This window comes from Miniopterus schreibersii (genome assembly GCF_964146895.1).
Source record: "Miniopterus schreibersii genome assembly, chromosome: 1".
NCBI classification, from domain to species: Eukaryota; Metazoa; Chordata; class Mammalia; order Chiroptera; family Miniopteridae; genus Miniopterus; species Miniopterus schreibersii.
Genome location: NC_138101.1, coordinates 120,081,494 through 120,658,209, shown reverse-complemented (window position 1 = coordinate 120,658,209; position 576,716 = coordinate 120,081,494). Strand labels below are relative to the sequence as shown.

The window sequence follows — 576,716 nt, the reverse complement described above, 5'->3', positions numbered from 1 at the left end:
GGTCAATGCTCAACCTCTAAGCCACGCCAGCCAGGCAGTATTTCTTTCTTCATTCTGCCCAGTGGAAAGGAGAAGAGAGAACTGGGCAAAGGAACCACACTTTTAGGCAGAATTGCTTTAGCAACACTCCAAGAGAAGCTGGTCACAGGATGAGCTCTTGTCCAAGTTGAAGTTCTTAGAACTTATTGCTGGAAAAAAGCTGCAAGATTTTTTAAAGCCAAGTTTTCCTAAAGTCTGAACTAGGATGGAGCTGCCTCCAAGAGAAGGTCAAAGTGGAACAAGAAGTTCTTGAGTGACAATCTGGAGATCAATACAAGACAAAGTTGTGATGGAGAAGAGCAGAAAGGAGGAGAAGCAATGGTACCTCAAATTGGTTTATTTAAAAAAGTTACTCCAGAAGAGTTATCTACTTTTATTGGCAAGTGTTATTCTTAGTTATTTCCACAAATAGAATCTTTATAGCTGTATTATGTTAAAGCTATATTCTACTTCTCAAAGACCACACTTTTGAGTTTGGACACATGAATTAAATATATAAGGGAAGATTTAAGTTGAATAAGCAATTTTAGTGCTGAAAAAACTAAAAAAACAAAATACCCTGGGAGCTAAAGTTGTACATGTTTAGGCATGAGATATATAAATTAATGTATTCACTCATTCAACAAATATTGAGTGCCTGCTCAACGCCAGTCATTATATCTAGTGTTCATATTATTAATGCAGGTTTGGACAACCTATGTTTAAAACGTGTAAGAAGTGGGGTCACTGGCACTAACTCATAATAGTTTTAAATGGAACAAGGTCAGTATAGAAAATTTGAGAAAAGCAGAAATTATTCTACAAAGTACTTTACCTAAGGCATAGAAGTTGCTGAAATACTGACAACATTAAGCCTTTGCAATGACAGCACAAATAGAAAGATTAATAAATGCAGAGAGTGAGTGAAAATCACTTAGAGAAAAAATACTCTAATTATGATGCCTTTGGGGTTTTGCTATAAACAAACCAGTTGGACTTTTTTTTTATGCCCCCCCCCCAAAAAAGGTTGCAATCAGCACTAGTTTTATTTACATTTTCAGAGCAGTCTTTATGAACACTGTTAATGCAATGCTTTCATTATAAATATGAGAATATCCAAACTTCTTCCACACTTTCTGCTCATTTCTCAACAGTCATCACCCAGCTGAAAATCCTGTGAGATCCTTCCTCAGGAATAGGAGGCCACTCCTCCAGCACACTTTTCAACAGGATTTTAACTCTTTTATGCAGCTGGCAGGAACATCAAGCCAGCAAATGGAAAACACACAGTGGTATGTATGTTTGGAGTGTTCATAAACTTTCCCATGCGTGCTGTTCTATCAGCTTCGCACATTCCCTGAGCAGATTCTGAGGAGCTGAGCTATCAGGCAAGTGTTCAGAGGTGAAAATTGGTTTGGTGTGTACAGTTTGTGAATTTCCAGTCTACTGAATGGGCCCAGCTGTGGGTCTCCCCTTCAGCTGGAGGGGTCTTGCCTTCTAAGAACTATGCTCCACTCCACTCGCTATGGCTTCTATTACCTCCCCAGGAGACTTCATTTCCTATGAGAAAGAGCCACTTACTGACAACATGTCAGGGACACTTGGAGCAGCTTCATGATAATCACACATATTTCCTCCTTCCACTCCTCCCCAAATGTGGCTTATTTCTTTGTTCTTTCATTTCACTCCAGGAAATGGATGTGAAAAGAAGGTCAATGAAACCCACCTTGCTCTCAGCCTGAGGGTCGGTTACGTTCTAACATGTAAAGGGAAGCTTGGCTTCTTAGAGACCTGAGACCATGTGCTTAATCTTAACTTTCTCAGTTACACAGACATTTAAATGAAGGTGTTCAGAGGATGTTGAACAATAAGATTTTCAAGCCCTTCTTTCCCAGGTATGGGTTTCATCTCCAAAGGCAAGTTTTTCTCTTCCCAATTTATTAATTAAAGCAACTCGATGGATGTGTACTCCAAGAAGGCGGGGTCTGTTTTATTCATTCAGGGGCTAGAACAGGGTCCAACACATAGTAGTTGAAGGTTAAATGTTGAGAGTAATTTGTTGAAACGTGAATGATGACCATAGAGGCTCAAAATGCTCAACTCGTGCCTAGTTTTTACATTTAGTATCTAAAAAATTATACAAGAGGTGGTTAGGAATTTGGTTTGATAGATTTAAAGTTACAGCAGCAATTCTTAGAGCCTCATCTTGGTTACTTGAAAAAATCAACCAGACTCCCTGTTTCCATTTTGCCAGCTGTACAAGGGGCTATCGGCAGTGTCTTCATCATGACAGGAGAGTGCAGAAGTAAGCACAGTGCTTAACCAAAGTAAGTGCTCATAACACCTACCAAAGACGAGCACATTTAATGGGGTGCTTTCCATCCCAAACTCTTAGCTCATGCTTTGTCTCAATGAAGATGCTTAAAATGGCATAGATTACAATGTCTATCAAGAATTCAGGCCCCTGATTTCTGGTTTCATCTGATAGGACAGAATTGTCATGGACTCATGATCATTGGAAGGGTCATTTAAACTAAACATTAGTCTCCAAATTGGATGAATTTGGAACTATTATAGACAATGACTACATGTCCTAAACCTGACTTCTGAAAATGTAGCGTGTATGAACGTGCAGGGCAAGAAAAATGCAGTTGTCTCTCAGTGGTCCCAGGACATTCCTTTTATAGAACAAGACTCCAATGGAGTTCTAACATACAAAATTATCTCAGGAGGAGGCCCCATTTGGGAGCCAGAGGATCCCAGGCAGGGATTCCTAACCCCAAACCCCATTCCCAGCACCCCCAACTGCCTGCAGTTATGTGACCCTGGACAAGGCATTTAACCTCCTGGGACTCTAGCTTCTTTATCTATGAAATAACATTGGCTTCCTGCCTCCCAAGGATGCCAGAAGGAAGGACAAGTTAACATTTACATAGCACCGCATGAGTAGGACATATGATAGAATAGGAAAGTGTAATTTTTAATTTTTTGGCCTCTGGTCAGCATTTCTGGACCTATTCCTTATATCTGTGCAGTATTAAAATAGCAGACAAGCATAAAAGAAAGTTCTAAGCTGAATTCAGGCAGGATAACTGAATCATAGCTGCTGGGCCTTTTTGTTTGTTCGCTTGTTTGTTCATTAACTTTGCAGGAAGGAGATATGTGGGGAGATGCCCTGATTGCTACTGGGAGAAGTATCTGACTTTGGCCTGTATTTGGACGACAGCAGGCAGGCACTCCTCTTGGAGAACAGTAGGAGGCATGGGTGGAGTGGCCAACGTTTGGAGTTCATCAGGGTGGTCAGCTCCTAGAGGGCAGGAATTGTGTGTTATGTGTCCTATATCTCCAGTACCTTTCCAGTGCCTGACATATAGTTACTACTTAGTTTGTGTTTATCAAATGCAGCAGTTTTCAACCGGTGTGCCGCAAGAGTTTTTAAAACATGCAATAACTGACTATTTAGTCAGGGGCATTGACCTCTTTTCCCTGAGATTGTCAAATAAAAAAATGACAACAGCCAACACAACAATAGCCATCCAGTGTGAATGAATCAAAATTATACCTATTTTTTTTGTCAGATTGGCAAAAAATATATTTTTTGGTGTGCCACAGAATTTTAGTAACAGATGAAAAGCTTGAAAATTGCTGATCTAATGAATGAATTGACTAGGATCTGAATGCAGCTTTATTCTTTACCAGCTACATGCTCCTTTTCCTAAGTAAATTGGGAGTAATAACATCATCTTTGCAGGGCTGTTAGAGAGACATGTGTAAAGTGCCCAGCACACTGTCTGACATAGTTTTGTGCACACAACCACAGTACCTGTTGTGATGACCGTGAACCCTCTACCACTAATGCTGGGGACACAGGACAGTGCAGTAGCCAAAGCATGGATAGGTACACATTCTGGCCTTGGTACTTATAAGCTAGTGAGCAATGGTTTAACCTTTTTGGAACTTGGCTCCTCATCTGAATGAAAGGAAGACAAAATCTGATCTACTGAGCAGCTCAAGGTCTAGAATATAGTCCAGGATGGTAAAGGGCCCAGGATGTCCTTTAAAGATTGTTTATTGTAACGTACATAAGGAAAATACACAAAACATTATAAAACAAAGTGAATGACTATACAGCTACAACCGAGGTCAAGACATGGACTATTGCCAGCACCCCAAGAGTGCACCATGTGCCCACAGATCATTTATACTCTTCTGTCACTTAACATTATATCATGTACATGTCATTTAGAATGTTTAAAAATATGTTTAATTGTGATAAATTATTCAAATATATGAATGTGCTACAATTTATAAACCACTCTGTGATGGTTGGCAATTAGAGTTGTTCCTACACACTATTTTAAGTTCTTATAAACACAGATCTGTTTTGTCCTTCTGATATGCCCATTGCTTCTTGTATAATTACCACACTGTTTCAAGAATTATAGCTATAAAATATACTTTAATATCCGGAAGGGAAAATTATTCCCGCCAATCCTCTTTTGAAAACTTCCTAGCTATTCCACTGATTATTTTCTTTTTTCTTTTGAAACATTCTCAAACTTACAGAAAAGTTGCAGATCCAGTTCCAATGAATTTTCTTCCAGAACCACTTGAGAATAAGTTACTCTGTGATGCCCTATCACCTGCAAACACGTTAGTATGTTTTTACAAGCAAGGGCATAGGAATTGAAAGTTAGCGTTGATATATTACCCTCACCAGAAGCTCAGACCCCATTCGAATTTTGCCACTTGTCCCAATTATATCCTTTACAAGCAAAAGGACCCAGTTCAGAGTCATGCATTGAACTTAGTCTTTTGTAGGTTTTAAAAAAAATTTCCTTTAATCTGGAAAAGTTATTGGGTCTTTTATTGATTTTTGTGAACTTCACACAAGGAGTATAGGCCAGTTATTTGTAGAATGTTCCTCAATTTGTATTTATCTTGTATGTCTTCATGATGATATTTATGTTATACATCTTCAGCAGGAATAGAAGTGACACTGTGCTCTCATTGCATTTTATCAGGTGGCACATAATTTCAATTTGTCCCATTATTCAGAATGTTTACTTTGATTGAGGTATTATCTTCCAAGCTTCTCCAACTATAGTTTTCTTTTTCCCTTTGAAATATACAAATATTTTGTTGTGAGCTATTTGTAACTATGTAAATATCTCTAAAGTCTCCTCTCCATTCATGTATTACTAGTGTGGATTCATGATTTCCTATTTTATTCTATGGCTTATAAGCAACTACTATCATTATTAATTTTAACTGATCACGAGCTCCCCTTCAGGATTGTGTGTGTGTGTGTGTGTGTGTGTGTGTGCGTGTGTTATGTCTCAGTTGTTCTTTGAGCACTCCCTTAGTTTTTGGCACAGCAATATCGCTGGTTCATCTGAGAATTTTCATGTCCACCCTCCAAACTAATCTGTGTATCAGCTATTTCTCCAGAGAGCCCTGGTTCCTTTTAGTGGAGGACAGTATTTAGAATGAGTGCTGTCATTGCTACAGGAGTGTCATTGCTACAGGTGCTGTCATTGCTACAGGAGTGTTACTGCCTGGGCCCTCTCAGTGGACAGAGTGAGGGAATTTCCTTTAAACCAGTCCTGGAAGAGATGCAGCTGGGGATTCAGCAGAGCTAGAAGAAAGGCCAGTGTCCAAAGTTTTTGTTCCATGGTGGAGCTGGGTCTGGTGCAGCATCAGGCTAGTCACAGTCCATCAGTCCATTGTGTGGGGTCCACATGGCCATGTGGGCAAATGCAGGGGAGCACCCCCCCTTCAATGAGAGAGCCAGGAGCCCAGAAAGCAAGAGAGGGAACTCTTTTGTTCAGGAGCTTAAATATCAAATCTTCCCTTGCTTGCAGTGGCACATGCCTATCCTGGCCAGTGACCCCTTCCCAGGTGTGACTGACAGACAAGCACCCTTCTCTACGTCACCCAAACTTCACTGGGCATGCGTCAGAATTGCAGCTTCCCTTTGCTCCTTTCCTGTTATTAATAACTGGGTTAATTACAATGCTATCAGCTGGAGCCCTGCTCATTCCACTTCCCGGAGCCCAGAGCCCTCCCCCACATCTTTCAAGTCCCCTTCCCTGTCCTGATGGGCTGGATTGTACCCCAGAGTTGCCTTTCAAAAACTTAGGTTGTAACAAGCATGCATAAATTTAGTCTTCTTAACTGAAGATTGAGAGATCTCAGGAAGGAGATTTGGGAGTCATGGGCGGTGAGGCTCAGCTTGGAATCTTCTCTCCCACTTCAGTAGCCTCTTTTCTGCTTACCTTTCCTTCCAGAATTCCCCAAGAATTCTTTTTCCTTCAGTGCATAGAATTCAATTGGGTTCCAAGGCTCAAATTTACGGAAACCCTAGTTCATAAAATGCTTTGTTCTTTGCAGAACAAAGAACCTTCCATTGTAAGGCAATTTTGCTCATAAATTTATTATAAATATATGTTATATATAATATGCATGATATATGTACAATGACATGCATCTTATATTGCATATTATATGTATGACATAATATACGTAAACATTATAAATATATTTATAAATAACAAACACCTGGTTTTTCTTCTTTTGACTACATTAGGAATAATTAAGGCAATTTAGGGATAAAAGGGCCTGCTGAGTTTAGGGATAATTAGAGTCTGGGTCTCCTCAAGATTCACCCATTGTCTTGTGAAAAGCTGTTTGGCGTTGGCGGCAGAATTTATTTCTCAGGTGTAGGGTGTTTAGAATCTGGAAGTAGGAATTATGTAAACCATGCACCTTTAGAAACATCAGGGCAAAATGGCTTTTCAAATATTTGAGGCTTTTTTCTAAGATCATGATTAAATAATAAGCAGGGGGGCGGGAGGTAAGGGAGGGAGGGAGAGATGCAAAGAGTAGCTCACACCGACTTTCCTAGTTAACCCCTCACCTGTGCAGGTCGACTCAGATTTGATTTCTGTGTATTTTGACTCTAAATAAACCACATAGAAAATGTAAAAATGAACGCAGAGTACTCATGCCAAGGAGCAGCAGTTATTTCAAGGATCCCACGCGATTGGAATACGCTTTACTCCTGGAAAGCTTTGCCCTGGTGCCTTAGTGGGGTGCAGGAAGAGGGCTGGACGGGCGCTCCTAGCAGTGACCTTTTGGGGGGCGCTCCGCCCTCTAAACGCCGCGCGGCCGGGAGCCGCAGCCCCGGCTGCTCCCGAGCTTCCCGCGCGTCCCTGGCCCGCGTCCCACCCCCGCCAGGCCGCCTCCCCGCCCTCTCCCGCCGCCGCCCACGCCCCCGTCGCGAGGGGCAGGGCAGGAGCCGGTGGTCGGCCCGCCCCACGACCCTTTTAAAGCGCCCCGGGGAGGGCCGGGCACGGTGAGCCCGGCGGCGGGGAGAGCGGCGCGCCGAGCTCCCGGAGCGGCGCACGGGGCGCAGCGCTCAGGACGGCCCTGCCCGGCCCCGGCGGGCGCTCCCAGTTCCCCGACGGCCCCCGCGCCCCGCGGGCCCGGGTGGCCCGGCCATGCGCCTAGGCTAGTGCGCCCCGGCCGCCCGCTCCCGCCGCCGGCATGCTGCGCCCGCTGCTGCTCGCCGCGCTCTGCCTGGCCGCGCGCCTCGGGCCCGCCCGCGCCTGCCAGCTGCCGTCCGAGTGGCGGCCCCTGAGCGAGGGCTGCCGCGCCGAGCTGGCGGAGATCATCGTGTACGCCAGGGTGCTGGCGCTGCACCAGGAGGTGCACGGCCTCTACAACTACCTGCCCTGGCAGCACGAGGCGGGCGACGCGGGGCTCTTCTACTCCGCCGAGATCGAGATGCTGTGCGACCAGGCGTGGGGCAGCATGCTCGAGGTCCCCGCCGGCTCCAGGCTCAACCTCACCGGCCTGGGCTACTTCTCCTGTCATTCTCACACCGTGGTCCAGGACTACTCCTATTTCTTCTTCCTCAGGTGAGCCCGGCCCCTCGCACCCACCACCTTCTCTGCCCTTCTGCCTGACCGCCCGAGGTCGCCGTTATCTGCAGCCAGGTCAGGACTCCCACAGGATCCTGTCCGTGCCATATGAGAGTATGCCTTGGGGTCCTCCCCTCGCTCTTTATCCGACGCCTCGACAAAGACACCAGGTGTCTCTGGCTAAGGGTGGTGAAAAAGTAGGAATGATTTCTGTGCTTCATGCAAAGAAGATTGTTTCAGGCAAATGACCAAGGTGGTTTTCAATGCTTCATTTGAGTCAACTTTTTTTTTTTTTAACTGGATTCAGTGGGAGCAGTTTGGGTTGGTGAGAAAGAAAAAGAAAAACCTTTGAAATCAGACTGTTGTTGGGATTCTGGTTCTGCTCCTTCTGATTTTGCGCAAGTTACTGACCTCAAGAACCTCAATATCTTCACCTCAGTAATGTGAAAAGCAAGGTTGATTGAGACTAAAACACGGTAACTCGTGGAAACACCTGATGCAGGTTAGATGCAGGAATAGTCACACTTTCTTCTCCCCACCTGCTTGAATGTCAGGATATGCATGGTGTGGAATACAGACCAGCTGTGCTCCAGTTTCACTCATATTTGTTGGTATCAGTCTCACATCAGCTGCCAACAGACCTCAATGCCAAGCCATTCAAAATAGCCAAGGTTTAGAGGAGTGGGCTTCTGGGGGTAAGGCCCTGAGTCACAGTGCTTCGAAGGGGATAGAGGTGAGGACAGGAGGCCTCTCTGCTTGGAGACTCCTGGAATCTTGTGCCATTCCCTGAAAGTTGGCCTGTGGTCAGGATGGAGTGCATGTGCATAAGAATTCAGTCAGTGGGTTCCACTGAAGTCTGAAACAGAGAGCAACAGGTGGAACCCCAAATGCATTGGTTGTTTCCGATTGAAATAGGAGAGTGATACAGAGCAACTGAGAGAAACATCAAAATGGGATCTAACATCTATACCCAGAGAGTGAATTAACCAAAGTTGTGATTTGTCTTGGTTCCAGTCTGCCCAGCGTGTGAAGGAGCGGTAAGGATATTTGAATGACTGTGACCTGGGTCTGCAGATTCACTTTGAGCTTTTGAGATTTCCCATTTCTCTGAGATGGAAAACAGTAAGTTCCACAGAGGACTTCCATAAGCCCATGGCAACACATGTTTTCCATATTGGAGCCAAAATATCTAAGTTTAGAATACATGGCGTGCTTTGTGTTGGCTTGAGTGGTTTAGTCAGATTCAGTTGAATTTTTTTTCATTGCTGAAGAAGTGTTGTTTCTAAATAAAGCCAGCAAGGACTAAGACTATACCTTTCTTATACAGGGAAACTTAACTCAGATTTTTCATATTTCTATTTAGGAAAAACATTGAGAACCCAGCTATAACACTATACAACAACAAAACTTTATTTTCCAAAGAAAAAAGAGCCGGAGTACTTGAGTAGACATTGTTCTGGCTCCCCCCCTCCCCCAACTTTGTCACGAAATAGAGTTTTGTCCACTGGCTCTGTGGTGGTCAGCCAGCTCTTTCATCTTTTGCTCTGACATTTACAAAGAGTTAGGACAGAAATAAATAAAGAGTCAAATAGTAGTCTGATAAAGCTCCATTTCGCAGGGCTGTGTTTTCCTGTGTCAACAGCTGCATACAAATCATTCCTGCTCTGTTATCCGGGACCCACTGAGATAGACTCTGGTCAGTGTCACAGTGGGAAGTGCCAGTGGAGACTCACTGGTGAGCTGGAGTGTGACTTCCATCTCTCCTTTTCCTTTTTGTGACTTTGTCTTTCCAACAGGCTATTTATTCTAGGCTCTATAGAAATGTTAACTAATTTGTGCTGTACTCATTTCCTGCCAAGTACTTTATTTACTCTTATTTTCTAATGCAGTCCTTGCACTGCCACCAAGGAGTAAGGTGCTGTTATTACCCTGTTTCTCCAGATTGGAATACTAAAGCTTAGAGAATTTTAAAAATTTGCTTCATGTCAGACAGAAGATAAGTAGTAAGGGCAGGATCATTCCAACTGGCCATCCCAGCTGACCTTACATTCACCAAGAAACAAGGAACACTCTCTAGAAGGAAGGCCTCTTGGGAGATATACAAATAGACAAACATATATGTATATGCAAGCACACACTTTCCCCCCTGCTTCACCCAAAGTCATCTTTTTGAAAACCTTAAGAATAGAGGCATGTACCTGAGGCAGAGAATAATTAGAAACAGTAACTCCTCTGATGAGAGCCATGTGAGACATGGTTGTGTAATTGGCAAGACTGTCAGTCTTCTCTGACTCTTGATTAAAGCTGGTACACCCCATAGATGTCTCTTCTACATCTACTTTTTTCCTCTTTCCCACTAGGATGGATGAAAATTATAACCTCTTGCCTCATGGAGTCAATTTCCAAGATGCCATCTTTCCAGACACTCAAGAGAACAGAAGGATGTTTTCCAGTCTTTTCCAGTTTTCAAACTGCTCCCAAGGGCAGCAACTGACAATTTTCTCCAGTGACTGGGAGATCCAGGAAGATAATAGGGTAAGAACTGGCTGTACCCGGTGCAGCAGCAAAATAGTAGCCACATCTTGTATGAGTTTTGTGACCAAAGGAGTCAAGAATACTCTTTCCAAAACCCAGACTAAAGAGTGTTGTCCTTCCTTCTCCCTCCCTGCCAGCAGTTAAAAAACACTGCTCAGAAACTTCAGATTCCTGAGGCTTTACCACCAGCATGGGGTCCCTCACAAAGTGAGGGAACAAGATGGGAGGAAGGTTGGTACACTGTACCTCAGTTTCCTTTTCTGTAAAATGGAGACAGTAGTAGCATCTATATCATAAGGCTGATGCAATATGATTTCACTGTGTAAAATGTGTAAATATGTAAACCCCTTAGCAAAGTGCTTGACAGGGTAAGCACTCTACACATGTGAGCTGCTGTGACTACCTACCTTCATTATTGTTGTTTTGGTGTTATTGATAGCATAGGCCTCTAAGAAATTTTCTAAGAGGAAAGAAAATGTCCTTAAGGAAATTAAATGGAATAATTATCATGGCTAACACTTCTATGATTTTTCATTATAGTTGTTAAGACATAGAGGTACAGGGTGGTCAAGGTGGTTGTGGAATGTAAGGGTCAGGATGATTTGGGGGGTGAGTATATCAAAGGGGTCTTCCAATCTGGGGCAGATGCCAGAGTTGTGGGGAAATTGTGAGGATTGCTACTTTCCCAAAGCAATGTCATTACCACAGTGGAAGTGGGATGACTGTGGAACCAAGCCATTCCTCTGTATGGGACTTTTTAAGGCAATGTGACAGACTGCTGGAGAGACTTCTGCTGTGGGGATGTGGGTACCCCTCAGGACAAGGACTGTTTTATGGGTTAATGAGCCATTGCACATGTTTGGGGGCTTCCTTCCCTCCACCCTTATGTGATGGGTTTGGGTGAAGTGCTTTTCTCTTGCGTGTTGGCCTAGGGTAGCTGCCTTGTTCTTCCAAACATCATTATCTTCTGTCCAGGGCTCCCGGGCACCTGGAGGCCTTCTTCATGCTCTTGCACAGAAACCATTAGCATGATGGGCAGGTACATCCAACTAAGGAAAACTCTATTTTTGCTTCCTGAATATTATCAAGAGATTATTCCCTTAGATCTACTTCGTTAACAGCAGTCTAGAATCCTCTAACCCCTCCTCTACAGTTTGTCATAAATTTCTGAACACTCATCCTATAGTTTGCTCCCAACATGGCCCCAAGCACCTGTCTCTTCCCCTTCTCCATACTCACTGGCAGCCACTCCATACTCACCCCGGCCTGCCAAGTGTAAGCCTGAGTGTCCCCAGCCCGAGTCATGTCTTAGCACATTCCAAACTGGTGTTTGAGTCTCCATTTTATAGGAGTTTTGCTTATACTTCTAGATTCATGATAACAATAGGTTTAAATGAAGAGATCAGATGTTATTCCAAAAATATCTTAGTAGCTTAGCCCCAAACTCTTTGGCTACATAACTTATTAGTCCGATGGTCACATAATGAAGCTATTAACATTTTCTGGAATTAGATTTTCCATCGTTTGAAAAAACAGAACAATAGGACTGTTGAGAATTGCTTCAATGTGAAGGCAGCCCTGTTTCTGGTGCTCAGATGTTGATCTTGGGGAGAAGTCCTTTCCATTTTCCCTCTAGTCACCCTGGGCTCCTAGATAACAAAGGGAGGGTGTGCTAGGTGGCTCTGAGGGGGAGTCAGAAGCTTTGGGGGAGGAAGATAGTTGTTCCAGCTCCTGCGTAGCTGCATTTGGAAGTTAGATCTGAGGTACCGTGCTCTTTTCAATGCCTCTTGAACCCCTTGCATTTTTATCCCTGCCCACTTTGAAAGGTAGCACATCAGAACGAAGTTAAATTAGCGAGCTAGTTTAGAATTTAATTTTAAACTAAAATTAAATGTCTTTTTTGGGTCAATATTATGATTTACATCTTATGATGCTCCTTGAGGAATTTTTACGTACTCTGGAGTGATTAAAGTGGCTGTGAATTGATGACCTCAGAGTTGGATGAGGAATTATAGGCACTCCTAGTTCCTTTCTTCAAAAGAATGCTCACGCGTTTCTGCCTTTTCTTTCTGAAGGTGAGCACCACATTGTCATTCCACCTGGGATGAATATATCAGGTCAGCAGCAGTCTGTGTTTTTCCCGTGGTGGCCCTCAATCTAGGGGGGGTCAGAAGAGCTGTTCAGGTCACATTTTTATTCCAGAAGGAATAGATCCGAGGATAGTTTTGAAAATCAGGGCACATGAATGCTTCCCGTGTTCTGAGACGGTGGGAAATGGCCTGGACATTGCCCATCGCACGCCTTTCATGTATGACGTGCCATGTCTTAGATCACAGCGAGTTCTTGGGCTTTCTAGTGTCTGTGCTGTTGCTCTCAGCTTCCAGTCAGCTTGGGCAGTGATCTAGACCGTGGTGGTGAAGGCAACTTTTATTCGCTTCACTGATACTTCTCACTTTCCCTAGCTTGGGGGATCAATGAGTCTGGGACTCTATACTCAGTGCAGATGTTAAGTGAAGAGGAGGAAAATCGTACATAAGGAAGCTTTTGTGATGTACACCCAGGGCCACGTTCACCTCACCCTCAGCAGCAAAGTCCTGCCACTCTCTGGTTCCATCTTCAAGTGTCCCACCGGCGCCTCAGTAAGTAGAAACACATCTTTCAAGGGTCGCGAGGAAGTCAGCAGTGTTACTGAGTGTTCAGTGCCGCCCTGGTTCAGTGTCATGGTGTTAATGGGACCTTGGGGATGTCTTTGGCAAGTTGGAGCATCCACCAGATTTACTGGCAGGATTCTTGCCACACCAGCCAAGGACATTTTTCTTTCTTCTTTTCTATCCTGCTGGGTGAGTATAACTGTCAAAACAAAAGTTGGATATTTTCCCTTCTCTGCAAGTCCTGTCCCCTGGGACCCAGACCCAGACTGGCTCATACTTGTCTAGGTCTGTCACAAAATGTCATGGGATTGAAATAAAATTTATGAGAGTGCTCTGCCATCTCAGTTTTCTCTTTTTCGCAGTTGGGAAGGGTGGGGGAGTTATTCGCCAGCTGTGTTAGAAGGAATATAAGCTTGTAATCTGAACACCTAGACTGGCTGTGCCACTTTCAGAGGAATGACCTCAGGAAGGGCCCTTCATTTCTCTCCCACCTCTGACACCCATGCACCCAGTTCTCACGACCCTCCAAACAGGTAGCTGCTGTTATTAGTTTCTTATAAACATTTTCAGTGAGTATTTTCATCCAACCAGTAATGCAGAACAAAATACAAAATCCTCGATCCATAAAACTTATAGTCCTAGTGTTGGTGATTGACACAATCAAAAGGCCACATTAATGACTTTATAATTTCAAATGGAAATAAATGCTCCAAAGGAAAGAAAAGGAATAATCAAGGAGTCCGACCTAGGCTCAGGGATACATAAAGCCTTCTATGTTGCATTGATACTGGAGCTAAGATATGCTGGGTAAAGAGGCACTGGGGGAGATGAGAGCAATCCAGAGAAGGACAGTACGTACAAAGGCCCTGTGGTAGCAGGATACATGGTGCCTTTGAGGAAATGAAAGCAAGCCCCTGTGGCTGGAGCAAGGGGAATGAACGAGATCAATGAGGAAAGAGCATTAGGTAGGACCAGACCATGCAGGGACTGATAGATCCTGGTGAGAATTTGGGCTTTGGCCTAACAATAATAGGAAACCTTTTATGTTTTGAAAGCAAAGAGTGATAGAATCAAATTTACATTTTGAAAACACCAGCTAGATTGGAGGGGATCCAAGTGATGTGGTGAGAACAGGTAGGTTGTTATAAAGCTACCAGACAGATGCTGGACTACGGTGAAGGCAATGGGGATGGAGTAAAGTAGGCAAATTTGAGAGTTTAGGAAACAAAATAAGTAGGTGTTAATGATGGTTTGGATTTGGGTGGCAAAGGAGGTGGGGGGCAATGACAATTCCTGTGTTTCTGGCATGTAAACTGTATGGCAGGACCAACACTGAGAAGTGGGAATATGTTTGGTAGGGGAATTCATGAGTCTAGTGTTGGACATATTGAGTTGAGGTGGTTGGATCTATAAGTTTGGAGCTTTGAGAAGTGCACCGAGTGGAAGATATACCTTTGGGACTGAACAGTAATTTGATGTCAGTTGAAACTGGATCCGAATGAGATTCCCAAGGGAGAGGGCATAAAGAGGAGTGGAGACCTGGGGTTGGACCGAGCCTTGCGGAATGCTATCATTGGTTGAGAAGGAGGAGTCAGAGGTGGAAGAAAACTAGGAGAGTCCTGGGCACAGCATGTTTCCAGAGGATGAGTGATCAACAGAGCCAAAAGCTATTGAGGTCAAATAAGGTGAGGATTGAAGACCACTCAACTTTGGTGGCCTAATTGAGGACAGTTTCCACTGAGGAAGGGAGAAGACTGTAGATTGTGAGGGTATGAGGAGCGTGGTGGACAAGAGGGTATGGAAATATGAGGTGGGCAGCTCTGCCACGAAGCTTGGCTGTGGGTGGATTAATAGCTATAAGGCTGCAGGTGAAGCGGCAGAACTGGTGAGGGAGGGGTTTTGTTATATTTAAGGATGGCAGCCACCCTGTTCAAGCCACCGTGGCCTCTGTATTCTCACGCTTCAGACACTGTCTACCCAAGCAGACGACCCAAAGGCAGGGATATCTGCTTTGTTTACTGTTGCATATCGGGTGCATTTTTATGCTCTCTCACACGTTTGTTAAATGAAGAATGTCTGTCATCCAAGGAGCTCTGAGGCCTAAGCAGGGGCCTTCTCTGACCCTCCCTCCTCCTTCCCCTGCCCCCTCTCTCTCATGCTGGACTATGTTGGAAGCAGTGGGGATGGAGCAAAGTAAACAAATCAGAGAGATTTAGGAAATAAAATCAGTAGGTTTCTCCCCTTTTCAACCTCTCTCAACCCCTCCCCACCTACTCTTACCCTCTCTCATTCTCCAAATTAATATTTAAAATCCACATGCCATAAAATTTACTCTTTTTCATGGACAATTATGAATTTTGACAAATGCACAGGGTTGTTGTATAATCACAATTACAACAACCATACAGAGAAGTTCCATCATCACAGAAAACCTCCTGTGTGTCAGCCCTTTACAGTCAGGCCCTCGCCCAACTCCGCTCCTAGGAACCACTGACTGGTTCCCGCCACTAGTTTTGCATTTTCCAGAATGGCATATGAATGGAATCATACGGTATGTTAGTATGTTGTATATTTTAGTTTGCTGAATCATAGGTAAGTGTATGTTTGACTTTATAAGAAACTGAAAAACTGGTTTTGAGAGTAGCTCTACCATTTTGCATTCACATTAGCAATGTGTTAGAGCTCCACTTCTGCATCCTAATCAGTATTTGGTGTTAGGTAAAAAAAAGTGGACATTCTAATGGATGTGTCATGGTATCTCTTTCTTGCTTTCTCTTTTTTTTAAGGATTCCACATATAAGTGAGATCATATGGTATTTGTCTTTGTCTAACTTATTTCACTTAGCATAATGCTCTCAAGGTCCATCCATGTTGTCCATATGGCAAAAATCTCCTTTTTAAAGGCTGAATAATATTTCATTGTGTTTGTTTCACAGTTTCTTTATCCATTCACCTGTCAACAGAAACAGGTTGTTTCCGTGTTTTGCCTATTGTGAATAATGCAGTAACATGGAAGAGAAGATGTACCTTCACCTTCACCTACTGATTTCATTTTTTAGGGGTATATACCCAGAAGAGGGATTGCTGGCTATTATGGTAATTCTTTTTAAATTCTTTTGAGGAACCTTCATACTGTTTTCCATAGTGGATGTACCAATTTACATTTTCACCAACAGTGCACAAGGGTTCCCTCCTATCCACATCCTTGCCAACACATGTTGTCTTTTATTTCTTGGATGATAGCCACCCTAACAGGTGTGAGGTGATATCTCATTGTGGTTTTTGGCTTCCATTTCCCTGATGATTAGTTGGCTATCTGTATGTCCTCAGATCATCTGCCCATTTTTAAATTGGGTTATTTGGTTTTTTGCTGTTGAGTTGTATGAATTTCTTATATATTTTGGTTACTAACCCATTACCAGATATGCAAATATTTTTTCCCATTCTGTAGGTTGCCTTTTCACTTTTTTTTTTTTAAAAATCCACACCTGAAGATTTTTTTTTTCCATTGCTTTTCAGAGAGTGGAAAGGAGAGAGAGAAACACCGATGTGAGACACATCGATTGGTTGCCTCCTGCACGTAGCCTTACCAGGGCCGGGGACGAGCCTGCAGCTGACACGTGCCCTTGGCCAGAATCGAACCCGGGACACTTCATTCCATGGGTCGATGCTCTAACCATTGAGCAAAACCGGCTAGGGCAGTTGCCTTTTCATTTTGTTGATATGTTGTTTTTTTGCTGCACAGAGGCTTTTTCATTTGTTGTAGCCACTTTGCTTATTTGTGCTCTTATTACCCTTGCATTTGGTGTCCAATCCAAAAAAATCAATGCCAAGACCTGTGTGAGGGAGCTCACTGCTTATGTTTTCTTCTAGGAGTTTTTATGGTTTCAGTTCTCACATTCAAGTCTTTAGTCCATTTTGAGTTGATTTTTTGTGTATGGTGTAAATAGTTGTCCCACTTTATTCTTTTGTATGTGGGTGTTCAGTTTTCCATTCACTGAAAAGACTGTTTCTTCCCCATTGTATATTCTTGCCTTCTTTGTTGCTATTTAACTAGCTACTTATGGGTAGGCTTAATTCTGGACATTCAATTCTGTTCCATTGATCTGTGTGTCTGTTTTTATGCCAATACTATACTGTTTTGGTTACTGTAGCTTTGTAATATAGTTTGAAATTAGGGAGCATGATGTCTCCAACTTTGTTGTTCTTTCTCAAGATTGCTTTGACTATTCAGGGTTTTTTGTGTGGTTCCATGTGAAATTTGGAACAGTTTTTTTAAATTTCTGTGAAAAATGCCATTGGAATTTTGACAGGGATTGCATTGACTCTCTAGATTGCTTTGGATTCTAGCAATCTAGAATCCAAAATTAATATTGTTAATATTTTAACATTAATTTTTCTATCCCATGAACTTGAGATATATTTTCATTTATTTTTGTCTTCTAAAATTTCTCTCATCAATGTTTTAAAGTTTTTAGTGTAAAGGATCTTTTTACCTTCTTGGTTAAATTTATTCCTAAGTATTTTCTTCATTTTGATGCTATCACATGTGGGATTGTTTTCTTGATATCCTTTCAGATAGGTCATTGTGGGTGTAAAGAAATGTAACTGATTTTTGCATATTGATTTTGTATCCTGCAACTTAACTGGATTTGTTTATTAGTTTTAACAGTTGTTTGTGGAGCCTTTAGTGTTTTATACATATAGGATCATGTCATTTGCAAACAATTCCATTTCTTTAATAGACAGGACTATTCAAGTTATCTATTTCTTCTGGCTTGTGCCACTGTGTCAGTGCAGATCTGGGGTTGGCCTTAGGGCAAGACTGGATGAGAAAAAACCAGGGGCTTTCTCTATACTCTCCAGGACATGGGGCCCTCTTGCTGGGTCTTCTTGATAGATAGGGGATTTCTCCTGGAGATTTTCCTGCATAATTCTATGATTCATCCCTTGTTGGTTCAGGTCTCACTGCCTCTAATTGTTTAGTTTTCAAAGCCCACAGGTAGTTGCTTTTTGTATTATGTGCAGAGAATTTGAACTGTAATCAGTGGGAGTCATAGGCATCTAGCTTCCTTCATTTTGACGGGCACTGGAAGTTGATGTTTCCTTTTGTCTAGGCCCATTAAGAACATTTGGTCAAACTTGGGTAGAACATACTGCAGGGATGGAAAGGAGAGTATCGATTTCTGATTATTAAGAGCAAATAAAAATGGGAAAGATGATCTGTAGTTTTTAAAGTGAGGTTTGAACCCCAAATGGATGAAGATAATCAGAACTCGGTTCATCCAGATCTTCCACACACCCTAGAAGTATTTGATTAAAAATGTCCCTGGAAGGTTGCTGAGACAGTCTAGTTCACCAGGTTATTTGTTCAAGAACAGAGGCCCCTTAGGGATGGAGGGGTATAACTTCAGTTTAACAGATATTTAAGCACCTATATTCTTCTTTTACACATCAAAATTTCAAAAAGTGGTATTTTCTTAAAACCTAGTTGCAATGCAGATCTGAAATTTTATCAGTGAATTCTTTGTATTCCTACCTGAAAATCCATTAGTCTGTCTTGCACTTTGAATGGGTTTTCCCCCATGCATGATTTTGATATGATGAATTGACTATTTAGAACATTCAGTTATACAGATCTTGCATGTTAAGACTTCTAACTAATACCGTATTAATCTGCACCTTCTGCTCAGTTTTGCTGTGAACCTAAAACTGCTCTAAAGTGGTCTTTAAAATTAAAATTAAAAAAATGTTTTAAAATCCTATTCATTACTATTCCATCGATCTCAACAACAAATTCTTTTAGTATTGGGAAAATGTCAAACACACAGTGGCAAATTTTCTAAAATTCTAATTGTTGCTTGAAAGCTTGAATTTTATCCCTGTTAACAAATACTGGTAGTTTTCTTTGAAGTGACAGGCTTGCTTTATCCATTTTCAAGAAAATGTCTATCCAGTACTCAAATCTGAATAACTGTAGTTTGTCATTTATTCTTTCCAGTAAAAACAGTGTTGCATGGAGAAAGCCACCAGTTCAGCTCAGAATTCAATCACATTGTGCTTTTCCTTGACAACCATTGAACTTTGATAAACAGCTGAGGTGTTTTATGTGTGCTCTGATTTCTTTGCAAAGTGTTAAAAACATGTATATCCAAAGATCAGTATTTAATGAATGATTTCATTAAGAACATTCTAAAATTAAATTGGCTTTTTCTTTTCTTCCCACACAAGGCACTGAAGAATACAATGACTATTAGTATAATTTGGTGTCACTGCCTAGCCTTGCTCTAGGTGCCAGCAGTTTTACTCACCTTTGCTTTTGCACCAATAGTGCAGATGTCATCACAGTAAAAAAGACATCTTAGTAATATTCCAAATATAGTTTTGATCTCATGAACCCCCTGAAAGGATCTCAGGGTCCTCCAGAAATCTGCAGACTTCAAGAACTACTGTTGTAGACCAACTCAGTGATGGGAGAATGGTACAAGAGGAGGTGTTACTTGAGATGAACACTCAAGGATGGGGATCCTTTCACGGTCTGAGCTATGAAAGGGGGATGTGTGACCTTATAATAGGGCCCGGAATTTCAGAAGACCTGGAGTAAACATTGACAGGAATGATTTCAGCCTTTGGGCTTCTAGCGCTGAGAATAGTGGGAAGTTGCACAGTTAGGGTTGGACCAGATTGTAGAGGGCTGTGGGTACCATTGGAAGGAATCCAGTGCTGGGATTCAGGAGATCTAGATTCTAATCTGGACTGTCCCCACTAACTAATATTAATCTTGGGCAAATCCATTTACCTTTATGGTCTTCGTGTTCAGCACATAATACATGCTCAATAAATATTTTGTTCTTTGAAATTAAATTATTTTATCTCTGGAAAATTAAGTGGCTGTATTTTATTTTTCTGAGAGTTCTATAAACACTAAAATTATTTCTGTTATTAATATCACAGTTGAGTCAACTGAGGCCTGATAAGTGAAATGGAATGTGGGTAGACAGTGACAGAGCTGGAAATGAGACCGTTCCAGTCCATTCTACTTCAAGACCTTCAAGTCCTTCTACTTTTGCCTGCTCACTGGACTGCCTCCCATACCTGAGAGGCTTTCTGCTTACAGAGTAACTGTTACTTCCCTCACCCACTTCCTACCTGCTTTCCTTCCTTTCCCCGGCTGGACTGGTTTTGTTCTCCAGTTATGCTGCTCGCACACACTTGTTTTTTCTTGGGGCGCTTTTCATAAATACAGTTAAGTAATGAATTATGCAAATATTTTAATATCTCTGTCCCCCAACCAGGGCTAAATTCTATACAAACTCCTTCATTGTTGTATTCCCAGGACCTAGCAGTGCCCTCACGTAGTTGGTTCTTACAGCAATAAAAATAAGGAGATCATTAAATATCACATGAGTGGTGTGGGCAATACAGCTTTCGGAAGTCAGAGAAGGGAGGGACTGGGGAGGCCTCGAGCATTCCAGGAAGATCTCAGAGAGGACCGGGCGCTTCATCTAGACCTTGTAAGATGACCTGTCAGTACAGTTTTCACAGTGCTTTTGAGGTTTCTGAGATCAGGCAGTTAGTTCACTTATTTCTTAGGTGAAGGCTATTACCCTACTCTCTGGTTGTCACTACTAGGCCATTCACTTGTCCAGATAGAGCCAGAACTGTGAAGTAGGTTGGGGGCTGGTCTTCTTTCCTGCCTTCCTCTAAGCACAGTTGTTGAACACCTACTATGTGTTAGGTACTGGGAATAGAAAGGAGAACAAAAGAAAAGCACTCCCTTTCCTCCTAGAGCTTATCTTGCTGTGGGATGTGGGAGAGACAGTCAGTACATCAGTCACTGAGCCAAATGTCAGATTATTGGCAAAGAATTAAAAGAAGGTAATATGATAGAGAGGAACTGGTAGCTACTTTAGGTTGAGGGGATGACACATTGAAATCTGAATGAAACGTGGCCAGCTAAATGAAGATCAGGCAGAAAAGCATTCCAGGGAGAAGAGAAAGCCAATGCCACTGGCCAAGACAGACTGCCTGGCACACTTGAGGGATGGAAAAGTATGTGTGGAGCATTGTTGGTGGGGGAAGAATGGAACAAGATGAGTTCGGAGAGGTGAGCAGGAGCCAGACCATTTAGAACTTTCTGAGCAAGGATGAGAAGTTTAGATCTTTGTGCTTTGGGAAGCCATTGGATGGAGTGACGTGATCTTAGTGATGGAGGCTTGAACTGGGGATGGATAGCAGTGGCTTGGGGAGAAATGACTGGATTCAGGATATATTTTGGAAATAGAGCTTTTTCTGTGTTCTTCCAATTTGTCCTTGATCAAATGCCCTCTTCCTACAGGCCTTAGGCTACCCCCATGGTGTTGGCCCAATACCACATCTTATACTGCAAAATGTTATACTTCCTTTGTGAAGATTTGAATCTTAATAATGAACCTTCTTAAAAATAAAGTTCTAAGGTGGTGATATGCATCTTGGTAGGGCTTTAGAATGAGTCGTGAGTTCTAAGCCTGACTCAGTACCAACTGTTACTTTGGATATCACTGAACCACTCTGAACTCAGTTTCATTACTTGTAAAATGGGTCTAATTATATCTACTATGCCTCATTCACAGCACTGCCGTGAAAAACAGCTGAAATGACATTTAAAAGTACAAAGTAGTGGTTATGTGTAACATTATGCCATGGCTCTTATGCCTCCACACGTACCCATTCTCCATCACATATCTCACCAGAGTAAGAATAAAAGATCTCACGGAAGATAGGCTTTTATCCCATCAACAAGGATTTTTGAGTACCTCCTGCATTCTTAGCACTGTGTCATGTATTATGGAGAATATAGGAGAAGGGGACCTGGTGCCTGAACTCCAGTATCTAGTTGGAGGGATACAATGAACCCACCTGGGAAGATGGATACTGCTGCTGGGCCTCATGAGATGGAAAGGATTAGGAAAGATAGAGGGGAGAGAAGAAGATGAATTCAGACAGAGAAGAACGAGACTGAAGACTCAGAGATGAGAATGAGGGTGTGTTCGAGGATAGTCGTGCTGCATGCAGGGAAACAGAGACAAATGAGCGCCCATGAGTCTGTCTGCACTGGCCATTCTCGACTTGTTTTTATTATGGGCATTCACAGAGGAGAACCCCTCCTACACGCAGAGGGGATGGTTTGTGGCTGACTGTGCTGGCTGTCACTTCTCTACTTTTGCCATCAACTATGAGTTTTATTGAAACACAGTCATTATTCTTCAACATTAATGCTATCACTATATAGTTACTGTAAAAAAAGACTTCTTATTTTGGAATAAATATAGATTCACAGGCAGCTGCAAAGAAATGGAGAGAGGTTTTTGGTACCCTCCCCCCATTCTCCCCTGTGGCGCACGTCTTATGTAACTATAGTACAATAGCAAACCAAGCGATGACATTGGTCAAGTCTACAGAGCTAATTCAGGTGTCACCAGTTATATGTGCACTTGCGTGTGTGTGTGTGTGTGTGTGTGTGTGTGTGTGTAAAACTCTAGACAAATTTGTCACGTGTAGCTTCCTGTCACTACCACCGCAATGAAGATATAGGACTGTCCTATCAGCCAGGGTCTCTAGCACTGCCCTTTTACAGCAACACCTTCTTCCCAACTCATTCTTAAACCTTGGTGGCCACTAATCAGCTCTCTCTCTAGAGTTTTGTTATTTCAGTGGTTTTATAAGTAGAACCTTACCGTATGTAACTTTTTGAGATTGTCTTCTGCACTCAGCCAGTTTCCCTGAGGTAACCCAAGTTGTCATATTTCTTTTAATCGCTGAGGAGTATTTCCCATTGTGGGTGTACCATCTTTTGTTAAACGAGTCACTGAAGAGCACTGGGTAGTTTCTAGTTACTAGCTATTATGAATAAGCTACTCTGGATAAATGTATAGGTTTTTGTGTGGACATAAGTTTTCATTTCTCTGTAGTAAAATGCCCAAGAGTGTCAATACTGGGCCATATAGTAAGTCAGTTTTTCATTTTAAAAGAAACTTCCAGACTGTTTTCCAAAGTGGCTGAATCATTTACATTCCCACCAACAACATATGTGTGATCCTGTTTTTTGCATCGTTGCCAGCATTTGGTATTATCACTATTTTTTTTTCAGCCATTCTGATAGGTGTGTAGTACTCTCTCATTGTGATTTTAAATTTCTTTTTTTCATTGAGATACAATTCACAGACCGCATGACTCACCCTTTCAAAGTGTATAACTCAGTACACTTTATTCACAGATATGTGCAACCATCATCATTCATTTTTAAAGCCTTTCCATTCCTCTAAAAAGAAACCCAGAACCCATTACCAGTCACTCCCGATTCTGCCCTCTTCCCAGCCCCTGGCAACCACTCATCTTCTGTCTCTAGGCATTTGCCTATTTTGGACATTTCACATACATGAAATCTTATAACATGTGGCCATTTGTGTCTGGCTACTTTCATGTAGCATAATGTTTCCAAGGCTCATCCCTGCTGTAATAGGAATCAGTGTGGCTGACTAATATTCCACTGTATAGGACACCGCCGTCTGCTTATCCACTCCTTAGTTGATGGACACTTAGGTTGTTTCCACGTTTGCCTGTTAGGAATAATGCTGCTATGAATATTCATGTATAAGTTTTTATGTGGATGTATATTTTCATCTCTTTTTGGTGTATACTCTGGAGTGGAATTGCTGGGTCATATGGTAACTATACATTTAGCCTTTTGAGAAACTGCCAAACTGTTTTTCAGAGCAGCTGCACCATTTCCCTTTCCCACCAGTGATGTATGAGGGTTTGTTTCTTCACATCTCGGCCACTGTTTGTTATTTTCTGTCTTACTGAATTTAGCTATCCCAGTGGGGATGAAGTAGTGTCTCATTGTGGTTTTGATTTGCATTTACATTAATGACTAATAATTTCGAATACCTTCTCATGTGCTTACTGTTCTTTTGTATATCTTCTTGGGAGAAATAGTCTCTTCAAGTCTTTTGCCTAGTTTTCTTTTTTTTAAAAAAGATTTTTAAATTGATTTTTAGAGAAAGAGGAAGGGAGAGGGAGAGAGAGAGAGAGACATCAATGTCAGAGTGAGACATTGATCAGCTGCCTCCTGCACACTTCCTACAAGGGATCAAGCCCACAACTCAGTCCTGTGCCCTGACCAGGAATCAAACCGGCATCCTTTCCATGCACAGGACTGGATGACATCCAGCCAACTGAACCACATAGGCCAGGGCTGATTGGGCTGTCTTTTTATTGTTGAGTTGTAATGGTTCCTTAAATATTTTGGACACTAGACCCTTATCAGATATATGATTGGCAATCATTTCCTCCCATTCTCTGGAGCATGGTTACCGTCTGTATGGCCTTTTCAGTGAAATGTCTCTTCATGTCTTGGCCCATGTTTGTCACCTTGAGCTATGGCTGTAGACATTTTCCTTTATAGTATAAGTGAAAAGTATTCAAACTCTTCTTTGCAGCAGCACTAGGATGGATCAGAGACACAACTATTAAGCTACTCATAGCTATAGATATTTTCTTATTGTGGTAAAAAACATATAACATGAAATCTACCTTCTTAACAAATTTTTAAGTGTACAGTACAGTGCTGTTAACTATATGCATGCTATTATACAGCAGATCTCCAGAACTTTTTCATTTTGCATGACTGAAACTCTGTACCCATTGAGCAGCAACTCCCCATCCCACCGCCCTTCCCAGTCCCTGGTACCACCATTCTGTTTTTTGCCTCTATGAATTTGAATGCTTTAGATACCTCATATAAGTTGAATGATGTAGCGTTTGTCCTTCTGTGACTGCCTTATTTCACTTAGCGTGAAGTCCTCAAGATTCACTCACGGTATAATATGCGACCATAGCTGTAGATTTGGTCCATGCTAATCAAATCTCATTTTAATCATCTTATTTTGATAATCACATGATCTCACCATGACTCAGTTTCTCCATCAGCAAAATGGGTAACAGTAGGTCCTTATGGTACGGAATTTGGGAGTAATCAAACTCAGAGCTTTGTAAGTAATTAGGACTTGAGCTCCGCAGATAGCCTCCTATGTTCCATCAGGTATAGCACCTGTGCCCAAAGTCAGCGGTCAGCAGGGGAACGCATCTCATTTGTTGAAGATACTTTAGTGAGTGTCGTCATTTCTTCCTTAATTTTGTTTCTTTCCTTGCATGTCAATGTTCAATCCTGAAGCCTTTCCGGAATATTTCAGTTCATGTGCACTGAGATGGTGAGGGGGGAAATCAAAATGAAGTCTGGTCCTCCATCAAGGGTCTTCTATGTCCCCAAAGAAGAGAGTCCTCCAGCCTCCACCTGGCCTCATGAGGCTCCCCAATTCCTGGAGTTACTATGGAAACGTGCTCCAGTACTAAAAGGAAATTAAAGGAAACATTCTAGGAGTCTTGCAGGCTAGAGAATAGCAGGTCTGACTTTTGTTCCCGAAGTCTGTGGTTGCTTTCTTCCCTAAGTTCCTTCTCAATGTTTCATTGTCTCTGTGTGGAGGTGGAGGCTGAATGCGTTGACTGTCCTTACAGAGGCTTTGCAAAGGGACATGAAAGGTGTGTAAGATCTCTGGCCATCAAGCTGTGGTTTTAAATAAGCTGATCATTTATCTTCTTCCTGTCTTGGAAGCAGAAAATCTGCCACTATCTGAGCTCTCCCTGTGGACATCTTAGCTCATACAAACTTCTCTTGGGAAGGGGAAGTGGGTCTTTGCCTTTATGTTTTCTTCTTCCCCACACTCCTCGTAGTCCCTTTGCCTCTGCATCATTCTGTCCCTTTGCCCAACACTTTCAGCTCTCACCTTTCTCAGCCTGCACTGTCGTTTTGCAGATAAGCAGGCACATATCTGGGCATTGATCGTGGTGGTTACAGCAAGCACTGCCTATGTGTCTTGGGCAGAGGTCTCCCCGTTTCCCCTACACTGCTCTGGCTCTCTCTGGACAGACCCTTAGGGATGCTGTCAAGCTTCAGTTCCCCTGGCTGGTCCTCTTTCTTTTATTTAAATCAGCTGTGACTCCTGGCAAAACCACGCTTCCCCCGAGGGCCTAAGCAACCCCAGATGCTGCCAGCATGTTCCAGGGTCATTGTCTTTAGAGTGCATACAATACCATTCCCTTTACTTCATACAGACACAGGATGAAGAATGGCAGCCTAGGAGGGAGCTAAGAAATCATCTAGTTCAACCCCTTAATGCCACATCACAAAATGGTTTTATAGGAAAACAAAAACTCCACAGCTCCACAGCTACAGCTGTTAGTTAGCATGTGCCTAGTGATGCTGTTTTGACTTTAAATAAAAGAATCATAATTTTAATGATACGACTATTTAAAAATGTTCGTAGAAACTAGCAAAAAAGTGTATAAACCTTTGAGATAGCTTTGTAGTAAAGCAAAACTGTCATACTGAAAGTCAGAGGAAGTGGACTGACACATACATACATATATATGTGCATGCATACATAAAAAGTAAGGGCAGGGCATTCTTGCCCAGTATCAGATGGTAACTATGTAGGTGCTTTTTTTTTTTTTTTAATATATCTTTATTGATTTCAGAGAGAGGAAAGGAGAGGGAGAGAGAGAGATAGAAACATCAATGATGAGAGAGTCATTGATCGGCTGCCTCCTGCACACCCCGGACTGGGGATCGAGCCCACAACCCGGGCATGTGCCCTGACCCGGAATCGAACTCCGATCGTCGGGATCCTAGGTCGACGCTCAACGCCCGCCGGGCTGTAGGTGCGTTCTTTGTTGTTTCTGTTTAATTGATCTGAGAAGAGGATCCTTTGTCTATTTCCTTCTTCTGTGTCTGGAGAGAAGTATTGATTTTTGTTTTCTGGGAAGTGGATGTAATTGTGTCTGGAGACAAGGGTGGTCTCTCTGTCTGTCTTATCTTTCTGTCTTGCTTTCCTCTCTGGGTCCTCCCAGCATACCCCAGGTTGTCCACCTGCCTGATGCCTCCAGCCTGTCTCTTTCTCAGTGTCCCATTCTCCAGGCTGCACAGATTTCTTTTGCTGACCTGTGTCATGTAACCAACTCCAAGGCTCTACTAGACAGTTGAAGCTAATACCAGGAACTAATTCAAGTTAAAGTGGTAAAGAGAGGTAGTGGCATTATTTATTAAAGCTTTTGATCCCTTAATTCTAAAAAAAAAAAAAAAAAATGGAAAAAAAAATGTGAGTGCAACAGACCACTCGAGCAAGAGACAGAAAATAGCTTGTCTTTTCTGGATGATGGATGCATTGAGTCACTCAAGCTATATAGTTGACACCATCCATACGCCACCCACGCGCAAGCCAGGCTGAGTCCTTTTCTGTGTCCTATTGTCCTAAGGAAGATTATACCCGCATTTACTCCAGGCGTGTCTTTCACGAGCATTTATCTCTCTCTAATTAGGTCATAAGCTACTAATGAAAAGGCATCGTATCTTCTAAATCTAATTCTTTTCACAAACAATAGGAACTTAATATGTTTGTCAAAGATGAAATATTACGGTGGCTGAAGGAATCAGCAATAAGTCTTTCCTGATGTTTGAAAATTGCTTATAAAACCTTATTGCAAAGGCCTTGTGAAGGCTTGGATTTTGTGTTAGAAGAAACACTAATTAGTTGAAGCTCTCCAGTGAAGGTTATTTCTTCTCCCTCTAGCCAATTCATGTTGCACATATGTTTCTCTCATGGCTGGAATTTTATGCTTACTGGAGAGACCTGTCCCAGGAAATTAGCGTCAGGTGCTCTCATTGTCAGCACTGCAGTCAGCTACTAATTCTGTGGGGCAGTGGATTTGCTTTCTTCCCTTGAAAAGTTTTATCAGCCCTGGTATTGACAGGCGTTTAGGGATGCCAAGGAAAAACGTACAAGGCACTGCTTACCTTCTTGTGGACACTTAACAGTGGTGGATACCATTGAATCGGAGCAGACCCTGCAGTTGAATCCTAACTGCTCCAAATGAATTCTGTGACAGTAGGCAAGTCATTCAACTCCTTTGAGCCTCCGCTTTTTCTATAAAACTGGGATATTTCACAGGGTTATTTTGAGGTATAAAGAGATATTCATGCAAAGAGCTTGGCACAGAGTAAGGAGTGGCCAGCTGGTGAATGGGAGCTCTAATTTGGTAAAGTCCCAAGTGCATTTTGCATTTTGCATTTTGCATTTTGGCCCATTAAATTGCTATCTCTGAATGGTGTGTGTGGGGTAGTCCTTTAGATCAAGAAATTTGGGCTTCCAAGTGGACATCTTTTTTTTTTTTTTAACAGAAAATGTACTTTATTATAACATTTTGTAAACAATCACGCTGTGCATTTTAAATTCAATAACAACAACTTTTTTCTATGGATTTGTAGCAAAACCCTAAATAAATTCAATGAGTTAATACAAGAGTGAAGATGAATAGGGCAGAGTAGTTTCTGTAAATGTTAAGTTGTAGCACTAGATAGAAAGACAGATAACTATCTGTACCATAAAAATTTACATGCTACAGCTCTGGCTGGCATGGATTAGCGGTTAGAGTGTCAGCCCCAGCCTGCAGGTTTGCAAGCTCAATTCCCAGCTCTGGTCAGTGTGTGTGCAGAAGGCAACCAGTTGATGTGTCTCTCTTTCTTTCTCTCTCTCTCTCTCTCCTTCCCTTCTTCATCTCTTCCACTCTCTCTAAAAAATCAATGGAAAAAATATCCATGGGTGAGGATTAACAACAACAATATATATATGTGTACATATATATATGTATATATATATATGCCACAAAACATTAACTTACCATTTTAAATATGCCATAAAACACATTTATAGAAAAGCATCAACATTAATTTTATTATAAACCAGTGAATTACTCAGAGAAATATTTATTAAAACTTATTAAAAATCAGTAAATATTACAACTGAGCTAAAAACTTATAAGTAAAAAAACTATCGTTTATAAGGGCTAAAAAGTAAATGAAAGGACAGACAACACTTCCTGAAGACTGTCTACTCCTTGGTGTTTCCATAAATATGGACACCTTCCATAAATGTGACTCGGTAACCTGTTGAACATTTCTCTAGCCCAGGGCTATCGCTAAACCCATAAAATTATATCCAGAGTTGGTTTCAATTCTCGGGTCAGCTCTGTTTTCGAACAGCATTTTTATACATTTCACATGATTTCCGCGAACAGCATAAAGCCAATGTGTGCCTCCATTCCCATCGCATTCATTTACATCAACGCCGCAACCAGGCAGCATTTGCACAGTATCTGTAGTGTTTAGTACAGGCCAGAGACAGTGTAGTCTCTTGACCTCTTCCTGAAAGCTGGGGACCAGCACCCTTCTGAAGTAGAAACTTTGCCACAGCTATTTGCCGTGTGCTGCAGCCCACATCAGAGGAGTAAATCCTTCTTCATCCGTGTGATTGACATTTTCTTGTTCTGTGCGATTAGCCACATAGAGCATCTCTCACTGGGCAGCCAGCTGGTGAACAGATAAAAATTCGCTAACTGAGGTGTGGTTGAGACATCATTTCCATTGTGCCTGTTGGTTAGCGTAGTTGACTGCTTTATGGGTGAGAAATGCTTTGTTGTAGAGGGAGTGTAGACATGCCTTACGTGGAATCCCCGGAGATGTATGGATATTGCATTCAGCTTTAAGTAGGACAGATGCCACCTCCAGGTCAGAGTTAACCTGATCTTGAATCTTTTTACTATCCTTTTCATTTAAGGACTTCACAAATTGAGAACACACTGTTCATATCAAATCGGTTAGGCAATATGAATTTCATTCCCATGGCAACACTCTCAGCTGATCCTTCTGCATTTGACTCCAGCTGATGTTCTATTTTAATGTCCGTCGTGCTAGTTGGGCTATAACTGTTGGGACTCTCTTCCACTATCAGCTGGGCTCCAATATCCAGATTTGCTGATGTAGTCATGATTTCAGCTGCAGTTTCAATAATTAAAACATTGCTTCATAATTTCTCCTTGGTTTTATAAGAGTGGTATCCAGTGTATTCTTGGAATTTGGATATTTTTAAAAATCCACGGTGGGTGGATCTGGGGACAGTGCTAGAGGCCTACCCATAGGATCACAGGGCCTTGCAACCACCTTAGAAAGCCAACAGTGAGTGGGGCCTTTCAGTCTGTGCCACAGACTCACTATAGACCCTCAACCCCAGTTTGTTTTGATTGTGATGTCACTTCTGACTTCTTCTTTCCAGCCACTGAGCTTTGTGGTGCTCACTGCCTGAGTACCACAGAGAGGTTCATTTCAGTGGACCAGTCCAAGTCACTAGAGCAAGGCCCAAATCTCGCTGTTGGGTCACATCTCTCCACCACCTCGCCCACCTGACTCGCCTGGACATCTCCTTAAATCTTGAATCCCAGAGGGTGGGCATTGAGGGTCAAATGCCTGGCATGCTGTGAAATGCCCCATTTTGGTGTGTGGGAGTTTTCCTCCAGGCAAGAGCATGAATTTGATTGTTGCCATGAAGAGAGCTCTGAGCAGAGAGAGTTCTCAGGGCAGGTAGGCTGGCAGGATGCCAAGGCCTTCTGTTGCTATAGCCTGAATGGTCTGTGAAAGATCAATGTGTTGAAGTGTTGAAACCTTAATTCCCAATGTAATGGTTGGGAGGCGATTGGGTCATGAGGGTGGAGCCCTCATGAATGGGATTCATACCCTTATAAAAGAGACTCCAGAGAGCTCCCTCACCCCTTCAGCTATGTGAGGACACAGTGAGAAGATGCCTATCTGAACCAGGAAGCAAGTCCTCACCGGACACCAAATCTGCCAGTGTCTTGATCTTAGAATTCTTAGATTCTAGAACTGTGAGAAGTAAATTTCTGTTGTTTATGTCACTCTATCTATAGTACTTTGTTATAGTAGCCAGAATGGACTAAGACACCTGTAAATATTATGCTTCAGTGGTCTGATAGGATTTTTTTTTTATAAAAAGACTTCATTTTGTAGAGCGACTTTAGGTTTACAGCAAAATTGTGTAGAAGGTACAGAGATTTCCCATATACTTCCTGCCCCCACACATCCATAGTTCTCCCCCATTATTATATTCCCCACCAACATGGGACATTCATTACAATTGATAAACCTACATTAACACATCATTACAAAGAGTCTGTAATTTACGTTGTGGTTCATTCTTGGTATTGTACACTCTGTGGGCTTGGACAAATTTGTAATAATGTGTGTCCACTACTATAATATCATGCAGAGTAGTTTCACTGCCCTAAGCTTCCCTTATGCTCTGCTGATTCATCCCTCTCTCCCCTTTAGTCTTACTGGTTTTAAGCAAGAATTAAATTATTTTGCATATTGAACAGGGCATATTTAGAGGTCCACATGTCTATTTTTTTGTCTCTTTGCTTCATAAGACCATGAAAAAGTAGGTTCACAGATCAGATGTAGAAAAGTAAATTCATTTATTTATGGCTGTGGAGTCTTGCTTTGACAACTTAACTTATGTGGTGAATTCTGTCTTATAATTCTTGGCCACTCCTGCTCCCCATCCCTGCCACTCCTCATCCAACGCTTCTCTCTTATACTATATACTTTGACGGTAGGAACCATGTCTTCTTCATCTTTGTATCCTGGAGCTTAACACACAGCAATTGCTCAGCAAAAGCCCAGTGAATGAGTGAATGAATGCTCAGCTATTAGTTCCTAAAATACTACTTCCTTTCATCCATGTTGTTCTGTGATCATCAACTGACCATGGGCCAACCTTCCTTCATTTCTGCTGAACCTCCCCTCCCCGCCTTTTTACCCATTGATCTGAGGGAAATAGAGAAGAAGCCCAGGTCTCCAGAGTCATGTACAGGTTGCTTATGAGCCAAGCCTGGGCTTGTGGCTTTGAGCAGAGAGGAAGGGTATAAGCCATTTAAGATGGCATTGCTCCATGGTGTGGACCCTATCAGAGGGGGGAGACATAGGGACTGAGATGTGAGTAAGGGAAATTTTACCCATGAGGGGGTTCTCATCTCTTTTCTTTCAGACAGTAGGATGCAGTATGGAACAGTGTGTCTTGGGGCCCAGGGGTCCATGACTGTTCTGTGTCCTGAATTTCTAGGTGGTTTCATTTCAACTCCTTGAAACCTGGGGAAATTAAATTTTGCACCTGAAACTTGGGATTGGGTTAACTGTATCACCCTTGGTAGCATGATTAAAAGATGATACGAATGAAATGCTTTGAGGTCTATCTGTAAGGATTGCTGGTTAAATGCACAATGTCTATGTCTTCTGTCAACTGCTAGGGGCCACCCCTATGTGTGGCAGCGTGTGCTTGGTAAGAGAAGGGCTGTTAATAGGACTTGCCCACATGATGCCTGGCTGGTGGGCACCTCCTGTTCTGAGCACAAAGGGAAACTTGTGAGTCCCGGGACCACAGGAGGAGTGGTTCAGTATTGATTTGCCCATCTTTCCTCTAGTTGAAAAACAACCAGGGGTGAACTGATTTGGTGGGTTTGTTTTCTCTTTAAGCCTTTCTCTTCAAAGGCTACTGAAACCCATTATGTTCTTATTCTGTTATATGGCTCAGCTAATGCCCAGTAGGTAGAATTAGGGCTGAGCAGAACATGGGAAGGTTCTTGTCTGTTCAGAACTTGGGCTGGAACTAGGTGCAAAGTAAATGTTGGTTGTTTTCATTGGTGGGTGTGGGGAGGCCTGGAATGAGCATGCTTGTTGGGGGTAGGGGAGAGGGCCAGCAAACACCTTCCTCACTGAGCCCTCTGAGATGATATGGGCAGAGGACTGGAAGATCCTGGGTGGAAGACATTTACAAGGGGGATTGGCCTCTGCTTCCTGCTGGGTCAGGGGCTTGGAAAGAGGGTGTGAATGGTGGGATCGAAGCCCACAGCACCTAAAATAATTTAAACCTTATAATTGGGACTGACCAGAGAAGCCCAAAAATGACTAGGGCAGAATCAGGCATGGACTTGACTCCTGACCTTGCCAGCTGTTTGACCATTGTGAATCCCTTAACATGGGAGTCCCAGATTCTTCATTTGTCATGGGACATACAAGGTAGGCATGACAATACTTACCTGCAGGGGTGAGGGTTTCACTAGACAATGTATATAAAACACCAGATACTACAAGTCTCTGACACATAGTAAGTGTTCAAAAAATGGTAAATATCAATTATCAAATTGGGGGAACATGTTGTTGGGGGGGATTTTGCTGTAGCTGTAATGAAGTGCTAAGGAGATCCAAATCTGATCATCAAACCTTCATTGCTCGATGGGATTCAAGGATCTGGTGTGCCATGTGCTAGCAGTAAGATCCATTCAAGGGACTGAAGGACCAGAGGCTCATAGAAAGCCCTCTAGTTTGACAGTGATCTAGGATGATGGACACCTACCATGCTGCTCAGAAAGGTGGGTGCCTCTGACAGTGGGCCAGCACCACAGGGTGCACATGCCCTCAGGGCTACATCATCTTCTCTTCTTGACGCTCTGACAAAAACTCTCAACAGCAGGATGGCAGGCTACCATTTTGTCACATGTCATGGCATTTCCCAGACATGTTGGCATTTTCTAATTGGCCACTCAGAGTGACAGTGTGTCTTGGAGGCCTTGGGGACATTTTTCAAACACTCGAATGTGAATCACAGTACTGGCTGAGGTATCAGTTTCCTTATCTAAAAAAATGAGTTAATAATAGAACCTACTTCATAAGGTTGTTAGAAGGGTTGAATGTATTAACTTGTTAATTACTTCATATACTTATAATAAAGGCTCAATAAATACTGGCTGTATTGTTATCACTATGGTTATTCTATCTTCTACCATCTTCTCCCCCTACAACTCCACCTACTCTTTTCATCCCCTATCTTCGATTTGGGTTCCAGGAAGTTTCCAGGAGGAGCAGGGTTTTGTTGGGACTGTCATGTGGAAGCTATGTTCATCCTGTCCCCATCTCCCGCCTGCCCACCTCTGTTCTGGCCCTGTGAGTCAGCCTAGTTTTCTTCCTATTCGCCTGGCAGCAATCAGGCTGTGAATTTGGTTCCTACCATTACAAGAGCTAGCAAGAGAGTGTCCTCATCTGACCTTGAGGGATGGGCCTCGAAGAAGGAAGTGAGCAGAGCCTTGGCTCGGGTGTGCGTGGGGTTTCTCTGGGCAGCAGGAGCACTCTCATAAAACACTCTGCCGATTCCTTTTATGGGATTCAGAGTGGAGACCCTACCACTAGGAAAAACTAGACCCCTTGACCCTCTCATCCACCCTCCCCTTCTCTGAGAAAGATGGGGGTGTCCTGTTGGCTGGCAGGCACAGCGCAGCTGGGGTATTCCTGACTCTGAGCTCAGCTCGAGGCTCCTCTGTGACTCATACCTGGAGCTCACTGTCCTACTCCACGCCCTCTGCTTCCAGTAGCACTTGTTCCGGCCGGGCCATAATGTTCACTCTCCTCCTCCCTCCCCTGTGCCATCTGAAGGATATTAGGAGGACGGGCTTAGGTGAATAAAATGGCCACACACAAGATTTCCCAATTCTGTAGAGTTGAAATCACTGTATAATAATCTACTAGCACTCAGCTCCATCCCCTCAGCCAATGCAGATAACAACTGTAAAAACACATTTTGAGAGAAAAATAGGAGGAGAGGAATGTGGCCAGTCTCTGCCAGTGGGACAGTCATTTTGGCAACAGTGGAAATAAACCTCTGGCCTGTGCTCCACTGTCCTATCCTTGTGCTCTGTCGATGACGCCTCTCGTGGAACATGCCAACCACCAACCAGCTTGGCCAGGTCCAGAAAGCAGCCCGTCTCACAAATGGAAACTCCAGACAGGAAGTTTGGAAACCTTGTCCTGATTTCTGCATGGGACAAGATTTTTCTCTCTGTACCCAGCAGGCCTTTCCTATCAACATAATTCATTTTGGTGGCTCAGATTTGGGATGCTCTGTCCACCGCCCCTAATTTCCCACTATCAGAGGGCTATTGACCATGCCTTTGACCATCTTTGACCTTTCTGGAATGCTGCCGAGTTCTCGGGCTTTCATTCCTTATTTGACCTTCATAACCTCAGATGTCATGATAGATGAGAATGTGGAGGTGTGACCCACTCAAGGTCACAGAGGTTGTTAGCAACTAAAGAATAATAATTCAGGTCCCCTAATGTCTGGCCTGGTGCCATCATGCTACTTGGGGGAAAGCTGGGGTCATGTGCAAGAGGCCTTGGGGACATGAAATCTGAGTCGGGTTTACCTGGAAGCCTGAACACCAGACACCTCGGTTTACTGTGCTTTGCAGATACTGTATTTTTACAGATTGAAGGCAAGACCCTCCACCAGCAAAAAGATTACAACTCGCTTTATTGCAATATTTGCTTTATCACAGTGGTCTGGAACTGAACCCACATATCTCCAAGGTGCGCCTGCACAGTGGAAGCTGGGTAATGTGCAGTGAGAGAGGGGAACTTACACCTTCTCATTGACACGGAGGCAGCAACAGCTTTCTGGTGGCACTAGAAACCACCAAAATAATTGCTGCCTTTGACCTTTTGGGAGACTTCCATATTGCAAGAGCATAGTTGGCTCCCCTTGCCTTTTCCTGAACAGACGGAGCTGGTCCAGACAGGCAAGAGTTGGTGGCATTCCCCAAAGGAGCTCCTTTAGGGCTTGGGAAAGAGGACAGGTGGTGGGCTGCTGCGATTCCCTGCCCTTTTCTGTTGCTCAGAAATTGCTCAGGAATGGTCTTGGGAGAGTCCTTGGTTGGTCTCTCTATGGACCCTCTTCCCTTCACCCGTGTGACTTACCCTGTGGGTTGGGTGGCTGTAGTGGGCTCTGTACCAGGACTCAGGGCAGGGGCAGGGGCTTGCACTGTGTTATGATATTCTGTCTCTTGCTTCCCTAAGGGCAGGTCTCATCTGTTCTCCTTTCCCTGATGATCTCTCAGACCATTTATTAGTAAAAGAGACCTTATGTCATTAAGAGAGGGCTTTGTTCTGTCTGTTACCTCCTGGCCCCTAGCCAAGCACCTGGCACATAGAAAGGGCTCAATAAATAGTAGCACAATAAATCACAGCCCATTGTTCTTATGATCTCCTTTATTCCTTGAAACTCCAAAAGAAAGGTGGTGACATCTCCATTTTACAGATGAGGAACCAGGCTTTGAGGACCTGCCTGGCCCCACAGTCAGGGAGTTGGTATGGTGGGATTTAAACCCAGGCCTGTCTACATCCACAGTTGATGTTCTTTCTCCTATACCAGCCTAATTCCCCTGCTGTCCTGTCACTCCAAGCCAAGCTGATTTCTGGGATTCCTCATTTTAAAAGAATCTGGAATGTTACCTGGGGTCTAAGTGGCTATGGGACAGCTTTCTCATCCACCCTGGTGGAAGGGACTTGGCAAGAACTAGGAAGGTGTCAGAGCTGCACCTCAGAATGGGGATGTGGGTTAGGGTAGGGAGTCAGGTCCCGCAGGAAACCCAGACTGCCCGGTGGCCTGTACCTGTGGCAGAGATTAGGGGGACTTGCCTCTGGCCAGCTTTAGAAGTGGGGGTGAGGTATAAATGAAGCCCAAGTACACTATGCATTCTTCAAGTCTAAGCTGCTTGGCTGTGAGCACTATGACAAAAATAAAGCCACAAAAGCAAAACATCACAAGTGAACTGGGGAGAGGGGTTGCATTTGAGGGCTTGGTGAGGAACCGTGTGTGTGCTCTGGGTTTGTAGGTGGTGTGAGGTGACAGTTTGACAGTGAGGGTTACTGTCCTGCGGGCAGTGGGGGTGAGAGGTGGGTAGAAGATAACACTCACAGCCTGGGAGGTGATGGTTGCAGCCGTGAGCCGGATGAGTCCTTCTTGGAGGAGACAGGAGAGAACTGAGGTTGAGGACCAGCCTTAGGGGTTTGGCTGCAGTTGTGGGTGGAAGGAGTGATAAGACTCAGCAGCCAGAGAGGGAGCCATGGGAAACCGTGGGAGGGCAGGCGACTGCAGGGCAGCAGGACCCACGTGCAGAGACAGCCAGGAGGGAGAGAGCAGCATTGCCAAGAGCTGAAATTCAGGGTGCGGAAAGGACACTGGATTTGGGAAGGAAGACGTCATTGAGGACCCAGGGAGCTTGGTCCTACTTTTCCACATCTCCACCTACAATAGTCCACAGTGAGAAGTTGTGCTCTGAGCAAGGGATCTTAGTTCCTCGGAGAGAAAGTTGTGTTCACTGTGTGTGACCAGTTAAGGCAAGAAAATGTCCTGGTTCGTTTTAGAAAAGATACCAGCCACTGTGTTTTTTGCCCAGGCATTGGGTCAGCTGACCACAGTGGCCCCTTTCCTGCCCATTTCAGTGACTTAGAGTTTTACTCCATGATGTAAAAATAGCCTGTCAGGCCCCAGGGACATGGAAGGCGGCAGGCAACTGAAGGCAACAGACAGCTTGGAGTGTGATTCCACATGGTGACAGTCAAGGACTCATCTTCCCTTCAAAATAAGATAGCTTGGCAGATTTATGTGCTGGAGTAATTGGCCGGACACGATACTGCTAACTCCGCAGATTCTATCCTTAAACTGAAGACACCAAGAAGTTGGGAAGTAGACGAGTTTAATGAATTGTCTGACTTTGCAAAGTGCTTTATAATTGCTTAGTTTATTAGTGTATAGAGTGACTGTTAAAGAACTTTTAAGAGTCTCAAATTTGGGAAGAGACATGGTGCTTAAGAATGAAAAATAGGTCATTAAAATAAACCAGGAATCAATATAAATATCTTCTTTGCCTGGCGAAGCCTCGAAGCTCAGAACAATTAAAGTTGGAGCTTCCAGTAAATTAGTCTCTTTACTAAACAGCACCAAAGTCAATACATTGTGTAGTGTACTAAAGCAGCCTTTCCAAGGCAGAGCTCCTGTGTTGTGGGGAGATGGAGAGAGGTGGGTCCATATCCTGCCCCATCTTGGGCAAGTCACTCAGCTCACTGCACTCAGAGCACTGGAGGAAGTTGGGAGGGAAAGAATGAACACAAGCATGGCAGCTAGAGGGCTGGACCTTGTACGGGGCTGTGTATCATGGACAGATCACTCAACATTTCTGAGTTTCAGTTCCCAGACTCCATTTGGGATAAGAAACCCTCCCTTTCCCCCAGGTGTGCTGAGAAGGCTCAAAGAGATAAGATACAGGGCAGCGCTTCAGTGCCTTCGAGCACTACGCACAGAAAGGTATGGTGAAGTCTCTCCATTTTTAGAAAATGTTGGGGTTTCAGCAAGCTCAGGAAGTAGCCACCAGCTTCCTCTCCCATGTTCTGATTTAATTGAATTGAAGATTGCTTTTTTTTTTTTTTTTAAACTGATCCAGAGTTATTGGAAAATGTGGTTCCTATCTGCAGGTGAGAGGGCTGTTACCCAAACTCAGGACTCGACAGACTTGCCCATCGAAGCAGGCACAGGTGGCCCTGGGAAACCACAGCCACGTCCTTGGGCTCTGACACTGTGATATTTTCAGCTTTGATGAGAAGACTGGTCCCGGAGCTCCCTGTGGTTAACTAGCCCCCAAGAGGATGAGGAGAGAGGGTGGTACTGGGCAAAGCATGTGCAGCTCCTGTTCCCAATCCACCTATCTGGATTCACTCCCCATTCCTGGGCGTGAGTGAGGGACCCTGGAGAGACCAGAAACATACCTTTAATGAAGAATCCACTACACAGAAACTAGATGGCAGACGAGGAGATTTCATTTAGCAGGAACTCGGCCCCCAAGAGCTGATGCTGTGGGCTCTGAATTCAATAAAACCCATTTGCTTCATTCCCAGATGTTTCCTGTCCATAGACCGTGACAGATATATTGAGACATCCCCTTAGGAACATCTGGGAAAAGGTTGGCAAAGAGGACATATAAATAAGATGCTTGGATAGATTTCCTTTCTATATTGGAGACTTAACAATGTGTGGTAACTAAAAATGAACGCTTTGTTTGCTTTCATAGAACTCAACAATTTTTCATCCAAATTAAATTATATTTCGAGTCCCACTTGGGTGGGGTGTACCTTCCCCACATATCATTTTACAGCTTGTGTAGAGTAATGAAGCCTTCTCTTTGGGGGCTGAGACATCCCTGGGTTTTTTTTGCATGATGCCTCCTTATAGCTGCAACCCCTACGCTGCTAGTGTCCACAGGTTAATGACTTGTTAGCACATGAGAAAAGAAACATAAACAGTTAACAACAGATTACTGCTATATGTATATATATTGACTATCATGGCTAATCACTTATTTTACTAAGATGAATTGTTAATGCCAAAACCATTAGAGTTTAATAAAAAATGATAATGTATTTGCCTTTCCAAGTGCCTACGATACTTTCAGTGACTTGTACCTATAATCTCTCACACAAACAAAATCAAAATCTAACAATCTTTGGGAGTAGGAATCAGAAATATATATTGAGCTCTAGTTGATGAACTTGCTAACCATTATTTCAAGATTAGCTGTGATGTGAGAGTGTGTGTGATTATAAAAGCATAAGAACATATAATGTACTGTAAATATTGGTGTTTGGAAGTCCTTCTCTTAGCACTTCTTTTAAGTTTTATGTTAAAGCTTTAGACCCTAGTGCCTGTGTGTTGTTAGTACATTTACTAAGTGTGATTGTAAGTCAGTCACTTGCCTTCTTTTTTTTTAAACTCAGACTAAACCTTTTTTTTTTTTTAATATATCTTTATTGATTTCAGAGAGAGGAAAGGAGAGGGAGAGAGACAGAAACATCAATGATGAGAGAGTCATTGATCAAGCCCACAACCCGGGCATGTGCTCTGACTGGGAATTGAATCCCAGTTGCCTGGATCCTAGGTCGACGCTCAACCGCTGAGCCACGCCTGGCCGGGCTTACTTGCCTTCTTAATCTCTTTCTTTCTTCATCTGTAGAGCTAATTAGGAATGCCTTTGGCTGCAAGTAAGAGAAAAATCTGGAGTCGGCTAATTTAAAACATTTAATACATTTCCTAATGAGAAATGTATTATCACATTCGGCAAGAAAACAAAAGCTCCAACAGTTGCAGACACAGAATCAGGGCTCTGGGGTCCCCTCTGGGTGACTCTCAGGGCTTGGCATTCTCTCAGTGGTGCCTCTGTCCTCAGGCTAGATTCCCTCATGGTTGTAAGAAGGCTGTAGCAGATCTAGGCATCAACTCCAGACCCATCAAGAACCAAAAGAGAGAGTCATTCTCTCTTCCTGTGTGGCTTTTATTCAGGACAACAAGGACACTATTCTCATGAACAACTTGCCCTTCCTCACAACCAGCTGACTTTCTCCCACATGTCATTGGCTAGAAGTGTGCCACATGCCTGCACCTGGTGGGCCTCCTTGATTAGCTTAAACCAATAAGGACCTGCCTCCTAAGACAGCCCCTCCTGAAGTAATGGCCATGTGGAAAAGGGTGAAAGTTTAACAAAATTGGGGTTTATTAGGAATGGAAGAATTTAAAAAACCAAAAAAATAAACCCTGTAGGATTATTGTGAGAAATAGATGATATAACTTATGGTTTAATGAGTGAACATATACAAAACTCTTCAAACAGTGCTTAAGGCATGGGAAGTGCTATATATGTATTAGTTTATTATGGTGAATAAATGTCTCATTGGTAAGACTCAGAGTTCCATATCAATATGAAATAGTATTATGATGGTGTTGTTTTATTAGAGGTAAAAGGAAACAGATGGATGTCAAAGATAAACAAGAGAGGAAATCTAGCTGATGCTCAGAGGCAAAGAGGAGACAGTGAGCAGTTGCCCCATATTTGGTCATAGTCTTTATACTGGGAGGGGTTAGGGCAGCCTTCTAAATAAAGGAAAGCGATTGCCCAACGTGTTAATGAATTCCAGTCCCAATAGTCTCTTCTTTCCCACAGCTCTTTTTTTTCACTAGTTGAAAGTGGTATTTAACTGCTGAAGTATTTTTAAAACAGCTGGCGGTCTCTTAACCAAATAAAAGTTTAGATTTTATTACTTTTGATGAGGGGAAAATAGAGGTGGAAAATCATGTGTTGTGTATCTTTATATGTAAATTTAAATGTCTGTTTATAAAAAACACTTATAAGAAACTCAAAGCTATAGCAATCCTAGCCAAGAAAAAGGAACAGAAAAAAATTGGCTTCTTGAAGCTTTTAGCTATAACTAAAAATAATCTTCCTGGTCCATGTTTGAAACATTACTCAAGAAAAATTTACTCTGTGTATCCTGAATGATTTTAGAGTTCATTGTCATTCTGTGTAACTTCAAGAAGGTCCCTGTTATATCTGATGGCATTTTATACTATTTGAGACAGGCTTTTGCTCTGGCCACTTGGTATGGCATTTTACATGTAGCGAGTGACAGCTGTAAATCTACTTGTTCATGTCTTTAAAAGAAAAAAGGAAGACGCAGTTTTAAAGGTAAAAGCTCTTTTCACCTTAACACTTCAAGTTTTATTCTTATAACCTTGAAGAGATTTGGGGGTTTTCTGATTGTTATGTATTTTTCTTAAATACACAGCAAATTACTTTAAAAAGAGATTGTCCATTGGACAGGAGGACTTGTCATATCAAACCCTTTTCCTTCAGGGAAACCAAAGAAGGCACAGGGAAATCTTGGAGCTCTTCATTCTGGCATGAAAACAGCAGTTTCTGGTTTCATCCTTCTTGGCCTTTTGTCAAACTTTATTTCCAACCTTCTCAGAAAGCAACGTTCCATTATTTATAATTAACCTGGTAAAGCTGATGCTTGCCAGTTCTCTCTGGTTTGGCATTGAGGATCTACAAGTCCAAATTATAACTTCTTCCTTTATCAGAGGTTTACAATTCTTCCCACTCATACCCCTCATAGAGGGGTCAGAGGGCATTTCTCCACATTGCGGAGTACTGTGGGGCACTGTCTTTGAAGTCGAGACTGCAGCTAGCTCGGGATCCCCAAGGAGAGGATTGAAATGGAAACGGTACTGATTTCGGCTGATTACTTGGGATGGGAGGTCCTTTCTGCTTCCCTGGTGCTATGGGCTTAAGCTCCATAACTTCCTAATGCAAAGCCCTCCGTTGGACATCAATCTAATGAACTTCACCAGCTGTCTTGAGTTGCTCCAGGCTTGAGAGCAAATACTGAGCAGGGCAAGGATGTATTTGTACAGTGACCGCAGAGCCTTTGGGAAAAAGCAGCAGAATAAACACCCAAATTATGTACGCCAACATCTTTTCAAAGGCTCACAATGACCATTTCTACTCATAGATTTGTTCCATAGACTGGAGCCGCATAATTTAAGACTGGTGGAAGTTTTTTCCCTTTCTCCACTTTTCAGGCTACTTGACTTTATTCTTCTTTCAAGGAAACGCTGGTCTTCAGCAAGGAGTTGCCCCACCTGCTCTTTCCTTTCCCCACACATGCTTGGGAACAGCAGGTTTAGTGGGTGGCAGTCACTTGGGCAGGCTGTGGTGACACAATAGCCCAGTGATGTGTATACTGTTACTACTCATGTGTCATGGATATGGAAACTGAGACGAGATGGGATTAAGCGACTTGCCCAAGCCACTGAGCTAGTGAGGGCAGACTCTGGGCTGAGGCTTGGGTCTGTGGGATTCCAAACCCATGCTTGTACGTAGCATCACTCAGAGCTGTTCTGGAGGGTGGTGCTGTCTGCTAACTCCTTGAAGGATACCCATATTGCTAAGTGGAGGTTGTATTTCTAGGTTCTTCCCCTGCTGATAGGCACTTCTGTTCTCCCTTCTGCCTACTCTGCTCCCACTGAGATACCATATTCTAACAAAAAAGAAAGTTGGAAGGTTACTCCAAACTCCCTTTGTGTGGGTGTTGAGCACTTTGTACCCTGCAGAATAGAATGCTTCCCCATTTACTACCCTCCTTGGTTTGGTCCATAGGGCTCTTTCTGGGTGTCAGGTCAGAGGTCTCAAGCTGTGGGCAGAGCTTGGGCAGCAGTTATTCTGAATCTGTGTTGACCTTTCCAAACCCTTGGCTCTAGGGGAGGGTTGTGCGGCCTTGACCCCTTCAGGGGCCTCCTGCCTTTTCCCACATTTCCCGTCTCTCCCCACGGCCGAGTTCCCCCTGCCACCAGCCTGTGTTTCAATTCTGCATAGTTTGTCATTGTGGTGGGAAAGCTTCTTGAGCCTGTTACAAAAACACTGGGCATATGTTCAGTACTATGGGTTTCAGCCTGTTGGTTTCACATTGATCAGGGCTGGAATGTCACATTCTAAACCTCCGTGCCTGGCAATGCCTTCTCTGGGTCAATATGCAGAGAGCCTGGGACCCAGAGATGGGGAATTGCCATCCTCTGAGGCACCAGGACCCAGGCACATCTTTCTGGCTCCCAGGACACGAGAATGTCCTGGTCTTTCTCCATTCTGGCTCCCCTCCTCCCCTCTTCCCACACATACACAAAGGAAACACTACAAAACAATACAATAATATAAAGGCCCCTACAACTGAAGGATAAAAACAACAGATATTCAAAAGACATATGTCTATTCTTTTCATTGCTTTCCCCTCAAGGACAGTGCAGTTAGGTTGAAAAAATGCTTAAGAAAGGAGAGAAAAACTTAATTTTCCTTGGGTCTCACATGTAAGCATTCTGAGTGCCATGTGACACAGTGGTATGCTTGAGCCAGGGAGAGACTGCAGCCCTGAGATCCAGGCCATGGCACTAACCCTCTCTGGGGCTCTAGGTTTTTGACTGTCGCCTTTTGGACTAGATGATACTAAGGAAGGTACCTTTTAGCTCTGACATTCTGTTGTTTAAGCAGAGGAGGTACTGTGTCCACAAGGATGATCCTTGGCTCACCCTGACTCTGTATATTCCAATGGTAGAACACTTGGCTAATTAGTATTTGAGTGTCTATTATAAGCCAGGCACTGTGCTAGGAAATCATAAAGTATATTTCTGTTGTTTGTAGCTTGTAATGAGGGTGGATGAGATGGTGGTAGGGGCCATATCTAGTTTACAGTGGAGGAGAGTAGCTGTAGTAGTCTATGGTTAGAGTCTAAGATTTAATTCTTCATTCCCCCATGTGTGCATCTACTGTTTCTGTGTGCCTCTTGCTTATGGCAATGGCACCCCAACTTTCCTGTGGCTGCCCACTACCATTGGGCTGATCACATTCCTGTGATCTAGGCCTGGCCAAGTAGAACTCATAGCCCCTGGCTATGGTAAGTGGTTAAAGAAATGGGCAGAAACCTAAGCCAGGCCAATTAGGCTTTTGTTGGAACTATAGGGACAGAGGCCCCTGTTCCCATTGGGGTTCCCAAACTGGGGAAATGTGTGCCTGATGCTGCTGGTGGCCGTCTTCACCATGACATGGGATGGATCCACTGAGGATGAGGTTGTTGCTGGGAAGCAGAGCAGAGAGAGGAGAGGGGCTTCTGATGGCACCATCAGCATACCTGAGTCCAGCTCTGCCAGAGTCTAAAATGGGGCCAGGCCTTGTCAGTTATGCAGGCCAGCATACTATTCTTTTTTCCCTACCAAAGTTTTAGACTGAGTTTCTGTCACCTACAATTGAGTCGCAATCAATACTACTCTTCAGGTATTACTGCCTTTCTGCCACATTCTCTGGGCAGCCCTTTAACCAGTTAGGATGCATTTGAATCAGGATGCATTTGACTTCAAGACTATACCCAAAGCAGCTTAAATGGTAGGGTGTTTACCAGCCTCCTAAAACAAGCCCAGGGCAGCATGGGTCCAGGATTGGTATTTATTGTCACCAGAGGCTCAGGTTGTCAGGGTCCTGGCCCCTGCTGGCTTGGCCCTTAAGTTTTTCCCCGCATGGCACAAAGTTGCAGCTCTAGAAATCGCTTTCTCACATGGAGGCTTTATCCCAAATAGTAATTTTCCCCCAAATTCCTTCAGAGTGTTGGATTGTTGCGTTTCTTTGCTCTTTTGGTTTCATTTTATTTTAGATCAGATAGAAAAAATTCTACTGGTAGCCCTTCAGCAGAATTGCCTTTGTTTCTGTTAAAGAAAAACAAAGCCTGACACTAGTTAAAGGTGGTAAAGACAGATTTCGTTCAGTACTACTGCAGGAGGGGAAAGTATCTATAGAACTGAGCTCAACTCTGATCCATGTAGAGGTGACTAGGAATTTTAAAGGGAGAATTTGGAGGAATGAATAGGGTCTTGAACAGAGACAGGAAGTGGAAAATGACAAAAAGCAGATATGTTGGTCAGTGTTAGGCCATCTGGGTTTACTCACTGGTGCTTATTGAAGTTAGGCTCCTACCCTCCTACAGAGACTGGGAGACAGGGCTCCTGTCCTTCCTGATGACGACATTTCAGGGGAATGGCTTTCAGGTCCTTGAGAAAGACACTCCTGGGTTGTAGGAGATACGTGTATATCTCAGAGGGACAGAGGAAGGATTCACAATTGTAAGTTTTTAACAAAAATGCTTTAAGGAAAGGGATGACAGGGGCCTCTCAGGTTGTTGACTGGAACAAACTGTAAATTCTATTGGCAGCCTTGAGTTTTTCAGACAAGAACTCAAGGGGGTGGGTCGTACCAGGGGCATGGCCTTAGGTTGCTGGAAGCCATGTTAGAGTTTTCTCAAGTTATTTACTGTGGTGGGTGGATGGAATTGTTTGTGCTGAAAGCTGCAGTTCTTATAGGCCAACGTCAGTGCACCGTTAGGAAGGCTCAGAGTGGCTGACTAAAGTGTGGTCAAGGAAAGAGTATCATCTCCTTGGCCAGAAATGCACTATCAGCCCCTGATCAACCAAGCCACCAAAAGCTCCAGGCATATATTGTGGCAAAAGAATTATAATTTCCAGTATTAGTGTGGAGTCTAACCTTGGACCCATCAAGAACCATCTCCTAGATCTGGAAAGGGCCTTTTCTCTGAGCCCAAGACCAGGAGGAGGGTGACAGAATCAGGGTGGGCAGGAAGAAGGGGATGAAGAGTGGTTTGGGGTCTACCCTGGGCTCCTGTGCCGACGCCACAGCTGTGATGGGTAGAGGGGCAGTTACTGTCCATCTTAATCACACTCCTGCTCCATAGAAATGCCAGATGGAGAAAAATTCGCCTGAAGAGTATAATTTGGGGACAGCCCAGTTCACCTTGAAAGGTATAGAATGATGGGGTAAGAAAGTTTCTCGCCCTGGGCGGGTGGCTGTTGGGTGGAGCATTGTCCTGTGCACCAAAAAGGCTGTGAGTTCGAGTCCCAGCCGGGCACATGCCTGGGCTGTGGGCTTGACCCTCCATCAAGGTGCGAGTGGGAGGCAACAGATCAATGTTTTGCTCTCACATCCATGTCTCTCTCTGTCCCCCCCCTTCCTTTCTCTAAACATATCAGGTGAGGATAAAGAGAAGTTTCTTGTATTTTGATGGTTTGGCAGAACAGCAGTGTAGTGGTTACAAGTCACTGAAACAAGGACAAAGTTATTGAGTCTGGGTCTTGGTTACAAACCAGATGATCCACAGGGCTAAGAAAAATGGCCCGGCCGGGCGTGGCTCAGCAGTTGAGTGTCGACCTAGGATCCAGGCGATCGGGGTTCGATTCCCGGTCAGGGCACATGCCCGGGTTGAGGGCTCGATCCCCAGTCGGGGGCGTGCAGGAGGAGGCCGATCAATGACAACTCTCTCATCATTGATGTTTCTATCTCTCTCTCCCCCTCTCCTTTCCTCTCTCTGAAATCAATAAAGACATATTAAAAAGAAAAGAAAAGAAAAGAAAAAAAAGAAAAGAAAAGAAAAGAAAAATGGTCTCAAGTTGAACATTCCATGCCAGCAGAGTTTTAAACTTCATTTCTCGCTGAGTACTTGTTGATGGATTGTTTCAACTTCTACTTGGCCTTTTATAACCCAAGCAACTCTTTACAAACTGAGCCACAGGTCACTGAGTCTGTATTACAGGGAAACCAGTCATACATCCCTCTGTACTCTCTGCCCATGAGGTGACCCAGGCTGCCCTGTCACCATCATTCCAGTTGGGCATTAAGTGGAGACAGATGTGGTGGGTGGGAAGCCATCCTCCCTCCCTTCCCCTTCCTTCTACAGGGTCTTGCTGTCAGCTCTGAATAAATGATCATGACATGATACCTTCCTCCAGAGAGAACTGCAGGTCTGAGCTTGTGCAGCCGGTTCTGGTTGGGGTGCATGCGCTCCTCTAAGGGTTTCTGATATGGGCGAGGAGGTGGTAGGTTTAGAAATGTTTGTCTTCTCTATTATAACGTTGTACAGAAAATCCAGGATAAGGGGGAAAATGACAATCAAATGCACATTTTTCTGGGGTTCACCACCTCCAACATGTTAGAGCATTTCACATTGTTTGTTTTGCTAGAGAACACTTTGTCTCATTCTGCTGGTTGCCCTGGAGCTGATCTCAGGCACAATGGCTAGAAACTGAGAGGGTGATGGGGGAATTCCTTCTTTAGATTTTGGCTTAGCATTTCAGCAGAGCAGTGCCCCTTCTTTATTTTCAATTGAAACAACCTGGTGACTCCTCAGGTTGGCTCTCTCTTTCTCCTAAATATATACTGCTTCCGGCTTCCTGGGGTACTTTGGAGAGAGTCTTCTGTTAGATTGAACTCTGAGGCTGAGGTCCTTTCGATCATATTTAGTTTATTCATTCCACAAGTATGTTTTTCTTCTTCCTTATTTCACTAAGTGATGGTCTTCCAGAGTTGGGGTGCAAGGGATTGAGGAAAGAGAGGTGAAGGGGGTAAGAAAGGTCTTACTGGATTGGTACTATATGAAACTGGATTAGTGCTTTCTGGGCCAGACTACAAGTTTTCTTTTTTAATATTTTAGTTTTCAATTACAGATGTCATACAATATTATTTTAGTTTCAAGTGTATAGTAATCAGATATATAACTTATGAAGTGATCACCTCCAAATGTCTAGTGCCCTTCTAACACCATACATAGTTATTACAGTTATTGACTATATTCTCTTTGATGGTTTTCATAACCGGCATTTTGTACCTCTTAATCCCTTCCCCTTTTCAGCTACCTCCCCAACCCCACTCCCATCTGGCAGCCATCACTTTGTTTTCTGTGACTGTGAGTTTGTTTCTGCTTTGTTTGTTCATTTATTTTGCTTTTTTTAGATTCCATATATAAGTGAAATCATATGGCATTTGTCTTTCTTTGACTTATTTCACTTAGCATAATATCCTCTAGGTCCATCTATGTTGTAGCAAATGGTAAGATTTCAATCTTTTTTATGGCAGAGTAATATTCCATCGCATATATGTACTACATCTTCATTATTCAGTTGTCTATTAATGGACACTTAGGTTGCTTCCGTATCTTGGCTATTGTAAATAATGCTGCTGTTAACATAGGGGTGCATATATCTTTTTGAATTAGTGTTTTGGATATCTTTGGATAAATACCCAGAAGTGAGATTGCTAGGTAATATGGTATTTCTATTTTTAAATTTTTGAGAAAACTCCATACTGTTTTCCATAGTGGTTGCACTAATTTATAATCCCACCGGCAGTGCATGAGGGTTCTCTTTTCTCTACATCCTCGCCAATACTTGTTTGTTGAATTTTTGATGGTAGCCTTTCTGACAGGTGTGAGGTGATACCTCATTGTGGCTGTAATTTGCACTTCCCTGATCATTAGTGACTTTGAGCATCTTTTCATATGTATATCGGCCATCATATGTCCTCATTAGAGAAGTGTCTATTCAGGTCCTCTGACCAATTTTTAATCAGATTGTTTGGATTTTTTTGGTGTTAAGATATATGAGTTCTTTATACATTTTGCATATTAACCCCTTATTGGATGTATTATTGGCAAATATCTTCTTCTATTCAGTAGGTTGTCTTTTGGTTTAATTGATGGTTTACTTTGCTGTGCAAAAACTTTTTAGTTTGACGTAGTCCCATTTATTTATTTTTTCTTTTGTTTCTCTTGCCCGAGGAGACATAGCCAAAAAAATATTACTAAGAGTGATGTCAAAGAGTTTACTGTCTATTTATTTTCTTAGGAGTTTTATGGTTCTGGGTCTTACATTTAAGTCTTTAATACATTTTGAGTTTATTATTGTATATGGTGTAGGGAAGTGATTCAATTTCATTCTTTTTCATATGTCTGTCTAGCTTTCCCATCACCATTTTTGAAGAGACTGTCCTTACCCCATTGTATAGCCTTGCCTTCTTTGTCATAGATTAATTGATCACATAGGGTGGGTTTATTTCTGGGCTCACTATTCTTCTCAGTTGAACTATTTGTCTATTCTTATGCCAGTACCATGCTGTTTTGATTACTATGGCCTTGTAGTGTAGTTTGATATCAAGCAGCATGACACCTCCAACTTTGTTCTTCCTCAAGATTGCTTTGGCTATTTGGGGCCTTTTGTGGTTCTATATAGATTTCAGGATTATTTGTTATTTTGATGACTTTTTATAGTGTTGTTTGGAGTCCTTTCTCTTTATTTCTTGTATATCTCTTGCAAATTTTTGGTTTGCGGTTACCATGTGCTTCATATATACCAAGCTATGTGTATAGCAGTCTACTGTTTTAAGTTGATGGTAGCTTAAGTTCAAACACATTCTAAAATTCCTATGATTTTTACTCAACTCTGCCATGTTTATGTTGTCATTATTTTTTACTTCTTTTGTGTGTGTTTTTCTGTATCCCTTAATTTACTGATGTAACTACACATGATCTTCCTCCTTTCGCCTTTTAACCTTTTGACCTTTTAACTAGCTTTGCAGTTGTTTGATCACTGCTTTTACTAAGTGCTTGCTCACAGGCTCCTTTGGGAATCTGGTGCAAGCAGTGAACCCTCTCCCAGAAAAATACATTTATATACACACTACACTTTCATTCATTGTTTGAAGCCCACCCACAGAACACCAGGGGTAAGAGGTGAATAATTCCTACTCAGGGATCAGAGACCAGTGCTCCCTAAGTGCAGCATCTCCCTGTCTTCCCACTGGAAAGCCCTAGAGAAACCCTGTCATGTTCACAGATTCCCCTTTGCAGAACTCCATCAGCTGCTCCTTGTTGTGGATCACATCTTTCTTCAGAACTGGTAACACCAAAGGTTGACTGTTGGCTTTTTACCCTTCAATTCTGCCATATTTCCATTTAGGGCCAGGAGACAAGGGAGAGGAGTAAATTGTCCACCTCTTACGTACACTCGACTCACATTCTTACTTAGCTTAATCCTCACCACCAACATAGGAAGTAAGTGTGATTATACACTGAGGATCTAAGAGGTTAAGTGATTGGACAGTCAGGCAACTAGTTAGTGGTTGAGCAGTACTCAAACTCAGATGAGTCTGACCCCAGGCCATCGGTTATTTTTGCTATACCAAAGCCTCACATTGCTCTTCCCCCTTTGGCTAGGGAACTGCCCTGACACTAAAGTGACTTCTGGAAACATCTAAGCTCATCCATTTTGTGGATTTTATTAGTGTAACTCTCAAAGGGTCATGTGATTTTGAAGTCCTTGCAGACCATTTCATTGTGGTCTCCCGAGTACCAATCATGTATTTGAAATGCAACCATTATCTCCCCATCACAGTTCCCAACTATAAAATCTCATTCCCAGGAGAAACATTAAACTGGGGCTTGGTTTAGGGGGAAAAACTTCTTCAATTACTCTTTTTCCAGATGCCTTATTTTTCTTTTTGCATTGTTGCTTGTGTAACTGAAATAGTCTGATGTATTTTGAGCAATTTCCTTTTCCGTGTAAAACATCTGCCAATAGGGTCCTATATGTTGTCAGAAAAATCAATGTGTGTTGAGACAGTCAGGTCTGTAGTGCTAATTCAGGAGAAAAACTAGAGATGGTGGAGGCCCTGGATTGGGCATTTAATTCATCCTGGCCAGGTTTATCCTATTTTTAAAGGCTTCCACCCTCCTTTGATGAACTATGCTGGTATCTAACAATCTCTGTGTTAAGGAAATTCTTAGGATCAGCCAATTAGTTAACATTTTTATTAAATCATTGACTGTATAAAGTTATTTTTGGTCACTCTTAATAGGATTGATCAGGCTTTGATTTCCTCAGCCTTTTAGGTAATTACTAGGATTTGGTTAGAATCTCTATGTGATGCAATAATTTTTCTACATGGCTTCCATGTGAGAGAGACTGACCTTCCCAGAGTGTCTAATTCATTCCTAGAGGCTAGCTGATATCTAGACAGAATTGATCTACTTCTACCATTTTTCACAAACTTATCTTCATTCTAAAATATAAAGCTTCCTTCTCACGCAGCTTAAAAATACTACTGGTTGGGTGAACTGGACAGAAGTTGAGCCTTGGGGTAGGAATTTACCTTACTCAGGGCATCTTTTCTATTGGAATGGAGAGATTAGAGAACACAGATACATTTAAGGAATGGGGAAGAAAGTTGAGGAGAGAGTGTGTGTGTGTGTGTGTGTGTGTGTAAGCCTTTATTTCTCTATATAGTAGGAAACAAAGTCATCTGCCAAGAGTAAAAAGAGAGGTGTAAAGAGAAGAGAGGATTTGAGGAGAGTGTTTAAGGCTAGCAGTTGCTGTTGTAAGGAATCAAAGGAGAGTTGACTTGGGACACATAAAGGAATGACCCAGCAGAGTTGAAGTTGGAGATGCTGAATTTGTAGTGGAAACAGTCTTGGGTAGGAGGAGAGAAGATAGATTCTTGCTTAGATCTGGGGCTGGTGTATCATTTGGTGTTTATTGAAAGGACAAGAGGGCAAGGGCATTAAGGGAATGAATGAGAACATAGTTGAAGTTATGAATCATTGATTTTCTCATCCATTAAACAAGCATTTATTAAGCAACCATGGAAGGCAGAGTGGCTGGATAAGAAAAGAGGTGAATATAGAAGTAAATGGATACTTTCAGAGAAAACAGAGGATCAGGAGATAAGAAGCTTCAGGTGGTCAAGGACCAACAAAGGAAATGAGGATATGAGAAACTGGAAGGATTATAATGGAAGCCAGTATTTAAATAGTTCTGTGTGTACGCCATGCATTATGCTAGATTCTTTGCACACATTAACTCATTTAATTCTTAGAGTAACCCTATGAGAAAGGACTGTTGTTATTCACATTTTATAAGCATGGAAAGGTTGAGTAATTTGCCCAAGGTCTCCCCTTGTCCAAGGTCTCCTGCTAGTGCAGGACAGAGCTAGGATTTGAACCTGGGCATTGTGGCATTAAAGCCTAAGCTTTCTATACTGTACCATACTGCCTTTAGGACACTGTGGTCAGAATGGGATGCAGAACGTTGAAGGTGGAGTGGTTCCAAGTGCTAACACAGTATTGGAGATAGCCATAGGAGAAAGCAGCTAAAGCCAGGTGGGGTTAAGGGTCACTGGAGGCAAGACTGGTGGTGCATTATCCATGTGATCACTGATGCCACATCTGGAATGACAGTAGGACTGTGGGGGAGAGTGGGCTAGGGACAAAAAGCATTCATGTGTGTAGGCTGGTGATTAGGAGGCCAGTAGATGGCAACATGAAGAGGTGGAGATGGTGATGCAGTCAGATGGCATGAGTCCCAAAGCTCCTGGGTTATACGTGAGTGGAGGAGAAATAGTGTGGAAATCCTATTGTTGGGGGAGGAAAATGCTAATCCCTCTTCCCAACCCTGAAGCCTACGGGAATGGGAAGCTGTGTTCTTGGGAAAGAGCCAAGCTTCAGCTAAGTAGGCAGGTTAGGAGGAGAATTCTCCATGTGAGTTGAAGATGTTTGGGGATTTATTTTCTATACTGCAGAGTTCTAGGGATTTGGGGAGCCTGGATCAAAGGCATAAGAACACAGGAAATTGGGAAGAGGGTAGGGCAAAGGATGAGAGATTAAAGGGGCCAACATTTTGGATGATAACTGTGACATGGGAAGACTCCCTTGAAATTTCCACATAAGGCCCTCATATAAAGGTATATGGGCGTCGGTGTGGGCCAAGGTCCCAGGTAGTGGCCATTGTCCAAGGGGACCAGTTGGACCTTCTGAGCCAGGCCAGTGAACGTGCTTTCCACAAGGCTGCCTACATTCCCTTAGCCACTACAACAAGCTGTGGATGGGCTTATCCTGAGTCACACACTGTCCCTACCCAGTAGGGATTTTTAACCTTTTCTGTGCTATAAACCTTTTTGACAGTCTGGTGAAGGTTATGGACTACTTTTCACAATAATATTTTTAATTGCACAAATATAATGCTCAGGATTACAAAGGAAACCAATTACACTTGATAGGTTATCAGAAACAAAAATTTTGTGACATAGAAATACACTCTATTGACACTTTACAGTATAAAGTTAGAACTAGTGGCAGACCTAATACCTGTTATAATTTCAAAATAATGATAAGCATAAATAATACATTAAGATATAATGTGAGATGAAGATATCTGTGATATCTATTGGTGACAAATGTCAGGGACTGCTAATACTGCTATGGCTTGTTGATCACATATATAATAAAGGGACATGCTGTTTTTCAGTTAGAGATTAGTGAAAATAAATATGTAATATTTTCTCCACCCAAATCCACATAGTCTCTGAATTCTACTCACAGGCCTTTGGGTGGTGAGGACCCCAGGTGAAGAACCCCTGCAAAGAGGAAACACGCACATAATTCTTGATATATGGTTGGTTTAGAATTTTTAGCTTCTCCCTATTTCACCATATCTACTATGCACTGTAAATAATGTTAGAAACTAATAGTTATTAATTGCTGCATTTTAGGTGGGCCTCATCCATAAAGGTTTATGAATACAGTATACTTCTCAGGGCTTCGTATCAACTTGTACCCCTCACTGTATAGAGTGTGATTTGGCCCAGAGCCTGAGACAGACATGTTTCATTGGAGTTCTCACTGAGGCTTCACCCTAACAAGCTCCCCAGCTCTGTGCTCCTCATCTCCTAGAACGAGGTTCCCCAACATTGGCACCATGGACATTTGGGGATAGAAAATTCCTTGTGGGGGGCTGTCCTGTGCATTGTGGACTGCATAGCAGCATCCCTGACCTCTGCCCACTGATGGCAGTAGCATCTCCCCTAAGTCACATAAAACAACAACGCTTCCAAACACTGTCAAATGTGCCCTGGGGGTAAGATTGCCTCCGCCTGAGAACCAATGCACTAGGACGCGGTTTCAGCTGTTAATGCAGGAGCAGCAGCCACTGTCTGCCGTGGCAGTTGTCGGTTGTACAGAAATACAATTCTGCCCACATCAAAATGACATCCCAAGCCCTTAATGTCATGTTAACTTCTTACCAGCAATGAAGAGAAATGTTCACAAATGAAGGGGAGCTCTCATGATGCTTTCCCTCAAAATAATATCTGATTACACTACTCTGTTAAATGTTGGCAAATGGCTCATGTGACATAAGTTTTCAGAGTGCACATGGCAAATAGGTGACCTGTTATCGCTGAATAGGAAAGAAACTGAAACATGTCAAACTGCTTCGTAGAGAAACTTTACAAATGCTTCTCCTGGAAAGCCTTTTATAAAGGAGTAGAGACCTATTTGATGCAAACAATTTGGCTGAAGTTCTGCTGGAGCTTGATGACATCCGGATTCTGTTCTACAACTCTGCAGTCACAGAAAAGGAAGAAAGTCATCCTCACAACTAGCTCCTTAATCAGCATCTCCCATTATAACACAGATGTGTGAACAGAAGTTTTATTTGAAAATGAAATATAACTATTAAACATTATTTTTTTCCCCTTTTATATTAGAAGACTGCTTTTCTAATACTCTTCCCCTTTCATCTACTCACTACAAAAAGAAATTTCAGTGGCCAAATGAAAAAGAAAATTCTTTCCCGGCCTAGCTTTTCCCTGATTGTGGTCTGCAGAATGTAACCTTACTCCCTCCCACTTTGTCTAGCTTGCTTTTGTATAGCATTTTATAGCTACCTTTTTCATATTTGATATTCCTCCCGAAGTCTACCAGACTGGCATCATTACTCCCCTGTAAATATAAAGAAACAACCTCAAGAGGCAAAGGTTACCAGCTCAGGATCAAATGGTGCTGGATTGTCTGAATGGGGTCAGTCTTGAGGCGTGTTGGTCTTATGGACCAGTGGAGAAGGGATAAAAACCAGTCCTGGGGTTCCAGGAAGGGAGAGGGGGGTCATTGTGGGTCACTGTGGTATTGAATGCCACGTGGTTGACAGTGACAGAAATCTGTGGCAGAGAGGGGCATAGTGGGCTCGAATCCCATGGATGCTAACCAGCACTGGGCATGCAGGGGTCATCCATCAATGCCAGGACTCGTGCCTCAAGGGAAAATGATAGAAAATGATAGAGCCACTAAAGCCGAGGTAGCTGTCTCACCTCGTTCTCACTGCTCTGTTTCTGTGGAAGTCATTCATCAGAGCCCGTTACAGCTCTTGCAACTCATTAGTGACCTTAAGAATAGGCAGAGGCAGGTTCACTATTTTGTCTAACATGACAGGGTGCAAAAATAAAAACTCAGAGTTGGGCAGGGGCCCTGTTTAGGCAACATTCTCCTGTTGAACTTCAGAGCCATCCTTTAGTTGGATGGTCCCGGTTGGCCTGGATCCTTGCTGTATTTGTCAGGGTTCTCTTTATAGGGTCTCCAGAGAAACAGAAATAGAAATAGTTCTAAATCCTGTATTTCTAAAAATGTCTATATTTTGAAAGAAAATCTACTTATGAGGAATTGACTTGCACACTCTGCAGTCTGGGAGCTGGAAGAAAGCTGGTGGTGTAGTTCATTCCAAACCTGAAGGCCTGAGAACCAGAGGAGCTGATGGCGTAAGTTGGATCTGAGCCTGAAGGTCTGAGAATTAAGGGGACCAATGGTGTAAGTCCTTGCCAAGAGTTCAAAGGCCACGAGCCAGGAGAGCTGATGTCTGAGGGTAGGAGAAGATGGATGTCCCAGGTCCAGCAGAGAGTGAGAACTTGCCCTTCCTTCATCTTTTTGTTCTATTGGGCCCTCAAAGGATTGGATGAAGCTCACCCACAATGGTGAGGGTAGATCTTTACTCAGTTTGCTGGTCCAAATGCTGATCTTTTCTAGAAGCAGCCTCACAGAAACACCCAGAAATGTTTTATTAGCAATCTGGGTGGGCATCCCTTAGCCCAGTTAAGTTGACACAGAAAATTACCCATCACACTCATCTCCAATTGAGGTCAGCCAGGTGCCTGCAAAGCTGTTGTTTCCTCTAGGGCATGTGTCAAAGAGGCTCCGTGCGATAGAACCCTGGCTGTCCCCTCACTTTGGATGTTGGAATGTCTTCAATGGAATAAGAGCTCTTTGTTACATCAGAGCCAACTATGAGGCTCCCAGGAGTTCAGCCCCTAGGAGGGCTGAACAATACAATGACTGCTCCAGCAGTGGAGTGGTGGTCAGAGAACAGAACACCTGGATACTCCCCAGTGCACCGCTCCAGGGCTCCCGTGTGCAGAATCCCTCCTGCAGGGAGGCAGATCAGGTGACTTGGGTGAATGTTAAGACTCAGATGTCAGTGTAAATTATGTACCTCTAAAAGGAGTTCCAGAGGGAGGTTACTGAGATTATTCAATTTCCCTTATTGAAGAGGCAACTTTATATGTGGTGGCCAAGTGCAGTCTTACAAAGGGGCAGGAAGGCAGATGGCTAATGAAAAACTGGTATTGGTTCATTTTAACTCACTGATGTGTCCTACTGAGGATGTCAAGTATGGTCATTCCTAAAAGGACCGGAGGGAAACAGCAGAAAACTGCTGAGGGAAAGCAGTCATGTCACACCCTTTTTTTTTTTCTTTTGTTGTGTTCTTCTCTTCTGTGCCTGGGTTTTTCCATCTTTTTTCTTCCTAAGATTTTGGCTTTCCAAGCCCTCTAAGAGAGAGCAAAGTTTGGGTTTGCTGTAGGCAGGCATTGGAAATGGTTCCCTGGCGGACTCACCGCATGTGCTTTGAGCCACACTCCTCTTGAGCAACCCCTCCAAGCTCTGATTGTGTTTGTACTAAGTTGTATTTGAACAGCATTGTGGTTTCATTTGCTTGGCTGTGTTTGAGCACGCGGAGGCCCTGGGTGCGCACCTGCGTTCCCCGACGGCTCCCATGTGCCCCAGCAGGCCTTGAGGTTAGGAAAAAACCAGTTACTTAGGGCTTGACAATGCTCTCCTCCTTCAGACCTCGGGGCCCACATTTCTCCATTTTAGTTACTTTTCTGGATTGTACCTGTCATTTGAGATTGATAGAACCTATGTGTCCTATTAGTGCTTTTGAAATGGAGATTGAATTTCACTTGAAGTTGAACTGAAATAAGTCTTTGCTCCTGATGGTTCTAATGGGGTCCCTGGATTCTAATGGATTTAAATTGGTTTATATAGGTTCATTGACCTCGTTGGGCAATGAGACCTCCTTGGAGTGTTTTGGAACAGTGTGTATTAGAGAAATCACTCCTACACTTCCATACTATTCTTTATGTGATGGTAATAATCATCTCTGGAAGAGATTTTTACATCAGAAAGGGCTCTTTTTCTGGTCATTTTGTAGCATAAATGATCCAATTTCTCTTAAGAAATCAATGGCCTAAAAATAAGGAAAGACGATTATTATACCATAAAAGAGACTTGGGAGTTATAACAACCAAATGGCAAAATATGAACCTTATTTGGATCATGGTTTGAACAAACCAGCTTTTTAAAAAATCTGTGATGCAGTCGTACTAGATATTAGCTAATATTAAGGAATTATGATAAATTTTGTTGAGTGAGTTGAAGGTATGGTGGTTATGCTTTCTAAAAGTGTCCTTTCAGCTAGAGATGCCTATGAAAGTATTTACATGTTAGATGATGTTATATCTGGACTTCCCTCTAAAATACTCTCATTTAAAAAAATATTATTATTTTATTTATCTTTATTGTTGAAAGTATTACAGATGTCCCCTTTTTTCCCCCATTGATCCCCTCCACCCTGCGTCAGCCCTACCCCCAGGCCTTCCTCATACTATAGTCTGTGTCCATGGGTTATGCATATAAGTTCTTTAATTTCTCCCCACCCACTCATCCATGCCTGCCTTCCCTCTGAGATTCCGCAGTCTGTTCCATGCTTCTATGTCTTGGATCTATTTTGTTAATCAGTTTATTTTGTTCGTTAGATTCCCCATATGAGTGAGATCATGTGATACTTGTCTTTCTCTGTCTGCTTTATTGCACTTAGCATGATACTCTCCAGTTCCATCCATGCTGTTCCAAAGGGTAAGAAAAGATAGTTGAGGAAGGGCCAGTGGATAGATGAAACAAGAGAGGCAAAATGCTGGGAACTGTTGAAGGTAGATGGTAATAAGTATATGGAGGTTCACTATACTAATCTCACTACTTTTATGTGTGTTTGGAAATTTCCATAATAAAAAAAGGATCTTTTTAAAAAGGATTCCTTTTCTGGGTGGGTATGGAAAACAGGGTGTGGTAAACATCACATCAGCTGATATGAAGAAGACCAGGATGTTGGGGTGGCTTTCTTTGCTGCTAATACCCTACTCTGAAAAATCTTTAAATATGTGTTCTTTTTTTTCTTAGTAAAGATTTTTTTATTATTGTTGACAGTATTACAGATGTTTCCCATTTTATCCCTTTTTGCCCAACCTCCACCCCCCCAGGCCTTCCCCACACTATTGTCTGTGTCCATGGGTTTTGCGTAAGTGCATATATGTTCTTTGGTTAATGTCTCCCCACTCACCCACCCACCCCCGCCTTCCCTCTGAGATTCTTCAGTCCCATGCTTCTATGTCACTGAATCTATTTTGTTCATCAGTTTATTATGTTCTTTTATAAAAATACAAAGAGCTCATACAACTCAATAAGAGGAAGACAAACAATACAATTAAAAAATGGGCCAAGGATCTGAATAGACACTTCTCCAAAGAGCACATACAGATGGCCAAGAGACATATGAAAAAATGCTCGGCGTCACTAATCATCAGAGAGATGCAAATTAAAACCACAGTGAGGTATCACTTCACACCTATCAGAATGGCTGCCATCAACAAATCAACAAATGACATGTGCTGACGAGGATGCAGAGAAATGGAAACCCTGCCACACTGCTGGTGGGAATGCAGACTGGTGCAGTCACTACGGAAAAGTGTGGATATTCCTCAAAAAATTAAAAATGGAGCTGCCTTTTGACCCAGTGATCCCACTTCTAGGGATATATCCTAAGAATCCTGAAACACTAATCAGAAAGAATATATGCACCCCGATGTTCATAGCAGCGCAGTTTACAATAGCTAAGATCTGGAAACAGCCCAAGTGCCGATCAGTAGATGAGTGGATAAAAAAGCTGTGGGACATTTACACCATGGAATACTATGCAGCTGTAAAGAAGAAGGATCTCTTACGCTTTGGGAAGCATGGATGGGGCTGGAAAATACTATGCTGAATCAGTACCTTTTCAAGTTTAAGAGCCCCTCTGCCTGGACACAGGAGGAAAGACAGCAAAGGGGTTAAGGCAGTAGAGGGGGGGTTTTGAGCTCTATTCCAGCTGGGCGTCAAGATGAGTGTGGCAAAGCCCTATCTGCTGGAAACCCCGCCTCCCATGGCCCCCACCAGCAGGTTAATGAAGACACAATGGGGTTGGTGACATCACACTGAGTGAGGGCTCCATGACAAGGCTCTCCCTTCCTGCCCCTGTAAGCAGGGAAGCACAGCAAAGGCCCAGGCTGTTCCTAAGGAGGCCCTACATCTAGCAGACTCAAGAATGGCAGGAGGGAGGGCAGAGCTTGGACAAAGGGAAAAGGAACCACCACAGCTGAGCCGGCAGTGCCCGGACGTGCGGGCTCAGGAGACCTGCAGTGATTTTTAAGCCATCACGTGTATTTAGCCAGGCAGAGAGGCTGACCTGCTAAGAGCCACCACAGCCATTCCATTTACTCACCCAGTAATTTGGTGATTCATTAAGTCACCCAACAGATAGCTATTTGGTGCTGACCAGTGTTTGAGGTAGGAATGGGCTTGTCCCCTTGTCATTCATCCCACCCTCTACTATTTCCACTTGTAACAAAGAGCCAGGGCTGGGGAAGGGGAAGGGAGAGGCCACTGCAGCTCCTCCTAAGGGGGGGAATCAACCCAGTAGCCTCCTAACATGATTCACTAGAAATGTGCTCTAAGTGGGAAGCTGTGGGTGGATGTTTTTAAGAGCATCACAAACTAATTCACAACCACTTTAGGAAACTTTGCAAAACCCAGTTCCTTTTCTCTGGGGAGAACAGGATTGCCCACATTTACTCTGGGGGTGGGGGGTGGGGAGCCTGGCTCCGCTGTAACCAAGTCTAAGAGCTTTCTCTCCCTCTTTTTGAGAACAAGAGACGTTGCCACCACGTCATAATAATGTGTGGGCCAGGTGTCACCTTGGAGTCACAGAGGGTAGCTTACCTCGGAAAAGGAGGCGTCGGGGAAGAGCCACAGTGGCCCAGGGGGAAAGAGGCGCCGCCCTGCGGCCCCAGGCTCTTCCCTTCTGGGTGCGGGTGGCGCAGCCCCGCCCAGCGCTCCAGAGCCGCCTCTTCCTGCCGGAGCTTTGACCCTGGTGGCTCGGGGCACACGGGGACTTTCTATGAAGAGCTCCAGCGGAAGGTTGGTGCTAACGGCCGAAGCAGAGACGTCACCCAACTTCACCTGCCCTGAGCCCTCACCTTCAGCCCTCAGCTGGGGCCTCTTCCTTAAAAAGCACCTTGGCTCCTTCTGGAGGCCCCCCGCCAGCAGGGGGCGCTGTGGTGCCCCCCAGTACCGCTCGTCTCTGGCTTGACTGCCCCATCCACCCCTTGGAGGGATGGGGATTGAATTGAAAGAAGTTTAAGCCAAAGGTACCATCCAATTTGGCTGGAAGTAACGATGAGGACTTGTTAGTTGTTTGAGCAGCCAAACTCCTAATAGTTACTACCCGTAGCATCTGTGCTCCGTGTGTAGCTTACCAATGCCTGCCTCTGATGTGAAGAAGACCTGGATGTTGGGGTGTCTGTCTTTGCTGCTAATACCCTACTCTGAAAAATCTTTAAATACTTGTTCTTTTTTTTCTTAGTAAAGATTTTTTATTATTGTTGACAGTATTACAGATGTTTCCCATCTTATTCCTTTTTGACACCCCCCCCAGGCCTTCCCCATGTCTGTGACCATGGGTTATGCATATATGCATATATGTTCTCTGGTTAATCTCTTTCTGTGTGTGCTCCTCTCTCCCCCCACCTTCACTGAAATCTCTCATTCTGTTCGATGTATTCATATCTCAGGACCTATTTTGTTTCTCAATTTATTTTGTTCATTAGATTCCACATATAAGTGAGATCATGTGATATTTGTCTTTCTCTAACTGGCTTATTTTGTTTAGCATAATAGTCTCCAGGTCCATCCATGCTGTCTCAAAGGGTAAGAGCGCCTTCTTTTTTACAGCTGCATAGTATTCCATTGTGAAATTCACTGAAGCTTTTTTATCCACTCATCTACTGATGGGAACTTGGGCTATTTCCAGATCTTTGCTGTGGTAAGTAATGCTGCTATGAACATAGAGGTGCATATATCCTTTCTGATTGATGTTTTGGGATTGTGAGCATATATTTCCAGAAATGGGATTGCTGGGTCAAATGGCAGTTCCATTTTTAATTTTTTGAGGAAACTCCATACTGTTTTCCATAGTGGCTGCACCAGTCTGCATTCCCACCAACAGTATACTAGGGTTCCCTTTTCTCCACATCGTTGTGAGCACTTGTTTATTTATTGATGGTAGCCATTCTGGCAGATGTGAGGTGATAGATACCTCATTGTTATTTTAATTTGCATCTCTCTGATGATTAGTGACATTGAGCAGTTTTTCATATGTCTGTTGGCCATCTGTATGTCCTCCTTGGAGAAGTGTCTATTCGGGTCCTTTGCCCATTTTAAAAATCGGAGTTTGTCTTCCTGGTGTTGAGTTTTATGAGCTCCCTGTATATTTTGGAAACTAACTTCTTATCAGATGTATCATGGGCAAATATGTTTTCCCATATAGTAGGCTTCGTTTTCATTTTGTTATTTGGTGTGTGTTTTTTTTCCTGTGCAGAGCTTTTTGGTTTGATGGAGTCCCATTTGTTAACTTTTTCCTTTGAAAATACTGTTACATGAGATGTCTGAGATTTTATTGCCTATGTTTTCTTCTAGGATTTTTATGGTTTTGTGACTTACATTTAAGTCTTTTATCCATTTTGAGTTTATTTTTGTGTATGGTGTAAGTTGGTGATCTAGTTTCATTTTCTTGCATGTACCAGAGCAGTTTTGCCAACACCATTTATTGAAGAGGCTATCTTTACTCCATTGTATTCTCTTACCTCCTTTGTCAAATATCTAATTGACCATATTGGTGTGGGTGGATTTCTGGGGTCTCTGCTCTGTTCCATTGATCTATTTGCCTGTTCTTGTGCCAGTACCAAACTGTTTTGATTACAATGGCTTTGTAGCATAGTTTGATATCCTGTATTATGATACGCCCAACTTTGTTCTTCTTTTTCAAGGTTGCTGTGGCTATTTGGTGTCTTTTTTGGTTCCATATGAATTTTTAGAATATTTGTTCTAGTTCTGTGAAAAATGCTGCTGGTATTTTAATAGGTATTGTGTTGAATCTGTAGATTGCTTTGGGTAATATGGACATTTTAATGATGTTAATTCTTCCAGTCCATGAACATGGTATATGCTTCCACTTATTTGTATTTTTCATCTATTTTCTTTTTCAATGTCCTATAGTTTTTCGAGTACAGGTCTTTTACCTTCTTGGTTAAGTTTATTCCAAGGTATCTTATTTTTTTCGTTACAGTGGTAAGTGGGATTTTTTTTAGTTTCTCTTTTTGAGAGTTCATTATTGGTGCATAAAAATGCCATAAATTTCTGGGTGTTAATTTTGTATCTTGCTACTTTGCTGAATTTATTTATTTAATCTAGCAGTTTTTTGGTGGAGTCTTCAGGATTTTCTATGTACAGCATGATGTCATCTGTGAATAATGACAGTTTTACTTCCTCCTTTCCAATTTGGATACCTTTTATTTCTTCCTCTTGGCTGATTGCTGTGGCTAGGACTTCCAGTACTACGTTGAGTAAGAGTGATAAAAGTGGACATCCCTGACTTGTTCTTGATCTTAAGAGAAATACTTTTAGTTTTTGCCCATTGAGTATGATGTTGGCTGCAGGTTTGTCATATATGGCCATTATTATGTTGAGGTATGTTCCCTCTGTTCCCACTTTGCTGAGAGTTTTTATCATAATTGGTGCTGGATTTTGTTGCATGTCTTTTCTACGTGTATAATACTTGTTCTTTATGAGATGGAAGATGTTTGGGGGAAGTAACTTTTATTTATTTTTCTAATGCCATCAGTGTTAAATAAATGTTCCCTGAGTTTACTACATTTATTTTTTGTTTTTTGGGGAAAAACATTTATGATTATAATGTCTTAAAGATGAACTGACTTTTGGTGAAAAGTCCTCTGTTTTCTTGAGTAATACTTCATGTCCTCAAGTCTGCTTTCTCTACTGTCAGTATAGCCACACCCACTTTCTTATGCTGAGTGTTTCCATGATATATCTATATGTCTTTTCCATTCTTTTACTTTCAAACTGTTTGTGCCTGTATTTAAAGTTCATTTCTTGTAGATAGAATATAGTTGGGTCTTAGTTTTATATCCAGTTTGATCGTCTCTGTCTTTTAAATTAGTGTTTAGTTTGTTCATATTTAAGGGCTGGGTTTAAGTCTACCATTTTGCTATTTGTTGTTTTCTCTTTCGGTTATATAACCTTTGTTCCTACCTTAATAGAAAGACAGGATGCATGGTGAAGAAAGTAGTCTCTTTCCTTATGGATAGATGCAGAATTCCATGAGGCATCATTCATATCACATTCTTTGAGAATTAATTCCAGTGTACCATGAATGAGGCTCCCTAGAGTAGGGCATCATATCAGCCTGCCTGCTTTTCACTGCACCAAATAGTGAATGTCACTATTCCCTGTGATCCTTAGGTTTCATTCAGCCATAGTTCTTGGCCTACTTGAGAAATAAATGAATGGCTTTATTTTATTTTTTAAAATATATCTTTATTGATTTCTGAGAGAGGAAGGGAGAGGGAGAGAGAGAGATAGACACATCAATGATGAGAGAGCCATTGTTTGGCTGCCTCCTGCACTCCGCACACTGGGGATGCAGCCCGCAACCCAGGCATGTACCTTGACCGGGAATCGAACCCTGAGCTCCTGGATCCTAGGTCAATACTCAACCGCTGAGCCATGCCCAGCTGGGCTAAATGGCTTTAAATACAATGGCTTTAAATACATGGATCCAGTGGTGGAGCCCAGAGTTATATCCGTTTCTTAGGCTCACAATTTAATGTTCACTACCATTACACACAGTCCTGTGCATGGAGTAGGGACCAGCTTATTATTAATTCACAGCTCTCTTCACTCCACCTGTGCTCCCTAGTCCATAGCATGGATTGATGTTCTTGTTTGGGTTTCTCCTCCTCACTGTCCACCTGTATCCACCCTACCGGGTATCCTAGTCCCCACACAGTACTGGAGCACTATCCTGCACTCCAAGCACGTCACCAGGTGCCCACCTGTCCTGTGCTCCGAGCCCAATTTTTCTCTTAGGCATAGCACCTCAAATATCCTACTACACCTGCAGATGTTCCCTCTGCAGCCCAGAAAGGCCTCCTGAGGCCTGTCCAACCCTAGTAACAGCTGGCCTTATAGGACCTCCCAGCTCTTCTCCTCCCTACATCTTCTTGCCTCATACATAAAATTTGAGCTTTAACAGTCCTGGTGGTCAGACCAACCCTAAAGCACAGTGCTCAGCTCTGGAAACTACATTAGGATGGATGGCTTGGAGGATTCTAGACCATGAAGATTAGACAGGTCAGACCATGAGGGGTCTTGAAGTATGTAATGTGAGAAATGGTCCGGGGAGCTGAAATGTCTACCCTGCGATAGAGAAGGTTTAGAGAAGATATGATGCTGTGCACAAACTCTTGGCATGGCTTTATTCTGTGTGATTCCGAAAGCAAGAGTTAAAACCATTTATGTTATATTTTGTTATAAGGTACATTGGTATATTTACCTTTGGATTAGGTAGTTGTGATAGGAAAAACAAAACAACACAGTGGGTTGGATGCCAGGCATGGGCAGAGCATCTTGCCATGGAAGCTGACAGGCCACTTGTCAGGAGTTGCTGAGGGTTTGCCTTCACTGGGTGAGAGGTTGTCCACAGCTACCTTGAAACGAGTGTCTCAACAGGGCCGAATTTTGAAACTGTTCTTGATTAATAGTGGGCCACAAAGGATTTTAAAGAGGGATAATGGGATCTTGTGATTTTTTGACTAGCATCAGTTGAGTTACCTATTGAATATAAGCCAAAAGGGAAAGAGTACACCCCAGTTTGGGGACCTTAATAGCCTTCCCACTGGCTGGACTTTTCAGCACCCCAAAACATCTCTACAAGTTTTGCTTTGTAGTCCCTCTCTGAGTAACTTTCCTACCTACCTGCTTCCTGCTGGAGACCCACTGGTCTGACCTAGATTTGTTACTCCCCAGTTGGGCTCTCCTGGGGCCATGTGTTTTATTCAGACCATCTCTGCCTCCCTAACCTACCTTCTTCCCTAAACAGGAAGGGTGGCTCCCTCCTCTTCAGCACCCAGAAGCTCTAGAACTTCAGGCTGACTCCATGCTCTACACCTGCGCTCAGTATTACCTGAGGGCTGCTCACCACCGGCACATCTGGCTCTCACTTTCCAGAACTGCAAGCCTTCCTTGAAAATCTCTAGCCACTCTCACTGTATTCTCTTCTGCTCTTCTCCACAGCCCCACACTCCTAAGACCCAAGTTGACCACATATTTTGGGGAGTGTCTCACACACACACACACACACACACACACACACACACATAGATATATATATATACACACACACACAGAGGACATGACACTAACGTAGGAGTGCAGCCAGGACACTCCAGTTTGAAAGCTGTAATGGCATTCAGAGGAAGGCATCAGGGGTTTTTAGAGATCCACAGAAAGCAGTGCATTAGGAGCAGGAAACTGGGTGTTCACCAGGCCCCTTGTGCAGATCCCACCTGGCTGTTCCAAATCAGCCTATTCTCAGAATCATCAGGGTCTAGATATTCTTAGGCTGAGTGAAACGTTACAAATTGGCTGTCATAGCAACACAGTTATAAATTCTGTTTTGGCAACGGATTTTCACTTCGGAAGGCGTTCTAGGATTTCTACTTCAACCCACAGGCGTAGGATTTCCTAAAAGAGGGTGAGAATGTAATTAGCTTGTTGCTGCTAGAAAGAAAGTCATTGCAGCCTCTTGGTGCAATACTTTTTGTGGCTTAAGCCACTCTGTGGGCCAAGGTGGTTTAAAGACAGAATTGGAAATATGGACTGTCCAGCTCTTTGGCTTCTTGATAGCTTTTTGGGAAATTGCGAAGGGCTCTAAAAACTCAGAGCTCCACTTGAAGAATGCGTAGCCAGAGCTAATAATACCAGGTGCTTAAAACAGAAAGTGAGGCCGCGACAATTCTATAGCATCTGAAACCAGGCTCCTTTGAGGTACAACACTGAGCTCACAAATGAATCCCACACCAGACTTAGTGTTTCTTCAATCTATCAAAGGGAGGACATTCCACTCTCCCTGGTTTCACTGCAAAGGGCAGCTGTTCCAGGGGGTTGTTTGCATTGCTCAGTTCAGGCACCCTTATCAATGTTTGCAAAGATACACGTGGCAGAGAAGGTTGTGTCCACAGACTGTGTGCTCAGAATAGGGTTATTGACTCGTAAAGCTTAACAGACAAAGGCTTATTGAGCACCCAACAAGTTCCAGGCATGGAGAGAGGGTGGCGGGTGATAGAGACTAGAGGGCAGACACACATATGGCCTTCAAAGAGCTCACCTTCGAGCATAGAGGGGAAGACAAGTGTGTACATGACCGTGATGTATATCCCAAAGGCAAACCCCTCTATGTACCTTATAACAAAATGTAACATAATTGTTCTTAATCCTTGCCTCTGCAAGATAAAACACAAAAAGAGAGGTCCCAAGTGCCGTGAAAGTCCAAAGGGGGTGTATCCCATGCAGTTGAGGGATCCAGGACAGGCTCGGTGAAGGTGACATCAGAGATTGGCCTTGGGGAGGGTGCTGTTTAAGGGGTGACGGTGGGAGACATGCCAGATGCAGGAAGCCTCAGAAATAATGTTCAGGGCTCATTTAGGGAACAATGAGACTTGTTAAGGGCGCCTGGAATTTAGTACTCATGAAAGAGCAATGACGTCACATCAGGAAGTGAAGTGAGGACTGTCTCCTGGGGCTCTGGTTGAGGTTTCTGAGCAGAGAAATGACATAATGCAAATGTGCCGGCCTGTGCTCCCCAAGGAGGGGAACGTCACCCGGAGATTCCTTTCCCTGATAGAAAATTAAAGATACAGACGGGGCCAGGGGATGTCTGGAGAAGGCCGTTCCAATCTGGTGTCATCCACTCCTTCTCCTTCCTGGGTTCTGAGGTTTTCAGAGCCTCCAGATGGCCTCCTTCCCATGACTGACTTAAAAAGAAGTGATTTATTCTTCAAACCTGTCGAGGGATTGTCTTTCTTATTTCACTCACCAAGGGGAGGCCAGGAAAGGACATCCTACATTTGTCTGTTGAACATTTGGCAAATATCAGAGTGAGAGCATGTTTTCCAGACGCAGGGCTCCCCTTCCAGGCTGTAAACTGGCCTTTGGGATCAATCACCCTTCGTGCACTCCAGATTGAGATGTGACATCCAAGTGGGCATTTTCGGCCAGACTCTGCCAAAGGGAAGAGGGAGAAATGGAAGCTCATGGGGGCTCAGGCAACAGGGAGCCAGGCTCCTAGTTTCTACCACTTCCTGGGATAACATACACTTCTGGGTTCCCATGGAAGGCAGAGAGTGAGTTGGGGTGGAGGAAGACATTGTGGAAAGAAGGGAATGAGGGAGAAGGAAAGTGATGGAGGGGGGACACTGGAGAGGCAGCAATGGCCAGGACAGTCTTCAGGCAGAGCGTGACCATCAGCACGTGATGCGGGCTTGCAGGCGCCAGGCCCGTGACAAGCCTCTTTCCAGTCCTCACAGCCACTGCAGCGGTTTGATATTCATGGCTTGATTTTGTGGAGGGGTGACTAGGCCCCTCGAGGTTTGGTCAGCTGCTCAGGGCCACATAGCTGCTAAAGAGGCACTGGGTTGTAACAGGCGTGTGGCTCCCAAGCATCTCCTGAAGTGGAGGAGCCTGGAGGAGGAGGGAGGCTGGATGTGGGGCCTAGCGGAGGAGGCTCCAGAGCTGGCACCTGTGGCAGATCCTGAACCCTTGGGGCAGGAGGTCCAGCTGGGTCTGGAAGGAGGCCTCGGAAGCCACCAGAGCGGGGGCCGCTCAGGAGTCTAGGCAGTGTGGTCAGGCTGCAGGCTTCATGCACAAACACAGCACCTCTGGTCAACGCAGAGCAGCATCCGGGGAAGTGGACATCAGTTGGAACAGACGGTCGGAGTTAGGGTGGGGTGGAAGCACTCGGGTTCCAAAGGTAAGGCCTGGTGATGGCTGCACAGTGGTGCGAATGCCCTGGTTGCCACCAAATTGCTCACATAAAAATAGTTATAATGGCTAATTTTATGTTCAGCGTGTTTTATCACAATAAAAAAAATATAAGGCCTGGCTTTTCCACTGGTCAGTGAAGTTCCATCAGTGGGCAGGGCTTCCTGGCTATAAGTTCGTTCAATCAGAGGACCCTGTTGGGGGAAATGGGGAGCCAGCTGCCGGCTCTGGGTGCACCTCATACCAGACGGGCACAGCCTTGGGACAGGGTCACAGCACAGATGTGGCTGTGGCCAGAGGATGTGTGAAGTTTGAGTCTAAAGGTCACCTTCTCAGGGACTAGAGTGGAATTTGATGTTCATTAACTGAGTTTATAAAACTGGGGCTGCTGTTCTTCCTCACTTAGGTTGCTTCTTTAATTCATTTTAAATTGAATAACCAGATTGCTCCCAAGTGGGACCATGGAAGAGGATGACAAGGCAGTCATCTGGAACGTTGGTTTTAAGTTTTATTTTTTGGTTATAAAACCACTGTGACCCAGACAAATAGTGTCATGTGTGGTTTACCCGGGGTTTTCCTGACCGTTGGAAGGCGGTTGTTCTGCAGGAAGCATGACCACTGTGCTGTGAGGGGTCAGGGAGAGCCGTGAGAGGAAAGCTGAGGCCGGAGACCCCCACCTGAGCTCTGGTTTGCAAATGAAATCTCCTGATTTAAAACTTGCAGGAGGCCATCACAGAGGGTTTTTTTTAATTTGTTTGTTTTTTAAATTTATCTTTATTGTTGAAAGTATTACAGATATCACCCCTTTTCCCCCCATTGATCCCCCCCCAGGCCTTTACCACTCTATTGTCTGTACCCATGGGTTATGCATATATGCATAGAAGTTCTTTGATTAATCTCTCCCCACCCACTCCCCCACCCCGCCTTCCCACTGAGATTTATGTCTGTTCCCTGCTTCTATGTCTCTGGATCTATTTTGTTCCTCAGTCTATTTTGTTTATTAGATTCCACAAATGAGTGAGATCATGTAAAACTGAATCAGGAGGAATCAGAAACCTGAATAGGCCAATAACAACTGATGAAATCGAAGCAGAAATAAAGAAAACTCCCAGCAAACAAAAGCCCTGGTCTGGACAGCTTCACAGGGGAGCTTTCTAATTCTTTAAATTGTAGGGTTAGATAGTTTACTAAAAATTTTTCTTGCTTTTTGGGGTAGGCCTGGAGTGCTATGAACTACCCTCTTAGGACTGCTTTCACTGTGCCCCATAGATTTTGGGTTGTTATGTGTTCATTTTCATTTGTTTCCGGGAAGTTTTTTATTTCTTTCTTGATCTTATTGGTAAGCCATTCATTGTTAATAACATGCTATTTAGCCTCCCTGTGTTTAAATGTTTCTGAGTGTTTTTACTGTAGTTGATTTCTAATTTCATGCCCTTGTGATCTGAAATGCATGATATGATTTCGGTCTTCTTGAACTTGTAGAGACTTGTTTTGTGTCCTAACACTGTAGTCTGTCTTTGAGAATGACCCCTGTGCCCTTGAGAGGAATGTATATTCTGCAGCTTTTGGGTGAAATGTTCTGTAAATATCAATTAAATCCATTTGATCTAGTGTGCCATTTAGAGTTACTGTTTCTGTGTTGACTTTTTGTCTGGAAGACCTGTCCAGTGAAGTCAGTGGGGTGTTCAAGTCCATGGCTATGACTGTATAGCTGTTGATCTCTCCTTTAAAGTCCTTAAGGTTATTATTGATAGGTCCTTATTTATTGCCATTTTAATTCTTTATGCCTATGTTTCTCTCTCTCTTTCCTCTTATTATTACAGCAGTCCCCTCTGTTGCCTGTGGGAACAATTCCTGCAATGCTGGTGTGGTGGTGATAAACTCCTTTAGCCTTTTTTTTTTTTTGTCTGGGAATCTCTTTATTTCACCATCTATTTTGAATGATAGCTGAGTAGTCTTGGTTTCAGATCCTTGTTTTGCATTATCTTGAATACTTCATGCCATTCCTTTCTGGCCTGTAGAGTTGCTGATGAGAAGTCAGTTGACAGCCTTATGGGGCTCCTTTGTAGGTAACAGATTGCTTTTCTCTTGCTGCCTTTAAGATTCTCTCTTTGTCTTGAATTTTTGGCATTTTAATTATGATGTATCTGGGCATGGGCCTATTTGGATTCTTCTTGCTCGGGACTCTCTGTGCCTCCTGAACTTGTGTGACTTTTTCCTTGACCAGGTTAGGGAAGTTTTCTGCCATTATTTCTTCAAACAGATTCTCTAACCCTTGCTTACTTTTGACCTCCTCTGGCACTCCTATGATGTAAATATTGTTACATTTCATGTTGTTCCACAGCTCCCTTAGACTGTCCTCCTGTTTTTTAATTGTTTTTTCTTTTTGGATCTCTGATTGAACGACTTTTTCTACCCTGTCTTCTAATTTGCTGATCTGATCCTCAGCTTCCTCTAATCTGCTGTTTATTCCCTCCAATGTATTCTTTATTTTTGCTATGTCATTCTTCATTTCTGACTTTTTTTTTTCATAGTTTCCATATCTTTTTCATGCTGTTGAGCATCCTTACAATCAGTATTCTGAACTCTTTATCTGAGAGATTGCTTATCTCCATTTCATTTAGCTCTTTTTCTGGAGACTTCTCTTGTTCTTTCATTTGGGGCTTGTTTTTTAGTCTCCCCATTTTGGCTGCCTGTTTGCGTTTGTTTCTATGTAGTAGGTAGATCTGCTAGGACTCTCAGTCTTTTTGGAAGGTCTCTGATGCCGGCCAATGTCAGATGCTGTTTGTGACTGGCCTTGAGTACCCTGTTTGGAGCTATCAACAACCCATGGCTTGAGGTCCCCTCTGTTGGGGCTGGGTGTGTTTGGACAGGACCAATATGCACATCAACGTCTGCTTTTCCAAGGCCCGGGTCCAGAAGCAGATCAAGAAAAAACTCAAGTCACTCTGAGACCTGCCTCTGCCTGTAGGCTGATTAATCTGGTTCTCTTAATGAGCCTCATGCTGCAAAAACTCCAAAGGGTAAGGGGAGAGGTTTTCCAGCAGGGTGGGACAATTGCTTCCCCCTCAGAGAAAAGCTGCTTGGAAGGTAAATGTCTGCCTGTGAAAGATATCTTCTGCAGTATGGGGGAGTGATTCAGCACAGGAATCTAGAGGGGTACCCTCTGAGCTCTGTCTCCAGAGCCCACAACTCTAGATTCTCCTCACACAGCTCCAGTCCACTCTTTCCTCCCTCTGCTGGAGCCCAAGGTGAGTGGCTGCACACAAAACTTTGTGCATTGGCTCTTTAAGAGGGTGCCTGCATTTCTAGCTGTCTCTCCCTGGCAGACAGAAACCTCACTGCTTGTCACAGCCAGATGTTATGTGGGTACCTTTCTCAGTTCTGGTGCTCTTGGCTAGGAAGCCCAGCCTGGGGTTTAGGCCCCAGAGTCCTCAGTGGGAACCCCCCATAGCTGAGATCCCTCTGGAACTTCAGCTGCTGCCTGTGGGAACCCAGCCAGCCCCCTCATGCCTCCACACTTCCTACCAGTCTCTGTGTGGTCTCCACTTTTCCTCCTTGGGTATGGGAGTGTTCTCCAGCTCATCTTCAGTTGCAGTTGATTATTCAGAATGGTTTTTCTATATTTTAGTTATAATTCCAGTTTGGTCCCGGGAGAGTGTCAGTGTAGCTTACACTCAGTCCACTGCTATCTTTAATCTCTCCATCACAGAGTTTAACAACAGGGGGGCACAACCTTTTCAGATAGATGGTCTGATTTCAAGTTCAAGCTCCATCACGTACCATGGAGTGTTTGGCAAGTTACTTCAGCTCTCTGAGCTTCATTGTCATAATCTCTAAAATAGGGAGCATAGTACAACCACAGCGTGGGTGTTGTCAGCATTTAATAATAGAATATGTCCAAAATGCCTAGTACAGTGCCTGGCATGTAGTAAATGCTCAGTTAATGGTAGTTGTCATTCTTTCTCCAATGCCAGGATATAGTGAAGATCAAGTCCCAAGTTTGAGGATCTTAGTGCATTGGGTGAATGACTACACCCTCCCACAACCGTGAACAGCTCTGATGGTCATGTCTACATTTGATGTCCCCAGGCAGTTAGCATGCTTAGCAGCTGCTCCTGTGGGAGGCTGGTTGGGAAGCCTAGATTCTGCTTGTGCCTGGATTGAGTCAGTGCCAGTCCCTGAGCTTGTCCCATCCCTAAGCTTGGCTTTTCTTACCTAAAATGGCATCTACAAGTCCTTGTGACTCCTGCAGGGCCAGGACTTAGTCATAGCACATCTCCCTGGAGGCCAAGTGCCTGTGCTAATAACCCAGGTGCTCTGTGGGGGCTGAGTTTGTGCTGAGCACCTGCAGAAGGAACTGAGTGGCCTGTGGCACCAAGGCACACGCAAGAGGAATGGAACCCCTGAGCCGATAATCCCTTCAAAGAGAATGGCTTTTAAACTATTTATTAATTTCTAATTGTGTGAGAAAAACAGGTGTGAATATATTATCTGTGCAAAAATGTAAGCATTACAAATAAAAACACAGCTTCCTTTGTACTCTCAGTCTCAGACCTGCCCCAGAGATGAGCATGCTGACGGTAAAGATGCTTCAAGACTCTGACCAGGGCATGTGCACCCTTATCAAATAGTTTTGTATTGAATGTAAACTGTGATTGGGAAAAAACACACAACTGACATGAAAAGGAAGATTAATAAAGGATTGTCATTTACTTTCAAATCCAATGACTCATTCTAAACAGAGCTCAAAAGTATTAGCTTCACAGTATTTGAATTGGGCAATAAAATACATATCTTTAATGCTAGTTTTGTGGCTTTTTTTTCATAAGTGGTATCATATTACAGGAATGGTTCTAAAACTTGGTGGGGTTTTTTCCCTCCATTTGGTCTATATGTAAGAGATCTTTCCCCTCATCTCTTAATTCTGCATAGTATTTCATAGGGTGGATGGGCTGTAGTCATTTAAACATACCCTTGTTAAAATTTTTATTTTATTATTTATTTTTCAATTACAATTTACATTCAATATTATTTTATATTAGTTTCAGGTGTACAGCATAGTGGTTAGATAATCATATACTTTACAAAGTGGTCCCCCTGATATTTCCAGTATCCACCTGACACTGTACATTGTTACTACATTATTAACTTTATTTCCTATGCTGTACTGTACATCCCCATGACTATTTTGTAACTACCAATTTGTACTTCTTAATTCCTTTTCCTTTTTCATCCAGCCCCCTAAACCTCCTTCCCTCTGGCAAAAATTAGTCTGTTTTCTGTATGAGTCAGTTTCTGTTTGTTTGTTCATTTATTTTGTTCTTTAGATTCCACTTATAAGTGAAATCGTATGGTACTTGTCTTTTTCTGTCTTATTTCAGTTAGCATAATACCTGTGCTGTCGCAAATGGTAAGATTTCATGCTTTTTTATTAGCTGTTCCCTTCTTGAAGGGCATGAACATTGTTTCTACTTTTTTAATCTTATAAACAATTCTGCAATGACCATCCTTGTTTGTCCCCACTAGGGACATCTGTGCATATTTTCCTAGATGGGTAATGAGAAGAGTGGAAAATACAACTTTTATAGGTTAAATGCAGAATGAAACATAAAATTTTATGGCTTTATTCCCTGACTAGAAATAAGACAAGGATAGAATCAAGAGTGTATATAAGAAAAAGTGGTGGGCAGGAAGACAGATCAGAAAAGCATGTACCTTAATCTTTAAAATTGCCATCATCAAATATTAGTCTATAGTTTTTGATCCATTCAAAATATGTGTACAGCTGCATAGTTTCCATCTATAATTTTAAGATTATTATAGAATCCTTCTAGATTTAAAAAACTTGGCCAAAAATTTTTGAAAAAGAGGAATATCCTATCATATATTAAAACTAACTTAATAAAAGCAACATGGTATTGGTATACTAACCCACAGCTAAACAGGATGAAGTAGGTCCCATCAGACTTAAGGATAAGTCAGAAGTCTGAGGAGGAGTTTATATAATCTGTGGGGAAAGAAGGGGTACTTAATAAAATGTGGGGAGTGCATTGATTTGCTATTTGGAAAAAATTTATATACTCATACCATATACACAAATAGATTCTAGTAAATTAAAGAAATAAATATGAAATTATAATAGCTTTATAAAACAATTTGGCAACATAAAGCAAAATTCTTAGAAATGTTTATTAAATCTAATTAATAATTTCACTTCCAAGTGTCAACCCTAACGAAATAATTCTGATAAAGAAAAATGCAGGATGTCTTATTTTCTCTTACATTATTTAAAAGAGTACAACATTCAGAAATAGCCTGTGTGCCTGACAAAAGGTATGACTAAGTAAATGAAAAAAGCAAAAAATTAAAAAAGCAAAATTGAAAGTAGTGTGTTTATAACCAGGTTAAAACAATCATGCCAGTAAAAAAGAAATGAAAATTGTTTTTGAGTGGTGAAATGATAGGTGACTTTTAATTTTTTCTATTTTTCAGCAGTCCAATTTTTAAAGTAACTAGCATATGATATTTTTAGAATTCATTATTTCATTTAACAGTCACCCTTTTGAGTACTTACTGGGGTAAGGCACTCTATTAGGCAGTAGGGCCATAACAGTAACAATGAGATAAAGACATTGTTTTATAGTATAGTAGAAGCAAGACAATTAACCTTTAATAAGTAAACCTGATAACCTGAGGCTATTAGGGCCCAAGCAGAGTGCTGAGATAGTCATTAGGGAAGGCCATGCAGAGGGAGGTAGGGAAAGATGTTTGAGGAGGTGACATCGGCAACAGAGGGTGAGAATGAGCCTGCCATGCAGCATCATGGAAGAGCATCCCAGGAAGATGGAACTGCAAATTGTTGAAGAGGTTGCTAGGAATAACTTAGGTTGTTTGTAAAATGGAACAAGAATTAAGGCCTATTTATAATTCACAGCTAATATCCATTTTTCATTTGTCACAGAGTCTTGTCATAACCTTGCACTGTGTGGGATTCTGTAATCTAATGACTTCACATGTAAATTTTGCCCTGTGTTATTGAAACTTTCAAGTTTGTGAGGACTTGTGCCAGTTACCGAACCAGAAAAGACAGCCTCTGAAAGTTGGCAGAAACATGTCACTGTCGTGCTTTAGCATCCATTTGTCATCTGTTGTTTAAAAGTTTTTCAATAATATTTTTCCCTAATAAAATATTAACTGAGAATTGATTCTGGACTTGAGGTTATCGACAGAGCCCAGCAGTATGTAAGAATAACAGTTAACATTTAGTGGCTTTAAGATTTACCAAGTGAATCTATGCATATTCTGAACAATATTATCAGTGTCTCTCTTTTGTGAAAAAAGGAAAAAGCTGCCAAGCCAGCACTGGCAGAACTAGGTTCAAAGCAAGGTCCTACTAAATCCCTCCCTCAGCTCTCTTCTTTTTAAATTAAATTTATTGCAGCAACATTGGTTAATAACACTATATAAGTTCTAGGTGTACAATTCTATAACACGTCATCTGTATATTGCGCTGTGTGCTCATTACCCAAAGCCTGTCTCCAATCACTTTCCCCGCTGGTGTCTATGAGTTTGCTCCTTTGTTGCTTTCTGTTTTATATCCCACAGACAAGTGAAATCATATGGCTCTTGAGCTTTTCCATCTGACGCTTTTCACTCAGCATGACACTCTCAAGGTCCGTCCACGTCGTCGTAAATGGCAGTATTTCATCTTTCCTCTGGCTGCATAGTATTCCATTGTGTGCATGCCCCGCATGTTCTTTACCCATTCATTCATCGAAGGACACTTAGGTCGCTTCCATGTCTTAGCTACTGTGAGTAATGCTGCAAGAAACATAGGGATACATGTATCTTTACGAATAAGTGTTTTCAAATTTTTCAGGTAGGTACCCAGAAGAGGGGTTGCTGGGTCATATGGTAATTTTTGAGGGACATCCATACTGTTTTCCATAGTGGCTGCACCAATTTACATTCCTACCAACAGTGAATGGAGGTTTCTTTTTCTCCACATCCTCGCCAACACTGATTTCTTTCTTATTGCTAATAGCCATCTCACCCATGTGAGGCGGTATTTCATTGTGGCTTTGGTTTGCATTTCTCTTGTATCTAGGGAAGTTGAGCATCTTTCCATATGTCTCGTGGCCATTTGTATATCTTCTCAGGAGAAGTATATGTTCAGGTCCTCTGCCCATTTTTTAATTGGATTTTGTTGTTGTTGAGTTGTATGAGTTATTTGTATATTTTAGAAATTAGCCCTTTATCAGAGGTGTTGTTTGCAAATATCTTCTCCCATCCTACTGATTGCCTTTGTTTTGTTGGTGTTTCTTTTGCTGTGCAGCTTTTTAGTTTGAGATAGTCCCATTCATTTATTTTTGCTTTTTACTTCCCTTGCTTTTGGGGTCAAGTTCACAGACGCCTCTCTGAGACCAAGGTCCACAAGTTTAGTGCCTATATTTTCTTCTATGTATTTTATTGTTTCAGGTCTTATATTTAAGCCTTTAGTCCATTTTGAGTTAATTTTTTTGTATGGTGTCAAATAGCAATCTCATCTCATTCTTTTGCATGTATAGGGCCCCTTCTTAATTCAGTAGCAGAAAAGCCAGTATCTGGGTTTGAAAAACTCTCCCAAACAGACTTTCAGCTGAGTCAGGCCCTGGATGTGGCTGTGTGGACAAGTCATCAGTCCCTGCGAAGTAAACAGGAGCCCGCTCACAGCTCGTAAATCTCCATCACATTCCCCAGTAGGGCGGGTGGCAGGAGCCCTTTGGAGTTTTCAGCCAGTGGTGACCATGCCAGAAAAACACATCAGCCATCAGGATGTAAAGTAGAGCCTGGGCCTTAGCTTCCCTTGCAGGAGAAGGGCTGGAGACTGAACCCCAATACGTGGAACCCATGACTGTGAAGGGCCCCAGTGAAATGGATATCAGATCAGAGAGGGGTCAGGCCAACAGTTCTGTTGGAGAAAGAGCAGCGTTGGCTCTGGGTCAGTTTTCCTCTAGGCTTCCCCTCCTTTGTGGACCCCCGTGGTCCATGGTCCATGGTCCAGACTTCCCAGTCTCAGCAGCTTCACTAGCATGAACTGAGATCAGAGGGGACTGCCTTGAGATCACCCTGGATCAAGCTCAGAGGCCCACAGGGCAAGGTGGAAGCTTTGACTTGGCTAATGACCTACTGCTGTTTCCTGGGGCAACAGCGCTGACCCGAGGCATGGAGCTTAGAAAGCCAATCAGTCGCTCAGTGCACCTCACTCAGCAGTGGGTGGCACACCCAGGCCTGGGGCAGGAATGAACTTGGCCCCCACCCCCAAAGGTAGCACATCTGTCAACTGCTAGGTTTAGCAGAGGAGGTTACATCATCAGCCCTTTCATATGTCCTCTCTCTCAGCTCAAGATACCCTGGAGGCTGAGTGCACACACATCAAAAGGCCAGTAGTCAGATTTTTACAAAACCCTGAGATTCCAGTGAGCCTGAGCAGCACCAGTCCCTCCCAAGGGAATCTCCGCATCAGCAAGTCTGTAGCGGGCCTGTTTCCTGCCTGCTGTTTTCATGGGAGGGAATCCCAGCCCTGGCCGTGACTGCCAGCTAGGGACTGAAATGTCCAAAGCAGCTTTCGGCAAACATTCAGAGGTATCAAGGTGGGGAGATGTTTTTCAGAGGCTGTGATTGAGGTTCCGAGAGGACTGTGACTCAGCAAGCTCACTGGCTCATCAGTGACAGAACTGGGACTGGATGGAGGAGCCCCTCTGCCGTGATGCTGATTTTCTGGAATCCTAGAAAATGAAAACAGCCTCCTTGTCATTTTACCTGGCAGTCTTTTCTCTACTGCACCCCGGAAGATGCTGGGCTCTGAATGAGGTCTCTAGCAGCCTGCTTCCCCAAGGATCTGTGTTTCAGTATTTCCTCCCCTCAGTCAGTCTATAGAAGTTGTGAGTTGGAATCAGTATTCCATGGCATAGTGCGTCCCGTCTTCTTTATATTATAAACAACAGAAAATTATGTTTGCAAAACTCCCTGGTGAGAGATAGATTCACCCACAAGGAGCTCAGAACTTAGATGGAAATGCCACAGAATGGGACAAGTTCAGTTCCTGTCAGTGCGACTACATGCACACAATTGGGTAATAATAATATATAGAGAGAGCAGTGGGTCGCAGTGAGAAATTCATTCATTGTTTTTGGACGAGTGGTGATTAAAATATCTTCAAATTAACTTATTTTAAATGTTACTAAACTCCTAGACTCATTATGTCATTTCCAACTATAACAGTAAGATTTTTGTTATGGACAATTCTCTGGGGAAAAGGCAGCAGGCTGCCCATAGCTGAACGGATTGGCCAGGGCCTCTGGCCGCCTCCAGGCCAAGAGAATAAAAATCTGTCAGCTTGTAATCAGTTCCTGTTGTCTGTTGGAGGGCTCTGCAATGGTCAGATGAGATTTGGGGTAAAACAGAGTCACAGAGGTTTGCTTAAGTCAGGACCAATGTGCAGTGGTGGGCGTGTTAATACATTACAACTGAGGGAGACGTAATATGCAGCATTTCTGAACTTTTTTTTGACTAGAAAAACCCCTTTGTCCCCATGCAAGCATCTCATGAGATGAGTACTATGTAGAGCCCACTTTGGGCAACACTTTGTAGTGGATTTATCTGAAGATACAAATGTATTTCTCTGTAACTGAACTTAACCAAAAAACTTTCTTTCTGTGACAGCAGGAATTGGCCCAAGGCAGTGCAGCCTTCCCTGGTTTGAATGATGGTCAATTCCCCATTCATCTTTTGCTGTCGAAGATCTGTCCCCTTCCTCCGTCCTCGCTGCAGCCTCTGAGACGTGATCCTGTCTCCTAAGTTTACCTAAGTTTTCTGTAATCTGGCATCACCCCTCTAAAATGTGCTCTCTTTTCATCTCCATCATGACCTGCAACTTTTGTGGGATTTGGTACAGAGATATACAAACTAATTTAGTCAGGGGTGTGGGAGGGTATCAGAAAAAAAAATGCACTAATTTCGGCAATATTGAAAGCCAGCTCCTGATCTTCCCAGAACAGGTGTCAAAACTGACTTTCTTCTTCGGAAACAGGACTTCACAATGTTCGTGGTGAACCCAGCACCCACTTTCCAAAGGTAGCTTCTGCTTTTCCATTTGTTGCCCATTTTAAAGTCATTGAACTTATTTCTGTTTCAACCTGCAACCCTCCCTTCATTTATTAAGTGCTTACTGTGTGCTAGGTGCTGGATGCAAAGGTAAAAAGATAGAATCCTTGTAAAGATGGGCTTATGGTCTAAGAGAGAGTGAGACTTGCTAACAGAGCACAGTGCAGTAAATTTGACATGGAATTGGGATAGTTCATGTGGCTCTGCCTGGAGGAATCAGGGAAGGCTTCAAAGAGGAGGTGACTCTTGAACTGAGACTTGGAGAATAAATAGAATTTCATGAGTTGGATAAAAGTGTGAGGATTGTGTGTCAGTAGAGATTTTCTAAGCAGGACCTATCTACACATGCAAAGGTGCAGCTCACTGAGAGAGCCTAGTTTAGTCAGGGAGTAGCAATTAGATCAGGAAAGCTCAAACTCAGAATGAATAATAATAAAAACTCCGTTTATTGTTCACTCTATGCCAGGTGCTAGGTCAAATCATTACATATATCATCTGATTTAATCTTCAAAGCAAACCTATGGCAGAGGCATTATTATCCCTGTCGTATAAATGAGGACACTGAGCGAGGGCAGCTTCATTAACTTAAGCAAGGCCCCATGTCAGATGGGGGAGCCAGGATGGCATTGCACTGCCTGATTCTGAACAGATTTGCTCCTGCTCTTGCCCCAGATGCTGGATAGCCTCCTGCTTGCGGGGGCCAAGTGGCGGGAGGGGCGCGGCGGAGTCAGTGCTGCGGGGAGGAGCACTCCTGCCCAGCTGCCTCCGGACTCCCTGCTTGACCCCAGCTCCCAGCTCATTCTCACTCCCCTTACCTTCCAGCCACAGCCTGTCTGGGCACCTGCTTCCCTTCCGCTGGGCTCCTGGCACAGGGAGACAACTCTTTGGACTTTGGGTGGAGCAGAGAACCAGCTACCAAGTCAAATACAGTGACAGGAATCTCAGGGTTTTCTCCTGAGTCCTCAGAAGAACTGCCCTGCTGTCGCTTCTGTGGTTTGGAAGCTTTTCCAGTAGCTCTGGGTGGCATCCAGCCTGGTGGGGCTGAATCCATCAGGAAACCCTTCTGCACTACTTGACCCTGCCTCCCACCTCCTCACACATCTGTCCCGAGGGGCTGAAGACGGTGGTGCGGAGCGTTTGGCCTGAGGCCCGCGAGCTTTCCACCCGCCCCTGAACACCCCAGTCGCACAAAGTGAAGGAATCTTGGCTTCGCCCTCGGCCGGGTCAGAAAACAGCGCAACGTAAACTTAGCAGAACTGGCAAACTGCGTGTCTGGAGTAGCCGATCCCCTATGTCCACACTGATCATTGACCTTCATGGGTCACATTTGTAGGTTCTAGGAACCTATGTTTGCAGTGTCGCTGGGGAAGCATTTTCGAAACCGTTGCCTGTCATTTTGGAAAGAGCTGTTTTGTTCCTTTCCATCTGGAGGGTTGAAATTGGCAGCAGTCGGTTGAGATGGAGTCGAAAGGATCCTTGCTGGCAGGGGTTGTTGAGAACTTGAGCAGGGCCTGGCAGCCAAAAGCAGTAATCACAAATCAAAGTTTTCACAGTACGTAGTGTGAAAGAGGTGAGGCGGGGTCGGCGAGGGGCCTGGGAGCCTCTGGCGCCAGGGGCTTTCCCTGTCCCTTTACCCTCCTTTCATTCTTTGGCTCTTTCCCTCCAAACTCATCCAGTTGTCAGCTGTTGCCTTGGCATCGCCATTTGCTTTGAGCCCCTCTCAAGGTTAGGGTTTGGGATTTTTTTTCCTGTAAAGTGCCAGATAGTAAATATTTTAAGCTTTTTGGACCAGACTTTGTAGCAACTACTCAACTCTGCCACTGTGGCATGGAGTAGCCATGACAGCATGTAAACAAATGAACGTGGCTTTGTTCCAATAAAACTTTATTTGCAAAAGCAGGTGGTGGGCTACATTTGGCCATAGTTGGCTAACCCCTGCTCTAGATTTTAGTTCTCTCCTTTTTCCTTCCCTTTTTTGAATCCCAAGAATAGGAACAAAGTGTTTAAAAAGGCAAGCTGTTTGTGCTGTTGCTGTTGGACTCTCCTCCCTTCTTTTTTGACAATTCAGAAAGTACACTTTGTCTTGTCTTTATAGGTGGTTATTTAAGTCAAAAGCAGCCATAAAGGCAAGAATCCTCTCAGTGAGCATTTGGTAGGCTCTGTTGTGAAATAGTAATTTGTAATGTACTTTTTATTTAGCTAGGTACAGAGATTACTGGTATATGGCCGAATAATTCAGGAAAACTTTCTGTACCACACTGTGCAGGCATGGAATAATAAATGCTTCTTGCTGGAATGAATGAACATACGGAAGCTGAAACTGTTTAGAAATGATTTCTTTACAAATCATTTAGCGGTGATTGTATATGGTAACATAGATACAGCTCCTTTACCTCTCATGATCTTGACTGTGGATGTTTCCCACAGCACCTAAGCTTCCTGGAGAGACCAGAGAACACACAGGGTTTTAGGTAAAGGTACAGGTGAAACACTCTCCACGCGTGTGTCCTGTTGTTGGAGACAGGTAATCCCACCCCCACCGCAAAAGGCCACACTAAAAGCACTCAGCCTCACAGATGCAAAAACGCCCGTCTCAGCATCCTTCCCTGTCAGCTCGTGGCCATGGGAGGAGGATTACCAACTGGGATCGGTCTTGCAGTTCACGGTGGCGAGGCACAGCCACCTGACGGCCTCCCCAGCTTCCAGTGCAATGCTCAAGGGAAGTGTACAAGCTAAAGTCTGGAAGACAGTCATAAAATGACAAAGGGACACAGTCAAATGGGAAATCCAATAATGGCATGATTCTAATTATGTTTAAAATACTTATCTCTATGCCTAAGGCCAATCCCAGGCAGAGGATATTAAAATGTCAACAGTACCTCTGTGCAATAGAATTAGGTGACTTTAATTCCTTCTTTTTGTTTCATAATTAAAACAATTTTTCTCTACAATAAACATTTGTTGATTAGTTTTTAAAGGTATTCTTTAAAAAAGATAAGGAATGGTTATCCCAGTCTACCTTTTGTCTTACTGAGAACAAAAGAGCAGGCTCCCTAAGACAATCTTCTCACCCACCCTACAGCGAGCACCCCATGGGCGGCATGGAGCTTTGCTGGGAAAAACAAACCTGCTACAGGCGACTGCTGGGGGTGTTCAGACATCTGACAGGCGTGTGCTTCTCCTTAGTCCGTCAGCACTGGTGTGAGGGGCCTGAGGAAGGGGCTGGGCATTAGGAACTGTTGCTTTGGGCCACCTGATGGGATCATTTGTTTCTCTTGGGTTCCTCTTCAAAGAAAATGTGGTAGTACCTGTCTCAGCTTGGCCTGGCCTTTCTCTTCCTCTTCTCAGCTTACTAAAAAATACCACAAGCTAAATGAGCAAGTAATGTCTTGACCTTTTATATACATATATATTTTAAAAGCAATTTTCTAAAGAGATTAATGCCATTGAAAGTATTCCAGAGAAAGGACAGTTTCTTAAGGAAACACACATATTTGAAAGTAACAGCTTTTGTGTAGAAATTAGTGCTTTTTTGATGAAAAAGAAAAGGGATTTTCTTTTGAAGTGGTCAGGATTCAGGGGGCCCCCTTGAGACACTGTTGACAGAGACTTCATCATATTATGGGGTTAGCCTCTATTCCTAGGGCCTAGGGTCTCCCTGCTTGTGACACAGCCCACTTCCCTGCGGAGATGAAGACCTTAGGCTTGGTTAAGGGTCCGTGGGGCACAGCTTTACTGTTGGCGACACTGGACAGGTTACTACTAGTCCTTCTGTGTCTTTCTACTGCCACTCAGACCTTACCCCTATCAAAGAGTGGCTGTGGGGATTGAGAATGACAAATTTCACTAAGATTTTCAGTCATCCAATCCAACCCAAGTTAACAACTCCCCCCGCCAGCCCCCAGCCCCACACATACACACTTCCAGGCATCTTTTTGCTGTGTCTTGGTTTCTTTAGGCCATCACTAAGGTGTCCTCTTGCTGTAGCTTCTCTAGACTAGGGGAGAGCCGGCCCCTTGGTCTAAGGGATGCGTATGAAGAGCACTGATGTCTCGGAAGTGATCACTGAAGTCCCCCCAAGAGTACAGATCTTGTTGCATCCTACTGTTTGCTTCTACTTATTATTTTAAAATGCAGCTTTTGAAGAGATTCATAAAACATGACTTAATCTTCTCTTTGATGCTCTGTTCCAGCATACTGGATTCTGGCCTTTCAAACTTTGAACAGCCATGAAAAAATCAGTTCTCTTGTTTTAATAGACGTTGCTTGGCCTTTCACCCTGTCCTTCATTGAAGAATAACTATAACTCTTAGTGACTTAGTGAAAGAGTGGCTAAAAAGTGTTTGGCCTGGTATTTGGCCATTTTAAACCTCAGATACAGTGACCCTTGAACATGGGTTTGAACTGCACAGGCTCATTTATATGCAGATGAAAAAAATAAATATCTGTACTATTTTTGATCTGTGTTTGGGAAACCGCGGATGTGGAGGGCCCACTGTGTGCATTGTTCTATGACATTTTATATAGGGGACTTGAGCATCCCTGGATTTGGGCATCTCCTAGAACCAATCCCCTGTGGATACCAAGAGACAGCTAAGTTTTGGGGGAATCAAAAGATATATTCAGATTTTTGACTGCACAGGGCCAGTGCCCCTAACCCCTGTGTTGTGCGAGGGTCAACTGTAATGAGTTGTCCAGCCTCCTGTGCCCTTCCTTTCTTTTTGAGGGGGCTTGTTTTGGCCAGAAGAGGGCAGTGTTGTGTGTGTGGTCTCCCCCCAGAACAGTGGCAGCCCCCAGAGGCCATAGCTCTTTACTAAATGACAGGTATTTTGAGAACACTTAACTTGATTCCGATTTTGTACTGTAAGCCTAAAACGGCCAGGGCGACAAGGCTGCAAAGAACAAGGCGGAGCTGCCTGCCCTGAGTGTGCACCTGATGCTGCGTGGTGCTTGGTGTGTACTGTACGGATGCTGCAGGGGCACTGTGGACACACGGGGGCAGGAGACGTGATGTACAAGTGGAGGCCTGTGGAAAGGGCAGTGGAGGTGCCCGCAGAATGGTTACAGCATTGCCAGACAGAGGCGAGGGAGACGGTCTCCAGGAGGAAGGAAAAGTGGTGGGGCCCAGAGAAGGGAAAGAACAGGATGTACTGGGGGACAGCCAGGAGACAGGCTGCTTTGGCATAAAGTGGATGAGCGGAGGGATGAAAAATAAGCCTGAAGACAGGCAAAGTCTAATCGCAAAGGTTAAGGATTTTAAAAGATGCCGTAACATTTGGCGAACATTTACATGTCTTAGTCCATTCAGGCTGCAGTAACAAAATTCCACAGACAGGGTGGCTTACAAACAATTTATTTTTTCACAGTGCTAGAGGCCCAGAGTCCAAGGTCTGGGTGCCAGCACGGTCAGGGAAGGGCTTTCTTCCAGGTCTTAGACTTCCTATCTTTAGGTGGCAGAAGAAGGGATGAGGGAGCTCTGTGGGGTCTTTTGTAAGGACATTAATCTCACTCATGGGGGTTCTCCCCTGATGACCTCATCACCTCTCAAAGGCCCCACTTCCGAACACCATCACATTGGACATTAGGATTTCAACATGAATTTTGGTGTGATACATTCAGACACCAGTGCAGGGTGTGGTTCCTGAGTACTTTGAAGTAACGCTTATTAAGTCCTTGCAAAACCCTATATGATGGGACCATGATTCTCCCACTGCACACACGAGGAAAGCAAGAGCTGCAGGCTGGGTTCTCTGGGAAGCAGACCGAACTGAGTAGTGTCAGGAGGTTTTTGTCTTTTCCTGAGTGCTTCTGGGATCAACACAGGAGGAGGGGAAGGGAAGGAGAGGAAAGAGCTAGAATTGGGCAGAGGGAGAGCTGGATTGCGATGCAGTCCTTGGATGTGGGCCCCGCGGGGAAGGAGGTGTGACGGGAGCGAGGCAGCTCTGTCAGGGGCAGCTTCTGGAGAGAGACTCAGCGAGGGCTGTCAGCACTCCAGGAAGCCGGGGAAGCAACTCCCTTAGTCCCTAAGGGGGCCTGGCAGGTGCAGCAGAGACCCCACTATCATGAGCTCAAGAAGCTTGCCAAGGTCACACTGCTCCTCGGTGGAAGAGGCAGTACTCAAACCAAGGCAGGCGACCCTTCTCCAGTTCACTGTGTTGCAGAGATGTTGGGGATCGACGGATATTTCTAAGCAGAGGTGACCTGCAACTCAAGCCTTACTTTAGAAACCTTATTCTTGATAGTAGCATGTAGAATGGGTAGGAGGAGAGAGATGAGGTTAGAATTAAAAAAATAATACATACTAGCATATAGTACAAAATTCAGAAATTACAAAAGGGTACGCAATAAAAATAAGTCTTCTCACCCCTGTCCCCTCTGCTCTCTGGACAGAGCTATCCTTCCCAGTTTTTAAATATATTTTCCAAAGATAGTATATGCATATGGAGTGTACATGTTGCATTCATATCTCACCATCCACACTGTTCTGTACCTTGATTTCATGTTAACAACCTAACTTGGATACTGCTACTGTGCCTTTCATATGAAACTGCCTTATTCTTTTAAAGATGGCAGATGTTTTTATTGAAATGGATGTTCCATTTCGTCGAATGCTCATTCTACATCTATGGAGAGGAGCATATGACTTTTGTCCTTCATTTGTTTGTGGTGTATCTCACTGACTGATTTGCAGATGTTGAACCATTGTATGCCTGGAATATACCCCATTGGTCAGGGTGTATGATACTTTTCATGTATTGCCAAATTCAGTTTCCTAATATTTTGTTGAGGATTTTGGCATCTATGTTCATCAGGGATATTGGCCTTAATTTTCTTTCCTTGTGCCATTTTCACCTGGTATCAGGGTAATGCTGGTCTTGTAAATGAGTTTGGAAGTGTTTTTCCTCTTCTATTTTTCTGGAAGTTTAAGAATGACTGGTATTAATGCTTCTTTAAATGTTTGGTAGAGTTCACCAGTGAAGCTGTCTGGTGGACTTTGTTGCTTGGGAGGTTTTTGATTACTGTTTCAATCTCCTTGCTAGTAATTGGTCTGTTCAGACTTTGTTTCTTCATGATTCAGTCTTTGCAGGTTGTATATTTAGGAATTTACCCATTTCTTTTCGGTTGTCCAATTTGTGGCATGTAATTGTTCATAGTAATCGCTTATGATCTTTTGTATTTCTGTGGTATCAGTTTAACATCTCCTCTTTCATTTCTTTTTTGTTGTTGTTAATCCTCACCTGAGGACATTTTCCCCCCACTGATTTTTTAGAGAAAGTGGAAGGGACCGAGAGAGACAGAAAGGGGGGTGGGGAGAGGGAGAGGGAGAGAGAGAAACATCAGTGTGTGACAGACACATCGACTGGTTGCCTCCCTCATGCTCCCTGATGGGGGCTGAGGATCGAGTCTGCAACCAAGGTACGTGCCCTTGACTGGAATCAAACCCGAGACCCTTCAGTCCAAGAGCTGATGCTCTAACCACTGAGCCACGGCTACTATAGTCTTTGGATGGAATATTCAAGATATGTCTGTTAAGTGCATCTAGTCTAATGTGTGGCTTCAGATCAATGTTTACATATTGATCTTTTGTCTGGATGATCTATACATTGACCATTGTAAGCTATTAAACTCCCCTACTATTACTATATTTCTATTGGTCCCTTTAGGTGTTAATATTTGCTTTATACAGGGGTGTTCAAAAGTAGGTTTACAGTTATGAGTACACGAAACACAGTTTATTCTTGTATTACAACTGTAAACCTACTTTTGCCCATGCCTGTATCTTTAGGTGCTGCTATATTGGGTGCATGAATATTTACAAATGTTATAACCTCTTGCTGGATTGATCCCTTCATCATTATTTAATGCCCTTCTTTGTTTTTGTTGTAAAGTCTATTTGTCTGATGTAAGTGTAGCTCCGCCCGGTTTGTTTTGGTTTCCATTTGCATGGAATGTCTTTTTCTATCCCTTTACTTTCAGTCTGTGTATAAACTTAAGGCTGAAGTGAGTTTCTTATAGGTAGCATATAGTTGGGTCTGTTTTTTTTTAATCATCTCAGCCATTCAGTGTCTTTTGATTGGAGAATTTAATCCATTTACATTCAAAGTACTTTCTGATAGGTATGTACTTATTGCCCTTCTGTTAATTGTTTTCTGGCTGTTTTGTAACTGTTCTTCCTTTCTGATTTGATGCTATTCCATAGTGTATGATTAAGATTCCTTTATCTTTTGTTTATCTACTATAGGTTTTTGCTTTGTGGTTACCAAGAGGCTTACATTTTGTTTTGTGTTTTTGAAGTCACAATTTACATCTTTGTGTCTTATGTATTTATTAACAAATTATTGTAGGTATAGTTATTTTTACTACTTTTATCTTTTAACCTTCATAATGGCTTTGTATGTGATTAAGTCTTCACCTTACTACAGTCAGGCATCACTTAAGGACAGGGATGCATTCTGAGAAATGTGTCATTAGCAATACTGTCATTGTGCAAACATCATAGAGTGCACTTACACAAACCTAGAGGGTATAGCCTATTACACACCCAGGCTAAATGTCCGTTACTTCTAGGCTCCAAACCTGTACAGCATGTTATTGTATTACAATTCCCTACGGTATGCAATACAATAGTAAATATTTGTGTATCTATACATATCTAAACATAGAAAAGGTACAGTAAAAATACAGTATAAAAGATAAGAAACGGTCCACCTGTGTAGGGCACTTACCATGCGTGGAGCATGCAGGACTGGAAGCTGCTCTGGGTGTCAGTGAGTGAATGTGAAGGCCTAGGACATCACTGTACATCCTGTAGACTTTACAGACACTGAACATTAGGCTGCACTAAACTTATAACATATTTTTCTTTCTAAATAAACCTTAGCTTACTGTAACTTTTTAACTTTGCTCTTTTGTAATAACACTTAGCTTAAAGCACAAAGACATTTTATAGCTGTACAAAAATATTTTCCTTTTTTTACCAATTTCTTTCATTATTTATTCCATGCATGAACAAAAATATTTTCTTCATATCTTTATGAGATTTTTCTATTAAAACTTTTTTAAAACTTTTTAACTTTTTTGTTAAAAATGAAGACCCAAACATTAGCCTAGGCCTACACAGAGTCAGGGTCATCAATATCACTGGCTCCCACCTCCACACCTTGTCCCACTGGAAGGTCTTCTGGGGCAATTACACTGGGGAGCTGTCCTCTCCTGCACCAACAATGCCTCCTTCTGGAACACCTCCTGAGGGCCTGCCTGAGGCTCTGCTTGAGCGAGGTGCCACTCTTTTCAGAAACAAGTCCAGGGTGGTTTGCTTGGTTTCTTTTTTTCATTATAGATTTTCATCGTAGATGACGCAACATGAACATTCCTCTCTATTAATGAAAACCTTTCGGTGTGAGGGATCCATGTTTTCAAACATTTTAAGGAGCTTCTTGAGGGCTGCACAAGCTTCTGCTAAGCCCTTCACGGTGCATTTTCTTGGGGCTTCTGCTTTGCTTCTCCTGCAGTTTCCTTTGCTCCTGCCTCTTCTTCAGCTATGTGTTCCTGTTCCAGTTCCGACAACTCCCCATCAGTCACTTCCTTGGGAACCAGCTCTAGGAGCTCCTCAGTGTCATCCTCACCCATAGCCTTGCTGATTTTTGCAGGCTCCTCATCCTTGGCAAATGCTTTGAAATCTTGGATGAATCCCTTGAGTATCTTCTTCCAGACACCATTCATACACTCTTTGGTCAGATCATTCCAAGCCCAAGCCAGGGTCTTGATTCAGTCATAGAGGTGGTGATCCTTGAGAATTGCATCAGTGTCTTCCTCAGTGGCAGCAATGGCCTAGGCAAAGGTCCTTCTCAGGGAATAGGCTTTAAAAGCTGCTATAACTCCTTGCTCCATTGTTTGCATCAAAGAGGTTCTGCGTTTGAAGGAAGAAACACCACTTCGATATTGGGATGAAGATCAGTAAGTAAAAGGAGGATGTCTGGGAGCATTGTCAACAATAAAGAAAATCTTGAAAGATGTCCTCCCCATAGTACTTCTCCACTTCGCTGGTGTAACAATTCAGGAGGGCACCTTATTAATATGCTTGAAGGCCCTGGGGTTCTCACTGTGCCAGATCACAAACGGTTTCAATCTGTTGCCTACAATATTGCCCACTGTGCCCTGAGTGGGGCAGCCTGTTAAGAACTGTTTCTCTACTTTCTACAGTCCTATGGGATCTGCAACCATGAGCCCCAATAGCCACCAGAACCAAGTGATCAAGGGGGTGTCCCCTAGGTACAATCACTGGGGCACCAGATGTGTGGTCCCTGTGACCTGGAGCAAGGCTGAGTCCACAGTGCTTGGAGAAGACTGTGGTAGGCCTTCAGGTATCACTTAATTAGAAGCGTCTCAGGCTGAAGCTTTAAGATAAGCAAATAGGCCTCTTTCACCGAAAGACTGGATGCTTTTCAGTCTGTACTGGGTGATTCCATGTGCGAGCCCTGTAAGAACTGCTTCTCAGCTTGCTGTAGCCTATGGACACAGCCCCACTGGCTTTCTTTGGAGATTCATCTCTCGGATGCAGGTCTTAAAAGTTGGAGCCCCCATCATGCGGTTCAGACCCTTCAGTGCTCAGGGAAAAGCTGGGAGTTGAGTCCCTCCCGCTGTGGGTCACCACATCAGGGGTTTATGACAACCTTGGGTCTCAGCCTCTCTTTCCCATTTCAATGTGGGATTTTTTTCTCATTCGCCCGATGTGTAGGAATCACTCATGTAGCTATTGGGTTTCTGTCATAGGAAACTGTTCTGTATGGAGCTGTAGATCTGGTGTGTCCATGGAAGGAGGAGAGTTCAGGATGTTCCTGTGTCATCATTCTGCACCATAACCTATCGCTTGTGTTTTTGATGGTAGCCATTCTAAGGAGTGAGGTGATACCTCTCTGTGGTTTTGATTTGCATTTCCTTGATGATTAGTGATGGTGTATACTTTTTCATGTACCTGTTGGCCGTTGGTATATCTCCTCTGAGATCCTTTGCCTGAGAGGGGCTGGAGCCAGTTCATGGACCTGCAGGGACCATGGTCTGTCTGATGCATGGGTGAGTGAGTCTCCTCCTGGGACCCTTGGTATGGTGCTGAATCCCACAGCTCCCACGAAGGCCCTTTTGTTCATGGATGGATGCCAAACTGTTGTTTTTGGAGGGTGGGACAAAAACAAGGATTTCTTAAGCTACCATGATGCTAACATCACTTCTCAATCTTCTTATAACAAATAATACTGTCATATATTTGAGCATGTGGCAGTTTGCACATGTGGGAGTATTTCTATGAGATAAAGCCCAGAATTACTAGATCAAAGGGTATATGAGGCTTTCATTTTGATAGATGTAGCCAGATTGATTTTTACAGCAGTTTACTCTACCTACAGCACACGAGATGCCTATTTCCCACATCCTGACTGTTTGATTTTACCAGTCTGAAAAGTAGCAATTCATTGTGGCTCTAATTTGCATTTATCTTACTATGAGGGTGGCTGAGATGCGTTTCCTATGTTTAAGAGAGATTTGTAACACCTTTCTTGTGAACTTTCCATATTCTTCGTGCATTTTTGTCTCTGGTTTTCATCTTCTATTTCTTGATTCACTGAAGCTCTTTCCTTTTTGATAGGAGTGACAAGTGTTTAGAGTATCTTTGTAAAACAAGATTATCCAAGGAACCCAAATATAGAAAGCACAGGAGGGGCTGTGTGTGTGTTTGAGCTCAGGGCAGGATGCACAGGGTGAAACTGAGGAAGGAGCCATGAGGGACATCCTTGTCCTGGGCAGAGTAGGGCTCTGGGTGATACCAGGGTCCATGCCGCTGGGCACTGGGCAGCACCCAGGGCCGCTTCCTGAAACTCACCTGCCTCTGCCTCCATGGCATTTATCTCCGCAGCTCATGTGCTCCTCGGTGCAGAAGGCCCTGTTTGAGGAGGAAGACCACGTGAAGAAACTGCAGCAGAAGGTGGCCACCCTGGAGAAGCGGAACCGGCAGCTCCGGGACCGGGTGAAGAAGGTCAAGAGGTCTCTGCGACAAGCGCGCAAGAACGGCCGCCACCTGGAACTGGTGAACCAGAAGCTCAGTGAGAAGCTGGCGGCCACAGCGGGAGCCCTCCCGCACATCAATGCCCTGGGCCGGGAGCCCGCAGGCAGCACCTACCTGCGGGGATAGCGGGAACCCCACGGTGCCTCAGCCGGCGCTGCTGGGCTTGCCTCTCCCCAGGGAATGGAGAGTGACGGCGGTGGTGGACGTGCACATGTTTCAGATCTTGTAGAAGATATTTTTACTATGCATTTGGTAGTGTCTAGCTGGTTTAAAGGGGAATCTGTCCCTATCTGGCCTGGTCCCAGACACGGGGCTTGGAAGTCCAGAGGTAGCAGGATCCTGGCAGCTGTGTGCTTGCCTAGGGCCTGTCCTCAGCCTCCAGGAGCAGCCTGCAAAGTGCAAATATTGGGGAAAGAACATTTTAGACTCTCTAGATAGATGAGACTTCAAGGAGCTTGGCCTTTATTTCAGAAGAGAAGGCAGTGTGGTCTCATCTCCAAGCTGTAGAACAACTGCTAGTTCTGAGGTGTGATCTGAGTGACATCATGGAACCATCTGGTGTCTCATTTTCTAGACCTTTGGAAGGAGGATGGCGGCCTTGCCAAGCACCCAAGGATGCCTATAAGTAACATGCGCAGGGTGTCCATACTCCAGCCAGCATTTTCTCACAGCTGAGGCACGTTAGACTTCATGAGCTTGGCAAGGTAAGGGAACTAGGTTGGGCATCAGTTCATTACAAAGAGAAAGTATACCCAATTTCTAATACCAGCTTTAATCAAGAGGGACATGGCCTTTACGGGCCTGTCAGGTTTCATCACACCACATTCCAAAGTTGGAAAACCCCCAGTAGTATCTCAGCCTCTTCTAAATTTTAACTTACTGTTTGCTCAGTAATTTCTTCCAACTTTTCCAAATTTAAGGTGAGCTGCCCCAATACTTTGTGGACTTCTGTAAAAGACACCTCCTTATTGGGATCACGTGACCTTACTTTATTTCCATCCAGGATCCCAAAGGGCTTGTTCCAGGTGTTCAATCTCTGGCTTCATGCAAACGCTTTCTACCCACCAGGACTGACCTCGCCCCGGAGCAGTGTTTGTACAGCAGTCCCCTGTCGTGACTGCACCTGTACACAATCAAACTCTTCATCCCCTTGGGATAGAAACCTTTAAAGACAGTCCTACAACTAAGAAGTAGAGGGCTCAGTATACCTGACACTCGAGCTCTTGACTTAGGCACATTTGATCAAGTCCCAGTTGTGTTAGTAAGAGGTCAGTTGAGCGTCCTCTCTTGGTTACCCTCTATTGCTGGACCTCCAAACCAAGTTTCCCTCCCCTGCTTTTCCAGATGGAAGCTTCTGGCCTTTCGCTGGGGGATTGGCTGCCCACAGACCACCCAAGACACTACAGGGCCTGATTATTCTGTCTTCTCCACTGCAGTTACTGTGAGATTTCCATCCCACTGTTCACCAGTGGGGGGTGGACCTTGTGCCACTTGTCTTGTGCCACTTATCTCAGTGGCAGGCTCCTGCCTCAGGTACAACTCTGTGCCCTGGACTGAATGGCATTGGAGCTTTTTGCTCATGGGCACTTCATTTCCAAGCTTCTACCACCACTTTATTAGCTGGATGCTTCCTAGTGGGGTACAACAGAAGGTGCGTCTTCTAGGTTCTTCTTCCTGGGGATATTTCCTTAGGGTGGTTTGCTTTCACTGAAGAGAATGACAAGCCTAAGGGTGATTCACAGTCGGTGTTTGCAGAACTGTGGAAGCTGGATCTCTACATCTGCACTATGTTCTCCCTTTTCAATAAATATGAGCAATATTTCAGCCATAACAGTAAAGTGATGGGGTTTTTTTGGACCAGGGAAATGTCAAGATTTGTCCTGAAAAGGCAACTAGATCCTCTGGGGGCGTGGGGGGGGGGGATGAGTAACACCTGGGGCATTTAGGACACTGAGCTGAAACCTCCTCTGCTTTCCCTGTTGGGATGTGGCCTAACCCTGTCTCTCTCAGGGTTTCCATCTCTCAGCACACCTGCAGAAAAGCAGAGCTATCCTGGCCTGCTCCTCACAAGGGACGGCAGCTTCATTAATCAAAGTCATCAAAAGCACCCTCAGACCAGTTACCAAAGGGAACTCCCCGGGTCCCTGTTATCCGCTGTGTTGTCATCTTAACCATAGTCCTTGCCACCTGTTTATGGTATTAGGAATTTTTTTAAAAGATTTTTAAATTGATTTTCTTGAAAGGAAGGAAGAGGGAGAGACAGAAACATCCATGTGAAAACAAAACATTGATCAGCTTCCTCCTACACGCCCCCTACCGGGGATTGAGCCCATAACCCGGGCATGTGACCTAATGAGGAATGGAACTGGCAACCTTTTGGTGTATGGGACAATGCCCAACCAACTGAGCCACACAGGGCAAGTAGGAATTTTTTTATTCAAGAATATTCCAATTATAAATACTCACCAAAACTTGACATACGTTAGCTACCCTCTCCTAGCACTACCTCTGACATATAGGTCATTGTTTAGTTCCACTTTGGGTCTGAGGAGGCCAAGTGTCTTTTCCAAAGTCATATAATAAACAAGAGGCAGACATCTAGAATCTTTAAATACAATCTCCAGGAGTCACAAGCTGGTAGCATGTAGGTTATACCTAGTGTGCAGAAGAGACTTCTTGGGCCTCCACATTGTGTTTGAATGTGAATATCTTTGGTAACTCCAGTTCAGGCCACTGTCTCTATTGCTATGGCTCCCTCTTTTTATTTTTTAGCACTCAGGCTGTGTCACACACTTATGGCACCTACGTGGAAGCGGAAGTTAACAGGGATTCTTGCTCCTCTGGTGCAAGGCCCCATCTTCTGGAGAGAGAGAACACAAACTCTGGTCACTATGACTGCATCAACTGTTGGCTCAGCAACAGTCCACATTCTACAATGGTTTAAAAACAATCAAGTACACAGCATATGTTAGGCTGACGGGATCAGATTAAATATTACCTCATTTAATATTCCTAACAATTTTATAAAATAGTGATCCTGATCCCCAGTCCCCATTCTGGGGCTTCAAGAGATTATAAGTAGATTGTCCAATGCACACAACAGGTACAGGTGGCCAATCGAGTTCCAACTGCAGCTTCGTTTCTCTCTTTATACTTGCTCATCTGTAAAACGGGGATAACAACCACTCCTACCTCAAAGGCTGTTAAGAGGATTGAATGAAATTATTCACGTAAATGCTTAGCATGCCACCTGACTCTCCACAAGCACTCAACAGGCATTACTTAGAATCATTTTTATTTTAAATGCTCACCAGAAAGGCCCAATGCATGTAAGAAATAAAAATATTTGGTGGGACTCTAAAATTTTCTTGTCAATCTTTACATTAAACTTGCCTCTTTCCCATTTTCCTTATTTCTGAGCCTCCTTTTCTTTCGCAGTCAGTAGATAGCTGTACCTCCAAACTTACTGAGAAAATATAGTCCATTAGAAATGTGTGTCCTCAACATCCTAGCATGCCACTCACAATTCTCTCCTCACTCCCACCTCAAAGGAAGGCTATCCCTCCTGGCCACATCCAGGGTCAAACCGCTCTCTCTTTTCTTGAGTTCATACTGGTCCTTCTCCAGACCTGTCTTCACCAGTGTTCCCCTCTTTTATCATGACTCTTTTCTTTGTTGGGGATTTCTGCCATTATCCTCCAGCCATGTTCAGATCTACTCATCCCAGGAAAAAAACAAACATGGTTTATAAAGTATTGAGGTGGTCTTTATAGAAAGTGACATAGAAGGCTCCTGAATTCCCCTCCTCCCTCAGACACACCAAAGCAACAGCTATACAGGGAGCAGTTTTCTTTGAAAGAAATTTAGAAACTGGCTGTGTGACTCTTACTTGTCGGGGGAACAAAAAAATACCCATATCAAAATGAGTAGAAAAGACCGGCTACACTCTGGCCATAAGCTCCACCCCTGCACAGCGCCATAAAATCAGGAGGGAACCCACAAATCCCAGTTTCTCTCCGCAGTTGGACCCTGCACCTAGCACCCCAACTTTTAAAACTCCCACCCAAAAGATGGGCCCCAAAACACTTAGCTCTGAAAGCCAGTGGGGTTTGTATCCACAAGACCACAAGATTATAGCAAACCGAGAAGCAATTATTACTGGCACTCACTCCAGCTATTACCCCAGGATCAGTGCAAAGGGAGCAGGCAAAACACACCCATTTCCTTCTTTTCCTCAGTGGGGGCGATTAGCGCACTTGAACAGCTGCTGTGAGGGCCAGGCTTCTAACTTAGCACACACCTAGGGGCTTGCTGAAGTCTTCCCCACACACCAGGGAAGACAATGGACACCTTCCCTGCCCTTTCCCTCTAGACCGCTCCAAGTCACCATATCTCCCTCGAAGGAACTTATACACATATCTGACTCAGATGGGTCCTCAGATCACCTGGCTCTGGTCGCCAATGGGGCTTCCATTCAGGAGTCCACAGGACCATACAAAACAAAAAAGATCTTAACCGGCTATCTCCCCAGGGCTCAGTGTACAGAGATCAGACAGAAATGCCCATCTTCTAGTCTTTCCCTGAAAGAGGTCTATTTGCATAGTTTAAACGCTGCTGCCTTCTGATTCAGCATGCATCTGGAAGCTGACTGCACCCTCCCCAAAGACCAGGGAAGCCACATACACCTCCTCTGCCTTCTCCCTCTAGTCCACTCTAAGCCTCACCAATTTCTCCGGGAAAGGAGCCTATACACATGTCTGGTGCCCCAGCTTTTGTGGCTGCCACCTGAGGGACAGGCCCCCGAACTGTCTGGCTCTGATAGTTAATGAGGCTTGCATTCATGAGTCCCACAGGACTGTAGCAAATGAAGAAACAGTTTTTAACAGCCTCAGGAGCGCCATCTGCAACTTTATACTGGGGCCCAGTGCAGAGGGAGCAGGCAGGAAATTCCCACCTCCCACTTTCTCCCTGGATGATGCCTAACTACATACTTTCCCAGCTGGTGCCTGAAGGTGCAGCTTCCAAGGGGCCTGTGTATAGCTGCTGACTGAGATCCTCCCCTTTGGGACACTGACAGGTCTTAGGACACTCAACTCTTTGGAGACATTAGGAACAAAGTAGGTGTTCAATCACAAAGGTTAGAGAAACAACCGGGAGCATGGGCCGGTCTGATAGATGAGGATTATCTTCTATACAACACCATTCTGTCAAGACTGGGAGAGGTGGCTGTTTTACCTAATACATGGAAACCAGCACAGAGAGTCAAGGAAAATGAAGAAACAAAGGACAAAATGAAACTCCAGAAACAGATCTTAATGGAATAAATAGGAGCTACCTGATAGTCCAAAATAATGGACATGAAGATGAAGAGCATGCATGAACAAACTGAGAATTTCAACTAGAGATAGAAAATATTAAAAAGTGCCCAACAAAGCACAGCACTGAAGAATGCAATAATTGAACTGAAAAATTCAATACAGAGGTTCAGCATCAGACTAGATCAAAGGAAAGGATCAGTGAACTCGATAGGATAGTAGAACTCATCCGGCCATAGGAGCAAAAGACTGAAGACAGCTAAAGGGACTTATGGGACACCATCAAACATACCAAAATACATGTTTAAAGGGGTTCAGAAGGAGAAGAGAGAGAAAAAAGGGGGCAGAAAGCTAAATCAAAGAAATAATGGTTGAAATCTTCTCTAACCTGGGGAAAGACTTCCACATTCAGGAAGCTCAGATTCTCAAAAAAGATGAATGTAAAAAGACTCACACTGATGCACATTATAATTAAATTGTCAAAATTAAAGACAAGAAGAGAATCTTAAAAGCAGCAAGAGAAAAATAACTTGTTACATACAGGGATCACCCCCCCCCCCCCAAGATTATCAGCAGATTTCTAGATTTTTAAACAGAAACTTTGTGTGCCAGAAGAGACTGGGATGATGTATTCAGCGAGCTGAAAGAGCAAAACTACCAATCAAGAATACCCAGCAAAGATGCCCTTCAGAATTGAAGGAGAACATGATATTATATATAGAAAAACATGAAGACATCACCAATAAAACCCAGAATATGTAAGTTCAGTAAAGTTGCAAGATACAAACTCAACATGCAAATATCAGTTCCATTTAAGTTGTCCATCAGTACTAAAGAAGAGATAGAGTTTTCCAGACAAGCAAAAGCAAATGAATTTCAGCACCACTACATTGGCCTTATAAGAAATGTTAAAGGGACTTCTTTAAGTTGTTAAAAATAAAAATAAAAATAAAAATAAAAAGTGGCTAATAAAAGGAAAACACATCATAGTATAAATATCACTTATAAAGGTAAATATATAGATAAAATCAGAATAAGGTTGTAATGGTGAGGGTTAATCACTCATAAAGGTAGTATGAAGGTTAAAAGACACAAGTATTAAAAATAACTAACTCCAATAATTTGTTAATGGATCCAGAAGATAAACAGATGTAAATTGTGACATCAAAAACATAAAATGTAGGGGGGAGAGTAAATATGTAGAGCTTTAGAATGTGTTCAAACTTATCAGCTTAAAACAGACTGTTAAAACTCTAAGACATTTTATGTAAAACTATGGTAATCACAAAGCAAAACCCCAGAGTGAATACACAAGAGGTAAAGAGAAAGGACTGTAAGCATACCACTAAAGAACGTCATCAAATCGAAAAGGAAGAGAGCAAATAACTTCTTCCATTTGGTTTGTTGCCTTTTTGTTTTGTTGAAGGTTTGCTTTGCTGTGCAAAAGCTTTTTAGTTTGATATAGTTCCATTCATTTATTTTTGCTTTTACTTTACTTGCCTTTGGGGTCAAGTTCACAGAAGTTCCTCTAGGACCAAGGTCCATAATTTTAGTGCTTATGTTTTCTTCTGAGTAGTTTATTGTTTCAGGTCTTACATTCAAGCCTTTAATCCATTTTGAGTACTCACACTACTCAACAACAGAAAAATCAAACAATCTGATTTAACAATGGGCAGAAAACCTGAATAGATACTTTTCCAAGGAAGACATACAGAGATGGCCAACAGACCTATGAAAAGATGCTCAACATCACTAGTTATTAGGGAAATGAAAATCAAAACCACAGTGAGATACCACCTCACACCCATTAGAATGGCTATTAACAAAAAGACAAGAAATAACAAGTGTTGGAGAGAAGGTGAAAAAAAGGGAACTTCCTACACTGTTGGTGAGAATGTAAATTAGTGCAGCCACTATGGAAAACAGTATGAAGGTTTCTCAAACATTAAGAACAGATCTTCCATATTATCCAGCAATTCATCTCGGATATTTACCCCCAAAATATAAACAAACGTATTTGTAAGTATGTATGTGCCCCTATATTCATTGCAGCATTATTTACAATAGCCAAGACATGGGAACAAACTATGTGTCCACTGTGGCTGACTGGATAAAGAAAATGTGATATATAATATGTGTATATACACATATACTACAGTGTGTGTGTGTATGAATACTACTCAGTCATAAAAAAGATGAAATATGGGGGAAACTTGAGAGTATTATGCTAAGCGAAGTCAGATGGAAAGAGACAAAAACGACATGATTTTACTCATACGTAAAATATAAAACAAAAAGTACCAAAGGAACTAACAAAATAAACAAAAGCAAATTCATAACTGTAGACAACAGGAGGGAGGCTACCAAAAGGGAAAGAGGGTGGGGGGAGGGCAAAGTAGGTGAAGGGGATAAAAAAGAGGATAATGGAAGGAAACTAGGCTTTGGGTGGGGAACATGCAAGATTATAATCTTGTGCACCTGAAATTTTTAATTAACCAATGTTACTCCAATAAATTTCATTTAAAAAAACTAAAAAAACAAAAAAGAAGAAGAGAGCAAGACAAGAAGAAAGGAACAGAGAAACTACAAAACAGCCAGAAAACAACAAATAAAATGGCAATAAGATCCTTCCTATCAATTTACATTAATTATAAATGGACTAAATTCTCCAATCAAAAGACACAGAGTGGTTGAGTAGATTAAAAAACAGGATTCACCCTAGCTGGTTTGGCTCAGTGGTTAGAGCATCAGCCTGTGGACTGAAGGGTCCCGGGTTTAATTCTGGCCAAGGGTGCATACCTAGGTTGTAGGCTCCATCCAGGCACGTGCGGGAGGCAATCAATCCATAGATCTCTCTCAATATTGATGTTTCTCTATCTCCTCCTTCTACTCTCTCTGAAAAGCAATGTAAAAAATATCCTCGGGTGTGGATTAAAAAAGAAAAATTAAAAAAAAATACCCCCCCCCCCAAAAAAAAAACCAGAATTCATTTATATGCTGCCTATAAGAAACTCACTTCAGCTTTAAGGACCCACACAGACCGAAAGTGAAGGGATGGAAAACAAGGTTACATTAAAAAATGGAAACCAAAAGAGGACAGGACAGCAATACTTATATCAGACAAAATAGATATTAAGACAAAGATTTTAATAAGAGTCAAAGAATGTCATTTATAATGTTAAAGGGGTCAATCCAACAAGAGGATATAACATTTGTAAATATTTATGCACCATGCTCAGGAGGACCTAATTATATAAAACAAAGGGAGAAAAAGCAATACAATAATAGTAGGGGACTTTAATACCCCACTTTCATCAATGAATATACATCTCCAGAGAGAAAATCGATAAGGAAACATTGAAGTCAAATAACGCATTAGACCAGGTAGACTTAACACACATTTACAGAACATTCCATCAACAGCAGCAGAACACACACTCTTCTCAAATGCAAATGGAACATTCTCCAGGATTCATCATGTGTTAGGCACAAAACAAGTCTTGGTAAATTTAAGAAGTCTGAAATTATATCAAGTATCTTTCTTGAAGACAATGTTATGAAACTGGAAATCAATTTTACAAGAAGAAAATTTAAAAATTCACAACTATGTAGAGATTAAACAACATGTTACTGAACAACCAATGGGTCAAACAAGATTAAGACAAATCAAAAAAATATCTTCAGACAAATGAAAATAGAAATGTAACATACCAAAACTAAGAGGATACAGCAAAAGCAATTTTAGGTGTACATCTCAGCAGTTTTAGGTATATTCACAGTGTGCAACAACTAAGTATCAATTACACCCTGATTTGTGAAGCCTTCCCTAACTGGAATCAATTACTCCTTCCTTCATGATCCTAGAGTATTTGGGATCATTCTAGCACTGAGCACATTTCTTTCTGGTCAGCTCTTGTGTCTGTCCCCATCACTAATTTGTGAGCTCTCCGGGGGCAGAGTTTGAGGCTAAGGCCTCTCGGAATTCTCTGCCCAGCACAATGTGATACCAAGGGCTTGCTGAGGAAGGAAGGAAGGGGTAAAGCAGCATCATGTAAGAACTGGAGGTGTGTAAGGAGAGACGCAAAGAACAACGCTCTTCACCACCCACGCTTCCTCCTCTTCGCCGTCCTGGCCTAACATCTTGCCTCATCCTTGACCAAGAAGAGGGCCAGGAGTATTACTCCTTGGTTCCAGGGTCCTGTCAGCCGCTCGCCCTCGGAAAATCCTACCTCCCTGGGAAAATCCTACCTCCCTAGGAAAATCCTACCTCCCTGGGAAAATCCTACCTCCCTAGGAAAATCCTACCTCCAGAGCAGTGTCTTCCGTGGCTAATGCCCTATGGCAGCTGAGCTGCCATTATCTAAAGCTATCTGTCCTGTGAATAAAGATTGAGGTTCCTTTTAGCTTCCAACTTTCCTGGACTCTAGGGCCACGGCCTTGAAAAATACCATCTGTGTGCCACCGTTACAACAAACACACAGGAAAATGTGGCAAGATCACTCTTTGGTTATCCAGACTCTGTTTCTCCAGGGAGGTGATTATAAAGCCCCTTGCTTTTCTCCTCCCTCGTCTCGCTACGGCCACCCACTGGGGTCTACAGAACTGTTGGCTTTGGCACTAGAGGCTGTGAATATAGTGAAAGGATAAAACTCTAATGAGTTTGCTGCTTTCTTCAACTTTTGCTAAAGGCTCAGGAGGAGGCTCAAAAAGGAACTAGAATGAAACTTTTTGATTATCTATGTTTTTGCAATTAATCCTGTTCCCCATGAAAGGATCATGAGTTGGCTGTGCCTCGCGCCCCCTGTGAGATGAAGCTCCATGTGCCAGATGGCTGGCATGAGCTGGGTGGCTTGGCATTTTGTTTCTTCCTGTCCAATAAGATGAGAAAATTCAAACCAGACACTGAAATGTCCTTTTCTTTTATTAAAAACTGTTCTTAATTGTGTAGCGGAGTTCTCTGAGAGTGAAATTCAACATGTCTGAACCTCTGAATGGCAGAAACAAGGACAAAACTGCCATTCTAAAAGTGCTGGAAAATTACAGAAAGGGACCCTAAAGCAGTGGGTCTCAACCCTGGCTGCCCAGGAACAAGTGGGGGCCTGTAAATAAGATGCCTGCCAGTCTCTCCCTCTACCTGAACAGGGTTCCTGCAGCAGCATTAAAAACAAAACAAAACCCCTTTCATATGATGCTGATCAGTAGCCAGGACTGAGAAATCACTGCTCTTAGGGTAAACAGGTCATTTATCTTCAGAATGAACATTTATTCTGGGAGAAATTATTTTGGGGAGCCCCCTTGATAAAAAACTGTAAGTCAAGGTAATTGAGGTAGTTCTGAACATCAGTAAACTGATCCAAATGCAAACACTAGGCTAAAATATTAGCTATCTATTACCATGTAACCAATTATCACAAAATTAGTAATAACTGTGTAATTACTAATAATAGTGAAACTGTGAGAAAATAAATAGACACATCTTTATCACTGTCTTTATCATTTCCATGGTTGGGTATTTTTATGAAGGACAGACACCTGGCAACCCTGGAGGTAGCTGAAAATCAAAGCAGCACTGATACGTTACCTATTGTCTCCTTGATGAAGTTCAACATCCAACAAAGAATCTAGAAGAGTCCATTAAAAGCATATAGAAATCCAGGGTGAAGGGACTCTAAGGATTCTGTAGGCCAACTTTGATCCATGCTCAAATCCCTTCTTCAGCCCTCTTAGTTCTGGTCGCTACAGCAGAATGTCATAGACTGGGTGGCTTAAACAAACATTTATTTTTCACAGATCTGGAAGCTGGGAAGACCAAGAACATGGACTCAGCAGATTTGGTGCCTGTGAGGGCCCTTTCCTGGTTTACAGATGGCCATTTTCTCACTGCATCCTCTCAGGAAGGAGAGCAGAGAGCAGAAGCAGCTCTGTGTCTCTTCTAAGGGCACTAACCCCATTCATGAGGGCTCTACCCTCATGGCCTAATCACCTCCCAAATGCCCCACCTCCAAATACCATCACACTGGGATTAGAGTTTTAACCGATGAATTTTGCGGGGACACAAACGTTCATCTACAGCACTCTTAGGGGCTCAGGACCCATAGGGAGACTTTCAATCATGAAGAGAATGGTTTCTGAGCAGAAGGCCATCATTGCAAGAGGCAAACACATGGCTGAGTTTTATTTTTGTTCCTTAGAAATGTTTTTTCTATGATGTGGAGATGATTTAGCTTCTTTGTACTAGTTTCCAGCAGTAAATTTAAAGTCAACCAATCCATTTATCAACCATCTTTATATATATATTTGTTTTCCAACATAGCCCTGAAAACAGAATTGATTTTCCTATCTCCCTAAAAGTCAAAAGTACTGATTTTTTTTTTTTTTTTTACAGTTGTTCAAGTGCTGGATCTTTGGCAAAGAGCAGTTTCACCTCCACCCCACTTGTTATTTGCAGGCAGTGTTGAAAACTCACTTTTTTTGTTCAGTTAGATTTTGCTTTGGATTCCTCAAGGCAGTCTCTTTACTTAGAGTTAATAACTCAGACCCAAGTGTTTAGTTTGGAAGAGGGAGGCTGTTGCAGATCTCGGGGGTAACCAATCCAAGGCCAAGTGGAAAGTTTTTCTAAGCATCCACTGGAAGGAGGGGTCAGCCTAGCCCTTCCACAACTCTCCTCCAGGTAACCCCTGTCAGTGTCCCAGAGGCACAAGCTTTTCAGATCCACCCAGTTTGTCTGCTTGCCAAGAACTACACACCCTGGGGACTTCAGAGATGAAAGAAATACATCAGTTAGAGAAGAGAGATTTTTTTTTAATTTCCATAATTTTTTCTTGTTTTGATCATGAGCATCAGTGATGATGAGCAGAGTATCTGCCCTGCCTTTGTTACAGAATTTTCATCCCATCCGTCATTCACTCCAGCAGGCAGTATGAGGCTGTCCTCCCTCATCTGCACACTGTGACGGACAGCACACGCAGCAGGGTCACTATGGGGGGTGGGAGGCACTGAGGATGGGGGAGCTACCGCTGGCTTTCAGCTCAGGAAGAGCAGGAAAGAACGGGAGGATTGTTCCATGGTCTAATTCCCACCCCACAGAAACGATTTCTGCTTTAAAAAGCAGATGTTGGTCACAGTTACACATTTTCAATCTATGCCATTGGTCACTTGTTCGTTTTACTTTTGCACTGGGATTCTCAAGGATTGGATTCTTGTCCTTTAAGTTTTGAAGGATAGAGGAGGTAAAAATGAACATTATATCCCACAAAGCAGAACACACAAAAAGCAACTACACAGCATTTCACAAAGAACTATTCTTACATCTCTGAGGAAAAGGCTCTATTCTCAACTCATGTTAACCATTTTGGTGTCAGACACCAAGCGCCAACAAGCCAATAGGTTGTATATATCGGGTGCTTCCCATTTTCTGGCTCTCAGTGAAACATTAGCAAGGTTTTAGCTGAGAGGCTCACCAGCACCTCTTTCCTGGCAACTCAGGCTGTAGATATTTAAGCCTCCTGCTCTAGCTGGTTGGCTCTATGGTTAGAGCATCGGCCAGTAGACTGAAGGGTCCTGGGTTCGATTGTGGCAAGGGCATGTACCTCAGTTGCTGGCTCAATCCCCAGCCCTGGTTGGGGTGTGTGCCGAAGGCAACCAATCGCTGCGTCTCTCTCACACCAATGTTTTTGGGGTTTTTTTTCTCTCTCTCTCTCCCTTCTATTCTCTCTGAAAAGCAATGGAAAAAATATCCTCGGGTGAGGGTTAAAAAAAGAAAAAAAAAGAGTTAAGCCCTCCCTTTTCCCTTCCGAAATACTGTGATTGACATACAGATGTTTCCAGAACTTTTCCACACTGTTTAGTGAGGAAGAGATAGGCATAAACAATATTTCAAAAGAAAGTTCTAACATTTCCCTGGAAATGTCACCCTTTATCTCAACCCATGAACTCTGACCTCCCTCCTCTAGAATGATGGAAAATTTGCCAGGTTTTCCTTGGCCCGTATGCCTCCCTCCTGGCTGATTCACAGGCACACACATTAATACTCTTCAGAACAGTATGAGATCCATAGTTCAGATGAACAAGTCTTTGCCATTTCAACCCCCCTTTATAACTTTCCTGCTACTTCATTGTTTACTTTTTTAACTGGGCCTACTGTGTCCCTTTCTATCTCTAAATAGAGCTGGAGGGCAGTCCTTGCTGAGAAACACGGACCCCGGGGATAGTTCCAGCTTATGCCTCAGGAGCAGAGCTAGCACTTGGCTTCTCATCCTAGTCTGAGAAGTTGGATATGTGCTGTATTCCCAGAACTCTCCAGTGTGTTGAGATGGAACATAAAAATAGCCTTCTCCCCTGCAGGGGACATACCCTGATTATAAATCTTAAAATACTTTCTCAATTTCTTTTTCCATGGAAGGGGCTAGATTTTCAACCAGGCAGTTGGCAAATAGCCAGAGGGTTTTCCAGTTTGCTGGCCCCAATATCTCATGAGAATGAATCAAAAAGCTTACAAAAAATCACTCGCCTCAGGAGCTGAGCAGGGAGGTGGAGTGGACCCATCTCTGGGCAGGGATCCCACCCATAAGGGTGCCTTCGCCGAGGTGCTCAGCGAATGGTGCAGATGGCGCCTGGCCCACACACAGCGCGTGGAAATCTGCTGCGCTGTTCGTCTTTATATTCCCCGATAATTATCCCCTGTGCAGTCTTTAAAAACCAGTTCCTTAGATCTTATTCATCTTACATAACTAAAAGTTTATACTCCTTGAATAGCAGCTCCCCATTTCCCCCTCACCCCAATCCCTGGCAACTACCATTCTACTCTGCTTCTGTGACTTTCACTATTTTGTTAAGAGGGCAGGTCTCACATTAAATGTTTTCACCTCAACAAACAAAACCAAACCCATTCCTTGTCTTGAGCTGAGAGCTTGGTGATCTGGAATAAGGCTATTCCAGCCAATGCTTAGAGCGCCAATGATATCTCCGGAAGGGGCAGCTCATTCACTTCTTCAACAAATATTTACTGTGCACCTACTATGTGCCAGGCGCTGTACTAATGCTGGCTGACCAAGACAGGCAGGTTCCAACCATGGAGTCTAATTCTCTCTCCAACAGAAGAAACAAAAACACATGAAATCATCAGTGTGTTGAATGAAGAAATGCTGCAGTGGGGGTGGAAATCAAGAGGGACCTAGCTTAGAAAGGATGGTTAGAGAAGGTGACATTTAACATGGGACATGAAAAATGAGGAGTTAGACGAAGTCTGCAAATATACAGGATCCCTTAGGGAAGGGAAATATTTTTTGAAACGTGGTGATTGGCTCTCAGCGTCTACTGAGAACCACCTTTGGCCTTGTTTCCTCTTCCTTCCCCCACACTTCTGCTCCCTGTAGGCATCTCAGGAGACTGAACTATACCTTAGACTCTAAGGCTTAGAGGAAGACAGGAAAAGTGGGGCCTCTGCAATCTCAGGGAGCCCTAATAACAACGCACTTTACATTGCTATGGGCATCTCCTTATATCTTTAGCCTTGATCTTGCCCCTGAGCTCCAGACTCTCATTCTCTTCCTTTTCTCATCCATTCATGCAGGACATCAGAAAGATCTGCTGACTCTTATGGCCAAAATATATCCAGAATCCACTTACCTCTCTCCTTCTGCAAGGCCACCACCATGATCCAAGCCCCCAGTGTCTGTAATGCCTCCTACAAGCTTCCTGGCTTGTCTCCTCTACAACTAATTTTCCACAGCATCACCAGAATGATTGTTGTAATGTATAATAAAATCTTCTCAACCCCTTTGTAAATCTTCCAAGGGCTTTCCTTGCCTTCACAATCCCCCTAAACCCACTGATTCATGCACACCCCATCCTAAGCCTATCTCAGACCACTCTCCTTGCTCTTGTCTCTCAATTGTACTCACTACTCTCTAGACATACTGAGTTTTTTATTCCTTGACTGTCCAAACTCATTCTAGCCCCAGGGCCTTTGCACATATTATTCCTTCTGCCCAGCACCTTCATCTTTGCATGGTCTCCTTCTCCTCCTTTAAAATTGGGTCCAGTTATCCCCTCAGGAGGTCTTTCTCTGAGCATGTTGCCTAATATATTCTCTAGGTAACTGCATTACTTCACTTAATCTCATTCATAGCATATAATTTTTATCTGCAATTATCTTTTTTTTCCCCAGTCTGTGGTATCGCCCACCCCCATTAGAAAATTAGCTCCAAGAACCCTGTCTGTCTTGTTTACTGCTACACTGCCCAGAATGCTGGCTCCATCCTTCCTACCTAGGATGGTGCTTGACACACAGTAGGCGTTCATTATGTATTTATTGGATGAATGCATAAAAACAAGATCTAGTATAAAATACTTTTATGACAGTCTTAAAGTATATATTATGAAAACATTCTTATCCCCACTTTACAGATGAGGAAGTGGAGGTTGAGAGACCTGAGATTAAGTAACTTGATCAAAATCACACAATCTGTAACAAAGCTGGGATTCAGACCCAGTGGCCTGAGTTACAGTTTTTTCTTTTTAATATTAAGAATGTTTTATTTTTCTTTAAAAATTTTAATCATCTTTATTGAATTATACATTATGTATAATAAAACGTACCCATTTTAAGTATATAGTTCAGTAAGTTTTGACAAATATATATGCTCATGGAACCATGATATAAAACAAGATATAGACTTATTTCTATCATGCCTCTTAAAGTTTCCCCTAGTCTCCTTTTCAATCAATTCCCATTATCCTGGCTTTAAGCAAATACTGATCTTCTTTCCACTTCCGCCAGTATTTTTTAGGTGCCTGAACTACTTTTCACTAATAAGGTATATGACCTCCCCAAGCTTTGGGCTTCTCATTTTCTGGTGTAGATGGCTGCCTTCTCACTTGTCCTCACATGGGCTTTCCTCTGTGCATGCAGGGAGAGGGAGAGGGAGCTCTCTCATGTCTCTTCTCCTCATGTAAGGACACAATCCCATTGGATTAAGCCCCCATCCTTACAACTCATTTTACCCTAATTGCCTCCCAAAGGCCCTTTCTGGAAATATAATCTCATTGGGGGTCAGGCGGCAGTACATGAATTTGGGGGAAACACAATTCAGTTTATAACATTCCCTCCCTTGGGCCCCCAAAATTCATGTCCTTCTCACACACAAAATATACTCATTCCACCCTAAAAGCCCCGAAGTCTAACTCATTCCAGCATCAATTCCAAGTCCAAAGTCTCATCTAAATATCTGAATCAGGTATGGAAGAAATATGAGGTAAGTTTCATCCTGAGGCAAAATTCCTCTCCAGTTATGAATGTGTGAAGCCAGACAAGTCATGGGCTTCCAAAATGCAATGGTGGGATAGGTATGGGATAGTGATTTATATTCCAAAATGGAGAAACTGGAAAGAAGGAAGGGGTGACAGGTCCCAAGCAAGTCCAGAATCTAGCAAGACAAATTCCAGTCAATCTTACAGCTCTAGAATAATCCTCTACTACTGGGAGCTCTGCTCTCCAGGCTCTCGGGGGGGGGGGGGGGGGGGGGGGGGGGGGGGGGGGGGAGGGCAGCGTCAGCCTGTGGCCCTAGGCGTCAGCCCCGCCCCCTTAGCTCTGCGTGGTCGCCTTGCCCGGGAGGGGTTGGGCAGGGTAGCTGGCCTGCTGAAACTGAGGAGGGGGCCTGCCCTCTGAAACCTATGACACTAAGGAGGAAACAGCCCTGCACGCCGGGCCTGTGGTGGGAACGGCGGCCTTGATGATCTCTGGATTATCTTTGGGGTCGTTCTTCCCTTTCCTTGAAAGATAAAAGATGTTCATAAGCTGAATAGCTCTATTGTCTTATTCTGTTCCCTTTGGTCCAAAATGGCAGTGTCTCTGCTGGTATAGCCCATCTCTATGCCTGGCTTCTGCTGAGATGGCTGATAAATCCCTGGTTCACATCCATAGTCACTTTATCAAATGGCTTTCCACCCACATCTTCGGTGTGATCTTCGTAGCACACTTTCTTACTTGTTTTCGCAACATGAATAGGCTGAGGGTTTTCCAAATCTTCAAGTTCTGGTTCCTCATTACCTAACAATTCCTTCAAGTTATCTCTCTTCTCTCACATTTTCTGATAACAGATAAGGAGAGACTGAGCCACTCCTTCAACACTTTGCTTAAGAATCTTTTCACCTATTTTGGTTATACTTCAGTAAAGCTGAAATTAAAAAGAAAACCCCTAAGCTAAATATCCAATTTCATCACTCTCAAGTTCTACCTTCCACAAAACACTAGAACACAATTCAGTCAAATTCTTTCCCACCTTATCACAAGAATCACCTTTCCTCCAGTTTGTATTTAAAAATATGTTTCATTGATTTTAAAAAGAGAGGAAAGGAGAGAGAGAGAGAGAAATCAATTGAGAGAGAAACACTGATTGGTTGATTGGTTGCTGCCTATATGCACCCTGACAGGGGATTGAACATGCAACCTGGGCATGTACCCTAACCAGGAATTGACCCGGCAACCTTTCTATGCACAGGACAACACTCAACCAACTGAACCACACTGGCTAGGGCTCCTCCAGTTTTTAATTGCCATGCTCAGCAGAATCACCTTCATTGTTCATTTTTCTATCAATGGTCTCTTCAAAGCAATCCAGTCTCGACCAATTATCCAGTTCAAAAGCCATTTCCACATTTTTAGGTATTTGTTACAGCAGCACATCACTTTTCAGTAACAAAATCCATTTTAGTCTGCTTAGGCTATCATGACAAAGTATCACAGACTGGGTGGCTTAATAGCAGATTTCATTTTCTCACAGTTCTGGACATTACAAGTCCAAGATAAAGGTGCCAGAAGATTTGTTTTTCAGTGAGAGCTCTCCCCTGGCTGGTAGACAGCCACCTTCATGTTGTGTCCTCACATGGGCATTCCTCTGCATGGAGAGGGGCGGGGGGAGAGAGAGAAGGAAGAAGCAAGCTCTCCTCCTCCTCTTATAAGGACACCAGTCCCATCAAGATTAGGGCCCTGATTAGGGAATTGAACTGGTGTCATTTCATTGTAATTACATCCCAAAGGCCCCATCTCCAAATACCATGACATTGGGGATTAGAGCTACAACATATGAATCTGGGCGTGGGGACAAAATTCAGTCCAGAGCAGCTATTATTATCATGAAGCTATACAACTAGACAATTTCAGAGCCGGGAACTGGCCCGTGGGTCCCTCGGAGCTTTCTTATTCCATTATGCTAGCCTTCCTCTCTTTTCACTAAAGCCATTGGAATAATGTTACTAGGGATAATGGGAAGATGTCTGATCTTTACTTGCAGAAGTGCTGACTTTCCTACTATTCCTGCATGGTAGCTGTCACATCTCAATTCCAGAGGGGAGGCTACTAGAGTAGTGGAGGGGGCAAAACTTTGGGGTCAGATACACCCTGGAATGAAATATATAAAATAGAAATAATGATAGCTGCCCATAGCGCTGCATCAAGAGCTCATGGGGTCATGTGGGTAAAGAATCTCCCACATGCCTGCTTTTTAGTAGGTGCTCAGCCCATGGTTTTAATTCCATAATACATTTAAAAAATCATACAGCACAATCAAGTGGCATTTATTTCAGATATGCAAGGATGGTGAAACTTCTGCAAATTCACCAACGTGACACACCACGTGAACAAAATGAAGGGTAAAAATCATGCGATCATCTCAATAGATGCGGAAAAAGCACTTCACTAAATTTAACATTTATTCACAATAAAAACTCCCAACAATGTGGGTATAGAGGGAATGTACCTCAACATAAAAAGGGCCATTTTTGACAAGCCCAGAGCTAACATTACTCTCAATGGTGAGAAGCTGAACGTTTTCCCTTTAATTTCAGAAATGAGACAAAGCTGCTGATCCTCACCACCTATATTCAACATGGAATAAAGGCATTATGGCAAGTCCTAGGCATTAAGTAGAAAATATAAAAGGCACCCAAATTGGAAATGATGAAATAAAATAGTCTGTTTGCAGATGACATAATCTCATCTATAGAAAATCCTAAAGACTCCACAAAAACTGTTAGAACTCTTAATGAATTCAATAAAGTTGCAAGATAAAAAATAAAAATTAAATAAAAATTAAATAAAAGTTGTATTTCTATACACGAACACAGACTATCTGAAGAAGAAATTTTAAAAAACAATCCCATTTAACATAGCATTAAAAAAAACATAAAATACTTAGGAATAAATTTAACCAAGGAGGTACACTGAACACTGTAAGACACTGATTAAAGAAACTGAAGAAAACTCAGACGGAGAGGTATCTCATGCTTATGACTTGGAAGAATTAGTATTGTAACAATAGCCTTACTACCCCAGAGATCTATAGACTCAATACAATCCCTATCAAAATTTCAATGGTACTTTTCATAGTAATAAAAAATAATCACAAAATTTGTATGGAATTACAAAAAAACCCTGAAACACAAAGGCAATTTTAAGAAAGAACATGATATCTCAGCAGCAACTTTACAGGCCATAAGGTACTTAAAGTGCTGAAATAAAGGAACCTACAACAGAGAATAATTTACCCAGCAAGGGTATCATTCAGAATTGAAGAACAGATGGTTTCCTAGACAAGCAAAAACTAGAGGAATTTATCACCATTAAACCAGTTTTGCAAGAAATGTTAAAGGATCTTCTTTAAGCAGAAAAGGCAAGGCCATAACCAGAAATAAGAAAATATGAGAAAGGAAAAAAAATGTCACAGGTAAAGTCAAGTATTTAATGAACACAACAAATCAGACACTTAAAAAACATACTACAAGGTAAAAATAAAAAAGTATCAAACTCAACTCAAAGTACAATAAGTAGTTAGGATATACACAACATAAAAATATCTAAAACATGACATCAATAACAGAAAGCATGGAGCAGGGAGTAAAACTGTATCCTGTATAGACTATATTTGACCTTAAAAATTTCAACTTTAGCCCAGCTGGGTGTAGCTCAGCAGTTGAGCATTGGCCTAGGATCCAAGAGAACGCGGTTCAATTCCTGGTCAGGACACATGCCTGGGTTGTGGGCTTGTCCCCAGTCAGGGACGTGCAGGAGGCAGCAGATCAATGACAACTCTCTCATCATTGATGTTTCAACTCTCTCTCTCCCTCTCCCTTCCTTTCTCTGAAATCAATAAAGATATATTTTTAAAAAATCATTTCAACTTAAAATAGACTGCTATGAGTATAAAATGATATACATAAATCTCATGGTAACTACAAACAAAAGACCTACAAAAAATATACAAAAAATAAAGAGAAAGGAACCTAAACAAAACACTAAAGAAAATCAGCAAACTACAAGGGAAGAGATCAAGAGAAGAAGAAACAGAGGAGAACTATAAAAACCACCAAAAAACAATTAACGAATGGCAATAAGTACATTCTTCTCAATAACTACTTTAAATGCAAATGATTAAATGCTCCAATAAAAAGACACACAGTGGCTGAGCTGATTAAAAAACATAAACCATCTATATGCTACTTACAAGAGACTCACTTCAAACTAATAGACACATACAGACTGAAAGTAAAGAGATGAAAAAATATATTCCATGCAAATAGAAACAAAAAGAAAGCTGAGGTAGAAATACTTATATGAGACAAATAGACTTTAAAACAAAATTTAAAAAGACAAAGAAGGACATTACATAATTATAAAGGGGTCAATCCAAGAAGAGGATATAAAAATTGTAAATATCTATACACCAAACACAGGAGCACCTAAATATATAAAAAACAGTTAATTGACATAAAGGGAGAATTCCTCAGTAATGCAATAACAGTAGGGAATTTTAAGGCCCCACTCATATTAATGCATAGATAATCCAGACAGAAAATTAATAAGGAAATAATGGCTTTAAATGTCATATGAGACCAGATTGACATAAGACATTTTTAGAACATTTCATTCAGAAACTGCAGAATATACTTTTTTTCCAAGTGCACATGGAGCATTCTCCAGGATAGATCACATATTAGGCCAGAAAACAAGCCTCAATAAATTCAAGAACACTGAAACCATATTAAGCATTTTTTATGACCACAATAGCATGAAACTAGAAATCAAGTATAGGAAGAAAATTGAAAAACACACAAATATGTGAAGACTAAACAACATGCTACTAAACAAGCAATGAATTAAACAGGAAATCAAACAGAAAATCAAAAACTATTTTGAAACCAATGAAAATGAAAACACAACTTTTCAAAATTTATGGATGCAGCTAAAACAGTTCTAAGAGGGAAGTTCTTAGCTATACAAGTCTATCTCAACAAACAAAAATCCCAAATAAACACTCTAACATGATATCTAGAAGAACTAGAAAAAGAAGAACAAACAAACCCAAAGTAAACAGAAGGAAGGAAATAGTTAAGATCAGAGCAAAAATAAACCAAATAGAAATTTAAAAACATAGAAAAGATCAATGAAACCAAGAGCTTATTCTTTGAAAAAAATAAACAAATGTGACAAACCTTTAGCCAAATTCATCAAGAAAAAAAAGAGAGCCAAAATAAATAAAATCATAAATGAAAGAGAAGTTACAACTGAAACCACAGAAATACAAAGGTATTTTAGTATTCATTAAAGAATACTATAAACAATCATATGCCAACAAATTTGACAATCTAGAAGAAATGGATACATTTCTAGACATATGTAATCTTTTAAGACTGAGTTAGGAAGAAATACAAAATGTAAATAGACTAATTACTAGCTATGAAATTGAAGCAGTAATTTTAAAAAACTCCCAACAAATAAAAGTCTGCAATCAGATGGCTTCACAGGTGAATTCTACCAAACATTTAAAGAAGTATTAATACCTATCCTTCTTAAACTATTTCAAAAAATTGAAGAGAAAGGAATGCTTCCAAACTCAATCTATGAAGCCAGTATTACACTGTACCAAAAGCAGACAAAGACATTACAAAACTATTAGAATTAGTAAATGAATTCAGTAAAATTGCAGGATACAGAATCAATATACAGAAACCTGTTGCATTTCTATATACCAATAACAGACAATCAGAAGGAGAAATTAAGAAAACAGTCCCATTTACAATTACACTAAAAAACATAAAATATCTAGAAATAAATTTCATCAAAGTTCAAAGTTCAGAAAGAAACTGAACAAGATACAAATAATGGAAGGATATACGTTGCTCATGGATTAGAAGGATTAATATTGTTAAAATATCCTTACTATCTAAAGCAATATACAGATTCAATGCAATCTCTATTAAAATACCAATGCCATTCTTGTCAGAATTAGAACTAATTTTAAAATTTAAATGGAACCACAAAGACCCTGAAGTGCAAAAGAAATTTTGAGAAGAACAAAGTGGGAGGTAACATACTCCCTGATATAAAACTATACTATAGGTTACAATAATCAAAACAGTATGGTACTTGTATAAAAACAGATATATAGATCAGTGGAATAGAAAGGAGACCCCAGAAATAAATTCTCACTTATATGGACAATTAACCTACAACAAAGGAGGCAAAGGATATACAATGAGATAAAGATAGTCTCTTCAAATAGGTGCTGTTGGCAAAACTGGACAAATATATGTAAAAAATGTAATTAGGCCACTTTCTTATACTGTATACAAAAATAAACTAAAAATGGATTAAAGATTTAAATGCAAGATCTAAAACCATAAAACTCCTAGAAGAAAACATAGGTAGTAAATTCTTTGACATCACTCTTAGCTATATATTTTTGGATATGCATCCTCAGACAAGGAAAGCAAAAGAAAAATATAAACAAATGAAACTACATCAAACTAAAAAGTTTTTGCAGTGAAGGAAAACATCAAGGTAATGAAAAGACAACCTACTGAATGGGAGAAGATATTTACCAATGATACATCTGATAAGGGGTTAATATTCAAAATATATGAGAAACTCATACAACTTAACACTAAAAAACAAACAAACAATCCAATTAAAAAATGGGCAGAGAACCTGAATAGACATTTCTCCAAAAAGCACATACAGATGCTCAACAGACATGAAAAGATGCTCAACATCACTAATCATCAGAGAAATGAAAATAAAAACCACCTGTCAGAATAGCTGTCATCAATAAATCAAAAATAACAAGTGCTGGTGGGGATGTGGAGAAAAGGGAACCCTCGTGCACTGTTGGAGGGATTGTAAATTAGTGTAGACACTATGGAAAACAATATGGAGACTTCTCAAAATAATTGAAAATAGAGCTACCATATGCTCCAGCAATCCCAATTCTCGGTTTTTATCCAAAGAAAACAAAAACAATAACTTGAAAAGATATATGTAGCCTTACGTTCACTGCAGCACTACTAGTAATAACCAAGATATGGAAGCAACCTAATGCCTCTATCATCTATCTATCTATCTATCTATCTATCTATCTATCTATCTATCTATCTATCTATCTATCTATCATCTATCTATCTATCATCTATCTATCTATCTATCTATCTATCTATCTATCTATCTATCATCTATCTATCTATCATCTATCTATCTATCTATCTATCTATCTATCTATCTATCTATCTATCTATCTACCTATCATCTATCTATTGATATACACACACATAATGGAATATTACTCAGCAATAAAAAAGGAAGAAATCTTGCCATTTGTGATAACATAAAAGGACCTAGAGAGTATTATGCTAAGTGAAATAAGTCAGACAGAGCAAAACGAATACCACAAATACCATGTGATTTCACTTGTAGATGGAATCTAAAACAAAACAAAACAAAACAAATAAACAAAACAAAACGCAAACAGACACATAGATATAGACAAAAGCTAATTGTTGCCAAACGGGAGGGGTGGAGGATAGGAATAAAAACTTTTAAAAAGAGAGAAAAAAGTTAATGTATGAAAAAATAAAAGTTAATTGAAATTTAAAAATAAAATAAGCCCAGCTGGAGTGGCTCAGCAGTTAAGCATCCACCTATGATCCAGGAGATTGCAGGTTCATTTCCCGGTCAGGGTACACGCCCGGGTTGTGGGCTCGATCCCCACTGGGGGGCATGCAGGAGGCAGCCGATCAATGACGACTCTCTTATCATTGATGTTTCTATCTCTCTTTCCCTTTCCCTCTCCCTCTCTCTGAAATCAGTAAAAATATATTAAAAAGAAAATAAGTTGAATTGAATGGATGGTGCTATACAGGCACCAGCAGACAAAGCAAACATAGAAAAAGAAACAACCCTTAGGGCTTTTGATTTGGGGAATTTCACCTCTGGAGGAAGCACAGAGCCAAAAGTTAGGGCTTGGATGTTTCCCATGCCTCAATCAGTTTTCACTTCCTAGTGCTCAAACAATATCTTGGCCCTGGAAATCTAGGGAGAAAAAAGAAAAGAACAAAGTTGGAGGCATCACACTTCCTGATTTCAAACTATATTACAGAGCTATAGTAATCAAAACAGTTTGGTATTGGCATAAAAACAGATACATAGATTAACAGAACAGAATAGAGATCTCAGACACAAATCCACACATACACAGTCAATTAATTTACAACAAAAGAGCCAAGTACATACAATGGTCAAAGGATAGTCTCTTCAATAAATGGTGCTGAGAAAACTGAACAGCCAAATACAAAAAATGAAACTGGACTACTATCTTGCATTGTACATAAAAATCAACTCAAAATAAAATCAAAGACTTGAAAATAAAACCTGAAATCACAAAACTCCTAGATAAAAACAGAGGGAATAAGCTCCTTGCTATCAGTCTTAGCAATGTTTTTTTTGGTTTTGATACCAAAAGCAAATATAAAACTGGGATTACATCAAACTAAAATGCTTAAGGAAAGGAAACTATCAACAAAATAAAAAAGCAGTCTACTGAATGGGAAAAATGTTTGCAAATTATATACCTGATAATGGTTTAATACCTAAACTATATAAAGAACCTATACAACTCAATAGATTAGAAATAATCTGATTTTAAAATGAGCAGAGAAACTGAATAGACATTTTTCTGAAAAAGACATACAAATGGCCAATGGGTACATGAAGAGGTGCTGAACATAACTAATCAATGCAAATAAATGCAAATAAAAACTACAACGAGATATCACCTCACACCTATTAAAACAGCTATTATAAAAAAGGCAGGAGATAAGCGTTGGTGAGAATGTGGAGAAAAGGGAAACTGCATTGTTGGTGGGAATGTAAATTGGTACACTATGGAAAACAGTATAGAGGTTCCTCAAAAAATTAAAAATAGAACTACCATATGATCCAGCAAGTCCACTTCTGAGTATTCATCCAAACGCAAATAAAATCACTATCTTGAAAAAATATATGCACCCCCATGTTCATTGCAACATTATTTACAACAGTCAAGATATGGAAATAACCTAAGTGTCCATTGACTGACAAATGGATAAATAAAATGTGATGCACACACAAACACAGGAATATTATTCAACCATAAATAAGAAGAAAATTCTGCCATTTTGCATCAATATGTGTGGAACCTGAGGGCATTATACTAAGTAAAAAAGTCAGAGAAAGAGAAATGCAGTTATGCACCACATAACGTTTCAGTCAACCACGGACATCACATATAATGGTGGTCTCATAAGATTATAATGGAGCTAAAAAGTTCCTATGGCCTAGAGATGTTGAAGCTGTTTAACACAGTAGTGCGATACAGTACAACTATGTACAGTAATATGCTGTGCAGATTTGTAGCCGAGAAGCAACAGCTGTACCATGTAGCCTGGGGGTGGAGCAGGCTGTACCATCCAGGTTTGTGTAAGTGCGCTCTATGATGTTTGCACAATGACAAAAATTGTCTAATGACACATTTCTCAGATATCCCTGTCATTAGGTGATGCACAACTGTACTATAAGATCTCATATGTGGAATCTAAAAACCATCCTGAACTTATAGGTACCCAGGACAGATCGGCGGTAACCAAAGGCAGGTGACGGAGGGTGGGCAAAACGGGTGAAGGTGGTTAAAAGGTGCAGACTTCCAGTTATAGGATAAACAGGTCCTGGGATGTAATGTGCAGCATGGTGACTATACTTAACAATACTGTATTGTATACATATCTGAAAGCTGCTAAGAGGGTAGATCTTAAAAATTCTTATCACAATATTAAAAAAAATTGTACCTCTGTGTGGTTTGAAACTTATTATGGCTTAGTTAACATTTCACAATATATACATATATCAAATAATTAAGTTGTACACCTAAAACTAATACAGTGTTAATTGTATCTCAAAAAATAGAGAAGATATAGAAAGCCTTTTTTCCCCCCCCACCATTGAAATAGAACCTAGATTTCAATTATTGAATCAAAAACTGAAATTCTTCATGAATAGGCAACCTCAGGGTGTTCAGAGAACAAATTGGTACCCTTTCCAAAGAACTATACTGCTCCAGATATCAGAGAGCTCTTGGGAGACAGTTAGTCCTTTTGAATGTAAAACTAAATTAAATGTTGAACATCTAAATTTACAACAGCTGGCCAAGTAGTTCTTTGCTTTAAAGGACACTGTGAGATGGAGAAAGCGAAGGCTAGACTAGCACAGAACCACTGCAGAGCTGTACTTTGGCAGACAACTGTTGCATGAATACAGAACTATGCCTAATGACCCATGACCCCATGGAGATGCCTAACCATGTGAGGTGCTGGGCTGTCATTCACTCTGCACCAGGCTCTGGATTAAGTGTTTTTCGTATGTTATCTCACGGAGTCCCCACAACCATCCTGGAGCAAGGATTTTACAAATAGTATATGGAGCCCCACTTTTCAGATGAAGGAAACAGGGCCAGCAAGTGATGGAACTAGGCTTGTGACTTTGAGCTATCTGACTTCCTGGGATTCTCTTAGCCATCAAGCTAATTGCAGAGGAGGAACACTGATGGGCACTTGTATTTCAGGAGCCCTCACCAGGTGCTAAGGTACTGCAAGGTAGGTGGAGATTCCCACTTGTTGGAAGACTGTTGGGATGAAACACTGGGAAATGGTCAGGAACTGGACTATGCCATTGAGAGCATCCCCTGGGAAGGCTTCACTTCTTAATTACCTTCCTCTTGGACGGTGAGGAAAGTCGTATTTAGTATATAACTAAGGTTCACCCAACCCCACAATGAAATTCCACTTAATTACCCAAACCCTTTAATAAAGGGCACCAGGGAGCAGGTGGAAACACAGAAAAATTCATACAGAACTTACCAAGGAAGTTAAAAGAAATAACATTTAGAATTTCATATATAAGAAACAGATACTTGCCTCATTAATAGAGACAAACCAAATATGCAGGGGTGGGCAAAAGTAGGTTAATAATAATAATAAACAGTACAATAAACAACAACACAAGAGTAAACTCTGTTTCATGTACTCACAATTGTACACCTACTTTTGCCCACCCATGTATATAGCAGTAAAGATTCTCAGTCAGGATTCCTTGGTTGCAAATTATAGACAACCCAACTCAAACTATGGTAAACAAAAACTGAGTTTTGTTTTAATTTTTGAATTAGTAATACATTCACATGATCCCAAAATGTAGCAAAGCATGTATATGAAAAGTCCTACTGGAATCCCCTACCCATTCTGGTTTCCTCTCCAGAACCAACCAAAATGATCAGTTTCTTGTGTATCCTTACACACACACACACACACACATACACGATTGGCTGTAAAGTCAGGAGAATTACAGAACACACCCTGGGATCACGGACAAGTTACTTCATCATTTTGAGTCTTAGTTTCCTAAACTCAAAATGAATGGGTTGGATCTTCTCCAGTTTGAGGAGTGTTTGATTTGATGTAAATTTTCACATGAGAGGTGGGATTGGATTTCCCAAATCCATAGACACTAGTATTAGAACCAAGGCGGGTGGTATAGTTTTATAAAACATTCCAAAACACCTACCACAACAATGCAGGCCCCAGAAGTAGTGTCTTCCCCCCACTCCCAGGCGAGGAGTGACTATTATCAGCCTGGAAGCCTTCTGTCTGGTTGCCAATGTTTGCTCCCAGTCCACAGTGCGATGGAGCCAGATCGCACTGGCCTGCGAGGGCCGACTGTGTGCGTTTTCTCAGCCCCGTGACTTCATGCTGGTTGTTTAAAACTGGTCACAGTAGGAATAGTTACACCACAGAAATCAGCACATGACACAAATGAGGGCTTAGTTTTTTCCCCCCCAGAGAGCTGGTTTACCAGAGCACAGTATCTCCTGGTACATTATTCAGTGTGATGGTTACTGCTACGTGTTACCTTGACTGGGACGTAAGTGACCAGATAGCTGGGTAAACAACAATTCTAGGTGTGTCTGTGGGGTGTTTCGGGACATTAGCATTTGAACTGTGGACTCAGTAAAGCAGATGGCCCTCACGATGCAAGTGGGCATGATCCAGCGCACTGAGGGTCTGAATAGATAAAAAATGTGGAGGAAGGTCTGCTGTCTGCCTGACTGTTGAGCTGGGACACTGAAATTCTCCTGCCCGAGGCACTCCCGGTTCTCAGGCCTTCAGACTTGGATTGGAATCTGCACCATTAGCTTGCTCTCTGGCCTTCAAACTACACCACCAGCTCTCTTGGGCCTCCAGCCTTCAGATGGCAGATTGTGGGACTTCCCTGCCTCCATAATCAAATGAGCCAATACCTTATAATAAATCTCTTTATGTAGCTATAGCTCTCTGGCCAGCCAGCCAACCAGCCAGCCATCCTACTGGTTCTGTTCCTCTGGAGAACCGTGAGTAACAGGTTCATAAATACAACAATGCTCACTTCTGAGTCATCCTCATCTCCTGGTGAAACCTATGTTTAAAAGAGTTTAAATATAGTTTAAAAGAGTAAGTTTAAAAGAGTAAGAATTTGCCTATTTGCAAGTTTCCTTGTACTAAACACAGTTTATTTAAATAAAATCCAAACGAAAAAAAATCAGAGGGGAAAAAAAGGAAAGAATACCAAATTGTTAAGTCTGTGGCCTAAATCTGAGTCAATCCTGATTTCTCTAAAATGCTGCCCACAGATCGCTTTCCCCGGGATCACTTCTCTATAAACTAAACAAGGGTTCAGACCCAAATTTCTGCCTCTGATTTGCCAGTTTCACCAGCCTCAAATTCCATTGGGTCAGCTTTCTAGCTCCCTCTAATTGCAAAATTTTGACTGAGAATCATAGCTTTCTTCCACCACAAAGCTTATCTATCTCATGCCTCGCTCCTCTGGTGAACAGATTTCCATCTGGGCCTGCCAGCAGCACTGAGCACTGGCCAAGTTCCACAGACACAAAGTTCTTAGGGTTCCTCTCCATGTTCCCAGTCCTCGCTGGCCATGAAATATCTCTACTCTCCCAAGCCCACCAGGCACTCAGCCATTCCTGCATGCACCTGGGCTTGCTGACTCAGCTGTCTTCCCTGCTGTAAGCCCTATGAACACCTTGCACCTGGCTGCCGTGTCCGGAGCCAGGGCATTATTTGTGCCAGCCCTCAGGATGACCTCCCCATTCATTTCAGACCCTGCTTCCCTCATGCTGCTCAAGCAGGAAAGCCTTGATTCCCAGTTCAGTTACTGGAACCAGTGGCAATTTAAGGGGGGAAAGGATCAGTGTCAGGAAATGTTGATGGAGACTTTTCACTTAAAGGATAAATCAGGGGGGGAAAACAAAAAGCGATGCTAGGTACCCTTCATGCTAAAGCAAGCCAGCCGTGGTTAGGCATCACAGTGGGCTCTGCCACTCTCTGCATAGGTGACTAGGGCCATGGAAAGATGAGCCACACCGGCAGTTGCCCAAACTGAATTCCAAACGGAAAATTGAAATGCTAGTCTCCCCATCTTGTTGGTACCCCCATCTTTGCACACAGTGACCTCAGGCCAATGATAAGCTAAATTATGGAGTAGGGGCGATGCCTTCTCACCTTCTCTCTTGGTGTCTAGCAGCCTCCCACTGCGCCACTGCTTGTGTCAGGGTGCACCCAGGTCCTTCTGCCTCAGAGCCTTCAATTGCTCTGTGCTTTGACTTGCATCTGTCCTAAAATATTGTGTCCCACTCAGTGCTCTGAGACCCGGTGCTAGATGTTCTGGGGGTTTAGCTCTCTAAGGTAAGGCATCTGCACTTTAACAGAGGTCTGCTCCCAAGTTTAACAGAAAGAATGTCCCTGAAGGTAAGAATTTTTGACATAGTAAGAGGCTAAAGGACAGATATATCTGTAGAAAAATTGGACTTTAAATGCCTTCCCAGTGAGACCACATAGGCAGTAACTACAGGTCGGGACAAACCCATTTGTCACTTACAAAGAGCAGCAGTCAACTCAGAATGAAAAGAACGCATAGCTCTTTTCTGTCTCCTTGCAGGTGGCTCCTTATTCCTGTGAAGTCCCACTGCACAAAGCACAAGTTGCTCTCTACTCCTGCTGGGGGATCCTCAGTGATAACTAGCACATAGCTTACTGGGCACCCAGAGCTTATGAAAGAAAACAAAATCAATAGATTAGATCCCTGAGGTAAAAAGTTACTTAAATTAGATGGAAAGTGTCTCCGGCCTCCTCTGAAATGGCTGCGGCTACTTATTACAAGATTTGGGGTGATGAGTGGAGGGTGAAGGCAGAGAAGGCCATGCAATGTGCTTGGGGATCAGGCAGGGTGACCATATAATTTACTGTCTAAACTGGGAGACACTTGTGAGGGTGATGGGGCACTCACTCTGACATACTTATGCTGAGACAATAGTTGTCAACTAGAACTGTCCAGGGCCAGCCGAGACACAGGTCACCCTACAGCTTACGCGTTGCAACTATAGTGAAGTAATAATCCGTATGTTGGTGGGTCATCTTCTGCCCCACGCTGCTTCAGCAACTCCAGGGCCCACATTAGCACCTGGAGGAGGGTTGGCGACTGGGAAGTGATTGTGAAGTTCAAAATCCCACACTTGGATGTTGTAGCAATGTCAACAACTGGCTAAGACCTTTCTAGATGCTTGTGATTACTTTCTGTATTTTTCTCTTATCACAGACCACTCTTTAAGTAGCACTGAAAGCTATGCATGTAAATTTGAGGGTCCTTATTATGCAAAGGAGAGCCAAAAATCTCTTTGGAGGTTATAGCTAGAAGAAGAGCCTAAGAGGTGAGCTGAGCCCGGAGCCCCCGGGGTGGGAGCTACTGTGAAGAGGCAGGCGTTGTTTTCAGAATGGAAGGAGGAGAGGTAAGAACAAAGGCACAGAAGCCCAGCATGGAGAATATTTTTAGTCGTCACACCAGCCAAATAAGATATAGAGTTGGCATGGAAGGAACAAATGGAAACACTGAAAATGCCAAGGGGAAAAAGCTACTTGTTGGGAGAATGGGTGTTGGGTGGAGGCTGGGTCTACGGAGGTCTCTTCATCTACACACGGCTATCACTCCCCAAAGATGCCCTCACACATGATTAACTACCTTATGAAATAATTCCCTTAAAGATTTGTTCTACCGCTGTACAATTTTTATAATGTGGTTTTATCCTATTTAGGAACACATGTATAATTTGAATTCCTCTAAGTCATCTAGAGACGTTATTTAATGGAAATAAAATTACATATGTTCCTCTCACGAAACTCCCAGAATTGGAAAATTCTGTGAAAATCCATGAATTTGCACCTATTTCTCTAAGAGTTCCCAAGGAAGACTATGTTCCGTGAATCACTCTCACCTTCTGCTTTACTTCGGGTGCCCAGGGTGGCTCAGGAACACTCTTGCAGATGGTGTCAGCTCTGTGGCTCAAGCACCCCTCACTGGGCACCCAGACCCCCTCCTCTGGAAGCAGGCGGGGCAGGATGGGGCCTCTGCCTCCTATACTTGCTCTCCGTCCTGTGTGTCCCTCCTCTGTGGATCTCAGCCCTGCCCGCTGGGGTTGGGGGTCTTTCAGCACACCACCAGCATTATGCCATGTGAAGGAATCCACCAGGGTAGGGGGAAGTCTGGGTCTTGAGGGTGCTCTTGACAGAGGTCTAGCCACAGCCCTTCTAAGATGGAGGCAGGCAGGGGTGGCCCCGACCGAGGAACAGAGAAAGGCTGCATCAGGGATCAGAGCAGGAGGAGAGAAGGGTTGAAGTAAGGAGAATGAAACACCAAGGGAGAAATGGTGTCCAGGAGTCCATCCAAGAGGACACTGTGCATATGTGGAAGGTCGCCTGAAGGGGATGGTGACAGGACGCCTGGTGACGTCCTCTGAACTCCCTGTGTGCCCCACGATCAGCCTGTCCTCCTCCTGATGGGGACTCAGCTGCTGGATCCTAGCAACCAGCTCTGGTTCCAGCTGACTTCAAAACACTTTCTGCCCTTTAGCGTGTTGATTTTGTAAAATGAGGGACACCTGAAGCAACCAGGCAGGCACCCAGGAGAGATGATTTAGAACTGGGGACCACTCCAGGGCACTCCCAAGTCCTTCAGTAAACCAGCCCCTAATTCTCCATCTGTCCTCTTGTCCCTTCCTGTTGGCAACAATATTAGGGTATTAAATATGTCCTTGAGGACAAGAGAGGCTGTTCAGAAGGGGGAGCAGAGTGGAAGCTGTGACAGATGTGGCAGCTGAAATAGGAACCAGACTCACTGTCGTGCTTTTCATTCTCAGGTGGCTGGATTATCTCACAGGAGTGTGCTTTCTATCTCGTATCCTAACTGGTCCTTTAGAGTGCACACACATTCATACAAGGCTTTCTAGGACAAGGCAATTTATGTCTGAGCTGCCAGAGTTGAGACACAGTGATGGGTCACTATGACGGGTCACAGTGACCTTGTCACCCCTATCGATAGCTTGCGCAGTCGAGTTTGCAAAATGTGGGATATGTTGTGTTTATGATCTACACCAGTGGTTCTCTGCCTTGGTGGTATCTTGAAGCTCTCTGGGTAGTTGTAATGTTGGTGGAGAACCAACCAATGTTCTACACCTTCTCACAGAGGTGGGCTGGCCCCATTGTCTCGCCTCTCTTCCCTTCCTCCAAGCAGCTTCAAATTCCTAAGCCAAATTCCAATACCAGGAAAATGAAAACAAAAGTCCTGATTGCTCACCACGCAATCAAAGGACAAAGGTTACAAGACACAATGAGTGAAACCTACCTCAAGAAGATCCTTAGGTTTTCATTGGTGTGTACAGAGCTTTGGGGTCTGAAAGAAGGGAACTAAGCTACTTTGCAAAGCCTGGTAGCCAAAAGGGGTAGCAGAACCTGAGAAGGAGGTAAGAGCAGATACAGGACGAGAAGAGGAAAACTTACACGGGGAAGTGAAATCAGAGATAGAGGCAGGTCGTCACTTCCTTAGTGATCTTTGAATATTGTCATCAGGTGGCCTGGCTGAAGACCTGTGGAAAGGACTGTTAGTTGATTCCCAACAGATCCTTCTCTCCTTCTTCCTTTAACTACTAGAACTCCTCAAATTTTAGCTCCTCATCTAAAGACTACAATTCCTAGCCTTCCTTGCAACTAGGTGGGAGCACGTGCCTAAGTTCTGTCCATTGGGATCAGTGCAAGTGATGTCTGCAATTCTGGCTGGGCGCTGACATGGGAGCTGCTTGCTCATCACTTTGCCTCCTCTTCTAATTGGCTGCATGATCTCTTATTGACCATGCAGATAAGACGGTGGAGCAACAGGCTTGGTGCCATTATAAAAGAGACCCTAGAGAGCTCTCTTGCTCCTTCTGCCTTGTGAGGACACAGCAAGAAGGCAGCTGTCTATGAAGAAAGCCCTCACCAGACACTGAAATTGCTGGTGCCTTGATCTTGGACTTTCCAGCCTCCAGAACTGTGAGAAATAAATGTCTGTTGTTGATAAGCCACCACGCCTATGGTAGTTTGTTATAGCATCTTGAAGAGACTAAGACATATGCCTTAATATGGTAACCTTTTGCTTCCTTCTTTCCTTTTACCATTAGCATTCAATGGGACCTCAGAAAATGCAGAAAGGGTTTTTGAGATTTGCCATCTTTCAGGACATTGAGCTGGGTTGCAGGAAGTTTCCAGAATCCAAGTGAATTAAATACACTGACTGGAATGAGTGGGCCCAGAACATTTAAAAGTATCAGAAGCAGGAGAGTGGAACACGGGACCCCATGCACAACCCAAGCAGAATCTTCCCTCTCTTCTCACTGCCTGTTTGAGCCTCAGAGAAGTGAAATGGATCCCTATCCTCCACCTTAAAATTACAGCTGAGACTGAAGAGAAATAATGAGGTTCCAGAGAGGGTTAAAGAATGTGAAGCAAAATTCATGCACACATCACAGCAAACAGAAAGTCAGTACAAATCTGCCCATGCTAACCATAAACAAGACGTTTATGCTCATGGCATAGCAACTATGCTAACAAACCAGAAAAGAGAAAAAAAGGGGGAAATGTATAGCATTAGATGTTTGTATTAGAATAGTTATCCTCACCACAAAAGTGAGGATATGGTTAACTCTACTGGGATGAAGATTACAAGTGAGAAAGAGCATGTGATGAACTCTGGGGTGCTGGCAATGTTCTACACGTATTTCCTAACTTTAGTGGAGTTACATGGGTATTCTCTCTGCGAGTATTTGTTAAATTACATATACAGGTTATGCATCTTTGTAGGTGATCATCAGTGTTGGATGGAGACTTCTGGTCCTGGCTCACACCAGCTTGTGAGAGCCAATCATGCCATCTCTTCCCAATTCCACCTTCAGTGACATGATGGCAGCTTGAAATCAGCCCTGGTGGGAATATTTACACCACTGTAGTTGTCCAACACCACAAATCAGGACTTTTTCTGGAGAGCTGGTTTAACAGCACACCACTGTTTGAATGTAATAATACATTTTAAAAAATATGATCTCAAAATTGGCTTATTTAGGCAGATTTTTTGCAAGGCTCAACATGCTCAACAATTACAAAGCAGACTGCATTAACAAACAAACCAAAAACTAACATGACAAGATCCCTGCAATGAAAGAAGGCTTGAGAGTGAGATGAAGATAATGGGTTGGGAGAACTAGAAAATATTTGGGGCTCTTAATTACTTGGTATGTAATAAAAATCATTATGCTGATGGTAAAATGAAGGGCCCTATCTAAGGACTCATTATATTTTCTTATAGAAAATGTTCTTGGTGAATATTCTGCAAGATGGTAAAAGATACAGTGGACTGAAAACCTTCTCAGTCTAACATTCAACTTCACTGTCTCAGTAAATTTACACCAAAGTGGCCAAAACTGTTATACTATACCAACTCTCTGGCAATAGTCTCAGCTTGCCTTAGTAATTAAATCATAACTTATAAAGCAGTAAAAATAAACACTGCCATCTTTATCTACATATTTATATGAGTCTGTATTGTTAAAATTTTATAACTTATACAGGGTCATATGATACCACTTTCATTTTAGCTTTATTGATAGTAAATGATTTAAAAATCTTATTTTACATTAAAATAAGCCCAGACCTAGTATGATGTGGCATAAAATAATTCTGCAGAGAAATTTGGACTTGTGAATGACCTCTTTAGAGAATGACCTCAGATGCCATGAAGGGGTTGGGGGCATAGAGCCATATTTCAGAGGAAAGGTTTCCATTCTTGGAAAAGGAACCCAATGGAAAAAATTTCATTTTAAAGTATTATTTCAGTCTAAATATGAATCTGAAAATAATGGATTTGGTTAGATGTTAATATCCTCATATATAAACCTACAATGTGGCAACTTAGCTTGACTGAAAAACACTGCCTTTATTTGGGGGAGGAGGTGTGAGGAGCTGGGGTGGGAGAGGTCCCTTCCTGAATGCTTTCGATTCATTTGTTTTCATTTAAGATCTGTGCACTGGGACATCAGAGATAGCCACAGAGTTTTGTTGTGTTCCCACTGGTTCTTGAGAGGAGAGGTTTACCTTCAGCTGAGTGGGATGGGTGTGGCAGGGTATGGCAGAGTATGGCACGGGGGTGGCAGGGGTTTCTCACAGGGGGAAGCTCTATGGTTGCTGACAACTGGGACACTGCAATAAGTTCTGAGTCCACAGGCGGGATCTACATTACAGATGAGTCAGAGCTCGGGCAGTGGGTGTCTCTCCCAGCTCTTGCCCAGCGCTTTCCTTTCCCTTCCCACCAGCCTGGCAGTCCCACACTGGTCCATCGAACTGCAATGGCTTAGCCATATGCTTCCCAGCTCCCAACTGGTTCTGACATTACTGGACAGGGTTTGCTTCTGATTCATTGTAACATAAGGTAAAACAAACAGAGCATTCATTCATCACCATCTTAATACCTATGTTGCCAGTGGCAGTTTTACCCCAAGATACCATGGGGATTACTGTCACAGCATGTTCGCCAGGAGTCAGAGGAGAAAGGACTGAGTTCCACCCCAAGTGCTGTCAGAACTAACCCTAAGCCATCATAAGAGGAACCACCTCCCCTAATTAAGAAACCTCTATTTCTAGAAATCTCCTTTTTATGCTTGCACGAAAGTACTTCTAAATAAAAGACTAGAGTTGCTTAGCAGCATGCAACTTTAGGTTGGCTGACATTCTCCTGAATTATCTCCAACACGGCCAGGGCACGCCAGAGTGGGAGGGTGCACCTAAGTCAAGCCACAGGCATTGCTGCTCCAGACTGAGCTAGGATATTCCAAGCAACAGAAGAGAATTGTTTCCAACTATTTTTCAATTGAAGGTGGTTTGTGGGAAGAAGAGAGCCATTTTTCAGAATTATTGGTGAAGCAATCTTCAAAAGCCAAAACACACATTTCAATCCAATCATACATCCCAATATTCTCGATCAGAATTTCTTGAAGTATGAGATAGGTAACTTTGTTTTTAAAAGTTAACTCTGCTACGCACTCCCTGGTGGAGAAGTACATTGAAAGTCTGATTTACAAGAACTGGGGTCAACAAAATAATGGAGCCTTGTTCCCCACCCTTCTAGTATCTTAGAGCATCGAGCAAAGCCCCACGGGGGCCTGTGGAAGGAGAAAGAACCCTGCCTTCAAGAAGCTCATGCTCTGGTGGAACGGTCGAGAACTCCAACATGAGACACATGAACAGAAAATTCACAACGCAAAGCAGACTGGGGCAAGTCCCACAGATCTTAATAAATATGGAGAAGAGAGGGGAAGCTGGCAGCCCTGTGAGAAGCAGCAGCGCCCCCGCTCCCAGCCACGGACTCGATTTCCTCCTAAATCCTACGTGGCCAGCTTAGAAAAACCAGAGACACATACCTGAGTGGACGGAGTGCCAGCGGGGAGCACTGAAGAAACATCACAGAGTCCGGTAAGGGGGGGGGTGTAGGAATGGGGAGTCCCCCTGAAGCCTGTGCTGGGCTCTGAGCCTGGAGGCTTGGAGGCTGCAAGGCTCCCTCCCCTCGGGAGCGTGGACGGCATCCAAAAGCGGGGACCCCACACCCAGAGCGACAAGGGGAGGAGCGCCCCGCATAGAGGGCTGAGGGACCCAGGGAAGTGGTGAGTCTGGGAGGAGGGGACGGCGCCTTCCTAGCGAAAGCAAGCTTCTAGTGGCGGCTGCGACCCGCGTCTAGTGCTCGGGGTGCCGACCATAGGGAAGGCTGTCCCAAAGTGTGTGGCACCCGAGTGGTAAGGGACCAGAGGACTGCGCTGAGCAGCCGCACACGGGGACCCTCTGCCTCCCTGTGGGGCACTGTGTTGAGCCCCAGAAAGCACTAAATCTGTGTGGCGTGGGGGGGGGGCCTCCTGCCCTGAGCTCCTGGTGCCAGGAGGCTGGGATCCGTGACCAGCCCTGAGGGGCCCCGTGGTGGCACGTGAAGCCGCCCCAGCTTTACTCAGACCAGCGGTGCAGGACGCTGCGTGGAGCTGACTTTGGGTCCCCTCCCGCTGGGTGCCTTGGCGCGTGGGCAGCGGGACCTTGCAGGGCGGACTCTCTGCCTGTGTGTTGCTTTGGGCGTTTCTGAGTTTGATTGTGGAACTGGCTCCCACCTTCCCATCCTGCACTGCGTGGACAGACCAGCAGAGGCTGCCATTGGGGTCTGCGCAGTAGACGGTCTGAGGGGTGGGCCTGGTGCGACCAGCCAACCAGAGCTGAGCAGGGAGGGGCGGAGCCTGCCTGCTCTCCTGCAGCCGGGAGCACCGCCCCCAACAGGAAAGGGGCGGGTCCTCCCACTGAGGCCCCAGACACCCCCGCAGGGCACAGTCCTGAGGGGGAAGGGAGAGCAGCTCACGGGAGGACTTCACAAGAATAAGACTCTCAGGGACTGTTGTTTGGAACTGGAGGAAAAGCTGAAAACCCCTGCTGGGAGCTGAGCAGGCAGAGGGCTCACCAGAATGTGTTTTTATTTATTTATTTATTTTTATTTTTTAAATATATCTTTATTGATTTCAGAGAGAGGAAAGGAGAGGGAGAGAGAGAGATAGAAACATCAATGATGAGAGAGTCATTGATTGGCTGCATCCTGCAACCCGGGCATGTGCCCTGACCGGGAATCGAACCCTGATCACCTAGGATCCTAGGTCGACGCTTAACCGCTAAGCCATGCCCGGCCGGGTACCAGAATGTGTTTTTTATCGAACCCACTGAGCCCAGGCTGCTGAAACGGCCCATACAGAAAAGGCAACAGGCTGAAATCAATCTGAAGCTGCAGCAGGACAGAGCCTGGGGAACTAGAATCAAAGGACAGGGTAGGGACTGAGGAGCTGGCAGTGGAGCAGAGACTAACTCCCCCAGAGTGAGCACCTGACAGCGAAACCTCTAAGGGGAGTGATACCCTGGGCTACACTAGCCATCCTGCACCCTGAAGACTCTACAGAAGACTCTGCAGTAAGACCAGGCAACTACAAGGTTGCAAAATAGCTGACAAGAGGAGGTGGTCCCTGGAGAGCCTCAGATCAACCATCTACCTAAAGACACCAGAGCCAAACCTAGACGGCTCCTCACATTGGGTGATACACAAGTACCTCCCAGGAGAACGGAAATCAGCACACAAAACAGTGAGCCTCAGACAACATAAGCTGCCCAAAAGAAACTCACCTGATTGACTCTGTTTTTTTCTTCTGTTTTTTTGTTTTGTTTCTGGTTTTGGGGAGGGGGTTTTGTTTGTTTTTTTTTGTTGTTTGTGTGTGGTTTTTTTTTTTTTTTCCTTAGGAAGAAGAGAAAGGGGGAAAATTTTGTTTTTTCTTCTTTTTTAAATTTTATAATTTTAAAAATGTTTTTTTAAAAAACATTTTTTTAACTAAATTTTTTTCTCTTTTTTTATAAAAGAATTTTGTCTTGCTTAGCTTGTTTTTAGTTTTATTTTTCTGCTTTGTTTTGTTTTATCCTTGCTTCTACTATCAAGACTTTCTTGATATCCCTGCTTAACGACTGGGACTTTATCATTACAACCAAGTTTACTGCTTTCCTCTATAGTTTCCACCAAATCTCTCACTGGACTCCCTCCCTTCCTGGGCTATATCTCTCTCTCTCCTCTCGACCCATTGGCATAACTTTTTTTTCTTTTTCTTTTTTCTTTTTCTACTTATCTTTCATTCTTTTGTTATCCTCCCTTCTGTCTTCCTGTCATTTTGTTCGATTGTTAGTTTCTCTTACTCTCTTATTGTATTTTTGTTTTGTCATTTCAACTATTATCCTATTCCTATTCTCTCCCTTAATTTTTTGCTGGCCCTTCTTTCAGAATCTTTTCTCTGCTTCTGTTATCTCCCAGTAGCTTCTCTATTTTTTACATTTTAGTTTATTATTATTTTCTAAATTTTCACTAGTATTAACAACAATATACATCTCTCTATGTGTTTTCTTTCTCTCTTTTTTTAAGCTTTTGTGTGTGTGTGTGTGTGTGTGTGTTCTCCCTTCACTCTCCCAGTTCTATTTTCACGTGGGTTGTATTCATTGTGACTGTCAAGGTATTTTGTTTCCTGGAAGTTTAGTTGTGTATTGTCCTGCATTTCCAGCACCCGTACAACAGCTTACATGACAAGGTTGGGGCTGAGACACAGTTAGCCAGCCTGAGAGGAGAGTCCTCCCAAGGACTGATCAACGACAATCTAGACCCAACCACAACAGGAGAACATAAAGAAATCACAAAAGGGACACCCAGAAGAGGGACACGTCTAGAGCAAAGAGCTCAGAAGTACAAGGAAACACACCTCTGGGCTCCACTGGACCCACAAGACAAAACCCATCCCACAAGACTGGGAGACAGCAAATATATCTAATATATAGATACAAACACTAAGGCCTACCAAAATGAGGAGACAAAGAAACCCCCAAATCAAAGAAAAGGAAAAATCGCCAGAAAAAGACACTGATGAGATGAAGTTAAGCAAGTTATCAGAAACAGAGTTCAGAGTATTGATTATGAAGATGTTCAAGGAACTTAAGAAGACACTAGATAAGATCGAAGACCTTAGTGAAAACATAAAACAAAAATACCATAAACAAAACTCAGACAGAGATAAAAAATGCTGTATCTGATATCAAGAATGCACTGGAAGGAATTAAAAGCAGGCTCAATGAAGCAGAGGATAGAATAAGTGACTTAGAAGACAAGGCAGAAAAAAATCACTCAATCAGAGCAGCAAAAAGAAAAAACACTTAAAATGCATGAGGACAGTCTAAGGGAGCTTTGGGACAACATGAAGTGAAACAACATTCGCACTATAGGAGTGCCGGGGCGGGGGAAAGAGAGCAAGGGATAGAGAACTTGGTGGAGGAAATAATGACAGAAAACTTCCCTAGGCTGGTGAAGGAGAAAGCCACACAAGTTCAGGAAGCACAGAGGGTTCCAAACAAGAGGGACCCAAAGGGACCCACTCCAAGACACATCATAATTAAAATGGCAAATGTCAAGGACAAAGAGAAAATGTTAAGGACTGCAAGAGAGAGACAAGCAGTGACCTACAAGGGAACCCCCATAAGGCTGACAGCTGATTTCTCAACAGAAACTCTTCAGGCCAGAAGGGAGTGGCATGAAGTTCTCCAAGTAATGAAAAGCAAGAACATGCAACCAAGATTGCTTTATCCAGCAAGGCTATCATTAAAAATTGAAGGTGAAATAAAGAGCTTCTCAGACAAAAGAAGGCTAAAGGAGTTCAGTACTACCAAACAAGCATTGCTAGAAATGATAAAAGGACTGCTTTAAGAAAAAGAAGGAATAGTGAGAGGAAGGTAAATCAGCATAAAGGGGAAAAACGGCATTAAATAAGTTTATATCAATAGTAACCTTAAATGTAAACAGAATAAATGGTCCAATCAAAGGACATAGGGTAGCTGAACGGATAAGAAAACAGGACCCAAATATATGCTGTTTACAAGAGACCCACTTGAGAGCAAAAGACTCACACAGGCTAAAAGTGAAGGGATGGAGTAAAATATTCCATGCAAATGGAAAGGAAAAGAAAGCTGGAGTAGCAATTCTTATTTCTGACAAAATGGACTTCAAAATAAAGACCATGACAAGAGACAAAGATGGTCACTACATAATACTAAAGGCATCAATCCAACAGGAGGAAATAACCCTTATAAACATTTATGCACCCAATACAGGAGCACCTAAATATATAAAAAATTTCTTGGTGGACTTTAAGGGGGAGATTGACAGCAACACAAGCATAGTGGGGAACTGTAACACCCCACTGTCAGCATTGGACAGATCATCAAGACAAAAAATCAACAGGGAAATACAGACCTTAAATGACTCACCAGACCGAATGAATTTAATTGACATTTATAGAACATTTCACCCCAAAGCAGCAGAATACACATTGTTCTCTAGTGCACATGGAACATTCTCAAAAATAGACCACATGTTAGGGCACAAGGCAAGTCTCTACAAATATAAAAAGATTGAAATCATATCAAGCATCTTGTCAGATCACAATGCCATGAAACTAGAAATCAACCACTATAAAAAAACTCAAAAATATTCAAACACATGGAGGCTAAATAGCATGTTATTAAACAATGAATGGGTTACCAATGAGATCAACGAAGAAATCAAACACTTCATGGAAAGTAACGAAAATGAACAGACAACAACCCAAAACCTATGGGACACGGCAAAAGCAGTCCTTAGAGGAAAATTCATAGCATTACAGGCCTATCTCAAGAAACAAAAAAAAGATCTAATGAACCATCTAACACAACAACTAAAAGAACTCGAACGAGAACAGCAAGAAAAGCCCCGAGGAAGTAGAAGGAAGGAAATAATAAAAATCAGAGCAGAAATTAATGACATAGAGACTAAAAAAACAATCCAAAAAAATCAACAAAACCAAGAGCTGGTTCTTTGAAAAGGTAAATAAGATTGATGCACCTTTAGCCAGACTCATTAAGAAACAAAGAGAGAGGACCCAGATAAATAAAATCAGAAATGAAAAAGGCGGTATAACAACTGACCCAACAGAAATACAAAGGATTGTAAGAAAATATTATGAGCAACTATATGCCAACAAATTGGACAACATGGGGGAAATGGACAAATTCCTAGAAGCATACAACCTTCCAAAGCTGAATCAAGAAGAGAAAGAAAACCTGAATAGGCAGATAACAACGAATGAAATTGAAGCAGTAATCAAAAAACTCCCAGCAAACAAAAGTCTTGGACCAGATGGATTTACAGGTGAGTTTTACTAAACATTCAAAGAAGAATTAACACCTATTCTATTCAAACTATTCCAGAAAATTCAAGAGGAGGGAAAACTCCCAAACTCTTTTTATGAGGCCAGCATCATCCTAATCCCAAAACGAGATAAAGATACTACAAAGAGAGAAAATTATAGGCCAATATCCCTGATAAACATAGATGCTAAAATCCTCAACAAAATAGTAGCAAACCGGATTCAGCAATACATTAAAAAGATCATACATCATGACCAAGTGGGATTTATTCAGGGGATGCAAGGCTGGTACAACATCTGCAAATCAATAAATGTGATACATTACATAAACAAAATGAAGGACAAAAATCATATGATCATATCAATAGACGTAGAAAAAGCATTCAACAAAATCCAGCACCCATTTCTGATAAAAACTCTCAGCAAAGTGGGAATAGAGGGATCATACCTCAACATAATAAAGGCCATATATGACAGACCTACAGCCAACATCATATTCAATGGTTAAAAACTAAAACCATTTCCATTAAAAACAGGAACAAGACAGGGATGTCCACTTTCACCACTCTTATTCAACATAGTACTGGAAGTCCTTGCCATAGCCATCAGACAGGAAGTAAACATAAAAGGTATCTAAACTTGAAAGGATGAAGTAAAAATGTCATTATTTGCAGATGACATGATATTGTACATAGAAAACCCTAAAGACTCCATCAAAGTACTACTAGATTTGATAAACGGATTCAGCAAGGTAGCTGGATACAAAATCAACATCCAGAAATCAATGGCATTGTTATACACCAACAATGAACTTTCAGAGAGAGAAACTAAAAAAGCAATACCATTTACCATTGCAACTAAAAAAAATAAGATACCTAGGAATAAACTTAACCAAGGATGTAAAAGACCTGTACTTGGAAAACTATGTGACACTGGAAAAAGAAGTAGAGAAAGATTTAAACAAGTGGAAGAATATACCATGCTCATGGATTGGAAGAATTAATATCATTAAAATGTCCATACTACCCAAAGCAATCTATAGATTCAATGCAATTTCTATTAAAATACCAACAGCATATTTCACAGACCTAGAACAAACATCTTGAAAATTTATACGTAACCAAAAAAGACCCTGAATAGCTGAAGCCACCTTGAGAAAAAAGAACAGAGTGGGAGGGATCACATTACCAAATTTCAAACTGTATTACAAAGCCATTGTAATCAAAATGTTCTGGTATTGGTACAACAACAGGCATATAGATCAATGGAACAGAACAGAGACCCCAGAAATAGACCCACGCCATTATGGTCAGTTAATATTTGACAAAGGAGGCAAGAGTATACAATGGAGTAAAGACAGTCTCTTCAATAAGTGGTGCTGGGAAAATTGGACAGATACATGCAAAAAAATGAAACTAGACCACCGACTTTCACCATACACAAAAATAAACTCAAAATGGATAAAAGACTTAAATGTAAGTCATAAAACCATAAAAATCCTGGAAGAAAACATAGGCAGTAAAGTCACAGACATCCCACGGAGTGAAATTTTCACGGATACATCTCCTAGGGCAAGAGAAACAAAAGAAAAAATAAACATATGGGACTACATCAAACTAAAAAGCTTCTGCACAGCAAAAGAAAACAGCCTCAAAATACAAAGGAACCCCACTGTCTGGGAAAACGTATTTGCCAAGGATGTATCTGATAAGGGGCTAATTTCCAAAGTGTACAAAGAACTCATAGTACTCAGCAAGAGGAAGACAAACAACCCAATTAAGAAATGGGCAAAGGACTTAAATAGATACTTCTCCAAAGAGGACATACAGATGGCCAAGAGACACATGAGAAAATGCTCAACGTTGCTAATCATCACAGACATACAAATTAAAACCACAATGAGGTATCACTTCACACCTGTCAGAATGGCTGCCATCAAACAAATCAACAAACGACATGTGCTGGCGAGGGTGTGGAGAAAGGGGAACCCTAGTACACTGCTGGTGGGAATGCAGACTGGTGCAGCCACTATGGAAAACAGTATGGAGGTTCCTCAGAAAATTAGAAATGGAGCTGCCGTTTGACCCAGTGATTCCACTTCTAGGATTGTATCCTAAGAATCCTGAAACACTAATCAGAAGGAATATATGTACCCCGATGTTCATAGCAGCACAGTTTACAATAGCTAAGACCTGGGAACAGCCCAAGTGCCCATCAATAGATGAGTGGATAAAAAAGCTGTGGGACATTTACACCATGGAATACTACACAGCTGTAAAGAAGAAGAATCTCTTACTCTTTGGAACAGTATGGATGGACCTGGAGAAAATTATGCTAAGTGAAATAAGCCAAGCAGAGAAAGACAAATATCACATGATCTCGCTTATACGTGGAATCTAAAGAACTTAATAAACTGATGAACAGAATAGATTCAATGACATGGAAGCATAGATGAGACTGATGAATGTCAGAGGGATGGAGGTGGGTGCGTGGGTGGAGGGGGAGAGAGTAACCAAAGAATTTATATGCATATATACACAACCCAAGGACAGGGACAATGGTGGGAAGAGGGACTGGGGAGGGGAGTGGAGCGGGGTGGAATGGGTCATTGCGGAGAAAAAGGGACATCTGTAATATTTTTAAAAATAAAATTAAAAAATTGAAAAATAAATAAATATGGAGAAAAGATGAGGAACATTTCTACAGAAGCCACAGCCAGAAGCATCCTATAGAATCTTTCTTCTTTCTGCTTTGTACAAAGCAGAAGGCGGTAAGGAGCTCCAGGGTCAGGCTATTTCACCCTCATCATACCTAGAAATGCTTCAGCTGGGCCATGAGTCCCACTTTCCTCCTTCACTAGAACCACGGAGGAAGCTTTAAAACTTCCCAGGCCCAGGTCACAGCTCAGAGCAATGAAATCAGACCAGCAAAGACTTACACAGGTGATTTCAAGGTGCAGCCACAGCTGAGAACCATTGTGCTAGAAGGCTCTGAAGAAGATTCAGCAAAATCCCAGGAGTTCAAACAAGAAGTGAGAAGGGTGAACCCCAAGCACTCGCCTACCCTCCCAGCAGCTGCTAGGAGTAAATCACCCCCAGATGGGAATTAGCCCCCAGGCAGCCGACTGCTGGGACATCCTGGTGCTGAGCCCTCATTTTGTTCCCGGAAAGGGGACCTGGCCCTGAACAGGTCTGCCTAGGGCCAGCTGGTAGTGTGTGGGTTCTTGACTTCATCCAGGTGAATTTTAGAGGATGTTTATTAAAGCTGGGGTCAGTGAAATGAGATAGGGCTGGGGAAATGAGCCTAGGCTGGTCTGCTTTGCCTCACTAAGAAGTCAGAGAAAAGCCGGGCTTGGGGACAGGTTCAGGGGGTTGGTCTGGGATGAGGCACTGCTGCCCACTGCCGCCCTGGTTGCAGGCCTTATGGGATCCCTTCCAGTTTAGGAGATGCAGGCCTCTGGGGGAAGGAGAGGGAGGGGAAGCTCGGGTGTGCTCCTGGGAAGGAGTGCAAGCTGGGTCCTTTGTCTTGAGGCTTTTCTCTCTCTTGCAGTGGGAATCTTAGGCGAGGGTTTCAACAGAATTTCATCAGTTTTCTAGGTGTGCTCCTTTAAGGTCATGGTCTTCACTGATTGGTCAGTGTCAGGGTAGGGGCTCGTTAGTCATTGCAGCTGGTCCTGGTGCCACCCACCTAGTCTTGCTGCTTTTCTGGATCTGGGGCTGAAATACAACTGAAGCCTAGATGTTATCTCTAGGGAGGTGACCATCTGTATCTGCTGTAAATTGCCCTGCCAGTGTCTCAGTGATCTGTCTCAGTTTCCCCATTCCACTTGCCCTGGCTTACTGGCCTGTCTCAATTTCAGGCTTGCCCAAGAGTGGCCATGTGGCCGGAAGGTGCTGGGCCTCAGGGAAGTGGACAAGGAGGCCCATCCTTGCTCACAGTCCGGAATAAACAAAACATCTGGCAGAGAGGAGTGGTTCATGCCTGCACACGCCCTGAGCCAAGATAAACCCCATTAGTGAGCTGAGGGGGTGTGATAACCAAGAACAGCCTTTCTTTCCCACTCTCTCTGTGGCAGACAGCCCACCCCTCAGGTCCAGATCTGCCAGAGAGCATCCCTGCTGGCTTCAGGTCCTGGCTTTCTACTCCTGGACCTCACTCCCAGAGCAGACGACCTTCCTCAGCGCCTCAAAATCACCAACAAGGCAACCTGGGCTTCCTCCCCCCTCCCCCCCGAGGCAGCCTCACCCATTCTTCAGCCTGCCAACACACTCTGACCCAGCACACCCCTCCACCCTGAGGGAGGAAACCATGTCTGTTGACCAGTTTTAGGTTCACAGCAAAACTAAGAGGAAGGTACAGAGGTTTCCCATGTACCATCCTGCCCCACACATGCACAGCCTCCCCATTACCAACAACCCCACTAGAGCGGTACATGTAATGCAATTCATGAATCTACACTGACACGTCCTCACCCACAGTCCACAGTGTACTTTAGGGCTCACTCTTAGAGGTGTACATTCTATGGACCTTGACAAATGTACAATGACATATTCCCCATCATAGTACCATGCAGAGGTGTTTCACTGTCCCCACAACCCTGTGCTCTACTATTCATTCCTCCCTCCCTGCTGACGCCTAGCAACCACAGCCGAACAACGTGTATTCTTGATTATGTCCTCAAAGCTCCTGGTGCTTTCCTAGGCATACTGAACGCATCAGATACACACAATCGGCCAACTGAAAGAAAACATCTGGAACTGTTTCTGATCAAACTGACTTGAACACTACCCATTCCAGCTGTTATGAATATCCCTAGTGGAACAGGCACAGTTAAAACTAAAGACTAGGTAATCATTTCATAGTATCTGTAAGCCAAACCTTTATGCTATACACCTGAAACTCATACTGTGCTGTATATCAGTTATATCTCAATAAAACTGGGGGGGCGGAAACCTGAAGACTGGGTGAACATCCATCCTAGTGGTGGGATGACACTAAGAGGACAGACACTAAGGAGTTGGTCCAGGGCAGGTGGCTGGTAGACTCATGTCCCCAGTGGTGCCACATGGGTTCTGTCCATTTCCCACTGCGACCCTTACATGCTAGGCAGGGATGCTCAGTTCTGAACCAGTATCTTTTCAAGTTTAAAAGGCCCTCTGCCTGGACACAGGAGGAAAGACAGCAAAGGGGATAAGGCAGTAGAGGGGGGGTTTTGAACTCTATTCCAGCTGGGCGTCAAGATGAGTGTGGCAAAGCCCTATCTGCTGGAAACCCCGCCTCCCATGGCCCCCACCAGCAGGTTAATGAAGACACAATGGGGTTGGTGACATCACACTGAGTGAGGGCTTCATGACAAGGCTCCCCCTACCTGCCCCTGTAAGCAGGGAAGCACAGCAAAGGCCCAGGCTGTTCCTAAGGAGGCCCTACATCTAGCAGACTCAAGAATGGCAGGAGGGAGGGCAGAGCTTGGACAAAGGGAAAAGGAACCACCACAGCTGAGCCAGCAGTGCCCGGAAGTGCGGGCTCAGGAGACCTGCAGTGCTTATTAAGCCATCACGTGTATTTAGCCAGGCAGAGAGGCTGACCTGCTAAGAGCCACCACAGCCATTCCATTTACTCACCCAGTAATTTGGTGATTCATTAAGTCACCCAACAGATAGCTATTTGGTGCTGACCAGTGTTTGAGGTAGGAATGGGCTTGTCCCCTTGTCATTCATCCCACCCTCTACTATTTCCACTTGTAACAAAGAGCCAGGGCTGGGGAAGGGGAAGGGAGAGGCCACTGCAGCTCCTCCTAAGGGGGGGAATCAACCCAGTAGCCTCCTAACATGATTCACTAGAAATGTGCTCTAAGTGGGAAGCTGTGGGTGGATGTTTTTAAGAGCATCACAAACTAATTCACAACCACTTTAGGAAACTTTGCAAAACCCTTTTCCTTTTCTCTGGGGAGACAGGATTGCCCACATTTACTTTGGGGGTGGGGGGTGGGGAGCCTGGCTCCGCTGTAACCAAGTCTAAGAGCTTTCTCTCCCTCTTTTTGAGAACAAGAGACGTTGCCACCACGTCATAATAATGTGTGGGCCAGGTGTCACCTTGGAGTCACAGAGGGTAGCTTACCTCGGAAAAGGAGGCGTCGGGGAAGAGCCACAGTGGCCCGGGGGGAAAGAGGCGCCGCCCTGCGGCCCCAGGCTCTTCCCTTCTGGGTGCGGGTGGCGCAGCCCCGCCCAGCGCTCCAGAGCCGCCTCTTCCTGCCGGAGCTTTGACCCTGGTGGCTCGGGGCACACGGGGACTTTCTATGAAGAGCTCCAGCGGAAGGTTGGTGCTAACGGCCGAAGCAGAGACGTCACCCAACTTCACCTGCCCTGAGCCCTCACCTTCAGCCCTCAGCTGGGGCCTCTTCCTTAAAAAGCACCTTGGCTCCTTCTGGAGGCCCCCCGCCAGCAGGGGGCGCTGTGGTGCCCCCCAGCACCGCTCGTCTCTGGCTTGACTGCCCCATCCACCCCTTGGAGGGATGGGGATTGAATTGAAAGAAGTTTAAGCCAAAGGTACCATCCAATTTGGCTGGAAGTAACGGTACTTGTTAGTTGGTTGAGCAGCCAAACTCCTAATAGTTACTACCCGTAGCGTCTGTGCTCCGTGTGTAGCTTACCAGTGCCGGCCTCTACCGGATTCCACTCCTGTTGGCTGCTGCCAGCAAATTGAAACAAATTCAAGACCGACTGGACTCCCCTGTTGAAGACATGTAAGTGCTAGAGCCTTGTTATTCAGGGTATGGGCTCGGGCCACAGCGCTGCGTCTCTTGGGAGCTTGTTAGACCTGCAGAATCTCAGATGCCATCCCTTGAATTATAACCTGCAGTTTAACAAGATGCCCAGGTGTTTGACATGACCTGTTAAGTTTGAGAAACACTGCGCCAGCGGATTCCTTGCATCTCAATTATAGCTCAGATGGTTCCCGCTCTGTGCAAGCATTTTCTCTGTACCCCTCTCCATTTTCACTCATTTTACATTTTGCTCCCCAAGGTCACAAAAGTCAATCAGCACACAGACGAACTGGAAAAGGGCTACAATGCCTGCTTTACCATAGCCCCTTTCGTTAGAATGAGTTTGTCACAATGTAATATGATTGGGTTTTTAAGACAATCACTAGAGGTGCGGATATTGATTCCTAAGTACTTTCCCTCAAGGACTGCAGACTGGTTGCAAGGGTTTTCTAATTCCCAAGTGTTTCGAGCCCTGCCTATAGATTGATGAAGTATGTCTTCTACATGTATTTACTATAGTGCTCAATAGACATAGATGCCACTTTCAGTAATAAAATACAAATTAGTTTTTTACAGCTTTATTGTGGTATGATTGACATATAAAGAACTGAACATCTTTAATGTGTACAATCTGATGAGTTTGGACATATGCAAACACACTTGTTACCATCACCGCAATTAGGTGATAGACATATCCAACACCTCCCAAATTTCCTTATGTCCCTTTGGGTTTTTTGTTTTGGTTTGTATTTTTTAGTAAGAACACTTAATATGAGACCTACTCCCTTAACAAATTTTGAAATGCATAAGGTTATACTGTTAATACTGTATAGGCACTATGTTCTACAGCAGATCCCCAGAAAGTATTCATCTAGCATAACTGAAACTATATCCATTGAACAACAACTCCCCATTTCCCCCACCCCTAAGCCCCTGACAACCACCACCATATTTTCTGCTTCTATGAGTTTTGATTTTAGATACATCATATAAGTGGAATCATGTAGTATTTGACTGGCTTATTTTGCTTAGCATAGTGTCCTCTTGGTCCATCCATGTTGTCGCAAATGGCAAGATTTCCTTTTTTTTTTAAAGCTGAATAATATTCCATTGAAGGTATATACCACATTTTATCTACAGATTCATTTTTAAAAGCTTTTTGTGCTGTCTTTTCTTAATTCTTCTTGCTAGTATGCTGGGTTCCATGAAAAGAGGCACATTCTTTAAGAGTTTGAGGACCATTGCTTTGGTGGTGTGAAGCTCCAAGCTCTCTCTTGAGTTCCTTACCCAAAAAAAGACACTTGACATATTTCCATTCAGTTGTGAGCTTTCAAAAGAGTTGTATTTATTAAGAGTTAAAATAAACACTGACTTACTGTTTTACAGAGAAATAGGGTCTTTGGGGATCTGTTTGTATCTGGATTAAAATTACACGTCTGTGTGACATGGTTGAGAGGGGTACAAGGATCCTTGGCAGGAAGGACAGAAGATACAGATTGGAAAGAAAATGGCTGTAATGTCACTACCTTCAGTCTTCCAGGACATTTCCAAAATGCATTTGGTCAACTCCCAATTACAAGCACCCCAACAAAAGGTTGTTTCCAGTTTGATCTACTATTTTTGCATTGCGACTTTTTTAGTTCCAATAGTGCTTAGAAATCAAGAATTTAGATAAGCTAGACTTGGAACCAGACATTCAAATGGCTGTACTGCAAAAATAACCTACTAAATTACATTAATGTAACAAAGATAGAAGCTTTGTTTTGTTTGGATATTGTCCTTTAAATTTTCTTCCTTTGTTTATGTTTTATATGTTCATAGGTAAGTATAGCGCTACATGCCTATAATTTCCAAATATATCAAGATTCATATATTATGGGTGCTTGCATGCTCAAAATATTTTATCATAAGGCTGCACAATGAAAACTGTTTAGAGATCACTGAACTAGATTAATGATCTCTTGCTGTCTTTTGTCAACAAATAGATCAGAAAAGTCCTTTTACTGCCATCATTTAAAGCCAGCAACATGCTACCACGTTCTCTAGGCCTGAGTCACCCTTGTTAACATTCATATTTGAGCTTGTTAATTTAACACCAGACTTGGAAGGAAACACAGGAAATGTGGGTTTCAGAACCACTTAATTTTACCTCATGCTCTTCCTTGCCTCTGGGCTGGGATTCATGTCTGGAAAAGCCCCCAAATCACAGGTTCAACTGAGACCCGCTTCTTGTTTCTCAGGAAGCAAACAGTGCACACTGGACATGGCAACACCCTTCTCCAGGCAAAGAGCAAAACCCTAAGAGAGGCACTGGAACCCAGCGCAGTGGCAATATGGGGATTCAGCTATGTCTGAGTGTCAGCGTTCTAGAGCTAAAAGCTAGCTCCCTTAGGGATCTGCTTGTCAGACCTATCATTGTATAAATGAGGACACTGACAGGCAAAGCTCAGAATGATTCACTCACGATTATGCAGCTCATTTTGGTACATCTGGGACCACGACCAATTCTCTGGACTCCACTTGAGATCCCAGACTCTCTGATGTCTCCTCAGAGCTGATGTGAGGGAGTGACATGGAGAGTTGTTGGCTTAGGATGAGAGGAGGCCAGATAATGTCTGGTGCTCAGTGATCCCAGACAGCGTTGTAACAAATGTTAGAGCGCAGCCGGCTTAGTGCATCTGCATGGGGTCCATCACCAGGGGATCGCGCAGGGCCTCCGCCTGGGAAGGCTGCTTAGCGCAGCTCGGCCTCTGCAGGGCAGGAAGCTTACTTGCTGTTTTTTCAACTCGGATGATGGGCTCGCAGCTCCCGCTCTCCTGATCCTGCCTACAGCTCCAGGCCACATGGGGGGGGGGGTGCGGGCCAGGACACCGGGAATGCGCGGTGGGGAGAAGGCGGCCTTGGCGAGGGCAGCGGCGGGCGTCGCTCACCGCGGTATTCTCTGCGCCTGGAATAGCACCTGGCACGGAGGCTCTCGGAACAGTTCTGCTGGGTGAGAGGCCTCACCTGAGAAGGTGGGAGCGGGCTAAGGTTTCAACCCTGATCACACTGAGCTGGTGAGAGGCCAAGAGCTGAGAGTGCAAGTCCGAGCAGTGGAGCGGGTCAGGAAGGACCGGGAAACACCGCAGTCGGCCTCCCCCTCTGCTCTGGCCGGCCCGCGGGCCGTGCGACAGTCCCTGCTGGCCCCGGAGGCCTCAGCGAAAACTCCCTTCTCTTTTTCTTCCGGAGCGGCGAGCTGAGCCCACTCCCTGCCCTCCCTGAAGCTCGGCTGAGAGGAGACGCTGCGCGGGGCTCTGGGCGAGGGCTCAGGCCCGACCCCGCACGCAAGTCCCTGCCTCTCTCTGAGGCTGTTTCCTTGCACGGGAGGCGCAGACCACGTGTGCGTCCCGCCTACCTCGCGGGCTGCTGGCCGGGCCGGAGGGTAGTTCGTGGTGAGGTGCTTCAGGCATTAGACCGCCCGCAGCTGCGCGCCGGCGAGTAGGGGCCTCAGTCCCGCAGCAGGTGCCCTGAGCCGGTTCCCGCCCCTCTTCAGGCAGAGGGGCCCCGCGGACTCGTCCCGGGGCAGGGCCTCTCCCGCCAGCCGGTGCGCACGGGCTCAGTCTCGGCGGGGCCAGCGCTGCGGGCCTGCCTTCATTCCCGCCCCCGCAGGGATTAGGCTCAGGCTGCTCACGCGTTCGGTAAGTGGGAGCACCTGTGGATGTGAGTTGGCCAAAGCTTATTTTTTCCTCTGATGATAAAAACGCTCATTCGCAGACATTAAAGACATTAACTGAGTATATGGAGTTTTGAGAACAGCTTGGTTCTTCCCAGCATCCGCGGGTCTGGGCCCTACTCTGCCTCTCCCTCGCCACATGTACTTGGGCCACAGATCACAGCCCAGGTCCCACCTCCGCTGTCAGTAAGCAAGAGGGGCAGAGTGGTCAGGAGCGCTCGACAGAGGGAGGACAGTGCCGTAGTGGCCTCCTAGAGGGCTCCCCAATGACCCCCACCTCCTGATATTTACACCCTTGGGTGATCTTCACTTCTAAGAAATTGAATATGGCAGAAGCAGTGCCTGTCATTTTCAAGGTGAGGTTATAAGAAGACCATGGTTTCTATCCTGGGTTCTCTTTCTCCCTGCGAGCTGACCTATGCAGAGGCCCACGAGTATGGCCAGGAGTGAAGCTCCTCTAGCCAACAGTCCGCAAGCAACCCAGCCTGCCAGTGACCATCTGAGTCCATTTACAGCGGACCCTCAGTCTCAGCCTATCCTGAGATGCCCCAGCCCCAGCCCCATCCAACAGCAGCGGACGCGATCTCATCAGCAGCCTGGAGCCAGGGGCACCCAGTGAAGCCACATCCCAACTCCTGGCCCACAGAAACTGAGTCAGTGTTTGTTGTTTGAAGTCTTAGTTTTAAGGATTTTGCTACACAGCCAACAGATAAGTAATATGAATGGAAAGAAATGAATAAAAATGTAGAAATGGCAGAACTGGAGAAAATAAAGAAATGAGGGAAGGAGAAAGGGAGCAAAGGAAGAGATGAAGACTGGGTATGTCTGAGCAGGACAGAATGCCACTAACACCCACCATAGCAGAGTGGTAAGAGCTTAGGCTCTGCCCCAGGCGGCCTGGGTTTGAGTCCTGGCTCTGTCACTGTATCAGCCTCCTTGGGTGCTGTAACAAACCACCACACCAGGGCTTCGACAACAGAAATCCATTGTATTACAGTTCTGGAGGTGAGAAGTGTGAGATCAAGGCGTTGACAGGTTTGGGTCCTTCCGAGGGCTGACGTTGAGAATCTGCCCCATGCTTCTCTCGCAGCTTCTGGTGATCTCCTGATGATCTTTGGTGCCCTTGCCTTGTAGGTATCTGTTTCATCATTGCATCGCTGTGTGTCTCTGTGTTCAAATATCCTTAAAAAAAAAAAAAAAAAAAGGACTCCAGTCATATTGGATCAGGACTTACCCTAAAGAGCTTATTTCTAAAAAAGATCATATTTTGAGGTTAGTACATCAACATATGAATTTGGGGGTGGGACACAATCAACCCATAACAACCACTTGTAGTGGTATGACTGGAAGAAGTCACTTAACATCTCTGCACTTCAGTTTCCTTATCCTTAAAATGGAATATAGCAGAACCTATATAATAGGATTGTTAAACGAACTGAAAGAGTTAATATTCAAAGACAGTTTAAAATTGTGGCAGGCACTTAATGATGTAGGTGTTTGTAATATGAATAAGTCAGTCTCCTATAATGTGTGCCTACAGTGGTTGTAACACATGGTGCTAGGCACAAGGTGGGCTGGGGGCTGTCTGGTTTACAGTGAGTCCTTCTGTGGCCAGGGCTGTGGGTCCTCCCTGCTTTGTTGGGAAATGGCTCTCTCCCTCTCCACCCACATGTAGAATAGGATTTTGCTGACGAGAGTCAATGAGCTCCTGAAAGCACAGTGGGAGGGGCCAGGGGGTTTCAGAAGATAGAAGATCGGTCAGACAAGGAGAGGTACCATAAGCTGTTTGAAGCCAGACCTGGGAAGCTTGGGCCAGAGTCAATCCTGGACTCTCTTAGAGGAAGGCAGCAGGTTATCACAGTTACAGCCCAGACTTGTTTCATTGGAAGCTATGGAGCTTCTCAGCTCGAGGTGGTGAGGTGGCCCTGCTGCTGTGGTCTGCTCTTGAGAATCACTGAGGACACCTTTCACCAGAGATCCTGGCTCAGTTGGCCTGGGCATTAGCATTTTTGAAACGTTCCCAAGGTGATGTAAATGTGCAGGCAGGAAGGAGAGCCTACTGAAGAGGTGCCTTCGAGACCCTTGCTACTCGAAGTGTGGCCCTTGGCAGTGGCACCACTGCTGAATCAGAATCTGCACTTTACCAATACCTGGAGATCAAGTGGGAAGCCCTGGGGTGCAGCAGTCTGAACAGTGGCAGCCTGGGGGGTCTCTGTCAGGAGCTGAGCTCAGGAGGGAGGCCGCTCCTCCAGGGTGGTCTGATACTTGAACCAGAGGTGATGTGAATCCCTTTCCTTGCTGGCTCTTGAGACACTCATTCACTGTGAGGATTACTGTCCAGATACAAGAAAATTAATTTTAAGGACTTACCCCTGAGTAAGTAAGCTTTCTCCTCTCCCCACGGGGACTTGGGTTGGGGTAGGTGAATGTAAAGGCCAGTTGTTTCCATGTGTGTGCTGGGGAGCAGCTGGCTCTCACTGGGAGGGCCTGTCCGTGTGCGCTTGGGTGACAGCCAGGCTGGGCTCCTGGGTTAGCATCCCCAGGGAGTGTTCCTCCACCAGGGATACAAACAGCCTGGCCCAGAAAGGCCCACAGAAATAGATCTTGACACGCTCAAGAAAGAAACTAATTAATGCTAAAGAAATGTTATAGGGAGGGGAAGAGATGGGCACAGAGGTAGGCAAGGGGGAAAGGGTTAATAAGTTGACCAAGAACTGTATTTTCCTGGCCGGCTGTGTCTTTTGGGAAAGAGTCCGAGCTTGCTGCTGGAAACATGTTGGGAAGATGAGCTCATGCTGAATGCAGTTCCTCCCAGGGGAGGCGGGACGAGAACAAGATCTGAGACTCATTCTTGAAAATAAATCAGCTTTGAAGATGGTCTGGGGGAGAATAGCAGACGACAGGGAAGCCTGCATGTCAGGGATGAAGCTCCGTGTGTTTGAACAGAAGTTTCCAGAGATATTAATCAGAGCAACAGCAGAGACTAACTGCAAAAACAAACAAACCCCCAGTAGTGATCTAATTATTGTCCACATCTTTGCTTCCAGATCAAATCCAGCTTCTGTGACATTTCTCCTGAGAACAAGAACAAAAGAGCAGAAAACATGGGCTGGTGGTACAGTAAGCCTACGCTGTCTGCAGCTCCTCGTTATTGGACCGAACAGTTGGCTTGAGTGTTAAAGAAGATAACTTTCCCTTTGAGATGTAGAATGAACCCTAGTAATGCTGATGCTCCAAAGTGTTAACTGATTCGATTGTATCACTTATCAACATAATTGTCAGTGGCCCTGGTTACCTGCTAAATAAATGAAGTCCAGATGTCGTAGTTTAGAATCCATGCCCTGCACAAAATCATGAGGGGCAATATGGCAGAATGGCCTTTGGCGTCTGTCCCAGTTGAGTCTGAAAGTCTGCTGACCTCGAGTAAATCACTGAATCTGGACCCGTTTGGGCAAAAAGGGCACTTCCCTTGTTGGGCTAATGGTTAAATGAGATACTGAATGAAATGCACTTGGCACAGTATGTAGAACACAGTAAATGGTCAACTTATTGTTGATAATAACGAGGCTCCTCCACCTCGCCTCTCACTGTGGTCTGCCCACACCCTATTCTCCTGCCCAAGGCAATATGTTGACTCTGCCCGCATACATGTGTCCAGCCTCCATGCTCTCTCACATTGTTCCTATCAATTCTCCCTGTCCAGACTTCACTCTCCCTTCCAGGCTCACCCACAGGGCTCCCTCCTCCAGGCAGCCTTTCCAGGGAGGGTGCAGGTCAGATCTACCTTTGTTTTGTCAGCATGAATGAAAATTGTTTATATAGTAGGTTCTCAAAACTTGTTGAATGAATAAATAAAAGAGAGAAAGCTAATGACAGGGTCCACCTGAAAGGCATCAAAGGGAACTGGTAGGGGAACAGATCAGGAGGGCTTGTGGGTTCTGTGGGCCCTGAAGTCCAATTTCCCTGCTGCCAAAGGACTCAAACGAAAGGCAAACAAACTCTCCTTGGGTTTCTTGTGTGACAGGGAAGCCAACACATTTTTCTACAGTTGTGATAGCAAACGAGATCGGTAAAGTGCTTTTATATGTAGCAACCTTAGAGCCAGCCTCTGAAAGGCTAATGCTTCTCTCCTCTCACATCCCTGAACAGGCCAGATGAACTCCCCGTGGAGGCTGGGCCTTGAGCCTGACCTCTCACTCAGCAGCTTTCCTCAGCCTTGAAAACCTGGTAAAAGCTCCAATTGTCCCACAGGTCACAGCCTAAAGCTGCAAGGTCCACTGGGCACACACAAGCCAGCAGGTCCCTGTATAGCACCTTTGTATGAATTGGCTGGGTAAGCAAGCACCCTTTCCCCTGCCCCAAGGCATGGCTTGGCACAGAGGGTGTGGACTGGAAAGCAGTTCCCACTACTAGCCCCCTCGGCTGGAAGCCCTGGCATGGTTGTCCATGCACATAAAGACACACTGACACACAGACACACGTACTCTTTCTCTCTCTCATAAAGATATAATGTAATAGGGAGATTACATTGGAGATTACATATTCTAGGGGCTCAACACAGGTTTTGCAACCCAATGTATTAAAAAATGGAGCTAAGCACAGCTCTTCTTCCTTGGTCTTTCTCAAACTGGAGAGCGCCGGTCCAACCAGGTAAGTACACATGCCCGGAGAGCACAGCTTGTTCAGCCAAATGGCCACCTGCATGTGAATTGAATTTTGATCTCAGAACCTCTCTTTATGAAGTAGGGTTGTCATTCTCCAACTTGGGGGTATGGAGGGCCAGAAGGATTTAGGGGCCCATGAGAGGTACCCCTTTCAGCCATCAAGCTCCTGCCTGCTGTGATCAGGCCCCACTCTTTCCAAAATAGACAACCCTGTGACTACGCATGACGGCTTTCCTTATACTATAGGCCCCTAAATGCATTATAGTCAACGGCAATTATTCACAAGAATGTGTAAGACCAACTTTTACCTGAAAAATATAGAAAATTTGGGGTGAATTTTAGTGCCCCAGGGAAGCTGAGTGAATGTTGGGGGGACCGAGGTGGGGGCCTGGTCAATGTGACTGGAGGAGGCAGGAAACTCCTTTGGCCTTACCCATTTCAACTCGAAGGCCTCAGCAAGTACCCACTTTCTATTAGAATCGGTTTTATACTGTACAACGCAAAGGTGCGTTTGCTGTGGCTACATTTTCAGTCATGGTTGGTGCTCCCTCTTTAATAAATCCTTAGTTTTCAAAAGTGGATACACTACCAAAGTCCTGTGTTCCATAAAGTCTGCATTAATAATGCCACCCAGGGACCCAGTGACTGAGCCCTTGGTGTTGGCGTACCTCATGACTAGGTGTGGGCTAGGTGGAAGCACAGTCAACCAAAGGACTACACGTGGGGTGGTTATGCTGCACAGGGTCCTTAGAGATCTCACCGGTTCAGTTCCAGCCCCACAATAAAGCAATTATCACCATGAAGTGGGCCACGTGAATTTTTTGGTTCCCCAGTACACAAAAAAGTTATGTTTACACTATACTGTAGCCTATTACACATGCAATAATGTTGTATCTAAAAAATCAATGTACATACCTTAACTTAAAAATATTTTATTACTAAAAATAATTATCAGTGAGTCATAATCTTTTTGCTGGTGGAGGGTCTTGTAAAAACTGCAGTATTTGTGATGTGCAAAAAAGTGAGGTGTGCCTGTATTTCTTCGGGGCTCACTTATTGCCATGAAGGCTCATGCTGTGTTCACGTGATACCTGTGTGGGACAGAGTTCAGTCTCCATCCCCATCCATATCACATGTCAATTCATTTCTCCCCCTACACAGTCACTATTTTGATTGGAGGAATTGTCTGGATGTCAGACCCAATCACCCCACTATTTATGATGACCTGTGAGCTAGCTTAAGTCCCTACATTCCCCCCCCCGCCAAGAAAAGATAGCAGCCAGCCTTCTGCTCAGAAAAGACTCTTTCTTTGGGCATGGAGAACTCCGAGGCTGTGCTGAGAACAGAGCCGTGTGTGCCCTTTCAACCCCACTTAGGACTTCCCAGAATTAACCCGGGCTTTTCTTCCAAACGAATGACGACTACCTAGTTGGTATGATTGGAGTTTCCGGGCTCAGTCCAGGCACTTTCTGCAGCAGCAAGGAGAAGGGGGGAGCTTTCTTGTCCAGCAGGGTGTTCAACCTGGGCACCCTCCACACACTCCGAAGACAACATGTGCGCACCCCCCCCCGGCACTTCCTGCTCATTGGACCAGTGACATGAAATATTTAGGGAGCCTCATGTGTTTCCAAGGGCTCAATTCAAACCCCTTCCTTCAAATCCAAAATTCAGAGAAAAGAGGAGAGAGAGAACTGTTGGGACACCCACCTCCTGCTCCTTATGGAGGAAACAAACCACATACATCCGAAGGTGATTAACTGTCTTTATTGGAGGAAAACAAGAAGTCATCAGTCTCGTAATTATGATAGAAATCTTGATATGTGTACATGATTGTCAAGGCAGAGAATCATTTGCTACATAGCCCGTTCACAATTTTGCAGAGCCGCAAACCTATGACGGTAAAACTTCTTGCAGAGTTTATTACATGCATGGAATAAATGCACAGTTTCCCTTCTTTTGGACAAGCATGTTTTTATGGGAAAATGGAACCAATTGCAAGCCTGGTAATAATAGACACAGGGACATTTCTTTTGGGACACATGCTCAGTGCTGGGAGAGCTGTGAGCAGGGTGGTGAAATTGTGTGCAGTGACTAAAGCCAATTGAAAAATTGTCCCAAATTTGATTCTGGACAGAATGTACCTTTTATGTCTTCCAACCTGTGCATGGGACTAAGATAAATGTTCTCTGAAACACATGACCCCACCTTTGAAAACCAAGCATTTCTATTGCCATTTGGACAGCATCTCATGCCACTCTGAGGCCAAGTGCCCTGGGAAGGAGAACACGAACCTCTTTCCCCCCTCCCCTTCTCTCTCTCTCCTCTCCCAAGCCTGGCTGCCCCAGCACCCCAGCTCCCCAAAGTGCAGGCGTACCAGGAGGGCCAGGAACCTGTCTGTCCAGATTTAAGGTTTTCCTTTGAGAAGTAATTTATCTGGTGTTTGGGGCTTTCCAGCCCTTGGTGATATCGCTATGACTGAAACCTCAAACTCTCCTCTTGTTTTCTTTTTTCCTGTCCATAAGAAAATAAAACCACCTCTAAGTAAATAATTCAGTAAGTAAGCAGAAGAGATAATCACCGTAGAAGTTGTTCCCTGGAGACCAAAAGGTTACAAATGGATATGGCGAATGCAGAAGCGGCTTCAGTACAAAGGTTGAATGCAACAGCTCCCTTTGGTGTAGTAGAAATATACAGAGAAGCCATTCCACGCTTTGTCCACAAAACCAGACCTGGCAGCAACATGCTGTGGATTTGGCTGCCAAATGCACAGCTTTTAGGTTTGTAGAAGTGGGGCCCCCAGAGCCTCAGCTGAGCTGCTCCTGCTGCATGTGGTGGAGAAGGCCGGGGGCTGATGTGCCCTCCTGCTGGGGCCAGGCCTCGGCTGGCGTGCAGGGCCATCCTCACAGTGGGGCTAAGCTGCTGTACACTCCTGGTGGCAGGCCGCGAGGCAAGGGGACCACAATGACGGTCTGGGCCGAAGGGGGCGTGAGCCTCTCTCTTGCTTCTCCTCCCTGTCTGCTGTTCACAGTAGTGAACTCATCTATAGATTAGTTTTCTTGAGTCTTCAGGAAATAAGTCTCCCTTTTAGGAATCTGTTTGCCCCAGTCACCTTTTCTATCTTAATATTTTCAATTATGAAAACCAAAGGACTGGAATACTTCTTTTGCAAATGTCAGGTACACTTGAAGCCCCCAAATAGGACTATGTGCCCCGCAAAAGCATGGTGGATCCATACAGGCATACACATTTATTTTGGAGACAAACGAGACAGTGTTAGGTCTGGAATGTGTTGAGGAAAAGGCAAACTGCGAGTGTGAGCAGACAGAACGAGGAGGGCATCGTTTCAGGGAACATGCAAAGGCTCCATGCACAGTAGTCAGAGGACCTTCGTTTCATTTGCTAGAGGTGACTGTGCGGCCCTGGGAAAGAGTGCATCTTATTTCTCTTTGGGAAAGCAGGAGGAGCTGCCCTTTGCCGGCCCTTGCTTCCCCTTCTCATACCCAAAGGAACCCAGCAGTGCGCTGTGAGAATCACACGAAGCAGGGTGTTTTGCTGGCAGAAGCACAAGGCAATGACCCCAGCTCTCCTGTCTTCAACCCTGGAGTGAAGATGGGTCAGTGTGGCTTTTCCAGGGTGAAATTGATTGCGGCCAAGGCTCAGGGTGGGCAGCAGGGCCATAGTGGCCAAAGCCTTAACAACACTGACTTATCTCCACTGGGATACATTCTTTCCTTTCTGTTCAAACTGCTCATGAAATGTCAAACTCCAGTGGGTTAATCAGATTAAGCTGTTTATTCCTTGAGAGAGGGTCAGCCTCCTTTCAGAGGGGTCCCTTGGGCTCCCTTTGGGTCTGGTGTCCGGGCTTTCATTCTAAAGGGGAGTCCCCCTCTCCCCCTCCACAATCCATCCAGACATGCTGGACACCAAGGCAGACAAGTGAACAGGAGGAGATTAGTGCTGGGCAGGTAAACTGAGTCTGAGGGCCATGTGCCTAATCTCTCTTGTCAGATGGCTCATGCCTCCTGAGTGTCAGCGCCTGACCTGTTTAGCCAAAAGAGTCTTCTTTTGCCTCAAGTTGGACTGCTAAGTTCCTAGGACACTAGCTAAGAGCTTCTGGAGAGCAGGACCCTCTCAAAGGTCAAGCTCCTGTGCTGGGGAGGGGGCGGGGGGGCGGTCTGCTCAGTCCTTGTGGTGAGATTTCTGAAGTGACTGGAACCACCTCCACAGTCAAGAACATAGAGCCATGCCTGCCCTTTGGGGTGTGCTTCCTGCATAGTTTTCCTTAAGAGGGAACATGAAGGGGACAATTCTTTCTATTGTCCTGCGGAGCCAGGGGCAGTAGGTGGTGAAGCTGCCGAGGGGCCCAGGTGTTGCTGCCGCTCCATCTGGACATCCTTTCTGAAGCACTTCATGTGGGCAGGCCCTGCCCCTCTTGGCTCCAGCGGCCTCTACCCTCCCCCAACCCGACCCGACACTCCAGACCCCAGTGTGCTCGCTGAGGGGGAGCAGGGAGCAGTCCAGACTCCAGGAGCCCGGTTAAGCGTGATCAGCTGCTGGTCTGCTGGGACCCGTGTGTGAGCAGGTGCTCACTGTTTCAGACAAATGCTAGCTTCTCTTATGCCCTCAACGGTGAGACTAAGGTGAGGGAAGCGAGGCAGGCACAGATAGGCAGCTGAGGGAAAAATCATTCAAGGACACTATTTCAAATGTAGTATTCAGGTGAGAAAAAATCCACTTGCTCTAAGAATGTGAGGAGACCCAAAGGGGGGCTTAGGGTTGGAAGGAAGCCTGTGATGGACCGGTGGTCCAGCCTGAGCCTCAGCCACACACACTGGCTTGAGGGTGAGTATAAGCCAGGTACATATAAATGCTCAGCTACTCTTGGTGAAATCTGACATCGGTGAGGGTCCTAGGGCTCTGCCACCTACTTGGCAGGTCTTAACAGAAGGCACATTCAGGTTCTCTTCCCATGTTGTAATGAGCATAAAAAACACCAAATGCAGTGTTAAGAGAACCTCTAGCCTTAGACCACTCAGGCTCTCTCAAAAGAGCCAAAGTTCTTCCATATGGTAGTTATTTTCTCCTCTTTATAAAATAGGAAATAATCTAAGTCTGACATTGAGACTGTATGGACTTGCCTGACACCAAGTTCAAGCTCCAGGCTGAAACCCATCCCCATCCCCGGCGCTATGTGGTTGAAACCTGATGTGTTACAGGCCAAGCACAGCCAAGAGCTGACCCAAACCGCATGAGGACACCTGCAGCAGGGCCCACCTTTCAGCTGCTCCACACTTTTCAGGTAAGACATACTTTCGAACTAACTGAATATAACATGCACCCCACATATTAGCTCCAGAAAATAATGTAACCACCAATAATAGAATTTAGCTTTAAATGTTGCTTTCCCAATGCAACTGGCTGCGTATCACACATAGTACAAATTGCTGATGACTATGCAGGTACCGAGTTCAGGCAAATTTTCACCCCAAATGACATCTAATTATTGTTTTCTTATACTGTAGAAACTTAAATGTTCCATTATACTTGTTAATAAGCAACATCCTACTAAACCTCCTGGGGAGATGCCTCAATTTCCTCAGATTCTCTTTATAAGACTCAAGCTATTGCCCTTCTGAAGGGGGCTATGTTATGTATATCCAACTCAGATGACACTTGTTTCTTAACTGGGTCTATTGTCATTTTATTGTTTTCCAAGCTTTTTACAGATTTTGAAGAGTGACAGCCTGATTTTACTCTGGTTGCATGTGTGGCAGACGCCGAGTGGGATTCCCGTCCAAGGGCTCAGTGCCTATGACTTATGTGGGAACAGGGTAGACCAGCTCCCTGTCTTTCCAGCTGCTCTTATGCATACTTGCACTGCCATCCTAAAGGAGGCAGGATGGAGCTCTGACGCTAATAATTCTGTGTGGGTGTGTGTGTGCGTTGGGGGGAGGCTGTCCCTAAACATTTGGCCTGGACACAGGCAAAGTTGTGGAAGTGATGAGAATGGCTTGACCAACAGGACCTGCCAAGTCTGGCCAACTGCAGGAGCAAAGCATGAGGACAACAGCCAGGAAAGTCACTGGACCATCAGCAGGCCTACACAAGGACACGCAATGGCCTGGAGCTGACTGTGCGGAATGCAGACTCACGGCATTGCATGGCCATCGAGGGAGGGCTTTTGCAAAGCTGGCATTTGAAGCCACCTGCTTGCCTCCACGAGACAGCATCCTTGAAGTTTCCTTGAAAAGTGGTTTGCCCTGGATTTCACACTGTGCTTGCTCTATCTTGCACACCCATCCACCACGTGGGTGAACAACATGGCCTGGTTTGCCTGGGTCATTCCCAATATTAGCACTGCGCGTCCTACACCCCAGGAAATTCTTCAGTCCCTCCATCACAAGTCTTTGGTTTTCAGATAGCCCTGCTTAGAGAGACAGCTTCAAGTGCCAGCTGGGCCTGGCTGAGACCATCTCTGGCCATCACTGCAGCCCGTGTCCTGCTTGTTTGGCAGGTCACCTCTCCTTACCACCCCAGATAAATTCTTTTCCAAGGCCATTTCCCTCTCCTCCTCCAGATAATATTCATACAAGAACAGAGTAAAAATGTGCAGAAACAAGTTATGTGAGTTGGAGGTCATTTTAAGTGTAAGATTAGAAATGCATTTTTTAAAAACAGAGAGAAAGAGCGATTAATTTGAAAACTGCATAGCTGAGAGCAGAGCTTCCATGGTTACCCCCCAGGAGAAATGAGAGCAGTGTGGAAAGTTCACTTTAAACGAAATGGCATCTTGTCCCTTTTGTGAGAAAGGTCCTTAAGCATCTGCTGGGTGGGCATCTCCTTCACAGCAAGTCTAGCCTCTAAAGTTTTAGTCTTGGGGGAGCAGGCTTCTTCATTTCTGAACGCTGGTGGCAAGAGGCTCCTAGGCTCCTCTGGTTGGTGGGGGTTTGCTGGAGGAGCTGCTGGGAGAGGGTTCTGCAGGCCCCTCCGAGAGCGATGGGAGAAGCCGGCCCTGCAGAGCTGCTCAGCTGTCTTCTGAAAGAGCTGCCCCTCCCAGGAGGGGAGAGAGAGAAAAGGAGCAGAAGTAAAGTGCACTCTTCACCTTGGAGACAGATTCTCGATCCTCTTATTAGAAATTTTAAAAATACCTTGAAATTCACCTTGGAGGGAATAAATCTCTTAACGGTTAACATAAAACGTTACTACCAACAAGCAAATCATATAGGTCATGTAACTAAGTATAGACTGCCAGGACATATATCTTAAAAGGAAAAAAACCCTAATGCACAATATTTACCAATACTTAAATAATCCAGTTGAAACCTTTTTTGTCATTAATGAAAAAATACAACATAGACGGTTACCTATACTGAGAGAAGCAGAAGTGACGGAAGCTGGGGAGAGGAGAAAGAAAGTCCGTTCCATTAGAGCTTTGCAAGATTCATATATACAGCACCAAGTCCTATTAAATCAGCTCCCTTGAGTCAGTACAGTTTGTGAGAAATGAACACTTCAGAATTGCAGTATAAAATATGGCCATAAAAAACTTCTGTCTTCCAGTCCTGTGCAGGTAGGCGTACCATGCAAGGTGGGATCACTCTGGGGTGGCTGGTGGCACTGGTGGCCCCTGGGGGCCCCCTTCCCTGGCTCTGCCCGAGGCCCCGCCCCTGGGCCCCACCTCCAGAGCCAGTCACTTGCTTCCAGAGTGCACTGTTGTCACAGTGGTGGGCCTCGGTCTCCGCTCCGCTCCCACTCCTGGGACCCCTGACGAAGAGGAAATGAAACTACAGAGCGTGGAGGGCGTCAGACCTGCAGGGGACAGTGGACACAAGGATTCAAAACTTCAGAAGGAAATACCACCCCCTCTTATTGCAAGGGTTTGTGTAGGGGCCTAACTTCTATGCTTTGGACTCTAAATTTTTGCCTACCCGTAGAAAAGCATTTGTAATGTGTCCAGAATGCTCTCTTTTTAGACCCAACTCTTTCCCCCTTTTTACATTATACTTATAACTGCTTTGTATTTGAATATGACATGGTTTAGCCACCATAATACAATAGGGTCCATTAATGAGCACTTACTATGTACTAGGCATCGGACCAGGTGTTGAGTACACACTGTCATTATGAGAACAACAGCTTCATGAAGTCGTTATTTTAAGAATGAAGAAAGAATGTGATACCCCCTATGACCCCTGCTTGGTGTGTGGTCTGTACTCTTGGCTAAGAAGCACCTGTGACAGACAGCACATCGAGATGGGCTGTTTACCTATTCCTGCATGAACTCTGCAGCCCTGGCCTGAACAAGTTCCTCACAGACCGCAGCCCAATGCTTCCCAAGTGGAAGTGCTGGCACCGGGACGTCTGGATGTGGATGAGTCCACTGAGCTAAGCTCCAGTAGAGTTTTCCCCATAGACTTTGCAGGCTTGGAAGATCCATAAAATAAAAGATTATGGTGGCTTCACTGTCAAAGCCATTGTATGAACCGATTGTCAGTTTCCTTTGACCAGAGGGTGGAGAGGATCTATGCTGACCTATAAATGTGGGTCTACGGTACTGTGCAGTTGGGCCAGGGGACACTCTTGGAGATTTCTTGGAAAAACTGAAGGGCTGGACATTTCTGAATGAGATGGAAGTGTTATTTAGTGATGAAGCAAACCTTTTTTCTAAGGGAAATGGGAAGAAATGTAATGCCTGGAATGAAACCAAGCTGAAGGCTGCTTAATGGCTAGGGAGACGAGGGCAGATGGGGAAGTGTCAAGGCAACTACTCAAAAGTGAGAGGAGCCATTGGAATGGCCTGAGATGAGATTAAATAAATATACAGAGGAGGGAGTGGGAGAGAGAAATAAGGAGGGTGTAAGTACACTCTCAATGACATAACAGTCTGTGCAAAGATGAGGGAGAAGGAAATATTATTACTATGACTTTGATTGTAAAGCGAATGCATTTTATATAAATCAGCTCCAATTACCATCATCCTCATAAAATACACATATGAAAAGTCAATGAGAGCAGGCCATCAGGAGTCTCTGCCATCCCTTCCTCAACCCTTAAGAGTGGCTCACAATGACAAGCAAATAAGAGGGTAAGGAGACAGAGCAGAAAGTGAGCTTTTGTCCAGACAGACATGAATTTGAAGCATAGATTCCTCATCTATAAATGGAAATAGCAGTGCCTAGGGTTGTGTGAATGTTAATTAATTTTTGGAATGTAAATTGGTGAAGCCACTACAAAAAACAGTATGGAGGTTCCTCAAAAAAAAATCAAAATAGAGTACTATATGACCCAGGAATCCCTCTTCTGGGTATCCACCCGAAAAAAGTCAACACTTATTTTGTAAGGATATATGGACCCCTATGTTCAATGCAGCATTATTCACGGCGGCCAAGACATGGAAACAACCGAAGTGTCCTGCGATGGAGGACCGGATAAGGAAGACGTGGTACATGCACACAATGGAACACCACTCAGCCATAAGAATGATGAAATACTGCCATTTGTGACAACATGGATGGATCTTGAGAGTGTCATACTAAATGAAAAGCTATAAACACACAAAAAACAAACTCATAGACACAGATACAGTATGATGGCTACCAGAAGGAAGAGACGTCAGGGGAGGAAGAAGAGGTAAAGGTTCAAATACAAGGTGAAAGGAGGAGACCAGGCTTCGGGTGGCGAGCACAGAATAGAGTGTACAGATGCCATATTATAAAGGTGTACGCCTGAAACTTGTATAATGCTATTAACCAGTGTTACCCCTATAAATGTGATAAAAAGAAAATACTTTGAAAAGTTAAATCATGTCCTAGGATTGTTGGGAGTATGAAATAGGATAAATCATTGACAGTGCCTGACATACAGCAGGTACTCAGCAAATGACAGTGCCCTCCTCTATCCCACATCTGTCTTAAACGCCAGTTGAAAAGTTCTTTTTTGCTACATACGCACAATCATTTTGGCTGGCCAAGCTGAGGCTGCTCGAAACGCTTGCGTTTGAACTGTCCAGGCTGCTGCCAAGATGGAGTCTTCTCATATGTCTCACGACGGCTGTGGCATTAAATGCTTGCTGAAATTCAAGAAAGGAAAAAAAGCAGACAAAATAATTCCAGTTAATGAAAAAGATGCAGACTGTCTCCTATTATTTTTCCTGTTACCCTAAGTATTTCCATCTTCTGAAAATGTTCTCATGATACTCTAGAAAGGAAATTTATATTACCCCTTCTTCCAAAAGTACACTAATGCATTTGACTCCTCCCCCAACCAAAATACATTTTGAAGAAAATATTTTCTCCTGACATAATAAGCATACAGAATGTAAACTGACTCTGTCTCTAAGAGAAGTGATTTTTGGAATAAAAGGCATATTAGAATAGTATAGTACCTTAAAATATGACATTTAAAAATAATTTTAATTTTCCTATTACTAGTGATTTTGTCCTCAATGATACCATTTCCTCTGAATTAGAGGTCGGTGGAACTAATTTGTTTCTGTATGGTCTCACCGTTGGCACTTCGTTACCCACGCTGACTAGAACACAGGGTTTATTTAGGTAACCAGTCAATGATCACAACACCTCAATGATTTACATCTGTCACATTTTTATCAGAAAGGATTGATGGGTTCAATTCAGATGTCCAGTTTGTCTCCCCTTCATGTCACTTTATTACAAGTCGACAATTCAAAGTTCCAGCAAAGTGGAAGAAATAAGGACACAGCAAATGAGTGGGAGCCAGCTGGCCCTACTGCTGTTTTCAAGCCACAGAAGGGAAATACTAAATCACAGACTTCGTCCCTCTCACACCATGATAGTCCCTTCAAGTCTTTATCACTATTGGTCAAAAAATAGTAAAATTATTTGGGTGAGGTTCTGGGAATTTTCATCAAACGCAGGTGACAATAACCCTTAGAAATAAAAAATGCTCAAACCATAAGGCAAGTTTCAAGGCAGTGGTTAAACTCCCTGGGAATCTGATGGACACAGACTTACTCTCCATTTGCTCTTGGCGAAGTTCTTCCGGATCTGGGCGCTGACGGACTCGTGGATGTTTTTGTTGAGGGCTGTGTCACCTGCGATCCTGAAACACAGGCAAAGATGCTTCTAAAGGATATCTTTGGGGGCTCTGGCACTGGCCCTGCTTTCCTGGGGAAGCCTCATCCTGGCCCTTCCTGAGGTTCACTGAGAGGCTGGCCTGCCACTGCCCTCCCAGCGTGCAGACACCCCATGGCTTGTCTGATCGCCTGACTGCACAGAAGCCACTGCCACACTCGAAGTCCCATCCCGTTTCTACATGCTGCACCTCTCCAGGGTGGGTCAGTACCTTCGTGGCTGACTTCTGGCTGACTTGACTCTCACTCCTTCCTTTTGTGACTCCCATTCCTGTAACACCCACAATGACGACACAACCTGAACGCAGTTTCCATTCTTCTCTGCTTCCTGCTGCCTCCCCCTCCCTCTACACCAGCTTTCTACCTGCAAGGCTTTGCCTCCACCACCTCAAATGTGCTCCCTGCCTGCTCTGACCACCAGAATCCTCCTAGGGCCTTCTTCCCAGCTTCCTCCTGCCCGAGGCCCCTCTCTCTGCCTTCTCTGGGCCCTCCTCCCCATGGACAAGCTCACGTCCCTGAGCCCACAGCTCCCCTCCCTTCTGGTTCCACCCAGCTGAACAAAGCTCTGCAGCATTCGCTCACCTACAACCACACCCGGCACCCAGCCCTTTCTCTGTGCTCAGGGAGAGGGTTCCCAGGCTTTCTCGGCCCTGCTTGGCACACCTACTGCTGAATTTCCCAGATGAGCTCTCAGAAATGCCAGGACCACATCCACTTCACATTCAGCTGGGTCCCTGATACTGTCGGACACTGGTTCTTGCATGTTCCTTAGACTTCCATTAGCAGGAAGAAGGCAGTCTTGCTTTACCTCCTGTCCTTAGAGTGCCCCCCATCCTATGACTTCCTCCCTCTGCCCCCACCCCAGCTTACCCCTATCTCCTCTTCTCTCTCTGCTTACTGCCTCTCCGGTCTTAGTAACCACCTGGAGGTCACTCACAGCCCATTCTCCCCCCACATCCCTTCCCAACCTCACACCATCCTCCCTCCACATGCAACCACGGCCTCCCCTGGGTTCGGAGGGAGCTGTACTGTGCTGTCTTCTGGGCTCGGAGCCTTCCATCTTCTCTTCCCTTCCCTTTCAGCACGCTATGAAATTCTTGGTTGATCCCTGATGCCTAAAAAATAATTTCCTGCATCTTGGAAAAGTTAAAGGGCAGACATGCTGGGGACATGGACTATCCTTTCTGGCTGGGAAACCTGTCGTCTCCCAGACCCAGAGGGCCCTGGACACAAAACAGCCTGGATGCTAGACTATTAAGTCTGCATGTTTTGGAAAATGAAAGGAAGATGCTTAGGATTTATTCAGACAAGATATAATCCCTGGGTAAAAAATATGTTCCTATCTTCCCAGCCTTTCACTTTAGAACTGAAAATGTGGTTGAAGGACCGAACATTAAGTCTGTACCAGGCTGGGCCTGCCTATTGAATACAGTCTGATGTTCCCTTTAAAAGCAGCTGCCCATTCAGACTCCTTCTGGTTCCCGCAGGGCTGAAGGTACTTAGCCAAGAGTAGACTCAGAACCTAACTGTCATGCACCAGTGAACAGAAGCAGGATATCTGAGTGGGCAAGCCATCTGAAACCAGAGTAGCGAGGAGGCTGGGGGGCTGTAGACATCTTTATTAGGTTTTTGCTCCCAGACAGCTCCTGTGAGTAATTCCTCCTGCACTGTTTATAAAAGTCATATCCTCAGAAAAGGAGGCCTTTCCACCTTGTCGGTGGCCAGCTCTTTCCTAGAAATAGCCATACAGAGTGGTAGGAAGTATGGAACTCGTGGGGCTGAGCACGGCACAGAGACGAGCCGTACTCCAAATCAAACAGACCAGCGAGCCGGCAGGAAACTCCCTTCTCTGTGGGTGAGCATGGGCCCAGATGCAAGGAAAATGTACCCTTCCAGTTATTTCAGGAATGTTCCATGCTCACTTCCCACAGTCCTTGGGCATGCTGCTCCTGGGGAAGAATCAGGCAGGGCCAACAACGGTGTCCACAGGCTCCTTCTGGGCAGTCATCCTGGGGGTGCAGCCACCGTGGGCCTGAGAGTATAGGCTCTCCTCCCACGGGCACTGTGATGGAAATGGAGGCTGCTGCTCACAAGGAGCCAGGACAGTTACAACAAGGTGTGATGTTCACGATGCTCCATGCTTCTAGCTTTAGCATTATTCATCAACAGAAGGAGGCACAGAATCTCCGAACTGGAAGGAGCCTCAGCTGTCAATCTCAATTGTCCTAGGAATACGCAATGCCTCTGATACAGGAGAATTTACTTATAAACCCCTCCCCCCACAGACATACTCAGGTCTCCTACTCTCCCTTACTTTTCCGTCTTTACCTCTATTCCAACACTGCAGGTGGCATTCATGTAAATCGCACTCTGTTGTCCTCCACACACACAGCATCAAGCTTGTCTCTCCTGGCCTTTGGTATTCTTGTGTTTTATACACAGGCTGCTCTACCTCCATTGCTCTGATTTTGCATTTTTCTAGCCTCTTGCTCAAGACAGGCTTGGGGATGCCTGTGTGTCTCAGTCAGGGTTCTGTCTCCCAGACTCCTGGGCTGTATCCTAATTCCAGCATGGCTGGATGGAGACAGAAGAGAGGAGGGGTCTCCATGAATACTGAGAAGAGGGCTGCAGGTCCTGAAGGTGGGCACACTGTCATTGCCATGGGGCACTGTGTCACTGGGGCACAGACACCCAGATCATTGCTCTGGTTTGCTTGTTACTGAAACTGGAGCTTGAGGTTCAGAACAATCTGAGCTGGACAAGTGAACCTGTCAAGGTGCTTCCCTGCAACCAGGAGCAGGTTCCCACGTGCCATTTGTCATTCCCTACTCTTCACCTACCAGCCAGCAGTCTGCTAGTTTCTGTCCATGCACCACCAAGAGAAAGGCAAGGCCTCTGGAGAGGGGCTCAGGAAATACCTGGTGAGCTGGGCTGACTGTCCTCTGCAAGGGGCCCCCTCCTGTCTGGAGTGGTCTGTTTTGAGGCTAAGGGAAGGTGTCTGTGACTTCCAGTGGCCTCCCCTGGCCCCAGGTGGCCTTGAGGAAGCTGGAAGAGCAAGTGCTGAATAAGAGAAGCTGCTGACTGGAGAGGGTTGATGTGTGGAGACTGCAGGTTCCAGAATGGTGATGACCACAGAGCTATGCATCACTCCACTCTCTGTGGCTCTCAGCTGAATCCCTGCTCTCCTTCGCCCGGGAATTTTACATAAAGAAACAGGCATACCTTGCAGGCAAGCAAATAGGGTGTTTCAATGATGTTTGAGTCAAATGCATTCTTTCTTCTTTTTTTGAAATTATTTTCCAATGTTTGACTTGGGAATTTTGAAATGAATAATAAAAATGATAAAACACTGGGGGAAAAACACCTCTAAAGAAGGCACTTATTTGTTCAGTTCACAGATAACACGTCTTAATGTGACCCAGGCTTCTGACTCAGGTCTTTATCTCACATGTGACCATTTTCCCGAGCTCCAGACCCATTCAGCACAGCCCACACCACAGGCCTAGAGGACCCATCACCTTCCTCCTCTTTCACGCCAGCCTGCTTGCTCTCCTAGCACAATCATCGTCCCAGTTTCCTAAACTGGAAACTCAGGAATAACCTCAGACCCCTCTCTTTGTCTCACCCCGCCCACCAGTGCTCTGTCAAGTCCTGTAATTTCCCTTCCGTGGGAGTGTCTCCTGTGGTCTTCTCCATCCCTGTGGCACTGGGCAGGCCACTTTTCACCCTTCTCCAGGCCAGCCTTCTCTCTACCTCCTGTCTGTGCCTTTCTGCCACCTTCCCATGCCCCATCTCCACAAGTTACTTCTATCAGGCAGCCAGGTTGTGCTTTCTGAAGTGCAAATCTGATCACCCTGCTTAAAACCTGCCAGGGGCTCCCACTGCCCAAAGGGAAAAATACAAATTCCTTAGTACAATACTAAAATGATGGCAATTCATATAGATCGGAGATTTATGAGCTACTAGGTACTCTTCTTTTTTGTATGTGTTGTCTCATTTAATCCCCAGAACCCTTGCGCTGCCTTCCTTTTTAGTCCCATCTCCTGCCTCGCTCCTCTGTCCCTCTTACTCCAGGAATACCCAGTGCTGTGGCATGAGGGATGGATGTGCAGCGTAAGCCGCCTGGCAGGACCAGGCTGCTCGCCTCACCTGGGACCCCTCCCTGCCCTGGGTGCCCTGGGTGCCCTGGTGAGAGAGTTCTCACAGTGTGAGGCTCCGCGTCTCTGTGAAGTCCTCCTTCATGCTGCTAGGCCACCCTGTCCCTCTGCCAGGCCCCTCAGTAAAAATGACCTCTACCTTCTTTGGTTTTTCAAAACTGGCTGGTGAAGGAGAAACTGGGCTTTAACTGACCTCCTTCTGCCTGCCACGAAGTGAGGCCAGGTCAGTGAGCAAGTACGTGGGAGCAAATCACTTCCCTTCTTTTGAGGTCATTTCCCTCCTTTATAAGATAATCCCAAGTCCCAGACATATAAGATAAAGGAGTATTGGGGATGTAACATGTGTGACGACTGCGGTTAACACCACTGTATGGTATATCCTCCAGGTTCTCATTACAAGGAAAAAACAAATTTTTTGTAACTATATAATGTGATAGATGTTAACTTATTGCAGTAATCATTTCACAATAAATATGAATGTCAAGTCATTCTGCTGTACACCTTAAACATCTCAATACAAATGGAAAAAAGGTATTACAGATTTAAAGTCCTACTGTTTAAAAAGAAAACTTTATTATCTTTATGGTCACATACTTTGACCTATTGTACGGAGTGACTTACTAAAAAAAAATAATCAAGATAATACATAATCAAAACTGCCTCCTTATTCATAAAATTATTTATTTCCCCCTTCAGCCTACTCCTCCCTTCCCATTTACTCTCCTCTCTGCAGGGCGGTGAAGGGTACTCATTTTGGAGTCCCACAGCTCTGGCAGGAAACAGTTCTGGCTTTGCCATTATCCAGTTGTATTGTCTTGGCTGAGTTACTTTACCTTCCTAAATCCATTTCCTCATCTCTGACCAGAGGTAAAGCCTAGCTTACAGGGTTATTAGAAAGAAGCGAAATGAGCCCAGGCGGAGTGGCTCAGTGGTTGAGCATCCAACTATGACCCAGGAGGTCGTGGTTTGATTCCTGGTCAGGGCCCATGCCTGGGTTGCAGGCTTGATCCCCAGTGGGGGGCGTGCAGGAGGCAGCCAATCAATGACTCTCGTCATTGATGTTTCTATCTCTCTCCCTCTCCCTTCCTCTCTCTGAAATCAATATAGATACTTTTTTAAAAAAAAAAAGCGAAATGAGATGCTCTTTTAATGCAATTAGTACAGTGCCTGGAACATAGTAAGTGCTCAATAAATGACAGATGTTATTATAAATTAAAATGCTGTGAAACTGGGTCATGGCATGACCCTAAGCAGGTCCCTTTGGGGGTTAACCAGCATATTAGACCCTGGGGGAAATGCTACAGGAGATGGTGGAATAAACAAGGGGACAGTCTTCTGGAGTGTTTCCTAGAGGAATTTCTCCCAAACTCAAGGTTCCGTCCCTTTATTTTCATTATATTGCATATTTTACTACTCCTGGCCTTTGTTTCAAATGGATGCTCTTGGTGCTTTAGTAATAACAGCTTAACGAAGCATTTACTCTACACCAGACATCGCGACAAACCCTTTACATGCGTCATCTCAGTTATTTCTTACATCAACCCTATAAACTAGGTATCAGTATCCTCATTTTAGAGATGAGACAACTGGGGCTCAGAGAAGTTAAGTATAAACGCTAAATCACAGCTAGTTGATAGTGAAGGTGGGTTCAAACCTACTAGGTGGCACACAAACAAGGCTTCCTCAAGGGCACTACTGAAAATGTACACAGAATGCCGTAAACCATCAATCTACCCCTCTAGAGGGGAAGAAACACTACTTGAAAAGCATCTTAAAAGGGGGAAAAAACCTCAGTTCATTTAACTACTGAGTAATAAACTCAAGGAATAAAGCTCTCATCTTAATGCCTTGTTGGGCAATTACCTTCACTAAAAATGATCCAAAAAAAATTCTCCTAAAGTGATAAAACTACAACTACCTTTCTCACACTTAACCTGTCAATAGTACATTTAAAAGATTGAGCCTGAGGGAACACAAGATTTCGAGTGCTGGCAAGGGGACATGATTGAGGCCAGAGTGAAATGCAAGCATTACTGTCGCTTCCCCAGTTAGTGACAACCAACACTCTGGGAAGGCGAGAGACACAGTCTCTCCAGTGGGGGATCTTTCTTACCATGGGTGCCGAGCTGCCTGCTCACACGTGTATCTTTTATTTGGATCTTTCTCCATCAGATTCCGAATGAAATCTTTTGCTGTTTAGGAAGAAAGCACAAGGGAAGGAATCAGTCTGTGGCTTGAGATATCTTGCCAGCAGGTCTTTGAGACTACTGTGTGTAGCATCAAAATTATGAGGCCAGCCTTCCACAGACCTTACAGTACCTTGGCCACAGGTACAGCATTTGGGGAAAAGGGAAGCCAAGGTTTGGAACTCTGTATGACCCAATAGCAGAACACTGAGAACATCTGAGACTGGGTCACAGAATTAGAAGATGACACCTGTGGGCCAGGCTGGAAATCTACAGCCTCGTAGGGTCTGGCAGCTCACGGCCCACAGGCCCGGGCTTCAGAGGAAGGCCATGCCCTTCCCAGGTGAGAAGTAAAATATTCCCATGTGGCTCTTTCCTGCAAGCCTTGGAGAACTGCTCTCTAGGCTTTGGAAGACTGAGGAAGGAAGCAGATGTTTCCAGTTAGGAAGAAATAACACAAATAATAAAAAGCAATATTTGAATAGCTCATCAGTGAGTATGAAGCTGTTTCTTTTATTATTTTCTTTGATTCTTATGCTACCCTTCTTGTTAGGAAGTATTACTACTGTCTTCTGTGGATCAGCTTGAAAAATTTCGTCAGTTTACATGGGCCCTGATTTTGGTCTTTACCCCCATGGGAGAAATGCTGAACTTCCCTGGGAATGTGTTAGTGTGGCATGGTAGCTGAGATGTGGGCTCTGGAGTGGGCCTTGGGTTTGAGTCCCAGCTCTGCCACTTACTACCTGTATGACTTGGGACAAGTTACTTCACCTTCTGGGCGTCAGTTTCCTCATCTCTCAAAGAGGTTAAGAGTAATACCATCTGATAGGTTGTCCTGAAAATTGAGTGAAATAGTGCACGTGTACAGCTTACAGGGCTCAGCACACAGTAAGCACTCAATACATATTAGCTAACATGTTTTCACTCCTGGGGCACCCAGGTCAGGGCAGGGCTAGGATTTGGTGGAGTGAGTCCCTGTCCCATGGCTTGATTTGGGACCCTTGTCCCAAGTTTGTCCTCCACTTTGCAAGTCAAGTGCAGACCGTCCTGAGACCCTGCTGAAGCCAAGACTTACCAGAGTCGGAGATGTCATCCCAGTAGGGGGAGTCGAACTCATACTCTGCCTTAAGGATCTGTTCAAAGAGCTTGGAGTCATTTTCATCATAAAAAGGAGGGTAGCCACAGAGCCTGGAAGACAGGATGAAGAAAGGATATGAAACGTCACATCTCCACTGTGGCGGTCAGACACCTGCTGACAAGGAAGGCCCGTTTCACTCCAGCTGAGAAAACCCGCACTGTGGGTGCTGCAGACAGGGTCGCAGCAAAGGGTCCACACGTTCTGCTGGCACAGGCGCCACAGAAGAGAATTTGTGATTTAATAAATAGCAAGAAGGGATAACAACTCAGGTGATAACTGAGGTCCACCTGGACTCTGCACATTATTCAACACAGAGCCCCATATACCTTAAACACCTACCAGACAGCCTTCTGTGTATAAATGTTATTGATCTTACTGTCTATGATATTGCCCCTTTATAGATGATGGGTCAGCGGAAAAAATAAGCAAAATATAAGTTTACTATACATTTTAGGGCCCCTTCCAGGTTCATTTTGCTTAACAAATCATCATAGGAAGAAAAGGAAATTTTATCTGTGTGAGGACCAAGTTGCCACAAGTCACCCTGAAATGCACACTGTCACCCCATCATGCCCAACCGGGTGTTTGAAAGGTTATAGTTTTGCCCATTAATATGCAATAAGCATAAGCAGAAGTTGGCATGAATTAGAATACTATCACCCTTTCCACTGAACCCTTTCCAAGTTGATTTTAAAATTGGGATGTTGGGATGTTAGTGCAAATAACATATAGTTCTGGAGACACCAACAGTCATCTAACAACAAGGAGTAGAAATTTTTATTAAATACTCCAAATACAATTCATTCCATAAAATCCTAGGTTCTCATTCCAGTTATACTATCACCTTCAATGCAACCTTCACCATTAGTAGGACACTGACACTTTTTTTGGACCCAAATTTTCTCATCTTATGAAGAGGACAGACCACAAAATTCCCCATATTATTTCTGGCTTTTAGATGATGTGGTTCTAAACTCCCTGTCCCATTTTGTATGGCTGGTCAAGACCCAGGGGAAGATCTAGTATGAGCTTGAGGTCCACATGGGGCAGAGACAGGCCCCAGTTGGGACTGGACAGCTGGGAAGGGGTGGGATTGCGGCTGGGGCTGTAAGGGTGGACAGGGCAGGCAGCAGGGCTGGACTCCGGAAAGCCAGGTGCAAAGCTGGGTAGCAGAGAACTTGCCCTCGACAGCCCAGAGGGTGGCGGCCGCAGTGGGAGTTCTGCCCACACACAAGCCCTGAATCTTCCCACGTAGCCAAACTTTGCTCAAACACGGCTACAGCCTAGAGACCGGCTTAATGAGAACAAACAGGAATCAAAGACTCCAGGCCTGCGAGGGGTGAGGCTTGTCAGCAAATAAGAAATTTAATAAAGGTTCGAAACAGCCCCGGTACAGTCATTCTTCAGACAACTCCTGCCACAAAACATTGTGTCCCCAGCCAGGCTGCATAGGGGACTGGCTGGTGGGATCTTTAAAGCTGTAAGACCTTCTTGGGCTGATAGGATTCTAAAGCCTCTATCCCCACAAGGCTGATGTAGGGTGCAAGTGCCTGGAAATTTTCATTTTTGAAGATTTGCTACTTTTGGAGGAATGAGTAGAAGCCAGTGCTCCTGAAACCACCGAGCCCGTATTTCCTGCCCAGGAAAGCCGGGGCAGGGAGATGGGCATGAACATCTCCCATGATGAGGATGTGGAATAAAAGAAACTGGAGTGTTAGGAAAAGCAGGCAGAACAAAGTGTTACTGTGTCTTGGAAAATAACTGAATTTTAGATATGCGAAGTTTCTGTTTATTAACAATGGAGTACGTTTACTTTACAGTTTGGCCTTCCTTTCAAGGAAAAAAGATCGTTAAGAAAATTCCAAGAAAGATTTATTCTTCCTGTGCCAATTTTCTTAATGTATATCCCAATTTCTTCTGGTTTTGGCTCTTTTCTTGGGGAGGGGGAGTTACTGAATACTGTGTTTATGTGCCTGTGCTGAGGATGGAAGAAAAGGAAATAGATCTAGCTTAGAGACTAAATTAAATTTTAAAAAGAGGATTTCAAAATAAGGATTGTAAAAGAACAGGAGCTATAAAATCTTCCTCAGATCTAGACATTTCACGGGGCTCCTTGGCCAGGCTATTTCATTAGGAGGCTCGTGTGGCAGGTCCAAAGAGGAGAAACAGCAGCTCTGTGCTATTTATCTCCATGTGCAGAACACTGACATCCATGGTCCTGGACCTGCCTATTTGCATGTGTAATCTCTGTATGATTATTTTACATATCAAGTCAGTTAAATAATCTACAAATTATCTCACCATGGGCACTCAAAAGGAAATGAAGGCATTCCCAATTGTTCTTGGCATAAAAGTTTATGGTGCAGATTAACATCTAAACTTGCCAACCCCATGACCAACAGCCATGCCCAATACGGGCAACACACCTTCACAGGGCTCGTCCATCACCTCTGTCCTAAAGTTTTATTTTTCCTTATAGCTTCTGGTACCAGAGACAGATACAGAATGGTCAGGAGGGAGCTGATATTAGAATGGTGGTAGGCAATGAGATATCACCTCACACTTGTAAAAATGATATAGGCAAAAAAATAAAAGTGTTGGCAAGGATGTGGAGAAAAGGGAACCCTTGCACATTGTTGGTGGGAATAAAAAATGGTGCAAGCACTATGGAAAACACTATGGAGGTTCCTCAAAAAGTTAAAAATAGAACTACCATATGATCCAGCAATCCCACTTCTGGGTATTTATCCAAAGAAAATGAAATCAGTACCTTGCAGATTCTCTTTCTCCACCATGTTCATTGCAGCACTATTCACAACCAAGATGAAGATATCAAGAAATTGTGATATATATGTATTTATATATCACAATTACACACACACACACATATTAATATTGTTCATCCTCATAAAAGAAGATCCTGACATTTGCAACAACATGGAAGAACCTGGAGGACATTACGCTAAGTGAAATAAGCCAGACACAGAAAGAAAAAACTGTACGACCTCACTTATATGTGGACCCTAAAAAAGTCAGATACATAGAATCAGAGAGTTAAACAGTGGTTGCCAGGGGTGGGGAGGTAGAAGAAATGGGGAGAGGTTTGTCAAAGGGCGCCAAGTTGCAGTTATGTAGGATGAATAAGTCTAGAGATCTAATGGGCAGCATGAGGACTATTGTTAACGATACTTATTGTGTCCTGGAAATTTGCTATAAGGGCAGATTTCAGAATGCAAAGTAAATTGTACAGAATACAGAAAAAAAAGTAACAATGGAAGAAGGAAATACGTTACTGAGCTTGACTGCTAGTAGTCATTGCACTAGTATATGCCTATCAAGCCAGCATGTACACCTTAACTAACATGCCATTTTTATTAAAGAAAAAAGGGGTAGCAGAAAAAGCGCCAGCCATGGTCAGTACCAGGGAATAGGGTTTTAAGGAGGTTTTAGTATGGTGAGAAAACTTACCATGAGGTTTATCCTCTGAAGTTTTTAAGTGCACAGTGCAGTGCTGTAGACTGTGGGCACAATGTTGTACAGCATCTCTAGAGCTTATTCATCTGGAACTTTACACCCACCGATTAGTGACTGCCCATTTCCTCTCCCCCCAGCCCCTGGCAGTCACCACTCGACTCCTTGATTCTATGAATCCGACTATTTTAGATGCCTCGTTTAAGTGGAATTGTGTCGTCTTTGTCCTTCTGTAACTGACCTATCTTAGCATGATATCCTCAAGCTCTATCTATGCTGTCACATATTTCAGGGTACTCTTCTTTGCAAAGGCTGAATCATATTCCATTGTGTGTGTATACCATATTTTCTGTATCTATTCATCTATCGACATTTAAGTTGCTTCCATATCTTGGGTATTAAGAACAACACTGTAATAACATGAGAATGCTAATATCTCTTTGAGATCCTGATTTCAATACTTTTGGATAAATGCCCAGAAATGGGTTTGAGGGATCATATGGTAGCTCTATTTTTAATTTTCTGAGAAACCTCCATACTGTTTCTCATGGTGGCTGACACACTTTTCATTCCCACCACCAGTGTGCAAGGGGTCCAATTTCTCCACATCCTCGCCAACACTCTACCTTTTGTTCTTTCTTTTTCCTCCAGAGAAAACATACAGATGGCCAACAGCTATAACAAAAAATGCTCAATATCATTAATCATTAGATAAATGCTAATCAAAACCACAAGAAGATACCACCTCACACCTGTCAGGATAGCTATTATCAGGCAGTGACTTTTAAAAAGTATTTCCATATGGATCCTATAGTACTTCAATGTCATCATTTTTAATCAGCCAACATATTTACTTAGTGCCTTATGTATACCTTATACATAGCATTCATTTGTTCCTCAGATATTTATTTTGCATCTATTATATACTAGGTACTGGGTTTGATACATATTGGAGATATGATGATAAATAAGAAGCAGCTCCTGCCTTCAAGAGCTGAGTCCAGTGGGAGAGAGATACACAAACAGATACTAATGACAGAAGTAGTAACAATAATAGAGGTATGCAGAAATTGTTATGAGTATAGAGAGCATGGACATTGAACCAAAAAAGTTTTTTGAGGGTGGAAGTGGCAGGTGCCTATACTTCGTCTCAGGATGAGCAGGAATTTTATAGGAGACAGAGGGGGCCATGGGGGGGGAGGGCGTGGCCAGCCAGGAATAAAGGCATGGAGGCATAAAAAAACATAGTTTATTCAAGAACCTCAGAGAAATTTGCTGCTGCTATAGTGTAAAATATGTCAGTGAGTAGTAGAGACGAGCTGGTGAAATGGACAGTGACCAGACCAGGGAGGCTGTGTTCCCCATACCAAGGTAGACAGTCTAGCCTTCAGGTAACAGGAAGCCCCCAAAAGGTATAGACGGAGTAGGCACATGGGTAAATGGCTTTGCAGCTGAGGGGAGGGTAGATATGAGGCAGGAAGACAAGTTAGCAGCTGCACCAAGCAAAGGAAGGACAGGTGTCTGCAGGTTTTGGCAGCTCGACCGGGGAACAGAAAGATTCCAAAAGGAGTTGAGAGAGGAAACACCGGGAGGGTCTGCGGTCTTCCCATGTGGTAAGTGAAACCCAGGATGGCCAGGTCTCAGCGAGGAGGATCAGAGCTGCCATCATCTGTGATGGAGAAACAGGAGGGAGAGTGAGTCTGGGGCTGGCCCCACTATGTCACCACAGCACCTGCAAGGTCCAACTTCTTTCCCTGGCCCCACTCAAGGAAGGAGCTCTGGGCAGTTGTGTGGGGGTGGGGGAGCCTGACCCTCCACAGGGGGACCCATGGATTAGCCGGACATCAATGGTAATTAATTCTAGGAACTACAATGGGTCTTGTCTAGGCTTGGGCTGAAGACTAAGAAAGGCTGGGAAGAGAGGGAGCTGATGCTGCAGACATGGAGAGTGAAGCAGAGATGCCAGGAGGGAAATACCAGCTCAGGGGTGAGGCTGTGAGAAGGGCCAGTGCCCGGGGCTGTACCAGAGTCAGGGGCTTCTGTTCAGTCCACACAAAGCTGTGCAACAAATCCCTTTCCCTTAAGGTAATTGGAAAGAATCTGTTCCTTGCAACTAAAAACGCCAACATCCCACAGATGTTATCCTGGCTGTCACATACCATGGAGGACAGATGATCAATTCCATTCACACTTTGTGGTGAGCTGGAACAGGTGTGTTTGAAGGCAGCCAGCAGGCAGTAGGGAGATGAGCCTGAAGAAGGGACTTGCTCTGGCCTGGGGATGCTAAATTAAAGCCATCATCATTTGCATGAAAGCTGGGAGAGTAGATAAGATCACTCAGCAAGAATTTATAGATACCGGAGTTGCAGTCTGATTCTCCACAGGCTTAATTTGGCCCACAGATGTGTTTTGTGTGGCCAGCAGGGACTGAAAACAAATGTGACTTTGAATGCCCATAGACATTGATCCAGCCAGTTCACCACAGTCTCCACTACTCCCTATTACTCACACCCAGCTAGACACATTGACATCCTCTACCTCCATTCTCTAAGTTGGTGCCATTGAGTCAAGGGCCATAAATGGTGGTCTGGAGAAGGTAACTTTTAAGGGGAGAAGGGGCTGTAGCATTCTGTTAGGTGCTGCTGGCTACAAGAGCTTCATAAGAAGTGAGCCCTGCTGTCCTAGATGCCCAAGGCAGGTGTGTGTGTGTGTGTGTGTGTGTGTGTGTGTGTGTGTGAGCAAGAATGTGCACGTGTGTGATTTCCTTCTTGGCGACTGCTGCAGGAATTCAGGGGAAAGTGAGAAGCCTGAGTGGGATGGCGATCAGGGAAGGCTCCTGGGAGGAGGTATGACCTGCACTGTGGTTCCAGGCTGGTGCCCATCAGTCACCTGGGAAGCTGGTAAAACCTAAAGATGCCCACATCCTCCCAAAACTGAGTGCATCTGAATCTCCAAGGGCAGGGCCCAAGTACCTTTACTTTTGTTCTTCTTTAAAAAAGAACCAAAAAACTTACATAGGAATTCATGACCATAGTTAAAAAGTTCAAATATAGAAGCATATAGGAAAAATTTCCTTCCTGATCCACATTTCCACTCCTGCTATTAATTTCCTGTGAAGGCTTTTCAGAAATTTTCTTGGCATCTAGAGCATGAATATATGTGTACGGGGTACAAGAATTCAAATTGCCTGGAAGTTTAGCGTTGGCGAGATGGCTGTATACGAATGGCTAGTTTGGTTCTTTGCATGTTCCAGAAATCCCCCAGCACGAACAAAAACAATCCCACTTCGGGGAGATATGCTTGATTTTTCCCTCTTAGGTTTCCCTGAGTAACAGCTAGCCACCCTTTCCTGCCTTCTGACCCAGAAGAGAGCACAGGCCTGCTGCAGCCGCCTGCCCCCTCCTGGACCACATCTGCCTTCCTAAGCAGACCCCTCAGGTCCCCACTGAGGGTAGAGGACCGAAAAACACCTGCCAGGCAGTCCTCTGGTTGTACCCAGACACTGACCAGGCATCAGCTGTGTCCCAGGCCTGCAGATACAGCACTGAATGAGATTCTTGTGGTGCTTATATTCTACTTGGAGGGAAGGGACATTCAACACGAAACTTCAAAATAGACAAATACAAAAATAGAAATACAAAAATAGGCGGGAAAGATCATGTGGAGCTGGTGGTGGGAAGCCTCTGTGTTTCGTCCTCAGCAGGAGCATTCTCCACACAGTTCACTGGGCCTGGAGGGCGCCGCGTCCTTGCTCCCAGAGCTCCGCCTGTGCGGCCCTTGTTCCAGGACGCCCTTCCCGACTCCCACCCTGGCCAGGGCAGGCACTCCTCCTCTGTGCTCCCCAGCCGCCCAGGCATTATGGCACCCATGTGGGTTGATATCTCCAACCATCATGTCCTCTGTTAGACTCTGAGCTCCCCGAGGGAGGTGGCAGTGTCTCGTTTGTTTCTGCAATCCTGGTACTCAGCCTAGGGTGTGCTCAGCAAACGTCTATGGGATGAATGAGTCTGTAAATGCTTCAGTGTTTCAGGACTGCCACCCCCACCTGCTTGATCCCTCCCTAAACATTTCCCATTCGTCACACTCCACCTCAATCCCATCTCTTTCTTGGGTCCTCACAAAACATGTAAAAAGGATTATTTCACGGTTATTACATTTATTTTCTCACCTTGATTCTGAGTTCCTGGAGGAAAAATACTGTCACATACTGTATTTCTTTTGTAGTTTTCATTAGCACTCAGTAGTATTCCATAAATGTTTGCTGACTGTTTTTCGATCAATGGTGAGGAGTTACACTAAACATTTATGCATGTGTGTGTGCATGCACACCCACAGCACGTACTGAAGTTGACTTAAGAAATAGGGTTGAACACCCTGAGACAGGTATTTACTCTGGAAAAAGTACTTCACCTAAACTTTCCCAGGTGGTAAAATTTTTGCAGTGAAGCTCCTAATGGCCAACGGCATCAGCTGTAGGTGACGTCCTTTAAAGCAGACTAAATGAGCACAAGTCTTCAACAAGCGTTCTCTGCACTCACTGTTGTCCTCTGCCCTAACGGTGTCCTCTGTGTGTCCACCTCTCTGCTCCTGAACCCCTCTAGCCACAGATGCCTGTGTGATGATACAACTTACACTGCACCCCTGTCCCCACGTGAATCCTCAAATCAGAAGCTGAAAAGTATATTTGAAGGACTTTGCATAGTAGGGGGATGAGTAGAGAGCCAGAGAACCTTATTCTGGGGTCCAGAGGTGATCATCGGTTCTAACTCCTCCTGTAGGAAACTGGGAAAGAGTCCCAGAGAGATAGAGACGGACCACAACCAGTATAGGTCTGGCATCTATTTGCCCAGGGCTCTCACTTAGAGCAACAAAAGCCAGCCACTTTGATCCAATCCTACAGAATTTATTGAGCACCAATGTTAGACCAAATGCTTATCATGTAGCAGGGAAGAAGATAGACCTGTTCTTGTTCCTCAGAGTTCAGTGTCCAGCATATTTCAACAGGACAACTGGAACAATGACTTTTCTACAGAAACTAATTATGTCGTGCATGTCCCATAAAAGTTAATGACAATAGCCACTATCTGTGGAGCCTTTACTGTGTTCCAGGTACTGGGCTACACAACTTATACATACTGTCTCACTGAATGCATGCTTATGAGTATTTAATTTTCTATTTCCAGATGAGAAAATGCATGAGAGACTGGGCAACTTGCTCGTATCTAAGGGGTGGAACAAAATTTTAACTTTCCTTACCCAACTCCAGAGCCAAGTCCTATTAACCTCTAAGCACTACAGCCATACATGTCACTGCAGAGATGGAGAAACCCACTTGTTCTCTTCCTAAACCTACCTCTGTGGTCAGGATATCATGTTTGCATATGTGATAAATTTGGAAACAGAGCTGTTAAGACCTGCCAAAGAAATATAGAACAGCTCAGAGGCCTTGAAGTTAGAAAATCAACACCTAATATCTACCCAGGCTGCTTTCCGCAAAGATAGATGGGAGGACAATGACCAGGACCATTGTGGCCTGTCAGTGGGAGAGAGGGATGGAGAAAAGTGAACCTGAGTCTATACTGAACCAAATTCCAATACCATCACGTCCTGTGGCCTTCATTCAGCTCCGCTCCCATGCAGAGTTGTGCAGGAACACTGAGGACAGGAAATCTCAGCCAATTTTGAGGGCCTCTGTGAGGCGGGGTGGGGGCGGAAGCTCAGGTGTGCCTCACTGACCAATGTGGCTGGGAATCAAGTAATATATGGAAGCAAATTCTCTAAGTACCTGCAACGTGCTTCTTGTGCCAAAGAAAGTTTTAAATATTTCATATGAAAAGGATTCGAGTGCAACAGTTCACATTGACAATTGAATCATCAAAAAAAATGGCAACCCAGAAGCTGTGGTTTTAATCTAATTGGATGGAAGGGCCCTGAAGAAGAAGAGAGAAGTGATTTTTAAGGAAGGGTCTGTCCTCTGAGGGCAGGCACAGACTCTTCTTTCAGGGGCTTCATGCTGTGTTCTCCTCAGCCTGGGTTTTGGAGGAACAACACCGATTCAGATCCTGGACCCACACCCACTGGTGGAGTGATCTTGGGGAAACTATACATCCTGTCTTAGGCTACTTCTTTGTGAAATAAGGAAAGGAATGGCCACCTTATAGAGAGATATTACAATATGTATAACATATGCTGTATAATAATGCATATTATATATAAAACACACATGCATAGACAGACCAATGGATGGAGAGACATACCCAGAGTAACAGACACAATGCATGGACGTGCCTGTCACACAGCAATCATTAAATGCCAGCTCCCTCACTCTTAGCCATCCCACCAACTCCATCTAGTCCTCTTCAGGGTCCTTCAGCTGAAATACTCTGACATGGGATACTGCTCCCCATCAGGAAGGACAATATGAGGGGGGACAGGAGTAGCTGAGCCCCAAGGGACTCGGTGCCATCTCCTATAAGCTAAACGTGAGAAAGAGCAACATATTTTCAAATCCTATGCAAAGTCTCAGAATTATCAACTGATGACCTTACATCCTGACCTAAACGTCTAACCCACTACGGAAGGGAGGAAGTGCAGCTGCCTCTGGCGACTATTTGTGTCATGACTGTGGGGACAGAATATATGGAGACCTGCATTTAGGCTTTGACCTTTGTGTTCCAATGTTTCCCAGCACTGAGCCTAGAAGCCCTCAATTCTAGGAACAGCTCAAGATTTCCTGTGAGCATTTCCTCAAAGGCATATTTGTGAAGAAAGCAACTGTTATGCAATTAGAGCAGGGAACCATGGCACTGAAATAACACACCCCTCTCTATATTGCCAACTAGATAAGCCACAGAAAGGCCAGTCCAGGCCTAGAAAGTCTCTGAAAAACGTTCACAAAATCAGTCAGATCTGGGCGTTGTTCCTTTGGAAAACAGTCCGACCGATACACAAGCACTCTCGGAAGCACTATTTGTCCTTCCTTCTTGGCACTTGGTGGGTATTCAAGTATTTATTTAATGAATGTCGGAGGCCTGTGCTAAGGAATCTGAGTTTTATTCATCTTACTCTGGGTATAACAGGCTTTTAAAAACAATAAGATAAAGCAAAGCCTTTTAAGCTGGTAAGTCTCTTGTACTTAGTTGCAAGGCCCACTTATTGAGCAAAACAGGTTTCAGCATAGTACTCAGATTTATAGACCGGAGTGACCAGAGACCTGAGTCATTATAAAAATGTCAGCCAATCACGTCAGCAACCTATATGTTTGAGTAGGTGCACTACAGAGCTTTCACCCCGCAAACTGAGAAGCGATCAGGGAACGGTTCTCATATGAAAACCATGTGGAAAAAAAAGAAAAAAAAGAAAGAAAACCATGTGCAGGTGGATGTCGGCTAAGTGCTGCTGCTGAAAACGCAATGGATAAATGTCCCATGTCAGCCCCCGAGACTGGACAATACCTTCAAAGCTGAGAATGAGTGAGCAGTTCAAGGAAAGATCTAGGGAGGAAGGAAAGAATATCGGAGGAGAAGGAATACATTCCTTAGAAAGTTTATACACAGCTGGAGCTGGAGACTGGGAGCCCGGAAGGGAGTGGAAGAAAACCAAACACTTCCCCAACTGTGGGAAGTTAAACCAGAATTTAGTGAAAACCAAATTCTGCACATGGTACAGGGTTGGACTAGACAATACATTGTTCGAACAGCTGTATGTGATTCAAGGTCCCATTTCCAAGTGTATAATTTTTACATTCTTGCATTAACCTCGTGGACACACCTCTGGGAAGTCAGGAGATAAGCACAGAGGTGTCGGCCTCCTCCTGTGGGTGAAACACACCTGGAGGAAGTTCGGACAAGACCACTTTCAGCTCCGCTCACGCCACCCGTGGCACCGAGGGCACAGCGGGGGGAGGAGTAAGGAGAGCTCCCAACCACCAGGAATGTAGTGTTAAGAAAAACACAGCAAAGTTTCAGTAGCTAGAATTAGTTCTCATGAGTAACGTATTTCATACCAAGGCCCCGAGGTGAGCCTGGAGGTGACTAACATGAGCACTAACTGAGGATTCCAAACGGGGCAGATTTCCAATTCGACCTGTGCATCTAGACGTTGCTTTCTTGGTTGTTGGGCTCTTTATCTCTCCCTCTCTCCCCCTGAGCTTCCTTCTTTTCTTCTCTCTCTCCCTCCTCCTCTCTCTCTGCCATGATCTGACCGGTAAGCAGTTCAGAGTCTCTGCAGAACAACACCTGCATTTGGGAAATGCCTTGGCACCTCCATCCTGTTGGCCTTGGCCTTCAGTTGTACTTTTCACTTGTCCCCTGGCTCCATTTACTGTCTCACAATGCACTTCTGTGGAAGACCAGGAGACAGCCCTTAGAGCATGGCCAGCAAATCGGAAGCCAGAGGGTGGTCTCCTGTGCCATCAGCCTTGGCTAGTGGCTCACTGCGTCATGTGCTTCTGGCCTGCCCTTCCTCAGTTCTCCCACCACCTCCATGAGCATTTCCTGCCTGGCTGCTGTGAAGTGGAACTTTTCCCCTTCCCACCTCCATCTCTGCTCTCTTACTCACAAACAGAGCTCAGACTAAGTGGTCTGAATTCATGACTTGCTACTGTACCTCTTCTCTTGGTGAGCTGGCCATACCCCTCACTGGGCACTTTTTGGGTCTTTTCACTCTCTGTGCTCTACCTCCCTCCTGCCTCTGTGTGCTGTGGTACATTCCAGATGGTAAACATTTAAAAAAATAATAAGGCCTCTTTTGATTCTTGTGTTGGCTCAGTATGGCACTAGTGAATGAATAATCTGATAATTCAGACAGTTCTAATTTTCCCATCACCAAGTTTTAGATATCAAATGTTCAAAGTTGGATCAGTTCTTCCAGGTTATATTTTTAAAATCATGTTTCAGATGGATTGGTACATCTTTTCTCAAACATAGCAAGCACATCATATTCTTAGATAATCGGGTCATGAAGGATAAACCATCCATCTCCTTGCACAATGGCTTTGCAAGATAGTCCTTTGAAGACAGTCCTTCGAGACTCAGATCACTGTCACCCCTCTTGTGTAGCCCTCCTCCAAGCCAGGCAGGATTCACGGCTCTGCTCTGGGAGCTCTCCCAGCCCTTCTCTCCCATTTCAGTGACAGCCAGCAAGACTGGATTATAAGTTATATGTTTACTGACTATTGCCTCCAGCAGACAGTAAGCAACTCCAAGGCCAGGAAGGTAATGAATCTATCTCTGCAGCTCCATCATACTGCTTGACACATATCGGGCTCAATAAATGTTAGTTATGTGAGTGAACATCAATCCCCTGCCTTCTCTTCTCCAGGATAAATATTCTGAAGCATTTAGCTGCTACTTAAAGGACAGTTTCCAGGAGATGATGCTGAGATGAACACAGGAGAGCAGAGGGGGTGAAATGTTTTTCTATCCAGTGTGAAGCTGCACCATTCAGAGTATTGAAAGTGATATAGACATTTTCTTCCTGCTTCTCCCTCCAGGTACTCTCTCTACCCCAGGGTCTTTGCAAAGACAAAGTCACAGATATTGGTGCATTCCACCTTCCCTGAAATCACTGGCAGGAAGTTGCTCTTACCATCATCTAAAATGCAGACTGACTTTATCTCAATTGCACAGCTTGTAAAATTCCCTCCATCACCACTTCACATAGCTCTGTACTCACTTTTTGAACCCAAAGAGTATTTTATGTTTGACTATTTCCTAAGGGGTTAGAAGTGAACCAGCTGTCAACAGACAACGAATAAAGTCTTTCCCCTGAAGCAGTGGCGAGAGGGTCACAGGCCAGGAAGGAAGCTGAAATCTGGTCAAGATGCACTAAAGCTAAGAAAGGCAGCTAACCACCACCAGGGTCCACTCAGCATAGAATGTGGAGGGGAGATTAGGCACCTTTCTGAAAACCCTTGGAAAGCAGCCACACTGAAATGCAGCCAGTGAAATCAAATCAGTAAACCTAGAATTATAACAAGCAAGCAATCAGTGCCTGCTGAAATAAAAACGATAAAGCTAGAACAAGGAAATAGCTGGTCTTTAAAGCAGGAGGAAGGGGGTGTAAGAGCTGATCAGCAGGCAGCCACTCTGCCCAGCCAACAGGAAGAGCTGTGCTGCTCGACAGCAATACCCTTTGGTAAGAAGGGTGATGCAGGGACCACTACAGGCTCCAAGAAAACAGCCACGGCCATCTGACTCCACTGCTCCAATTCCTTGTTCTTAAAGGAAACTTCTGGTCTTAATTTGCTTTCTCACGGAGTATTTCCTACCAGGCAGAGAACATGCGAGGGTGATGACATGCATCTCCAATCGCCTTGCCGGACACAGGTCTTGTTATGATTTAGTGAACTGACACTCCAGTTGCTTTCTTCAAATCTCTTTTGAGTCTGGCTAGGGTGAACCAATTCACTGGGAGTGTCTGAGCAAGACGAATAAGCATCCAACTTAGTTCCTAAACTTCTAAAGCCAAAGTCCAGACCATGGCTCACGCGGGCTGAATGAGGCATGTGTCCCACGTGGCAAAGCTTTTGAATATAACAAGATGACTGCTGTCTGCTGGAAATGCCAGTTAATTATTCTTATTAGTGTTAACACTCATACCAACCATCATAACCCTCAGGCTTGGTTATTTTGCTGGGGCTCGGCCATCATACCATGGGCTCATGCTCTCCTCCAAGGACATGTGGATCTATAAAAAGGCAGCTGTCAGTGTGGGAAAGTAATGGTGACAACCTTGGTAAAGACCACCTTTTGCCTCAGAAAATGGATATAGCATGAAGATCAGGCATTCTCAGCTCCACTCCTAACAAAAGTAATTATTCTGTGTATGCTGGCGAACCAGTATTTATGCGACCTAGTTTTAAAAGTTGAATATAGGAGGCCAGTCAAAAACTAAGGGGGTTACCATAGTATTTTGCCTGGAGTTTCTTCTGGGCACACAGGTCAGAGGTCAAAGCATGGGTAAGTGCCATCACCACTCATGGCAAGTACACCCTAACCATCTGGCCTATCCCAACATGCTAATGCCTAATCCCCTTAGGATCTTCCTCAGTGTTTTACATCAGCAAAATTTTGCTGCCTTTCTCTATTGCACATTGTATTCCTAAGCATTATTTAGGCAAGTGATCATTAAACCATCTCCTTGAAGTTGTGAGAAAGGCAGCCTATATGCAATCACAAAATTGAGTTGGTTCAATGAAATGCTTAAGTGGGGACATTTATTTCCTCGGAACTTGTTGCCTTGGTGGAGCCACTCTGCTCGTCGGGGCGCCTAGCACACCCCATGCTCAGTCCTTCCTGGTAGCTTAAACTCTGCAGGCAAGCAAGTCCTGATCCCTGCAGGGAGATTCCTGGCAGGATAGGGACCCATCAAATGTGCTTTAAAAAATGAGTACCCTTGATAGGAAAAAATATTTCTCCTTCCAAATGAGGGACAACAAAGAAATGAGGGTGGAGTTTAACAGAACCAATTCATCAAGTCTCTGCACCGGCAAAATGAGGAACATTTGCATGGCATGCGGAGAGGAGAACAGGTGGCGCCGTGGCCTGTCTTAGCCACCTTTGCTGCAGTCTAGTATCTCAGTATGACAGGTCTGTCAAATGAAAATGCACTCCAAAACCCTGCAGGGGCTAACCACTTCTCCATTCCAGGTGACGTGAAAAATGAGGACCTCTGCAGGGATCCCCAGAGGACGCCTGACTTCCCCAGGTACTGAGTGCTGGTAACTCTTCAGATGAAGGGTGAGAATGGGGAGACCAGGCACAGTGGGTCAGCGGGAAGTAGTAAGAGTCTGAGACTGACACCCATGAGTTCTAACTTCCAACACTTGGTCAACTCAGAGCCAGCTTTGTGCCAGGAACACCAACTACAGTCCTTTCACAGAACTTACATTAGCTCTTGAACATGCCTCAGGCACCCGTTCTAGGGCCTGCATCACTCCCCTGGTCAGATGCTCTTTTCTTTCTCTTTGCTCATGTTAGTTTTCTCTAGCTTTCTGGACACACCTGGAATGGTGCCTCCTCCTTCCTGAATGCCCCTGTCTTCAATGGTGCTTCACCCCAGGAACTTCCACAGTTGTACACAAGTCTCCCTGCATGTCACTTAATATGTTCATGGAATTTCTTGTCCCACCATCTACCTTGTTAATACTCTGCTGAGAGGCATCGTGTCTTTCTCATCTTGCTATCTTTAGCACCTAGCACAGTGCCTGGAATAGAAAAGGTACTCAACAAATGCTACTTGTTTATACTGATAATGATAAATTCGAGATGAGTGGTTCTTCAAGCACAGTCATATTATGTAGCAAATTATCTCCAGGATATGGCCTATCACTCAAGGATCTGAACATACTGGAAGGTACAACTGAGATGTCCAAAGTCCATTCATTCTCTGCTTGAGACTCTCAGAGCTCTAGAAGGCACCAAGGAAAACAGAAGCCCAGGCTGCCATTTTCAATTCTGACACAGTCATGAAATCCACCTGAGACTAAGTCCTAGAGAAAGCTACTAATGACCAAGTAACTATCAAGTTTATACTTAAAACAGAAATAAAGAAATACAGTTTTTCTTTGCTTACCTGAATCCAGTCAAACATTGTATTGTATACCGTAATTATAAGGATTTGGATGTAGTACTGTTCAAATCATAGGCCAGTATCTCTTCCCTAGACCTCTGACCTCCACATGTGCATACACTAGTCCATGGATATCTCAAAGGGGTCTCAACGTAACATGCCCCAAATGAAATTCTTGATCTCACCTACTCCTCTAAACTGGTTCCTCCACCCCTCCACCCCCTTCTTTCCTTTTAGCCATCTACAAAAGCTGCCCAGTTGAATGTATGCTATAGAAAGATCATTTTCTTCTCAGGTAATGAGACACATGGGGTTGTGTGTTGGTGGTGTTTCCAGCATTGCCTGAAGATGACATATACTGTTAGACTTTTCTCTGATCACAGTCTTTCACTGTGTGCAGTGGGCTCTGTTGGCTAGGAAATGTTCCCTTTCTTGAGGATAATGAGGAGGAAAAATTAATTTTCTATCAATTACAGAAACTAGTGAGCCTAAACCCACCCTAAAAGTATGTTTGATAATAAATGTTGGAAAAAGACATTGTAACTTAAAAATAACTTTATAAGTGGACTTAAGCAAAATAAAACAATAAAAACCAAAATTGAACATCCTGAAATAACTGCACCAATGACCTATGACCTAAGCCTATGACCTATGAACACATTTTCTGGGCAGTTGCAATAAGTAAGCTGAGAAGAAATGAGGAATCAAAGGCTAAATTTTGGTTTTCATCCCATTTTTTTCTCATTGTGATTTCTTTTAGGGATGTCCTAATATCTCATAGTGGTGTGCATCCCCAGAAAAGCCAAAGTGGCACATGAAAGGGTGCTCAATATCACTGCTGCAGCAGAAATGCAAATCAAACCCACATGAGGCACCACTTCATACCAAGAGGATGGCTATGATCAGAAAATGGAAAAAAACAAGTGCCGACAGGGAAGTGGAGAAATTGGAACCCTTGTGCATGGCTGTTGGGGATGAGAAACGGTGGTGCTGCTTTGGGAAACAGGGTGGTGGCTCCTCAAAAAGTTAAACATAGAATTACCATATGATCCAGCAGTCCCACTTCTGGGTGTACACCCAAAGCACTGACAGCAGGCCTAATGCAGACATTTGTACACCTATATTCATAGCAACGTTATTCACAGTAGCCCCAAAGTGGAGACCACCCAAGTGTCCATTGATGGATGAATGGATAAACGAAATGTAGTACAGACACAAAATGGAATGTTACTGAGCCTCAAAAAAATAAAATAAAATATAAATTAAAATAAAATAAAATAAAATCCTGACACATGCTACACCATGGATAAACCTTGAGGACATTATTCTAAGTGAAATGAGCCAGACACAAAAGGACAAATAGTGTGATTCCACTTACATGAGGAACCTAGTGCAGTCAGCTTCCTAGGGACAGACAGCAGAATGGTGGTTGCCAGGGGCTGGGGGAAGGGGAAATGGGGAATCAGCGTTTAATGACGACAGAGTATCAATTTGTGAAGATGAAAAAGTTCTGGAGATGGGTGGTAGTGATGGGTGAACAACAATAAGAATATACTTAACACTGCTGAACTGTATTCTTAAAAGTGGTTAAATAGTAAATTTTGTATTATGTCTATTTTGCCACAATAAAAAAAAGGGAAAAAAGAAGCCAAGGTGGCAAGCAATACTTACAAGATATAGGCAATCACCCCGATGGACCAGCAGTCAACAGCTTTGCTGTAAGGTTTCTGGGCAAGGACCTCAGGAGCTGTGAAATCACAAAGGAGAGACACAAGCCTTACAATTTAAATGTCTGATACATAAGACATTTTTTTAGGTTTGTTTTTCCTTCTTTCACTCTGCTACTTGGGCTGAACTATCTGTGATTTTAAAAACTGAGTAGAGCTAGATGACCTGTTTTATTTGTTGGCTTTTCTAACAAGAAAAAAATGAGGAAAATGAGGATGTGTGTGTGTGTGTGTGTGTGTGTGTGTGTGTGTAACTAGAGATTATCAATCAAACACAACCAATCAATCAACAAATACTTAATAGGTGACTATTTTATGTCAGTGTTGTGTTAAGCACTATAGTTCAGACCAAACTGAGTCAGAGAAAGGTATGTTTTGTTTAGGGCCTGGGATATGACTTCCCTTCAAACCAATTCAATTCAAGGAGGCATTTCTGGCCACCATGTGGGCCTTTTTAGGTGCTGTTAGACACCAACCTGAAGCGCTTCCTTCTGCCTTCATGCAGCTTACAACTGAGTAGAGGTTAGACCTACAATGTGGTCTTTGGGAACCCTGCATTAGGCCTGCTCTTAGTCCATCCTCTATGATTTTGGGTGGGTTATCTTTCAGTACCATCATTTCATTTTCTCATTAGTGAAAAGGAAAAATGCTATTTCATCACACCTCATGGTTCTAATCCACTGTTCGTCAGGAGTCAACCATCTCAGGGTTTGGGCTTATTTTCTACTATTCCCTCACTTCCTGTTCCTGGCCCTGTGGTGACAGCCCAGTGCTGGACACCCACCCAGTGTCTGGCACCCAGCAGTGTCTGCTACACATGTTTGTGCAAAGAGTAAATAAATACTGTACAAGAAAAGACAGTAAATCTTTACAAGCAAAATTTCCTCTTTACCCAAATATATCTGATTGAGGTGTCTCTAGCACAGACTTTCCAGAAAAATTAAGAGGGTACAGAAACCAAAAGTAGCGATGGCTTACAAGCCACTCATCATGGGCTGAATTCTGTCTTCTAGGGACCTGGGATGTATTACCTCACTTATCCCCACTGTCACTGGGGGGAACAGCTTAATTATCTTTATCATCATTATCCCCAAGTTACAGGTGAGGGCACAGAGGGACTGAGAGAGCAATAACTGGCCCAAAGCACCCAGCAGGAAAGTGGGCAGCACACTCAGAGGGACCTTACCCAAACTAAGTGCCTGCTGTGACCTGGGTCTCATGCTAGTCATTCATAAACATGTTCTACATTCATTACATGTTCTACTGTAATCTGTCAACAGCTCTGACAATTACCCTCACCTGCACCTGACAGAGGGAAAAACAAGCCTCAGAGTTCATTTTCTGACACTATACAGCAGCTATGAACCAGTCAGTCTTACCCTTATCCCAGCTCTTTCCACTGGAATGCACTGATTGTTAAGGTCAAAGTTTCTTCAGTCCCTAGAAAAGTCCTGTGAAGAGAAGCTAACAGCAAAATCCCCTCATCCCCTCTTTCATTCTGTTGAAGATAAATCTTCCTGAGCAAGAATAGGGAAGTATACAGCCATTATGGAGTGTTTCTAGTTATGATGGCAAGAAATACAATCCACAGGTAATCTCCAAATCTAATTTTAGGTTTCAGCCCCAATTCCTCCAGACTTCTGATTAGACTATATATATATATATATATATATATATATATATATATATATATATTTTAATCCTCACCCGAGGATATTTTTTCCATTGCTTTTCAGAGAGTGGAAGGGGGAGACAGAGAGAGAGAGAGAGAGAGAGAGAAACATTGATGCGAGAGAGACATATTAATTGGTTGCCTCCTGTACATGCCCGACAGGGGCTGAGGATAGAGCCTGCAACCGAGGTATGTGCCCTTGGCCAAAATCAAGCCTGGGACCCTTCGGTCCTTGGGCTGATGTTCTAACCACTGAGCCAAAATGGCTAGGGCTAGACTATATTTTTTTTAACAAGAGCAAAATAAAGAAATGTGTACATTCTTTCCTTGCAATGTTCATCCTGAACACAGTAGCAAGAGGAGAGAGGGGACTATAAAGCAAGGGAACTCACAAATTGGAGAAGTGGCCCTAAGATAATTGGGAGCTGGCTGCATCCGTACTTCCTTTTCCCTGTAGCTGTTAAGAGCATCTTTCTCAGACACTTCTACTATGGCAACTGACAAAAGGGAGCCATTTACCACAGTAAATGTCTTACTGATTTAGGAGGTATGCTTTCTCTGAACCAATATTCTGGTCTGAGTGGCCACACGGGCACAGATGGTGGGAGGTGACTGCATCTCTTCAAGGAGCATATTTCTGAGCCTGCAGGGCCATCCCTGTGGCCTGATAAAAAGTTCAAAAGAATCAGAGGAGGCTCACGGAGCAACGTCTTACCCACCTTCACCTCCTGGCCAAGCTGATGGCAGATGGCATGAGCACAGAGCCAAGCTGATGTCTGCAGGGCTCTTTAGGGAGAGGGAGAGCCAAGCTGGCCCAGACACTCCACAGAACCAGCTGTCAAAGAGCACAGAGGCACAAGGAACTCTACACAGATTCAAGCACAAACTTACACCATGCACCAGATGCCACAAGTGACAGGAACATAGAGAAGAAAGGTGGAGAAGGAAACTGTCAGCACCCCGGACAGCTGATTCCATAGTTAATGAGCAAGGACCCTGCCCAGCCCCTGAGCCACGATGTGCAGAGGGGAAAAGAGACACGGCCCCTGCAGACCAGGTCTCACCCCAAGGAGGAGTGAATACTGTGTTCTCGCGAGCGCTCGTCTTCCCAGTTCCCCAGCACTGTGGCTGTGGGAGGGAGGGGTCTTTAAAAGAACATCCTCCTCCTCGTTCCACCATCGGTTAGAAAGAGGAAGGAGCTGGCCACTATCTATGGTTCAGCAGCCCAGAGAATAAAGGACACAGTTACCTTCCAGAAGCCCGCAGGCCCAGGGGGCACATAGCACGCACTTCACCTTCACTTTGGCAAATGTGTCATTTTAGAGAATAGTGCAAGGCACTGCACAGAGTTGAACAGCAAGCAGCTGATCTTTATGCAACTTGGACCTGGAATATCACTTGAGATGCTAAGATTCCTGAAGCCACGGATGACACATAATTTTTAAAATATGGGATTTTGTTTAAATGGTAAAGTTTATAACATCAAGTATGGGGCTTAAAAAAAAAAAAAGATTTCTGGATCTTTCTCAGATGCTTCTGTTATGGCAACTGACAAAAGAGGCCACTGACAAAATGATGTGAGGGCCAGTACATGGATATTAGGGGAAAAGTTTTAAATGATTAACAAATATCAGGGTCACACATTGGGGTGGAAGTCTCTGTGCATGTGCCAAACATTTCTTGTTCCTTTTGGTGTTGTATCTTATCTGAGTTATATCAACAACATAAACATTTTTTAACCAATTAGGGGCAAGTGAACCATTTGCCTTCTGACGAGGTCTTAATTGCATTGGAAATACAGAGGGTGAAGCAGGAAGTATAATGACAAAAAGGACAAAGCCAATTGATTTGGAAATGTTATTCTCACCAACTTTAAATGTTTTAAAAATCATATCACAGCACACATACTAATGGTCTTAAGTCTACTTTCACTTGTGATTCCTGGAACCAAATTTTCTTTGGGACATTGTTTGAACAAGCCTACCTGTGCCACTTTAAATAGCTACTTTTCATCTCACAGTAATTCTTGAAAAAAAATTTCTTTTCAGGCAACATGCAAAACTCTTCTGACAATCGGATATAGTGACCAAATTATAATGAAATCCTGAGATGAGCTGGGCTATTTTCTCTCCTGCTCTGTGTTTTGCAGTTGGTTCCTTTGTTTCCCCAAATGTTTAATTCGCCAGGTTTTTGGCCCATCTTCTACCACTTTCTTGATCCCTTACCATAGCACGTCCCACTGGGAGAGTCCACTTCTCACTCTGGTCTTTTTAGAGACCAGTTTCCACTTTAAGAACCAGCCAAACTCCCTTGTATTGTGTTATCCATCTTATGCCATCATTGGCAAGACTTCTACTGTAATTCTCAAAAATCACAGCATCTAATTTATAAACTTTCAGAAGACAAATGAGCTTCTGAATGAGCACAGTCCATCCGGAGCCTTGTAAAGTGATAAGGTTCTCTGAGCCAAGCCACAATTCCATCTCTGCCCCAACACTGCCTGCAGGTGCCGAAGAACTTCTTAATCAAGGAGAAATAATTTTCTCTTCTAATTGTACCCAGCACAATTCCTCTGTAGTGGGAGGTTGGCAATGACTATCGCCACCCCCACACTTTCTAATAGAAACTTTTAATTGAAATAACTTAATTGGAGCTATTGACAAAGAGAGTAGTCATTAAAAGGCACTGTGGCTGGTTTGTGATGCCCTCAGCCCCCAGGCAGAGCAGGAAAGGACTTAGTCTCCTGGCACATCCACGGCAGAAGGAAAAGACTCCAGTAGAGAGAAACACACAGATTCCTCGAGTGCATTTCAAGACAATCCCTGGGAGCTGTCAGTGGCCATTAAAGGAAGTAAAGATATCCACCCTCCTGGAGGTGCTGAAAAGGATACATGCAAGATAGGTAACAGGTCCAGCCTTCTGAGTGTCCCTTAGGCTTGGCCAAAGCCAGCCTTTTAGAGGCAGAGACAGAAGGACTGAGGTGGAGGCAGCTCTACCTGGGTGACATGTGTTGGGCACAAAGGTTGGGTTACCAGGTCCATTTAGCAAAATCCTGCAATACACTGACTAGCCTTCTTGTATGCTCCTACTGTACCTTATGCATCCATTCACTGCTATGTGAATCTCATTGTCAAATTCAGGGTTTAGCACATTCTGGTTGTTCAACAAACGGTTATTCAATTGAACCCATCCTCCTAGACACACACGCCACTATTTCTATATGAAAACATTTTCCAAACTCCATATGAGTGATTTACAAATAAACTTAGCTGTCTCAAATATTTTTGGTGAGTACGTACAGGGGGGAAAAAAAAGAATAAAATAAGACAAAGAGGGCAACAAATGAATTTTGGAATTCAATTGTCAATTGGGAAGTGCCTGTATTAGGTACAAGATCAATCACTAAATACCTGTCCTTAAGCAAATTATTTCTGACATGAATTTTGGGGAGTAAGGAGACAGAATTAGCCCCAGTTCTCTGTGTGCAGATGTGTTTGTCACCCATGCTACTTTCCATTTAAAACCTTTTCATTGGGATTTTAGAATTTCTAGTTTTAGGGAGAAAGGACAGAAAAGATATTTTGTTAAATGATCTCTCAGAACCTCCTTCCTGGTCAAATCTTGGGGGCCATTAATTCTGTTTTCTTGGCTATTCCTGATAGAAACAGCATGCCATTGGCTTACTTTGTTTATACCAGTAAATATAAGTGAATCTCCACAGAAACCATGCAGCCTCAGAAGAGCATCCTGAGAGCTATTGAAGCTATTCATGGACAGAGGGGGTCCTTCTCAGCCCCAGGCTGAACTCACACTCTTTAGTGAAACAGGTTTAAAATTTAAAATAACTGCTTTTACTGATCTGAGACTCACTACCAACCCATGGTGGAAAATTCCACTTGGTAGGAAACATCTTCCATAAACCAAGATGTAGTATATTGATTTAGAGCAAGGATTCCTGGTAAAGGGAAAGACACCAGAGACTGCAAAAGAAAACTAAAAATTTCAGAAACCTGTCATCTTGTTTTTTAAAACAAGCAAATTGCCCATTTTCCTTATTGAGAGAGAGAGGAAAGGCTTAACCAAGTGCAAATGGAAATGAGGAGAGTGGCTGTCTTGGAGGGGTGAAGATGGGACCACAATAATCAATCCTCAGGCTCTTATAAAGCAGAAAAAGAAATATCCCTTTTCCTGTACTCTCAAGGCATGCTGAGGAGCAGTTTCTGCTGAGGAGCAGTTTCTGCTGAGAGAGGCGCGGAGATTGAGATCTCACCCTGTTACCAAGCTCACATGCCCATGTTCGAGGCAATCTATTCTCCTCTATGGATGTTTGAGTGCCACTCCTCTCAGCACTTCAAAGATAACCACTTCCAGTGAGCAAAGGGCAGGGACACAATTTGGAGGGGCAGCCCATGGTGGTAGGAGCAGCTCTCCACGCCACAAAATGAAACCATGGTTCTGGAACAATGGCACCGAGGGGGCGTTTCTCCCTTAATCTATGCAATCGTCTAATGGGCTGGGTCCATGGCAGGCACTAGGATTATGGGGTGAAGAAGGCAGACCTGACCCCTGCACCCATGGCACTCCTGTCTGGGCCCTGCGTGTAGACAAGTTGCAGAAGTAATACAGCCTCAGCTGCCTTCCTGAGGCCAACAATCAGGCCAAGACAGGCAAGATCTTAGCAAGATGGGTGGGAGAGGTGTTATCAGTTTTTAAGCTTAACTCACTCTAAATAAAACTCTGAAAATACTAAACTTACTCTAAATAAAATTCTGAAGGTATCTATGGAAAGAATATTATTACCCCCAATAGGCAAATGATGGAGACGGTGCAAATGGAAAGAATGGGAAAGATGTGGAGAGAGGCCACATCGCTGTGGCTAGTGGTGCTACGGAAATATGCCTCAGGTGCTAAGAATAAAGTAATCGGTGTAAAGAGGAAGCACAGGAGAGGCAAGCAGGATCACTGTAGAATTAAATGGGAGGCAAAGATGTGAAATGGTTGTCTGGGTTTAGGTTATTTTAACTTAAAGCAACTTTAGTTGCCTAGATTTAAGAAGTTTTACATAGTCAGGCACATTGACTTTTCAGTGAAGGAAACCTAGGATCTACTACTTATTCTATGTGTGAACTTAGCCAAGTCATTTAATCTCTCTAAATTTCCAGTTTGCTCATCTGTAAAATGGAACATTAATAGAGCCCAACTTTTAATGTTATGTGGCTTACAGGAAATAATAAGCTCACAACAAGTTATATATATAATTAGTGGTAGTTACTATGTAAGGAAGAAAAGTTGGAAAAACCATAGGAGCAAAAGCAGAACTCAGGTTTTATTATTTTCTAGAAATAAGGATGGACAGATCCTTGATAGCAATTGGTATTTTCTCTTGATTCTAGCTTAACATAATGGAAATGATTCATAAATGAAGATTTTCACCCTTTTGATTGAAACCTTTGGAAGTCAGGATTGAGCTGAGCCCACATGCGATGGAAGGGCACAGAAAGGTTTGACGTGAGAACCTGAATCTGAGTTGGAAGGAGCCTAGAACCCCCTATACAAACCTCCCACCCAGTGGTCCCTTTGTTCATTTAGCTATTGATCCTTCTGCTCACTTAATCACCAACCTGTCTACATAGTCCCCACTCTATCCAGGCACCATTCTAGGCACTGCAACCAGGAATTGCCTGTTCATTGCTGCTGATAGACAATGCTATGGACACAGGACAATTTGCCCTAATATTAGAGATTTCTGTGACAGCTGTGGAGCTCTGGCTTACCATGGCACCTCTGTGTACCTGCACTTATTGGGGCAAGAGGGAGACTATACTCTTTCCATATTCTCTCCCCTGAGCCTCCTGCCTCCCCCAACCCCTACCCCACCCTTTCTTCCCTCCAGGCCAGGTATCATCAAGATTACCCTTTCCATCATCCTGAGTTTCCTCCCATCCTTCAAGTAGTTATAAGGATGCAATGCCCAGCTCTAACCAATCTTGTTTTCATTGGTCCCAGTTACGATTATTTTTTAAAGGGAGGTTAGAAATTGTTCCAGAAGACTGCTTATAAAAATGGGCATATTCTAATTTTCTGTAAGTCTCTGTAGTGTGTGAAACTCTTGCCATCTCCCCCACCTGATGAGATAGAGCTGACCAGACACTTAAGATTAACAGCAGCTCTACCTGTCTTTGAATGAGATTCTGTCTTTGAAAATGGGTTAAAAATGTTCAACCTGCCATGTATCCTATGCTGTCAGCAAGAAGAGGCTGGCACACAGGAGACTTGCTGGCCCATGGCTCAGTCTAAGGTTCACCTGTTTCTCTTGCTGGATGGCCTCGCCTTCCTGAAGAGGCCAAGAAGAAAGGCATTGGACCTGAACTTCATGCTGCCATAGTGGGGAGGAAAAGGCTCTGAGAGAGAACTCATTATCTTTCCACGCTTCACTTTCTTGTCTTAAAGGGCACCTGCACTTTGTCCTGGAGTTAGGCCTTTGTGGAAAAGAGCTCAACTGCAAGCTGTGTGTGGCCCCTCATGTTAAGGGATACCACCAGGGATTTGTGTCCAGGGCTAGACACTTGGACCCTAGACAGTCTTCCTGTCCCTGAGGAACTTCCACAGCTGGTGAAGACACAGCTCCACCCAGCCGTGACCTGTTCAGAGACAGTAAATAACATTCTTAAGATCAAGGGAAAGAAAACTCAGGCATACATTTTAGAGGAGAATTGGGCCTCGATAAAAACTGAATTACAACAAGGAGGTAATATTGAATGTGCTTAGTCAGCTCTGCTTCCTGCCAATAGTAGAATTTTCAGCAGCAAGGATATTAAAAGAGGGGGAAAAAGATTACTGAGGAGCTTCACTGTGAGCATCCTAAAAAGGTGCTGCTTCACCTGGGTTTAGGGTATTTTAATCCACACTATTGGCAAACAAAAATACAGCTGAAATACAGGATCACTCCTTGCCTGTGGTTTGTCTTCAACCCAAAGTTAAGAAGACTAGAAATTTCTTGATAGCTCTGCTCTCTTTTGAATCCTTCCCTTAGAGTTGTAATGTACCAAAAGTACCTCACAAAAGAGCAGCTCACTCTGATTTTTCTAGTAGCCTCTTGAATTTTACCACAGGCATGGAAAGTCCCCATTAAAGCACCATTGTGCTTTATAATTACCATTCTGATCGGAGCAGGATTACTATTCAAATGCTACCAAAGCCAAACTGTGGCTGGAGGGTGGGGGAGTGAGGCTAAGGAATGGGAAGGGAGTGGAAAATGGGAGGGCGGCTGGTGTTGTAAAGTGTGGGCAAGACCTGGAATTCAGTGGGATGAGGAAAGAGAATGTTCTGAGTAAGGCGGTTCAGGGCAATGTGGCAAGAGAGAACCCAGAGACGTGCCCCTTACAGGTTTTCCCCAGATTCAGCCCCCAGCTTAACTGCTGTGACTGCAATGGGATGACTGCTTTGCACTGAAGCCCATCCTATCTTCTGAAATCTGATAAGCTCACTTCAAAACTAAGAAGACAGGTAGAGCATTCCAATGTTACAAAAAAGACCGCTTTCCCTCCTCTCCATCACAACAAAGTGGTACCAGTTTAGAAACTGTGAGACTCCATGCCGATATGAAAGATTTTGAGAGGAGCATTAAGAAATTCCAGAAGGGTAAGAAATGCTTTAAAATTGTTAGGCGTGAGCTAGTGGGACTGCGCATGTAGCTCCTGGAGGAGCTAGGGGGGGCTCCTCCAGGGCAGGGATGGGGTTACTTTGCCCACGTCCTGACAGCGAGCTCCTGTCCCCATCTATATTCACTACGTCAAGGGTAATAAAAGGATCAGGCTCCACAGGTCTCCCCGCTTAGGGGGCACTGTCCCCTCTAAGAAGTGGGGCCTGGACACAGCACGCTGTATGGTGAAGTGCTCAGGGCTGGCTGTCACGGGGGAGCTGCTGAGAGAGAAGGAAAGAGAAAACTCTTGTCTGAGTCTCCGCCCACTCGTCTGTGCCCTGTATGCCAATCTGTGGGTGATATAAAACCCTGTTTCATCACTAATAGTCTGAGAGAATGAGAACAACGATGTAATGCTTATAGTCGGGGACTAAAAAGCGATATTTAAGTGAACAAATAAAAAGTGAAACTCTGGGGGGGGGGCGGGGGGGGCGGGGCAGGCAGCTACACAGAAGAGTGAGGATTAAAGGGAACAGAGGAAGCATGAAAAAAGCTGAAAGGAACGGCCCTGACAGGCTGCTGAAGGGGAGGAAATGCGCGATGTCAACCGATTTAACACAACTGTTTCTGTCTGTTCTGAGTGAAGACAGGAAAAATGACAGGCAATATCCTTGACACGGAGATGTTCATATACTTAAAGGGTAATAAGTCACACAGCTATAGAAACACCTAATGGTAGGAAGCAGGAAAAATCTTGGAGGTTACATACGAGAAACTGAGAACCTGAGAGTTTATATGAAGGACCCAGGCCTCCCCCGTATTAACCGGCAGCAGAGATACTTGCATTTAAGTCCCACTGCTATGAATGCTACCAACTACAGGCTGGGTGGCTTTGAGAACAGAGGTCCTCATCCCAACACTGAGCTGGCAGGAACCGCTGGTTTCCAAGCTTTCCCCATAACCTCAGGTCCTATGGCAAGCTCTAAAACTGCAATGAGCCCATGAATTAAGAGCATTCTCCTAACTGTGCAACAAATATGCTGAGAATATTGACCAACTGCTATCCATCTACACTTAGAAGTGAACAGGGTTAACTTATTTAAACTACTTAGGCAAGTTAAGCCAGAGCTAGACCAAAGATTTCTGGGATGCCTGTGCAGGCTAGAAGGACTCCTGCCCCACAGCTCTACGAACACAACAGCCACCATCTACAGCACCATGACAGGGTTCTGCTTATGAACAGGATGGACCAGGCAGAAATCTCCTTCCTACTCCTTAGTAGCATCCAACAGTGAAAGAATATGGCTGCTGGTGTGCACTCCAAATGAAATATGGCAAAGGGGACGGATCGTCACTCAGTAAGGCTTGATGAAAAAGAAAGTCTCACATAACTCAAACACATCACAAAGCAGTGAAAGCCTCCACCACCCAGCCTTCTTGGCCTGGTCCAAGTGCAGTTTCAGGTTCCTGAATCTCCTTGCTAGTGAGAGAGCACATGCTTGCTTTCTTCTGGCGAGGCACTTTGTCACTTAATCTATAGGCAAGACTTTAAGTTATTTTAAAATAGCTTAATTTTCTTTCTAAAACCAGGAGAACTAGACCCACAGAATCTGACAGTCACCATGTTATCCTGGTGCTATCCATGAGCTGATTTCCACCAGATGGCCCCACCATTTCTCCTAAATTATCTCGAGTATGTATGCACGCCCTCTCTCCAAGCCAAATGACTGCTCATTTCTCCCAGACCATACAAGAAGCAGTTCATGACTCAGGCCTCCATTCTCTGCCTGCCTGCATCTGTAACGCTCCTCATCTTTCCGAGTTCTACCCTTTCTTCAAATCCTGCCACCTCCCCGGTCTTCCCCTGGTTGTTCCAGCCCTTGCTGACCTATCTCACCTGTATTTGTGATGTTGCTTCTGAACTATGTCAGTGACTTGATACTGGAAACATGATTGTATGGATCTGTGTTGCCCGCCTGCCATCCTCCACTGGAGGAGCTCTCTGTGCTGCCTGTGGTAGGAACTCAGCACACACGATGGAGAGGTGCCCATATCTCCTGCTATCAGTGATGTGACAATCTGCAAGGGCCATGGCTCCTTATAAAGGGCATGTAAGATCTGGGCAGCTGCTAGAGGTAAAGGATGAAGTTCAAGTGCCCAGACTCTTTTGCCGTCTTCTATGGCAGCATGTGCATTGGGATACTTGGAATAAACAGCCCTTTTTCCATTATTTCTTCATTATTAGAGAGCCCATCTAAATTGAAGCAATAATCTTGATGTTGGCAAAATTACCTATTCAGCTGAAGTCATTTAGGTATAATGACAACAAAACAATAATGCTCCCAAATTGAAACCAAAAGGAGTCTGAACTAAAGCTAAAAGCAGCCAGCAACCCTCTGCTCCTGGCTTGGGCTAGGGGGACAGTGCCCCCCCAAATCAGAGTGGGAGAACAGCACTCTCTCCCTTATCTCTCAGATGCCAGATGGGGCTGGGCTTTGCTCTGTTCAAATGGAAAACTGCCCAGCAGGAATGAGGCCCTGGCTTCTTTGTCCAAGATCCCAGTGTCCCAGCCTTGCAGCCATTGCTGGGGGACGGGTGGAGCTGGCTGTGTCTGTCCTCAGAGTTGACATGCTGAGGTCTTCTTACAAAGACCTGTTTTACCTTCTTCCTGACATTGCTCTAACAGCCAGGCTCTCACAGACCTAGTTAATCGTAATTAAGTCATAATTCAAGGTCCCCCAAACCAATGATCAATACTCACTCAGTCTTTATCTTACTTGACTTAGCAGCAACAACTGACACTTGGTACTTTCTCCAAACTGAAGCACTTTCCAGATGCCACACTCCCCTGGTTCTCTTCTTACTTCACCTGCTGCTGACTCCATGGACCCCAGAGTCCCCATGACTCAGCCCCGGGGCCTTTCCTCTCCTCCATCTATACCCACCCGACTGGTAATCTTATCCAGGTTCATGGCTTTAAAATGCATCCAGATATTATCAGCTCCCAAATACAGCCTATCCTCATTACTCATGGATTCCATATTTTTGAATTTGCCTACTCACTAAAATAAATTTGTAGCCCCCAAATCCACACTTGTGATGCTTTTGTGGTCATTTGTGGCCAAAACTTTGAGTTGGCCAAGGTGCATATTCCCAGGTGAGGTCAAATTCGGCAACGCTCTGCCCTCTTGTTTTGACTCTCACACTGTAAATAAGTATTGTTTTCGTGGTCTAGTTGGGGCCACATTTTTCACATTGTTGTGTGTTTTGTTCATTTCACTGTTTCAAAGGCCCCCAAGTATGGTGCTGAGGTGTTGTCTAGGGTTCTTAAGCACAGGAAGTCCAGGATGTGCCTTATGGAGAAAATACATGTGTACAACAAGTTTTGTTCAGGCATGAGTCATGTGCTGTTGGCCATGACTTCAATGTTAATGAATCAACAATAATATTAAATAAGGTGTCGCTGAACAGAAACACACATAAAACAAGGTTACATATCAATCAGTTGCTGAAAATGCGATCAGAGGCCCGCAGGACCCTAAACCTGTCTTTCCCCCTCAGAGGAGTGGCTCAGTATTAACTAACTCAGTGTTCACGATGACTTCATAGAATATAACTACCATGTGTAATGAGAATAGACTGTATAGTTCCAGACTGCATTTCTCTCCAGAACTCCAGACTCATTCATATTCCAGCTGCCTCCCCAAACTTTCAAACTTTAACAAACCAAAACCCAAACCACTGATATTTCTGCAACTTGCTTCTCTCATGGGCATCTCAAAAGCAACTATGCTATTCCAGGTGCTCAAGCCAAAAATCCTTGGAATTACCCTGGATTTCTCTTTCAAGTTTTCAAATCCTGATGGTACTACTTTCAAATTATATGTGGAATCTGACAACTTCTCACCACTTCCACTCTGCTAGCCTGTCCCTTAGAGGGATCCTGGTAAAAATCAGGCCATATCATGCCTTATCTCAGAACCTTCTAATGGCTTCCTGCCACCCTGAGTAAAAGCCACAATTTTGACAATGACCTGTAGTCCTGGTCTGCACATGCCCTGTCCATTACTTCTTTGACTTTATCTGCCCTGTTCTCCTTTCTGCTCACCCCACTCTCTCCTGCCTCAGGGCCTTTGCACCATCCTTGGAATGCTCTTCCTCCAAATAACAGTATGACCAGCTCCTTCACTTCCGTCAAGTCTTTATTGCATCACCACCTTCTTAGTGAGAGCTGCCCTCACCACCATATTTAAAACTACAACCACCTACAAACACACACACAGGCGCGCGCAGCCCACTTACTAATCTCTTGCCTACTTAATTTTTCTCCAGAGCACTCATCACCATCTAAGGTACTAATTAGCATACAAAGCTCTTTGCTTATCATCTGTCTCCCTCCTGTTCAAGTGTAAGGTGGGGTGGGAACCTTTATCTGTTTGTTTTCTTTCTACTGCTGTATCCCCAGTGCCTAGAACAGAATGTAGGCACTAAATAATTACTGAATGGTTGAATAATGTAGCACTTACCGTACATTACTGAATGTACCTGTTTGCCCTCTATGCCTCACAGTAACACTGACTGAGAATTTTGAGGCCAGAGACTCTGTCCTATTCATACTTGTATTCCTAACACCAAACCACTGTGCAGGACACATAGCAGGAATTCAATAAATGCAGGCTGAACGAATAGAAAGGGAGGAAAGAAAAAATTGCTAATTTTCTGAACCTTGGGGCTTTTAGTCAATCAACAAGCACCTGTGCAAAGATGAATAAGAAATAGTTCCTGCTCCAGAAAAAAACCCCAGCGTGGTAGGGAAGAGGCACAAATAAATATGGACCCTGAGGCAGTGTAATCAGAGCCCCGATGAGAAAGGGTCAGGAAAAGAACCAGGACGACAAAGGGGAGGATGATGCTGGGAAAGCAATCAAAGGGGTAGCACCTCAGCACGGCTTTCAACAGGAGTTTGCAATGCAGGCTGCAGGGGAGGAACACAGCCCACTGCCTGAGTCTGGCTACACAGACACGAGCTTCCCAATGTGTCCCCTTCCTTGTTCTAAAAGGTCTTCCAGGAGTCTCAGTGCTTAAACACAAAGAAACAGAATGGCTATACTCCCACAAGTCTCTTCTTACCCTCCCCACTCACGGAAAGCCCAATATCTGATAAGGGAATCAACGATGGCTCCACTTGCCTCCATTTAGGGTAGTGAGAACAAGGGCCACATCTAAACATTGTTCCCAGTTCCCAGACTCATCAGCATCCGATATCTAAACAGAAACAGGCCAAACGATGGCAACCACTTAGAAGCCCAGAGAAAGTGCTATTCCATGGGCTCTGCCAAGATGCAAAGCAGCAAAACTCAATTTAGAAAGTGCTAGAGCTTTCCAACTTCAGCCAAATATGAGAATAGTGTGATGCATATGTAAACATGGACATTCTTTGTCAGAACATTAAATCATAGCCCCAGAGCCTACTTCCTGAAAGGAGACGCTGGGCGGCCAATGTACCTCCTGCAGCTTCTCCGCCCAGAGTGGCCTGGGCACCAGACTGCTGAAGTACTAGAGCCAGCCTGGCAAGGACCCTGGACACCATGAGCTCACAGGCCTCATTTTCTAATGTCTGTGGTTGGAACAAGCTGTCTGCCTCCCCATTTTCTAAGAGAGATGAGAATAAGCATGTCCATTTGTTTTTATTTGCTGCTTGCCTGATGGCTTGGACGAAGCTGGAGGAATTCTACACGTGCACCGCATGTGCTTGCACTTCTGCCCACGGTCCCCACCTCCCAGGCATACATATGCATTTACATATGTGACACAGCCACAATTTCAAGAGTCCCCGATAGACCCAGCCTATTTCTGCAACCATCACATTACTGTCCTAGAACAGAGATGGCTCGCTATGCCATTATTTCCAGCAAAGCCTATGCTGGCCTCTTAAACAGGATCAGAACAATCTGTTCTCTGTCTAGTACATACACCCAACCCAGGGACACACTCCTCACCTGCAGCAGTCGAGAGCCAAGCAGCCCTGAGCACACCTTCTCGTCCCCTGCTGCACTTGAACCACCTTTATCTCCTCCTTCTAAACCTCCTTGTCTCGCCTTAGCCTGCTCTTTTCTCCTCTCCAGTGAGTTCCTTTAAAAATGCAACAGCTGTCACCCAGCCGGCATGGCTCAGCAGTTGAGCATCAACCTATGATTCAGGAGATCGCGGTTCGATTCCCAGTCAGGGCACATACCTGGGTTTCAGGCTCAATCCCCAGTAGGGGGTGTGCAGGAGGCAGCCAATCAATGACTCTCTCTCATCATTGATGTTTCTCTCTCTCTCTCTCCCTTCCACTCTCTGAAATCAATAACGATATATTTAAAAAAAAAAAAAGAACATCATGGTTTGCATGACAAAAATTCAGCTTTAATCTCCATTTTCTTTTTTTTCTTTTTTTTAAATATATCGTTATTGATTTCGGAGAGAGGAAAGGAGAGGGAGAGACAGACAGAAACATCAATGATAAGAGAGTCACTGATCGAGCCCGCAACCCGGGCATGTGCCCTGACCAGGAATCGAACCCCCATCACCTGGATCCTAGGTTGACGCTCAACCGCTGAGCCACACCGGCCAATCTCCATTTTCTAAAAGTCTTTTTCCAACCTTAGTTTTAACCCTGTTCTCAGACATTCTAGCCTGTACCTTCTCCTTGAGCTTCCTCCCACTTAGGACTTTTGCACAAGCTGATGCCTCTACCTGGAATGTTATGTCCCCTAAATTCCCATGGCTGCCTGCCCAAGTCTCCTCCCTGTCCCCTAACCCAGTCCCAATCCTTCTGCGCCCTTGTTACTGGATCACATACCCCCGTTTTACTTTCTGTTCATTTATTTGTTTCTTTGTTTACTGTCTGTTGCTCCCAACTAAAATGTAAGCTACGTGAGGGCAGGCACTCTCTCTCTGTCTCATTCACTGTCATCACCCCAGTGCCTAGAACAGCACCTGGTACACAGAAGGTATTTTAATGTACATTTACTGAATGAATGAGTATATTTGTACAAATGAAAGTCTCAAAAACTTCACAAAGAGTTCCAATGCCTTTCTCCAGGTCCCAGAAGACAGAAGGTGAACCTCAGGATCCATGTGTTCAGACCTGTCAGTAGCCTCCTTGGCATTCCCCATGTTTAGTACAAAAAACCTGGGCTTCTGACTTTAAGGAAAACTTTTACTCTTGGCTTCTCTAGTGCAGATCAAGGCTAGCTAGTTCAAGAGAGTGATTTCACTAAGGTTCGAACCACAGTCCTCCTGACATTGTCTTTCCAGCTGTTTCTAACTCAACATTTTAAATGTCTTATTTGTGTCTGCACCTTATTGTTATCTCAGTGTCTCACTGTAAAGCATTTGAAAACATATATATATGCAATGTTTCTGGTATTAGAAGCTGGGAGTTCATCCAAATCAACTCCTGGCCTCCAGTCAGGCCCACATCCAAGCCAAACAGGATTTCTACCAACTCTTAAAAGGTTTCAAGAGGAATCGCTTCCCTTCCAGCTTGTTCCAGTGCCTCTCACTCTTTTTATTCTTCCCTCAAGGGAAATGAAGACAGCTGTGATCATGTGCCAGCCTCAAATGCTTAAGAGGACCGATGAGGGTGACATGCAGGGACACACACACACAATGTCCTCACCAACGTAGCCGGGGGTCCCGCAGGCCGTGGACATCACATCTCCTTTGCCCTCCATTTTTGACAGTCCAAAGTCACTGATCATTATTTTGGACTCCTCATCTTGACTGTAGTACAACAGATTTTCAGGCTAAAAAGAAAATAAGGAAAATATTTACAAACTGTGTTTAGAGGTGGTTAACTGTGACAGACTCACCAAACCACAAAATCTATTTACTATTTAAGGATATACTTGACCTTCAGACGTCCTAGATACACTAAGAAAAGTGGTCTTTTATGAAGCCTGGAAAGGGCCCTGCACAGAAGAGGGCATGTACTGGTTTTCAATAAATGTTAGTCCATGTCCATTAGTATTTCCCCTACTTAAAATAATTAACCATATTTGGAGGCAATCCAGTGTAAACAATCACGTAAACAGAGCCACTTTAAAATGGAGTGGGAGCTGCCATCCCAGAGGAACTGCTGTGCACGTCTTATGCCTCAAGCCTTGGAATGTTACAAACAGAGCACAATAACCTTTGGACTGGGCCTAGGGAAACACTGTTTCCAAAAAATTATATGCAAAGATAACAAGAAAGCAGTTACTATTACTACTGGACTGATGGCTACTGGACTGAAAATTAAAAACATTAGAATTAACATCACTATGTTATGTTACCTGCACCAACAGAAACACCTTCCTCCTATTGACGTAATTGTTCCCCTTCCCTTTCTCATAAATACCCCGTAGCCTTTGTCTCCTAATCAGAACACCATCTGGGCTTCTGCCTGAATTAATGATACCCAAATATCCTGGTTGGTCTCAAATAAACACTTGTTGCCTCTCACTCTGAAAGGCCTTTTATTTTTAGATTAGCACTAGAATGCTGATTCCTCTCAGACCTGTCGATTCATTTCCTGGGTTAGGAGAAAGGGGAGACCCAGAAATAAAATTACTTTGCTGATGCTATTTTGTTCTTTTATCAGACCCTTGTTAGCAACTTTTCTCTAGTCCACCAGTCCCTCCCCCACCCTGGGTAACGCTGTCTGTAGCTCTGGCTGATGTGCTCACTTTCCCCTTTCCTGGTCAGCTGACACCTGCTTATTCTGCTCCTTGGGAAGCAGAGGGATGTCACCAGGGAGTGAATGGAGTTGGAAGATCCATCACTTCCCAGCCACATGCATCCTTAAGAAACCCAAGGTTCTGTCTGCGTTGCTGTAAAACAGGAGTAGTGATGGTTCCTTGTGATGGAACAGGCGTGGCAGAGCACAGGCGGCTGTAATGCACCTCAACAGCCAAGGTATGAGCACAGTTTCTGTTTCCAGGAGAGCTCTGCTCTTCAGTGCCCACCTAGGAGGGGCAGAGGGGCCTCAGCCCTGGGGTTCAGGGAGACAATGAAGCCTCATTTGCATTTTATGTAAAATTGGGGAATCTCAGGGTTCTGGCAAAGAACGGGGGCAGGACTTGTGGAGACTGAGGGAGGTGTCACAGCCTCAGAGCTGTCCCTGCACTGCCAGGTTGAGAACCTGAATACTGGGGCACTCACATGTTTGTTTTTTTGTCTATTTTGGAAAAGTTGCTCAGTTAACAATGTTGTTACCGAAGGAGATAATGTCAAGGACTGCCACCTCTGGTGTCATCCAGTTACATTTTCCCAACTGGAAAACTCTGAAGATGTACAGAGTGAAAAGTTATCATGTCCCTCCTTTGTACCAAACCTTAAGGAAATGCAGCAGAAAGAGTGGGTTGGGGAACTCATCTGCACACACTATTTCAGGTCTGGCTCTCCTCCGACCCCAGGAGTGAGGCAATATTCTCTCCTGTCCGTGGTCTGTGGTGAATCTTTGGTTCCTAAGTATTACATTTGAGGAACTATTCTTTTGTAGAGTGACTTGACTTATTTAGAAAAGTGGTTCTCAGTCTAGTTATGTAGCAGAATCAGCTGTGAGGGCACTAAGTGGCTGGAGATACTGTTCTTCAATGGATCTGAGGTTGGCCCAGGCCTCTGGATTTTAGATCTCCATGGTGGAGATTCTGGGGTGCAACCACTGTTGTGGAGAAATTTTGAGAACTGACCAAGACTCTTTTCTTGACCAAACCATAGTCAGGCTCCTCTGAGCCCTCTTCTTTTTTAAAAAGAAATACAGATTTTTAGATTTCAGAGAGAGGAAGGAAGAGGGAGAGGGAGAGGGGGAGAGGGAGGGGGAGAGAGAGAGAAACATCAATGATGAGAGTCATTGATTTGCTGCCTCCTGCACATCCCCTACTGGAGAATTGAGCTTGAAACCCAGGCATGTGCCCTGACCAGGAATTGAACAGTGACCTCCTGGCTCATGGGTCAATGCTCAACCACTGAGCCACACCAGCCAGGCTAAGTTCTCTTCTTGACTAGATCTCGACCTTGGCGTTCTGTGTCCCTCCTGTCCTTGCTGGGCCTGTGCAGCCCAGTCTTTGCAAGAATCCTGCTAAGTCAGTTTAGAGAGGATCCCTCACTCTTGATATCTGATCAAGTTCTTCAACCCTCACCTTCGATGTTGTTAAAAAAGAATTATTCAGACATGCATTAAAGATGGTTAGGGAGCCTTTATTCAGGGGGAATACTGCAATGGAGTTTGCAGTAGGGGAGAGAGACTGGCCTCAACTCTGAATACAGTAAAGACAAGGGGAGATTTATAGCCAAGGGACAGGGTAGGTCAGTGGACAGAAAATGACTAAGAGGGAACATCAAGGATAAGGGGACTCTGGCTACAGGAGCTCTGCTGAAGGCAGTCCAGGGTGGTTGGACATGGAGGGCGGGGACAAGGCATTTTATCAGATATCAAGGGCGGGAATTTCTGTTAAATCACTAGGATTTTCGCTAAGACTGAACTAAGTAGGCAGGACCAATGGACTTAGGATGAGCCCAAGGTCAGGGCCTAGTCAGAAAGGAGGCTCAGGGGTGTCCAACTCAAGTTTGGTCAAAGTCTCCTTGCCTGCCAGTGTGTAAGTGTTTGGCCTGCCTATAGCAAGAATCCCCTACCCTAGATGTCTCCCCTTAGTAACTTTCCATCCATGACTCCTCACTCTGCTCAATCACCATAAGTCCTCCACCCCCCCCCCCTGCTGAATTTGGAGTTTAGCTGGGTTCTCTTCCCTGTTGCAAAACTTGAATAAAGTCTTCCTTACCATTTAACAAGGGTCAGAATCATTCCTTTCTTTAACAGAACCCCAATTTTTTCTCTATCCTTTACCCAAAATAATAACACAAAAAGAAATGGCACTGAACAGTCGCTGTGACATTAATTCTGCAGATGAAGCATGAGATCAGAAGAAAATCAATATATGCTTGCGGTGAGTTTTAAAAGAAAATAAAATGAGCCAATCAATAGTTGAAAAAAGATTAATGCTTAGAAAGTAGGAGGGGTGCTCTAATCAAAAAGTGCACATGGTTTGTGTTCTCTCAATGTTTAGGGGTTACCCTTTGATGAACGGTAAGGGTCCATCATGGGTGCAGAGAGAAGCATTCTGTTTTTAAGTTCCTGAGTTACAATATTTCTTGTCCCAGCACTTCCGCAGCTGTAAAGTCAGTGAGCTCCTGCTCCTGACCAAGGCTTCATCCAGGCGGGAGATGGTCAAAGGCCCCAAATTACCTTCTTAAACATTCCTCCTACAGAAGAGTCATTTGGGTGAGTAAAGTGCTCTTTGAAGGACAATTATCCCTAAGAAGGATTCAGTGGACTGGTCGTTCATGGTTAAGATCAATGCCTTAATTGGCTCAAGGCTTTCTGCTGGGGGAGGGGAGACAGGGAAGCAAGTGGGAGAGGACAGGTTCAGGGACAATCTGGATGGAGGCCTCAGGAGAACAAGAAAGTCTGTGGAAGGCAGGAATGGTGGACAGGGGGAGATCACACAATTCTTCCTGGGGTCCTAGGAGGCTCAGGACTCATTTGAAAAGTTTGCTTACTGTATTTTATGGCATCTTTGCAAGACAATTGGTGGTCAATACGTGAGTTGGAAGGTCAATCCCAATCTTTTAATATTCACATGACAAGCTTTTAAAAGATCTGAATCAACAATTCCTGTAAAGTTAATGTTATACATAATCAATCGTCCTCCTAATCTAATGATTCTCAACTGGGGCTAATTGCGCCCCCTAGGGGACATTTAGCAAGCTCAGAGGTATTTTTGGTTGTCATAACTCTAGGAGTGGTACTGGCATCTGGTGGGTAGAGGCCAAGGGTGCTTCTACACATCCTACAATGCACAGTCCCATTTGTCACTAGTACAAGGCTGAGAAGCCCTTCCCTAATGTGAGGAGGCAATAGTGGGCATTTCCTGTCTCAGTCCTTTGTTTTGAAAAAAGAACAACTGATTGGATCTAGTAGTGTCTTGGGGCAAGAAGATACAAGAAAACCTTTCTGGAGGAAGAAGGAAGTATATTCGAATGTGGGATGGGGCAGTATCCCAGATTGTGCCTTAGTTTTTTTTTGTTTTTTTTTTCATTTTAATCCTCACCTGAGGATTTTTTTTTTATTGATTTGAGAGAGAGAGAAAGCTTGATGTGCGAGAGCAACATTGATCAGTTGCCTCCCATATGTGGCCTGACTGGGGACTGAACCTGAAACCTAGCATGTGCCCTGACCAAGAATTGAAACCACAACCTTTCGGTGTATAGGACAATGCTTCAATCAACTGAACCACCTGGCCAGGGCTGTGTCTTAGTTTTAAATTAACCTGATCATCTTCTCCATTGCTGTGGCCTAGATAATACAGTTTGTTTTCATTTTCTCAGATGGTTATGAAAATTTAACATCAACTTCCTCCACACAGAGCAAACTCCTTTGTGCTATTGAAAAGAGATCACAAAAAGGTCCTAAAATGGAAATATTCCTTCCGTAATTATAAGCCTGGTGGATGATCTTAAAGCTCCACAGGTTGGAAGCTGCAAATATTTTACCAAAAGTGTTATATGGGAGTGAAAAATATTATCTCCCGTGCAGCCAATTTGACTTTCTATGGGGGAAATAAACATTGCCCGCTGGGAAATGTCTTATCTGCTTAGAAATGATTTCTAATAAGCACAGACAACCAGGCCATCACATCACATCTCCACAGTCGCCACACTAACTTGTTCAGAGATGGCTGCCTGCTCTGTTCTAGAAGCACAGAATGTTTGAAGAGGGCATAAGAGCGCAGAGAAGTGGCATAGAAGTGACTGCAAGGCCGTCTTCTCTATCTAGCCCTTATCTAGCCCTCTGAAGTATCTCCAGGTCCTAAGATTAGCTCATCATGCTCACAGCCCATTTCACTTGTCAAGAAGCCTGCAAAGGGCAAAGGGTAAGGACTTGATCAACATTCACAAATACTCTCATCCAGCAGTTTTCCAAGAGTGGTTCTCAAGCCAACATCATCATCGCCTAGAATCCCCTTATAAATGCAAGTTCTCAGGCCCTGCTGCAGACCTGGGGGTGGGGGGCACTAATCTGTGTTTTTCCAAGCCCTCCAGATGATTCTGATACCGACTAACATTTGGGAGCCACTACCCTAGTCAATGGAAAGTGGTAACATGGAGAGAAGAGAAAACTTTACAGTGAGTGCTCATAAAAGAAAAAGCTACACTGACTTATACCTTGATTCCCAATGCCAGATACTGGGAGATGCCGAAATTCCATTTTCACTCATGCTTAGGATTTATTCTTTAAATGGGTTTGGATTTCCTGTAGTCATATATGTGGCTTCAGTATAGCATAATCCCTGTGTTTATGATGGGAGTGGCTGGGGTGGAACTTCTGCCTGGACAGGTACAGTGAATCTGGGGGCTGGACCGAGGATGAAGCCACATTACAGCCTGGGGTCAGCAGTGCTAACTGGACTGTTCCTCAAAGTGGTGTTTGTTATCTACCCTTTGGTATCGACACAGACCTGGGGAGAAATGTGTTTCCAAGGTGCCCAAATATGGCACAGATCCTTCAATGCTATTGAGTGAGGGGTAAGGAGTGCCAAAACCTCACAAGGAAAAGATGAGAAAGGAACCCAGGACATTTAGAAGGCTGTAACTGTAGTTCATTTAAGCCACCTTTCCTGATAACCTTCCATTTCCCTTTCACCTCCTGCCCTCTACCCACTCTCTCCTTTTCATACAGTGTTGTGCTGAAACAGAGATGGAATAAGGAGAAGACTGAAGATCTGCAGTGGAGGAAGGAAGGGCTTTTGTGTCCTATGCATCTTGAACAAAATTACCTTTTAGGTAGGCCTGAATCAATACATAACCTACCTCTTGGTGGCCCTTTGGCAGCATAATGATTACGAAACCTCCCAGACAATGGCCAGCCCCAGCGATCTTCAGCTTCTTTCAAGCTACTTCTGAGTCACAAAGGCCCAGACAACTAACACTACACAAACGCCCACCGTTCATTCCACCCATAACTACATTAAGGAAACCCCACCCCTCCTCTGGAGCCAGTCCTCTCGGACAGGTGCGTTACGGGTTGGAGAGCAGGTGGGGGATGTGGCTAAGCGACGGCCTCACCTTGAGGTCCCTGTGGACGATGCCCATTCTATGGAGGTAGTAGACAGCATCCAAGACCTGGCGGATCAGAGTGCTAGCATCTTTTTCTGTGTAAAATCCCTTCTCCACTATCCGATCAAACAACTCTCCACCGGATACACTGTTAAAAAAAAAAAAAAGAACAAATGAGAAGTTTGAGAAGATCTGTTGAATTACTCAGGGAAAACCACAAATAAGAGCTGTCAATATGGCAAAAGACACAAATTTTATTTCATAAACTAACCTATTTTCAGAGTTAGATTTTGCCCCACCTATTCCCTAGAAGCTCTACCAAGGAAGTGTTTCTATGTCATGGTGGTACAAATGTTTGGAATGAAAAAAAGGGAATGAAAATAAGCCAGAACCCATAGACTAGCCAGGCTTAACAGGTCTCTCCTGGCTTCTGCCTCCTTGCTGCTGTGACAATGTAAAGTCAGCATCATCAGATACACAGAGATGATACTGGCTAAGATGCCTCCTTTGCTCAGAAAGTATCCTTAAAAGACGCAGGCTGGGGATGCTGTGAGCAAAGCATTGAGCAGCCAACAGGATGTCTGAGGTTTGACTGAGCTATGCTCCTAATATGCTGAGTGCGTTGAGTATTCCTTGAGTCTTTAAACCTCAGTCTTTTTATCTGTAAAATGAGGGGATTGATCTAGTCAACTATTTCTAACGGAGGTTAGGGCGTGTTTTTGGAAGCATCAGAACCTGAAAGCCACATGTGATTTACAAAAAAAGAAAGAGAATTACCCTCTATTATACTCCTTTGCTTTGGTTTAGGGTGACAATATTTTATTTTAATTTGCTTTGACTTTCAGGTTGCATTAAATATATATATTTTCATATTTATCAAAAAGGGGCCTAGACAAAGAAAGGCCTTTTTTGAAAAAGGTCAAAAAGCCTGGTGTACAACCTCTATAGATCTTTCCATTTTGATATCTGATGCTACTCTGAGTTTAACAAAGTAACAGAACTGTATAATTCTGAATAGAAACAACTAACACCTTAGCCTTCCATTTCTTAGAATATATACTTCTCTAAGAAAACTGCTTCTTTCAAACAATTAAGCATCTTAGAAATTAACTTCAAGGGATATGTTAACACTTTTTTTTTTCTTCTACAAAAAAGAAACATTTTCCAAAAACAAAATGAAAAAGAGGTTTATTTGAAATATTAAGGGCATAAAACAGTTTCATAAACAACTTTTACAGCTTTAACAGAGTAAAAGCACGCCCTGGCCATACCATACACACATTCACAAACACTCAAGGCTGCGATTCATTTTCTGCAAGTCATGGCAATTAATATACAATAACTAAACCACCGATACATAAACACAATTGCAGCAATAAAAGGCCTACATGTTATCTATGTTCATCCCAAGTGATATTGCACTTGGATAATGTCTTGTTTCCAAAGCAAACTGAGCAATCTAGATGAAAAAGGAAAGATGCTCAGGAGAAATAAAAAGCAATTCAAAGAGTGATAAGAAATTGAAACAACTGGGGAGAAACTACATTTTCATGACCATGTTGTCTAAATGATCCCTCCTTAGGTAAACCAAAATCCCAAAACATCCCCTCTCAGCAACTGACACCACAATCTTGCCAGTGTTCACTTTTCTAGAACCTTCCTCCAATAAGTTTCAATGCCTGAAACTTTGCAGAACTTGAGGATGTAGGACAGGAGATGTACTGCTCCCAGGGGCAGGGTGACTATATACATTCGCTTGACTTAATCCTTTGTTTGACTATACATTCAACACTTACTGGGTGCCCATTATATGCCAGCTACTGTGCGTGGTTGGTACCAGTTAAGGCAGCATTAGCTATGAGGGAGGGAAGTCTGTTTTACCAGTGCCCCTCCTCATCCTTTAGCATCAGCCCACCCTCCAATAATGGCACAGTGACCTAGTATTCCACTGCTTTCTTACCACTAGTCTGCCTGCCACTCACGTCCTCTGCTATGAAGGCTGCTGGAGGACCTCAGGGAAGACTGCTCACCCTCTCCTCACCCCCATCCACACCCTGAGTACTGCACGACCCACACTGCCAGGTCCTCTCTCTCCCTCAAAACTGATCTTTCCTGATTCCTATTCTCTCAAAGTTCCCTCTTCTGCTATGTGATATATAAGGTGTTAATAGATTCTATTGAATAATAATATTTGCACGGCAATAGGGCAGCAATGCAATAAGATTTGAAGCTTCAGAATTGAAGTGTAAGATACTGCTGTGGTATGTATTGCCACAGAGTCCCAATTCTCTGCACATTTGGTATTTCCCTTATTAAATTTCAAATTGCATCGGGTCTTCATTTTTTTGAACATTGCTCAGAAAAAATTTGGTTTCCTTAGAAACCAAGGCACAGGGGAAATGTTAAAAAAACTTGCCAATAAAAAAATGTAACAAGCACTAATAAAAATACCTTAAACTTGCAAATCACTTTATGCTTTTCAAAAATCTCCTTAAGCATACATTTCAAAGGCCTGAATGTTTACATCCCCCCAAATTCATGTGTGAAAGTCCTAACTCCTAAAATGATGGTGTTTGGAGGTGGGGTCCTTTGGGGGTTGATTAGGCTTAGATGAAGTAATGAGGGTGGGGCCCCAATGATGGGATTAGTGACCTTATAAGAGGAGGAAGAGACACCAGTGCTCTGTCTCTCTACTATGTGAAGAAACAGTGAGAAGGTAGCTGTTTGCAAGCCAGGGAGAGAGCCTTTGACAGAAACCAAATCTGCTAACCCTTTTATCTTGGACTTCCCAGACTCAAGAACTGTGAGAAATACATTTCCATTGTTTAAGGCACCCAGCATCTGGTACTTTGTTATGGCAGCCTAAGCTAACTAGACAACCAGTCATTTTCAAAACCACCTGTGAACCACCAGAATCCCAGAATCACTAATGACGAAATACATTTGGAATTGCAGCAAGGGGCATGTCTCATTTTCAGGCCTGGAGACCATGGTTAGGTTAGTTGGTTGGCTGGCTGCTGAATCTGACAGAAAGGTTGCTCTCTAGTCAATATCTTTCTATGGCAAGCTTTCTGTGTGCATGGGATTCCTCAATTTAAAAATGCAAAGCATCAGAATACATTTAGAAGGATCAGGGGTCTGGTGGTTGAGTAAAAGAAGTAGAACCATAATAATAGATCAATAAATATTATGAATGGATGTAGCTACTGGGAAAGGGGCTCCGCTGTGGGGGATGCAGATATGGAAAGATAAACTAGCTACTAAAGATCAAAGGAGAAGACAGAGAGATGATTCAAAAATTCTCTACTCTTCTCAATTCAAACTCTGACATTGATTTAGAACCACGTGCCTTTGCATGAAACTTGGGTTTACTCAGTTTCTAATTGTCGTTGCCTATTACAGTGTACTGCTATCAGATCGTACCTAAGTTTTAAATATGCAAATGTAAAATAGTTGGATGTAATAATCTCAGTAACATTTTAGTTTATTTGAAAATTTTAAGTAATTCAAATAATTTCAAATTAAAGAATAATCGTCAAGAAACAATTTCGAAGTTGCTGGATCTAGTAAAATGTAAGCTCTGTCCCCACTATAGTATACTGTAATGCCATATAACTTTGTCAGTATACCATGCATACTTTGTTAGTAGGAGACAAACCATTTTGTTCTTTACGTGCACTTGAACTTCCCCATCCAATTTTGGTAGGTATCATCCTCTTACTTTAAAATTTACTGCCAATTATAACTTAAAATGTTTTTTGTCTTATAACAATATCATCAACACATTCACTAAAAGATAGTCCTTGTGCCATTAATGAAAAATCGGGTCCAAAACACTATTTTTCTAGGAGTTAGATATAATAAAATAAAATGAAGGCTGAAGGAAACTAGCATATGTCACCCCAAAATAAGCCTCTTTGACATAAAAATTATTCTGAGCTGAAGACAATTAAGGAGGGAAAGCCATCCCTCTTGTCTAAAGGCAAGAAATAGATTCCCTGTGTATTGGAGATAGCCTTTTACCAGCCCAGAGACAGCACCAGAGAAACTGGCAAGCAAACCTGATTAACTCACCCTTATTTTCCTAGTTACTTCTTCACCATTTACTACCCCTGCTCCAAATCCCTTTGTCTTGTCAATTCTTCACAAATGTATTATTTGTCTATAAGGCATAGAAGCTTCCTGCTCTAGTCACGTCTTCAGGTCTTCATTCTCTTGTGAAAGCTCAAAAGTACATGTAAAAACTCTATATAATGTATACACTTTTCTCCTGTTAATCTTTGTCAGTTTAATTTTCAGACTCAACCAGAGAACCTCAAAGGGTTAAGTAAAATGTTTTCCTTCCCCACAGGGCCAAACACTACAGTGCTGTGCTATTAATTTCAGAAAGAATAGTCTGAGAATTATTAGCAGTGGTGCTGGGATAATAAAAAAGCAGTGTTACAGAAAATATGCCTCGAAATTCACAAAGGCTGTCACATAACCAGGCAGTGAAAGAGTAATAGAACCTGGTGACATGAATACAAGAGCAATGTGGTCTTATTGTGCCCTAGAGCTAGGCTAGTTATAAATGTGTGTTTGCTAAGAACCATCTCCCCTATTTACATTTATTTAATCTTAAGGGGAAGGTACTCTTGAAATATGCAGGTTGTGATTAAGAGAGGTTACAAGCAAAGCATTTTTCAAGTGTGAAACCTCAAGGCCCAGATATGTGCATTTTTTTGCCCAGCCTATAGAGAGAAATCATCTATCTTCACAATCTTTTCCTCAGTCAAGTCCCAACTTGGCAGCCCCTGGGATCTCCCTCCTCCTACACAGGGCAGTCGCCCCTGCTTGTCTCCCAGGCCCCCACCCTTAATCCTCACTACTTAATTTGGCTTTGGCGCCTGTACACTCTGTTCCTGGGGGGACTCCCCCATCCATTCTGGGAAGATTAAAGCTTTATTTCATGCAACCACTGCCTTCAATATTTTCCTCCTTCAATAAATCCTACTTTAATAATAAAAATATCTTTATTCTTAGAATTCAGTTTCACAATATCTTCCAGGCCTCAATCTGTTCAGAAATTTCCAAAACACAAACACATGCCTCTCCTTTTAATGGACCAGATAAATTTAACTCCTTGTGTTCCATTATGCTTTAATTCTGGCTATTCTGACTTCTAAATATCTGGGGTATTAGGGACTGAATTGTGTGTCCCCCGCCCCAATTTCATATATTGAAATCGTAACCCTCAGTAGACCTCAGAATGTGACTGTATTTAGAGATAGAGCCTTTAAAGGGGTAATTAAGGTTAAATGAGGTCATATGGCTCCAATATGACTAGTGTCTTTATGAGAGAGAGCAAGACACCAGGGATGCGTGAACACAGAGGAAAGACCATGTGAAGACAGTGAGAAGGCAGCCATCTACAAGCTAAGCAAAGGGGCCTCAGAAGAAACCAAACCTGTTGAAATCTTGATCTTGGACTTCCAGCTGCCAAAATGGTGAGACAATAAATTATGTGGTTTAAACCCTCTAGTATGTGACATTTTGGTACGAAGACACTGGGCAATGTAAAGTACCGGCCATACTCATGCAGTGTATCTCTGAATGTACGTTCTCTTCTAATATATTTTTTTAGGTTTACTGGGGAAAAACTTTTTTGTACTGCGTGCTTTTTTAATTTAGCAAATCATCAAATAATCTTCTATCAAGCCAGACAATATGTTGTCCTTGTTTCCAAGAGGCCCACAGCCGGGGATGGGAGAGTGTCACTAAAACACACAGAGACGTTGAACACAGTAGACGGTTCCAACTATGGGAGTGGGGCAGTAAAGGAGATTTGCAAAACCACAGAAGGACACCTAGAAGGGGCCCAGGTGACAGGGCAGGAGAAGGTGAGTATGATCTGTCTTTTTAAAAAAAAATTGATTGATTTGAGAGAGGAAGGGGAAGGGAGGGGAGAGAGAGAGAGAAAGAGAGAGAGAAAGAGCAAGCAAGCAATATTGGTTGATTTGTTGTTCCACTTATTTATGCATTCATTGGTTGATTCCTGTATATGCCCAGACAGGGGATCAAACCCATAACCTTGGTATATCAGGACTACACTCTGACCAACTGAGCCATCTTAGAGGTGAAGCAGTATTTAGTCAAGTGGAGGAAAGCCCAATGGCAAGTAAGGTCTAAGAACTTGAATGATCATAAGAGGAGTTTTTGGTGAACTGACTCTTCAGAGAAATGTAGTCAATGAAAGAGATCAGCGAGCACCTTCTTTCCGTAAGCCCACTGCTTGGCATGCAGTATTAGTCTGTATGTGGGGGCCACAAAAGAAGCTCAGGTTGACAATCAAGACCACCAGTGACTAATGACTTGCCTAACTGTGACCCCCATATGGATGACCACAGGGCATTGAAGAAGGGAGAAATCAGTGGTTAGAGGAGGCTTCCCAAAGGAGTTGTCTTAACTTCCTTTATGACTCTGGAGTCTAGCACAGTCCTCACTGGATTACAGAAATATGTCAGCTGAGTCTTGAAGGAAGTCAGTTGTGAGAAAGGAGTTAGGAGGGAGAACATAATAGGCAGAGAGAAGAGGTGAAAGCAGGAATGAACAAAGTAGCAAAGAAGCCAGACTTATCTGGAAAATGCAACTGGTAAAGCTAGATCCTGAAGGATTCTGAAAACCAAGCAGTGCAGCCTGAATGGGCTGCATCAAATGATAGTAAATTCTAAGCTGCTTGATATCTAAGGCAACCCATATCTGAAAGAGAGGCTACTGAGATTGTTGCCATTGGTGTATGTGGGTGTGGGGTGAGGGACATCTGGAACAAAGTCATTTCCAAGGTGTATATGCTGTCTTCCAATGAAGGCCTGCAGTTGCCATCCTGGAGGCCTACTGCTTTTATATTCAGTCCTGCAGACTTCCTGATGCCCTTAGGTGTGCTCAGAAAAGCAAACAGGCGAATTCATTCCAATGAAACCACGTTGGCCAGCTTTTCAGTGTGCAGAGATTTCCATCCACACAGGCAACAGCTTTCATTGCTTTTGGTGGGGACTCAGTGATTCCTTAGAATCATCTTCTCTTCCTGTTTTCCAACTACACCCCTTCAGTTCCCAGCCAGCTGTCCCTCTAGACTGGCCAGGAAAAGTGTGGTTATAGTCAAAATGAGGAATAAGAAAGAACGAAAGGCTTTAATTTTGTTTGGGAAACTTGCTTGCTGAGACTCTGCTAAGGAAATTTTACTCATGAGAAAAGGGCTACAGGGTTTGTGAAGAAATTATTAACATGATCAAGATTTTAAGAGAAAATAGCTAATCTTTTCCAACTCAAAGCACCTGTTCACATTCCAGAAAAAAAGATAATTACAAATCATTTTTAGTTTTTTGTTTTCCAAGAGGTCAAAACATATCTTATTCGTATAGAATTCCCAAAATCTATGACTTATATTCCAGTGGGGAAGGGAGAGAAACAAATAGATAAATGTGGAACTCTCAAGGAGTTCTAAGTGCTGTGCAGAGAACTTAAACAAACCTGAGATGAGTACCTGGTGCAGCCACTTTGAATGGGCTCCAGAAAGGTCTCTAAGATGGCAGGAAAGAGCCAGCCAAGTAACAACTGTGGGGAAGAGCTTCTGAAAAAAGGGGTGACTTGTCCTAAGACCTTGAAGAAAACACAGAACAGGGTATTTGGGGACCAAAAAGCTCAAAATGACTGGATTTTGCTGGTCAGTGGGTAGAATGGTTGACAGAAAGCAAGGCCCATTTCAAGCAGGCCCATATGCTATGGACTGAATGTTTGTTTTCCCCCAAAATTCATATGTTGAAATGTAACCCCCTAGGGGATGGTATTGAGAGGTGGGGCCTTAGTAGGTAATTAGGTAAGGGTGGAGCCCTCATGAGTGAGATTAGTGCCCTTATAAGAAGAGGCCAGAGAGCTAGTTTGCCCCATTTCTGTCATGTGAGGATACAATGAGAAGGTGGCAGTCTACAACCTGGAAGAAAGCTCCCAGAACTCAACCATGTTCACACTCTGATCTGGGACTTTCAGGTTCCAGAACTGTGAAAGATAAATTTCCATTGTTCATAAGCACCCTGATTTATGGTACTTTGTTATGGCAGCTCACATGGATGAAGATGTCATGGAAATTAAGATTTAAACAGGACAGATTTATTCTACATTTGATAAGAAATCATTGGAGAGTTTTCAGCCAGAGGACAGGTGAACTGATTTACATTTTTTAAAGATCATTCTGGCTGCTGTGTGGAGAATGGGCTGTAGAGGCAAGGGTGGAAGCAGGCAGATTGTCATGGAGATACTGCAATGATCCAAGTGACAGAAGATGGTGGCTCAGCCTGGGACACTGGAGTCAGAGAGAAGTGGACAGACATGCGGTATGTTTTGGAGATTCAGTAGACAAGATGAAGCTGATATGAGGCACACAGGAAGGAGAGGAATCAAGATTGTCTCCTAAATTTTTGATCTGAGAAACAAGTAGGTGGTGGTGACATTATTGGAAAGAAGGACCCTGGTGAAAGAACAGGTTTGTAGAGATCAAAACAACTAGGCCAGCAGTGACCACCAGAACTTCCTGCAATGATGAAAATGCTCTTTATCTGCAATGTCTGATATGGTAGCGACTAGTCACAGGGGGGTATGGTGCATTTGAAATGTGGCTAGTGCAAGTGAAGAACTGACTTTTAAATTTTATTTCATTGTGATTAATGTAAGTAGCCACACGGCACTACCTTATTAGATAGCATAGATCTAGAGCCTTGGGTAGAATATGTGAAGTCTGAGATGCCTGTTAGATGGAGACATCAAGCAGATAGCCCATATATATAAGTCTGAAGTTCAAGGGGAAAGATTAGGGCTAGAGTTCAAATTGAGCAAGTCATCAGCATGTAGATGGTCTTCAAAACCAAGAGACTAGACCTGATCAACTGCTGAGAAAGTGTAGCTGGATAAGAGGAAAGCGACTGAGTGCTAGGAATGCCAACACTCAAACAAGAAAGGGCCAAGCACAGGACCAGACAGAGAGAGGCAGGAAGCAAAGAAAGAAAGTGTGGTGCCATGGAAATCAAGGAGGAGGCCTCAGCCAACCCTGACAAGTGCTTCCGAGAGAGCAAATAAAATGAGGACAGAGAAATGTCCATCATACTTGCCAAGATGAAGGCCAGGATTGGAGGTAGAGATCTGAGAGACATGGCATATGACATGGCAAGTAGACATTGGGAATGGAAGAGATGTCCCAGTACACAGAGAAGAGAAAGGTACCCAGAATTGAGGTCTCTGAGCCTATTTTTTCCATCTGTAAAAGGGGAAATTATACCTGCTTTAAAAATTACATGAGGAGATTAAAGATGGCTGTGGACCAAGTGGAAGCTACACTGACACTCTCCTGGGATGAAACTGGAATTACAACTAAAATATAGAAAAACCATCCTGAATAATCAACTGCAACTGAAGACGAGCTGGAGAGAACCCTCATAATCAAGGAGGAAAAGTGCAGACTCCATAAAGACTGGTAGGAAGTGCAGAGGCACGAGAGGGCTGGCAAGGCAACTAAAGGTCTGGAGGGATATCTCAGCTGTGGGGGGTTTCTACTGAGGACTCTGGAGCCTAACCTCCAGGCTGGGCTTCCTAGTCAAGAGCACCAGAACTGAGAAAGGTGCCCACATAATATCTAGCTGTGAAAAGCAGCCAGGTTTCTGTCTGCCAGAGAAAGACAGCTAGAAATGCAGGCACCCTCTTAAAGAGCCAGTGCACAAAGTTTCACGCGCAGTCACTCGCCCTGGGATCCAGCAGAGGGAGTGCAGAGTGGACTAGAGCTGTGTGAGGAGAATCTAGGGTTGTGGGCTCTGGAGGGTGAGGTTGGAAGGCACCCATCTGGATTCCTGTGTGGAGTCATTCCCCCATACTGCAGAGGACATCTTTCTCAGGCAGACATTTACCTTCCAAGCAGCTTTTGCCTGAGGGAGAAGCAATTGCCCCACCCTGCTGGAAAACCTCTCACCCTACCCTCTGGAGTTTCTATGGCCTGAGGCTCATCAAGAGACTGATAACAGTCATCTGCTCCACCCTGTGGAGTTTCTACAGCCTGAGGCTCATAAAGAGAATCAGATTAATCAGCCTGCAGGCAGAGGCAGATCTCAGAGTGCTAGAGTCTTTCTTTGTCTAATCTGCTTCTGGACACAGGTCTTGGAAAAACAGACTTTGGTGTGCATCTTGGTCCTGTCTAAATGCATCCGGCCTCAACAGAGTGGACCTTAAGCTGTAGGTTGTTGATAGCTCCAAACAGGGTACTCAAGGCCAGTCACAAACAGTGTCCAACATTGGCCTGCTTCAGAGACCTTCCAAAAAGACTGAGAGTCCTGGCAGGCCCACCTAATACATAGAAACAAACCCAAATAGGCAGCCAAAATGGGAAGACAAAAAAACAAGCCCCAAATGAAAGAACAAGAGAAGTCTCCAGAAAAAGAGCTAAATGAAATGGAGATAAGCAATCTATCAGATAGAGAGTTCAGAATACTGATTGTAAGGATGTTCAACAGCATGAAAAAAGACAAGGAAATTATGAAAAACGACCAGTCAGAAATGAAGAATGACATGCAGAAATAAAGAATACATTGGAAGGAATAAATAGCAGATCAGAGGAAGCTGAGGACCCAATCAATGAATTAGAAGACAGGGTAAAAAAAAATCAATCAGAGATCCAAAAAGAAAAAACAATTAAAAAAACAGGAGGACAGTCTAAGGAAACTGTGGAACAACATGAAATATAACAATATTCGCATCATGGGAGTGCCAGAGGAGGTCAAAAGTAAGCATGGGTTAGACAACCTGTTTGAAGAAATAATGGCAGAAAACTTCCATAACCTGGTCAAAGAAAAAGTCACACAAGTTCAGGAAGCAGAGAGAGTCCCAAGCAAGAAGAATCTAAAGAGGCCCATGCCCAGACACATCATAATTAAAGTCCCAAAAATTCAAGACAAAGAGAGGATCTTAAAGGCAGCAAGAGAAAAGGAATCTGTTACCTACAAGGGAGCTCCCATAGGTTGTCAGATGATTTCTCATCAGCAACTCTACAGGCCAGAAGGGAATGGCATGAAGTATTCAAGATAATGCAAAACAAGGATCTGAAACCAAGACTACTCTATATCCAGCAAGGCTATCATTCAAAATAGATGGTGAAATAAAGAGCTTCCCAGACAAAAAAAGGCAAAAGGAGTTTATCACCACCAAACGAGCATTGCAGGAATTGTTAAAGGGACTGCTGTAATAATAAGAGGAAATAGAGAAAGAAATATAGGCATAAAGAATTAAAATGGCATTAAGTAAGGACCTATCAATAATAACCTTAAGGATTTTAAGGGAGAGATCAACAGCAATACAGTAATAGTCATGAACTTTAACACCCCACTGACTTCACTGGTTAGATCTTCCAGACAAAAAGTCAATACATAAACAGTGACTCTAAATGACGCACCAGATTGGATGGATTTAATAGATATTTACAGAACATTTCACCCCAAAGCTGCAGAATATATACATTCCTCTCAAGTGCACATGGGTCATTCTCAAAGATAGACCACATGTTAGAACACAAAACCAGTCTCTACAAGTTCAAGAAGATTGAAATTGTATCAAGTATCTCAGATCACAATGGCATGAAATTAGAAATCAACTACAGTAAAAACACTCAAAAACATTCAAACACAGGGAGGCTAAACAGCATGTTATTAAACAATGAATGGGTTACCAATAAAATCAAGAAAGAAATAAAAAAACTTCCTAGAAACAAATGAAAATGAACATACAGCAATCCAAAATCTATGGGACACAGCGAAAGCAATCTTAAGAGGGAAATTCATGGCATTATAGGCCTACCTCAAAAAGCAAGAAAAACTTTTAGTAAACTATCTAACCCTACAACTTAAAGAATTAGAAAGCTCTCCTCTGAAGCCGTCTGGACCAGGACTTTTGTTTGCTGGGAGTTTTTTTAATTACTGCTTCAATTTCATCAGTTGTTATTTAGGTTTTCTGATTCTTCCTGATTCAGTTTTACATGAACTCACTCATATGTGGAATCTAATAAACAAAATAGACTGAGGATCAAAATAGATCCAGAGACACAGACGCATGAAACAGATTGATGAATCTCAGTGGGAAGGTGGGGGTAGAGGAGTGGGTGGGGAGAGATTAATCAAAGAACTTACATGCATATATGCATAACCCATGGACACAAACAATAGTGTGGTAAAGGCCTGGGGAGGAGGAATGCAGGGTGGAGGGGATCAATGGGGGAAAAGGGGGGGGATATCTGCAATACTTTCAACAATAGAGATAAATTAAAAGAAAAAAAAAAGAATTACATGAGACAATGTAATTCTTGCCCCTTGGCATGCTTTAGTGTTTGGGAAATGTCAGTTCCAGTCTCCCTTCTCCACAGAGGAACTGAGAGGCAGGAGCAAACCACTGATTGACAAGGGATTGGTGTGAGGGTGCTGCTAGGAACAGGCAGTTGGAAGGAGAAAAGGGTTACACAGGGTGACACAAGGCTTCTGGCTCTTCCGACAGAAGAGCCCCCTGCTCTTCTCTCTGCTCCCCACAGACAGGCTGGGGCTTTGTACAGCTATCCAAGTACTTGATTAGGATGGAAATTGGTGAAAATTTTAGCTGTATTATGTAATTGTACAATTTAGTATTGTGACTTATGCATTAAAGAGGTATCTTCCAATAACCTTATAAAATGAGGACTTGCAAGGTGGGGATCAGAATGCTTTTGACCTAGTATGGCACATTTACTGAGTTACTCCAGGTTAATGAAGTACTAATTGACATGCCTTTGGTCCAAATAGTGACCTTGTGGTAGAGCACAGACCGTACGAGTTGTGTAATAACCAATGTTCTTGAATGTGTATTAAGCATAATTTTTGGAAATATTCTGTAATAAACTGTTTGACTATTACATATCAATCAGCCTTCCCACAATTAGATCCAAATTGGGAAGAATTTACTTGCAACATATTTTTCTATTATAATTTTCCTAATATTAAAATAAATTTGCATTCTTTGAGTAGGTAACAACTGAAAGAGATTGGAGATGGTTCTGGAATAAGTCTAGGAACACAGCTTGGTTACAGATAGGCCACAAAATCTTTAACTCCCACGTAGAGAAACGCCAGTTGGCTGTAAGCACATCTTTGTCTATCTTGGATAGATGACTATGTTCAAAACTAATGAGGACAATTATGCAATTTAACATATGCTCAGAGATCAGTATCTGAAAAAACTTGATAGGGCTCCAGTTTTATCACAAGTCTAAAAAGTGCTTTTGGATTCCTTTTTGTATGTCCAGCTTTAATAGAAGTTCATTACTTGTATTTACATTTGTTCTAGTGTTTCTCAGTCAAGGGGATGCTCACTGAAAATCACATAGCAGATGTGTGGGGGAGCATGTGCATTTCAGTAATACGAGGAAGGTCAACAATGCCTTTAAAAAGTAGGATCAGAATAAAAATGGCCTGCTTATTGTCAGCCTTGCAAAATGCTCAATGCCTCTGCTGATGAAGTCTGGAGTTCCTGGGTTTACCTTCTATCAATAGTATTGACAGAGATGCATGATCGCAGGTGACCACTGCAGGGTTCCCTGGCTCTGGGCCACCTTTGTACCTGTTGAATCCTCACATCTAATTCCTACTCATCATTTAGATCCTAGCTTGAATGTGACTACTTCAGAGAAGCCTTTCCTGACCAGATTAGCACCTCTCCCATTACATTACATTTGCTCTTAGCACCTGTATTTCTGCACAGCACTCACCAGTTAGAATTAATTACTGGCACATTTGTCTGTGTAATGCTTGTCTCCTCCTACTCTGTTCCTGCCTATCCCATGCTGTGAACTCCAGGAAGGCAGAGGTAATGATCATCTCTTTGCTGAAATTGGTTTACCCAGCATTTAGCATGGTACCTGGCACAGATGATAAGCTAACTAAATGTGTGTTGAATAAAGAAAGATGTTGCACACAAAATGCTTAGTGAGTGGAGTCTGAGTCTAGCTGGGCATCCTTAAGCTATCATGCAAATCCTCAAAGCATGTGCTATGGAGTGCACAACAGAAGTGTTCTGAAACCCACCTGTTTAGCAGACTGGCAGGTGAGACAATTTTCTCTCTATCTTCACCTCACTCCATCCATACATCTACCCACCCATCCATCCATTCATTCATTCTACTCTCCTCATCACTTAAACTTGCTAATGGTTTGCATGCTATACCTTTTGTCCCTAATTATCTCTCTCCTTGGTCTATTCTGCTCTAGGTTTTGCTTTTTTGCTAGGAATATGCACTGTATACTCTGAAGAAGGTTCTAAGACCCTTGGCCAGCCCAGTGAATGGCTGTTCCACCTGGCTGGTCCTGGCTTTGCCTAGGGACCCTGAGCAGACAGCACCTGTGGCTTCCATAGAAGGTCACACCTAAAAGCATCTATATAAGAGATGCTTCAGTGTATTTATATAATCATCCATTTAAAAATCATGTCCAAAAATATGTAGGATGATCTGCTAAAGGGTGAGTTAGTGAGTGATGCAGAGCAGTGTGTTGGGAAAAACTGGTCCTTGGGGGATGGGTGCCTGGCTAGCAACACATGGGTCAATCCATGCCACATGGACTAAATGGGGCAGATCAGAACAGATCCGAGCAGTCTGCAGGACCAAAGCAGTCAGGCCACAGTAGTTTGTTGTCATTTGTGTATTTCTATAAATGTTTTAAAGCATTCCTGTAAATTGCACAAATATCCATTATTCACTGCAACATTTTCTTCCATGTGTTCTTTTCTAATGAAAATAACAAAACAAACCAGGAACTGGACATTCCAGGAAAGTAGCCCCCGTGCCTGCTCTTTCTCACTCAGCTTAAATTGCTGCATGTGTGAGGATATAACAAAGCCTCGCTCATGGCTACAGTCAGGCAGCCTCTAGGACATATTCCTATGTGTGACAGTCCCATACTGGGCAAAAGTAATTCTTGCTGATGGATTTCCAGTTGTGTCCTTTCTAGCACCCACACATTCACCTTCCACATTTAGCACAGAGGGAAATAAGACACATGACATTGAATGTGACCACTGCAACGTGTTCAGAGACGACATTTAACTATCTATATACACAAAAGCAAGGTAGAACATGAATAGGAAGTGGAGAAGAGGAGAAGAGGCACACTGAGAAAAACAAGAGGAAGGGTGTTCCCAGAGCTGTCTACTCAGAAACGTCTTCAGACATCTCCTGAAAAGGAGTAGTAGGAAGGTGCAACAGGGAAAATTCACATTTATAAGCAATTCACCCACTGTTTCAACTTCCTCCTCAATTTCTGGCAACTTTTCTAAGATACCTGAGTTGCCAGTGGACAGATCTGAAATTCAGTAACTTGTGTTTTCACTTTTATGGGTAACAATAGGCATAGAGCCAAATACTAAGTGTTTCATTGATGACAAAACACTTCAAGGACAATTGGAAGTCTAAAATGCCACCTAACTGCTAAAGGGACCCTGGGACATTCTTCTGACAGTCACTGTCTTTGATTCAGTTTTCTAGAAGAGAGTGCTTCCTTGGACTACTCTTCCTTGTATTTGAAGAAACAAAAACACAAACAAAATCCATCTGCAGCAACACTTCAAAAACCCAGAGAAAACACCTTGGGAAGAGACACACTTTTGTCAGTGCCACCAGAATTATTTACTCTTCTTTTTCTCTTCAGCATGCTGTTTCTAGTGTTTTTGCTTGGGCTGTGTGTGTGTGTGTGTGCGCGCGCGCGCGTGCGCGCGCACATGTGTATGTTTATTTAAAAATAACTATGGCCCAGCCATGCATGGCTCAGTGGTTGAGCGTCGACCTAGGATGCAGGCGATCAGGGTTCAATTCCTGGTCAGGGCACATGCCTGGGTTGAGGGCTCAATCCCCAATGACACTCTCATCATTGATGTTTCTGTCTGTCTGTCTCTCCCCTTTCCTCTCTCTGAAATCAATAAAGACATATTAAAAAAAAAATAACTATGAACTTCAGTCAGCCTGGGTCTTTCAAAACAGAGCAGGCTCTATTCCATGCTCCAGGCCAGAATGGGCACCCTCAGGCCTGTGGGTGACTGGACTCTGAGCAGCGATGGCCACCAAATCTACTTGCTGAGCACAAAGAGTGACACTTTGTGGGCACAGAACTGAGTCCCAAACATAGAACTTGATTTTTGCTTTTAATGTTCACCTTTCTTTGCTGCCAGTGTCTTTTAAAATGTGCCTTCCTTCCTGTTTCACACACACTAGAATAGTTATAATTTAAAAACAGGCAGAACGAAACAAAAAAGCCCAGAAATAACAAGCGTTAATGAGAATGTGGAGAAATGGGAGCCCTTGCACGTTGCTGGTGGGCGTGTAAACTGGTGCAGCCACTGTGGAGAAAATAGTTCAGCAGTTCCTCAAAAATTAAACACAGAGTTACAATATGGCCCAGCAATTTCATTCCTAGGTGAACTGAAAACATATGTTCATATAAAAATGTTTATATGAATGTTCACAGCAAAATGATTTATAATACCCCAAAGCAGAAACCACCCCCATGGCCATCAATCAATGAGTGAATAAACATCTAGCCTACCCATATAATTCATGCCTGGAACATTATTCAGCCATAAAAAGGAATGTAGTACTGGTACAGGCTACACCACTGCAAACACACCAAAAGATTCATGCTAGGGGAAAGAAGCCAGATTCAAAAGGCAACATGTTGTATGATTCCATTTTTATAAAATGTCCAGAATAGGCAAATCTATAGAGACAATGAGTAGATTAGTGGTTGCCAAAGGCTGGGGGTAAGGCAGAATGGGGAGTGACTGCTAATGGGTACAGTTTATTTTGGGGATGATGAATATGTTCTGGAACTAAATAGTGGTGATGGCTGCATACTCTTGTGACTATACTAGAAACCACTGAAATGTATATATACCTTAAAAAGGTGAATTTATGGTAATGCGAAATACATCTCATTTTTTAAAAGTCCCTTTTCTTTGTCTAGACCCATAATTTTTATCAACAGAAAGACAAATGTGCAAAAGGCATTTATACCAACCCTAAAAATAGCCTTTTTTTTTGGTTTTGCCCATGTAACAAATGAAATTTCCCCCTTTGTCTTGGGTTTTCTTAGCTGAAGAGATCTGCTGATAGAACATTTCCATTGTCTCCATATCTGTTCTTTCTCTCCTTTTTGATGACAATGGAGCTACTATTTCCTTTTTCGATGGCCCTCCTCCTTTACTGCCTGCTGTCCTGCACACACCCAGACCTACTGAAACAGCCCCCTGCCTCTAATCCAGGTTCTTCTCTTGAGGAATAAAGTAGAAGAACTATAAAGTACAGAGCCTTTGTTAGATGTGATATTCTTAGATGACCTCTGGGAATAAACCACTTAACGAAGAGTGTGAGAGTCACTTTCTTTGGAAACAGCCTTAGTTAGTTACGTCTCTCAAAGTCTTATATTGTGTAACCTCAAATAACTGTTAAATGGTACCTCACTCATGTGAATGTGAGTCTTTTCTCATTCCTATCAATAGATCCCTGTACCTAAGAACTTAATTGCATTAAAATCTCACTAAAGTGATTTGCTTAGAAATATACCAGGAGTAATTTTAAAAATGGAGGGTGCTATTAGGGTGATGGAATGTTCTAAAACAATTAGGGTGATGGCTGCATAAGTTGGTAAATTTACTAAAAATCATTGTATACTTAAAATGAGTGAATTTTATGGTATATAAATTATACTTCAATAAAGTTGTCAAAAACAAAAAATAAATAAAACAGGGATAGAACAGGGATAGGTGGAGGCAGAGAGAAAGCAAGATGAGCCTTAGGTTGGTAAGAATGGAGCTGGGGGGGTGGGGAGATGTAGTGGACACTGTTGTGTAGTGCCCAGCACTCCCTTCAGGTCACCCTAGATGCAGGGAGTGGTGGCTGATGAAGGCTCTTACCTGAGTCCCTCTGAGGCTTCTCCCTAGCATAGGAGTGCTGCTTATCCAGGGTCACACCCCCAACCATGACAGCCCACATCCAGTGACCAGATAATGAGAGGATGGAAATGTCTCATTTGTTTCAAGGCAGGAGAAATCCCACCCTCAGCTCTGAGTTCCAGTAACTGGCTGAGGCTCTTGCTGAAAGTGCCTTACGGCCCACCTCCTCCCACTGCCCTGCCTGCTTCCTTCACACCCGCAGAGTCTGATCCCAACAGCTCTCCTCAGAAAACCACTTGCACCCAATCTGCTTCTTCAGAGGCTGTTTGCAGGGAACCAGACCTAAGACAGAGGCTCACTATATATTCTCTCTGTGTTTATAAAAGTTTAAAATTTTTCAGAATAAGAAGTAAAAAAAAAAAATCCTAAAAGTTCTTCAAACTGAAGTACCACCACAAACTCTAGGAACACTATATTTGAATCTGACATTTCACAACTGTAGCTAATACTAAATGTGTTCGATGATTTCTAAGTTAGAAGTCTGTCTCCTCATTAGCAGCGCTTTCCCTGCTCCTTTATAAGGACTCTGCAATGCATTTACATGTCTGTTTAAATGGACTTATTGAACTCAGCAGGTCTCTTCTCACCCTGGATACAATAGTTTCAAGACTGTATGGTTCTTGCTAAGCAGGAAAGAAGGAAGACAAGGGAATCAGGGTAATGAGACCCCCGGAAAGACAATGAAATGCCAGGAAAGTCTGTATCCACACTTGAATTTAAAGTCCATTTCTTTCCTACACTTAACATAATTGTACTGTCTACTAGAAAGCCTGCAGGCAGGAGGAAAACAAGATTTCAGTGGCTGAATTATTTAAAACCACTGATACCATAGCATTTTAGAGGCCCTTCCACATATTACATCTGTTACATGAAAAGAGCGATCTGGAAAGTCCCCTTTCCTTCGGGATTCCAGGAGCTACCAATTACCTGAAATTGCTTTGCTTTAAAATATTCCAAATCTTATTAGAAACTTCTGGTTATCTTACCATTGTTAACTCCCATTGGCCCATTACATAAATGCTGGAACTGCACTAAATGTCCTCAACCAAAGAGATATACATTATTGATCTTTGTATGGTAGGTCCAACTCAGTACCCAGCACTATGGAGTGTGTTGTCTTGTGCAAAAAATGAATCTCTCCAAAGAAGGCACTGCCTTTCCAAATTCTTCCAGTATCTCCAGAACTGCCGTGGTTTACCTGTTTGTGCCTTGTCCAGTGTTTTATCTTCTCCAGTAGTAAGCCCACCTATCTTCATCCACTTGTCCTAGGAACACTCCTGGTCCCACCTCCTGCTTCTTGTTGACATGGTGCCTCCATGAATGGATCATTCACTTAAACACAAAGTCCTCTCCTATTTGTGAACTCTCCCCTTCAGCTGGCCTCTGTGCATGCCTTCCCGCAGCCCCACCCCAAGGGTGTGTGTCAGGGAGTGCTGCCCAAATGGAGAGCAGGGGAGGGGGCTGGGGAATTGTTAGGCACAGGCAGAGAAAGGCACAGTGAGAAGTCAGAAAAATTAAACACCAAATGATGAGAGGCAATGGCAAAAGGACTACTCCGTTACCATGCTATTACATAATATTTTTACAAGTTAGGAACAATATTTGGCATAAGTAATATCACATTTCAACTCATAACTGCTATCAATCTTTACTTTTCAAAGTATCTGTGCAATCAAAATGGCAATAGAGGGGTTCTCTATAGTCTTCTCTAAAAAACACAGAATGTGACAACCACCCTTGATGAGAGTGCCATTCTGGAAGGCGAGAAGTCAGAGATGTTCCCACTGGTGCAGAATAAAATCCGAGACTGTACCCACTGAAGGGTAAAGGAACAGATTCACTTTACTTGCAGCAACCTCCCCCGTAGTGACACAGCTCAGGGCCAAGGGAGACCTTCTCAGCCTGTGATTTCTCCCACGGGGGGAGTGAGAGCGTGTGACTGAGTGCACAGCTCCCCAGCTGTGCAGGACACCACCAAAGAGGCCCACTTGTTTCTTACCCTATCAGAAAACTGTGGTGTGCTGCATGACTGCAGGGCGACGAGAGGCTAGAAGAGTAATAGCCAGGGCTCTCTAAGGGCATCAAAGGGACACCGAGCCTACTAACTGCTTTACCGACTCCATCAGAAAGCTCACCCATGAGCCACTAGGAACACCTTGCCTGCAGATTCCCCCAACTCACCCATGGGCTCCAGCAACCCTCCATGCACCCCGCACACCCAACCCTGAGGCTGGCAGCCTGTGCACATTCACAGTGCTGGTGAGAGTATCTCTGTAGACAGCCGCTGGGCATGTGCAGAAAGCTGGCCCAACTCTGAGGCTAGAAGACAGCACACAAACTTGAGACTCAGCACCACCACAGGGAAAGTAAGCTAAGGGGAAGTGTCAGCACCTGACATGGCCTTGCAGGATCAAGGGGAGGCATAGGAACTTAGGAATTCCCCCTCCAAAGAGGGAGCCAGAAGTGTAGAGCAGGTGTATCCATAGAAAAGGTCTGAGAAAGTCTCAAATCCCTACCATGGCTCAGGGAAGGTATTTCTCACCCTGAAGCAAGTCGGTATATTTAACCAATTCCAACACATTACTCATAGTATTCACTACTATACAAATAAACATTTACAATATAAAGTGCTGACAACAGAAGCAGTCTCAGGGAGAGCGGCAGTAGGGAGAAGTGGGTAATGTAATAACCAGAAGTAAGAGGCCAGACCAAGGAAGGTTTTAGCTGAGACCCCAGGAACATGGGTAAGGGCTCTATAAAGCTGAAAGGACAGCAGGTTCAAAGCTCAGATGAAAGAAATAAGGTACAGGTTTGGGGAACAAGAGGCTGGGTGGCCAGGTTGTGCAGCTCCGGGGTGCTGGGAGGCCAGACCATGGAGACAGGGCCCTGACTGGAGGCCTTATTCTACTGGTAGCTGAGACAAAGTGTTGTGAGCAGAGAAACTCCACATTTGGGGTTACATTTTAGGATGAGCACTGGTACAGAGACCAGACTAGGGGAACAATAATGGAGGCATGGAAACCATCCAAAGGCTATCACGGCAGGCTGGCAGAAGAATGAATAGCACTGCCCAAAGGAGCAAGAGGGATGGGTAGGAGGAAGAGAACTTGAGAGATCACTGGGAAAGAGGGCTGTCTGAACTCGGTGGTTGGTTGGATGCTGGGGAGAGGGGAGGAAACTGGATGGAGAGAATATTTTCAGGATCGATGCTATGTCTGTCTAGCACCCTTTCCACTATTAAGTAGATACTGTTAACTCACATAACAAGAAACAAGGGATATAAAGAGTCACAAAGATGATTTCAAAATGGCTAATAAACATTTAAAATGTTCATTAAAGAAATGCAAATTTAAGCTGTGTGTGCATGTGTGTGTGTTTCCCTGTATGACTTAGACTAGGCCAATGAAAATCCTTCCCACTGGTTCATCTTCTGAGTTGGCCAAGGCATGGTCGCTGTTCTCTTGGGTCAGTTAGCTAGAATGATTCAGACTTGGAGTGACCTGTGGCTGTAGTCCCCACTGCAGAAACAGAGCTCCTCCGTGGCTGCAGAAAATGAACCAACATACAGAAAGAATATGAGAGAAGAAATCCCCAGAGTGATCAGAAGAGAGAATGAATGAATACAAGAGAGAAACCACAGTTCCAGGAGCTCAGTTCCGCTGAGAGGATCTTACTTGCAACCATAAGAGTCTTGACTAAATAGAAATGTCATGCTTGCTTCCTGCATGGGCAACCAGTGAGATGATGGTGCCATTACTCAAGAGAAGCAACAGAAGAGGAAGAAAGCATTTTGGGAGGAAAGAGAGAGAGTTTGGAATTAGAGCATGTGGATATAGCTAAGTTAATGCATAAGCATAAAGAATTGGCTTTTTTGCTAATGATTTTTCATATGTTCTTTGTTGGGTTTTATATTGAAATATTTCTCAAAATGGTAAAATACAAATCCTTATTTAGGAACTACCAGAAAACTTTTAATGATATAAACTGCTTTACGCTTCTACAAATGAATGGCTTGAAAAAAATCAAGAAATTGTCAGTATAACTTTTATAAGAATTTGGAAGTTAAATGAATAAATATAACTATCCAGTTTAACGCAATACTTATCTATTCAACAGTTAAAGACAGGGCCTCTTGGGCAGAGCCCACTTGCAGCACATGCTCTTCATGTAATTGCTCCATGGGGACACACAGGGAGGGAAGGCAGTGGACTGAGACAGGGCACAGGAGCAGGGCCGGGGCTGTGAGAGAGGTGAGGGGAAGGAGGAGAGGAGAAAAGTGGCAGCGTGGCTCCTCATTGGGGAAGAAAGTCATGGGCCATTTGAAGCAACAGAAGCTCCACAGGAGCCCTGGCATTTGGTGCCAGGATGAAAATCTCGGAATGAAGAAAGGTCACGGCCCAGGACTCACTGCAGATTTGGCTGTCCTCCATATTAGCTCCCTCTGGCAGCAAAGCCTTCCCTCAGTGCCAATTCCAAACAAAGGAACCCACAGCATTGACTGGCTCAGCACTTATTTAAAATTCCCCAATGTGCCTACAGTGGAATTTCAATCAAAGTCAGATTATCCTTCTTTTTCCCTGGCAATCTGAGCATGCTGCCAGCTGTCTCTCAACCCCACAGCAATGGCGGTGGTGGAGGGAGTGTACAGAGTACAACTTATTATTACTTTTTTAAAATATATCTTTATTGATTTCAGAGAGAGGAAGGGAGAGAGAGAGATAAAAACATAAATGATGAGAGAGTCATTTATTGGCCCCCTCCGGCACGCCCCCTACCGGGAATCGAGCCTGCAACCCAGGCATGTGCCCCAACTGGGAACCGAACGGCGATCTCCTGGATCATAGGTTGATGCTCAACTGCTAAGCTATGCCAGCCGGGTTGCAGCTTATTTTTGAATGGACTTTATTTTTCAGAGCAGTTTTAGGTTCACCCCCAAACTGAGTAGAAGGTACAGAGATTTCCCATATACCCATTATCCCCACACATGCATAGCCTCCCACGTTATCAACATCCCCCACCAGAGTGGTGCATTTGTTACAATAATGAACCTACATTAACACATCATCACCCAAGGTCCCTGGTTTACATTAGGGCTCACTCTTGGGGGTGTATATTCCACAGATTTGGACAAATGTACAATGACGTATCCACCATTATAGTATCATACAGAGGTGTTTCACTGCCCTTAAATCCTCTGTGCTCCACCTGTTCATCCTTCCCTCCCCACAGCCCCTGGCACCCACTGATCTTTTTACTGCCACCAAAGTTTTGTCTTTTCTAGAATGCGATATCATTAGAATTATACAGTATACAGTATAGCCTTTCAGATTGGCTTCCTTCACTTAGTAATATGCCTTTCTGTTTCCTCCATGTCTTTTCCTAGCAAGTACAGCTTTTTCATTTCTTTGTTTCTTTAAAAAACAAAACAAAACACTGACTGACTGTGTCATTCCATAATTCTGTTGGGATCAGAACTACCCAGGCTGCCAGCACCACATCTCAGCTGCTGCTCCCAGCTCCAAGGTCAGAGCAGGGCATTCCACATGGATGACCAGGACCAAAGGGTGCAACGAGAGAGCTGGTGCCACAGGTGTTTGAGAGTGTCCGGCTCTACAATGTATTTTTTCCAGACTACCAAGCAATTCTCAGATGCCAGCTGGATGTCTTAAAATTTAACTCAATTCTGACGCTATCTACCTAGAGACAGCATCAGATCCCCCAGGTTAAGGACTCAGTCCTACAAGACTGCCTCCTCCATTTCATATGACAATTGCAAATCCAGTTGTCAGCTGTGCTTTTGACCAAATAACTATAACTCAGAGGTTCCCAAACCCCCTCGTTGGTTCAATCAATTTATTAGTGTAGCTCACAGAACTCAGGAAACATTTTACTTACTAAATCACTGGTTTATTATGAAAGGCTATAACTCAGGAACAGCCAGATGGAAGAGATGTATGGGTCAAGGTAAGGGGAAAGGACACAGAGCTTCTGTGTCCTCTCTGGATGCACCACCCTCTCAACACCTCCACATGTTTCACCACCCCAGAAGATCTCCAAACCTCTTCTTTTAAAGTTTTTGGGGAGGCCTCATTACTTAGGCATGATTGATTTATTCACTGGCCATGGCTGACTGAACTCAATCTCCAGCCCCGCCCCCTTCCAGTGAGGTCTAGGGGTTGGGGCTGAAAGTGCCAACACTCTAATCTCCATGTTGATTCCCCTGGGAACCAGCCCCTTTCTTAGGTTACCTTTAAGCTTTCCAAAAGTAATTAACATAACAAAAACACCTTTGTGTCTGCTCTCCTCACTTCGAAAAATTCCAGAGGTTTTAGGAGCACTGTGCCAGGACCAGGACAAAGACCACATGCATATTTCATATTTCCTATTATGAATTACAGTATCACAAGCTCCTTCTAGGGAGACATGCTTCTGCAGGTTTACCATGTGATGGCATACTGTAGGGTCGATAAACATTTCAGGTGCTGGAGGTTGAATCCTTGCTCCTCTACTTCTAGTTTCCTGAATTTAGATAGGTACTTTCCTCTCTTAGAACTCACATCTGTAATGGAATAAAAGTTGCACTTATCTCACAGGATCATTAGGAAGGTTAAGTAAGATGTATGAAAAATAAACAGAGAGCAAGTACTCTATAAATACTAGCCATTATTATTATTAATAGTTATTCTAAGGCACTTCAATCTAGGCAAATCCTTGAGATAATATGTCCATTTCACAGATGGCATCAAGTGAACTCTTACTGACCAAACAAATGTTTACCGAATGCATGTTTTGTAACGGACACTCTGCTAGGTGTAGGGAAGGACCTGTCCAAATACCCAAATCTATCAAAAGAAACTACTTCTTATGCCCACCCCTGTTCCAATGATCAGGCTTGAAAAGATGCAGGCAATGTAGAAAGAGAAAGTATATTTAAGATTAGTAAGAAAAGTAAAGCTAAGAAACAAAGTAAAGCCCTGGATGGCGTTGCTCAGTGGTTAGAGAGTTGGCCTGCTCACCAAAGGGTCTCGGGTTCGATTCCTGACCCTGGTTGGGCACATGCAGGAGGCAACCAATCAATGTTTTTTTCACATCAATATTTCCCTCCCTCCCTCCCTCCCTCCCTCCCTCCCTCCCTCCCTCCCTCCCTCCCTCAAATTAAAGGAAGAAATATCCTCAGGTGAGGATTAACTAACTAACTAAATTAATTAATTGATTAATTAATAAGTTGCCTGGCATGGCTCAGCGGTTGAGCATCACCTATGTCTCAGTCAGGGCACATGCCCGGGTTGTGGGCTTGATCCCCAGTGGGGGGCCGTGCAGGAGGCAGCCGATCAATGACTCTCATCATTGATGTTTCTATCTCTCTCTTTCCCTCTCCCTCTCCCTTCCTCGCTCTGAAATATATTTTTAAAAGTTAAAAAAAGAAAAAGAAACAGAAACAAAGTAAAGCTAAGATGGGAGAGGGTGCAGCGGGTGCGCAAAGCCATGAAGTTCTCCACACTTTGTGGAAGCAGGTCAGTGTGGCTCTTAGATTTTTCTACAGCCAAGTCCAGGATAATTACAGACATTTTGATGTCTATAAATGAACATGTACCAATTGCTCAGGGCAAGCACAGCAGACAGATGATCTGAACGGAAGCCACTGCAGGAGCTTAATCACAGAGTCTTGGAGAGGCTGAAGATTTGATCTGCTCACCTTGGAACTTCTAGCCTATCAATAATCTTTAAAATAGTTTTGAAATTGAGCATACATGCAATGAGTGTATTTGTAGTAGCTATGTATGCTTTTGAAAATCATAATAAAATGAGTGCTAAAAGGCTCAAAGAAATACTAACACATATGAGCATTACAAGCAAACAAATTCGATTGGGGTTTATGGCAAATAAAATGAAATGTACTGAGTGAAGAGACTGGCTGGCATTTTAATTTTGATGTTTCTAGAACACTACCTGTGTTAGAATTATTCTGTGGCTGTAGACAGTGAGGAATAGTTAATTCTAGATGCACCAAAGATGGAGGAAATGGGCCCATTTCCTCACTATTGCCATGCCTGATGGAAATTTACTCAATTAATGAAGCCGCTATTTGTCATGAAGTGCTAGAAGCTCCCTTCCCTGCTTTTCTTCTCATCTGCATGGTCACCAAAGCCAGAAACCTGGGGGACCATCTATCACTCTCCACCCATTATTAATTCATGTCTTTGTTCTTAACATATTTCTAATCTCTCATCTCCATCTCCACCCCTCCTAAGGATGATGGCTTCTTTGTCTCTCTCAGCTGTTAGAACAGCTTTGTAGCCACACCCCTTCCCAGCAGATTCTCCTCAAATTGTTCCTCCACACTACTACAGAAAAAGGCTAAGACAGGCAGATGAACCTTATGTGGCAAATACAATAGCTGCTACATAACAATGGAAAGATAAACTGCCCTGTGCTCCAAACTGGAGGCATAGGGTCTTGCATAAAGGTTTTGAAAAGGGTAACGACATCATAATGCTATTTTCAAAAGAATTACTATATGCCAAGCACAATGCTTAATATATTATATACATCATATTATCTAACCCTCATGCTTGCCCAGTCTTTGGAGTATATACGTCTACTGCCTCTATTCAACAGATGAGGAAAGTGAAAATGAGAAGTGTTAGTATCTGCTAGACAGCAAACGATGGAGCTAAGATCTGAAATCAGGTCCATTTTGGTATCAATGCAAACACTTGTCAATCGAAGACATAGATGATCCTGCCAGATGCTAGCACCCTGTCCCTCATTCTTGCTGTTAACCATTTACTCCAGATCACTTCACCTTATTCGTTAATGATGTGAGCTCCTTGCTTACTGTCATATTCACCATATATGGAGATTACCCTGCCCATGACTGAATCACTCAGGTCTCTAAATGGAGGTCCTCTCAGATCCTCCAGTGACTCAGTCGCCCACCCTACTGAACCATCCATTCATGCTCCTGACCATACCCAAGACCTTGTCATTACCAATAACTGCAGCCCCCTCCCATAATCTTAACATCAGGCATCCTCCTCTTTGATCTCCACCTTCAATCTTTCCAGCCTGCTTCTAGTACCCAGACTCCAAAAATCTTTCAGCCCCACTGAAACCTGCAATCCACCTTTGCCATTGACCATCTTTTCATTGTGTCTGGACAACTCCATGCTCTCTCTTACTCCCTTAACTACCTTAAATTCCACAGCCAGGCATTAGAATCACCCTTCCCCATATGCCCTTGCTCCTTACCCTGTCGTATTTACTTGGCAAAGCCAACACTCTGGTTACAGCCAACAATCTATCTACTCTGTGCTTGCACACATGCAGTTTAACACAGTGTGTAAAGATACATAAGCCTGCTGACCAGTCCACTTTAAATTCCTGACCATGCTGACCCCTTTATGTGCTGTCTTGAAGTTGTATTCTATTTTCCTAGTCCATTCACTTTCTTATTCCTTCTAATAGAAAACCATTTCAGAACTTCTCCTCTCCTCCAATCTCTATTTTCTAGGACTTTCAGATGGCGTGGTTTTCTCCTTCCCTGAGAAAACTGAAACAATCAGAATTTCCACAGACACTCATCACTTAGAGCATCCGCACCAAGTTACTCTACTTCTTCCCCTTTCACAGACAACTACGCCTGATCCTGCTAGAGCCAATCCTTCTGCTTATACACCAGGTCTCACCCCTCTCCATCACTCAAGACCCCATTTGAACAGTTTCCCTTTTTTCTCCCCTTAGTATCAACTTTCCTTCCCCTCTGCTGGGTCATTCTCATTGGAACACAAATATACTGTACTTTTTCTCATTAAAACAAACAGAACAAAAGCCTTATCTGATCTCACTTCCCCTGCCCAGCTACTTCCTATTCTCTATTCTCCTCGGCAGTAAAACATCTCAAATATACTCTCTACACTCAAATTTAAGGCCTTTCCTCACAATTTTCTCTAAATCCTTTGTCTCCAATTAGGCCTTTGTCCAAGCACTTTGCTTAAAATGCTTTCATCAAGGTCACCAATGGAGCAAGTCTTAGTCCTCAGCTTCCTGGACCCACCAGCAACACTGGACACCAATGGCTATGCCATGCCTCCTGAAACACTTACCTCACCTTCCAAGGTAATGCCCTTGATTTTCTGCCCACCCTGCCAGTCACTCTATCTTGTTCTCCTTTTCTGACTCTTCCTCTTCTCTGAGCCCATTAATGTTGGGAACCCCCAAAGCTCAGAGGTCCTCTGTTCTGTAACCCTGCACTACCTCAGAGAGCTCATGCTGAGTGGGTGAAAATTCAAATGGAAAATTCAATGACTATCCAACTTCTAACTACAGCTGAGACCTCTAGCCTAAATACATCAAACTGTCCACTCAAATTCTCTACCTGGACATGTCTCACACATTTCAGATTCAACATGTTCAGAAATAAACCCTTAATCTTTTCTCCCAAATCTTCTCTAACCCAAGACTTCACCATCTCAGCTGATGGCAATCCCATCCCTCCAGTTGCTCGGGGCAAAAATCTTGGCATCACTCTTGCTTGACTTCTCTCTTTTTCTTACTGGTCCACATCCAACCTGCTAGGGAATGTTACTGACCCTCAAAACATATTCAGAATCCTATCACATCTCCCTAGCAATCATCCTGGTCTGACTGGGTCATACTACTGGCTCATTGGGTCACTGCAGTAGCCTCCTAAATGATCTCCCTGCATCCACCACTGCCCCCTAGAGCCTATTCTCACCTTAGCAAAACAGCCAGAGGAGTTCTTTGAAAACATACTAAAAATCTCCCAATGGGCCTACATTCTTCTCAGAGTCACCCCAGAGTCCTTTCAGTCCACATAGGACCACAAAGCTCTACAGGATCAGTCCTCCTGTGACATCTTGCCTCTTATCTTCATCTCTTCTCCCCCTACCTCACCCTGCACCAGCCACACTAGCCTCCTCTGTTCCTTGGCGACACCAGGCTCACTCCAGCCTCAGGTCTTTCTGTTTACTGTTCCCTCTGCCTGCAGTACTCTTGCCCTAAATATCTACTCTGTTCACTCCACTGGCTCCTTTAAGTCTTTGCTCAGATGTCATCTACTCAATAAAGTTTATAACTGACTGTCCTCCTCTTGGAACCCTGGTCACTTTACACCACTTAATTTTTTCAAGAGCTACTACTCAGCACCTTCTAACATACTACAGAATATACTTATTTACTTATTATATTTATTGGTACTGTCCACTTCCCCTCCTCTATAGAGGCAGAAATTTTATTGCCTGTGTTGTAACCTATAACCATCCCTGGCACTCAGTACATGTATACTCATTCAATATACAAGTTCTGTTGAATGGAAAGCATACACAGAACTATCCTGTCCCACATTCTAAAGTTCCATTATTCTAGGAATTCTATTATATCCAACCACAATGTCATGAAGGCATAAAGGATGGACTCAAGTCAGAATACTGATAACCAGCGAGGAAGCAAGAATGATTTCAATCACTTTTCAGTTTTTTTACGTGTTAGAGCATCTTTAAATTTTTTTACCTGATTACAGAATTTGTAGTAGTTATAAGCACTCATTTTGTAAAAAGATACTGCAAATGATCATCTCTAATACTTCTCTGCTATACTTTTCTGTAGGCAGAGTAAACGAAGGCAAAAACTTGCATGCACACACATACATGTAGACACAAACACACACCAAACACCAAACAACAGTGGCACCCTTTCTGGAATCACAGACTTTGGTGGCCAAGGCATGCAGCTGTGCAGAAAGAAAGAGCTGGGGGAGAGGTGAGTGAGTGGAGTTTCAAGGGTGGAGAAAGAAACAAGTCTGCCTCCTCTCATGCAGCCATCAAAAACACAAAGATAGCATGCCCTCATAATGATTTTAGAAGCAAAGTCTCCAGCTCTACCTTAATACCATGGCAATAATGCAACACTGGAGTGCTTTTTCCAACAGACTGTAATTCATAGCCTACAGTTCCTAAAAGTGGGTAATATCAATGTCAAGCCACTGAACACCGCTCTCATGCCAGTTCACAACACAGCTCATCTCAGCTTTGCAGTGGCTACTACCTTCATACAAGAGCTCTGCTAATGGAATGAAATTGTAACACAATTAAACGCTTGTCCAGGTATAACCAATCCTGCCCAAGGATGTGTGCAAACAGTCAACTGGGATCACAAAGCTGATGGAACTGTCCCTGCAAGATGTTAGCACAAAATGAATTGCTAGAAAAAACATGCAGTATTTCCGTAAATCTTTAATTTCATTTATAAATTGTGAATCTGCCACATTTATTAAGGCAGGCAACACCGTGACTATATGAGCCCTCTGAATGCTCAGTGCAAATGCAACTCAGTGCCATGGAGGCAGCAACTCTGCGTCACACATAAGCAGGCATCTGAGCACATTTTCTAGGTGAAAGGCTGTGACCTACTTAGAAATAGGCTATATTTGAAAGTTGCTAGGGCTCTTAGATGCATCCTATAATACAGTGATACACCCTAATCTGACCTTGTATATAATCAAATTTGAAAATAAGGCTCGCTGCCTTGATGTTCAGGGTTGTTTTTAAGGCCATGATGTATTTGGGGGCCACCACAAGGTATGGAAAAGCATGCCCAAAAGATACCCTTCTTCCAGTGTGTGTAATTTATGCTTCTGAATGTTCACTTATCATCATAACAAGCTTGTTCTACAAAATATAATGGGCCAGTACACATTGTATACAACTACATTACAAATGTCAAAACAGATCGCTTAGTTATTCACATGCTCTATCAGTAAAAATGCTACCTGAAGCAAGATATTAAGAAATATTGTATATAAGCCAGACTCAGGATAGCTGTGTGGTCCTCAATTATTTGACCTCAGGTCACAAATGTATACTGGCTTGATATTTTAGAGTCATAATCTTGCTAACATTTCTGGGCTTGAAACGGATTGTTTTTAAGTCTGCTGAAGGCTTTAAGTTGAGGCCTATTGTAATAACAATGAACCTTATTTTTGCTTCCCTTACTTGGTTAATGAGTTTTTACAAAGCAGAAAAGTCCCAGATGCTGGCTCTTTGGCCCCACTTCCCTTAGGCCCTATGCACACTACAAAACACCTGGACAGAGTAGCCTGAGGACTGCAGATGGTGGGTCTGGCTGTGGTCACAGTACGGCTGTCAGAGGCATGGATTTAAGACAACCACTCACCACGGCCCTGGGTGTGCGGAGTACAATACAGAAGAAACTTGGTTTCAACAAACTTTTTAACCAGGTGCACAAGCAGATGCAAAGAATTAAAACAGAGAGACAGCTACTCTGGTGAACTCAAGACCTGACCCACGTTCAAAAACCACAGTTGTCATAGGTAAAGTTTAGGACCTGGGAGACATGAGAACAAATTCATCCTCTATCATTCAGGCAAGTCAATTATCTCTAAGTTTCAGCTTCCTCAACCATCAGAGAATAGGAACAAGAACTTAATGAATATTATAATGTTTGGTACAGCTTTGCTCTATACACTAGAGGGCTAAAGGTAATTACTAATAATAACAGTAACATGTTCTGATTGTGGCTTCTTTAAAATCGTTTTCTGGGTCATGGCCCTCAATTCTGCTGCAGAACTGGATCTAATTAAAGTTGACAATATGCAAGTCTGTTTCCTATTTGACTTCAGTATTCCCTTTATAACACTAAATGTCATCAATTCTATTTTACAGGCTAAGTAAAAGTCCCGCTGAACTATTTATTAGCTAGAAAAAGCATATGGCATGTGCATAAGAATGAAATAATGAGAAGTTCTGCAGTGACACACTACTTCAACGTGTGTTTGCAATGTGGGGAAGAGCAGAAAGTTACTTATTTCATTTACAAAAGTTTAAGTGCTGCCTGTAAATCCATTATGTAAACAATGGGATTTAAAGGAAAACAAACGATAAAGTGTTCTTTGTGGGGGGAACATCAACTTTAAATATATGCAATATCCAATACAAAATTTTACTCTGCTATGGTCCTGGACTGTGGAACAGCATGGCAAATGCTCCGGAGCAAATGTTATTTTGCGTGCACGTCTGATACTGAAAGTTCTCAGAAGTACATGAAAGCTGTTTTGGCCTTGAACATGTGTGAATTATGAATATTCCCTAAAAAGAGAAATAGTCTATCCAATCAAACACCTTACCACGCAGCAGTGTCTAGTCTGCTAGGAAAATGGGACCCTTTTGGAATCCTTTCCACTCCTTCCGCCTCAGGAACAGATATAGACATGTCTTATGACATTAATCCTACCTGCCAGATTCCAAGAAGAGAGAAGACAAATGTTGAGAAAATGAATCATATCAATTGACATTGCCAGTGGGTACTGATGACTTTTTAAGGGAGCTTTTACAGGTTGACTGATTACTAACTACTCTGGCTGAATATTTGAAAAGATTTAAAAATCATGTTTGGATGAATGTATCTGAGTTGAGGTTACATTTTACTTTCTCTTTAAAATGCCTGCTTTTATGTTCTTTTGTTTGGGAAGGAAACACCCTATTTTTAAAAATCTTTACTGTTGAGAATAGTATTACATATGTCCCCCCTTTTTTCCCCCTTGCCCTCCATCCCCACCCAGGTTTCCCCCCACACCACCCAAGGCCTTCAACCACCATACTGTCTGTGTCCATGGGCAATGCATATATGCATATAAATTTTTTGGTTAATCTCTTCTGGCTCCTCTCTGCCCCCTTCCCTCTGAGATTTGCCAGTCTGTTCCATGTTTCCATGCCTCTGGTCCTATTTTATTCGTCTATGGCCATACAACCCTGAATGCTCCTGATCTCGTCTGATTTTGGAAGCTAAGCAAGGTTGGCCTGGTTAGTACTTGGATGGGAAACACCCTATTTTTGAATTTAGATGTAAAGGAGCTTTGAAATATATTCACACATAGGAACATGCTAATGTCTGACAGTGGTGAGGGTTTGCCTAGTCATGATCATAAAGTGCTTTCACATACATTTTTTGTCTTTTTTAAAAAAATGTTTTTATTGATTTTACAGAGACAGAGAGAGGTAGGGAGAGAAAGAAACATCAATGTGAGAGAGAAACATTGATTGGTTGCCTCCCTCATTCACCCTAACCAGGGACCAAATCTGCAACCTGGGCACGCTCCCTGACCAAGAATCAAACCAGTGACCATTCAGTGCACAGGACGACGCCCAACCAACTGAGCCACACCAGCCAGAGCCCACATACATTGTCTTACTCGGGCTTGCAGCAATCTGCAAGCTGATTTCACAGACAGAGGATGGCAGATCAGAGGAGTTCCCCAATTGCCCCCAAAACACATGGCTAAAGAGAAACTGGGCAGGAACACTCTTCTGCTGTAAACTACTAGACAAACGTGCTTAGTTATTATCTGAGACGTTTACATTTTTGAAAAAGTTGTGGTGAAAGGAAATGTGCCTTTAATACTTCCATGATTACATCTAACATCTAGGTGGCAGAAGCCTGGGCACAGATAGAGCATATTATGTCACCTGGTGAGACCTGAGTGAAGGCCCAGAGCAAGAAGGCTGGGCAGGGTAAGGGCTCCTTTCAAGGCAGAGAAGTATCTCCTTACATTTCAATCCCAGGCAGCAGGTTGCCTGGCATCAAGCTCTTTAAAATATTAACACTTCTCCAAACAGCCTTTAAGCCCAAGGACTTCTCAACGTCTCTGACAATATGGATGTCTTCAATGGTCTTCTTTAAGTGGATTTACAAAGTGTGTTTCTGGCCAGCAATCACACTCCATTCTCACACTAGAAGATGCTGAGCTGTAGGTGTACGATATCTAATGCAGGTAAGAACCTGCAAAAGCACCAGCTCCTGGAAGTGAACTGATGCCCACCCAGTGTTACTCCAGAACACTCTTGGGGATGCTTAAAGCCCCAGAACACAATCACTGAACCACACAGTACCTTCTCTGTATACACCGATGCCATTTTCCCCATACTTTTAAGATAAAAAGCAACCAAAGGTCAAAAGATACCAATCCAGAAATACGTTTTAAAAACCTACTCATGTATATTGAAACTACTGTTGAGAGGTGAAAAGTATTCTTGCAACTTTTCTATAGGTTTGAAAATTTCCAAAATAAAATAATAGAAAGTTAACTTAATTTGGGTGGAGGTTACAGAGGCATTGAAACATGTATAAGAAAAAAAATCATTGCCTGGCCAGGCGTGGCTCAGTGGTTGAGCATCGACCTGGGATCCAGGAGGTTGCAGTTCGATTCCCAGTCTAGGCACATGCCTGGGTGCAGGCTCGATCCCCAGCGGGGGGCATGTAGGAGGCAGCCAATGGGTGACTCTCTTATCATTGATGTTTCCATCTCTCTCCCTTCCTCTCTGAAATCAATAAAAAATGTATAAAAAAAAATCATTGAGCTGTAAACTTATGGTTTGTGCATTTAAAAAATATTTTTTTATTGATTTTTTAGAGAGAGGAAGGGAGAGACAGAAAGAAACACTGATGTAAGAGAGAAACATCAATCAGCTGCCTCCTACATGTGCCCCGATCCGGGGATCGAACCCACAACCTGGGTATGTGACCTGACCAGGAGAGAACCCACCACCTTTTGGAGTACGGGATGATGCTCCAACCAACTGAGTCACACCAGTCAGGGCAAGTTTGTGTATTTTTTGTATTTTGCTGTATGTATATTATACTTTAAATATAAGTCTCACTCATATGTGGAATTTAATGAACAAAATAGGTCCAGAGACAGAAGCATGGAACAGATTGGTGAATCCAGAGGGAAGGCAGGGATGGAGGTGGGAAAGATTAACCAAAGAATTTATATACATATATGTATAACCCATGGACACAGACAATAGTGTGGTGAAGGCCTGGGTGGGGGGTGGGGAGAGGCAGGGGAGGGGGTCAATGGGGAAAAAGGAGACATGTAATACTTTCAACAATAAAGATGAATTTTAAAAAACAAAAAAATGAAAAATAAGTTTGAGAGGGAAAAAAACTATTGCAAGGACATAAACACTGTAATTTTTGGTGTATTTTATAGGAAAAAATACCTTCCAGTTTACATAGTAACTGCTGCCTCTAAAGGTCTTGCTTTTATTTACGCTAGTTAGTGATGACCTTGGAGAAACAGCAAAAGATGCATGTTCACCTATGCAACATTGCAATTACGGCAGGCCTTTATGCAATTAGACTTTGTGCTATTTTTAATAGTTTGTTTCCTTAAGTAGACAACCTTCCCCTTTTGTCTAAAGTAAGATGAGAAGCTCTGAAAATGATGCCAGGAAATGTAGACTTTAATTAATTCTGGGTCTGTCACTAACTAGCTGTGTGAGGTTAGGAAAGCTACTTAACCTTCTAAGCTGGAGGCACCTCACCTTTTCCTTTTTGAGCTAACCGTCTATAATATTCCTGCTTAGACTGTTTAAACATGTAATAAACCTCTGTTCTCCCAAACTGTGAAGGCTGTCTCTTTCCAAATAATCACAAATTCTGAATTAGGTAAGTGTGATTTAATGAGATTGTGTGGTAAGATATGTGGGTCCACACATGTGCAAACCCACAACATGATGCCATGGAAGCTGTAGTCTCTTCATAAACACATTTACTCTCCTCTCCGCACCTGTGCTTAGGTTATTTCTTTCCCACCACAGACTCTAGAACACCCTCCTTTCCGCCTTTTCTCCATCCACACCCTACTCAAGTTCCAGGCCACATGGCTTCCCAGCTGCTTCACCCCTATTGTAGCACCACTAGAGAAACGCTACTTAAGACTTCCAATGTTCCATCACTTACTTATTAAGTAATATTTGCTAACTGTTTATTCCTTTTATTTTTCACTCTTGCTTCAAGTAGTCCCCAATAGATTGCATTCATTTCAATAATGATTTTTATTTCTACCAGAACACTAGGAACTCAGTAAGAACAGGGATTTTTATCTTATAGGTCCATCGATTTTATTTTATTTTATATATTTTTAAATAGATCTTTATTGATTTCACAGAGAGGAAAGGAGAGGGAGAGAGAGAGACAGAAACATCAATGATGAGAGAGTCATTGTTCGAGCCCGCAACCTGGGCATGTGCCCTGACGGGGAATCGAACCCTGATCGCCTGGATCCTAGGTTGATGCTCAACTGCTGAGCCATGCCTGGCCGGGAGGTCCATCGATTTTAAACAGCGAGGTCCTTAGAGTCCACCTGGCCCCAATTCCTTGGTAGGCAGTCGGGGAGGAAACCAACACATCTCAAATAGAATGGCTATTGTCTTAGTTGGTTCTAGCTGCTATAACAAAATACCATAGATTGGCTGTCTTTAACAACACACACTTATTTGTCACAATTCTAGAAGTCCCAGATCATGGTGCCGGCAGAACTGGTGCCTAGCAAGAGCCTGTTTCCTGGTTTTCAGACAACCGTCTTCTCGCTGTGTCCCCACAGGATGGAGAGCAGAGACAGGAAGCAAGGGCTCACTGTCTCTTCCTATAAGGGTTCCAATCCCATGATGGGGCTCCACCCTTATGACTAGTTACCTCACAAAGGGCCCACCTCCTAATGTCATCACATCAGGGGTGAGGATTGGAACATGAATTTTGGGGGAACACATTCAGTCCATAACAGCTACAATGTGCCAAGCATTCGGCTACATATTCCTCACCACACTTCTATGAAGAAAAATTTTCCCCACTTTTCAGACCAGGATACTTAAGGGCACACTTCTGTTACTCCTGGGGGATGGCTTTACCATTTGTGCTAATATCAAACCTCTGTGGGATTATTTTAAAGTACAGCCCAGGTGTCAACTGCTCGTGCTGACCTTCCAGTTTCCGTGTCCACTTATCAGACTTTCTTATTCCCTATTCCAGCCTGGACTCAGCCCTTCATTGAATTGACCAGAAAGAGCCCAGCCACAGAAAAGCATGAATAAGCAAGGCAGACTCAGCTGAGGTTTTTAAGGAAACACAGAGGAGGGAGTTCATTCTCACTATGCATAAGCCAACGAGGAGAAGCAAATCCTCACGAGACAGCTCCGCCTCTCTCCAAAGTCCTCCCTCACCCAATCTACCACCAAAGCTTTAGCTTTCACCCCGCTCCTCCTGCTCTCAGCCTGCCTGGCTGCAGGTTTCTTTCTTCGGGATCTCTCCCATTTCTTACCCCCTGTTGTACAGAACAGTTTGCTCACCCTGCAACTGCTTCTCCACTCACATTTCCTGATGAGCCTCGGAGGTCAGTAAATCAGAGGTTCCTCCAGTGAGGGGGTTAAAGAACCTCTTAAAAAACCTCTGTTATGGAACATGTTTTACACTGGTAATTCTGACCTGGTCTAGTGCTGTGTCCATACCTAGTGCTTATCTGCAAAAAGGAGGCCTACCATCTCCCATGAGTCGTTTCCCATCAGCTCTTCATAGTGCAATCACTTTCTGGAAGTATCTTCATCACTGATGTGTTCACCTGTGATCATGGGTTCTCCTCTACTAGATAACAAACTCTGTGAGTGCCAGGTCCTTGGCTGTATTCCTGATGCACAGAAAGGACCTGTCACCTGGTAGATGTTCAGTAAATATTTTTTTGGATGAATGAATGAACAAATAAATTAACAAATAGTGGCTAGAGAAAGCAACCCTGAATTCTGAAGCTCTGAGCCATCCATCACCATGGATCCAAGATTTCGACCTGTCACCAACAGTGCAAAATTGAGAGTGATAAATGATCTCCCTAATACATCTCTTCTGATGAAATTCTTTTCTTCCCTGTATGGCATTCTAGAAGGTGTTTTCATAGCCTGCATGTGGAGGGAGCCAGAAGCAGAGAAGCTGCTTACTCTTATCAAGGATAAGAAAACGTATGGTGAGAAAATATACTGTTATCAGTCTCAAATTACTTACTGAGTGAAATAAATGTGCCAGAAACTGGGGTGGGTAATGAGACTATGTGAGATGCAACATGGTTACTGTTCCTGGTCCCTATGTCCATGCCTTCCCAGACACTAGCCCCTTGGCCTTGAAGATCCCTGTTTTGCCTGGCAAATTCATCTTCCTTCTTCCAGGCTGTACTCCACCTGCAGTACCAGTCCCTCTATTATTGGTGCTTCCCAAGCATACTGGGGATGGATCAATATCTGCTGCTCACATGGCATAATTTAACCACTCTGTAGTCACCTGTGTACACACATCTACACCTCACCCAAAGACAGTGAGCCCTATGAGTCAGGGCCTATGTTATAACATCTCACATAGATCCAAAGGTTGCTGTTGAACAAATTAATGAATTTCAGATGATAGGTGTGCTGTTCTTGGCTTCTGAGGACTACTCACATGCATCATTTGACGCATGTCCTTGGGCTGCAATTAATTCTAAGGCTGAAAAGACCAAAGGATGCTAACACATGTGGTAGGCTCCCCAGCATAACCTCCCTGAACAACTACCTTTCTGTGGGTTTGAAAAGCCGTAGATATGAATCCTTATTGATTCTTCAGAGCCATTCAAGAGAAAAATTTTTTCTCCATTGTAGCAATTTCATTCCCAAATAGGCTAAAAGACTCCTGTTTCTATCTCAAACCTCTGTTAAGAAAATCAGGGCTTTGTGTTAGCCACCGACTTGGGACAATAGGTCTGTGTTTACTTTAGTTGAGATTTGAGAATTTGTCAGCAGTAGTCTTATTTAAGATGTCACCTTTGGGTCTCATAGTCCTTATGCAATGGTTGGGTTGAAAGATTTGTAAGAATGCCTTGAAGTGACTTGCAGGAGGAGTCTGGTCACAGACTTGTCACATTTCTCATCACTCATCACATCCCTCCATGTTCAACAACAGGGATCTGTTCTTCTGTGTTATTAATGGGATGATGTCTTGAGTAAGTCTCAATCATCTCCTTCTAGATATAAGTGAAGACATAAAGCCAGTAGGAACATTCTCTAGGTGATGTTCCAATGCCCTTTTTCTTTTCTCATTGATACCCCAGAAGTCACTCTCTGCTAGGAATTCTGGACATGGGACCAAGTTGAGTATCTTTACACCCTAACTGAAGTCATAAGTCTCTGGTCACATAAAACTATGTGTGTTTCAGGTGGCAAATGGTTTGATGTGGCATCACTCTGCTGTTCAAAGGCATCTCTCCCTAGAAGTCACTAGAATAGTGACAACTATTACAAGCATGTTCTGGAAGGTCTTGCTACTCGAAAAGTAGTCCTTGCATCATCGGCAGCAGCATCACCTGGAAGCTTATGGAAATGGAAATTCGTGTCCCTTTTCCTGACCAGAGCTACTGAATCAGAATCTCTAAAAGTGAGGCCCATGAATCTTTCTTTAAAAAGCTCTCCAAGTGATCCTTAAGTGAACTAAAATTTGAGATCTGCTCTAACGCTCTCTCCCATGCAGATTTCTCAGCCACGCTTCTCAGTGAATGGGAATCTAAAGGCTAGGACAAGCAATTACTTTCTGGCTCCTACAACTGCTAACAGAGACTTATACACAGGTTTTGCCCTAGAGTAACTGCAAAGGAGACTTCCTGATAAACTTCACAGAAGGAGAAATAGTACGATGACAGAGGACATAAAGGTTTGATACTGGCTGTGTTCGTGCATTGGAAGACAATGCTGTTAAAATACTCAAAGCCATCTATAGATTCAGTGCAATTCCCATAAAAATCTCAATGGCAGTTTTTTACAGAAATAGAAAAGGCAATTCTAAAATTAACACAAAACCACAATAGACCCCAATTAGCAAAAGCAATCTTGAGGAGGAAGAACAGAACTGATATTTCCTCATTTCAAAATATATAGTATTATATGTTATATAAACCCACACGTATATGTCAACCAATCTTCTACAAGGGTGCCAACATGGGGAAAGGATAGTGTCTTCAACAAATGGTGTTAGGAAAACTGGTCCCCTGTGGGCATCATCACAGTAGCAAAAATACACAAAAATCAACTCTAAACGAATGAAAGACTTAAACGTATGGTCTGAAACTGTAAAACTCCCAGAAGAAAACATAGGGGGAAAGTCCTTGACATTGGTCTTGGCAATGATTTCTTGGATATGACACCAAAAGCTCAGGTGACAAAAGCAAAAATAAACAAGTGGGACTGCATCAAACTAAAAATCTGCATGGCAAAGGAAACCATCAACATAATGAAAAGGCAACTTAGGAGATTAGTATTTGCAACCATATATCTGATAAGGGGTTAATGTCCAAAATATATGGGGAACTCTTAAAACTTAAAAAAAATAACCAGATTAAAAATTGGCAAAAAAATTGAATAGATACTTCTTCAAAGAAGACATACAAATAATAGTCAAGGTATATAAAAAGATGCTCAACTGACTAACCACCAGAGAAATGCAAGTCAAAACCAAAATAATGTATCATCTCACACCTATTGAATGGCTATTATCAAAAAAGCTAGAACTCATTCGGCTGAAGATCTGCCTATAGTTAGCAAAACTGGACTGTGCACTTAAAAACTGGTTGAGAGGGCCCGGCCAGCGTTGCTCAGCAGTTGAGCCATCAACCTAGGATCAAGGAGATCGCAATTCAATTCCTGGTCAGGGCACATGCCCAGGTTGCACACTTGATCCCCAGTAGGGGGCGTGCAGAAGGCAGTCGGTCAATGACTCTCTTATTGATGTTTCTATCTCTCTCTCTCTCTCTCTCTCTCTCTCTCTCTCTCTCCATTCCTCTCTGAAATCAATAAAGACATATATATATTTTTTAAATTGGTTAAAAGGGTAAATCCTATGTTAAGTGTTCTTACTACAATGAAAAAACCACCCCATAATCCTTTTCTTCTATTTCCTTTTGATTAAAGAATCTATTCCATCAGGTTTTAGAGTACTTTGCAGACGTGAAAGTGTCCAACAGTGAGACTATGGGCAGCGAGTAGGCCAGGTTGGCAGAGGAACACACAACTTTACCTTCTGCTCTGGGTCTGAACCCCTAACGCTGTCATTGGGAGGGTTATAAGGCATCATATAATTCAGTAGAGAAAAGCTACAAAGGAGAAAAGGAAACAAGATATGAGGCATTTGAGCCTTGAATAAAAAAACGATGTGGAGAAAAAAAGCCAACAAAGATAAGTCATGATGCACGGAGTAAAACCATCTTGAGAATCTTGTATAAGAATCCCCGACAGCTCTAAACCTATAAATTCAGCTTAAAACTATGAGGACTTGCTCATTTTGTGACTCTGGGGCATTATTCAAACTTTACTCAAGTAATTTTTTTCAGGGAAAGTCTGTTTATCCAAATGGAGATTTAAAAACCTAAGAGAGCCATCTGGTGGTTTGTGTGCCTACTAATTAAAATCCTTCTCCTGGGCACAAAATTGCTGCCCGTGGGCACTGTCATTGGAGCAAATGGCACAAGACAAACCAGAGTTGACAAAACACATGCTTGTGCTATAAAAAATCCAAATAGTGTAATTTGGACACAACCAAACCAAAATTAAGTTGGGGGGATGCTTAAGAGTAATTCTGATATTCTTTCTGCTCTGAAAAAGAAACCAAATAGCGCCTACAAATAATAAAAATTGTGCTTTGAACTCTATTTCACAATTGCAGTTTTCACACAGAATATGAAGACAATTAATTCAATAATTACATAATTACAAAACCAGAAACAAAATCAGAAAACATGCATCAATGGCTCTCTGAAATGATGCATAAGGTTCAGTTAGCTTTATACATTCCTCCTACTTTATAACAGAAGCAGTAGAGTGGGGTGGAAGATACAGTTCCTGCTCAAAATAATTAAAAATTCAAATCCTGTCCTAGTCCATTTTGCTCATTGGTTAGAGCATCTGCCCTCGGACTGAAGGGTCTCAGGTTCGATTCCGGTCAAGGGCACATACCTCAGTTGTAGGCTCAATCCCTGGCCCTGGTCAGGGCACATGCAGGAGGCAAACAATCAATGTGTCTCTCTCATATTGATGTTTCTCTCTCCCTCCCTTCCACTCTCTCCAAAAAGCAATGGAAAAAAAATCCTCCAGTGAGGATTTAAAAAAAAAAATTCAAATCTTGAGCATTATTGCTGCAGCCATCTTGAGAAAAAAAGAACAGGGTGGGAGCGATCACATTACCGGACTTCAAACTGTATTACAAAGCCATTGTAATCAAAATGTTCTGGTATTGGTACAACAACAGGCATATAGATCATTGGAAAAGAACAGAGACCCCAGAAATAGACCCACACCATTACAGTCAGTTAATATTTGACAAAGGAGGCAAAAGCATCCAATGGAGTAAGGACAGTCTCTTCAATAAGTGGTGCTGGGAAAACTGGACAGATACATGCAAAAAAATGAAACTAGACCACCAACTTTCACCATACACAAAAATAAACTCAAAATGGATAAAAGACTTAAATGTAAGTCCCGAAACCATAAAAATCCTGGAAGAAAACATAGGCAGTAAAGTCACAGACATCCCATGTAGTGGAATTTTCACTGATACGTCTCCTAGGGCAAGAGAAACAAAAGAAAAAATAGACATATAGGACTACCTCAAACTAAAAAGCTTCTGCACAGCAAAAGAAAACAGCCTCAAAATACAAAGGAACCCCATGGTCTGGGAAAAGATATTTTCCCAGGATGAATCTGATAAGGGGCTAATTTCCAAAGTGTACAAAGAACTCATAGTACTCAACAAGAGGAAGACAAACAACCCAATTAAGAAATGGGCAAAGGACCTGAATAGACACTTCTCCAAAGAAGACATACAGATGACCAAGAGACACATGAGAAAATGTTCAACATCGCTAATCATCAGAGATGCAATTTAAAACCACAATGAGGTATCACTTCACACCTGTCAGAATGGCTACCATCAACAAGTCAACAAACAACATGTGCTGGCGAGGGTGTGGAGAAAGGGGAACCCTAGTACACTGCTGGTGGGAATGAAGACTGGTGCAACCACTATGGAAAACAGTATGGAGGTTCCTCAAAAAATTAGAAATGGAGCTGCCTTTTGACCCAGTGATTCCACTTCTAGGAATGTATCCTAAGAATCCTGAAACACTAATCAGAAAGAATATATGCACCCCTATGTTCATAGCAGCACAGTTTACAATAGCTAGGATATGAAACAGCCCAAGTGCCCATCAGTAGATGAGTGGATAAAAAAGCTGTGGGACATTTACACCATGGAATACTATGTAGCTATAAAGAAGAAAGATCTCGTACCCTTTGGGACAGTATGGATGAACCCGGAGAAAATTATGCTAAGTGAAATAAGCCAGGCAGAGAAAGACAAACATCACATGATCTCCCTTATATGTGGAATCTAAAGAACTTAATAAACTGATGAACAGAATAGATTCAATGACATGGAAGCATAGATCAGACTGACGAATGTCAGAGGGATGGAGGCGGGTGGGTGGGTGGAGGAGGAGAGAGTAATCAAAGAATTTATATGCATATATGCACAACCCAAGGACACGGACAATGGTGGGGAGAGGGATTGGGGAGAGGGACTGGGGAGGGGGATGGGACAGGGTGGAATGGGTCATTGGGGAGAAAAAGGGACATCTGTAATATTTTAAACAAAATTAAAATTTTTAAAAATAATAATAATAATTTAACATGTCCTTTCTTTCAGGTCTATAATGTCACATGGAATTGTTAATGGTTTTAGTGTGGTGTCTATTTCTTCAAATGTTGAAACTATCTTTCTCTTTAGTAAACTTTTTTCATGTATTACTCTTACAGGAAGAAGGAAAGATGACTGCAAAATCTCAGATAACTGCCTTGAATAAGGTAGTTCTTCTGTAACACTACCCTTCATAAACTTTTCTTCTAATGCTTCCATTACAACTTGTCCAGCCCCAAATAAGTTACCAGAAGTGATATTTTTTTGCATGAGAAAAACCCAGTTCCTTACATGAAAGCCTAATTATACCAATTTCACTAGCAAGCATGAGGAATAAGCAGCTAAGAGTTCCTCATTAGTGTCTATATATTCATTACTAAAGTATAAATTGGCTGTAAAAATGTACCACACAAAGGTGCCATAAATGTTGAAAATCAAAAAGTAATTTTTTTTTTAATCTTCACTTGAGGATATTTTTTCCATTGCTTTTCAGAGAGAGTAGAAGGGAGAGAGAGAGGGATACATCAATTGATTACCTCCTGCACACACTCCAACCAGGGCTGCGGATTGAGCCTGCTACTGAGGTATGTGTCGTTGGCCGCAATTGAACCCAGGAACCTTCAGTCTGCGGACCGAAACTCTAACCACTGCGCAAAACCAGATAGGGGCCAAAAGGTAATTTTAAAAATTACAAAACCAATGCAAAGACTACTTAAGAAAAAAAAGATATGTCTCTGCACGGCCGGGCATGGCTCAGTGGTTGAGTGTTGGCCTAGGATCCAGGTCATCGGGGTTCGATTCCCGGTCAGAGCACATGCCTGGGTTGTGGGCTCAATCCCCGGTCGGGGGTGTGCAGGAGGCAGCTGATCAATGACTCTCTCATCATTGATGTTTCTATCTCTCTCTCCCTCTCCTTTCCTCTCTCTGAAATCAAAAAAGATATATATATTTTTAAAAAGATACATCTCCTAAATTACAGTTTAAACCAAATATAATATTAGAAGCCTATGAAATGTACATTGTCATTGGACTATTTCTAAATTAATGGCACTGAGTCTTTTTAATTGTTTAACGTTTTTGCTTATGCATTATTGTGGCTGTCTTGGATATACTGAACACTTTCTAAGATATGTAACTAGAAGTATGTAAATTATATATTTGTTAGTTTAAAATACTTTAATAACATTAAGTATATATTCCATCTTTAATTGAATTGCTTTGTTTAAGGCAGTTTTAACTCCAATTGTCATTGCCACGTGTGTTTATTATTTATGGGTAAATTTGTATCTTGTTCAACTTTTATTTTTAACTTACATTCATCTTTTCATTGTGTAAAATATAAAAAGGGTATCATTTGATTCAGTTTTTAAAAATCAAATGATACCCTCACATTTAAATCAGAATTAAACTTTAAGTTTAATGAAATAGTCATTTTTGCTATAACGCTTATTTTTAAAACGTAAACTTGTTTCAGTATGATTCATATATTAGGGAATAAAATATCACAAAATTTTCCATTTGTTTATATGCAGTTTTGTCTGTGAAACACTAGGTCAGTTCTAAATCAGGTCAATTTTGCCTCTCCACCCCCCCCCCCCCCCCCCCGCACATTTAACAATGTCTAGAAACATTTCTGTCATTACTTGGTGGAGGCAGCGGGGGCAGGTTGCCACTGGCATCTAGTGGTAGAGGCTAAGGATAAAGAGAAACATCCTACAATAAGCAAGACAGCCCTCCAGCACAACACAAAAATATCCAGTTCAAAATGTCAGTAGTGGGAAGGGGGAGAAATGTTGCAGTATGCAAACAAAGAGAACTGAGCTGTTGGAATACACAAAATGTACACTCTCATATCCTCCAAGCATCTACCCGCTACCTCTGAGTACTCTGTGTTATGAGCCCTGCCTGTCCACATCTGCTGTCACAACTTCCCATCTGATTTCAGATAATCTTCCTTCAGGCATATCACAATAACTCACAGGCTTCCATCCTTCTTACACCCACTTCCACAAGCAAAATGCAGGTACTTTTCAAGGTAATTGCTTACTTCTTAATCATCTGTTTAACATGCATAAATGTTTAACATGCATAAAATGTGCTGTTTTTATTAGGTTCTTATCTTTTCTTATTTAGTATGTCACTGATGAACTTTTTGATTATTGTGTACCTAACACCATTTCTCCCATAAGCTCTGTGATTTTTTTAAAAAAAACATGTCTTTATTGGTTTCAGAGAGAGGAAGGGAGAGGGAGAGGGAGAGAGAGATAGAAATATCAATGATGAGAGTCGTTGATCAGCTGCCTCCTGCATGCCCCCTACTGGGGATCAGGCCCGAAACCCGGGCATGTGCCCTGACTGGGAATCGAACCACGATCACCTGGATCATAGCTTGATGCTCAACCACAGAGCCACACCAGCCAAGCAAGCTCTGTGGTCTTTATCGTACCATTGTGATTGCACAGTGAGTCTTAGAAATGCATGTGATGTATTACAGCTTCGAACCGAATGCATGTTTTATTTATGTGTTAAATATACTTATTCTCCTCTTCTCTAAATTTCTTACTTTTAAAATGCTTTCAAAAGATTTTATTGTTTATTACTTTAATTTTCAGAATTTGAAAGATCCAGAAAATTACAGAGAACATTATAACAAGCATCCTGGTATTCAGCACTGAGTTAACAAATTTTGCTTTTTTCTTTAGATTTCCTTCTAATGAAGGAAACAGAACATGACAGATTAACACTCAAGTTCCCTTTGTCCCCTCTTCAGTTCTGTTCTGAGACTCAGTCTTACTCTCCTCCCTTCCCAGAAGCAAACATTACGATGAATGTGGTCACTTTTCAGTTCATGTTTTCACATTTTTAATACTCATATGTATCTAGAGATGATATATAGTATTTCCTTCACTTGTACACACAAGTGTTTTTTGTTTTTTTTTTTACTTTCTGAAAAAGTATTATTTTATTTTTAGTTTAAATTTCCATCCTACACTGCTGGTTATGTTAAAACTTTTTAAAATCATTTTTTATTTTTCAATGTTACAGCTAACATACAAGACATTATATAACTTACTAAGTGAATATCCTGATAAATCTTTTACCCATATGACACTATACATAGTTATTAGAATATTATTGACTATATTTCCTATGCTGTACTTTACATCCCCACGACTATTCTGTTATTACCAATTTGTACTTCTTAATCCCTTCACGTTTTCATCCAACCTCCCCACCCCCCTCCATCAGGCAACCATCAACATGTTCTCCATATCTATGAATCTGTTTCTGTTCGCTTGTTCATTTATTTTGTTTTGTTTTTTTAGATTCAATTGTTGATAGACATGTATTTATTGCCATTTTATTGTTCATATATTTTTTGTTCTTCTTCTTCAAGACGACTTTTTAACATTTCATGTAATTCTAGTTTGGTGGTAATGAACTCCTTTAACTTTTTCTCATCTGGGAAGCTCTTTATCTGTCCTTTGATTCTAAGTGACAGCTTTGCTGGGTAGAGTAATCTTGGTTTTAGGTCTTTGCTTTCTTCACTTTGAGTATTTCTTGCCAATCCCTTCCGGCCTGCAAATTTTTTGTTGAGCAATCAGTGAACAGTCTTATGGGAACTCCCTTGTAGGTGACTACTGTATTTCTCTTGCTGCTTTTAAGATTCTGTTTGTCTTTAACCTTTTGCATCTTAATTATGATGTGTCATGGTGTGGACCTCTTTGGTTTCATCTTGTTTGAGACTCTGTGCTTCCTGGACTTGTGTGTCTATTTCCTTCACCAGGTTAGGGAAGTTTTGTGTCATTATTTTTTTATATAGGTTTTCAGTTTCTTTCTCTCCTCTCCTTCCAGTAACCCCATCATGTGAATGTTGGTACACCTGAAGTTGTCTCAGAGGCTCCTTTCACTATCTTCATTTTTATTGGATTTTTTTTTTTCTTTTTGCTCCTCTGACTGGGTGTTTTTTTGCTTCCTTATATTCCAAATCTCTATTTTGATTCTCAGCTTCATCTACTCTACTCTTGAGTCCCTGTAAATTATTCTTCATTTTACTTGGTGTATCCTTCATTTCTGACTGGTTCTTTTTATGGTTTCCATATCCTTTTTTATGCCGTTTATGTTCATCTACTCTTGACCTAAATTCACTGAGCATCCATATCACCAGTGTTTTAAACTCTGCTTCTAGTAGATTGCTTATCTCCATTTTGTTTAGTTCTTTTTCTATAGTTTTGTTCTGTTCTTTCATTTGGACATGTTTGTCTCCTCATTTTGGGAGCCTCCCTGTGTTTGCTTCTATGTATTAAATAGAGCTTCTACCTTTCCTGGGCTTGGCAGAGTGGCCTAATGTAGTAGGTGTCCTGTAGGGTCCAGTGGCACTGCCTCCCTGATCATCTGAGCTGGGCACTCCACGTGAGCTGCCCCTGTGGGCTGTATACACCCTCCAGTTGTAGTTGAGCCTTGATTGCTGTTGGCATGTCAGTGGAAGGGATTTACTCCCAGGCTGACAGGCTGCAAGAACTGGCTGTAGCCATCATGGATGATCAGCTGTGCAGGGGATGGCCCCACAGAGCAGGACTTACTTCAATGGGGCTCTGGTGCCCACTAAATCTGCCCCTTGAGTGTGTCACTTGTGGAGGTGATTGGGTGGTGCTTTGACCTGGTCTGAGGCTATCCACTAGGTGCACTGGTTCTGGAGCCTCCCAGTGCAGGTCAAGGTCAGCCACTGCCTGTGTTCTGCCCAGGGCCACCCAGCATGAGCTACAAAGTGATCTGTAGATGGCTGCTACTTGTTCTGGGCTTGGAGATGCCCGGAGGAGCTAAACTGCATACCAAGGCCAGCTGCTGCTAATGCTGGGCCTGGGGCCACTTAGAGAGAGGTAAGGGGCACGTCTAAGCCAGATGCTGCTTGTTTAAGAGATTTAGGAAAGTCTGAAGCATGAGCTAGAACAGGCCATTTATATAGACACTTCAGTTCCTCCCCATATGTCCCTGTTGACTTTCAAGCTGCTTCCCCAGCACTGGAACTCAGAGGGAGTGAATCCAAGTAAGTCCATGTGTGGGCCCTTTAAGGGGAACTGCCTGGGACTCCAGCATCCCTCCACCTCACTCAGCCACAATCCATGATGGTTTTCACAGCCACAAGTTATGAGAACTTCTTTTCTCAACACTGGAACCCTGAGCTGGGGTGCTTGGTGTGGGGCTGGGACCCATTGGTCCTCAGGGGTGGACCTCTGCAGCTGAGATTTCCCTCCCAAGTTTTATCCATCAAACATGTGTGTGGGACCAGCCTGTTCCACATCTCCACCCCTCCTACCAGTCTCAATGTAGTTTCTTCTTTGTATCCTCCATTGTCGAACTTCCATTCAGCTAGATTTCAGGAAGTTCTGAATGATGGTTTTTCTGTAGTTTAGTTGTATTTTTGATGTAGTTATGGTAGGATGCTGCCTTCCTGATGGGAAGCCCACAAGCGCTTTCTTATACTGCAACTTGCATTTTTCATTCAACATTTTGAGATGTGTCCACATTGATCATATCTAGAATTGACTTATATTAATTTTGTATATAGTGTTCTGTTGTCCGAATAGATCACAGTTTTTAATCCATTCTTTTATCCTTTTACCATTTGTTTTCAGTTCTGTGAATTGCCTGTTCATATCCTTTGCCTGTATTTATATTAGGTCACTTGTCTTTTCATTTCTAGGATTTCTTTATACAATTTGTAGATTGATTAATTGTAGACCACATTACATTACAAATGCTTTCTCCTAGTCTGTGGCTTATCTATTAAGTGTATTTATGCTGTCTTATAGTGTATAGAAGAATGCCATTTTGATGCAAAATATATAAATCTTTTCTTATGTCTCTGTTGTTTTTGTGTGTGTGCTTTAAGAAATTCTTTTCTGCACTGAGGTTACAAAAATATTCTACATTTTCTTCCAAAAGGCTGAAGTTTTGTTTTTTATGTTTAAATTTAGAAGCATGTAAATGCACTGCTCAAGTTTTGCACATGAGTGCATGTTTTGGGAACACACTATGTATGAAGGCTATCTGTATTAATATTCTAAAGAAGGAACACATCCAGGGGGGGAGGGTGGGAATCAGTCAGCAAGGGAGGCCTAGAAAAGAGGGTTAGAAAGGCCCTCTAAAGTTGCCAGGGTCAATCTTGCCTCTCAACACTATCAGAGGAGGCAGACCCCGGCCCAGTGACCATGACCATGACTATGAACTGTGGTGGAATTGTACCTGAAGTGGAGGTGAAGATGTTAGACTATGTAGCACAATCTGATGGCAGCAATCATTAAAATAAAATAATCCCCCTTTGCCTCTTCCAAGTCCCTACCCCCAAGCAATCTTCTGATTGCCTAAACCAGCAATTTTTAACCTTTTTCATCTTATGGCACACATTAGACTATTTACTAAAATTGTGCAACACATCAAAAAATATATTTTTTACCAATCTGACAAAAAATAGCTATAATTTTGACTCATTCACACCAGATAGCTATTGCTGTCTTGGCTGTTGTGATTTTTTGTATCTGATAATCTAAGGGAAAAGAGGTCAATGCCCCTGACTAAATAGTTAGGTATTGCATGTTTTAAATATTCTTGTGGCACATCAGTGTGCCATGACACACCGGTTGAAAATCACTGGCCTAAAGGGAAAGAATATGCTTCTGAGCAAACATATTCATTTAAATATGAATAAAATTTATATTTCATTATAAATTAATATACTTGGCATTCTCTATCCATTGATTAGTGAAATTCTGTCCCAACTAAAAGATTGACTCTTAGTGTATTGAGAAATCAGCTGAGGTCTAGACCATGGACTGTGGGGCATTAATTCATCCATCTATGTCAATGCCATTCCTTGGAGGCCACTCATGTGTGTGCTGACCTTCCCCAGGTCTTCCTCAACACTAATGAAATCTGTGGCTGAATGAATTTTGAGCATGAGGATGGCCCAACCAATCATCTTTTCTTCCATTCTTTCTACTCTGATTTCCACAAAAGTTGATCAAAGTCTATGTCCCCTCCATGGTTGTTATTTTTAAACAAGCACCAGGTACATGTGTATCTGCTGTGCTAACACAGACCACCCAACTTTTAAATGTCACTGCTGTAAAAAGCTGTTAGCATGGGCACCCCTGGAATTCTTGAGAATAAAATTAACCTAATTGCCACACTCCAACCAACCTCTGGATAAAAGGCAATTCATAGAAATCCCCAAAGCCAAAACAAGACCCATAAGAAACTTGTGGCAACTCTCACAAATCTCCTGCCATTGGATTTCTTAAAGAAGGCACCCACTTATCAGATGCCCTAAGGAGATCTGAGATAGGTTCAATGCCCCCAGAAATTTCATAAAGGTCTTTTCCATATGGAAATGTATTTTTTTTCACATGATTATGCTTTGCTCCTTTCACAGAGAGTGGTCTTTGAAGCTCCTTAAAGTGTCAGTTGACAATGTTGCCTGCTGCTCACAAGCTCTGTGTCCTCCTCTGCTCTCATCTTACCACAAAGGTGTGTGTATGCGCACTAGGGGGTAGGGAGGAAATGTTACATTCGAATTCTCTTGGTCAAATAATCCCGAAGCTGGACTTTCCCCTCCTTTGCCTCCTGGACCTCTGTTCACAGCATTTCTTTGTCGTCGCTGGGCTTGAATTACATTGTGTGTGTGCCTATCCTAGCCCCTATCTTTCATTGACACTACATACTCTCGAAGCAAAACCTACATCTTAACATCCCTGAATCTGCCACGATGACTGCTACACTATGGTGCTTCAAGAAACAGCCGTTCCTATTGGCTCTGAACAGCTTCGGGTGTAGAGAGTGGGGCGTTCCTCAGAATGCAACTAAACTCTGGCTCCCGAGCTTCTTGATGAAATTCTTAAAAGTAACGTACACATCTGCTATGTCCCTTGTTCCTGGCAATAGCAGATATTCAACAGCTAGGTTCTGAAAAAAAATCATAAATCGGCAACCAAACCCCACTCTGTCCCTTAAAAGCAACAATAAATAAAGTTAATAGAAGAACAGCCAATATGTGGCTGAGCATACATGATCAGACAGCATGGCACACAGAATATTTGAAATCAGGTCTAAGAAAATTATGTTACCTTTATAAGAAGTATACATTCAAACAAAAGAATTCTGGTAGAACTTTATTCTGGACCAACTTGTTTCTGATGGCACTTGGGAAAACTAATGTTTGATAATCTTCATTGTCAATGTTCCCTTAATTCTAGCACTAATGTTTCTGCAGGAACAGGTGGGTGAGTGCAGGTGAAATAAATATTTAGATCTGTTAGAAAGGAGAAGACACCAAACAATATGAAGACTATGGGTTGAAGTTGGAATGTTCTCCCCTACCTCATATAACAGAGTTTGCTGTGACATTGACTTCCCTTTATCAAAGCAAAGAATAATTCACATGGCATTGCTTTTTTTTAGAAGATTAGCCAGTAGTCTCAGTTAGAATTAAGCAGCAAGAGGTCTGGGGAAGTTTTTAGGCTCTACACACTGGAAAAAGAAAAAAATAACAAAAATACAACCTTTCTGAAACTCCAAAAGGCAGGAACAGAGGGAATTTGTCAGAACTATTGCAAGAATGTATTCTCATGCTTATGTATCTACAAGTGATTCTGCTGAGTTCTTTGCTCTCTATCATGTAGGGACTGCCTTTTTTCCTTTTTCTTGTCCTGTCTTTCCTATAAAACAAGGTTTGAGTTTTCTCACTGTGTATTTTTCTCCCTCGGCCCTGCAGGTGGCGCCTCTGTTCCAGGCCCTCTGACTGCCCAGCTGTACTTGCCACATCACCTTATGCGACTAAAGCAGGCAGTTTTGCTTCTTGCCAGAAACCAACGGTTCCTGAAATCACAAGACCATTAGACTTTATTAAGCTTAAGTTAATACAAAGAGGCAGAGAATAAAAAAGAGAACAGGCCTTCACCACTGGGAGTTCTAGCCAAGAGGTTTAATGTGGGAGGTGGATTTTGATTTCATGATGAATCAGATAAGCAATATATACAAAAGCATAGTCTACCCAACAAAAGTCCATGTTACAGTCCGAACAAGTTGATGGACACTCCAATAATGATTGCTCAAATGTCAAACACACAGGGACTGGTATCATTTTTGTATGCTGGGTGTGCTCATGGATGTCTTGGTGGGTCTCTTTGTTGTACTAGAGTCATTGCTGTGTGATTGTTATTTGCTCTTTGTGAAATAGTGCTGTTCTTTCTAAGCTCTCCCTCTGCCTGGGTCCTGACTCCCAAAGCATTGCATTTTCACTAAGGTTGGGTAGGGTTCTGGGCAGCAGCAGGCAGGTTAGTCCAAGCAAGGCTGGCCGCACCTTCTTTCAGCCTCCACCCCACAGCTTGCAGGACCTGGGCCCTAAAAGATCTGAGTCCCTTGATCCCCCAGTCATTGTCCAGAGACCTAACAATGTTCATGTACAAGAGTTGTCACACTGTATCAGAAGTAGTGGTTTTTCTGTCTCTCCCACTAATCTGTTAGATCTTTATTTTTCGCCTGGGTATCTTCCATAGCTAGTGTAACCCTTAGTACATAAAAGGTGCTCAACAAATATGTATGGAATGAATGACGGGGTCAGCACAACACAGAAAGAAGTCAATGGATTGTCCAGAATACTCTAATGGATGTGGCATAACACTGCTATTGATAGTATAAGCCAGTGTCATTCCATGTGGACCCAGCTATGGTGCCTGGGCATATTTTGCAGAAGTATACCTTGGGTTCTAAGTGGGAAAACTAAAAAGGAATTTGAGCATCTTTAAGTCAGTTAGTTACAACTGATAACAGTTAATGTTTCTTAGAAAAATTATGATACTGTTTTAAACACTTATATATTATATCCTTTAATCCTCACAACAATCTGTGAGATAAGTACTATTAGGATCACATTTTAAAGAGACGAAACAGGTACAGAGAAATTAAGTGATTTGTTCAAAGTCATGAAGTAGGTTGCATAGTCATGGTACCCATGCAGTCTGACTCAGAGCTGGTTCTCTGAGTCACCACTGTCCCGCCTCCCTGTACCATGTGGGTGTCTCCTATTCTCTTAATGGGAAGCCTTAAGCACTACCCACACTCATACCAATAACTCCTTGCTGGGAAGTAGGGGTTAGAGGAGGAAGTTCTTTGCAGATGTGGCCTTATGCAACCTCATCAGCAGCTAATCCATGATGCTCTTACACATACATCATCATCCACCATGGGAAATTTCCAGCCCTTCAGTTCAGAACTTCTGTTGTTCTTAGAATTTTCAAGTACTTCTTGGAGATCCTATTGTCTAATTAGGATGAAATTATGACAACAAACCCTACTGAGGCAAACAAACCCAAAAATGTACAATGGATCCGATGTAGAAATTCATTTCTTGTGCACACAAGCTCATGTGTCCACAATCACTGCTCTCCTCCCAGGAGTTACTCCTAGATCAAAATCCTTCCTCTGAGTTGTTCCATCTCCTTCAACAGGAATGGTGTGCACCTCCATTAATCCAGTGGAAGGAGAAAGAGCACAAAGGATTCTGCCCAAAAGGTTTTGATGGATGGGGCTTGGAAGTGGCACATGTCACTTCCACTCACATTCCATTGGCCCAAACATAGTCATGTGGCTAAATCTGCTGCAGGATTAACTGGAAAATACAATTTAGTACTGTGCCCAGGAAGAAAAGGAAATGGGATTGATGAACAGCTAGTCAGCCTCTGCCATACAAGCTAATCTTAGAATTCACAGAAGATACGATACAATCAGTAAAAGAATTTCAAATGGGCACATAGGCATTTCCACATAGGCATTTAACAAAGAGTTGTGGAAGAAAGGGAGAAACTAAGGAAAGAACGAACAAATGAAGGAAGCGGGAGAAGCAGGAGGCCTTTTTGTGACTGAATTCTATTTCAGTACATCCAGTAATCTTTTTTTTTTTTTTTTAACTATTCTTCTTTTTTTAAGGAAGAAAACCATGGCATTGGAGCTTTGGGGTTCTTCAGTTTATGTAAGTAGATTAATGTTGGTTTTCACCATCCCTCTCCAGACAGGTAAGTGCAGTCCATGAGGGGCCTTTACAAAATAAGCAAGAACTTGGAGCTTCCTAATTTCTAATATGTTTTCTTCCACACAAGAAGATCACTGCGGATCTCCTTCAACTGTTGATCAGTTATGGCTGGGCTGGCAGGAGAATGGTGGACCCAGCAGTTACTGGCTCCTGTTTCCACACTATCATTATAGTGAACATAACCAGTGTTCATACCATCTTTGATGGAACTGTAACCACAAGTAACAGATGACACAGAGGCAAAACTGCCGATGGTGTCAGAAATCACAACAAGGTGAGCGATTCTGATGGAAGTAGAGATGGAGGACGGGTGCTCATCCACTGGGCTCTTCTCTTATTCCCCTTCTCAATCCAGGCTCCTGGCATCCAGGACACTGGGGGACAAGTTTGAAAACTGTTCAGAAGCCATGTCAGTTACTGGAAAGAGCTATGGACAGACTGATATACCAGGAGCAGTATTTCCACAGAGGCATTTAACAAAGAGTTGTGGAAGAAAGGGAGGAACTAAGGAGTGAACGAACAGACATTGGTACAAGATGGTGGTGTAGGTAACAGCTGTACCCACTGCCTCCCACAACCACATCAAAATTACAACTAAAATACAGAGCCACCATCACTCAGAACCTCCTGAAATCTAGCTTAACAGAAGCCCTACAACCAGGGAACTGAAGGAGCATCAAGACTGGTAGGAGGGGTGGAGATGCGGGCCGATCGGGGCTGAATCATGGAGATTCGGCCACAGGCCCACACCCAGTGCTGCAGTTTAAACCCGGGAGGGACATCTTGGCAGTGGATGTTTCCCGGAGGAGTGAGGGGTCCCAGCCCCACAGCAGGCCCCCAGCCCAGGGCTCCAGGCCCGGAAGAGAAATCCCCACAACTTTGGGCTGTGAAAACCAGTGGGGATTGTCGTTGAGGGTCATGGAGGCTGCAGGAGCCCCAGGCTTTCATCTTAAAAGGCCAGCACACAGACTCACTCAGACCCGCTCCGTCTGAGCTCCAGCACCTGGCAGCAGCTTGAAAGGAAACTGGGACACTTGGAGAGGAACTACCCTGCCTGAAATTGGGGTGAGAGGTGGAGGGGCAGCTTTCTCCCATACAAAAGAGCTGGCAGAGGCCATTGCCCCTTTGGCGAGCACTCCCTGCACAGAGTGGGCAGGCAGGCCCCATATTTGAATCGCCAGCACCTGACTCACACTTTTGGCCCTGCCCTGGTGATTACTGGAGGCCCTGCCCCTCCCTACTTACAGGCTCATCCAAGCCATTTCCAGTGGCTGGCTTTTCTATGCAAGTGGCCTCTCGAGCCTTATGCTTAGGACTTTCCTAAAATCTCTCCAACAAGCAGCAGCATGCCCCATACAGCTTGATAAGTGGCCCTAGGCCTGGCACTAGTGGAAGCCTGCATTGGCTCATAGCTTGGCCTCTCCTGGACACCTCCAAGCCCAGCACAAGTAGCAGCCAACTATGGTTTGCTGTGTAGCTCATGCTGGGTGGCCCTGGGCAAGGCACTGGCAGAGGCTGACTTTGAACCTCACAGGAGGCCCCAGAGACAGTGCACCTGGTGGTCAGACCTGACCACACTGTATTACAACCCTACCGCATCCACTAGTGACACACTCAGGGGCACACTTGGTGAACACCAAAGCTCCACTGAAGTAAATCCTGCTCCATAGGGGTGTCTCCAGCACAGCAACTCTTTGGCTGTAGTTGCAGTTGGTCCTCACAGTTGATTGGTCTGGGGGTCAATCCCTCCCAGTGATGCCAATAGCAACCAAGGCTCAACTACAACAGGACAGTGCACACAGCCCACACAGGGAGCACCTAGAAGGCCTAGCTAAGATGACTGGGGAGGCTGAGCCACTGATCCCTACAGGACACCTACTACACAAAGCCACTCTGCAAATTCCAGGAGCCATAGCAGCTCTACCTAATACATAGAAACAAACACCTGGAAGCAGCCAAAATGTGGAGGCAAAGAAACATGTCACAAAGGAAAGAACAGAAGAAATCTCTAGAAAAGGAACTAAATGAAAGAGATCCAAGCAAGCTAACAGATGAGTTCAGAATTTTGTTTATAAGGATGCTCAAGCATATTAGTAAGAGTATTACGAAAACAACTGAGAAAATCGATGACATAATAAAGTACCAATTTGAAATGAAGGCTACACAAACTGAAACGAAGAATAATTTACAGGGAATCAACACTAGCGTAGAGGATGCTGAGAATCAAATCAGCAATTTGGAACATGAGGAAACAAAAAACACCCAACCAGAAGAGCAAAAAGAAAAAAGAATCCAGAAATATGAAGATAGCATAAGGAGCCTCTGGGACAACTTCAAGCGGCTCAATATTTGTATTATTGGGGTACCAGCAGGAGAAAGAGAGCAAGAAGTTGAAAACCTATTTGAAAAAATAATGCAGAAAACTTCCCTACCTGGGGAAAGAAATAGACTTACAAGTCCAGGAAGCACAGAGGGTCCCAAACAAGAGGAACCCAAAAAAGCGTACACCAAGACACATCATAATTAAAATGCCAAAGGTTAAAGACAAAGAATTTTAAAAGCAGCAAGAGAAAAGCAATTAGTCACCCATAAGGGAGCACCCATACGACTGTCAGCTGATTTCTCAACAGAAACTTTGCAAGCCAGAAGGGAGTGGCAAGAAATATTCAAAGTGATGAAAAACATGGAACTACAACCAAGATTGTTCTACCCAGCAAAGCTATCATTCAGGACTGAAGGTCAGATAAAGAGCTTCACAGATAAGAAAAAGCTAAAGGAGTTCATCGCCACCAGACCAGCACTACAGGAAATGTTGAAGGGTCTTCTTTAAGAAGAAGCTAATGAACAAAATAATCTGACGAACTAAATGGATCCAGAGACACTGATTCATGCAACAGACAATCATATTTCAGAGGAAAGAGGGAAAGGGGGTGGAGGGTGGGAAGAGATTAACCAAAGAAGTTATATGCATATATGCATAACCCATGGACACAGTCAATAACAGGGTGAAGGCCTGGGGAGGGGGTGGGAGCGAGGTGGAGGGGGTCAGTTGGGGTGAAAAAACAGGACACCTGTAATACTTTCAACAATAAAGATAAATTTTTTAAAAACTGCACTATTTTTTATTAAAAAAAAAGGAATGAACAAATGAAGGAAGCGGGAGAGGCAGAAGGCTTTTTTGTCACACAATCTGAAATATTTTTAAAGTCGTGTTGGATTTTCACAAGAAGATACTGAAATCAGATGAGGAGATGTCCCCTTGCCCTTGAGCCATTGATAAAATGAAAATAAACCCAAATCCTGCAGACAGATAGTAGTTTCCCTAGGCTGGGTTTAATGGTATAAATCCTTAATTAAGAACAAAAAGGTCTGGGGACTGGAATTTGTTTCTTTGCTAAATAGCTAAAGAGTTGTAGCCTTGAATAATTTACATTTTAAAATGAAAATGGTACTTCCTGTTCTACCTCACAGAAAGAGGGTAGAAAGCCAGGGCAGGGGAGAAGCTGCAAACAGGCTATAGGATGACCGAAGGATGACTAAGCTATTTGGGAAAATAAGAGGACTCGACTAATGTAAAGTATTGCTGCCAATTCAGAATCTAGAAGACTCTGTGACATTTTCATTTTCAATTTTCAAAGTGCATTATTTTGGTGCTCCAAGTTTTATAAAATCAAATTATAAAGGTGTCTGCTTTTGCATTTGGGATGAGATCTCAAAGAATAACCATTGATGTCCCTATAATAGGGGCTGATGGTTTCACAGATGGGGAAACAAAAGCAACAAAAATTAGTAAGACAGTTGGGTAGGCTCACAAATGATCAGGTGATCATGTAAACAGATCAAGAAAACTGAAAATCCCAGTCACCACGTGAATGGTACTCATCAGGTAGCATTTTTTTTCATTAGGTAGCAAGAGGAAATCATCAGTGTGTGCAAATGCTTCACTGATAAGCAGACTCAGGAAAGGGCACGGTGCCAGCCAGCCCTTTCCTAATGCCTGAGTCAGTGTGAGATGCTTCCCTTACTTCTCCACAGACTATCTGTGCTTTTCTTATATTTTTTGGGAGTGCCCTTAGTGGTCTCTATGTAAGTATATGAGCTTAAAAACAAAAACAAGTTTCAAAATAAATGCAAATATGGTCACCAGAACTTAAAACAAAAAAATTCTGGAGATCTAGTCTACTTTCTTTAATTCCTTTCTTACTGGCTTTCTATCAAAAGTAATCTTTCCTTCAAAATGTCCTGCTAAATATGCCTAGAGTCCATAAGCTACTAAAAGATTAAATTACGTATAAAAAAGTGATAACACTCGGCAGAAATATTTAGAACCTGATTGAATCATAAGTTCTCCTAATGTCTTCCCAAGGCACAGAGCAAACAGATATTTTCACAGATACTGCTACCAGAAAGAAAGAAATTGCCCAGTCCTGCAGCTCTGCAAGAAAACGCTTGCTGTTCAGAGTTAGCAGACTCTTTGCTTCAGGCTAAGCCTCCATTCTAGATATTTTATCCACCTAAGACTTGAGAATGCATTCAATTCTTTATATTCCTCATACTTTACTTTCCCTCCCAGACCTTAAATGCATGACAATGTCTCCTTTTCAATTTGTCTGTTTCCACACTGCAAAGGAGTGGGGACAGTTGGTGTCTTCCTTGTCCCCATCTCCTTTTACCAAGAAAAACAAAAAGCCCTCCAACAAAGGCCTTATCACGCTCTCCACATTTTCTCAGCCAAGAATTTTCTCAGTTACAATGTATTCCATCTCTATAAACCCTCGCTGTCTTTTTTTTTTTTTTTCTAACTTCCATTTATATCATTGTGGAGGCTACAGCTTCACGTGGGCTTTCCCTGGAGCCTCCACCATCAGGTACTCACCCGCCCCCCACACAGGGTGACTCACCCAGGAGGAAGGTCTAACACTGAGCAAAGCTTGTGCTGGGCTGCCACCTTCCCCTCCCTCTCTCCACCAGAGAGTCAGGACAGCTCTCTTGGCAATGCCACCAACTGGGATGCTGCTAAGAGTGGCACCTCCTCCCTAGTTACTGCCCCACAACTCACAGTTTCACACCTAAGGTCAAGCAGCTTCCAGCAGCCATCTCAACAGCTCTCCTTAACCCTCGGGCTTTATTCATCTAAGGTTCCTTCTGGCTTTCAAATCTCTTAATGACATGCAGACATGGATTTGAATTCTGGTGGAGTTCAAATTTCTATCACCCCACAGAACAGTGAGTTAGGCAGTCCCAGAGCAGCTCAGTGTCTGCAGCCTCCATTCCTACCTGATTTTACCCTGCCCGTTTGTTATGCCATGTATACAAAAGACAGGCAGTGCTTGCTGACTTGAGTGCCCAGGTATTCAATTTCATATTGTGAAGCACTGTGCTTGTTATTTCTTTTCATTCTAGAACACTTGAGCAAGGCAGGCAGGCACCAGCCCACATGACAGCAGTGGAGTCCTCTGCTCAGAAGCCAAGTCACTTGCTCAAGGGGCCACAGCTACTAAAAAGTAAAGATTTGATTTTTACTCCTAAAGTTTTGTATTATTTTCATACTGTCTATGGTTTCTGATGATCCCTTCAAAATTTCAAATAAGTTGCAAAACTAACCATCCCTTAGGTTTTCTAATGAGCTCATTATGCTCATAATGGAAATAAAGGAAATGCCGCAGATTAGCCAAAGGAGTCGCTGAGAGGCTTCAGAGTGTGCAGTCACTAGGTGCCTGGGAGAGGCCCAGAGACCCCACCAGCTCTGGCCTTCAAACATTTTTTTGACAGTAATATTTTGAACTAATTATGTAGCGCGAGTTGTTACTAACCATCTACCTGAGGATGTTGAATTCGCTTCAGGACTTATGAGGAGAGAAGAATTCACTCTAAGAATGTTGTCGAATCCTAGAGCCATGCACCAATGACTTCTCCCCATTCAATCAAATAAGCCTTTCCCACACTCAGCATCTCAACTGGACATCAAGGTCCAACTCACTTTTAATTTTACAACTCAGGGTTTTGAAAGAATGTGCATCTATATGTAGTGGTAGAATATAGTTGGCTGTGTCATATATTTCCAAGAATCAAATATTTGGCAGGTTAATAGTGCATAACAAACTCCCATAGGAATGGAGAGGGATAGGCGAAAATTCACTGTGAAGTGTGGAGGGTGGATTCCAGCTGTGCGACCTGAGGACTTCAGAACCCTAATATATAGCTAAGGTCACTTAAAATAAGCTTTAGTCCATCAAACAAGCCATTCAGATTTAATACCTGATAATACCCTAGACTCACTATATAACAAGGGTGAAAGAAGTAAGCAGCCCACCTATCACAGGGCTGTTATTATAACACTGTCTTGGACGTTAATATCTATAAAATGATTTGAGGAAATTGATGCTATTAGCATACAGAGACATGCAAATTCAGTCAAATTATGGGAAAAGGAAAAGATTACCAACTCTTTGGCCAAGGTCATCTAAAGATTTTAGAGAAACAAGTACCAAAAGTATATTAAGAGTTTACCAAAAAGCAAATTGCATTTATGCTACTTTGATCATTGTTTTATTATTCTAAGTTGAGATCTAACTGGAATCAGGATTAGGGCAGAAAAGAAGGAAAGTAAATATACAGAGCATATCTGTCATCCTTCCTATACTTTTCTGATCTTCAGATGGACTTAAACGGCTTCGTTCTACTCCTTCCCTCCCTGCCACCCCCAAGTCCATATCACCGATAGCACTTGTAAACACACTCAACGCCCAAGGAACTTCAAGGCCTGCAGGCTCACGCTGGGAAAGCACTGTCAGCTTGAGGTATCAGCCACGTGTCAGAGGGGGCAGGACGCAGGTGGCACACACACGAAACTTTAAGGGTGGACCATTAAGGCCATAGCTAAAATAATTGCACTACTTGTGCTCCACTGAAATTTACTCTGTGGTAGAATCATATTCTGAATTTTAGAGAGAAAAGCATAAAAAAGTACAATGTGCCTCCTCGGCACCACAGTGACAATGCCACCTTGATATTCCCTAGTCAAAGACTCACAAAGGATTATATGTGGAGCGAGAGGGGAGGGGAGAGAACCATTCAGTGAGCATCTCCTGTGCCCTAGACGTTGTACTAATCAGATATGAATCCTTGGGAATCCTCACACAAAAACATGGTTTGAAGGGAGTCTTTCTGTGGCTGGTTTTACAGCTAAGGAACGAGGCTCACAATGGTTCTAGAACTGGGCCTTGAAGGCAGGTCACTGGGAACCTTGCCCTTTGTGCTACTCGATGTTCCCTCCGACCATCCGCCTGTGCTCTTCGTTCTCAAGAGAGAGCTTAGCGGCAGGAAACTGTAACGCTGAACAGACACACTGACCTTTGTCCTCTGCCTTCTGGGATTCCTGATGCTGGTCAAGTTGCTCTTCATCCCCTCTCTAACTCCTGACTGTGTCCCCTCTCCTTCCACAGGGAAACACGTGCCAGCAGACGCTTCCCGTCTTCCTCCACAGGCTCTGGCCACCTTCCCTGCGCCCCACACTTTAGCTGACCCCCTGCAAACACTTTATATTCTTGTAGGGAGAGGGTATGAGATGACACATTGGATTTCTCAGGAAAAAGTCAAAACCAGAATTACACAGAAAACTACCTCCCAGCAAGAACAAACAAAAACAACAGAAACCCCTCTCAATAGAATTAAAACAAAAACACACTGTTATAATCCTGTGTTCTGATGCACTAGTGTAGTTACACTGTAACCTTAATTAGCCAGACCTCCACTAATTGATACTCTGAATAACTAGAATTGTTTTTTTCTGAACTCAATTTCCAAGAGAAAGAAGCAATTGATACTCAAACCTACCAAGTGCTGACTAAACGGAACACTGCAGGCTGTGCTCTGGAGCCAGGGTGTGTCCCCTACCCCCCCTCTAACTCTCCTTTTTCTCCATCTGGGAAACTGATTTGCCTGTCAACTTTTATTTCAAAGATCTGATGATGTGTAATGTCTTCCCAAGCTACACAGTTGGTCCTTCTTCCTTTAAAATCCCAGATAACTTTATGAATCTCTCCCTCTCATCTAGCACTTACCATCCTGAATTGCCATTATATAACTACCTGTCAGGACCAAGGTCATCGTGTTTGAGTTCCCAGAGCACAGCACATAGTAGATGCTCAAAAAATGCTCATATAGAATAATATATAAAATGCTTGCTTAAGAATAAATGAGGGATGAGTGAGAAATAGATCTTTCCACCATCTATATCCACAGCTACATTGCAACACTGTGGATCTTCATTTCAGAATGATAATGCTATAATTTCCTAAACTGATGATTCAATGACTCTCATATAACTAAGTGTTAAATAAGGATGCTGAAGTATTACTATGTGTCTCATAAAGATGCTCAACTACTGCTGAAATAATAAAATCAGGAGTTTCTGGTTAATGTTCCTTTTAGTTAATCTGACTATTCAATTGATAAAAAGCATTCCTGTCCTGTAGGCACACTAAGGGAGATATTGCTATTCTTAGAGCAGCACCGATCATACATTGTATTTTGATGAGACAGACAGAAAGTATGTCTCAACACATGGCAGGAGATCTGGCCTAAGTCCCCGTTACATGCAATAACCTTTGTTTACCTTGAATAGAGGTAGCTGTCCAAATGGAAACAGACAGCCATACTCATAACCAAAGACCAGTTGGTCTTCCTAAACCAGCATATATTACACACACTCATGTTCATGTAAGTGAAACAAAAGTTGCACAAAACAATATTTTCTTACCCTTACACATATGGTACACTATTATTTTCTATTTAATTCTCTCTTTTAAAAGCCAGTTATAATCCACCAAACTGATGCAATATCTGATGGTGGGTCAAGGCCCGAGTACGAAAGAAAAGACAAATCTGTAGCCCCAAAACAAACAATTAAGCAATGCCTAAGTAAGCTGCCCTAACTTAACCCTGATCCCCACTGATCAGAAATAACAATCATTTGAGACAGCATTTCTAGGGCCTCTATATTTTAATTCTGCCCAACAACTTTTACTAGATCTTACTGCATACTTCTAGAACCAGTGTTACTACCAACACCAACACCATAAAGGAATAATTTACGAGAACAAGAAGAAAAATAAGTGATATTTAACTCATAAATATACACTTAAAAAGACTGTCCATGGGAGATGTACAAACTGAACGCCATCAAACACTTAAAGGAATTACACAAACAGTGCTTACCATCTGATGATTTCCCTGTCCTACCCCACCCCCAACCACACCCAGAGTTTTACAGAGCCCACTGTATTCTCAGTTGTCATATTACGAATTGTCAATCATCCAGAATATGCACTTCATCTGAGTTTCAATACTTGATGATTCGTTCTTGGAGAAATCTCTCTTCTTTTGAGTGTTATCAACTTAGATGCAGAAAATAAGCGACTACCAAAGATGTGACATCTTCTGGGAGGACTGGTGATGGTAGACAAGCTCTCAATTCACAACACCAATGGCGGGATACAGGGTCTAAGGACAGTGCCATATCCACATTTTCATTCGTCTCTGGTTAAGTTCACTCAATGATTCATACAAAACTAAGGTGATAATATAATTGTTATAATTAACTCATATTTACATTCCAGCAATGGTGGAGGACTGCTGACTGTAATCAGCTACCTTTATATGAAATACTGATAACAGCAAGAGGCTGTACATAATGTTCTAATTTTTAACCTTGCCTAATGATGCTACTTCTTAAAATCATATTTAAAAGCCTGAAAAAGAAGATGAAGCTAGCACAGCTGTGGACATACCAGCAGAAGAGTTACCTAATGCCACTAATGGGAGGGGCAGCTGAGTCACTTATCCATTTGTGCGCTCTCGCTCTCTCTCTCTCTCTCTCTCTCTCTCGCGCACACACACACACACACACACACACTTCACAAAAGCTGGGAAATAATTCCGAGAACAATATTGGTCTATTTTTGGCTGGCCAAGAAGGGTGAATCAAACCCTGGATGATTCATCTATGAAATTTATACCTTTGAATAAATATGACAGTTTACTTTGTGACAGCATTTCACTTCTTTATTGAATCAAACTATCTTAAAATGTATCTGGGCAACATCTGAAAGGCTGCTGTTTGACAAAGCAGTTAAATGTGGATTATTCCCGAGTTGGCACTCTGGAAGTGCCTTTCCTTCCAGTGTTATCAGCTGACTTAAGTCACCAGGAGACAAGACAGCCAAGGGACCGGACTCCCACAACCGTTGAGTCTTGTGGCTTCCACACAGTCCCTGAACTGTATGCCACTTGCAGCCTGTTAAAGGGCAACTGCGGCCACCACATCTCTCACCTGCCTTATTGTGTTACCAACATTTGTGTTACAATTCTGGAGAGATAGAGGCACTGGTATTGACTAAAATTTCTTATTATGCAGCTATCTGACAAATGACAGATTTATCAAAAAAATAATACTAAACTTCGGGAAAATTACAGATTCATTTGACAACTACTTATCTTCTTAATGGTGGCCAGCTATTGCTCGGAAGGAACACAAAAAAACAGATGAACTCTTAGAAACAACTCTGACCTACTCTGTAACCTTGGGGAAGCCATTTACTTACTAAGCTTCAGTTTCGCTGACTGTAAAGTAGGAATTATATGCTGTAGCATCCCCATTAGCCCTAGTTTCCGCCATCATGACCAAAAGGTAACAATGCTGCCTCTCTGGTAGGGATCTAAAATAATGCAGTTGGATGACCTTCAATCATTATAGTGCACACTACGTGAAACCCTCAGGAAACATGAAAAGGGGCACTATGTCACTCTCATGCATCCAGGTGCTACTCATGTTCTTCCTCCACCCACAGGTGGCCTGCCTCAGAGCCTAGTTCTGCTGTTCCCGAGATACCTGCTGTAAAAAAGTTATGTGCCTCTGTACTTCTTTAGCTGTAAAACTGAGAACATAATAACAGAATCTGTCTTGTAATGGTAATTTAGAGATGAAATGAAATAACAGATGTCAAGTGCTCAGCACAGGTCCAGCCCACAAGAGAGTGTGGTAAAAGTGGGCTATTGTTACATTTGTTCAATTTGCATGTATTGAGTGTCTTCTCAGCACAAGGCTCAGCTGCATCCTGTCTCCAAGTAGATCCAATGAGCATCAAAAACAGATTTCCATACCATGTACTGTATTTGCCTACCACCTAATGGAGAGAACAGGCTTATAAACCTTGGAGGTGGGGCACTAACAGGGGTTTAGCTTGAACATAGGGACTGTGTGACAGGAATATTGGCGGCAACCTTATCTCCTCAATGTTGACATTAGCTCTGATATCATTTCACTACTTGGCATGAAGAGCAGCATCCCACACAGTCTTCGGCTGTGTGCCAGGGACAGCTAGCTGTCTGTGAACAATTCACGCTCCCCTTTCACCGGTGGGGCGCTGCTGCTGGGAGGCGGCTACCCGGCAAGGGCACACATTTCCAGCTCTCCACCCCCACATCTAAGAGGTTAGCCACACAAATGAGTTGCTGCTAAGGAATGTGGGAAAGGATTACACTGCTTCTAGGGTTCTCATCAAAACCTCCTGCCTGATTCTCTGCTCATTTTCTTTCCCTTTTGCTGGCTGGGTATACATGCCTACAAGTGGAATACAGCAGAGGCTCCGCCTTCCTGGGAGTCTGAATGATGGCTGGAGGAGAAACCCTGGCCCGAAGCCAGGTTCCCAACTGGATAGCACATGAATGAGAAACAAGCCTCTATCCCCTGAAGCCCCTAAGACCTGGGATTTAACTGCTCTAGCAGGCAGGAACTCCAGATTTCCTTTCTAGGAGCAGGTGAGTATTGCACCCTGGGTTTGGAGAAAAATAAAAAGGCCTTGATTTATACCAGGCTCCTACAGTGAATCCTGGCAAATGACCTGAAGTTCACGGGAGGATGGAGATTCAAGAAACACGTTGCAGTGAAAAGAACAGGGTGGCTTGTCACAGAGATGTCACTTAAGAAGCCACACTACTTTAAACAAAATTGAACTGAGAGATGAGGCAATTTAGCCAGCCAGAGAGAACTGGCATAACCCTCTGTTCTCCTCATCCCCACCCAGCTCTTACTGGAGAGAGTCTGAATTCCGTTCAGAGATGTACTTAAAAACACACAAATGATGACAATCAATTAAAATTAATTTATTAATTAAAATGTTTGCAATGTTTGCAAAGGTTTTTTGCTTGGGATTCCTATTTTTTTTTTTTTTGCAAATTGCTTTAGATTATAATTCCAGTGAATAAACCACTGGAAGAGGAAATTCACTAGACACTAAAAAATAAGCTATAGGCAACTAAAAGTAGAAATGTCAACTATTAAAAAGCAGTATATTTTTTGCCCAGCCAGTATAGCTCAGCGGCTGAGCATCAACCTATGACCCAGGAGATCATGGTTCAATTCCCAGTCCGGGCACATGCCCAGATTGTGGGCTCGATTCCCAGTAGGAGGCGTGCAGGAGGCAGCCAATCAATGACCCTCTCTTCAATGATGTTTCTCTCTCTTCCCCTCTCCAAAATCAATAAAGACATATTTAAGAAAAAGAAAAAAAAAGCAGTATATTTTCAATCATACCCAAGAGGGAGGGGAAAATGATACTGGACTCAATATAATTCACAGTAAAACACAGTCTACTTTAGGGGCAATGTAAGGCCAAGCTCAAAGCAGGAATAATTCACAGATCACCCAGAATTGAGAGGAAATGATGGAATCATATTTGAGTTAAATAGTCTTAAAATCTCCCACAATGATTCTACTTTTTATATGTCCAAGATCTAGTACTAGAACCAGAATTAGAATGGGGGATTCCTCAAGGACCACGTAATGTTTCTATGCCTTTAACTCCAGGCAACTGCTCTGCTGTTCAGCGTACAGAAAGATACATTAAGACTGGGAACCTGAGATCAACTTCAGCAGTGTTGCTAAGTCTGTTGAGAATGCAGAGTTGGCTTTAAAAATCCTTGACACGGGCGCACTTCCTGCTTTTCCACTGATGTTACTGAGCCTCCGGCCCTGGTCTGGATTTGGGGGGGAAACACCTAATTTTTGTGCTTTATTCATTGGTAGAAAAATATATTTAGTAAAAAAAAATAAAAATACAAGTACAGTTGATTCTCACATTGGTGAATTCATATTTGCAAAATTGCCTCCTTGCTAAAGTTTTTTTGTAACCCCCAAATCAATATTGTGGCTCTTTTGTGGTGATTGGTGAACATGAACAAAGGGGAGAAAATCTGAGTCCCAACTCAGTGAGGTTGACCAAGGTGACAGGGTGACAGCTCTGCCTTCTTGTTTCAGTTCTCATACTATAAACAAGTGTCCTTTTTGCTGTTTATTTAGAGCCTATTGGTGATTTCATTGTTTAAAATGGCCCCCAAGAATAGTGTTGAGGTGCTGTCCAGGGTTCCTAAGCACAGGAAGGTCTGGATGTGCCTTATGGAGAAAATATATGCATTAGATAAGCTTCCTTCAGGCATATGTTACAGTGCTATTGGCCATGAGCTCAATGTTAATGAGTCAACAATATATATTAAATGAGGTGTCTTTAAACATAAACACACATAAACCAAGGAGATGTAATGATGAGTTGATGAAAACGTTGTGACCAGAGCTCTCAGGTAGCTAACCCTGTTTCCCCAGGAGCAAAAGCTCAGTATTTGTTCATTCAGCATTGCCGGTGACTTTATACATCTAAGAATTCCAGGAGCATCTATTATGTACTAGACATCATGCTAAACTTTTTCACAAACATGTTTCTAAATATTAGGCATACTTAAAACCGCATCAAGCCTAACAGTAGAGTAGTATTTACAAAGTCACTGCCTTGAGAAAACTGGTGTCACTATTTCAGTAAATAGCAGCTAGGCCAAGGCCGCAGAAGCTTTCCTGTCAAACAGACATTTCTTGCTAAGTAAACTGAATGGACCTCAGGAGAGCCAGTAGTTTTGGAAACAACCAGAGCCATTTCCTGTGAAGTGTTGCAAGGCCTACCAACCTTTCACACCACTTGGCTACCAAAAGCAACACAGCCCACTGCCTCTGCACTGGGCCTCCAGTGAGGCCTGGGCCAAAACCCAGACTGGAGCCAGAGGCTCAGTAACATCAGTGGAAATACAGGAAGTGTGCCTGTGTCAAGGGTCTTTCCCTTGACCTTGATTTTTATAACCGCCCATTGCATTCTCAACAAACTTAACGCTGCTGAAGTTGAACCCAGATTTCTATTCTTAATCTTCACAGCTCTACACTTAGCAACAGAGCAGCACGCCAGGAGGTTAAAAGTAGAGAAACACTTTTTAGTCCCTAGAGAATCCCAAATTCTAGTTCTGGTTCTAGTTCTGGTTCTTAGACATACGAAAAGTAAAAAAATTTCCACAGATTTTAGGACAGTTTAACCCAGATCTGATTCCATCATTTCCTCTCAATTCTGGGTGAATCTTATGTATTATTCCTACACCCTTTTTTTGGTTGTACTCTGTGTTGCACCTTAGGTAGCCTGTGTTTTACTGTAAACTATATTGAATTCACTCTTTTTTTTTCCTTTCTCAGTTCAATGAAAAGTAACATTAGTGTGACAGCAAACAAACGGATTATCTGGGAACTCTTACACACTTTGAAATGACCCAGGCAGATAAATATCCCAGAATATTAGCCCAGTCTGCCAAGATGGAGCCCGTTCTAACCCTGTCCTTAAAACTGACACAGCTTTATATGCCACTTTCTTCGAAAGGTCTATTTTCCTATGAAAGCAAGAATTTGAAATTTATTACTAGAACTACTTGTTCTACTGAGGAGAATACTCTTACGTTTCCAAATATAATGAAGAACATCAAGAATTACATGTAAAATTTTTAGAGAATGACATTTTCGTCTCTTAAGACAATTATTCTTGAATGTGAATATGAACATATGACTTAAGTAGCTGGATATTTCTTCAGGCATTCAGACTCCTGGGATAATTTTCAAGCTTTTCACCCCAGGACAATTACTGAAAAAATGTGGGAAACACATTCAAGCTCCACAGGTCACTTTTATAAGTCAAAAGTATGGCAGGATTTCCGGAGCGATGAAACATTCCATTATTTTTTAATCAACCACACTGTTACATGGATTATATCACAGAACCATTACATTTTAGAGCTGGGCAGGCCTTCAGTGCCTCAATGAAGCAGGGTGGGGGGTGGGGAGGAGGTAATCAGAGTGTTATAACTAAGAAAAAGGGAGCAGATGAAAGTATCCATCAAGTGGTCTGTAGCCCTTTGCATGTTAAGGCACTCACAGTAACTAAAACAGTGGACCATTTGATCTGATGTGAAATATCACCTTTTACCTAAAATAATTAACAATGTCATTGCCATGGAGGAGAAGGAAGGGAGCTGGGAATGGGCAGGGCTGAAGTGAAAGAAACCAGGCCTGTGAGGGGCAGGCCCTGAGGACAGGGGCTGGGATATCAAAACAGTGGCTCCCCAAAGGTGTTCATGTCCTCATCTCCACAACCTGCGAGTCTGTTAGTGTACGAGGCAAAAGAGACTTTGCAGATGAGGTTAAGTCGAGAATCTGGAGATGGAAAGACAGCCTAGATTATCCAGGTGGGACCAAGGTAATCAGGAGATGCTTAAAAGAGTCAGAGAAGGCGATACAATGACAGCAGGAGAGAGGGAGAGAGGTGGATATCATTATACTGACGACTTTGATGGAGGAAGAGTCTAGGAATCAAGGACTGCAGGCAGTCCTAGGGGCTGGAAAAGAAAGGGAAATAGATTCTTCCCTAGAAGCTCCAGAAGGAACACAGCCCTGCTGACACCTTCATTTAGCCCAGTGAGCCCCATGCTCACTTCTGATCTCCAGAACTGTTAAGGTAATATGTTTATATTGTTTTAGGCCACCAATTTTGTGGTCATTTGTTAGAGCAGCCCCAGGAAACTAATACAGAAGCCAATGGTCTGAATGTCAGTGTCTAAGGGAGTGAGATGGGTCAGGATCAGGCTGTTGGTACTTAAGGAGTCCAGTCAGGGACAGTCAGGGAATCCACCCAGTTGGAAATGGAACCTTTGCTAGTGATTGGGGTATAGTTATAGCTGAGTCTCTAGGAAGAGAATTCTGGCAAAAGCAAAGCAAGTTCGGGCTAGGACCCTAGTCCAACAGGGACACCACAGTACCAATGAAAACCATGGCGGCTGCCCTGTCCCAGTCCCTGGGCAAATGCACTGAGCATCCCAAAGTGCAGCTAAGGGACATCTGGGCATTGAGTTCCTTCCCTGCCTTTTGCTGTGACTTTTGGGGGGAAAAGAGTTCTTTTTGCAGGGTGAGGGGGTGAGCCTATATTGTAAAAACAATACAACCTTGTGGCTTCAAAATGCAAACATTATAGAAGGAAACAAAATGGAAAAATCCAGTTTTCCTCCATCTTCCACCCCACTTCCTATAATTAATCAAAGATGTTTCTTATGTGTCTGTTTTAAAATTTACTGTCCATTCTGAAAATGATTATGAAACTTAAAACATACATAATATGTCCTCTTTCTTCTACAAAGGGCATATGTATGTGTGTATGAATAATAAATATATTTAAATAAATATTACATATGAATAATAAGCTTGGATAATTTCCCATATCAGCACATATTAATCTAATTGTGCAGTGTTGTACTATATTAACAAATGCACTATAATTTATGTAACCAGTCTCTCCTATTAATGGTTTGTTTCCACTTTGTTTTGTTTTCCCATCACAAATAGATTCAATAAACCTGTTTGTTGGATAAATATCTAGACTTGGAGGTACTAGGTCAAAGAGTATTTGCATTTAAAATTCTGAGCAATACAGCCAAACTGTCCACCAAAAAGACTGTACAAATGTTCAATCCCTCTAACAGTTCACAAGAATAGGATATAAATATTGGTTTGATTATAGAAGGCCTCCTCCTCCTCCTCTTCATTTTATTCACAGACTAGATTACTACATATATTACATATTAAAACATAGAGAAATTGAGCCCTCTGCCAGATATCTAACCTCTTTTGTTCACAGTCTTTGCATCTCCATACATAGTAGTGCTCATTCATACTGTCGCCAGTCTGCCTTCCTATTTGTTCGCCTTCATTGCTTCGAATACTCTGCTATTTCATGTGTCAGCCCAATTCCTGGAAGGCCCTATCTACTTGGGCCCTTCTTCTGTTTCAAGCATCACTTTAAAGACAGTCTTCAAGAATTTGGGGGAAAGGAAGCAAACTTTCCAGACACCCTATCTGTTGTTCCAGGGCTCAGTGGTTCAGCCATTGTGAGCAGGTCTGAGCACCTGCATTAGGACACATGGTGTTCTCCCTAACTCTCATCAAGTCTATAGTCATGTGACATACATGGTCACTGCAAAGCTTGAGTGACACTGACAGGGCCACATGCAGATCAAAGAGAACTGACCGGTCTCAGTGCATGGGACTAGCAATCATGATCGGATGATGCCACTGTCAAGACCAGATCATAAAACAATGTAAGGATCTGTCAGCACCCAGGATCTCTGTACACTAGAGACTCTGTATGGTCGTGTCTTGTCTACTTTCTATAAACATTGCAATGAAACTGTGAACCCCAAATCAGAATGAACCATAAAAATAAACAAACCAAATGTAGCCTCATTTTGTTTTCTACTTAATAATAAACTGAATATAAAGATATTTTAAGTTGTAAAAGTAGGTTCAGTTTAAATCAATCCCTAATTGCTGTACTCTTTGAGAAAACCACTGTTCATATGCTTTTAACTGGGTTTTCTGTTCAAATGTATTTTAAACTTTGGATGAGGGGTTCAAGAGAAGCAAAACCACTTTATGAAGCAGGTTGTTAAGCTGCCAAAAGGAGAAACGGGTTATGAAAGAGTATACTTTGTTTAGTTAATGAGATATTCAACCAATTAATAGAGATTAAGCTTCATTAGAAAGGGGAGGGGTGGGTAGGAGAGAATTCAGTGAGTTATTAAAGCTGGTTGCTAAGGGAAACCTCCTACATGAAAAAAATATAGCTACCCCATAGCGTGGTCACAATCTCTCTTCTTTCAGTTTAATCCAAGTTGTATGAAGCAGGAGGCAATGGCATGGAAAACCAATCCCTTCCTTCTAAAGCGTTTTACGGAGCTGCTGGGAAGAGAACTTCATGCTTCCTTTCTCAGAAGCATAAACAGACTTCCAAAAAAATCTGAGACTATAACTCATTACAGAGACATCTGAGGACAAGCTAAAGCTGTAAGCATTTCAGATATTAAAAGGAATTCTGGGCTGTTGAAGGATGTACTCCGCCTCACTGACTTGTGGATCTAAAGGATTCAGGCTGTTTTCTACCCAAACATGGCAGGGGAAAACTTCCAATATTAAAATGAAAGTATAATATTAAGGCAGGAAAGTCTATTGAGCTGTTTGTAATTCTTTAAATCTTTCTCTTCATTATTCGTCTTCTTTGAGAAGCTAACAGAGGTTAGAAATTAGTGATTGGTTTCTATTTATTCTTATTTAAATAAACAGTTAAAGATGAAAGCAGACCTGTGTTGCCACAATCACTCAGTCATTCTTATCAAAGAGTTCTGCCAATCAACTCACACAGGTGTAACCATAAGCCACTCTCACCTGGTGGCAGGAGGAATCAAAGGAATGAAACAGCCCCTAAAGGGTTACTCTGGAAAATGAGAGGACACATGTTACAATGGTATTTCCTAACCATACAAAACAAAATCAGATCATAAAAATATACTTTCTGAGAAGAGCCTGAATTTAAATATTTCACACACCTTAATTTCCTGCTGTTTCTTATCATGTCCATTTCTGATAAGCGGGGGTTACACCAGAGACCTGCATATCTAGATCTGTATTTATGTCCTTGCTCAAAGTCTGTCAATCTCACAAATGGAAACAAACGGTCCCTGGCCTTACGAGCCAAACGTCCCTGAGATGTAAGGGAAGGACATGGGGATAATTGGCAGAGAAGCACAATGTGTTACAGCACGTAGTTCTCCAAAAGGAAAGCCAAGCTTTCCTGACACTGCAGCCCTGAGGAGCTGTCAGCATCAATGTTTCCCTCTTTTTTATTTATCCCAGAATTGAGAGAAGTGGTCTTTATTTCAGTCAAGGGCTCTCTTGCTTGCACTGTGGCAAGTGTTGCTTCCTGCTTGAGCCTGATCCTTGTGCCTCGGGTTTGGGCGCCCCTATGCTGCACACACACACAGCCTTTGGTTTATTTCGTGATTTGATCCTGAGAAAGTATAATTTTGTTATGATTTAGCCACCATTCATGATTCTCCTTCAACCATTTCACATTATAACAAAATTAGAAAAAGCTCATAAATTTACAAAGACTCCACAATTGCACACTAATGGAAATGGAAATTAACAGCATCTTTCATCTACTCCAAATGTAAAACCCAGTAGGGAGAGAACAGATATAGAAACTACTCCCCACAATTCTGGGGGCACAACACAGGAGGCACTGTGTGAATAGGCTCTTTGTCAAAACATACCATGTGAAACTTTTTTTCTGAGCATAGGATCAATAAATCAAAGAGAACAGCTGATCTTGAACCAACATAAATTGCTCAGTGAGATCATTAAAGACCCAAATCATTAAGGGCTCAGTATGAAGGCTAATATTAAAAATGAATCTGTGCTGAAAAAGCACCACATCAGACCTTTTCCCATTTAGAACCTGATGTTACCTATCAGCGTAACTACCTCCCTTGCTCAATCACATCTTCACCGATGAAGATTTAGGCTTTGATTGTGGCAGCAAAATTAAATTTTTTGTTACGCTGACAACTGATGCTCACTGATGTGAAAATTTGGTTGGTGGTAGCAAAATAATTACTATTTGAGATTGGTAGTGAAAGATCCAGTCTACTGAAGGAACTAAAGGTTCTTAAAGACCCTGTAAGTGATTTTTACAAGTCTAAGAGCCCTGGGAATAGGTACAACTAGAGCCTCTTATAATTTATTTTTTAATATGGTAAAAAAAGAAATTCAAATAGTACAAAGGGATAATAGCAAAAAATAAGTTTCTTCCTAAACACCCAAGCTTTCCTCCAAGAATCAACTCCTAATAGCTTTCTAAATATTCTTCCAGATGCTTCCTGTACAGAAAAGCATATATGCATCTACATAACCTTCCTAGAAACAGAAAAAACGGCACACACTGCACAATGTTATCACAGTGCTTATTGATTCATATCATATCTCCCCAACCATCCCATATCAGCATATACAAAGCAGCCTCACTCAGGGGATAATATTTCTATGTAAGTATATGGCATAATTGATAGAACTTTCAATGTATAAACAATGTCAACTTCTAAATAGGCTGAACTGGGCATCTAGAACCTTAGAAACACACTATCCTTCTGGAACTATAGCTGTTCAACTTGCAGTTACCACTTCCTGGGTGTAAATGTTGGCACCGTTACTCTAACCCACAAAACTGTGTTTCTCTACACAGCGAGGGCATCAGCTCCCTGGGCCATCTGCAGCCATAGATGGAACAAAGTAAGACACACTTGCAGGGCAGAAGCAGGCAAGGCAGAGTCCCACCCAGCCCTCATAATCTTCTGCAAAACTCTCCTGAAGAGTCTAAAATTCCTGTTACTGGCCACTCCTGGCTTCAGGGTGAGAGTCCATCCATCTCTGTGCACTCTCCAGTCCTAAATCTTTCATGACTTTGTTTCTGCCACTCAAAAATGTCATTTGCTCTCTATCAAGCCCAGGATGATTGAGAACAGGGAGAGAGAGACAGTGGAGACGGTGAGTCACCACTGAGGGGGCCCTGGGGTGACCTTTCTGGATAGAAATATGCATAATTCAGTGGCTGGAGAACTATTCCTGGAAACAAATGATCAACAATTCAGGCTTTTTGTGAGGGGTCCGGGTCAACTTTCTATCAGTTAAGCGAGTGGCACTTATTGGGAAGGCAGATGTTTGAGCAAAGTTAATACTATAGTTATTACTGATTTCAGGTGGCTCCTCCAAATATGAGAGGAACAATCCCTCAGCACTGAGTCCTTGTAAGAGATGCAAAAACTCAGCTGTGCCTGGGGTTTTTAAATAGTTCTAACATATACCTATACTAAAGGTCACAGTCCTGGGACAGTGGAGTTAGCAATGACTATTTTTATATAACCTTTGGAAGACAAGGTTTAACTCTTTAGGAGCCCTTGAAAAACATTATTCAGTTACAGACCTGGCTGGAATCTCAGCAGGCAGCTACTCTGCTTCCATTTCTATCTGGAGTATTACAGATTAACTACCCTAGATAAATGTTTGCTCATTTTATATAGGAAAAGGTGACTTATTCAGGGCTAACTATATTTTCAGAGTTTGGAGAGCTTGACATCAAAAAGAGAAAATAAATAATTAAAAAGCACAATGATTGGAAAAAATTTTGCCCAACTCCCAACTTCTTCTAAATATATTCTCTTAGTTTTTCTTTTCATTATAAGGATTACCAGTGGGGATATATAATATATATTTACACAAGAAGCTGACAGATCACATTGTTTGTACACACTGTGGCTACAGAAACTTGTTCAATACATATCATGCTGTGATTTTTAAAATAAGCAGTCATTTAAAAATTATTTTAGAAAAATCTCATTATTTGCATGGCTTTTAGCATTTAGACACATGAATCAGTAATCTCCTACTATACTCACTAAAGTCTTTTAAAAATCAGCTACTTCTTTTGAGGACCTTTTCAAGGGTTTATTACCTAAAATAGCTAGTCTTTTCTTCCAAGGAATTTGGCATAAATCAGGAGGAACTGTCCTGGTTGGGACTGCTTCTGAGAAAATCACTTCCTTACCCCATGTCTGACCCAACAATTTTTCCCCTTCCCCCCATCCCCTCTGATCCTCCAGAGATGCAGTTGGGTGTCACTGATCCATTGAAAGCCCCTGTCAACTTGAGGAACTCCACTCTTCCAGGGGCAATGACTGCTTCCTACCAAGATGTTAGAAAGCATTTCCTGCTGTGGCCAAGTCCCTGCACAGGAGCCTGAGTGACTTGTAGCCGTACAAACGGGCTGATGTGTTCTAGTGTGTATTTATCAGTGACTTCTATGCACATCACACTCCCAGACAAAAAACTCTCCCCCCTTAATGTTGTATATTCCTTATGGCACAATTTGTTTGTTTTAAAGGCATCAGATGCCACATCTGTATTCAATGCAAACTCATCCTTTTTAAAGTGCACTTGCGCATCCATTATAAGCAAAAATACCATGTGTAGTGTAGCTGCCCTGAAATGTTTTCATTCTCACTTGTTTTGTCACTCAGGGTATCTCAATAAATGGCTACCAGATGGGTGATGGACAAAAAGGTATGGTGTTGAATACAAATGTTTACTAATAGGTTAGTTTATTAGGATGTTTTTTAAAAATACCCAGAGTTCTAAATTGATTAGCTTAATAATCATTATGGACCTACCATGTTCCAGGCATTAGGGTAGACCCTGAGGATGCCAAAATAATAGGACAATGATCTTGTTCTCAAGTAGCTTACAGTTAGAAGAGACAGATGTGTGAACAAATAAGAGCAAAAAGAACACGATAAAAATATGTATGAGGCTGTGAAAAAAGACAGGAAGGAATGATTTAATTCCTAGAGAGAAGACAAGTTAGAAAGAGTATCATAGATAAAACTACTGTATAAGTTAGTAGCCAATCAGTCCATTTTTGGAGTAAAAGAAGCCATTTTTACTTATGTTATGTGTTTATCACCTTGGTGGGGCTATAAAAATTTTTGTTTAATAACTATTTTTAAAAGGAAGTTCTTTCCAAAAAATTAAAATAACATATCCATATGTTAAAAAAAATTTTTAACTTCTTTCTGTTGTCTAAATATAAGAAAATACTATAGGCAGAATAATTACTCTTGGCACATATTCACTGAGTTTAATCAATTTTTATGCATATAATGTCTCTAAATCTATATCTAAAGATTTCACTTTTTTCTAATGTGGGTTTATTTTTTTCCTCCATAAAATTCCTTACAATATTCTTTAATGTTGCATTTTATGATCATTGACTTTGAAACTGTCAACACTTTCAATTGATTCTTTTATATTAAATTTATTGGGGTGACACTGGTTAACAAAATTACACGTTTCAGGCACACAATTCTACAACACATCATCTGTATACTGTATTGTGTGTTCATCACCCCCAGTCAAGTCTCCATCCATCACCATTTATCCCCACTATACCCTCCTCCACCTCCCCGACCCACCTCCTCCAGCAGCCAAAACCCAGTTGTCCCCAGCAATCACCACACCGTTATCCATGTCCATGAGTTTTTTCCTCTATTTTTTTCCCTTCTTGCTCAATCCCTTCAACATTCCTTGGCCCCCAACAGCCGTCAGCCTGCTCTCTATCTATGAGTCTGTCTCTATTTTGCTTGTTAGTTCATTAGATTCCACATATGAGTGAAATCATACGGTACTTGTCTTTTTCTGACTGGCTTATTTCACTTAGCATAATGGTCTCCAGGTCCATCCATGCTGTCATAAAAGGTAAGATTCCCTTCTTCTTTATGGCCGAGTAGTATTCCATGGTGTAAATGTCCCACAGCTTTTTTATCCACTCATCTACTGATGGGCACTTGGGTTGCTTTCGAATCTTGACTACTGTAAATAACACTGCAATGAACATAGTGGTGCATATATTCTTTCAAATTAGTGTTTTAGGGTTTCTTTGGATAAATTCCCAAAAGTAGAATCGCTGGGTCATAGGCAGTTCTATTGATTCTTCATTGATTATAATATTTTTAACTTGGAAAATACTCTCTACATGCTACAACACATAATAAATTCAAAGCAAATCATGCTAAACAGAGAAATTCTAACTATAAATTTTTAATCAAAAAGCATGTATGTGTGCGCGCATATATATATATGTATGTTTCAGCCATTTTACCACCTTTCTTCAATAAATACGGCCTTTCTTTGATAAATACTTGTAAAAGACAAACCTTGTCAAATAAATTGAGTCTATTAATGATTTTTAATGTTTCTCCAAATTTGGATGCTGCAACATAATCAGCCTTCCCAATCTCATTCCATTGCATCACAGATATAAAATTATCCAATAAAAAACAGGAGCTCCACCCAGACATTTCCCACAGATTGAGTTATCCCAAAGCACAGTTACAGAATTTCAAAACTCACTCATATACCTTATTGAGCTCTCATCACTTAATTTGTTCAGTTTCTTTCTCTCTTTTGTAGGGTGTGTCTCAAGTTCTGTTTCCAATAATTGCAATTTTCTAAAAACTTCAAAAGCTGCTATTTTTTGTACTTAACTTGTTGAATACTTTGATTAAGGTTTCCAACTTTTTTTTAAACCAATGCAACCAAAATATGGGGGATTTGTTTACAAAGAGGTTTGATGCCATTTTAGTATACTTATATTGATTTACAAAGTACCCCCCTTAAAGTCTCATATAGTTCTAATTGATTAAACTCTAATATCCAACTGATGGAACAGGTAGCTTAGGAAGAACAATACATGTTTGGAATCAGTGGAATACACAAGAACAGAAGAAGCAGCTAACCAGATCATGTGCGAGGAGAGCTGAGCAGGGCTGAGGACAGGGCTGAGACTGGAGACCACTGAGTTTTCAGCAGCTCCTAGCCATCTGACAGTGTGCTACCCTCCACTAGGACCCAGCAGCCCTGGTTTAGGGGGAGAGGATGCACTGAGGTCAACTTTTTTTTGTTTGACTGTTTGTTTGTTTTAATTCTCACCCAAGGATATGTTTTTCATTGATTCTAGAGAGAGAGGAAGAGAGAGAGGAACATCTGTGTGAGAGGGAAACATCCATCAGTTGCCTCCCATATGTGCCCCAACCAGGGATCAAACCCATGACCCTGGGTACACGGGTTGACACTCTAACCAACTGAGCCACACCAGCTGGGGCATGAGGTCAAGTTTTGCATTTGCAAGGTAGATGCAGCAAGCAAAGCAGTAAGGATGCTGGCAGGGGAATGGTGGTGGGGATACTCAGAGGGGTTAGGCTGAATAGGAAGCTCAAGGAGGGAGGCACTGGGGGTTCTCAGTAACATCAAAGAACAGGCAAGAAATGAAAACTGAGGGACTGTTGTGAGCTAGGCTAAAGACAGACATGGAGTGGTAGAGATTAAGATCACCATTCTAGGGAGTAGCCATGGGGTTAAAGCTTGTTGAGAACATTGCAGGTCATCATGTGGGTTGTCAACAGGGACACTGATGGTACCATGATGACCATCCTGGTCACAGAAGTTGTGGGATGTAGAAATCTGTGAGTCAGACACCAAAGTCTTCAATGGAAAAGAAGCTTGGGAGCTGGCAGAAACAAGGAAGGCTGGGGTGAATAAGCTTGAGAGCCTGAGCTACGAAGAGCAAAGATTTTTACTCCCAAGTGTGAAATTAATCACCCAGATGTGGCAATAGGGATCTGCCAGAATTCTAACCATCTTCTTCAAAACGGGAACCAAAGAACATGTCTCTAATCCCAGCCATCACCTCCCTCCTCTGTGTGAAACACCAAATTTCATACATTCGTCAGGGCTGCCAAGCCAGCATCACTATCAACATGCTTTATTTAGAAAGCCCCATGGATTCAAGGAGAGAAGACACAATTTGAGAAATAATCTTCTTGGGAAATGGAGAGGCTTAGCTAGCAAATGCAGAAAACCAAATAACTGGATTTCCAGTGTCTGCGCTGGTTTCACAGAGACTGACACTGAGAAAACGGGGACAGCGAAAGACACAAAAGCATGGAATTTTAGACCTGAGATCTCAGGCTCATCTAAAACATGTAAACCAGCAACAGCAATAAGAACCCTCTACATTACAGACAGACCCAGAGAGGCCAGGCACTGAGCTGGCACAGAACTCACCAAAGGCAGAAGGTACGTGGAATCCACACTCGGGACTCTAGCCCAGCCACCTGTCCACTTTACAGCATTCCTAAATGAGTCTCTCAAATAAGTCCTGTGAGACTCCCCCACACCTCCTTCCAGATGCCTGAAAAAATCTCCCAAATGGGAACATGAGGAATTTTATACGTAATAGCCTCAACTTTCCCCATGAAATTGTTTATAGAACCATTTGGACTTTCATGATTCCAATGAAGGGGCAGTGATTCCCTCAAGGGGGCAGAAGTTGAGGTTGGATTAGATTATGTCCAAAATTCCCTTGGGCTACATCCTGTGACTCAATGGTCCCTGACCACTGGAAACTTAGATTTAAATGGGTAAACCAGGATATAATCCCAGAAAAATAACTGTACCCGGACATGAGTACACTTTAAGGGTTCTAGACCTCCTTCCTCAGATCTCTTCCCAACGACCCCCATTCCTCCTCCAGAACCCAGGCCCCACTAGATGTGGCTCGGCCATGCCCCTCGAAGCCCTTCTGCTGCACCCAATCACCTGCTCACCCTCTGTCCTCCCACCTCCCAGGCCCCCTGATCTTCCTGCACCTGCTGTTCTGTGGCCAGGATGCTCTTTTTCTAACAACCACACGCTGGGCCTGGTACAAGATAAAAATGTATGTTCCTTGTTCAAAACGCTGGGAAAATTTTTCTCCGTATCTGCTACTGTCTCTCACTCAAACTGTCGTGGTATTTTTTATCTGTTCTTCAATGATCCACTCCCTTAGTCATAGGGATATGCATCTGTGGGGTGAGCACAGGCCCCCATGGCACCTGAGGTTCCAAACCACATTGGTATACTGGGTGTATGCATCTGACAAACATCCCCATACTTGTGCCCAGGTCCCCACCAGGTGGGAACAGGGGAGTGGGCAACCAAGAATCTGTCCTGGGGAGGCGGCCGGAGGTGGAACCTGACATGAGCCGGGGCTCCAATCCCCTTGGACTTCACTTATAAAACACAAATTCAAAGACTAAACTATTAAGGCTGTTTAGATGGCAAGTGCAAAGCATTAAACTCCAAGTGTGGGGCCCTTCTGAGTTTAGGGCTCTGTGTCACACACATGAAGTCAGACCTGGCCATTTTGCTTATTACCTCACTTCTTTCAGGTCTCTGCTCAAATGTCTCCTTATCAGAGAGGTCTCCCCTGGCCATTTTGTATAAAGTAGTAATCCACCCACACACCTTCCAGCTTTGGTATCCCCCTCACTCCCTTTGAATTTGTCTCAACAGACTTTATCACTACCTGATACATACTTGTTTATGAAGTTCATTGTTTGTAGGCTGTCTCTTTCTTCTGCTGTGATATAAGCTCCATAGGGGAAGGGAATTTATTATATTCATTGCTGTATTCCCACTGGTGACTAATGCCAGACATAACTTAGAGGCTCCATAAGCACTTGCTGGGTAAATGAATGGATGATTATCATAATGCATAATGACCATGACAGACAAAAATGTCACAGAATTTCAGGAGAGTGAATTCTCTGGGCTGTGGCCCCTGGGATCACAGAAGGTGTGCAGCTCACACTTTCGAGAGGAGCAATTATAATCCACAATGATTGCTTTCTTCCAGGTTTGCACAGGGAGCTCTGGGTCACAGGGTAGGCCCTGATAGAGAAGACACCCTTGGGTGGAGAGAGCTTAGGACTTAGTCAGATGGATATGCTGGGTGTGGGGCAGGGTGGGGCTATGCTCCTGGCTGAAGAGCTGGTACAAAGACAGGCATTAAGAAGCCTGGGTGGGACCTGAAGGGTTTAATCTGGTGCTTTAAAAGGAAAGAGAGGGTGTAGATGACTGACAAGAATAGAAAGAGCATTAAAGAAACTGGGAAGACATGAGAGAAAACCTGAGGCAGGAACATCCATATCCTATTTGCAGAGCATGGGGAAACGGGTTTGGTTGAAGCAGAGAGCCTGTTTCTTTTAATAAGTCATCGAATGTAACTGCAGTTCAGGAGCATCTCAAACCAGAATGTCTAATCTAAGATAGTCAGAAATGTATGACTGCGTAGGCACAAGCCTTAAGTTGTTATCTACTAGGGAACTAGAAGCAACAAAGTCAGTGGTGATACCTTCTCTATTTTTTTTACAAGCTCAGCTTGCTGACTTTAGGGTATTACATGTACCCTTAAATCAAATATTTGTACAACATTTAAGTTAAAAATGGATAATTTCTGAAATTGATGTTTCATATTCTAAGCATGACTCTACTCTTTATATGTATTTTTATGATTTCTCAAATTTAAGTATTAGTGACTAAATCTTACTTACTAAAATTTTACAATTGTTCATATAATGTGTGGGATTTTAAAACTGTGCATAATTTAAAGAGCTCATTTAAAATGTAAAGAAAGATGTTAATTTTTATTCAAATTGGATAAAACAGGTAAGATGATATTTAGAAAAGCATTGTGAAAATCATTTAGACAAAAATGATTGTATGAAAACATGGTTATAAAAAAATCAAAACTGTTACAAAAGACAAAGAAGGGCATTAATAAAAGGGTTAGTTCACCAAGAAGATACAGGCCCCAAACATGCACCAAACATCAGAGCTCCAAAATAGATGAAGCAAACATTGACAAAATTGCAGGGAAAAATTGACAGCTCTATAAAAATAGCAGGAGACTTCGGTACCCAATTTCCCGTAATAGACAACCAAACGAACAAGATGGGTATGGAAACAGAGGGCTTCTACAACACTCCAAATTAGACCTAACACACATACGGAGAACATGTCACCCAACAACAGAACACATTTTTCTCCAGTTCACATGGAACATTCTCCAGCATGTTAGGCAGCAAAACAAGGCGTAATAAATTTTTCCAATCCTGATGGAAGGGAACTGGAAATCAACAACAGAAGAAAAACTGGAAAATTTCACATATACCTAGAAATTAAACAACACACTCACAAACAGCCAATGGGTCAAAGAAGAAATCACAAGGTAATTAAGAAAACAGCTTGAGGAAATTGAAAACACAACATACCCAGACTTATGGGATGTAGCAAAAAAAAAAAAAAGCTAAGAGGAAAATTTATAGTTGTAAAAGCTTACATTAAAAGAGAAGAAAGATTTCAAAAACTATGATTGCATCTTGGCAATTTTATATGGTTGAACCTAGTAAAATTGGTTCATGATTATATTGGATCTTGGCTTTTCTTCTTTCTTTACCTTCTTAACTCTCTCAGCCCTTTACATCTCAGTAGGTTTTCCAGGGGCAGGAGGAGCATAAAAGGTATACTAAATAATTCGCCTTGAGGACGACAAAGTGGCAGCAGTACTGAGCTAGCCTCTGCCAGCATCTCCAGCCATATCTCCCGCAAAGATGTCACAGTCTTCCATCCCAGCCAAATCTGTCCCCAAAGGACAAAACCCTATGCAGACTTAACCCCCAAAGATGGGTCCCAAAAGACTGGGTGCCTCTCATATGGAACCACCTGCAGATTGAATCTCCCCGAGATTGAAACCCTCACAGACTAGACACCCCACAAACTAAAATCCTCGCAAATGGAACAGCCAACAGACTGACCCTCACAAACTGACCTCTCACGGACTGATCCCTCACAGGCTGAATCCTCATACACTGAACCCTCACAGACTGACCCTCACAGACTGGCCCTCACACAGTGACCCTCACAGACTGACCCCTCAGACAGAACCCTCCACAGACTGACTCTCCACAGACTGAACCCTCATAGTCTGACCCTCGTAGAGTGAATCCTCGCAGATGGAACCCCCTTCAGACTGACCCTCACAGGCTGAACCCTCACAGACTGACCCTCACAGGTGGAACCCCCCACAGACTGCCCCTCACAGACTGAAGCCTCATAGAGTGACCCCTCAGACTGAACCCTCCACATACTGACCCTCACAGACTGAACCCTCAGACTGAACTCTCACAGACTGGAACTTTCAGAGACTGATCTCGCCACAGCCTGAGCCCATCACATCCCACACAGGCTCCTAATTGCCTCTCTTTGTACCAGCCCTTCAGCCTGGATCACAGCCCCCATCACATCCCTCCCCCAGCACATCCATCTGGTTAAGTTCCAGTCACTGTCCACTCAAAGGGTGTCTCCACCAGGCATTCCCTCTGACCCACAGGTTCCTGCACAAACCCTGAGGGGCACGGTGGTTGTGGGTTACAACTGTTCCTCCACAGAGAGAGCCCCACTCACTATGTCTTGTGTGTGTCCTCCAAACCCCTTCCACTCACCCAACACTGAATAAAAGTCACAGGCCCTCTAGCCTCTCAATTAGTGTCTATTGTGAACAAAGATAAGATTTTGGTAATTTATATGTAAATTTATTAAGGTCTCACAGTCAGAAACACTTTCTTCCTCATTATTATTTATGCTTGGCTACTTACAAAAGATTTTGTATTGGGAGTAATAATTTGTGTTCTAATTAAAACTGTTTCTGGAAATACATTGTATGAATTATGAATACAACATCCACATGAAGGTAACACTGGCAACCCCCACAAACAGGGAAATGTTCAAAAGGCTTCGTGCACAAGCCAGTGGAGTAAATAAACAGTATTTTCTCTTGGAAGCTACGTATATTTTCATCTTTGAACTACTCAGGAGTCAAATTAATATTCTTTAAAGAAAGTGTGTGTTTTTTGTGTGTGTGTTTTTAAAAATATATCTTTATTGATTTCAGAGAGAGGGAGAGAGAGAGAGAAACATCAATGATGAGAGAGTCGTTGATCGGCTGCCTCCTGCACGCCCCTGACTGGGGACCGAGCCCACAACCCAGGCATGTGCCCTGACCAGGAATCGAACTGCAATCTCCTGGATTCTAGGTTGATGCTCAACCACTGAGCCATGCCCGGGTGGACAGAAAGTGTGTTTAATCGTTGGTTTTTCAAGCTCAGCAGGTAACTAGTAGTACATATCTTAATGCTAACAGGGAATGAAAGGGATATCGGAAATATTTGTATCTCACGTGGAATATGCACAATGTAACAAATCACAATATTGATAAAACACACTAGTTCATACTTGTCCATTCCTTCATTAATTGAAAAAATTATTTAAGAAACAAACATGATCACTGCTGTGATGAATTTAGATTGCTTTAATGATTTCCTGTGATATCATTTAGTTTACTTTCTTTTTCCCCCTCACAAACCACTGAAAACTACAGGGCATTTTCTAGTTTCAGCTTTTAAAACACTCATTGAGCCCTACGTGGTTTGGCTCAATGGTTGGAGTATTGGCCCCTGAACTGAAGGGTCCTAGGTTCAATTCCAGCCAAGGGCATGTACCTTGGTTGCAGGCTTGATCCCTGGTCCCGGGTGGAGCATGTGCAGGAGACAACCAATTGATGTGTGTCTCCCACACTGATGTTTCTCTCTCTCTCCCTTCCACTCTCTGAAAGCAGTGGAAAAAGTATCCTCAGGTGAGGATAAAAAAATAATAATAATAATAATAAATACTCATTGAGTCATAATTGATAAGTGTTTCCAGGTAAACTGAACTATTCACATTAATATTCCCTACAAGATTTTTTTCCTAGAAAATGTCATCAGTGTATTAGATTACGTTGGTTAAGCGAAACCACTTCGCTTTTTGGCTTGGATAAATGATCCAACCTTTCTGTTCAGAGCCTTCATGTAAAATGGAAATAATGGTTGCTCCTAAGTTTGTTGTAAGAATTAAATGAGTGAATTAATGTTAACTAGTATTCCTTGAATATGTAATCATATTAATTGAACACATATTAAGTGTCTATCATAATATACAAGCACTGTTCTAGCAGAGAACAAAGCAGAGATAAATTTTATGATGGTGACAAGTCTTATAGACAAAATCAAAGTTGGGGAAGGAGACAGGAATGAATGGGTGTGGTAGAAGGTGCTGGCAGGGTTATTATTTCATACAGCGGAACTGGGGAATATCTCAATGAAAAGGTGACATTTGGCAGAAATTCTAATATTTCTTTCATTCCATGAGAGCATTAAGATATCTAAAGGAAGTGTTCCAGACTGAGAGATGAGCAGGAACAAAGGCCCATGGGGGTGAAAGCTATGTGTGTGTGAGGAACAGCAAGGGCTGCAGCTGAAGGAAATAATGAGAGGAGTAGGGATGGTGTCTGAGAGGTTACCAGGGGCTTATCACAGAGTGACCTGGAGACTGCTGTAAGGACCTGTTGTTTTACTCTGAGATAGAAAGCCAATGGGAGTTTTCACCAGAGGCATGACAAGATCTGGCTAATATACTGAGAAAGAACAGTGCAGTAGGGAAAGGTTGGGGAAGAAAGATAAGCCTTATATATGAAAATATCTCGGACCAGAGTGGTAGCTGTGCAGATGAGAAAATGGCTGGATTCTCAGTATAGTACCAGGTTGGTGACCACAGAGCTTGCCAATGGATGGGATTGTAGGCACAAGAGAAGAAGATGAGTTAAGGACAACTGCGGGGTTTTGACCTGAGCAGCTGGAAAAATGGAGTTGCCATTTGTTAAAAGAGACAAACAGCAGGAGAAGCAGATTTTGTGGAAAATTCAGAAGTTTATTTTGGATCTGATAAGTGAGCGATGCTTATTACACAGTGAAGTGAAGCTACTGAGCAGACAGATATAAAGCCTGGATTCAAGGGAGGGGTTCAGGCTAATGATATAAATGCAGGAGTTACCACAAAAGGAAATTTAAGTCTTACTGAAAATATAATGTAATTCAATATGGAATATCATCTCTTTATTTAAAAAAATTAATTCTGATGTGTCCTTTGAATTTTATCAGCCTGAAGTGTATGCAAAAGGGGAGGTATTATGAGCATGTCCTTTCTCATCTCCAAATATATGGGCTAGTATTCCACAAGTAAAGTTAGATGAGAAATAAATTCTAAACAAATGTGCTCTTCATTTGTAACTTATCCCAATGTCATACAATCTAAAGAATGTTACCAAAAATGGCATACTGAAAAAATATATATTTGTCAAAAACCCAAGTAAAATTTAAACACAGAATCCTATAAGCAATCAAATCTCTTTTGCCGTAGCAGCACAGAAAAATACATGCTACAGTACTCAGAGTTGAAACAATTAGCTAAGTAATAAAATTAGGGTGCTAAGCGCCCCCTATTATATCTGTGTGTCAGTGCCCATGGCAATGTTTCCTAGGAAACCAAAAATCTCCCAGGCACAAATATTGTGAAATATAGTCTCCCCAACTGTTGTGTTCAAGATCTTCTCCAAGTATTTAGAAAGCAGGCACTTTGTAAGCTCTTCCAAAAAACACCCAAACCCATTTTCCACTGACCAAAGATATGGGGATCTCAAGAACAAACACTATTAAGACTTGTCGACAAAAATAAAAACACAACAACAAAAATAACAATAAAGTCCACGAAACTTTCCAACCAAATCAAATATTTTCCAAACATTATATTGTGATACATCAAAAGTTTTCTGTCACTGCTCCCCCCACTTTTTTTTGCCATTGCTTTTTAAGAATCTCACTGATTTAGACAATCAATGAAGAAGAGAAAGGAATACAAGTGAGGCCAATTTGAATTTTCAAAATATCTGACATGAAACATTTTAAAGAAATATATGACATTAAGTGTACTTATACTTAATATTGAGAGCTAAATTATCAAAGTTTTGCCAAACAGAATTCTCTTGAGGACCAACCAGAATTAATGTAAATTGCAGATGACATGGCTGTTTCTTTAGAAATTGCTAAGAAATCTAGAAAACAACTACTACAACTAATAAGTGAATTTAGCAAGGGCATAGGTTAACGCACAAAAAAAATCAACCACATTTTTGTATAACGGCAACAAGCCACTGGAAAATTAAATAAAAACCCATTTATAATAAGATAAACAATATTTCAGAATAAATTCAACAAAGATATGGATGACTACACACTGAAAAATATAAAGCATTAAGAGAAATGAAAGATCTACATAAGTGAAGCTATTTTATCATGTTTATGGATTGAAAGGCACAACTTTTTAAGTTGTAAATTTTCCCCCAAAGTTTTATACAGATTCAAAGCAATTCCAAACAAAATTCACAAAAGCATTTTGGGGGAGGAAAAAAGATAATTCTAAAATTTATATGAAAATGCAAAAAATCTAGAATACCCCAAGCAATTTTAAAAAGAGAATAACAAAGTTAGAGACTTATACAAGCTGATTTCAAGGCTTACAAAAAAGTTGCAGAGTGGTACTGACAGAAGGACAGACATATAGAGTCATGGAATAAAACAATGAGCCCAGAAATTAATCTAACCATATATGGTCAACTGATTTTTTACAAAGGTGCCAAAGCGATTAACTGAGGGGAGAAAAGTTCTTCCCGACAAATGATGCTGAAAATTGGATATCCCTATAGTAAAGTAAACATGCAAAAAGAATACCAACCTTCCTTATCTCACACCATATTTAAAAATTAATTTAAAGTTGATCTTGAAATAGACCTGAGGGGCAGGTGCAGGGTGGAGGGGGTCAAAGGAGGGGGGAAGGAAAGGGGGACATCTGTAATACTTTCAAAATTAAAGATAATTTTTTTAAAAGCAAATACATTTAAATGAAATGCTAAAACTATAAAACTTCTAGAAGAAAAAAATAAATGCAAACTTGGGGTAGGCAAAAACTTCTCATGCAAGACACAAAACGCACAAACCAGAAGAGAAAACAAATTAATAAGTTGGAATTTTTTACCATTAAAATGTTTCCTATTCAAAAGGTACCATTAAGAATTAGGTAATGGTTTCTTAGATATTACACTAAAGCATAAGTGACAAGAGAAAAAACAAACTGTACATCAACGTTAAAGACTTCGGGGCTGCAAATGATACCATCAAGAAAGTGAAAGGAAAACCACAGACTAGGAAAAAATATTTGCCAATCATATGTCTAATAAGGGACCTATATAGAGAATATAGAGAGAGTTGTATAGCTCAAAAATAAAAGTCAAATATCCCAATTTTAAAAGAGATACATTATTTTAATAGATATTTCTCCAAAGATGATCTGTAAGTGGACGAACCACAATGAGGTAACACTTCACACCCAAGAATGGCTATCAACTAAAAGATAAAACAAGTATTGGAAAGGATGTAGAGACATTGGAATCCTCATGCACTGCTCTTGGGATTGTAAAATGGTGCAGTCACTTTGGAACAGAGTTTAGGAGTTCCCAAAAATGTTACACATGGAGTTACCATTTGACCCAGAAATTCTACTCCCAGGTATACACCCAAGAGAAATGAAAACATATGTCCACACAAAAAATTTGTACATGAATATGCCTAACATCATTATGTATAACAGCCAAAAGCAGAAATGGCCTAAATGCCCATCAATTGATAAATGGATAAATAAAATGTGATATAACCACATAATGAAATATTACTTGGCAAGCCAGAATAACTACCATCAATAAATCAAATGACAAGTGCTGGCGAGGGTGTGGAGAAAAAGGATCCCTCGTGCACTGCTGGTGGGAATGCAGACTGGTACAGCCACTATGGAAAACAGTATGGAGTTTCCTCAAAAAATTAAAAATGGGACTACCTTTTGACCCAGTGATCCCACTTCTAGGAATATATCCTAAGAATCCTGAAACACCGATCAGAAAGAATATATGCACCCCTATGTTCACAGCAGCATTATTTACAATAGCCAACATCTAGAAACAGCTCAAGTGCCCATCAGTAAATTAGTGGATAACAAAGCTGCGGTACATTTATACCATGGAATATTATGCAGCTGTGAAAAAGAAGGATCTCCTACTCTTTGGGACAGTATGGATGGACCTAGAGAGTATTCTGCTAAGTGAAATAAGCCAGTCAGTGAAACACAAATATCACATGATCTCACTTATATGTGCAACCTAATGAACAAAATAAACTGAATGAACAAAACAGTCCCAGAGGCATGGATACATGGAACAGACTAACAGATCCCAGAAGTGAGGGAGGTGAGGGAGATTAGAAGAGATTAACCAAAGAACATATATGCAGATAATAATGTGGACACAGATAATAATGTGGCAAAGGCCTAGGGGGGTGGGGATGGAGGGAGACAAAGGAGGAAAAATGGGGCACATCTGTAACAGTGTGAACAATAAAAACAACTTTTAAAAAAGTAATGAAATACTGGTATGTGCTCCAACATGGATAAACATGGAAAATATTATGCTAAGTAAAAGAAGCCAGTCACAAAAAACATACACATTGCATGATTCCATTTACGTGAAACATCTAGAGTAGACAAATACACAGAGACAGATAGTAATTGGCTGCCAGAGGCTGGGGAAAGGGAAGATTCGAGAGTGACTGCTAATGGGTACAGGGCTTCTTTTAGGGGGACGAAAATGTTCTAAAATTAGGTTGTGTGATGACTTAAAACCCTGTGGCTAATAAAAACCACTGTAGTGTACATTTTAAATGGGTAAACTGTATGGTGTGTGAATTATATCTCAATAAAGCTGTTTTTAAAAGGGCACCATTAAGAAAACAAAAGAAGCAAGCTATAGAATGGAAGCAAATATTCATATTACATATATCTGACAAAGAACAGAATATATAAAGAACACTTCCAACCTACAATTTGATGGTAAACAATCCAATAAAAATTAAGTAATAGATTTGATTAAACACTTTACCAAAGAAGATATACTAATGGCTCATGAAGACATAAAAATTTAATTGACATCATGAATCATCAGGGAAATGCAAACTAAAACCACTATGAGATACCACTGCACTCCCATTAAAATGGCTAAAATTGAAAAAACTGGAAGTGTCAAGTGTTGGTAAGAATGTAAAGAGCAGGAACTTACACTGCAGATGAAAATGTAAAATGGTAAAACCACTTTGGAAAACTGTCTGGCAGTTTCTTAAAAAGTTCAAAATAACATCGCCTATATGGGTCACTCATTCTACTCCTAGGTATTCACCCAAACATACACCCACCCACAGAGAGGCTTGTCCATGCATGTTCACAGTAACTTTATTCATAATAGCCCCAAACTGAAAACAACCCAAATACCTACCAACGGGTAAGTGGATAAAATGAGAATTATCTAGAACAAGGGAATACTGCTCAGCAATAAGGAGGAACAAATTACTGATCCATACTACCACATGGATGAATGTCAGTAATCATGCTGAGTGAAGTAAGCCAGACATGAAAGTGTACATGCTATATAATCCCATGTATACACTATTTTAGAAAATGCAAAAGAATCTCTACTGAGTGAAAGTGGACCACTGGCTGGCTGGGATCAGAGGTGAGGGAGGGACAGCTTCAAATGGCCACAAGGAATCTTTTAGACTGATGGAAATTTCCTGTTCTTGATTGTGGTGGTGGCTTCCTGGATATGATTCGTCTCACATTCATCACTGAATTGTTCAGTTTAAATGGGTGCAGTTAATTGTATGCAAATTATAACTCAATAAAGCTGGCTTTTTATATAATAAGGAGAAACAATGAAAAAAAATTCGTATCAGTTAAGTGTATAATTAGCATGTCCAGTGTTTATGTAAATAGTGCCTCTGAAATGTTTAACCATGCAGTTAGTTTTTTCCTTAGGTGCTTTAAACATCACCTCTAGATATGGATTTTGTGATTAATTTGCCTGACAAACCTCACCCAGTGCCCCCCAAGAGTTCATTCCAGCACCATTCCTCTCTGCATTAATACAAATTCTGAATGAATGTGGTCTATATTAAAGATAATTGCAAAAGAGTATAAAGTGTGATAGAAAAGCTCAGTGAGGGATGGGGACAGCTGTGCTGACAGTGTGACATCCAAACTTTGTTCTAAGGTTCATTCTGTTCCAAATTCTTATATGCTTTCATGCCAACCAATCTTTACATAAACTTCTGCTGGTAAGTATACAGATGGTCCCTGACCTACAATAGTTCAACTTACAACTTTATCTGCAGAGACATACTGATGAAAAAAACAGTCTGCATTGAGGACCTACTATTTATGGCAGACCATTTCCCACACATTTCTCTTATTCAATACTCACTATAGCACCCTAATATTAATATTATTGTGATCCCCATTTTTTTTCCAATCAAGGCAACTGATATTCAGAGAAGTATAGCTATTTGCCTGAATTCACCTAGCTAGTAAGAGACAGAACTGAGATTTACATATTTGGGGTACTTTCTAACTGATTTAAGTGACAGTTCCAACAGAGAACTAAAGTATGAATACTTTTTTTTTTTATTACCAATAAAAAAGCATACATTTAAATACACTACTGACATTTTGTAGGGCCTTTTCTTGTCACCAGAATGTCATATTCTTCCCATTGGGCAGTCAATATTTGGTGGGAAATTGATTCACCTGCTGCTTAAAGCACAAACTCTATACAAAACAAAGACACATGAGCTTCTGGGGATTGCCCCCTGATTGGGGAGAGCTGCCAGCCTCTAGGAAGAACCATAAATGTGGCAAACTGTAAAACAAACAGGATAGCAAAGAACTAGGAAAGCCTGCACTTAGGCAGTTGGGAGTTGGCATGAAACCAGCAGTCAAAACTGCTTCCCTGCCAGGCTCATGGCTGACAATAACACAAATCTGAAACTGCTGGTCACCACCACGATCCCCAGATAAGGTGTTATTTAAACATTCATAAGGAAAATAAAAGAACAGATAAAAAATAAATTGTTAGACTAACCCTCAAATTTTCTAAATACCTTTGACAATCCAAAGTCTGAAAATCATAAATAATAAAATTTCAGTATACATTCTGACCTTCAACAAAAGTCCTCTTCAGTCACTCAGCTCAATAATATGTTATTTCAGAATTTATTTTCTCAGGTCATGGTTAAAGTATAACACTCTTCCACAGTTTCCATCACTTAATTCTAATAAATCTAGTCCTGGACTACTCCTAGGAATTATATCACTTAGAGTGAAGCATTTGTGTGAGGGGGGAGGCTAATTTCAACTTACATTTAAAAATACATGTTCAAGTATAGTTGCTACCTGAATATTTAGCTTTCTCATTTCCTCCCCCTTCTGGTAATCTCCAGTGTTATTAGAATGCAGACATACTATACTGGGGTGATAATTGTCAAGGTCTAACTCCAGTTATACTTTTCTTATTCTGGCATGAACTCCGGTTTAGTCACATGTGTGTTTATCTGCCAGCAGAGTAGAGGGAAAGGACAGAGCACACAGCTGCCATCTGCTGCTCCCTCCCAAAGCTGCCCTAGAAATGAAGACAAGGGTAGGAGTTCCTCCTTGAGAGAAGAGCAGAGTGTACTTCACAGTGGGCCCACAGAAGGGTTTTCAGGAAGCAGCATTTGGAACTTCCACATTAAAAGCAAAACAGTCATCCTGAAGGTAGGTGCACCCTGCAAATGGTAGCACTGAAAACCCATTATGGAAACTTCAGATTTTCAGACTAACCCAGCAGCTACAAGCAAGACCAAGTGAGGCCTGCAGCCTCCTGTGTTCAGCCAACTGTCTTTAGTTGGGTACACACATCTCCAATGTCCAACAGCCTTCACCACTCCCTGTTTTGTTTTGTTTTTACCTGGCCCACTACATTAGTTAATTTTACCACCTAGCCTTGTAGGCATTTGAGTTTGCAATCCCTGGTCAACACTCATCAATTTAAAAAGGTACTTACAGCTGCATGACCAAGTACAAGTGATTTGGGCTTTCATAAATGTCTTCCAGGGCCACAATGTTTTCATGCTTAATCCTGAAAGAAAAAAATGAAATACACACACTGAATATTAAGTATGAAACATGGAAACTTTTAAAAACAGGTGTCATTATACCAAAAACTTCTAAAAGTTAAAAAACAGGCCCAAGCCCAGCCAGGCGTGGCTCAGCAGTTGAGCATCAACCTAGGATCCAGGTGATCGGGATTCGATTCCCGGTCAGGGCACATGCCCGGGTTGTGGGCTCGATCAATGACTCTCTCATCATTGATGTTTCTATCTCTCTCTCTCCCTCTCCTTTCCTCTCTGAAATCAATAAAGATATATTAAAAAAAAAAAAAAAAGGCCCAAAATGGAGTCACTTGTGCTGAGCCCCACACCAGCAAACCAAAACTTAATATCTAATCTAATTGCAGTTACAACCCCCAGGAATGTCATCTTAACTGGTCAGTCTGGAACTTTCTGGTTGACACAAGAGGTAATCTGCTACATAGCCCCCTTCTGTGTTGCATAAATAAGTTACCTAAGTCCAAAACAATCTGTTATTTTCCCCTTCTGCCTATAAAACACTTCCATTTGTACCGCTCCTCAGAGCTCCTTTCTACTTGCTAGATGGGATGCTGCCTGATTCATGAACTGCACAATAAAATCAATTAGATCTTTAACATTTACTCAGTTGAATTTGTTATTTAACTTAACACAAACTCCTTAATGTGACATTTAAGACTCTTCACAATCTTGTCCCTGAACTTGTTTTTAGACTTACTTCCCATTACTCTTCCTCTACTCTCTGCTCCCCTTCATTCCTTCCCCAGGCTCTGTACCCTCCAGTGTAGCAATACAGGATTCACTACTGTTGCCTCACATGTATCCCAGCCTCCTTGCATTTCTTCATATGAATCTCAAAAATGGACTAAACCTGGCAAAAACCTAGCAAAATCCCATTAACTTGCAGGGAGAATCTAACTCTCCCTCTTCTGTAGTCTCCTAATGGTGTCACAGACTGGCCTATACAGTTCATTGTATGCAAATCCATCCCCATCAAAGGCGAGATGTTCCAGGGGACAATTTCATTGTAAAGTTGATGACTCCAGTGTAGGCAAAGGAAAGTCAGACTGACCCCTCACTGAGACTCTAGTTAACACCACTACATTGTCAATTCAGTACCCCAAGCAAACTAGGCAGATGCTGTTCAAAGTGTGGTTGTCAAACAGGCAGGCCTAGCATCTCCTGGTAACTTGTTAGAAATGCAAATTCTCAGGCCCTCCCCCTACCAGACAAAATCAGAATCTATAAGGGCAGGCCCAGGAATGTTTTAATAAAATCCTCAGATGATCTGTGTGCACCAAGTTGAGTGAGAGAAAATCTGTATTAGGTCAGTGCTTCTCAAAGGAAGTGTGCACAGGAATAACTCAAGGTCCTGGTTGCACATGCTGATTGAGCAGGACTGAGAGTGTGCATGTCTAACATGCTCCCTGGAGATGCTGGTGCTGCTGGTCTGCAGACCACACTGTGACAGCAAAGTCCTAACTACATAATCAAGGGAGAGAAAACCAGCCTAATGCTAGCCCTGGAACTCCCCATTAAGAGCAGTTTCTGCTCGGAGTGTAAGGTCTGATATTTAAAACATTTGAGAGGAGAATCATTTCATTACTCTATGAGCTAATTAGCTCTTACCACAAGCTTTTCACTGAAATTATTGCTGAACCACCTAAAAGCCAGCATTTAATGAACAGATTTTTGGGAACCTTTATAAGCAGGGACTACATCTTACTCATTTTGTTTTTCCTTTGTACCTCTATCGATCTGCTAAATAAATGTTTCCTGTATAAATGGGATTTAAAGGTTATTGCTATTAAACAGCAAAATAATTATTTAATTAGGGAAAACAGAGGCAGTTTTCCTCAGTGTGAGATGTCTGCTTCTCAAAAAGAAGTTTCCAAGGTGGGACAAACCAGAATATTATCTTGCCTTTGAGCAGATGAAAGAAGGAAACAAAATAGTTAACCTAACCTAGTGGTGATGCTTTGATTCCTGCAGCTGTTTTTAGTCAATGCAGTTGTTTGTAGGAGCTGAGATGATACATTATACTAAATTCACCTTTCATCTGATTCAAATGCATAAGCCTAATTATTTGTTAGCACTAGTTACTGTGATACCTGAGCAAAATGATACCAGCAATATGTTACATGAACCATGTAAACTATGCCACCAAGGAAACCAAGGCAGATTAATTTGGGACTGCCCACATCCTAGATGTCTGTAAATTATCATTATTGGCTATAACTGAAAGAATATCACCACAAAAAGTATAAGCATATGGATGTTCCCTTTCATTCATGATTTAAAATTTGCCATTGGAATCAACCACATGGGCACAAATATTTTCTTTCAGTCAGTTGAGTTAATTTGGGGGTTGGTTAAGAGCGTAGACTTGTGGGAAAATGCAAGGAATATGATTTATATGTAGGGTTGTCAGGTAAAATGCAGGGCACCCAGTTAGGCTTAATTCTGGATAAACAATGAATACTTTTTTAGTATAAGTGTGTCCCAAATATTGCATTGTTGTTTATCTGAAATTCAAATATGATTGGGCGCCCTGCAAGTTTTCATGTGCTAACTCTGGCCATCCTAATTAACATGAATCACAGTCGATGAGCCTCTACAGCAGGCTTAGAGATCTGTCCCTATGGTGACAGCTGCCCTTGGAGGTTGAGCCAAGAGGCAGTTTGAGCCTTGGACTACAGCTATTAATACAGATTCAACTATATACAAAGAATCAACTATGTACAAAGCACTTGCCAGCCAAAGCAGGAGACTAATAAATTAAGAATATAACCCCTTCTTTGGATACAGGAGATGGAGAAATTAGCCTATTTACCCTGCCATGTCTTACATGAGTTCTTATAGTGGCTGGAATGACTATTACTATTCTAACTATTCCTCTTATTCTACTAACTATTCCTCCTAACTAATGAATCAAGTAATCAAGCAATTGTCACTTACTGACGTTCTACTATGTTTTTGGGAGAATACAAGAAAAAATAAAATACAGTTTTGTCCTCAAAAAAGCTCATCACCTAGATGGAGAGATCCATGAAGCAATTAGCAATGAATTAAATGCTAAACTGTAGAATTGGTGCTAAGTTCAGAGAAAGCAAGGCCCTGTCTGGGTCAGAATTACAGTGAAGACCTCAAGAAAATAATGGGAGTCGAGCTAGGTTGAGAAATGTTTGAATAAGCACACTTCAGAAATTTTAAAGAAATCCTAACATGGCCCCTTAAATGTCTCTTAAGAAAAGTGTTTTACTTAACTTGTATATGTTAGAACATGATAGGGAAAATATTCTGGCCTCCCACAGCTGTTTTCAGGTACTTTATTCCACCCTCAGATTCCCTAAGATATACAAACACCAAACTTCAAATTTTTTTATCATATTTTAATACCTAGGTTATCTTCACAAAAGACAGATGAATATCCATGAACAAGCCTTTGGATGCCCACCATGTACCAGGCACAGTACTGGGCATCACAAGAGACACATATCAGCCTTGTGAAGTTCACACAGGTGGGCATCCAGCTGCAGCTAGGACACTTCACAGGTGGTCTTTCCTAAATTTACTGGAAAAACAGCCTCCTTATAATTAGCAGTGACTCCTGGGAGCAACATAGAACAAGCTTACGCCCTCTTCTCATATATCCTGCAAATATTTCACAGATACAATATCTCTGCTTAATCTCAACACTGACCAATCCTCCTCCCACATGATTTATATTCCTCATCATGTTATTGCCACTCTTGTTTGTCCAGACTATATAGTATTCAGAACGAAAAGTAATGATCCCAGTATAAAATATAGCATCAAGAACAGGGGATTAGCCCTGGTCAGTGTGGCTCAATTGGTTGGAGTGTCATCCTGTGCAATGGAAGGTCACGGGTTTGAGTCCTAATAAGGACACATACCTAGGTTGTGGGTTTAATCCCTGGTGAGGGCATGTATGGGAAGCAACCAATTGATTTGTTTCTCTCGAATCAATGTTTCTCTCTCTCTCCCTTCCTCCCTAAAATCAATAAAAAATAATAATAAAATGAGGTATTAATAGAGTAGAACTATTAACCATTATGAGGTGGATATTATATTTTTGCAAATAAAGCCTAACATTAGTTTCTTTTTTTTTTTTTTAGGCAGCTGAACAACTGTTGGCATATAAAGAATATAAGCTCCATGGAGGAGCGGGTATTTGACTATTTTGTTCACTACTGTCTCCCCAATGCCAAGAAGAGTGAATGGCTGGTAGTATTTTCAATATATATTTGATGGATGGATGGATGAAAAAATATTAAGCTTAGGATCAATTAAATGAGATCATTTTTACCTAAACTTCTATCAAACAAGATCTCCTTTCTTATTCAAGTTTGATCTTATTTTTTTTTTAAATCCTCACCCAAGGATATGCCTTTCATTGATTTTAAAGAGAGAGGAAGGGAGAGGGGAGAGAGAGAAGAAAGGAGGGGGGGAGAAAGAGAGAAACATCAATGTGAAAGAGAAACATTTGCCTCCCGTATGTGCCCCCACTGGATGCTCCAACCAACTGAGCTACACTGGCCAGGACACTCAAGCTTGATCTTTTGAGCTTAAAGTCTTCACCTTTAGCTTCATTAAATTCAGCTTTTTTGGGTTCCACGCAATGTTCACATGATCAGAAATATTCTGAATTTTTATTCTCTCATCTATTATATTTACTGTCCCTCTCAACTTACGGCCATCTGCATATTTGCTTGGAATGCATCCATCCTACATGCCTTTATCCAAATTCCTAAAGTCTTCAGTGGGAAGGTTATATGTCAGAGCTCCATAGTGTTCTACCAGAGGCCCCATCAAGATAACTAAGACATTAATCAGCTGGATTCAATTGCTGCCAAGTTGCTAACCCAACAATACTGTCATCTAGCCCATATTTTATCATCCTCTCTATCAGAAAACAATCAGATCCTTTGCTAAATACTATTTAAAAGAGAAATGGATGCTTGAAAAGATTTGTTCTTAGTAAACCCATGGTGGCTCCTAGCAACCACTATAGTCTTTACTACATGATCACTAACCATCTGCTTGATTAACTGTTCCAGAATTTTACTGTGCATTGAAGTCAAACTTCCCAGTCTATACATGTAATATTCTTAACCTTTTTTATGTTTGGGAAATTTAGCAACATCTCTTATATTGATTCTCCAACATTTCAACCGTGACTCTTCTGTGATAAGTGCAATTTCCTCAGCCCCCTGGGATGTAACAAGCCTAAATCTAGTGATGAACTACTTTTATAACTTTCTTTTAGGCCCTGCTTACCTAGCTGTTTTATATATGCCATTATCGAGTGTTAACTATGTGTCAAGACTGTACTAAGTATTTTTAATGATTTCATTTAATACAACAATCCTACCAAGCAGACACCATTCTCCCCACTTTCAAAAGAGGACAACTAAGACTCCAAGAGGTTAAGTAAGTATTCCAAGGTCATACAACTAGTAATTGGAATTGTTGAGATTCTAACTCCCAAGCCCATCATTAAGCACTTACACTATAACTTCATATCAACTAAGTTATAATAAGAATATAGAAGAGTTCATACAAATTCAGACTTATTTGTATAAAATTGTAACACCTAAGGTCAAAGTATTAAATTTCATAACTAACAATACAATATCTACTTCCAGGGGTGCGGAGAGTTGTAGAACTATCTTAAAACTTAGTGGAAGCTCTCAAGATATTTGGTTATAAACATCCTGACAGATGAAATCCCAGCGGGTCAAAGTAAACCAGAGGAAGAGAAATTCAGATGCAGAAGGAATAGTTGGGAGTCCAGAAATTATCATTAGAAAGAGACTTCCTCAGCCCAGATCTGCGAGTGTCATCAAAGAGAGAAAAAAGTGGGTAGAGGCAAAGGTCAGCTACAAGCAAATGGAAAACTGAGGTTCTGCTAACCTTGCACAGTTTGATAGCTAAATCCCCGTAGATCTGTTTTCAGTCTTTCCAAAGCATGGCCTAGAGGACCTCTGTACATGAGGAATGTTCACCCCCCAAAAGCAATGTGCAGAAATTCAAAGGAATAATGTCACTAAAAAGCAACTTGAGGTGATGAAAAGAACCTCACTTAACTTTAACCACTTACCATCTACCAGGCCCAAAGTAAACATTAGGTGATACATCTATGTCCAGAGGATAAATGGTTCACACAGCAATCTACACCAAAGTCTCCATAATCCCCCGAAATGTACAAAAGAAGTGGATGGAGGGAAGTAGGCCCAGGCAGAGAGAGAGAGAGAGAGAGAGAGAGAGAGAGAGAGAGAGAGAGAGAGAGAGAGAGAGAGAGAGAGAAAAGTTGAATGGAAAAACAGCACATGGGCATCTCTGCAGACTCCAGCCTGCATGGTAACTGACAACCAAGTTAGAAAACCCAGAAAGAGCCAGAAAAACATTTTAAAGTTAATTCATGAAGGAAAAAATCAGTGCCAAATGCACAAGTAGGCCCCATTCCAAAACCCCCAAGCTGGAGGGAACATCGGGACCCAAAGGACAGGCATTCTATTGAATACACATGCTTCTATGAAATGATAGCTACATCATTTCTCCCTGCAGTCTAATTCTCCACAGTTCAAGGATTCACAAATTCTGACCCCCATGTAAAATGAGAAAAGCTAGAAAAACACAAAAAAGAAGAAGAGAGAAAGGAAAGTTCAGCATTTTTTACTTTTTGTCATCCAATCATGGCTCACTGATCTGGAAGGGGAAAAGCGAGGTAGCAATTTTGAGAATTATCAGAAGGAAGAGGCAATAAAATGCCTTTCCTTTGTGTTGGCATTCTTTGGAAATGGTCACTTATCTATTCAGATTAAAGAAGCCATGGGAGGATAAGAGACGGAGGGAAATATAATCAGACAGGAGACAAGGTGATTATCAGGGATGGTGGAGATAAAGATCTTCCCGTCCTCTCAGGAACTTCCAGGTTAACCGTCCCATCAGGGAAAGGCCTGTCTCGGGGGGAAAGCAGCCGGCTCTCAGGGGAAGACCCTAAAGGACTAGGGCCTTCGCCACCCACCACCCTTTATAACAACTTAACCACTCTCCCTACCTCCCTCTGAGGTTTCTCTCTTGCTAACTGTTCTCCATGCTGTCCCCTGAGCCATCATTTCATAATATACAACTGATCAAACTTCTTAGCTTGAAATCCTCCAACGGCTCCCTGTAGTCCAGAATAAAGTTCCAGCCACCTGGCATGCCATACCAGGTTCCTTGTTAAGTCCTCACCTGTCCATGTCACCTCATCTTCTACCACTGCCACACACCAAAACTTACTGGGCCTGGGGACCTCTCGCACACCTGTGCGCACCTTCTCTGGCCATACAGGTGTGTTCATCCTTCTCATATCTTCTTATTAAACTACTCACTCTCCAAGGCTCATTTTGTATCACCTCCATTGAAAACCCTTTCCTATCCCTTACCTCTCAAAGGGCTGAACCCCACTCCTCTGGGCCACCTCACTTTTATCAGCCTATTGTGCGTACTGCATTGCATCCCAAATATCTGTATGTGTACATATTTAAATGATCTCATATTCAGATTTAAGTCTGTAAGGTTTACATATCAAACTGGTAACTGGTTACCTCAGAAAGTATGCTAGGGCAGGAGGAGATTTTCCCATTTTTCTGAAGCAGGGTTCTTCATCTGAACCACAGAATAGAGAAAAACTATTCAAGTGACTATTTTCTCATTTTTCCCAAAGATGAACCATTCTAGCAGTGTGGATAAGAAAGTTAATTCGGCATATTCAGTGAATGCCTTAGGGCATCAGGGCTTGAGTCTCTCACTGAACCCAATTAAAGAAAGGTTACTAGTCTGTTGCATTGACAAACTTTTACAAAGGGGCACTTTTTTAGAGTTCTTAATCAAAATCATTAACACCTGGTTCACTAAAAGATATCCATAATGCTGGACACAAAGAAATACAAACATTCATTTAACTGCTCAAGCAATCAGATTAGGCTGGGTCTCAGCTCTGACACATCTAACTGCAAGGTGTTGGGAAAGTCATTAAATACTTTCTGACTGCATTTCCTCATTTGTTAAATGAACATTAAAATATGTGGTCTCATTATCTATTTATATACATACACACACATATATATACACGTGTAGAGGTAAAATATATTATATATACACAAATATGTATCATACCACATTAAAGAGAGATCTTGTCTATTAAGAATATAGGGCATGGACACAGACAATAGTGTGGGGAGGGCCAGGGGGATGGGGCATGGGCTGGGTGGAGGTGGGCAAAGCAGGAAAGGGGGAGGGAGTGGCAGACATCTGCAATAGTGTCAATAAAAATTTTTAATTAAAAAATATATATATAGGCCAACCCAGGAATGAGCAGAATTTAAAATCCAAAGCTTCAAATCATTTCTCTTTGCTGCCAGCAGATGGGGCTATGATCAATGTTAGTCCAAGGAGCAGACCACTGCGCTACAAATCAACTACATCTTAAGTATGTAAGCCGGTTTGTTTGTTTGTTTGTTTGTTTGTTTTTTAGGATTAAGTACTTCATATGATACTCTCTCATGAAATAAATTTTGCTTTCAATCCTTAAAAACAAACAAGTAACAAGCAAAACCCTTGTGTGCAGTTGACCATATTTTTGAAAGAGTATCTCACGCATCTTTAGTACAATTTAGGGCACACAAGGTGGGAGCCTGGCCAGCATGTGTATGTAGAAAGGCCAGGCTAGAACCTGTAATGACACCATGGGAAGGGCACCCACTAGGCTGGCCCTGTCTCTCTGTCTCTATGGGACTGTGTGCTGGTCACATCACTTTCCTCATCTAGAAATTAACTAGCAAAAAGGATACTCTCTGAGGTCCGTTCCAGCTCTAGTGATCAATGAACCTAAAATTATAACGAGGCAAAGAGTACAGAGGTATATATGGGCCTACAAAGCTTGATTTTAAGCCAATATTCAGTATTCTCTAGGATAGTGCTTGCTGCACAGAAGCCTGAATTACCACTCAGATTTCAAAAGCTCTCTTTCTGCAGGGGTAAATTTGTCAGACATGGAATAGGCTTTTTTGAGATAGGAAGCCACTTCCACAGAAAGATTTTCTTTCCCTTCTCCTGTAGCCCTGGACCAATAAATAAATAACCAAATGATTTGCTCACATCTGAATAGCTCCAGAAGGGGACTGGCTGTCTTTAGTCCAGGGGCGGAGAAACTTTTCCCTGCCAAAGGCCATTTGGATATTTATAACATCATTTATGAGCCATACAAAATTATCAACTTAAAAATTAGCTATTAAAAAAGCTCTTAGATTTATTGAATTTTGAGTCCTGCCTACGGTTGTCTTGGCAGGGCCAGACCAAATGATTTTGTGGGCCTTATACAGCCCGTGGGCTAGATGTTCCCCACCTCTGCTTTCATCTAAAGGAGAAATAAGTTAAGTCCAAATAAGGGTGAAACATGTTATGAAAGAATGAATAAATAAATGAACAATTAATTCTGGCCCTCGGAAAGACTTACACACCAAAGATACTGAGAAGCTGGATACCTAAAACAAAAAAGATTAGATTTTACTATAATTTCTTTCCTACTCTTGTTACCACCTATGATAAGTTGCCAGTGGTTCTCAAACTCGGCTGTATGTTAGAATTACCGGAGGAGTTTTAAAATATACTGATACCTGGGCCCATCCTTGGAGATTATGATTTAATTGGCTTGGGATGTAGCATAGGCATTTGGATTTAAACACACACACACACTCCCAAGTGATTCAAATGCAAAGTTTAAGAATCCCTGTTAAGTTATTGAGTTCATAAAAACCACAGATGCTGAGAAGGTATTCACCATTAGATGCTTTGGAGTTGGTAATTCCAGAGTTTTAGTTCCATTTTAAATTCATCTTGGCTGAATACATTTACTTCATAATAGGTCTGATTTAAAGGTAAGAGTCAGGGTACCCTGAGACTGAAGGTTCAAGGCTACTGGGCCAACACATTTGTCTTCTCAGGAAAAGAGTATGAAAAATTAACAAATTTCAACAGGTTAATTGTAGCTTCTAATATTCCTTAGTAAGGCTTTGAAATACTAACACATTTAAGAAAATGTTGTCACTTCCTTCTCTGGATTCCTTGGTAACGTTTTGTAGAAGGGTAACATATATTTCTCTGGATGTTTTCACATGAGAATAGATGCCCAGTCTAGGAGAACATCAAGGCACTCACCTGCCTCAGGCTAGAGATGAGGTCTTGAAACTTTGATTTACTAGTTCCACTGATCTGAAAATACAGCATCCAAAGCCACCTTTGAAGGGAACCTCAAAAAGTTTGTTCCAAGTCCACTGCAGATCATTATGATGTGAACTGAGAAGGCCTGCCCGTGTGAAACACTGCTGATGATGGAGGACCAGGTGCAGACCACCTGGACCGCATCTTGCAACTTCATCATACACACTCTGGTCTCCAGATTGAAGGCACTGGGGGCTTGAAGTCAGGGAGCATCTCAAAAGTTTCTAGTTCTGAACACTTGCATTTAGGTGAACATAAAGGAAAGGGGACCAAAACCATGCACTGGAATCCGGGGGAAAGGTATCATTTTCCTTTCCATTCCTACTACGAAAGCTTTCTCCATGCTGATACCCACAGTGAGAGTCCTGTGTTGCACAACGCAAACCCAGGACTATGCCAAGTCAATAGGTGCTCTGAAAAGCAGGCTCAGCTGCATGGTCCTGGCACAGGCAGGGCTCTCACATCGACACAGAGACCGAGAGCACTACAGGAAAGAAGAGGCACAGGCCTGCTGTCCATGCTCCTTCTCTATAGGAAGCACCTGGGCCAGGTGAGCACAATTCCAGATGCTCAGGAACTCTGCTGGAACACTGTGCCATCTATTTATAAAGTGGGAAGCAAACTGTAAAAGGAAAAGATGGGGTGAAAAAAGAAGAAGAAGAAAAATAGAGGAGGGAAATCTGCTTTGAAGCACTGTCTAATATCAGTTCATTTTCAGCCTTAAGAGAGTTGAACCTGTGCTATAAAACGTTCCTCACTATTCTAGGAAAGTACCCACAGCAGAGATAATGGTGCAGAATCGAGCGTTCTCCACATCAGATGAGCGTTTTTGCACATCAGTAATTAATGCTGTCTCACAGTATGTTCAAGTCAGACCCAGGCTTCAGAAAACCTGACACATTCAAATGGAAGGAAATCGTTTTCAAGCATCTACATGTTGAGAATTCATTGGGGTGTTTGTGTTTGGTTTTGTGCCATATATATGTTATATATATAAGGGGGGCAAAGTAGGTTTACAGTTGTGAGTATGTGAAACACAGAGTTTATTCTTGTATTATTTATTAACTATTGTATTATTTTTCATACAAACAACTGTAAACCTACTTTTGCCCCTGTGTGTGTACGTGTAGTTGTGTGTATTTAAAAGCACAGAGATAATCTGTTTGTGTGTAAAGGCAGCTCTGTATTCTTTCTTGAGAAAGTAAGAGAGATTTTCTTCATAACTGAGATTAGAGCCACAATTAGTAAGAACAGCACATTTTGCTTTGTTGATGATTTTTTTGAAAGGAAGTGTGTGATATACACATCACCTCTGCAAACTGCAGTTTTATGTAGATCAGGGTTAAATGCTGAGGCAGTTCTGAGGTTATAGTTTTATCATGTTCTGGTAATAAATATGACATGATTGTGATAACCAAGGGATGTCAACTCTTGAGAAATTTCCCAGGATGAGCTCCAGGGCTATGTGCAAATTCTCAGAAATGATACTACCAATAGATTGTGTCTAATAAACTAGTTGCTACTCATACAGTTTTCTATTCCAGAGTTTAAAAGGAAATTAGGACAGCAACTGTGCCATGAGGGATGAGAGAACAGAAGAAATTTGGCCATGTAGACAGTCTGTGACAATTACACCAATATAGCCAGGGTGAGGAGGGTGGCAGTGGCTTTGTTCCTATGCTCAAGCAAAACAGCTAATGTGCTCAGGTGGTGGCCATGGTCTGCAAGCCAATTTGGGGAAGGCCCAGCCAGGCTGAGGTGGTGCACGGGCTGCCAAGTGCATTTTAGGCTACTCTGCAAGGCATGGAGAGTTTTCCCTCCAAGCATCAGAGCATGTTGTCTAGACTTCACTGAGGTCACTTTTGACCAGAGCTTTTCAATCTGGTTTTCCCCAAGTCCTCCAGGTTCTCAATAAATATTTTAGAAACTGCCATGAAACACAACTAAACAGCTGCAATAGATACAAATGTGAACTCACAGTGGGGGCCACTACCACGTCCACTGGTGTTCACTCATCGACAGGATTCGTAATGAAGTTATAAAATTGAACTTAAAAATTCACTCTGATAAAATCTTATATTTCCTACCTGTTTATATATTGGGTTTCTATGCAAGAATTTATTTTTAAAAGGGTTCTGCTACTAAAAGAAAAGAACACAAAAGAAAGGAAGGAAAAAAGAAAACAGTGCAAAATAATAGAGAACTGAATAAAAGGTTTCTTCCCTACTCCACCTAGAGAAGACTAGTGTCATCAATATATTTGCAGCTACAAAAGGGAGACTTATCCTCAGAAAGTTATTCCCAAAGGTGCTAATGTACTTCTTCCTGAATTTATGGTCTCTTTAGAGTTTTCTGGTTTTTTTAATTATGTTACAATCAAGAAGAAGCCAACAATGTAACAGAGACAGGTAGGGGTGAGGAGATTATAAGCATGTGCATACACACACACACACACATACACATACACCTTCACATACATATATACACGCCTGCATACATGAATCCAGGATTTGGCAAAAGTAGGTTTACAGTTGTGAGTATGCAAAACACTGAGTTTATTTTTGTATTATTGTTTATTTATTGTTGTATTATTTTCCATACAAACAATTGTAAAACTACTGTTGCCCCACCCTGCACATACACACATGCATGAATGCACCCACATGCATATACATATTCACATACATATATACATACACATGTATGCATGCATATACCCATACATACATATATACAATTTGGGGCCACTCTCCTTAAGCCCAGTGTACACTCACACAGTAGCTGGGTCCCCAGCATTGAAGCTGCTGTTTCACAGAAGGCTGGGGCAGCCAGCACTGTGTAACACATTCTGCAGGCAGAAAAATTGGCAGAATGATTTATGTCAGGGAAAGGATGCCAAGAACATTTGAGAGATAAAGAAACAGAGAGCATAAGGGCCTGGGTGGAGGAAGGAGCAAAGTGGGGTTGCCAAAGACACACAAAACTGAGTCAGGATTATTTTCCAGTCTCATGATGCAAAATCAGAAGGCAGCTGAAGCTATGTGGACATGTGCTGGTTAATTCGGGAGCCTTGGAAGAAAACTCCCAAGGGTTTGTGGGAATGAGAACTGCTGGTTCTAGGATCTTGCAGTAAGAGTGTGGTAGTAAATGAACCACCTGGTGATTTTTCTCTCTCTTTTTCTTGGGAGGTGAGGAATGGGGCTGGTGGTGGACTTAGCATCTGAAGGTCTAATGTGGTTTGATGAGAACAGTTCTGCTAAATAAGACAGCCCGTCAGACATCATGGTAAAGGCTGCAAAAGAATGCCACCAACTGCACCCCAGATGGAAGCAGGTGGGGGGAAAAGGGAAAGCACCACCTCTTATGTCACTGTCGCACTTTCTCAAAGCTTACTACATACAGAGCCCTCGGAAAAGCATCATGGTACATTATTTGAAGAGAGCTTGCATAAAACTCACAAACCTAGACTTCCTAAAACATCAAGAGAGTACTAATGAGTGTCAGACATGAGTCCAAGCAGTGGGACATAGAGACAAATAAAACACAGTCCCTGAAACGAAGTGGCTCCCTGGTCAGTGTGGGAAGACAGCTTTGTACATAAACATCATGATACAGCACAACCAACATCCTGCCAGGGAGACACTGGCCCTGGGAGCACAGGCTGCTCCAAGTCTTACTCTGCCCAGGTATTTGGGTAGGGCTGCATCTGGGAGGTGACATATGCTCTGGGTGTTGGCAAGTATTCCAGGCAGAGGAAGACAACGAAAAGAGCCTGCCAGAGAGAGGAAACAGCATTTGCAAAAACAGAAGAGTTTGGTGTGCTGTATTGGGACACAGAATACTCAAGTGGATGGGGCTCATGGGAGACACATCAATGAGGGTAAATTGGGGAATGAGATGCTTTGTTGCCAAGTTCAACAGTGTGGGTTTTATGCTGAAGGAACTAAGAAGCAATATGCAAGTGTAAAAATCCAGCTCTAAGAAAAGTAAATGTGGTGTTTCATTTAAATTGAGCTATGTGAAGTAGCTCCTTACACTGTGTTTGAGGTCCTAACTCTCTCTCCTACTAATGGTGTAACTTTAAACATTTACTCCCCTTTAAATTTCCCAAGTGTAAAATTCATACACACTTTTATGTCAGTGATTTTCAACATTTTTCATCTCATGGCACACATAAACTAATTACTAAAATTCTGCAGCACATCAAAAAATATATTTTTTGCTGCTCTGACAAAAACAAGGTATAATTTTGATTTGTTCACACTGGACAGCTATTGTGATGTTGGCTGTTGTCATTTTTTTTGTTTGACAATCTAAGGGAAAAGATGTCAGTGCCCCTGATTAGATAGTCAGGTATTGCATGTTTTAAAAATTATTGCGACACACCAACTGAAAAATTGCTGTCTTACGTCATAAACAAGTAGAAAAAGTCAATTTGACCATGGTGTAAATGTCTCGATTTCCTTGAGGATTAAGACTAACCCAGGAGCTCTTAATAGGTAGTGATGGAAAGATAAGTTCATAACTCTTTTCACCAAGTTTATTTGCTTCAAAGGAAAATGGAATTGTGAGAAAGAAAATAATCTCTCTCATTTTGTGGGGTTTTGTTCTTCAGAGTTTTCCTATAGTTCCAGAATCAGAATGCCACTGACTGAATATTTCCTGTTGTTTTCAGAAAATACACTGTACGTATTGGAAAGATCTTTTCATTTTCATCAACCACAAGCACTCCTGAGTAGAGAAAGTGCCAGCTACTTGGTGGAATTTCTGACAATGTAGAAACCCGCCCAAGTTTCCATGGGCTTCGAGCACACAGCCTCTGGCCATTTGTCAGTCCTGCTTCTCTTTCAGAGACATATCTATCTGCTCTCTCCTTTCTCCATAACTATCATTCAAACTCAGTACCTAATAGTAACACAGAATGAAAGTCAAGGCAGTGGACTTCATGGCTGCCTCTCTGTATTAGTGTGTGCTCAAACTTGGTAAAGCACAGAACTTAAGGGAGACTGACAGACCAAGTGCCTCCCAGTGAACACCAGCTCCTCATCTCCAGATATACTGGGACAGACTCTTTGAAGTGAAAATTAAATAAAGAAAATAACACTACAGTCCATCTAGTGGAGAGGCAGTGAATGCCAACTGATCATCAAGATCTGCCATGTCACACTTAAAGCCTACACATTGCCAGCTCTTCCCCAATCTTATTAAAACACCATTACTAGGCTGGTGGAACCTGCGAACCATGTATATTTTTTAAAGTTTCTGGTAATTCTGATGATTAATCAAATATGAGAACCAATGGTCTAGCCAGCTCTCCATTTACAGATGGGAAAATTAAGTGACTACCCACAAACTCTCAGCTGGTTATAATAACGGTATGTTGTGGAATACAATTTCTTTATATTCTATGAAGAAATGAGTTTGTATAGATGAAACTATACATCTGTAAAAATTAGTAAACAGAAACCTTATTTAAAATAGTCTTGGGAGGCTAGAAGAGAGAACTCTCCCTATGTGTCACTCTAATGACCCGAAACTACTGACCTCAATAGGAAGAAGAGATCTACCCGCATCTTGGACAAGCAGTGACCAACTTCACCACCTCAGCAGGAGGAAGAAAACATTCCTCCTTGCCCAGTAACAGCTCACCCAATGGGAGGCCGCCATGACTCAGCCAATGAGAAGCCTCTACACTTCAAACCGCCAGCTTCCTCCAATGGACTCTGTGTATACAACAGCCCCTCCCAAGTTCATAAAACAGGCTTCCTCTCCTTTGTTTCTCCGGACTTGTTCATGATTTGCCCGGGACCATGTGCCCTTAATTGCAATTCTTTGTTCTTCCCAAATAAACCCATTTTGCTGTAGAAATATCTATTAAATAAGCTGTCTATTTGTTAAATGTCAACAAATCAAAACAACAGATTCTTAAGTAAAATATGTTCTCCCACCTACCAGGTTTGAATTTTGAATTCCTAGATTCTTCTCGAGGTGGTGTTATGGGGAGGACTTCTGGGTTCAAAGTGAAGGGCACACACAATGGGTGCCCTTCACTTTGAACATTTCTTTGGCCCTGTGTCCTTGACTCTGCAGACACCTCCCCCACCACAAGAAGGGCACAGGCCTCCGGCCCGCCCGCGGGGCTCAGCGGTTGAGCATCGACCTTTGATCCAGGAGATGGTGGTTAGATTGCTCAGGGCACATCCCCAGGTTGCGGGCTCGATCCCCATTCGGGGCGTGCAGGAGGCAGCCGATCAATGACTCTCATCATTAATGCTTGTGTATCTCTCTCCCTCTCCCTTCCTCTCTCTGAAATCAATAAAGACATATTTAAAAAAGGAGGAGGAGGAGGAGGGCACTGGGCTAGAATGGAATACGGTGACCCAGAGGCTCCTGGTGCCCGGGTTCAGAATGTCACTGCCTGTAGAAGGCAGACCTGTCATGATGAAAGTCAGTCTCCTTGACTCTCGTATATATTCTTATATGTAGATATGTGCATATGTTTTTACAGAGGTAGCTTTTCTACTAAGCACTGACATACAGTAAATTTTAAAGGAAACTGTTCATATGTTTCTAAAGTAAAAGAATTCAACATGACAAAGGAGAGAGAATTTCTAAAGTTTTAAAGTAATAATTTCACACATTTCAGTGGGATTTTGATATTTCTTTTCTTGATTGGTCCCATATATTTTGTAGTAACTGTCATTTTCTTAAAACTTTTTATGTCCAGACACTGGGCTACTCACATTTAATTCCAATACCTTATTTGAATAAATGGAAAATGTTACTATTCTTATTTTACAAGAAAGGAAACTGAAATGCAAGGGGGTTAGGTAATCGGCCCAAAATTAGTTACACGGCACATCCTGGATTCAAACCCACAACTGTGTCATTCCTAAGCTCACTTCTTTCTACTACAGTAATCACCTCTGAAATGAAAGCATGGGTGTATTTCTCTTATTTCTCTAAGGTTAATAAATTTTTCTAAAGAAAGAGAACTTTTACAATTTATGTAACATCACAACATTTGTTACGTAAGATTTTTTTCAAATTTCTAGTACTTTATCTGTAACTGTGGCGAGAGACTCTTTAAAGCTATACAAGTCAGACAGGGAGAAACTATGAACTGTTAAAAAGAAAGAATATTAAAAATTCTCACTGATGTTTCAGCAAATTACCATCCTAATAACAGCCTTGAAAAAAATCTTGTAAAATCAATTATAAAAATGCTTTACACTATAGAAATCATCTCTCATACTAAGACTTGAGTTTTTTGTCCAGTTTCTAGATAAAAATAATTAACAGAGTAAGCAAAAGAGTAAGTAATTCTTACTTTCTTTAGTGGAAGATACTAAATAGAAGTTATTTACAATCTTTCAATTACTCTTTAAAAAAACTAGGCATGTGTGAGAAATTTCAGAAAAATTTTTAAATAGTATAAAAATAGTATAAAAATAATTTAAATAAAGTCAGATAGCCTCATGATAAAAAGGGACAAATTACCTTTAACATATTCTTACATTTACAATATAGGCAGCATTTTTAGATGAACTGCTCATAAACTATTTTTTAGGCGCTTGGTGTGATGGATACATAAACCATGAAAACCCCTTCCTTCATTAAGTTCACTTGGTCCACATCACTCACATACAGCTTGTGCTTTGGGAAAAGTTAACTCTGCACCTGGTAGTAAGACTAGGGCTTTTGGCTCAGGCTTTGAACAAGTAAGCAATTGTTCTAGAAGTTGCTGGCAGCCCTTTTGCGATCAGAAGAAGGAACCAACTATATAATGAAGCTGTGAAGAGCAAAATAGAAACCAAGGTCTTGATTGCAGTACTATTTTGCTGAATCAAAGCAAATGTAAACCTACCTATATTCAGAGGATAAGGCATATCAACCATTTCCCCCTTGATTGTTTAAGTCAATTTGAGGTTTGTTTTCTGTTGCTTACAATCAGATGCATTCTAATTGATACAGATGGTACAAGTGAAGCTCATATGTTTCTAAGTTGTTCCATCAGTGTAAACAAAAATAGAGGTATATTTCATATCTAGGGTTAGAAATAAATTTGAAAATAATAGTACTAGCTCAATAATGAATATGTCATTATTGGGGGACAGATGATTGTTCCTATCAAACAGAAAGTGGGGGGAAATGTTAACTGCTGCTCATACACTTTATGAAAATGTTCAACCACTTAAAATGTGGAAAGATCATGGAAGACAGAAGAGGGGGCATACTTTGGAATGATTCTGAGAGATCTGAGACACATGGTAAAGTCAGATGCTAAGAAAATGACAGCTTTGTGGAAGAAAAGGAATAGATTTAAACCATTTGTGAAGATTATCTAAACTTCAAACAATCCCACTTGGATTTATGCATATTGGAAATCTAATCCTAACATGTGAAATTTCAATGCAAGCAATTTGATACATATTTCCACTTTCTACAGAAATAAAGAAGAGGTCCATTGAATGCAGCCTTATAGGAATATTAACATGAATTTAATATTAACTTGTAATGACTCAGGAAAAAATAATGTAGGTAGCCATTTCTCTGTGGAGTTACACAAGATATGAATCACAGCTTGTATTGTCAGTAACAAAAACATATAATTTAGTACAAAAAGCCTAGAGCCCCTTCAGAATCAGAGGGAAGCGTCCACAGTTGAGGTTACTGAAATTCCAGGAGAAGTGCCAAAGCCCAGATGGCTGAGAAGAGCCAGGAACTCTGAGGAAAAGGTAAAAGAAACTAAGCCCTGAGGTGGGAGCCACCTCCAAGGAGGGGATTAAGACAAGCCAACTTCAGGAGAGAAAGGTCAGGGAGGTTTCCAGTAATGGGGCAAAGCTTTGGGCAAGGAAACAATAAATTTGATGCCATATTAAGATGTTGAGTTATCTGATTTGTCACAAACATAAAAGAAATTGACTTTTGATGTCAAGGTTTAGTTACTTGGCACAATCCACAGCTTTGGCTTTTATTTATTTTTTGACTCACACTAATGGGAAAAGAGACATTTACTTTTGTCGGGAAATTCAAAGAAGTAACTGTGTCCTGTTTGTTTTACTCAAGCAGCTCTAGGGGAAGGGGCAACTGGGTGAGAAGGGTCACTTTTACACCCCAAAGAAGACAAGCTCACACAGACTGCATGAGAAGAATATGTAGTCTGGCCAGGAGAATAAATAAGTTATCCCTAGTTTTTACAGTCATTTGGAAAAAAAAGAAAAGTTATGGAGCTCACTCTTCCAAGACTACTTTTGACTCCTCATTTTCTTGGTATATTTACCTCAAATATACTAGGAAATACTCCTAAGTTTTTTCAAAAAATATTCCCCTAGCCCGGCTGGGCATGGCTCAGCAGTTGAGCGTCGACCTAGGATCCAGGCGATTGGGGTTCGATTCCCGGTCAGGGCACATGCCCAGGTTGAGGGCTCACAGCCAATCAATGACTCTCTCATCATTGATGTTTCTATCCCTCTCTCTCCCTCTCCCTTCCTCTCTCTGAAATCAATAAAGATATATTTAAAATATATATATATATTCCCCTACAGTCACTGAAAATGACCATCGAACATTATTCTGTATTGTCAAGATCCAATCATAACTAGAAACCCTAAAATAAACTAAAGACAGTGGGTGGTTAAATTAAATCAAAGGCACAAAAACATGGGGCCCAGCCGGGTGTGGTTCAGAGGTTGAGTGTCGACCTAGGATCCAGGCGATCGGGGTTTGATTCCCAGTCAGGGCACATGCCCGGGTTACGGGCTCAATCCCGAGTCGGGGGTGTGCAGGAGGCAGACGATCAATGACTCTCTTATCACTGATGTTTCTATCTCTCTCTCTCCCTCTCCTTTCCTCTCTCTGAAATCAAAAAAGATATATTTTTAAAAAAAAACATGGGGAAGAAAAAGAGCAATCAGTGTTAGGGTAAATTTAATTTATTGTGTCCTTTATTATTGGTAGAATTATTTTTGAATTTAGCTTCTGGCCATGTTTAAATTTAATAAGCATGCCTTCCATGTCTTCATTCAAGTTATTTTTCTTTTTCATTATTGGAAAGAATATGCCCTGAGTCTGTCCTGGGGAAAATCCCTAGAAATTGTCTTTCAGGTTTATATTGATCTGCTGATCAACAGCCTCTGGTGATAGTCACTCAGTGAATCATCTACCATTTAAGTGTGGTATTATGGAGTTCATACCTTTTTTTTAAATTGATTTTGAGAGAGAGAGAAAGTGAGAGGGAGAGAACCATCGATGTGAGGCTGCCTTCTCCATGCCCCCTACCTGGGATCCAGCCCACAACCCTGGCACGTGCCCTGACCGAGAATCAAACTGTTGACCTCCTAGTGCACTGGACGACGCCCAACTGAGACACACCAGCGAGGGTACAAGGATACTCATTAACTCATTCAATAACTATTTACTGAACACTTATTATAGGCCAGGCCCTGCAAGTGCTGAGCTAAATGACTCTCAGCCCTGGCTGCAAGGAAGTCAGTCAAGTCCATCAATGGGCCAGTAAATAATTACAATACACCGTGATAGGTACAGCATCTCAGAGCATATGAAATTTCATCAGTGTCAAAATTTCACTTAAAATTTGCTCAAAATTTTACCAGCTCAAAGTGATTCCTGCTTCCTTTTCTAAAGTTGTTCCCAACCCATCTCTTCCATGATGTTTTAGAACCTGCCCAGGATCAACTGACTTGTTACAGTCATAGGTTTACATGTTTCTATTATTTAACTACTTACTTACTTTTTGAAAGGTCAAAAGAGTTTATCAAAACCACCATGGGGATGTAAAGTACAGCATAGGGAATATAGTCAATAATACTGTAATAATTATGTACGGTACCAGGTGGGAACTGAAAATATCAGGGGGACCACTTTGTAAAGTATATGATTGTCTAAACACTATGCTCTACACCTGAAACTAATACGGAATAATGCTCAATGTAAATTTAACTGAAAAGTAAATTTTTTGTAAAATATACACATCTCAAAGGGGTAAAAGCTGTATTTTAAACCAAAGCCTACCTATAATGATTGATAAATTACTCCTTACTATCAATTTGAAAGAATTTATCTAGAATATGCAGTTTAGAGCAGATTTCGATTCTTTTTCACATCACCACCCCCTGAAGGAATGACTGTGTCTGTAGAGCATGCGGGAGTCAAGACTAACAGACCACGCCCATCAATCTCAGTTGCAATGTGCCACACAGCACAGCTCACAGAGAACTTGGTCAGGAATGTTCTCTGAGAATGTGTAAAAAATGTGCTCAGTATTCTTTTTACCAATTACAGAGACATGCAAATAGCCTGATGACATCTCACACACAAAAGATGCTTTTAATCTGTTTATTAAGTTCTTAAATCCTCATGCTTTCCACAGAGAAAATAAAGTACCATTTGTTTCTGAAATTTTGTAGCTGATTTGTCCAACAGGCTTGCAAATAAGATCCCCACGTGAGGCTCAACGCCACTGGTACAACATACATTTGTTGAGAACCTGATATGTGCAAAGCTCTGTGCTAGCATATGTGGAACAGAGCGCACAGTTCCACTTCTACAGTGAGGGGAACAGGGAGGCACATTAACCTGCCAAACACCATGGAGCTAGTATTTCCCTGATTCTGAAATCCTTTCACTTTCCACCACCCTGCTGGCAAAACCTGTAAGTAGGCAAAGCCTTGCCTAATTAAATGGGGTGAGGCAGGCTGACAGCAAACAAAATCCCAAATGGGAAGAAACATTCTCAGGAGCAAAGCAAACGAGTTTTCTAGGAGTAGAAACTGCTGGGTCTCGGAACACAAGATTCTTCTCGGTGAGAGGAAGGAGCTGTTCTGTGGAATAGTAAGGACATCTGTCAGTTTCTATCATCCAAAAGGGGAGTTCTGCAGAACATATATTACAGGGTTTTTTCCTCTCATTAAAGTCACAGAGTTTGAGGTACCAGTGCTATCAGAAATCATCAGTTATTCCAGTATATCTACCAAAAGAGTTTTCATGTAAAATTTCAAGTGCACAGAAGTCTCCAATTGAACACCAGGCATAATGATAGAATCTCCAAATAAGGACTATACATCCACAAGTCATTTGATTGTTAAATGATAATCCTTTTCTGGGTAGCATTGTAATGAAAATACCTTAGGGCTTAACTGATCTGGTAATGAATGCAGCAGTAAGCAAGCCAGTGTAACTAAGCAAATAATAAACAGATGGGCACTGAAACCCAAAATGTTAATTAAAAAGTCAATAAACAATAGAGCTCCTTTAAAACAAATTTCACATGTGCCCTAGCGAAAAATGGAGATGAAAGCTCTACTGAGGTTTCATTAGGTAGGGGGATGTACTAGATGAACTAACCTTAAAGCCTTTCTGGTTCTGATCTGAACTCTTGAAAGCTTTTCTCCATATGTGTAAGGCAAAAAAAAGAGAAAGATGTCTTTCTCCTTCTGATGCCAAAGTCCTGTATATCTCTGAATAAATTAATTTATACATTCAGCAGCTAGAGATTGAACACCTTGCATGTCCCATGAAGGAGCTGCATGTTAGAGCTAGAGGGAACCAGAGGGGTGAGGTCTCTGCCCTGGTGAAGAGGATGGTCCAGCAGAGAGGAAAGATAGCAGACAGTGAGATTGTTTCTGATTATAGTAAACACTCTGAAGGAAGTAGAGGGACAGTAATGGAGATAATAGTGGCCACAGAAGGTTTCTCCAAGGAGGTTTTTTCTACAGAAGAAGGCAGAAGGTCAAGAGTCTCACCTCCCTCCTGCCCACTCTTCTTCCATGTTCACAGACTGGATGATACAAAATGAGGCACAGGCAGGGAGGGCTGCACAGCCACGTGTGGGATGTAGTCCACCCATTTTTTTGGCAGACATTTACCGGGCTCTGAGGATATAACTATGACTAGAAGCCTCAGGTTGTCTGAGGAGACTCCAGGAAGCAGGCTAATGTCACTGTGCATTATGTGTTAACATGGGGATTATGGGATCACATCAGAGGGGAGCCTGACCAGGTTTAGCAACTCAGTGAACATTTCCTGAAGGAAGTTAATGAGGCAGATGAAGGACAAGTAGAGTTTATACAAGTGAAGTAGGGTGAGGGTAGAGTTAATGGGGAAGGCGTTTTCCAGGCAGAGAAGAGCTTTTGCAAAAGGCCTGAGGTGGCCTAGAGAGTGGCAGTGGGAGCAGCACGGGGTTTGGCACTGGGGGATCATAAAGGGCTGGGGGTGGGGACTGGAAAGCCTGGGAGGATGTGGAGGGAGGGAGGGGTAAAGGCAAGACCAAGGGCTAGATCATGGAACGCAAGCAGGCCAGGAGTTTGGGACTTTACCCAGATGGCAATGCAGAGCCACTAAAAGTAAGCCCAAGGAGGGTCACATGATGAAAGCTTTGGATCTGTGATTGAAAAAAACTGAATTGGCTGGGAGCTTAGCCTTCATCAATCCCCTCCACTTGCAGTGAACTTTTGGTCAATCAATGAGGGAGGTGCTAGTGTGTGTGTGTGTGTGTGTGTGTGTGTGTGTGTGTGTGTGTGTGTGTGTGTAGAGGGGGCAGGGGAAGAAAAGAGATTGGGAGGAGATGGACAGATGGAGAGAGATAAAAAAGGAGGTGGCTCCTGAAAACCCTGAGAACCTTCTCACCACAAGGACCTAGGCAACCCCACCTACCTCCCCTACCAGTCTGCTGCCTCTGGTCACTGGGGCCCAGGCCAGGAGGAGGGTGGCAGTGAGGAGGCAGTGGAATATTATGAGGCTCCCAGGCTGGGGCCCTGAGTGGCCTTCCTCTGCTCTCTAAGATTAGAAGCCAGCTTGTGCCTTTGCAATGTTTTCCCTCTTATTTGCATGCCAAACTAGAGAAAGAACATGTTTCCTTCCTTCTTCTACCATATGTTTGGTGTTGCCATCTGAGTGATAACCCTTAATATAGCACCACAGCTCTGAAAGGGGAAAGGAGAAGGGGTGATTTACTGCTAATTCCTAACCACATTCTGTAACAGACTGTTTCTCCCAAGAATAAAAAGATTGCTAACATTTACACGATTTTATGCAACTGACTTGCTTCCCCCTGAAATGAGAGCACCTATATATCAGTAAGTCTACTTGCACCAACACTGGGACCTTCCCTGGGCCTTCTATGGTATTAGCATTTCCACTACCTACCTCCATACCCAGGCTGGCCAATGCTGACACTAAGGAGGAAACTAATGTCCTATATCCAGGTGTTTTCAAAAAAGAGAGACACAATTCCAGGATGGTGGTGGATTAAGTGGAAGCTACATTGACACTCACTTAGGACAAAACTGGCATTACAACTAATATATAGAAAAACCATCCTGAATACTCAACTAAAGACAAGCTGGAGAGCACCCTCATAACCAAAGAGGAAAAGTGGAGACTGCATAGAGACTGGTAGGAAGTGTGGAGGCATAAGAGGGTTGGCCAGGCTCCCACAAGCAGCAGCCAAAGGTCTGGAGGAATATCTCAGCTGTGAGAGGTTCCCACTGAGAACTCTGGGATCTAAACTTCAAGATGGGTTCCCTAGCCCAGAGCACCAGAACGGAGAATGGTACCCACATAACATATGGCTATGAAAAGCAGTCGGGATTCTGTCTGCCAGGGAGAGACAGCTGGAAATGCAGGCACCCTCTTAAAGAGCCAACAGACAAAATTTTGTGTGCAGCCACTCACTTTGGGGTCTGGCAAAGGGAAAGGTAGAGTGGACTAGATCTGTGTGAGGAAAATCTAGGGATGCTGGCTCTGGGGATAGAGCTCAGAAGGTGGCCATCTGGATTCCAGTGCTGAGTCATTCCCTGATACTGCAGAGGACAGATTTCTCAGGCAGACCTTTACCAGCCAAGCAGCTTTTGCCTGGGGGAGAAGTAACTGCTCCACCCTGTTGGAAAACCTCTCACTCCACCCTGTGGAGTTTACACCCTGCTGTGGCCTACAGCCTGAGGCTCATTAAGATAAGAATTAGTGTGCAGTCAAAGGTGGATCTCTTGATGGTTTGAGTCTTTGCCTGATTTGTTTCTGACCTGGGGACTAAGAAAAACAGACCTTGGTGCCCACCTTGGTACTTTCCAAACTCACCCAGACTCAGCAGAGGGAGCTAAAAGCTGAAGGCTCCAAACAGGGTACTCAAGGCCAGTCACAAACAGCATCTGACATTGTCCTGCACCAGAGACCCTCCAAAAAGACTAGAGAGTTGTAGCACATGGGGCATTATCAAAAATATATCACATGTTAGGACACAAAATAAGTCTCTACAAGTGGAAGGCTGAAATCATTTCAAGCATCTTCTCAGATCACAGTGGCATGAAATTATAAATCAACAGCAATAAAAACACTCAAAAACATTCAAACACATGGAGGCTAAATAAAATGTTATTATACAATGAACTGGTTACCAATGAGATCAAAGAAGAAATTAAAAACTTCCTGGAAATAAATGAAAATGATCAAATACACAACAACCCAAAATCTATAGGACATGGCAAAAGCAATCCTGAGAGGGAAGTTCATAGCCTACCTCAAAAAACAAGAAAAACTTTTAATAAATTATCTAACACTACAACTTAAAGAATTAGAAAGAAAACAACAGGAAAAGCCCAGATTAGAAGGAAGGAAATAATAAAGATCAGAGAAGAAATAAATGACACAGAGTCTAAAAAAAATACAAAAGATTAATGAAACCAAGAGCTGGTTCTTTGAAAAGATAGACAGGGTTGATGAACCTTAGTCAGACTTACCAAGAAACAAAGAGAGAGGATCCAAATAAATAAAATCAGAAACAAAAGAGGTGAAGTAACAACTGACACCATAGAAATACAAAGACTTGTACGCAAATACTATGAATATCTATATGCCAACAAGTTGGGCAACCTGGATGCAATGGACAAATTCCTGGAAAAATACAACCACCCAAAAGTAAATCAGGAAGAATCAGAAAACCTGAATAGGCTATAAACAACTGATGAAATTGAAGCAGTAATCAAAAAACTCCCAGCAAACAAAAGCCCTGGCACAGACAGCTTCACAGGGGAGTTTTACCAAACATTTAAAGAAGAACTAACACCTATCCTCCTCAAATTGTTCCAAACAACCCAAGAGGAAGGAACACTTCCAAGCTCTTTTTATGAGGCCAGTATTATCCAAAACCAGATAAAGACACTACAAAGAAAGAAAATTACAGGCCAATATCCCCAATGAACACAGATGCTAAAATCCTCAACAAAATATTAGCAAATTGGATCCAGCAATATTTTAAAAAATCATACCCCATGACAAAGTGGAATTTATTCCAGGGATGCAAGACTGGTACAATATTTGCAAAACAATAACTGTGATACATTACATAAACAAATTGAAAAACAAAAATCACCTGATTTTATCAATAGACACAGAAAAGGCATTTGACAAAATCCAATACCCATTTTCAATAAAAACTTTCAGCAAAGTGGAAATAGAGGGATCATATCTAAACATATTAAAGGCCATATATGACAAACCTACAGTCAACATCATACTCAATGGATAAAAACTAAAACCATTTCCCCTAAGAACAGAAATAAGACAGGGGTGTCCACTTTCACCACTCTTATTCAACATAGTACTGGAAGTCCTAGCCACAAAATCAGACAAGAAGAAAACATAAAAGGCATCCAAATTGAAAAGGGGGAAGTAAAACTGTCACTATTCGTAGATGACATGATACTGTATATGGAGAAGCCTAAAGACTCCACCCCAAAAGTACTAGATTTAATAAATGAATCCAGTAATGTAGCAGGATACAAAATTAACTCCCAGAAATCAATGGCATTTTTATACACCAATAATGAACTCTCAGAAAGAGAAACTAAAAAATCAATGCCATTGCAAAAAAAAAATTTAAGATACTTAGAAATAAACTTAACCAAGGAGGTAAAAGACTGATACTCAGAAAACTAGAGGACATTGAAAAAAGGGATAGAGGACGCTATAAACAAGTGGAAGAATATACCATGTTCATGGATTGGTAGAATCAACATCATTAAAATGTTCATACTACTCAAAGCCATCTATAGACTCAACGCAATTCCTATTAAAATACCAATGGCATATTTCACAGGTTTAGAAAAAAAACTCCAAAAATTTATATGGAACCAAAAAAGATCCCAAATAGCCACACCAATCCTGAGAAAGAAGAACAAAGTTGGAGGGATCACAATACTAGATATCAAGTTATACTACAAAGTCGCTGTACTCAAAACAGCCTGGTACTAGCATAAGAGCAGACATACAGATCAGTGGAACAGAAGAGAGAACCCAGAAATCGACCCAAGCCATTACAGTCAATTAATATTTGAAAAAGGAGGCAAGAACTTACAATGGAGTAAAGACAGTCTCTTCAATAAATGGTGTGGGGAAAATTGGACAAGTACATGCAAAAAAATGAAACTAGACCACCAATTTATACCATATACCAGAATAAACTAAAAATGGATAAAAGACTTAAATGTTAGTTGTGAAACCATAAAAATCCTAGAAGAAACCATAGGCAGCAAAATCTCAGACATCTCTCATAGCAATATGTTTGCCGATACATCTCCTAGGGCAAAGGAAACAAAGGAGAAAATAGACAAATGCAACTACATCAAAATAAAAAGCTTCTGCACAGCAAAAGAAACCATCAACAAAATGAAAAAGGAGCCCACTGTATTGGAGAACATATTTGTCAATGACACATCTAATAAATGATTAACATCCAAAATATTTAAGGAACTCATACAACTTAACAAAAGGAAGACAATCCAATTTAAAAACTGGCAAAGGACGTAAATAGACACATCTCCAAGGTGAACATGCAAATGGCCAAGAGATGTATGAAAAAATGCTCAAGGTGACTAATAATCAGAAAGTTGCAAATTAAAATGACAATGAGGTATCACTTCACACCTGTCAGAATGCTACCATCAACAAATCAACAAACAAAAAGTGCTGGCGAGGATGTGGAGAAAAAGAAACCCTTGTGTACTGCTGGCGGGAATGCAGACTGGTGCAGCCACTATGGAAAACAGTGTGGAGCTTCCTTAAAAAATTAAAAATAGAATTGCCATCTGACCCAGTGATGCCACCTCTTGGAATATATTCTTAGAAACCCAAAACACCAATCAGAAAGAACATATACACCCCTATGTTCATAGCAGCACAATTTACAATAGCTAAGATCTGGAAACAGCCCAAGTGCCCATCAGTAGATGAGTGGATAAAAACACTGTGGTACATTTACACCATGGAATACTATGCAGCTGTAAGAAAGAAGCATCTCTTACCCTTTTGTACTGCATGGATGGAACTGGAGAGTATTATGCTAAGTAAAATAAGCCAGTCAGAGAAAGGAAAGTATCACATGATCTAACTCATATGTGGAATCTAATGAACAAAATAAACTGATGAAAAAAATAGATCCAGAGACACTGAAACATGGAACAAACTGATGTCTTTCAGAGGGAACAGGGGAGGGCAGGAAGAGATTAGTCAAAGAATTTATATGCATAGCCCATGAACAAACGATAGTGTGGGGAAGGTTTAGGAAGGGGGATGGAGCAGAGTGGAGAGGGCCAAAGGGAGGGGCTGGGAAGGGGACATCTGTAATTTTTTAACAATAAAGATTAAACCTATTAAAAAAATAAAAAATAAAAAGAGAGAAGCAAGTGCTATCTTTAATGGGCAGGAAGGGACATATAACAATGAGGAGACTGACTTCCTCCTTTTAGAGTTAAAAATCAACACATGACATTGTAGAGGGGAGAATGTTCTAAACAGAGATATAATCAGTTATTGAATTTTAGGGATGTAAATCTCCAAGTCCTTTTCAAAAATAAAGTATGGTTTTGATACTTAGCTGCTTTTCAGATGCCTATTGTGTTGGTACTCATATGTACTGATTAAGAAAATTTGAGAACAGAGGAAACTCTCCCAGGATTCTGAGAAAATGTGACCTGTGCTCTGATTGGTGCTGAAAGCAGTGACTGACAGAAGGCAGAATGCCAGAATCAAGATTTTGAACTGAATATCACTGTAAAACAATAGAAAGAGCTTTGGTGTTTGAGGCAGCTGCGCTCAAATTCTTACTCCAACATCTATTAGCTGCATAACTTTAAGCCCCTCTCAGCCTGGTTTCTCATGGGTAAAAACAGTGTATATAACATGCCCCTTATGAGAATTATCAACTACAAATCTCATTAGATATCAAATACATGTTACAAATTTTACATATAGCATATGTAAAATGCCTAGTATAGTGCCATGGCTAAATAAAATACACCTGTTGGCAAGAGAAGCTCTAAAAACTCAGTCTTTTCATGAGATGGAAAAAATTCTGGGGATGATGGTGGTGGTGGCTGCGCCACAATGTGATGTACTTAATGACACTGAATTTTACACTTAAACATGGTTAAGATGGCAAATTTTTATGTTATATGTATTTTACCACAATGTAAAAAAAGAACTCCAAGCAATATTTTGAAAGTGTTTAAAATGTCTGGATGGAGAAACTGAGAGTAATCGAGAGAGATTTCTTCCACTTTAAACAGGTTGGTTTTCTTTCAAGCCTAGTAGATTGTTTCTAGTTCTTGAAATATGCATTTTCAATACTGAATTGTTTCAAAGAAAATGTTCAATGGAGCATCCTTTAAATATAAAATAAAACACTGGGTGTTATCAGGAATCACAAATTTTAGAAGAGAAAAAAGAAAAGAATTAATCATTATAAGATAAAAGCCTTACTTCTACAGATCATTGCTCCTGCTTTTAACTTAGGTTTAACATTTACAAATGAAATCAGTTAGATCCACTGAAATATATAGGCCCCATTTCTAGTGCTGATGGACATCTGCAGGACCACATTTCAATAGATGTGAAATGCAGATAGGCCCCTTCCAGCCTGGGAAGGTCTCCTACCCTCCTCTTCTTCAGCAGAGTATTTCTTCCTCCCCCAGCCACAGACTGGAGTCCCTGAGGGCAGGACCTTTTCCCCAGGTCCTGCACAATCCTATGGGTTTAGAGGGCACTCAACAAACTGCTGAGTGAATACAACATAATATTTAATCTACTCCAAATGGTGAAGTCTGAACAGTTTTGTACTAACTCAGATATTTCACTGATTATATTTACTAAAACAAACAACTTGGAGGGGCTATGAGTTTCTTGAGAAAAGTGGAAAGTGGACACTTCAGCTGGAAGAGAACACTTGGGCTGGAAGTCATAAGAGATCATGGTTCTGAGACGCTGTCCATCACAGCCAGATCAGGCCATGCCTGAGCAGTCAGGAGCTGGAACATGAGCAGGCTCTCAGTATATAATCCATACAGAGGCCTCCTCAGCTCCCCAAACCTAACTTCACCACTCACCCTCACACCATCCTATCCTATCTTACATTCCTCACAGCGCCTATCAACTTCTGAAATAATCTGAGTTATTGTCTACTTCCCCCATCCCTCCCCTCCAAAGTAAAAATCCATCAAAATGGAGACATTGTCTGTCTTGGTTATTACTGTATCCTATCTATGCAGAATGAATGAATGAATGAATGAATGAATGAATGAATGAATGAATGAATGAATACATTTGAACAAAACAAATCCTATTCTCTTGCTTATGCTGTCACTTGAGCAAGCCCCACTGTACATGGCCAGAATCTTGGCCAGCATCATGAACTTGAAAGGTCCAGCTCATGTTATGGCGAGGTTCCCCTGGGGAACCCTGAGATGTTGCCTCTCAGAGGCAGGGAAAGTGACCGGGAATGGGCTGACAGGAAGAGCAACTATACCAGATCCTAAGTGTATAAAAGTGAAACAGCATTACAAGTAAGTCAAGAATCACGGTGACTTTCAATGGGGAAGTTTGACCAGGTGGCTTGGAGGGTCGGGCAGAGTGTCTCCTGTACAGAATCTACAGAAGAAAAGGGATGAGCTGCACCAACTGGATATGACACTGAGGTAAGTAACGAGCCTAAAAATCTCCTATCCCACGTTCTGTCCCTGTAGAACCAATGCCTGAAGGACAATCAGTGGGACAATAAGATGGTCACTGGGGGGGCTGTCTCATGGCTGAAAACAGCTGCTGAAAGGGTACATGAGGGCATCTGTCTGTGGAGATGTCTCCTGACAAAGCATATGGGGTTTTTGGTTATGTTTTATTTTTTATTTTCCAATGAATCATTGTACGTTGCATGCTATGCAAGTTGGGGAGAGTGAGGTACAGTTAATAAAGGAGGATACTAATCACAAGGACCTGTCAGAGAGTTGCTCCAGCAACATGGAAAACAATTATTTCCAACCATAATGAGGTTGAAAGTCATTCCTCAAGAAACAAACAGAAAGCTCCTCTGAGTGAATACCACTGCCACCTGACACACTCGCCAGCCTGTCCCAGTTCCCACAGTGCCACAGAGAGGCCAGGAAGGAAATACCTGTCCAAAATCAGGTTTTGCCAAGCCTGAGAAATATTTTTCTTTGTGAACTTCAAACTACCCAGATCATGGGCTCACAGGATCAAATGTAAAAGATCAGAGCATCCCCGATGAAAGCCTGTGCCTAACCTTTTCATAAGAATAACACTTTGATTTTCACACAGTTCTTGGGACCAAGTTTCTACATTCACCATCAGTGGTCTGCTTAGGTATCTAATGATGTTTATTGTTCATGATTTCATTATGCTGATCATTCTATGTGTATCACTACAGCTGACCTTCTCCAGTTTAATCTTCTGTGGACATGGAAGCCACTAGCTAGAAACCTCAGTTATCTGACGATCAATTGTTGCCTTACCTCCCGCTATTGCTTCTTATGGGAAAAATTTACAAACTCCTCAAATCCATTAACCTTCTCCCATAAGACTACTGATACACCCTTTCAGCCATTTTCCTGTTCCTCTTTGGCCCCTCTCCAAGTTCCCTCACATTCTCCCAAAGTGTGGCAGCCAAAACTGAATATGCTACTCTACGGATGGAACCAAGAGCAAAAAAAAGAAATGGACTTTTAGCTCATGCTCAGCTCCTAACTCATCTGTTATTGCCTTTTTACTTATCAGAGCAGGGTACCACTGACTCTCTGTGGGGGGTTAGCCTCATAGGGCCTCACTATGGGAGACCCACAAATTGGGAGACACTCCACTTTTTAGGCCAAGCATGAGACAGCTCAATGAGCCATCAGAAGGTCTGGGTTCCAGCCTACAAATCTCTGAGTTTCATTTCCTTCATCTCTACAATGAAAGTAACTATATCCAACTGACTTATTGCAGGTTGCTGTGAGGTTTGAACATATGGTAAAGCACTAAGTCGATAGTAGCCCACAATAGCCTAACCATACAATTAGGATACAATTCAGTCTCCTTAGGATGGCCTGCAAGGCCCACCTGATCTGGTCCTACCAGCCCTTCTGGCCACTCCACTCACTCTGTCCAACCACATAGGTTTTCCTGTTCTTTTCCAACAATCCAAGGCTAGACCCTCCTCAGAGCTTTCACATGCCTATTTCCCCTGCCCAAAATCTCGTCCCCAGGTTCTGCATGGCTGGCTCCTCACATTTCCTGTTCCTGCTCAAAAACATGACATTCTCTGATCCCCTAAAATAGTCACATGTAAAACAATGATGAACTATGTCTTCACTTTTCAAGGCCACTGTCAATAGGTTGAAACCTTTTTAACTAAGACTTGCCACCCTCCTTAAAGAACCTATTCCCAGATTCTTCACCAAATTTAATGACAAATATTGTGCAATGCACAAAAATCACTGTGAAAACAGTGGCACACGACATCAGAGGTGGTGTGCTGATCTCTGGAGACTTAAATCAAGACACACTTTCAAATAAAGTCTTCATTGCACACTCAGAACAGCTCCCCTTCCTTGCTTTGTCATTTATGTTGTAAGATAATGAATCATCAAGTGCTGAGAAGGAATCCTGAGGATTATAAGGTTTCTTCTCACAAGGAATTTTCACTTTGATGAGGGTCTGGGGGACCCTATTTCATCCCCAGTGTTACTTCCTCTTGGTGCCTCTTCCCCATCCACTGATCCTTAGGTGTGCCCTCTGAAGGCTCTACTGCCTCTCGCCCTAATAATAGCCTTTGTAAAGTGCTGTATTGTATAAGAAATGGGTCGAACAGGATCTCAAAGGAGGAAGATCCAGAGGGAGGCTCAGGTCATTAGGGAACGCTCACTGGTGAGGTGAAGAAAGTTAATCTCACAGGGCAGAATGAGGATAAGAAGAGAAGAGAAGAGTCCTGCACATGGTCATGGTGTGTATGTATGGGGGGTGGCGAGTGGTGGGGGTTTGTGAGGAAAAGCAAAAGAGAAGGTCCAGGAACAGAAATGAGCTCGCCAGTGAGGAGAGAATAGTGGGGAGAAGAAGGGATACTATGGTCAGGTAAGAGGCAACCAGGTGACAAATGGCTTCAAATATCAAGGTGAGGAATTTGGGTTTAATTGTTAGAATCCTTCAGAGGTCATCTTAGTCCAAACTATACCCAAAGCAAGACAAAGGCCCACTTGGGCTACGTGAATGCCCTTCTGCCTGGAGTCCCTCTGAGCTCACTGTCCTAGGAGCAGGTCATGAGTATACAGTAGTGCAGCCATGTCTCTGTCCACCCCCTTCTACCGTCCATGTCACTGAACTCATAACCATCTCCATGGATGCCCACCTCTTTCTGTATCTGGGGCCCATACTTTAGATAATGCTACCAGTCAACACTGTGTCAAGCACAGAGAAATGGAACATCATAGCAAAATCAGGAACAATAATATATATTTTTTTAAGTTTGGGTATTGTAAGAGTTGCCCTTTGGCACTTTTCTGCAAGATATGGTGGAGGCTGAAAGAAAACCAGAGGGAAAGAATATGTCCCCGACTGTGATGACTATAATCAAGCTCTTCCCACACAGTGAGCTCTTTCTTCACTTAGCCCCTGCAAGGCCTCTAACTTGGCTCCATGAGATGTTCTTCTGACAACTTCCACGTAAGAACAACACACAAGAGTTCTAGAACAGAGGACAAAACTTCAGCTCTGTTTCTTTACTGGTTTTATTTTGTACTTATATGCAGATATGTCTGTTGTCATCTTGGGCTTTAACACCTTGGAACAAGATGTCTCCATATGACAGCAAGTGGAGTGCAAAGTTTACTGCATAAAGTTATAGTTTTTGAAATCACAATAAAATAAATCCCCCAGTAAATTAAATGGAAGGGTAATATTTGTTGTATGCCTTTTGTAAAGCTAACAAACAAGAATTCAGCATCTAATAAAAACATCTTCTTTTAAGTGCAGACCTTTATTGTCCTGTGTTGTGTTTTTTTAAAATATGCTTTTACTGATTTCAGAGAGAGGAAGGGAGAGGGAAAGAGAGATAGAAACACCAATGGTGAGAGACAGTCATCGATCGGCTGCCTCCTGCACGCCCCCTACTGGGGATCGAGCCCGCAACCCTGCATGTGCCCTGATTGAGAATCGAACCTTGACTTCCCGGTTCATAGGTCGATACTCAACCACTGAGTGTCGGCCAGGCTGCCCTGTTGTTTTATGTTGGCTTCATAATACTTTATAGAACAAACTGAATGAAAGATATTGTGAGGCCAGGAGAGCATGACGCTTAACATATTACCTGTTCCAAGGTTACCTGCATTTCAGAGCAATAGCCTAACACCAGTGGTGTCAAATGGGGAAAATGCCTCAGAATCAAGTAGAGAGCTTTTACAAAGAGAAACTCCAAGGCCCCACCCCAGGCTTAATGAGTCAGAATCTCTGCAAGGGAGCCCACAGCTTTTCCTCAGTGGCACCTATGGTTCAGAAGTATTGCTCAAGAAAAAGAAATTATTTTCTAATGTGAATTTTAGCCTTTAATGCACTCTATGAGGAAAATGTAAGATATCAAAACATTCTAATATTCCTAGTAAGAAACCAGCAGAGGTTTTCGTATGTGAAGCTCCCTTTATAGAATAGAAAAGCTCCATCAATTTACTCCAAAGGAGAAGAAAGAGTCAAGACTCTCAGAAAGAAGATGGGAAAACCAGGACCACATGGGGTCTTTCAGAAGGGTCTAGATGGATCCACACTAGCTCAACCATGTTTCATTTATTCCAACAAAAGCTGCCCAGGCCTCATGCCTCAGTCTAGCTCTTCAATTACAGGTGGTAAGAAGAGTCCTCAGTGTATCTGAATAATCCTCTACATGTGCCCTAAGTCAGACATGGAAGAGAAACAAAGGGCTGTGGACCCCACACTCTGGATTTGGCATTGAAGGTACAGACTAGAGGCTGAAAGGGCAGAGATTGAGGCTGTTTTCTTGGAGATAAGGCAAGAAAAGGTAAATTGGGGAGTAATTCTGAGAGTCTCTGAAGGCAAGAGCAAAAGATCTAAACAACTCACAATTAACAAGCATGTATTATTCATCACTAACAAGAAATGAACTATAAGCCACAAAAAGATATGGAGGAACCTTAACTGCATATTGCTAAGTGAAAAAATTCAATCTGAAAAGGCTACATATTGCATGATCCCAAATATATGACATTCTGGAAAAGGCAAAACTATGGAGACCATATAAAAAGATCAGTGATTTCCAGAGGGAGAGAGGTAAGGGAGGAAAGGAGAGATGCAAAGGTGGAGCACAGGGGATTTTTAGGGCAGTGCAACTATTCTGTATGATATTGTAATGGTAGATACATGTAAAACACAAAGAGAAAGATCTCATGTAAACTGAATTTTAGCCAATAATAATGTATCAATATAGGCTCATCAATTGTAACAAGTCTATCACATTAATGTAAGATGTTAACAACAGGAGAAACTGAGAGGAAGGTATATGGGAACAGTCTATACTTCGCACTCAATTTTTCTGAAAACCTACAACTGTTCAAACAAAGTACATTAATAAAAAATGATAATGAGCCATGACTACATATGCACTAATATGACTAAAATTAAAAATGCTGACAACCCCATATATTGATGAGAAACTAGAATTCTCTTACAGTACCAGAGGGAACGAAAATGGTACAACCACTCTGGAAAACAGTTAAACACATCACCTACCAAATTACCCAGCAATGCCCCTCTTAGGTATTTACCCAAGAGAAATGAAAACATATGTGTACACAAAGACCTGAATATAAATGTTGAAAAGAACCTAAACGTTCACCAATAGGTGAATGGATAAACACTTGTAGTACATTTATATGGTGGAATACTAGCCAGCAGTGAAAAAGAACAAATACAACAGCATGAATGGAGTTCAGTAACATATTGAGTGAAAGATACCAAAAGAAAAAGTACATGCTCTATGAATCCATTTACATGAAGTTCTGGAACAGGAAAGCATAATTTATAGTCAAAAAAAAAATCAGGGGCTGCCTGGAACAGAGGGTGGAGGAAATTAATTGGGAAGGGACACTGGGAATTTTTTGAGGCTATGGAAATATTCTCTATCTTGAATGGTCTGGTGATTATCTGAATGTACATACACACTAGTCAAAAACTCGCAGAACCATACACTTTGAATGGATGCATTTTACTGTATATAAATTAAACTCCAACAGAGATAAGTAAAATTAAAAAGATAAACAATATAGTCATTAAATTTAAGAAAAACAAAAAAGGTACAAGAAAGTAAATGTAACCCTAATATACCTTATGATTATGCTGTGAAATTATTTACAGTGACATAATGTAAGCACTAATTTTTTATTTAATCAATGAGACATACATGGGGTGTGTGTGTGTGTGTGTGAGAGAGAGAGAGAGAGAGAGAACATGCATGTGTCTGTGGGGTTAGATAAAAAGCTAAATCCTCTTGTTAGTATGATGTCAATAAATGATGTTCTAAAACAGATGAATCAAAGAATAGTAGAAACATGTTGTTTAGAAACTTGGTGGTAAATACCAGAAGCAACAGTTTAAGGAGTTCACAGGGTATCTCTTTGAGGAGGGAATCAAGGAGCCAGGAAGGAGTGGGCAAATAAGTACTATTCCTCATTTTAAGTCTAGTCTTACTAATTGATTGTTAAAACTCTATACAAGTATCTTTCTTTGATAAAAGTAAAATTACATTTTAAAATCATGTAAATACCCATAAGTATGCTTATGTTGTACTGTTAAGTGAGAAAGCTAATTTTGGTGTAATATGAGTATGATATAGCTTTCATTGAAAATGAAAACTAACCACATATATGTATGAATTTATGAGTATAAAGAAAAGAAAAAAATGGTAAACAACAAAATTTTAACATTAGCTACCTCAGAGGGAAAAAATTAAAGATTATAGAGGTGGTAGTGTAATAAATTATTAACTTTTTCCATATACATTTTTGTGTCACTTGACATGTTAAGTAATGAATGTGTATTAATCTTCCTCTTAAAAAATCAACACAACAGGAAAAATTGAATACAGGGAATTAAACTGGGTGATCTCTGAGGTTCCTACAGGTCTAATATTGTATGAATACATGATTCCTGCCTAACCTCTACTAGAAGTCCAGGTTTCCATGATTTACCATAACGTGACATTTATCCAACACATGCCCACATGTTATCTTGGAAAAGCTTCTAAAACCTCAAGTGAAGACATATATGAATTCTACTATAATTTGACTGACAACATACAAGCATTTAAAAAGGCCCCATTGAAAGTTAAGACTTTTACCTCACTGGCTAGTATTAAGGCATTAAGACCTGTTCTACGTGTCCATGGAGACCATACAGGGAGGCTATACTTCTCCCCATACTGGGCAGTAAGTGCAGTCAACCCCAAATGTCATTGGAAGCCTAGTGGGGAATGGGAACTTTTACCTCCACCTGGCAGTAATTGGCCAGCACCCACTCCCTTCTCCTACTAGAGCAGGGTTAGCAAAACCATCTAAAATAGATTTAAGTGATACCTAGAGTCTCATAAGATATTACAAAAATGTCCAGTAAAACAAAACAAAACAACTTATGGAACTAATAAGTGAGATCAGCATATAAGAAAAACTTGCAAAAATCAACTGTAGTCCTATATACTAGCAATGAAAACATGGATACCAATATTTAAAATACAATACCATTTAAAATTCCTCAAAAAATAGAAATATTTGATATAAATCTAACAAAATATGTGCAGGATTTGTATAATGAAAACTATACAATTCTGATTAAAGGAATTGACAGACATACCATGTTCATGGATTGGCAAACTCAACATAGTAAGGATGTCACTTCCCCCTAAACTGATATACAAGTTAACACAGGGCCTATCAAAATCACAGCAAGATTTTTTGTAAAAGCAAACAAGATTATGAAATTTATATGTAAGGCCACAAGGAACTAGGATCTAGCTAAAATAACTTTGAAAAAAAGAATAAACTGAGAGGAATAACACAACTTGATTTTAAGACTTATCATCTAGCTATAGTAATCAAAACAGTATTTAGGTACTGGTAGGTCAATAGACACACATATCAATGGAACAGAATAGAGAATGCAGAAATAATTCCACACATATGTGCCCAAATGATTTCTGACAAAGGCGCAAAGGCAATTCAATGGAGAAAGGTAGCCTGTTACACATGGTGCTTAAGCAACTGGAGCAAAAAGGCAAAAAATTGAAGCAACAGTCAACAATAACAAAAAACCTTGCCATGAGTCTCAATCTTATATAAAAATTAACTCAAAATGAACCATGGAGTTAAATGTGAAAGTTAAAATTATAAAAATTTAAGGGGGAAAAAAGGAGAAAATCTTCATAATCTAAGGCTAGGCAAAGAGTTCTTAGACTTGACACCAAAGCAGGATCTATTCATAAGAAAAAGATACATTAGAGTTAATCAAAATTTAAAACTTTTGCTTTGTGAAAGATCCTTTAAGAAAATATTTGCAAACCATATATCCAACAAAGGACTGCTATACTCAGACTATATACTTGGACTATAGAAAGAACTTTCAAAACTCAACAGTAAAAAAACAACCAATCCAAATAGATCATGGGCATGAAGAAACAGTTCACCAAAGAAGATAAACGGACGGCAAATAGGCACATGAAAAGGTGGTCAACATTTGGTCATTAGGGAAATGCAAATTAAAACAGTAATTTACCACTATACACCTATCCAAATGGCTAAAATTAAAAATAGTGACAACACCAAATGCTGACAATGATGCAGAGAAACTGGATCACTCATACATTGCTGGTGGGAATGTACAATGGTACAGCTACTCTGGGAAACAGTTTGGCAGATTCTTTAAAAAAAACCTAAAAAACTAAACATGGAACCACCATAAAATCCAGCAAACTCCTGGGCATTTATCCCAGAGAAATAAAATTTTATGTTCATTCAAAAACCTATACATGAATGTTTATAGCAGCTTTATTTTTAATAGTTAACTGGAAAGAACCCAGATGTTCCTTCAACTGGTGAATGGTTAAACAAACTGTGGTACACCCATACCGCAGAACAAAACGGCATGAATTATTGATACATGTGACAGCCTGGAAGAAACCCACAGCGAATGCTGGGTGACAAAGAAAACAAGGTATGCCTATAGTTAAGATGTTCTAAAATAGAGGGTGCCTTCACGTAAGGCAGGGAACAACTTGGTAGTCTTGTCCATGATTCAAATCCCCAAAGGTTACATATGTATATAACATTATAGTGTTAATCTATATGTATGGATACATGTCAATTACATGTATAATTTATATAACATCCTTGACATAATAAAACTATAAAATGGAGAACAGATTACATGTTGCCAGGGATTAAGGAGGGGATGGGAGCAGAGAGAAGTGGATGTGCTATAAAAGGGCAACTGAAGCCTTCTGTATCTTGACTGTATCAATGTCAGAACCGTGATATTGTACTGCAGTTTTGTAAGATGTTACCTTTGGGGAAAACTGGGTGAGGGGTTCATTGGATCTCTCTGTGTTATTTCTTACAATTGCATATGAATCTATAATCATCTCAAAATACAATGCTTAATTTTTTTTAAATGCAGCTCTTAGTAGATTTGGTCAAGTTATTTATCCTTTCTATGTCTTAGTTTGCTCAGGAGCAAAACAGAGATAATAATAATAACACTAACCTCATAAGATTATTTTAAGATTAAAGAGTTAACTAGGCGTTATGTACTTAAACAGAGCTTAGCAGATATTACTCAAAAATATTAGCCATCATTATTTCAATCAACATTTCAGAAGTATTTACTGAGTATCTGCTATATGTCAAGACTCAATGGCTTCTTTAAAAGTCAAAATCTCATCTTCGGAGGTAGTGCTCCACAGTAATGAGAGCACAGGCTGCAGTGAGAGAGAGATGTGGATTTAAACCCCAGCACAGCCATCACCCTTAGTGTGTATCCTTGGGAAATTTAATTAACCACTCGGCAGAGCTTTTTTCAAACAGTACAGTGGAGTGAATAATACCCCTCATAGGATTATGAGGCATGGCAGTGCCTAGCACAAGGCAAATAATCAATAAATGATAAGTATTCCTATTATTACTCATGTATCCCTAATGACCCTCCTTCTCATCCTAGCTTCTAGGTCTCCCTGCTGACTCTTCTGCTTCCAGCATATTTTCTCAGGCTCTAAAGCTTCCCATCCCCCACCAGGCCCTGAAACATTGGTGTTCTCCATGGTTCTCTCCCTGATCATTCCAACAGGTCCTTTAAGACACAGCAGGCCACTGCTTCCTCCTGGAAGACATCCTTCACTCATCTGGTCTGGGTTATGCCCATTTCAAGAACACTCCTGTCCTTATCTCCATCACAATGAATGTCTATTTACAAGTGTGACCCCTCTGCTAGAGGACAAGGACCTGGAAGACAAGGACTTGGGGTTACAGCAACGACAATAAAAACATGGCAAACAGCTGTTACTAGCACTTTCTCCACCAGGCACTGCCCCAAGTGCTTTGCGTAGTTTATTCCATTTATGCTTTACACCAACCCTATGCCTTCTCTCACGAGACACTTGACACGTGCAGAGTTGAAACAACTCATCCAAGATTACACAGACCGATATGAACCCTGAAGGGTAAGGGGTGAAGCCAGAGTACTTCACCATGGCCCCACAATGCCTCCTCTAGATGGGGTACGCCAACAACTTGATGCAACATATGAGGTTAAAGGAGAGGTGAGGAGGGCCAGGAGATCTTGTAAAAGTAGATGTTCTTCAATCTCAATGTAAGTTCTTATTTATTACACTTGTTGAATAAATGAAATAGCTCCCAACTCCAACCAACTTTTAAAATCTCTCTGATTCCTAGTGGTGGTTCTTCACAGTTGCCATTTTCAGGACTATGGGGCTAGATTTTGTATCATAAAACATACTCTGTGGCACCCTCCTGTCATTGCCTTAGTGAAAGTATTGATGTCGTAGTACAGAAGAAAAACTGGTACTTAGAACCTGCCAATCTTAAATCTTTCCACATAAGCAGCAAAACCCTTTAAACCATGAAAATCTGTTATTAGTTCCATTGGTCTCTATAAATTTTCTCTAGGGGATCCATTTTATTTTGTTATTGAATCTCACATTCCCAAACTATAAAATAGTAAGTACCCTTGGGTTTAGGATCCCGTTAGTTTTAAAAAGCAAAGCATCTTGTGTTTGGGTAAGAAGGTGGCATGAGCTACTGGAGAAATTGCAAGGTTGTTTGATTTGGATCCTCAGGGTAATTAGGGTGCCAGGCATTTGCTTGAAGGTTTGTGCCCTGTGTTGTTAGCAAAGGCTGTGCCTGGTCTGGGATGTTGAGAGAACATGAACAGTGCAGGGGAGATGTTCCTGGGAAATTAATGTTTCACTAAAAATGGCCTAGGAGGTTTTCTGAATTACTCTCATTACAAAACCCACAGCACTTCTCAAGAGTAACTTACCCTTTACGGTGATGCTGTGGGATAGTTTATTAGAAGATTCTTGTACAGTCAGCCCTGGATTACCCTCACTAGTGAGGGAATAAGATACGCGGGGGATAAATGTGTACTAGGAGGGGAGTGGAGGAGATATACTGGAAACATCTATTTTCCCCAGTTTAAAGACCTTCCCACACCAGCCTTGCAATGGGAGCCCAGGAATAAAGCCCTGAAATGATCCCCAAGGTGTAATTCAGCAGGGATTTGACGGAATGCCCTTTTTTAAGGAGACAATAACTGCATACACATTTTCTCATTCAATACCACTGTATTTAGTTGAATTCCTGCACTGAGATTTGAGGCTTGTCTGCTCTCCTGTCTGATTAGGAAGACTCAGTTCACAGGCTGTTCTAGCTCCTGCATTACACAGATGAGGACTATTGGGTCTCAGATGTCATACTTGTGACATGACCAAGGATGTGTCTTGTATAAATGGCAGGTCTAAGAATCAGATTCTCTGACTCCAAGTTCACTCTTCTGTCATCGTTGCCACCTGAGTGTTCACCACTACATTCCAAGTGCTCCCTGTGCCCTCCTGGGTTTTAGGGCGTCAGTGCATAAGGTCCCTTTCTTCTCCTGCAAAGTTGAGTAACAACAGGAAAATGAGTCAGAGAGACTCTCACACACTGAGGATGGAGATGGAAATGTGAGCAGTATTCCTGATGAGCACTGGGGAACTTGGCTTTAGACTTGTTCTGCACCCCTGGCCCTAAGGACAGCTGTAGGTCTCCACTGCAGAGGACTGAGAGGTGCTTCCTGGGCAGGCAGCTGGCCCTGAGGAAGCAGGAGGCCCATTCGGGGCTGAGCTCAGGCCCTTCTCCCTGCTCTCCATTGAGGAGCAGCTCCTCCTCACATGGGGCAGGGCTGTGGTTCTATTTCAAATACATTTTCCCATGTCATCTTCATGAAGACACTATGAGGTAGGAGTTTCAGATCCCCATTTTACTACTGGCAGGAAAGTGAGGTTTAGAGAGGTGGGGACCAGGTCCAAGGTCACCCAGGTGAGAAGAGAAGCGGGAGTAGCACTATCCTGCCAGGCATCCAAGCCTGTGCTGCCAGCACTGCCCCCGAGGCAAAACGGGGGCACCAGCATCAGAATGATTTGGCCAAACACTGCTGTACAACAGTAGAAGGAAAAGACTAAATACGGCATTCTCTAATCAATCACACAGATCTTTTCCTTAGAGTACTTAGCATCATTTCTCTAACCCTCTATCATCCAAGGAAGAAAATAAATCTTGATTGTACCATTAAAGATTTCATTTGCAAAATGGTTCTGCTGACATCAGATACCATTCCAAGCAGCTATCTATAACCTCTACATATATCCTATACCACAGAGGTCAGAGTTATCTGGGTTGCAAAATAGTGGAAGAAGTCTAACCAGATTACAGAGTCTTCAATTCCTCATTTTAAATGCCCCTTGCCCTCCCTAAGATCATCAATTCACATGATTTCACATGGCTGGCCCCATAGGTATATGAGGTTAGCAGAAGAGCTAGTGATTTTCTAGAACTATCTGGAGAAAAATTTGATGGTGGAAACATGGAAGGAGGAAGGAAACAAACAAAAATGCACAGAAAGCACCAACTAATATAAACAGGTAGCATTTACTGAGCACATACCAGGAGTTGAGCACTGCTGCTGGTGTTTTATGGGTATTAATTCATTTATTCTCACACTAAACTTCGAGCTAAGCACTATTAGTATTAGCCTCTTTGCACAGATGGAAAAATTGAGGCACAGAGATGTGAACTAATCTTACCACTCAGTTTGTGATTAGTTGAAGCTTGAATGTGCACCCCGGCAGGCCTCAGACCCACACCCCCACCACCATGTCACATCGGCCGACCACTAAATGTGGGCACCACACGCCTTTTAGAGAGGAAGACAACCTCTTTAACGCTTCCTCCCACTCTTCTTCCAGGAAAGGAGAGGAGGTGAAATGTAAATTAATTTCCTCTAGTCAGAAGTGAATAGCAAGGTTCTACGTTGTTGCTGGGTTTCAGACGTTTCTTCTCCCCTTTGTCAGTGGTCAACTGGAAAGTCAAGAACTGGTCCAGCCAACAGGTGCATGAGAAGGTAAGCAACATCACTAATCACAGGGAAATGCAAATCAAAACCACAATGAGATACCACCTCACACCTGTTAGAATGGTTACATCAAAATGATAAGAAGATAACATATGCCGGTGAGGGTGTGGAGAAAAGGGAACCCTGGTGCACTGCTGGTGGGAATGCAGACTGGTGCAGCCACTGTGGAAAGCAGTGTGGAGTTTCCTCAAAAAATAAAAAATAGAACTATCATATGACCCAGGAATTCTGCTTCTGGGTATTTATCCAAAGGAATTAAAATCAGGATCTTGAAGAGGTGTCTGCACCCCATGTTTACTGCGGTGCTATTCACAATAGCCAGGATGTGGACACAGTCTAAGTAAGTGTCTGCCAATGGAAGAACGAAGAAAGAAGGTGTGGTGCATGAATACAATGGAATACTATTCAGCCATAAAAACAAAGGAATCCTGCCATTTGCAACAACATGGATAAACCTTAAGGTCATTATGCTAAGTAAAATTAGTCAGAGAAAGACAAATATTGTGTGATATCACTTACATGCGGAATCTAAAAAAGCTGAACTCACAGAAAGACTAGAATGGTGTTTGCCACCAGCTTGGGGGTAAAAGGGAAACTGTTGGTCAAAGGATACAAATTCCACTTTTAAGATGAAGTTTTATCTAATGTACAGCAGGGCGACTACATTTAATAATACTGTATCGTGTACTTGAAAGTTGCAAAGAGAGTAGATCATTAATGTTCTCACCACCACCACAATAAACTGTAAACTATGTGAAGTAAAGTACATATGAACTAACCTTATTGTTGTAATCATTTTGCAATACATACATGTATTAATCATTATGTTGTACACTTTCAACTCAGATAACATTATATTACTATCTCAAAATTACTATCACAATAAAGTTGGAAAAACTCATTCAAGATGCCACCAACTAAAGTCCCTGCATTCCATTTGGAGCCTTGCCCCATGAGGATAGTCCATGATTCCACAACTGTCCAGCAGATCTGGGAGCCAAAGGCCTTATCTACTGAGTTTTCTGTCATAGGAAGCATGCTGTGAGGCAGGGCAGGGTAGGAAGTGTGGAGAAGAGCTGGACCCCTTCTCCATAATTATCCAGCACCCTGGTCTCTCTGGGACCTCAGTTTTATGCCTCTGGCTGTGGTTCTGTAAGGGGCCATGGAGCAGAGAGAAAGCAGGATGTGGGCAGAGGACCTGGGTCTGAGATCTAGTGGCCCCTCCCCTGCAGGACCCTGGTCAGTCACCATCTCTCTGCTCAGCTGTGAAATGATAGAGCACTTGTTTTGGCTCAAAGAAAAGAGCTATTCTGGTTTCTTTCCACTCCCAGCTGGGTCACTGAGACACAGACAGGGAGGACATTTCCGTTTGCCTGTTTCTCTGACCTCAGTCTGCCCCCAGCAATCAGGACACCAATGACACGTGTAACACCCAGTGCTGCCCTGTGGCCCCAGCTCCCTGCACCCACCCAGAGGCCCACAGACTGTCTGAGCACAGCTGCTGGCACCAGCCCCTCCAGGCCAGGACCCTGGGGAGAGGCTGGGATGTTTACTTTTGGTTTCCCCATAACTCCTGTTTCCAAGAGCTCCCTGCCAAAGGGAGAAGGAGGGAGGCAGCCACGAATGGTCACATCCAAGGGTAGCCTAGGGTGGATAAAGAACTCTGGGCCACAGAGGCTGTGGGCCCTGAGGACTGGCCATGGCACATCTGCTACCCCCTCCCCTCATGTCCCACCTTCACCAGCACACTCCTGAGAATTCCCCTCTTCTGAATAGGCCCTCTGAAGGCAATGAACAAGAATTATAGTGTAAAAGGTCTGCCTGGAACACAGAATAGGGGATGGAGAAGAGCTGGGGGGGGGGGGGGGTCAAGCAGACCCCTGAGTAGTTTGAAATTACCAGATGCTAGGAAGGGGAGGACAGCTGGAAGCAAAACTCTACTGACAAGTGGACAGGGTGAGCAGACACCGATGCAAACACTACCTACTGCCAAGGGCCCATTCTGGCCAAGGTTTTTGTCTGTCTACCTCTCCCACACAGACACACACACATACACACATACAGAGACAGACACAGAGACACACACACAGCTCTTCCAGCCCTTACACCCTGCATTAAAGGTCAGTGGCTCACAGGAAGGAGCCTCACTGGATTCTAGCTCCAGCTCTATCACCTCCTACTCTTGTGTCCGTCATCTGTCCAGCCCTCAGTTTTTTCTCTATAAAATAAAGATATTGCATTGGATCAGTATTTCTCAAAGTGTGGTTCTATGGTACCCTAGTGTCCAGGAAAAAGGATTCAGTGATCAACTGAGTTTGAAAATCTCTAGCGATACCTTCCCAGGCACACCCCTCCCCTGTTCCTGGAGATCCATGTTGCAACGTGGAATCATACCCTTCACTTTTTCTGTACCCCTAGACACATAATAGATGGACAATATACATTCCGACAGTTAACTGAAACCTGAAACATTTAAAGCAATCTCTAGAAATGCTCAGAGTATCACTTGCAAGTTAGAGGTGATAAATTATTCTCAGGAATGAGCTGACCGGAGATGGTGAGCCTGACCCTCAAATTCCCGACTCTTTGAACAGCATCAAATAAGCACTTCTGGAAAGCTTCCCAGACAAGCTAAGCACACTGATTACGTCTCGGGCAAGGCAGAAGTTCAGTTTCCCATGTGCCAACACTGTTCACAAGCCAAAGATTTACTGTTATATATTTCATGTGATGACTTATCGAAGCCTGCCACTTTCAAAGATGCTGGCACTTGTACTACCTCCTGTACCCAATTTCCACCAACCTCAGGAGTTTTACCTGAATTGTTTGCACAACACCTGTCTCATCACATTGCCTGAATTGCTACATTTGTTCACCCTGAGCAAAGATTCTATACACACCTGGCTTGGTTGGGTACTAAGAAGCAAAAATACATGAGAAATCATCCCAGGCCTTAGGAGGTAAACCTTCAACCTGAGAAGGCAGACAGGTAAATAAGTATTTATGATGGAAAGGGACCAGCACCCCTGTGATAAAGGCACTTACAAACACTTTGGGGAGTCCAGGGAAGGATGGCGGCTCTCCCAGCAGCCTTGGGGCCAGCTGCACCAAACAGCCACGTGTGGCTAGTTGTGAAGCAGAAATGAATGCTTGAGGCGGGTGAGAGCATTCTAGGCAAAGTCCTACAGACCTCCAAGTGCCTCGTGCTTTCAGGAAATGGTAAGTGGGAGTGTCACAGGAGAATGTGTGTTCAAGGGCTGGAGGGGGTGAAAGACGAGGCTGGAAAGATAGTTTGGGGCCACATTCTTACTGGCTTGCTGTCTGGTCTTTATCCTGGACATGGAGGGGGAGGACATGTGCAGAAGGGAGTGACATGGTCAGGCCTGTGTTTGAGGGAAGAAGTGATTGAAAAGGCATGAGAATAAGCTCAGACAGGTGCTAACCCACCCATCAGCTGTGCTCTTCGAGAGAGTTCTCTGGGGTTAAAGGTGAAGGACAAATTGGAGGAGGAAGGCAAGAAAGCCAGTTAGGGGAGCTATTTCAATCAATCAAGTCAGAGACGAGGGGGGCAATGGACGTGGAAAGCTAGATGACAGGTTTCAGACACATTTCAGAAGCAAGATGCTCTATGCTCAAGTAAAGGGGAGCACTGGTGGGGTAGGAGGTGGAGGGATGACTTTCCCTTGAAAGTGTCATGACACCCTAAGGTTTATGGCTTCAACAGCTGCACAACTGGTGTCCCAATAAACTGAGATGAGGTCATGGCAGGAAACGCCATATGGGTAAGGAATAAGGAACTTAAGGTAACTGCAGGGAATTTGGGGGAAATATCAAGCAAGCAGCTGGAAGTGAATGCGTGCATTTTCCAGGAGAGATCCAGGCTGGAGCCACAGCACTGGTCTGTGCGCTGACGTCCTCAACTCCCAAATTTCCGCACAGACAGGCACAGCGCGCAAGTTCCCGGTCTCCACAGGTGCCTGCAGGCCCAGTGCCCATCACAGAGCACGAGCCAGACGGTGCAGGTACTCCACAAGTAAACATTTACCAAGTATTTTAAAAGTACGCATTAGAGAGGTGTTTCTGGTGTTCCAGGAATTCGTAACATAAAAGGAGCCTGCTAACCAGGAAGAGGGTTAGCACTCTCATCTCCTAACTCAGAGCTCCCATGGCCCTGCCATCTGTTTAAAAGTTCATCCTCTCCTGTATAATATAAAGAGTTTCTGTCACCCAGCAATCTGTCTTTCACTGGGGTTGTTTCCAAGCCTTCTCTGGGTTACAAAAGTAACTGGTTTGAGATTCCTAATATCAGCAAACTGCCTGTGAAAGTGAAGTACGCAAGAGATTGTGGGTGAAGGTGACAAATGATTTACCTTAGGTTACTTTACTGTAATCAGATTTTGCTTTGGACAAAGAACTGATCATATAAAAAACAACAACAAAAACAGCTGCTGCAAGGAAGTATGGGAAGGCAGACAGAAACATCAGGGGAAGTTCTGCCAATCATGAGATAGACATTCCTCTAGTGTTAGAAGATTCTGAAGTCCTACCTCCTATGAGTGGTCTCAGAATGAGGCCTTTGCCATGGGATCCCACTCCCTCAGCAGGACTCATGGATAGGGGGACTTCTTTCTGTTCTTTCCCAAGAGTTGAGCTCCCAGTCCACAGGTACCTGATGCACAGCAGGTGAGCAGAAGTGAGTTAATAAGGTTAAGGTGATTCTGTGGATAAGACGAAAGCCCTTCGAATGACTTAAAGTTGTTTGTACAACTTGTATCTTTGAGGACCAGACTGACAGTCCCATGTAAGCAGCCATGTCATTCTGCACACCTGTCAGCTAGGGCCCCACATGAGGATTAGAGCATGTGCACTCCCGTGTCTATTCAGATGAGCAGTAGTCAGAACTGGAGGGAACATCTGTCATAACAGAAAAACTTGGTACACTATTTATAGGACATAAAATGTTTGTGCGTAGAAGTTCATGCCGCAAAAGACTGATAAAGGATTTAAAGATCTCTAAGCAAACAGCTTGTATGGTTAAGTAAATTAGAAGGAAAATTACTTCATTATCAGACATTTTGGTTGCTGAAAGGGAGTGACCACCACATTTTATCACATCGTTTGCTAAACAAAGGAGCTTGGAATTTCCTTAGAATCAAAACACAGGTTCCTTGACCCCTCTATATTTTGTTTATTAAAAAAATGTGAGTGGATTGCAGGCTGGAGACTCTTTCTAAGTTTTGCGTTGAGTTACAGGAAGCATTTGAGTTAAAATGTAGTGTGCATCATTTCTGAAACTCCCTTGAGCTGAGGTCTCAAAGGGAATATTTAATCAGAACTAAAGGGACTTATCCAGCTTCCCACTTTAGCAGCAGGAAACCGGAGTCAAATCTACTTTAATAAGTATTTCTTCTCCCTTTTTTTTTCTAGACTGAGTATTTTTACAGCCTTCTATTGTTATATATTTTCTTACAAATTAAGGCCACTTGTTTATAACAGGCTTTTTTTTTTTTTTTTTTTACTTAATGTGTGTTCACGCATCCTCTAGTTGATAATAAGGGACTGACACAATGTTGGCACTGCTCTCCTCTCTAGATGCTGACATTGGGTAAGCCCTAAGCCCTCCCCCAAAGTCCATCTGGAAACAATATTAATACTTATGGGCAGGGGCACTATATCTCAAATACCAAGAGCTCACCTGTGCTCATAAAAACACTAGCATCTCTTTTAATTGGTGACAAAGCCAAAGTGGCACCTTTGCTCCCCACCTCTTCTGATACTGTTTCTGTCTTTGAAACATAACGGGCTTGTCAGGAAAGGGACACAGTAGGGAGAGAACACTGAAGTGTTGTAGAGCAAAAAGGCTTGGTCTTTTCTTCTTATTTTACATATGTCTTTGTCAAGATGAGTCCACCTTTTAGGCAATGCGTAACCTACTCCTGTAATGCCATTTGGGTACAATGAAGTTATGAAATCTCCCAGGATCCAGTAAGCCAAATGCTTATGTCTTCTCTACATCCCCACACCACCCCCTGCAGACTCCAGGAGACCACAATTATTAGATAAGAACCTAGAGGCAGCAGCACCTTACCTGAGTTGACTGAATCTCCCCCATCAACTCTCAAAATAGGGCAGAGATAGGAGGTCCTTCCGTTTCCAACATTCTAACCCAAACCCTGACTCATAATTTTACAACTCAAGAAAACAGAATGACTGGTGCAAATAATCCAAAAAACATACTAAGTCACCACTACTGCTCAATAAATAATGATGATAAACACCTGTTATCGGCTACAGGACCATGTGGACCCAGACAATCCCCAGACACACCTATCGCCTTCCCTAATGTATGGTAAGACTGCATTGCCTTTCTCAATTCTATGAGTATGTGTGCATTCTTTTGAATTACTAAACAGTAATTGTGTACATTTTTGCTGATTCCAGAGAAGTTGTCCGCTCTGCCTTCTCCTTACTCAACTCCCACCCCAAATAGAATACATCACATCACACATATTGAGATATTTTGGTCTTTGTAGACCTAATAAAAATAGATTTGCTATATCCAGGTATCACATACATAGCAGATAGCATGTCAGTTTATTTACTTATTAAATTATTAATCTGCCTTGGTTTAATTCTGCTTCCAATCAGACTGGGGCAGTCTGCGGACTGCAGAGGTTCAATAAACAGCCTAAAGCAGAGACAGTTTCAGGAACTCATCAGTACAGGTTCTCTCCTTTCCTTTCAGACCTCCCATCTTGCTCTCATCCCTACAGCCCAGAAGGTGTTAGATAGATCATGTACGTTGGGGGTTGTGCTATGACAATAAGCATTTGTTAGCATTTATGGCAAATTCAAAAAGAGCACCCAGGGATTTAATTCTTCAGTGGGGTGTCCTAAATCTGCAGGAAGTAGCTAGCCAAAAACATATTCCGTTCCTTATGAAAACATGTTTGTTTCCTGAGATATGTAAAGGGCCTCCTAGTATAGACTAGATACTAAGTTAATACTGGTTAAAACTAGTCTGCATCTCTCAGTCATTTGTTCTCTTTGGTCCCCTGTTTGGACAAAGCACAAACTGGTGCATCTTGGGAGCTTCTTATGGGCAAAATATCTGCATCATTCATGTTTTACCATGCTGGAGGGCAGCTGTAGGGAATGAAACTATCTCAGGCAGAAGCAGGAGCCCACACATAATCACATGATTTGAGCAGATGTTCTACCATGAGGTCTACCACTGATGCACATGAATAATGGAAAAGCAATCGAATATCCTTAAGTGTTTTCATTTTCACAGCAGGGACCTGGGTTCAGCGACTGCTTTGATGGGGCAACACTGAAAACGAAGGCATGAATGAGGTCTTTCTGAAGCTAATAAGTGATTATCCTTCACCAAAAAAATGTGACTACCGTGCTTGCATAGATGTTCTGGAACTTAAAGTTCATGTGTTTTGTAGCATTGTCTATCTTAATATCAACACTTCGATGACTGGCCGTGAGTGTGGTTTCTCCTCTACAGCACCTAGCACAGTAACATATGTACATGGTGTTAGCAAATTTTGGTGCTATTGTTTGATAATGATGCCAACACCGACATTATGTCCAGGTAACTGCCCCAGGTGTGCTGATAGTAGAATACACCTCCCAGAGATCTGGTTATAGCACAGATAAAGCTACCCAGCTTGCATCAGCAAATAACAAACTTCTTTCATCTTTGGATAGAGAGTGAACAACTGCTGATAGACGGTGAACATAGTCCATGGGAAGCCCAGGAGAACTAGCAAGTTGGTACAGCAGAACTCACACAGGATATGAGTGAGACAAGAACCTAAGGTTGAAATGGCTACATTTTCAGGAAGGAGCTGGCTGTCTCCGTACACCATCAGTTAGAGAACACCTGGGCCACAGACGCGCCTTTCTGTCAGAAGAAAGGCACCTGCCTCTACTTGGGGTTTAAGACATAAATCTCGCCTTTCCAGGGCAGCTTCAAAGCCACCCATCATTTACTGAAGTACCTCCCAGAAAGGGAAATCCTGTTCCCTCCAGATGAAAAACGCATCTGTGGGAGGAGACGTTTGACCCAGAAGGCCAACAACCACGAGTTAGCAGAGCTGTGAACTACAGGACGCCTCCTCAAGAATGCCCCGGCCTCGATTCCTGGAAGTTCAAAGTGACATTTCCTGAGCTGGAACACCGCAGCTGAGTTCAGTTCTCAAGGGGGTCACAGATGTTCCACCAGCCATGAAGGGCATTATACATTCAGCTCAACACTCTGCATTCAGGAAATTAAGAGCAGTGGCCACAGAGTCCAAGTGTGATCTGCAAATGAGTTTTTTTCTTCTGTGTTTTTTTGTTTGTTTTTCTAAATAGACACAGTTCTCCCCATTGCTTGAACCTAGCAAGGGGAGAGGTGCTAAGCTTCCCTGAGAGGCTGAGAATTCCTACAGGGCAGAAGCTATGCATTTATAATTCAAAATTCCCACTGACAGTGACATTCTTGGGGCCTAATGAATGTTGAAAAAATTCAACCCGAACTCCACAAATAACTTCATAGCCTCATCTAAGCACTTATCTTCGAAATCCTAGGTTCACTACAGAACTCACAGGGAAGGAAACACTCTGCTTACAGATAAAACAGCCACAAGAAAAATGCAAAAAGGAAAACAAAAGTGCCAGGTCTAAAAACAATGTGGGTGGGACAGGTGGCCTGTAGGGCATGGAGGGCATGGAGGAAGGATGGGTCTGAGCTGTGTTGTAGTGAGAGTATATACTAAGAGTCTTGATTTAATTTCTGGACATCACCACAGGATTTCAGCATCAGCATCTTTGAGGGCAAGGATCCATACATCTTTGTTTTTAACACACTCCCCTCTTGCTGCCTAACTTTGCAATGCCCATCTCCAGGCTACAGAGGGAAGCTAGACCTCAGAGCAGCTCAAACCAGGAGCTCTGGGGATCAAGACAACCTTTCCCCCGAATTTCCCCACACTCTCCTCATTCCCTGTTCCCCTTTTCCTTGGTCTTACTAGGTCATCTCCCTTTTTAGGACTGCTGGCTCCTCATCTCTGGCCCTTAACAAGGTGTCTGTCTTATGGCCACGGGTAGGGGTAGAGCCCTGTACAGACTACATTTCCCAGATTCCCTGATTCCCCTCAGGAGCTGCTGAGCTTTGGGAGAACAGGGAAGGCAGAAGTAAGACTACACCCATCATGGAGGTATAAGACTTATCCAGGGCTGGAGATATAATTTGCAGATCCAGCGCAAAATAAAAATGCCCTTGTTCAAAAAGCAGGGAGATGTGAGGTGGGGCCTTTGGGAGGAGGGCAGGGTAAACAGGTTTAGATAAGGTAATGAAGGTGGGATCTTGTGATGAGATTAGTCCCTGGATGGTAAGAAGATGAAGAGACAAGAGCTCTCTCTCCACCATGTGAGGACACAGTGAGGAGGCTGCTGTCTGCAAGCCAGGGAGGGTTAGACTCCAGACACTGGGTCTGCTGGCACCTTGACCTTGGACTTCCCAGCCTCCAGAACCATGAGAAATAAATGTCTATGGTATTTTGCTAGAGCAGCCCCAGCTGACTAAGGCACCCTGTATCATTCACTTGGTGCTTAAACAGGAGACTCTGCTTTCTGCAACTGAACTCTGACCAGTATACAGTAAATCCTCACTTTACTTTGTCAGTAGGTTCTTAGAAACTGCAACTTTAAGCAAAACAAAGTATAATGAAACTAATTCATAGGCTGATATATATAAACAAAAATTAAGTTCCTACAACATATATTTCTGGTCACAAAAACATCACCAAACTTCTAAATAAAGACCCGAAACACTTCTAATATAAAACATTAAAATAAGTGTGAGCTATACATACATTTAAGAAAGATGAACATAAACAAGTAAGAGAATGATTTTCTAACTGCTAATTCAAGTTCAGGGTTGCAGGTGGCCCTTCCATCCCAGGGCCACTCACACACCCCATGCTCACTCACACAGGGACACCGAAGATGCCAATTCACCTCACATGCACATCTTTGGGATGTGGGAGGAAACTGGAGTTCCCAGAGAAAACATATACAGACATGGAGAGACTGTGCCAACTCCACACAGAAAGTGGTCCTGGAGACAAATCTATTTTTTTCTCAACAACATTATAACAAAACAACACTGAACAAAACAACATTATTGGAGGGCCTACTGTCCTTTATTCTCCTCCCACTGCCCTTGCTCCTGGGCCCCTGGCCTGGCGGCAAGCAGCTGCCCTGAGACTAAACACTAGCAGGCTGGAGCAGACAAGGACCACAGGCTCAACCTCCTGGAAATGGAAGTTTTTTTTACCAGAAAAGCAAGTGAACAAACTTCTTATATCCTAAACTAGCCTTTAACTTCCTGGCCATGGGAAACATTTGTACATCTGAGACTGTGGGAAATGCTAAGTTCACTGACTCCTGAAAATGAGGATGGCAAAGAATGCGGACACTACCATCACGACTCTGTTGGTGGGTGGCTCCACATTCCCTCTAGCCCCTGCCTCTGTGGACCCTGAGGAGTGCTGGCAGCTTCAACTGCAAGGCAGTCATTAGGCAAGAAAAATGCAAGTGGTATTAGCATGTCCCAAAATGTCCCTTTGAAATTAGTTGACTGTAAAAATAAGGATCACACCTACAGACTGAAGCGTGCTCGAGCAAAACAAAGTTGTTTGGTTATAAAAGAAATTATTACATCTTGAAATACTTGGGGTAGAGTTGCTAGGTGGTGGCTGGTGTTTTGGTTCTTTTCCTTCCCCCAAATCACATTAATGACAATTTGACATGGCCAAGTGTTCCTCCCTATAATATGAATGCCATAAGGCTCATAACATGAGTTCATCTCTCATAATAGCACACACAAAACTCCACTCCCATGTTTTAATTAGAGAAGAAGGATTGCCAATTCCCATCTGGCACAAAAACTATCTGACCAAAGTAATTACCAGTTGAGTGGCCCAAGCTCGGGAAGACAGATAAATCCTGGAGGATCTAGATTTGGGGGGGAGAAGGGTTTAAAGGCTAAATATCACAGAGGATTTTACTTTAAAGAAATATTCAGAGCCAGAAGATAAGGAAAAGTTTTGGCAAACAGACTGAGGAGAGTGGTAGAAGGCAGAAGGTAGACCTCGATGCCTACTGCATTTCCACTTCATTCATTCATTCATTCATTCATTCATTCAATAAATGTTTATTAAGTGCCTGCTCTGCACCTGGTACTATGCTTATCCTGCCAATTCAGAAATGGACACCAGTCAGGCCTTGTAGAGAGATAATAAACAAATAATCACATACTCATATTGTGTAGAAAAACTATACAATAATCTAAAATGGGTTGGTAAACTGCAGTCAGAGGTCCACCGCTTGTTTTTGCAAATAAAGTTTTATTGGAATGTAGTCCATCCACTCATTTACATATTGGCTACCCTTGCATTACAACAGCAGACTTGAGTAGTCACCAGTATAGCCTGCAGACTCTAAAACATTTACAAATGGGCACTTTACACATTTATGGACCTTTGGTCTAAGATAATAATAATTTAGACTGGAGCTTTAGAAGGCTTCCTGGAGGAAGTGAAGTTTAAGAGGCAACTGAAAGATTAGGAGAAATGAGCCAGGCAGAAAGAAGAGAGGAGGCCTCAAGCAGAAGGAACTGCATGGGTGAATACCAGAGGTGGAAAAGAGCTTGACATGTTCGAGGTCTGTAAGAGGAGGCAAACGCAGCTCCAGGATTTCCATCTGTAACAGGAGCAGACTGCAGGAGTGATTACAGCAGCCAGCACACACTGAGTGAGTACCGTGGGCCAGGCTATGTTCCAAGTGTCTTACTTACATTAACACTTTACTCCTCTCGAAGGGCCGATGGGTTCAGTATATTCAAAAATGAGGAGTTTACAACTACATTTGCATAACACTTAATACTGAGAAAATGTCAACTGGTCACATCAAAAAATTCAGAGCTGTGGCGAAACTGATAGATACTTGGGAGAACCAACTCTCTATTCCCTCACCCCACCAAGGTACCACCTTTGCAGTGTCACTGTGAAGAGGGAACTGACATACAAGACAGTCCCTAAAACAAGATAATTTCACCCCTTTAATTACATATTGGCATTCAAAAGAAAGATACACCTTAGGGGCTGGTAAATTATCAACCTTATTTATGATTTCAGACCTTAAATCTATACTGAGAAATATCGGAGAAAGAAAATCCTGATTTTCAAAATAAAAGGATGGATTCCAGAAAAGAAAAGAAGATATGACCCCTGACATTACCCTTGCCAAATTCTAGAGATTAAATGAAAGTTTTATGAACATTCAGTAAATGTTGAGGTGACAACTGAGTCATACCAACCTCCTGTCCTGTCCTGTCTTGGCAGGGTTATGGGGGGACAGGTCAGAAGAATGGACTGATAAAGAGTGTATTTCAATTTCAGCCAAGATATTGACCAAGACGTTTTCATACATTCTTTAGATAAGGGAGAGACAAAGGGCCTCTTAAAAACGCCACAATGCATATGTGTACAGCTGTCTGCACAATCATAACCAGAGAACACTAACATCGGTAGGGCTAGTCTTTGTGGCTCTTCCTCCTTGGGCGTGAAGACCATCCAAATGAGAACAAGCAAAGGCTGCTTACTCAGAGCTTGCTAGGGCAGGGGAGTTAGCCACCATCACTTGCATTTGGCAGAGACTCAAAGACAGGCAGAGGGGTGGGAAAGCTTTGTAGTAAAAAAAAAAAGGGAGAGCTTTAAGGATGCCCTAATTAGAGGCTGTCGGCATAGAGAAAGCTGTAGGCGGGCTTACTAGAAGAGAGCATCCCCTGTGGTTTGTTTGGGGAGCATATTGGGTTTTATCAGGCTGCTCCTAAGTTGGAAACAAAAACAAAAATCAGCAAAGTGTCAGTTACTGATCAAGTCCTGGCCATTTAGGGCAAATAGGGGTTACTGTTTGACTCCCTGGACTGGTTGCTGAAATTATGGGTCAGAGTTCTAGCATAATTAATATATGGCCAGGCCACTGTCCATCTGTATAATCAGTCTCCTACCCATCACCATTCTGTGTCCAACATGGGAGAACAGCCTGTTCAGGTCAGTTACCGTGAAAGTAGCATGAAGAAATTTTAGAAAGTAGACAGAAAACCAAGTAATTAATTAGCCCCCAAATTCAGAGGTGATGACATTAAAAATCAATGAAATATCCTCCCCAAGGAAAATTAGGGGCATAAAGATTGATGAAATTTAAATGTACTATAAAAGGTAGATAAAACAACTGTCAGCAATTTCAGTTCATATGTGGCTAATCAATGTATTAGTAAGGTGGAGGACTGATTCATCTACTGCCAGCTCTGGGACTTTTGGCAAGTCACTTGATCTCTATGAGCTGTAACTGCTCATCTGTAAAATAAACAGGTTGAACTGAACTCTCTCAGGTCCTTTATAGTTATAAATTTTATGGTTCTATGATTCTGGTATTTTATTCTCCATGTGGCAGCTTTATGTCTGCCCATCCAGATACATTAGTTCATTAGGACCTAAATCTGAGAAACAAAACAAATACGCCCATGTTTTGTGGAAGTGCATTCATCCAACAATAATTATGTGACAGTAACTATGACTAAAGCACTCTCCTAGGAGAAAAGACACCCAGAGCTAAATGACCTTAGTTGAGAAGTAACAATATGCACACAATTAAGCAAGAAACAAAGTATTCAGTGACGTAAAATGATATAGGAAGTGATACGGAAAATGGCAAATACTCTGAATATTCAGAAAGGTTGTAAAAAGAATAATCAGCTAGCGATTGTAATTTTTAGTATACTGTAATTTGCAAAGAGTTTTCATTGGCTTTAAGTTTTACGTGTTCCCATTCCTTTTTCCATCGGCTTTGGGGTTTAGCACATCAGAGTTATAATAGCAGGTATCTACTGCAAAGGGCATTTAAAAGGAGGTTTATGCCAGAATACTGGCAACTCAACATTTTACAGGATGTTCTGGCCAGAGAAAACCCAGTCTCAGAAATTACTAAATGACTTCAATGATGGGGCCCAAATGTTCCATAAGGCTGATTTTCTTTAAAGTCCCTGTTCCTAGGAAGTGGTAAATGCTGAAGATTGCCATTTCCTGCTGCCCTCCACCCCCAACTGAAGGTACTCACAGCACTGGAAGGGCGGATTTTAAAAGATGTAGTCTCATAACGCTCAAATGCCTTACATTTTCCCTGGCAAGAAAGAGGCTAGAAGAGATTTTTCACTTGTCCAGTCCTAGCTGGGAAGCCTCATTTTTACTGTTTGCAGTTCTGTGGCCACCATTCGAACACGCTTCCATTTGCTCCAATTTAAGAGAAACATGCAAACCATAAACTCAAAGTGTTTTTTGTTCAGGAAGCACAGCCAGTGCCTACATTAAACAAGTCAGCCTCTCTTAAAGACCAAACAATTCTGGCCTACATTTTAGTTGCTCCCTATGAAACACAGATACAGAGACACAACTCTCTCAAGTTTAATGCAAAGCATAAAGTCACTTCTCGATCAGCAGTTGAAAATGGCAAATTGGTTGTCTTCTGGGGGGATGCCCAACTCATTGAAAATACTTTCTTTCTCTATTACTTCCACTCCAGGGTGAGAAAGGGTTGCATGGGGGGGGGGGGGGGGCTGCAAGAAGGAAACAGGAAGTTCTGGGAGGCCAATGGCCCCTGGTTTGTCAATTACCAAAAACAAGCACCCAAATACTGACTCAATATTTATTAACTCTGATGAGGGTTTTAGAGGTCCCACCTGATATTTACTGTAATTACTGTAAATCCCCAAACAATTAGCAGGCGGCATTTTTTGAGAGCAGAGTTTCTCTTTGTTTTTCAGCAAACTCTCCTGGGTGTGTCTCCTATTTAAATGCTCTGACTAAAAGCCCTTGGGGATGGTGCTAAGCATGCAGTCAGGGTGTCTAATCGTTATTCTTCACACACTCAAAATCTTCAGGTGGCCAAACCAGCTACGGGATTCTCCCCACCCAGTCACTATGGTGCACAGCAGGCAGAGCTCTGGGCCTTGCAAGTTGTCACCCATATATGAGATACAAAGGGATGAAGCAGCTGCCAAATGCCCTGACAATTGCATTAAGTACAGAACTACCCACATTTTTTTCATTCCCCTTGGAATATTCACACACTTTATGCTGTAAACTAACTCATGTCAACCCTACTTAGATGAAAGCTGCTTTTCTTAATATTCGTGTTCTCCTGTAAAGCTGAATGTAAATACAGCCTTTTAAAAAACTAAGAAAGTCACTGTTTAAAAGAGCTTGAAGGCAAAATCTTCAATAACTCAGTACAGTTAACCCTTGAACAACACAAGTTTGAACTGTGTGGGCCTACTTACACAATTGTTTTACAATAAATATTGTAAATGTATTTTCTCTTTCTTATGATGTTCTTAACATTTTCTTTCCTCTAGCTAACTTTATTGTAAGAATACAGTATATAATACATATAACACAAAACCTGTGTTAATTGACTGTTTATGTTATCAGTAAGGCTTCTGGTCAGCAGGTTATTTGTAGTGATGTTTTGGGGGCATGGGGGCCAATGCCCCTAACCCCTGTATTGTTCAAGGGTAAACTGTATATCCTTTCCACAGCCCAGCCACTCCTCATTTATCCCAGGTTTACTGATGACAGGGTCATACCAAAAAAACCTACAGAGATGCTAAGCCAAACCCAAATATTCTCTCTTGAGAATCAAATAAGAAAAGGTCGGTGAAAATATGTTTCTAAGATAATATGCAAAGAGGAATTGCTACATTACAGGAAGATAATGAATTCCACAGCAGCCTACACAACGCGTCCCACCTGCATGCTCCTCTGGGACTCTCGCCGCTCCGATCCTTCCCTCTGTGTTTGTGAGCCTGGTCCAAGGATTCTCACACCTGGTCCACATCAGAGCCACCCAGGAGATTTTTTTTTTTTTTTTTCTTAAATGCTCATGTCCAGACCCCAGTCCCAGAGACTCTGACTTAACTGATCTGGAATAGGCCCAGGCGGTTTTAAAACACAGCCAGAGTCCAGAACCACAGGCTGTAATCCAAGCCAATACCTCACTGCCATCCATCACCTAACCCTGCGTACATGCAATGACCAGAGAGTCAGTATGCTGCTGGCCCCAAACTCCCAGAATCTGTATCTGGGATATTATTAGAGGGGCTCCACGCTGCTGCTTGTTCCAGCTTATTTTGGAAGTCAGAGTGTATTTTAGGAAAGTAGTTGTGGGCTGGCTACTCTTTAGTTGTTGCTTATTAATTTTAAGTTATTTACCATAACAACCTCTCTCAACACTGCGGAGCAGTCTGTTTCCCTTTAAAAGGAAAAGAACCCATAAAATCAGAGCGTGGTACTCAGAGATCACATCCAACTAGACAATTTACAGAAAAGGCAGCTGAAGCCAAGAGGGAATAAAATGAAAACCACTAATGGTAAGATCTCTAAGTGAGAGGGAACCAAGAAAACTTAGCCACTGTCCAGACTTCCTTGGAAGACACAGGGCTGAGACCAGGCTCTGCTAGTAGGGAGCTCGCTAGCCAGCAGCCTGCTCACATTCCTTATCAGTAAAAGCAAAGAGCTGATTGAGAGAAGCAGCTCTCAGACGCTGCTCTCGGTACAGTCAGGCAAGTTCCCACCCACCAGGGATGCATCAGAAAAATCAGTAATGGCAGGAAAGGGAGGGTTTGGGGGTTGTATCTTTATTTTTTGACTAAAAGGCAGCTCTTTTTTGAGATTCCATCTTTCCTGTACTTTGTAAAGATGTTATTTTTTGTGTGAAATGATTTTCACAATAGATTTAGCTGTTTTCAGGTATGTGCCTGCAGAATAGCTGCTTAATAAATATTGCTGAACTGAACTGAAAGCTCTTGTGTACATAAGTGCCTGTGCGAGGCACTGAGTACATTTTTTAACCAGGAAGAGCATAGATAATGCCCTTTGGCAACCAGCATTGATTAGTACTTCGAAGAGGGGTACCTTTGCTTTATCCACAATATATGTATTTCAATGGCTATGTTGGATCAATGAGTCAACCTTAGGCAGTTGTGAAGGTGAATGAAGGAGAAAAAACACTTTTTCCACTATCTATGTGTATTTCGCCATTTCCCTCCTGTGATATGTCTACTGAAGACTAAGAGGAAAGGGGCAGAGAGGTAAAGGTGAGATGTTGCCTGAAAAGCAACATCTTTGGTGCCCATAGCCTGGTGCATGGGATGGGGCCTGCCAGAGACAGACGGTAAGAGAGCAGAAGTGAGCAAGGGAAGGCAGGAGAGGAAACTGGACCTTTCTTTCTCAGCCTGGATGTTAAGGAGTCTGTACACCAGACCCCTGGGCTACCAATAGCAAAACATACCCCTTGAAGGACAGAGAAATCTTGATTTATGGAACTCTCTGGGTTTAATTTTTCCTTTGTAATATCTTAGCTTTTGGTGTTCTCAGAAGTACCACAGGTAGCTGAAGGTGGTCGTGTTCCTCAGCATAAGATGCTGAGCTGAGGTTATTCTTGGGCTGCTGGGAGGCTGTGATCAGGCTCCCTCTCATTAGTGGGATATTCTCTTGGAACTAGCTTTGGAGAGCAGGTGTTCTCTTTAATAAAAGAGTCATACTTCCCAACCATGTGAAGTGAACTTTTACTGCATCGCTTTTGTAGACTTCATTTGATGCCTGACATAAACATCCCAACTTTTCAAATGCATAGTTGGTCTTACTTTCATCATCTTGGGCTCCTTTCTCTAACATTTGGAGTCCCTGAAGATGGCACCCATTGGGGGACTCCAGCTTCCCCTGGCCCTGTCCCACCATTTACCCTCCCATGGAGGAACCTAGGGGTGGCTTTCTCAAATGGAGACCAGTCTCTAGCCTTGAGGAGGCCTCCAGCTCTGAAAACAGATCTAAGGCAGTTAAGAGTCAGTGGAAAGAGAGCACTCTATGACAAGAGGGCACAAAGGGAGCTGTGTGGAGCCCTGGGTCCTTGCTGCAGCCCCTGCAAAGTGCAGCACCAGACGACTCAGGTAAGACCAGGCCTGAGGTGGCGCGTCAAGGCCAGCATGTGTGGGCCCTGCAACTGTCACATGTGCACCTAACTTTGTTGGATTAAAAACTCTTTGAGCATTTCACAAAGGATTTAAAATGCTTAAACACAAATGCTACAAGTCAACCATCAGGATGCTCTGCACCTCTCTGGGGGCTGAGCCCCTCCTTACAGGTCACCCTGTTGGGGTAACAGTGAGTTGAGAACTTAAACTTTAAAAATGACAAGTTCCATACACCTCTGCTGTGGTCACAGAAATGTCTGCCTTCAGAGGGATAGAACTATACATTTTTAACTCCCTGATATCACTGTGGTAGGAACATACCTTTGAGAACCACATATGGCAGGATGCCCCCTTTTCTGGGCCCAGCTCCTGAAACACCAACATGGGACCCCAAGGGCCACAGTTACACCATGTGAACCTGACCATACATGCTCGATCCAAGGATCAGTCTTGACCCAAGGCAGGTCTATGATGCTGTCCTAGGAATCTGAACTTTGAAAATGGAGGGAAGGAAGGAGGAAAGGAGAGAAGGGAGCGGGGAGAGAGATGAAAGAGGTGAAACTTGAGGATGAAAGAGAAAGATATGAGGAGGAGAAAACTTGATGCTGAGTTACACTAATGGTTACACCCTAGGAAGAAGATCATGAATTCCTAAGAAGACATTCCAGAAACAGGCAAGACTGCCTCTCCAGGAAAATCTGGGTTGTTCATTTTTCCCTTTGATTAGCTAAAATAAACCAGTATTCTTCTAATAAACATTTTTTGCTTAAACTAACTGGAGTCAATTTTCTTTAGCTAATACAGAAATGCTATAGGTCTGTTATGGGCTGCTACTACTAATTGGAGTAGAAACAATTTTAAAGATATTTAGAATATTTCTCAAATGTTGTGAAAGACTAATATAGGAGAAAGCCATTGTGTCAGTCATCCACGGAGGACCTTCCATGTGTTGGAGTCTATCAATACTTTTGAATGCTCATGGTCTGAAGTACAACATCCAGGACATCACTCATGAACCTAACAGAACCTCTCATTTCAAAAGGCTGAAAGAAGCTGACGATGGTGGTGGTCCACCTGCCACACCTGACCCTCAGTTGAAACCTGTGCTAGGCACGGCTCAGAGTACTCCACTCGCTGAAGAGGAAGTGTCCTTTCCTTTTGAGCAGAACAGCGCTGTGTCTTGAAGCCTTCAGCAGATGGCAGGTCACTGAGGACTGGCAGCAGTGGTCCAGGCTGGCCTCCAGGGTCCTTGCAGGCTCCGCACTTGGTCACCACATTTGAGAAACAGCTGAAGAAACTGTTTCTTCAGAAAACTGTGCCCGAGTGCTGACAGCCACATTGCCATCATAATGTTCTGGTTACTCTAAATCTGGTTAGTACAATCACATTCATGCAGTCCTTGAAAAGATAAAAACTCAAAGTGAAAACGCTACCTGAATGAAAAAGTCCAAATCATGGAGTGTATTAGAAACACAGAGATACTCAAATTCATTCCATTGTTGACAATGTCAGATAAATTCTAAGGATCCAGATAAAATTTGTTGTTTATTTTAAAACATATCTGACTGGAAATGGGATAAACTATTTTAACAATAGCAATTATCAAACTATATGCTTTCCAGACAATTCACCTTACATTACATGTGAAGGAAAAAGCAACTCATGTCATTGCAGAGTTGTAACTCTCCCAGTATGGACGGTGTGTTCTAACCTCTCCAGACAAGATACTACACTCCCTGGTTGCAATATCAGATCATCTTCCTCTCACAAGAAACTGTTTTTCTCCTTCTTAAATTTCATCTGTGACTTCCATAGGAGTTCAGAACATGGCACCCCAAATATGCCACTCTAGCATATTGAATACTTTAAGTTAAAGATATAAGAAATATTTTGAGTTAAAAAAAGCAAGGACAAGAAAAACTTTAACCTTCTCTTAAAAGCAGGAGATGAAATTTCCATGTGAAAGATGTCCTTCTGATACCAGAAGGAAAGTAGCATCCCTATCATCAAGACAAGAAAGTGTGGCCAAGAGAATGCTACACAAGCAAACCTGTTGCCTCTCTTTGTTCAACCTAACACAAAAGCAAGTAGATTTCACCATTTCTTTGGGTCTTCATTCCTTATGAAGCCTTCTATATCACATAAAACGTGTACTAGCTAGATTTGTATACTTGTCTCCTACTGATCTGTCTTATGTCAATTTAATGCTCAGGCCCAGCCTAAAAGAATCCTAAGAGGGTAAAAGTAAAAGTTAGCCTCCCTACAGTGCTGTGTCCTCAAGGCCCACATCCTGATCCTCACCCAGCCAACGACAAGTGGTGAGCTGTGGCTGTTTAATTTCTCTGGGACTCATTATCTTCACTATAAAATAAAAGAGATGGATTATTATGTCCACGTTATTATTCTACATCTTCACAGACTTAAAAAGAAAAAGCACAGTGTCCCCACAGAATTATGGCCACTCAAATACAATAATAAATATATGTTAACAAGTTTCTCAAGGTAAAATAATACCAGTCGCTTCTGGCTCTCCTCCCAGAACCTAATTTCCAACCTGTGGCCATTTTGTGGCTCCTCGTGGAACCCTCCCAAGCACTCTCACATTTCCCTCAGGCTGGTTCATGGACAACAGGGCATAGTATTCCATGACTTGCTTTCTGTTGGGTCTTAAGTGATACACTTAGTTATGATCTACAGTCTATTTTTCAAGGACAAAGTGAAACTTGAACTGATTAACAAGCCCTGTTTGAACAGTAAGGCTTCTGCATACAAAGTACAACCCATCTTTCATTTGAAACAGCGTTCTCAGAGGAGTTAATCTATAGCTAATTCAGCACTTTCAGAGTCACCAGGCTTTCTACACCAAATACTGTGATCTAGGAGACATGCTGCCAGCCCCAGCAGGCTCCAGTCTTTCATTGCTTAAATGTATATTTTAGTTTGACTGCATTGGTACAGCCGAGACTTCCAATTTGGAAACGTCTGTTAAATTACTTACAGATCATGTTGACAAGACAATTGTAACCATAAGAATTATCTAAAGACAGGAGAGGTATGGCTCACACGGCCAGGTTTGGATGAATAGACCTTCAAGGTACACCTCACTGGGGAATTCTGGCTCTGCCCAAAGACCCTCTGAGGTTTCACAGGCAATCTTTGCCTCCTCAGAAGAGATGGGATCATTGCATATTCTGCTCAAGGAGAAAATGTCCAAGGAGACACAGAGTAAGAGCCCAGAGAAGGCACCTTTTGAATGATCCCACCAGAGCAAGGGCAACAGGAGGGTTTTAGGTCCCTTAGAAACTCAAAACCATTCCCTGAACTTCTGACTTATGTTGGTGGGAACTACTGGAATGGATCCAAAGAACAGAACCAGCCACTGCCTTAAGGGGTGTAAACAATGACAAAAGGTGAGGCAGGCCAGGGTCCCCTGTGATGACAGTAGCAATTTAGGGAATGAAGAGAGGATTATGGCTGGAATGGACAGGAAAGGCTTTATGTTTGAGTAGCTAGAGATGACCTGGAAAGGTGAATGAGATTTTTGATAAGTAAAGAGAGAAAAGGGTGAAGGGAGACGGGGAGCACAGTATATGGAGAGAGCAGACAAGAGTTCTTTCTGCTCCAATGCGAAGAGGAATATGTCGCGAAAGACACAACAGGAAACAGACTGACAGCAAGTATGGACGTCTTGCATGAGGACTAAATGGCTTGACCAGCAGAGAGCCGTTCTTTAATTGAGAGAGCGAAGTGATCAAAGGGCACTGCAAGGTTTGCTGGCATTAGTGGCACAGGACAGGTCAGGAGAGGTAGAGAGTGAAGGCTGCTGCGACTGTCCAGGTATAAGGCGATGAGAGCTCAGCACAGGAATGCACGGAAGAAGAGAAAGACACGAGGCATTATGCAGGGCCTTACAGCCACGGACCCAGGAGGAGGACCCAGGAAAGAAGTGCTTCAGCTTCTCACCTCGCTTCAGCCACAATGCCGTGCCCTGTTCACACCATGTTCTTCCAGCCCTCGGGCTGTTCCTCCATCTCCCAGGAACTCCTCACAGCACCACACTCGCCTGGCCAAATTCTGCTTGTTCTTCAGGGTGAGGTTCACTAGGTAGTTCCCCAGTGAGAGTCCCTTTCCCCGGGTCAGTGCCCCCTTCCTGGGCTCTCAGAGCATCCAGCACTTATGGAAGGGCTGTGGTCTTCTGCCTATACTTCTGGTCGCACTCTAGACTGCAAATGCAAGGCTCATGTCTCACTGGTCTTTGTATCCCCCATGTGCACACTATGCATATGTATGACAGAAACATAGCCATCCACAACGTGTAGTGGTTTGGATTCTGATCTTTAGAGTTGGACCTCACTGGCTCAAATCCAATCTTTGCTACTTCCTATCTGGCTGGTCTTGGGGAAGTTGCCTAACCTCTGTGATGTCTAGGTTCCTCACCTGTTAAATGGGGGTGATCACGGTGCCTTCCTCAGAGTAGCTGTAAGGATATAAGATAATACACATATAGGGGCTGGACAGAGGAGTTGCTCAGTCTGTACTGACTAATGCTATTAGCATCCAATAAAGACTTGTTAAATGGATGGAGAGATAAGATGAACTGATGGGCAGCTGGAGACTCCATCTTTCCACCAAAGGGCATCTATACTTTGAAAAGGCTATCGTGTCTGGCAATTCAAAATTAACTGATGATCTTTGAGAAAACAGCATCAGTACTACGGTTGGGCAGAGGCTGTGTTGTAAAGGGGTTGGTCAGTGAGTTGATGAGGAAGTACAGCAGATGTAGAAATACTATTTAAAGAAGTTTAGTAGTGAAAGATGGCAAGAGGGAGAAAAGAAAGGAAGAAGGAAGGAGACAAGGGCATTCTGACATCAAACTCTGCGGGGTGAAAACCACTGCTCTGGAACTTCAGAGGATGAACCCTCCCGCTACATGCACTGCCAATAACGTTAAGTGTTTACTTCACTTGGTCCATCTTAAAAATCCAGGCTATAATTATGACCTACCTCAGAAGCTAAATTTTTGTCCTAATTTGTGCAATGCTAACCACAATACACCAACACAATATCCAGTCTCTTCATGTGTGTCCATGTAAATCAGCCTTGCATTTTGGTAAAAGCTCTGCACTTCCATCATGCCCTCTCACTCTCCTACCTTGCCTGACATCTGGGCCCCAGCACATCACTCACCTGCAGGCATCACTAACTGAAACAAGTACTGTTTTCGATGCAGTGCTACAGGCCTGGGCCTGATTGCTTTCCAGCCTAGCCTCAGTTCTCTCAGGCTTCTGGGGTTCATATTAATTAATTCTGTCATTAGATATCCTGTTGGAAGGAAAGGAAGATATTCATACATATGGCACAGTGCCCTGCCATGTTCTTCACTTCTACTTCTATTCATGGTCCCTGAACTTTCCAGGTCACTCAGACTTGAAATCTCACCTACCTCACCCCTTACCTCCCCGAACCTGCAGAGCTTCATTGAGTCTTCATCCTTAGCGTCTTAAGCAAGGTGCGTGGGGGTGTTTAGGGCTGCGCCCCTCTGGCCAGGAATTTCACAATCAGGTAGTCTCTGCCTCTATTCTGACATGGCTCTAATCTGCCTTTACCCTATACCACCCCAGCAGTCATCCTTAATCCTCCCAACATTCCTTCCCAGCCCTCCTCTATACAACATTCTTCAGTGGCCACCCCACTGTCTCAAAGATGAAGTACAAGCCCTTTAGCCTCACAGGTAAGCATCTCTGTGCTTTGACCCATCTTCCCTGTTCCTGCTCACTTGCATCTTCTCAAACACTCCAGCCAGGCCAAACTCATCCCCCACTTTTCATCTCTTTCTGTCTGTAATTATTCAAGCTGTTCCATCCACTGAGATATTTCCCCTTCCCCCTACCTCCATCCCAGAAAAGCCTACCTACCCATCCTCCGAGGTCACTCCAATGCCACCTTCTTCTGACTCACCAAGTGGCAACGTTTGGTTCCTCTCCTGAGTCCCTCTGCCAAATACCTGCACTGCCCTAAAGATGTGCAGGCCACTTTTATGCACACTTGTTGGGTGTTCTGGGAAGGCTCTGTGCCCCAATGATCAGCTCCTTAAAGTGTGAGCAGGGTTCTGTTCACTTTGAAAGTGTGACTACAGTGATCAGCAAGGTTCAAGAAATAAATGACTCTATTAATTCAGCTCAAAATACTGCAAGTTTCTTTCCAGAAAGCAGTTTAGTCACTGAAACTTTAGAGCCATTAATAAATATTGTCTCTTCATATTTAAAATTCTGGAGAAGCTATAGACATGAAAGACAAACCTTAACCAGAATTATTTTAAACACTAGGGGTGTGTCTGTGGTATGCCGTTCACACATTTCCCACTGCAGTCGACATTTTAAAAGAGAGCGTTAGTGTCCCATCCAAGGAGAACTGACAACAAAACTGGAAATTCTGGGCCAGTTCCGGTAGGGATTTAACATATTATATGGAAACTTTTTTTTTTAAAGTTTTTAGTGCCAATTTCCATCTTAGAAATGAGTACAAATTGGCCACTCTCAAAACATTTTTGTTAGGACACATATACTTATGTCTTTAAAATACTTGAAGATTTTAAATACTCAGGAAATAAAGTATTCTGATTTTTTAAGAGGGAAGGGAATATATATCATGTTCCTCATTCTTTCCTCCTGTGAAACTGGTATAATTCAATTCAACAAAAACATATGAAGTACCTACTATGTAGCAGGGACTTTGCCAGGCACCAGAAATGCATTCAGAGCTCAGCTATAATCCCTCTCTTCAAGGAGCTTTCAATACAGTGGGAAAGAAAGAAGGAAATGAGCAATTCCTCTCTATTGTGACAAGTGTTACAAGGGAAGAAAACACCACATGCTACTGGAGCACACAGAAGGGGCAGTTAAATATCTTGGTTTCCAAAGGTCAGTTTCCTTGAACAGTGCTTCTCGGGGGAAGTGTGCACAAGAATCACCTGAAGTTCTAGTTGCACATCTGGATTCAGAGGGTCCAGGGTGGGGCCCGATAGCCTGCATGTCTATCATGCTCCTTGGAGATGCTGATGCTGCTGGTCTGAGGACCACACTCTGAGCAGCAAAGGGCCCAGAAGACTGGCCCCCAACTGAGAACAGACCAGTGGGAGGAAGTGCACTCCAGGCTTAGGAGACATGAACACAGCCATAGGGAGTCTATATGCAACCACTCCTCTCCTCATTTATCTTAAAGAGGGAGAGAAAAAAGAAATCAAGGCTATGAAAATATCAACAATCTTGGAAGTATGATGCATCCCTCTTAAGCAGATTTAAGAGCTCTCTAATTCAGAATAATTAGAAAAACACAAATCTAAATTATTTAGAAATCTGAGCTATAAACTATTTTTAAAGGGAGTTGACTTATTTCAAGTACTTATAGACTGTTGAACCTACAGCTATCCGGATTACTGCAACATCTATTTAGATGAAAAGGTAATTACCACTGACATTTAGCACAATGGTTTCAAGAACTTTAAAATATTCATTTTCCTAGGTAGGTTTTCAAAATACCATCATAAGTGTTTTTCATTCAATCATATGCTCACCACACATTTTTTCAGAGTATTAGAAAAGATAAATTTCAACTGGATCTGTACCTTGAGTAGACCAAGTTCAAAATAACAGGATTTTATGTAATAAATGTAGTAGATAATACCATTCAAAAAAGATATAATGAAAAAAATCTAAATGATATATTGATATTACTGGCTATTTCATTTTAAAAATTATGCTTTATGCAAGTAAGTGAATGCAGCTCATTACTGCAAAAGGAGATAAAATGTCCACACTAACTAAACTCGAGTACAGAGAACACAGGAGTCTGAAATACTATATACTCTGAAAAGTCTAGCTGCCATCTATTCTTCTGACTCAGCAATAAACTGGATATTTCAGGCATAATTCTTGTGTAAGCAGTTTCTTCAGAACAGAGTTCCACTCAGAAGTTTGCACTATACTGCTTAACACTGGTCATTATAAAGAGAAAAACACTCATTCAAAATTATTTTTTAAAGAAGGATATTATCTTTTTGGGAAAGTTATATTAACTGGATAATAGACTTAATAATAAACTTAATAAGGACTGTCCCCAAACTGCCTAAATGAGCTATAGTATCCATGTCTGCATAATGAAATACTGTGTCACTTAATTAAATGACTATGTTTTATAAAATAAAAACAACTTGCCATATTTCTCCAGGAAATTATATCAACGAGCACTTTTTTTTCTGTGACAATAAGGTACTTATTCATGATACTGTTGGTGGATCAAATTTAGCTTACTGACTTATTCCTATTATTATTCCTACAATCTTCTACAAGGTTTTAAGAAATACTGTGCCCAGCTAGCATGGCTCAGCAGTTTAGCATCGACCTAGGATCCAGGAGATCAAGATTCGATTCCTGGTCAGGGCACATGCCCGGGTTGTGGGCTCCATCCGCAGTGGGGGCATGTAAAAGGCAGCCAATCAATGACTCTTATCACTGATGTTTCTCTCTCTTTTCCTCTCCCTTCCTCTCTGAAATCAATTTAAAAAAAATTTTTTTAAAGAAATAAGCAGTACAAGGAAAAAAAAGAAACTCACTCTGGGCCCAAGGACAAGTCAATCAAAGTTTCAACCATTCTATTGACAGCTTTAAAGAAAACCTGAGTAAAAACAGGTGGGAAGTTCCCAGGGCCCATTTACAATGTGCTATGTCCTAAATCCAATAGAAAATGGGTCCTTTATGCAGTTAAACAAGATGAACCACAAATGAATTTGCCTCCCAAGTTTTAATGTTATATGAGATATCACTAACACTGGCCCAAAACCTGAGGCACTGCACTACACCTGCACTCTATCATCCTTTGGGCCACCCTCCCAGTGACTGTATCAAATTGCTTTGTCCTAGAGGGAGTAATACTGGAATTAAACAAACAACAAATAAACAAATGAACACAATAACACACAAGACTTCACAGCTAGGGAATCCCAGTTTGGATTTGTGGTAATACAATTCAAACAAACAAACTTAACCTGATCCAGGAAAGCATTCATTTTAAAGAAATGGCTACATTATCCCTTTGTTCCCCAGCAAGGAGACTCACTAGAAAGACTATCTAATGCTTGAATGAAAACTTCTTTAAGTTTACTTTTATACTCAGGAAAAAGTTATTGAGGACAATTCTGGGGCTTCTTGAATAGGTGGCTTTATTTCACAAATGGTACCTTTTCTCAGTGGTCACCTCAGGCTCTTCTGCTCAGTGGCTTCCCTACCCTGGCCACCCTCAGGATGACCCAATGTCCCTCAAACCTACTCTGATGTCCCTGGGAGTGCATGAGAAGGCAGCCGCCCCCTCTCTCCCCGCCCCCAGCCTGTGTTTCTAGAATATCCCAGGAAGGCACAGAGAAGACACAGGATCACAAAGAGCCAAGGAGGGACAGGAGCAGCACTCAGGTGTCCAGCATACCTCCCTGGTCGGCAGCTGGGTACGGAGAGTGGAAAATGTCTTCCGGGATTATAACCTCTCCCCAGAGTAGCACTTTCCATATTTTCTAAATTATTCCAGTCTGTAGCTGGCTTCTTCCTACTGCACCTCTGAGAAGTGCTGTCTCCATTCTATTGACAAGAAACTGGCGTCATCAAACGCACCTGAAATGGAATAAGACTTCCAGTGCTGATCTTTAACACAGGCCCTAAGTGAGGCTGGCCTGAGCTCCTTTCCGGTGAATTCCAGATTACCAGAGACACGGAGCAAGCACAGCCTGCAGCAATGCTACATCCTCAGGACAGGGGGCAGGAAACAGCAGCAGGTCTAATTGAATCACCAGGGGAATGTTGGAAACAGATTCAATATCCCATCCTGGAATCTGGCCAAGCTACCCAGTAGAGTCTTTTCTCCCTTCCACACATACCAAAGGGTCTTGTAAACATGAGGAAGAGTCATTTTCTTGCACTCTCCTGAGGGATGCTGTGCAAGAGAGCCAACATGGTTATGTGGAAAGAATCCTGAATCAGGAGGCAGGAACCATAGTTCTGGCTGCATGTCCACCAGAGCTAGGTCTGTGACCTTGGACCAGTCACGTAACCTCTTTCTTCATCTGGAAATCAAGAGAGCTGGGCCAAGATCCCTAAGCTCCTTCTGTGCTAATGCTCTGTGATTCTAATGTTAGGGAATGCAGACAGCAAGACAGACAAGAAGAGTAGAACTTGTCATAGTTTTTCTTCAGCAAGAAAAACAGTAGAGCTGATAGATTCTTGACAACTCTGCAGCTACACTGGGTATTATCACTGCGGTTCTCTCTCCGCTGGATGGAGGCCAGTCACCTCACTGCTGCTGGCACTGCGTACTCTGCCAGCAGGGTTTCCCTGGGCCCCGGCAGGGCACCCTGCAAAGAGGCAATATGTGTGTGACTGACTTCCGGGAAGGCAGCTTCTCCCCTTTCCCACTGTCTGACAAGACGTCCCCAGGACACGTACAATAATATAAACAGCAAACATTTGGAGAGCGCATGCTATGTGCCAGGCGCTGTTTAATGCATTACTTCCCTAATCCCTACAGCAACTATGTGATGCAGGTACTGGTATCATCCCCCATCTTCCTGGCAATGGAGGCACAGAGTTGAAATGATTTGTCTAAGGTAACACAGCTTCTAAGCGGTGCAGTCAGAGGAAAACAGGCAGGCTGGTTCTCAGGTCCTCACCAATATTTTACACTGCCTCTCTAATGGCACTAAACAAGAGACAACTAGAGATTTGTTCTTTTGCCATTACTGAGCACCCCGATATGCAGTGGGCTGTTGCCTACATCAAGACTCCCTGGCCCTGTCTTAAAGGGACAACATGGAGACACCAGAAGGAACAAATCATAATGGAAAAGAGAGGCCTGGGTCTGACTTCCTGCTCTACCTGTTACTACTTATGTGGCCTTTGAACATTTCTTACATAAGTCACAGTTCCTCGTCTGTAAATGTGGATAATAATATCCACTTCATAGCTTTATTGTGAAGATTACATAAAACAATGCTTGTAGTAGGAGTCCCAGTTAGTTTCTAAATTATGACAAAGTGAGAATATCTGTACTTAAAATCTCAAAGGATTAAAAACTGCTGTAGATTTCTGGTGACTAAGTTGGGACAAAAGACTGAATTCAGATTTTAGAGTTGTGTCTATCAATTTACTTAATTAACACCTGTTTCAATCCATCTATTAATATCTACTGACATCTATTGGGATGTAATGGCAACTATTTCTTACTATTCATTGGGAAGCATATGATTTCGGATTCCTATCATTGTTCTAAGAGGGTCCAAAGTTCCGACAGCATTTCCTAATAGAAGGGAAGGCTGGGCACCCTAAAAGACAAAGAACAGCTCTGCAAATAAGAAGCTCTCTGCCGCCTCCCCAGCTCCATCACTCACCCAAACAACACTCTGTGCCTCAGTTTCTCCTCCTATAAAATAGAGAGCAGTTTCTGTACTTACCTCTCCACAGAGAGAGTATGATGAGAGGGGTAATGCCTAAGATCTGCATAACCCCTAACACTTGAACATTTTAAAGGTTTTTCATATGCCTTATTATCTTATTTAGGTAATTAGCAGATTTTTGACAGCATGAGGACATATTTAGTAAATAAAGCAAAAAGAATTTTTCGATCTTCAGTGGCAAGACCTAAAATAACTGAAATGTATTTAAAATGTGTCTATGTGTGTATATACACATGTATGTACATATATGTATATCTGTATATGCATATATTGTGTGTAATATATGCACATTTATATGTGTGTATATTTAGCACATCAGTCCTGCAGCCTTCACAAGAATGAAAACACATCTATCACAACACTGTATTTGTTTACAAATATCTTTACATGTATTTGCATTCCCCAGTGATATCTACTACATGTCTGAATCATATAATAAACACTATTTTTGAAATATTTATGAAAGAAAAATGCAAATGGTTAAAAATGGATCCCATTTATCAAATTCCATGCAACTATTATTTTAGAAATTATTCCATTCATGGTATATTTCCTAAAAACTTCAGACCAGTTACTTAAGATCTGACCTCAATTTTAAGCTGACTTTGGGGAGGAAAGTCAGTTACACAGCCTTAAAATGGTAACTGTATAAACCACCCAAATGATAACCCTGGACTTGAAGTTTGTAAAATAAAATTTATTCATCAAATTACATATAGTTTAAACTAGATAATGAGTCATAAATAAAACTTCACTGAAATCATTTATCTACACATATAAATAATGCCAAAACCAGGTAGAAAATAGAATTGACACAACCTAAAGTTTAACAGAAAAGAAACAGAAACATTTGGTATATATTTATTTCTTTTTCTGTATTTGCCAACTCAGGACTCCCTATACTTATTCTTTCATGTGTGATCCTCCCATCTAAGCTATTCTGACTTTTTAGGAATATTAGGCTATAAAATATATATATAAACTTCTGTTGGAATTACTTAAGTGAAATTTGTATAAATCACTAGGTAAGTAATTCATAGGAGGGAAAAACATTTGTCAAGATATATTATTAGAGGAATTTAAACCACCAAGTAATCCACACAAGGACTGAACTCCCCCCACACACAGGCAGATTAGATGAGAGACAGCACATGGAGACAAGCATGCAAATAACTGGCACTCTTTCTAGAAGTGTGATAAAACACACTGTTTCTTCAACTACTCTAAATATCTACAGAGGCATATATATAGCATAAAAGGTGGTAGGAACAGCCAGACTAGGTTTAAGTCCGCTCTGTTGCCATGGGAGAACCATCTTCCCCTCACACATGGCCTCCTCTTCTAGAACACCCCATACTGGCTGATGGACTCACCATCCCCTGGGTCGCCACAGCCAGAGAGCACTGGAAGTCAGCATGGATTTCTTCTTTATGCTAACGCCTCCTTGCTTAGTCAGTGCCCAAGCCCAGTGCTCCTCACCTCCTTACTATCACATGATCCCCTCACCCACCCCTGGGGTCCATGCTCACCATCTGCCTTTAGCGCTGTCAGGACTAGATTCAGGAAATCTACAATCTCTGGAAGTAGACCTCGCAGCAGAGTCAGGAGGGAAAGAGGTAAACTTGGTGCCATGCGGTCACCCAGGCAGGGACAATCAAGGGGGATTCCTGGAGGGGGTATCTCAAACTGAGGCTTAGCCTGTTGAAGCAGGAAGGAGAGGGTGGGAGAGGCAGAGGCCTGAATCATCTGCTCAGGATTCATCTGTTCCTTTGGGAGGAACAAAACTGAAACATGGGGTATAGGGGTGAGGAGGTGAACACTAGACAGCAAGATCACAAAGCAAGGGCTCGTTTCAAAGGAGTGTGAATTCCATCAAGCAGGTGACTTTCGGCAATGAAGGCTGAGACGGTCAACATCAGACGTGCATTTACACACCCATTTCTATCATGTTGTGGGAGCCAGGACTGAAGACAGGGAGGCACACAAACTTCCACACTTACCACAAGGGGCTCCAGAGGTTTGTGGTCACCAGATAGATAAGCCCACATGCCTGCTCAGGCTAATTTAAACGTCCCCATTTTGTAGGAAGGGATGCCAACAATTCTATTTTTCTACCATTCCTGGAGTTCTGTAAGCAATGACCAAGCAACCAATAGAACGAATAAAAGTGCACTGATTCTGGGTCTCAAATCAGATTAATAATATTCCTGGACTATCTGCTGTGGACAAAGCACCACAGGAAGGCCTCCTGAAAGCACCAACTGTATCCTCTCTGGCTGTAAAGCTGCACTGGCATCAGACCCATTTTATTCCTTACATACACACACACTGTTAATATGAAATAAACAGAACCACCAACGGTGGCTGAGCAAAGTTGAGTTTACTGTTTGCCTGGCAGGGAGAGGCTCCTTACCTAGGAGTCAGATCCACAGGGATCCCAGAAATAGAGGTGCGGAGCTAAAGACGAGGAAGTACCCCAACTCAGGCAAGACTGAAGTCAGGTCTCCGGGAGAGCCACAAAGAAGCATGTCGCCCTTCTCTGTGATTTGAGGCTTTCATATTAGAGCCTGGTTTAAACAGGTCCAGAAGGGTTGTGGCAACATTCCAGGGGGCCTGGTGTCCTTCAGCAAACACACCCACACATGCATGTTCCAAGCATGGCAAGACTGACTTTGATCATACACACAATGACAACAAAAACCACCATCAGATAACTTACTGTATCTCGCAACCCTGTTTTACTTGAATTGCATGGTTTTTTTCTCAAAATAAAGGAAACCTGCAGTAAGGGTTCTAGGATTGTAAAATATACACTTGCCTCCCTATCTGTTATCTTATGGCCTCTAACCATTATACTGCACACTTCCTGCCTGTGTCCTTAATTCCAAAACTAGCTTTCAAGACAAAAGGTCTCTATGTTAGAACGCTGTCTTCTAGGCAGGTCAGATAGATCCTTAAACAGCTGTATTGGTGCCTGAGAAACTCAAGTATCAGCTTTACCAGCTCAGCCATTTTCATTCAGTCATTGAAAAGTGGTTTTGTTCACCCTGAGTCGATGAATTTCTATTGAAGCGTATGTTTCTCTAACATACACAATAAACTGGCACTTGGCAGTGACTTCAACAAGTGAACCGGGCCAGCCTGCCATCAGAACAAAGCTGAGAGAGCTGAAGTAAGCCAGCTTTAAATGAGCTCATCTACAGAGAAGTCTTTCTCTGAAGGCTGTAACTTAATACAAAACCAGCTGTCCTCTTCTTTGGGTGCTAAAGTTGCCTTCCCTCTAGTCGGTCTGCACTGAGAGAAGCATGTCTAGTCTAAGAGAACCAGAGAACCAAGTTACTACTGCAAGAAACACCCAGGCCTCTGAAGTCCTGCTCTCATCTGGGTAAGGTGTTTGATTCATTCTCCCTCTAGAAAGCCAAGCCCCACCACACTTCCTACCATCATGCTGACCCGGGCCACATGCAATCCTGGGCTTTGGATTCAGCTACCTTCAGCAGCTCTGACTCCCTTCTGATAGTGGGCTCAGCACCTAGTCATGCTGACTTGACCAACCCCAATGCCAGCCTCAAAGAGCCTGGTTCTAGCTCTTGACTCAGCCTGTGGCTGGTGCCTTTGCCCCTCTGATGGGATGGTGGGCTCAAGCCAATCCCCCTTTCTGACAATGAAGCGCAGCTCCTTTAAATGGAACCTCTCACCTAAAGGAAACATATCTGGTGTGTTTGTGTGTGTACACATCTTTCTACACCCTGGACACATGAAGAGCAGCTTCACTCCCTGGGCGGTGAGACCAAGAGGCAAGGGCCTTAGCGAGCTGTTCTCAGCACTGATCTGACCACGTGCTGGAATCACAGCAGCGGGGAGAGGTTACAGGGGGGGATCATTGAGGGGGAGGTTGCTTTGTAAAATTTCCAGTGCCCACCAGAACTTCCAATTCTACCTCAACTGGTCTAGGATGGGGCCTGGGCATCAGGATGTTCTGAAAAGCATCCCAGATGGTTTTAATATGCAACCAGGGCTGAGAACCACTGATTTAGAGAGAAAAGGGCAGAGAGCATCAGCTGAGACTCCCGTGTACTCAGGTGGAGAGCACACAATTTAAAAGTAGTTCCTACCCAGGCCCCTTTTCTGGGGAAGATAACCTCTGCAGCCTACAAGGTAACCATTAGAACGGGGTGTTGAATTCTGGTGCCATGTGTCATGCAGACAGTCTCACCAGTCTGAGCCTCAGTCTCCCCAACTATTAGGAAAATAGCTACTCTAGATTCACTTGTGTTACTTCTCTCATCTCCCATTTTCCAGCTTTATGCATTTCCTTCTCTCTTCATCTCTCACTTAAATACAGACTGTTTATATATTTGCCTTTCTAGGTCTCAAAAAATGTTATATGTGTTGTCTTAAAATTAGATTTGGATAGAGTCTGCCCTCTAAATAAAAAATAGCACAGAAACTATAAGCTCTATAATTTTTTTAATCCTCACCCGAGGCTATTTTTTCCATTGCTTTTCAGAGAGTGCGGAAGGGAGAGGGAGAGAAACATCAATGTGAGGCAGACACCTCAGTTGGTTGCCTCCTGCTCACACCCCAACCAGAGCCGGGGACTGAGCCTACAAACTGAGGTATGAGCCCTCAGCCAGAATCTAACCCAGGACCCTTCAGTCCGCGGACCGACGCTCTAAGCAATGAGTCAAACCAGCTAGGGCTATAAGCTCTATAATTTAACTAAGGCATATGACACTGATAATGTGACAGTCCCTAGTGCATAAAATACTCCATCCCTGGGACCAGAGCTAACCATTCTGCTGAGAATGCTTGTACTGAAATATATAGATCCTGCCCCCGAATGCCAAAGTCAGACCAGCAGCTCTCTGCTGCACAGCACCTGCCCTCCACGATGCCTACCACTTCTGATTCCCTCTGAGCTTGGTTTAATATCTACTTATCAAGAAGAAGATTCATTTTGGAACTATTTTCAGAACAAGTATAAAGACATCCTTAAGGATACATTAGCTAATTACTTTAAGCCCATGAAATACATAAATCTCTCATCCTGCAATAAATTCAGCACATAGGAGGGCAAGCAGTCTCTCAGATTGGCCTACCTGGGTGAAAAATAGCATGGAAATATACAAATGACCAGGGTATATGGCAGAATTTGGAACAAAGCAGGTATCTGGAACCCTATCTATAATGGAAAGTACCAAATAATTTTTTTTATGTTGTTTCCAAAAACTTAAACATCTAGCAAGCCTAGATCACAGCTGAGTTCCAGACCGCCATAGTCAACTGGTCATCTCCACCTGGCCATCTTAAAAACCCTAAAACTCAGCCTGCCTACATCAGAACTCATCACTTGCCCTCCTATTTTGTATGTTTTATCTCAGTTAATAAGATCATTATCCACCCAGTTATCCAATCGGAAACCTGGTAGTTATTCTAGAATCCTATCTCCCCTCAACTGTCTCTCCACTGCTTCCAAATCCCTAAGTCTTAGAGATTCGATTTTGCGCACACACTCATATTTGTCTCTTCTATCTCAACCCATAGCTTCTATTTAAATAGGACTCCACCAGTGGCTTCCTAACTGCTCCCCCTATACTGAGTCTTGCCCCCTCCAATCTGTCCTTCTATGTTCTGCCACAGTAATCTTTATGAAACAATCCTGATCACACTGTCCCTCTCATTAAAAACTTTCACTGGCTCCCTACAGTCTACAGAGTGACATTCAAGGTCAAAGTGGGGTAAACAATCCCCCCCAATCTGACCTCTCCAACCTCAGGTCTCCTCCACCTCACCTTGAACCCTCTGCTCCAGTCTGATGAGCTAGCTAATTGGAGTTCCCAGCACACCAGCCTGCCTCCCATCTACTTACCTCTGTTTGGACTGTTCCTTCTGGTGGAATGTCCCTCTGCCTTTCTGCTCCCAGCAAAATATTCTCATTTTCTGGGCCCACCTCCTCCACAAAACCTTTCCTCACTCTCACCCAAAAGGAAAAAACTGGACAGCTCTGCGCTTGAGACCCTGATCAAACCTCTCTCACAGCATCTGTTATGGCACTTATTTAGTAACAACTATGAATTCCCAAGAGCAAGGATTGTATTTTATCTTATAACCTCAGTGTCTAGCAAGGCTGCTGATGCATAGGAATTGAATAAATATTGGTTAAATGAATGAATGTTTCAATGACGGCGTTCCAACAACTGAGATTCTTTACAACTCTGATCCTTTGCTTTCAGCTGCTTATGATGCGGAACTGCCTCTTAGTCCACATGCGAGTCATTTGTAGAGGACCAAAAAATAAACGAATTCTGGCGATATATCACCTTCTTATCCCCTGAGAAATCATTTCTCTGTTCTGTATTCCTGAAAGACGAGTCATGTTTCAAGATATTCCAAAAGCTGATAGTGTGAAACTATCAAAATGAGTTATTCCCAGTCCCTAGCCCTCGCTGTTTTAAGCTCCTTCTCCTGGCAGTGACGATTATTCACGTGAGGCGCAGGGTGGAGACACTAACTAAAGCAGAATGACTGTGGCATAAGCCAACATCACATATGAAGTCTACCTCCATGTCCCCTGCCATATAGATGAAAAATAACACTGGGAATGAAAACTGACTTCCTTGGATTTGTGGCTTCTAAGCCAATGAAGAAGTCACATAAAAATAAAGGAAGCATCCTTGATTTAGCAGAAGACAGCCCCATGCCCAAAGTAGAACCTCTGTAAGGCTCTGGGCCCACCTAGTATTTCATCTAAAATGTCAAATATCTGCAATGCAGCAGCAACTTAATACCTAGCAAATACCCTCCTCTCCAACTGCTGATTTCATACTGAAAAACGAGCAATTTAAATAAATGTTTCATTAACATAATGTTTTCCTGCTTGATACTAATGTAATTTGTTTTCCACAATTCTCTCCCATGGAGTCATTTCATGTAGTCCTGCACTGGGCAATCTGAAACTCTCTGGGTCCCTAACAGACAATCCAGGAAACCTAGAAACCATCCAAGCAACCAAACAAATAAGTAAAACCCTTACACTAAAGAACTGTTCAGACCCATCTGTTCTGGAATACACATCACATGTGATACAGAACAGGACGAACCCTCCCGACAACCTCGGTGGCGCTGGGTTTGTACTGATTGAGCAAAGCATCGTTCAAAGGGCACTGTTGGTCCCTAAGAAAGAATGGGAGGGTGGCTTACTCAGGAAGAATGTGTGGGGGTGACATTTTGTTTTAAGGCCCTACAAGGCTTGTTCCCATTCTGTTTTGCTTATCTGGACAGGATTCATGCTCTATGCTGGTTCCAAACCCCAAAAATTTCAAGGATATTTCTAACATCTTTTATTAATAGAAGTTCTTTAAAATTTCATAGCAGAATGCTCAGATACACTCCAAATAGGCAAAAACAGGTGCCATATAAGGGTGTGTTCCTCCAAACCCTGCGAGGCACAGGGGATGCTTAATCATGATGGGGACTGCATTAATGAAAGGTCCTCTTTTGAGTGGGTCCAGCCACATTGGAATGGTTCTGTGTGTGCCATTATGCTAAAGATGAGACCTTGATTTGGTTCTATTACACATGGGGAGCAAAAATAAAACTGAATGAAGAGGTGAAACACTTAAATAGTGAACTGTATGGAACTTCCTGGGTGCCATGTGTGTGGCGGGAAGTGGAAGACCCGTCAAAGAGTGGAAATAACACTGGTGGGGCTGGCAGTCCAGGCTCTGCAAGGCACTGAACAAGTGACTCTATTCCCTGAGCTTCATCTCCTTATAAAATAAAGCAACAACAATAACAACACTAGCAACAGTGTGGTGGCAGCTTCCCTTTACTGAGCACTTACTATGTAGCAGGTGCTACTGGAAGCGCTGTACAAACACTTGTGAAGCACCATCTCACTAAATTCCCAGGCCACATGTAGGGAGAAGGTATTCACTTCATTTCAGAGGAAGCTCAGAGCTCAGTGACTGGCCCAAGGTCACCAGCTAGCATGCATGTCAGGGTCTGAGTTCAAAACCAAGTCTACTTGACTGCTGTGATCTTGGGAAAAAGTAACCACCTCAAATACTGCTGCAAATGTTATAAGACATACTACGTATAGTTGAAAATTGCTCTCAAAGAAAACACAGTCAGTCGTCACTGACAGAGTCCACTGACCCCCGCCTGCCAGTCCTGATCACCCTCTTTGAACTCTGGGAGGCCAGCACCCACAGCCTTCTCCCTCCCTTGGACTAGACATGGATAATCCCAAGGCAGCCAGGGAAGAAGGCCATACCTCCTGGACTTACTTTCTGAGAACGGCTATCTCATTCTCTATGCTGCTTTCTTTGCCCTTCAGTGCCTTCTTAGGGATGCACTTCACCGCAAAGAGCTTTCCAGTTGCCTTCTCTTCAGCCAAAACCACTTCAGAAAATGCCCCACTGTAAAGAAAGAGGGAGAAAAAGAGTGGTTTAGATTCAGGAGTTAGGGGTTCCAAAGGCTCCTCTAATCCCACTGCCAAAGTTTGAGCAGTAACAGCGATGCAAATGACCACCAGCATTACTGTTACTTTATTGCTCAGCACCACCCCCAACCAAACTTCTTTATGCAAAGACACACATACACACACAAATGTATCCTCATGTGAAGGGACACATGGCTGTCCACATGGGTTTGGGTGCCTCTGGTGACACCTGCCACCCTGCAGAACAACACTGTAGCAGCCACTTGGGAACAGAGAAGTTCCCAGCAAGGTTCCTACCGAGGAAGATCATGTCCATCTGAAGCTGTCAGCACCCCACACCCAAGGAGACCAGAAGTCATACTAAAATTTCTAAGAGTCCTCACAGGCCCTTTCATCCCAAGAAAATTTCAGAGCACTTCAAAAACTTTAATTCTCACAGATAGGTAAAGATGTGACTAAAAAAACAGTGTGTTAGTGCAGCATGTGTTATTGGCACCCAGTTAATTAATTGCTAGGGAGGGGCACGCAAGTTTTCAATAAGCAGCTTCTTTCTTTATTAAACCAGCCAAAGACACAAATGATGCCCTGAGTGGGAGAGACTTTCCAGCCTGAAAATATAAATTTAACTCTGCAAGGGCAGAGCAATAAGCTGAAAATGTAACCAGGACTTGAGTCAACACAGCCCATGTCTCCAGAGATGTCCCCTGTGGTCAGTGAGCCCTGGAGCCAGTACCTCACTGGCCACCTTGTCCCCCTGCCCACCCACCCCTGCCACCTCCTGTATTTACCCACAGATAGTGCCTGGATGCTGTGCTTGGGCTGGGGGCAGAATATCCCCCAATGACTCTGAAACAAAAAACAGGCTCCTCCACTGTCCATTCCAGATCTCACTGACTTGGACCTGTGCACACAGGTCAAGGAAAACCACAAACCACTGAGTCATTCTCTATCCCTAGACTTTCTCTTCTATCCTCAGAGAGACAATGAACATGGCTTCTACACAGTTATGATGAGAGACAACTCCTCCTGCATCAAAAGAAACCACTAGAAGGACCACTGTCATCCCAATACCCATGCCCTAGGGGTCTTTGTTCTTCAGTCAACCTCAAAGAGATGCCTAAGCAAGGAAAACATACTTTTCTCTCCCTCTCCTTCCCCATCTGAAGGGATATGCATCTGTCATGGACCAAAGGAAGGCAAACAGATATTTTTTAAATCCTTTCCAGTGAGAGAAATTCACTCCACTTAGTACAATTAACTGAGTGTTTGGAACAGCGTTCCTACTGGAACATTAACTCCCATGAGAGAAGTCCGCCTATCTTCAAGGTCTGTATCTAATTACATAAACCTGAGGGGCAGAAGACAGGCATTCCACAGCAGAACCAAGTGGAAAATGTCAGACCCGAGGCGTTCTACCCAGATCCACAAATAATCGGCCAAGTAGGATTCTCCCCTCACACTACCACATGCCTCACATGGAACCAACCAGAAGGGCAATTATGAAATAGTAATACATGAAAACCCACAACAGGTTTATCACAGAGTGACATATGTAATAGGATATTCCCAGTAACACTTGGTCACTGTCAACAACTTTTGCCCAAAAAGACCAATTCGTATGACTTCAGGGAGCCCCCCAACCCAGGAGCTGTCCCTCCCCCTGGCTCTGTCTCACGGACAGACCCAGAAGGATTCATCTCAAAGTGAGTGAAGGTTCTTAGATGAAAGACACTGCGGACAACTATGTACATGGTCCCTCCTGTTATCCTCCAGGAGGCAGAATAAGAACTATGTTGGAGAGAAGAAAGATCAGTAAGGAAAGACCAGGATCCTAAAACCATGGGTGAGGAACCCCATGCATTCATTTTCAGTTTCCCTATTTGCCACTTGGGTCCCTGATGCTGATGATACCATAGTGGCTTCTCTCCTGAGTCTGTTGGATTTACTAAGTCAATTTTCCAGAAGGTAGAAAAGCCCTTTAGCAGTGGCAACCAAACTGCCAGAGCTCTGATGGAGAACTGCTGGCAGACCCCACTCTGCATCCACTCACACTCCTGCCCCTTCAGGATCTGTATGAATGGTAATGTTAGCTAGGTAGCGAGATATTAAAAAAGAAAGGGAGCAAAGGGAGTTAGACATTATTAAGCATAATCAACTAGGGAAAATAAGGCGGTTTAACCAGAAAGCTACAGCTTCACACACTCCAGGGGACAGCAGCATTGCCCCACCAAGGGGATTAATATCCCTCCCTTTCCCCATGCAGGAAGCAGCCCTCCCTCCGGTATAGGTTGTCAGGAGAGCAGGGGGAGATAAGCACATGTGCAGTAGAAGTCAAGATGGCACAGGGGGAGGTGCTTCTATGAGGCATGAGCAATAGGAGTGAAGATGATGACCACAGAGGCCTGTCAGTCTAGCCTGGGAAAGTAATAGATTGTTTAGGAAGTGGACCCATCAGAAGCCTGCGAAAGCTTGGGAAGTTGATTGGTTAGTTTGAAAAGAGTGCCTGTTCCTTCTGAAGCTCAAGATAATATAATCGCAGCTAACAAAGCCCTTCCTCCCCCCCCCCCCCCCCCCCAGTAATACGCACTAGTCCTGGTTTGTTTGCAAACCATGCGGATCTAGCAGCCACCTGGGGCCCATGCGGATCTAGCAGCCACCTGGGGCCCATGGCTGACCACAAGGGCTCCAACGAACTAAGCTCTCACATGACACAGAAACTCTGGACAGTGGTCTTTGTTTTGGCCTTGATGAAGACAAGATTTCTATGGTGGGATAGACAGAGATGAGACACTGGAAACCAAGGGGCAGCCAGCCTTCTATTTCCACCTGAATAAATCTTACAATAAAACAGTCTCCCATAAGAGGGTCCGTGGAACGCTTTCCTCATGATCCTGTGAAAGGACACAACTTCCGCCAGCAGCAGTAACAGACTATGGCCAATAGAGGAGGTCCTGTGCTTAGCTGCAGCTATCAGGAGCCCATAAGGGAAAAGTACTTCCTTGTTCTGTGGATCATTACCTTCCTGAGTGGGAAGTGAGGTTTCTGTGTGAATCTAACCCCTTGACCATGACATAATGAGAGGGGACTAGAAGTCGCCATCAGATCCAGTGCTGGTGGCTGCTGCAGGAAGCTGAGGTCAAGAGAAAACAGCACCTGAATCAAGAGTTCTCTACCTTTGTCCCTGACTTCAGGAAAGATGGACTATCTGCAACCCCATGATGAGGGCAGGACAAAGGGGCATAGATCCATGAAGGGCTTCGTGAGCTAAGCATGTGGGGGCTTGAAAATGAGGCACCTGTGAAAGGGCACAGGGATGGCCCCAGAGGGCCAAGGGTGCCCCTTATGACTCCGGGAGTCTCCATCAATGGGTACTAAGTAAAGTCACAGAGCCAAAGTTATATAGTCCCATCATCTCAGACTGAAAGTCAGCCTGCAATTCCACTTTTGGATATAACCCAACAAAACTGAAAGCAAAGACTCAAACAGATATTTATATACTTATGTTCCTATTGGCATTATTAACCATAACCAAAAGATGGAAACAACCCAAATATCCATTAATGAATAAAAGGAGAAATACATGTGCTTTCATGGAATATTCAGCCATAAAAAGGAACGGAATTCTGACACAGGTTACAACATGAATGAAACCTGAAGACCTTATATCAAAAGGACAAATAGTGTATAATCCTATATATATGAGGTACCTAAGGTACTCAAATTCATAGACAGAAAGTAGAATGGTGGCTGCCAGGGGCTGGGGAAGGGGGAAAGGGGAGTTATTGTTCGACGGGTAGAGAGTCTCTGATAAGATAAAAAAAATTTTAGAGGAGGATGGTGCCGATAGTTACATAACAATGTGAATGTACTCAATGCCACTAAACTGTACACTCAAAAATAGTTAAAATGGTACATTTTATGTTATTTATACATATATTAACACAATAAAAAATAAAAGTAAATTAAAAGTGTGTTGGTTCTACTAAATGACATTAGCTGGGATAGTCACATTGGAAAAATCTAATAAACCCTTTTACTCATTACCTCCCTAAAGGAGAAAGAAAGTCTGTGAATAATTGTAGGGTAACAGATGTTGTGTAACACTAGATATTTACAAAGGGCTTTGGCACAAATCAATTAATTTAATTCAACAACCTCAAGAAGTGTACAGGAAGTTGCCCTCACCACCATTACACAGAAGACACTGAAGCTCAATCACACAGGTAGTAATGGACAGAAAAGAATATTTAGGCCCTTGCCTGTGTGTCTAGTGGTTAGAGCATCAGCCTGTATACTGGAGGGTGACCAGTTTGATTCCCGGTCAAGGGCACATACCTGGGTTGCAGGTCCAATCCCCACCCCTGGTCAGGGCAGGTGTGGGAGGCAACCAATGGATGTTTCTCTGTCTCCTCTCTCTCTCCTCTCTCTCTGTCTCTCCCTCCCTCCCTCCCCCTTCTACTCTCTCTAAAAAGCAATGGAAAAAATGTCCTCATTCCTTGGGTGAGGGTAAAGAAAGAATGTTTAGGTTTCATAACCCCTCTGAGGTCCCTTTCAACACACGGAGCTGAACTGACACACACTGCTGGCTAGGGGCCTGCCTCACAGCCTGGAAGGTGACAGCAACAGAGGGTCAGACCCAGCATCTTGGGGAGCTGCCACCCTCCCTGAGTGTGCAAATTCACCTCCTTCCTCCTTTAGCCATACACAATGTTCATTTACCTTCTTCAAGGTTTCTTTCCAAAGACAAAGCTCTCTGATCTTCTTAGGGGATGTAGATTAGCATAAATTGTTATTGTTCTTGCAATAAATAGAAACCACTAGAAGATACTTCCCTGTTCCAGGAAAGCTAATTAAAAACATCAGAAGCAGAAACTCATGAATGAAGAGTTTGGGCACTTTCAATGTAATTACCCAACAAAATGATGTTTGTGTCCGTGTGTCTCTGTGGGAGGTGGGAAGAGATAGGAAGCCAGAGGCAGGCTGGGAGAGGGCTGGTGGCAGGAAGGAAGACAGCAAGAAAAATGATTTGAGAGCCCATAAAACCTTCAGACAACCCAAAGAAATAAATTCCCTGGGAACATAAACTGAGACAGAGAATTACAAAGTTTTAAAATACAAAGAGGTCAAAGCAAGTTGACTATCATCTGTGAAATACAAGCATCTAAAACTGAACGCTAGAGCCTTCCAGCCAGACTGCATTGCACTTGTATCTTGAAATGGCAGCCTGTGGGCAGCCAGCTCCACCTGGCACCCAGGCCTCCTGCTCCCTACATTCTGACTTGTCACCACCACCACTTGACTGGAATCAGGAGACCTGGGGTCTCCCAACTGCTCATTCCAATGGCATTTTCTTATGTTCATCCTATTGGTCTTTGGTGTGGCATCTGAGGGTCTGGACCTCCTTCCTAAAACTCTCTCATCTTCTTGGGTCTGTAACACAGTCTCTCCTTCCACCATTCTTTCTCCTCCACCCACTCCTCTTCCTCCCATCAAACATCTACGATCCCCAAGGTTGCACCCTCAGCCCTCCATTCATCCTGTTCTACAACCTGCCCCTGGAAAATCAGGTGTTTCCAGTTTCCACTTATCTCCTCATGGCCCCCTAACCTTTATCAAATTTTTAATCTCTCTCATGTGCAAATCTCATCTTTCCAGCTGCCTACTGGGTCTTTCTAGGTAAATCTCCTGACCAGCCTCTCAAGAGCATCATAACCAAAGTAAAAAACAGTATCTTCATCTCAAACCTTCTCTCTCTTCTATTCTCTCTCATTTCTACAGATCCAGTAACACAGCCTAGAACCCTATTTCACTCCTCTCCCTCATTTCCATCATCAAGTATATTCAGGTCTTCTGTTAAAAAGGACTCTCAAATGCCTGTCTGCTCCATCCCTACACCACTGTTCTGGTTTAAGTTCTCTCCTGGCTCCTCTGCCCCCAGCAAGCCCATCTCTCCCCTGCTATCTCCTACCTACTACTGCAAAGATCTGATTATGTTACTATCCTGCTTAAAACTTTGAGGTTTCACATCTACACAGGATAAAATTTTAACTCCTTTGCAAGTTACCCATGGCATTCAAAATTCTTCTCAACATGACCCCAACTTTGTGAGCTCATCTAGCACTGGACCCTTCTTCCCCAACACAAACACACCCCACCATATAGGCATCTCCTCTACCCAACCACATCAGTCAGCTGGCAGTTTCCTAAATACTCCCATGCCCTTTCATACCATTGGCTTTGGTTCAAGTCCCGCCTACCTCCCCCTTCCTGGAACACGATTCCCATTTCTTTCTGTTTGGCAAAATTCCATTTATATTTTAAAGGGCCCAGTTGATATATTTCCTTCTCTTTGAAGGCTTTCTCAACTGCCTCCCAACCAGACAGAATGAGGACCTGATTCTGTGGCCCACACACTTGGCTTACACCTACCAGAACCCACTTATATGTTCCATTGTGCTCCTTTATACGCTTGTCTGTATGAGAGTGGGAGTCCTAACTAATTCTTTTCTGTATCTCCATACCTAACAACAATTGCACCACCTGGTGCACAAGGCAGTTTTGATGGTCACCATTATTTGGGGCTCTCCTCTGACCCTCCATCTAGCCTTTCACATTTCTCCAATGCTGCAGAACCTCAAAATAAATGATATATAGTGGGATCCCTACCCATAGTTTTGCTTTCCGGTTTCAGCTACCCACTATAAACTGTCTTGATGCTAAAAATATTAAATTTATGAATTTATGATATGACCTTTCTCCTCATAAACTTTCATCCTTGTTAAATATGTAAAATTCATTGGGAAAGAGGAAAGTTTAGATTGTGATATAGATTTCAGAAAATACATAATCATGTATTTTAAAATGAAATTCCATTGTTTTGAAAATTGCATTTTTTCAAGTTGTGACATAATAATTTTTTAAAAATATATTATTCTGTTTTTAAAAAAACACACCAAGTTTCCATCTAAATTAAATCTCTATGACAAATTGCTGAAAATCTCAAAGAAAAAGCTATTCTTGAAATGTTAAATATGTATTTTTGGCTCCTGAAGATAAGCTGTACAAATTACAAAAGTTGAATCCTTCCCCTTTTTCTTTCATATTTCAAAGAAAATCAAATCATCACCTGGAGGCAGCTTAGTCTGAGGCAGCTTCCTCCAGGTACCCGGGAGGAAATAAACACTATTTTGAGAGCTGAATTTTCAACACTCAAGGAAAATAGTCACATTTTTTATATTGACTAAAGAATTCTAGATAGATACTTTTTGTTTTAACTTCATAAATGATGGCTCTCCAAAAAAGCTGTTTTGTTTTGTCTTATCTAGTTTAAGAATGGAATCCTGGCATTGCAATGGTAGACTGTCCATGCCATAAAGCCCACCTGAAGGTGGTACCCAACCCTCTATAATTGATGAGATCCAGCTCCATCTGACCAGTGAGCAACAAAGAAGAGAAGTGGGGCTGCGCTCTGGGAATTCCTTATATTCCCAAGTTCCTTGAGCAAGTAGAACAAAATCCATGTGCCCTGAGGATGCCTTGGCCAAAAACAGACATTTAAGGGTTTTGGAACTAAAGATAGGCATTTGCCTTCTAGTTGTTAAGAAATCCTAGAGCTATTCTGAGCACCTTACCTCCAGATCTGCTGCTATATATTGAGATCAAAACTCAGAGCTAAACCTTGGCCAGTGTGGCTCAGTGGTCAGAGTGTCAGCTGAAAGGTCGAGGGTTTGATTCCCGGTCAAGGGCATGGACCTCAGATTTGGGTTTGCTCCCCAACCCTAGCTGGGGTGCGTGTAGAAGGCAACTAGTCAATGTGTCTCTCTCACAGTGACATTTCTCTCTCTCTCTCTCTTTCCCTTTCCCCCTCCCTCCCTTCTACTTTCTCTGAAAAGCAATGGAAAAAACATCCTCAGGTGAGGATTAACAAAAAAACCAAAAAACCAAAAAAACCTCAGAGCTAAGCCCAGCTAGAGATGTGCTGGCTAACCATCTACTCATGACCAATTATTATAAAAAGCAAAAACAAGAATCTATGAATCCTACTTTCCTGATTTCTAATGATCTTTAACCTGAAGTGGTTAAGAAATATATCAGATAGCATCTAAAATGAGTTGTACATGGGCTGCCATCTCTAAGTGCACATAATTCAAAATTAAATCATTTTCTCATACAAGAGCAATTTAATAACAAAATGGACATTTAGTCTGACAACTTCCTGTGACATGTACATTTTAGGTGCTCCACAAATGTTCATCCAGTTGCACTGGTAAATCCTTAAAAAGATGTCCCCGATTTCCAACAAGAATCAGGAATTTTGGAGCTGTCTTTTTGATTCACGATAGTACACTAAACTGATCGCTCAGTAAAATTATATCCATCCCAAATTAGACCAAGAAATAATCAGATGGTGCTGAAATGATCTGCCCTATTAGCTTAGAGTCAGCTATTACAGAATCATTGCCTTTTGAGCTTTTTAGTCATTTTACATAAAAATCAGATTGATTGTGTTATTAACTTTATTAATGACGTTGCCTCTAGCCTATTACCATTACTATGCTGGGCAACTGGGTTGACAGATATTACCCCCAGTTCTTGGACCATAAATTAAAATGTTCTTTTCCACTAAGCATTCTATTTCCCCTAGTGTTATGCCAGGACTATATTAAGGGCTGGTAGGGGGAAAAAGGAAAAGATCTAAAGAGTAAAAAATGAAGTTGGTGATATTTGGCTTTAGATAATAAAGAAATGGACAGGTGCCTTTTAGACCTTTTGTTCCAGAGCAGAATCAACTCTTAAAATAGGAGAGCCTATCTGCTAACCCAAGCAACAGTCCTACTGAACTCAGAGCATCCAAACAGATAGTAACAGGTGTGAAGTCAGATGGTCTCAATGTCTAAGCAACTCTCCAGGCAGAAATTAGGCAATTTTAGAAGTGACATAACTCTTTCTGGTAGAATCTTCAGTTTAAAGTCTTCACTAATTCACATACCACTCATGACATCTTGTCGTGCTAATTCAGCACACTGACCTAAAGAAAGCCATACCCAATCTGAAAAATAATGTTCTTCCAAGCAAAGCAAAGTCTTGCTTTCACATGCTTCAAGAACAAATATGTGTGCATGAAAATTGGTATCCTATTTAAATATAACATCTATTCATTAGAGTGTGTCTTCTAAACCCCTCTACTTGGCAATTATGTAGTAAGCAATTATGTTCACTAGAAGTATTAAATTTTCAAGTCTTAAAAATAATCTATGCCCGGCTAGGCATGGCTCAGCGGTTGAGCATCGACCTATATATGACCCAGGAGATCGCGGTTAGATTCCCAGTCAGGGCACATACCAGGGTTGTGGGCTCGATCCCCGATCAGGGGTGTGCAGGAGGCAGTCGATCAATGACTCTCTCATCATTGATGTTTCTCTCTCTTACTCTCTCTGAAATCAATAAAGACACATTTTTTTAAAAATTAAAAACCACCTATAAGTCAGGCTCTTATTAATTTGAACCCTTGCCCCACCAACCAGTTCACATTAAAGACATTACCCTTAACTTTAGTAAGTTATGCATTGCAATAGGGAGAGTCCTACTAAAAATAGCTATTCTTTTTCACTCAAAAAATCCCATCTTCCTCAACTGGTAAATTCCACCATCACTAGCAACCTTTGATAAAAGCTTCAAGAACCATGATGAGATGTTCTTAAATATTCACACGATTAGCCTGATTTTTGCCCAGATCAATTCTCATTCTGCATACATCCCTGTGTCTAAAACCACTGGAGAAGGTTTGGGTATGACAATGCATGTCACAAGGGAAGGCTTGAAAACACCAGCAGTCACTGCATGTAATATCTTTGGTTTCTTACAATTTTTCTGTGATGCTGAATCTTTACTGCTAATTGCTGCCCTGATCCAAACAGAGAAGATAAATAAGTTACAAATGAATGCATGCATACTGTCACCTCTTAAAGAACATGATTCATTTAATAGCACAACTTTCCGTCTTCACTTCTCTCAGAGTCCCATATTTTATTTCTGCTCGCCAGTCACTTGTGAAAGGTTGATATGGAACCCGAGTGAGTCAGTCATTTTTTCTTAGCACACCAATAGGGAGCATTAATAAAAGCCTGGTTTAGGGAGGTGGTGGCAGAATAAAAGATTCTGTACTCTTGGGACTACGAAGTCTCCTTATAGCCACAACTAAAAGGCTAGTAACACTAAAAGGCACATAAAGTGACTGTGTGGGTTGTATATGCATTTGTGCAAGGCTATAGCTGACTTGGATGATAGGGATAATGACTGGCATGAAACTGGAATCCTCAATATATTCTCCATCTTTCTTTGTCAATTGTGCAGACCTCCTCCGTGGCTCATAGTGGTCTTCACAGATCTCCTGTTTGACAAAGATTCTCCCTACATAGGTGGCTCTTCAGAATGACCCTCCCCTTCCTCACCCCCATCCCTATGGCAGAGACAGACCTAGCAGACCCTCATGTCCCTTTCTCCTGTGACTACTATGAAGATCCAATGTTCTCCTAATGCCAAACACAGTCTTTGGAGGGGCTAGTGTACATCATTGCCACATGGGGAATAAACCCATGATCCTGAAGCTGGGTGAATATTTATGATTAATCCCAGCTGGCCATCCCTCACATGGCCATGCCCTCACTGGAAGCCTCTGGAAGGCTCTTATTTTAAGCACCCTTTTCAGTTTATTTTAATTCTTGTTCAGGGCAGATATATCAACAGGTAACTTGAAAGAAAAAGCCTTTGAGCTCCATACCAACATCAATGTACTCTAATTAGTCTTTCAAGCTTCCTCATCAAAAACAAAACAAAACCAGAGTCATTACTGTTATAATAATTATTACACTTAAGGGACATTTGGCTGTATCTACATAAAGAAAATAGAAGGCCTAACATAATCAGGTAAAAAAATCAGCAAAAGTTTGAAATAGCAAAACATTGAAAACATCCTAAATATCTATCAATAAGGAACTGGTTAAGTAAATTACAATGTAAAATTGCAATGAAGAACTATGCAGCCATTTTAAATAATTAAGTAAATTTATGTGTGCTAATCTGGAATTACTCCCAAGATATACTGTTAAGTGAAAAAATAAAAGTGCAGAGCAAAGTGCTTATTATGTTCCCACCTGCAAAAGAGAGTCCGCCAGTCCAGACAGAAAAGAGACAACACTGTTGTCTACAGGGAGAAGCCTGGAGGCAGGATGGTTGGGAAACTTAATTTTTATCCATTTTACTATGTACATGCAGTTTTTTCCATTAAAAGTTATTTAGTGAAGTGGAGAAAAATTTTGGAAAAATAAAGAGAAAATAATCAATAAACATCTATGCAAAATCACTCTCTGGCTAATTTAAGCTTTGTACTAGATGTTCTGGCTGGATTAATATCCTATTGATGAAAAGTCAGTAACATTCCTACTATACAGCCAAGTTCATCCCTTGTGCTGTCTGGAATAGCCATCTAAATAGGACGGGTGTGCACTGGTGACCAAGCCCTCTCCACTTGGTTCCCAATTAGCCTGGACACCTTCCCCAATGAGGAAATTCAAATGTTTTTTGAAGAAAACCTTTTCTTCAGAGATCATTCCTAAATAACACCATTTAGGGAGAAGTGGGAACTTGAAATGGAAAGATGAGGAAGTGTTAACAGACAAAAACAACAGGGAAGGTAGAGGGAAGTCAAGAAAGGCAAGTTGACAAAAGCAGAATCCATTCCACAGACAGGCCCTGCCTGAATCTATACACGAGAAGAGTATGGGAGGAGGGCAATGGTTTATTGTATACAACACAATGCTAAGGACATAGTGTGTATGTGTGTGTAAAACATGTCATTTATATTCACAACACTAGAGAATATTATGCCAGACAGAATAACGCCCCCCTAAAGATGCCCATGTCTTCATCCCCAGAACCTGTGAATGTTATTTTGCAATGCCGCCTTCTTATTGCCTTTCTATCTTACAGCTGGCATTAGGTTAAGTGTTTTAGTATGAGGAGGGCAGAGCATCCTGGATTATTCAGGTGGGCCCAAAGTAATCAGCAGGGGCCTTATAAAAGGGAAGCAGGAGGGCCAGAGTCACAGGAGATGGGCCTCTAGAAGCAGCCAGTCATGTGTCTGGGCATGGGCCTCTTTGGGTTCTTCTTGCTTGGGACTCTCTGTGCCTCCTGAATTTGTGTGACTTTTTCCTTCACCAGGTTAGGAAAGTTTCCTGCCATTGGTTCTTCAAACCGGTTCTCTATCCCTTGATCACTTTCTTCACATTCTAGACTCCTATCATGTGAATATTGTTACATTTCATGTAGTCCTACAGCTCCCTTAAGCTGTCCTCCTGTTTTTTGTTTTTAATTTTTGGTTCTCTGATTTTTTTCTACCCTGTCTTCTGATTTACTGTCTGATCCTCAGCAGCCTGTAATCTGCTGTTTATTCCTTCCAATGTGTTTTTTAATCCTATGTAATTCTTAATTTCCTTCATAGTTTCCATATCTTTTCTCATGCTGTTGAGCATCCTTACAATCATTATTCTTAACTCCATGTATGGTAGATTGCTTATCTCCATTTCATTTATCTCTTCTTCAGGAAAATTCTCTTGTTCTTTCATTTGGGGCTTGTTTTATGTCTCCCCATTTTGGCTGCCTGTTTGGGTATGTTTTTATGTATTAGGTAAATCTGCTAGTACTCCCAGTCTTTCTGGATGGTCTCACGTTCAGGTCAATGTCAGACACTGTTTGTGACTGGCCTTCAGTACCATTTGAGGTCTTCAGCAATCCATAGCTTGTAGCTCCCTCTGCTGGGGCTGGGTGCATTTGGAAAGGACCAAGGTGGGCATCAAGGTCTGCTTTTCCTAGTCCCCAGCCCAGAAGCAAATCAGGCAAAGACTCAAGCCACCAAGAGATCTGCTTTTGACTGAAGGCTAATTATTATTCTGTCTTTTAATGAGCCTCAGGCTGTAGAATACAGCGAGGTGGGGCAATTGCCCCTCCCCCCAGCAAAAGCTGCCTGGCTGGTAAAGGTCTGCCTGAGAAATCTGTCCTCTGCAGTATCAGGGAATGACTCAGCACAGGAATCCAGATGGCCACCCTCTAAGCTCTATCCCCAGAGCCAGCATCCCTGGATTTTCCTCTAGCTCACTCTGCTCTCCCTCCGCCAGAGCCCAAGGTGAGTGGCTACACACAAAACTTTGTGCGTTGGCCTTTAAGATGGTGCCTGAACTTCTAGCTGTCTCTCCCTGGCAAACAGAAACCCTGCTGCTTTTCATGGCTAGATGTTATGTGGGCACCTTTCTCAATTCTGGGAAGCCCAGCTTTGGGTTTAGACCCCACAGTTCTCAGTGGGGACCCCCCCACAGCTGAGATATCCCTCTGAACCTTCAGCTGCTGCCTGTGGGAGCCTGACCAGCCCTCTCACACCTCCACACTTCCTACTAGTCTCTATCAGTCTCTGCTTTACTTCCTTGGTCATGAAGGTTCTCTCCAGCTAGTCTACAGTTGATTATTCAAGATTGTCTTTTCAATATTTTAGTTGTAATTCCAGTTTGGTCCTAGGAGAGTGTCGCTGTAGCTTCTACTTAATCCACCGCCAACTTGGAATCTCAGGGATGAGGTTTTGGACAAATGAGGGAAATGAACAAAGCTGACTACTACTTGGGATTCTCAGTCCAGTGAAACATGTGGTAGGTTCTATATCATTTTGAACAGAAACAGTTAAGTGTGCTCTCTAACAAAGTGATATAGCTTTGCCATACAGGAAACTCATTTATGGCTAATGTTTTCGTACTGAGTGATATAACAGATACTGTCTATATTTTCACCTTGAAAATTCCATTCTTTCTATGTGATTGCTTTGTAACTGGTTGAGTCTCCCAACACTAAAAGGATGGAGTGCCCTGCACACCTCTTCCTCACTGAGCTGCATTCTGGAATGTTCCACACACAAGACAGGTCAAGAGGCAATTTATTCTGTGCTTCCTTGTATGGATAGAGAAAAATAACCAGGCAGATAGACTACTGGCAAAGAATGAAGCTTCCCTAACCTAAATAATCATCACCACCATCATCTAAACTGCTTAGCAAAGCTTTATTAGAAGCTTATTTTTAGAATATTTGCCTACCATTATCTAATTCTCCCAATAACCCTGCATAACAGTATTCCCATTTTATAACTGAGAAAACTAAAGTTCAAAGAGACTAAAAATTTTGCTAACAAGATAATAAACTGAAATTGTAACCCTAGTTTGATACCAAACTCATTCCTTTCCATTTTTAAATGTCACCTCTCCAGGTGTAATTAATTCCATAATTCAGGAAAAGTAGGAAGAGTGGGTGAGGTGCATAGATGTGGTGGTGTTTTTTTTTCACTGTATCTGCCACTCCTGCCCCCATGAAAAAAGTCCAAATCCTCGCCCATACTGTGTCAATGGCAATCTGGGCTACGATAGGTAAATTCACAGACACTATCTTAACCAGAAAACCCACAAATGGGCCCCTAATAACCTCAGCTTGCTTCTCAGTTTCTGAGAGTGTCCTCCTACTTCAATCCCAACGGCTGAAGGCAGAAGGTTCTCCTCTTTCCTACTTCAAGAACCCATACCCTCTGTTCAAGGAGAGTGAAGAATTTTTAATTTGGACCTCTGTTCGTGTTCGTAAGGCACTCCTATAACGTACCCCAATTAGGCACCCTCCTTACTGCCTTTATATCTTAAATTTCTACATAATAATTTTCATTCTTTTCAAAAGTATAAAAACTCAGTAGACTCAAGATTGACCCTTCTTTTGCCCCACCTGCTAATTGCTTCTCTTTCTAAACTGCCCACACATCTCACTATTCATTTCCTGATTAATAGAGGTGACATAATCCTCCAGCACAATTGACAAGTTCTCCCATTTCCTACAGCATAATCACATTAATGTCTCAGCTGAAAGAAAAGGAAAGTTCAAGCGTCTCTGGGCATTAGTGCTTTGGTGTAAGGTATAAAGCTTTAATGCAACATTCAAATCACACACACACACAAACTACTCATCAATTTGTTGTGAGGTACTGATTATAACATTACTTCTGGCCAAAAATAAGAATAAATCAGCCTAGTGGCTACCCACAAACACAAAAGCTCATTTCGTGAGATACCACTGCATGCAAAATGAAGGCCAGGAGCATGGAGATAGTGTTCATTGAGCTTCTCTCAATTACTTGGCCATGGAAGTTATGACCCATCACAGAGACAATGGAAATGAATGTAGGGGCTACTCCACCTCTGCCAGCCTTGACAGTCTCAAATGATAGGAATGGTGACCTGATGCTCTGATCCCACAGAGGCCACCAGGCACAGGCTCTTGGCTTCTCCAAGCAGGGCAGAAAAACGTACTGTTAGCCCAGAAGCACATCAGGTTTTCTCCCAGTGCCAGGAAAATGGCATTCATTAGAAACTCCATGGTTCTTTTCCCTGACACTGCAGTATTCAGGGACAGGCTGCTGAAATTTCTGAAAAGTAAAGCAGGGTCAACCTCCAAAACAGTGGGATTTCCCAGGCAGGCTGATTGGAGGAGTTCCAAAAGGCTCACCTGCCCAGAAATATTCCCCAAATTAGCCCATTAATGTGCTTGTGCCACTTCTTTGGGTTAAAAGACATACTTACTGATATCTCCTCTAAAACCCAAGTGTATTTCCCGGGAGCATGCCACATTGTAACATGAGCACCTGCTCAGCAGGAAGTCCTTAATGACACTGGAAATGATCCATGTTTTATTATTTTTTAAACATATGCTTTTATTGATTTTTTTAGAGGGGGGGAGAGGGAGAGAGATAGAAACATCGATGAGGGAGAAACACCGCATCAATTGGTTGCCTCCTGCATGCCCCCTACCGGGGATCAAGACCACAACTCGGGCATGTGCCCTGACTGGGAATCTAACTGGTGACCTCTTGGTGCATGGGACAACACTCAATCCACTGAGCCACACCAGCCAAGCAAGGAAATGATCCATATTTTAAACTTCAGTTAGTTCTGGCCCTGTGCAGATGAACTTGACTTTCAAAGAAACATGTCCATGGTACATTCACTTTGCACTGCTTCCTGGAGGTAGTGAGGGATAGTGGCCAATGCCCCTGCCCTGCTGCTGACTCAGAGAACAGGTTACACCTGGGCGAGCTGGCAGTGGGGAAAGAGCTCAGGCTGCTCAGTTCGCACAGGTGCAGTGAGCACACTCACATGCCAGGCCCTGAGAATAGTCAGGTTAAGGGACCAGGCCTCCAGCCCAGGAAACTCCCATGCCAGTGAGAAGGGAGGAACACTATAAACAAATACATCGGTAGGGGTCAAAAAACAAGGATAGAGCAGGGGAAAATGGCATGTACATTTGTAGATGGGTGGCCAGAGCAGGCCTCTTTGCTGACAATGGAATGGAACAAGGGAGAAAGCCATAAGCATGTCTGGAAGACTTTTCCAGGAGGAAAAAAACCATAAATGAAAGGTCCTGGGCTGGTGAGGCCCTGGCTTATAAGAGAAGGACAGGTGGCCAGAGCTCCTGGAGCTATGTGAAAGAAGGAAAAGATGAAGTCCAGGAGATCCAGAGAGCATTAGTGCCCCTCGGTGTGGCAAGGGTCTGGCAGGTTTGGGGTGGGGGTGGAGGGCAGTTTCTGAAAGATGTGAGAATACACTAGTTGTAGAACACTGTTTTCTTCTCTGTGAGAGCTTAAAAAAAAGAAAAGCATAAAGAATCAAGCCCAGCATTGGCTTCACAAATGCCATCATTCTAGCTAAATAACTAATGACTCACATCCCCTGAAAAGTAGAACTGATGCCAATTTAGTCAAAGTTCCTCACAAAGCAGTAAGAGGGCTTCATTCTCCCTTGAATGATCACATGAAGCTGCTGAGACTCAGCTTCTTTTTGCCTCAGTTTTGCCACCTGCAAGATGGGCATGATGCTCCAGCTTCTGCCTCAGGTAAGAGGTGCAGAGGTGAGAGCTCCAGGCCTGTTCTCAGACGCCCACAAGGACAGACTTGAACTCAAGCATCAGCCAGCTCCAATTCCCTTGCTCTGTAACAAGCATGTCTTCTGCATCTCATCACTAATCTGCTGGACACTCAGCCACTGGTCTGCGCCTCATCAGACCCATCCTGGAACTGGCACTTCATCCTCGTAATGGCAAAAGTCATTTCATAGAGCAATCAAAGGTGGTTATGGAAATTTATCTAAACCACACACATATAAAAATGTAACACATTTAACTTTTTTTCATTTGCCACTTACTTTGATGCTTCTGAAAAGTAAACTTAAAAAGAGCAACTGGATCCACAAACTATGTTCACTATTAAATCAGATCTACCTCATAAGCAGCAGCAAATGAACTCCCTTTCTCTCATCACCACTGCCTTCCTTTCTCCCCCAGGAACAAACCACTATGTCTCAACCCTCATAAATGACAGCACTGCAGAACTAACCAGATCAGCTGTCAGTCCCCCGGATGCTTTAGGGCTGGCATCTTTCCTGAAGATAAACATCAGGGACAATTAAAATGACACTGTTTCTTCACTTAATTTTTAAACAAAACACAAGTCCAGGTCTCCCTTCCAAGTATGAGCAGCCATCAGCTGGCCATGCCTTTTTTATTCTGTAAGCTTCATATTATTTGAATAGAAAATATCAAATTGTAAATTATAAAAAGGAAAAGATGAGAATACATGTTACATCACTGTATGTCAGCAGAGCATCTGATACAGCATCCAAGCAAATATTTGGTGAGTTCCAATGCTTTAGCCATGCTGTAATGACATATAAAGAAAACCTGGGTTCTTTAAAGATGTTGCTTAAATTTCCAGATTAAAAAAAATACAATAAAAGTGTTGGAAACATTTTATGAAGAAAAGAATTAGAAGGCAAGCATAAATTAACCATCTTAAACAAGAGACAAAACCCTAAGATCATATTGGAAAAGAGAAAATATTCAAGTTTTATGAAAAAAAAAAAATGGGACATAGTTAAAGATACTATAAGCAAAGTAAAAAAGAAAAAAGATAGGCTGGAGTCGGGGTGGAGAAATGATTGCAACACATAAGACAAAGAGTTACTATCTTATGACACCATGGACTTCCCACCAAGGCTGCCACATGCACAACACCAGCATGCTCTGTTCACAGCAGCCATGTCCAGCAGAGATGCTCCGGTCCTGCAGATCAATGTGGGCAAGGATACAAGCACACAGTTCACAGAATGGTCAATGAACACATTAACTGATACTCCACCTTACTAGTCATCCAGAAAATGCAAAAACCTCAACAGGACAACTCTCTTCTCATCAGGTTGGGAAAAGGTCAGTTTATGTGGGAAAGTTGCTGCCTATAAATTGCCATAGTACTTTTGGAAATAAATCTGGCTATTCCTGTTAAAATTTCATTTTAGGACAGATGCATGTATAAGGACGCATTGAGGCACCATGAAAAATGGAAAATCATGAAAACAACGTGAATTTCCAGTAATGATGGAATGGAACAGCCATATCATGGACTATTATATGGCTATTGAAAAGAATGAGTTACAGATATATGTATTCATCTAGAAGGATGTAATATTCCAGCTTACGCAGAGGGATATAAATATCACTAACAAGAAAAGTAAGCTATGATAAAGACACTCAGTGGAATACTCTGTAGTAAATTTAATGATGAGGTGTACATGTATTAACAGGGATAAATCTTGAAACTGTAAGAATGGGTGAGAAAAATCAGGTTACTAAAAGATACCAACAGTATTGATTCCATTCATGTCACTCTATAAAACACAAACACATCAATAGCACTAAGCCCTACATTGTTGCGACATTCAGTGTATGTGTATGCAATAAAAGTACATAGACACACAAAAAGGATACACACCAGCTTCAGGCACTGGTTGACTCCAGAAAGGGAAAGGAAATGGAATCTGTATCCATAACTGTATCCTGTATCCATAACATTTTTTTTGAGAAATCTGAAGCAAATATGGCAAAATGTGAATCAACATTTGGTCAACCTGGATGGTAGGTACATGATAGCCTGTTCATGTAGTTTTCTGTACTTTTTGGTAAAGTTGAAGTATTTCATGATTTTTTTTTTTTTTAATTTAACCAAAGGCAGAACAGACAATGGTGCCTCCGGGAAACTGCAGAGTTGAGGGCATATAAGGAAGGAGGCCATAGGTCCCTGTTTTACTAGGACAGTCCCAGTTCATGCATACCATCCAGGATAATAATTAACAGGTCCAACTTTCACTTCTAATAGCATCTGAGGCACATTGCTTAATCTCTATGAGCCTGTGTCCTCATCAGTACAACGGTGACAGGGACACTACATAGCTCATGGGGTTGTTACGAGGATTAAATGAAAAGATGGAAATTATACACCTACCCCTTAATGTGATCAGTAAACATTATTTTGATGAGGCAATAGACCCTAAAACAAAACATTCACAAAACACTACAAGAACTCAGAGGAAATAGAACAAAACTTGGCTGGCCAAAATTGAGCATTGCTTCTTTCAAAGCAGAGGTATTTGAATAACCTTTGAGGAATGGGAATTTTCTAGAGTAAACTGGGACATGGGGAAGGGAAAGCCTTGTTCTGGTTCAGACCACATTACCAAGACTATTAGAATATAAGTTAAGAGGCTTGGCAGCTCTCCGAATGACCTCTGGATGTTGGCCAAAAATTCTTAACTTTAACTCCTGGCCTCATTAGTTCTTTGAACCAATTTCATGGAGGACTTCTCGGCCACTCTCATGAGGAGGAAACATCACTTACGAGAATACATTCAACCATGAATGATGGAAGAAGAAAATAAAGTCTCTGCTTTCATGTGTTTAGAGAAACTGGATCTACAAATTATTATATCCACAAAAACCAGGACCCAGGAAATACTGAACAAATGAAGACAAGTCTTTGTAGAATTAAGAGCTAAACTGGGTGGTTTGGACAAGAAGTTTGATATTGGAGAAAACAAGGATGTCAAGTCCCCTGACTCAGAAGGGACAAGGCCTGATCTGTGTGACCCGGAACAAGAAGCATCTCCATAGGAAAAATGAGCAGACCTTATGTCTGGCTGTAGCTGAGATTCTTACTGGTTTAATGTGTCTCGGCATGTCTCAACATCTTTCTCAGTAACAGAATCCTGACATTATGGGGGCAGCAATGTGTCCAGTGGCTAGCTGTCCACTGAACCCAGCTAGACTCTAGTTCCCAGCTTTATAGGTACACGTGGCCATGTGACTGGGCTCTGGCCAATGGAGAATAAGCAGATGATGTGGGCCCCTTCCAGGTTGGCCCAGAAACACCTCCCACATGACTCCATTCTTGTTTGCCATGTGTCTACCCAACGCAGAGGACCCCAAGATCCCAGAGGTCTCTCAGTCCCCGCGTGGAAGACATACTGCCAACCAGGGACATCTGTACTAGACTCTGATGAGAGAAAAATAAAAGCCATTGTGTTAAGCCCTAAAATTTGGAGGTTTATTTGTTACCACAGCTAACATTAATATACCAAGCTTCAAAGTTACAATTCCCAACTTCCCTTTTAGCTAGAAGTGGCCAATGAGATTTTAACCAAAGTCATAGTATGACATTTAAAGAGGAGCCCTTTAAAGGAGGTTGACTTGGCATGAGGCATATTTTCTTGTCCTTTGTCCTTCCTTTTCTTCTAGAATAAGGACATGATGGCTGGATTTCCAAGAGTTAACTTGTGACCTTGAGGATAGACGTTCTTGCTAATGATATAGAATAAAAAAATATAAAGGGCCTAGGTTCCTTGTGTGTTTATAGAGCCACCACACTAGCCCTGGACTCCCTATTTTTTACATTATTTTACATGAGATAATAAACCCACAATCTGTTTTCACTATGTGAGTAGAAACTCTGTTACCATCTGAAAGTTCACTTCTTTACTAATAAATGGCTGTAAGAACTACCCAATGAGTGTGGAGGGACTGTGTCATATTGAAGAGTAGTAGTAGAAAAAGTGGACCACGGTGAAAATACAGCGCCATTAAAATCATGGCAACAAAGACTGAAGAAGCATGGTAAACTTTATCTAAACAGTAAAGTACAAAAATGTGCACTGTGATTGTATAGTAAATACAATTGGAAGTTTATGGCATGAAAATCAGGCTTTAAAAGGCTAAACTCATGACTGGTCAGTCTATGAAGGAGCACTGCATCACATTATAAAATAATGACCAGGAGATGGAACATGGAGTGGTGTACGATACGCTTCCTTCCATTCAAATAAACTTACAACCAGGCAATGCAAGAGGAAGGTGGTTCAGATCAGAAGAACACCAACCACCGCCAGCCAATGAGTGGCAATGCACTCAAAGGTTAGTCTTGAAAATAAAACAAAAGAATTAAACATGGCTTTTTTGGCGAAGCGATCAATATATATCTGTTGAATGAATGAAGACAACTTATAAAAAAAAAATACAAAGAACCTAGGTTCCTTGTGCCTTCACAGAGCCACTATATATATTAGAGATTCTCAACCATTCTTTTATTATTATTTTTAATGTGTTTTTATTGATTTTAGAGAGAGAAGAAGGGAGGGGGAGAGAAACATCGATGTGAGAGAGAAACGCTGATCAGTTGCCTCCTGTACGCACCCCAACTGTACACACCCCAACCGGGGATCGAACCTGCAACCTAGGTATGTGCCCTGACAGGGAATCAAACCAGTGACCTTTCAGTGCATGGATGATACTCAACCAACTAAGCCACCCTGGCTAGGGCAATGACATACCTTTTTTAAAAAGCCTAAATAACAAAGAAGAAAAAGGGCAAGGTGCTCTATCAAATTAAGAAAAAAGAAATCCAATTATGAGTGGAAAAATTAAGATGTTTTTCCTATTCTAGGAATGATTTAATTGTTCAATACCTACCCAGGAAGGACATCATCAAGTGAACAGAATCAGCTAGCCTGTCCATAGCTCTCCACTATGTAGTGCTTGGAATATCCTTTATTAGGGGGAGTTGGGTTAGGGACCTGTTAGAAATGAACTATGAGAGAGTTCCCTCAGCCCTAGATTATAAATCTTCGTAATTAGAAATAGGCAATCTCCTTTGTCTTTATTATCAATTCCCTGGCCTCAATTACGATACCCAAACTCATCATTTAGCAGTTATTTGCCACTTTACCCACCCTGTGAGGAAAGCCAGCAAAGTCAATTTTCAGTTTGTGACTGACCCAGATAGACCATCATGAGAATGCTGCTTCTAAGAGCCAAAGAAAGAGGAAGTCATGTCGGGTGACAGCAATTTTAAGTCTTGTTTCTCAGTTATAATTATTCTGCATTCTATAATGTATCATTTGAACACAGAAAATTTGTCTTGAAAAAATGCTCCACTATACTATTCTATGCAAAATGTGTTTGGTTTACTTTTGTTTTTTTAATTCTGACAATTTCATGTAGTCTCCCCTGCTCCATGGCAGTTCACAATGGCAGACGCTGTAGTCATTATATTTATCATTAGTAACTTGGCTCCAGACAATTGGACTTTGCCCGCAGACAATGGGTTTAAGCAAATATGATGCATACAGATGAGGCAGGGCCAGAGCACAGGAACCCTCTGATGTTGGTAATTTTCATGCATCTGTTATCTCACTTTGCACAAGGCAGAAAGGAGAATGAATGCACCCTGGGCATGTTGCCGGGGGGAACCAGCTTTCTGACTGCCTGGGATCCTAACTAATATACACTATATACTTCTGAAGAAAAACCAGTATCAGCAGTTCATTAGATTGTGATGGTCTCACCACTAATGTCCAAAGCAAGAATACTGATGTTAATGTAAACTTCGAGTAGCTTCCACACACTTGTTTTATTTGCCATAGGGGAAGCTTCACATTTAGGGTCCTTTGAGCTAATGTTCTATTTATTTTATCCTGGACAATCTCAGACTTCTGATCACCTCAGTCTCCAGATTAATGATGGAATTGCAAGGGAGAAAGGTGGAAGGGGTCCACAAAAGTAAAACAAAAATGGTTCTTGGCAGAAAGCACATGGGAACTCTCCCAAGAACACCTAATAAACTCTCCCAAGTCCTGTAAAAAACCACAATAGAATTTTTGTGCTTCTCCATTTGTTAAACCTAAACTATAAGCATGCAAACTGATGAGTAGTATTTTCCCACCAGAATGTCCACCATGCTGAATGGGGCCCACAATCAATTTTGGATCACAAACTGTTAGACCTGGATGAGCCACAGAGGTCATCAAGTTCAATCCCCTCATTTCCCAGAAAAGGAAACTGAGGTCAAAAAAGGTAGAGTGACTTGTTCAAGGTCCAGACACTTAGAGCCTCTCAGCTCATAATGCAGCAGTGCTCAGGAGCACATGGCCTCTGCAGCCAGCCAGACCTTGATCTCAGTGCCTACACCAGCACTGGCCACCTGTGAAAGCCTGGGGTAGTCACTTAACCACCCTGAGCCTCACTTTCCCCATACACAGAACTGGGATACAATTTCCTTCCTTATAATTGCAAGAAGCATTATTTTTTAATATTTTAGGCACATTATCCATCTTGATACATCATGAGCAGTTGTCTACATATCTTTTTCTTGAGTATATAAGAGAAGATTCACATTTAAGTTGTTCGCATTTCCAAAGCCTTACCTCCCGGAAACACATGACCATGGCTATTCCTTCACCTCAGTGCAATACAGGAGAACAGGCAGCTTATCTAGTCTCTTCCATATTTAATTATATTCCTCCTGAAAGGCTCATGAGTACCTAGCTCTAGAGAAAAAGCCTTAAAATAAATATTGGTTCAAGAGCATTCTTCGTGACTTTTCACAACACTCCCATCTTAAAATTGTATTTCCTTAAAAGGTGGCCTTTCTTGCTCAATGAGCAAACAATGAGCAAAATCTGTAAGTGACCTATGTCCACTGCATAAAAGAAACTCAGCTCTGTGTGGTTCACCAATAAAGACCATGGAAAACAAATCAAGATATTCATTAATACACACTCATGAACGCTGGTCCTCTACAGCATTCTATATTATCTAAATCAAACAAACTATGGCAACTATAAATTATGCCATCTGGGAATAAAGGCTCATAGATAGGGTGACTCTTTGTCCAAATTTGTCCAGGACAGTCCCAGTATAATTACTGCTAGTACCCCTTTCACTCAGAAAAAGTACATGGTAATTACACATCTGGTTGGTATCAGGCAAATATTCATAGATAGAAAGTACTCAGTAAAGATGTTTCAAAGAATCTTGACTTCAGTATGTCACTTTGGTTGGGCAGGTGAACTATCATCTCTGAACATTTGTTTCCTTATATGAAAAATATGGGGACTATAATACCTATTTTACAAGGTTACATAAAACATCAGAGAAGTACCCTGCAAAGTGTCTGGGACATTGATGTCCTACAAAAATGCAGCTATGATGATAATGAAGATAAGAATTTCATCCCCTTAGTTTTCTAGAATTGTTTCATTATCTATAACTGACATTCATATGCCATTTTAACTTTTACATGATGTTTTCTGATACGATGTGTGATTTATAAGGTCAGGAGGTGAACTTAGACCTTGTGAGTCTCTTCCAGCTCTAACCTCCTTTAATTCTATTATTCCAAGATTCACTGGCTAGAAAAGTACTATACCTTCAAGAGGGGACAGCAATAGTCACATCTCATGTCTGCACTAGAGAAGCCAAATGCTTCCTCTCTGCCAAGTCACCTGCCTTTTCTAGGGCTTCCTACATGCAGAATGAATATACTTGTTACCTTAGAATATAAATGTGCTAACAAAGGTGCTCCATTCTGAAGGTGATTTGTACATTTAGCTCTCTAAGTTTTCTAGCTTGCATGTGCTAGTTTGTAATAGTGCTAGGTATTACCATCATTGTCATTATTATGTAATAGTAGTTATATGTAAGGACTTTTAAACCAGACAACCTAGGTAGCTCCTCCACGGTAGCTATGTTACCTTGGGCAAGTTACTTAACATCTCTGATAATGTACATCCTCTGTAAAATGTGAACAAATACTACATACCCAATAGGTTGCTGCAAGGATTAAGTGGGTTGATATATGGATGGTGCTTAGAACAGCGCCTGGCACTTAAAGCATTCAATAACTATTACTTTAGTCACTATTGATAGCATTTCTATTATCTCCAAGATACATTATTGAGTAAAAAAAAAAAAAAGTGTCAAACAAATAGTGTGCTGCTGTTTGTTTTTGTAAAAAGGAGATGTAAGACTCGCAGGAATGGCCAAGGAGGAGTAAGCCCACAAAAAGTCTCTTTCTCCCACTGATTACACGCAAAATCTCTGCACAGAATGCAATATCCAACTTTTTGAGAACTCTGAAAAGCAAACAACATTAGGTAGGTTGAGAGGGACATTCAAACATGAAAAACATACATTGGTAAATTTCCTGGATTAAATTTTCCTCCTTTAATTCTTGGCTTTGATCCAAAGGTAGGTCAAATCAAGGAACCATCCAATTACAGAAAATAACAAAACCTTCCAGGAAAAGTCTCCTCTTTCTGCCCAGATGACTGGGAAATGGGGTCCCTGAAAACCAAAGGGTGTCATGGGATATCCAGGGTATTTTTCCTCTCTTTTCCTCCATACCTTGATGTAAAGCCCACCCTGATCATGGCATTGCCCTGCTGCTGGGCAAAATGAGCACCTAAAACCCCAAGAAATAATCCATCTCTCTGGCCAAAAGAACTGGGAAGGGAGGATCCTGTGTCTGGAGAGTGTAAAGAGATGATGGTTATTTTTGTTCTCTTTCTTCACTGTTGCTGTGTCCTGGGAGCAGCCCCAGTCCCTTAGAACTGCACAACAGCATGTGGGGTGGGAAGGTAAAACTCTGAGACATGCCCACTTCTCTGACAAGAACTGGGAAAGGAGTCCCTGAGAGTAAGAGTGTGAAAAAAATCCAAGAAAAGGAAAAGTCAGGGAAGGAGATCTTGTATATCTGTGTATCAATCAACATAACATTGAGGGGACCCATGAGACACACGTGTGAAACACGCCCAAAGAAGCAATGGCTCTGCAAAGTAAATTATGGCATAAAGAACCACGTAAATGCTAGACTAACTTCTGAATAGCACATGTGTGGGGCAGAGCCAAACAGCATAGCAAAGATTTTGAACACTGAACTGACACTGTTACCACCACCCATGAAAGGTGAGATAGACCTGTCATCTGAGCATAACCTGGTTGACTTCCTTCTTAAAAAAAGAAATCATTCCTCTGCAGATTTTAATAGGACCTAGAATGTCACAACATAATATTCAAAATATCCAGGATACAATCCAAAATTAGTCAATGTACCAAAACAAATGGGAAACACAATCAATAGGTGCCAACCCAAAGATGAATCAGATGTTGAAATTATCAGACCAAAATTTTACAGCAGTTATTATAACCATGCTTCATGAGTAAGTGTGAACACTGTTAAATTTACGGAGAGAAGTTCTCAGAGAAAAGTAAAAATTATTGAAAAGAACTGAAAGGAAATTTTAGACTTGAAAGATATAATTAATTTTTTTTTTAATTCACTAGATACATGTAATACCAGAATGCAGATGACAGAGAAAAGAGTCAATAAACATGAAGAAAGAGTAATCAAAATCACTGAATCTGAAGAACAGAGAGAAAAGATTGAGTAAAAAAATGAACCAGAGTGTTAGAAGCTTATAGGATATCAAAACATCTAGTATTCATATTACTACAGTCCCAAAATGAGAGGAGAGATTAGTTCACAGAACAAGTTTGAAAAATGGCTAAAGACTTACCAAATATGGTTAAAGACATGCATTCATAGATTCAAGAAGCTCATCAAACCCCAAATAAAATAAATTCAAAGACGACCCAGATAATAATCAAATTGCTGAAAACCAAAGATAAGACAAAAATTTTGGAAGCAGCCAGAGAAAATCAACACATCACATATAGAAGAAACAGCAATTAGAATGAATACAAATTTCTCAACAGAAATGATGGAAGCTGGAAGGCAGTGGGAAAAAAGTCTTTAAAGAATTTGAAATTCTATATCCAGTGAAAGTCTATAAACAATAAAATATCATTTAGGAATAAAGGAAAACATAAAGGCATTCTCAGTGAAGGAAAAAAGAGGGAATTCATCACCAGAAGATGTGCTCTAACTTGGAACTTAAAGAATGAAGGGAAAGCTAAAGAAATGGTAAATATCTGCATAAATATGATAGATTATTTGCCTCTGCCTAAGTTCTTTATCATTAGAATGACTACTGAAAGCAAAAATTAAATAGGGTTTTTAATGTATGTTGATGTAATACATATAACTATAATATAAACAGGAGACAGTAAGGGAATCTATTTGGTTGTAAGGCTTTCCAATTGTAGTCCTGGCCAGGTAGCTCAGTTGGTTAGAGCTTTGGCCTGAAACACCAAGGTTGTGGGTTCAATTCCCAGTCAGAGCACATACAAGAATCAACCAATGAATGCATAAATAAGTGGAACAACAAATCGATGTTTCTCTCTCTCCTCCCCCCTCCCACCTCTCTGTTCCTCTCTAAAATCAATAAATATTTCTTTTAATTTAAACTGTATTCAAGTGATAAATTACTATAAAAAATATGAACAAACACTCCACCAAAGATATATGGATAGCAAATAAGCACATGAAAAGATGCTCAAAATCATTTGTTACTAGGGAACTGCAAATTAAAACTACAATGAGACATATCTGTATGGCTAAAAAAATATTTTAACCTGACAATACCAAGAGTAGCAAGAATGGAGAGCAATTAGAACCATCATACACTGCTGATGGGAATATAAAATGGTACAGACCCTTTGGAAAACAATTTAGCAGTTTCTGATAAGGTTAAACATATACTTACTATAGCAGCCAGAAATCCCACTTTCAGGAATTTACCCAAGATAAACGAAATAGATGTTTATGTGAAAAACCTATATGCAAATGCTTATAACAGCTATATTCATAAATGCACAAGCTGGAAACAACCCAAAAGCCTTCAACTGGTACATGGCTCAAACTTTTTGGACATCATATGATAGCATAACTCGCAGAAATAAACAGGAACAAATTACTGACAGATGCAATGACATGGAGGTACCTCAAATGTACTGTGCTGAGAGAAATAAGCCAGACTCAAAAGGCTACATACTGCATGATTCCCTTTACATTACACTCTGAAAAGAAGTATAGGGAAAGGTTGCCAAGAATTAGGGCTGGAGGGAGGGTCTGACTCCAACCGGGTGGTAATGGAAATGTCTGATTCTTGATTGTGGTGCTGGTTACAGGATTCTACGCGTGTCATAACTCATACAAGAGAGTGTACACCAAAAGAGGGGTTTTTACTGTACATAAACTTAAAAGCATTTTTTAAAGAGGGGGACATAAAATACACCAATAAATACATGGCACTAGCTCGGTACCAGGCACTGTATTAGGCACTGTATTAGGCACTTCTTACTGAGTGGGAAAAGTGAATAATAATATAGTTTCTCCTCTCATTTACTGATGCAAACACTCCAGACGTGGTCAAATTTTTGTTACAAAATTTGCATAATAATGAATAGTGTGCTAAATATAAGCAGTATATGTGTGTGTAAGGTTACCCTTATACTAATAACCCACAATGTGTTATATCGCCCCTTGCCTTATAATGACAACAGTCTGATGAAATAACTAATTATGATTACTATTAGCATTAATGAAACCTTAATGTTCCCGTACTGCTCTCCAACTGAAAAGCACTTTCGGATCCATTATGTCATTATCTCATCATAACAACCCAGGGAAACTCTGTTCTCTCCAGGACAGCACAGTGACAAATGCGTGTGTGGAGAAGGCATAATTTATCATGCTATTAGCATCGGGTACAGCCCACCACTGCAGTCTGGCAGACTAAGAGATGAACAAATGTTTGATGTAAACACAGAAGACAAATGTAGAGATACGACAACATCCATCACTTAAGCTTTCACTACTTTGAGGTTTCACTTTAAATAGAGGATAATGCGTCATCAGTTCAGCAAACATTTATTAAGCACTTTTTATGAAGAAGTCAGGAAGGGACCTTTCCCTCAAGAAGCTCCCATACTTCCTTTGTGGGTCTGCCACACATCATATGACTTGACTAACTAGCGGGTTAGCACTGAAAGCCAGGGTGCCCACACATTCTGCCTCGTTCTGCAGACGCTCTTATATTTATTATATCCTGTCCCAAGAATTCAAAAGCCTGACATGGTGACTTCTCCAAGGCTGCTGAGTCCAGTTACTCTACCTGCTGCCCTGACACCTCTTGTGAAAAAGACTTTCAAGAGGCAGAAAATAAAAGGTCAGCAATAAAGCTAGCAAAGCCCCCACCTAGGTGGCTACAACCAGAAACACTTGCTTGAGGAACTAACAATCATGAGTTCCCATGAGAATTTCCCCTTCAGGGCATAAACTGGGCAGTAAATCCAAACCTTTGATACTCATGATGGGCTGACACACAATCCTGACTGTATTCTTTGAGATCTGTGCTGTTGGTCTGTTCAGGAAAAGAAAACAGCCAAAGCAAAGTTAAACAAAGTGTTCACGTTGGTTGTCCTATTACGGAACTGTCAACATGAGCCCCACACAGTCTGCTTGTTTTTCCCCTTGAGCTCTCTGAACACACCTAAGTCACCTGGACCAGGGCACTTTTTTCCCTCAGAAAAAAGCAAATGCCCATATGAGCTTTACTGAGCTTTTATGAGCACAACCTTGCTTCTGGGTTTAACAAAACACACAGGTGGTCTGCCTGCTGCATCACACCCATTTCTAGGCTCAAAGACATATACAAGGGGAAATGGGAAATGAGAAAAAACATGACTGGCAACCAAGGAGTCTAAATCCTGGAAGCCAAAATGAAGTCTTATTTACTAAAATAAAGGCATTATATTTATTAACAGCTCTGGTAAGGAGCCCTGAATCCCCCTATGGTCAGGTACAAAAAAAGTGGGCTTTTGGTGGAGCAGGTGGGGGAAACGTCAAGGTATCTGAAACCAGAGGCAGCTTAAGGTAGTGCATCCCAACTGGATCACAGATATATCCAGCTCCATTCATCTGTGTGCCTCTTTTGGAAAGGGTTTTATAAATATTTTGGCGAGTTGAGACATTTCAATACTCAACTACAGACACAAGCCACACACTAAGGCTTTGGATGAAGATGCACTGTGTTTGGCTTTTTATTACATCTCACTATACCAGGGAATGACAGCTTCCTTTAGTATAGCACTTCATTATATTTTCCAGTGTGCTTTCCCATACAGGTAGGAGTTCATTAGCTCCTGTCCAACAGGATAGGAATCATTATCCCCATTTCACAGAGAAGGAAACTGAGAAACAAAACACACCTTGAGTGAACTCATGCAACTCATTAATAGCACAGCACCAGGGATCTCCACACTCATAGGTTGTATGTACTCTCCCCATTGCTCAGAGATGCTGCTGGCTTGGTGAGAAATTACAGACAATCCATTCTTATGATCCACATGGTAAAAACAAATCTCTGTGCCCATCGAGGAGTGTGGATCCTTTTGTGTAGCCCTAGGGTTCTCTGTTGCCCTGACTGGGTGGCTCAGTTGGTTAGGGCATCATCCAGTACTCCAAAAGGCTGTGGGTTCAATTCCTAGTCAGGGCACGTACCTAGGTTGTGGGTTCAATCCCAGGTCAGGGTGTCAATCAATGTCTCTCTCTCTCTCTCTTTCTCTCTCTCTCTCTCTATTTCTCTCTCCCCCCTCCCTCCATCTATCTCTCCCTCCCTTCCCCTCTCTCTAAAATCAACACACATATCCTCTGGTGAGAATTTTAAAAAAATGTCCAGACACCACCCAGTGATTCTGATCCAAATGGATTGGAAGAGGGCCCATGTATATGTAATTTTTGAAAGTTCCCCCAGAAAATTCTAATTTGCAGCACAGATTAAAACAACTAGCTTCTAGGCCCTAGCAGGTATTAATATATAAGCTAACTACAGCATTTGAGTGAAAATCCATAAAGGCTGAGGAAGGGAAACGTTCAATTCCAAAACCTAGATTCACGGCCATGGCACATACAGTAGTTCCCCCTTATCCACAGGGGATACGTTCCAGAACCCCCAGTGGATGTCTGAAACCACAGATAGTACCGAACACTACATATACTGTCTTTTCCTATACATAACATACATTTTACTCTAAAAAAGCATTTTATGCTTCTCTTTGGCATATCTGAGTTGCCAGTATCTATACTCTTGCACTTTGGGGACACTGTTAAGTAAAATACGGATGGCTTGAACACAAACACTCCTTTACCACAACAGTCAATCTGATAACTGAGGTGGATTCTAAGGGACTAATGGGTGGGAAGAGCTTCTAAAGCATGGAGGAGCTGGACAAAGGGATGATTCATATATATATGTTGGGATGGAGCGGGTGGTGCAAGATTTCATCATGCTACTGAGAATAGCATGCAATTTAAAACTTATGAATTGTTTATTTCTGGAATTTTCATTTAATATTTTCAGACTGCGGATGACCAGCGGTAACTGAAAAGGCAGAAAATGAAACCACAGAGAAGGTGGACTACTGCACCAATGATGAAAAACATAAGCATATTTATGACAAAGCAGGCCACCGACTACAACTAAAATCATGTGCACTAAAAGTGTGCACAAGCTTAGGTGCTGAGGGACTGAAATGTGAAGGTCAAACCATCCTGCTTCAGAATCAGGTGTTTTGCAAAAGTCTAACTGCCAAATCCTTTCCCTCCTCGGCCTCCATTTCTTATCAGAGAGCAGGGACTGCCTCTAAGGAATGAGAAGTGAAATGTGTACACGCTGCTGAGGCTTCTCGCAGCTTGTCAGGACTGCCAGTCTGCATTCATTTGCATCCATTTCCACTTCCCTGCAGAATGGATGCACAGGAACCCAGAAAATGCTATGCTTGTACATTTGTGTCCCCACTGCGTCCTTCGGAAGGCACTCCTCTGATTCATTCAGGGGTGGCCTGAACGCAATCTCATGTATTGGTGACTCAGGGAAAGGACTGAATTACTGGGTGGTCCCGGAGGCTGCACTGTAAAAACCACGACCACACTCCTCTTGGCAAGTGGTCCAATTCTGCTTCACCCATGTGAAAATACAATCAATGCCCAGATATACTTGTCAATAAAGCAGCATTTTTATGGTGAATAGGAAATAATTAAATGAGATCTTAAGACAAATTTGAAGACGGCTTCCAAAAGCGCTCCCAGCTTCCCAAGCCACCCTGGCTCTTTGAGCTCAAGCCTGTAAGACACTTATGCTGAAAGCTAGAGTTTAGGTTCATATTCAGGCTTTATTTACCCACAACATGATTTATGTTTTAAAGTCTAAGGGCATTTCCTCCCTACAATGATGGAAGCAGGCAGGCAACAACACAGAATGTTATTTTCAGTGATCCCAGCCCCCAGATGGAAACAGGCATCCAGCCAGGGAGCCTGAAGGGAATGGGCTGTGGATTCCAGGCCTTTGTGGAATTCACCTGGTGCCCTGTGGCTACTTCTGAGCCACAATCACTGACAAAGTCCTGAGTGAATGGAGGGAAAACTACTGTGTGATTAAATGTGGTGGATGAGATTTGCTAGAGCCTGTTTTTAGACAAGGATCACTTAGAGTCACATTCTAAAACTTCAAAGTTCTGGAAGACCAGAGTGCCACTGCCCCATCTGTGTCAAGACATGCAAACTCACACCTAACAGGAAGCTGACAATCCATGTCACTCATGTAATGATAAAAGAACACTGGCTTGGTCAAACACTGGTCTCATCCTTTTTCCTTCAAGAGCAGGATTCCGGGTCAGGAAATGGCTAGGTTGTATGCCAGGCTCAGTGCAGCAATCAGGACCCTCACCAAAGTCAGGTGATGCCTCTGGCCTGGAGCCCTTCCCATGAGCAGCTGCTGAATGGAAAGACTACCAATTACCCAAGAGAAGGCTCTCTCCAGCCTCTGAATTTTGGCACATGCTGCTTCCTCTTCTGAGATGTCTTCTGGCATCTCAGAAAATGTAAGGTGTGAATGGTCACAGCCTCAGTGCCCACACCCCCTCTCAAAGCTGATTTAGTACCAGAACTGCCAACCCAGTCATCCAGGTTAGGGAGTGGGCGATTCTCCAGAATGTTAATGGTGCTTATGAGCTCATTTTACTTTAACATTCTTAGATTCTAAAAACAAAAGACATTCTTTTTTTATTACTTTGGCTTAAATGCAGAAACTAAGTTAGGTGGGTTCCTCCCAGCTTTATCTGGGTTATTTCAACTAAATATGGGCCTCAAGAGAAGACGTTTAGTTGGGGAGATAAATGTGTTTGCTTTTTTTAAAATTGTGGTATAATACATATAGCATAAAATTTACCATCATAACCATTTTTCAGTGCACAGTTCAGTGGCATTAAGTAGATTCACACTGTTGTGCAACCATCACCACCGCCCATCCCCGGGGCCCTTTCCAGCCTCCCCAACAGCAGCTCTGCCCCACTGAGCACCAACTCCCCAGCCCCGGCCCCAGCCGGTGGGCATCTGGTTTCTCTCCACCTTTTGACTACTGTAAGTAATGGCATGACTTACTTATGGAAAGGTACAGAAAAGCATACAGAGTGGAACAGCACAGCCTTGGAAATGAGGATTTCTCACTGAAGGCAGGCAGCACGCTGGAGATTGGATTTCGGGAATGATCACGCTAGAGCTTGTGAACACTAATAGCCAGAATTTAAAATGGAGTTGGGAGCTAAGAGAGAGAGCTCTCAGGCAGGTCTGTCACTCGGCACACACCACTGACCCCAGCAGGGAGAGGCCCCAATAGGTAGAGAGGTACCTGCGTCTGGGACACGACTTGACCACCTCAGTGCCAGGAAAAAGAGATTCCTCCTTGCGCCTAACAGCTCAACCAATGGGAGGCGGCCACGACTCGGCCAATGAGAAGCCTCTATACTTGGAAGTTCCAGTTTCCTCCAATGGACTCCGCGTTTACAACAGGCCCTTCCAAGGCCGTGAAGAGCCGCCCGTCCTCAGTTTCCGGACTCGCGTGCTTTGCCGTCACACCGCGTACGAGTGGTCTACATACGAGCGGCCCCTGAACTGCACTTCTTTGCTGTTCCCGAATAAACCCATTTTGTTAAAGGTCAGCAAACTGCTTCTCAAAGTTGGGACGCTTGTTAAAAATGCAAACGTCTCGATCCTACCCCCAGCTTTACTGGATCGACAGGCTGGGAACAGGACCCAGAACTCTGCCTTTTACAGTAAATTCTGCCTGAGAACAATGTGGCCTCACGTCATGGGTGAGGCTTGGGCACAGATGAGGTAAATGAGGAAGGCTGTATATAGAGACAAGAGGGGCATCTCTAGAACACCATCTTGAGAAGCAAAATGAGCCACCACTGGAAAGGACAGGAAAGCTAAAGTAGTTCTGTGGAGATGCAGAAGGGAGTCAATAAGACAGAAATAAAAGAATCGGGAGCAGCAACAAGGGCCCAGCATGAGTCAAGGGGACCAGGCAGGCAGTTTTCTAGAAACTGCCACCAGCTCATGCACACTGCCTCTGTGCAATTCTGAAAAAGCTCCCTTTCCTCTGGGTGCCCCCCGGCCAGCTAACAAAGCAGCTGCTGGGTTATTCTCCCACACCACCCATTCCACCCATTCCCGGGAAAGGAGAACAGGACTTACTGATTTTAGTGGGAAATCTCCCTATCGGCAGAAACCAGGAGTTGGGATCCCTTTGAGGCACAATGAGCTTCATCTCGGTGAGCTTAAGCCTTCCCCCACCTGATTAACAGAAGTTAAAAAGAGAAAGGGCACCTTGCCACTGCTGGGCGTCCCTCCTTCCTCAGGACAGAATCCTCAAATGCAGGCAGACACCATCTGAGCTGACATAGGAGAAACTCGGTTTCCAGGGTTTCCAGGGTTTTTTTAGCCTCTTGGTTTTTCTCTACTGTGCTTACCAGCTTGAGGGATGTAGTGTACACATCACCCATGGGAACAAAGAATCGTGAGGAAATAGAGCTGCAAGAAAAGTCCACGTTGTGCTTTACTGTAGACATGAAGGCACATTCAAACAGTAGCTGCAAAGCATTCAGAACCGTTCAGAAATTCAACTATCCTTAAAAGTCTTTACTTTTAAACAATTTTTTTTAAATAAATCATTAAAACTTTCTATCCATTGAAACACAACTCCTCACTTCCTCTCCCCAGCCTCTGGCAACCACCATTCTATTCTCTGCATCTATGCGTATATTTAGTATCACATTATTGGGTCAGGTTGATATGGTGGAAAGAGGTGTGTGTGTTTTTCCCTTGTGTCTTTGGAGGGCTATTTGCTTATTTTTTTTGTTCTTTTGGTAAGCAGACGTAACATGAGATCTATCCTCTTCACATACTTTAAAGTGCACGGTACCATATGGTTAACCAGGGAAACTAAGTTGTACAGCAGATCTCCAGGACTTATTTATCTTCCATAATTAAAACTTTCTATCCATTGAAACACAACTCCTCACTTCTTCTCCCCAGCCTCTGGCAACCACCATTCTATTCTCTGCATCTATGCATTTGACTATTTTAGATAGCTCATATAAGCAGAATAGTGCAGTATTTCCTCTTCTGTGACTGGCATATTTCACTTAACATAATGTCCTCCTGGTCCATCCATGTTATTTCAAATGGCAGAATTTCCTTCCTTTTTAAGGGTCCATTTATATAATGTTCCAATATATAAATAGGCCACATTCTCTTTATCCATTCATCTGTCGACTGACATTTGGGCTGTTTCCATATTGTGGCTATTGTGAATAATGCCACAGTGAGCATGAGGGTGCAGATACTTCTTCAAGATCCTGATTTCAATTCTTTTGCTATTCTTAAATTTTTTAATGAGGCATTCAGAACTTTACAAACAACCCAATAAATCATTTCCTCTATTAATTAGTGCAGTTACTTTGAAAAAAAATGTTCTCAGCTCTGCAGTTATATGGGAAAATATTAAAAGACTGTTTTTTTTGTTCCCTTTCATTAATTCCACAGACATTTATTGAGTACTGTGCAGGGAACAAACAATACGTGACCCAAAGTAGACAGAGTCCCAACCTAGTGCTCAGTGGTACCAAGCACTAAGTGAGCATGAAAGAGAGGGCCCGGCTCCTTTCACTGATTCCTTTACAGTGTGCAGAGAATCTTAAACTTCCCAAGCACTCTCTGGTACATTATCTCTTCTGATCTTCACAGCAATCCCAGGAAGCAAGCTAGACAGGCATAATACATCCATTATACAGATTAGAAGATAAAGGCTTGAGAAGTTGTGACTTGCCGATCCTCGCACATTTAGCATGTGGTAGAACCTGGAATCAACCTAAATTCTCCTTTTTTCCAATCTATGACTTTAGTACAAAAGAATAAATTCTAGGTTGCCCCTTCTTAGGGGGAAAATAGTAGGTTTTCATATACATGTGACGTGATAGGATGGAAGAGGGGAGGAGGAGGAAGGCAGTAATCTGAAGTCACTTGTTCTATCAAATCAGCCCTTCTTCACTCTATCCTGTTAGTATCTGGTACGTGCCAGAGCACGCAGTCCTGGCCTTAATGAAAACCAAGCAGTGATAAAGCCGCAACACAAAGAAGAGATCCAACTTTGCCATGAGAAGCGTAATTAAATTCTCATGAAACACACACTAGTGCTGGCCCATTTGCTTTCACTTTTTTTCTTCTTTGTTGCGCAATGGTGCTAAATAAGCAAGGACGGCCACTGCCTGTGAAGAGCACAACTCAAGCTCCTCCTGTGGGCAGGGAAGGAGCCGGATGGACCACTCGGCCAGGAAAAGTTCCCTCCAGTCTTCCTGACACTGCAACACTTAGAAGTCTCTGATCCACCTTGGAGAAGCTTTCTAAACCAGCTTTACTACCTTTCAAATTATAGAGCTGATGTAATAATCCTTGTATTCTTCTCCCACACTGGGTTTTGTAAAAGAATGTTCATTTCCTTGGCACCTGTGAGGGAAAGGAGGTCCAGAAGGTCTGTGCTTGCAACAAGTTCCATTCTTGAAGACTTGGGAGTTCATCTGCTCTCCTGTCCAAAGGGATGCCATGCCAGTAGGCAACCTCACAAGCAAGTTTCATTTCAGCTCCACTACCATCACACACCTCTTTTCACGAAGACTTCTCACCCTCTTACTGCTTTTGCACCGATCAAGATATGAGGGGAATAATAATAACCATGAAACACCTCAAAAATAAACAGCAATCCAGAAAACAAAAACAAAAAAACACATGACTAAGAAACAAGGTGGCAATGGTCCATGACTGCTCTGATGTCCCTTGGAAGCAAGAGAAGATTTGGGCCCACCCCTCGGGAGAGGTCGGAGGGCATGTGCCACAGGGTAACTCAAGGCTGTGCACTGCAGAACTCCAGGAAAACCTGGACAAGCAGCTACCTCCTGGGGGGCAAAGGGGGAATTAAGAGAAAGGGACAGAGTGGCCATCAGGGTCTTTGACAGGGCATGTTCCCAGAGGACCACAAACCCAGCCTTTCTGACTGGTTAATATGCTCAAGGTTTCTCCCAGAGAGATACATCAGCTGATGCAGGAAAGCGGAGATACATGTCAAAGCCAGCCAGACGTCCAACTCCGAGTCTCCTTGAATAATACTTACTACCCTCAGGCCAGCATTGCCTGCTTAGGAGTTTGGACTTCTACACATTGTGACCTGAACATCACTACAAAGCAGGGTGCCAAGAGAAAGCATTCTAATACGATCTTCCATCCTACAGAATGCCCTTCAGGGCCACAGCCCCAACTCTAAAAGACTGGCCCAACAACAGAGGACAGGAGGAAAGACTAATTTGTTAGGAAACAAAACGGACATATCAGGGTAAGTCACCACTAATCCTCCATCAAATGCATTTATTCATCACGGGTGGAGCTAGCCCAGTTAAGTGGGGCCTTACTTGAATTTTATGTCTTGTGATAAGATCTCTACTCCCAAACATTCCCCCATCTCCCTATCAGACCACTCTTCCTCTCTTTCTTTTGCTCTTGCCAATGTCCCCTTTCTCTCCTTTCCTCCCTCTGCCCAGCCCCTTTTCCTCTTTAGAAGCCCAGGCTGCCAGACAGCTGTGATGTATGCCTGAGCAGGGACCTGGTACTCAGCTGTAACCCGGCTCCCAGGAGTTGTTTTCAGTTCACACATCTCATTGAATGTATTTAAATACATTATATGCAGCCACCTGGCTGAATGGGCAGGGAGAGCAGCAAGCACTCCTCCCTCGATCCCAGCAGCACACACATGTACACACACATAGACAGAGACACACACACGCACATATACACTTGCACGCACATACACACACAAACACACACTAATACACTGAATGGGCAACAGCACAGTGCTGACACAGCTGTGCCAAGGGGGAGAGCACGGAGATGACAACATTATGAAATCACATTGGGCTGGGAAAGCCAGTTCCTCTTGCAGTAAAGACAGGCTCCAAAGAGAAAGGGATGGAAATGGCAAATGAACAGCCCTCACAGGACCTCAGGCCCTCTTGGGTCTCCAGGTGGCAGCCAGGCATCGAACCCTCTGCACCCTCCTTCAAGCTGCCCTCTGAATCACCCCTCTCCACCGCTCCTGCCAGCGCCCGGGTCGGGCTGGACGGCCTCATGGAACATGAGCTGCCACCTCCTGGGAGCAAGGCCAAGTCTACTGCTTAAGAGCAAGCATCCTTGGGTCAACCTGCTCAGATAAAAGCCTGCTCTGCCACTGCTTTGATGGGACCATGGGCAGGTTACTGAACGTCTGTTTCCATTTCTTCCTCTGTAAAATGCAAGTAATGACAGCACCTACCCTGTGGGGTATCAAGAGGAAAAAATACAATTCCCCATGTGTGCTTAGGACAGGACCCACCCAATGAAGGTCCGGTTCTGTTACCCAGATCCTGCCTCACCTCCACAAAGCCAGTGAACAAGATGCTACTGTGGCTGCACCCAAACTCTCTCATGGGCAAACTGAGACCAGGTCAGCGATCGCCGATGTTCCATCCAGCTTTCACAAGGTGTTACTTCTGATTTTCCACTTGCTACAATGCACCCCTTCTTCTTCTTTTTAGAGTCTCCTTACTTCAGATCACCTTTCTCCAACCAGTCTCACCCACCACTGTCAGAGCAGCCTTCCTAAAACCCTGGGTCCATCATGGCATTACCCTGCCCCAAAGTCTACATTGCACCTCTTCCCTGATAGTCCAAACTCCCCACAGAACCACTGCCCCACACAGGCTGGTCTTCCCACCACCCTGATGACTCCACACTCACCCTCTCTCTATGCCTTGATCTATTGCTGCTGCCTCCGCGTCCACCAGGGGTCTTGGAATATATCCCCCGTGGACAACGGAGAACTACTGTACTCCACTGCTAAGTCGCTCACAAAGAATCCATACCTTGGTGGCTTCTAAAGGAAAGACTGACTAGATGACAAGTTGGCAGAATGTCCCAAGCCACTCTGATAGGGAATCCTCTCTAAATGGAGGTCCTGAAGGTCAAGCAACTCACCCAAAGTCACAAGGCAAAGGGTGGTGGCCACGCCCCAAAGCCTCATCTTTCTGCTATGTACTAAATAGATTCTCAGTCACTAGGAAGGCAGGTCACTAGCACTAGCAGTGACAGCAAGGACTCCTCCAATCCCACAAGGGTAGGGCTGCTGCCTCTGGGGCCTGTCCCCACCACAGTGGATTCACACTGGGTGGGGCTGGGCCTCCGCCTTGTCCTCAGTGAGATCAAAAAGGAAGTTAGCCCAGCCTTGGACAGATGCACACAGCGAATGACTCTGCTCTAGGAGAGGAGGGGGAAGCTACTCAGCTTTCTTCCCCCGTCTCAATCCTCCAGAAGCCAAACACCACACCCTCTCTGGGCACTCCTGGCTTTGCCATGGTTTCGCTAAATGTCCCGTGGAGGGTTCTCCTTCCTGTAATTCCTTCTCCTCAAGTAGACAATGGACAGTGTCAGCATGTCCCAGAGTGTCTGGTGAGGATTCTGGAACTGTACCCAAGGCCTCAGCACACACACCCTGTTATGTAATGGGGCACCTAATGCCCATCAGTGCCCCTGAGTTTCTTCAAAACAGAACAGCTAACGGGCAGACAGCCTGCCCACAATTCTATGTTCTGCTCTCCTGAGTATGCTCTAAGGCGCACCCCAACCCCAATTTCAAAGTCAGCTGTTGTAGGAGGTGGGAAAATATAGCCCTTCTTTATGTTGTTTCAGCCAAATCCTACCATAAAACCCTCAGTGTGTACCCCCTAAGCACACAGTCGCCTGGCGAGAGACTCAGATTTGGGCACATGTGTGTGTGTGTGTGTGTGTGTAAGTAATCAATACTAATGCCTCAGGGCCAGCTACATGAAACTGTTTACTTCTGCTTTCAGCTCTGACATGTCTTTCTTCTTTTTTTCCATCATGTTCCCCACCACCACCCCAGAAGCACCGAGAAGATAAGAAAATCATGAAATATGCATGCAGATATGGATTGTGGGCAACAAAGATAAAGTAAAACAGTTCTTATCAGAGTGAGAAAAGAGATGTAGGCTCCTGGTAGTGAAACAAGACCTAGAATGGTCCGTCCACATCTTAGCCAAGGATATTGGTCACCCTAAATGACCTCAGCACTTCAACACTAAATACTGAAATTGATTTAAAAAACAATATGTGGAAGAACTGCCTGGAAAGCTTTTATTTATCAGATTCCCTTTCCATCTCTCTTGCAGTTAGTCCATTAATCAACAAACAACATAAATGATAATAAAGCACGATGTTTGATATGGATGTAAAATGGAGGCACTAATAGAGAAGCCAGGAAAGTAGATTTCAGGAATGAGCCAAGACAAGTCATTCGGAACCAATGCCTTAATCTACCCACTGTGAGTTTTGCATGACCACCCAGCCATTCCACTCCTGGGTATCTATCCAAAGAAAATGAAAATACTAATTCGAATAGATATCTGCACCCCTATTTTTCACTGCAGCATTGTTTATAGTTGCCAAGATAAAGAAACAACCTAAGTGTCCATCGAAAGATGAATGGATAAGATGTGGGGGGGGGGGGTGTATATATATATATATATATATATATACACACACACACACACACACACACACACACACACACACAATGGAATATTACTCAGCCACAAAAAGAATGAAATCTTGCCAAACGTGACAACATGAATGGATGTAGAGGGTATTATTCTAAGTGAAATAAGTCAGTCAGAGAATGACAGATACAGTATGATTTCACTTACATGTGGAATCTGAAAAACAAATGAGCAAACAAAACAAAACAGAAATAGACTCACAGACATAGAGGACAAACTGATGGTTACCAGAGGAGAATGGGGTCTGGGGAAGGGTGAAAAGGTGAACGAATGAAGAAGTACAAATTTCCAGTTATATCAATAATATTGTAATAAACTTGTACGGTGTCAGATGGTTACTAGACTTATCATGGTAGTCACTTCGTTAGGTATAAATGTTAAATAACTATGTTACATGCCTGAAACTAATTTATTTTGTATATTAACTGTATTTTAACTAAAAAGATAAGATAATAAAATTGTGCATGAATATCTACCTAACTTCTATTGTGAAAACTGACAGAAATTCTTAATTTAGATGACATCACATGGAAGGCAATATCATTCTTGTTTCTCTTTACTACTTTTTAATCACTGCACTTCAGAGAGCTGAATTGCACCCCAACAAACTTTAACATAATAAAGTCTAGTGGCCAGTGCCAACAATGACTTTGGTGTTTTCTTGGAGCCCCAAGATTAGCCTGGGGTATTACAACCAGCTGGTTTCCCTCCCCTGTCAATCTCAGAGCTCATCTTCCCCACCGCTCCCCACTGCCCATCTCCAATCTGGAAGCCAGAATCTCTTCTGTTTCATCTCGACTCACCCAGCAACTGTCTCCCAACGTCTCTGAAGACATCCAGTAATGAGAATGAACTCAACGCTATCCAGGTTTTATACAAGTTGGAAATTGGGCACATTTTGGATATGGAGTTGAGCCTGATTTCAGTCAAAGAGTTCCTGGATACCTCTCTCTGTTACTAAAATGCACCTATCCCAGCCTAAGGCCTTCTCTTCCTGGATAACCCAGAAGTCGTCTGCTCTGTTGTTCTGTTGGTACCAGATGCTCACTCTAAGACCCTGGCCACAAGGCAAACCAGTTCCTTAAGTCTGGCTCAGTTTACAGTTTTGGAACTCAGGTCTAGGGTTCTCAGTCATCACAAAGTCTCCACTGCTTTGACTTCAACCATCCTCACATTCTTCTCTTACCCACTTTCCCTTTCTACCTGCCCTTCCCCAACACCCTCAAATAAATATATGCCAGCATCATCTTCATCTCTTGTTCCAGCCTAGGCACCTCCCAGCCTAATCACCTAATTCGTACTTTCTTGCCACATCCTAGGCTTAGATTTGGTCAATTTTCATAAACCAGGCTTCTGTGAAATCATTGTGTACTTTTCAACCCATTTTTTATTAGAGTTCGAATGACTGCATTTCATAATTTTAAGCAAACAATGTGTACTTCAGGTCCATAACCACCATAAAAAGAAATTCAGGCCCAGCCGGGCATGGCTCAGCGGTTGAGTGTCAACCTATGATCCAGGAGATCGGGGTTCGATTCCCAGTCAGGGCACATGCCCGGGCTGCGGGCTGCAGCTGATCAATGACTCTCTCATCATTGATGTTTCTCTCTCTCTCTCTCCCTCTCCCTTCCTCTCTCTGAAATCAATAAAGATATATTAAAAAAATAAATAAATTCAACTTAAGAAATTCAGCTTGTTTTTAAATCTTATTAACAGACTGTTGCTATTGTATTTATAGCCAAAGTTTGTTACTGTAGCAGAGACTGCGAGCTGTTCACCTCTAGCTATTTGCTCTTTCTTCTCTAGGGAGAAAGCCCCTGCTTTCGAGCTGGACTCACACCTCAGAATGGAGACGCTTTCCCATCCCCCCTTGCAGTTAGGCATGACTCTCTAAGCTCTAGCTAGTTCACATGTGCCCTGTGCTCCTTTTTCTCTGTCCTTTCCTTCATTCTGTTGCCTGGGATATGGGTGCCCCGTTTTGCACCATGAAATCAAGGCCACAAAAAGCAGGGAAACAAGCAAGAAGGAGCTTGGGTCCCTGCCACCACCAAAGAGCCATGCCAGCCCTAAACCACTACCAAGACTTGTGTAAGAGAGAACCAGCCTCTCTCCTATTTTACTCGGTTATCTGTAGTTTTCTGACTTGCAGTTCAGTCTTCATCCTAAGTAACACAGTCATTCAAGAGACTGAAGTTTTCAAACGGAACATGAACTTCATTAATAACCAAGGTAATTTACTAAGACACGTGTCCACATCCTTTGGAGAATGAAGGAGCATGTAAGAAAACATACATTTAAAAGAACATTCTTTAAAGAAAGCAGCTTTTCTTACAGTAGGTAAATATATAGTTCACCTCATTAAACCCTTGACAACAATAAACTGTCTTGTACATTATTCCTGAATTCTACTAGTGTAGTGCACTGGAGTGTTTGCATCCTTTCAAAATTGCCTAAATGTATATTTCTTAACTTTCCCAAGGACACAGAACTTAAATGAGCAATGAACTGAAATGAACTATTCTGGCATTCTGCATTTTACTTCCTTAACTGGAAAAAAAAAGGCTTTAATTTTAAAAATTAAGATAACTTTTAAAAACTGAAAAGAACTGGTCCATTAAGAAAGAAGTACTTTGGATGATTGGAAAAAACATATCATTATTTAAACTAATTAGAAATACTCTTTGATGGTATTTAATATTTAGCTCATTCTAAGCAGTGACTAAAATTAATGTTATCATTATGCCCTGCACTGTTATAAGGTCATATGAGCATATGGCACGTAAAAGAAATAAATATTTGTCTGCATCTGGGAACTTATTAGGCAATAAAAAAGTTGAAGGCATTTTTCTTTTTCATAAACAGCATGAGCTTTAACTGTGGCAGCAAATTTTTGTTGTGAGAAATTAAGAAGAGTGGCCCTAGCTGTTTTGGTTCAGTGCTTCAGTGCTTAGAGCATCAGCCTGCAGACTGAAGGGTCTTGGGTTCGATTTTGGTCAAGGGCATGTGCCTCAGTTGCAGGCTCCATCCCTGGCCCCGGTTGCGGGGGGGATGCGGGAGGCAACCAATTGATGTGCCTCTCTCACATCAATGTTTCTCTCTCTCTCCCTTCCACTCTCTCTGAAAAGCAATGAAAAAAATAACCTCAGGTGAGGATTAAAAATATATATAAAAAATAAAAGAAATTCACAAGAGTGAAACAATGTGCTCACTTTGAAAGTAACCAGAATTTAAGTTTTCAGCCCAGAAGTTCACAGTTTACATTTTTTTAATTGAAGGATTTTGACAATGGTGCTTTTAATTCTAAAAGAGAAGATTTTCACCCAAAACAGAAATCCCATCCCTAAGCCACTCTTACCCCACTAATTTCTAGTTTACATTTAGAATGTTTCATTACTAGATCTCAAATTCAAAACAATGAGATAATCAGCTCTTAATCAACCAAACCAATTAAGGTGAAAAATGACAAGAAAAATCCCAAACCACAGTGAATATGAGAATGAATTTAAAAAATAACGGGCTTTGTGACACACTAGGCTGGAATGGTGGGGGTTGGGGGCAGAGCAAGGAGGCAGCAGGTTTGCCTTCCAATGAGTGGCTCTCTAATATAGTGTGTGTGTGTGTGTGTGTGTGTGTGTGTGTGTGTGTGTGTCTATAAAACTAATGTTAAATATTAGCAAGCATTTCCTAAGCACACACCAGCCAAGAAGGAAAAATGACTCAAAACTAAGCTGCAAGCCAAAAATATAAAGTGAAGCTAGCCTGAGATTCAACATTTTCCATAAAGAACCCGCCCTAGTCTGGTTCTACAACTGAATTTAAGCTTCTCATATGTACCCTCATCTGATGTACTGTACTATAAATGGCTGAGACTTTCCTTGCCAGTACTGACATGACACCTGTCAGTCCTGCGACACACCCTCTGGCTCTGCAATTCATAGCTCCCCTCGGAGACCACAAGCAGGGCCAGTATTTCCTCCCCTACAAGCTCTGTGTTGAACAGATTTTTATTATGTTAACCCTAGTCTCAAGCCCAAAGATAAATCTCCTTCTATTATACTCCTTTGATTATTCTCACTGAGGGTTTCCCCTTGGCATCTCCAAATTACAGTTACAATATTTTAAAACAATATGCATTTCCATTTGTCCTCCTAAACCTCAGGTGAGGAGAGGACTTCCACCAGAAAACAGTGTGACCTCACTGTGGCAGCTCATCAGCAATCCACTTGATCCCATCACACATAAAATGAATGACTTAAAACAGACATAAACAGGTTAGTGTCATAGGCACTACTCTAGCCTAAAAGTCATAATTAACCTTTTCTCTGTGAGAAAATGAATGTGCTTCTGAATTACTCATCTATTTATGTCAGCAGTAGCGTCTTTAATCTGCTTCTACATTCTTTCTTTGAGAGTGTGATCCCTCCACTACCAAAGAAACATATTCGATGCTATTTATAAAAATGTAATTTCAATGGAAAGTTCATTCTCATTGACCACAACGCAACTGGAATTGGGTCTGAACTGTGAGATGCTTCTAGAACCCAGCTTCATTGACTCAAGCATGTAAATCATAACCACCAATGAATGTGTTTACTTCGCTCCACCCAACCGCAAGCAAATTTTACTGGCTCAGGCGGGTGCTCAGCATACTTACCAAGTGTTCCAGTAAAATCAAGGCTTTTCTCCAACATTCCAAAGATTTGTCTTGTCACTTTTTATAGGCAATGTATCTAACGGAGTCTCAATGAGCCCAGTGGCAGGCTTGGAGCCCACAATGACTGTAGGGGGAGAGGCAGCTAGCTCCTTGCATTGGGAAGGCCCCTCTCTCCATATGGCCCTCGCTTGACCAGTTATAGTTGTAAACAACAGTAGCTGCATGTTTTTGTGACTCCAGCTTCTGGTTGGGGACACCCATGGTGATGGTGGTCTAGGCTGTCTGCTACAAACCTCCCACCTTGGAGACCAGCCCCAGATTAGGGGACATGGCCCTGGGGCCTGCAGGAACAAAACCCACAGTCAGTGCTGTCCATAATGATACTTCTCAAAGAGGACATGTTTAAAAAACACATCAAGCCTCCAGTTAGAAATGTACTAAACAGAAGATGATTGAGAATCATCACTCCAGGGCTCTTAATGATTTGTAGCAATTAACAGTGAATGGGTGTCCTTTCTATACATTATCTCAGTGAATCCTCTCACAGTGTTTTACAGCTCAGGAAGCGAGCATGCCTTGCCCAGTTCTCAGGACTGGTGAGTGGCAGAGAGGGGACTTAGAGTCAGAACTGCCTCACTCAGAAGTTAAAGCCATTTGCTACTCAGGCTCCGACAATGGACTCTGGGGATCTTTTATTCTTAGGTGGAATTTTCTTTAGACACAGGAATTTTCCCTCCAGACACAGAAGAAGAAAAAATATCTAATCTTTGCATTACTTTAAAAGAGTAAATTTAAAGCAACTTTTCCCCATTAGGCTGTATGAATTTTATAATAAACACAAGCTAATAAAATAGATATAAAGTGTTCCTGACAGAAGCCATATCACATGCCCTTAGTCTGGTGACTACTTTGTCCAACCTGATGAGCTCAAGTAACTGCCATCATTGAAGACCAGAACAGCCCAGCCCAGACATTCTCAGATTTATTCCATCAAACTTTGAGATTCTGGCCCTGGCCAGATAGCTCAGGTGGTTAGAGCATTATCCCGATATGCCAAGTTTGCAGGTTTGATCCCAGAGCAGGGCACATACAAGAAGCAACCAATGAATGCATAAATAAGTGGAACAACAAATTGATGTTCCTCTCTCCACCCCCTTCGCTCTCTCAAATCAATAAATAAAATTTAAGAAGCTTGAGATTATGTCTTCAGACAGATGGCACACTGTCTTAGTCCACTTGGGCTGCCATAACAGAATACCATAGACTAGATGGCTTATAAACAACAGATATTTCTCATAGTCTGGATGCTGGAAATCCAAGATCAAGATACCAGCAGATTCAGTGTCTGGTGAGACCTACTTCCTGGTTCATATCGACGTCTTCTCACTGCATCCACACATGGTGGAGGGGTGAGGGAGCCCTCTGGGTTTTTTTTTATAAGGGCACTAATCCCTCTCATGAGGGCTCCACCCACATGATGTAATCATCTCCTAGAAGCCCCACCTCCTAACATCATTACATTGTGGGTTAGATGTCAACATATGAATTTGGGAGGGACACAAACATTCTGTCCATAGCACACACAAACTCATACCCTCTAGTGACCCATAGTTACAACCGAATGTGCATGGGGCAGGATGATCCTGTATCGGTCATGGAAGCAGGCTGTGGAAATCTGGAAATCTGAACGTGTACAACCCAGTAAATTATCAAATCCCCAGTGTCTGCACAGCAGTATCCTCCTTTTCAACACGCAGTGAATGAGGCAGGTAAGCCTGGCTAACTCCAATATGCTAAGAAAGTAACAACAGAGGGACAGTAGGGCTGACTGACATCCTGATATTTTTCTTCAACACCCATCCTGTTTTCTCCTTCTGTCTTAAAATCTCCTCCCCACGCCCCCATCCCCAGTTACTTCCCTGTTTTCTGATAAAGCTGGGGCAGACCCCCAAATTCCCTTACCACACCACAGGAACCTAACAGACCAGGTAGTAGAAGAATCTAGCAAGTCAGAGTGTCCCAGCGCCTGCAGCACTGACTCTGATGACAGTTCCAAGGACAGTGTTGCTATTTCACAATACTTATCACACTGTAATTAATTTCAAAACAAAGTATCTTAAGTCCATAGGCAGGGATGGGACAACCCTCAAGTGGTTTCCTGGGCCCAGTTAAGGCTTAACAGCAGAAACGAGGGCTGTGGTATATGGGGAGTGCTGCTTTCCCACAGGGGCTGTGAAAGATTGTACCCAGAAAAACTTGGAGACACTCCAGCATGGCCCTGGTGTACTCCTTTCTCACCTTTAGTGCCTGGACTTGCAAGCATGGCTGCCCCATTCACAGCTGTCCCATGCTATCTAGAGCAGGGAATATCATGTCCAGCAGCACGTCCCCCTTGTGCTGAAGGTTGGAATGCAGCTTTCAAGGTGTCTGAGCTCCTGGCAGCACATGGCTCTCTACAGAGCTGGCCTTAGCCTGTGAACAGCCGCCCATGCAGATGGTCAAGCTCAGGCAAATGTACGTGTGAGCTCGAGATAAAGGCTCGGAAGTGAGAGTGGTGGAGATTAAATGGAGGTGCGTAAAGAGCATGAGCAGTCACACACCCCAGTAATACCAAGAAAGGGAAGTGTGGGAAAACATTCCATGTGTTTACGTCACGTGGATGGTCTATACTAAAATTTCTACTCTGGCACCTGCAGGATATAGAGTCACTGCCTACACTGTTGTCTGATAAGTGGAGTCAACCCTTCATTTTGGGCTCAGTGGAAGACTCCAAAGATAAAATCATTTTCTCATAGTATATTCACCAAAGCATATGGAAGAATCACTAGATGTATTTAGCCACCGTCACATATGTGATTTGGCCACCCATCTCTGTGATTTCAGGGTGTTTGGGAGGCCTCTGTCCTCAGGGGGGAAAAAATCTGTGTCCTTTAAATAGTTAACATGGGAAACTTTACCCTGGACTTGCAGCTCCTGCATGAAATGAAGTTATCAGTCTCTTCTGCCTTAGAGTGAATGATGTCATGAGAATTAAAGCAGATGATGTCTGTGAAGGGAGGGGAGCTAGGGAAAGAAATTTCCTGAGACCTAGGAGAGGGTATCTCCCAGGTTGTATTCATCAATACAGGTCACCTTTTTGAGATTCTGAAATGCCCACGTTGTTAAAACAAGAATGAAAGGGTACGAAATAAGACAGATTAATAATTGTTTATACTTTCCATTTCAGATAACATTTACTTTTGATGAATACTGCACGGGTCTGTGTAGGACAGTGTTCCACTGTCAGAACAGAGAGAAAAATCTCAGTCTCACTGACTTCAGAACTCTTTTGAGCCTAAAACCTTCTTCCTGACGACAGAAATCCCTTGTAGGACACATCACAAATGATTCCCATGACCTGGCGCCTTCTTCTGGGACATGTGTCCTTACAATGGGGGCTGAGGCTGGCTGCAGGCACTGAGTGATTAGAAAAGGACTCGTGAATTGACTCAGAGTTGATCCAATAAAATCAAACCCAAATTTTAAAAAAAAAGGTACAAATCAACCAAAGTTCCCTCTGCCACAGGGCAACTCCCAGGTCCATGCCAGTTGCTAGAGAACAGTCTATGAAATAAGTCATCAAATTATCAACCTTGTGAGTTGATCAATCAGGTCACTCAATGTTATGCCCTAGAGTCTGGTAGTTCATTTGAGGTAATCCATGTGTTCCTGAAAGGGGTTCCTGTAAATCAAAATTTTCCACATAAAAAGAAACTTGTCAATTAAAAGAATCTTGTAAAGAATCCTATTTTAATGTGAAAAATTAGCTCCTATATTCTCTTTTTGCATAGGTTTAAATTTCTATGCATTGTATTTTCTAAAAGAAGAGCCTCCATGGCTCTAAGTCTATGCCTCATTGCCTGTCACACAAAGAATGAACAATGAGAGAGCCCACGTTCTACACTCTGCCCACTCACTGCCTTGCCATGAAATCCTATAATAGAGAAAGGGACATTTTGGGTGGCCCACAAAGTGCAATTTTACTTGGCAGATGATTATATTATTAGTCAGGGTTCTTCAGAAAACAAGAACCAACAAATAAAGAGAATTATTACAAGGAACTGGCACACATGATTATGGAGGCTGACAGTCCCAAGATCTGCAGAGTGAGTCGTGAGTCGTCAAGCTGAAGATTCAGGAGTAAGTTCCAGTCCGAAAGCCAGCAGGCTCCAGACCCAGGAAGAGCCCATATTTCAACACGAATCAAAAGGCAGGAAAAAGCCAACGTCCCAGTTCAAAGGCCATCAGGAAGGATGAATTCCCCCTTACTTGGGAGGGGGGTGAACCTTTTGTTTTATTCAGGCCTTCAAGTGATTGGATAAGGCCCACTCACCTTTGGAAGGACAATCTGCTTTACCAATCTACTGATTTAAATGTTAATCTCATCCAGAAACACCCTCACAGAAGCACCCAGAATAATGTTTGATCAAATGTCTGGGCACCCAATGTTCCAGTCAAGTTTACACACAAAATTACCCACTGCAATGATGATGGGCTTTTTCTGCAAGTGAGAATACAGGAGCTGAGGATCCCAGAGTTAACTTGGTCAACACGGAGAGACTAGACTGTAGGGCTGGAGCCCAGCGAGGGGACTCCTGGATGGCGAAACTGCTGCAGGCCTTTCCTGGCTTCACCACAGTCTACTGCCTGTCTCTAATTTCCTCCACAACATGCAGAAGCAGGAGCAGAGGAGCTATAAGACCAGCACAGTAGCCTCAAGAAGCCCTCAGTCTTCTGGGAGCCACCCCGGCCCAGGCATCCTCAGACCCCATCAATCTTTCAGGTTTGGGGACAACTAGAGGCTGAGACAATCCTCATGCCCAGCATTCTGCCCTTCTCTTAGCTCTCACTCACTGCAATAATCAACTTTAGCCATATGTGCTAAAAATACACTTCACTTCTCTGTTACACTTACTAATACATTCTATTTCAGGCCTGTTTGCATTCTTACTTAGAAATACCCATATAGGCAGCAGTGAAAACATGCAGAATGTTATAGCAATTCCTTCAGGAAGGTTCCTGTCTGCTCTGCTGTGCTCAGCATACGAATCTGCCAACAGCAAACCTTTCCATGCTGGGTGACAATTGTGTATAAAACCTTTGTACACTGGATGGTAACTGGTGACACAAAAGAAAAAGGCTAGGGTTGGAGGAGAAAGAAAAAAGCCAACGAAGAAACATTTACTTTGGCACACAATGGAACTCCACTGTTCCCTCTTCATGTCACACCTGCCCTCCATGGGCACGTGCCCAGCCTCAGCCCCCAGAGTCACTGTCACCACAGAAGCAGCTGCTGAATGGCCTCCATTGAAGCCACATGACATGTCAGAAACCTGCAGAACATCTAAAGAAAGCCACAGACCTGGCTTAGCTCCACGAGCCATCCCTTAGAAGCTGTTTTCCACATCTGAGGGCAGGAAGTCATTATTTCCACTGCACAGGGTCCCCTCCTATGAGTTCATTCTCCCTGGAGCTGATGTCCCTGCTGACTTTCCATGGCCGTCTTGGAAGAGCTTCCGGACTTTCCTGGCATTTCCAAGAACGCTGACTCTCTAACTATGTGGAGGATGAGGGCAGCTCTGCTTCTCTGATCCTTGCCCTCCTGTAGGGATGGAGGTAGAAGCATCATCTAATCAATTTTCCAGGCCTCCGTTCATGCTTCCTTCTTCCTACTTTATCCCACGGCCACCCTATTGGCCTTCCTTTCTCCCAACACATACTGAATACCTTTTCTGCTTTCTGGAGGTGAAACATGGAGGGAAACAAGGACTGGGGTTGTTGGCTGCAGAGAATGTCCTCAAGGAGGGGAGAGAAGAAGGGACCACAGCGCTGGGGCTGGAACAGGGCGGAGGGGGGTGCCAGGGGAAGTTAGAGTTCAGAACCCAGATGGTGCAATATTTATATCTCTCCGATTGCCAAGTTCATGGGTGACAGAATGCCAACTCCACCCGCCCTGCCTTTTTCAGTTCTCAGGACCTTGGCTAGTGCACCAGCCTGAACTCGGTTCCCCAAGTACGAAATAAAGTCATTAAAAATAGGGGTTTTTTGTTTTTTTAAAAAATGTATCTTTATTGATTTCAGAGAGAGGAAAGGAGAGGGAAAGAGAGAGAGAGATAGAAACATCAATGATGAGAGAGTCATTGATCGAGCCCACAATTCCCGGGCATGTGCCCTGACCGGGAATCGAACCCTGATCACCTGGATCCCAGGTCGACGCTCAACCGCTGAGCCACGCCCGGCCGGGCAAAAATAGGTTTTTTTTAAAGTTTTTAACAAACCCATCAGATTAAATGATACTCCCTCAACAAAGATATACTGGAGTCTCCCAAAGTCTGGAATTCAGGGGCTTGGCCAACGACACGCACTCAGGAATTGTTTGGGCAGAGGTGGTTAAAGGCAGAAAGGAGGAAGTTAACCCAGCCAGCCCTTTTCATGAAGGATCATGAGGGGAAAAATAACAGGAAGCTAAGAGTATTCTTCTAACTGTAATATCTCTTTTGCACACTTAGCTAGCACTACGATCTGGCCAGGGAAGTGATTATTAACAACCCTGAAATAGGAGCTCCTAACAGCTGAAAAAGTCCTGAATCCCTAGAAGAGCAGATCTTATTTATCTAAAGGTGTTATGCAACCCTTAGTAACAGAAAATATTAGCATAAACAAGGAACCCTCCAGCACCATCATAACATCCCATTGGTGAGCTCAGATGACCAAAATGAGCCTTATCTCCTTGCAGTAAGTCTTCAGGTGCTGTCACTGAATTCAATTACATCCGCATAACAAAAGACCACACAGCGCTGCTGCTTATCATGCATACCCAGTAGGCTGCTTCATAGATGCAAATGTGCATGTAATATATACACGCGGATGGAAAACACTAACACCAAGGTTTCCCAGGCTGCATCCCTTTCCCTTTTCTCCAGTTCTCTAAATAGCTTGTCTTGAATACTGTAGCTGCCAAGACAGAAGAATTCATTGCTTGAGAAGAAAAAACAAATCTATGATTCAAACTTTTGATCCCTGAGCATAAGAATAGTGAAAGTGGCTGGTGAGATTTCTTTAGGAGGAATACGGTATTTCTCCATTGAGTTACCAAGTAGAATAAAGTTGAATGCAGGTGAGCTGACCTCAAGACCCCCCCACAAGAGGACCTACACTTCCATCTGGCTCTGAATGTAACCAACAGAAGGATTTATTCCCCTGACTGCCCCTCTCCTCCTCCCACCTTGCTGCTGTGCGCATTCTGTAAGGGGCAGGGCAGGGGCAGAGACACAAAGAGAGGGCGCAGGAGCAGGCTACAGCCATTTACTTCCCTCTTCAGAGAGATGCTAAGGATGAAAGAGATAATTGTTGCTTCTGGAGCTCTTCAGCTATAAGACACTCTATAAATACCAATAACCACCCCCTCACGGGAAACCACATTTCATTACAGTGGAGGTAAATGCTGCAGCAGCCTGCAGGAAAGGCATGATCACAAAGGGAGCTTCTGCCATCCTGAGCAAGCCCAGAGCAACCACAGAGTAGAGTGACCCATACAATGTCTGGCTCAAATTGGAGACGGGAGCTCCCCAGGCTGCTAGCATCTAATATGCTGACCAACTTCCAGGTGCCTGCCCAATGTGCACACCACCATTACCTAAAACAATTCTGGGAGAGGTCATAAGGGCCTCCTAGCAGCCAAATGCAGTGGACACCTGTGAATCATCTTGTTCCCTCCAGCATCTCATAGTCCACTGCTCCCACCTCCCTCAACTTCCTCCCTTTGACTTCCAAAACAGCACCTGTCCTGGCTCTCCTGATATCACCCTGACCTCCTTGTCAGTCTTTTCTGTGGGCTCCTCTCCTCTGACCTCCGTGGCTGCCACACCTCCTCCTGTCTCCTCCAGCCTGTCTGCTGAAATCCCGTTCTTCCTGCTCTGGAGTCTGCACCGAGCAGATGAAGACAGTGGGATGGGACTAAGATCCAGGTCAGGTGCCATCTCTCAAACTTGTCGGCTGAAATGCATACAGGGACAGACAAAGAGGACAGTCTCTGTCTTTAGTTTTCTGCTCTTCTTGTCTCTTTTTTTCTCTCTGGAAATCTCATCCCTGGGCATTGGGATGACTTCCATAGCTACCTCCAGCCATAGGCCAACTCTGAGCACTAGACCTTTATATCCAACGACCTACTCACCTCCACCTGGATGTTATACCAGCTTCTCAAGATCAAGATATTCGAAAGTGAACCATTATCCTTCCTGTGACATCTGTTATTCTCACTGTACACTTCATTCCAATTCCATAATAATAGGACTTGTAGCAGAAAAAATAAAGAGCTGTGTTTCCTAGGAATGAGGACTGGCAAGCCTACTGATAAGGGTATATAGAGCCAGACAATTCAGGTGCTAGTGAGAATAAAGTAGTGACTCACCCAAAATTCAAGGTCAAAATAGAGAACAAAAATTTAGGTGGAAACACTTATAACATTTAATATCAAATTGTTCTCCTAGTTTCATTTGTCACCTTTGAAACAAACCAAGAAAATACTAACCTTCACTGAAGATTCCCAAAATAAAAAATCCTGACACAATAAAAGAAATTTCTTTAAAGAAATATAACCATCTTCTTTGAGTAAGAAACTAAATTCACACTAATTATACAGTATCTTTATTTCATTTTCCACTTCCATTATACAGTCACGTTGTAATTATCCCTGCCCTGCACACCATCCGCAGGCCATGGAGCTTCTCCCCCTATTTCGGAGAGGCCCAAAATAGATGTGTGTTCTGTGAAACTCTCAACACCCTCCTCATTTGCCAGTCATGCTAATGGTACCATCTATCTAGTTGCCCAAGTTACAAATCTGGGATTCACTCTAGACTTTTCTCTCTTCTTCATTCATCACCATGAAGTCCAAAATTATGAATTCCCATAATTTCTACTTTCTGGACTGTGCTGAAAAGAGCACTGCTCTCCTTGCCCCTCCCTCAAACCCCACTCCCATCTCCACTGGCACTTCCATAGCTCAGGGAACCTCCTGCTTGGAATTTGTCCGTAAATGCTTCCTCTATATTATATTTCCCAAATTCAGGCCTAAGAGGGTTTTAAACCTCAGGGAATACCCAAAAGAACTAAAAGTGAACAGCTGTTTGACATATGTTCGTATGTTCAAAGAAGCATTCTTCACAAGAGCCAGAAGATGGAAGTAACCCAAGTGGCCAAGGACAGATGAATGAACACACACAATGGGATCTAACCACACAGTCGAATATTATTCAGCCCTGAAAAGGAATGAAATCCTGTCACCTGCTACAATATGAATAAACCTTGAGGACATTATGATAAGTGAAATAAACCAGACACAACAAGACAGATATTGTATGATTCCGCTTATAGGAGGTACCCACAGTACTCAGATTCATAGTGACAGAAAGCAGAATGATAGTTCCTAGGGGAGGCAGGAAGAGGTACAGCTAGGGATACTGTCACAGGCTAGCTGCTTCCCTCTCCTCCCTCCCTTCCAGTGAGTGAGACCCCAAAGTTTCTGTTAGTGAAACTGCCACTCTCCCATCAACTCAGAAGTGGAAAGAAGGGCCAAAGGGATTTAAGAAAAGTATCTTTTAAAAAAACAATTCTTTTTATTATACAGCAAAATACTTCAAGTCATAAACATATTTCTTATTTCATTCAAACATTAAATTCCATGAGCATATAGGGCATGTTTTGTTATAAACTAATGTTGGTTTAATAGCAGGATCTGGAATTGCCTTTTCAGTGTACATCATTCTGAGAAACTGATTTTACAAGACCGTTCCACCAGATTCCCGCACAGAAACTGCAGGGACTTCTAAGCATTCTTCCTGGATCAGGTCTCTACCTGTCTCTAATAGTAAAGAATTTCCTGTAAAAATTTCAGAACCTTTTCCCCACTACCTAATGCTTTTCCATGGCTCCTCCAGGCCAGCGTGATAATGTACAGCTCTGCAGTCTGAAGGACAACAAGCTGGGCTGTCAGGACAGCTAACTCTGGGCCATCTGCTCACCCAGAGGACATTCCCTGGCTACAATCCTGGCTCTACCCCTTGCTGTCTGAATGGCTCCCTGCAAATCACAGCCTCTCTGACCTCAGTTTATTCATCTGTGAAATGGAGACATTAACAGTTCTTACCTCTTAGAGTTATGAGGATTAAACGAATTAACATTCAACAAATGCTCAGACAGTGTCTTGCACGTACTAAGGACCATGGAAGGAAGTGCCAGCTGCTGTTATCATTTTGATATACCAGGACTGTCATCATGTGGCCACAGGCTGCTTTTTCCAAGTGTAACTTCTGCCCTTGATTCTGCACAGATCATCTTACTAGCTGATCTTCATCAACAGGCCATACTGTTCATGCCTCCAACTTCCTCATGTGCTGCTCCTTCCGCCTACATGCCCTCTTCCCTCTGCCCCACACTGGCCCAGAAAACTCTTCAGGGGGTGTCACTTTACCACTGATGGCTCTCCTGACTCCTTGACAGACTTACACCCACTTTCCTCTGTGTTTCCACTAGCCTTCGCCCACTGTTAGAGTGATTCCCACCTTGGACATTCAGCTGCTTACCTAGCTCCCCAGATAAGGAACAGTGGGCCCCTGGCAGGCAGTATCTACGCTGCTCATCCCTGTACACTGTGCACTTTGCCTCAAGCACAGGGCCTGCCGCAGACAAGATATCCAATAAAAAGCTGGAGGAATGAATGAATGCTGAACATAAAAAAAGTAAGACTGAGACCAGGAATGAAAGGACAGGAAAATGACACAGGCTGGAATAAAGTTGCACGAGATCTCCATATAGGAAGAAGGGGTGTGCTCAAGTGACAGCAAGAGAAGCAAGGTTTATAATCACAGGAAGGAAAGAATCAAAGGCCACTCTGGGCTGAGCAGTGATGTGGTGCACAGACCACCTGAGGCTCACGGGCCTCAACTGGGCCTAAGCCGTTAAGGCATGTGATAATTTAGACATGAACAAAGAGAGACAAGTGATGGGGAACTGCGTGGACAGCGTGTCATCTTTCTCTCAAAATGCCCTCACACTTCAGTGAGTGAATATGAATAACAGAAGGATGAGGAGGGCAGAGGCCATCTCAGATTAAATGGGGACTCGAAGTCAAGCTCAGAAACAACTTTTTCTATGTGTCTCTCCACATTACTGCACTATCAGTAAAGGAAGAAACCTGAAACCCACTCAGCAGGTAGAAAGATGGGTGGAGAACCCAGGTGGGAGGCTGGGGTGCTCAAATCCTGCCTTCTTTCATGCTCAGGAACTTCTATGAGCTGAGGGCCCTCAGCCAACACCCTGGCAGCCAGAACAGCTCCTAACCTTTAACACTCAGGTTTTGGTTGCTGAGCTCTAGTCAAAGACCCAAGACCCATTTGACATGGCCACCCATAGGCCAAGCCAGCCCTCCTGAACTAAGAAATGGGTTTGCCCTCTTCAATGAGATGCTGTTTCCAGTTAGAAGTTAATATCGAGAACATGTGATCTTGGGCCCAAAAGTAAACATGAAAAAGAATCATAAAGAAAGCTGCCCCCATTGATACCTGAACATGCTGATGCAGAACCAGGCTAACACTCGCTTTCCAAGAGGAGCAAGCCCGCTCCCCTCAGCCTGCAGTGGGCATGTGCAGGCGCAGAGAGTCGGTGAGCAACAAATGGCCACCCAGCCTCCAGCTTATGATGGACACTGGCAACAAGAAAGTAGAACGAAAAATAAACACAGAAAAACACACACAGGGAGGAAGATGAGAGGACACTAACAGTCCAACACACACAGGGGCCCTGTTTAACATAGAGGTGGAAGCACACTGGGCCATGATGCACACATCAAGCTAAGACTGGGTTTATTGGGATTCAAATGGTATTGCAGTACTGGGGGGAAAGACAACGATATGAGAAAATGCCCAGGATATGTCATTTAATAAGAAATGGAAGAAACAATAAATGATATGAAAGTAATTGCGTTCACTATTTATAAACAGAAAAAGCTTGAAATGTATAAAAAATTTAACAGTGGTTATTTCTGAGTGGCAGGATTAGAGTCAATGTTTATAATCTTCCTTAAATCTTTATATATTATACAATGGGGTGGGGTGAGGAGGAAGCACACTTTCTTTAATTTACAAAAGCAAAATCATTATGAAATCTGGAAGGCAAATGCAGCCCTCAAAGCTAGCTGTGTTTACATAATAATGGACATTCTGAAACAATCTGAAAACCCTAAATAATTATCTGGTTGCTTACTGATATGTGAACATTTGGAATCATTGAGACAAATCTTTGGATCAAAGAAAAATCCAAAGCAATCAAGCAGAAAATTCACCATCCTTTTTTCTGATACTCATCCATTTACTTAAATATCAGACTATGCCCTAAAGAAAATGTTCAATACTTTAAAATAACCTAGTAAAACAAAAAAGTGAGGAGAAAAAATTCTGCTAGGAATAACCAGCTTCTATGAGAACCGATTACAAAGGCTTAAAAGAATGATTTAACAAGTGAATTTTCAAGTCCCTTGAAAGAGTCATTTCAACTAAATTGCTCTCTGAGTAAAATACAATGTTATTTTCTCCAGAAGCTGAAAATTTAAAAGCCAGATTCTTAAACCCTTAATAAATAAGATTATACTATAAGCGCTTGTGACAAAGCATTTTATTATATTAACTTTTCTGGGGAAAAAGTTATCAGCATTCCCACATAGGAAGCTATCATGTGGTTATTTGTTTAAGGACCTGTAATTCCTGTGAAAAGTATGTCCTTTCCAAATCTATGGCAGAGGGTAGCAAACCAAACGGGATATCTCACAAATGCTGCATTTCTTGGCTGTGCCTAAGGGAGAGCAGTGAAGGTGTAGCTGATGGCCTGCACACCCCACAGGGAAGGCCCAGCTCAGAGGAAAGACTTAACTCTTTGAGTTACTAGTATGGGCTGAAATCCAGACTTTTCTAAATCTACATATGAATAGGGGAGGGCGGGGGAAACCTCTGTCTTTTCACCTGGAATGCTGGGTTTAATCCAGGAGTGTAAAAATGCTGGATGGTTCTTTCCTCTTTAAATAGAAACAAGACCAGCTTCCCACTTCAGAGGAAACCGCCAGACTCAGTGGGGCAAGAATCCCAGGAATAGCCCAGTAGGTGTGGCTCAGTTGGTTGGATATTGTCTCATGCACCAAGAGGTCCCTGGTTCCATTCTGGTCAGGGCACATGCCCACACTGCCAGCTCCATCCCCAGTACGGGACGAGCACGAGGCAGCTGATCTCCCTGCTTCTCTCACATATCCATGTTTCTCTCTCTCTCTCCCTTCCTCTCTCTCTAAAAATCAATAAAAACATATTAAAAAAAAAAGAATCTCAGGAATAGAACAAACTCCTTGTCCACACGACACCACTCCCTCCTCTCCTCAACCTGTTTCCTCTGGATCAGGGGAGCTTTGGGTTTTCATGCCCTAGGAATCTCTCCCTATGGAGAAGTTGACTTCATTTCCATGAGCTTTAATGACCCACCTTTCTGGGACCTGATGCTGTGTGGGCTGCTGAGGGCAGATGAGATTTGGGACCAGGAAGAGGCTGCCAAATAATGAATAAAAAGAGACACTCCCAGTTCCCCAATACCTAATTATATGCTTGCCTGAATCTAATAAGAAAAACTACCACATGAAAGGAAAGGATAACAAAGACAGCAGCTAATTCTTCTCAAACCTTCTGGAAATTCTGGTTCAGAAGGGGGAAGGTGTGGTCTGGTATTTGGGTGTAGACCAGATTTAGGGCCCTTGCAAACCACTCACTGCACATGTCCCTGCCACATGGGCTGGTGGCTTGGGGAAGTTGGGGGCTGTCTCAGGCAGGAAAGGCACCCAACAGGGGGCCAGCTCATTCCTGGAAAATGCAGGACAGTGCTTTTCCTTGCTCTTTGGGCTGCAATACAGTTCTTTATTGTTCTCAGCCCCATGCCTCCAAGGGAAAACCTCCCCTTCCCCAGAGGGAACACCCCTTCCCCAAGTGATCCCACACTCAGCTCTCCTCCACAGCTGGAACCAACCTCAGCCCAACAGATGTCCAGAAAGTTCTGGATCCACCTTTGCCACAGGAGACCACAACCTGGCTTTTATTCTCCCCAATCATATTTCACCATTTTAAAATCACTTTTAAAATATTTAAATAAAATCAGCAGATTATACAAATGACATGGGTGGACTGTATCAATGTCAACACCCTGGTCATAATATTTTACAATAGTTTTATAAAATTTTGCCATTGAGAGGAACTGGTCAAAGGGTATACAGGATCTTGTATTATTTCTTACAACTTCAAGTAAATCTATGATTATCTCAATAAAATTTCAATTAAAAAAACAACCAAAGAACATATTTTATAAGCTTCATGTCAACAGAAACCAATCAAGAGGTCATCTTTCTTACAAGGGAGCCTGGTTTCTGTAGATGCTTCTGGAGTTCATTTACTCAACAAATATGTACATCATTCCTCAGTTACTATGCCAGGCATTACAGAGTTTGTCTCAGCTGGTGTTCTCAGAGAATGAACAGTGAGTGAGTGATGAGAGAATAGTTGAGGTAGCCCTCATGAAACTGAATTTCACTTTTTTTAACAGAAGTGAAAATGTTTAGACACGCATTAAATACTTCAACTATTTAGGTTAGGATATGCTGAAGTAGCAATTCATCAGTTACCAACTATCAAGAAAACATGAGGGTGGATCCCCAACCACCAACTATTAGTATTGTTATAGGCAATTAGACAGACATGAGCAGAGCAAGGACAAGGGACCAGATACAGAAACTCACCAGGGCAGAAAGCGCTGGGTGCCTAAAAAGGGTCAAAATTGGGAAACCAAGAACCCCACACCCCGGGTAACCTTTCCTCCCTCTAGCACATCGCTGGTCATGCTGTTTGGACTCCCTGACTTTTCATTTGATCGCTAGTCACGCGATATGACCCCCTGACCTTTTCCTCCCTAAAGATAACATCTAGGCCTCAGTTGTATTTCATCTCCAAGCCCAGAAAAGCAGTAAAACCAGGCAAGTGACACTGTGGCTGTCTCAGGATCAGCTGTATTGACTAATGACCCCCTGCCCTGGCTCTGACCAATCAGTGGAGACCCTGACCCTGAAACAGCACACCTGAAAAACTGATGAATATTCTATTGAGACCCTCCCCTGAGACCTCCCCTAAAATACCCACCTGCAAGAGAGAGATAAATACCCCATGAGACTTGCAAACAGGGAAGCAATAGGCAGAGAGAGCTCATTCTGGGCTAACCCCCTGAACCTGTCTCCAAGGCCCCCTTCTCTCTCTCTGACTTCTCAGTGAGCCAAAGCAGCCCAGCCTAGGCTCTCCTGTTGCTTCTTCTATGCCCTTCCTTGTTTCACTGCCTTAAGTGTGTCTTTGCTGAGACCAATAAATTATTGCTTGCTCTCCTGCACTTTGTATCTTGATTGAAATCTTTCCTTCAAGAAGACAAGAACTGAGGTCTCATCATCTCACCAGTAACACTATTACTACAAGCTTAAATGTGGCCGCATCCTTTCATTCCTTCTGCTCTCCACTGACTTGTGAGCAAGTTGCTCAAGGGGCCAAGAGACAGAACATACTTGGTTTGCTTCCAAATGAATTATCAAAACTTGTGTGCCTTTTAGCCAGAAAGTTCTAGAGATCTTAACCCAAAGTGCTCCTGGCCACACGTTGCTTTGTTTGGCAGCCACTGTTTGTCTAGACCAGATGAAGCACAGATTTGTCTCAAGGGGCAGAGGTTCACAGCACTGACAGTCTTCCTTGGCACATTTAGTGCTGATTGTACTTATCAAAGTATTTTTAATCCATTATCTCACTTGTTCCTTCCAATACTTTGCAGTATTTTTATCTGAAGAAACTCAAGCTAACTCTCCCAAATATTTGTCAATTCTTGGTGACTCAGGATTAATGATTCAAGATTAGTTCAGCCTTTTTCTGTCTTCCTTCTGTCTTTCAGGACATCTCACCACACTTCCACCAGTGGGTAGGCAATAGTTTAAGAGAGAATGGGTCTTCAGTCAGAGGGGTGAAGTTGCAGCCCAGCACTACAACTCAGTGGGTGACCTTCCATTTAACCTCCCTGAACCTCTGTCTCTTCATCTGTAACATGAGGGTGTGGCCCAAGACTTTTATGAAATAGAGAACAGGGCAATACAATAGCAAGGGTCTATCATCACCTTTCTGTGTATTTCTTAGGAATACAGTAAATTCTTGCAGCACTTGGGCATTGCCTTACTATTCTATAGAGTGGGGCTTATCATGATTAAGAAATAAGGATCTACATTATTCTGCACTTTTAAACCCTTAAAACAAATCTGATTTCTGGTGCTTCCTTAACAAAAACACAAACCTAGGGCTGTTTGTGAATATGCTGGCTCCAGATAGATCTATATTTTGGACTTTGGTTGCCAGGAAAATTCCAGACTCCTAAGTCTGGGTGCTAGTCTGGGTTCTTATTCCTCTTATGTGACTAAGACTTAAGATATTGTAGGCTCAGAGATGCAAGAAACACTTTGACCATCACATTTTCCTACAGCTTTGATCTTTTTTCTCAAGTTTCACCAAAATTTAATTGAACTAAAAAAAAAAAACAAAACAAAAAAACAGAGAAAAAGAAGGTCTGGGGGGGGGGGTGTCAATGGGGAAAAAAGGGGACATCTGTAATACTTTCAACAATAAAGATAAATTTTAAAAACTCATTAAATCATAGAAACTTTAAAAAAAATAACTATATCTTTAAACTGACTCAGAAATTGTGAAAGAGAAATCTGCCAGTAAAGGATCAGACTAAGAAAAAGATACACATAGGAGAAATATGTTTCAAATGTCTATATTATCTACTGTGGAAATACCTCTATGGTATTTTCAGACAATAGTTGTCATAAAGTCATATGAAATGTGAGGGCTGTATGGTGTGTGTATATATGTGTGTTTTTCAATTTTTTGTAGTTAATATTTCATTTTAAAGGGACAATTTATGCTTAAACCCTTCTTAAAATGGAAAAAAAATAGACTTATCATAGTAATTCTTGTCCATTTAATAAACTATGATTATAGTCACAAATCATATAGATAACATTATCCCCAATATAATCCCACTGTGGTAAAAACAAACCATGATGGTCAAGTCAATTTTTTATTCCACTAAATTTTAGTCTCCTCCCAACACAGTAGTAGACTGGGGTACAGTAACCTGCCTTAATGTGTTTTTATCTTTATTTGAAACTTAACTGAATAATGATATAGTAAAATGAAATCCTGACTGATGTAACAAAAAATTAAAAGTGAGAGTTTACTCCACTTTATAATCCCATGTGCAACAGTACTGTTCATAAATGCACCACTAATACATAGGAATATAAATCAGCAATTAACCTCCTCCTCTGACCTCCTCATGGACTCTTCTCACCTCCTGTCCTTGGCCCCAACAACACTCTTCATCTGTTGGTTGCCAGTTTGCCCCTTCAAAATGCCAGCAGCTCCAAGAAAGCCTGGACCTTTAGGCTCCCACTGACAGCACATCAGAGGGGCAGAGGGGCTCAATAAGCATTTGCTGATTAAAAGATTGAACACACAGATTAGCTTCTGAGAAAAGAAATGGTATGAATGGTCTGACCCTTTCATGGCATGTTCAACCAGCTGTACTTTCCACTACCTGCTCTTAGTCTAGTTCAATGTCAAAGGCATGCCCACACAGATTCACATTTCATGGTTGGTTGTTTTCTGCATGATTCAAAGGTCAACACAATATAAAAAGATACACGCAAAGGAATCATTCCTATACCTACTCGAAATTACTCCACCCCCCTGTACCCACTATAGATAAAGCATTTTTTATCAGTTTCTTATTTACCCTTCAAGTGCTTCTTTATGCAAATATAAGCAAATTAACATACATATTTTCATATCCCCACCTTTCTTACACAAAGGGTAACATGCTCTATACACTATTCTCCACCTTGCTGCTTTCACTTGGCAATATACTGGGACATCATTACTTATCGGAACACAGATCTTTGTCACTCTCTGTTAACGAGCATTACACTGGACACACCATCCTTCAACTACTCGCTTATTGACAGATGGATACTTAGTGGCTTCCAACATTCTGGAGTTGCACACAAAGCTTCAGCAATAACCTTGTACGAATGTCCTTGCATTATACGTGCAGGTATATGTGTAGGAAAGATGCCCCAGAACAGGAATGCTGCACCTGTCATGGTTCACTCTGCCAAATTCTCCTTCTGCAAGGTTGTTAAAAAGTATTGTTAGGCACTCTAAAGAAGTGGTGTTAGTTTAAATGTCTGAGTCTGGTGTAGGTCACTAGAATGTTTTCCATTCTTGTCAAGAAGAGTGCTAACCTAATTCTTCACTTTCACAAAACATGGGCTCTTTTAAAATTTAAGTCAGCACAATATCCCCAGTGGTGGTTCTAGTCCAGCTTCCCTAATCTACTTCCATCCATCAATGCTTGAGGCTAACAGATTTTCCCTCTAGTGACCTGTTACTGGAAAACAGGCCCTCAAACAAGCCCTGACAGCCTAGTCAATATGGGTGGAATTACATTTTTCTAAGAGTATTCAGGGATTTGCAATCAGCAGCAAATATTTTTTTTATCACAATACCCAAAATGGCATGGAAAGAAATATGTAAATATTTTAAAGCCTTATTCATTCCAATTCAGGGGATCCCCCTGCCATACACACACACACACACACACACACACACACACACACACACACACACGTTTATATTCTCAAAGCTTTTAGTAATTCATGACTTTTTTCACAGTGAGACTCTGAAATTACAAAGTGATGTCTATTTGCAGAATTAATAAAAAGGTTCTTTTCCCACCCCTTCTGGAGGATGCATGAAAAAAAACATACTTTCACATGAGAAGCTTGGCTTTCAGAAAACTGACCCTCTGGCATAGATATTTATTATAGTCAAGGAGCACAAGAGTAATGATCTACCTCTTACCAGCAAAGATTTGCTAAATATAAGTCATACTAGACTAAATTCATTCCTTTGTTTGACATAGTTTTATACAACACCTTCAGTTTACTTTCAAAACCATTTGACATGGACCATATGATATTCTCCATGTGATAGTGAATGCAAACTTCAATTCTAGGACTAGTTACCCTAATCAATAACATACTCCCTCCACCAAAGGCATGCACAAAATGTTTCTAGCTGCTTTATTCATAATAGCCCCAAAATGGAAACAATCGAATGCCCATCGCACATAGAATGGGTATCTAAATTTCATGTAAAGAAATACTACAAAGCAATGAGAACAAATGAACAACTTATACATGCAACAGCATGAGAGAATCTCACAAAATGTGTGATTCCATTTAATGGAATTCAAACCAGGCAAAACTAATCTATGGTAATTAGTGAGGGCAGAATAGTAACTACCTTTGGTAGGGGGTGTTTTGATAGGAAAAAGTAGCCAGAAACCTTCTAGGGCACTGGAAGTCTTGTACACTGGGCAATACCATGTCCTGAGAGGAAGGTAACTATAAAGGGGAAGAGTCATTCTCCACTCCTGGTCTCCATTTCTCTGAGGCTGTGCCTCCCTGTGTCCTCTCCCCTACTCCTCCTCCCCAGGGCAGGAGAAGGGACTTATCCGGCTGGCCAGGAGAACCAGGAGGGGTGGGAGCTCAGCCCCTTCTCCCTCCCTTCTCTTGGGAGTCCTCTGGAAGCCCACCTACGGCTTCTTTCCCCTACATTGCCCACCAGGAAAAGAGGCCCACAGTGGACCAGCGCTGCCTAGCTCAGAGGTTCAGAATTAGGAAGCCCTTTATTGCCACATACCACAGTCCTCCAATTTAGTTTTTATTGGGAATAAAGTTAATATTTTGGTCTCCACCTGTCTGACCCCTCAGCCCTAATTCCCAACTGGTTGAGAGATCAGATGGGAAAGGGCCTCATTTTTCACACATATAACAGGCGGCAGCTTGGGAAGGTTAAGAAGCCAGGAAGAGACTCCATGGGCACTGCTCCATGCAGAGACCTTGCCAATCACCAGTGACCTCTGGGACTGGGAGCAACCGATCTCTGCCAGGCAGTCACTGAATGATTTTTTTCATTCCTTTGTTCTGCAACAATGGAAGTTTTCTTAGACAGGTAACCTAAGAGATCCAGCATTTAGTCTCCTTGAATAAAAAAACCAGAGTCTCAAATAACAAAATAACAACAAAAATCAAAAGGACTGTCAAAGTCCTTGTTTTTAACTCTAAGTTACATCATGAAATTTGTGGAGCATATAAAATGCAAGCCCAAAACCTGTTGGGCCTAAAACTCATTTGCTAGCTCTTTTTCTCTGGCAAGTACACAGTTTATCTCACCAGAGCTAAGGCCAGGGCTGACCAACCTGCAAGACATGCCTGGCATGAGGCACCTCTAACTTGTCTGGATTGATTCCATGAACCAAATAAGCAATTTCCAAATTTCCATCTCATCTTGCTATAGAGTCATAGTTTATGTCTATAATCTTTGAATACTCTTTCTCCAAGAACAAGAGATAAATGAACAAAATCAGAGCAGCACTTGCTACAGGTTGCAAACATGAACTTTCATGCTTCCATGAGCCTCAGAGATCATTTGGTTAGTTCTGCCTCTTCGTTCCTTGTATGAAGTGACGACAGTAACATAAAGTGAATTCCGTCTACGACTGACCCCTCCTGAGAAACCTGAATATGAACTGGATATTACAAGAAATTAAAAATTATTATTATGTTAGTTGTGATAGAGCTATTTTGGTTATATAAGAAACCTTCCTTCCTTCCTTCCTTCCTTCCTTCCTTCCTTCCTTCCTTCCTTCCTTCCTTCCTTCCTTCGAGGGATGGAAGGAGTGGATATTCATACTAAGTATTATTAGGGGTGGAATGTTAATATTTTTTTAAATAGGACATAATTGACATATAACGTTATGTAAGTTTAAGATGTATAACAGGTAGATTTAATACAGTAATCTACTGCAATATAATTACTACCATAGCATTAGCTAACACCTCCATCATGACTCATAATTATCATTTCTTTTTTTGTGATAAGAACATTTAAGATCTACTCTCTTACCAACTTTCAAGTATATAATACAGTATTGCTAACTATAATCACCAGGCTATGCATTAGATCCCCAAAAGTTATTCATCCTCTCACTGGAAGTTTGTATTCTTTGACCAATATCTCTCCAATTTCCCCAGCCCCTGGGAACCACCATTCTACTCTCTGTTTCTACAAGATTGCAGTTTTTAGATTCCACATATAAGTGATACCATACATTATTTGTCTTTCTCTATCTTACTTAGCATAATGACCTCAAGGTCCACCTATGTTATCACAAATGGCAGGATTTCCTTCTTTCCCATGGTTGAATAAAATTCCACTGCACACATACACCACATCTGCTTTATCGACTCACCTATTCATGGGTACCTAGGTTGCGTCCATATCTTGGCTATTATGAATAATGCTGCAATAAGATATCTTTAATTTACTTTAAAATACTTCAGCACCCTAGTTGGTTTGGTTCAGTGGTTAGAGTGAGGGACCATGGACTGAAGGGGCCCAGGCTCAATCCCCGGTCCCAGTCGGGGTGCATGCGGGAGGCAACCAATTGATGTGTTTCTCTTATATCAATGTTTCTTTCTCTCTCTCTCTCTCTCCCTCTCTCTCTCTCACCCTTCCACTCTCTCTAAAAAGGAATGGAAAAAATATCCTCGAGTGAGGATGAAAATAAATAAATAAATAAATAAATAAATAAATAAATAAATAAATAAAATACTTTAGCAGTTTTTACAAATGGAGTGAAGTAAATAAGTGAATGAATGAACAGCAGGCCTGACCAAGGTACACACAGCTGGTTAGTGATGAGGGGGCAATTGGAGCCCACTCTCTTCTTCTTTGGAGGGGCTCTCTGCATGCTCCAAATGAGTGTGGCAAACTGGGCTTTGATGAAAAGAGTAAGTTGCTAGATTAGTCTTCTTCTCTAACCCAAATTACCAAGTAATGACCAAATATTCATTCAACAATGGCCTGAGTGGACATCTGTTCTAAGTTCCTAAGACCACATAAGTGTACTAAGAAAGGAGAATCTTTCATTACATAATAAAATGACCGAACAGAATTCTACAATAATAACTATGAACTGCTTTACCTTGTACTAGGGATTTTTCTAGTGTTTTATAAGAATGACCTTGATTAATCACCAACACATCCAGTGAGATTACTGTCTCCATCATATAGATGAAGTAACCAGGGCACTGACAGTTTAAGAAACTTGCCAAGACCACAGAGCGTATGGGAGAGAGTCAGCATTTTGATGACTGCCATTTGCTCTCCTTATGGCCATACTCCATTTCCACACAGTCACACCTAATGTTTTTCCCTGGGAGAAATGTTCCAGGGGTAATTGCTTCTCATTGCTCTCTTTAAAAACAGTGCAGAAAAATAAAAACAAAAGGTAAGGTGAAAGGGATTAAGAAGTACAAATTGGTAGTTATAAAATAGTCATGGGGATGTGAAGTACAACATAGGAAATATAGTCAATAACATTGTAATAACCACGTATGGTGTCAGATTGGGTACTAAACTTAGGGTGATCACTTTGTAAGGTACATAAATGTCTAATCACTATGGTGTACACTTGAAACTAATATAATACTGTAATCAAAAAATATTTTTAAGAAGTATTAAAAGAAAAAAATAACATCTGCCCCATAGGCCAAAACAAAATATCTGATGTCAGAAAAATCTTTCACTCATGGAAAATTCAAATCATTTAAGTGCTACTTAGCTCTTCTCCAGAAAACCTGGCAAGAAGTCCAAGCAGCTCTGCAAATTCTCCTCTAGAGGCTGCCCATTCAGCCTCTTGTGCTGATGTGATGAAAAGCTGCCAATCTCTCCTTCGAAGGGCTCTAAAGGAAAGTCTTCACGTTTCTGCAGGGAAGTGTTTGTACACACACACACACACACACACACACACACAAACACACACACACACACACGAGAAATAAAGAAGGATGTATCCAACCTTCCAATGCCTTAGTCAGTGCTGACAATGACGCTGCATGAATCTTTATAATTAAATTACTTATTTAAAGTTGTACCTTCAATGCTAAACCGAGACCCAAGACCAAAAAAATCAGATCCAAACAACTGATCCTAGAAGAGGTGAGGAGGTATCTATCTTACAATAAACTGGAGAAAGGGTCTGATGGAATGTTCTCTAGTCCTGTCCCAGAGTCCCTCTCCTCCATTGAGTCCAATTATCCCCAACAGGAATAAGTTAAGGATGTCTCATGTAGTCTTAGAAGAAGCCAAAGAATTCTCAAAGGAAGTCAAAGCCACACCAAGGTACAGCAAGTGTAGCATCTGAAGGCATGGAGGGAAGGGGAAACTAAAAATCAGATCCCCCTGGCCAGCGTTGCTCAGTGGTTAGAGCTTAACTCCGCATAACAAAGAGTCATGGGTTCTATTCCTGGTCAAGGGCATATACCTGGGTTGCAGGTTCGAACCCCAGCCCCGGATGGGGCACGTGCGAGAAGCAACCAATCGATGTGTCTCTCTCACATCTCTCTCTCTCTTCCCCCCCCTCCCTCTCCTTCCCACCTCCTTCCACTCTCTCCAAAAATCAATGGGAAAAAATATCTTCAGGTGAGGATTAACAAAACAAAACAAAAAAAACCAGATGAACTGGTACAACTAAGTGTAACTCCAAAGTGTTTGGTGATTACTGGCATGGAGGTTGCTGCAAAGGGCCTAGGTTACAAGAAGAAAGAGGTTTTGTATCATGGCTATTTCTGCTTGAAAAATCTGAGCTTTCTCAAATATTAGCAGGCTGAATGGTGAAGGTAATAATTAAAGCAAAGAGGAGATATTTTCCATTCTATCTGCAATAGAAATTAATAGTGGTATCTATAAGGAACAAGAGTCTCTCAAACAGAACATCTTCCTTTTACTAGCTGGGAAATTCTCATTCCTCCTAAAAATGTATTATTGTTAAAACTAGTATTTGACATTCACCAAATGCCAACAACGTGTCTAAATCTGCTATTGTGACTGTACCATTCGTTTACCCCTGAACTTTCAAAACATTGTTAACTTCATCTCAGAAAACAAGGGTCAGGCATGAAGTTAAGAAAGGCAATTAAAAGTTACACTAGCACAAAAATAAATTAATAATACAATTTTCTGCAGTTGTCAAGGCATTTATTTTCTAACTTTTACATTAAGAAGAGTGAAAATGTTTTTTTCCTTTTTATTACTGCAGGCAGCGCAAATGCAGTATTTATAATGGCTTAAGGCAAGTCAGGAAAACACCAGGAGACAGACTCCTGTCTAAAAATGTGTTAACATTACTAGACAATGACACTTTGAATACCCAAAGGAAAGCCTGTCTGCTCTGCAACCCAATCATGCCTTCCACTTTCTTACCCATATTTTGGTGCTAGGTTATGTCATAGACAGTAACGGCAAAGCTAGCATGGAAGCCAGCCAAGTAACAAAAGCCTAGCACCCATCCTTCCCGCCGAAGAAGCCAAAGCGAAACAGGCAGGACCAAAGCTAAGTCTAAACTCTAGCCACGCAGTGTTTCAACAGGTTCCAAGGTGGTTTGATTCAGAACTCTAACATTAACTCGGTTAGCATGTTCTCCTCCTGCGAGTCTCAGAGACCAGAGAAGTGGAGGCTTCCATGGCCATCCTCATGCCTGACCATCTGAGCACAACACGTGGTTCCAGTTTCCAGGAAGGCAGTTCCAATACTGTACTGTAACTACTAATTTCTATGCTTGTCTGTCCCCTCTCCTGCCACTGCAGGGCCCTCGAAATGCAAGCAACTTCATTTATCCACCTGTATATTTGACCAAAGTGACCCACAATTAGCATCCATCATCTCTCGTCCATAAACACTGAATAAATGCCATAAATAGACAATTCCTGAGAACACTTTCTGCTCACAAATATCCTTCCTACTCAAGCCAAAATTTCATTATTAAAGGTTAATTTCTTTAAATCTGTCTTGCAGAGCCCTTAACAAAACAGATCTCTCTGAGAGCGGTATCACTGTTTTCTCAACTGCTGTGAGCTAATATATAAAGAGAGTAAAAGGAAATGGCTCAAAACCTAAGGGAAATATTAGAAAGGAAAGAAATAGTCAGGAAGAAGTGGAACAAGTAAAGGAAATGAGAAGAAAAGATAAGATGGGAAGGAGGCAAAGAAACACCTCCCTTCTTCCAAGTTCTGCCTGAACTCTGCCATTGCTGCCTCCTCTCCTGGAGGATTTTGGACATTTCCAGGAGTATTCACTTCTCACGTGCTTCTCCTTACAAATGAAATGGAGGAAGTCAGTTTTCACTTTCCCCAAAATGCTCAACAATGGTTGAAAGTTCCTTTAATATATTTTCCTTGTTAGAAAACAAAACAAAAAAAGAAAAAAATGCTCCACGTGCCACCTTCCACCATCTAAGAGAGTAATATCATTAGATTTTAGACTCATACAAACTCCGACTGGAGGTAAACGTTCAAGGTTTGGGGAGAAACTAAAAATGCTAAATGTGAATGGAAGAGCTTTGCAGATATATCTGGAATGAAATGTTAGTAGAATGACATTCCATTTTTGTATAATGTTCAAGAAAAATTAGAGTTTTAAGAAAAGCAAATCACTAGTAAAGACTACTTTAGTAACTCTTTGAACCTATGGTTTAAATTTTATTGAGTTTGGTGCATTCTAATTCATTAAAAAGACCTGAAGAATTATTACTGCTGCATTTTTATGCCATAAAAAAGACTTTCTTTCATAACTTTTAAAATAAATTGCAAATTTCCATTGTTTCACCTTTTTGTGCAAGAAAACTCATTTTATGCAATTTCCAATCCATTCTATGTTCTGGAAATTTTACTGTAACTGACTATTATTAAGTGCTTCTTGGGTTATTTGCGGGATTTGGTTCCCATCTTTGAGCAGAATACATAAAGAAAAGTTAAGTTTAGACTGAGAGGAAAAAAAGAGCTTGGCTTTTGTCACACACAAAAAATTTTTTAATGTATCCAAAAAGACTAAAATATAACAAGAATGGCAGAAGAATAAAAATGAGCAGCAGAACTACTGTTGCATAATTACTACATAATTTAAAAGTGACTTGTATAAGGAGTTGGGAGGAACGAACCCCAGGCCAGTGGAACCTGGTCTCTCTCCCACCAGGTTTAAAGAGAAGTTTGTACTAGATAGGAAGAGAAGGCAGGCCACCAATTCTTTTTCCTTCTGTTGAGAGAAACAAAAACTTCCTCAGCCTGTCTGGTATCAAAGACACAGCAGAAGAAACTAAGTAAGTCCTCTCCCCTCTCAGGACTCTGGGACCCTCAGGTTCAAGTACAAACGGCTCAGGAGTACAGGTGTGCAGCCTGTTCATGCAACAGATGTTCACCATAAGGACAGTAACGGAAGGGGAGGGATGACAAGTAAGAGAAAAATCCACAGCTGTCATCACAACCAAGCCCTCAAATGCAAGCAAACAAAATGCACAACATTTCAACTTTATCAGTTTAGTCTCTACAGCTCACTAAATGGTAATAAAACTTACTGTAAATCTAAAAGGATGGGCATTCACAGAATACTTTTGAAAACACGTGGCTCTCTCTGCCTAGCCTCCAGTCAATAAATGGCCCCCTAGACTAGTGCTTTCAATAAATATCAAACCACAACAAAGAGCCATTCTGGTCTCTGAGACACATGCAGTCTTTTTACCCACAGAAAGCACCTGTCATAATAACTGCAAAAATGAGTTGTGGAAAAGAAAAATAATTTTAGCCTGTGGTATACAGAACAATAGTCCCCAGACAGCCAGGCATTGGGAGTTGGAACAACAGCTCATGATAGACACAGACAAGAGTGGCTGATGACTGTCCTGCCCAGATGACAAGTCTCTCACACATGAGCAGGGCATGGCTCCATTTTAATAACTGGGAGAAAGATATGAGAAAGAATACTTCACCAGAAAGCTGAGATCTCAGGAAAATTCCAAGGAAAACTAAAAGCCAATGGTAGTATTATGTCTTTCTAAAAAATGAAAGTAATACAGTGCTGTTCAAGGGTGTGATTCACATTCAGTGTCCAAAGGCAAATTTACTTTTTAACTAAAGTAAAAACTTTTAACTATGTGATATAATGAGGCAAGGCAGGAAGGAAGGAGGTGGGCTTCCTCTATGCCCTGGAGAACAAATCCATTGCATCTCGCACAATGCCTCAAACTTCAGAAGCTATGTGGAGAATTTTCAATCTCAAGGCTAATAATCCCTAGCACAGCACCAAAAATGTAGACACGCCTGTACAAGAGGTCAGCAGTAGTAGGCAAATTTTATGACACAGTTTAATGCCCAAACCAGTGAAACAAATAAAAATCGGGTCAAAGCAAACAGGAAGGTGACCACTCATAAAAGACAGGCCCAGGGACCTCGACTGATAAAATATTCTGTGCTTAGACGCTAAACCTGGCATTTAAGAAAGGAACTGAATTAACGTCCTGGGGAGGTATGCCTTTTCATCCTTCCAATTCAGAGAGGACAAGAGCCATAAACATAATTCCATCAAGGCCATTAACCTAATGGGAATGAGAGTGTCAGAAGTGGAAAAGGACGCCAAGAGCTGTTTAGAATTAGGATTCTTTTCCAAGGCAGGTCTATGATCAGTGGTCCCAGATGAAGAGGAGGAAGACAGATGCTCATGGTGAAGAGCCAATGACTTCAGCCCTAGAATCACTCTATGATAAACTCGGCACAGTGGGCTATAACGGAAAATTATCATAGCAGACCTTAATCCTATCCTTCCAAAGACCTGCTGACAAGGCTCCCTTGGCTGGAACCTGAGAACCTAAATTCTAGGAGGTTCCCACTACCTAACTAAAAAGAATGGCTCAGTGTTTATGCAATCAATGTAGTTTCTGCCTAAATGGAACAAAAATCAAGATCAGAGAGAATTCGCTCTCTCTGCCTGACTGCTGTGTCGGGACATCAGCCTTCTCCTGCCCTCAGACTAGAATTACACCACCAGCTCTCCTACGTCTCCAGCTTGCCGACTGCAGATCATGGGATGTCTCAGCCTCCATAATGACATGAGCCAATTTCTTATAATAAATCGCTATCTATCCATCCATCCATCCATCCATCCATTTGCTATTGGTTCTGTTTCCTAGACTACAGGTTTGAGAATATCACAAGAAATTTTTAAACTTTTCCATTATGGATGGAGGTTTCATCATTTAGGTCATTAAATGTTTGGAATCTTCAAGCAATCACCTGTTAGATGCTATTATACCTAAAGCAACTAGTTAATTCTGGGCCAGTAAGGAGGGCTCACAACTAATGAGAACAGCCTGGGATATATGAGTCAATACCCTGGTCTACATCACAGTTTTGACTGGATCCAGTCCTGCCCCTGACCCCTGACCATTACAACAGTGGCCATCTACTAGGTGCCCTTGATCTGGGCTCAGTGCCAGACCCTTCACATATATTATCGCAAAAGGACTCTCTCATTTTGCATATGAGATTCAGAAAGATAGAACAATTTGTCAGAAATCACAAGTAAAGACATGTGTCTGATTCCAGATCCCATACACTTTAGACCTTTAGACAGTCAACTTTACTCTACCAGACCTTTTTTTTTTTTTTTTTTTTTTTTAGCGTTTGGAGGAGAAAAATTTTAGGACTGATTATGCAAGGTAAGAAAGCAGTAGAAGAGTAAGAGACTGATTTCACTATTGGCACATACAAAAATATTCAGTATTACCCTAGGCCTTTGGAAATACCAAGAGCGCCACAAAAAGAATGGTCCCAGCCCAGGTCAGACCCCAAAGACTTAGGAAAAGTCAGTGAAATTCATGGCACTGGCTGCCCCTATAGTAAACAACTGTAAATTCTCATTTGTTCTGCTCAAGCTGAGGGGGGAAAAAACTACACCAAGCATAGGAAGGCTTCCATACGGCGAAAGGTCCTGCTTTCCTCCTGGAATTTTTTTAATCCTCACCCAAGGATATGCTTGCTGATTTTGAAGACAGAGAGAGAGAGAGAAAAAGAGAGAGAGAGAGAGAGAGAAACATCGATATGAGAGAGAACATTGACTGGTTACCCTCCGTAGGTGCCCCAACAAGGGATCAAACCCAAAACCTAGGTATGTACCCTAACTGGAAAATTGAACCCACAACCTTTCGGTGTACTGGACGATGCTCCAATGAACTGAGCCACACCAGCCAGGGCCCTTCTGGAATTTTGGTTCATGCCAGGCAGAGTGCCTACATGATCAGCCCCAGCAAATCCCTGGCCACTGTGTCTAACGAGTTTTTCTAGAGGACACCATTTTACAAGTCTCTACTTGTTGCTGAAGGAATTAAGTGACTCGACCAAAAGAGGACTCTTGGGAGCCTGTGCCTGGTCTCCCCTGGACTTTGTCCCATGTACCTTTTCCCTCTGCTGATTTTGCTGTGTCCTCTCACTGTAATAAATCTTAGCCATGAGTATGACTACATGCTGAGTCCTATGAGTCTTCCGAGCAGATAATCAAGCTTGGGGTGGTCTTGGGGATCTTTCACACAGAGGGAGGCTTCCTACTTATTTTGTGACTGACCATTTGAGCTGTGATAGCATAGATCTTCACGAGCCAACCCTTCACCTTGCACATTTCTCATCCCACTAGACTAAGTCAGTGATGACACTTCAGACTCAGAAGGACCACTCACACTTCAGAAGAGGCATTTATAGAGCCAACTACACTTGCACAGGAGGAAGCATGGGAGCCTGAAATCCTTGTCTAATGGGACAGTCCAGTCCTTCCCCATTTACGCTGAGGTCCCAAACACAGCCATTCACGAAGTGAGGCTTGACCAACTCTTAGCACCCTGAAGATACAGAGCTGAGAGACGTCAAGAAGCAGAGCTGCAAGAATGAAAATATTCTGTAAGTTCATCACTCTGTGTATTAGCCTGGGCTCTCCAGAGACACAGAACCAAGAGGAGCCATGTAGAGACACATGTAAGAGGAGCTTTATCATAGGAATTGGCTCACATGCTATGGAGGCCAGGAAGTCCCACAATCTGCTGCCTGCAAGCTGGGGAACCAGGAAAGCCCGCAGTGTGGTTCAGTCTGAGTGCAAAGGCCTGAGAACCTGGGGAGTTGATGTGTTTAAGTCCAAGAATCTGAAGGCCCAAGATACAGGATCTCCAACTTCTGAAGGCAGGAGAATATGGATGTCCCATCTCAAGAAGAGAGAGTGAACTCACCCTCCTCAGTCTTTTGTTCTGTTCAGGCCTCAGCAGAGTGGATGAGGGGAGGGCAATCTGCTCCAGCCTATTAATCGAGTCGAATCTAATCTCTTCCAGAAACACCCTCACAGAAGCACCCAGAAATAATATTGTTTTGTTTTTTAATCCTCAGCCAAGGATACGTTTTTTATTGATTTTTAGAAAGAGAGGAAAAGGGAGAGAGAGAGAAACATTGATGTGAGAGAGAAATTTTGATCAGTTTATGTGCCGTCCAGGAATCAAACCCACAACCTAGGTATATACCCTGACAGGGAATAGAACCTGCCACCTTTTGGTATACAGGACAATGATCCATCCAACTGAATTACCTGGCCAGGGCCAGAAATAATGTCTTTCCAGTGATCTGGGTATCCTGTAGCCCAGCCACATTGACACATAAAATTAACCATCTGAATCCATGATCTTATGTTTCCTTCTTTTCTGGGATATTTTGTCTTCATTTCATTCAACAAATATACACCAAGTGCCATCTTTCTGAACAACCACACGTGAGATATTTGGGGGAGATACCAACAGTATGGTCCCAGTCCCCTTTAAATCAAGTGAATCCTAAACGAACCTCCCATACACTGAAACTGTCAGGTTCTGCTTTCCTCGGCCCTGTTTCATCCGTCTTTTGTTGACTAAATCACTGAGCAAAATTGCAGGAGAGTAAAAGAAAGCCTAGACTATTTTGTTTGAAAAACCAAATCGGAAAAAAAAATCGAACCCTTCGATCTAAGGAAGGAAAAAAAACACCAAGCACCTTGAGCAGGAAATGAGGGCAGAAGGAAAAATATCAATCACCGGTAATTAAACCCTGTGGTCTGCACAGGGCACTGAGTAGTGATAAGAATGATCCGCAAACCTCCAGGAAAGTGTGAGGCACAAAAGTAGCTGAGCTGACGAAAACTGTTCAGCTGGAGAGTGGGGATCTCTGTGCCCCCTAGTCTCTAAGAGAAGAGCAGCATTAAAAGAGTAATTCTGAAGCTGCTTGAGATGAAATCTTACCTAGTACCTGGTGTGTGGTCTGTCAGGTTTTCTCTGGCCATACAATGAAGCCCTGGTCCCACTTGCCCCAGGCCCAGAGTATATTTGGGCAGTCTTGGTTCTTTTTAGTTACCTAGGGAGATAGTTCAGGTATTATGACATCACTAGAGTGCCTTTGCATTTACTTTAATTCTGTGGACCTTGTATAAGACCCTAAGGGTCTTCCCTTGCTGTGCTGAAGTTCCTGTCACTAACATGTCTCCATCTGGAGAGCAGCTGGCTGAGATCTGGGCTTCAAGGCGTGCCAAGCATGGCCCCAACAACAGCAGCACACAGGAGACATGGAGCTGGACAATGGGGAGCCTTCAGGGAGTGAGCAACCCTGACATCTCTGCAGCAGAGGCAGTACTGGAAGCCTGACATATTCACTCATTCATTCATTCATTCATTCATTTCCATTTTGGAGGAAAAGTAAAAGGCTTCAAACCTAGTCCCAGCCCCAAGTTCGACATGCCAGAGATGTACAAACACAGACAGCAGATGAATGAGCCATGGAATCACCCACAGAACAGCCTGCAAATGAAGGAGGGGTGATGGAAGAGAACTTCCGAGTCACAGCCTCACGAAACTGTGAAAATTCTCTGGGGCTGTCTCCCTACCACCATGGGCAAGTTCCAGTCCATCTCTGGGAGCCAAACAGCCCTGCTCACTTTCTCTGACCATGACATCACCAAAGATGAAGAATTGTTTCCAATCTCTGGGAGAGGCATTTCCCACTGTTTCCAAAAGCCTGCAGAATCTAGAAACCACCATACCTCAGATTTACCCCAAATTCTCCTTCCCAATGACTAATGCCAGACCCTATGAGTTGCCACAGCTAGCTCTGCTCAAGAAGGTTCAGCCAAGCCTCCTTGGTTGCCTTTTCCCAGGTGTGACCTGACTCCCCAGACCCTGGCGTGTGGCTGAAAGTCATGGTTGACGTCAGAAAAAAAGTCAGAAACAAAGAGGTTGCAGAGAACATCTTCAAATCCTCAATGGAAATAAGGACATTGTAAACCTAAAATGTGATATAGAAAAGGTGGGTAATAGCCATCACTTCTAGCTTTCCTAGGCAATCCCTTCAGGGAAACAGGAAAGAAGAAAAATCAGACATGATCACATGGGCAAGATGAGAGGCCTATAAAGCATGGTCATGCCTCCCTAACCCTGCCCTGGAGTCAGAACATAGTCATTCCGCCATCCCCTTGAGCCAGGCTGGCTCTGAAGAGTCACACTGGTTTACTTGAGGATTAGTGAATCTTTTTTTTTTTTAATTTATTGATTTTAGAGAGAGAGAGAGGAGAGGAGAGAGAGACATGTTGTTCCACATATTTATGCATTCATTGGTTGATTCTTGTATGTGCCCTGCCCGGGGATCAAACTCACAACCTTGGCATATTGGGATGAGGCCCTAACCAACTGAGCTACCTGGCCAAGGCCAAGGGTTATTGAATCTTTTGAGCAAAGCATTCCTTGGTGAAGTGGGGGGTCATTTGTCACCTCTTGGTATGAGACTGTGTGTATGTGATTAACCAATTCCCTTAGGGTTTCATATACCTCTCCATCTTTTGGTCCCCATTTCTATCTCCTCTCACCTCAGTGACTGAGAGGTCACAGACCCAGATTCTTCCAAACACAACCACAAGCCCTGGCTCCCTGTCGCCACTGACCTGCTTCACCTTCGGGAAGAAATGAGCTAAAAGCTGGTCTCAGCTTCCACTTGTGCCCTCAATAAACAGGGAAAGACAGCGCTAGGCTCCAAGCAGCATACATAGAGGTGAGACACGTGTTTGATTGACCTTCCCACAAAACTGCCTATAACATTTTTGGTTTATTGTTTTAATTTGTTTTCCTTTCTCTGCTACAATAACAAGGGAATAAAAACAAAGTGGAGGAAGCACAAATTTAAAAAAATAAGAAAATGAGACAAATCTCCTGATTTGTTATTCAAACCCAATGAAAGCATTTTTAAAATATTAATCACATTTAGGCAGAAAAGCTGCAAAACTGAAAAGCTTTGGAGAGAAATAGAGCGATCCAACATGCAAGACACATGGATTCTGGCTCCAGCTCGGCCCCTGAGGAAGCACGTGGTCCTCATAGTCTGGGCAGCTCTTGGGCCTCAGTTTATTTATTTACAAAATTAACAACCTACTTCCTTATTCTCAGATGACAACATGTGGCCACAAGGAGACAAGCAGAAAGTCGTGTAATTAATTCAAAAGACTTGGGGTAAAGGCGAATTTGATTTAGAGTAAGCTCTAGGTATTCACAAGCACATTGATCCCTTTTACTTTCATCAGTAGCAAAACTCGGGCTGACAAGGTGCTGCCAAGCTGTGGCACTGACATGGGCCCACCTATGAACAGAGGGGTACGTGCCCCCAGACACTCTGTTCTCAGAGAGCCCATGGCTTCCATCCGGTACATATTTATCACATACCTTTGCTGAGCAATCCCTCTTTTCATGGCAAGAACGAAAGTTAACATCAACTTAACCCCCTCCAAATGCTCACAAATATCCAAGGAGTGGGAGATGAAGTGACAGTGACTTCTGTCCAGGAGAGAATGGCAAGAGAGAGCAGGGGTGTGTGTGCGTGTGTGTGTGTCTTCATCATTATGTGTGGCTACTTATATGAGGCAAGGAAGTCAGAAGGCTGGAAAAAATGGGAGGAGAAAGCAAGCAGGATAGAATGTGGGAGAAAATACAAAAGGAGTGGGTGGCTCACGGCCACCTAAGTGACCCCCACACTGGGGAGGTGAAGTGTCGTTCTAAGAGCTGCGTTCCCTTGGCCCATGTGGCCCACTGGATACTAGACCGGGATATGAAATGAAATGAGGGCACACAGTCGGGGACGCAGCTGCAGGCGCAGCTTCCTCTGCTTGTCTTCTAGATGCACCTGTGGTCTCCGTCACACCCTCCTCAGACCTGAACCTGCTGTCAAATGTTTGCCAACCCCTGTGCTAAGTGCCAGCTACACGAGATGGACACATAGAGTGACAGGTGACATGGGAGAGACGATGTGCCAGGGAAGGGCCATTCTGACATTTGGTCGTCAGGAAAGGATGCTCTGAGGTGACATTTAAACTGTGGGCTGAAGTATGAGGAGAAGCCAGTTAGGCAAAGGGAGCAGGACCTGGGGAGAAGGAAGAGTCAGAAAAGAGGGAAGAGCAGATCCAAGGTCCAGAGACGGGGCAGGGCTCGGGTGCTGGGAGAGCCAGCGTGGCTGCAGGGCCTGCGAGGGTGAGCGCAAGGGCGGAGGAGCGGCGGAGGCCGCGCCCCACCTGGCCTCTCCGCCAGCGTAAGGGGATCGGGTTATAATCCACACGTGGTGGGACGATTTGAAGCTTTGGAACAGGGCATGCCTTGGTCTGGCCACTGTTTCCCAGGACAGCATTGGCTCCTGTGAGAGGTTAAACTGGGGAGGGACAAAATGAAAGGAGGAAACATTGGAGAGCTGCTGTACCTGCCCAGGAGAGGGACGCGGGGGCTCAGGCTCGGGTGGTGGCAGCAGAGATACAGAGAAACGCACACCTTTGAGAAACGAGATGAGGCAGAGTTTTGAAAGTGGGATAAGAAAAGAAACTTTGGTGAAAAAGAATTGGCGGTAGGGGTTTTAACAAGAATTTACTTGCAGCTGCCTAAAAATTCTGTTTAATTCACAAATCAGCAGCCTAGGTGAGTGGGCTCAAGGAGCCAGCAAGGATGTGGAGCAGGCCAGACACAATCCAGTGCTTTTCTGTCAAGAAACAGTAAGTTTGGTAAAGCTAGAAAAGCATGTCTGGCCCTATGACATTTTCAGGAATAAAATGCATGAAACGAAATAAAGGGAAACATAATTTCTGCCTCCAAGACGGCCAGGAGAAAAAGAGACTGGGGAATGGTTACGCCCTGCCTCCCAGATGCATCTTCCACCCTCCTGTGTCTGCTCTCTGTCCCTGAAGCCAACCCCTGCTGATGGCATCACCCAGGCTCCCTGGCCCTCTGGCTTTAGGCCGGCCAATAGGGGGCACCATCAAAAGCAGAGAGGGCAAGAGGAGAGACCTGTTCCCTCCATGCTTTAGTCCAGGGTTCCAGCAATGGCTGTATCCCACCACCACCATTCGCTCTGGCACCCATTCTCCAGGGACCATGGGGCTCCTCCTGTTGTCCCTTTGCCTAGGAGAGGCACTAGTCCTTGGACTTCCCAACAGCTATCACTGATTGCCTTCACCCTACCCATACGTCTGTTATGAACCCCTCTATTAAAGTCTCTTTACTAGAATTGTCTGAAGTGAGTTCCCTTTCCTGCTGGGACAGCATCTGAAACACAACAGATGCCATGAAACACCCAGTTGTCTTGAAAACCCTCTATAGCAAAAACACAGCAGCCCGACAGGCATGAGAACATGCCTTCCTGGTGTCAGAGGGCTGACTCCACATCCGGTCCAACTATTCCAAAGCTCAAAGACGTCTCATTAAAGAGGAATCATTGCAGTGCTCCAAATAATAGCTTATCATGAGTGGTGTGCTAAAGAGGAAATTGTAAAATAATGCCAGGATCAGCTAAAGTTAAAGAGGTGAGGTGACACGTACCTGGCATGGCCTATTCTCCAGCACAATCAGTGAGCCTGAATTATTTAATAGCAGGATGAGAATTTTCAGTCTCTATTCCCAGTTCTTCAACCAACACATTCAAAAATGTTCCTGGTGCAGGATTTTAAAGTCTTCCTATCATCATATATGAACTGAAATGACTGACACATTTGCCTATTTGGGAGTAATTCTACTTTTAACTTGCTCATTTATTCACTTGTTTAATAATATGGGTCGATATTTGCTGATATTGGCAGGTACTGGGCAAACTTTAGAGTTCAGTGACCAAGATACAGTCCTGTGCCCTCAAGGAGATGAGAATCTAGTTTTGAGAAGTGAGATAAACACGTACAATTAAACCCAAGGCAACCAGTGGTGCTCAGAGCTCAGCAAAGGTGCTGGGGAGCTTCTGGGGTGGGTGGGGGCATCTTGTCTAGTGCAGAGCAGAGAGCAGTGAAGGTGCCCTAGATGGAATGAAAAATCTAAGTGGAGGCCAAGGGAACAGGCAGGAGCTAGCCCAAGAGAGGAGACAGTGGACAGGTGTGAGGCAGAAGGACCCACATGTGTAAAGGCTGGAGGTGGCAGAGAAAACGCAGCATAGTCCCGGGAGAAGCAGAATGAGACGGATGGTGGGGAGGAGGAGCTGCGGTGTGGGTGGCACCTCGCGAAAGGCCTGATAGGTGAGGAAACCATATAGTTTATCATCCAAACCTGGATATGTTCAGAGTGACATTTTGCACGAGGAAGAAGACATAAACCAGGACTGTCCCAGACATGCCAGACATGTGGTAACTCCACTTATCCGACACATGGGCCAGTTTACACATTACGGCCAATGAGAAATCCCTGCTGGGGTTTGAGCACAGGACTAACACACTCAGATCTGTGCTTCCAGACAATCACTTGGCCCCTTGGACAATAAAGCTGGAGAGGGGCCAAAACTGAAGAAGGGGAGAGTAGAAAAGATGTTTTTAGAGAAATTCAAGGAAGAGATGGCACGGGCTCACTGCATTGGGGTGGGGGGTGGGGTCACTGTTCACACATAAACTCGAGAGATTGAAATTAAAATTTCAGATGTGGAAGAGTGACTAGAAATGGGGGGAGGGCATGGAGGAGAGATTAGAGATTGAGGAAGGAGACCAAATCTTAAAAGGATGTCTGGATGGGCAAGTAGAGGAGGCTGTGGGCCACTGGGAGATTGAGGACTCAGATGGGGGCAGGAATGGTGAGGGAGAGTTCGCTGGCTGGGCCTGATTATTTAGGGGCATCCAGGGATGTGCTGGACATAGGAGCTTGGGAAGGAGGCGTGGGCTGAAAATGGGGACTCAGGACTTCTCAACTCACATTAGATAAGGAAAGAACCCCTGGAAGGAGCGGCCGTGACCTTGAGGAGAGACGTCTCCGTGGAGGGATGAGGTGCAGAGGCTGCAGAGAGTGGAGAAGTGACTGGCCTTGGTGGGTGCACTCTGACAGGGGCTAGGGGACACTGAACAAGGCAGATACAGACTTTGAGCAGGAAGGTACAGGATGCATCTGAGTAGACACATATGTCATAAGCCTGGGCATGAGCAAATGGCCTCCCTAAATTCAAATACACACCATTTGGGGTCTTTTATTTCAATTCCACAGAAACTAAACCCTAAAATAACCAAATTAGCCAGGATAAAACATTCATGGCTGTCTGAACAAACCTGAAGGGACATGTTTCTTATATCCAAATCTGAGACATCCCAGCTATCATTTCAAGCTAGCTTCATCCTAATTGGATAGAGAAAGACTAAATTTCTGCCACTGACACTTCCAGAAAAACAGAGGTGCCCTGTACCTGCATATTTCTCTGCATTTCACTCAGTCGCCAGAGGTAAGAGAATTTGTCATGAGGTCTCTTGTTGACACAGTGAGTGGTCACTCCTAATACTAGATGACGTCCATGGACAGTACAAGAGGAAAACTCTCAAGAGCTAGAGGTACAGGGAAGGAGTATAGATGTCCCCTCTTTTCTCTGTTACTCTGCACCTAAATCATCCTTGATTTCTAGATATAAGCACAGGCTCCATGGACATAAGCAACCCCCTCAAAAAAATAATATTGTAAACATTTTTACCAGAACCACTACCCACATATTTCCTAAAGCAAGCTCTGACTGGTAAAATATAAGCCAGAACACTGTATTCTATTTCTATTTATCTGTAAGGGTTTTTGCTTAGGGGGCTTGGAAGCTCCCAGTTTCTCTCCCATGCTGGCTGGGTGTCCAATGGCACACGGGAGCTGGAATAACAGCTATTATTCTCATGGGGAACTGCGTCCCCTCATCATATCTGGCATGATGTGGTAATGCTCGTGGGTGCGGGGCCCCTCCAGGCAGAGCTGGCCGGTTATTTTTTATCATTGTGTAATTATCTCATTACCAGCACATGCTGAAAATCAAGAAAAACCAGAGAAAGACAAGACTCCATTCTCTCCTCCTAATATATGCAACTAAAACATCCTGACTAAAGATTCATCACCAACAGACTTATTTGCCTCTTGGTATCTGTTAGTGGGTGAACCAAGGAAAATTTTTATATGGTGTAATTACCAAAAATCCATGAAAAATCATTCCTGACTGCCTGACCTCAGGGAATAAAATAAAACCAACAGGACATGGTTGGGAACCATCAAAAAGAACCCAGGCAAATTAGCGCGGCATAAACAATGGACAGAGAAACAGGCACGAGTCAAACTGAAACCAAAGGAAATGCTTTGGTTGTACTGATTACACTGCGTTACGGTGCTGGCCAGGAACACTGGGTTTTAAGCTCCCTGCGATCCTGAGGAAAAGTGCAGTGGACATGCTCCACCCACAAAGCTTTGACCTTCAGAATCAGTAGAACAAGCTTGGTGCTTTATTAGTTGGACTTTACTCCTTTCACGAAGCTCACAGAGCAAAGCCCAAACTGATTCAAGCTTGAAAGTTCTTCCTACGCTTGGATGTGAAAGTGGGAAGGAGACCAGGTGCAGTCACCTGGAGCCCCTATCTGCCTGGTCTTAGAAGTCCTTACCCAGAAAGCAGGCGGCTCGGCTTGGGTTCACGGGAAAGCATGACACCGTTCAGGGCCTCCTGCCTCCTAAGAGGTACGAGGCCGGAGATTCTATAATAAAGTGTGCAGGGCCCTGAGTGGACAGTTCAAACCAGTAAGAGGGACTTCTCTAGGCATGAGGGAAAGCAACGAGTTTATTTTTTCAGGTGAAAGCAAGAGGCAAATTCACAGAGCAGACACTGCAGTGATGTTTAAGGAGCCTGTCTGCACCCGCCATCCCCTCTTTGTCCAATGGCCAGAGCCACGGAACTGCTCAGTTGTCCCAGATACCAACATGAGCCCAGAGGAAAAATGACAGCCCTCTGAGGATGGAAGAAAATATAACTGACATTGTTTTATGGGAAGAAAGCAGAGTCACTCTCAGGGGGGTTAGTGACTTAGCACTGGCTGTAATAGTCCTGCTGCTACACTTGGTTTTCTCCTAAAACCTTCTGTCTTCCTAGATTACATGACAGCCCTTTGCAAGAGAGAGGCTGCTAGAAATCACCACACGCCCCAAGCAGGCTGGGATGTTGTATTTTTCTAGACAACTCAAAAAAGGAATCTATTTGACTAAAATTTCCACCAAAAAGTCCCAAACAAAGGGTTAATTAAATAAGTAAGCCTCAGTTACCTAGAACTCATACTAATCCAGAAAATCCAGAGCCAATAAAGCCTTGCTGGAGTTATGAAAACAAGTATTATAATTTATAAAATAATAAAAAGAATTATTCATGTGAAGTGAGCTATCAACATAAAATATTTAAAATATATCATGCTTCCACTACCTCTATCACAAAAGTGCCATATTTTTTAAAGTTGCATAGATGTGATTTTTCACTAAAGCTGGAGAAAAAGAATTAGATCCAATTCTTCGTTGCTTACTAAAAAATCTTTAAAACTTGATTTAGTCATTGACGTCGCTATGAAAACAGGATCTATCTAGAGTTGTGCCCCAAATGAAACAGCTCTGGTGGTAATCGCTTATTTACAAAGAAAACCTTCTTTTAAAAATCCAATGTATAAAACGAAATCCCAAGAAGCTTTTAAACAGGCAGTCTTTTCAATATTAGTATTTTCTGCACCCTAGAAATAAGAGGAACTTTTTGCTTTGAGGTGTATGTGTGTGTTTTGTCTTTTGATCTAAGGCTGAATCACTTTCTGGCTTCATTCAGAATCCACCGAGGCCCAGTGGGGAGCCAACTACTTGCACACAGGATTTTACTGCTTAGGAGAACCAGGGCCCTGACTTATGTCTAATGTGTGCCCTGCATGTTGTTAATAAAAGCTGCGGAAAAGTCAGGAAACAGGACTTGGCTCTGGTTATGTAGTGAATTTTCCCATTTTCATAGCAATTTGGAAAATGTTCCTGCCCAAAGTCAGTGGGTGTTAGGATAACCCCGCTCTATTCTTGGAACCTCCCGTAAGTGGCCTCAGGCTAGCAAACTCACCTCACTGGGCTTAGTTTACTCAATTTTGTCTCTGACTTATATTTTTTAAAAATAAGGTAAGCCCTTAAAACAATAGTTTTCATTTAACTTAATTCCCCTTCTCAGACTATCACAACACCCATGTTCACTGCAGCATTATGCACAATAGCCAAGACATGGAAACACCCTAAGTCTGTCAACATATGAAAGGATAGAGAAAATGTGGTGTATAGATGTGTGTATTTTAAAAATAATAATAAGTGGGAGGTATAGGGGAGAGGTGGATATTGATGAGATCATGCCTGCCAAGTTTTGAAGAAAATATATGGGAAAACCATTAATGCTTATGAAATCTCCTATCCCTGGGGTTTTAAAAAGCAGGATGGATTTCCATTCATTTGAGATGGATGACCTCTCAGGGACCTTTCTAAAATTTAAGTCAAAAACAGACAGAAAAGTTCATTCACTCAGTAAAGTCGAGCAAAAAAAACAATCCTACCAGACAGGTATTCTAAAGTCTCCTATGAGATGTGCCTTCGCCACACCCCAGCCTCAGTAAACCTGTGGACCTCTCAGCAGGGACAGACCGTCATTCTCCATCTCCCACCCAGGTAGGGGCCGGAAACTCTTGGACAAATGTAGAAACTGGGATCTTCGCTCAACTGAACATCAAGTGTTTGGTTGTAATACCTTGATTAGTTGCTTTTATTTTAAGGTTTTATTTTAGACTTTCAAGTTAGTAAAAAAAAAAAACTAATGCTAATCACTCACAAGGATGTGTTAAGATGGGCATGCTGCTGCGTTACTAGTAGAAGTGTAAATTAGTAAAACATATTTCTGAGAGCCACTATGGCACCAAGTAAGCCCTTAAAACAATGGACTTCATTTAACTGAACGCCCCTTCCCAGGCTATCACAACACCTGTATTCACTGCAGCATCATTCGCAACAGCAAAGACACGCAAACACCCTCAGTGTCTGTTAGCATATGAAGGGATAAGGAAACTGTTGTATATCACATATATACATACAATACACACAATTTAATATTATTCAGCCATGAAAAAGAAGGAAATCCTGCCATCTACGACAATGCAGAGGGACCCTGATTATGCTAAGTGAAATAAGAGATAGAAAAAGACAAATGCACGGTACCACTAAAAAGAGGCAAACTCAGAAACAGAGTAGAAAAGTAATTGCCAGGGGCTGAGGTTGGGGGAAATGAAGAGAGGTTGGTCAAATGGTACAAACTTTCAGCTAAGAGATGAGAAACTTCTGAGGAGTTAATGTAACATATGGTAACTATAGTTGACGACACTGTACTGTATAACTGAAATTTGCTAAGAGAGTAAAACCTAAATGTTCTCATTGAAAAAAAATAATAATAAAAAATAAATATGTGAGGTGATGGACATGCTAATTAACTAGAAGGGAGGAATCCTTCTATAATACAGTATACGTATATCAAATCACCACAATGTATATATGAACACTTTATCTTACAACTTCATTTGTCAATTATACATCATAAAATGAAAAAATATCAAAAACAGGAGGACAAATAAAGAAAACATCCTGGCAGGTGTGGTTCAGCGGTTAGAGCATCAGCCCAGGCACCAAAGCATCTCAGGTTCGATTCCTGGTCAGGGGCATGTACCTGGGTTGCAGGTTCAATCCCCGGCCTCAGTTGGGGCACATGCAGAAGGCAACCAATCGATGTGTCTCTCTCACATTGATGTTTCTCTCTATCTCCCCCTCCCTTCCACTCTCTCTTAAAAAAAAAAAAAATCAATGGAAAAAATATCCTCAAGTGAGGATTAACAAAAAAAAAAGAAAACAATCATGATTGTGAAAACAGATATTGGCACAAGGATGTCCCTTGCATATGTTATTTATAATAGATTTTTTTTTTAACGGAAATAAGCCCAATGCTGAACAGGGGAGTGATTAAATTAAGGTATATCTAGTCAATGAGATATTCAGACGCCATTAAGAAACATATTTACAACCATATAATTTATGGTAAATTACTCTAAGTATAATGTTGAAAAAAGACTCAGACGTAAAGTTACATAGTAGCTATGACACCAATTTAGATAAATGCAGTTTCGCCAACAAGAACAATAATGATGATGATGAGTCAGTAATGAAGCAAGTCCATCTCCAGTGATAAAGTGGGTCCATCTGCATCTCTCATCTGTCAACAGCTGGCCAGCCCTTCCTCCTCCCTGTGGCATTCCAATATTGTAATCAGAGGTTTCTTCTGATGACACATCATCTGCCTCTTCTGACCTACTGGACTGGCAGCTCCCTTCCAGCAAGGACTGGCCTAAACATTACTTTGGTTACCAAGCAATTTATTCTACTCTGACACCCTGGGGAAGGTTATTCGGTCTTGCTCATCTGGCTGTCAGTAAGCATGGAGTACCCAGTTAGCAGGAGGAGGTTTTCTTTGGAAGAAAATACACCCAGTGTCCATTTGATTCCAATGATAGAGTGGAGCCACTACATCAGAGATCTCTGAGCCCCTGCCACTCACATACCAGGAGTGGCCAGGTGTGGGCCTGCCCAGGCCTCATTTCTAAAGGAGCCAGGAGGCTTGCAGTTCACCACGGCTTAACCCAGGTCCCCGGGCCAACATCCCTGCCCAACATTCTCTAACCCACAGCCCAGGCAAACGCCTTCTTCCCTGAGCTCCCTCCCCACAAGGCCACCTCCTGCAGAACCACTCAGCAATCCTCCTGGCTGAGTGCCATCCTAAACTACTTGTTGCCACCTCCTGCTCTGCAAGGAGTCTTGCCTCTGTTTGCTTTCTCTGGAAACTGTTTTCTCTGGCACAGTGGCACCCCCAAATTCCTAGCTCTCTTCAAAGACATGCCATTGAAACTCTGTTCAAACATCCCCCATAGTCCATTAAATTATTGTACTATTTCCAATCTCTCTCTCTCTCTCTACCGCTCTCGCTCTCTCTCTCTCTCTCTCTCTCTCTCTCTCTCTCTCAGAAAATGAAAGAAAACTCAGGTCACGGTCTATCACCCTGTGTTTAGGCAATAATAATAGCAACTATTTTTAAAAAACATTATATGCCAGGCACTGGGCTAAATTATTTCCATGCACTGTCTGATGAGACAGGTACTGTTACCATCCCCATTTCACAGATTAAGAAACAGAGGCTTCAAGAGTTTAAGCAACTGGTCCAAAGTTGCAGGACTAAACTTGAACTCCAACCCAAACAGCCTGACCTCAGAGCCCCAACAATGTTACACCAAGCAAAAAGTCCACGGACCTCAGCAGCTTTGGGCATCTGGAACGTTTTTAGGGAGTCCACCAACAGGCCACTTGGACACACCCATGATGAGACTCCTTTCTGGCAAAGCATCCAGAAAAGCTGGGAGTGGTGGAGGGGTGCTGGAGCAGGGTGGGCCAAACAAATAAGGAAAGAAGAGGGGAAGGAACAAGGGCAGCAGAATCCCCAGGCAAACAGAATTTCACTCCTCCTGGAAAAACAGTGACATAGAATGTGGCATATGGTTTCTGGTGTCCCAACTGCAAGGGCTAGTCAGGGCCTCCTCTCCCACGCCCAGTGAAACCCCTGCCTCACAGCAACTCCACTCTGCAAAGGAAGCCATTTCACCTACAGTGTCTCCCCCAAACACATGATCTGTGGGATTACTCAGCACCTACACTCAGTGTGCTGGGTTAGGATTATCATGCCCCATTCGGCAGTTTAAAGTCAAGGCTTCCAGCCAAAAGGCTGCCCCAGAAGTGGAAACAGGACTTTGGGAGTGTTGAATCACTCTATCACCTCCCTTCCTCTCTATGCTACACTCTTTTTCCTTCTCAATTTTATGTGCAACTAGCAATCAAGAAAAACAAGAGAAGTCTTACACCAACAAAATGCTGATTTGTCTATTCTATTAATAACACAAAACCTCAGCAAATGCAAATGGAATTACATGCACAATTCCATAAAAAGTTAAATCCAAACTAAACGTTCCATTTTAAGTGACATTTGCTGAGACCGCTCCATTAATATACTTAAAATTGATTTTTTTTTTTAAAGGGGACTAGCCTATGTTTTCTAAGGAACAAACTACGTAGACATAAAAAACCAACAAAGAGAATATTTTTTAAAACAAATTGTAAATACTGTCTTTTACGCAGCTATACTGCATAAGTCTTAGCCACAACCATATATTTATACATACTTTTGCCCCACAGTCAAATGCCTATCTTTTTAAAGAAGACAAAATAACTATCATTTCAATCTGTTACAAACAAAGAAGTGATTTCTTAGTACTGAGTTTAGAATAATGAAGTAAAATGTGTAGCAGTGAGACCCTGAGGAATAGTCATGGACATACAACACTTGAAAGAAATAATTTTTTAAAAATATAAACACAGAATAAATGTATGTCACCAACATACACTCCAAGATATAAAAAGAAATGGCTAAGTTACTTAGTAAGTAACTGTATTTTTGAAAAGAAAACCACACATATTTTGTGTGATATAAATAGAAAAATCTGGGAAAGTTAATAAGCTAAGAAAGGTGGTCCTGACTGTAATAATGAGACACATGAAATTAGCAGAGGAAACCTATAAACAAGGGAAGGTAATGACAACCAAAGAGGGAAACAGATTTACAAGGGAAAATCAAAGAGGGTTAGCAAGATTTTTTTTCAGTAGAAATTCAAAATGAATGTTAAATGGAACCTTTTGAGCACAGAAGAGAAACAAACTCTCCATAACTAACTTCCTGAATTTGAACTGAATTTGACCATCAGGCAAAATCTAAAAACCCTCAACTAAGACCACATCTACCACAGGCAAAGCCAAGTGGAGAGTTAAGGTCATCAATCACGCAACAACATGAGGCAAAGAGCTGGGACACTGTGACTAAGAAAGAGGCTTTTTCAAGGAAACTATCTAAATTCAAATTATAAGGAATAGTTACAAAATTTTCTTCAACACTTTGCCGAAAATACTGCAAATCAATGGTGAAAGCTTGTCAGAGCGCTTCCAGAAAGAGGCCTACAAGTGGGCATTAGCGTTAGATGTATTTGAATAGCCAGGTGTGAGAAAACTATAGAAAGTTAGAAAAGCGCAAGATGTCAGTACAAAACATAATATCGCCCACTAAACACGTGATCATGAGGCTGACCACTCTCCCCTCTCTTTCTGAAACCACGGAAGGAAAAGATGAAACACGCCACAGCCAATGTACGTTCCCAGGGCAGACCACTGTCTTCCCTGCACAGCGAGTTTGCCTCGAGTGACAGGGTTTTTGCAACACAGAAAAAGTTCACCACAATTACCATCAGAAAAATAAAATAGCCAGGGCTTAGCCAAAGGAATAAACACATGCCTCTCACTTCACCACCTCCATTCCCACTACTGCCCATTTAAAATTTTAAAATTAAGGAGCTAAACCACATATTGATTAGATAATACCTGTCAGACTTTTGAGTTTCAGAGAGCTGTAGAATTCTCCCAGAAATCAAGAACTGGATTAGAGTTGCCAACTCATAATTTTTCAAGGAAGGTCAGTACATCTAAACTACTGATGTTGCTACCATCGTTTTATGAAAGATAGGGTTTTATCACCAAAAATTAGGAAAGACAAAATGTCAGAGAATAAAAGGATAATCCTTTCCCTTTTCCATTTGGATTTATGAAAAACCCAGTACATCATTTTCCTCATTTTCCTGCACACCAGTGAAAACTTTGTTATGAACCAGGACCAAGAAAAAGTGGTCCAGAGGATACAAAGCAGTGCTTCCCAAAGTGGGGGCCTCAGACCAGCAGCACAAATATCACCTGGGAACGTATCAAAATGCAAATTCTCAGGCTCCAAGCAACTCCGGGGCGAAAGCCTAGAATCTGTGTTCTAACAAGCCCTCCAGGGGATTCTGGTGCAGGCTGAAGTTTGAAGGCCACCGGTATAAAGCATATGGATTTCAGAACTAAGAAAGAAGTCCAGAGAGCCTGATTCAATTCCGGAGGACCCAGGTTCCTCATCTGCAAATTCTGTGAAAGTAACATATTTTTTCTAAACAAACCATGGCACAATTTTACTATGAAATATATGGTCTGACAACGGAACAGAATATCTGAAATCAGAACTAGCCCATATCCAGGAATTCAAGATGCATAAACACCAGCCAATGACCAGCTTACTACTCGTTCAAACACACAGTTCTATGTCCTTCTGCACCGGGACTCACCACTGTCACTATCACTGTCACCAGCACCACCACCATCACCAACACATTCATCACCATCATCACATCACGTAAAATACTATACCACATAATATGTTGAGACAACTGTCAAATTCATGATTTTGTTTTTATTTTGATCAACCCAGCACCCCCGTGAAGTAGGTGCAGTAACAAATACTCACCCCATCTGGCAGGTGTGGAGTCTGAGGTATGGCGAGGGCAAGTTAGCTACCTTGAGCATGTAATATGTCCTATTAACAGGAGGTTTTTGTTTTTAAAGTAGAAATCCTGTATTCCCAAGCTGGTTGGCAGTCTGTTGTGATGACATACAGCATACACAGAACCCCACAGGATTCTCAGCACTTCCCCAGAAGGCCCCCTGAGTGGCCTCAGACTGGCCCCACATGGGTGGGCTATGAGTTCCATGCAGAGCCTCCGACCAAGTAATCTATTCTGTCCCCTGCGGCCCTGCCCTTAGGATCCCTGGGGACCATGATGTGCTTCCTCAGACTTCCCTGGGTTCCCATGCACCTCAGCAAGGCCAGCCTTCACTTCGGCCAAAGAGGATGGGCCCTTTCTCCCCAACCCTTGAATAAACCTCCCCACCTGCCAAGAGATGTAAGCATTACTCCTGGAACCTCAAGACAGCCTGGCCCCCAGAGGAAGGCCAGGGGACTGCTGGGTTAGAGCTGCACTCAGGGAAAGGCGCTGAGCCACCTCTGCAGACTCCCAGACCCACCGTGCCTCACAACCCAGGGCAGGCAAGGCCCGTGAGTCAAGCCAGAAAGGACAGTAGGAAGATGTTCGTGAACTCTTTCCAGGGACAGAAAGAACCCCAGAGGACCAGGGTTCAGATGAGTAAATGTTTCATCTAAGGGAAAGACACAAAAAAGTGGATGAAAAATTCAGTGCTGAACACCCCACTTTACCCTCCTGTTTCTGTTATACTCAACCCAGGCATCTGCTACAACTTACAGTTGGTTTCATTTTTAATAGACACCCGTTCAACTTTTCTTTCTTTTGTGGCTATGAAGAGGAAGAGCAACATGCTGGAGCTGGCCGTGGGGGGGAGGCGGGGACAGACAGTGCCTGCTTCCCCCACCCACAGCCACCAATGCCACAGACTCACCCCACAGATGGAGTCCCAGGAAATACCAGGTGAATGTCATTAAAGAAAAGCCCCTTTTGCTCTAAACGGGTGGAAAGGGGACATACCTGGATTATTAGGGCCTTGGCCTTCAGTCTCCTACTCTGTTTCTCTCTCTAAACAAGATAAGAGCCCACTCGGACACACTCAAGCCTCAAACAAGACTGATCAAAAGACATCAGCAGATGTTCCAGCTCTGTTTTGGAGTCATGATTTTGGTTCCTGGCTTTGTAACTACTATCAATAATGGGCCTAAGAAGCCAAGTAGAATAACACTATAAATTAAAATGCACATATATTTCTACTCAAAAACCCTCAGTGTATAAGGAAGGGGCGAATGAAGGGTGCATGTGGCAGCACCTCCTGGAAGCTTGGCAGGGCACCTCTGCAGCTATGTCACCTCACCTCACACAGTGCAGCACCTGTGACAGCCTCGGCTGCAGAAACCTGCACAGCGACCAGGTGCCTGCTTCTACAAGACGGTGCAAGATGGAAATTTCAATACGAATTCACATCGTGGAAGTGCAGCGTAACGTTTGAAGTAAAGTTGAAATTCTTTTTTAATTGAAGTCAGAAAGTTCTGAACTCAGGTTCTTGGCATTCTCCCCATGTGTGCCTGCCCCCAAAATAAAAAACTGCCAATGCTTAGATATGCCCATGGGATAAAAAAACAAAACAGGGAGAACTAGCCGAGGTCACCTCATCCCACAGATGGTTACTCGGCACCCAGACTGGCAGAAATAAATACTCCATGAGCCAATGTTAAGTGCGGTGGTGTCAGAGGAGCCCAGGAGGGCAGCTAAAACTTAGTAAATGAATGAGTGCACTGGATTTCCGAGAACATATTTCAATATGAGATGGAGTCTATAAGGAAGGGAAGGGCATAGGTTTACCATGAGCATTCCAGAAATGTCACGGACACAGTGCACCATAGCCAATCATTCTGTTCTGACGTTTTTGGCAATTAGGACAAACCTAAGAAAAGCAAAAGCACCCAGAGATGAGTTAAAAATAATCAATACATAAGGACAGAGAAAAGACTATCAAAATAAGCCCGAGGTTCAGTAAAGGCTAGACCCCAGGCTGTCCCTAAGGTCTAGAATTGCTTTGCCTCTGACCACCTACTAAACATGTGTCATTCTGGCTAAGAGAGAACCAGTATCTGTTGTCAAGCACGCTGTATATTTGCCCCACTGCCTTATCACACTGCATGTGCTGGATGTGTCCTCTCTGATTTGTGGAACCACCAACAAAAAGGTTTATCATTTCATTTTCCCTGGGGAGCAGCCCTCCAGAGAAGTACTTTTTTTTATCTATGTGTCTTCAGCCCTGCGAGACACACTTGTTACAAGGAACAGATACCAATCTGTTTTGAGTAAACAGTAAGAGTAAACTGGGACAATATTAAGCTTCAAAGAAGCTGGATTTTCCCTTAAACACCTTTGGAGCCAGCGGGTAGGGTGAACTGCTCCGAGTCCTTGGTGTGTGGGAGAAGTGGTAGTCCCTACCTAGTGATGGCACTGGTCCCCCATGGGCATCTGGAAGCAAATGGAACTTTGTGATTGCGCAATCCTGCTGCTGGGTGATGACGTCAGGGACACTGGGTGTTCAGAAGTACCTGGGCAGTGCTCAGCAAAGAAAAACCATCTTGGCCACAATGCCAATAGGTTCCCACTGAGAAACACAATGTGTTATTTTTTCCAACTAGTGAGCCCACAATACCAGCATCATGGTCTTTATTCACACATTTGATTATACGTTCGACAAGTGAGCCCTGAGCGTCTCCTCTGTGCCAGGTATTCTTGTCGGCACTGGTGCAAACAAGTCCTACACTACCACTTGCCCTTTTGCCAAAGAGCTTCAAACATTCATAGAGAAATGCAATTGAAATGCTTTGAAAATTCATAAACAACTTTAAAGGGCTCGCCAAGTATTGCTAAGCAGGAGTCTTGTTGGTCCTCGTAAAAATCACTTGTAATAAACTTAACTACATGTGCAAACATTAAAGCTAAGTGGTTAAACAATATGGCCAAGTTCCTGTTGATACCATACACTTGCTGAGCAAACTCAGCTCCCTTTTCGTAGATAATGGCTTAACTCTGGCTTATCCCTGTGGGTTATCACTTGGCTTCCCTAACGTATGGGGATCTCGATGGGTGAGGGTTTACTGGGGGCTCTGGCATGTGGTACTTATGGAGCAAGACAGTTACAGGTGTTCATTTTGATGTGACAAATTGCGACTAATTTTTTTAAGATAGCTGCTTAGGACTGTGAGCAGGTGAGTCAATACACAGACACGCTAAGCAAACAGTGGAGGTGTGTTGCCAGTTCACTGCCTGCCTTCCTACCAAACATAAGAATGGTAGCTCCAGCATTGTTTTCCACAAAGAACATCAGTGATTGGCCCAAAAGTTGTCTTGGCACCATATCTGCACTGGATACAATATATCACCTTAAAAAGTTTCTGTGTTTCTGACCATGGGCAAGTGACTTAAACTCTTGAGGTCTGCAAAACCTGCAGGTGAACTGGAAACAGCTGTGGCTGTCCCCAAGGGAAACACCAGGCTTATTTTCAGTATTTCAAAAGGCCCAACAGAAACCACACATTTACCCACAATATGATGGCACAGGCTAAAACATATTTGCTTTGAATAAGAATTATGTCAACTCAATGTGCAGTGGCCATGGTGAGAGCACAGGGAGGGGAAGCCCTTACTGGCAGCTGGGTCTGTCCTTTATTAATAAAATTATAAAGCAAATGAGTTAGGGCTTCAAAAGTACAGTTTTCGTGTGGTAAAAAGTTGATCTTTAGGATCCCTTCTCTACAATTCTATGATTCTAACTTTCACAGGAAGCTGTTCATAAGAACCCATTCTTAGTGTAGCCCTAGTACATAATTAACAATAATGAATAGCTTTCTCTCTATAACTGTTTCTATCTTTTCAACTAATTCAGAGCATATTTACTTATAAGGGGTGCCATATTTCCAAAAATAATAAGATGCAACGGTAGCTCTGAAGATATTAAGGGAAGGTTTGTATTCGCGCCATTAGCAGTTTCTCCCTCAAGTTCTTGCTCTTCCAAAAGCTTGGGAAACTAGATGCTCCTTTTTTTCTTTGATCTTTTTCTTTCAAAAAGCAACAGAAAGATTTCAATTGGCCCCAATGCCGTCAGCTGAGTGACATCCCTGGAGCTCCCTGGCCTCAGTGTTCTCATCAGTAAACCCAGGGCCACAAAGTCAGCCCCACTGCGAGGCCCAGGATAGAAAAGCAGTTCAGATGACAAAGGGTGAAAAAAAAAAAAACGTTAAAAGTTAAGTGCACTATTTAATTATAATTTAGATTATTAATAACAGTCTATGACTTTAAAGTATGTAGATTTCTATAAGTCGAATATTTTTAAATGCACTAATAGGAAAATTTTCTACAGGAATTCTATAATGCATCCTTTCCTACATGAAAAAAAAAAATCTCTTAGGAAACCAATCCTCAATCCCAGCTTTGCTTTTGGATGTGATTTTAGAGTCATTACATAAGATCTGTTCATGTAATTATTTTGAGATACTGTACAATTTTTTTGAGTGCTCGCTATGCCAGGAAACAGGCTACGAAACACTATCAATTATCTCGTTTAATCCTCACAAATAAGGTGGGTTTTGTTTCACCATGATACAAGAAAGATGTTTAGGCACAGAGCAGAAACTCATCCAAGGGGTGGAATCTCCAGTGAAAGACAGACTAGCTCCACGTCAGGCCAGAACCAGTGTCCTTAGCCACTGACCATTCCACAGGGCAGGTGTGAACACAGGGTGGCCAGCAGGTGACAGCTTGTCGTAAGTCACGTTTGAAAACAGCCCACAGCCTTTCCTTGCATCTGGTTTCCTGTGCCCACTTTAGTCTTCAGACCACATCATTAGAGATTTTTCTTTCCTCCCAGTTACTTCGCACATTTGGCTCCATGTTTTTTTTCTGTCAACCAACAGACCAACATATAATACTGAAGCAGTAACGGGATCTCTCCACCCTGAGGTCGCAAGGGTCCATGCAATTCTGCACACACAGAACTCGTTGCGGTTCTCCCACACACCTGCCCCCGCGCATTCGCAGCACAGTGCGTCACGCTCGACCCAGTTACCCACGCAGGAAGCCTCTTAGCCCTTCTCTCTTCAATGCTCCCAAATCCAAAATGATCCCAAGGAATTAGACTTGACTACCTCAGCATATCTTCTGTCTGTCCCTCTCTACATGGCCCATGGCCAGTTGGCCACTCAAGCCCCCCTTCCATGGACCCAATAGCAATTTAACTGATCTCCCTGACACCTGTCCTGAACTTCCCAACTATGGCTCCAAAGAGGTCTCTCAATTGCACAAAAATGCTGATCATGTTTCCCCTTCAATTCCTCTACCTTCAGGATAAATTACCAGCTACTAAGTGAGGCATAAAAAGTCCTTGAAACCACAGCCCCTCACTCCCTTTCCTGCTTCCTCTCTCACAACTGCCCTATTCTTGCCTGAACCCCAAAACAGACCCACTCTCTTTCATCCTTTGGGTCTTAGGACTAGAACAGAGCCATGTGCCTGGAAGCCTTCTCTCCCGTCCCTGGGTAAACTCCTACCCATTCCTCAAGCCTCAGGCCCAGCACCACCTCTTGTGTGAAGCCTTCCCTGATGCTCGGGCAAACTCTGAAACGCTGTGAGCTCCCTTCGGAGGCTCAGCTCAGGAGCTTCCCCTACCAGCCCCTCCACGCGAATCCTTCTTCCCAGCAGAAAGAGGGCTCCTTCCCCTGGGGCTGGGGGCAGACTGTCTTTGTACCTTTACTACCAGCACAAGCCCAGGCACAAAGTAGGGTCTCAGTAATGTCTACTGATTAAATAAATATGAGTAAAAACAATGTATATGGGAAGGAAAGAAAACCACTGGCTTTATAATTTATGGAGAGAAGAACCAGACTTGGAATCTGATTTAAGCTTAAAAAACATTCTATAAAGGGAGAGGTGAGGGGAGGCAAGGTATTCTTGGACCAGAGATTTGTACCAGAAGGAGGAGAGAATTAAGTAAGAAGTACTTCCTTCCTGAATGCCTACGTCATACTCTGGGCAAAGGTTGTGAGTCCCAGTCCACTAAAACGCAGCCCTCACTCAAGTGAGGATTCCAGAAGGATAAAGTCACATCTTAAAATACACTCTGTGCCTCAGAATATAAATTTCTCAAACCATAACAATTACATTTTTTGTACTTTTAACTAGGGATTAGTGGTTGTGGTACTAGTGGCTATTAAAAAAATACAGTTGACCCTTGAACAACATGGGCGTTAGGGATGTTGAACCCCACCCCATGCATTTGAAAACCTACTTGTAACCTCTGACTCCCCAAAAACATAACTACTATTGAGCAGAAGCCTTACTGATAACATAAACAGTTGATTAACACATATTTTGTGTGTTATATGTATTATCTACTGTATTCTTACAATAAAGCAAGCTAGAGTAAAAAATTGTTATCAAGAATATTATAAAGAAGAGAAAATACATTTATAGTATTTATTTAAAAAGCCCGTGTATAAGTGCACCCACGCAGTTCAAACTGTGCTGTTCAGGGTCATGTGTAGTTTAAGCCATGTGAAATCAGAGAATAAATAATGGTTCTGAATGTAAATGAGGAGGCTGGCACAGTTTCCAAACCCCAGGCTTCGTTTCTGCTGTGAGAGAAGCTGTAGTCAATAATAAAAGAGCAACTCAGATGCCGGTCTCCTTACTCAGCCCAAGTACGCAGCAAGAAGTCCACCGTTAAGTTTAAACAGCAAAGGCATTTTCCATCACCAGAACATTACTCCTTCAGGTGCACTCTAAGCTCACTAAATGCCCCTGCCGGGGTAGCTCCGTTGGACTCCCTCTTGCTATTGAGCCTCAAAGAGACATGTGCATGGTCGGACAGCCCCACCCCCCTCATGCAGTTCCAACACACCGTGCAGGGGGCAAGCTCTCTCCGCTCAAGAACTACCTGCTGAAAAGGAAGAAACTAACGGTAGCAACTAACTATGGATGCAGGCTGGATAAACAACTGGGCATATAACTTAGAAAAAGTTCAAAGAAACGCGGTACCACCCAGCCAGGCGTGGCTCAGCGGTTGAGCATCAACCTAGGATCCAGGAGATCGCGGTTTGATTCCCCATCAGGGCACATGCCGGGTTGCGGGCTCGATCTCTGGTGGGGGGCATGCAGGAGGCAGCCGATCAGTGACTCTCTCATTACTGATATTTCTATCTCTCTTTCCCTCTCCCTTCCTCTCTCTGAAATCAATAAAGATATATTTAAAAAATAATAAAATAAAAGAAACGCGGGACCACTATAATATAACTCCTAGTCCCATCTATGTTAATTATATACAGCTTCTTTAAGCTTCCATCTATTAAAACACAAAAACAGGTATGAACTAGTGCTGAGCCTTCTTATTCCAGGCATAAAAATCCATGGACACAGAAAACAACTGCAAAACAACAGGGCTCCATGCATATCATTAGGAGATGTATTTTTTTATTGATTGATTGATTTGAGAGGGAGAGGGAGAGAGAGAGAGAAACATCGATTTGTTGTTCCACTTAGTTATGCATTCATTGGTTGATTCTTGTATGTACCCTGACCGAGGACTGAACCCACAGCCTTGGTGTATCGGAACAATGCTCTAACAAAATGAGCTACCCAGCCAGGGCCAGGAGATATATTTCCAAATAACTTTTGCATTCTCCTTCTAATATATTTATCAAACTTTGTAATATATTTATGTTTTGTTCAAATGTATAATGGTAACCAATCATAATAACTAAATACAGGAACTTTTTATATTTAGACCCTTAAAGCCACAGGAAATTTAATTTAAATGTATAGACATACTTTTTGCAAGAACAAATATAATACCCTCAGATAACATTCTGTGGGAACAGAATATAAATTCAGAGAAAAAAAAGAATGAAGTAGAAATTCCAGTGGCTAAAGAAGAGTCTATTCCAAGAGAGTGGCTGGGCACCCGGTGCACCTGCCTGCGCATTAGTGGAGCTTCTAGAAGGTGGGCCTCAGTGGGGCAGGCAGGAGGACACCTCATGGACCACAGAAGTTTACGATGCCCTTGGGGGACTCCTGGCCATGTTCCCCAGGGAACCACAGCAGAGGCAGATATTACTAGAGAATCCAATTACCACATGTCTTTATAGCCTAAATCACTTAAGACATGCAGTTGTCTGTGTCCACTGTTCCCAAGGTTACCTGCAGTCACCTACAACTGTAGCTTAGTTCGGGGTAGTTTTCCTTACCCTTAGACTACACGCGCTGCCCAAGGTTATGGTTCACCTACCTAAAGAGATGGATTCCTTGGCATCACTCCCTAAGTGCATCCACATCTTTTTCCCTGATTAGGGTGCCTGTGCTTAAACACACCTGCACCCTGGCTGGTGTGGCTCGGTTGGTTGGAGTGTCGTCCTGTACACCAAAAGGTCATGGGTTCGATTCCTGATCAGGGCACATACCCAGGTTGCAGGGATGATCCCCGGTCAGGACAAGTATGGAAGGCAAAGGATCAATGTTTCTCTCTCACATGGACGTTTCTCTCTCTCTCCCTCTCCCTTCCTCTCTCTAAAATCAATAAAACATATCCTTGGGTGAGAAATAAATGAATCAAATTTTTAGAAAACACTTGCTGTTTTTCAGATGTTACTTATGAAATACTTTCAGTATTGGAAGAAGTGATGATGAAATCCACTGTTATATTAAAAATCATGTCATCATATTGGGAAGTCACATTAATCAAGTTCAAGTCACACACGTAACAGAAAAGAGAAATAAAGGGCAGTTATTGAAGTCTAGTGGCCAGTCCTTCCTAAAAATCCTCTGCCCTCAGGCCCTTCTGGTGTTGACATCTAACTAACAAAATCGGGCTCCCTTGAGAGTGAAGTTGCACATAAAATACATTTGTGTAACTAATCAAAAAATTTTAAAAGAAGAGTCTATTCAAGAACTTTGTTTTTAAATGGAAGATAGTGCATATCAGGTCTCTGTGATATTTAGATTCCACTGGTGATATTTTTTAAAATGATGTAACAGCTTTATTTGTCAATATTTACAATAATCTGGAAATGACATACCTTGCAACACTTAAATTATGATGAAAAATTTGACCTATCAACTCAAAGTGTGTGAGGGGCAGATGGTTTTACGAAATTATTTTAGGGATCAGGTGAGCAAAAGGCAGAGTGTAGGCCCCTCAAAGGGAAGCCCACCCCTCAGTTCCAGCATAGTCAGGGTCTTAACATTTTACAGGAGAAGCTGGAAATCTGGATTTTCTATGTACAATTTACCTTTCTCTGATATGTCAGTTCAGAAATTTTTTAAACAGCATGCAGGCCAAATAAAACATATGAACCAGCCAACATTTTTTTCTGCCTTGATTCTGCGCAATACTTACCATCCTCTGTCAGCCTTTCCATACACTGTAAGGAGAACCCTCACAAAACACCTCCTGGTGTGCCAGGCACTAGCCTGGGCCCTGGTGACACAGAGATGATGGAAACACAGCACCTGCCCTCAAGAAGGACAGCCCAGGGGGTCCTCAACCAGTAGACAACCTTTTTGCAATATCATCTGTTAAATTCAGTGCTAGAGTTAAATCCTGGGTGCAGTGGCCACAGGGCGTTGGCATGGGTGGATCAGGAATAAATGGTTTTATTTGCATTAGCATGGGACTGAAGAGAAGGCAGGACCAGAAGCATCCTGAATAGCCAAGACAAGCTGTAACTTCGATGTTGATGGCTTGGCATGGATACCCTGGGAAGGCTCTTTGGGAGATGGGCCAACAAGGCAGACAGGAGCAAAGATCATGGCAGGATGTCCAGAAGCAAAGAACACAGATAGGGAGACAAAAACCAGCCCCACTCCTCATTTTCAGTTCTTGTGTTAAAAACAGGCACATGACAGAAATAAACTATTGAGACAAGATCCAAAAATAATCTTAACTGGGCATAAAAGCTCCTATAAAAATTCTTCTTTTAATCACGTCTGGGAGGCAGCTGAAAGGTACGTACAGCAAAACTCAGTTTGGAGGCAATCATCTTAATCTGTTTCTTTGACAGATTAATTAAAACTGAGATTACCAAAGGCTGCAGATGAGGGGGGCCAGCTGACGGGGCACGGTTGAGAGGAAACAGAAATTGTTTTAAGATCACAAAAACACAGCTGTGGGCCAAACGCGGAGGTGTTGCATACAACCTGCTTCTTCCTAGGCCCATAATTCAACTCCTGGGGATAACACGAGTTAAAAACCTAAACCTCAGGAACAGCCTGCAGCAGGCAGGGGGCAGTGCAGCAGGGCACCTGTGTGGCCTTGAACTCCTGAGCTGCCAGCAACAGCTGCGGAAGGAAAAGGACAGGCTTGGCCCAGAGGAACCAGCAAAGGCAGCAAGAAACACAACTGCTGCTCTGAACTCCAACAAGATTTTAAGAGTTCGTTTAAGATGGTTTCAAGGATCTGCTCAGGTCAGGCAGAAGTAGAAATCATAAGAAACGAGAAAAAGAGAAAATCCTGTCCATGTGACCCCCTTCTCCGCAGGAAGCCTCTGAGAAAAGGGGTTTTCTCTGAGGGAGGGCTGCTGGTTTCCAACAGACAGCAAACAGGAGATTAAGCAGGAGGCCCTTCTGGGAATTCTGGTTGGGGACCCAGAATCTGAACACACTGGCCCTGGACACAAGCCCTCAATTGAAAAATCCTCCACAGCACTCACCAGAAAAATAACAATTTTGGCAACGGTTCCCAAAGTTCTTAATCCCACAGCAGAAACAGAGGAAGAAGTAAAGTGGAAAGGGCAGCAGGGTGTGAGGAGGAAGAGGGTCCCCTCCCAGGCCGCACAGCCCCCTGGGGCTCCAGCACTGGCCTCCACCACCCCTTCCCCAACAAAAGTCCTCTATGGAAACAGTTTAAGGAGCCCTGGACATGAGCTGCCAAACACTCAAAAACAGAGTATTCTTCAGGATGTTTTGCCCGAGCATAACAGAACGCTCCGCACTGCACTAGCTGTCAGAAGCCCTGAGCTCCAGTCCTATCCTGGTGGCCCTTGTAAGCCACCTGCTCCACCAGCACCTCTCTCCCAGGTACACAGTGAGGCGGCTGGACCAAATTAGTTAGCAGACAATCTCATTGGTCCTTCGCACTCCAGTATCCCCTCATTCTCCTGGTTCAGAAATTTCAATCCAGTTTCGTAGGAAACCCCCCTAATGAATCCCATTCTAGATGTTTCCACTGCATGCATTACATATCCAATGGATACTACAGTCGTTTTAAGAAGACAATCAGAATTCGTGGAAATACCTTAAAATTTTCATCTCGAATGTATTATTACACCAAAAGTGAGGGTTAGGCTTAACAGTTAAGAGTACAAATCCTAGAGCAGGCCTTCATTTTCTCACCTGTAAAGTGGGGGTAATAATAATAGCCTGCCTTATAGTCACGAAGAGGAAATGAGTGAGTGCTTGCAAAGCACTTAGAACAAAATCTGACCCAAACCACAATGTGATTAAGTATATAACTGTTCCCTTTACCATCAAAAGCAGCTACAAATTAATTATATCCTAGTCAAATTGAGGGGCACCACAATGCAAGGGGAAGCTCACCTGGGGCAGTGACAATGCCCAGCCCTGCTTCTCCCAGCTCCCTGGTGAACCACCCTAGGCCCCAACAAGGCCTCGCCCCTGTCCCGCAGCTCTCACACCTGTCCTCTCTCCTGGGCTCCCCCTACCACACTAGCTCAGGAGCGGTTCACTGGGACCGCTGTGCCAGCCTTCCAACTCTCTCTCTGCAGGCTGTCCCAGCTCCACTCCCCCAACCCCAGAGGCTGAGGTTAGTTTCTATTCTAATATTATATTCTAATAGCTTTATCACCTGGATATTTTACTAGCTTGTATCACCAGCTAAAATTATAAACATTTTAACCTAGAACTCAAACTCATCATGATCTGAACCCTTACCTTTCTAACCCTACTGGTTCTTCAGGTGTCCTCCATGCCAGCTAACTGGCCCACCTCCCACACTTCATGTCAACTCTACCATCTCCCACGGTGGCGCTTCTGGCCCAGCATGTTCATCCTGTTTGTGTTCCCACCTCCACAGCAGGACATCCCCCCCATGCTTCAATGTTTGGCTCAGATTCTAACACTTCCACCACGTCTCCCCCAGGTGGAACTAATGTCTCCTTTTCCGAACTTATGTAGCATTTATCTCTGCTTAGGGAAGGCAGAGAAGCGTCTGGTCAGAGCCTGATTTGAATCCCAACTCTGCCACTTACTAGCTGAATGTACCCAGATGAGAAAATTAAAATCTCTGAACCTATCTATCTCACTGAGGTTATGAGGATAAATGGCGATATAATATATGGAAAATGCTTGGCTTAGTTTCTCTTCACCTTCCCTCTTTTGTAGAATTTATTACTTCTCAAATTTTAATATAGTTATTTAAGCTTATAAGTTTTCTTCCTACTAATACTGCAAGTATTTTTTGAATGTAGGATTTTTGTCTCTCTCTAAGGACCTTGCACAAGGCCTTACATTTAATAAGAGCTAAAGGAAAATTTATTAAATGTATGAATAGATAAATGGCATATTTTATACTTAGTGTTTATATTATTTTTAATCATTCCTCTTTTTAACCTGTATTATTGTTAGACAGTAACTAGCCCATACATTTAGTATAAATATCCAGATGATTCTGAGGAAAAAATTGTATTTTGAGTCTTGAATGATTTCTGTCCACTCAAATCTACTTATTTTCTACCCATTACTTTATGCATCCTACTACCAGAAACCACCGTGATTGACACTATGTGGCCTATAGAAAGATAGGTTGCTATTCCCCAAACCCACCCATTGGTACTGTAAGGACATTTTAACAGGCCTCATAAATTTAACCAACTGGGTGTTTTGTTTTTCTTTTAAAAAACACTTGAAAATCATCCTGAAAAGGAATATTTTATTCATGCCAGTTTAGCTAATGACGGGAAAATGTTCAGTACTCAAAATGGAATGAAAAAGAAAAGGCGGTCAGCATGAATTTCCAAAGGCATCTGGAAAATTGGCAAAAGAATTAAGAATGTGCAAAGCAACCGGTGATCCCAGCTGGGGTGAAATTTCCTTCACGTGCAAACTTTGAATAGAAGATAAGCTCCTAAAAGTGAATGCTTGATGTTTTCTTTATGCGCAATACCAACCCTAAGACTGCTTTAGGAATTCCCAGAGAGGCTCCTCTGGAAAGTTCATTTACATAGCGATTCCGATTTAATTAGGGGAAAGTATACCTACATCCTGTCCCCAGAGCCCCAAACAGGCTTTAAGTTAAAGTAGTTGATTTTGCATTGAAAATAACAATAATCCAGGCAGAAGTCTGACTTAAAACAGAAGTTAAATCTTCCCCCATATCCCTTACAGTCAAAAGACTGAGATGCCACCCCTCAAAGTTAAAGTCACCTTGTGCCGCGGGGTGGCGCATGCCATGACCAGCCCTGAGATGACCTATAAGAAGAGTGGCCTTCTGGCTGGGATCCTACAGAGCTAATTCAAGTGTGTATGCTGATTTCACTCCCTCCTTTGACTTCCATGCACAGGGAAGGTGTCAAAGACATCAGAAGACCTCAGGTGGCAATCCAAAGCCAGGGACTCTGTGACCACTTTGTTGTCAACTTCTCCCCAAAGAAGGAAGAGTTTCAGGCAGGTAACATTTGACAAAGACACCAGGATCAAGAAAGAGAGTTTCCTCCTAAATAAAACTTTCAAATTCGTGGCCATTAACACTCACTGGAAGTAACTGGACAATAGCCAGCCAGGAAAGTCACATTACTAAAACCGGCCCTTCAGCCTCTGAGAGGCCAGCAGAGTTATTCTTGCTGTGAGAAGAGGAAGGAAGGTCTAGTTGTTGTGCCAATGTGCTGGGAGGCACAATAATTAGGTCACGTTCCCACTTGGGCCTGGATAAAGCCACCTGGCTGCTCCAGGCCAGCATGTGGGTGGTGCTGTGCAAAGCCCAGTCTGGCTCTCGTGGTCAGCATCTCTCTGTGAGGCCTGAGGAGGGCACCTCTAGCCACACACCTCCAAGGGGAGCAGGGTCAGGACACTTCCAGAGACCTTGATTTCCTAAAGTGTGTCCCAAGTGCCATGGGCAGAACACAGCCCTAGGTCTCAGCTCACGCCCAGGGTCTGCACAGCATGAAAAATACACAGGTGACATACACACACATGTCACAGCCAGTGACCCCACCCAAACCCCTCAGCTCACCTCACCCCCACACACTGTGTGACACAGTTCTTCACACCGGGGCTGATATCATGAATAATCAGCCCCCTCTCTATCCAGGCAATCTTGCTTCCCCTTCCAGTCCCGTGGACTAGAAGCACCTTCCATGAAGTACAGTTGTGTCTCCAGCAGCTCCCTGGGATGTAAATCAGGCAGACTTAATGAAAATATTTCTCACAATTGAAACTGCAAGCCTTGCCTTGATCCAAGGCTCTCAAAGCATTTTCCTCCAACATGAGTTTTTTTTGGTTTTGGGTTTTCTATTAAGATGTTGTTTTTTTTAATGATTTTTAGAGAGAGGAAGAGGGGGGAAAGAAAGAAACATCTATGTGAGAACAAAACACTAATTGGCTGCCTCCTGCATCCCCTCCACCAGGGCTGCCTCGAGCCCACAACCTGGCCCCAACCAGGAATCGAACTGGCAACCTTTTGGTGCACAATCTACTGAGCCACATCAGCCAGGGCTTCTCCAACACCAGTTTTTGAGCAGAGTTCTAATGTGACTCGGGAGATGGTCACACTCACATTCAGGCCATAGCTCATGACTTCTCAGGGGGTGAGGTTTTTCTTTTCACAGCGAAAGTCCACACTGGCAGAGTTTTCCTGAAACACTATTGGAACCTGTAGCCCTCGGTGATCACAGAGCTGCTTATGAGCCCTCAGAAGCCTCGCAAGTGTGCACTGTTCACAATTTATTAATTTAAGAGACACAGTGGATGAGGTGCATTTAAACCTCTGCAATTGGCAGATTGGTAACTCTTCCTGTGCCTCTGAGCAGCATGCAACAGGGGCACAAACACTGAGACATGACAAAAACATTTCCTGGAAAAAGAAGGCACACCAGATTATTTCAGGGCTTTCTCCTTTCTGCTTTTAACCAGCTTTACTTGAAGCCATTTATTTGCAGACAGAGGACCTAAGAAGCTGGAGACTGGGGAACAAGGTTCCAGGCTGACTCAGGTAAAATTGTATAATGACAAGGACTTCAAAGTCTCCTCCTCCCAAAGCAGAGGGAAGAACAACCCAGGGCCCCCAAACAGTCTCCCAAAATACAGGAGGAGCCACTGGCACGGACATCACTGCAGAGTGGACATCTCCTGGGGACTGCTGCCAGCCACACACAGCACCAGCCGCACCGAGATGCTACGTGGTAGGTACCTCCAGACAGGAGCGGAGCTCAGGAAGGAAACTGCTGAGGTCTCTCTCTCCCATGTGAGGCTCCATTTCCTCACTCACTCATAAAAGAAAAAGAGGGAGAGGCCAGTGTGAAAGAAAGATGGTTTTATTTCTTAAAATGAATAAAATATTTTAGGACTTACATTCCAATAGACAGAGCTAGCATTTATTGAGCACTTATCATGACATGATAAGATACATACGTATAACATTTAGTAAGAGCTTACAATTTACTCTATACATTTATTTTAAGCTCTCAATAAAAGTTTAAGTTATTACTTTATATATATATATACACATATTTATATATATATTTATATACACACACACACACACATATATATGTGTGTGTGTGTGTGCCATTATTCTGAGAATAGTAGTAATTGGAAAATGAAATATGCCAAGGTAAGATCATCTTAACTCCTTATTTTATTAAAGTATTAAACCAGTCTATTATATGTAAATTGCACATAAAATTTCTTTTTCTGATAGTGAATCCATAAATAGCATAGAAAATCTAAGAAACACAGCAAGGCAAGAGGAGAAAATTGAAGTTATCTGTTATTTTAACACCCAGAGATGACTACTAGCCCTATAACTGGCGTACATACCTCCAGCCCTCTCCCTGTGCCTATAATTACAAATGTTCTTCCACAAAACTGGGATCATGTTATTCGATAACTTATTTTTTCACATCAAACGTACCCATGCCCTTAAATAACATCCTTCAGCGTGAGCTGAAGTCTGCAGTGTCACGTTTTATTGCTGTGCCATAGTTTATTTTATCACTTTTGTATTATTAAATGAGTTGTTTCCAATGATCAATTACTATAGGAAATACTAGTGCATAGATAATTTTTTTTCATAAAAGCTTTACTGAGATATTCACCAGTTTAAAATGTACAATTTAATTATTTTAGTACATTCATAGAATTTGTATAATCATCATCGCAATCAATTTTAGAATATTTCCGTCATGCCCTAGAAAATACCCCATACCCTTCAGAGGTCACTCTGTGGGGTACTTCCCCCCAAGCCCTCTCACCTTTAGTCCTCAACAACTATGAATCTGCTTTCTGTCTCTATAAATGTGTCTATTCTAGACATCTGACATAAACGGGATCATACAATGTATGTAGTTTTGTGTGACTGGCTCCTTTCATTTAGACTACTGTTTTCAAGGTTCAGCTATGTTGTAGCATATATCAGTACTCTGTTCCTTTTTATGGTCAAATATTATACCATCGTATGGATATACTACATTTTGTTCATCCATGCTTCAGTTGATGAACATTTAGGTTAATTTAGGAAGTGTGAATCTTACTCTGATGGTTAATGACGTTGAGCACCTTTTCATGTGCTTACACCTGTGTATCTTCTTTGGAGAAATGTCTAGTCAGATCCCTTGCCCATTTTTAATTGGGCTGTCTTTTAATTATTGAGTTGTAAGCATTTTAATTTTATATAAGTCCTTCATCAGATTTGCAGAAAAAGTTTCCCACCCTGTGAGTTGTCTTTCCACAGTCTTGATGGCATCCTTTGAAACACAAAAGGTTTTAGATATACCATTAATTTGTGTAGATTGATGTTGTATCCTACAGCCTTGATGAACTCATATATTAGTTCTGTTAGGTTTATAGTGGCTTCCTAAGGGTTTTCTCTCTACAAAATCAAGTCATCTGCAAATGGAGACAGTTTCACTTTTTCTTTTATGATCTGGATGCCTTTTCTTTCTTTCTCTTGCCTAGTTGTCCTGGCTAGAGCCTCCAGTACTATGCTGAATAGAAGTGATGGGAGTAAACATACTTGTCCTGTTCCTGATCTCAGGGGAAAGTATTCATTCTTTCACCATTAAGTATGATGCTAGCTCTGGGAGTAGCATTCTTAAGTATACTTGTGAGATGATTAAAAAGGTTATATCAGTGTTATACCCACTCATAAGAAATCCTAAATATGTCCATTTCCCAATGTGAAACTCCCTCGATATTTCTTTCTCTAACAGAATTTCAGCATTCTTTGTACTTATAATAGCAGAAAAGGGACAGTGACAGGTTAAAGAAAATCTCAAGTACTTCTGAAGTTCAAGAAGACCTGAAACTGACAGATTTAAGGAAACTGAATGCCAGTGTCTGGTAAAATAAACATCTGCTCATAGAAAGCCTGAACAGTGGGCATTAAGTTAAAGTTAATTTGACATTTCCCTGAGTTCACTGAATTCAGCCTCTCAACTCACTGCTGAAAGGAAGACTTTATTCTGAGCATGTTTTGAAATTCTGGGTTGGTTTTCCTGCCTGACTGTTCCCTGAGCTCTCATCCCACTGCTCGCCCAAATTAACTCTAAGGCTCTTTACAATAAATACCATTTTAAAAAGTTGGGAAGATCTATTATAATTGTATTTAAATCTGTAAATCCTAGAACAAAGACAGATTTGACAGTCACTTAATTTGATTATTTAGTCATACCACATACTTCAGATCAAAACCCTGAAACCTGGATTATCCCGTTTGACCCCTAAACAAATTATATTAGAGCAACGTCTTAGTTAGCTGGGATACACATAAAGAGGGGTAGGAGAAACCACCTGGACTTTAAAAGACCTGCCTTCAAATCTCAGATCTTTCCATTCCTAGCTGTGCACCCTTGGGCAAGTTACTTATCCTCTCTGTGCTGTTTAAAAAATAAATAAATAAGGATCAAAAACTGTCTTGCAGGGATGTTGTAAAGATTGCATGACATATTATCCATAAAGTGCTGGAACACAGTAGGTACTTTATTACTAGTAGTAATATTTCCTAACTAAACTGTTCAAAAAATGGATTCGTCTGGTCCATTCTAGTTTCTAATTTTCAGACTTCTGTGGCTGAAAACTCCTTCTAAACAATCTTAGTATTTTTTGTGTCTCTGTACTATGGTAGACAGACAGTTACAGCTTCCATTTCATTTCCAAGTATTGCATGTGCAAGATCCTATGTAAGTTACAAAAGGTATGCCAGGTTCATCCACAAGTAGTTTTTTAGTCAGGTATAAATGAACATGATACACACCACAAGGATTTTACATGCATTATAATTACACAATATTGTAGAGATAGAAGATGCAGGAGACTGAGCAGACTATATGAGTAACTTGATACACAGCCTAAAACGTGGTTTTCATTAATAAATTTCAAACATGAGTTTATACCATTGTTGTTTACCTGCTTTCCTTAAGAAGGTAGCTTAGGAAAAAAACCAATGAACTGGAAATTGTATTCTGACCTCATATCCCTAAGTCCCCTGAATGGCCATGTCTACACCCTGGACACCAATTAGCAATGACAGTGCCAAGCTCCTCATTTCTCCATCTGAGCATGCTCCTGACACAGGCTAATTGGCACATCTCAAACTGTCTGATTAACAAGCTAATGAAGACTGACCAGCTCTGCCCAGGTGACTCAGGCAGCCTCTGTGCTGCGAGCACACCACAGCCTTCAGAACATGCTGACTGTGATCCTAATCCATTCTGCGAGATCTGCTCTGTCTACTTAGGAAGGCTTGAGAATGAATCTCAAGACAATACATTTTCCTAACTATGAAACTGTATGCACCTGACGAAAGTTCCTGTTTCAAAAGCGTTATCACTACACGGCAAACCAGGGGAAAAAAAGAGGAGCAGGCTCTGTCCACTTCGTAGCAGTTACTGAGAGAACTAAACCCACATCCTCAACTTGCACTCATTCCACAGTCACAGCCTGGTCATTACCACATGCTGGACTTAGCTGAGCCACAGACTTTCCAGAAGACAACACAAAATTTAATTAAACCAATATCAAGTGCCTGTCATATGCAGCTAGTTCATACACACAAACATGCAAACACAGACACACACACACACACACACACACACACCAGGCTGTCTCATAATTAGCAATGTCAACCACAGAAAACCATTCATCAACAACTAAAAATCATCAAGCAACAACAGAAAAAAAATCCCACAATAATACGGCAGAGAGGGGCTCCTCCTACACATGGTCTCCTGAAATGAAAGCAGTTCCTTTGGGCAGGAGAGCCAGGACCCTGGCACTGAGGGGGGGGTTAAGGCCACAGGGCAACAAAGCACCACAACAGTGGCCATGCCACAATCAGCCCTGCTCACCCAGGTCGCTGTAGTGCTATTGTTGATCTGATCGAGCACTTACTCGGAGACAGGCGCTGTGCTAATAAACATATAGGTTCGTTTTAATTCCCACAACAGCCTGAAATGAGCTCCCTACTACTTAGCTCCTCAGGTCCTGAGATTCCGATGATGAATCAGGAGTAGGACAAGAAGAAGATAAAGTCATTTTTACTCATTTCACAGGAGAACATGTGCATTTCTGTCCCCTGAAGAAGATTAGCATCTGGAAGCCCAGCGCACTAATGGAAAGTGCCCGCACACAAGGGCTCTGGGACTTTGCACTGAATCTGCTGCGTCTGGCTGTGCGGCCTGTTTTCTCAACCTGATCAAAGAACAAGATGTTCACAAGACCCCTCTCCAGAGTCAGCATTCTGAAGCTGGAAAGTCCAACGTGTCCCTACATCTGCTCAAAGCCACGTGAGGCCTGTATGACACAACCATGCGCTAGGCCTGGTGACCAGGGGAACATGATGCCACGTGTCACAATAAAATGCTGTGTTTTCTAGTTCGTCCACTTAAGATTTCTCTTGGAGAGATTCAGATTTCCATCACGTCACCCAAGCCAAGCTGTGAGCACACCAGGAAGGGGGTTGCTCTAATTCTGCAGCTTTATAAGGTGCCAGTCCATTGTTAGTGCTCAATGTATGTACAAAACTGACCTTCTTTTACAATTGTTTTGAAGGCACAGCTGGTTCTTTTCACTCCCATCTCCTTTTTATTTCTCTGAGTCTAAAGGAAAAAGGAAGGCTTTCAACTAAGTCAAACTGGAAGAAATTCATAAAATGCATTAGCTGCTTCACACAGGTACACACTTTTGTTTTCATCTGAACCTCAAACCATTCATTTTAACCCAAAAGAGATGGCTAAATGACCACCTAGCCATTATATCATTACTGAATATGTGAGCCTTAAATTAGCTAAGTGCTCTTTAAAATATGTTGATTTGAGGGCACTGTAATAAAAATCAATCGTCCATTTTATAAGGGCAGCAATCACATGAAAGGCAGACTGCCCTTACGCTACCTGCCTCGTAAAGGAGAGTTTGGGGGCCTACTTTGTTTCGTCAAACTGAAGAGTTATTACATAAAATAGGCTACAAGTGTGACTGAAATCTTGCAACATTCCCAACCTTTCTCTCATTCTTGAAATCATGTGTTTGCTTAATTGGAAGCTGAAACAGTATCACAATACCTGCTCTGCTGGAGACAGGCCTGAGGAAAAAGGGACGCCTTTCCCACCCCATCCCCACTTATCATTATCCAGGCCAAACACTCACCTGTTCTCACGTACACCCCTCTCATCATTCCTTGCAACCAGAGCCCTAAGACACTGTGGGTATATGGCCCGGGAACTGAGACATCAGAAAACACATGAGCAAATGCCTTCATTTTTCCCAGCTCTGCCCAAAACATGGAGCCAATAGATGAAAGGGTCCCTTCTGTTTGCTCCTTGAGAGAAGTGGTTGTGACTTTCACTTTTGTATCCATAGGCCCTATGACAGCACCACTGTGTGTGTGTGTGTGTGTGTGTGTGTGTGTGTGTGTGTGTGTGTGTGTGTGTGTGTTCTTCCCTCTTTCCAACCTGACACACCAAATATTACTTCTGGTTACCCTTCGATTTATCAGTTGCCAAGATACTTGGCAATGCTACCCCTTCATATGCAAGGACAGCATCTCTAAATAACGCCTCTTTTTAAAGTTTTCCTAAAGGATTTACACTGATTCATCCACTTTATGACACATTTTTAAAAAGATATCTGGCTGGGCAGTAGAGGTATCACAGTTGGCCATGAATCAGAGTCTCAAAACTGGCCCAAAATGAAGTGATTTCAGGTAACATTCATTGAGCACTTCATATACATACTGTGCATTATGCAAAACAATAATAATGATGATAACTTATCCCCATTTTTATGAATTATAAATAGAGGCCCAGCATTATGCAGACACATGACTGGTGAGTAGTGAAGCTGGAACTCAGGCCTGGGGACTGCTGTACCCCTATCCACAGACCACCCCCTGCTTGTAAGATCCACTGTAATACTGAGAAAACCTGAGGTCACAGCATTCTAGAAACACCTCAGATTTTTGCAAAATGATGCCTCAGAGGTTTTTTTTTATATACTCAAAAGTGTATGCCTGTACCTGGGTAGCTTTTACCACCTAGGATATCACAATACAAGACTTTTCCAAGTATGCGGTAAACCTTAGTAATCAACAAACTATTTTAACCACTAACCCTAAGAAAATGTTAATCAGTAACATGTCTTTGATATTAGACTGAAAGGAGTGGAGAGAAAAGCTTTATAATTAGAAGGGTCAGACACCTATGTAACTTGCAGAACCCAAGAAATGAAAATGGGGGCATGGGGGACTCCTATTCAAAAAATATTAAGCATTTTAAGACAAAGAGAGAAGCGTATTACATGACGCAAGGGGGCCTTTGAGCTCAGGGCTCTGTACAAGTTCAAAGGCTGCATGCCCAGGAAGCCAGCCCCAGACAGGATTGGTCTCCAGGACCCCCAAGGTCACTCTGGACTCTAGAGGAAAGAAGCTTAACAAACAGGCTGTGAAATGGCCTGGAGCTCAGCTGCAGGTGTTGGAGGTTTTCTCCAGAATGAACCACATGCAAAATCAAAATCTCAAACTGGAATATTTAAGCAGCTTGGCTCCTGATACCTCTGAATGTGAGCTCAATACAAAATACAGTTTTAACTGCTTCTTATGCTACAAAGTTGCCTGTGACAGCAGGAAAAGGTCATCTTGCATAGATATCATTAGAGAAACAGATTTCAAACCATATCCTAAAGAGAAACAGTGAGTAATGTTGCATATCATGCTGGTATAGTTCTCGTAATAGAGCAGGTGTTCAAAATTTTTAATATTCCTATTGGCTATCTCCTGGTGTTTCTAATTAATGAAAATATTAAGAAACCATTTGAGGTACATAATATATAATGAGGCCTTTATTGCACACCTAATAATGATTTTTTTAAATTACAAGTGCTGAGAAAAAGTAAATCTGAATAAACTTTTGAAAAATACTTGCAATATATTGTAACAAGAAACAAATTATTTCAGTGTGACCGGAGCAACAGTAACAAAAAACTTGAGTAAAGAGGACTGAGATGGCCCTAACCAGTTTGGCTCAGTGGTTAGTGTCAGCTCACAGACAGAAGGGTCCTGGGTTCGATTCCAGCCAAGGGCACATACCCCAGTTGCAGGCTCAATCCCTGGCCCCAGTCGGGGCATGTGTAGGAGGCAACCAATCGATGTGTGTCTCTCTCACATCAATGTTTCTCTCTCTCTCTCTCTCTCTTTCTCCCTCCCACTCTCTCTGAAAAGCAATGGAAAAATATCCTCAGGTGAGGATTAAAAAAAATTAAAAAAAGAGGACTGAGGTGAAAATCAGAGACTATCTGTCCCTTAGTCACTCAGCTTCCACAAGTAACCAGCTCAGCACCAGCTTGTACGGGAAGGGGATAGGAATCATTCTCCTGTACACATTTTACCATTTAAGAAAATAAACCAGACTTTGTCTAAATTTCTGGATATCTTCCTGAATTTTCCATGACCTTTTGCTAATGGATACCTAAGCTATAAATGATGTGTATTATTTTAAGTTCCAGAGAACACTTCATTCTGTTTGCCAGAACCCTGGGGTGAGCACTCTAGTTTTTTGTTGCTTTTTGTTTGTTTTGCAAATAGTTTGATTCGAAATCTCAGGGTTCTCTTGAGGTTTTAAAAATGATTTTCTTCATTTTGCCAGTAGAGAAATAGTAACTCAATAACAAAATGTATCCTTGACCTGCAAAATAGTTATTAGTCCCATTCCTCTCTCAGCACAGAGGTTTCTGATGAGGTGAGCCCAGTCATAAGCTCCAAGCCCCAGTGTCCTCCCTAATACAACTTCCCAGCTCCAGGTTCAAGGGCAAGGCCTCTGAGGTGCCTGAAGAGAAGGGTGGCTGGGGTGAAGTTCTGGAGACCCAGTAATAAGGGTCATAACACAAAAACACACATCTCCCTGCCAGCACCTCCAGGCCTGGCCAGTGGTGCAGATTCCCAGGACACAGCCTGTAGAAGGCTGTTCCACCTCAAACAGAAGAGCTGTGAGCTGTGCACAGCCTTCCGGAAGCTTCTTCAGACAGATCTAGATTCAAATCGCTGCCCAGTGACTTATGTGACCTGGGGTGGGTCAGTGCTCCACAACTGTCAAGCAGTAAAGTCACAGGGTTACTGGTGAATTAAATGACCCACCAGGCAGTCAAGTATCTAGTGACAAGCAGATATTCAAGTATTACTCCTTTAGAACCACGTCCACACCTTCCCACTATCGCCAGCCCTGGTGACCTCCTCGGAAATTCCAGTACATTCAGAAAGTAGGTGCTAGCAGAGGGAAACTGCACATTTTCCCCTCAGAAGTTTAGAGCAAGGAAATCTTCTACCTCAGAGTCAATGAACCTGGGACACTGAGACAAAGAATGTTACATTCTGAGGGAGAGAACATCAGGAATTGCTAAGGGAAACAACAAGAAATTTCTCATCCCATCTTCAATTAAGCAGATAACACACCTCCTGAAGAAAATGAATGCAGTTGGTAACTACAGTCAAGGGACCTCCTTGGGTTTTAGATACACTGGCACGCAGAAGAAAGTCAGAAAACCACTGAAGGCCTGAGTTGCAAGAGAAAAGCTGAAAAAAAGCCAACCAGACCCTGCTCCCGTGAGTAATCTCAAGGCTGCAACAAGCCATGTTTGAGTGGGAAAATCTCAAGAAGGAAAATAACAGAAAAGAGTAATGCTTCACAGGGCACGACCCACCGCGGCCACCCAACTAACAGAAGGGCGTGAAAACCCAATGTCGTTTATATTCCGTTTCAGACCATCCTGCTGAGGGAGACCCTTTTCTGGAGCCTGACAACAAGCTTGCTTTCTCTGCGCACAGCCCCAGTGGCAGCTGAAGGAAGGCGCCTGCCCACTGGCTGAGGGAGGAGGCCTGGCAAAGCCCCCCGGACTAAAAAATTCACCCCAGCTAACCCACGGAGTGAGCAATCCACACATGCAAACGTGGTGACAATTTAAAGAGACGAAATCCAGACTAAGAAAATATGGGCGGAACATTCTAAAGAGCTTATCAGTAATGAAAACATTTAGAAAAGCAAGCTTCCTAAGAGACCAAAGAGACAATTTCATTACTCAGGATTTTTAAAACTGAACCAGACAAACTCTCCATCTATTAGTGCTCAGCGTGGAAGGTGCTGTGGGAGACGCAGGAGAATCCACCTCGGCAAGAATGTCTCCTGCTCTCAAGGAGCTTTCAGGTGTATCAGATAAACTGTCACAAAGGAAAAAACAGACCCTCCACAGTGTGATTCTAAGACGGAAAGAGCAGAGGCAGAGGAGCCCTGAGTGGGCTGCGTACGCCTGGGGAGACCTGGGAAGAGATCAGAACCAAGCGGAGCCCTGGAGCATTCCTGGGTGGGCGGTGGGAGCAGGACGCGAAGGCTGGGGGAGGCTAGCATATCTGTAGGACTCAGCAGCGACTCCATCCCTCATGTGCCACAGAAGGCCCAGCCGGTACAGCAGCAGCCATGCATAAGAGTTTAACCACCACTGGGTAATGAAAACAGGACCGGCACTGGGAAGTGGTTCATGAGAGAAGCTACACTGGAGAAAACCTCAGTTCCCGGCTCCCATGAGTCATCTCCCTTATGTCTGTTAAAAATTATTTCCCTTTCCTGGGAGCCTCTAAAACACTTTGCACCATGTCTATATGGGTACACATCCAATTTTCTCTAAGAGTTCAGAGGGCAAAATTTACCAACCTGGACAGGAAGACCCTGTAAGGTGATGGTTAAGGGTGCCGGCTTTGGCCCCAGACAGATAACCTAGGTTCAAATTCCAGTTCTGTGTGACCTCAGCCACATTACTTAACCTCTCTGGGCCTCAGTCTCCCCACCTCTAAAAGAGTGATAACATTGTGTATATTTTATTGGGCTGCTGTGTGGATTTAATGTGAAAGTGCATGTAAAATACTGTATTTGGCACAGTGTCTATACCTGGTAGGTGCTCAATAAATGTTCGCTATTATTACTATCAAACCTATTGAAACTATATGTTCTGTTTTCCTACAGAAACCAGCATTCTCTTTGCCATACAGCAGAAACTCATTAAATACTGAGGAAAGCTAGCTCTTTTTCACTTACGACTTCTGGAACTTTCTTAGGCAACAGCCCAGCTCACCATCCCGGAGCCTCAGTTCTGGCGAGGAGCCCCACTTATTGGTGTTCATGTCATATACCCCCCCCCATGGCAGCACTATCACACTGAATTGTGATTACATATTTACTTGTCTCTCTCCCCAGAAAGTTCCCTAGAAACAGGAACCAAGTTTTTTTTGGGGGGGAGGAGGGGTTAATCAACACCACCTTCCCGCTTGGAACGAAGAAGACTCTCAACCTATACTATCTGTTGAATTTTTTTAAAAGAAAAAAACTGTGGATTTAGTTTCACAATTCTCAAAAGTCTTATCTGAAGGCAGTCTGAGGGGAATAAGTGAAGGCACATCTCCAGATGGCTTTGACCAGACAAACCCATTTGATTTTCTAGCATCAGGACTAGTTCAAGTTTCTCTCATGCCCATGGGGCAGATGGGGCTTGTCAAGAGGGGCCCAATTTACTCAGTGTTCAATAAACCCAGGAGCTTTCCTAGATAATACCCCCCACCCCGAGCCATGCTGGGCGCCTACACAGCAACCACCAAACACCAACTTCCTGGAGAGCTTCTGAAGGTCACCCAGCTATGGGACCTTTAGAGTTAACCAAGCTTTCCAGAGGCCCCTGCATCTTCATGGCCCATTCCTACAATCCCAGGACAGCAGGCAGAGCCCCTCCCTCTCCTGAACCATCTGAGCAACAGAGTGGCTGCAAGAATGATGCCCCAACTAAAAGACAAATCATATTCTTCTCATTTGGGGCTTCCACGTGGACCATAAGAATCGCAATGAACATGGTCATCAGGGCCACAGAGATGGATATCAGGCCTTCACAGTATTTCTCACAGAGAAAGATTTCAGAAATTGTTGAATGAATCCTTGAATAAATGAATGCTATGACTCTGGCCTACTTTCCTTCCTCCAATCTCCTCTTTGGCAGAATCAGCACTACCACCATTCCTTACTTCTAATCCAACCTGGTTTAGAAGTGGTTTTCAAAAGTTCTTTCCCATCTCTTTCTCTAAGCTCATTCTAATAAAATATAAACTCTTTAACAATGACCTATAAATGGCTATTAGTGCTTAATTTCTTGAGAAAATGCCATTAGCCAAAGGAATGACTCTCTAACAGAATTCATCAAGGCATCAGGTAGAGAGATTTTCAATGAAGCTGAATCACACGATGAGGTCTAATACATATTTGCTTAAAACATCAAGTCAGTGCCCCTTTATTTAGCACCTATAATATGTAGCATGCTTTATATTCCTTATTGTTTTTGCAACAAAATCTCACAACAAGCTGGAAAGGTAGGTACTGCTGATACCATTGTAATAACCTGGTTATTATTTAACAGAAAAGGAGTAAAGGGAAGACTAGATAATACAGGCATGCCATTTATACAGCTTTGCCAACTTAACATTCTCCAAGTCTGTTCCTTGCTGATCACTGGGGGAAAGGACTGGACAAAGACAGTTTAGATGCATGCCCAGTAAGGTATGGTGATGTGGGAAGGTGCCTACCCCAAGTGGCCAGGATGGACACGCACACTGCAACGGCTAGAACCCAGAATATTTAAATTTCTGAACAAAGGAGTGCATTCCCTTGGTTTTTACTCTCTTGGCTCTTGGCCTTTGGCCCTCTGGCCCCCTTGGGACTCCCGTTGCAGGGATGAAGGCACTCCCCTGCTCCCACATGGCCCACAGCTATGTGAAACCCACACAATAGACTAATGGACTTTAATTAACTGATACTGAACTAGACCTGGCTGCAATATGGAGCAGAAGCTCTGGACACTGGCTCTGCTTTTGACTCTAGTGGAACTCCAGCTACACCCCTTTCAGGACTGGCTTAGGGGCATGGGACTTTGCACCCGGAGGAGGGTAACTCCATGCAAACAAAGCCTTTACCACACTTCATTCTCCCATGGGGGCTTCTGAAAGTGCTTATTTCAGCAGTACCCCAAGAGCCACCCCTCTCCCATGAGTGAGGGAGGAATTTGATTCTCCGGTAACACTCCTATCCTCACTTCAATATTAGAAAACAGAAACTCAGAAAGAATATGTAATTTGCTCAAGGTCTCTCAGCTCAGATGCGGCACAGTTAGGATTTGAACTTGGTTATTGTCATCAAAGCCAGTACTCCTTCTTTTATTCCACTTATCTATTCACTTACTCAACAAACACAATGAAACATGTAGGCGTCACATACGAGCGAGGTGCTGCCTGTGAGCGTGGCCTGCTCCACTGGCGTAGGGGAGCCCAGACACAGGCCTTGGCCCGGGGTCCTCCTGGCTTGGGTCTAAGACCCTGCAGGCGTCATAAAAGCCTGCACTCTGCTCTCAGGCCTCTGAATGTGGTTCCCTTTCACCAACTTAGGGACAATAGCCTGGGAGCCATACCATGCAGAGGGAGCAAAGTCACGCCCTGTACACTGCCCCAAATTCTCTGTGGAGCCAAACACATCCTTGGGAGCTCATTTTACAGCACCCACAAGTGAACTACGGAGGATACAAGAACGGAGAGACAATGGCTGCAGCAGGAACCTCTAACAGGCCTGGTTTCTTCTCTGGTAATAACCGTTACATCGATGGTGATGGACCGATGCCTCAGACGTTCACTGCCACCATCATTAGGGAAAACACAAGAAGAGGCCCAGCCAAAGCACCAGAGTTCTGGATACAGCCAAGAGTAACTGTGGGACCTCAGGCAGGCCACTTAATCTCAAAGCACCTCAGTGTCACGGCCCACAAGATGAGGGAGCTGGCCTCGCCCACCTCCATTTAAGTTAGAAAGACTTCACCTTCTAATCCTAAGAATGAGCTGAATGTGAACACACTGTTCTCAAGAGAGGTTGAAGATTTCCGTGAGCAGTTTGGCAGAAGGCAGAAGTGTGTCTGTAAATCTTGTGGTCTGTTCAGGCTGCCATAAAAGAATACCATAGACTGGGTGGCTTGCTTATTTATTACTTACGTATTTGTTTGTTTGGGAATTTTTGTGAGTTTATTTGAGCCAAGCTGTCGACAACTGTGGGAAGCAAAATTTCAATGCATTGAGATAATGCTCCTGAGAATGGCAGTTCTGCACCCTGCTTTACACATGATAATCAGAAGAGAAGACGCAAGTTGGTTTCATGAAATCCACTGGTGATAGATTAGGGAGGTGGGAGAAAGCAAAGGTGTGAAACCTCTGGGATTGGATGAAAAGTAAAATGATAGACACATTACGTAGGTGGGTACAGGATAGTTAACAGTCAACAGTTAACATGATAACAATAACAAAGAAAGGATTTATGGCCTCCTCCCTGGCGCACTGGTTGTATCCTGAGGGATCTGGAAAAAGGGGAGTTACCCTGACATTCCAAAGGTATGTTATGGTAGGTGCAAAAGACAATAGACAGGCTTAGTTAAGGTAAAGATTGACTTTTGTCAGGGAAGATTCTAGCCTAGGATATGACTACCTGCCATAGACTGCTTTTAGTTAAAAAGTTTTAATTTCAGACCATCCTTTATGGTTACTTTAGGTCTCTGAGTTTGCAAGCCCGTCACGCAGACCTTCCCTCAGCTCGTCAGATTAGCATGTGGCCCCTTTTCATCCACACATCTCCTTTTTGGTCATAAATCAGTCCAAAGGATGCACTGATGACCAACCTTTCGGTTGGACAACAAGGTGCCATGGTGCCAGGAAGGCTCATTCCTAGGAAGTCTGTTAGTGTTTGTCTTGCTGAACAAACACAAGGACCACTGGGGATGGGGCAAGACTGTATGTAACCTTGGCCCTAGCTGGTTTGGTTCAGTGGTTAGAGCACCAGCCCCTGGACTGAAGGGTCCCGGGCTCGATTCTGGCCAAGGGAACGTATCTTGGTTGCAGGCTCGATCCCCAACCTCAGTTGGTGCATGAGCAGGAAGCAACCAATTGATGTGTCTCTCTCTCACACCGATGTTTCTCTCATGCTCTCTCACTCTCTCTCTCTCCCTTCCACTCTCTCTGAAAAGCAATGGAAAAAATTATCCTAGGGGGTTGAAGATTAAAAACAAAACAAAACAAAAAACCTGTAACCTTGGACGGAAGTCAAGGCCAACATTTTTTCTCCAAAGTGAAAGCCAGGTAATGGGAGGCAGTCAGGTTTCATGGGCCTTTATTAAGAAAAGCACTTTAGATTTTTTCTAACCTATAAGTTACTATGATCCAGGTTCTGTTGCCTGCCTCACTTTTTAATATTTTGCATCTAATGTAACATTCGCTTATAGTTTGAGGGCATAACATATACTTTTTCGGTTTTTATAATCTGACCATGAGATTGGTTTCTATTTGACATGGCCCACTTATTTCCCATTGGAAACAATAAGGTGCAGTTATTGATTTGATTACCACTAGTTGAGCAATTTAAAGCTGTAAGCTTATGGGGGTTTTCTTGTGTGTGTTTTTTTAATTGTGGCCAAGGCTGTAAGAACATAATGCTGTAAATTACACTTACCATTTAAAATTCCAGAGGCCAGGAGAATGAGGACAGTGAGTGTTTCATAAGTAACTTTCCTGTGCCTCAGCAGCAGTTATAGAAGGCCATGTTTTTATAGCCACTGCAGCTTCTATTGGAATTAATACACGGTGTCCCAAAAAAATGTATACACACTTTAATTATTCAAAGTGTGTGTATACATTTTGGGGGGATGCCCTATATAGTTAGTAGTCTCTGTTGGGTTAGGAGGTAAGCACATTTTCATAATTAGGTTTTGAGGTTTATATATAAAATTCCTTTCTTAATATTTCTCTCTCTTTGTTTTTTTTGCAATAGCATTTTTTCTAAATTTCAAAAGAGAAACTATAAAAAGAATATTCTTGATAATACAAAAGGTTATCTTATACACCCTCAGTAATTATTAACAGTTGGGTTATATAAATAGAGTGCGAGAAAAGTCTAAAGAAAAAGTATAATTATTATTACTAATATTAGCAGCAACATTAATTTGTACATATACAGGCCTTGTTGGTGTCTCAGGATGGCTGTCTAGTTCTGATGTTTGGGATTTTCATCCTTGAAAAGTTTTTGACCTCCACTGTAGGTGGAGGCGAGTGTCAGAGACAGGGGCAGATGTCCATTCGCAGTTAGGCACCTGATAAGGTATGGTCCCTTCCAACACCAAGTTCACCCAATTTGGAGGGGAGCCAGTGAGTTCCATGGGCACTTTGCTGAATCCTAGCACTGAGTCCTGGTGAGCGAGGTGGTCCTGGGTGAGCTGCTTTGGAATCCTGCCACACTATGCCAAGTAAATGTCAACATAAGAAATATTCAAACCTATAGAGCATTTTGGAGAGTTTGAGCCAAAGTGTCAATAATTACCAGGTAGCAAAAATCTCAACAAATTGAGATAATGCTCCCAACTGGGTGGTTTTTAAACAGCAGACATTTCTCACAGTTTTGTAGGCTAGAAAGTCCAAGATCAAGTAACTGGCCATTTTGGTGGCTGGTGAGGGCTCACTTTCTGCTTCATAGAGAGCCATCTTCTCACTATGTCCTCACAGAGTGGATAGGGTGAGGGAGCTCTGTGGGGTCTCTTTTATAAGGGCACTAATCTCATTCATGAGGGCTTCACCCTCATAATTTAATTACCTCCTAAAGGCCCTACCTCCTAATATCAACATGACCTTGGGGGTTAGGTTTCAACATATGAATTCTTGGGAGACAAACATTCAGTCCACAGAAATTTCATGCCACAAAGTGACAGAAGCTAAGCTCCTCAGCCCTGCCCCAATCAGGAAGAGTCAGCCACACCTAGATACGAATATGTTTTACCTCCTTCTTCCCGAGTGTGTAATTACCTCACTGGAAGTCAATGGAGCAGGGTCTCCTATTGGTACCAGGTTCTGTCCCACTGCTGACTGTGCACCTTTAGAGGTCGCAATGAGGGTAGAGACAGTCAGCATGACAATAACCCCAACAACACCATCACCACCTCCAAGCTAATGCAAAATACTGACACCGTGAAGAAAATAAGACATCCACAGCACTCAACAAAGACCACCAGCCCTATATCCAGAACCAACACTCAACCCATGCACAGTGGTTCGATCAGACCAGCTGGCAAAATACTGAAATACCTTCATACCACTTAGTAAACAGCTACAGCCGCACCCTAATCCCATAGGTCCTTCCCCACAGCTGATGTCTGGGGCCTATCCTGAGATCTCCCCACCTCCTAGAGCAGGGGTGGGGAACCTTTTTTCTGCCAAGGACCATTTGGATACTTATAACATCATTTGTGGGCCATACAAAATTATCAACTTAAAAATTAACTATGAAAAAAGCTCCTAAATTTATTGAATTTTTAGTCCCTCCTGTGGTTGCCTTGGCAAGGCCAGACCAAATGACTTCTGGCCCGAGGGCCAGATATTCCCCACACCTGCCCTAGAGGGACTGTTACCCAGTTCCCATCCGGCCAACTAATCAATATTTACTGTCTTCCTTATACTCTTCCAGATTTTTCAAATTCTCTACAAAGACAACATGTTGCTTTTATAATTTTTTAAAAGTTTTTCTTAAGGTACCAATCACTTAAACACCAAGAATGAAAACCACATACACCTAAATAGAGCCAGTGAAAATATACTGTGAGACATTCGGTTTTGTGTTGATGCTTTCAAAGTTGACTATGGCCCAGCTTCTATGGAAATCCTGCTCCAAAGATAGCCAGGTTTGAAAGAGTACATGATACTAATATTTATGAGAAAGAAATATTTTTAAAGCTATAATCTTCATAACACAATAATACCTTCTATTTGTATAAAGCCTACTACACATATTTATCTCATTCAGGCCTTAAAACAGTCTGTAATGTAAGCAGGTACACTGCAGGTGTAATTATCCCCATTTAACAAACAAGGTAATCAAGACGTAGAGAAGATAAAGCCAGGATTCCACAGTTCCTAAATGACAGAGCGGGGACTAAACTCGTGTCTCCTGACTCTACTTCCTTCAGAGGTGTGTTCGTGTCACCTCGTGCCCACTCATAAGAGCCTAATTCAAGAATTTTGCGGTAGGTTGTTAAACCATGGGCTTCAAATTGTTCCAAGTGGGAGTATCTACATCATGGAAATTGGCAATTATTATAAATCAGAGCTGGTTTATCAGAACACAACTGAATCATATGGTCTCCTTACCGTACCATGACAAGTCCACAGAAAGAGGGGGCATTTTCCTAATCCCGTCAGTATTCTCTATTCCCATCGGCTCCACTAACCAGCTTGTAGCAGCATGCCATGTGAGAAAAGAGCACTGAATTGGGAGTCAGAAGCCTTCCATCTCCACCTGCCACTTAGCAACCTTTTCACCTGAGTCATATATCTTCTCTGAACCTCCATTTTCTTATCTCTAAAATGAGGGCAATGACTGCTGCCCACTCACAGGGCTGCTCTAAGACTCAGAAGAAATCACACACGTACCCTAAAAACATTTTGCAAATGCCCTAGCCGGTTTGGCTGAGTGGTTAGAGCATCGACTCGTGGACTGAAGGGTCCCGGGTTCAATTCTGGACAAGGGCACATACCTCAGTTGCAGGCTCGTCCCCGGCCCTGGTCAGGGTGCATGCAGGAGGCAACCAATCGATGTGTCTCACATCGGTGTTTCTCTCCCCCCTTCCACTCTCTATGAAAAAATATCCTCAGGTGAGGATTAAAAAAAACATTTTGCAAACTGCAAAACACCACACAGCTATGGAAAACAGTATGGCAGTACTTCAAAAATTAAGCCTAGAATTACCATATGATCCAGAAATTCCACTTCTGGGTATAACCAAAAGAAACTGAAGATAGAGACTCAACAAGATATGTGCATGCCCACGTGCACAGGAGCATTCTTCACAAGAGCCAAAAGGTAGGAGCAACTCCAAGTGTCCATGGACAGATGAATGGATAAACACCATGTGGGCGGTCCATAGAATGGAATATAATTCTGCCTTAAAAAGAAGAGAATTCTGACACGTAGTACTATGTGGATAAGCCTTGGGGACATTATGCTAAGTAAAATAAGCCAGACACAAAAGAATAGTGTATGATTCCACTTACATGAGGTACATAGAGTAATCAAATTCATAGACACAGAAAGCAAAATGGTGGTTGCCAGGGGGTGGGGGAGGGGAAATGGGTTAGTGTTTAGCAGGGGTCAGTTTCCCTTTGGGAAGACAAAAAGGTTCTGGAGATGGACGGTGGTCATGGTTGCACAACAGTGTGAATCTACTAAATGCTGCTGAACTACACATTTAAAAACGGTTATGATGATAAATCTTATGCATTTTTACCATAATTTAAAATACACACACAAATATTAGGTCTTAATATCATATCCCAGTATCAAGGGAGTGGAAAAAGCACCACAAAAAGCGAACAATATTTTTTAATCATGACTAGGACCACAAACTCCATTTTTATTGACCTAACACAGGTAGGAAAAATCCAACCAGTATCATTCTTGTACATTATTGCCAGAAGCAGGCTGTCCCTAACATTTACTCAAGGTCTGCTCCAAAAGTCCACTGTAAGCTTAATGTTGTTAGAGGTATATTTTCGTAGAGAAGTGAAAATCTTCACAGTAGTCAGGACCCTACTCAGGCCCAGAGAAGACTTGAGACCCTGCTTCGGCTAAATTACAGTGTTAACAGTCCTGGCCTGGTCCTGGGAGCGGAGCCAGTGCAGGGAAGGAGGGAAAGATCACAGAGGCAGCACCATGCTGTCCTCCCTTGCCAGGGCCAAGGCCAGCGAGGACCCAGTTTTGTGATGGTTGAGGTCAGTGGGCCTGGGTCCTCTCCCCATGGTGCCTCACTCAGCCCCTCCCAGTTTGCAACCCATCTGAGCCTCCTCCGTTTCTCCAAAGTTCCAAGACTAGAATTACCTATTTTCCCTACTGTCTATCATTCAAACACTAATTCTTTCCGGTTAAGTGTGGGAGACAATGTACTTTCTTTAAAATTCCTTACATAATAAATGACTGGTCCCTCAACCTATCCGAAGATATTTATATCTTCTAATGTTTTAAGGCAAATTTCAAACAGTCATTTTTATCATGGTTAAAGAAGTGTCAGCTCATACAAAGCATTGGCAAAAGGAGGTTTACAGTTGTTTGTAGGAAAATAATACAATAATAAATAATAATACAAGAATGAACTTTATTTCAAGTACTCACAACTGTAAACTTACTTTTGCCCCTCCCTGTCCCTATCCCTGGGAAGATATCTGGGAGCAGGAGACACGGTTCCTGCCTGGGGTGTCTGCCACCTCCCTCACTCCACCAGACCTGCCGCTGTGCACAGCTGCTCTTCCCTCCACCCACAAGTTTTCTAAAGCTACAAGGTTTGGGGGTGTTTTGTTGTGGGGGTTTTTTCCCATACAACACTGTGGGCCACAATGGGAGGGGACAGAGTCGTGTAGGAGGTAGGCAGGAGTGTCAGGGACTGTCTGAGGTTTGAATGAATCTGAAACCGTTAGGTATCCATTTACAGCACTAAATCCAGTTTGGTGTAAAAGCAATTTCAGTGATGTGTGTTGTGGTCACGAAAGACAGAGAGAAGTCCTCTTGACGAGTAGTAATATCAACTACTTTCAATTCGGGAGCCTCCTCTTTCCCTGCTCACCCTGTCACAGAGGTCCTAATAAATTGTGACCCAAAGACCTTATATGGCTATCAAAAGGGCTAAAACGGACAGATCAAGATGAGGGATATCTCCCAATTCAGACATCAGCTCCCCAAGATCATATCTACACCCTGCGACCTGGGAAATTAATCTTTTGAGATCTCCCACCCCCCCCCCCCAACCGTCCGCTACAAGGATGTTTTTCAATAAACTGTTATGTTCATGTGGTATATGCATATACTTGCTGCCATTTTTAAATATGCTAATATTAAAACACATTCAGTACATCTAGATTTTAAACTACAAAACTCCACAATGTAAAGGTACTGTAAAAAAAAAAAGTTACTTAAGTCCTTTTAATAAATCAAAACATTATTTTCTATAAGAAACAAAGCAGAAACACTGAAGCAATTCTCAGTGAATTGCTTGTTTAAGAAAAAGCATGTCTAAGTTGAAGAAGGGCCACAGCTGCACCAAGACCTCGGTGCCATTTGAGGAGACAGACAGTACAGTTAGAAAAGACTCTTGCACAAGCTGATGTAGACAGGGACAGATTGACACACACACACACCAGCTCAGGGTGCAGGAGAGGTGCAGAGAGACAGAGCTGATGAGATAACTAGAGGAAAGAATGAGCCTGTGATATATGGCAAACTAGGTCACTCCACCACACAAGCTGGCCCAGAGGATGTTTCAGACTGAGCCCCTTGGTTAATGCTAGCACTATATGAACTAATCACCCTCCTGTGGGGAGCAAACGCTGAATGGCTCAATGGACCATCCAAATCTGTGCAAGTGGCCTCTGAGGAGCAGTGTTCCAGCACCACAGGGACTAATGAGAGAGAACCAGCATTTACTGAGGACATATTCATGGGCCATGTACTATACTAAATAGTTTCTGTGCGCCCTCATTTAATCCTCACTACAACCCTGAGATTAAGTGCTAGTCTTATCCTGTTTTATAGATGAGGCCATGAAGCTAAGAATGGCAAGATAATTTGCCCAAAACCTTATAGCTAGGAGGCAGTGGATCCAGGATTTGCATCCATATCCTGTGACCTCAGAGTCTACATTCTTAGCTGCTCAGCACAGTGCAGTGGAGAACAACCAGCAATTGTCCTTCCCTAGCTGACTGACGACTTGTGATGATTTCTCACCTCAATTTGGAAGGAGGTTAAATATGCACCATTCTGCATAATCCCAACAAGAGTTTCCAAAATCAATTTCCAACAGATACTGACATGTTCTTCCCATTGTACTGGCCCTAAATATCCTCAGGTAGTCAACCTCAACCACAGCTGCTGAAGGCAGCTAAATTTGATGACAGTTGCTGTTTACTCAATCCCAATTATGTCCCAGGCAATTCATATACTTCACTGGACCCTTGCAAAGAGATAGCACAAGGCAGCAACTTCCATCTCCATCTTACCTGGGAAAGATTAAGGAGCCTCTCCAGACACTACAGTATGAGTGGTTGTGTTGGAACCACCTTTCCATTATTTCTACTCATTGCCTCCTGATGCTTCCCAGACCTGACCTCAGCCAATATGTTGTCTTAAAGACTTATCCTCAAGATTGGTTTATCCAAGACACAGAATCCCTCTGTTTCTGTGTTCTGCTGAAATAGTAGGAAAAACAGCACAAGACACACAGCTGATTGCTGGAGACATGGAATGAATTTGGTCTGCCGTGGTATCCATTTGGAGATTACTCTTGGTCTCACTGGAGCTTCAGTAATTCATACACTGCATAATAAACATTTTTTTAAATCAAGAAGGATCTAATAAAAAATGAGTTCAAGGAGAAAGTGACCTCCTGCACCACAGAAAGTCAAAGGGGCATAACCAACATGAACTGGCAAAGAGGATCCTGATGGCATCTCTCCCAGAGTCCACATGTCCTCCTGTTTTAGTCACATGAGCACTGGATTGGGCATTTTGAGTCAGAAAATAAATTTGGGTCATTGACTAGGGCACTGGGCTTCATGCTGGCCACCCATCAGCAGCTCCTCAATTAAAGAAATGTGTCCCCACAGGGGGGCTTTACGCTCCCAGATCATTCCTGTGAAATCTGGTAAGGATGGAGGCTTGAGGTCCTGGGGTCAGCCACTCTGGGTGCAAGTTGACCAGTGATGTGACAATCCCCCACTGGATCAATGCCTAAGCCCTCCCAGAGGAGAGAGGAGGAGAGAGACTGGAGGAGATTTAAGGAGATTTATCTGGGGGAAAGGAAAGATTACAGGGAATTACGGAGACCCAGCCAAAGAAAAACTCAACAAATTAACCCCTAAAGTCCTCCCTGGAGAGTACACTAATGTCCACCTGCCAAGCCTGATTATTGCCTATTCAGTTGCCAAGTTTGAACCAGAAATTCCTACTTGAGACACAGTCCTCATTAGCCCCTCTGGGGACAAGTTCTATCCAAAAATACAATTTCCCAAACACCACCCTACTAGTCAATATGGACACTAGAGTTTTTTATCTCTTTTCAATCAAGAAAAACTATTGGCTTTTCTTCTCCAAAAACAGTATAATACATCCTATCAAAGAAAAGAGGAGCTCAAGTTCTCATATTTATTATTTTTCACAGAAATTTTGGGCTGCAAATTCCCCAATCAAGTGAGAAATTATAGGTGCTAGGCCTACTGTCAAAGTGATCTAGATCTATAATTCCAAAGGCAAAACCCAGCATTCTCATGGAAAGTTAAGCAGTTCTTCCAGCTGCCAGAATGCCCAGCCTATCCCAACTTTCCCTCTGTGGCAGAAGAGGAGATACTTCAGAAGCCCTTTCCAGACACAAGCACTTGGGAGGAAGGAGATCCACCTTAAAATACAGCAGTCCTTCACAAGAAGAGCCCAGAATTCCAAAGGGCATGAGCTTACCCTCTAAACTGTTCCCAAGAGCTTCCCAAAAATCCTTGGAAAAACTGACCCAAACCACCAACAGCACCATTCTTTCAACCCAAAAGTCTTGGAGCATCTCATATCCAACATCCAGTCCACCAGCAATTCCCATTGGCTGTCCCTTCCAAATAGATCCAGAATCCAACCATTTCTCATCACTTCCATCGCTACTCCCCAGTCCTACCCACCACCATGTCTCCCCTGCATCGTTGCAATGGCCTCCCAATGGCCTTCCACCCTTGAGACCACCAGTCCTTCAACACAGCAACCACAGCCATGATGGGCACACCTAAGTCACATCAAGTTACTCTTCTGCTCACAACCCTCCGATGTTCTCCAATTCTTTAGAGCAAAGGCAACCTTTACTATGGTCTATAAGGCCTTAGTGAGCTCCCCGCCACCTCCCTTCTACGGCACCCCCACCCCTGCCATGCCCCTCACCCCAGCTCCCGCTCTCCTCCCCATGATCACTCAGTTCCAGCCACACTGGGCTCCTTGAACACCAGGCCTCAAAAACACCGGGCACACTCCCACCTCAGGCCCCCAGCCTTTGCTGTCCCCTCCAACTGGCATATTCAACATCAGCCACCCTCATGGCTCCTTCAGATCTTCATTCAAATACCAGCTTCTCAGCGAGGCCATCCCTGGCTACCCTGCCTCAAGCTGCAATCACTCCCACTCCAAAAAAACCCTTTTCCCTGATTTATTCTCCCCGTAATGTGCACACTGTATAACACGCTGTCTGTTCACTGCTAAGCATCCCCACCCCGTGCCTAGAATATAGATGTTCAATAGATATTTCTAAATGTACGAGAAGCTGAATGATATCATGCCTCGGAAGGAGAGAAAGAGGAAGAGGAAGAGGAACAAGAGGAAGAGGAGGAAGAGGAGGAGGAGGGGGAGGGGGAGGAAGAGGAAGAGGAGGAGGAAGAGGAGGAAGAAGAGAAGGAAGAGGAGGAAGAGGGGGAGGAAGAGGAGGAGGAAGAGGGGAGGAGGAGGAAGAGGAAAAGGAGGAGGAGGAGGAAGAGGGGAGGAGAAGGAAGAGGAGGAAGAAGAGGAGGAGGAGGAAGAGGAAGAAAAGGAAGAAGAAGCGGGGGGGGGGCTGAGAAATGCAAGCTTCTAACAAATACTGAAGCTGGGATACCCTCGGGTAGAAACCTAGGGACTTCCTGCCCTTATTTTCCTCCAGGTAATATGCTTTCAAATACTTCTCCGGGGCTCTAAAATTCAGAGTAATCCCAGAATAAATACTATTTACAACTCCAGGCAGTCAAACATACAAACCACCTCCAGTACCTTTGCATTCTCCCTCTCTCCCCCTCCATACACCCCAAAAAGGACAGCTGAGTGTTTTCCACCTGGGCCTCCAGGCAAATCCATCATCCGTGTCCTCAGCAGGTGCACTGACTGAGCAATCTCAGATCTGGTAAGGAGTATATTATACATACTAGTGAGAAAAGACAGTGCTTGCCCCACAGAAACTTCTATTTGTACCCTTCCTCAAGCAGTACCCAGCGGGCTCTCACTTAATGAAAAAGAGAACACACGGTGCTGCTGGCATCAGCAGGATAAGACTTCCTGTCCTGAGCAGTCTCCCTCTGCTGCTGGCTTGGGCACAAAACTGTCCCTCCAAACAGGAATCAGGTGCACCTGGCCATGCGCGGAAAGCTCCTGAAGAACAATACGAGTGCCTTGTACAGGCGAGCCTTAGGTTCAGGGCTGCAGGGGCCCGTGAGAACTGCCTCATCTCCCCTGCCTGATTCTAGAGGTGAGGAGGCTGGCAAGTGACCAGCCAACCCACAGGCCACACCCCCCACTCGCGGCAGAGCCAGACCAGGAACCAGGCTCGCATCCTCCACGGTGCCTCCTCCAGCCCCCTACAGGCAGCAATTATTTCCACGTAAAATGTTTAGTCTATAAGAAAAGCATGTATTCACACCCCACGGAGATGAAGACTGTTCTCTAGGACATGCCAGTTTCTATACTCCAGGGGAAATACTTCTATTGGAAGAAGTATTGAGGCCTTCTCTATCCAGATGCTGTTCATGATGTGGAAATTACATGAGTGACTTCCGTGAGTCCAGGGTACTTCCTGGACACCATGCCAAGGCTTTCTTCCCCTCTGTAGGCTTCCCCAAACAGCATGTATTCATTTTCTTGTTTCGGAAGTTGTTAAAAGATATCTACAGTAGAGGTGGCCTGAAGAGCCTCAGCAAATACACCAGCATTAATATTTACCACTCCTAATTTGCTGTTACACAGCATTTATCTGCTCTCACAGTGTGTCAAGGATCAGAAAACATGTCACTGATTAATAGTAATTAAGTCTTAACTACCTTATCAGGTGGTAAGGTTAGGTTCCAGGATTCCCTCTAAAAGGAAGCCACACTGCAGCCCACAGGTTAAGTAAGAGATTTGTCTTGAGGCCCGAGTCAGAGGTGTGTCTGCTAACCTAGGCCCAAACCACAGAGGCCATCCTTTCCCCTCAGCTGTCCTCTGCTTCCTGAGCCTCTTTTCCCACTCTCTTGGGCAAGCCTTCACTCTCGTTTGGCCTCACCCTCCAGCAAGGGCCCTCTGACCACACGGACTAAATAGCTAGACCCTTAAGCTTCAACAGTAAGTGTTCTGCTCTGCAAGGAAAGGTACCTGGATCAGGGAGTCAAATATCAAATGACAAACTTTGGCAGGCCTTCCCGATGCTTTATTTGAAAAGCATTTTAACACTGCAAACGGACAGTCTGGCTCTGGCAGGGAGGGCTTTCCTGCCTTAGGATCTTAAAGGCAGATGGTGAAGGTGCAACAAACAAAATGATTGGGCCTGCAGAGTACCTTGGAAATAAATCCCGGTCGTAATCACCAATGCCTTTGATTTATGCTGGATTTCATTACTCAATATCTACACTGACGGGACCAGAAATGACTTCTCTGTTTAGACTCAGGACATGAACTAGGGTGAAACAAGCATCCGGAACTTCAGACCACTTCTGGAAAGTCTGAAGAGACAATGTTGATAATCCAAAAGCTTTGAAATGTTACAGATTTAGATAACAGGTTACCCCACAAATATGTTCTTTACATTAATATTAAGACTAGCTTTCCAAATACTAAAATTAAGTCACAGTTATTAAACATTTGCCATTACATAATCCATGAAGTGGCTCAACCCTATATGGATAATCATGAGTTGTTCTGCCTAGATTCAAGTATCAGCTACACCGCTTAATAACTAGCTCATGTTTGGCAGGTCACTTACTCTCTCTTGCCTCAGTTTTCCCATCTGCCAATTGGGGACAATAGTAAATACCTACCTCATAAGATTATTATGAGAGTAAAATGAGTTAATACATGTAAGCACTTAGAATGATGCCTGTTACTTAGATTTCAATTAATAAAGTCACACATGATTACTATTATTATCATTATGTCATTGAGTAAAAACATTTTGATCATTTTATTGTTTGTTTCATTCTTCTAGAACTCCTGTCAGCACTACAGGACCTGAGTGGGAAACTCCTTTTCAACAAATTCTTTTTAAGCAGAAGGCAAAGCTTTGGAACCCCAAAAGAGAGGCCCATACGCAAGTTCAGGGGGAACATGGCCAGAATCTAAGAGGTTGTACTGCAAGAGCTCTACAGTGTCTCCAGCACCAGAAGACAAATCCCATTCTTCCCAGAGGTAGAAACCACCGCAGTCATCCCCAAGCAGCTCCTGCGACAGCAGGAGCCACTCAATGAAGCCACAGCTCACTGAGCCTCAGAAACCCGCCACTGCAGAGGTGCGTCTGCGGGGCTCTCCCAGGAGCAGGAGTCACTTAGGGGACACTGCATCAGTCCACCTGGAGGCTGCAGGCAGAGAGACTAGTGAGGGGGGCTCAGGTTGGGACACACCATGCAAAGGGATGCATTCTCACATGAAGGGACACCACTCTCCCCAGTCCCCTGATCCACAGTCACATAATCAGTGTAGGAACCACAAGTAAGGGCTCCTCGCTTCTAGTTTCTCCGTAGCCTGAGCATCTCAGAGTCACAACACCAAACCCAAATGAACCTCAATGGCAATTTTCAAAAGTTCTCTCCAAAACTCACTCCTTAACCGGCCATGCTGAGAGGCAGCCTTAAACCCCTGGTTATGAACAGACTGAGTCTGTTCTGTTTTCACGGCAACAAAGGTAGAAGGTATAGACCCACAGGTGCCCTCCCTGAAGCAAAGCACAAAAGCTGGGAGACCCTGTTCTCTACCCCAGCAAGTGTACTTTCCCAGAAGTCAGAAGGCTGGCTAGGAAGGCCACCTTCACTACTTGCTTCTGGGAAACCCAATGCAGATATTGGGGGCTGGGGTGGCGAAAATGGCCAAACAATTGCAATGGACCCTGGGTACGGAGCATAAGACAATCTGGGTTTGAAAATATGGTTCTGGAAAAGCAAACAAAAACAAAGACAAGTAAAGGAAGAAAAGGAAGAAAGGAAAGAAAGAGCACAGTGATTTACCCTAGAAACACCTCCTTTTTCTCTTCCCAGCCTAGTGGGCACCTCCAGGAATCCCTGCCAAACGCCCAGTTCATGCAGCACCTGTGTGCCAATATATACTGACAGATACTGATCAGCAGCAGATACTGATCACAGGAGGGGAGAAAACAACCTGAACTTCAGATTCATCCAGCAGTGCCTGATTCCCTTCCACCATCGGCCTCCCCACCTATTCTCTGGCGCTCAAAACAAAACAAAACAAAACCAACTCCAGGGCAGAAAGGGAGCAGCAGCTGAGCAGAGCGGCACACGCTGGCCGCATTCATGCCCTCGACTTGGGCTTCTTTCTTTCTTGAGACGCAGCCACCAGCACCGGACGAAATGCAGCCCTGGAGAGAAACCGCCTGCACAGCGGCGCGCACAGACCTTCCCTCGGAGGCACGCACCCCAGCCCGCGTGGCTGCGCCTCCGCGATGGCCACGCGCTCAGGCGAGGCGCGTGTGCCCACACATGACCCTGCACACTGCGAAATCCCTCCCTTCCACCCTCGCGCGGCCATCCAAAGTCTTGCCCACACCGACTACGTGCAGATGGCAGTTCTGTAAGACTACGTGATGGAAGGACAGAAACGGGAATGACCGCAGCCCGGTTTTCTCATGACCGCGTCTCTCGTTCACACGGTGCGCCCCTGCACGCGGTGAGTAAGCCGCACAGCCGACAGGCAGACCCACCGCCTCAGCCCACAGTCACGCGTCGGAAGAAAGAAGGCGAGAGGGCGGCGGTGTCAGGGGAAGTGCAAGGCGCCCGCCGGGGCCGTCCTCCCGAAGCCCAGAGCTCCCGCGCCCCGGAGCCGTGCCCACCGCACCGGGGACGCAGGCCACGCGCTGGGCGCGGGGCGCTCCTCTGAGCCGAGCACCCACAATGAGGACGTGGCGGCCAGCGGCTCCTGCGGCGGCGGTGACAGCCGAGCCGCCCGAGCTCCCGCGGCCGCGGCCCCCTCCACCGCCTTCTCCCCGGTCCCCACTTACGTTCCGAGGGTCTCCTTGAACTCAAAGATTTTCTTAATGTCCTCCGCTTGCTTTTTCCAGGAGGAGCTGCTCTCGCAGGTCTCCCGGGCCATGGCAGCCGAGGGCGGCGAGCGGCGAGGCGGCGCGGGCGGGAGGCGCGCGGGGCGGGCGCGCTGAGGAGGGGGCGCCGGGCGGCGGCGGGCGGGGTGTCCCCGGGGTCGGGCTGGCGGCGCGGGGATGCGCGGCGCGGGAGCCGGAGGAGCCTCGCTGCTGCGGCAGAGCTTCCTCTTCTGCAGTTTCCTCTTTCACTCTCGCCGCAGCCGCGGTCCCTCCCTGGCTCGTATTTCTGCCTGTCTCAGGCACAGACTTCCTGCCGCCGTCGCTCGCCCGGCTTCTTCGCCGCGGGTTGCCAGCCTCACTTTCTGCTACTTTCTTGCCTCCCTTCTCCGCCTCCCCGCCTCCCGGCCGCCCGCCTGCTCCCTCCTCCTCCTCCTCCTCCTGCGGACTCCCCGCCCCACCCGCGGGCCCCGGCCGCCCCCCTCCTCCCGCCTCCCGCGCGCTGCCGCCCTCGGGGATGTCCTGCGCCCCGAGCGCCGTCAGCCCCGGGCCACGCTCCCGGCCGCCGCGTGCGCCCTGGAGCCTGAGGGGGCTGGCGGGGGACCCAGCAGGCCGGGGCACAGGGGCGCGCGCGCGCGGGGAGCCCGGCCCCTGGGGTGCTTTGTGAATTCGGCTGTCAAGTCTCGGGGGCTCGAGGGCTTTCCTCCCCCGCGGCGGACGGGGGCGCCTCTGCGTCGTCTCAGCGGCAGCGGAGCGCGGCGGGGGCGGCGACGCGAGGCCGCGGGGATGCTGGGCGCCCTCTCGGGTCCGGGGCACTGGCCCGTGAGAGCCCGAGCCCCGCCGACCCGGGGCCGCGCGGGTCCAGAGGGCGGGGTCCGGTTGTTATGGCGACCGAGGCGGCGGCTGGGTAGCCAACCCAGGTGGGCGCTCCGCGGGCTCGTCAGTCCCTCCCCACTGGGCGACTGGAGCTAATTCGCATTGCACCAAAATCGGCGCGGGCGCCCTATTGTTGCCGGGAGGGGGGCGGGGGAAGGGACCTCGTTGCGACGAGACAGCCTGGGAGCCTCCGGACCGGGGACGCGCAGGACCTGCCAGGCGCTGCCTGGGTTTCCCTCTAGGAGCAAAACTCCCGGGATGATTTGGCTGCTGGGCGGCGGTGGATTCGGTGCCCGCCCGGCGCGGGCCTCGTGCGCCTCTCGGGCTGCCCCAGCCCCGGGCGGGAGCGGCCAGCGGGTCCGGGCCGCCTTCGCTCCGCTCGGCCCCGCCTGGTTCCCCCCCCCCTCCTGCGGCCGCTCCGCAGCCTCGCAAACCCAGAGACTATGGAAAGGGCACCCCTGCCCCACGCCCTCCTTGGCCCCACCGGCGTCGCAGGGTCCCCGGGCGGCAGTCCCGGCGCCGGGACACACGCGCTGGGGAAACAAACCCAGGGTGCGCTCGGGCCTGCTGCTCGGAGCTGCGCTTCGACAGCCCACCCCCGTCCCGTCCGCCTGTCAGGGGCCATCTACAAACATCCCCCCCCCCCCCCCAGCCTGCGGGGACTGCCTCTTGTTCCGGAAAATTATAGTTTCCCCTGTATCGAGACTGTCACTCCCCTACGGCCCCCTAGGCTGCGCTGGGTAAACAGCCCTGACTCTTGATTGGCGACACCTGTCCCATTTTCCCAGTACGTTCCAATTTCACTGTAAAAGAGAGAGAGAGAAAAATTCTACTCCCTGAAAAGGAAACTTCACCCAGCACCTTCTGCTGGTTCCGAAAAGCTGAATGCAGGCTATCTGGTCTCCTGGAACGGTCTGGACCCGCAGGGGTCCCCAACCCTTCCCTGACCCCAAGGAGGTCAGCCTGGCGTGGTCCCGCCACACCTCCGGGTGGTCTCTTTCAGAGGCTCTCCAGGCTGAGGAAAGCAAATAGGGGATTACTTGGCTGTTGGAAACAAACCGAACTGACAAACCCAACTTCCAGGACGGGTTACTGAGAACCTCTCTCAAGGTGAGGACACATCACCCAAATCTGAGGCTAACGGCACCTCCCAGTATATTTGGAGAACTATAATATCTTTTATTTGGGTTAAAGATTAGGTGTGAAGAGTAGGAACCAGGCATAACTGAGAGCCCAGGTGATCCCCACCTGCGCCCCACCTGCACCCCACCGTAAGCACCTCAGATTCCTTCCTCCTTCCCTTCCCTCTTCGTCTCCTTCTTACACAGATCTTTCCTATTTCCCCCTTGCTCCTTGCCTAAGGATCAGTGATTTTTAGGACTTGTAAATCAGCGTTGTTGCTGTTGTTTTTAACATGATGAAAAGCTTATCCAGAAAGAATATCATCAACCTTTGAAAATTTAAGAACTATTTGGTCCAAAAACATTGGTCAAAAAATATATTTTTTTTATTAGGTGGCCTCATATATATACACCCTACATGAAAAACTTGTTTAAATCTGGACAAAAATTATTGCATGGAAAAAAACGTTGCCTTATTAAAAGTTTCACCTCGAATAGATTATTTGACAACACTTTGATGTTTGAGGCCTCTTCTCACAAATGCTGCAAAAATTTTGGCATCTTAAATTGTGTACTTAGTTCTTAGAAATAGTGAAAAGAGAGTTACTTGAGCATATTTCCTATATGTTGATGATTAACGAGCCATTGACAGAGTACTACAATAACACCTAGGAAAAGCATAGCTGAATAAGGAATCACGCAGAACTGCCACCTTTATAAAAAGCAGGCTGGCAAGGAGGCAAGGTTGAGAAGAGGGACTCAGCAAGGCCCTTTCAGATCTCTATTCAAAAAAGTACAGACTAAAAGAACCTTCAGTCACAAACTTGGGTCATAAAGAACCTGAGCATGATCCAAGGAAAATTCCAGCCAGACTGGAAAATGTCTAAGGCCCACTCGTTAACATGAGCCTCTTACAAATAGCTCTTCATGGAAGAACTCATCTAGTTCACATGATTAAAAATCAAGGTGGAACCAGAACAAAATCTTTACAAAATTCCTCCAATTAAAAAAAAAAAAAGTGAAGAAATAGGAAAAACAAATGGCAATGAAGAATCAACTCAAGAAAAAAATGTATTGGAGAATAGGTAAAATTTATATTCAAGTATATAATTTACCAAAAAAATTTACTTGTAGAAAACAGGAACTTAAAGCAAAGATGCATTTGCTCAGGAAATATAGGGCAAGGCAACAGAAGAAATTAAAACATGAGCTGGAGCAGCTCAGGAAACAAGCATGAACAAAACAACCATAGATATAAAGACTGCACTGTAAATGGCACAAGGGAAATTGCTAAAAACCTTGAAATGTATAAGGACCACTCCTTAAGAGAGATACAGGGGACAAAATTAAGAAAACAGCCCTCATTTCCAAGGGTTTCACACCCTCAGATTCAACCAACCTCACATCAAAAATATATATATTTTAAAAATTACCTTGTTGCTGACATGCACTACGTAGTTAGTTAGGCCTATGACTGCTGCATCTGTACTAAAATGTGCAGAGGTTTTTTCCGTGTCATTATTCCCTAAACAATACAATATAACAACTATTTGCATAGCACTTGCATTGTATTAGGTATTAGAAGTAATCTAGAGATGACTTAAAGTATATGGGAGAATGTACCTGGGCTATAGGCAAATACTTTACCATTTTATATAAGGGACTTGAGCATCTGCAGATTTTGGCAGCTGTGGGGGGTTCTGGAACCAATCCCCCACAAATACCAAAAGACAACTGTAATGGGAAAATAAAATGGAAACAAACAAAGATTTGCTATAAAGTTATATGAAACACAAAGGAAGTTCAATATATTCATAAATGGTATCCCTTCTGAAAAGACTGAAGTAGTAGAACAAAAAATATTGAAAGATGTCTTTCCAGAAATGAAGAAAGACTTCAATCTATAGATTGAAGGGTCACATAATGTATCAGAAAATATATGGATGATCATTATCAAGGCACATCCTAGAAAAACTACTCATGTTCTAATCAAATCCTTTGGCTTTCTCAGAAAGAAAAAAAGTGAAGTCACATGCATAAAATAGATCAGCCTGCTGCAGACTTCTATAGCCAGAAGATATGTTTATAACATCCCTAAGGAAATCACATTGTCATGTAAAAATTTTATAATAGCTAACATTTACTAGGCCTTGTTCTAAGTGCTTTATCGTATTTATTTATTAATCCTCACACCAATTCTGTGAAGTAGGTAATATCATTATTCCCACTTTAAAGAGGAGGAGACCAAGATTTGGAAAGGTTAAGTCACACACCCCTGGTCACACAGCATGAGTGGATGAAACCAAGCCGCCTGACTCCAGAGCCCTGCCCTCAACTATTGCACTATTGTCCTCTATCATAGTTACTCAAAGTCATTAGCTTAACACTGAGAAGCTGTTACTAGGAGGAGCATTGAATTCTGAACAGGCAAACATGATAGATGTCCACCATAATGTAAAAATAATCTTTTTTTAGTTATTTATTAAATTTATTGGAGTGACATTGGTTAATGAGATTATATAGGTTTCAAGTGTACATTTCTATGATACGTGATCTGTATATTGCATTGTGTGCCCACCACCCAAAGTCAATAAAGAAAAAGAGAAGTGACAGTTTTTAAAAACCAAAACAGGAGAATCAAATGACTGCTAAATGTATTGGGGGGGGGGGAGTTACTGGGCTTTCTTTTTTAGTTTTAGTTTTTCAAACCTCAAGTGAACATATCCCATTGGATATTTACCTAGTGGACATTAGCCCTTACCTTTCTACCTTAGACTCGAAACAAGTGTGGGGCCTTTCTTGACATTCTCCCAGACCCATATTTTGCTGATTCTACAGCTGACGTTGAAACACAATTTTGTCAGTTCATGTTAGAATTAAGAGTCTAAACTCAAAGTGCATTTGGTAATATACACAGGTGCAGTCATAAAATTAAGGACACTAAAAACAGTAAATATGCTGCCTCTTATATGGGGAACTAGGCCTAAATAAAAATGGGACTTCCCCTGATTTTTTACCCTGATCTACAACAGACATTGAAATAGAATCTCACCAACTAATATTTTAACTTAATGGTACATTCCAAACAACTGAGGAAGGCACCTTTGATGATGTACATAAATACATTCACAAAAATTGAAGGCATTGAGTGAATAAATGCGCTGTTTCATGTAAGCAGAGCCAGGCCTAAGCAACCAACCACAATGGCCTCAAAAAATTGCCCATGAAGAGTGATTTTCTCCAAATCTCCATATCTTTAAAATTATATTCATTTTTCCTAGAAAGATAGGTAATTATCAAAAGATAGGAATCTGTAAGATGTTCTTTCTTCATTTTTAGTTCATTGAACCACACCTACTTTTGAAATATAACAGCTACTTAAATAGTGTTCAAACAAGAAGGGAAATCAATTTTAAGAAATGTCTTCCAATGTTTGGTAAATTACTAGTTCTGGTATATTGGGGACATTGGGACAATGAACTGTAACACTAGTGGACTGACCTCAACTGTGTCCATCAACCATCCCAAGTGCCTTAGTTTCTCTGTTGAGCTTGTACTTTGAAATGGCCACTTTGGCTAGAAAAATGATTGAAGCACAGTGCCTGCTCTCAAGATGTTCAAAGTCTAAGAGAGGAAGACAGACATGTAAACAGACAGCAAGAATAAAATGTGATGAAGCCTATAGTGGACTTTTGCATAGAGGGTGATGGGGAAGCACAGATTAGAGGGAGTCCAACTTCCTGGAGGTGTCAGAAAAGGCTTCATAGAACACAGGACTTCTCAACTGGGTCTGGAAGGATCTGGAAGAATTTGCCAAGCAGAGAAGAGTAATGCAGATTTCAAGCAGAAGGAAAAGAATAGGTGAAGGCACAAAAATTAAAGAAAGGTGTATCCATCAGAATAGTATGGTGAGAGTCCCCAAATCTCGGTAGCTGGTTTCTCAAGCCCACCTGCTGGCAGAGCAGCTGCCATTTTGCACTTTGCTGGTCACTTTAGGGAGGGGAATCCAGCCAGGTCTTGCACCAGCACTTAATTGCCCTGCCCTGGAAGGGACACACTACCACTCTCAAGTTATCCGCCAGAGCTAGTGACAGCCTCACGCAACCACAAGGGGTCCAGAAAGTGCAATCTTATGTGCCCAGAAGGGAGAAAGCCAAATGGGTTTGGCCAAGAGCGCTGATGACCACTGCAGAGGTGCCACAGAAGGTGAGTGTTCAGTGGTGCTGGCAGGGGTGGGGGGGAGGGGGGTGTTAGAGCACAGTGAGCAGAGAGGGGAAGACAGATGGGGTTGAGGAAGCTTGAAGAATCTGTCTTTGAAAGTCCTTGACTGTCCTTCCTTTGAGCCCAAGAATAAAAATGTTAAGTGCTTCAAGTGTGACAATCAGGGTTAAGAACATTGCCACCCTTCCCTCCCACCCCAGAATTTCTGAAATGGCTCTGTCACCTACAGAAATTGTATGGGCTCCTGGTTGCTTTTCTAATCCTGGTGGAGCACAGCCTTAACCACGACAGAACACTGTACACCTGTGAAGGAATTCAGACAAGGAGCTCCAGAGAAAATTGCAGTATCACTTCTAACATTCCTACTTTTGAAGTCAGCAACAGATTTCAATTTCTAGTCATTAACAAATCTTTAAGTCTGGGGTGAAGTCCTAAGGATGTGCAGAAGACGGACTAATTACCAGCATTCTGAAATGCACTCTACTGCTCAGACATCCCAGTCCAACAGAACAGTGTCCCTGAATCACGTTATTGGTGAGCAGGTGGGCACACCATGCAAACGTGACTTAGCAAACAGCCTGGCACAGGAAACAAGCCAACAAGTAATTCTGTTTGTCAGTGGGTCTTATGAGAGCTGTTTACCATAGGGCTACAGCCAAAGGGGGTGCAATATAGGGGTATTTTAAAACACAACATGTGTTGCAATATTGGTGCTGGAACCAGAGCAAGGTGCTGTTCAAAATAAAAGAACCGAGGTCTTATCTGATGTCTCACACACTCCTTGACTTCAGGCATTTTCCAGTCCCTTCTTCAAATGAGGACAACATATGGGATGGATGAGATAACATATGCAAAGCACCATGGACTTCTCAGAAAAAAAAGCAGTCAATAAACATGAGGTATTAATAGTATGCCTTTTTTTTTTTAATAGCTGTCACATCTGGCTCTTTGGGGGGGGGGGTGCCTGGATTATAAGGTGAAGGATTTAAAAAGAAAAAATATCCTACCAAAACACACCCACCCACAAGACTTCCTCTAAATTGACACATGTATATTAGATGTAAATAATCTTGGACTGACACAGATTCTTGTTTCTGGCAGGGATTTTCTAGCTGAAGGAAACCTATCAATAAGCCAGGTCCTGCTCATGCATGACCCCGAGAGTGTCTTGCCACTGTGAGTATGAACTCTTCCAAACCAACCATGAAAATCTGTAACCAGAAACATATAGTTTTTATATTTAAGTCAGAGACCTACAAGTGGAGACCAATATTTTTACAAAAACAAATGGCGTGTAGCTTAATTTTTTTTAAAGGGATATGCTCCTTCAAGTTGACAAAGTGCTCCTGTGAGCCACCGTGGTTCTTCTGTTTCTCCAAGTGTTTCTAAAAATGAGGAAAGCTATAGGCAAAGGATCCACTCACAAGTTACCAGGCAAAAAATTCAATTAAGTGCTTCTCAGCATTCCTGGCCCAACTGCTCTTTCCAGGGTTCACATATTGAGGTGTCTGTGGAATCTGCACCCCAGATGTTTAACTACCAGCCTCAAGAAGAGCCTTTCTCCTAATTAAGTTTACACAGAAACTGAGCAAAGGGCAGAGGGAGGAACTGGGGGTCTGAGTGGCCCTGGAGCTCCTCGGGGGGGAGGCACCCCCACCCCAGTCATTCTCCTCCCTGGAGAGGTTGGGTTTCCAAATCTCAGACAGCTATCCTTTCCCCTCAAGGTTAACAAAGCTGTTTCCCACTGAACCAGCCAGAAACCACACTGGAAGTGGGTTTATTTTTACCCCAGGCTTTGTCATTTATTATTACTGAAAAAACTAAGAGATAGCTTTTGGCTGAATACCTCATGTAATATTCAAGATCTCCATGTAGGATTTGGCCTTCTGTCTGCCGCTTTTATCTTTTTGGAGTGGCCCTCTCCTCCTTTCTGCCAGTGTTCCTCATTGGCAAGGATATTTGTATTCAAAATGAGAAGCCATCTCTCCTGGTCAGGTGCCTAAGGGATCCTGTGATGATATCATAATGCAGCCCTTGTGACATCATAGCCTTTTTATGGAAACAAATCATTGGTACTTCAGATGACGTGGTATATTTAACCACTGGGGGGGTGGGGAAAATTTATCTCTTGTGTATTTCTTCAGCACACAGACTTAGCAGCAAAAACTTGCTTTACTAAAGGGTCTTCCTTCTGGATTCAGATATACTTCAATTCTGCAGGGTATCTTTTCCCTGGTCTGCAAGATGAAACTTGTACTACCTGCTGATTTGGTGCCACAAGACCCGTGTGAAGCATTTGTGATTCCCCCTTATTTTCTGTTACATTCAGACTATTTATTCAAGTCCTCTGTTCATGGAACTGGGCGTATATCTCCTTTTCTCATCTTCCTTTTTAGTCAAGCAAACTTGATTGGAGCCTCTCAGAGCAAATCCAGAATGACTGTAGAAATTGGTTATCATGTACTTAACACTGCGCTCAGCCCCAGTCTCATCCCTTTGTTGTTTCCAAATTTAACTTCAAGCTCCTTCCTCTTCCCAGTTGATTTTTCCCAAGCACCCAACTATTACCTCCTGCTCTTCTCAAACCCAACAAGCACTTCTTTCTAGAGGACTTCTGACAGATGAGGACACTAAAACACCAGAACTGGCCAAGGGCACAAATCTACACAGAGGAGAATGGAGCCCACAGTACAGCCCTAGCCCAAAGCAAAACCTGCCTAACTATACCGCCTCCGAGGAAATGGTTAATAGAAAGGAGCGCTTTGGGTGAAGGTCAAGAGTAACCAGCCATGACCTTTACACATCAAATTACAATTCTCATCTAAAAATCCTAACAGCAAAACCTATGTTTCTCATATAAAAACCTTTATTTATAAACAAGTACTTAAGCCAAATTCAGAAACAAAATACCTTGGAAAAAGCTTGAGGCCTGTTAGATTACTCTCTGACTCTGAGAACGGCACTGGGGCCAGGGTCCTGCATGGGGGACTGGGGGTCCTATTCTGCGAGTAATATGGGGAAGCAGTAGCAGTAACTCAGTGGAAACAGTAACGAGGTGAGCCTATTATGTTCAGCTGCCTGCCTTCTGAGGAATAGGGGTTCCCCAACTATCACCCCGTGCCCTGACTCTTCACACCCTTACCAAGGACACATTCGCTTATGGCATTCCCTTAGGAGGATTAATTCACCAGGCAATGAAAACCCAAGATTCTGGGTGTATGGCTCTGATTTTGAATCAAGGCAGCCTTCCCGATGCCCAGTTATAGGTCAGAAATCCAGCCTTGTCCCTGAGGTTGCTCCGAGATGTCCCCTGATTGGCCAGGCACAGAGCTCCAATTTATTCTTCATTACCAAACCAGCATATTTCACACCAAGTAAACAACCACTGTATAAGAATTCTATCCTAAACCCTCCTATAGATCCCTGGCAGAAGGTCAGTAGGGCTTTTTCCTCTGGTGCTTGGCTGACTCAGATCTCTTCTCTCTCAGTGGCTGCCTTGAGGAGGCCGAGGTTCCAGATTTTCTGGTTTCAAAATAAATTGGCAGAAATCTGAAGTGATGCCAATACCGCCCTCCTGCCCGCAGGCAGCTGGGTCCCAGTGGGAGGTCTCTTAGCAACCAGGCTCAAATCAAATATTTGGGCATCTGGACACATTCTGATTGGAATGAGCTCATGAACAAAAACTTCTCTTTCCCTCAACCCAGCTACTGAGGGTTATGGAGAGATGCTGAGCCCCTCAGTTGCCTCCTGTGCTGGTTGAACCTGTGACTCACGTGGAACATTAAATGAGCAGCAGCCCTGACCTGCAGGCCAGGGATCCAACTTCTAATCCTGGCTTGACATGTATCCTTGGACGAGACACCGGAACTTTCTTGTTGCTGTGGCCACATAAAGCCCAAAGTTTTCATCTGACCCTGTGCAGGCAGCCTTTTCACCAGAAATCAGAGTATTCATGGCTCCCAGAGGGCAGGAGCTCCAACTCAAGCCAGAAATGAACCAGGAGGAAGGAGAGTTTCGGGGTGCTCTCCTCCTCCCCCCACCATCTCCTCCTCCCCCTAAACTTCCCTGCAAATGACAAATGGCAAATGGGAGGGAGAAGGGCGCAAATGGGTGGTAGCCAAGAGAGTTTCCCATCTTTTACTTTCCAACCCTGATTCCCAGGTTCATGCCATCCCAGTACACTCAGAAAAGACTAAATACATCAAATTTGGTTTTGGATACTATCCTCAATTCAAAATGATATCCTCAAGGACAGGGGAGGCTTTCTCTCAGCTTTTATATCTGCAAAATGGAGCTTTTAAATCCTGGTTTCCTGATGTCCTGAGAGATGAGCTGGTCAGGGCTTCCCTCCCTCAGCCAGCATAACCACCCCACCTACACTATTATTAATTATTGATTGTATCCTCCCATTGGCCACTCCTGTGGTTTATTTCTGTTTGCACAGATGTCTAACCTCTTCATTGAGCCCCCAAAGGCATATGTCCTGTCTTGTAGCTCTTGTGCCTTTCAAGTCACCTAACCCACAGCCCTGGGGGCAGGTAGTGCTGGGTCCTAAAGAAACACATTGAATTGAATGAACACCCAACCCTCATGGGCCTGAGGATGCTCAAACAGGGCAGCTTGAAGAGCTCCTGCCAATAGGAAAGGCCATTTTTTCTTTCAATGAAAAGAGAAGTCAGAGGGCAGGGAGCAGTGAAAAGAGCCTGGGCTCTGGAATCAGCACCATCAGTTGGCCTCAGCCACCCTCTAACTATTGGGCAAGTGGCATAAGCTATGTCAGTCTCCATTTCCATCTGGAAAATGGAAATACAATAGTATTTCTTTTACTAGGTTGTTCTAAGAAAATTAACTAGTAACTATAAAGCATCTAACACAAAGGCAGTCAATAAATGGTGGATCTTATTGCTGTATGGACTCTTTTATCCAATCATTTGATCATTAAATAAAAGCATATTTGGGTTATTTAGTTCTGATTACAAAATTATTTTAGTTATCTCTCTTAAAAGTTGCAAGAGAGTATGGAGTGAGGTCATCAAGCACTCCAGCTTCTATGGCTTAATATAAATCGCATTACCATTTTTAAATCACCCCTTGGTTTAAAAAAATAAGTGTCTGTGGCCACAATAACTTATAGAGCATTTATTAAAACAATTTCTGTCCAAGGAAATATGGAAGTTAATGACCAGGATTTAACAGTGACCCTGCATTTCATCTTGCACAACCTCCTTCCCTGATCTGCTTTGGATACAGCCTGAGCTTTCCTCTGGGAGACTCGGGGTCAGTTTTTGTTGACTGTGTTAATATTATAGAAAATGCCAGACTTCAGAAAGCACTGAAATAAGCACTACTCCTTCTGAAAAAGCCTGACAATAGACACATTTTATTCTTTTCACTGTCATCAGCAAACGAAGAAGCCAGCATTATCTTATAGCCCAAAACCGGAACCAGCCCAAGTGTTCAGCAGGCCTGGGCCAGGTTTTCACAAAGCAATGAAATATGATACTTTCACTTAAGGCAGATTCTAGTCAAAATAATACCAAGGGAAGAACTAAAACAAAAATAACAATGATTGTATCAATCTAACGACCAGGTTTATAAAATAATAAAAGGGAGTAGGACCTTCTAAATAGTAGAGGCTGTTATGAAGATTTGGGCTTGACCCCCAAGAGTACACTTTTCTAATATGTTTTTATTTTAAAGTCATGCATTTGGATTAAGTGCTTGGTTATCTTTACAAAGTAATTTTTCTCCTATTCAATGTTTATTGAGCATCTTCTATGCACCAGGCATTTTTGGGGAAACAACAGTGAAAAAAATAAATTTGCCATCCTCATGGAACTTACATTCTAGTGTACGACAGAGATAATAAACAAACGTGTTACTATACCACTTTACCAAAAAGATTCACATTTAAATTTTACAGCCACGCTGTTGAGTAGCTAGGGTTTCATGAATACATCTGGTAGGTAAGGGAACGAACCTGGCCAACATCAACTAGTTAGCAAGTGAGAGACCCAGGATCTGAACCTAGGTCATCTGCTACTTTCACTTCTGGCAATGGCAGACTAAGTAATTCAGATCAACCCTCCTACCAAGAACAACTTAAAAAGCTGGATGAAATATTTGTTTTATTTTCTTAAAAGTATAAAAAAATAAAAAGGTAGTAAACAAATATCTGCCAAATTTCAGAGATGACAAACCCACCCGCTCATGGGTGGGTAGCTCACAAAGCTTTTTTCCGAAGGTCTTTGTCAATCTGGAAAAAAAACAACTTTGAAAATAAGATCTTGTTTTGATAGCCTCACAAGGCCAAAGCCCAGAGCCTGCCAAAGTTGGGGATTCAGATAAACCACACTCCATTTTAAACCCTGGGTGGGGGAGAAGGGGGAATATCTATCCCTCAGTCTTACAGACAGGTTCACTTCACCACTGAGTCCAGAAACTCATAAGCTTTACACTTGGATTAAGGTGGTTTCAGATGGGGAGTGCCCTCAACAACTGGCAGACACAAGTGAAAAGCCTCTCTAGAAAGATATTCTACCATTATTCATACATGCATACATGCGAACATGACATATACATGACAGTGGGGATACATTCTGAGAAATGTGTCATTAGACAATTCTATCATTGTGAGAACCTCATGGAGCACACTTACACAAACCTGGACGGTAGAGCCCACTGCACACCTAGGCTACATGGTACAGCCTGTTGCTCCCAGGCTACAAACCTATACCGCACATCACTGTACAAAACAACAAGAGATCGAATCAAGCGCAGAGAAAATGTTGCAATCAGGAAATGTGGTAAACAGGAGAGGTATGAGGCTGCTGCGAGCATAACACCGCATACTGTGTTTACAGCAAATTTTTTTATATGTAAGTAGAAAGAGTACACTCTAAAATGATAAAAATTATAGTAAATACATAAACTAGTAACATAGTTGCTTAATATGATTACCAAGTATTATGTACTGTACATGATTGTATGTGCTATGCTTTTATATGACTGGCAGTAGGTTTGTTCACACCAGCATCACCACACACACATGAGTAATTGTTGCAGTTGACATCCCAGTGGCTACGACATTACTAGGCGACAGGAATCTTTCAGCTCCGTTATAATCTTATGTCAGGTGTATGATCCCTTGTGGCCTGAAACATTGCTATGCAGTGGATGACTCTGTATGTTTGTGTGTTTCAATGACTAATGCTTACTAAGAGAATTGAAGCACCCAAGAAAACAGGGCATTATGAGCAGGAATAATAATAGAAACAGCTAAGAGTGGAAACAGGCCCACAAAAACTTTAGAAATGGGAATGCTTAGACACAGACTATAAAACAATGCTACTTACTCTATTCAGAAACATAAACGCCACACTTGTAAATTTTGACAGGGAACTGGAAACTATAGAAAATGACATAAAATTTTTTTAAAAGATCCAGATAGAAATTCTCAAACGGGGAAATACAGTCATTGAAGTTAAAGAATCCAATGACTGGGTTCACAGCAGATTATCACAGCTGAAGTAAGAATCAGTGACCTGGAAGATATGTCAGAAAAAAGCTATCCAGAATTCAGCTTGAAAAGGGGAAAAAAGAAAAATATTAAAAAGAGAATACATTTAAAAGGTCTAACATACATTTAATTTGGCATCCAGAGTGGAAAGAGATATTGGAACAAAGGCAATATTTGAAGAGATAATAGCCAAGAATTTTCTAGAATTGATGACTGACATCAACTCAGTTTGAAAAGCCCAACAAATCCCAAGCAACACGAATTTTTGAAAAATCTACACTTAGGCACAACATAGAGAAAGTGTAAACAATGAAAACCAAAGTGAAATCTTAAACCTGGAGCATGTGCGGCTTACTCTGGCTTTCTCCCCACTCTCTCAAGGCCTCAGCATGGACCCTGGTGTTTCTCCACTTGCCCCCCTCCCCTGGGTGTGTGACAACCTACATCAAGTTTTAAGTGGCCCTCTTTTTACATAAGCTGAAACACTGCTTGTTTCCAGAACATTTCTAAAAGCTACAAGTTAGTAGTGATCAGAAGAATGAAACAAGCCATTTAAACAAGCGGGCCAAGAAGAGTGAATTTTTAATTCATAAAAGCAAACAAATCAGGAAGGGCCAGGTGAAGGTGAGGACAATACACATTACTACAGGAAGTCAAATGTTAATCTGTGAGTGAGGCAATGCTACCAAGAGCGTATCAGGACTACTGACACCCACGAAGACTGTCTAGCTCACTAGGAAAAAGAAAAACTTCATCTTGTTTCTTTAACCTTCTCCCATGATACATTATCTGCTGCAGGTTGTAGCAATATGAAGATTATTTAAATCTAGGATGAAAATGCACTTACATGAAATTACAGCATATTGAGTCCTTTCAAGAAGTACAACCCTGTGCTTGGTACTAAGCACCAGCCCTACTGAGCATGGAAGAGATGACCATGACCCTGAAGTCACAGTGCTATGGCACATCCCCCATTCTACACCAAAACAGCCTTCCTGGGGTCTCTAGCTCCTGTTCTCAACTTAGCGAAGCCCTGTGATCCTGCTCATGGATGGGTAGGACATAGTTGAAAGGCCGCTAGGCCAGAAGTCAGGATACTAGATTCTGGACTAGATGGTCCAGGTTCAGCCCTGAGATGATCCAGGCCCAGTGCCTCAGCGGCAAGGCAAAGAGGTTAGAACAGAACAAATGATGGGGGATGCAGGGGTCATAGGGCTGGACATGTTCCGCTAAATCTCTGGTAGTTGTGAGCTGTGTAGTTAAAAACAGCTCCAGGCAATTCTGACAGGTCCAATCCCAGAAGCAGTCCACGCACAAGAGTGAGGTTCCCTGACGCCCCCCGTAGAAGGAGATGTGCTGCAATGTCCCCTGCACCCTCTATACCCCCTCTCCTGCTTCTGTTTCTGCCTCTGTCAGAGCCCAAGAAGTGGAGTTTAGACAACAGTTCCCCTCTGGCTCTTGCACCACTCTTGACACATTTAGTCACCACAACAAATGAGTTGTAAACCAAGCTGCAGCCCCCAAAGCCACTCTGTGCAAAGCAGATCCCATAGCAAGCTAATTAGTGATCAAAATGCAGCTCTAAGCCGCTTTATCACCAATCTGAGCTGACAGCTCAGGGACACCCACAGGGCTGTCACGGGCCATCTCTCATTCCTATCAGTCTCTCCCCCCCCCCCCCCATGGCCTTACTGCCATGCTCTGCCTCAATTTCCAGCCTGTGGTCCTATCTCATGTCCCCTGTTACACCAGGAGCTTTTTATTGAGCACCCACGCTCTGCACATGAAATGGTACCCAGAGGTAATCCCCTTCATTTTGGGGACTCTTTATAGTTTCTCAGGAGTGTTCATATTGTGGAAAGCCTCAGTTATGAAATGGTGGATTACATGGCCTCGGGAGGATTTGGGGGTTAAAGACAAGTGACTTGCTGTCCCTTTAAGCAGTTATATAAATCTCTCCTATAATCACTGGCTGCAGCCCTACAGGGGAGCACAAAATAGCCACCTCCCAGCTGAATCTGTGCCCAGGAAGAAGAGCCACCTTCATTGTCCTCAGGTGTTCCCAGAGTGGCTTTGCTGCTCCGTCCCTGTCCGTGGGCCATGTACTTCGGTTGGCTTTGCCAATTGTGAGGATGAATTTACACCAGTTCATTCATCCACAGCCTTGGTTAGCTCCCTGCCCTGTAACCAGTGGCAGACACTTAAAGCATGTCTGGCTGTTGGCTGCAGCCGTGGAAAAGAGCAAAGCTCACTGGTTTAGACTTGGCCAAACCTGTTCTTAGTGTGCCGAGGACAGATGGACCTGCCATACAGGTATCCTTAGCACTTGGCAATTCTGTGATTCCTACAGGCTCAAATAACCAGAAATCACAATCCTGCAGCCCATGGGCTCAGTTGAGCCTATAGATAAGACTTGTTTTGGCCAGAGACTGTTTTTGTTTTAAGTTGCCAACCTGTAAAATGTAGGTGATTTCATACAAACATCTGGATTCCTTGCTGCTCTTTAAAATCAGAAGCTCTAGCAACACTTCTGATGAACTGTCACCACTTGGCTGAAGAGTCCTGCTTGTTGAGGCAGTACACATCAGTCAGAGTCTGCCAGAGGCCGAGCCAGGTTTCTGCGGGACCTGAAGCTTATGTAACTTGGGGGTGACGGCTCTTAAAAAAATAGATCAAAATTATAACTATAAAATTGCTATTGCTCCTCCACGGACCTGAGCAAGGGATGGGTGTAGAAGCTTACACATCATGAGCTTCCACAATCAATGCACCTCAGGCCCCACCCCGGCCTCTGGCTTCAACCCCCAGCACAGTGTCTACGTGTGCTGCCTGCCTGGCTGGCCAGAGAAGTGTCTGAGTCTGTGATCTCTTATCTACACCTTGTGGCCAACAGTTCCTGCCCCCATTCCTCCTGATTTCCAGTATAAACACAGCTGGCACTGGCACTGGCCCTGTGAGGCGGGCCCCACCCTCCCTAAAACTCTAGTAACTAAACTGAAGGATGACTTCATTTATTTTAAAAGATAGTAAAAAGAAGTTTTAAGTGAACGTTAAAAGGAGATGAGAGCTTAAGCGTCTACCTGGAGTTAATATAGAAAGTTATTGCTTACCATCATGGAGATCTAGAAACAGCACAGAAAGATGGGGAGGACACTAAATGCCTGTGAGGCCACAGCCTAATTTTCATTCCATCTGGGATGCTCATTGGCTCCCAAGTGTCCATTGGCCTGTAAATGACCTTATTCTGGGAGTGGCATGGAAGGGAGATGTACCAAAAAAATATTTTCCAAATGGTGGCAAACTGTATTGCCACAATTAGGTTAGAAATGAGATAATCAGCAATACCTATTGAGCACCTACTACTGCATATTAGGCCACCTCCTGGATACTCAGTATTGTGCCGGATGGCACGCGGTGGCTGCTCTGTGGGTATGTGCAGCCTACTTTCAGAAACAGGCACCACAGAAGACAGTTAGATGACAGGGAAATGTCATAAAGGCTTGGAATTCAGAGGCCAGATTGGAAAGATGTTTCCAGAATAGAGCAGACCACAGGAGCCCTGGATATACAGGAAGCAGCACTGAGGAAATTCCAGAGGGGGACCAGGAGGTCTGAGACTGGAGGGCCTGAGGATGAGCTGGGAGCAAAGAGAAATGAAAAGTAGGTAGGGAACCCATCAGGAATTCTAGTTAAAGGTCTTTGGAGTGTCTGACTTAGTGATAGAGGACAATAAATATAATAAAAATGCATGTGGGCCATAAAAGATAGCAAAATCTAAAAGCTGTAATTTATCAACCAGCAATAACCACTATTAACATTTTGGCATGTTTTCTTCCCTTTTATTTCTAAACATTTTTTTTTCCAAAAATGGCACAAGTGTTTTTACTAAATATTTTTACTAAATATTATATCATGAGGCTTTCCCCATGTCAATGAATATTCTGTGAAAACATGATGTTCCCCCATCAAGTACCCGGGCCTGGAATGGGTCCTCGGCCATGCCCTCCACCTCCGACCACGGACCCCACAAAGTGAGCGAGCTTAGGGCCTTGGTCAGAAGGTATAAGCAGGATCCGAGCTCTGCACACCTGGGAGGTGCGCTTCCTGAGGGAGTGGGTAAAACACCACCACTACTCATAAAACTAAATCAGAAGAAAATATCCAAGGAAGAGAAAATATTTATTAGGAGGGAGGAAGAAAACATAAAAACAGAGAAACCATCACGTGAGGAAAGTGATCTAGAAACTGACAGTGAAGGTGTGCTTGAACCAGATGCCACACCCCTCAAGAAATGGGAGATGAAAATGTAGAGATAACCAAGGAGATGATGGATTAGGCGAATGACAAAAGAGAGGCTGCCACTTGTGCCCTAAATGACAGTGGACTTTGTTCACAGGTGCCATCAAGCTGAATACTCACTTGGACATTCTGTATGCCAAGAGAGCCAGTGTCTTCACCAAATTACAGAAGCCAAATGCTGCCATCTGAGACTGCAGCAGAGCTATTGAATAATCCTGATTCAGGGCAGCTTGGCAAGGGGTGAGGGACAGCACATAGACTCCTGTGCCATGCAGAAGAAGCGGCCCATGACCTTGCCCTTGCATGTAAATTGGATTATGATGAAGATGCTAGTGCAATGCTGAAGGAAATTCAGCCAAGGGCCCAGAAAATTGCAGAACATCCAAGAAAGTAAGACAAACAGGAGCTCGCTGTGTTTCTTTTCCAGGTGGCTGGGGGGGGGGGGGGGCGGGGGGGAGCATGTCAGGAATTGGATGGGGCTTGCCTGAATGGCAGCAATGCCTGAGCTCAAGGAAATTCTTAGTGGTCCAGAGGTTCTTGCAGCCATACAGGATCCAGAAGTCATGGTGAACCTCCAGGATGTGTCCCAGAACCCTGCAAAAATGTAAAAATATCAGAGCAACCCAAAGGTTATGAATCTCATCTTTAAATTGTCTGCCAAATTTGGAGGTCAAGCATAATGCCCTTCTGTCAAATAAAGCCCTTGCTGAAGGAAGAGCAACTTAGATCACCCATTGGATGATATTCATCCAGACAATGTTTTCCTACTAGGAATTACAAACTTTAAACACTTTCAAACTTTAAAAATATTTAGAAACAAATGAAAATAAAAGGGTGTGTTAATTTCTACATTTTTCTTTACCAATAAAAAGGAAACACAGTGTTCACTACTTGCATAATATTCCATTTTCCTGATGTATCATAATGTTATTAATGATTGTTCTCTGTTGAACGTTTAAGTTGCCTCCAATTTTTCATTATTATAAGTAATGCTGCAATGAACATCCCAGGCTATATAGATCAGTCTGCACCTGTATGGTTACTTTGTGATATGACATTATCAGAGCAAAGGATATGAGTGTTTTTAGGACTCTTGATATACATTAACAACTTGTTTTTTTTAAAAAGGATTTTACCAATTTACACATTCATCCAGAGTACAAGAAAAGGCTGGTTTTCCTGCACATATACCCTAGAGTTAACTATTATTTTTTTAATCTTTACTAATTTGATAAATAAAAAATGAAATCACAGAATCATATCTAAATAATCATTTTTATCACTTGTATGTTTGAAATAATTATTTTTATTAATGTGTATTCCTATGAATTATCTTTTGCTTTTTTTTATTTCACAAAGCATTTGTCATTTTACATTTTAAAGCTCTTAATATATTTGATTTAGCTTGTTGTTATGTTTTAATTTTGCTTGATATTTTGACAAAAAAATGTTTTACATTTTATGTAATTCAATCTACTGATCTTTCCCTTTTTAATTTCTTCCACTGATTTTTTTTTTTTAATTACAGTATTCTTTTCTACTCTGAGATCCCTTATGTTTTCTTTTGGATTTTTTTATGGTTTCATTTTTACATTTCTCTGTTAATCCATCTGGAATTCACTTTGACATGCCTTTACCTTCTATGGTGAAAGTAAATATAATTTGAGACTTCTCCCAGGTAGTCCATTTCCCCACCATCATTTATTAAATGATTCATTAAATAAATTCATCGCTTTAGGAATGATTTGTAAAGTTCCTTTGTCATATACTCTTGCGTGTTTTGGGACAGCTTCATGGCTGGCTTCTCTGTGTTTTACTATTTATGTCTTAATTACTGTAAATTTACAAATCACATATGAGAACTTTTTGTGGTTTCAGAGATATTTTGTGCATGTGCTTTCATAAATAATTCTACTTGAAATTAAGACGATCCATTTCTCTTGTTTCTTTTTCCCTAGTTAGTACTCATGTAAAAGACAGCTAATCATGTAAAAAGATAAGCATTCTGAGAGAGATGTCTGGACTAAACCTAAGAAAGGATCCTGTGATTCTGTGCCTCCTCTTTAGTGAAAGAAATTTAAAATAAAAAGCTTGGTCTGACACTGCTGGTGGGAATGCAGACTGGTGCAACCACTATGGAAAACAATATGGAGGTTCCTCAAAAAATTAAAAATGGAGCTGCCTTTTGACCCAGTGATCCCACTCCTAGGAATGTATCCTAGGAATCCTGAAACATTCATCAGAAAGGATATATGCACCCCGATGTTCATAGCAGCACAGTTTACAATAGCTAAGATCTGGAAACAGCCCAAGTGCCCATCAGTAGATGAGTGGATAAAAAAGCTGTGGAACATTTACACCATGGAATACTATGCAGCTGTAAAGAAGAAGAATCTCTTACTCTTTGGGACAGTATGGATGGACCTGGAGAATATTATGCTAAGTGAAATAAGCCAGACAGAGAAAGATAAATATCACATGATCTCGCTTATACGTGGAATCTAAAGAACTTAATAAACTGATGAACAGAATAGATTCAATGACATGGAAGCATACTTGAGACTGATGAATGTCAGAGGGATGGAGGAGGGCGGGTGGGTGGAGGGGGAGAGAGTAACCAAAGAATTTATATGCATATATGCACAACCCAAGGACACGGACAATGGTGGGGAGAGGGACTAGGGAGGGGGAAGGAACGGGGTGGAACGGGTCATTGGGGAGAAAAGGGAACATCTGTAATATTTTAAACAATAATAAAATTTTTAAAATTAAAAAATTAAATAAATAAAAATTAAAAAAATTAAAAAATAAAATAAAAAGCTTGGTCTGGTTATTACAGTGGAACACTCACTGAATTGGAAAAAATGAGAACAACATGGTAGTGAAATCTTAAGTTTGTTTTGATTTATTTTTTAAATTGGAAATGTGTGTTAATGTCAAGGAAACCTGCTTCTGCAAACAAAGCCGAGCCTTGGAGGTAGAAAGTTGGGATATTTGGAACTTTACTTTCTTAAACCAAAACCTTTGGGGATGAGCAGTGAATCTGTAGAAGTGGAGATGAATGCATTTATTTTACTTTTTTTTTTTAATTTTTTTGTGTGTGTTTATTTTTGTTTAAAATATTACACATATCCCTTTTTCTCCCCAATGACCCATTCCACCCCTTCTCACCCCCCTCCCCAGTCCCTCTCCCCACCATTGTCCCTGTCCTTGGGTTGTGCATATATGCATATAAATTCTTTGGTTACTCTCTCCCCCTCCACCCACCCGCCCTCCTCCATCCCTCTGACATTCATCAGTCTCATCTATGCTTCCATGTCATTGAATCTATTCTGTTCATCAGCTTATTAAGTTCTTTAGATTCCACATATAAGTGAGATCATGTGATGTTTGCCTTTCGTTGCCTGGCTTATTTCACTTAGCATAATATTCTCCAGGTCCATCCATACTGTCCCAAAGGGTGCGAGGTCCTTCTTTACAGCTGCGTAGTATTCCATGGTGTAAATGTCCCACAGCTTTTTTATCCACTCATCTACTGATGGGCACTTGGGCTGTTTCCAGATCTTAGCTATTGTAAACTGCGCTGTGAACATAGGGGTGCATAAATCCTTTCTGATTAGTGTTTCAGGATTCTTAGGATACATTCCTAGAAGTGGAATCACTGGGTCAAAAGGCAGCTCCATTTTTAATCTTTTGAGGAACCTCCATACTGTTTTGCATAGTGGCTGCCCCAGTCTGCATTCCCACCAGCAGTGCACTAGGGTTCCCCTTTCTCCACACCCTCGCCAGCACAAGTCGTTTGTTGACTTGTTGATGGAGCCGTTCTGACAGGTGTGAGGTGATGCCTCACTGTGCTTTTAATTTGCATCTCCCTGATGATTAGCGACGTTGAGGTTGACCATTTTCTCATGTCTCTTGGCCATCTGCATGTCCTCTTTTATGCTTGAATCACTGGCTTTCTACTGAACTTTGTCCACTAGGGCTCAAAGTCTTCTCTAAAGCAGCACTGGAATGGTAACTGCCTACCACCTATGCGGCACCCTCAGTGTAGGATCAACTGTCAAGGATTTAGGGACGCCTGGGTCTTGTTCACCTGATACCGTTATAATTACCTGGTTATTATTTAACTGGAAAGAAACAAAGGGAAGTTGCAATAAAGGCAAATGCCCAGTAAGGTCTGGGCGACTTGGGAAAATGCTTATCTGTCAGTCACAGCTGGGAACAAGTCAGTGGCTAGAATAGGCGTGGCCACTATAAATGCAGGAAGATTTGCTATTTAAACTCCTGGACAAAGGGAGTTCTCTCTCTCACTCTTGCAGTTTGCGCCTGACTCCTACTTGTGGGGCTCTCATGCTCTGCATTTGCCCACTTGGCCCACAGCCATGTGGATGCCACACAATGGACTAACGGACTTTAACTAGCCTGATGCTACATCAGACCCAGCTCCACCATGGAACAGAACCTCTGGACACTGGCCCTGCTTTTAGCTCTACGAAACCCCAGCTGCACATTTTCCAGGACTGGTTTAAAAACAATGGGACTTTGCAAACCAAGGGATGTAACTCCATGAAAACAACGCCTTTTACCACATCCCATTCTCCAATGGGGCCCTCTGGAAATTCTTATTCCAGTGGTACCCCCAAAACCCTACTCCCACTAGTGACGGAGAATTGCAACCTATCCAATCTTCCAGCAACATATCCACATATAAAATATTGCAAATCACCTTGACATAGCCTTTGCTGTCATCACAAGTCATATCACAGCGGAGTCCAACCAGCCTATTTGATCGGAACATAGTACCAATGAGGCCCTGCTCATTCATTCTCCCTACAATCCTTGCACCCCCACTCAACTGGCCTTGGGAAATTAAGGCCCTGGTTCACAAGCAATCTCTGAGTAAGCTGTGAGTCAGTACAATCCCTTGCCATCCTAGGAAACAATCAAGGTGGCCCTCCTTTTAGATGAGGTAAGTCAGTCTGCCTCAGCTGCTCAGTTTTGAACTCTTGCAAGACAAGGTCGGTGCTTTATTTATTGCTATACTATCAGTGGGTGGCATCTGACAGTCAGTACTGTACATGCTTCTTGAATGAATGAATGAATTGCAACATTCAAAAGAGGGTCTGTTAGCAGAGGACTGAACTAAATAGTAGTCAGTGTCGGTTATACTCATGATCTTAGCAATTTAGACAGTTTTACATGGCCTAAATATGTATATGATTCCTTTCATCTAGCTATGTATTTTGAAAAGCCCCAAAGGAATGTCAAAAACTATGTGTGGTGAGCAGCATCACATCTGCGTCTCCTTGGAGCTAGAAGGCAGCCTTGCATGTTTCTCTCTAGGTGAGTAAATAAGAACAGGATGCGAGGGGGAGAGAGGCCTGTGTAGGGAGCAGGTACACAGATGTCGCCATTGAAAACAAGCACTGGTCCAGAAGACAGACCCATGAGGCATCAGATTTTCTTTGCATTTTCTTTAGGTTGTGTTTTCAAGGAAATGGATGTTCCTGAGGAACGTCTAAAAATGAGGAAATTGACTACATCTAACCTCCTTTCCAGCCCTGAAATTGTATGAATTCAGGACAGCTTGTCCAGAAGTGGCCATGAGAAAAATAAAAAATAAAAAGGCAGTCCTGAGCAGGGAAGCAGCCCTCTTCTACGGTAATTAGTTGGTTTTCCCTCATTCTCAGCGATTTCCTCACTGCTTTATATACATGATAAGTTCATATATGACCCCACTGCACACCAGACACTGACCATCACTAAAGTTTTGTGGATGCAGAAGTGAAACATTTCTGAGGCCAGTCAAACCATAAAATCAGAAGGAAGGCTGTTCACAACCTGATTCCATCGTAATCCTGGAATCGTTCAGAAAAGGATGACAACCTGAGCTAACGGAAGGCTGCCTAAAAGGGAGTGTTCCCTAATAGAGGGAGTCCAGGGGGCCGCTTTACAAAACCAGGAATAAGACAGGTACTAGTACGTAGTATTGTCTGGACAATGCAGCTAAGGCATCAAACTCACCAAGACCAGTTCCCTTTAATAGCCCAGGTCCTTGTTTATGTTACTCATTTGTCAGATCTTTAAAGACATGGTTTTGCTCAGTAAACCCAGGAGAGCTTCGACTCAGTCACTGTGAATTCCAAATAAGGAGTGTCTGAGCTTAATGAAACTGCATTACAGATTGAAATTCATCTTTTTATGATTTACCATAAAACTTGGGCACATAGCCAGTCCTGGTTACCCTCTCCTACAGACATCATTCTGTTGGCTCTGAGGCTAATTTTTAACCTCAATCTGATTTCTTTCTCTTGATTCCCAGGCTCCTAGACTGCGTTTTTGTCCCTGCCACACCCTGAGCTGCTGTAAACTCGCAAAATCCAAATTAATTTCAAGCCCAGCCGGTGTGGCTCACTGGATTGAGCATCATCTCATGCTCTAAGAGGTTGTCGGTTTGACTCCCAGTCCGGGCACATGCCCAGGTTTCGGGCTCGATCCCCAGTAAGGGGCATGCAAGAGGCAGCCGATCAATGTGTTCCTCTCATGAGTGTTTCTATCTCTCTATCCCTCTTCCTTCCTCTCTCTCTAAAAATCAATAAAACATTTTTTAAAAATTAATTTCAATATTTGCCTAAGTAAAATAAGTAAATCCCATAAATAATGGATTCCTGAAGCAGATAGGAATTTGTTTAAATCTCCTGTTGTCTGGATCAGCCCCGCAGGCACCCCCTTTACCCTGCAGAGGACCACAGGGCAGCTGCAGGCAGAGAGACTGGTGGTTAGGAAATCAGGCTTTGGCACTAGATAGAACTGGGTTCTAACCTCAGCTCTATCTGTGCTTTAGTTTCCTCATCTGTGAAGTTGGTGAGAATATATATAAAGACAGACTCATGAAATAAGAGCTACTATAATCATCAGCAATAAAGAATTCCTTATAAGCAGGCATTAAGTGCTTCCCTTACATTAAGAAGGGACAGAAAAAAATGCTTCTCTATTTCCCAGCTGCTAACATGTGAAAAAAGCTTGGAAAATGCTTTTATGCTGGAGATAAGTAATAGTTAAAATATTTGTTAACCCAATCTTCATTCTGTGAATCAGGCCTCCACATGGGAGCCAGCACTTGAAACAGCACAGCTCTCTCCAGAGAGCTATGTGTAGGAAGCCGCTGGAAACGAGGCCAGTCCAGGTGGACTGAACAAAAGCAAAAAGCCATTGCTGGGAGCCTGCCAGACCCACTGACTTAGAAGACCGACGCCCTGGATGTGTGGAAAATGAACATTTCGGCCACCGCTCTGTGAGAGGGTGGGAGTGACTTCACCCTTACAACACAGCTCAGCCTGAAGAGAGCCAGAAGCCCCACTTCTCACTCCGTTACCAGGAGCCCACCCAGACTTGACAAAGGAACTTCTATCCAAAAGTTCACGGATACATTGGCTTTTGGAAGCAAAACACACTTTCCTCACAAAAGGTGTTACAAATAGTTGTTAGATTTTTTTTCTCATCAGGTCCACCAAAGACTCCACAGTTAATGGTGTCACTAAGGGGTAGCCCTGGGTTTGACCCTGAGGCCAGTGGCTTCCTTTCTTAGTTGCAGTAGCTGGGCAGCTAAATAAAGCTTCTGGCCCAGCGGGGTGTGGCTCAGCGGCTGAGCAATGACCTAGGATCCAGGCGATCGAGGTTCGATTCCCGGTCAGGGCACATGCCCAGGTTGTGGGCGCGATCCCCGGTCGGGGGGGGGCGTGCAGGAGGCAGCCGATCAATGACTCTCTCACATTGATGTTTCTATCTCTCTCTCTCCCTCTCCTTTCCTCTCTGTGAAATCAATAAAGATATTTTATAAAAAAATAAATAATAAATAAATAAAGCTTCCAGTGCCTCAGTTTCCTCATATGTAAATTAGAAATAATAACACTTCATTCTCATTTCATAGGTGTAAGAATTGAGTTAATTCATATAAAGCATTTAGATAATGCCTGGCACATAGTAGGTGCTCAATAAACATTGGTTGGCATTATATTTATCATGAAGGCTAGGAGGTCACAGAGCAGGTTCCCCAGGAGGCCCATAGCAAGGTATTTTGGCCCCCAAGGAGAATGAGGGATTGCACAGGAACCCTGTGGCAAAGAGGAAAGACTTGGGGGAACCAGCCTTCTCATCGAGCACTTCACATGCTCCAGGCACAGTGCTAAGAGCTTACTCACCTCTTACTCTTCCCAATAAAGCCTTAAGGGAAGTATTATTGGGATCACTATCACCTCCAGTGTGTTCATGAGGAAATTGGGACCCAGAAAGGCAAAGGAACTCATTTAACACCATTGGTCTCATTCCCTTTTTCTACCAATACACCTCTTCAGTTGCCTCTCTTCAGGCCTGTGCCCAGAAAATATGACTTGCTTTAGTAAGAATAATGTTTCTCAGTAACTTTCATGTCAAGAAAAGCACCAACAGCCTTCACACCACAGGAGAAAAAGTCTGGAAAGATGAGCCCCAATCATAATCTTTCTCTCACTCTCCAAGGACCGATTATTTTCTAGACCATTTAGGCAACACCTCCTGGGGAGGGACCGATTTTGCCCCTTCCTCACTAGAACATTTTCTGCACACTGCCACTCTCTCTCATCAGTTCCTGGATCCATTTCTAGTACCACAAGCAGTGGAAATTATGCCAAGAGCACAGGTAGGGTAACCACTGTGGTGTCAGATGGGAAATTGGCATTGATATTTCTACTGTTTGTGAAAACTGAGTCTGTTTCTACTTATGAAGACAATTTAGAAAGTAAGAAGCTTTCATTGCACAGGAGCCTTTAGGAGAATAGTCATCAATTATTGCTATGCTAAGAGACAAGGAATAAACCTGGAAATGCTAACCACTGGGGGGGAGAGGGAGAAAGGGGAACCTATGGGTTTTCACCATGATTTTTTAGCAATCAGGGCTGGGAAGTTCAGCCAAGAAAAGTTTAATGGAGTTGGGATGGACAGATGGGCAAGACCATCTGAGTGTGAAGGGAAAACCCAACACCTGTAGAGAAAGTGGAAGGACCAGCCTCAGCAGATCGAAGAAGAGACAGAACATAAAGACAGAGGAGCAGCAGATCCGTTGAGGACTGGAATGCATTAATAGCTGGTTGGAATCAAAAAAATGAAGAAAGTAAAAATCCTAGGGTTTTGGTGTCACACAGCACATCTGAATTACCAAAGTTAGGAAACATGTATTGAATACCTACCAAGGGCTCAGCACTTGGGGTGTTTGCAAGAGTTTATTGGCTGCAAACTTGTAATCCACTGAAATACCATCACCCTGGGACAGGGAGAGAATCTTCTTCACTGGACAGAGCAGCTCACCTTAGTTCTTGTCAAGTTCTGCTTAGAGACAGAGGTGTCCTCTCCAGTCAAAGTTTCTCAGAAGCCAAATACTTTGCTGTGGAGGTGGAAGTCTCAAAATTATAGATTCTGAGGGAGTTCAAATGCTGACAAATAGATATATTATTTTGTTCCTCGTGGATATAGTATTATTCTTCTCATGGTTTAATTTGCCTTTTAATAGTTTCTAGTTTTATGAATTGTCATGGTTGCAAAGAAAACATCTTTAAATCCTTGAGAATCAAAGTCAAGAAACTTTTTCCTATTTAATATAAGAACATTTGTCAGGGAAGTGCCCTGGCACTCAGTCAGAATCCCCCTCACACACTGGAGAATTTTCTCAAGGCAGATTCCCATATGTTGGACAATGAAATCTCTACCTCTTGCAGGTTGTGTTGTGTGTTTTTTTAACTTAATAAGATATTCTCATTCTTTGATGCACTTTACAAAAACTACAACTAGTTTTGCAGGCATAAGTGCACCAAAAGTCCTGTGTATAATACTAACAAAAGTTTCTTTTTTCTTTTTCAGTAAAAGAGCAGATCACATATGTATCACATTCATTTAGGAACATTTCTATTGGTAAAATATTCTATATTAATAGTAACATAATTAACAAAGAAAAATATTTTATTAAATAACATTTTTATTTAAATCTTTGACACCTGAAGATTACTCTATCAAATCTCCTCATAGCACTATCAGCTGGCATTTGGGTGAGGAGTGGGCAAAAGAAGTGTAATCCTTGCCCTCTAGTGCCTAAATTCTGTACATGGGACCCAGACTATTCTAATGAATACAGTAAAATAATACAATCCTTAATTTTATAAAAACTTCCTAGAATTAGTCTTATTGAAACAGTACACTTACGTGGTTTAAAATTATATTTAATTTGATCCTTCAAGCAGTTGCCCAAATGGATCCACTAGACATTTTATTTGATTGAATTGTTGAGTCGATAATTCATTTATCTATTCAACATTTATGGAGTATTTTTATTGGCTAGACACAACATTAAGTGTTGAAGATTTAGCAGCAAATAGGTAATCCTATGGCTTGTTCTGATGGAGGGGTTATGCCAACCTTCTTTGCAATGAAACTGAGTAGCTATGGGAGTGCATAGAACAATGTTAGATCATTTCTCCCTGCCTCGAGGTCAACCAACAACAGAAAGATGCCCGTGTGTTTGAGACAATACAAAAATGAGACCATTTACTTTCTTATTAGCTTACAATAGTCTTCTCTGACACAACCTCTTAGCACTACAAGTAGCTAGTCCTATTTCTACCTCTAAAAGCTCCAACTTTCCTCCTGCTGTTCCCACTCAATGAAATCCCTCTCTGAAGACCAAACACCACTTGCCGTCTGACGCTGGCTAAGTTTAAGATTCTGCAGGTTGGGGCCTTTCAAAGAGGAAATTCAGATCATTCCTTTGGGAAAGCAGAAATATCCAGGAGCTGTCCGCTGAAATGTCGGGCTGCCCTGGTTTAACTCGGTGCTTTCCACTTCCCAGTGCCCACAGTGACAGCCCTCTCAGTCACTAAATCGGTTAGCAAAGGAACAGTCTAGAGCACATTGTACTTATGAGGACCCCCTCCTCTAAAAGTCAATTGACCATTCACTGTTCTTCAAGGTCAGTGAGAGGCAGGTCCTGCTTGGAGACTGGAGACAAGTTGCAGTGCATCCCTGAGGCCTCTCCGCTTCCATTCTCCACTGGAGTCCATCTGAAGCTCTAAGCTGCATATTATCAATTCCTTGCAGCTGATAGTATTGAGCACCTATCATGTGCAGGACGTGTGCTAGCGACCCTGATTAGGAGTGAGGGAGAGTGATGAGAAAATGATCAGGCAAAAATGTTGTAGGTTCTGTAATATAAATATATGCCAAGCTCTGTGGGAGTGCAGAGAGTGAGCGATTACCTTCTGAACTGGTCTTTAACAGGATGTGAGAATTCTATAGGTGGAGGTTAGAGTTGCAACATCCCAGGCAGAGGGAACATCAAGAGCAAAGAACAAAGATGAGAATGAGCATGATGCTGGGGGAACCTCAAACATCTGCTGCGTCTTAATCCATTCAGGCGGTTGTAACAGAATACCATGGGTTGGGTGGCTTAACAACAGAAATTTACTTCTTATAGTCCTGGAGGCTGGAAGTCCAAGATCAAGGCACCGTCATATTGGTGTCTAGTGAAGGCTCCCTCTCTGGTTCATAGATGGCTGTCTTTTCCCTGTGTCTTTACGTGGTAGAGGGGGAAAGGGAGCTCTCTGGGTCCCTTTTAATAAGGGCATTAATCCATTCATGAAAGCTCCACTTTCATGATCTAATCACCTCCCAAAGCCTACCCCCTCCTAATATTATTACTTTCGGGGTTAGGTTTCAATATATGAATTTGGTGGGAGGTGGACACAAACATTCCATCTACAGCTTACTGTGACCATGTACAATGTGCATCGGAGGACGCTGTAAGAAATGAGAGTGAAAACGGTGTGACACCTTGGAAGGCTCTGTATATGACATGATAAAGAAGGATTACATGTCAATTACAAGTGGGGAAACTGAGGTTCATAGTCATTACACTTGTCACCTAAGTTCACTTTCACAAGAACAGGATTTGGGGAAGAAACCGACCGTCCTACTAGGGCAGGAGTGAGGGAACAGTAAATACCGCAAAGTGGAAAATATTGAAGTCTTTGGTGATCAGCAGTATTTTTTTTTTAAAGATGTTTTTTATTGACTTTTTTTTAGAGAGAAAGGAAGAGGGAGGGAGAGAAACATCAATGTAAGAGCATAACATCGATTGGCTGCCTCCTGCATGCCCCCAACTGGGAATTGAGCCTGAAACCCAGACATTGCCCCCAGGTGCACGGGATGACACCCAACCAACTGGCCAGGGCGGTGATCAGCAGTATTGATGCCTCTGTGCCTGCAGCCTGCTGCTCACCCGTAGACAGAGCAGAACTGCCTTTGGCAGGTTCTTGTCGACACACATTTCAGCTCCATCACCAGAATGGCCTGGAAACCCAGCGGCTTCTTGTCAGGGGCCCTATGTAGCTAGGCTGGTTCACAGGTTAAAGCCCATCCTCTCCATCTACAACCCTGGCAATCTGCCCTGAGACAGTGGAGAGCTGGCAGGGTGCACTGTATGACTTTGCAGGCTGGGGCCAAAAATAACCGCTTCCTCTGTGCTGGCCCTCACTCTGGGAAAATGACTGGGGTCTTCAGAATTACAGAAATTACACTCCAGTCCTTAGGACCCCAACCGTGTTACAACCAAGCTGTATTTAGTAAACCACATGGCCTCATGAGATCCTTGAAAACAGCTGAGCATAATGGATTCGTAAGGTCAAGCAAGTAATCAGAACTCAAGTGGGGCTTTATCTGTAGGTCCCTTCCATCAGCACAACTCTTCTTAGTTTTATTAATACATCTCTGAAGCATTTGTGACCACCAAGCCACCTCCTCTAGGTTGTTGAGAGTACAGTGTTCAGATCCTACCTCCATCACTGCTTCAGCACTTTAGACAAACTACTCCCTACGCATTCTTAGGCTAGTACTTTTCCTTTCTGAACCTTACACATCTCTAATGGTTTTTGTCAGGACCACATGAGATGATTTAGATAGATGGGCCTGTAAGACCTCAAACATATGTTTTTTATTATAATATTAATTATTATTACCCACGGCTCAAATCTCACTAGACACCTAGTGTTTTCAGTTTTGTGTCAAGGGAAGGACCTGTTCTCCTGCTCACTGGTGAAATCCAGAAAATTATATAAAGCTTCTCTTGTTTCCAGTTAATGGTCCCCGTCTCACATTGATGGCACTGTCACAGGTTTTTTTGGCAGAACTTCTAAGTCCAAAGTGCAATTCAGCATAAACAAAGGCCTGGCTCTGACCCAACATATTAATCAATGAATTAACTCTTCCTCCATCCATTAACCTTGGGCTTGAAGCAGTGACTTAGCACTGGAGGAATCAAGAACTCTTCAGCTACGTGAGATGCCTTGAGAACTAACGAAAAAAGCAAGCAGCTTGCAGTCTCCTGAAAAAAGAGGGGCCAAAATGACCAGTGACCTCACTGCTATCTGGCCACCTTAGTTTTGTCTAGTCTTGCAGCAGGTACTACAGATCAAAAATAGTAAGAAAAAAATGGACAGAGAGAAAATACAAATGAGAGAGAGCTATGCTCTTCCTATGGGTTATATGCTGATCCATTACAATACTTCTGAGCACCTTCCAGATATTCATGCTCCCTTTTCCCCTTCCTTCCTCCCTTACCTTTATTGACTTTTTTAAAAATTATGGTATAAAAAATAAAACACATAAAATTTACCATCTTAACCACTTTAAGTGCACAGTTCAGCAGTGTTCAAAACAGTCACATTGTCGTATAGAAGATCTTACAAAACTGAAATCTGTACCCACTAAACACTCCCCATTTCCCCTGCCCCCTTTACAGACTTTTAAATCTCTATTATTTCCTTCCAACCACTGTGTTCTTTACTGTATTTTCCACCAATACACCATCCCAGCCTTTTTTAGATATTATAGCTGGCCTCATCATAACTGCCTTATAGTTCTAGCATCATCTCTGTTCAGCTTAAAAACACACACGCAAGCATTTGTTTCCATGGTGAAGCTTCCTCTCTCAGGGCAGACTGAGGGGCAGTGGTGTCGGGGTTGGCCTGTAAAACTGAGCCACCCAGCGAGGAGACAGCATCTGTGGGCGTTCGGTGGAGCCAGGTCTTGAGCACAGCCCTTTGATTGTTGATATCTAATAGGCATGATTCAAAAAGTAAAAATTATAAGGGAGAGGTCCTATGATCAAATCGTTTGAGAAACCTTGGATGACTTCAAGTTAAAAAGGACTCTAATGCGTGATAGCTCAGAGCTTTGCCCATGCTAGTGAGGTGAGCAGCGTTTCACAAAGCACCTCCGACTCCGGGTGTCCTCTTGCTGTGGGTCTACAGAGGCGCTCACCCCCACCGTGAGAGAGCGAGGAGCCCACAGACCTCAGGAGCTGGGGTGGGGGATTAGTGACTCTATTCTCTAGTGCAAGGTAGGCCCGCCCTTTCTCCTGGAGCAGTAGACAATCCAGGAAGCTGTGTTTGACAGAAAAAGCCAAAGATCAGCCCTTTGTGAATAGGGAATGTAAAAGTTAGACTTGCCCAGTTTTAGAAATTTGCCCTATCTTTTCCCTTTTCCAAGGAAGAGTGGTTGAAACAGAGTACTAGGTATAAAGTAGGTGCCCATAAACACTGTTTGTCTTAGTCAACTTGGATGCCATAGCAAAATGCCACTGACAGGGAGACTTAAACAACAGACATTTATCTCTCACAGTTCTAGAGGCTGGAAGTCCAAGATCAAGGTGTGGGCCACTTTAGGTTCCTGGGGAGAGCTCTCTTCCTGGCTGGCAGATGGCCACCTTCTCGCTGTGTCCTCAGATGACCTTTCCTGTGTGTGTGCACATGGAGATCTCTCTCTTCTCTCTTCCTATAACTGCATCATGAGGGCCCCACTCTCCTGATCCAATCTAACCCTCCTTCTAACCCTATCTAGCTCACCTTCATGACCTAACCTAATTACCTCCCAGAGGTTCCATCTCCAAATGCCACCCCCCCATGGGGATTAAGGCTTCAACCCATGAACTGGGAGGAATGTGAACATTTCCTCTGTAGCACTGCTGATGGCTTTATGGAAGATTTAGTCAGCATTTGGTAGTGAAGGAAGGGAACTCGATGTTAAAAGACAGAAGAAGTGGTGTGGAAAAACTATGAAGTCCTTCACTAGTCCACAGCTTCGGAGGTACCAGGAGACAAATTATGTCCCTTGTTAGTATAATGATGTCTAACAGGCCTCTCCATGTTTTATCTGCTTTTTGCTTTGTTACACATTGTGTACTCCCAAAAAGGATTTAAGGCACCTTAAAATAAAAGCTGAGACATCAGAAACTATGGGGAAAGAGGCAGTCATAATTACACCAGAAACCAGGGCTAGACAATTATTGTTATTAAACATTAAATTAAGTTTACTCTGGCCCTGGCCAGGTAGTTCAGTTGGTTAGAGCATCGTCCCAATATGCCAACGATGCGGGTTCAATCTCTGGTCAGGGTACATACAACAATCAACCAGTGAGTGCATGAATAAGTGGAACAACAAATCGATGTTTCTCTCTCTCCCTCCTCTATCTCTCTCCCTTCTTTTCTCTCTAAAAATCAATATATTTTAAAAAATTAAGTTTACTTGGAGCATCTTAGAAGTAAAAAAAAAAAAAAAAAAGTGTTGGCTCCCTATTTAGATAATAAAATTTTTCCCACTAAAATTAAATTTCAAAAGGAATTTATAATTAAATCTAAACAAGAATGAAAATATACACTTACTTTGTGTGGCTGGTTCATGTACTGGTCTTTGATCAAAGCCAGGGGCAGAGGACATTGATTTGTGGGCAAGCAAGGAGTACCCTACCGGTCTGAACATATTCATGTCTGATGACCAACCTTATGCAAGGGTGAGAGTTAGAGGAGGCAAGAGGAGGCAAGGCCAGGGCCTCTCCAAGTGTTCCCCTACCCACCCTGAAAACCTGCATCACATTCAGCTGAACTGCTGATAAAACGTAGATTCTTGGGCCAATCTAGACCTACTGGATCAGAATATTGGGAGGAAGAGCTAGAAACCTACGCATTCAAAACTCCCACAGTGATTCTGATGCCCACTAAACTTTAAGACACTGTGAGCAAGAAAAGAATAGGCATGTGGCCGCCCGGCCGGGCGTGGCTCAGTGGTTGAGTGTCGACCTGGGATCCAGGCGATCAGGGTTCGATTCCCGGTCAGGGCACATGCCCGGGTTGTGGGCTCGATCAATGACTCTCTCATCATTGATGTTTCTCTCTCTCTCCCTCTCCTTTCCTCTCTCTGAAATCAATAAAGATATATTTTTTTTAAAAAAAGAATAGGCATATGTTGCCTCATGCACATTTTCTTTCATATTTTCTGCATTGTGAGATAGAAAGAGTTCCCTATTCTTTTGTTACCTAATGCCAGCTACCAGAACTGACCAACTGCTATGAAAATTAAGGGGTCCGAAATATACTTTGTTTCTCAAAGAAAAGGCATGATCCAATTTTTTCTTGACAAAGAACTATGTGCCTGCCTGAAACTTCTCATGAGCATTGAGTTATAGCCCAGTGTCGTGCACCATGAAGTACAGAAGAGATGACTTTGCCTTAAATTACAAGGGCGTTAGTTGTCAACTGCCATGATCACAAAATGACTTCATGTGGTACCTAACATGTGTGCAATATTGAGAAGCAATTCCTCTGGTGTGCTCATCACAATAAATAGTTAAGACAGGTGTGGTCCCTGAACACCAGCTTTAAAAATAAAGATTCTATTGTAAAAGCAACCACGGTCTTGACCAAAGAGCTGACTGTTAACTAGTCAGGAATATAGTTAGCCAGTTGTTAAATGGTTGGTAGTTTGAAATCTGCCATATGCAATTATTTACACCATGTAAATTAGCAAATGCTTTAAGTCAGGGCTTATTTTTCCCCTTGGAAAGCTGGTTTACCAGCCTACCACTGGTGCAGACTAAGGAATGAATCTCAAACACAGAACAGTCACCTTCCTGAAACCCATGACAAGAAGACTCACTTGTCCTGCCCATGTGTCCCTCTCGAAGCGTTGACTTGGGTTGGGGTTTATGTGGAAGGTTGTGATTCCCTAGGTAGTCAGGTGCATCTTAATACTATTTAGACAGGCTCCACATAGTTTATTTTTAAGGATTGCTACAAAAACAAACAAAAACAAAAGTAGGCTAGGTTGTGAATAAAATGTAGTTGATGGCTTCATTATGTCCTGGGCCTGTCCTATAGGGAAGCTTGTCTTTAGGGCACAAAAACAAAAATTAGACACTGATTTGCCCACAGCTCTGTGGTATTTACACTAATGTCTTCAGGGCTAAGGCCCATCCATAGCTTTCTCTCTTGGGCTCTTCTGTACACTTGGACCTAGTCATTACTGTTATAAAAACACTACTTTATATCAAGTCAGTAAGAATGTATCAGATTAGGACAGGAATAGTAATACTTACAGGAAAAAGTATTAAAATAATGAATACTCTGGCCTAGTAAGTCTGCTCATAAGGTTTTATCCTAAGAAGATCATCAGACTAGTATCCAAAGACATATGTAAATCATGTTCATTGAAGTCTTACTTATAGATTTTTTTTTTTAATCCTAAGTATAAATCAATAGAAAATGGTACCTCCAGGCAAAGGAATGATTATGAGCCATTGAAAAGGACAATGTGAAAGATTAATGATGTGAAAATATGATTAAAATATATCAATGAGTGAAAAATTTGACAACAATGTTTGTTGTGAAGCCACTCTTAAAAGTTTGCCTATTTCTGTATATAAATTCATTCATTGGGGAAGGAAGCCTGGGATGCATTTGGAAAAATGTTAAGAGTGGTTATATCTGGATGATGTAATTTCAAGTTGAATGATTTCTTTTTATCTACATTTCTAATATTCATGAATTTATCATATATTATTTGCATAGCAAAAGTAATATAGCTTTTTTAAGCTTCATTAATACAAAAGGAAGTGAGGGGCAGAGCTAGTTGTCATTTATGACTGACTGTGGTTGTCAATTTTGTCTGTGTTGAACAAAGGAGATTCATGGGTATGTGTGTGTGGATGTGCACACACAAAAGTTGGCAGAGAAAGAGTAACAATTGCTGGGGTACCCAGATTTTTAACACTGGGCTGGGTTTAGTTTCTATCTGTGTCTTATCCATCTGCCCATATGCTCTCTATATTAGTAAAATCTATTCACCCAACTTCATTAATATCTAAGAGAGGCGATGCTATCAGTAGAACCTTTTAACATTTTATAGTCATCGCATGTTTGGGGGAAAATGTCTAGCACCACTTCTCATAAAACTGAAAATTCACCACAAGCTATCAGCAAAATACAGAAAACACTGAGGGGCAGCTGCTGTGGCCCAAAGAAACTGACCAGAAACAGCCAAGTGAGAAAAACAGGCCCCTTGGAAAGTTGCACTCTCTTTAGCTTCCTTTGCTTGGTGTATCTTCCTTCCCTCCCTTTCAATATATTTTAATTAGCCCATCCTTCATGTTTCTTACTATGTTTCCCCCAAATAGACAAAGCATTACAATTAAAAGTGTAAAAATAATGAATATGCCCCCTCCCACACTCCCTCTCATCCTCCCGGCCTCTGAGGTTCAGCCGGTGTCTTTCAATTAGAACAACACGGGTAACGAGCAGAAACGGTTGCCACTGAGGCAGGTGCGCCCCGTCTCTCTGGCAGACAGATGATAAGCACCGTGCCCAGCTAGTGTAGATGATAAGCACCGTGCCCAGCTAGTGTTCCTTGGAACACGACCGGGAGCCCCTGACTCAGCTGACCAGCACCTAACGCAACAGCTCTCTAGCCTACCCAGCAGTGACGCGCTCCTTTCCTTTTCCCTGCGGCCAGCCCTGTGCCAGCTCCGATGGAGAACCCGGCGAGGTGGGCTCTGGGCTTCCTCCGTCCATGGAACAAACCAGCCAGACAGGAAGCCAATCTGTAAAGAATGCAGGACAGTGTTTCTGTAGCCACTGACTTGATGTAGAGCCTACAAACGTCAGAGTTAGGGGAACAGAGCCTAGCGTGGGCTGACATTCCCACGGAGGGGTGCGGGGTCACTGAAGATGGACAGTTTAGCTTGGGGACTAGAAAGTCGCTTTAGGAAGGCAAGCGGGTCACAGTGAGAAGAGCATGGTGTGTGCTGCGAGATGTGAGATTGCCTGGAGGAGGCAGTGTTTGGTGTTGGTAGGAATTCAGAAATGAGGTTAGAAAGGTGGAATTGAGCCAATTAAGGAAGGATGTTAAAATCTTAGGAAAAAGCCCGGGCCTGAGGCTATAGCCAAAGGCAGTCTTCACGTGGCAGGCAGGCAGGAGTGGGGTCTTGAGCAAGCGACTGATTCAATGAAAGCAATGTTCTACCAGGTAGCAAAAATTTCTCAATAGGATTTTAAGTAGAGTGCTCCCTAGGAAACCAGTAAACATCAGAGAGTATGTTCTTCTTCTTCTGGACAAGACTACATTCCTTGTTTTACCTAACTTATTGTGGTTTTAAACTATCTAGAACAAAGACTCTTTCTTACCCTAACCATTAATCAGCTCCCCTCCTCCCTCTCCCCCTCCTCTGCCTCCTCTTAATCTGCATATATTTGTATTTGCTCCATAGAAGTCGCTTCCCCAGTCCCTCCAGCTGGAGAAATGCCTCCATCTTTCTCTGATTGGAAACGAAACTGTTCGTCCTGCTGTGCTCCTAAGATGACACATGCTATGTGCTTCAAGTCAGGTCAGCCACACCTCTGGACTGCTCCTAAGGCTCCTCGCCCAGCTCCACCTGGGGACCAGGTTGCCGAGCTCAAGCCACCATAGGAACTGAGGCAGTGGGCTCCAGGAGGGCCTAGTGGAATATACCTGAACTCCTACTGGACACATCCAACATCAAACCTCCATCCACACAGAAGCCAATGTGACTGCAAGGCCGCCTTCTTGAGGTGCTTCTGCCCTCAAAGGACCAAAGAAGCTGCTTAGTTTGGAGTGAAATGATTGGAGAAAATCATACTCTGATCCCTAGGGCCATGTGGTTCTTGCCTCATCCTCTGCTTCTCAAAACAACCTAAATATCATTCAAAGAAATGCCACCCACTCTTTTGAGTGACTACTTTCCAAACAACAAAATAGACTCTGGTTTCTATTTTTAAAAGTAAAAGCAAAAATTCCCTCTTTGTGGTCCCACTGTTGTATTTCCTCCCCCCCACCCAAAGACCCTCTTACATATTCCTGCTCTATTCTGCCATACTCCCCTTTACCAGTGGTTCTCGCTCTTGAGTGTACATTGAATCACTTGGACATGCAGTGCTGGGCCCCACCCCTGCATTTTCAGTTCAGTAGGTCCAAGGTGGAACCAAAATTTTGCACTGATGATGAATTTCTAGTGACACTGCTGTGCAATGTTCTCCATCCGTACTTACCTGCACAGGTGTTCTTTCCAGTTCAAAGGTACCTTCTCCTGAAGGAGAGAGATGGGGACAAAAAAGACTACAAAAATGAAGGCCTTGTGGGTGGCTTAGTTGCAACTGGCTGGCTGCATTAGCAAATGAAATCACCCAGGCAAAGCTGCTCAGAGGCCAAGAGGGTCCTTAGTCAGCAGAACTTTCTGAGGTGAAAGAGTTAAAAATTTGGTCCCCAGCACCTGTGCTTGAGTCTTAGCACCAGCACTTTACAATCATAAAATCCCCAAATCTTATAGCTAGAAGAAACTTATTCTAATTTCCTCATTTTAAAATAAGAGGAAATTAATAACAATAATAATAAATATGAGAAAAATTTTGAGGCTCAGAAAACTTAAATAACTTGTCTAAGACCTCAGAGCTACCAAATAGCAGAAATGGGATTTGAACCCAGGTTTTAATGACTTTTGAAAATCACTTCAGCTTTTTCAATGTGAAAATGAAAGCAAAGGAGAGTTCTGCCACCAGTAACTTGCAATGAACCAACCTTCCTGCCAATAAGTAATAAACTCAGAGAAAAGAAAAATTACCACACAGGAAAAGATCCAGGAAAAGAGTGTGCCCATTCTCAAAAAAAAAGAAAAACAGCTAGTTAGCAAACAAATATGGTAAAGATTATAAAGGAAAAGATAGGTACAAAGAGGAAACAAATGGTGAATATTAAGAGTAATATAGAAACTCTTTTTTAAAAAAGAACCAAATGGAAACCCAGAGCAGAAAACTATGTCTGAAATAAAAATTCATCACATGGAATTAATAGGAGATAGTTCACTGAAAAGAAAGAATCAGTGAACCTAGAGAGATGAACAGAAATATTCTAAACTAAACAACAAAGAGAAAGAAGATTGGGCAATGAGCAGAGACTCAATGACCCATGGGACCGAAACAAATAATTTAACAGAAATCTTGTGAAATGACCAGATAAGAGCATTTCAAATTAAAAGGAAAGTACAGACTAGTATCCCTCAAGAACAATGATGCAATTACTGGCAAGTATTAGCAAAGCAAAGCATATCTATAAAACAACTATATATGTGATAATATAGCATAACCTACTTGGGTTTATTCCAAGAAAGCCAAGTTGGTTTAACATTTGAAAATCAATTAATGTTTTGCACCACATTAACAGAATAAATAAAAAAAACTTACCTCTGTGGAGGCAGAAAAAGCATCTGACAAACTTCAACACCTATTCATGATATAAAAACAGCATACTTAAAGTCAAAATATTGATTACATTCCAAGATTGAGACAAGCCCTTCTAAGATCGAGTATTTCAACACTGTCCTGGAGTTCTTAGCCTATGCAATAAGGCAAGTTTTATTTTTTAATTAATTAATTAATTGTAAAAAGCTTGAAAAGGAAGAAGTAAAACTCATGATTGCTCATGGCATAATTGTCTATGTAGAAAACTCTAAGGAATCTGGGCAGGGGGAGACAACACAAAACCAAAAACCCATTAAAAGAACTAATAAATGAATTTAACAAGATCACAGGATATAATGTTCATATAAAAAAATCAGTTATATCTCTATATACTAGCAATAAATAAAATTTTTAAACAATATAACTATAATAGCATCAAAACTATGAAATATTATTAATACATAAAAGATGTACAAGAGCCTGGCTGGGCGTGCCTCAGTGGTTGAGCATCGACCTAGGGTCCAGGAGATCGAGGTTCGATTCCCAGTCAGGGCACATGCCCGGGTTGCAGGCTTAATTCCCAGTCGGGGGCGTGCAGGAGTCAGCCGATCAATGACTCTCTCGTCATTGGTGTTTCTATCTCTCTCTCTCTCCCTCTCCCTTCCTCTCTCTGAAGTCAATAAAGATTTTTTTTTTTAAAAAAGATGTACAAGATCTCTACATTAAAGAGTTCAAAACATTGTCGAGAAGCATTTTAAAATGACTCAAGAAATGGAGAGATGTATCATATTCTTGAATCAGAAGACTCAATTTGTTAAGATGTCATTTCTCCCCAAAGATTCAACATGACCCCAATCAAAATCCCCCAGGCTTTTTTGTAGAAATTAGAAAGCGGATTAAAAAATATGAAGACTTAGAATAGTCAAAATGATCTTGAAAAAAGATGTACTGGTTTGAAAGTGTTACACTATCTTACTTCAAGACTTACTATAAAGCTATAAGACATTGTGGTATTGGTGCAAAAACAAATAGGTCAAAGAAACAAAATAGGGAGCCCAGAAATTGTGTGTGCAGGCGCACATACACACATAAAATGCAATCAGTTACTTTTCCACAAAAGTTTCCAGGTAATTCAATGGGGAAATTCATTTTAGCAAATCCTGCTGGAACTATTAACTATCCATATGGAGAAGGATGTATCTTGACCCCTACCTCACACCACATGCAAAAATTTATTTGAATTGGATCTTAGACCTAAAAGTAAAAGTTAAAACTATAAGGATCCTAGAAGAAAAATAGGGGTATATGCTCATGACCTTGAGGTCTGTAACCATCTCTTAGGCCCAAGAAGTATTAACTATGAAAAAAAGATTGATGAATTAGAAATAATCAAATTTAAAACAATCCTGTTCAAAAGATACCATTAAGAAAAGTAAAAAGGCAAGCCATAGGCTGAGAGAAATATGCAATACACTTATCTAATGGAGGTCTTATCTAAAATATATAAAGTACTTCTACAAGTCAAAAATCAAAAGACAACCCAATTTTTAAATGGACAAAGGCTTTCACAAAAGACAATATACAAATCATCAATAAGCATGTAGAAAGGTGCTCAAAATCATTAGTCATTAGGGAAACGCAAATTAAAGCCAGATGAACGTGCCACTTCACATCCATTAACAATTAAAATTAACAAGACTGACAATATTAAATGTTGGAAAGAAGGTGAAGCAACTAGAATTTTCTTACAGTGTTAATGGGAGTTCAAAATGGTGCAACCACTTGGAATAACAGCTTAGGAGTTTTGCAATAAGGTTAAATATACACCTACCATATGACCCACCAATTCTACTCTTAGGAATTTACCCAACAGAAATGAAAACATATCACTGGGGAGTTGAGAGGCAGAGATGTTTTGTAGGTGTATTTGGGATGAAATCCAAACTGGAGTGGGTGGAGGTGTGAGTGGGAGGTAAAGAAGTAGAGAAAGAGCAGTAGCTAGAGGGTGTGTGGGATGTGAATTTTTTTGGTTTTTTATGCAAGTCTTGAGCATATTAGGCATATATAAGTCACATCAAAAATCAAAATAAATTCCAAACAGTATTGTTTAACCAAATAAAAAACTATAGGAAAATAAACTAAAATATTTGTGAAATACCAGGAAAAGAGTTTGGAGGAGATAAGTTTGTCTAGAAGCAGTATATTAAATTAAAGTTTGGAAAGACTATCCCTAAGTACATGAACTCTTGAAAATATGTCAAAAAAAATTAAAATGCCAACAGACCAGGAAAAATATTTTCACCAAATCTAGTATCTTTATTAGTATGAGAAAAGTCCTTGTTAATTGATTTTTTTTATGCCTCCAATGAATAAATGGGAAAAGAACATAAACCTAACATTCAAAAAACTAGATCCAGTGAACAAATAAATGAAATAATAGTCAATAGTTCTAATAAAATAAGTTAAAACACTAAATTTTCATTTTATTACTAAATTAGCAAAAAAATTTTTTTAGCTAGCATAACTAATGCTGGCAAAGAAGTAGTTTATAAATAGATGGATAAAGAAGCAATGTAGAATTACATATCACTTATATATTATAAATTGGCATCATTCTTTTCAAAGTCATTTTGGAACAAGGCATCAATTGTCATCAAATTTTTCTGACTGTTGTTTAGAGTCAACAGCATTTCTTTGCAGATGGGTTATGGATAAAGATGTCCTTTGTAGGGTTAGTTATTATAACAAAAGGAGTAAAAAGGAAGCAATTTAAATGTCCAAACAGAGAATAAATGGTTAGGCATCCTGATTAAAATGGTTAGGCATCCCTGGAAAGAGGCCTGAGTCCAGCTCTGCCACTCGGGGACTGCATTACCAAGTGCCCTTCAAAATTTTTCATCTGAAAATTTCAAAAGAAGAAGTAAATAATATCACCTGCCATCCTGTGAGAAATAAATGAGATAAACATAGAAAGCACATGGCAGTCAGCTGAGCATATAATAAACATAGTACATGTTCGATATTATTATTTTTTCTGTTTGATGAAATACCATTTAGCCATGAGAAATATTTAGAGAATATTTTAGAGAAAATATTTAGCAAAATGCATATGATATATTAAGTAGGAAAATATTTGCACTATAATTATAGTAAACCATCTATCTCTAATAAGCTATATGTGCCTGCAGGGAGCCTGGAGGTATTAAACAAGCCAGATAAAGCTGTGTTAGGGTGATAAGATTATGGAGAAATTTTCTTTTGCATCTTTCTTATAATGTTATTTGCATGCATAAAAATAAATTCACAAAGCAGGAAACATCCTCTGTCAGCCCAGGAGTTCCAATTTTTGACTCAGAAGCTGGGAGAGGCCAGGGCAGCAGGCCTGGGACACCAGATGCCTCCCTTGCTCGTTGTCCTGGCCCATCAGTTGGGCCAGAAGGCCAGTCACCTCTGGGTGATGACTAAAGGCTCCATCTTTTCAAGCTTTCTAACTGAATTCATGGGCACATCGACTGTGTCTCTACTGTCCCCACCTTTAAAGATTCTGTCCCTAACCACATGGCACAAGCAGGTACACAAAGGAGCAGGAAGATGGGCCACACTCTGGGATGCCTTCTTTAACTCTCCCAGACAAGAAAAACTGTATTTTTCAAGCCAAGTGTTGCCTGAAAGCCTCTTTCCTTCCAAAGCCCTTCGGTCTGTGCCTAATCCCGACGATTAAGGGCTTTGCCGCTTAACTGCTTCGTGCCCTCTCTGTGTTGGTTATGTCTACACAGCACAAGTCTGTGGTAGCGCAGATAAGCGACTAAGTTGTAAAGGGTTTGGGAACAAAATTGAGCACCCAGTGCAAGCCATTGTTTGTGGAAGAAAGTAGTCTATTCATTTTTTCAATATGAGTAGCTAACGATAGTTGTGACTAACCCCTGCTTAGTATAAACTTGAATCACAGCAAATGAAAACAGTTTCCTGCCACTCGCCTTGGAGTGTGAGGCATCACGCAGCCCACAGATGTTTTATTTAGCATCCACTGAGCATCCACGGAGTGCCAGGTATTTCACCAAGTACTGCAAATAAATACTCATGGTTGAAAAAGAACTTAAAGATCATGTATTCTAACCATCCAGTTGGTTCTTGGATCTGATTTACAATATCTCCATCAAGAAGAACCCTTATGAGGAACTCCCGGGTTCCAAAGGCAGTCCCTCCCACTTTAGGTGAGCTCTGACTGTTAGCAAGAAGTGAAGGGACAAAAAGATACTTTTGGACATACATGCAAGAACTCAGAAGGTTTATCGCCCACATACCCACCATGGAAATATTACCCAAGGAACCACGTTGGCAAAACATAAGAGGAATTTAAGAAAGGGAAAGAAATGGGATAAAAGAAAGATGGACAGCTACACATGACCTGGCAGATGTGCCACCAGGCTGGGCCATCTGGAGCACCGCCTGACCTATTTCTGTTTCTATAGGTCTGTTCACACTTGAGAAGGCCCTTATTGAAAAACTTGAAGCTCTCTAAAAATACTTATCTCCATTGAGCCTGGTCTTTGATCCATCCTGTCTTCTTCCACAGGGCCTAATTCACACAAGTGTCAACAATAGTGTTCCACCGGGTTGATGCAAGCCATTTCCAGCCCCTGGCCTAGCAACTTTCCAAAGGATCCATCTCTGATCATCTTGCAGGGGACTTTCCAATGCAGAAAAGACAGAACTACTGAGTTCAAAGTCCTTGAGTCTATGGTGACCACTTTTCTGACCCAAAAGCCAGGACATAATTGACCATCAAGTTAGAATATATTGTCTGAACAAAATAGACAAAATGTTTAAGACCAGACAGTTCTCGAAATTCAGGATCTATGGCTACTATTTTTGTTCTGGGGAAAAGGAAAACAGCAGGTGTGAAAAGCTGAAGGCCTTGTCTAGTGGGCACTCAGATAATCCCTCACATGAAATGTTTCTTGCTTGGCTTCTCTTTGTAGCATCCTCCCAGCAACTCGGCCTCACCTGACACGGTAAAGACACTGTGTTCTTTAACAGGCCCAGGACTGGGCTCTGCTTTAAATCCATAGTCTTTCAGGGAGTTGTTTAATGATTATGTAGATGAAAGCCTGTTGGGAGGACAGAGAAGGACAACATGTCTGATAACTCAGCCTCTGCTCTTTTGTCCCTAAACATTTAGCTCACCTTGCCCCTCCTGTGAATCCCTCTTAGCAACAAGTTCTTCAGCTGGATGGCAGTTGGGCAGCTTGTTGCTATGACTCCAGCAGTGGAGGCTGGGCATCTAATCTTCACCCTAAGTCACTTATCAAAGTATTTCTTCCTACCCCTTAGAATATTCTACCTCAAAGAGTTCTGAAAAGGACGATTTTCCGTATCATTCCATTTCCATGATATTTCAGTGTTTCTTACAGATTGTCACCCCTAACAACCACAGAGCTAACTAGTCTTCCCCTCAGTGAATTCTAATCACGAGCCCTTAGGAAACAGGCAACTCCAGGAATGTATATTCAGAGGATGAACCTCTGGGCCCACCTTTTATCTCCAGGGCTCCTACAAGTGACCCATGGGTCTTGGTTACCAGAATGCCCCAATGCCAGATGAAACAGAAGATAAGAACTGATAGGCCTCCCTTCCCTCTGGTGGTTGTGTCATATTCAGTGAACTCTGTGCCAGAGGGAGGAGATAAGCACTGGGTAGCCTTACTTCCCCAGAGGTTGCTTCATATCCAGCAGACATGTGCCTCAAATTCAGAGAAGCAAGAGACACTTTGCAAATATTTACCTAGCTACTTGGCAACAGGGTGGTACAAGTTTTATTCAACTTCAAAGACACACGCCCTGCACGCCATTCTCTTCACACACATGAAGAAGGCTAAGCCTTTCCTGTGACTATCTTTCCAAATGTTAAAAACCATGTGAATGCTTTGACTTCCAAATCACCCAATTCTCCAGGATTTGACTCTCCATGGAGAAAATAAATATTGAAGGTTTGCTTTTCACATGTGAAGAGAATGGGGTCACTTGGCCTGGGAGGTCAGACTCATCCTTCTGTTCTCAGAAATGAGATTTGTAAGCACTGAGGACTTTTCCAGTTCTACTGCTGATCTTCCACAGATAAATTAAGGAAACCAAGTGTTTGGCACTTAAACAAATCCACAAGACAAAGCGTGATGGAGAAAAGACCCAGAATGTAACCTTTCCACGCTTTCCATCCACAGCTCAGGGGAAAACTTAACCAATAAATGCCTTAGAGGTGAACCTGACTGAGCCACCTTCTCAAAGAGTGTACGTAACGGAGGGCTTAGTGTTGTGTCGGTAGCATGTACTAGAAAGGCTTGGTGAAAGGCAGAGCACAAGAGGAAGACCTGGTCACTAAAAACCCACATAGCAAGACAGACATTTGTCTTCATTTAAGTAGCATTATCGGATATGCCATATGTCATGCTCTTAAGTTCGAGGGCCTAATGCAAGATAAACATTACTAAGCCTTTTTATTAACTACCACGTGTGTGGTGCCATCTTGTGGTAAATCCTCTCAGAAATTTGAAAGAAACAGAAGGCCAAATTTTTTCCACTTTCTAAGTTTTGTGAAGTGTAGTATTTAGACAATTTTTGACCAGTTTAGGAACAGCTTGAACTTCCATTTCATAACTTAAAACAAAACAAAACAGAGTTTATAATACATTTTCCATTGATCTAAGACTTAATAAATATTGATCGTGATTTCCCCATCTGGAAGTCAGCAATCATAGAATCCAGGAAGAAAATCTAAGGAATCTGTTTCACAGAAAAAAAAATTTTTTAATGTAATGAAAATTACCTATCTTTGAGAAAAAACTTCATTCAGTGTTTCAGCTCTAGACCAGGTCCTATCTCGTGTCTGAATGGTTTAACACATAAGGAAAATTTTCTAGATACAGTCATTGGTAGGTTGGTTTCAAACAACCTGAAAGGAACTGAAGGTCTGAACACATGGACTCTGGGTTTTTCTATTTACTTTTTTTATCTTGAGAAAGGGTTACCCAGTGGGGTCCCCCTGAAACTTACACAAAGGATGCAGGGTGTCCCATTCACTTATGGAAACAACACACAATTGATTGTGTATCTTCAGAACCAGAAATGAAACTAAGGTTTCCTTGTTTCTCATCCCACGGTCTTTGCTGCAGATCTTAGTGCTCAGCTTAGGTAGTGAGCCCACACTGGTTAAGAGCAGGGTGAAGCTCTGCATTTTGTGTGGCTATGAAATCAGAGCTGCGAATCTGTGACAGGCTCGTCGTGGGGAGACAGGTGAGCAAGATGCCTAGCTCTGCCCAGTTGGGGACTGGAGAAGCTTCAGGCCACTCTCAGGATTTTTTATGTTGCCAACCTAGCCTTACAGCAAACAGACCCCCCAATCCACCCACCTGTAAACTACCCCAGCCCGAAAAAGCTTTATAAGTCCTTCTCTCACTTTATGGTTACACAACAGTGTCAAGTTCACACAAGGTGCTCAGTGAATGCCCTTGATTGGCTGACTGATAACATATCTCGTCACAGTGAACCACAGAAGAGCCCAATGCTTGGAGCATAACAGCCATTAAATAAATACCTGGTTGACTGCATTTAAAAAAAAAAAAAATTAACCAGAATTCTCTCTTGCCCGAAGTCTGAGTTCTTTTGATCAGATTAATGTTAAATAAACATTTATTGAGTGCCCACCGGTATGTTCAAGGTACAATCACATACAATCTTACTTGTGGCTAAATTTGTACAGCCAACCTGGCTGCCTGAGGCCATCCTTCGGTAAACATGGATCACTGTGAGGGGAAGTCACTCTATGGGAAGAAATAAGCAGTGATGGGAGAGAGGTGTCGCAATTAGCTTTCAGGGAATTGGAAGGGGGGCGGGGGGGAGGGTGCCTGAAAATGATTTTGAGGGTCAGGAGGGTAACTAACTTCATAGATAGCAGGGGCTGGGCATGGCTCCAAAGGTGGAACAGAGAAAGCCCAGAGAGTGCCATCCGTGAGGTGAGAGACGGGAGGAGGATGTGATTGGAAGTTGGCCATCAGCCTCTGAGGAAGGGAGGACCATCGAAGAAAGCCACAGGCAGCCCGAGAGCAGAAGTAATTTCGGTGAGAAGGCTAAAGTGGAACAAAGGAGGAAAGTGTGCTGACAGGCGATAACTAGACGGATGACGGTGAGGATTTCGTCGCTCCCCTCCTGCTCTCCCTCCCCAGCTTCGCTGCTCACTAACATTTCATGGAGGGCCGAGATCGTGGGTCTGAAACGAGGAACATTCATTTTTGTTGGTCTTAAGTGCCAACAGAAAATGTTAGAAGGCAAAGAGAATTAACACAAGTGACTAAGGGCAGGGAGGGTACAGTGGTGACCAAGTGTGGATGCGGGTTGTCCTTTTCCTCCTTGTTCCGTTGCCAAGATACTCTGGGGACGTGTTTGCAATACACCAACCTGGAAGGAAGGGGAGAGAAGATGGAAGGAGAAATGCCGAGGGCATAATTGGGCAGTGGGAGGCAAGCTGGAGCGGGGAAAACGGGCTTGGGAGAAGCAAGGGCCCGGAGAGGAGTTGGAAGCAGTACTTACTAAGTCATGCTGGGGGCGACGGGAGTCAGCACTGGACAGGGGAGAAGCAGGGAGGCTGGGGGGGGGGGCAGGCACAGAGCTTGTGGGGGGAGGGCCTCTTCCCACCCTTAGTGAATCCTGCTGCTCTGAGGAGCCCCACTCCCGCCACCCCCACCCCCACGTTTCCCTGCCACTGACTGCCCTCTTCACCAGGCCACTGATTAAGTCAGAAACTCAGTCTCTGGTACAGAGTAACTGCATCCAGAACAGATCGCACACACGCACGCACACACACACACACACACCCGTAAGAGGAAAAATGTAAGTATTCTGCTTCACACTCTTCTACCTCCATCCCACAAAGAGAATGCCCATTCTCCTGGGGCCCTTCTAAATAACAAAGCAGAGGGAAAAGAGGAAAAAATGAAAACAATGCCAAGGTTTTCCAAGAGCAGAATTTTCCATGAGGCAACACTGCTCCTTTCTCTGTTGCCCGCAGCCCACTGTGTATAACACATTTCTTGCTGGTCTGGTGGCGGGAAGCCAGGGAAGCCCGCTGGGGTGGAGGGCTGGCTGCCACGGGTCTGTTGAGGTCTAGGCCACTGGTCTGGGCAGCCTTAGGGAAGTTAGTTCTCTGTGGCCTCCCCACCTCCTCCACCCAGCCCTCCAACTCCACCCTGATGGAAACACATCTCCTGCTGCAGACAGGAGCACAAAGACAGCACAGGTGATAAAAGTGGTCTGTCTATGGATGCCTTCCTTGCACATGTCCACAACTGTGACAGAATAATGCCTGGGGAAGATTACAAATGGAGATGACAATGTAAAGAAAGAGTCAGTGGGTTGAAGATAGAAATATCTAGTCTAAAGAGTAGAGAGAAAAAGTAGAGTTTTTAAAGGGACTAGAACCACAGGAGCTGTAGGCTATCAGTAGATCTGACATTTGTGTCTTTGGAGTCCTAGAGGAAGAGGAGAGATTGGCAGAGAAAATATGTTTGAAAAAATAATGACCCCCAAACTCCCCAAATTTGGCAAAAGATATAAACTTGCAGACTCAAGAAGTTCAGAGGACCCCAAACAAAATAAATACAAAGAAAACCAGGCACAGACCCATGAAAGTCAAACTGCGGAAAGCCAAAAATAAAAAACTCTCAAAAGCAGCTAGTGCAGAACACCTTTCCTACTGGAATGACAGCAGTTAGACCTCAGAACCAGGGAGGCCAGAAGACACTGGAACAGCATCTTAAAAGTTCTCAAAGGAAGAGCTCTCAATCCAGAATTTTGTATCCCATGAAAATATTCTTCAGGGATAAAGGGGAAATTAAAAACATTCTCAGGTACAGGAAAACTAGTAGAATTCATCACCAGCAGACCTGATCTAGAAGAACTACTAAGTAAGTTCTTTGGGCTAATGTGAAATTATGCCAGAGGGAAAGAAACTTTGCCCCTGAGAACTGAAGGAAGAGCTACAGAAATGGCTGGATCAGGGAAACATGATTCAGGCTGGTTATTCCGCATGCAGTCCACACAAGCTCCCCCTTCCTCCACGTATAGTTGTATGAGCATGTCTGTTTCTCCACTGGGATGCATTTCTCCAAGGTCAGAGAATGTCCTATGATTATTCTCGTATTCACCTGTAGTACCTGCCATTGGGTGTGTGACCTAGCAGATGGGTTCAAAAGTTCAGGAGCCACAATGCCTGGGCTCAAATCCTACAACTGCCACTAACTAATAGGGTGCCCTGGAGCTAGTCACATAACCTCTTTGTGTTTGTGTTCTTATGCATGACATGGGATAATAATGTATTTACCTTACATGTTGCCATGAAGACTAAATTAGTTAATATAAAGAGAGATTAGAATAGGGCTGAGCACACAGTAAGTACTATGTGTATTAAGCATTATTGGAAATGCTCAAATATTGCTAAATAATTTTCCCTACCCTAGCTGATCTATCATCAGCCTTTGATTTCATACCCAACAATTTTCTAAGAACTAAGTTAATCTCAAATTAAATCCTATGTTACCAGTATTTTTGTAGAGTCTATATCAAAACATTTTGAACATCAGAGTGGTCAAAAATGTTCTCTAGAAAAATCAAATCTCAATTGCAAATGGTGTAAAACAGAACATAAGCTAACATATGAAGGTGGCACCTGCAAGTCTGACACCTGAAGCTTAATCATGTCCCTTCATGCAGTTTAACAGAATATTTTTATCACAGGGTCTCACTGAAGACTTCAATCTGAAGGTTTTTTTACCAGTTCTTTTCGTGAATTTTTTCAAGATGGTTGTTTAAAGTAGATTTGCAAAAATAGATGTGTCCACTCACATTTCTAGGAAATTTAAACTCCAACTCCTCTATCAAGTTATAGCATCAGAAACTTAAGCCTCCCAAAGAAATTCCTTCAAAAATTACAATTTGATGCCATGTCTTTGGTTTTTATAATATCGATATAAGAAATGGCCATATGAAGAATATCTTTCCATTTTCTGCAAAATGGCTAAAGTATAAAGATATTCTCTATTATACAATTTCACAATAAAAATCCCAGAAGACAGTGTATCTCTCCTGATAAATTAGTGTGGGCACTTTTGTTTGACAATAAAAGTTATAGTTCAGTGGCTCTCAGCCGAGGCTGCATGTTAGAATTAACAGGGCAGCTATGCAGCTGTAAAAAAAAAAAAAAAAAAAAGGGATCTTTTACCCTTTGGAACAGTATGGATGGACCTGGAGAGTATTATGCTAAGCGAAATAAGCCGGTCAGAGAAAGACAAACATCACATGATCTCACTTATATGTGGAATCTAAAGAACAAAATAAACTGATGAATAAAATAGATACAGAGACATAGAAACATGGAACAGACTGACAAATCTCAGAGGGAAGGGTGAGGTGGGGGAGTGGGTGGGGAGAGATTAACCAAAGAATTTATATGCATATATGCATAATCCATGGACACAAAATTCAAAGCCAAGGTTTTTTATATTGTTCATTCTTTATCCTCTGTGGTCATTTTCTATTTGTCTTTTTAATTGTCACCAAGCACACCTTTCAAGGTCACCTCAAATCATTTTGGGAAGCAGGTAGAGAACATAAGCCGTAATTTTTTAAAGAGGTCATCCATGATTTCATGGAAATCCTTCCAAAACCTTTTTAAAATTTTTTTTATTTAACTTTACTGGTTCTTTAAATAGCAGATTCCATAAATTTATTCTCCGGGGTGTGAAGTCATGCTAAATTTCAGGTGTTCAAAGGCTATTTCCTTTGAGCTTTAAATGATAGGCCCTAGGGTAATGATCCAGGCTTTAGTAATTAAGGTTTATATTAGTTTTCCATTGCTATGCAAAAAAATGCCACAAATTAATGGCTTAAAACAACACAGTTGTTATATCTTGGTTTCTGAAGGTGAGAGGCGCAGGCTTACCTGGCTTCTACTCAGGACTTCCGGAGGCTGGAATCTAGGTGTGGGCTGAGCTGAGTTCTCAACTGAAAGCCTGACTAGGGAAGGATCAGCTTCTGTGGCTCCAGAGTTCACGGCAGCTACATCCTCTGACCCAGCAGTGGGGACAGACGCCCTGCTGCTTTGAGTCTCTCACTTCAGGAAAGCCTAGTACATTCTTCTAAAGGGCTCACCTGCACTGCATACCAGCCTCCCAGGTGTACACGTTTTCTGCTTTGTGTGGGTGTGCATTTATGTGTTTCTAATATGCTTTTCAAGGACTACCCAGCATCCAAGGACTGCCTGGGGAGGGGGGGGCCAACCCACAGGGCGTCTGATTATGTAGAGCTTATAATTAGATTATCTTCCCCAAATTCATGAATTTATTTATTTTTTAAATAATTTTTTATTTTCAATTAGAGTTGACATACGTCATTATATTAGTTTCAGGTGTATACCCCAATGACCAGACATTACATAACTTAATAAGTGATCCCACAATAAATCCTGCACCCATCCAGCACCAGACCTATTTATTAGAATATTATTGACTTTATTCCCTATGCTATACTTTACATCCCCATGACTATTCTGTAACAACAAATTTGTAGTTCTTTATCCCTTCGCCTTTTACACCCACCCCCACAGCCTCCCATCTGGCAACTCCCATCTATGAGTCTGTTTCTGTTCTGCTTGTTCATATATTTTTTTTATAGATTCAATTGTTGACAGATACGTATTTAGTGCCATTTTATTGTTCATATATATTTTTTCTTCTTCTTAAAGAAGGCCATTTAACATTTCATATAACACTGGGTTGATGGTGATGAACTCCTTTAGCTTTTTCTTGGCTGGGAAGCTTTTTATATGTTCATTGATTCTAAATGATAGATTTGCTGGGTAGAGTAATCTTGGTTGTAGGTCCTTGCTTTTCATCACTTTGAATATTTCTTGCCAATCCCTTCTGCCTGCAAAGCTTCTTTTGAGAAATCAGATGACAGTCTTATAGGAGCTCCCTTGTAGGTAACTGTTTTTTCTTGCTGGTTTTAAAATTCTCTCTTTGTCTTTAACCTTTTGCATTTTAATTATGATGTGTCTTGGTGTGGGCCTCTTTGGGTTCCTCTTGTTGGGGACTCTTTGTACTTCCTGGACTTGTATGTCTGTTTCCTTCATCAAGTTAGAGAAGTTTTCTGTCATTATTTTTTCAAATAGGTCTACAATTTTTCTCTCTCTCTCTCTCCTCCTTCTGGTACCCTCATGATGTGAATGTTGATATGCTTGAAGTTGTCCCAGAGGCTCCTTAAACCATCCTCAGTTTTTTGGATTCTTTTTTCTTTTTGCTGTTCTGATTGGGTGTTTTTTGCTTCCTTATAGTCCAAATTGATTATTTGATTCTGTAAATTATTCTTTATTTCCGTTAGTGTATCCTTCATTTCTAACTGGTTCTTTTTTATGCTGTTGAGGTCCTTACTAAGTTCCTTGAGCATCCTTATAACCAGTGTTTTGAACTCTGCACCTAGTAGATTGCTTATTTCCATTAAATTTAGTTTTTTTTTCTGGGGTTTTGTTCTATTCTTTCATTTGGGCCGTTTCTTTGCCTCCTCATTTTGGTAGCCTCCCTGTGTTTGTTTCTATGCATTAAGTAGAGCTGCTATGTCTCCCAGGCTTGGTAGAGTAGCCTAATATAGTTGATGTCCTGCAGAGCCCAGTGGCACAGCCTCTGTGATCATCCCAGCTGGGCAGTCGAAGTGTGGCCCCCTGTTTGAGCTGTACACTCTCCTCTTGTAGTTGAGCCTTGATTGCTGTTAGCATGTCAATGGGAGGAATTTACCCCAAGGCTGATCAGCTTCAAGGACTGACTACTTACTTCCAACCACCTTGAAGGATCATCTGTGGAGGGGCCCACCACACAGAGCAGGACTTACTTCAGCAGGGCTCTTGTACCCTCTAGGTCTGTCCCTTGAGTGTGTTTCTTGTGGAGGTGGTTGGGTGGTGGTGCTTTGACATGGTCTGTAGCTGCCCACTGAGTGTGCTGGCACTGGGGCCTCCCAGGAGGTGCAGGCCAAGGTCAGCCACTCACTGCCTGTGTTCTGCCCAGGGCCACCAGGCATGAGCTACGAAGTGATCTGTAGATGTTTGCTTCTTATACTGGGCTTATAGGTGCCCAGGTGAGGCCAAGCTATGAACCAAGGCCAACTGCTGTTAGTGCTGGGCCTGGGGCCACGTAGCAAGAGGTG

At 42.8% G+C, this 576,716-nt stretch overlaps 2 protein-coding genes and 2 pseudogenes across 4 annotated transcripts; 2 read left to right on the top strand and 2 right to left on the bottom strand.

Annotated features, from left to right (window-relative positions):
- The first annotated feature begins 7,377 nt into the window (after positions 1–7,377).
- Positions 7,378–93,566, top strand: CCDC3 (coiled-coil domain containing 3). Its single transcript, XM_081137473.1, has 3 exons — positions 7,378–7,940; positions 10,304–10,478; positions 91,588–93,566. The coding sequence occupies exons 1-3, from the start codon at positions 7,567–7,569 to the stop codon at positions 91,861–91,863; spliced, it is 825 nt and encodes a 274-aa protein (XP_080993599.1). The 5' UTR covers positions 7,378–7,566; the 3' UTR covers positions 91,864–93,566.
- LOC308567649 (ankyrin repeat family A protein 2 pseudogene) lies at positions 29,184–30,048 on the bottom strand (annotated as a pseudogene). Its single transcript has one exon. The product of its transcript is annotated as an ankyrin repeat family A protein 2 pseudogene (transcript).
- Positions 93,567–151,480: 57,914 nt separating the features above from the next.
- On the bottom strand, positions 151,481–523,277 carry CAMK1D (calcium/calmodulin dependent protein kinase ID). Its single transcript, XM_081129205.1, has 11 exons — positions 522,806–523,277; positions 386,076–386,207; positions 303,814–303,888; positions 209,560–209,698; positions 203,075–203,201; positions 186,039–186,114; positions 168,261–168,373; positions 167,113–167,191; positions 160,724–160,811; positions 159,684–159,801; positions 151,481–157,541 (listed from the first exon to the last, which is right to left on the bottom strand). The coding sequence occupies exons 1-11, from the start codon at positions 522,895–522,897 to the stop codon at positions 157,423–157,425; spliced, it is 1,158 nt and encodes a 385-aa protein (XP_080985331.1). The 5' UTR covers positions 522,898–523,277; the 3' UTR covers positions 151,481–157,422.
- A 17,299-nt stretch (positions 523,278–540,576) lies between these two features.
- LOC308547610 (putative protein FAM10A4 pseudogene) lies at positions 540,577–541,271 on the top strand (annotated as a pseudogene). Its single transcript has one exon. The product of its transcript is annotated as a putative protein FAM10A4 pseudogene (transcript).
- Positions 541,272–576,716: the final 35,445 nt, after the last annotated feature.

Coding starts and splice junctions, on each gene's coding strand:
- CCDC3 (XM_081137473.1), top strand. CDS start 7,567: ATGCTGCGCCCGCTGCTGCTCGCCGCGCTCTGCCTGGCCGCGCGCCTC. Junction 7,941..10,303: donor TCCTATTTCTTCTTCCTCAG/GTGAGCCCGGCC, acceptor CTTTCCCACTAG/GATGGATGAAAATTATAACC. Junction 10,479..91,587: donor AGATCCAGGAAGATAATAGG/GTAAGAACTGGC, acceptor TTATCTCCGCAG/CTCATGTGCTCCTCGGTGCA.
- CAMK1D (XM_081129205.1), bottom strand. CDS start 522,897: ATGGCCCGGGAGACCTGCGAGAGCAGCTCCTCCTGGAAAAAGCAAGCG. Junction 160,812..167,112: donor CAGGCAGCTCGGCACCCATG/GTAAGAAAGATC, acceptor CCTGTGTTTCAG/GATCGCAGGTGACACAGCCC. Junction 159,802..160,723: donor TCGCCAAGAGCAAATGGAGA/GTAAGTCTGTGT, acceptor CTTGAATTTCAG/CAAGCATTTAATGCCACAGC.